The sequence below is a fragment of the Centropristis striata genome, chromosome 7 (genome assembly GCF_030273125.1).
Source record: "Centropristis striata isolate RG_2023a ecotype Rhode Island chromosome 7, C.striata_1.0, whole genome shotgun sequence".
Taxonomy (NCBI): domain Eukaryota; kingdom Metazoa; phylum Chordata; class Actinopteri; order Perciformes; family Serranidae; genus Centropristis; species Centropristis striata.
In genome coordinates, this window is record NC_081523.1 from 30,335,194 (window position 1) to 30,895,300 (window position 560,107).

The window sequence follows — 560,107 nt, forward strand, 5'->3', positions numbered from 1 at the left end:
TGCTTTTAATGAGTTGAAATCACAAGAAAAGAGTGAAAATTATATTTGGGTCTTACAGTGTTAAAACATGACTGCTTCTGGCAAAAACAGCCTGATTTCGGCGAGAGAAGAACAATTCAAGTCAATCATTCAAACTAATGATGATGAATCAATAAATCACTACAGGGATTGAATATAGGTCAAAATGCATGTTTCCTGCTTTTAATGAGTTGAAATCACAAGAAAAGAGTCAAAATGATATTTGGGTCTTACAGTGTTAAAACATGACTGCTTCTGGCAAAAACAGCCTCATTTCGGCGAGAGAAGAACAATTCAAGCCAATCATTCAAACTAATGATGATGAATCAATAAATCACTACAGGGATTGAATATCGGTCAAAATGCATGTTTCCTGCTTTTAATGAGTTGAAATCAAAAGAAAAGAGTGAAAATTATATTTGGGTCTTACAGTGTTAAAACATGACTGCTTCTGGCAAAAACAGCCTGATTTCGGCGAGAGAAGAACAATTCAAGTCAATCATTCAAACTAATGATGATGAATCAATAAATCACTACAGGGATTGAATATCAGTCAAAATGCATGTTTCCTGCTTTTAATGAGTTGAAATCACAAGAAAAGAGTGAAAATGATATTTGGGTCTTACAGTGTTAAAACATGACTGCTTCTGGCAAAAACAGCCTTATTTCGGCGAGAGAAGAGAAATTCAAGTCAATCATTCAAACTAATGATGATGAATCAATAAATCACTACAGGGATTGAATATCAGTCAAAATGCATGTTTCCTGCTTTTAATGAGTTGAAATCACAAGAAAAGAGTGAAAATGATATTTGGGTCTTACAGTGTTAAAACATGACTGCTTCTGGCAAAAACAGCCTGATTTCGGCGAGAGAAGAACAATTCAAGTCAATCATTCAAACTAATGATGATGAATCAATAAATCACTACAGGGATTGAATATCAGTCAAAATGCATGTTTCCTGCTTTTAATGAGTTGAAATCACAAGAAAAGAGTCAAAATGATATTTGGGTCTTACAGTGTTAAAACATGACTGCTTCTGGCAAAAACAGCCTTATTTCGGCGAGAGAAGAACAATTCAAGTCAATCATTCAAACTAATGATGATGATTCAATAAATCACTAGAAGGATTGAATATCAGTCAAAATGCATGTTTCCTGCTTTTAATGAGTTGAAATCACAAGAAAAGAGTCAAAATGATATTTGGGTCTTACAGTGTTAAAACATGACTGCTTCTGGCAAAAACAGCCTGATTTCGGCGAGAGAAGAACAATTCAAGTCAATCATACAAACTAATGATGATGAATCAATAAATCACTACAGGGATTGAATATCAGTCAAAATGCATGTTTCCTGCTTTTAATGAGTTGAAATCACAAGAAAAGAGTCAAAATGATATTTGGGTCTTACAGTGTTAAAACATGACTGCTTCTGGCAAAAACAGCCTTATTTCGGCGAGAGAAGAACAATTCAAGCCAATCATTCAAACTAATGATGATGAATCAATAAATCACTACAGGGATTGAATATCGGTCAAAATGCATGTTTCCTGCTTTTAATGAGTTGAAATCACAAGAAAAGAGTGAAAATTATATTTGGGTCTTACAGTGTTAAAACATGACTGCTTCTGGCAAAAACAGCCTGATTTCGGCGAGAGAAGAACAATTCAAGTCAATCATTCAAACTAATGATGATGAATCAATAAATCACTACAGGGATTGAATATAGGTCAAAATGCATGTTTCCTGCTTTTAATGAGTTGAAATCACAAGAAAAGAGTCAAAATGATATTTGGGTCTTACAGTGTTAAAACATGACTGCTTCTGGCAAAAACAGCCTCATTTCGGCGAGAGAAGAACAATTCAAGCCAATCATTCACACTAATGATGATGAATCAATAAATCACTACAGGGATTGAATATCGGTCAAAATGCATGTTTCCTGCTTTTAATGAGTTGAAATCAAAAGAAAAGAGTGAAAATTATATTTGGGTCTTACAGTGTTAAAACATGACTGCTTCTGGCAAAAACAGCCTGATTTCGGCGAGAGAAGAACAATTCAAGTCAATCATTCAAACTAATGATGATGAATCAATAAATCACTACAGGGATTGAATATAGGTCAAAATGCATGTTTCCTGCTTTTAATGAGTTGAAATCACAAGAAAAGAGTCAAAATGATATTTGGGTCTTACAGTGTTAAAACATGACTGCTTCTGGCAAAAACAGCCTCATTTCGGCGAGAGAAGAACAACTCAAGCCAATCATTCAAACTAATGATGATGAATCAATAAATCACTACAGGGATTGAATATCGGTCAAAATGCATGTTTCCTGCTTTTAATGAGTTGAAATCAAAAGAAAAGAGTGAAAATTATATTTGGGTCTTACAGTGTTAAAACATGACTGCTTCTGGCAAAAACAGCCTGATTTCGGCGAGAGAAGAACAATTCAAGTCAATCATTCAAACTAATGATGATGAATCAATAAATCACTACAGGGATTGAATATCAGTCAAAATGCATGTTTCCTGCTTTTAATGAGTTGAAATCACAAGAAAAGAGTGAAAATGATATTTGGGTCTTACAGTGTTAAAACATGACTGCTTCTGGCAAAAACAGCCTTATTTCGGCGAGAGAAGAGAAATTCAAGTCAATCATTCAAACTAATGATGATGAATCAATAAATCACTACAGGGATTGAATATCAGTCAAAATGCATGTTTCCTGCTTTTAATGAGTTGAACTCACAAGAAAAGAGTGAAAATGATATTTGGGTCTTACAGTGTTAAAACATGACTGCTTCTGGCAAAAACAGCCTGATTTCGGCGAGAGAAGAACAATTCAAGCCAATCATTCATACTAATGATGATGAATCAATAAATCAATACAGGGATTGAATATCAGTCAAAATGCATGTTTCCTGCTTTTAATGAGTTGAAATCACAAGAAAAGAGTCAAAATGATATTTGGGTCTTACAGTGTTAAAACATGACTGCTTCTGGCAAAAACAGCCTTATTTCGGCGAGAGAAGAACAATTCAAGTCAATCATTCAAACTAATGATGATGAATCAATAAATCACTAGAGGGATTGAATATCAGTCAAAATGCATGTTTCCTGCTTGAAATTAGATGAAATCACAAGAAAAGAGTCAAAATGATATTTGGGTCTTACAGTGTTAAAACATGACTGCTTCTGGCAAAAACAGCCTCATTTCGGCGAGAGAAGAACAATTCAAGTCAATCATTCAAACTAATGATGATGAATCAATAAATCACTACAGGGATTGAATATCAGTCAAAATGCATGTTTCCTGCTTTTAATGAGTTGAAATCACAAGAAAAGAGTCAAAATGATATTTGGGTCTTACAGTGTTAAAACATGACTGCTTCTGGCAAAAACAGCCTTATTTCGGCGAGAGAAGAACAATTCAAGTCAATCATTCAAACTAATGATGATGAATCAATAAATCACTACAGGAATTGAATATCAGTCAAAATGCATGTTTCCTGCTTGAAATTAGATGAAATCACAAGAAAAGAGTCAAAATGATATTTGGGTCTTACAGTGTTAAAACATGACTGCTTCTGGCAAAAACAGCCTTATTTCGGCGAGAGAAGAGCAATTCAAGCCAATCATTCATACTAATGATGATGAATCAATAAATCACTACAGGGATTGAATATAGGTCAAAATGCATGTTTCCTGCTTTTAATGAGTTGAAATCACAAGAAAAGAGTCAAAATGATATTTGGGTCTTACAGTGTTAAAACATGACTGCTTCTGGCAAAAACAGCCTTATTTCGGCGAGAGAAGAACAATTCAAGTCAATCATTCAAACTAATGATGATGAATCAATAAATCACTACAGGGATTGAATATCAGTCAAAATGCATGTTTCCTGCTTTTAATGAGTTGAAATCACAAGAAAAGAGTGAAAATTATATTTGGGTCTTACAGTGTTAAAACATGACTGCTTCTGGCAAAAACAGCCTGGTTTCGGCGAGAGAAGAACAATTCAAGTCAATCATTCAAACTAATGATGATGAATCAATAAATCACTACAGGGATTGAATATCAGTCAAAATGCATGTTTCCTGCTTTTAATGAGTTGAAATCACAAGAAAAGAGTGAAAATGTTATTTGGGTCTTACAGTGTTAAAACATGACTGCTTCTGGCAAAAACAGCCTTATTTCGGCGAGAGAAGAACAATTCAAGCCAATCATTCATACTAATGATGATGAATCAATAAATCACTACAGGGATTGAATATCGGTCAAAATGCATGTTTCCTGCTTTTAATGAGTTGAAATCACAAGAAAAGAGTGAAAATGATATTTGGGTCTTACAGTGTTAAAACATGACTGCTTCTGGCAAAAACAGCCTTATTTCGGCGAGAGAAGAACAATTCAAGCCAATCATTCATACTAATGATGATGAATCAATAAATCACTACAGGGATTGAATATCAGTCAAAATGCATGTTTCCTGCTTTTAATGAGTTGAAATCACAAGAAAAGAGTCAAAATGATATTTGGGTCTTACAGTGTTAAAACATGACTGCTTCTGGCAAAAACAGCCTTATTTCGGCGAGAGAACAACAATTCAAGTCAATCATTCAAACTAATGATGATGAATCAATAAATCACTACAGGGATTGAATATCAGTCAAAATGCATGTTTCCTGCTTGAAATTAGATGAAATCACAAGAAAAGAGTCAAAATGATATTTGGGTCTTACAGTGTTAAAACATGACTGCTTCTGGCAAAAACAGCCTTATTTCGGCGAGAGAAGAACAATTCAAGCCAATCATTCATACTAATGATGATGAATCAATAAATCACTACAGGGATTGAATATCGGTCAAAATGCATGTTTCCTGCTTTTAATGAGTTGAAATCACAAGAAAAGAGTGAAAATGATATTTGGGTCTTACAGTGTTAAAACATGACTGCTTCTGGCAAAAACAGCCTTATTTCGGCGAGAGAAGAACAATTCAAGTCAATCATTCAAACTAATGATGATGAATCAATAAATCACTACAGGGATTGAATATCAGTCAAAATGCACGTTTCCTGCTTTTAATGAGTTGAAATCACAAGAAAAGTGTGACAATGATATTTGGGTCTTACAGTGTTAAAACATGACTGCTTCTGGCAGAAACAGCCTTATTTCGGCGAGAGAAGAACAATTCAAGTCAATCATTCAAACTAATGATGATGAATCAATAAATCACTACAGGGATTGAATATCAGTCAAAATGCATGTTTCCTGCTTGAAATGAGATGAAATCACAAGAAAAGAGTCAAAATGATATTTGGGTCTTACAGTGTTAAAACATGACTGCTTCTGGCAAAAACAGCCATATTTCGGCGAGAGAAGAGCGATTCAAGCCAATCATTCATACTAATGATGATGAATCAATAAATCACTACAGGGATTGAATATCAGTCAAAATGCATGTTTCCTGCTTTTAATGAGTTGAAATCACAAGAAAAGAGTCAAAATGATATTTGGGTCTTACAGTGTTAAAACATGACTGCTTGTGGCAAAAACAGCCTTATTTCGGCGAGAGAAGAACAATTCAAGCCAATCATTCATACTAATGATGATGAATCAATAAATCACTACAGGGATTGAATATCAGTCAAAATGCATGTTTCCTGCTTTTAATGAGTTGAAATCACAAGAAAAGAGTCAAAATGATATTTGGGTCTTACAGTGTTAAAACATGACTGCTTTTGGCCAAAACAACCTTATTTCGGCGAGATCAAATCAAATCAAATCAAATCAAATCTTCATCTAAACCCTCAACCTGTCTCCTAGACCCCATACCAACAAGGCTGCTTAAAGAGGTTCTACCTTTAACGGGCACTTCTTTCTTAGATGCAATCAATTTGTCATTATTAACAGGCTATGTGCCACAATCATTTAAAGTAGCTGTAATTAAACCTCTTCTCAAAAAGGTTAATTTAGATCCTGGCGTTTTAGCAAACTATAGACCAATATCTACCCTCCCCTTCCTCTCTAAGATCCTGGAGAAAGCAGTCGCAAATCAGCTTTGTGATTTTCTTCAACACAATAGTCTATATGAGGACTTCCAGTCAGGATTTCGAACTCATCATAGCACAGAAACAGCATTGGTAAAAATTACAAATGACCTTTTAATTTCTTCTGATAATGGACTTGTCTCAGTCCTTGTCTTACTAGATCTGAGTGCTGCATTTGATACAATTGACCATCGTATCCTATTACAGAGACTGGAACATGTAATTGGCATTAGAGGAACGGCACTGGGCTGGTTTAAATCGTACTTATTAGACCGTTTCCAGTTTGTTCATGTGAACAATGAATCCTCCGTGCGCACTGATGTTAACCACGGTGTTCCACAGGGTTCTGTGCTTGGACCAATTTTATTCACCCTTTATATGCTCCCTCTAGGTAATATAATTAGAAAACATTCAATTACCTTTAATTGTTATGCTAATGACACTCAGTTATATATATCAATCAAGCCAGGTGAAACTGATCAGCTAGCAAAACTTAATGCATGCCTTAAAGACATAAAAACCTGGATGGTCCACAACTTCCTCATGTTAAACTTGGAAAAAACAGAAGTGATTGTGCTGGGACCCGAACACCTCCGAAACTCATTATCTAAAGACTTAATTAGCATCGATGGCATTACCCTGGCCTCCAATACCACCATAAGGAATCTCGGAGTTATCTTTGATCAGGATCTGTCATTTAACTCCCATATAAAACAAACTTCAAGGACTGCATTTTTTCACCTACGAAATATTACAAAAATTAGACATGTCCTGTCTCAAAAGGATGCAGAAAAATTAGTTCATGCTTTTGTTACTTCAAGGTTAGATTACTGTAATTCCTTACTGTCAGGCTGCTCCAATAAATCCCTTAAAACTCTTCAGTTAGTCCAAAATGCTGCGGCTCGTGTACTAACAAGAACCAAGAAAAGAGATCATATTTCTCCTGTTCTAGCTTCGCTGCACTGGCTCCCTGTAAAATCCAGAATTGAGTTTAAAATCCTTCTTCTCACTTACAAAGCTCTAAATGGTCAGACACCATCATATCTTAAAGACCTCATAATGCCATATTACAGGCAGACACTCTCTTTATTCAAGAGTAAACTTAAAACTTTCCTCTTTGACAAAGCCTATAGTTAGGGCTGGCCGAGGCCTGCCTTGGACCAGCCCCTAGTTATGCCGATATAGGCCCAATGTGTCGAGGGACACGATACACCGGGGCCCTCTTTCTCTCTCTCTGATGTCCCAATAATACATGACACAAGCTTTTATTTTCCCAGAGTACTCGCACTTTTCTCTGCTCTCTCTTCACAGGGTGTGGAGCTGTGGTCCTGCTCCGTCACTCCTGCTGGTCTCACTGCCGTGGATCTGGTTCGGCCCCAGATGGGAATGCTCCTCTCCTGGTCCACTCACCATCACTACTGGCCAATGGTGGCGCATCATCACCTGCTGCTGTACAACGACATCTATTGCACGTCTGTCCGTCCTGGGAGATGGATCCCTCCTCTGTCGCTCTCCCTGAGGTTTCTTCTTCTTTTTTTCCCCTGCTAAAAGGGTTTTTTAAAGGAGTTTTTCCCTGGCCGGTGTGAGGGTCTAAGGACAGAGGATGTCGTACCATGTACAGTCTGTGAAGCCCTTTGAGGCAAATCTGTGATTTGTGATTTTGGGCTATATAAATAAAATTGATTTGATTTGATTTGACTAGTTTAGTTTTAATGTTATTTAATGTGTTAAAGTTCTTATTCATTTTTGTTTTATTTATTTACTTATTCAGGTTGGTTTCGTGATTTTATTGTTCTTTTTCTTTTCTTTTTTTACTGTGTTTGTCAATTGGTGATTTATGTTGTGTTTTGTTTAAATTAATTTAAAAAAAAATATTTGTAATTTGCTTAAAATAGCAAAATTATCTGCCAATGGAACAAGAAAATTTGGCTTGTCAAAACTTTCCAAACCAAGTAAAAAATATCTAATATCCTTTTCATTTTCATTTTTCTGAAGCTTTTCTAGATATTTCTAGATCTTTTCCTGGATTTTCTAGAATTTTTCTAGGTCATCTTCCAGATCTTGCTAGATCCTTTTAAATTTTCTAAAAAAAATTTTGATATTTCTAGACTTTTTTCCCTAGTTCTTCTGAGAGCTATTCTAGATTGATTATTTTTTATTTTTCTTGATCCTTCTCTAGATTTTTTCTCAAGTATTTCTAGATATTTCTAGATCTTTTTCTAGATTATTTTTCTAGAATCTAGAAATGCTTTAGAAAAATCTAGAGAAAGATCAAGAAAAATCTAGAAAAGATTTCGAAAAATTATAAGGATCTAGAAAAATGATCTAGAAATGCTCTTGTAAAAATTAGAAAAAAATTGAGAAAAAGATTTTTAAAAATCTAGAATATGATCTAGAAAACCCAGAAAAAGATCTAGAAATATCTAGAAATGCTTTCGAAAAATCTAGTGAAGGATTAATAAAAATCTAGAAAATAATCAAGAAAAATCTAGAAAAGCTCTAGATCTCTAGGTTTTTTCCAATATCACTTTCTAGAGTTTTCTAGATCCTTCTCTTAATTTTTCTAAAGCTTTTCTAGATATTTCTAGACTTTTTTCAATTTGTTTCCTAGTTTTTCCTAGAGCTTTTCTAGATTTTTCTTGATTATTTTCTAGATTTTTCTTGATCCTTCTCTAGATTTTTCTCAAGTATTTCTAGATCTTTTTCTAGATTTTTTTTCTAGAATCTAGAAATGCTTTAGAAAAATCTAGAGAAGGATCAAGAAAAATCTAGAAACATCTAGAAAATATTTCAAAAAATTGAGGATCTAGAAAAATGATCTAGAAATGCTCTTGTAAAAACTAGAAAAAAATCGAGAAAAAGATTTTTAAAAATCTACAATATGATCTAGAAAACCCAGAAAAAGATCAAGAAATATCTAGAAATGCTTTCGAAAAATCTAGTGAAGGATTAATAAAAATCTAGAAAATAATCAAGAAAAATCTAGAAAAGCTCTAGATCTCTAGGTTTTTTTCCAACATCACTTTCTACAGTTTTCTAGATCCTTCTCTTAATTTTTCTAAAGCTTTTCTAGATATTTCTAGACTTTTTTTCAATTTTTTCCTAGTTTTTCCTTGAGCTTTTCTAGAGTTTTCTTGATTATTTTCTAGATTTTTCTTGATCCTTCTCTAGATTTTTCTCAAGTATTTCTAGATATTTCTAGATTTTTTTCTAGAATCTAGAAATGCTTTCGAAAACTATAGAGAAGGATTAAGAAGAATCTAGAAAAGATTTCGAAAAATTAAAAGGATCTAGAAAAATCTAGAAATGCTCTTGTAAAAACTAGGGAAAAAATCGAGAAAAAGATTTTTAAAAATCTAGAATATGATCTAGAAAACCCAGAAAAAGATCTAGAAATATCTAGAAATGCTTTCGAAAAATCTAGTGAAGGATTAATAAAAATCTAGAAAATAATCAAGAAAAATCTAGAAAAGCTCTAGATCTCTAGGTTTTTTTTCCAATATCACTTTCTAGAGTATTCTAGATCCTTCTCTTAATTTTTGTAAAGCTTTTCTAGATATTGCTAGACTTTTTTCAATTTGTTTCCTAGTTTTTCCTAGAGCTTTTCTAGATTTTTCTTGATTATTTTCTAGATTTTTCTTGATCCTTCTCTAGATTTTTCTCAAGTATTTCTAGATCTTTTTCTAGATTTTCTTTCTAGAATCTAGAAATGCTTTAGAAAAATATAGAGAAGGATCAAGAAACATCTAGAAACATCTAGAAAAGATTTTGAAAAATTGAGGATCTAGAAAAATGATCTAGAAATGCTCTTGTAAAAACTAGGGAAAAAATCGAGAAAAAGATTTTTAAAAATCTAGAATATGATCTAGAAAACCCAGAAAAAGATCTAGAAATATCTAGAAATGCTTTCGAAAAATCTAGTGAAGGATTAATAAAAATCTAGAAAATAATCAACAAAAATCTAGAAAAGCTCTAGATCTCTAGGTTTTTTTTCCAATATCACTTTCTAGAGTATTCTAGATCCTTCTCTTAATTTTTGTAAAGCTTTTCTAGATATTGCTAGACTTTTTTCAATTTGTTTCCTAGTTTTTCCTAGAGCTTTTCTAGATTTTTCTTGATTATTTTCTAGATTTTTCTTGATCCTTCTCTAGATTTTTCTCAAGTATTTCTAGATCTTTTTCTAGATTTTCTTTCTAGAATCTAGAAATGCTTTAGAAAAATATAGAGAAGGATCAAGAAACATCTAGAAACATCTAGAAAAGATTTTGAAAAATTGAGGATCTAGAAAAATGATCTAGAAATGCTCTTGTAAAAACTAGAAAAAAATTGAGAAAAAGGTTTTTAAAAATCTAGAATATGATCTAGAAAACCCAGAAAAAGATCAAGAAATATCTAGAAATGCTTTCGAAAAATCTAGTGAAGGATTAATAAAAATCTAGAAAATAATCAAGAAAAATCTAGAAAAGCTCTAGATCTCTAGGTTTTTTTCCAATATCACTTTCTACAGTTTTCTAGATCCTTCTCTTAATTTTTCTAAAGCTTTTCTAGATATTTCTAGACTTTTTTTCAATTTTTTCCTAGTTTTTCCTTGAGCTTTTCTAGAGTTTTCTTGATTATTTTCTAGATTTTTCTTGATCCTTCTCTAGATTTTTCTCAAGTATTTCTAGATATTTCTAGATTTTTTTTCTAGAATCTAGAAATGCTTTCGAAAACTATAGAGAAGGATTAAGAAAAATCTAGAAAAGATTTCGAAAAATTAAAAGGATCTAGAAAAATCTAGAAATGCTCTTGTAAAAACTAGGGAAAAAATCGAGAAAAAGATTTTTAAAAATCTAGAATATGATCTAGAAAACCCAGAAAAAGATCTAGAAATATCTAGAAATGCTTTCGAAAAATCTAGTGAAGGATTAATAAAAATCTAGAAAATAATCAACAAAAATCTAGAAAAGCTCTAGATCTCTAGGTTTTTTTTCCAATATCACTTTCTAGAGTATTCTAGATCCTTCTCTTAATTTTTGTAAAGCTTTTCTAGATATTGCTAGACTTTTTTCAATTTGTTTCCTAGTTTTTCCTAGAGCTTTTCTAGATTTTTCTTGATTATTTTCTAGATTTTTCTTGATCCTTCTCTAGATTTTTCTCAAGTATTTCTAGATCTTTTTCTAGATTTTCTTTCTAGAATCTAGAAATGCTTTAGAAAAATATAGAGAAGGATCAAGAAACATCTAGAAACATCTAGAAAAGATTTTGAAAAATTGAGGATCTAGAAAAATGATCTAGAAATGCTCTTGTAAAAACTAGAAAAAAATCGAGAAAAAGGTTTTTAAAAATCTAGAATATGATCTAGAAAACCCAGAAAAAGATCAAGAAATATCTAGAAATGTTTTCGAAAAATCTAGTGAAGGATTGATAAAAATCTAGAAAATAATCAAGAAAAATCTAGAAAAGCTCTAGATCTCTAGGTTTTTTTCCAATATCACTTTCTACAGTTTTCTAGATCCTTCTCTTAATTTTTCTAAAGCTTTTCTAGATATTTCTAGACTTTTTTTCAATTTTTTCCTAGTTTTTCCTTGAGCTTTTCTAGAGTTTTCTTGATTATTTTCTAGATTTTTCCTGATCCTTCTCTAGATTTTTCTCAAGTATTTCTAGATATTTCTCGATCTTTTTCTAGATTTTTTTTCTAGAATCTAGAAATGCTTTCGAAAACTCTAGAGAAGGATTAAGAAAAATCTACAAAAGATTTCAAAAAATTAAAAAGATCTAGAAAAATCTAGAAAATGATCTAGAAATGCTCTTGTAAAAACTAGGGAAAAAATCTAGAAAAAAATCTAGAAATATCTAGAAATGCTTTCGAAAAATCTAGAGAATAATCAAGAAAAATCTAGAAAACCTCTTGATCTCTAGATTTTTTTTTCAATGTTACCTTCTTAGGTTGTTCTAGATCCCTCTCTAGATTTTTCTTTATCTTTTTTAGATATTTCTAGACTTTTTTCTCAATTTGTTTCCTAGTTTTTCCTATTATGTTCGTGTCACAGTGTGACATCATCGCAAGAGTGTAGAGGGAGAGAAAAAATTGTCAAAAAAAGAATTTGAAAACTGCCCTCAAGGGTGCAAATTCCACTCTACAGAAATAATTTATACATAGAAACGTAGGAAAATTTGTCTTCTCACTTACAATCCTCTTGTAAAACTGTCAGAGTTATAGTTTGGGCGTACGACGCACAGACGCGCCACCAACACACACCACCAGCCTCATTTGCTCCCATATTAAAAACACAGGAAGATTTCTGAAAAAGGGAGATGTAACAGGTTTTTTTAGATCGCTCTAACAAAGCTATTTTTTCATTTTTCTTAAAAAAAACATATGTAGACGATCAGGAAGAACTCAGGACACTGAAAGTGAAGTCGGATCAATGATAGGTATTATGGTTTTGACAAAAATGCTTTCTGTTACCAAAGCCCCCCCCCCCCAACACAGACATTTTAACTGAAAACAGTTAACTCTAACTGTCACAGACATGGCATTTTTTCATAAATCATGAGACCTTATAACTTGACCAATCTGCCTCAAACTTGTCATGCATGATGATGGTTCATCACCGACCAGTTCTACATAGAACTATAGTTTTAGAGTTATAGTTTGGGCGTAGGCAGCATAGATGTGCCACCAACACGCACCAACTGCCTCATTGGCTCCCATATTAAAAACGCATGATGATCCTTGAAAAAAGTAGATGTAACTGTTTTTTTAGATTGCTCTAACAAAGCTATTTTTTCTTTTTTTTTTTTAAAAAACATATGTAGACGTTCAGGAAGAACTCAGGACGCTCAAAGTGAAGTCGGATCAATGGTAGGTATTATGGTTTTGCCAAAAATGCTTTCTGTTCAAGGACAGAAATTCCACTCTGTCCACCTCTGTCTGAGGAACTGTCTCCAACAGCAGTTAATTTCAGTTGATTGCTCTGCTCTTATTGGTCGACTCCACCTGGCCACCTGGTTGCTTAGCATCTAAAGCCTCCCCCCTCCCTCCTCCAACACAGACATTCTTACTGATTACTGTCAGTTTACTCTAAGTGAACAGACATGGCATTTCTTCATAAAACATGAGACCTTATAACTCGACCATACATTGTCCAATCTGCCTCAAACTTGTCATGCATGATGATGGTTCATCACTGACCAGTTCTACATAACAATATTTCATAAATTCCCGCACCTTTTTGATTAGCCACGCCCCCTTTAATAACCAATGAACTATTTGTCCTAGAAACTTGTATAAGGTGTCAGATTACTTGGCATAGAGTCCCTGTTAAACTGGTGATTGATAACCCCGCCCCTTTTGATTAGCCACGCCCCTTATACTTACTAGTGAACCGGTTGTCCTAGAGACTTTTATGAGGTGTCTGTGAACTCAGGACAGAGTCCCTGTTTAATCCCCGCCCCTTTTGAAAAGCCACGAGAAAGACGGTCCAGAGGCAAGCACACAATCTAAATTTTGTCATTTTGACTTTTTTCATGTGAGTTCAACTTTTTTCTTTTCATTTTGACAGTTTATTGTGACTTCAACTATTTTGTCATTATTCTGACGATTTTCTCGTTACTTTGACTTTTTTTCTCATGATTTTTTTTTTCATTTGACTTTTTTCATGTGACTTCAACTTTTTTCTTTTCATTTTGACAATTTCCTGTCACTTTAATTTTTTTCTCATTAAAATGACAATTTTCTCGTCATTTTGACTTTTTTCGTGATTTCGAGTTTTTTTCTCTCATTTTTAATAATTTCTCGTGACTTTGACCTATTTCTTAATTTTTACCCTTTTTCTATGATTTTTACTTTTTTTCTCTCATATCAAAACAATGAGAAAATAGTCAAAGTAATGAGAACAAATTGAAGTCACAAGAAATTGCCAAAATGAAGCGAAAAAAGTTGAAGTCACATGAAAAAAGTCAAAATGACAAAAGAAATCTAAATCATGAAAAAAAGGCCAAAATGAGAAAAAAGTTAGTCACAAGAAACAATTCAAAATGTGAAAAAAAGTCGAAATCATGAAAAAAAGTCAAAATAACGAGAAAATCATTTAAATGAGAAAAATTTCAGTCACAAGAAATTGTGAATGAAAAGAAAAAGTTAAAGTCACTTAAACAGTCAAAATTGCGTAAAAAGGTTGAAATCATAAAAAAAGGTCAAAATGACAAAAGTTGAAATCATGAAAAAAGTTAAAACAACGAGAAAATAGTCACAATGATGAGGAAAAAATTGAAGTCACATGAAAACAAACATAAATATGATTCATCATCTTAGTATCAATGATTGGGTTCAATTGTTCTTCTCTCGCCGAGTTATCACATTTTTTGACATAAGCAGTTATGTTTTAAATGGATACAGTTGGAAACTAATTTCTATTCAGGAAACATAAAATATTAAATATTCAATCCCTGGAGTGATTTTTGATTTATCATTTTAGGAATAGGAATAGGTCTTTATTTGTCATTGTCACATGTAAAACGAAATTCAAAGTGCTCTCCAGTAAGTGCAACATTTAAGAGTCTATAAAAATATAAATATAAAAAGAAAAATATGTACAATTCAAAATACCTAGTTTAGACAAACACATAAACAAACCCAGACATGCATGCATAGTCGCACAGGAAAAAAAAACCCAGCATGAACACACAGCCAAGACAAACAACAGTACAGAACATATCTCAAGTGTGTTTTTAGTTATTGTTGTTTAGATACATCAATATATCTTTGCACTTTAGTTTCCAATACAATAAAAATATGTATTCCTATCGGAGGCTAAGGCTAGAATGTGTAAATCATGTGTAATTTAAAGTTATATTGTGAACATTTTCATTGAAGTTCCTCTTCCATGATTAGTTTCTATGATTAGGTCAAATTGTTTTCGTGACGAGAGAAGCATGTTTGGGACATAACCAATTATAACTTTTGTGGAGATATAGAGAGAAAATTATTTTTAAGCAGTAAACATGCAATTGCACTCCTATGCAATCCCTTGTATGATGTATTGATTTATCATCAGTGATTTATTGATCTATTATTTTAGTATCAATGATTGGGTTAAATTGTGCACAAGCGGTCATGTTTTAACCCTGTAAAACCCAAATATATTTATCACGTTTTTTTTATAACTATTTTCTCGTCATTTTGACTTATTCTCGTGACTTCAAATTTTTTCTTTTCATTTTAAATACTTTCTCATGACTTCAACTTCTTTTTTCATATTGGCCGTTTTTGCGTGATTTCAACTTTTTTTGTCATGTTGACTTTTTTCATGTGCTTTCAACTATTTTCTCATTATTTTGACGATTTTCTCGTCCTTTTAACCTTTTTTTCCATGATTTAAACTTTTTTTTCATTTGACTGTTTTAATGTGACGTCAGCTTTTTATTTTCATTTTGACAATTTCCTGTCACTTTAATCTTTTTCTCATTAAAATGATGAGTTTCTCGTCATTTTGAACATGACCATGTTTTAACCCTGTAAAACCCAAATATAGTTAAACGCAAGAAAAAAAAATCAACCATTCAGATGTTGTTGTAGGAGGCCTTTGGGGGTGAAAATGGAGTGTTTTCAACAATGTTATGTTTTAGTAAGTTTTTACGGAAATAAATAGTAATATTGCAACATTGGGCTTAATGGGGAGCAGATCTCCCTCCTGTATTTCCACTTAGTTCTGTATTGTTGTTCAGACAATAAGGATTCATTTGCAGGGTTTTGCTTTTGCCAAACCAGTATATAACATAATTAATAATCTCAGTCATGTTGTTATGAAGAGTTATGAATTTTGACATTTGTTTACATTATTTACATGAAGTCTGTGTGCACATCCACATTTATTTGCAGTTATACTCCCAGAAGCAGTTCTTGTCCTCTGAAAAACAGAGCGGACATCACACTTGCTGCATTGGTTATTAGTATACCCTTTACAAACTTTTTTGTCATGAACTTTTTTTCCTTTTGTCATTATTCTGATTATTCTGTCAACTTAATTTTAATGTTTTTTCGTGATTTCGACTTTTTTTCAGTTTGACTTTTACCCGTGACTTCAACTTATTTTCATTATTTAACTATTTTCTCATTATTTTGACTTCTTCTCGTGACTTCAACTTTTTCCTTTTCATTTTGAATACACGGGGCGGCTGAGGCTCAGTTGGTAGAGTTGGTTGGCCCCCAACTGAAGGGTTAGTGGTTCGATCCCTGACCGGCCTTCATGTCGAAGTATCCTTGAGCAAGATACTGAACCCCAAATTGCTCCCGATGCTGTGTTCATCGTGTGTGAATGAATTCCCAATGGTGGCAGGTCGGACCGTTTAGGGTAGCCTCTGCCACCAGTATGAATGTGTGTGTGAAAGGGTGAATGAGCGCAGTCTGTAGTGTAAAGCGCTTTGAGTGGTCGCAAAGCAACTAGAAAAGCGCTATATAAGTGGAGGTCCATTTACCATTTACCAATACTTTCTCATGACTTCAACTTCTTTTCTCATATTGGCCTTTTTTGCGTGATTTCAACTTTTTTTTTTTTGTCATTTTGACTTTTTTCATGTGACTTCAACTTTTTTCTTTTCATTTTGACAGTTTACCGTGACGGTAACACTTTATAATGAGTACACACTATTAAGCATTAGTTAAGCATGAATAAATACTCAATTCATCATTTATAAGGCATTTTTCTGACATTACCACACATTAGTATGCAGTTTATAAACACAGTTAAAATGTTTTATTCATCATTGATAAGCACATTAGTTATGGATTAGTAAATACTGATTTCATCATTTATAAAGCATGTTTCTGCTCTAAATACTCATTACTATGTGGTTTATAATCACAATTATCAATGTTTTACTCTTCATTAATAAGCTCATCTATAATGTCCTAATGATTGCATTTTCATATTTCATATATGATGGATTCAGCATTTCTAAATCAAGTATTACATCACTTACTAACCAGTTATTTAGGATTTGTCAGTGGTTTGTAATATAATTTAGAAAGTGTATGTAAATGATGAACAAAGTATTTAGATGTACATTTCTGCATGCACTTGCACATCCACTATTCAGACATGTATTAATGATTAGTGACTGTGTTAGCAGATGTTCCATAAAAAACTCACAAATTCATTTTCAATGGATGTCCTATAAACAGTTATTAATGCAGGAATTCATGAATTGAGGCTGTTATGAAGCACTTACTACTCGTTAATTAAGTATTTTGTGTGAGCTCATCTAAAGTGATTTTATCTATCTATGGCTTATAAAGCATTTACAAATGAGATTTAAAGGCTGGCAATGCCTCAAGACTCACAAAATGTTCAGTTATCTTAACAGATGAAGAAGAGACACAACACAAAGGGATATAGAACATATTGTATTGATATTTATTGCAACTTCCCAACATATTGTATAAAAAAGGGTAAACATGGCTGAATAAATACTTGCCAACATCAACAGTGGATCACAGACGTTTCAAATATGACAAAATCTTTTTTTGAAAAAATTAAAAACTTTCTGTATCAAAAATAAAGTCAGAAAATATTTCAGTGACACAATTTAACATCTCCAACTCCTGTGATTTCCTTTTGTCTATCAGCTGTGCAGTAGGGGCCATGGACACACCTAAAAGAAAGTGTTCATTATAAAATGCATGTAGTAATATACCAACTGAGTATATTTTCAGACACTTGTGATTTTGGCATGCTTTGACATTTAAGCAACTTTAATCAGTGGATCTCATGTGAAATAATTTATATTCAGTTTATGTTCTATGTCAGTATATGCATGTCATAACTTTATATTTTTGTCTAACATACATGCATATACTTTTATTTCCATTTTGTGTGACGCACACCAATGCCTGTAATTTATTTTATATAAACTTTGGGGTGCATTTATCATTATCACTTTGAATATAGTTTCTTTTAAATTGTAATGTTGTCGCCGCGGTTAAGTCAGTCTAGTCTTGTCTAGCCGGGCGAGGTGAGTGCCTAGGTCGGCTTTGCCACCGCGGGCGGGTCGGTAGTAATGCTAGTCGGGGAGGGAGAGCAAACGTGTTCAGCTGCTGACAAGCTAATGTTAGCTTTCATCCATAATGTGTGCTAGAAAACAAAGACACTCACCACTAGTGCTACTGCCGGCCGCCGACTCCAATGTATCCATCACCACACCGCCATATGTATTGGCCCGCGTCCGCCTGACTCGTTGATTCAGGCCAGGCTTCTCCATGCTTCTGGTTAGTAAGTGATGTAATACTTGATTTACAAATGCTGAATCCATCATATATAAAATATGAAAATGCAATCATTAGGACATTATAGATGAGCTTATTAATGAAGAGTAAAACATTTATAATTGTGATTATAAACCACATAGTAATGAGTATTTACGGCAGAAACATGCTTTATAAATGATGAATTCAGTATTTACTAATCCATAACTAATGTGCTTATCAATGATGAATAAAACATTTTAACTGTGTTTATAAACTGCATACTAATGTGTGGTAATGTCAGAAAAATGCCTTATAAATGATGAATTGTTAGTTAATGCCTAACTAATGCTTAATAGTGTGTACTCATTATAAAGTGTTACCCTTGTGACTTCAACTATTTTCTCATTATGTCACTGTGGAGACTAAGTGCGGCTGCATTCACGTTCCCTGGTAATTTAAAAAAAAACCTCAAGTCTAGAAATATTATCAGCACAAGATACTAATATACTACATAAACATGCATCGATATCACATCGTATTAATTTCCTCAATCCTTTACAACATTAGTTAGTTACTTTGCATGTTGAGATTATCAATACAGAGAATTAATCAATTATTATTTCTTATATATGGCTACCTGGCGGTATATAAAATAGTTGAAAGGAATCTTACCTTTACCAGTTTAAACGTGAGTGATCTTAAACATTGATATATCACTAGGCCTAATTATAACCGAGTAGTATGATATATGATTTGTATTCTTCTTATTACTTTCACTTGCATGTGAATGTGTAATTTTACATTGAAATATTGCTAATCTCACTTAGGCCTACCCTACATAAAGAAGTTTAATCTATGATAAAAGGTCAGATTTTTCAAATTAAATCTTAATCTGAAAATAACTATAGCTTTTAAATAAATGGTATGGGATTTTGACCGGCTGGACGGTCAAGCTCCGCCCCCCAAGTAGTCCACCCCTTTCCGCTCCTTCCCAATGGGCGAATCTGGAGAAAGGAGAAATAACTGCGGTCAAGTGAGCCGTCATTCGCTTCTCCGTAGTCAAGCCAGCCGTCTCTATATAATGTAGTGCTCCCGTATTGTGATATTTACGGTAAATTCACTGAAACCGCTCCAAGCGAGCTGACAAGAAGTATAAACACTTTATTGTCATTCTTTATCACCTTTTTTTCCAGTATAAAACTGTTACCAGCAGAGAGGAGATAAAGTATTAACGTTACATCAACAGTTACATATACAGTAAAATATTACATTATATTTTTAAAAAATCATAAAAATTAAACTGTCTGTTTCCAGTCACTGATTTAACTGCAGGTTCATTCTATGGCACCTAAGGTATATTATCACAAAATTACAGGACTTTTCACTGTGAAAATTCATAATAAAATGCATTTGAATATTTACTGTACATTAAAAACTTTACGTTAAAAAATTAATTAAAATTAAACTGTCTGTTTCCAGTCACTAATTTCACTGCACGTTCATTCTACAGGACTGCAGGTATATCCTCACACATTTACAGGAATTTTCACTGTAGAAATTCATAATAAAATGCACTTCAATATTTACTGTACAGTAAATATTCAAATGCATTTCATTATGAATTTCCACAGTGAAAAGTGCTGTAATTTTGTGATAATATACCTTAGGTGCCATAGAATGAACCTGCAGTGAAATTAGTGACTGGAAACAGATAGTTAAATTTTTATGATTTTTAAAAAATACAATGTAATATTTTAATGTACAGTAAATATTAAAGTGCATTTTATGATGAATTTCCTCAGTGAAAAGTCCTGTAAATTTGTTAGAATATACCTGAAGTCCTTTAGAATGAACCTGCAGTGAAATTAGTGACTGGAAACAGACAGTTTAATTTTAATGATTTTTTAAGTAATATTTTTAATGTACAGTAAATATTGAAGTGCATTTTATTATGAATTTCCACAGTGAAAAGTGCTGTAATTTTGTGATAATATACCTTAGGTGCCATAGAATGAACCTGCAGTGAAATCGGTGACTGGAAACAGACAGTTTAATTTTTATGATTTAAAAAAATATATAATGTAATATTTTACTGTACAGTTAATATTCAAATGCATTTTATTATGAATTTCCACAGCGAAAAGTCCTGTAATTTTGTGATAATATACCTTAGGTGCCATAGAATGAACCTGCAGTGAAATTAGTGACTGGAAACAGACAGTTTCATTTTTATGAATTTTTAAAAATACAATGTAATATTTTACTGTACAGTAAGTTGAAGTGCATTTTATTATGAATTTCCACAGTGAAAAGTCCTGTAAATGTGTGAGGATATAGCTGAGGTCCTGTAGAATGAGTCTGCAGTGAAATTAGTGACTGGAAACAGACAGTTTAATTTTGATTATTTTTTTAATGTAATTTTTTTAATGCACAGTAAATATTGAAGTTCATTTTATTATGAATTTCTACAGTGGAAATTCCTGTAAATGTGTGAGGATATACCTGCAGTCCTGTAGAATGGACCTGCAGTTAAATTAGTGACTGGAAACAGACAGTTTAATTTTAATACATTTTTAATGTAATATTTTTAATATACACTAAATATTGAAGTGCATTTTATTATGAATTTCTACAGTGAAAATTCCTGTAAATGTGTGAGGATATACCTGCAGTCCTGTAGAATGAACCTGCAGTTAAATTAGTGACTGGAAACAGACAGTTTAATTTTTATGAATTTTAAAAAATACAATGTAATATTTTACTGTACAGTAAATATTGAAGTGCATTTTATTATGAATTTCCCCAGTGAAAAGTCCTGTAATTTTGTGATAATGTACCTTAGGTGCCATAGAATGAACCTGCATTTAAATTAGTGACTGGAAACAGACAGTTTAATTTTTATGATTTTTAAAAAATATAATGTAATATTTTACTGTATATGTATCTGTTGATGTAACGTTAATACTTCATCTCCTCTCTGCTGGTAACAGTTTTATACTGGAAAAAAAGGTGATAAAGAATGACAATAAAGTGTTTATACTTCATGTCAGCTCGCTTGGAGCGGTTTCAGTGAATTTACCGTAAATATCACAATACGGGAGCACTACATTATATAGAGACGGCTGGCTTGACTACGGAGAAGCGAATGACGGCTCACTTGACCGCAGTGAGAAATCCTGTTGCAAAGTGATGTCGGTGAGTGAAAGTACGTTGCTACAACAAATGCAATAAATTAAAAACTTTATTCACATCTCACGTCACTTTGGTTGGTGTATATTGTTGTTTAACGTTTGGGTATCTTGGCATTTAATGGTCATTCATTCATTGTGATATCCTACGCGACGGTAGCATTAGCATTAGCGTTGTTGTAGTTTATATAGCTGTGTGTGTGCGCGCGCGCGTGCATGTGCGTGTGTGTGCTGTGCTTCTGCTTGCAATGCTCACACCCAATCCTGCAGCAACCATGCTCAAGAATATGCTATGGCAAATTAAGTAACATGTTATGCTTTCCTTTCAAGAGTGACAGAGATGGCATTCACTTCACTGATTGAAGTCATCATTGTTCCTGTTGAATTCTTCATCTTGTGTTGGCTTTCTACTGCTTCTACTGGTCAGTTTTGACCCGAGTCAGGTTAATAAATGAAAAAAATGTTCTTGAGTCCTTGAGTCATTTTATCTGTAGTAAGATGCTGCAGATGATTTATCAGTCTGTGGTGGCAAGATTGTAGTTTTTTTCCGTTCTGCTGGCGAGGTGGCATCAGACACAAGGATGCAAGGCATCTGGGTAAACTACTTGGTGGTAGAGAGATGTACACTGAAGATGTGAGAGGCCATTCAGAACAACCACCAGGATCATCCACTTCATAACATCTTTATGGATCAAGTACAAACGGCAGTGGTGGACATCTCCCCTTTCTTCACTGCACGATAGATAATAATTGTACTTTTTTTTTTTTTTTTTTTTTTTTTTTTTTTACAGGGAAATAGCTTGGTCTGCATGAATGCTGCACCCATATTAAATATCTGTGTTGGGTTTTTTTGCCTGACCTACTGCTAACAGATTTCATAGTTTGATCTGTGTGTTCATTGTTGCAAAATAACAGAAACATTTCTTTTGGTAATTATTTGCATTATTTGCTATCACTGGCTTTCTTCAATCATCTATCATTATGATATTCCATGAAAAGGGTTGCACTTTTTTACTTACTTAACCAGTCAACTGAGAACCACTGCCCTTGATTACCTGGACAAGTCCCAAAATACACTCCACACACGGGCACATACAGTAACAAAGGCTATGACATCAATACAGAACATGACGCTGTAAAGGTGAGAAGTGGTTAAAAAAAGTTTCCAAGGTATGTTTTTTAGACTGATGCAGACCTACATCATTGGAAGATAGGAATATTATATAATGCTTTCTTTGATTGTTGTACAGTCTGCTGATTGATGAATCCTACATGATAATTTATGTAGCCTATAAAATAATCACTCACTTCTCTGCATTTTGCTGTTCTCGGGTTTCCGTTAATGACATAAACAATGACAATATGTCGCTGCAAAAGACATTGCAAAAACAGTTTTTATGTTCACTAAAGTTTTATTAAAATTGTAGATCAATCTTCAGTCAAATAGTCGTTTAGTAAATGTACAGCAGTAGGGAAAAATCCTCCATCCGGGCACTGTTTCTTCCGAGTTTCCGAAATCCCGACTGTCCCTGAACTAACCACGATGACATAGTGTACTCTAGGCAGAACTTGGCGTGTGACGTGCGTGTCATGGGCCTCCCGCTGCACGCGTTAGTATTGCTGCAGGCCGCAGCCGTTAGTACTTGTGGGAAGTCCGGACTTTACCGAGTCAGCATCGTGGTCACGTCACTACCTTTTGTAATTGTACACTTTCCGGGAATACCCTGAACGCATCACAATCAGACAGCACAAAGTCCAACAGGCAGAGGAGAGAAGAGCGACCGCAGTGTAACAGAAGTGAAAGTGACACAGGCGAGCTAACGCTGAAAAAAAAAAAAACCCAAGACGTTGAACCACTTTGTTTTAGGTGGAACATTCAGCAAAGGTTTGAAACTAGAGAGCTGGTATGCTGTATTTCCTGTTTTTAAAGTTGACTCGAGTCGCACTATAAATGTACTGGATCCGGTGACAGCTTCGACACAAATACAGCAAGAGACGCAACAGACATGGTAAGTCTTTAAAAATACCCTATGGACTAAATAGCTTTGTTGTAAGAGCTAACAACTTCGATAAGGAGAGAGAGAGAGAAGAGACACAACTTTGATTTTGCAGAATGCTTTTCAAAAATAGAGCAACCATTGCCCTACATTATCTGCGGGCAAGGTCCATAGACTGTATAAAAAACAAAGTTTTATGGCAAAGTTCCATAAGGTAATAATAGGTAAACGTGACGCGGTAGCTGCTGTCAAATATATTGTCTTCCATTTTAAATGACCAATATATAAGCAGAAAATTACAAAACTAAGATTCAAAAAGTTTTATCTTTTAGAAAACATATCAGCTAGGTGTCAGGTCGCCAAATATTGACGTGAATGTTAATGAACACATTTGAATAAATATAAAATAAAAGCATAACAAATAGAAGCATTATAAATTACAGTGATGATATGCATTAAATTAAGTGAGTCTACTGGGGTTGAGATTTGGTCCTCTGTTAACTCCCAGGCCAGGGCATTAAGTCATGAATTTAGAATGCATTCTTGCCAGTCAGCATTTTTTACATCCCAGTGACCTTCAATCATGCTGTTTTTGAAATATGAATGAACTTAACACAGGGTTTTTGTTACTAAAAACAAGAAAGCCGTTGTTTCCACTGTAATAGGATGGTGTACCATACTGCACTACAATGAACATGCTATAAGTGATGTGGGTGTGGTTTCCCAGGATAATGCCAGGTTCATTAATGCAGGTAGGAGGGAGGGAAGGAAGGAAGCAAGGAGGGGAACTGGAATGGACAGCAGTTCCTGTGTTAAGACATCACTGGCTGAATTTTAACACAGACTATTGTTCAAATACTATTTGATGGGACACAAATGAGATGAGTGGGCATTGAGGGCATTCATTAATCAGTTTTCATCAGTCACTGTTATGATGTTTACAACTCTTAGCCTACAGAGAACTTATAGTTTGAATAGGAAGTGAACCATATCAAGATGCTGGGAGCACACTTGTTTTGTTCTATCTGTCCGTTTCCTGTTCCTGTCAACTTCTGAGATGGTGGTTTCCTCTCGTGGCTCAGAGGTCAAAGGTGAAGGAGAAACATGTCAGAATTTTAATTGCTTTGAGGTCAAACTACTCTCTAAATATCCTGCTCCAGGGTTTTTATCAATCTGCAGTAGCCCTGTTGTTTTCTCTCTTGGGTGCTGCCCTTTTCCCTTTCAGCAGACATAGAGGATAGTGAGAACAGCTGCTGCGAGAATATATATTTTTCATGTTCTTGGACAACCTGAACTACTTCATTTTTTAAGTTTCATGTCTCATAAATTGTTCCTCTTTGCACCTTAGCTTCAAGTTTCAGTGCTGGGGAAAATTTACAAAGTGAATGTACTCTTGCTGCAATCACATTGAAAAACATGTCACAGCACGATGGCTTGTGTTGCTCAAAATTACTGGAGGACTGTTGCTTTGTTTGTAAAACAGAAGGGCTCTGTCAGGCAGACAACGATTTCACTGGCTGAGTAGGACTCTTAATGACCAGCAGAATGACCTATATGCACAAGATCGGTGGGATTGTACAGAATAACTTTTCTAAAGCTAAAATATTGCAGTTTTGATTTGATTGTGTCCTTTAAAGTCTGTAAGAATGTGATCTAGATAAGAAGGATAGAAAGTTTTCTGCTTTAACTTTAACTCATTATGAAGTAAATGATAATTGTACAATGTAATGGCTAGAATGATGACAGCATATGCTCCCTAAAAGCCTCGCTTTCACTGTGAAATTTTCTTCTTGTTGATTTTCATATGATTAAGTAGATCCAGTCAGCCTGATTAGACACTAGATGGACACAGACACAGCTGTATTTGCTGAGCCTACTGAGGTCGCTTATGGTACCTGTGTTAAGCACGTCCCACAAACTGTTTTTATTCCATTGTTAACATAACTGGTTTAAATACCTGGGAAGGCAAAATGTGGGGGTTTATCACAGATCCTGCTTTTGATTTTAATTATCGCAATCAAAAGCTTTGATTCAGATCAATTTTCAATCTAGAATCAAAATCATAACACCTACTTTTATGTCTCCTTTACAGACTAAATTAATGGATAAACTCACAAGTATTCTTCTTCTCGTCCTCCACCCAGCCTCTGCTGTAGTTGCTTATTTGCACAAAGCAATACTCAAACTGTGATTACTTGAAATAAAATTATGACAATTTGGTAAATGGACTGCACTTACATAGTGCTTTTCTAATCTCTGGGACCACTCAAAGCATTTTACATTACAGATGGCGCTCATTCACACACACATTCATACTGGTGGCAGAGGCTACCCTACATTGTGCCACCTGCCACCATTAGGAATTCATTTATGCACCGATGAACGCAGCATCAGGAGCAATTTGGGGTTCAGTCGAACCATCAACCTTCCGATCATTGGACAACCGATCTAGCAACTGTGCCAGAGTCGCCTTTACATCTTCAATGAACATGACTTCTTTCTACTCTCGTATTTCCAAAGTGGTGTGGATCATTAACCATGCTGTGTGTGTTGATTTGACAGGAGAATGGGAAGACCCGCTTGCAGCAGGCCCAGGAGGAGGTGGAGGAGGTGAGGGTCATCATGTTGGACAACCTGAACAAGGCTGATGAGAGATCTGGAAAACTGGGCGAACTGGAGGATAGGGCTGATGATCTCCATGCAAAGGTAAGCGGAGGGAGATAAGAGAAGCTTAAGTGGGAAACAATCCTTACATAGCCTCACATCATACTATTAGGTATAAGTGTGAACACTACTTAGCGTTCTCTGTGGAAGTCTATGGAAAAGGTGAATGACTGCAGTAAATGGCTTACAGCCTCCTTTTCCACAAACGTCCATGGAATAAAACGAGGAAATGTCATATTCATGTCTATAAATACATCTTAGGTGGAGCTGAAGAGGAAAACAAATGTACAATTTACATCCTGAATGTGTTTAATGGTGCTATTTTTAGAAAGGTATTTCCTATTGTTTACTAAGATGAATGAAGTGAGCTGGTCTCCCTGGGTATGACAAAGTGAGTCCAGGACATGCCACGAGGCGAATGTCCGTCCGGGGGTCGACAAGCAGGTCACACCATTCCCATGTTGCCCTGTTGGCCAGTGTTACATCACACTGTTCAGCAGTTCTCAGAGAACTATAAAAGCAAACAGGCATGCAACTGAAATTTAAGTTCAACAACCACTTGGAAAGTAGCTCTCAAGATGAAGTTCAGTGCTCATAGAAGTTCTAAAGAATAAGACCTTAGTAATTTGGCACTGATAAAAAAAAACAACGTAAAGCTGCACCAGTTTATTATGGTAGTAAGCAAAGGTGGGACCAAGTCTTTGTTTTGAAAGTTTTGTAAGTCTCAAGTCTTTGCCCTCAAGTCCTGAATCAAGTCCCAAGTCAAGACAGGTTACAGTTTGAGGTTCAAGTCCTTTTAACAACGGAGTAATAATATTAACGTAGATCATGTATGCTTTTAAAATCTGTATTTATTAATCAAAACTTTTTTTTTGCAAGAAAATTATTTTGAAGAAAAAAAAAAACAAGTGCATAACAAGAGCATATTGCACTATAACTAGTTCCACAGCAGTTTCTACTCATATTGACAAACCCACAATAACAAGAGAACAAGAGAATTATCAGCTCTGTGGAGCATTTCAGCGTCTTTCAGCTCATTGTTTCGGTACTATGGCCTGCAACTAGTTGTATATATTGTTTACAAATACGTTTATGAAAACAACTTTATAGAGTGATGATATATAACTGGACGATGTTATAGGCTGATATCGGCCTATCACAGACATATTAATATCTATTTGGTATCAGCCTATGTTTTCCGATATGCACTGATTTTACATTTTTTTTTACAGAACATTATAATTCTTTATCATGATCAGCAATTTACTGATACTGAACACAGAGTACTTATAGCTATTTACCCGCCATATGAATAATCATTGAATTTGTCTTAAAAGAAGCAAATGCTTCACCCAGCAGATCCAGAAAAACATACGCCTTATTCTGAGTTTAGCCCTTTTTTGCCTGCCGCAATTCCTGAAGAAAATATCCTGCTTTTTAGCTGCTAAAGACTACAGTAGTTGCTTACTTTGTCTCTTTGTGGTCTTCAGAGAGATTCTTTTCAAAGTGTATCTAAGGCTCGTTGAGGCATAAGTGTTGTCACCTGCCTGTTTGCTTTCAAAGTTCTGTAAGAACTGCTCAACAGTGTGTAACATGGGCCAATGTGGCAATATGGGAGGTAGGTAATAACTCTCTGTGGCCCTCTTATATAGTATTTTGTCTATTGTTGATGCAAAAATATAGCAGATTCAAGTCAACAATAGTGTCAAATATCATAGAATTTCTGAGCGCTGAACTTCAGCTGCAGAGGTGACCTCCCTGTTTGCCTACCCCTAATCCATGTTATCACTAACGTTATACGTGTGTTATTCAACTAAAATCTCAGTTTGCTCTTTTAGTTCTCTGATAAAAGCTCAACAGTGTGATGTAACACTGGCCAACTTGGCAATGAGGCAACGATGTGACCTGCTTGTCTGCTTGAATTTAAATCTATAAGTATTTTCACTTTACACTGAATATTTGTTATCACATAACTTACAAAACTTTTGTTCAAAGTCAAGCAAAAACATATGCATAAACAAATGCCAGAATATATATCTTAAAGATAATTAACATCATCTTGATACATTGCCAGTTAAGTAAATTGATGCCGTCTCAGTCGGCTAGAGTTATTAATTGTTAATTTATATGCGTCTGATGATGTACGATGTGCAAAGTATACGTAGCTATGCCATTCAGAAAGTTATACATTTGTTTATTGTGTTAACAGGGACCGACAGTCCGCTATTGTCCGTTATTGTTATTAATAAATAACTGTTATTGTACTGTACTGGAAAATGAAAGTTTTTAAAAAATCACAAAACACATTTCCATGGTGAGTTATGCGCCACTGCTTTTATGAAACTAAGTAGCGGCCAAGTTCACCCAGGATCAGTTAAATATTCATGCTTAATCCACCCTGTGGCTTTTACTTAAAAATAAAAATGTGGACATTCAACCTTAAAGCTTCTTCCATTTTCACAAATATGTGGCAGAGTGCTGATGCCAAAGCCACATCCATGTTGTGAACTGGTTTTGAAATTCGGGCACTGAATTTAAGCATTACGTCCAATTATGCAAAATCACCTGCACACTCGGAAGGCTGTTCCATTCATGCGTTATACCAGTGATAGGAAGGACTCTGGCCTCGCCTCTGGAGGACCCAACTCTGAAGGAAGGATCCTACCAAGGACGGATCCTTGACTTTGGGATACAGCCACTGACTGTAAACCAGCCAGTGGTGACTTTGTGCATGCGCGATTTGCAGACTGGACGCTAAGGGGTTAATATCCCCTCATAGTGATCAAGATGAGCAGTACAAATGTGCTGTAGAGACATGTAGTCTGCCTGTTGTTATGCTTGCCGAGAGGGCGGAGACATATACAGATGTTAGCAGTGACGCAATGACGTGGCTCTAGAGCCTGTGGAAAAGCAAACAGGTTCAGAGCTGGGGCCGGATTCACAAAGCATTCTTAAGAAAAAAATGCTTCTTAAGTGCCACTTTTTTCTTAACTTTGCTCTTAAGACAAAATTTAAAAAGATTTGGTATTCATGAAGTATTCTTATCTTTTCTTTATTTTTTTTTCTTAACTTTCTTCTTAATTTTTCCTTAGATAGAACTTGAGAACAAATGGGATTCTTGAATGTTGTTAGATTTCTTCTCATATTTCTTCACAACTTTAAGAGAAGCCCTCAGCAGTCTTAAAACAGCTACAGTGAAAAGATTAGTCTTAATATGTATTTAGTTGAACAAATTTGTATGACATTCATTTGATTTCTTAAATATTTCTTTTAGCCCTAGACAATGGGCCTCATTCACCAATATCTTCTTAAGAATCTTCTTAGATTCTTTCTTAAGTCCTTCTTAAGAAGATTTCTAAGAAGACCCTACGTCAGATTCATCAACATGTTCTTAAGCCGCTGAATTGTTTGCAGCCGTGTTTTTAAATTGATTTAAAATTTAAATTGAGTGCCATCTCCTCATAAATTGAGCAGGCGTGACAGGTGAGTCTAATTAACATAGGATTAGCATAGGTAACCGCCCATTAATGCCCATAAAAGGACCCATAAAAAGGACTGCAGGGCCGTGTGTAGACGCCACACAGAGGAAACAGCAACAGAATGCCTAAAGCAAAGCATAAATCCGTCGGAGCACAGGTAAAAAAGAAAAAAAAACTTTTGCATTTCAGAACTAGAAGTTCTGCTGCAGGAGATCACTTAGAGAAATATATATATATATATATATATATATTTAAAATGTGTGCCCTGTAAGGCAGGAGTTTACCATAGTGTGTAAGCTCAAAATATGTCTTGAGTATTGGACTGAGGGGTTGCAACCTCGGCTTGATTTTATTTATTTTTTATCACAGATGAAGTCAACAGAACCAGAACAGACAGAGCCCTCGCACAGCAGCAATATATATGCCATTGTTTTGTAGGTCGTGGAGAAATGCCACCTATAAATAGGGTGGTATCACTAATGGACAGCATGATTTCCAATTTACTTGATTCATGTTAAAGCTTTGACACATTTAATTTAATTAAAATTAAAAATTAAAAAATTAAATGAATATATAAATACATAAATATGACGGAAATTACACTGTAATGTATTTTATTGAATTTAACAAAAGAAGACAACACAACCATGCTAACATGTCAGCACTGAAATGTGCTTAAGAGTACTCCTGAGTGTTCGTAGGATTTGTTCTTACCTAAGAAAAATCCTGGATAAGAAAAAAATTCATGAATGCCACAATCTTCGTAAAATCTTCGTAAGTAGGACTTAAGAATAAATTTGTTCTGAAGAACGGTTCGTGAATGAGGCCCATTCTTAGGAACATCTTATCTTTTTTTCTTAAGAATTCTCTTAAGTTTTATCTTAAGAACACTTTTGTGAATCCGGCCCCTGGTTCTCAAGTTGAACAGTAAACCACACAAGCACTGGCCTGTATCTGGCTCTGAACCGGCCCCTGGTCGGAAACCCCTAATTGTCATTTAGTGAAATAAAAAAGTGTAATGTAACTTGTTCTCTTTTTGTGTGTGTTTCCTTTTGTAGAGTAAACAATTTGAAAAGACTGCCAACCAGGTGAAGCAAAAGAAAATGTGGGAGAACAAGAAGATGAAAGTGATGTTCATTGCCATCGGCGTGGTAGCAGCACTCGTCATTGTTGGACTTATAATCGCAGCTATTGTAGGATGGTAGCTCCTTTGCTTGTGGACTGGACTGTGGGACATGTGGACAAAGATAAAAGGTCCAGGAAAAGAAGAGTGCAAACTGTGGGACTCTAACCTGAACCGCTTAGTCTGTGATTTCTGTGTTTAACAATATTTATGGGAGTATCGGTCCCACCATTCGTTAGTGTAAGTCTTCAGTTAATATGGTACCATTGATTGCTCGGTTGCTTTGCTGCTTTTTTAAATAACTTTTCAAAGGTCATGTCTCTGTCAGGCCCACATTGGAAGGACACACAGATCTTAGATCTTAGAATTAGATCTAAATAAAACGTGCTCTGGCACTACCCCACCCAAACAATGAATAACTAGTATTTTAACCAAACATTATTGGGCTGCTATATTTGTACTATTTGTTTGTACACTGTGGTTTATGTTCAGAGGAACAGATAGCTGCCATCAGTAGATGTTTTACTGAGGAATGAATTTATTTCACCATCTATTCAAGAGATTATTTCAGTCAACTCAGTTAACTGAGTAAGAAGACAGAAGAAACCTGAACAGGTGTCAAAACTGGTTAATATATATAGCTTCAGATAGCTTGAAATTGGAAAAAATTAACTTTTGTATTGTCACATAAAATGTAATCCGTGAAAAGTAAAATGCCTATATCATTAAAATGGGTTTAATGTGCAAAATGACTCGCTTTATTTTGTGGAGCTGTTGTATTTGTTGTGCTGAAATTAAGATCTATTGTAAAGGGTCTCTTGTCTATACTTTAAATACAGTATAAGTCAGTATGACGTGTTTAAGATGGGCATAGAAAACAGTCATGTCTTGAACTTGCATTTTGAGTTATTTTTGTCAAATGACTTTAACAACTTTTTCATTTAACCTATAGCCATAATCCACATGGAACTAATATTTAAAGCCTGAATACTCTAAATTGCCCTTTAAAAACATGATGAGCATTTGAGTGTGTAACTGTCAATGTAAATGATTATATTTCTATTTTATTTCAGTTAATCAGCAGTTTAATAAAGAATAACACAGTGTCCCCTGCTGGCCAATGCTTATACTGCAGATTAGTGCTGATCAGACTTGTTCACTTCTCTGAAACCATTTTACCAGACATTGCAAATATCAGCCATGGATACTTACTGTTTGTTAAAAGACTTGATGACAGTGTGTGAAAGCCTAAAGAAATGAATTTCCACATCTCAAATAACAGCAAAATGAGGTGCAAAACCATATTTTCTCACTTACCTCTGTTGGTGTCTATGCAGATAGTTTCTGCCAGATTTAGAGGAAACACCAATAGAATAGAGGTGAAATGAGGAAGACTGCTATATTATGGCAAAACATTATAATTAATATAGCCCATATTGAGATGATGATTATTTAAAATTATTACTCATCAGATTTGGAAACATCATGCAGTTATTGTACTCTAAAAACATAGCAGTTGATATTCTTGAACTTTAGTAAAACTTAACTGAAAACCAATAAAAAAGTATATGAAAAAAGATCCTTACATAAATAATATATAACACATAAATATATATGTATAGAGATTTCAATAAATATAAAAATGATTAAGTAGATCAAAAATAAAAAAGATCAACAATGTTGTAACATTTGTGCAGTTCAGAACCTACTGAATATTACTTAACATAGGCCTATATTCTCTAGATAAAAATAATAAATACAAATAATTTACACCAAATTAAATAATATCAAAAACTATGTTGTAGTGCACTGCCACAACCTACTGAAAACCTACTGACATGATGATTAGGTTATCACAGCATAAGTCTCTCCCAAGCTCCAAAGGAGAGAAACAAATTTATGTGCAACTTGGTTTGCACCATTTCATTTTCCACTTACAGTCCCATATGTATGCAAAGATGACATTTCCTTCCAACTTCACTCCATGCAGTTCTATCTTGTGGAACAAGAACAACTGCAACTAGAAAATTTCCTCTGGGGAAATTCTGAAAGGGCCACGGGGGCTACTGCCGGTGTGTGTACACTATGATGAGATTCTTCAGAGATTTCAAACTATGCCCTTTAACCTCAAAATGTGTGTGTGTGTGTGTGTGTGTGTGTGTGTGTGTGTGTGTGTGTGTGTTTGTGTGTGTGTGAGTGTGTGTGTGTGTGTGTGAAACGTGTATCTGGAGGAGTGTGCGGGCTTACGCGCGCATTTGTGTGTGTAGCGAGAATCGCATAAAGTTACGTGTGTGTGTGTGTGTGTGTGTAATTAAAATCACATAAAGTTACCTGTGTGTGTGTGTGTGTGTGTGTGTGCGTGTGTGTGTTTGAAGAATGTGTATGCATGTGTGAGGAGTGTGCGCGCTTACTCGCATGTGTGTGTATCTGTAACTGTAATCACATCAAAGATCAAAGGGAATCACATCAAAGCAATCAACAGAATTAACTGACACCTGTTCCGGCACAGTGACAGCAGAGGTGGACAGGCTGGAATTTCTGGCCTCGAACAGAAAGCATTTTTGGCAAAACTATAATACCTATCATTGATCCGACTTCACTTTGAGCGTCCTGAGTTCTTCCTTAATCTACTTTTTTTTTTATCCAGAAAAATAAAAAAATAGCTTTGTTAGAGCGATCTAAAAAAACTGTTCCATCTCTCTTTTTCAGAAATCTTCCTGCGTTTTTAATATGGGAGCCAATGAGGTGTGTTGGTGCGTGCTGGTGGCACATCTTTGCGTCCTATGCCCAAACTATAACTCTGACAGCTTTACCAGAGGATTGTGAGGGATTTTCCTACGTTTCCGTGTATAAATTATTTTTGTAGAGTGGAATTTGCGGCCTGGAGTGCAGTTTTCAAATTAATTTTTTTACGATTTTTTCTCTCCCTCTACACTCTGGCAATGATGTCACACACTGTGACACGAACATTCCGTGCAATACACACCCATTATAATCTCAGAATTTCTCCAAAAATGATCATGGTCATTGAACAGGGATTGATAAAAAACTATTTGACCTATCGAAACGTGGATTAATACACCAATACACAAGACTTGTGTCTACTGTTTAAAGTTTAAATGGAGTCTCTAGGTGAAATTATGCTGGAGAAGTAGACGTTTAAAAATCTCCAATTATTTTTCTTTTTTGCTCATTTTTTTTCGGCCGTCCCATTCATTTCAATGCAAAATTTTGGGCAGTTTTTCGCGACTTACGCCGTGAAAAATTCGTATTCTGTAGAGAAAAGTAATAGCACACCGATCCCGATCAAACCGCATGTTTTGATATATAATTTGTCCTGCAACTCTTCTAGTTGTAGGACTAGTATCGGGACGAAATTGCGTCCAGAAGAGGAAGAAGAAGAAATCCACAGTATAACAATAGTGATGGTCCCTACAGCTATTACTGTATGGGACCAGTGCTCGGTGCGATTGCCCCATGGCCCTAATAATGATGTAATGGCTTGAGAAAGGGATCATATATCTCAGCACTCTCCAGCATTCAGACCCTGAACATAATCCTTAAGAACAAATATGTTTTGAAGCCACCTTTAAGTAGTAGAGATATATCTGGGGGGAAGAAAGCCCAATGCCTTATTAAACCTTTTTTTTTAAACACACATGCAGTTCTCTCCAGCAAATCTGAAACCTCAGAGGCTTAAAAAATACTTTTAGAAGGTCTGCAAAAACAGGGAAAGTAATGTATAACTTATTCATCCACCGATCTAATGGTAACATAAAGAGTACATGCAATACACATTTGTGACAATTATTTATCATATTTTTGCAAAAAAACACAAACACAAACAAAAGAAATCACTAAGTCTTTGTTTCCTTCCTAAATCCTTAAAAGGTTACTTTTGTGTTTATTTAACTGTATTAAGTTTACTTTTGTATTTTGTGTAAAAGTCGTAGAGTATATTAATTATATAAGAACATCAATAAACATGATAAAACCACCACGATAATTAATATAAATATGGTTAAAAGTATGGATTACGTCCAAGAAAAAAAATACTTTTGACCCGGAAGTGACATAAAGAAGTCCTTCCTGCAGCAAGACCGGCAAGATGGCAGCGGACACGCAGGTTTGTGTGGCTGGTTTTAATAGTAAATTATCCGTTTACAGAAATGTATTCAAGTATAGTAGAAGCCAAATTCGTGGGATCTTGAACACCAATGTATGTTGATGTGTTTTGACATTCAACGAGAAACTTGTTCAAACTTGAAACCCAGCTAGCTAGCTGGCTGCTAGCTGAGTGCTACGTAGCCTCAGTGTGCCTCCAGCTAACAGCTAACCATAGATATCTATACAGCTAACGACAACCAGCCCGGACTGACGGAGCGCTACTGGCTACTGGCCACAATGGGAGGCGAGCTTACCTCCCATTTTGGTAGCAGCGTCTTATAATATAATTCGTCTGGGGTTTCAATTTACTGTCATGAACTGCAGTTGGTCTGAACTCCCTAAATGTTCTGATGTGATGAGTTAAGCCACGCCCTCCATAAGTAGTGAATTATGTTGTGATGATTATGTATGTTGTGATTACATTTATTAAATATACAGTGGTCAGCATAATGTCACGATCCTCCAAGTCCACGGTTCGATAAGACTTATAATTTAAAGGTGACTATTGCGATTCAGTTTGCGATTCAGATGTTTTTGTCAGACTATCATCTTTTGATATGTAAAAATCAACAGACTACTGGTTTTATGCTCTGCCAACGGTACATTTCTGAAATGTACCACACTACGGTTATGGTCTCATTTTTCGATTTAATACATTTTGCTCTTGATTACAGTCATTTGAACCGAAAGCCCATTTTTCAGTTTTCATTTAAAATTTAAATTGTGAAACCATAATAATATTACCTGTGCTTAAAACTCCTTTGAAGTGTGCTGCCCATTCGTCCTAAGCATGGTGTGTTCACTGGTGTGTAAAAAAGGATGGGTTAAATGCAGAGGTTGAATTTCCCCCTTGTAGGACTAATAAAGTAACATTTTTCTTAATAACAAGTAACACTTTGCATCTTTCTATCTCATTTCTCAGTAGTCAGCTCTTCTCACTCAGTGCAATTTCAGATAAAAACCCAAAACGTATGTAATCCATCAAATAATTACAGTCCTAATCTTAACATCAAGGTCCCAAATATGAATTGAGAAACATTTAACTAGAGCTGGGACAGTAAGCTGATTTGTCGATCAAAAGAAAGAAATTGGTCTATTTTTCTGCTAGTCATCAAATCATTTAAGCCATTCCTCAATTACGAAAGCCAAGTACTCACGGAAGGATAAACAGCCCTTCTTTGTCCCGTGTGATTATGGGACTGATTTGATCAGGTAGATTGAACTGGTGACGTTACTGTCTCCATTCACTTCAGTGAAGTCATTGGATCAGTCTTTATACTCATTGTGATTGTTTATCTAGGTTTCAGACACACTAAAGAAATTTGCTGTAAAAGTGACCACATCCAGTCTGAAAGAGCGCAAGGAGATATTTGGGGAGCTGAAACGCTGTACAAAGGGCAAAGGTGAGGTATTTTGTGTTATTTCATTTTCTACACTATGTTAAGATAAGTGCCATACTCAACTCAAATGCCTCTTTAAAATATTTCTTTCAGAGTTACCAGAGCCTGCCATCAAAGGATTATGCAAGCTCTTCTGTCTCACGCCACACAGATATCGGTAGGTGTATGTAATGACTATAAGCGGAGAAAAACCACCACAGTTAACACAATGAAATGCTCCTAGAACAGGTATTTGTTTTGGTGTTTGCCAGTTTAAAACAAACCCTTACCAAAAAATAATGTAGATAAGTACAACAGCCTTGCATTAAACTTCACCTTGGAAGTCATAATTTTCAGCTTTTGTTGAAATAATTTTGAGAGATTTTGCCTTTTACAGAAAGGTGTTCCTGTTATTTAACTTACCCTCCTTGATATAAATGGGGTGGCCAAATTAATATAAACACCTGTTGGTATAACCAGAGAATGGTTCACTGGAAACTCTGTTCCTGTTTCGTGTCACATGGGTTTTAGTTACTGCCACGCCCCTTTATGAGACTAGCAGCAGATCAGAGTCCATTGATTCCAATGGGAGAAATGAAACACAACAATTGCATTTTTTGGACACACAAATCAGGAGAAAATTAACTTTGTTCGAGACCCTTTCTCTGTCTCAGCCACTAACTCTTGCAGGATCTGGCAACATAGATATCGTTAACCCTAAATGCTAGTTGTAAACCATCTTTCAACAAAACCTGACCATTAGAACCATTGTGAAGGTAGGGTTCATGCAGGATTGTTTTATTGTCCTGCATTAGTTACAAAACTATTTTGTTGTCATGTTTCTTTCTTGTTTCCTGGCGTGTCGCCCCAAATGTGAAGTTTAGCAAGATTAACGAGGGGGGTTTAATGCTCCACAGTTTAGATACAATTATGAAGGCATTGAGTGGTAATTTAAGGTTAAGGTACCTTGAATGTGCTTTATTTTTACTCTCACAAAGCTCTATGAACTCTGCACATAATAAACTGGCAGCTGAGTGTATATCCTTTGTGTTTACATGGATGTGGGTGCTTTTTCAGGGATGCTGCATCACGCAGAGAGCTCCTCTCTGTTATTGCCCAGCTGGCTGACAGTCAGCCTGACATCCTGGTGACCAGCCTCCTCCACTGCCTGCTGAACAGTGGAGTCATCAGCAAACATGGAGAGCCCAGGTACTGCTCTGACCTTTGCACTGCATTTTTTATCTATAAAATTTGGAGTTGCACCCCTTTACATCTACAGATTTACAGAAGAGAAGAGATGCACCATCATAGCACTGTCACATAGACATTTTTCCCCACTGTGTTTAGGAGGCAGGATAAGAAATAATTATGCAGAGTTGTGCAGTGTGCTTTGTTGGATGAGAAACAGAATGCAAACCATAGAAAAGTAAAAGAGATGAATGTGTCTAGGAATCAATCTGTGGTTGCATATTATGTCCTCTTCCCCCTCTCATTGTCTTGTTATATTTGCAGCAAAAGCACCGGCTCTGCTGCCTTCATCGGCTTGTCTTGGACCTGCCTTTTAGTCCCCAGTATGTTTTCTGCCCCGGAGAAAAAAGGACCTATCTGGAAGAAAATGGTCAGTAAAATTTGTCTTTTCTAAATTAAGATCAAATGAATGATATGAATCTTTTTTGTGACTCTGAAAGGACTATTTCTGACTATTTCTTTACTATCTATTTCTTTCTATATTTTACTGAGGCGTTAAATGTTGCTGTCATAGTTAGTTATCTTTATCAATGCTTTTTGATGCATTTTTGATGTTGGTATGTTGTCTTTTCTTTTAGGTGGAGGTTCAGAGCCTTCTTGTAGCTGAGGTGGTGGGCGGAGCCAAGACCACGGCTCAAAAATCGAGCCTGAAGAACCTCAGTCACCTCTGGAAGGAAGTGAGTATGGAACACAATATAAATAAAAGCACACAAGTTGATCTTGTCAGAGGGGAGGATCTGACCTTCTGATCACACCGAATTGTAATTCGGGCCCGAGCAGGCAACGACCTGCGAGGTCCCTATTGTATTTCGAATGATTATTTTTTTTAATTAGGGCCTGAGCAGGCAACGACCTGCGAGGTCCCTATTGTATTTCGAATGATTATTTATTATTATTTTTAGGGCCCGAGCAGGCAACGACCTGCGAGGTCCCTATTGTATTTCGAATGATTATTAGGGCCCGAGCAGGCAACGACCTGCGAGGTCCCTATTGTATTTCGAATGTTTATTTATTATTAGGGCCCGAGCAGGCAACGACCTGCGAGGTCCCTATTGTATTTCGAATGATTATTCTTTTTTTTTATTATTTTTCTCGTGACGAAATGATCGCATTTTTCACTGCCTGAACATACCCCAAAACTCATCAAACTTTAAATATAAGTCACACCTGGCGAAAAATTTTATAATCTATTGTCATCCTGAATTTTCACCACTAGGTGGCGCTATAATAAAGGAAAGTGCGTTTTGGCTAAAAACTCCCACATACTTTATCACACATTCAAAAAACGTATATCCACTGAGTTGTGCTGAATCTCGTGATATAAGCCAGTCCCATTTTCGCCTAGAGTTTTTTTTTTTCGCAAATTCGCGAAATGTCGCAAACCTACTTTTTCGAACTCCTCCTAGGCAATTTCATCGTTTTGCACCAAACTTTGCACACAGCATCTATGGACCCTCATGACAAAAAGTTATTAAAAGAATTTTGATTACCCAAAGAATACTCAAGTTATTAAATAACAACTTCCTGCAGGTGGCGCTATTATCAACACAAAACACAAAGTGTTGCATATCTCCACATTGGTGTGTGACATGAAACTCAGGTTATTACTTCACCATGAGAACCATGAGGCTCACCGCAAAATTTTGGCCGATGAACACTAGGTGGTGCTCTTTAAATTGAAGTATTTTATATCTCCAAATCGGTTGGTCAGATTAACACCAAACTTGGTATACTTATTGTCAATGCCCTCCTGAGGATAACCCTTGAAGATTTTATTGATCGGCCCCTAGGTGGCGCTCTGGCGGCAGTTTAATTTAATAAGTGCCACTGTGCCCAGACCATAAGACTTAAGGCAATGAAATTCATAGGGGTGGTATAGACTGGCCCCTGTAACGCACAAACCTCGACGGCAGCATGCCCCGACACGCGTGTACTGCGAGGGCCCGTTCATTACTGCGCGCAGTCCTAGTTTTGTTTAATTTCCGTCATTCACTTTATTTAAATCACTGAACAAATCAGAGATGTGGGGGGAAGCAGAATCTGGAACCAGGCTAGGGACGACAAAATTGATAGGGCTGTCAAAATGAATGCATTCGTTTCTGCAAGTAATTTAAAATAGTAAGCTGGATAGATCTGACAGTGTGTTGTCTTTAACAGAATCCTGGACTGGTCGATCAGTACATCAGCACTCTGTTGAGTCTGGACCAGAGCCCCACTACTCTGGTCATGCTGGGGGTGTGTTTAAACTTTTGCACAGCTCAGAAAGACAAAGCTGCGATAGAGAAGCACAAGGTGAGTTTTCTTTCAGCTGTTCTCCAGTTCTCATTTTCAGTACGATGTTGTTGATTACTACAGTTCTAATATCATTAGCCCTCATCTCACACACATGTACATATATCTACAAAAGAACCAGGACTACCAACCGGGGTCCCAGGAACCCAGGAATAACCATTGTAAAATGTTAACTTATTTAATCTAAAAACATTTATACTTATTTAAGTAATGTCATCTGCAGAAAAAATAACATATTATTAACTTTTTAGGAAAGTTACAGCTCTGAATTTGAATATTGCTGCTACATCTGTGTTTGTCTCCTTCAAAATGATTTACAGTGCCCCTACCCCCCTGATAGTGAGTGATCCTTTAAATTAGGACCCATGGCAAACATTCTGTATATTTATTCTAAATGTGTTGTTTGTTTTAAAGAGCTTTAATAAATACAGAAACAGAAAAATAATGACATGAAGTCATTAAGTACAATTTGATTGACAAAGTCCATAATTGGAATGATGAAATAAAGCACCGTACTATACTCGTACCTCTGGGTTCTGTTGGGACCCCTGTGGGTAGGACGGCTCCGATACTCTGAATTTAGATTTCTTCTACGAAAACATGACATCTCAGATAAATATATTTTTGTAACATTGAACCATGAGTCTACTGTTTTCCAGAGTGCCCTGTTAGACCTGTACATGAAATCAGTCCTTATGAGCAAGACAAAACCACAACAGCACATTTTGGACAAAAGCAGCTCCTTTCTGCGTCACGTGTCCCACTCTGAGTTCAAGGAGCAGCTTCTCCCGACACTGCAGAAGACGATGCTCCGCAGTCCAGAGAACGCTATGCAGAGTGAGATGCTTTTAGTTTCTGATGATCGTATTTAATATTTACCTGCTAGGTTCTCCTGCAGCTCTCATACACTGGATTAAAACATTTTTTGGTTTCTTTACAGCCGTTTCGTGCCTGCTGTCGGCCGTAACTCTCGATCTCAGCCAGTATGCCATGGACATTGGAAAGGCCATCGCAAGTAAGTCTGTAATGGATGCTCCATTGAATTTGATTTTATCCGTCTTTTGGAACATATTTTTAAAGCATATGCTCATGAGGGAATGCTTTGTGACAGAAGAAATAATGGTTGAAAGACTGAGAACTTAATAAAGCACAATTACATGCTTTCTAATCACCAGTATGGTCTGTGTTTCAGGCCAGCTGAAGGCTAATAATGCCCAGCTGATGGAGGAGGCAGTACAGGCCATGCAGAACCTGGCCCAGCAGTGCAGCGACCCCTCTGCTGTGCAGGACGTCGTCACTCACCTCTTCAAGATCCTCGGAGGTGAGCTCATTAATAACCTTTTAGATTGAAATATTGTCTTAACGGAGTTTTATTTTGCTCACCTTTTATCATAATTCTTGTGTTTTTGCAGGATCTGAGGGAAAGCTCACAGTTGTTGCCCAAAAGATGAGTGTGTTGTCAGGTAAGTGGCTTGCAAGCACTTTTTATTATCCATGAAAAACAACTGCAAACATTCTACTCACCCTGAAAATTTCCATCTTGTTATAGGGATTGCCAGCTGCAGCCATCATGCAGTGTCAGGAACCTCTAGCCAGACCCTCAGCTCTGCAGTCTCTGTGATGTTCATCCCTTATTTACAACAAGAAGGTAGTATTGTTACTTTGTCTTTCTACTCCCCTTTCCTCCCAGAATGGGAATATAAAATGTTTATATAGATGCACTTTATAAGAACAAGCGCACATAATTCAGGTTTATGCGTTGGGTCTCGAAATTCCACAAGAGGCCATAGTGTCACGTTTCAGTCCAGTCCTAACTTTTCTTTGTTTTATTTAGTTCACGAGGCTACCTTGGTCCATGCAGTGTCTGTGCTTTCCCAGTGGAGCAGTCGTCTCACAGTGGAAGTTCCCACCGCTCTGCTGGATTGGTTGAAGAAAGCTTTTACCCTCAAGACCTCCACATCCCTTGTTCGACATGCCTACCTCCAGGCCATGTTGGGAGCCTTCAGAGGTCAGCAACACAAGGGACATTATTCACTGTGTTTAATATGCAGATCCTTGAGTTGAACTCAATCCTTAATCCTTACCTATATATCTCTTTTCCCCTGATTTTTAGGTGACACTCTCGCCCAAGCCTCAGACCTTGTGCCCTTGCTCCTCCAAACAGTGGAGAAGGCTGCAGCACAAAACTCCCAGCATGCTCTGCTTGCAGAAGGTGTGGCTGCTTCTGTTCTTTTGAGTCGACTGGCACTGCTGGAGACACAGACAGGTGAGGATAAAAAATAACATTTTCTCCCTTACGGAGGCTGTTGGAGCCTACAAGGATGGTGAGTGAAAAAGACTTTTCTCTTTTTCCTCTCTGCAGAGGCCAAACTCTCCAGCTTTTGGAACCTGATCTTAGATGAGAAGAAACCTCTTTTCACCACAGAGAAGTTCCTCTTCCAGGCCAACGAGGAAAGTAAGGCAATGTTCAACATATCTTACTAGCTTAAAAGCTCATGTATGTTTTGAAATATTAAGACATGAAATGATGGATTGTTTCTTTCTTCGTCACTCTGTCCTTAGCTCTCCTCACAGTACTGCTGCTCTGTGAAAGGCTTTTCCTGGACCATGCTCACAGGCTTAACAGCAGCAAATCACAGTGAGTTTGTCCTTCTGTGCTACATGTAGAGAACTTTCTACCTTAGAAGCACTTTTGAAAAAACACATTTTAACCCTCTGAGCCATTGTTTGAAAAATAAATTGTCATAGAAGTTCAACGTACGCTTTTTCTTTCTTTCTTTTTTAATGATTTGTGGCAGGTTAACTGTGTTAAACAACACATACATAGGCAACACATTTCCTCATATTTTTCATGTTTATTATAGATTTGTCTCATTTAGATTAATCTTGTAGCTGTATTATGACCACTTAATTTGTCCTACATGTTACCGTTCTGTAGGATGTATCATCACGCCACAGTTGCAGTTCTGCTGTCTCGGAGTTGGCGTGTGAGGAAGCGGGCTCAACAGACAATCAGGAAGCTGCTCTCCTCTCTGGGTGGCTCCAGTCTTGCCCATGGCCTTCTGGGAGAACTCCGTGTGGTCATCAACAAACACAAAGTACTGTCTGATTGTTCACCATAGACAACACAGAGCTGCGTCTTTGAGCAAAGAGAAAAAATAGGTTTTAGAGAGGTAGGGGTGGGGACAGTGTAATTTTTGGTGGAGATAGCAGGACAGCAGTAGATGCCACATAGAATTGATGTACACCATCTGAAAGCTGGGAGCCTGAAGATTAATTTCAGATCAGCACTGTGTGTTACAGTCATAAATATGGAACTAAAACTATTTAAATAATCACTTAATGTATAAGATAAAAATTTGAAATTGTATAAGGGCTGAGAACATTATGATTGAATTGTGTGTTGTTGCAGCAATTTTTGGTTTCATACCATTTGTTACACAGTTTTGGTGCAAAGTGTGACAATTTTTAACCACTCATATCAATAAAAATGGCAAAGATTCCCCACAAAATATTGCATAAAGACACCGAGACCTTGGGGAACACCATAAAAAAGTCCATGCTGTGCATTTGATTAAAATAACTTTAGACGTGAGAGATTTCTGCAAGAATTAAATTTTTTGCCAATTGGATGGTGAACACTTCTTTTCAGTAAACTGCTGAGAAACCCCCTTATTGTCAGTGTACTTAGGAAAACCATCATCCTCTGAATGCCTTAGATCTCTAGTCTGTGGTTGTAAAGTTTCATGAGGCATCTCAGCCCAATTGTTCTGACGGTGTTATGTACTGTCAGGTTTTGCCCCAGGACGTCCTGGTGTCAGAGTCAGGAGAGCTGACGGAGCTGGGTCGCAACTACATCCCCCCTCGTGCTCTGCTGGATGCGCTGTGTGTCGTTTGCTCCTCTGCCAGCCAATGGGGCGACCCTACAGAAGCAGAGAATTTGGCCATGGAGATCCTTATAGTCACTCATCATCCATCCATAGGTATGAGAATGAGTTTCTCACCAGACTGACTATGCTTGTTAATAACAGTCAGGTTATAAAATGCCAGGTTTCTGTAGCTAACACTAGAATTGTTGGGATGGTTTGTTGATGCTCTGTCCCATATTTTTCTTGTCATCTGCTCTCTTTATGTCTTTCAGTTGGAGCTCGCTGCGGCCTCTGGCCTTTTCTGCTCTCCTCCATGAACTTAAAAGCAGAAGAATTTATAGAAAAGAACCTGGAGTCCATTCTGCCACATTTACTGGAGGTCAACGCTGACAATCAGGTCTGAAAATAACAGTTTCTGATGCTGCATTTACATGAGGCTTATACACACATGAACACTAAAGTACTTAACTGAATCTGTGAAGAAACCAAGGTTTATAGAACGATAGATTAACAGTTTAAACTCTAATTAAACTCTGTGCAGAATATCTTGAAGGTCACTGGTGTTTCACTTTTGCTGATGTTTTTTTCATGATGCCAGGATGTCAAGTGGTCACTTTTTTTCTCCTCAGGCGGTGAGAAATGCAGTCGGTGCCCTCTCTGGGCTCTCTCCCAACAAGCTGTTACCACGGGTAATCAGTCATGTCATAGAGGGGCTTTCCAAACCTGCACTAGTTCAGGTCACCATGGAGGAGTATGCCATCATGCTGACACCTGCGGGAGAATTGTATGACAACAGCATCATCCAGAGGTAACGCACGGCTCCTCCTACCACTGTGATCTTCTGAACTCAACTACAATAACCAGAACCTTCTGTTGTCTACTTACCAATTATTTACTTCTGTCTTCCTCCTCTACACTTACTGCAGTGCCCAGAAGGAAAGCACAAAGAAGGTCAACATGAAGAGAGAGAACAAGGCCTACTCCTACAAGGAGCAGATCATCGAACTGGAGTTACAGGAGGTAAAGTGCACTTCAAGTGGGAGGAAATAATAATAACTTCTTATCAAACATATTTCCAATGCAGCTGTTCACATGAAATTAAGAACATGTGCAAACTCAAAACTAACTATGATCAAAATAAAAAAAGTTATGTGCAATAAAGTTGGCTGACACAGGAGTTCAAAAGTATTGAACACAACGAATGAAAGTTACTTAATTTTTAGTGGAGAAGCTTTTCTTTGCAATTACACCTTCAAGACTTTAGGCCCACAAGTTGAAACGTATTAATATATATGTCTGGTCTAAATCTCATGTGAATAGCTGCATTGGAAATATTTGAATGAAAATTTCCCCCACTGTTTCATCATCTGTGCCTTTTGGGTTTGAGTTCATGTCTGGAGCACAGTTTGATTTGTCTTTGATCATGCAGGAGCTAAAAAAGAAAAAAGGCATCAAAGAGGAATTGCAGCTAACCAGCAAACAGAAAGAAATGATGCAAATGCAGCTGGAGAAGGAGAATGCCATTCGCAAGAGACTACAAGGGGTATGAAAGCAAGTCACCAAAATGATCGCCTGATGCATGACAAGCTTGATATATCATTGTTGACCTGTGGTGTACTTCTCATTGTCACTAGCTGGAAGTGGAGTTACAGAGCCTAGTGGGTCTGCTGGAAGCCACTCTGATAGAGGGACCACCTCAGATGACCAGGGAGCTCCCTGGTGTCCTCCAGGCCCTCATACCCCTGCTACAGTCCCCTCTGGCTGCACCATGCATCCAGCAGGTCTTCCTGGACATCGGAGTGTGCCTCATGCCCAAACACTTTCACTCTCTAGGTACATTGCCTCTTTTAGTGTTGTGTTATAATAGGGGATCCTCTCAGCATCTCGACTAACTCACAGTTTCCTTCCAGCCATGCTTGTGGGACATGTGACTTTACGTTTGCTGAAGCCAGAGTGTGATCTGGATGAGGCCTGGGAACAGGAGGACTTGGACACAGCAGCCAATCGCACCATACTGCTGCTGCACAACTACACTGTCCCACAGAGAGATGCTAAGACTGCTGGTGAGTACAGTCCTCCACAGACATCCAGACGCACTGCACACTGTTGTTCTGAATCATGTGCCAGTTATTAATTTCTGAATGTTTTATGGAGGGCTGCTACTAACGATTTTTTTTTTTTTTTAATGGATTGAGTGATTTATTATTATTATTATTATTAGTGAATAGTGAAATTTCTGGCCTCGAACAGAAAGCATTTTTGGCAGAACCATAATACCTATCTTTGATCCGACTTCACTTTGAGCGTCCTGAGTTCTTCCTGAACATCTACATATGGTTTTTTTTTTTAAAGAAAAATGAAAAAATAGCTTTATTAGAGCGAAAAAACTGTTGCATCTCCCTTTTTCCGAAATCTCCCTGCGTTTTTAATATGGGACCCAATGAGGCTGTTGGTGCGTGTTGGTGGATCATCTGTGCGTCCTACGCCCAAACTATAACTCTGACAGCTTTACCAGAGGATTGTGAGTGAGAAGACAAATTTTCCTACGTTTCTATGTATAAATTATTTCTGTAGAGTGGAATTTGTGGCCTGGAGCGCAGTTTTCAAATTTATTTTTTGACAGTTTTTTCTCTCCCTCTACACTCTGGCGATGCTGTCACACACTGTGACACGAACATTCCGTGCAATACACACCCATTATAATCTCAGAATTTCCCCAAAAATGATCATGGTCATTTAACACGGATTGATAAAAAACTATATGACCTATCGAAACGTGGATTAATACACCGATACACAAGACTTGTGTCTACTGTTTAAAGTTTAAATGGAGTCTCTAGGTGAAATTATGCCAGAGAAGTAGACGTTTGAAAATCTCCAATTATTGTTCTTTTTCGCTCATTTTCTTTCGGCCGTCCCATTAATTTCAATGCAAAATTTTGGGCAGTTTTTTGCGACTTGCGTTGCGAAAAATTCATATTCCTTAGAGAAAAGTAATAGCACACCGATCCCGATCAAACCGCACGTTTTGATATATAATTTGTCCTGCAACTCTTCAAGTTGTAGGACTAGTAGCGGGACGAAATTGCGTCCGGAAGAGGAAGAAGAAGAAATCCACAGTATAATAATATTTCGCCCCGAGCACTGGTTCCTACAGCTATTGCTGTATGGGACCAGTGCTCGGTGCGATTGCCCCGTGGCCCTAATAATAAAATATCCACACTAGAATACTCTTACGGTAATATATGTGTCAGTTTTGATGAAGTTAAATTGAGATTAACAATCTTTGTGACATCGCTTGTGTATTGGCAACAGTTGACCCTGCAGTATATAATTTATCATATGTCCCATGTAGGGGTGTGCCATATCGTATCGTTCACGATAATACCGGTATATTTTTTTTATGGGTAAAAAAATGCATATCACGATATTGGCAACATGCCCTACTTCTTGACAAAGTGGTGTAAGGATTTCCTATTAATTACCTAGACCTTGGCGGCCCGCCAGAGTCTCTTGTGTTGCGCTAACGTCACATTTCAAGCTACTGAAAGTATATCTACACTATTCATAACATAAAGTTATTTCGCGCTGTGTCTCTGCTCAGCAGAGTGTCTGTCACCCGTCAGTCAGTCAAAACCCCGACCCTCCTCTCTGTCCTCCTCCAAGACATGCGCACGCATTCACACACACACACTGAATATACCGAGCTGCCCTCCCACTGCGCTTCAAAACAAGCACCTACCTGTCTGTAATGTATCAGTCCCGTCCCCTCTCTCTCTCTCTGTGTGTGCGTGAGCCGATCTAAATACTATCAACATGTCGTGCGTGAGCCGATCTAAATACTATCAACATGTCTTGTCAGAGGTCCAAACGGTCCAAACACACTGTTGCATTGTGCCGTTCGTTAGCCGCGAGCTAACATTAGCTAACAATTAAAGTTGTTTTAATCACAAAAAGCTACTATTACTTCCTGTCGCTTCACAAATGCAGCTTTCAAAATAAGAGCACAGAATCAACCACAGAAATTACAAGAAGACTGTCAAAATAAGATGCCTTAAATAAAACATAGACGAACCTTTATTCTCCTTTACAATAATTAATTAAAATAGGCAATGATGTGTTTGTGAGGTGTTTGCTCACATTTAGCTCTCAAAGTGGACAAGATTGATCACATTGTACTATAAAATGTACAAAATTTTCTCCCAGGGGGGCCCCCCAGACCCCCTAGAAGGTTATTGTTTATTATTATTTGCTAATACTCAAGTAAGTAATTTTTTTGTATTTGGCAACTGTTGAGATTTGCAATTTACACTACATTTAGATTTATGATTGATTTTTATTTTGTTGTACAATTTTTATTTATTTATACGAACTAAAAAATAATTTTCTATATATTTTTCATTATTTTTGATATCGTCAAGAATATCGTTATCGCGAAAATACTCTGAAATATCGTGATAATCTTTTAGGGCCATATCGCCCACCCCTAGTCCCATGAATGTATGTAATTATTGATATAATAAGGAGCATCAAGGTGGCTTTGTAACAATATCAAAGATAGAAATCTACGATTTACACATTGTGTAGCGAAACCTGCATGTTCCATAAAGCAGATTAGATCTTCCCCCAGTGACTGAATTTAATTCCAATACGTAACCAGTATCCTGTTCAATTTCATGGTTCATAATTAAGTTATAGCCAACAATCCACAATTGAGTAACAGTCAATCTTGTAGATTAGGATCTTGACCGTTCTCGGACACAAATGCAGTGTCTTCTATGGTTGCTTCCTAGGTCTATATATGCATAGGCAAATGGACTAAAACTTTCAGATGTGCTGGAAAAAAGTGCTGATAGACTAATTTTCAGCATGGCCACTAGTGGCTGCCACCATGTTTTAAACAATCGATGTGCATTGAATTCATTGATGTACTGTAGTCCAGTATATGTTCAGACTGTTTTTCTATTTATTTATTTAGTATTACTGTCAAACCACTATTACTATTGTTATTATTTCTATTGATCTAATGTTACATGACATCTAACTGATATTTTAATGGATTTCTATTTAGGTAAAAGGAAAGATGAAGTTGAGAGAACATGCAGAAGAATATATGCAAACAATTTGCCATCAAGATGTTCCATGAGTAGTAAGCAAATAAGATAAGAATTGTGACTGTCCTCTCTTGTGTCTTTGTATTGTTTTTTCCTTAGACGTGGCTCCACTGTCTGCTCCTGCTTTCTCCGTCTGCTTCCCTCTCCTCAACGCCATGCTCAGGGAGTCTTCAGGCAGCACCGAGGAGACGGAGAGCATGATGACCAGAGCCTTGCAAGTCATCCTCGAACACTCCCAGCTCCGGTCCGCCACAGACATGGATGACCTTGCTATAGATGAGGTAGGGACAGACTTCTCCATCGCATTTTCTTTTGTCTGTGGCCTGCAGATGAAGATAGTGGGGAAATTCATTATTTGAGAAGAAATCAAAAGATATTAAGTCAGACATCCAGAAAAGACTGAGTTACAAAAGACAAATTGTTGCAATGCGCCTCATTTATCTCAGAATTTATTCACTCAGATCATCACATAGCTGTCTTTCGGTATGCACACATGCTTCATCCTTAGTAAGCTGAGCCATCGGTCTGTCAAAATAAATGGCATACAAAATACAGAAAGGTTTATGCAACAGTAAAGTAATCTACACAAGAAATGGTAGGACTGACTGTTGTGTTTTCTTGTCTAAGAATGGCCCAGAACTGCTTCCACGTGTCAGCATGCTGCTGCTACTGACAAGAGTCATTTCAACAGCCACCCCAAGACTTCAGGTAAGCAAGGGACTTCACAGAGAGAGTATAAATGCATTTGGAAGTCAAACATCTACTTGTCTTTGTTGTTGGCCTAATTTATAGATGCAGTATAGACACACACTAGGCCTGAACAATTTATTGGAATTTTGCCAAAATTGCAATATGGCCTAGTTCATTATCCGAATGGCAGGAGGTGCAATATAAGTTTTTATAATACAGACAAAATATGTGTTAAATTTCCATTCTTATTTAAGAATTGTGATGCTGCAGAGATGTCTTGGCTGACAGAAAAAATAAATATCTTAGTAAGGTACAGATCCTCACAAAAAAATCATACCATGATCATTTTAACATATTTTAAATGAAAAATAATAATAATGCAAGAATGACCATCCCCTCCAATATTGTGAATCATATTGCAACCATAGTATCAGTTGTTCAGTCCGGGTTGGTTTTTGCAAGCTTTTTTTTTCTATTCCAAGCCACGTGGATGACAGAATTGCTGTTGAGAACTGTGATGTGAGACTTTTCACACTGTGTGTTTCAGGTGTTGGCGTCTCAGTGCCTGACAGCGCTGTGTGCCAGTGCAGGAGGAGGAGCCGGCTGCACTGTGGCAGAGCAGCAAGAGATCGATGTCCTGCTCAATGCCCTTCTTTCTCCCTGCTTCTCTGTCCGAGATGCTGCCCTCAGGGTGAGCTGTGAATCACTTAATTTGATATATCTTAAAGTTGGTGTTAGAGCGTAAAGCTTTTACAGCTTCTACCTCTCACCCGGGTTCTTTCTCCTAAACTTGGTTTACAAAACACTCAGGACAAATGAATAAAGTCAACCATTTATTGAAAGAATCATAGCCAAATGCAATGCTCAGCGCTGGACTCTGCCAAGTGACCCCAATGGCATCACAGGACAAAGTGCTTACAAGCAACTCTGATTTTACACATAGCTTCTTGGATTTTGGCGAAATCCCGTACAATGGGTGGGCTCTTTAACGCAATTGGTCAATTTGGAAATGATATGCACTGGTTACCACCCATTAACCAAGCATCTGGAGATTGAACATCTCACTGATCAAACTTTGTGTGTGTGTTGTTGTCTGCTGAAGCTCCACATCCTATCCTCTGCTCCCCCATGCATACCTTTCCTGAACTCTGACCTCTCCTAACCGTAAATGACCAGTCCTGTCAGTGTATGACCAAGTTCAGGTCAGAATTGTAATCTCAGGCAACCCCCACTCCCACATTGGCATATCCCACATTGTGTCATTCAGTGCTACATCACACTCCCTGATTGGTCCAATTGGTTGGGGGAGGCATTTTGTTGCTCTGACTGGTTGTAGGTCTGTTCAGAGACATTTAGATGAAATCACTGCTATTGGCATATTTGATGTTAACTCTGTTTAAATAACAAAATGTATAGCTCTTATGCATGTGTATTATTACTAGACATGCTATTAACACCCAGTCTCTCTGTGCTCAGGGGTTGTTGGAGATGGAGTTTGCGCTGCCCACAGACAGCACAGAGGCCAGTGGGCTGAGTTTGCTGCGCAGGCTTTGGGTTTCCAGGTTTGATGTAGAGGAGGAGGGCCGAACCTTAGCAGAAAAGTATGTATTTTGGGGGTTCTTGCTCCTTTCTTTTTATTAGTTGAGTGCCCATTCATTTAACCACACTTCTTTTGTGACAGCAATCTGCATATTTCCCATTCATACTCCACCATAAGAAACACTAACTGAACTTTTCTTTAAATGTTATTTCAAAGATTATATTTATCCGGCAAAATAACCGTGAGTGCACAGTGAAGAAGAATTTAGCTAATTTAATGATTGAACTGATATCTTGGCTTATCCTTCCTCCTCAGACTCTGGGAATCTCTGGGTCTGGAGTTGGTCCCTGAGCTTTGCTCCCTGCTGATTGGAGACGTCACCCACCATGAGGAGGCCGTCCGCTCTGCCGCAGCCGAAGCTCTGTCAAGCGCCGTGTCCCAGTACAGAGACCAGTCTGCTACAGTGCTGGGCCAGCTCACTGAGCTCTACCACCAGAAGCTTTATGTGAGACCCTGCCCTGTGGCCAAACAACATAATTACTCCTCTTCTACTAGTGGTTCAGGTTGAGTTTAGAAACTAAAATGTGATATTTTTTATTTTAAAGAGACCACCTCCTGTGTTGGATGCTCTGGGCAGAGTCATCTCTGAAGCTCCACCTGACCAATGGGAGGCCAGGTAAATCCCAGTGTTTGTTTGCAAAGATGAGACACACTCAGGTTTCAACTGTTTTATCTCTAAAATATGTATCCCAGCGACTCATTATGCACAATTAACCCCATTATATCTACCTTAGCTGCAACAGTAGATGTATTAGTTCCAACAGGGGGGTAAGATGACAAAAATAGTATTGACAAAAATGAGTCAGGAAGGTGCAAGAAAAGGCCACCTTTGCCTTATTACTGAGGCAGATTATACCCCAAGTCCCGTTTTCTTATTAATGTCTTAATTTAGTTGTTATATATCAGATATTATGAGAAAAGATAATCCTATTATAAAAAAGTATGTTGACATTTTAAATGTTCCTCCTTGTGCACTGATTGGCATTTTATCACACACTCACTTCTTTGTCAGGGGTGGCATTGCTCTAGCTCTGAACAAGCTGTCTCAGTACCTGGACGAATCTCAGGTCACCCCCCTCTTCCTCTTCTTTGTTCCTGATGCTCTGAACGACCGGCACACTGAGGTACGGCGCTGCATGCTGGACGCTGCCCTCTCTGCGCTCAACACACACGGAAAGGTACTTCTTTCTTCTTTATTTCAGCCAACGACTAGACATTTCACCGTATAAACACACACAAATCAATCAAATATGTATTATTTATTAATGACCATTTGCGTCTTGGCTTTATGGAACAGGACAATGTGAGCTCCCTTCTGCCAGTGTTTGAGGAGTTTCTAAAGAACGCACCTCAGGACGCCAGTTACGACTCTGTCCGTCAGAGTGTGGTTATTCTTATGGGCTCCTTGGCCAAACATCTGGACAAAAATGACCCCAAGGTCAAACCCATCATGGCAAAGCTCATCACTGCACTCTCTACACCCTCACAGCAGGTAAGCAAAAGTTTGAAGTATTATAATAATTTATTATAGCCGTTTTATTTATAGATACTTTTCTGACAGTCCATTACTCTTCATCACATGATCTCATCTGTTTTGTCATCCCTCATCAGGTCCAGGAGTCTGTGGCCAGCTGTTTACCTCCTTTAGTCCCTGCCATCAAGGAGGATGCTGCAGGGATTGTAAGGAACCTGCTGCAGCTGCTGCTGGAGAGCGACAAGTACGCAGAGAGGAAGGGGGCAGCATATGGACTGGCTGGTTTGGTCAAAGGTCTCGGGATCCTAGCACTCAAACAGCAGGACATCATGACGACACTGACGGACGCCATCCAGGACAAGAAAAACTTCAGGCGAAGGGAAGGTCAGTGAAGTTGATCCAACCACTGAACTGTTTGGTTTTGTATTTGTAAGTTGCACACATTGATGCAGACATTATGTATGTCAGACTACATTGTCCTCGTTTTATTTAAGTAGAAGGCACCATCTTCTAGCACTGAAGACTACTATTTCTTTTTTTCTGAATAAGAAACCACTGAGCAGCTGTTTGTCTTTGTTTAGGAGCACTGTTTGCCTTTGAGATGCTGTGTAACATGTTGGGGAAGCTGTTTGAGCCATATGTGGTCCACGTGCTGCCACATCTCCTGCTCTGCTTTGGAGACGGAAACCAGTACGTCAGAGAGGTTAGCAGGCAGTTCATATCCCAGCCTTCTTCTGCATAAATACCTCACTTTCTGCTCAAATATGTCTTTCATTACATAAATGCATCTTCAAAATGTCATGACTTAAATTATAAGAGGTCTTTCTTACTATCCAGTTTTTCTGTATATCCACAATAAAATATAGCATGGTTGGGGTAACGCATGATCCATGAAACAGGCCCTCATTTCAGAAAAATCAATAATTTCTGTCATAAGAATTTGCGTGTAAAAACATACAGGACTCCTGTCTAAAGACTTCACTCCCTTCTCCCAGGCTGCAGATGACTGTGCCAAGGCTGTCATGAGGAACCTGAGCGCCCATGGTGTGAAGCTGGTCCTTCCCTCCCTGCTGGTGGCTCTAGAGGAGGAGTCCTGGAGAACTAAAGCAGGTTAGGCCCTTACTTGCACAGGATTCCTAGGCATTACTGGAATGTGTAAAAGAGAGGATGTAAAAATATCTCCTTTTTTTCGCAAATGGGGAGAATACTACAAAGAATACACACTTCTGCTTACTCCTGTAATATTTACATTTGCATTCTCTTGTCGCACATTGAAATGTTAATGTCATGAAGAATAGTTTTCAGATGCATCACTATTGTCTAGTTGATAACCACTGTGAATACAGTCAGTCAAACTTGTCTTCGTGTGAATCGCCCCTTCTTTCCTCCAGGCTCAGTGGAGTTGCTTGGTGCAATGGCTTTCTGTGCACCCAAGCAGCTGTCCTCCTGCCTGCCCAGCATCGTGCCCAAGCTGACTGAGGTGCTGACTGACTCGCACGTGAAGGTGCAGAAGGCCGGCCAGCAGGCCCTGCGCCAGATCGGATCTGTCATCCGCAATCCGGAAATCCTTGGTAAGTTATCCAGCCTCTTTCACACATTATTTCCTCTAAATGACTGGAATAACCTTTGATGCACTGTGAGCAATTTTCTATATTCACACACACTGACAACTACAAATTTGAAAATTAAAAAAAAATGTGGTTGAGTTGGGAAGAAGTAGGGCTGTACAATTAATCAAAATTGAATTTAAAGTAGTATGTTAACACCAATGTCATTATTCCTCTGCCAGCCATTACCCCCATCCTGCTGGACGCTCTCACCGATCCGTCCAGGAGAACCCAGACATGTCTGCAGACGCTGCTGGACACCAAGTTTGTACACTTTATCGACGCCCCCTCCCTGGCCCTCATCATGCCCATTGTCCAGAGAGCCTTCCAGGATCGCTCTACTGACACTCGCAAGATGGCCGCTCAGATCATTGGCAACATGTACTCCCTCACTGATCAGAAGGTACACAGCATTACCTATATATTACGCTAAACTAAAAACAAAATAATGTATTCTGAAGGTGGTTTATGGTGTAATATGTGTCATTGTTTATAGGATCTGTCACCCTACCTGCCTAGTGTTATTCCTGGACTGAAGGCCTCTCTGTTGGACCCGGTGCCTGAGGTGTGTTTGGTGATGTAAACAGTACTGCATTAATATGTGCTCTATGAGTGTGAAAGTCTAGCTGTAACTGCTCTTTTCTCTTCTCCAGGTTCGTACAGTCTCAGCCAAAGCCCTGGGTGCCATGGTGAAGGGGATGGGTGAATCCTGCTTTGACGACCTGCTGCCATGGCTCATGGAGACACTGGCCTCTGAACAGAGCTCTGTAGATCGCTCTGGAGCTGCACAGGGTTGGTTCTTCTACCCTCTGGCCCCGTGTGGTTTTTGTTTTCTTTTAATGAAATTCGTCACTCACTGAATGATTTGTGTGTGGCTGTCTTTAGGTCTGGCTGAGGTGATGGCTGGACTGGGAGTGGAGAAGCTGGACAAGCTGATGCCAGATGTGGTGCAAACAGCCAGTAAGATCGACATCGCTTCCCACGTCAGAGATGGCTACATCATGATGTTCATCTACCTGCCCCTCACCTTTGGAGACAAGTTTACTCCCTACGTTGGGCCCATCATCCCATGCATTCTCAAGGTATAGCTTTGATCACAATGTTTTTCTTTGTTGTTTTAAAAAGATTTTTAACAATGAATCTCATTTCATTGCACTTTATGGGGTTAAAGATTTTCCTATGATTTTGAAATTTCTTCTTCCTTGGAATATTTCTTTTTTTCCCCCAGATTTCCTTTTTTATGAAATGTAATTTTAATAACATCACTAAAATAAATGAATTACTGTGCTATTCTTTCATATGTTACATTACGTGGTAAAAGTTTTTAGCAGGAAAATAATTCTTCTCATTTACTATAGAAGTCTGCATATCAAACTAACCTGGGGTAAGCAGGTTTTTATGCTGTTATTGGGCAAAAGTCCCTTAAAACCTTTCAGCATGTTTTAATGAAAGTAGTCTAAGAGAAAATTATATTTACAATTATTCTGCACCACCACTTGCCTCTGTTCAGGCTTTAAAAATTGAAAAGAGACTTTGGCCATTCACAGGTCATTTTAGAGGTATTCCTATTAGCTATTTCACAAATATGGGGTTAATGCCCAACAAGGTGTCAATTAACAGGAATTAATGGACGACGGGACCCCAGAATGGTTGCTTCGAAAGGAACCATTAATTCCTGATTATGGACACCTCAAAGGGCATTACCCTGCTTAATCTCATGTCACTTGCCAAAGAAGACTATGACCCAATAAGTTATACTTTTTCAATCACAACTCTGTTTCCCTGGTTACACTTGAGGATTTGCCTGGAACAATCATTACCTTTTGCATAAGGTTCTTCTGCAATAAAAACATTGTTCATAACCACAGTTAATAGAATCAACCTTAGATATGACTTGACAATGGGAAATATTTCTCAGCTCATAGAACCCTTCGGCCGAGCTATGAAACAGGAAGCGTTATGATAGTGAGATTCAAAGGCATTAACAAACAGTAAATATAATTTGACAGTATGTTGAAAATGTGTTGAATAGCAAATGGGTTTACATAAGCAAACTTCTGATATCCCAAGTGTTGAGTGGCCTGCAAAGTTTAAAATGACAGGCTTTGCACTCTAGGTCATTTGTTTGATCTAAAATTATATATATTTTGCCACACATCTGAGCCGAAAACGGCCATTTTGTGAGAATTACCAGAATCTCAATTCAGGGTGCTCAGCCTTTTCTCTCCCCCTATCTGTGCTGTCCACCAGGCTCTGGCTGATGAGAATGAATATGTGAGAGACACGGCACTGCGAGCCGGCCAGCGAATCATCAGCATGTATGCTGAGACAGCCATCGCTCTGCTGCTCCCCGAGCTGGAACAAGGCCTGTTTGATGACCTGTGGAGAATCAGGTCAGACGTGAATACACTGCAACACATCAGCGGTTGAATAAATGTCATTCCTATATTGACTAGTCGTGTGTCCATCTCATTGTTGGTTTACAGGTTCAGCTCTGTGCAGTTGCTTGGAGATCTGTTGTTCCATATCTCTGGAGTGACAGGAAAGATGACTACAGAGACCGCCTGCGAAGATGACAACTTTGGAACAGCTGCATCCAATAAAGTACAAATCACCTTTTATCTACAAAAAAGTTCTATCTCTACTCACAGAAATGTTGTCTGTTTATACATTGATGTGCCTTGAATTGCTGACCATTGACCTCTTCCTCTCCTAGGCTATCATTGGAGCTCTGGGTGCTGAGCGGCGTAATCGTGTCCTCTCTGGCCTCTATATGGGCCGATCAGACACTCAGCTGGTGGTTCGACAGGCTTCCCTTCACGTGTGGAAGATCGTGGTCTCCAACACCCCCAGAACTCTTCGAGAGATCCTCCCAACCCTCTTCACTCTCCTGCTGGGCTTCTTGGCTTCAACCTGCCCTGACAAGAGAACGGTATTACTCCTTTGAACTTTCAACTGTTAGCAGTGTTTGCCTGTTCCTGTCTCTCTTAAAGTATTGACGGTGTGTGGTTATAGATCGCTGCTCGGACGCTTGGTGATCTGGTGAGGAAACTCGGAGAGAAGATCCTCCCTGAGATTATTCCCATCCTCGAGGAGGGACTGCGCTCTGACAAGAGTGACGAGAGGCAGGGAGTCTGCATCGGCCTTAGTGAGATCATGAAGTCCACCAGCAAAGATGCAGTGAGTTACTCAGGCACTGTAAATGTAAAATTCCCAAAAATAGCAAAATAAATAATAAGCCTTTTTCTTTTACCTATTTTCCAACTAATTGCATCTGTATTAAACTGAATTTCAACTAAATTTGAAAAAATTAACAATGAACAGAAAAAAATGTAATGTTAACCTGATGGTATTTGCACTGTAGGTGCTCGTCTTCTCTGAGTCACTGGTCCCAACAGTGAGGAAGGCTCTCTGCGACCCTCTGGAGGAGGTCCGAGAGGCTGCAGCCAAAACCTTTGAGCAGCTTCATGCAACCATTGGTCACCAGGCCCTGGACGACATCCTGCCTACCCTGCTCAAACAGCTGGTGAGGGAGCAAAAACACGAACATAATACAGATAGCATTTTTAAGTTTTCAGTCTCACTTTTAATAAACTAAATGTCTTTTCTCAGGATGACGAGGAGACGGCAGAGTTTGCTTTGGATGGCCTGAAGCAAGTCATGGCGGTGAAGAGTCGCTCTGTGCTGCCTTACTTGGTGCCAAAGGTAGTGTCACATTCAAGGTTTCCTTTTTTCGGTCTTATTATTGTATTTGACTGTATCTGACGAAAGTGTCTCTCCCCTCTGGTCATACCAGCTGACTGCTCCTCCCGTGAACACCCGTGTGCTGGCATTCCTGTCCGCTGTGGCTGGAGACGCTCTCACACGCCACCTAGGAGTCATCCTGCCTGCCCTGCTCACCTCCCTCAAAGGAAAGCTGGGGACAGAAGATGAAGCACAGGTAGCACTGGCATTCACAAGTTATGATATTTTCTGCCACAGTTGTGTTTGAGCCTTTTGTTCTTTCCACATAACCATAACCCTCATGTGTTGTCTTTGCTTCAGGAGTTGTGTAGCTGTCAAACAGTAATCCTCTCAGTGGAGGATGAGGTGGGCCAGCGGATCATCATAGATGACCTGCTGGAGTCCACACGAGGCCCTGACCCTGGACTCAGACAGGCTGCCGTCACCATCCTCAATGCCTACTTTGCCCGTACCCGCCTGGACTACAGTGCCCATACTCGGACCCTGCTCTCAGGCCTCATCCGCCTTCTCAATGACTCCAACCCAGAGGTCCTTGCTCAGAGCTGGGACACCATCAACTCCATTACCAAGGTCTGTTGACGTACAAATAAGAGTGGGCAAGATTTGTACATTGTTTTGATTTTAAGACAATTTGACAGTAGTTCCACAACAGTAAAGATCTGTACTTTGATTATGTCTTAATCATGGGTAAACGTGGCCTGAGTGTTGTTTGTTTTTCTTGTATAGAAACTGGATGCAAGCAGCCAGCTGGCTATGATTGATGACCTTCATAGAGACATTAGATCAGCCGCTGCAGACGTTAAGGGTCAGCACCTGCCTGGTTTCTGTCTGCCCAAGAAGGTAAGAAGGCTTGTCCTCCATGATTTGGTTGTTGTGTCTTTTTTTTTAATTTTCTATTTTTAAATCCAGATCACTTATTGTTTTTCTTTTCATTTTATATCATGGTCCAAACACTTAACCTTTTGTGAGCTTTTATTAACACACAATTTTTTTTAATTGATGGATGATTTAAGATATTTCTTAAGCAGAAATGCCCAAAAATCACTGGTTCCAGCCACATAAATGGGAGGATTTGCTGCTGCTCTCCAATTTATATCACTGTATATTTTACATCTTTGGGTTTTTGACAGTTGATCTGAAAAAATAAGTTATTTGTAAATGTGCCCCGAGAAATCATAATGGGCCTTTTTTCACACTGCAATTAAGCAGTTCATCATAGAACAATTACAACAATAACTATTTGTTGCAGCTCTCTTGATCATCTGCCCATCTTGGTTTCCACAGGGTGTGACCTGCATCCTGCCTGTCCTGAGGGAAGGTGTCCTTACTGGTAGCCCTGAGCAGAAAGAAGAGGCAGCTAAAGCCTTAGGAGGGGTCATCAAACTGACATCCCCTGAGGCTCTGCGGCCCTCTGTCGTCAACATCACCGGACCGCTCATTCGTATCTTGGGAGACCGATTTGCCTGGACAGTGAAGACTGCTCTGTTGGAGACTCTCACCCTGCTGTTGGCAAAGGTCTGTACCCCACCATGGGATGTAAATGGCCAAAAACTGTTCAAAGCCATGTAATTTCTCCCCACAGATGATTAGAAATTTTCAGATCAGATCACCTTGTTCAATCACAAGGCTTAAGTCATAATGTTTGGCTCTAACTTTGGGACTTTATTCATCCTCCAGGTGGGCATTGCCCTGAAGCCCTTCCTTCCACAGCTGCAGACCACCTTCCTGAAGGCCTTGCAGGATTCAAGCCGTGCCGTGAGGCTGAGGGCTGCAGAAGCTCTGGGTCAACTGGTTTCCATCCACACCAAGGTGGACCCACTCTTTACTGAGCAGCTCGCTGCTATCCGCAATGCTGAGGACTCAGGAGTCAGGTGAGCAGCAGACTGCTACTGAAATCTAGTGATGTCCAAATGAACCTTCATGAACCAATAGCTGAATACATGGACCCCACAAGATTGTGCTTCGCGAATGGTAATTCGGTGTGCTTTCAACCCTTTGTTGAACAGTGAGCATCACCTCAGTTTTAAAGCTTGATACTGGTTTCATATGAAAGTAGAAGACCAAAGGAATCCATTGGTACCAACCTTGTTGTTTAATGTTAGACTTTTCTAGGTATATTGACAACAAGGGATGTGTATAAGTTTGCCATCCAATCTCATACTAAAAGTATGGTGTTATGGTGTTCCTCGAGGTCCTTAATTATTGTCTTAATGTGGTATTTTGGAAAGATTATTGACCATTTTTATCAGTTCTTGAGTTAAAAAAAAGGTCAAATTTAGCACCAAATCAGTATAACAAATTAGCCTGGCTAACACCAGACTATTCTCAAATGAGGTCTAGTCTGGCAACGAGCAATGGATTTTTCCGTAGAGGAGGTGTGGTTTACGAGCCGTTTATTGGGCGCTTAGAATGTCTATCAAAAGCGTCTGTAGGTAGCTCTTAGCCAATCAGATCAGTTATACCAGATGACGTAGTAGAGCAACAGAAATGGATGTTTGTTGTGTGTGTGTCTGTGAGAGAGTGTTGCTTGCTGCTTTGCTTCTCCAGTTCTCGCTTTCTGGAAGATTATTTATTTTCACGCTTTATTCCCCCTCATGTCATTCAGCCACACACATCCACTGATTTTATGGGCAATAAACAAGCTGAGCGAGATCACCGGCGGTGACCGGCGGTGACCGGCGGTCTCGCCGGTACGGCGCTAATCACCGGCGCTACCGGTGATCTCGTTCCGAGCCGGGGGACAGCGGTGCCGCCGAGAGACCTTTTGCCTTTCAACTTTCGCTCTAAACTATTTAAAACGCCATCTACAGCTAAAGAGAGTTTCGCGTCTGCAGCAGCCATGTTGGATCCGGAAAACTACAAGCTTCCATCATCTTGCCGTCCCTCCCCGCTCTGTGATTGGATCCCTAAAACAGGGCTAAGAATGCTTCCTGGATTCCAGACCCTTTCGCAGTTCGAAATTAAATTTGAGCGCGCAAGGCAGTCAGTCAGGCTAATAACAAATGGTATGGTCCCAAAAATTGCTGAAAAACGTATTAATGGGAATGATATGTCGTTTTCTGGTCACAAGCCCAAATGTTGTGGAACAGTGCCGCGAATGATGTGTGTATTTGTGTGATTTTACATTTTTCCTAAAATGTTCTGAGAGGCCAATATTATTGGCTAATAGCACACACTTCAGAACCAAAATGGCCAATATACATTTGCTGATATTTAAAAAATAGTATGACATTACGTAGTTTGTCCACTAGAGAGCATTGACAAGTTAAGTTTTCAACTGTGAGCTGTATTCAATGTATATCTTGGTCACAATTCTTTAGTAACCATATTTAAGGGATCAAATATGTTTGTTGTGTTATTTGTTTATTTTTTTTTAAATACAATCCAATTTATACTTACGGTATCAATATATGTGTTTGGCTTAAATGCATACTAATAAATATTACATATTTGAGAGTTTATAACACTCTGTTCTCAACATGGTAAAAGTAGTCATAAGCTTAAAGGAAGTCAATTAAGTTAATTTTACTACTTGGGGTTCAGTGGTGAGGCTTATGCTGTTTTTATGTATTATTTTGTAAAAGCTTGTTCTCTTGCTTGTGTTGTGCTCTTTACCCGCTTCACAGGGAGACTATGCTCCAAGCCTTAAGGTTTGTCATCCAGGGGGCCGGGTCAAAGGTGGACCCAACCATCCGCAAGAACATCACCACCACATTACTAGGCATGCTGGGACATGATGAGGTATGTCGGGAGGAGCAGATGCCTTGCAGCAGCAAATAGATCTGAGAAGATTTTATTTTAAATCTGTGGGAACACGCCCTTTTTCCACCCCAGGGCCTGTAAAAACTACTGAAGACATTAAGTAATTACCAATGCAATGGAGTATAATGCATGAGCACTTAAAGAGAATTTCACAAAGAGTTGTTCTGTGGTGTAGTTTCCTCTGTGATCACTGTATAAAACGGAAGTCAGGCAGAGAGGATGTGGTTTTGAGCCTATGTGTCAGTTTTAGAGTAAATGACACTCAAGCTGTCTGGTTGTCTGTGCATGCACGTAGGATGCAACCCGTATGTCGTCAGCCGGCTGTGTTGGTGAGCTGTGTGCCTTCCTGTCAGAGGAGGAGCTGAAGAGTGTGTTACTTCAGCACGTCTTGGGTTTGTATTTAAATGCAGTTATCATCACACCACATATCACATTATGTGTATAATGTTGGGCTTCCTATTTAAATGTGCCCCTAATTGCTGTTTATTGGAACAATTCACTTTGTGTACTGACTGAAATAATAATAGTGTTTTAGTAAATGTGTGTTTTTGCTTAGTTTTACCACAACTAGTACTTTCCATCCTTTTTATAAATATGTTTATAGTAACACTTCTCATGACGTATTTGTCCAATATAACAGTTTGACTTCCCTGAGTGTTTGTTCTGCTCCTTGTGCATCAGCAGAACAGTGAGAACATGAACTAATAGATGTTTTACCTCCCTTTAGCCGATATGTCCGGTGTTGACTGGATGGTGCGTCATGGCCGTAGCTTGGCCATGTCGATAGCTGTCAAGTCTGCTCCTGAGAGGCTGTGTGCGAAGGAATACTGTGATACTGTGACAGAGACCATTTTGACCAACGCCACTGCTGACAGGGTGAGGAGAACAAGTGAATAACTGATATACATGGCTGCATGTCTACCAGTATATGTCACCTGTAAAGAAGTAGTTTCATATTTTGGGTACAATTCCAACAAGATGTGGTTTTATTTTGAGTTGCATGCTGTAGGGCTCGGTAATATGTCAGTAGTATCTATCCAACAGAATTAATTTTATACCCTCATAACAATATATATATCAGGATATAGCATGTTTTCTGGTATGGTGTTTCCACTGTTTACATTTTTCAGTGGGGACTGAATGAAATGTCAAGAAATCAAAATAACTTGACTCCGCTGTAGACTGTATATAGGACTCTAGCGGGATCTCCACTCCACAGCAGGGACTCTAGAAAGTCGCTGCTTATAGACCAAACTCTATAACTCACTGTAAAACCACCTCTTGTTTTTACATTGAAGAAGATGTTACATGTTTATTAGTGAGCTTTCAATCCTTTTTTTTCTATTTTTGAACAAAGTCAGCTAGCAGTTTCCTGTTCCTCTTTAGTAGCTTCATATATACCATACAGAGTGATGTCACACTGACATTCAGAAAAGGAGTCCTGCAGATTGAAGATGATTACACTATTCAATGTTCAACAGAAATGTCATTAGAGTAATCAATAATAGCTTTTTCTTTTTTTTCTTTACAAAAATCCAACTTCAAATTTAAATAGCACATGGAAGCTATGGTATATAATATGTATGGGTTACAGTCCTGTATCCTCTAGTGTCATCTCATTTTCTACGTACATTCTTGTTGCCCTCATGTGCATCATCTTTTAGATTCCCATTGCCACCAGTGGGATCAGAGGGATGGGATTCCTGATGAGGCATCATCTCAGAACAGAGGGAGGCAGTAGTGTTTCCCAGCGCATCATCACACAGTTTGTCAAGGTAAAACAGGAACCACTTAATATTACTGATGATTACACACTATTTACTTCCCTTTTCTGTTTGAAGTGAGTGCAGATAAGTCACTAAATAATTCTCCACCCTATGAGCTCTGGCTTTGTGCATATTATATGATGTTGCAAAAATATTTTAATTATACTTTCTCGGGGGGATGGGGATCGATAATTTATTTTCTATAAACATGTATTCCTTTTTATGATCACAGGTGAGCTGAAGCCTTGCCTTGAACCTATGCTCCTGGTGTGGCAGATTTATTAAAGCTGTGTTAACAGTTATTTTTTAGATTAACAATGGGTCAAGTGACTGTGTGATGTGAAAGAGATGGCTGGATTTCTTGTTCTTACTTTATTATCAGGGGAATATATTAGAAAGAAGAATTTTCAGACCAGTAGCAGCTTGACGAGTACAGAATGCATTCATTGATCATTTGAGCTGCCAAGGCCATTTCCATTCTAGTCCAACTGAAACCAGTTTTGTTTTGCTTTTGAAATCCCATGAATTGTGAAAAAGAAGTCATACATTATTAAACTTTCAGTTCAGTTATACACTTAAATCTCATAATGAAAGCTGATATCAGGCTGAGAGATATGCGATACCAAGTAGCTGTGAATAAAGACACGTGGCCACAACAGTCATTATAGTATTTATTTTCCTATACACACTATCTGCTTCAACAGTGTGTAGTAGATGGAGGTTTTGTGTTGAGTGGTCTGTTGTCTGTGTGACCACACAGTGTCTTCAGAACCAGTCCAGTGACATCAGGCTGGTGTCGGAGCGGGTTCTGTGGTGGGTGTTCAAAGAACCGGCAACACCCTCAATGGAGCCCAGTCTCATCAAGCCCCTACTGAAGAGTCTGCTGGACAACACCAAGGACAAGAACACCAGCGTGCGGGCTCAGAGCGAACATACCATCGTCAACCTGCTACGTCTCCGACAGGGAGAGGAAACCATGCAGGTCAGACTACAGACTGCAATCATTTTCAGGTGTATATAACATATAGGAAAAAGGCTGTTTTTCCTTATTTTGGTCTTTTGCTTTTTCTACAATTCAGAGTGTTACTGTCATTCTGGACTCTGCAAGTAACGACCTGCTGTCAGAGTGTCACCGCCGGTCTTTGAAGAAAATCGCCAGCCTGCCGGACTCCAATGAAGAGATAGATGACACCATTCTTACGTGATGGAGAAGGACTGAGCTATAAAATGATCTCTGCTCTGCAGATGTCCATTGTTCAACCCCAGACACACTCATCACACAAGCCCATGTTGCCTCATGTGGACCAAGGCTGAGATGGCTAGTGTTTTCCCATGTATTCAACATTTTTTTTTTCTCCTTTTCTCTTGGCATCATTGTTTTAGAGGCCTTTAAGCCCAATTTGTAACTTTTTTTTTTTTTTTTATCTCACAATGTGCAGGTTATTCTCCTGTGCTGAACTACATTAGAAAGACACAATGCCAATAATGTTTTGATGTTTCAATGTTTTGCTACTCATTTTACCAAAATTATTTCAAGCATTTAAGATGCCACTGTAATGAAATGACACCCCTGTCTTTAACTTTTATTTGGACTTTGTGTGTGAGAGTTGTTTGGGGGAGAAAGCAACCTCTTATAAGAATAAAGATCATTCTTATGTCAGTGATACGGTTGTAAAAAGGCAATACAAAATAAAAAGATCTTGATTTCATAATGTGTGTGAAATTTTGGAAAACTTAACACCTTATAGTAACAAACAACACCTTTCTCTGCACTACCTACTGACATCTTAGATTATTTAAATTATAAGGACAGTGAGGATTATAAGGACACAGACTACACATAAGGGATTGTTAGGAATTGCAACCCTCCTGGAGTGTCACCTTGGCTGCCTGAAGCTCCCCATCTTGTTAAGGGCTCTTGAAGTATCATCACTGAATCGTACCCCTAGTGGACATACGGAGCAAACAGCTCATGTTGACTAGATTATTGTTAAATAAATGTTTATGGTGCTGCCATGTATTAGATCCTGCTTGTATTTATGACGGTACGAGTGTATTGCCCTTCCAGCTGCATGGCTAGTGTTCATCAATGGGATTGGGCGGCTGGCTGTGTAGCCGGAGCCTGCGCAGTGAGGCCGGTCAGAGCTGGGTGGTGCAGCTCCACAAGAGGAGGAAGTGGAGTTTCCGGCTGTTTGCAGCGGAGGGAGAGGATTGCTGACGCCGCGAAACCCCGAGAAAAACGCCGCCGGCTCGGGGGGGTTAACAGTTTCTAGTGTCGGTAGTGGTCGTTTTCTTTCATATCGGGGGATCTGGGGGCTGGTTATATTTTTTTACGATCCGAGGGGGGTCGGACAGCAAACCAAGCAAAGAAGAGGCAGAAGGCGGGGGAGAGCCAGCAGCTACCGGCATGGCCAGGGACTACGACTACCTCTTCAAGCTGCTCATCATCGGGGACAGCGGTAAGCGGCGCCGGGGATGCGGCACGGGAAGTGGGCCTTGTCTTGTTTTTTTATCAACGGGAAGAAGAAATGCAGCTATAGACCCGCGCTGTATTTCTGGGATGCGTTTGCAACTTGTTATTTTTTATTTTCTGCATTGAAATGAGTGGTGAATTGTATACATCCGCCATGTTTGTGTGGCGGTGACAGGGCGGAGGTTGTGTGTCCGGGCTGGGTGTCAGGCCATCAGGCCGGATATCACATCAAGATCTTCACGGTTTGTCTGTCGAAGATTTGCTTGTCCTGTTCATTTATCGGCTGGGACATTTATGTTAGCTCTACAGCAAAACACACACTATAGCCAGAATAACTGTACCGAGGTTCCCACGCTCCTCTCATTCGGCCTCTAGCTTGTATTTTAGCCATGTTAGCTAGTTGGAAGTTAAGCTAGCATTACACTCCAAGGGTTGGTTATGTAGCTAACGTTGGCTGTACTGAGAAGATAATATTATATCAAGTTGTAGTCCTTATATATAAACTAAAGATAACCTCACATCTTAGCTGAACGGTGTTCAGTCAACTAAGTGAGGTTGTTATTGCAGAAATGCTGTTGTTATTTAGCTAGCTAGCATGATGGTGCTAGCATGATGCTAACTTAATAGTGGAGGAATGCTGCACTGCAGTCTCTAGTTTGCATCCAGCCAGTCAAAATATAGTATAGTGAGACAGCAAAGTGGTAATTGTCAACTATAGTACAGTCAAGCTTCAAAGACTAGTTACGATGTAGTCACCTTAGCTGTGTTGAGCTTCTGTATTATGTTAAAAGCCGAGTAGATACGTCATGTAAATATATCAGTTAAGGACTGCTCTTTTATCTCCCTGTTAAATGGAAAACTTGTCTTTTTAATGCACCTCCACCCTCAGTAAGATTGTAGCCTCAATCTGCAGGACTTCTTTGTGGGGAATGATCTTTGCATTCATTGACAACTCCGATCCTGGCACTACCCCATCAGCTGGCTGCACACAGTAGAGGGCAAGGCAGCACAGCAATCCCTTCACTGCAACTCACACAGAGACCAGTGTCCCCCCAGCTGCAGCATGGAAGTCCAAGTGTCTGTAGTACTGCACAGAGATTATTTAGGAAAGATGCTCTGACCTTTGCCCCTCCTCGGCTGGATGTAGACAGATCGGCTGGTGAGAATCAGACATTCCACACATTGATCTCCTCTTGTTTAGCCTCTGGCCTGCCTCAGTAGCACATGCAATATATTTCATCAGAGTGAGTGAGTTTGACCCAAGTTCCAGGCTGCAGAAGTTGAAAATGTAAATGTCATGAATGGTTTCATCACTGACACCCTGGTGGAGATGGTGTTTTTCTGGCTGGACAGCAATATTGACTTAAAAGCCTCAAAAAGATGACAATCTCTCTTTTGCTTTGAAGCTTTGGTTATTGTTTGTTTGAACAAAACTCTGTAGCGTGGAGACCACAGGAACCTGAGAGCTTTTATGTTGGGACCGATCAAACATGAGATGACAATAACACAATAGGTAGGCTAAATAACGGGGCTGTAGGTTGAGTCCCACCCCAGGCTGGGCAGGAGAGTCACTTCCTAACATGCAGCTGTAACCTGACAACAGTTGAAGACAGTACTGAGCCCTCTCATTTATCTTCCTTTTTCATCCCAGTCGCCTTCTTTTGCTTTGTCCTCTCCTGTCATCTGTTGTGACGGTTATTTCTCCCTTAAATCTATTTGTAAATGGACTGCACTTTTATAGCATTTTTATCCATTCACCTGTTTACGCACAGATTCATACTGGTGGCCGAGGCTATCGTACAACGGTGCCACCTGAATCAGAATCACTATATTAGTCCCTTGAAGGGAGATTAGTTTTGCAGCAGGACACACAAGACAAGGTACACAATGATAATAGAATAAGACCCAATAAAACTGCCACCATTGGGAATTCATTCATACACCAATGAACGCAGCATCGGTGGGCCATTTAGGGTTCAGTATCTTGCCCGAGGATACTTTGACATGTAGGCTGCCATGGTCAGGGATCAAACCACCATCATTCCGATCAGTTGGCGACCACTCTATCAAATGAACCACTGTCGGTTATTATTCACGGTAATTTTATGAGCCTGGATAGATATGTTTGTTTCATTTGTTGTCATGCATTTGTGGCTTTGGTGCAAGCCTTCTCAGCTGCTGCTGTTTGTTCTGCTGTTGCACCAATTAGGCTTCTGTAGGTATAAAGGTCATCAAAATGATTCACGTGAACATGTTGGGTGCATATTTGCTTACCTTAAATTGTTTCCCTTGTACACTGTACAACTAGTGTATTTATCTGTACTAAATCTTTAGGTAACCAAAGATTCCAGCAACAGTTATTCTCTTAGTTTGCAGTTATCACGTGGTGTTATTCTGTGGTAACTAGAACATGATCTAAAAACGCAAAACTTGACTTAATGTCTTGTGGTGCAAAAATCTCCAAAATACAGGTTTGTGCTCAGAAAACCGTATTGTTGTGTTTTAAAGTTGTAGTCAAATACAAAGAATGCACACATTTTACAAACCTGTTTTACTGTCAACCTCATCCTGTGCTTGTGTTTCTTCCTCAGGAGTGGGGAAGAGCAGTCTCCTCCTGCGATTTGCAGACAACACGTTTTCTGGTGTGTGGTCCTACCTCAGTCACTTAAGCATGATTTCAAGATCTTCTCTATTGATGTTGTAGGCCATTAACTTGCTTTTTTGTTGGCGTGCGTGTTTGCAGGTAGCTATATCACCACGATCGGTGTGGACTTTAAGATCCGGACCGTGGAGATCAACGGGGAGAAGGTGAAGCTACAGATCTGGGATACAGCAGGGCAGGAGCGGTTCCGCACAATCACCTCCACGTAAGTAGAAGCTCACACACAAGAATATTTTGTTGGCTTCTCAGGTGAAGCCTCGATATTTTCATTTCAGTTGAACCTGAAACCAAAAGAAGGCTCTTTACGGTCCTCAGATTAGGCTTTATTTGAGGAAGCAGTTCATAGACGACTAGAATGAGTCGGTGCTGCTCTATGAAACTGGGTGGAATTCCCCACAGATCCTAATTACAGATGTGAGAGGGAGGCTCCTGGTCTCTTACTGTAGTGCTACACGACGACAAGGGCTGGGCGTCGTTACCCTCTTATGCTGTAGTGTGTCACTGCTGTCCAGTGTTATACAGCATCCATGTGCCTCTGGGTTCACAGAGTTCACACTAGTTTTGGTTTGCATAGGGCGAAATTTTAAGCACACATTATTATTGTTATCTTGCAACACAAGAGCAGGAGTTCCCACTCATAGCAACACAAGGCCTGGGATCGAAATCTACACCCAAAGTCATTTCTTTTTACTATCTGTTCAGTTTGACCTCAGCTGATTTGCAACATAAATCGAACACACTCACTCGTCTTGAATTGAAACACTTTCCCTATTAGGCCAGCTTTCAAAACACACTGCATCATTTGCCTTGACTTTTGCAGCTCACAGCACAGTTCTTATGAATAAAACTGGATTACATCACATTCATGTCAGGTTATAATGGGTCATCAGAAGACTCTACAGTAGGTAGCCTCCAGATAGCTGTTTTATCTGTGGCAGATAAAAGGCAGGTCATAGAGAATGATTGCAAACTTCAAGTTTGAGAAAAAAAAAGATGAGAGAGATGACATAAATACTCAAAAACTGGTCGGTTTTGAAAAACATATTTCCTTTTTTTTTTTTTTAAATCACCCAAAATTCAAACTGTAAAAACAGGCATAATCGTCAAAGTTTGAACTTTCAGATTGAGATCATGTGTGACGAACACCAAATAGGAGCCTAAAATTGCGATATTTTATCAGTTTCTTTATTCTATGTCACATTTCAAATTTTGCACGATCCAGACCCTGTACAAAAACATTCAATTCTAAGCCCTCAGCACAACTGGGAAGCGACTCAGCTGAGATCAACAGTCATGAGACAAATATTCACTGAAAATCAGACAGAACTGCAGGCTGTTTCCACAGAGCAGAGAGGAGAAGAGAAGAGGTTCTAAAAATGTAAATATATCAATATGTATAGCATGTGAAGTCCCCTTTTCCATTATTGGTAACCCCTTGTGTTGCATACATAGATCCCTACTTGTAGTCATGATTGGGCAGTCTTCATAGAGATGCAGGAATTATATATTGGAGTGAAAAACAAGGCTACAGTGAGTAAAAAGTGACAGCAGCTTATTTCCTGAGCCCACTAGATGGTGCTCTCTATTTGACAAGGAATGAAAGCTCCCTGAATTTTCATTCCCTGAGCCTTTTTCTTTGGACCAAAAACTCTACCAAGTGGGGTTTATAAATACAAATAATGGTTCATAAAGCTTCATTTGGAACCCACTATCGCTCTGTTACCACCCAAATCACCTAGATCTTAAATCCATGTTAACTAATGTTTTTTTACGACTTGGAGGCAACAGAGTGAAATTACGGGGTATAACTGTTTTATGCTGCCCTAATACCTCATTTCCAGTGCATGGTACTACTCTGCTCAGCTCAACTCACTTTTGGTACCAGATCCTTTTCTGTATTTTGTTTTTCACTGCTGGTAGTAACCCATTAGTGTAGGGGAATGCAACTGAACATAGAAAAATCGCAAGATTCATCACAATACATTATTCGCTAAGGGACGTTAAGTTCAGATTAACCAGCCACAGTGCACTGAGCGCAATCTACCTGGAACGGTCTGTCAGCCAAAGTGTTTTTTCCTAAGGCCAGCTCATGGGCGTAGCATATTTACTCTGCTACAAACACCAGCAGCATAACAAGGTGCTGAACACCTATTTTACAGCGAGCACTGTTTATTTGGTGTTTTTTTTTCTTCTTTTTTTTGGAAACTGTGTTGCTCGTCACTGTCACAGAGCTATTGACGGCTGTGCTGAATGACAACAAAGTAGGAGAAATGAATACTGCTCGCTAGGGCTGCACGATTATGTGATTATAATCATGATTACAATATTGATCAAAATAACACATAAACACTGTACTGCTGCAGAGCTAGCTATTAGCCTATTAGCAATTTGCAGACTGGACAGTAAGGGGTTAACATCCCCTCTGGCTCTGCAGCTGGGAGAGACTGCTACAGGAGGACTGCGCTGCTTCGACTCCTTCTTACTCTTTTTAACGAGAAGAAGAGTAAGAAGTGGTCTCCAATAACACCAGAAAAAGTTGCTGGATTTGTTGCCAGTCGCTTTTTTTGAAAAATTGTCGCTAAGGTCGTTTGAAAAGTCACTAAATATAGCAACAAAGTCTCTAAGATGCCAACACTGCTTCGCCGGCTTTTACAAACCTTAACTATGTGTTCGCCCCCTGGTGGTTGGTGGACTACTGGTGTAGAAAGTGCTTGATTAGATATGCAGGAGAGACACATTTTGAAATGGGAATATCCTAGACGATCAGGTTAATTTAATTGTGGCGGCCAAAATCGTGATCACGATTAAAATTTGATTAATTGTGCAGGCCTACTGCTGGCTAAACTGACTAAACTGCAGTCGGATTGCTCCTGTTGCTGTTGGCTGTCCTCTTTACCTGAGTGTCCCTCACTGCGTCTGACAAACAATTACTCATTAGTGCACTAATGACAGCTCGAATATGATTTCTTTCCCTATGCCTTGGTGAAATACACTTGTCATTCAGTTACTGTGCAATTGACATGGGCTGGCTTGGCATTAGAGTACAGAATGGAACCACATAATGAATAAGAGTTGTGCGGCTGCTCTCGCTGTATGAACAGACAGCATCTGAGCTGCTCTGATAGAAACAGCATTGATGTGACCTTCAGCTCAAGCTGCAGTCATCTTGCCCACTCACCGCTTTGTGACTTTGACTGAAGCAGACAGAGGCTACACTTATTTTAGCTGTCACTGTCCTAACCTTGTATGTTTTGTCCTGAACAAGACCAGGAGGGCATGTAAAATAGTTGATGTAATGTGATGTGCACTGCTGCAGTGACAACAATCAGAACACCGGAATTATCCAGAAAGCTTAAAATCCTCTGCAGTGCTGACGCTTCAGCCCCTGAGGAGTATGACCGTCCTAGTTTGGAAGCACGGCTGCCAGTCATTGTGCAGGAATCCCTCCACTAGCAGGCGGCCTATTTAGGCTGATTGTTGACTGTGCTGAAGTAGAGTGGCATGGTGCCTCATTAGGTCCTAAACAAATTTCACTGTAGAGCTGAATCATGGGCAGAGACCTGCTCTGTCCATTCGGGCAGACTATCCTGGGGTGGTAGCTGTACGTTGGACCCTGTGGTCAGGTACCATGTGGCTGACCCAAAGCTGCCGTCAGCTTCAGGCACAAATCAAGACCTTTGAACGTCCCAGAATATCATAAAATACAACTTTTAAGTTTTACTTCTTTAGTTGAGTTCATGTTTTTATTAAGATAAGACATTATTTAAAATTTTTCATTTGCAATTTTTCATTTAAACTGTATCACATTTTCATCAAGTTTTACATAGTACAAGTTTATTATCTTCCTTAAAGTGTGGCAAAAAAAATGAAGTGAGAGGGATGGACAATGACAATTATCGCCAATCTGACATTAACCAGGGACGTTGTGACTATGTGGTCAGCACCTTTAACCCCTGGGCACAGGGATGCCCCTAGAAGTCCAGTTTATTAACATTTTATTACCCTGTTTGTGCAGTTTTACTACAGAAAAGTTGACTACAGGTTGGGCCTACACCTGCTATGTGTGTTTGTAGTTTATTGTTCTCCATTCATGTCCACTGAACGAGCACACACACACACACACACACACACACACACACACACAAAAATACACATAAGCAAGACAAAAGGGTGTTTGTGTTTGTTTGGCGGGTGCAGCTACACTGGGGGAGCTCCCTTTCTGGTGCCTGGTGCCCTGTTTGCTGCTTGGCTGCAGGTTTAATGTTGAACTGTCCATCACATTGTGGTTTAGTTGTCTGTGAGAGATAGATGCTGTTCTCACTTCTGTTAGTTTTCCTCCCTCAGGGGAGACCAGGGTTGGTTGTTTAGAGGGTTGGCACTGTGTCATTATGTTGATATCAAACATTTGATGTAATGTCTTACTCATTTCTACTCCGCCATTTTGGTGGAGACACAAAAACAGATGAGAGAAATTAAGTAATTTCTATGGGACTTTTCATGTTGTTGTTTTTGTCATAAAGTTTGTAGGTCGTTAGAAATTCATTATCAAACGAGGAATGTAACAGCTTGTGTTTTAGTTTTATTTAATAGCTAAAGACATGTCAGCATTAGACCTCTGTCACAGGGCTGACACCATGTTGGTTGATCAAAGTATTGTTTAGCTTAAAACACCAGGCTTTCTTCTGAAAAATCCCAGCTGGGATTAGAAACAAAGCTCAGTGCCTTGTCACGCTGCTGGCTTTTGTAGTAGAGTGTAAATCCATGGTTTTCCTATTACAAATAATTCAAAAAATGTTGAGGAAAAACACTTTCATGGTCACAAAAGGCTACCAGATAGAGTGCGCTCAGTGCACTGTAGCTGATTAAGTTAATCTAGAGATAGAGATGTGCAGATTTTTTACCTCATCAACCAAGCGATTGATTGAAGAGCTAGTTTAAATTCGGTTGACTGAGAATCTCTTTGGCTAACTGCCGCTCTGTCTTGGGACAGGTTGGGACGGCTGTCTCACTGCATTGGGGGTTGTTTGTCATAGTGTCATGGTATTGTAATGGAGATGCATGTTTTCCAATATCACTGTTTTATTACACTTTATATTCATAATGAATTGTTATGAATCTTTTTTTTTATATAAATGCTAGAATTTCTTTAAAATGGTAAGTTCCTTAATTTTATTCATCCCTTCAGAGGAAAATTCAATTCAAAATCATGAAAGGCCTTGGTGAGTATTATGGAGATTGGGATTCTATAATTTTAAAATTGTATTTTAATATTTTATATGGTGTCTCTGTCTTACAATTTTACATTTTTTTTTTTACAAATGTTTTTTTAAAATGCCATGCTTTGACTGAAACCCTGTTGATGACCAACACAAAGCTGTTGGTTGTCACAATGTGTCAGAGGTTCTTTAATGGTTAATGTTGCTGTTAAATAACACAAGAATAAAGGGGATACCCATTTAAACCCAACAACTTAAGAACGTGATAATGAGGAAATTACAAGGGAGTAAAAAGTGTGACAACCAACCCCGGTCTCCCCTACTCAAGCAGTCACACACTCTGCTCTGATGTATTTCAGTGGTGCAGAACTGTAGCAGTCAATCAAAGTGACTGTGTAAATCATTTAAGATAAACTTCTTTGACTCAGTCTAGACAAGTGGGTGTTTGTGTCACTGGTAGAGGGCCAAATGTTTACTGTTTCTACTATTCCTCCATTTCTGTTAGTTCACTTTGCTGGTTGCTTGCTCACTGGCCTTTATTCATTTTGTTTCATGTTTTGTTTGTTTTATTTAATCAAATTGTCATTTCTGGGACCCACTGAGTTCTGACTGTGCCTCTCTTCCTCTGCATGTTCAGATACTACAGGGGAACGCATGGGGTCATAGTGGTATATGACGTCACGAGTGCCGAGTCCTTCGTCAATGTCAAACGATGGCTACATGAAATCAACCAGAACTGTGATGATGTGTGCCGAATATTAGGTGAGTGTGTTCCTGTCAGTGTTCGGAAAAAAAAGTCTGGGCATTGTTGTCATCTTGGCACCTTTCATCTAAAAATAGACTGAAAACTAGTACACACCTTTATTTATTTGCAGGCATGAAATGCTTTGAGTCAAGACAGTGCTGTTGCATCATGTTGGCAAAATATTCTATTTTCAGTGGGAAACAAAAACGACGACCCCAACTCCAAGGTGGTCGAGACGACTGACGCGCAGAAGTTTGCAGAGCAGATGGGAATCAACCTGTTTGAGACGAGTGCAAAAGAGAACATCAATGTTGAAGAGGTAAGTCATTGTTTCTGCAGACTGTTTGCAGGCTGACGTTTTTGTGTGGAGTCGTTTCTGGGACATGTCTGGTATGCAGAACAGCTCTGTTCTGCATGTCTCTGCTGTCTCTGTGCTCAATGTGCACACACTATTCCTTAAAGCAATAGGTTTTGGGAATCAGCCAACTTCAAACTTTAAAAAATTTGGGATGTTGTGAAAAATGTAATCAATACAGAATGCAAATATTTGCAAATCCTTTGCCACTTGCATTCAATTGAATTCAGTACAAAGTGAATGTTTTTCACAGCGTCCCAACGTTTTTAAAATGATGGTTGTACAGCTCAGGGCTGCAACAAATGTTCAATTACTCCCTTAAATTGTTTCTTGATTATTCAGTTAATTGTTGGGTATAATATGTGACCAAAAACACAATTTCTCCCATTTAAAATCCTAAAGCCCAACTCGATATCTTCATATGGCTAGCTTAGCTAAGCATAAAGACTGGAAGCGGCTTTAAAGTATGCCAACCAGCACCTCTAAAGCTCACTAATTAACACATTATACATACTGACAGGACATCGGCCTTCTCATCAGAGGGTGCTTTATTGGTGTTTATTTATTTTATTGGTTTATTTATTGGTTCAGTTAAAATTAACTGAAGTTGATGTAAAAGCTGTCAATCAAACGCTGGTGCGGACTAAACAAGCAAATAGAGACTGCTTGAGAAGGTGGCTTTTAATCAGACTCTGGTGTGTTTCGTTTGTGAATTTATGCAAATATTTATGGTAACATCTGAGCAGGTCAAAAGCTGTTAAACTGCTGTGCTGGTTTCTAACTCTGTGTACTTTGTCATTTCTTTAAGTCCATAAAAAAGTGTGTGACAGTGATCCCACAGTAATAAGCCCTGAACCATTACTGTACAGAAGCCACCTTTTCATCCGTTCTCTAGCTGCTATTCATCATTTATAACATGCAGTCAAAGAAGTCAGAGCACTGGGGGAAAAAGGCGCTTCTTCTCTTCGAAACACACACCTCTCCTCATTGGGAACAACTGGAAATAAAGGAAAAAACATTGACTCTGAAATCAGTCATTACTTTGTGAGCTTTTTGTGATGCCAAAGAACATAAACATACACATCAGAAGCATTCCAGTCACTGCCATCAGATTTCCACACACGGGTCCTGATGATGCACTTTTGATGCAGGACACATCAGTGTCTTACCTATCGTTTTGTATAACCTCATGTGTTCTCCTCTTGTTTTGTTTTTATGAAGTTAGTGTGAGCAGGAATCGAACCCAAACTAAAATGGAACAATGTATCCCCCTACCCCCCTTAGTCCAGACTATACAAACTGAACTACAGGTGGGAAAGCACTGTAAGACTGCATTTACACCAAATCTGGCAGTGCAGTGAACACGCAAATAATCCTATTCATGTTGAGTGGAGGGAAGTGTATGTTCACTTTTGGAGAGACACAGCCCAATTACGTAACCAACGAGTGGGTGAGGGGGTGCAGTAAACGCACTGCTGCCGTGGAACCAGGGAAAAACAACTTTGGTGCATGAAAAGTTATGCATGAAAAGGGTGTCACAGTTTCAATTCTGAATCAATTATCAATTGAAATGAGCTTTCAATTTCGATTATCAAAATTCAAATAATTCAGTGAAAACGAATGATCCGTTGAACTTTATGAATCAAGACTTGATAGTCTAACAATGAAAATAATAATAATTGAAACATTTTATGGAATTATGACCGTAATAACAAAAGTGTAATCAAATCAGCAAAAAATAACAAATCATAAGCACCTGACTAAAAGCTGAGAATGCTCAGAAGTTGATTGTTTGATTGGACATGTCAAACGGATTTTTTGAGCACTGAAGCAGTCTCTTCCTCCAGTCTATAAAACTGTGTGCATGTGGCCAACCTGGCTGACTGACTGCTGTTCTCACCTCCTGTCATCGGTTTGTTCTTCTCCTGCAGATGTTCAACTGCATCACAGAGCTAGTGCTTAGAGCCAAGAAGGAGGTGCTAGCCAAGCAACAGCAGCAGCAACAGAACGACGTGGTCAAACTCACCCGGAACAGTAAACGAAAGAAAAAGTGCTGCTAGCAAACTCGAAGCCATCCACGAAAGGCCGACAGCGTCTTTTCTTCACACATGCATATACACCAGACGGGACTCCGAGCATCTAAATTAAAGAGCAGATTCAAGATTTAATAAATATACGGTGGAAGATAAAAGTAAATAAATGGGAAAAAAAATGTCCCCTTTGGACAAACAAAATCATCAAGACTTAAAAAAAAGTGTACAGATTTTATTAGATGGCAGATCAAGTTTTATTTGGAATTGAGCAGATGGGCAATATTGACCTGAGGTCCTCCTCAGGATCTGCAAGCTGACAACTGACCGCCACATGCTCCGATTTCTATCCACATAACCCCACACTCAGTATCTCATCTCTCCTTCTCATTCCACTGCACACGGGACATTCAGAGTCAAGTCAGACTCTGCGCCTGAAGAGAAGGAGGGTTCACCTTGTTCTGGATTTATTTGTTTCTTTCTAGTTTTATTTCTTGGGGGGTGGGAGGGGGGGTGTTTGATAGGTGGGGAGGTGTAATTTGGAACAGGCGTCTGAGTAAGAGTGAAGGTCTCACCACCTCTACAGTTTCAACATTTCAGACACCTGTGTTACCACAGCTCACGCCAAGAGATCATGGACTGCTAGATTTTGTTTTATTTGACTTGTTGGGGTTAAAAAAAATCACACAGATGATGATGTTGATGATGATTGGTAGACGACCTTTAGCAACTAATCCAATGGACAGAACTGGTGACTTCTCATGTTTGTATTTTTCTTTGTCTATATTTTGCCAAGCTTCCCACCCTCTCCCCTCTAACCTCCAATACTGCTGAGCCAACACAAATAGATTTTATTTTTTTCGTCTTTTTTTTTTTTTTTTAAGTGCAGCAGAGCAGTTGAATGGTCCTGGAGCTCTGGGACGTCAGGCTCTGAATGCTCCATTCACTGCAGTCTTACTATGCTTTCAGAGTATGCTTTTAAACCCTTTTCTCCATCTTTTTTTAAATAATGAAACTGCCAATATTATAGAAAACAAATATTAGGAGCTCTGGGCAACTCTCATTTGGACTGTTGCCATTGTGGCTCCTGGTTGGCCAGGAGACGGGGTGAACCAGGGTCTGATGGGACCCGGTTGAGTCCTCAGATAGTGCTCAGGGCTGCCCCTGTCCCCCTCCCTCTCCCTGTTTCCTTGCAGCCGCTGGCCTTCTGCCCTTCGACACCCACATATCAGCACCTCTTAACAGCGACGGACTCAACTCCTGTATTTGATCCATCGAGGCTCACGAGGAGGCTCTTACTCGTAATGACCTCCATAGCAGACTGTGGTTTTTGCCCTAGTTTTTCAGCATGTAACACTTTGTTTGAAGGGGTATGTAAAAGCTCATGCCTGACATGCATTCGGACTGCCAAGAATTTCCTGTATTTTCTCAGCTTGCAGAATATTCTTAACAGTTGACTAACGTTAAAGTCTGATGTCATGTTTTTTTCTTTGCTTTTCTGTGTCATAACCCCCCGCTGCCTGTTCAATTGAAGTGTTACCCGACAGTGTTTCTGGCATCCACGATGAGAGTGTGGCAGACAGTGGGACCGTTAATGGGGATGAAGTACAGCACTGGTGCCCAGTGTGTTCAGGCCTGAGCTCCTCTCCCTCTCCATGTGCACAGCCAGGGTTTGTCAGAGGCCGAAGCCATCGTTCAATGTCTATTACTGACATATTTTTTGAATTGGGAGAGTAATAAGCATTTAGTTTTCATCCTCTGGGCAGACTCTGGCAGCCGGTTTGGTGCTGAGAGGTCTCTGACCTCCAGGGCCTCTGAATGGTATCAAATCTCACACTTTATGATTTCTATTCATTACGTGTATGTATATATAAATATATTTGTGTGTTTATATTCAATATAGAACATACACACATAATTAGCACACCAACCTGTGCATGTGTTAAACATGCCCTGTGTGCTGTTGTTTAAACACACTCGTCAGCTGTGGTTTGCTGTACACTGGAGAAAAAGAGATGTACTATTCAGTTTTCCCTACATGAATTTAATCAGTAATAAACGTTTTAAAGGAATAAATATTTGACACATAATGACTGATCTCATGTGTCAGTGATTTGAGGCTTGGTCTTAACTTCATTTTAAACCTGTGGTTTTTTTATGTTTTGCTTTCTGTGAATAAAATTGTATGGGAGGAAGTGTGCACTGGTCTTTGGAAGCCTCTTCTACTGTCTGTCTTTTGTGTCACATGAGTTAATTTTGTTTATCACAGGAAGTGTAGTTTTCAGCCTCAGCAGCATCAACAATCAGTCACTGCCATCCCTAGCTATCATCACTTGTTGCTTTTCTTGATGGAACGGCAGGGCAGTGTCTCATCATGTTTTCTAAACTAATACTAAATATTGTTTTAATGGTAAAACATTACATGATTTTATTTTTAGTTTGGGGAATATAACCATGTTGGGGAGACACATGATGGAGTGGGGCTGAGTACTAAAGTAACAGACCTCTTTCACAGAACATAATTCCTATAATCTAACATTAATTGCTGCATTGCACTGCAGTACTTGCTGGAGCACAGCCATTGCAGGCTTCTCACAGATCCTAAGAAAGTCTTAAAAGGCATTGGATGAATGAATCTAAAAATCAAACCTTAATCGGCATTAAAATGTCTTTTAAATCAAAAGTCTGATTTTGTGAATCTGCATAATAAAAGCTCAAAATAATAGGTGACAGCTACAGCAGCTTTTATATCATTCGATAAAAATGGGCTTTTAAAATTTTTTTTACCAAGTGTTAGGTACAAGGCAATGCACATGTGGCTTTGTGTATTTTCTGCAAAAAGTTTGGGATGATGGGAATCAAGGCAGTCTTCACCACAAGACAAAAACAAAAATACACATTTTGGCAAAATTGTCCTGAACCCAGAATAATTGCCGTCACTTCAAATTTTAATCTAACTTGGCCTGAACAGTAGGACCCTGCACAGATAATATTAGTAGTTTTACCTGTGATTTCCCTTTTCTGACTAAGGATCTGCTGTAAATGATTGATCTGGGAAATAATAAAGAAGCGAGAGTGCCATTCTTAAGGGGAGAAATATATTATTAAAAATTAAGCATTTTGTCCCAGCCTACACACCAGATGTTAAAAAGTGAAAACTTAACACCATGTACCTCCATGCCAATTTATCTGACAGCTGTCGAGTTATTTCTGTCTGGACCAAATAAAACTGGCATTAAAAGAGCCACTTAGAGAAAATTTCTTCAAATTTGGCACAAAGGTCCATTTGGACTCAAGGATAAACTGTTTTGACTTTGGTGTCAAAGGTCAGGGTCACAGTGATCTCACAAACACAAAGAGGGAATTTCTTTAAACTTGGAACGAACATCCACTTGGACTCAAGGATGAACTGGTTATGTTTTGGTAGTCAAAGGTCACTGTGACCTCTCAAATCACAGTTTTGGCAGTAAATCAAGAATTTATACGCTAAAAATTTAACACAAGTGTCTAATAGGATAAAGTGATGAAGTAATGACATTTTATATCCAAAAGGTCAAAGTGACATTAACATTGACATGCTCTGCATTAACTATTATTTTAATGTCAGGAACCAAAAAAGATTATTTCATATTTGATGACTGAAAGGATCTGTGCTGTGGGGTTGAGGATATGTGTGAAGCATCATTCTTAGCATTGTCTACTGTTCATGAGTCTGGACAGACAGGGATGTAAACTATAACTTGGCTGATTGATGGAGGCAGGGAAACCTATTTAACCTTTTTTTTATAAAAACCCTTCTCTGTGTTAATCTAGTTTAACAACCAAAACAAATCATGATAGATTTGCTCATGTTATGATTTCTTACTGCTACTCAATTTCCGTTTGCTTGTTGTTTGCCCTCATCAAATTAATTTCATGTTATAAAACTTTTGTTGCTCCTGTTGAATTCTTAGTAGCTGATGGTTTCAGCAGAAAGTTAAAAGCATTATCAGCTTGTTAACAACATTCCTGACAATGACAACCACAGAAAGAGAGCATCTGTATTTCAAGGCCAAGTCAGAGGAGACAAGCAAATTGTAAAGTATTTATTTGTACAAAAAAATCCCCAAAATGCTAAGAAAATTGCATGATAAATATTTTGAATAGTTTGAAGCATTCTGTAACTGAAACAGTGCTGTTAGTCAGTGGTGAATGGAAGCACTCACACGGAGCACAATGAGCCCACCGAAAGCACTAAATTCCAAAACAACATTCAACCAAGTGGAGACACTCAACAGAAAACACACTCGATGGCATGTCCGTCTGTCACTGCATCACACACAGCATCAGGATGTTTACCACACAAACACGCAGCAGACGCAGTTTGTAATTGAAAAATTAATTAGTACAGTCTACAGTGTCGGAGTGACAGTCTTGAACAATACAAACAGTCAAACAAGAAACAAACAGTAAAAATAATATGTAATTACATAATGTAGACAGAACCAAATATGTTACAATGTCTTGTTTTTCAAACAAAAAATGTGACATGAAGTGAGATAAATGACATGAGTGACTGGTGTTCAATCCTTTCTCGAACCTGTCAATCAGTCAAACACACTTTCCTTCCAGAAAGGAGCAGTGAAAGAACTTTCTAATAAGGCACCCTTTATACAGATTTTTTAAATCATAAACTAATGTCATGTTTTCTGAAATTAAATCTAAAATTGCAAAATGTGCCATTTGCTGCATACACTCTCTTCTGGTTGCTGAAGTTTTGTAGTATTTCCGAAATGACTTAATATCATTATGTTGAATATTGTTTTGCATTGTCTTGGTTGGTTTTAGATAAATTGGCTTTTGAGTTCACATCACATTTCTGTTTGATTCTAATTTTCATTACCTGTCCTATCTAGTTTCTTAGTTCCTCATCGTTAATGCTGCCTTTAAATACATGGTTGCACATAAAGTTTGGAATAATTTTGTTTTCAGACACAATCCTCTGTTAATTGTGGTTTAAGTTTCATATTTTTTGGGATATTTTTGGAAGAGATTGATTTAGAGAAGATTTACACTTTATCTGTCAAGAATAAATCCCATTGTCACAACCATTTCATGGAAAGAGGTAAAAAATATTTTTTCCATTTTTATGGGTGACCGTGTATCATTTAGGTTTTTCTCGTTAAAGCTCTTTGACTGATCAGGAAGACTATGACGGCCTGGATAAAATCTGCAGAGCATTCGGACCAACATTAATTTATGAACTATTTATTTATAAAGGCAGACTTTTGTCTAACCTATTGTTAGAAACCTTAATTAATGACCCCGTTCACCATTTATTAATGACTATTAAATTAATAGTTTGGCATTTTGGGGAACACCTGATGGAGAGTTGAGAAGAGCAACTGGCTCGCTGCTTGCCACTGTTTCATGTCTTGTAAGCTAACTGGTTTGTAGCCTGTGACATGAGAGTGGTACTTTTTTCCTCATCTACAATCCACTAACAATTAAAAAACAAATTATTATAGACTATTTATAAAGGATGACTTATCAGGAAGTGGTCCAGAGAACAGTCCAAACTGAATATGTAATAGGCATTGCAGTCTTGGATAAATAATTGAGATTCATGAGACTTCTCGGGGTCATCATAGTAAGTAACACAAAAAGTTGGTGAATAATTTGGATGAGACGAAGAAGTATTCATGAATCTCTCACCAGCTCTACTACATGACATACCCAAACAGTCAAATAGACAAATGTGATCATGTCCAACTCATCAGTGAAATTACACACATGAAAAACAACAACCTAGAAAAAACAACACACAGGAATATTTCTCTCTAAAAAATGTCATTCAAAAAGGTATGCATTTTTTCTTATAAATATAACAATTTTGTCCAAACCTATTCGACTTTTTATAAAAAAATCATTCTTTGGGTTGATCCTTCCCAACAACCAGCTGAGATGACAACAAGACATCTGCATAGGTTTGCACAGCTGCATTAGACACAGACAGACATGAGACATCACTGTGCCACATTGTAAATCATTCATGCTCGGAGAACACATACTGTATTTCTAATGGAGTCACAGATATGTCACCTAAAACGGAAGCCCGGCAGCTAAGAAATCAAAGTGCCTATGAAGTATTGAAGCAATGCGAATGGAGGTAGACCTTTTCTATTAGTGTTGAACTAAAGCAGCTCAGATGGAGCGCTGCAGAGGACATTTAGTGACGTTTGTGTACATTGACATGCCTTCTAATGATAGGAAATTCAACATTATTGTCGAGCTGGGTTAATGAGCATTCTACATACTTCTTTCTCAAGCTGATGTAAACATTTAGAAAATTTGGTCAACTAGAAAGATGATTGACATCATGAGGACAAAGTCGGAAAGCGCCATTTTCTTTGAAAAATTATAAATATATTGAATGTCAAGTGTAACATGAACTGTGGAAAAATTATACCACCTAGACACACAATGTCACTCACTTTAGTCAGCCAGAGGTTTATTCAGATGTTGGAGATGAGCATGAAGGCCTCAGAGAGTTCACCACTGACCGACAGGCCCTACTAACAAGTGCTGTTTTTTAAACTTTCACTCAATTTAAGGATCCTCTGTCCCTGCTCAAGCTTGATTCTGTTTTACTTCAGCGTAAAACATGAAACTTCACTGAGGCCCACAGGAGCTTTGTTAAGTCTGAGAAAAGTATTCCTGATGAAGTCATCACGGTGATCTCAACTAGGATACTACAGATATATAACAGAAAACCTGTGTTACAAACTGGCCTTTTGAAATATAAAACATGGATAGTTGTTTTGCAAATGTTAGCCAACAGTTTTTCACACATCCATCAGGCACGAACAAGCTTAGCAATAATTTGGAGTTAAGTCCTTGGCCAAGCAAGACATTTTAAGGTCAATATTCACTCTTCTTCTAGCTGTTTGGTCAGAAATATCTGCCTCTTTAGTAGCTTAACGTTCCACTATATTCACCAGCTACATGCTAACTGTGTCTGCTAAGGCAGGTAGAGTACAATCAGCTTAAAACAGCTGCCTGCAGCTAAAAAAAAGGGCTAAATTGACAGAGCAAAGCCAAAACAACAATCTACACTACAAGTGCACTCAGAGAGCGCAGACCTCCGCCAAGGACATGCTGCCTGATGAGGAATTCCACTACTGTTCTAGCTGTGTAGCAACCCGATTGGTAGTTTTTCCATTATCCTACTGACAAACAAACAAACTGAAAACCTCGTTGGCGGTGGTAAAAAAAATAAAAAGAGGCTTAAATGCTCCTTAGTCAGGTGATAATTCTCTGTCGGTTTGACTATGAGTTTGACTTCTATTAGATATGGTTTATATAAAAATATTGACAAGTGCAGCTTTTGTCTATCTTTGTCTATTACAAGTCCCCAGACTTTATGAAAGTGCAATATGAAATCACTAAGTACCCTATAAAGGTACTTTGATTGGAGGTTTGGGCCTGGGGCATTAAACCATTGTAAATCCTCTCCGTAAGATTCACCTGCAATGCTTTCAATAAGAAAATAAGCTTTGTTTTTGTCATTTGGTTTGTCAGATATGCAGCACACTGACACATCAAGCCTCATGTTGTGAACATCCCCTGAACAAATGAATAAACCTGAGAGAGCCCATGTGAGCTGACTGCAGCATCACATTGTGACACACAGCTCTGTCCTGCTACCCTCGTCTCTTACCACAACCGTGCACTACATCCACCTCTTTTTCCCCAGACTCCTTGGCCTGATAACTGGGATGCATACAGTGAGGGTTTGTACATAGTGTTCCCTCTCTACAGAGTTGGCAGTGGGCTAGTAGAGATGGTCGTAGGCACTACAAGGAAACCTTCCTCTTTGGAGGTAAACTTTGTGACCCTGTTCATGTTCTGTAAGACCGAGAGCTTTCTATCAGAGGGGCTGAAGCCAAAGCCAATGGGGAAGTCCTATTCATATATTTCTATCTCTCATTATCAGAAGTCGCCAATTAATCAGCGAAGAGATGAGTAATGGGACAGATAAAGTGCAAAATGACCCCCCCCCCCCCCCCCCAAACCTCAGTGTGTGCCACTGCCCATCTTTGGCTGAGTTGTTACCACTATACTGTGATGTTGCTCCCTCCTTCTCCCTCGCCTTGTCTGTCTGTCTGTGTGTCTGCTGTGCTCAGGACCAGTCCAATCGGGCTCAGTTCTTCTTGAAAAAAGAGAAAAGTCTCTTGTCGCGATCGGAGATGCGGTGAGCCCGTCTGGAGGACTGGCTGCTGTGGGCCCTCGACGACCCTGACAGGGAGGTAGGGGCCGAGCGCCACTCGTCCTGGTACTTGTCCATCAACTGCTGGTCAATCACTCTGTGCATATCATCCTAAAACCATGGACAAAGACGTGAATGAGACAAAGGCAGGAGAGAAATGTCGCACAGAGAGGGAGTATGGTGGGGTGGTACAGGAAGTTTTGGGAAGATCAGACTCATCGATCAAGTTACCTGTTTTTATTATTATTGATTATAGAGACACCACAATCACTTGTGATCCCTGGTAGATCATTTGTTTTATGTAATAGTACCTAGCCTCAGATCTTCAGTGTGACAGGTTAATCATAAACTTAGATTTATGAACACATGCAATTAAATAATAAAACTAAAACAATGAAAATCTCAATCTCATTCACCAAATAAAACACACACTCACAAATGGATGGCAGTGAGCAACCATGCAAGGTGCTAACTTGACCACCAGTGTTCTGTGTCTGCTTGAGGACACTTTGACACATAGAGAGGAGGCGCTAGGGATCAGACCTCCAACCAATTAAATGGCATGAGCCAGTTAATGCAGTCAGCTTAGAGCTTCCAAAGGCCTTGTTGGGTCTGTGCAAGAGGCAACCACAGAGATATCTGCTTGTATATGAAAAGGTTTATGGTCAATCTCCCTCAATCTCTAGTTTCAAGTCTTCCTCAATACAGCATGATGTTCATGCTGTAAATTATGGTCCGATTTACAGTAAAATAGAAGATAAAACAAGGTATGGTTTCGGGCGGGCCACCTGGTGATTGACAAGTCACTACCACAGTGTTGTCCAGTTTGGTGTTGACATTTAGGTCGCTTAACAATGTCTTGTTCAGCGTTGTACTAAAATGCCAAACTTGAGCCTCTAAAAGGCTACACATACCAAAGTGATACTTCAGGGTGGCTGTGGCCACAGTGTATGGGCCTGTGTGATATGATGAGTGATTCTGTACTGTTCTGAATTATCAGGGGCAGCCCCTCCATAAAAAGAGAAACCAGTACCCATGGCTTCTGGCAGCTCATCTGCTGGTAACATCCTATTCTAGAACAGTGATTCCCCAACTCTTCAGCAGCTGTGGAGTATGTCTACCTGTCGTGAAGAGTTAGCTAAAAAAATGAATTTAATAGCTTTCAGAGGCCTAAAAAGTATGGGGTTACATTTGTGTTTTCATTATGCAATCGAACAGAATAGGTCTGACAACAAAACCATTGACACTACAATCAAAAAATATTTTATTGCAACTTCAGATATAAAAAAGAGCAGCAGCAGAAAAGACATAATATCAATTTTGCTTTTGTTTAATGCTCTATGATATTGTACTGGGTTAAAATAAATATATTACTTTGTCTGCCTGTAGCTGCTAGCTTAGCTCCATCAGCAGTGGCTGTTGCTAAGCTGTCACTTCAGGACAGGCCAGTAGACTTGTCTTACATCTTTCAGCGTAGGTCCCGCTCAAGAGATTCAGCTTAAGAGAAAACAAAACTTTTTGACCCAAAATAATTCGTTTTTAATCACAAATTGATTTCACTTTGCAATAAAACCTTTATTGCAGTGTCAATAGTTTTGCCCTCAAATCTATGTTTTGACCGCAGAATGGAAAGATTTGCTCTCAGACCGATCCTATTTGATTGCATAATAAAGACACAGCAGAAACCCCATAAAGAAAGTAAAAAATATACAGTATTTCACACAAAATGCAAATATTGGAGGAAAGTCCACATCATTTGGTGATTCCTATCCTATTGATCATTTTGCGATTTGTGGAGGATAAACCACTGTTCTGTATTGCACAAAATACCAAAGACTTATTCAGAGGATGGAAAAACTTGTCATGTTGCTTGGTAGTAGCTCTTGTAAAGCCACCAGGGGGCTCTGACAAGCTGCTAAGTCACATTGGCAACAGTTGTGATGGGAGACTAAAAACAGACGTTTTATTAGTACAATGTTAGTCTTTTCAATTTGAATGTCACCTAATATCTCTCAACAGTATCGTTAATATAACTCAGCACCACCCATGCTTTATGATCTAACGGGTGTTTCTGATGTCTGTGTCCTCATCTCTCAACAGGTAAGCCGACCAGTAGACCAATCTCCTAAAAACCTTCAGGGGATACAGGTGTATGGAGAGAGGAGACAGAGGCAGGTGGAGAGAGAAGATGGGTGGTGGGTTTGGATGGATCTCTGAGGTGATTAATGGTTTCAGAGAAGCAGGGAGCTGGGATGGGCGTTTCTCCTGACTCAGTTAACTGTGGCATGGAATGGCTCAGCATGATGTAGTCAAGTTAGTGCAGGGTGAAACGGCGAGATGGCGCAGCTTGGGCTCACCTCTAAGGCAGGAGGGGGGGGGGTACCACAGGGGAGAAAGGGTGGTACGGAAGCTGAGAAAGGCCACTAGATCAGAAACCACAAGAGCCAAACAGTAAAGAGCCCTGAGGAGGCAAACTGTGGGCAGGGAGGAGAGAAAGGAAAGAGCTGCTAGTTACAGATGAGGGAGGGGAGGGAGGGAACACTCACTCACTCACTCACTCACACACTCACACACTCACACACACACACACACACACACACACACACACACTCACACTCACACTCAGAAGTTAATTGATTGGTTTTATTGAATGTACACAGATTCTATAAGTGTTAAAACTGTCTGAAAAGTTAAACAGCTTATGGGGAAGGAAAGTGGGCTAACTGTTTTAGCAGTTACCAGAAACCACATTTACAGAACTACCTTATTTACGTAATGACCTTAAGATAATCAAAGTACCAAAGTACAACAATAGTACTATAAGGCTTTTACTAATGTATCGCTTGTGACCTTTGACCCACCTGCCATGCCTCCAGCTGCTGCGACAGATTGAGCTTCTGCTGGATGGCGTCCAGGAGCTGGCTATTCAGAGACATGATGTCTATTTTACACTTGGCCAGTTCCATCTCCACCGCTTTCTTCCTGCAAGACACACAAACAGCAACAACTGACATGGATATTCACAGCTGCACATAGAGTTCACCGTTTTCATTTAGATATCACTCAATCTAACATTACAGACTCAATGGCAACCAGGCATGAGATTATTTTTTGTACAGCGCCAGTGTTTATGCTAAGCTAAAGTAACCAGCTGCAGTTTGTAGCCTTATATTTTTTTATTAAACAAATAAGCATATTTTCCATCTATAATCTGTATCTTATCAGTGTTCCAAAATGATAAAATGGACAAAAAAGGCGAATTCTAAGGAAAATTCATTTTTGTTGTTCATTACAACTTTGTTTTTTTTTCTCATAGTTTTCAATTTCAATAACATAATGCTTAAGAAAGTAATTTCTCGAGCAACATGAAGAAGAAGCCAAAAATCAAGTCAGATTATTTAAACCACTTCATTTGGAGGTTAAAAAGTAAGAGCTGTAATAATCCCTCTTTGCACAGTACAGCAGTACTTTTCACCATATTTTTTTTCCACATCTTGGACAACAGTCGATGTGGAAACTTTTTTTTACAGAACATAATGCAGAAAACATTGCATGCAGGGTGATTTAGAAATGCTGTCATATAGCTATTTTTACTACTATTTCTGCTACTTTTAACTATTTTTTTTATTTAGATAGTCAGCAATTTGCTGATACCGAACATATAGTCATCATGTTAATTAAGCTATTTACTTATTCTTTGTTTTTTCAGTTTTTGTTATTAGAATTGGTTGACATTGAAATACACTGTATGTAAGACAATGTGGGAAGTCAGTATGTTAATTTGATGGAAGCTTACAACAACTTGTACAATTTGGGTAATCATTTTAGCATTTTCCTTTGTTTTCTCTTCCAAATAAGTTTGATGAACAAAAATGTTTGTTCAAATTAAAGTCCTTCTTAAATAATTTAACTATATAACCATACTGGATCTCAGCAATTAACTCCTTGAGTACAATGTTAATGCTAATAGGAACAGTTGTCAATCTCTAAACACAACACCCAAGTTGTTATGAACTAACTAATCATCATATTTGCATGTGATGTGATCCTACTTGGCTATGGCATCATCTCTGTCTCTGATAGCAGTCTGGAGCTGCTCGCTGGGTTCTCGGACTTCAGCCATTGTCCTTATCCGCTCGTTGTCCTCCCTGAGAGAGCACATCTCTACAGAGAGCAGCGCCATCTGCAGGTCACATGGGGGAATGACAGATATTTGTGAGACGCAGGCCTCATAAATTCAAGATTGCATCCAGTCTCTAAAGTCCACCTTACACCGAGGGGCGCTCATGTGTGAAACTGATGTTTAGTTGACCCAGTTCATCACAACTACTGCTCTGTGTGTGTGTGTGTGTGTGTGTGTGTGTGTGTGTGTGTGTGTGTGCGCGCGCGCAGCTGTTTTTGTGTAAATCATGTACAATGGCACATTAAACCCACAGGAGACAGAAAGTTGTCCTGGCAGAAAGAAGACAAGGTTGTGGGACAAGCAATGTCCCACATTACAAACAACATAAATCAAATTCACAGTGGCACACAAACTGGTGAGGACTTACTGCAGCACCATCTTGTCTGAATGTCATTCTTAGACATGAGAGCTCCTTAATGTGATGTTAATAAGCCAAGAAAGACTGGATGAGATCTGAGACCAACTGTGAGGGCATCAGAATGAAGATGTCTGCCTTCTGCTCACACTTGAACCTCTAAATACATCAGATTATGTTTCACTGACATAGAGAATGTGAACATGAGGTGTGAGCACACGTACAGATATGAAGCCAGTACCTGATTGTGCAGCTGTAGCACCTCTTCTTCCTTGCTGCCTGTTTTTTCCTGCTCCGTTTCGTACAGCTCTCTGACTTCCCTCAGCTCCTCTCCCAGCTTCCTCACCTGCTCCTCCAGAGCCTCTTCATCACTGCGCCGCGAGCCCTTTTAACACACGGCACACAGCACTTCACATCACACACTCACTGTATGTATATGTGCTTTAACCACCCACAGGTTATTATTGAAAATAGGCCCACAGAGGCTTGGTCCTGTAGAGGTATTATTAAGTTAGCTGTCTTTAAAGTGCCTTTCCAAAATTAGTTTCATCTTTGCAGCATCACCAACTTTGCAACTGGGATATCTGTTGTGGTAACACTTCATTTTACTGGTCCCAGGGTTCCTAATACTGTGACGTAACCATTAGGCTGGAGGAATCAGATGGGCCGTGATTTACTGCAGGGTTGTGTGTTGGTGTCACTTAAATGGCCCATTTGTGTGACGTCATGTTGATAAAAGTTGTTTCCCCCATGTAATACAAGTAGACTTCATATTTCACAGTTATTGTTTTTTGTCAGAGGGCTTCATATCAACATTTCCAACTGTACTTAAAAGCAGCTTCAATCACTTCACTTGTAAAGACAGGGGCTGTGCCTTGTTCTGAGGCTTGTTGCAGGTAAGTGCTTGTGTTTCCTAGTTTTTTTAGTTCTTTCTTGTACCAAAGTTGTTTCTGGCCCCCTACACATGACAGCGATACAGGTGAGATGATTACTTTACTCTCTCACAGACTTTCTGGTTACGGGATTGGCAACCGTATCGCGATGTTGGGCTGTGTTTCTCCAAAGGTTAAGTTTGATTCAATTATACTACTGCATGCCCATGAGGTTTTGTTTTGGGCATCAGATAAGGTTGCCCACTGATCGTCGGTGGTTCGATCCCTGACCATGGGAACAACATGTCGGAGTATCTTCGGGCAAGATACTGAACCCCAAATCGCTCCTGATGCTGCTTTCATTGGTGTGTGAATGAATTCCTGATGGTGGCAGCTAGAACTGTTTAGTTTAGGGTAGCCACGGCCACCATAATTAATGTGTGCTTAAATGGGTGAATGAGCACTGTCTATAGGGTAAAGTGATTTGAGTGGTTGCAAAGACTAGAAAAGCACTAGTGCGGTTCAATGATAAACAGACATAAACAACATTAACATAATGCAAAGTATCCAGAATAGACTGAATAGCAACAGAAGAGTGTTTGATATAGCAGTAAGGTTTTGAAAGACATTAGTGGTTTTTGTGTGTCTCCATTATATATCAGTTTATTAACTCAGCAGGAAACACTGAAAACAAGCAAAAAGAGACAAGCCCACTGCAAAATGTATTAAATCCGCCACTGTATACATATCCATTTAATTTACAAACATGCTTAATTGAGACGAAATGTCGCCTTTGGTTCTACTATATCATTGCATGGTTCTTACTTAAAAGCTAAAATAAATGAGCTGCTGCTTTCTAAAGTGTCTAGGACCATTGTCTCTATTTTCCTTCATCCATGGATATTCTTGGGAAATTACTAGAGCCTTAAAATGAGGCATTACCTCGCTTTTTAAATAGAGAATCTTTTGACAATGCCTCTATTTGTGTGCTGTTCATTACCGTGGACTCGTTGCCATCCAGCAGATTTTGTGTGAGCCTCCGTAGCTCGAGCAGGCTGGTGTGGAGGCTCCCAGTAGGCAAATCCTTGGCTGACGACGTCTCCGAGGACTCGTCCATGGAAGAGTCGGTGGACAGTGCCGAATCCGTGACGTCATTTCCCCGGAGATGGGAGCAGAGCGAGCGAACTTCACAGTAGGCCTCCCATAGCTGAAGACGCAGCTAAATAGACAAGCAGGGTGAAGGCAGAGTGTCTAGAAAAGCACAGCAAATTATTTGACAGTGATTCAACACAATATTGCTGTAATTACCTGCTCTCTCTCCTGCTCCTGCTCCTCCTGCTCCATGCTCTGTTCTATCTCACACAGCAGGCTGGACGGGTGTGGGGTGAGGCTATGGAGGCTGTGTTCCTCGGTCAACTCCTCCAGCCGAGCAGTCAGCTGCCTGTGTGACACCTGAACCTCCTGAAGCTCAAGCTGGCTTTGCCGTAGCTGGACACATGAGAGGAAGCAAAACTGTGAATTCACAGTGCTGAGTCAGGTGATGATGGGTTGGTTGACAACTTAAAGGAGAAATTGTAATGTCTATACACACACAGCTTTGTAGAAGAAAACTTACTCACAATATCTACAGAGGTAAGATTTTAGGTTCATAATTCATGTGTACCTGTAGATCCTTCTCGTGAGACTGCTTCTCCAACAGCAGCGTCCTCTCTCGGAGGTCGTCAACTGTATTCTGCAGCAGCTCGTTCTCTTCCAGCATGGTGTGCACCCGACACTCCAGCTCCATCTTCCTCTCCGACAGCATCTTAATCTAACATGTCAGACAGCACCAGTTAGTTACTATACCGTGGGAAATAAGCATTAAATGGAGAAACTGAGGAATGTTTCGATTTCCTGTTCGATAGCAGCTATGGACCTGATTAAAGGCTCAATTTGTTGTTTTCCTGACTCTGAAGTAAGCTGGGCTCTTATACAAGATTAAAAAGTACTCCCACTGGCCTAAAGAATGTTTGTTGCCTAGCAAGGGCGTAGGCGTCAGTTGCCACCCTCGTCTTCAGGAATGTCTTGGTGATATGTTAGCGTCTCCACAAAGCTAGATATCAGCTTACTCCTGACCATGGATGTGTTACGTCCATCTACTGAAGGCTAGCATTGCAGCAATACAACATGTCCCTCATCAACTGTTTTCCCTTGAAGCAGCATGAGCAGCTTTCCCCATTAAACAAACATCAGTTCTTGTTCATTTTTATCCCTCCTGCGTTTGACCTACATCTGGTAACCTACTTCACAGTGCAGGGGCTTACATGTGGATCAGTTGTTTTCATTACCATGTGAGCATCCACATTGCCAGGTTCTGGATATTTCTGGGGCTGCTAAAGTATCTGTGTTCACACATAAAGGGCAAAAAGCCATTAGTCATCAGCACATGTCAAATATAGGAAAAGCGTTGGAAAAGTGGGAGCACCCAGACATTGCAGTATCTCAGCTAAATATAGAGCAGTAGTCTTTTCTCCCAATTATAGCGCAGGCTCTGCAGTCTGGGTGTTTTCTGCCTGGCTTTGAAGAAAAGCTATGGGGAAATCTGATTTGTTGTTGTTGTTTTGTGCTCTTACAGTCCCTGTGTTCATGACTTATCTGGCTGATATCACACATGACACTGACATCACAACACATCTCATGCTAAACAAGCAGGTGTTTCATGCTTCATCTTAAGAAACAGGGATTGCAATAAACAAGTGGACATAAGGAATAAGGATTTACTTAAGGTAAAAACACAAGAGCTGGGTTTCTTTAATATTACGTGACATTAAAAATGCTGAGTTATTAAAGTGGGGTGGCTGTGGCTCGGTTGGTAGAGCTGTTGCCCACTGATCAGAATGTTGGTGGTTCGATCCCAGACCATGGCAGCCTACATGTCGAAGTATCCTTGGGCAAGATACTGAACCCCAAATGGCTCACCCATGCTGCGTTCATATGTGTATGAATGAAGGTGGCACCGTGGCAGCCTCGGCACCAGTATGTATGTGTGTGTGAACGCAGTCTGTAGTGTAAACGCTTTGGATAAAAGCACAATATAAGTGCAGTCCATTTACCATTTTTCCATTTAAAGTTATATAGGGTATTCAATCATCATTAACTCATCACATTTAATTGGAGAGATGCGATAGGAAATCAAAAAGAAGATAATGGTGCAATCATTGTTTCTATTATTCTACAAGTATCACATGCAGCATGCAGTCTGGCTGACGGACAGCGTTCGGTAACTACTCACTTCTAGCCCTTGCTGCTCCAACCAAGAAGGAAGGAGGTTAAGGGAAGGAGCAATCGGTGAGGAGAGAGAGAGAGAGAGAGAGAGAGAGAGAGAGAGAGAGAGAGAGAGAGAGAGAGAGATTATAGAAAGAGAGGAAAAGTAGTTTAAGAGTTTTGTCCCAAAACTGCCCAGAATGAATTTATTTAAAGTTATTTTATTCACCAGAAACTCCAATTTTAAAGTGAGACTTGCCCTTGTGACAAGAAGTGGTAATTTCACAATAATGGGACAGTGAATTTTCCTATTCCAATTCCTTTTAGGGAAACATTGACACTGATATTGGATAACCAGCCTATATTCTATTTAATTAAATTCTGTGTTTATGTACTTTATACATTATAAACTTTACATGTTTACATCTTGTTTTTACCATCAAAATGATCATCTGTAACCTGCTAAAGCATTATACAACATAAAAAAAAAACATAATGTGATAATTTGCCAATGTTTGTGACTTATATTTTTTTTTAAAAACATTGTTTTTTTAAAGACTATTTCTGTTGTTTTTTAACTACATTCCAAACAAGCACAACTTTCATATGAAGATCCATACACAGACTGTACCTTGGCTTTACAGTTCTTGTCTTCTGTTATAATCTTTGTCTTAACAATATTTATGTATTACACAGCATGCCAACTTCTTTGGAATCAAGATTGTAAGCCAACTACCTTGATAGAGTCAATAACACAGAAATATCTATCTAAAGTCTGCTAAAGTTAGCTAACATGAGCCATGATTAGCTTCTGGTCATACCAGACCAAGTTAAACTGTAGCAGCAAAACTCCTGAATTGAACAAGACTGCATTTTTGCTAATTAATTAAACTGTTTATCTGCATGAAGGAGAATGTGTTAATAATTCATAGTCAACTCACAGTTACATAGTCTCACTTTAACTTCTCTGTTGTCACCTTAGGCACTCAGGATACTGGCTGAGTACCAACAACATTATTTGTGCAAATCAAAAGTAACTTACAGTACTTCTGTACAGAAAGGTGTTTTGTTCAGTTTTTGTTGGCTGACTGTTAAAGCTGTGTGCACGAACAAAGTGCAGGGGCTATGTAAAGCATAAATAAAAGCAATTACAAAGTAATGTAATGTCAGTAACATTTTGCCAACTTTATGGATTTTCTTAAATTATATGCTATTATAAATTTTATGCCAGCAATACATTTAAAAAAAAGTTGGAACAAGGGCAAACAAAAGAATAGGAATGTTACAGAACACTTAGAAACATGTTTGGAAGATCCTAAATGGATTAATTAGTTTTAACAGGTGATAGTAACATAGCATCATTAAAAGTTTCAGAGAATCTAGAGATATCTTTGCATGCAAGGCTGAAAACCAATATTGCTTTGTGACAGATGATCCCTTAGGCCACAGTACATTAAAAACCGACATGATTATATAGACATTCATCCTACATGGGCTTGTGAACACTTCTTGTATCTACAAATAAGGGTCTCCCATGCAAAGTTTAAGCCATATATCAACAACATCCAGAAACACCACCATCTTCTCTGGGCCTGAGCTCATCTGAAATGGACTGACGCAAAGTGGAAAAGTGTGTTGTCTATCTGCCGCCCAAACCTGTGTCCCATTAAAATGTGTTACACATTATGAAGCAATGCATATTATATGAGCAACTAAAGTCGTATATCAAGCAATAATTTCACTTGCAAAACTTTAACAACTACTGTCCTCAGTTCCTAAACACTTACTGAGTAATGTTAAAAGAAAAGGTGATGTCACACAGTGACAACTTTTTTTAAAAATGTGTTGCAGGCATCAAATTCAGAATGACTGTTTTTGTACAATAAACAATAAAGTTTACCATTTGAACATTACATATACTGTCTTTGTAGACTTTTCAATTGAATATATGTAAAATATTATTTAGCAAATGATCACACTGTTTTATTTACATTTAAGACAGAATCACAACTTTTTTGGAATTGGTCTTGTAGTATAAAGTGATGTACAATGCTCACCTCAGCCTGTAGAGTCTCTAGTCGTGTCATGTGCTGGCTTGTAGACATACTCTTCTCCCTGAAGTCGTCCCGTAATGAATGGACCTGAGTGGACAGCTGCCTCTCCACCTCTGCAGCCTAGATGGAGACAGACAGACAAACAGAAAGACAGGATAGTAAAAAAGTACTCCAACGATGAAGCACTGCACCTGCAGTGGGTTGTCAAAACTGACACAATGCAGCTCAACTATGGAAAGCTCAGTCGACACTTATGGTGCTCTTTTTAACTCGCACCCTGGGTTTTCTTTACTTTCAAACTTGAAGTCCTGTAAAATTGTTTGAGTTCCCCTTTTAATTATTGTTGCTGGTGATGTTGACATAACACGTTGTTTAAGAATTATATTAACTGCCCCATTCAATTAAAAAGATTGCATATGTGTCAGCCTGTGTCACCTTACTAAGACACTGAGGTGAGTCATTGGAGTCTGATAGCAAGTGGAGAAACACACACACACACACACACACACACACACACACACTTAAATCAGCCCTCTCTGGTCTGTCTCTGTTAATGTTGCATTTGAAAGCTGTTCCTCTGAAAGCCCAAATGTCACGGCCCTTTTTAAAAACCTTAAATAGTCCACTGCTCAGTACAGTATTTGTGCAATCCACCCCAGCAGCAGCCTCAGTGCATCAGTTGAGCTTATTGGACAGGTGGGATCGGGTCACACAGAGCCTGGCTGAGCTTCATTAGCATAGAGCTGCACTCAGGAAGCTGCCGCTGATATTATCATCACTACCATGGCAGGAGTACAATCCTTAAAACCATTCACTTTTTACAGCTCACAGAGGAGACTAAATATTAACATGTTAACAACACAAATAAGGGAGCAGCTGATCAGCAACTGAAAACAAATTCCATTTCTATTACTGTGGCAAGAAGTCCCCAACTCTAAGCAAATCACCACACATTTGAGATCAAATAATCAATATTTAAATCTACTTTGCCTTTCAGTCACTGAGTGCTGAGTCAAAACTGAGATGACTAATATTAATCTGAAGTACAGCCTCCAGGTGGCACTACATACTGCTGCCTCTTCCCACAAGCTCACAACGAGATGAAAGGAGGCTCAACAGCTGGTGGTGGTGCTTGTAATCTTTGTGTGTTCTCAGCACCATTCTGAACAGTTACTAATAATCAGTATTCAGATCCCTTACTTAAGTACAAGTACTAATACCACACTGTGAAATTACTCCACTACAAGATAAAGTCCTGAATTCAACACTTACTTAAGACAAAAGTATCAGCATTAAAATGTACTTTAAGTATGAAAAGTATAAGTACTTTGCAGAATGGACCTTCTCAGATTCATTCATTCATTCCCCTTAACTGATTATCTGTACTCAGGTCATGAGGGGCTGGAGCCGATCCCAGCTGACATTGGGAGAGAGGCGGGGTACACCCTGGACAGGTCTCCAGACTATCACAGGGCTGACATATGGAGACAGACAATCATGCTCTCATTTACTCCTACGGGCAATTTATAGTCACCAATTAAAAACCTAAGTGCATGTTTTTGGACTGTGGGAGGAAGCCGGAGGACCTGGAGAGAACCCACGCTGACACGGAGAACATGCAAACTCCACACAGAAGAGCTGCAGGCCGGAGTCTTGTGAGACAAGAGTACCTTCTATGATTGTTATGTATATTCTAAAAAAAATAATATTAGATTATTTGTACTGCTGTATGTACGTAAGCAGTGTTTTACTTTCTCAAGGTAGGGCTCATTTGAACAGATTAATATACTGCTATGAGTTTTAATTTAAAAAAAAAATTAAGTCTAATCACTTTAAATTGATCATGTTTTTCATGTTAAATCTTGACCTGAAAAGTAACTAAAGCTGACAGCTAAATATAGTGGAGTAAAAAGTAAAAGATTTGCCTTGAAATGTAGTGAAGCAGAAGTATAAAGTTACATTAAATGGAAAGTAATAAATTGAAATGAATACTCAAGTAAAGTACAACTACCTTAAAATTGCCACTGATAATGCAGCACACTGGAAGTAAACCTGTGTGATTCTTTGTACAGAATGTGGTAAAACTGGTATTAAGAAATGTTATTAGACTTATGCATGCCAAGCGCACAAAGTGTTCTAACATACAATGTTTAAATGTTTATTAAAATAAATGAATGAGTCATCCACCTTCCAAAGGACTATTACACATTATACATTACAAAGCTACAAAGCACTAAAACTATACCATTTTGCCATACTGTGTTAAAAAAAATAATAATAATAATAATAATAAATATATATATATATATATATTTATACACATATATAAATATATATTGGTATGAAGAACCAACTGCGATAGATTTTGAGACTTCAGTAAAGACAGAGAGAAAATAATTCTCATAAAGGAGTTTTATTCTCTAGTGTCTTATCTCTTATTCTCTAAGCCATATTTGAGTTTAGGCAGATATAGAGGCAGAAGAATTTGACAATAATCTAATGTCTCTTTTATGGTGGCCAGATGTGAGTTTCAGCTGCACAATCCTGTCTCCTCTATGTGGGAAACAGATGTGCAGTCAGTGTAGGCCAGTGCAGCGGCAGGTCATAGTGGTAAAGTGACATCTGACCCACTGACCCAGTATACTGACAGATTGAGATCATGTCGAAAAACCCCAGACTGGACCGCAGACCGCCTGATTTGCAGATACTCTCTTAATCTGCACATAAATTCCTCAGATCCCAGTCCAGGCACTATCAGCGTCACAGGACAAACGGGGGAAAATCAGACTGCAAATCAGAATCCAGGGCAGCAAAGGGGCTCAGCAGAGAGACATGTTTCTTTACCGCCTCTTTACTCTGACATTTATGTGAGTAAATACTACATATTTACATGTATTTTCCAGAGGAGGGCCAAAAACTTGAAAAGTACAAATCACTCCTGTCGATTTAGTTGCAGGTAGTGTATGGCTGTGGAACATGATCTAGCATATGACTACAGATGCATCAGAGGTATTTGGTGGCATGACCTATCATCAAACTATCTGTTTCCTTGTGCCATTCTGTAGAGCACATTCCCATGGTAACAACACATGGAGTTTCAATTTGCATGTCACTCTGGTTGTCATAGCAACCACGGAGAAGTGGGATTGGTGGAGCTGCCACTAGTAGTCTCAATGCTTCTGGTATTTTCCTTAGTCACTTTCACAGAGCGCTGCCTTGTCTAGACTTATGGAGGATGGGCAACCCCACGTTCAAACAGTTGCATAACAAATACTGAGAGTGACAATACGTGACAAACAGAGCTGATCCTGAGAGCAACAGCTACCTTCAGCTGATGGAAGGCAGACGTCATGTGTTCCAGTGACTGGATGTGAAAGGAGCTGATGGCTGGAGAGATGCCCAGGGACTGTGTTCAATGCTGGCTACAAGTTGTAAAAAGAGAAGTGAAGCTGAATCCTGGGCCACTGCCCAGGATTCAGCTTCACTGTGTGGTTATACTGTACTGATGAGGCCAGACACAACATGGGATGCCAAAATCCTGGTTTTGTCATTCAAAAACAGAGCTGGACGATAATTCAATGTAATCATTTGTCATCTTTCAATGGATGGTGATGAAATCCTATATCAATTTTAGTGTTTTCCCATTACACTTTAAATGGTAATTGTCCTGCACTTCTCTAGTCGCTTTTGGACCACTCAAAGCGCTTCACACTACAGACTGCGCTCATTTACCCATTCACACCACATTCATACTGGTGGCAGAGGCTACCCTAAACTGTGCCACCTGCCACCGTTGGGAATTGATGAATGATGAAGGCAGCATCGGGAGCAATTTCGGGTTCAGTATCTTGCGGGCGGCTGTGGCTCAGTTGGTAGAGTTGGTTGGCCCCCAACCGAAGGGTTGGTGGTTCGATCCCTGACTGTCGCAGCCTACATGTTGAAGTATCCTTGAGCAAGATACTGAACCCCAAATTGCTCCGGATGCTGTGTTCATCGGTGTGTGAATGAATTCCCAATGGTGGCAGGTGGGACCGTTTAGGGTAGCCTCTGCCACCAGTATGAATGTGTGTGTGAAAGGGTGAATGAGCGCAGTCTGTAGTGTAAAGCGCTTTGAGTGGTCGCAAAGCGACTAGAAAAGCGCTATATAAGTGCAGGTCCATTTACCATTTACAACTTGTGAGTGAAAAACTGGACTCCAACAGGCAACCTTCCGGTCACAGGCTTCTCCAACCTTTGACCGCCATTACCCAAAATGCATACAACTCAGGACATCTCTATCTCTCTCAATAGTAACGGTGGAGAATAATATATAACGGTACACTTTGGGCCCAAATGTTGGTTAGAATTTTGCTCATCGGAATATGCCATTGTAATTAAATTTAACTGAATTAATCTTATTCTTGTGTGCATGCATGTAAATACTGTCAGTGTAAAGCTGGAAATATTTGTTTTTCTCTGTAATTCCACTTGAAACTGTTGTGTTCATTTTGCATTAAAGTTCAGATTTAAATCAGAAAAATACTCATCACAGTCACAGTCATTGTTAAGTATTTTATTCACATGGAGTATACAAACACAGGCTTTGTCATGTGGTCATTTCATATAGACTATCTATGTATTGGATTATCAGAAAATATGATATAAATATATTTTATGGCAAGCCCTTCAGGAAATTATTATATTATAATTATTATATATATGGATTGAAAACCTGAGAGAATATACATATATATATATATATATATATATATATATATATATATATATATATATATATATATATATATATATATATATATATATATATATATATATATATATATATATATATATATCAAAAGTCTGAGTCACCGAAGACTGCTGTCAACATTTAATTAAGTAAGTAAGGTTGACAGAAGTAAAATTGACCATGGCCATAAAGCATGCAAACACTGATGCTGGAGTCAGTGCATCCTCTGCCTTCTCTGAGCATGTGTGGTAATGTAATTAGAGAAAGGTACTCTTCCTGCTGGTTCACTCTGATCAGATTAGGCCTGAGGAGATTGGCTGTTCTCACACTCAAGGCCCAGCATACACCTCCAAAGCCCTGCTCCTAGATCATTTAACATATTTTCTCTGGGTGTATTGAATACAATTTATAGTTTCTTCATCCAGTATTAGAAAATTCACCCACACATGCACATAGCCACACCCAAATAGGACCACAGGGGGTAATTGTGTCAGCTCAGGATAAACGTGACAAGCCAGATGCTACATTTCTTGATCTTCTTTGTCCAAATATCTAAGTTACCTGCTGTTATTAATTAAGTAGAGTATGGACTGGAGTTGTTTTGGTTCCTGACTGAATGCATATGGCAAGGCTATTAGCACGGATTATAGCCTAATCCCCTCTGTGTTATATCTTACCCTGCCACTGACATCACTTCCTATAGAGTGCCCTGCCTTCTCAAGGTCATCCCACTGCAGCCAATTTAAGGTCCTGTTAACATCTAATTCTTAAGTTGTTAGGAAGGCGATGCACTGTTATTATGAATCAAATTTTGCCTGCAAGGTTTGCTTTAGAAATCACTTGCAGTTATATAGACGGGAGAAACTTCCTAAATAAATAAATATGTCCACACTTTAAAAAAATGTTAGTAATCCAGAAATTAAAAAAAACAAATGTCTGCAATGTATTTCTCTAGTTCTATAAATCTACATTCATGGCATTTCTGAATTTCAAATTTTGTATTAATTTCTGATGATCTATCTATTAAAATTATTATTTGTTTTCTACTTAAAAGCATAATATTTTCTGCCTTAAAATATCTAAAAATAAATTCACCTATGTTTTATATTTTGTTGAGTTGTGAATTGACATTATCCCAAATTTTAATATTTGTCTGCCAGAAGCTGTCATAAATAAAAGTTTTGTTCAGTTTTATACAACATTTTACATGTTTTACATGATACATAATTATAATAAATATTTTAACCGGATGTCTGGATCTAAAGTTATCAGAGAAACAAGCTGAGCAAATGTTAGCGACAGCTCAGGACCATGTCATTTGTCAACCAAACAGTGTTGGAAGAATAGTCATTTTAGGGTGAAACTACTTTATTCTGTCTTTTTAGCAGTTTTCACCTGGCCCATTCAGTTTGGAGGGGAGGAGACCTGTGTGTAATTCAGCTCTTGGTAAAAACCTCCTGACCCCTAGTGGCAGAAATTTACATATTGCATGTTTAAGTTCTCCACAGTCACGATAAACATATGGTTCGCATGGTTATTATTGCGTAGTAATGGCAGCTACAAGCTGGAGTGTTATTGTAAACTCAGAGGCTGTGAATGTTGTTGTTCTGTCATTTAGGAGCCTCATCCTCAATAAGTGTGTGAATTTTCCAGTCACTACTCTTTGAAATGTGATTTTCAGCAGGCATGCCAAAGGACTACAATAGCAAGCTGATAATCGCTTGGGCAGTGCATAGGAACATGTGCTACTCCCGGTGTTGGACAAGACTTACAGGAGGCCTGAACCAGTTTAGATCATAATAAGACTGTTCTGGTTGAAGAGTTAACGATTATGACAAACGGGGGAAGGGCAGATGAAAATAGAAGGCTAGTAAATTTACATTCCCTCTATACACTCAAAGCAGTAAACAATTAACATTACTTAGTCACAGCCAAGTGTGTAACAATGAGCACTGACAGAGAGAGAGAGAGAGAGAGAGAGAGAGAGAGAGAGAGAGAGAGAGAGAGAGAGAGAGAGAGAGAGAGAGACAGAGACAGAGAAAGAAGAATAAAATGAGAGAGAAAGCAAGCACTATGGCTGACCTCATTTATTCTATTACCCAGCAGGTCTCCCTTTGTCTGCCCAATTCACTGAATCATGGAACTGGATCAATGCAGTCAATTAAGTCTCATAAATTTCACTGAGTCGCAAAGACCAAGATATGCTCCCCCCAAAAACACAATATACCACTTTCGGGGAATATCTTTATAGATTCCCACACCAAGGTTTCAATTTAATTAAATGCAGTTTAATTATGCTAAGTGCCCGCTCTTGCTTAGATCCATAGTGACTGACCAGTCCAGAGCAGTCCTTGACTGCAATGTGATGATGGTGTTGGAGCATAATAGGGCAGGATGCTGATTTCATCTGATCAAGATGAAAAGCAGAGCTGCTCTGCACAGCAGCCAGCTAGGGGTTAAAATCAACCACACATAGCCCTCTCCTTCCTGAAAAGCGTGTGCCTGGCAGCAGACCTATCTTCTCCCAGAGAAGGGAACAACACAGTGTGAGCTCACCATAGACACAGCTGCTGACGGAGTTATCAAAGCACCTGCACGGGCTTGTCAACCTTTATGGCTCTGGGGCATCCTGAATTGGAGCCTTGACACCCACTGCCAGCTGACAACCCTTTGATGCTTCAGTTTACAGCACTTAAGTTGTTATAATGGTCTTACAGGTGATAATACCGCATTACTATTATGCGGTATAAACACCTGTAAGCTTGCCCCCCTGACATATCATTTATAAAGTGTGTTGGAGTAATATATATCTTTTCAACCACAAAGTTTGAGAAATGTAACATAATATATAGTATATATATAATATAAATGTTCATTTTCCTATTCTGCACTGACTAACAGTCTCAAAGATTACTGGAGTTAAATCAACACCCTTTCTTACATTGTCTCATTAAATATAAACATTGAAGGCTTCACAAAGATATAGTTTATTGTAGAGCTGTTGTTTTAGTAATAGTAAAGTCCAAATTAAGCTTCATCAACTGTTGCATTTACTGACCCCACTAGGTGGCGCTCTTCTTCCATCACGAACCCTCTGGCAACAATTACTTTATCTCGTTTTTTCTAAAAGGTAGAAACATGAAATCCAAATTTAATTTTTTGGTTGTGAAGGGGGGTCATCTACTTTTATGTGATAAAAATGTCTACCATACATGATCAGGAAGTCCTGTTTGCACTGCCTTGTTCCATGGATATGAGAGAAACCATGGTTTCCAAAATTGACTTCTTTTTCCATATTTAGACAAACTCCATCAAGAAAATGTTTTAATTACTATTGCAATATATCCCACCAGAATTATATGTTGGTCCATTTTTGAGTACATTTATTTATATACATTTTTCATAATTTAAGCCATAAAAAAAGGTAATAAAACACAGTAAAACATTTAATTATGTTTAGGTTATAATTCATGCAATAGAGGAAAATTGTGACCCCTCTGTGGTATGGATAAAGTGTCTTTGATCTGGTGTACATAGAAAAGACTGGAGATGTGCTGAACTACTTCGAAAAGATTAATCAACAGTAGCTACAGACGCTAGCACTCTCAGATTCATCAATCTACATCGACTGCCAATCTCTGTTTCTCCTGACATGTGTAAAATACATCACATCAAAAAAGATATAGCCTTGAGTCCTCATGCCAACCCTGAGGACCGCTAAATGCAAGCATGATTGTATCCATCTATCCATCAATCAATCTGAATATCTCATATAGGGCAGAGGGTCTGTTCAAAATAACTGCACTCAATTTACCTGCCAATATGCAGAGTGGTATTGCATAAGTGTGCAGTCTAATCATTTTAAATTATTCAACATAAGACCCGGAAGCTTCACTTTTATATTGATGAGTTAGCATAATTCAGGTGGAGTTAGAAAAATACAGGCTCAATAGTGGTAGATAACCTGAGGGGCGCTGAAACTGCACTTGGCTGAGCATCTTATGTCATGTCAGCCAGGCAGACTTGAACTGGACTGAGTGGCACACACACACACACACACACACACACACTCACACAAAGTTGTTTAAAGCAGCATTAAGACCATGTGACACAGTGACTCAAAGCCCAGACTAATTAAATCTTCCATGCAGATTGGCCCGGCATGACTGAAGCAGTACATCTGAAGCACACGCACACAAACAAAACACACACACACACACACACTGCTCCTTACCCTACTGAGTTGCTCCAGCAGTCTATGGTTCTGTTCGGAGAGCTCGCTGATGGCCTTGGTCTTATCTCTGTCAGCCTCTCTCAACTGGACTTGATGGCGCTCCAGTTCACCCTGCAGCTGCTGGACATCCGTCTCCAGCTCGGCCACACGGCCCTCCCATTCCCCCTCTCGACTTTCCATACGCCGACGCAACTCATGCTTTTCCTGTTCCAAGTGCTGCATGGGGACAAGGGAAGAGAGGGTCATAGGTAGGCCCTAAATTTACAGAACATAAACACCATGGTGTGATAAAGTTGGATATTTCACATAGTTTTTGGTGCTGCAAAATACAGAGAAAGTTGGAAATATTTCACCAAACTGAAAGCAAAAAGTTCAGGACAGCAACTTCACCCCCACACTAAATGTTTTTGTACAACAACAGGGACAGCCAAGTTGTTTTAAAGCACTTAAGTCTGAGTTATTTACACTATGGTGCTGATGACACCATTGGCCATGACTATACATTGTTAAGAATTAAGGAAGTTTGACCACTGCAACATACACCAGAAGTTTTGTTACAAGACAAAAAAGTGCAAGACAGTCACAATAACTGCACCGAAATAATATAGTGGTTTTGAACTGAAACGGTCTTGTTTACTAGCTCCTGGAGTGATAATTCAGAAAAAAAGATGCTTCTTTCTTTTCTCTAGATGCCAGTGAATAGTGCACAGATGCACTGCACCACCAGTGCCTGCCAGAGTTTGGATGGGGGTTGTTGTTTTGGTTTAGTCAAGACTGAAGCAGCTGGCATCTGTGTGGCCACAATTTTTATGCCTGAGTATATGCCCGAACAAAAGGAGGGATCAAAGAGAATCAAAACAACCTCACAAAATAACATCACTGCTGTAAGAATAGGATTTAAAGAACTGTAACAACATCAATGATAAGAAGAGTTTGATATTAAGAGGCAGCCTATTTCGATGAGCTGCAGTATGAGGATGAATTTGGATCAAAGGGTTGAACAGATGTACACAAGGTACGGTAGGCCCTGGACAACCACAGGATTAGTCTTTGTGTTTTTTCTCAGGCCACGTGTTAGCTTGTGTTAAGGATTTTGAAAACACAAAAACAAAAGCTCAACTGTACAGCATTTGCTGTAAACAAACATATCTCAGGCAGGTAAAGGGTAATGCCAATAAAACACCCCATGGTGTTGAGGTGGGTGATGATGAGGGGTCCAATTTTAAAAATGTTGACCCCCTGACCATAATTTGAAATGGTGTGAAATAACTCACAGACTATGCTTCACCTTTTTGGGCTTGGCTTGACAATTTGGCTTTGTAGCTGACTTTGTGTTCACATCAAATGACCAGCAAGATTCAATTCACGGCACACTATGCAACTAGTTCCCAGCACATTAGATACAAATATGCTGTAACATCAAAAATTGTGTCATGTTAGGTGAACCCCTCTTTCTTTAGCAGCCTGAGCGTGGAGCTCTACAGGCAGCATTTGTTATGAACCTCCGGAGTTTGTTTACATTGTGAAGGCTCGAACTTGACTATAGGATTATGGAATTATGAGAACAAACCAAAAGAGGCTTCAGGCAAAATTAGAACTCAAAATAACTTTCCTTAGTTTACCTCTAATTTCTCGTTGAGATCTTTGTGCATTTTCTCATATTGCTTGGTCAAGTCTTGGTTTCTCTCCAGCAGCGCTTTGCCGAGTTTAGCAGCTAAAACCAAGTCTTTTTCCTTTTGACGGAAGAGCGACAGCAAGTCTGCGTTATGCCCCACCGCAGGCGTCTCTAGGTTCGACAGCTCCTCCTCGTCGTCCCGGTCCCTGGAAAGCATGGCCAGTTCCTCCTCCAAGGCCATGCCGAGGCCTCCGGAGCCGGCGTGCCGCAGCGGGTGACCCTGAAAGCCGCCGGGCTCCTGAGCGGCGGGGCTTGCCCGGGGCTCCATGCAGTCGCTGTCCAGCTCCAGTGTTGCTGAAACCACGGCAGGCGTCTGCAGGTCTAGGCAGAAAGTGGACATCGCCGCCCAGCGGAGGAGAAGCCAACAGATGAGAGCCGAGTGATTTCACTCCGGATGAACCCACCCTGCTCCGACAGGGTTGGGCTGACCGGACCAGCTTGTAATCGACAATTCATCCATCATTCTCTGATTTTCGAGCTGGATCCAGATAGATTGTAAACTGCGGTCTTCCCAGTTTCCTCACGTCCCTCTCTCCTAGTTAAGATACCAGCCGCGACTCTGGCTCTGATTAAATCCCAGCAAACACCGCGTCCTCTGCACCTCACTGACTGGCTGTTTGCTTATGGACACACAAAATGTTTTATCCCGGTATAAACCGCCTCGATGAGCTCTGCGCAGCGGTCGGTGGGTCAGGATCCATCCCGCCTCGGGGTCCTGGGTCTCCCATAATGATCGGCCTGTTACACCAGAGGCATTTGCCAGCCAAACAGATGAGCGCGATCCCGATTCCTTCTCAGCCGCTTTCACGTCTTGAATGCGCGTTCCCGCCACGGTAGTGACGCCAGCTGCAACCTGTTACAAACGGGCAGCTCATTGGCTGAAAATGATAGCGCCATATTTTGGTGCTTCTGGCATACATCTGTGACATCCAGTAAATGAACACGTGAAGAGATAACATTAGGGCAGACTGTTGCCTCTGGTGGTGCACTAGCTATCGTCAGAAATGGTAAAGCAAGAGCAACCTGTGATGTTCATAAAAACCATATGAATTTACATTTTGCATAAAACATCTTGAATACCCTATAAAGCCAAGTATTTGATACACAAGTTTTAAGACCTCTAAATCAGTGTGATGTTGTTATTCCTAAAAAAAACCTGATGCACCTGAAATGTACCAATTCCGATACAGCAAGTATTAACAATGACTTATTTGAAAATTTGTCAATTGTCCTTTTATATGCATTAAATAAAGCGACATACAGTCTTTTTCTCATTTAGGTAGACTAAGTAAAGGTTTAACTGATATAATTAGATATATTTAGTGTAAAATTGAGATATCTCAAACAATTCAAAGAATCTTTTTTTGTGTGTATGTATTTTTAGATGTCAAAAAATTGAGTATTGCAGATTTGTAGAAGATAAACAAACTGAGCAACAAATTGTACAAAAATACCAGATGTAGCAAAAAATATTTGCTGGTTCCACTGGTGGATGTATCATTGGAGAAATAAAAATACTGAAGTGAGATGAATAGACTGAGAATTTTCTCTGACTTGACAAAACAATTCTTGCATTTAATTTCGTAGACACAAAATGCAGTTAAACAATCACAATATATTGGATCACCATATCGCAAAATGCTTAAAATCTCAATAACATTGTGTCGTGACTCAAGTATCGGGATTAAAACATATCGTGGGGCCGCTGCGCTGATTCACACATGATTAGTGTTTAGCTAATTGAAAATGGAGTGTTCCATTCAGCAGCACAGTTAAGAGAGGATTTCTGTGGACACAGGCTAAATAAAACATTAAAACATCCATAAAAGTTTAGTCTTACTGTAGAGTTCTGATTGAGCTCTGGGGGTCTAGTAGCAGATCTCTCAGGAAGATGCAGGACTCAGGACCAAGGCTGTTAAACTGCAGACTGAGGACAACAGAAACAGGCAGACACAACCATCACAACACACACAGCACACGCATGCTAACAAAGGATGCACATTCATTAAAATAAACACCCCACGGCTTATATGACTATATTCAACCCAAAGGACAACACAAACTAAATGTTAGAGTAGACCAAAATATTCTTTCACACAAACAAAAACCCCACAGTCTAAAAGTCTACACATCAAACATAGTCAAACTCAAAATTATTTTCAAATCTTTTCTGGGTCAATGTAGAATGCTTAAGTAAGAAATAAAATGTAATCATATTAAACCTGGTAACTTCTTGGTACTATAATGTGTACATTTTCAGCATCATGCAAAAGAGAGAGCCAGATTTTTACATTCACTGTAATCCAGTTCTGTCTCACTTGAGTATTTGCAATATTAATAATTTATATAATAAAATATCAATACCAGGTACCCATGAATCTTTCCATTATTTATATTGTCATGCAAAATATTGCAATGCTATAAATTGACAATTTGCCATGGTCATTACACATTTCAGAAATGACATTTAGTTGTTGTGATAGGTATATGGTAAAACCTGATTATATTGGATAAGTGAACATTTATTTGTATTATTATTATCAACCAGGGCTCAGTCATGGCTGCTTGAGATTTTCCAGGAGTAAATATGGCCAAGCTTACAATTTCACTTAAAATACATTGACAAGCAAAACAAACCAAGTAAACCTTACAGACTGAAGAGTTAGAGCACAGTCCATACTTTACCTTGCAGTAGTGCATGAGAGCACAGAACTCAGTACGCTCAGTACAAAGCATTTGAGTGGCGTCATACGAATGTCTTTGAGGCGGATGGTTCTGATCGAGGCCAGAACCTCTGCAGTCAGTCTGGGGTTCTGAAACTCATACAGGAGGACCAGTAGATCCATCAGCTCCTCTGGTGGCTGCAGCTTGCTGAGCTCTAGCAATAATTAAGATGAAGATTCTCATTATCCAGGGATAGAAAGAAAAAAAAAGTCTGTGAAGCAGTTTGTTTTCTTGAACTAACAAAAACATTTTAAACCAATTAAAACTTTGACTTTCCTTTTAACATTTTCCTCAAACATACAAAAAATGTTTTTCCATATAACACAACATTCATACATCTTTTGTCTGGTTGTATAACGTTACGTTACTATATCAAATGATTCCTGTGAGAGAAAAACTACTATCCCTTTGGTTATTTTACCCTAATATTACCCATAAGGCCTTTTTGTTTTCACCCCATGTAACTGTCGAAATGATTCCGGCCATTAAGGTAATTAAAACATTTTTTTCAGTATATCATACTTAAAATATAGCAAATGTAACTCTTTAGAAAGAGTTATTAACAAACCTGTTAGCTGTACCTCCTTTAAATGAAAAAAGCAAGAAACACACTAACTAGCTCCTCCGTCAGTTAAACTGTTACCATAGTTACAGGTATGCTAATTAACGAGCATACTATCGCTACCATCAAGAGGTAAGATAGCTAATTGCTACATTCACTGTAATCCAGTTCTGTCTCACTTGAGTTTATGTGTGTTTCTGAAGGCAGGCAACAGTATCTGAAGCATGTTGTGAGTCAGGAGACAGGAGGACAGGTCCAGCTCTTCAAGGTAATGACTACAGGAAGACAACATAACACATTTTTAAATAATCCATTACAAGATTACCTATGCTAATCATTTGAGTTTCATATTGAGATACAATAACTGACTGTAGTCAGACACCTGGTCACATTCTCATTCACACCTCAGCTTAGAGTCACCAATAAACCTGATCTCCTGAAGAGAACCCACACTGGCACAGGGAGGACATGCAAAGTCCACACAGAAGGGCCCCAAGCCAGATTCAAACCCAGGTCCCTCTTACTGTGAGGCCACAGTGCTAACCACATTAGATGGAGTACAACATTTCCAACAGCTAAGACAGTACGAAAGACACTTAAGACATTTTTATGCACTTTCTCTCCTCCTCTCCTTCTTTTCTTCTCCTCTCCTTGTTTCCTCTCCTCTCCTCGTTTCCTTTCCTCGTTTCCTTCCCTTATTTCCTCGTTTCTTTTCCTCGTTTCCTTTCTTACTTCCTCGTTTCCTTTCCTTATTTCCTTTCCTCGTTTCATTTCCTTATTTCCTTTCCTCGTTTCCTTTCCTTATTTCCTCGTTTCCTTTCCTCGTTTCCTTTCCTTATTTCCTCGTTTCCTTTCCTCGTTCCTTCCCTTATTTCCTCGTTTCCTTTCCTCATTTCCTTTCTTATTTCCTCGTTTCCTTTCCTTATTTCCTTTCCTCATTTCCTTTCCTTATTTCCTCGTTTCCTTTCCTCGTTTCCTTTCCTTATTCCCTCGTTTCCTTTCCTCGTTTCCTTTCCTTATTTCCTTTCCTCGTTTCCTTTCCTTATTCCCTCGTTTCCTTTCCTCATTTCCTTTCCTTATTTCCTCGTTTCCTTTCCTCGTTTCCTTTCCTTATATCTTAGTTTCCTTTCCTCGTTTCCTTTCCTTATTTCCTCGTTTCCTTTCCTCATTCCTTCCCTTATTTCCTCGTTTCCTTTCCTCATTTCCTTTCTTATTTCCTCGTTTCCTTTCCTTTTTCCCTCGTTTCCTTTCCTCATTTCCTTTCCTTATTTCCTCGTTTCCTTTCCTCGTTTCCTTTCCTTATTTCCTTTCCTCGTTTCCTTTCCTTATTCCCTCGTTTCCTTTCCTCGTTTCCTTTCCTTATTTCCTCGTTTCCTTTCCTCGTTTCCTTTCCTTATATCTTAGTTTCCTTTCCTCGTTTCCTTTCCTTATTTCCTCATTTCCTTTCCTCGTTTCCTCTACTCTTACTCTACTCTCTCTATAGTTTCAGTTAGGGGACAGGGTATCTTTAGGAGGAGATAGCAGTCAGCAGTAGATGCCATAAAATAGAAGTGTTGTACACCATCTGAAAGCTAAGACTAAAAAAACATTTAATCTATTGTTCTACAGCCTGAAAGCCTCATTTGTATTTGCAATATTAATAATTTATATAATAAAATATCAATACCAGGTACCCATGAATCTTTCCATTATTTATATTGTCATGCAAAATATTGCAATGCTATAAATTGACAATATGCCATGGTCATTACACATTTCAGAAATGACATTTAGTTGTTGTGATAGGTATACGGTAAAACCTGATTATATTGGATAAGTGAACATTTATTTGTATTATTATTATCAACCAGGGCTCAGTCATGGCTGCTTGAGATTTTCCAGGAGTAAATATGGCCAAGCTTACAATTTCACTTAAAATACATTGACAAGCAAAACAAACCAAGTAAACCTTACAGACTGAACAGGTGGCAATTAGAGCACAGTCCATACTTCACCTTGAAGAAGTGCACAAGAGTGGCGTCATACGAATGTCTTTGAGGCGGATGGTTCTGATCGAGGCCAGAACCTCTGCAGTCAGTCTGGGGTTCTGAAACTCATACAGGAGGACCAGTAGATCCATCAGCTCCTCTGGTGGCTGCAGCTTGCTGAGCTCTAGCAATAATTAAGATGAAGATTCTCATTATCCAGGGATAGAAAGAAAAAAAAATAGATTAAACAACCACAAAGCTGTATCTGAATATGTCCAGTATCGGTCCTGTCACTGTCACCTAAAAAAGTTATCAGCACTCCTAAATTCAATTTAACTGTTTAGGACATGCTCTGTCTAAATAGACTGGAAGTCTGTGAAGCAGTTTGTTTTCTTGAACTAACAAAAACATTTTAAACCAATTAAAACTTTGACTTTCCTTTTAACATTTTCCTCAAATATACACTTTTTTTTTTCCATATAACACAACATTCATACATCTTTTGTCTGGTTGTATAACGTTGTGTTACTATATCAAATGATTCCTGTGAGAGTTGGTTTTTTTACCCTAATGTTACCCATGAGGCCTTTTTGTTTTCACTCCATGTAACTGTCGAAATGATTCCGGCCATTAAGGTAATTAAAACATTTTTTTCAGTATATCATACTTAAAATATAGAAATGCAACTCTTTAGAAAGAGTTATTAACAAACCTGTTAGCTGTACCTCCTTTAAATGAAAAAAGCAAGAAACACACTAACTAGCTCCTCCGTCAGTTAAACTGTTACCATAGTTACAGGTATGCTAATTAACGAGCATACTATCGCTACCATCAAGAGGTAAGATAGCTAATTGCTGTTTTGTGTTATATTTATATTGTTATTATTTTTGCGTTAGTTGTCACAAACGAAATCGAATCCAACGTTATGTAACAGTAATAAAGTTTTTTTTGTTAATCTAGTCTGAACAGCTAAGCAGTTTTGTTGTCTTTCCCCCTTATTTTATGTAAGTAGGCTAACTGAAGCAGGATGTGAGGTCCAGCTATATTATAAAATAGATACTGCCTCGGGCATTCATTTAATGCTAGCCATGGGCTCAGCACCCCTAAAACTTGTAGTAAGAAATGTTGTTATTTTAAAAATTTTGTTCGTCTTTGAAAAACTTAAATGATCTCAAAACAAACTCCGTAGTTTGTGGTTTAAATGTATATGTAAAGGATGAAAATGAAAATGAAACGGTCCGTTTATTAAACAAAAGGAGCAGTGCGACAAATTAACTGCGTACCTGTGAAGTGTGTACTTGTGTCTCTGTTGTTAAAGTTTATCGTTACTTTAGAGCAGGGGTCTCAAACTCAAATTACCGGGGCCGCTGGAGGCAGTATCAAAATGACCAAAAAAAGACACAAAATTACAAAAAAAAAAAAAGGCACAAAATGACAGAAAAAAACTAAATTACTTTAAAAAGACACAAAATGACAGAAAAAAGACACAAAATGACCAAAAAAAGACACAAAATAACTAAAAAGGACACAAAATGACCAAAAAAAGACACAAAGCAACTAAAAAAGACACAAAATGACAGAAAAAAACCTAAATTCCTTAAAAAAGACAAAATTACTAAAAAAAAAAGACACAAAATGACCAAAAAAATCTAAATTACTTAAAAAAGACAAAATGACAGAAAAAAGACACAAAATTACTAAAAAAAGACACAAAATAACTAAAAAAGACACAAAATGACAGAAAAAACTAAATTACTTAAAAAAGACACAAAATTGCCAAAAAAAGACACAAAATAACTAAAGAGGACACAAAATGACCAAAAAAGACACAAAATAACTAAAAAGGACACAAAATTACCAAAAAAGACACCAAATTACTTTTTAAAAAAAGACACAAAATGACAGAAAAAAACTAAATTACTTAAAAAAGACACAAAATGACAGAAAAAAGACACATAATTACCAAAAGAAGACACGAAATGACCCAAAAAAAGACACAAAATGACCAAAAAAGACACAAAATGACAGAAAAAAAGACACAAAATTACAAAAAAAGACACAAAATGACCAAAAAAAACTAAATTACTTAAAAAAGACACAAAATGACAGAAAAAGACAAAATGACCAAAAAAACTAAATTACTTAAAAAAGACACAAAATGACAGAAAAAAGACAAAATGACCAAAAAAAACTAAATTACTTAAAAAAGACACAAAATGACCAAAAAAGACACAAAATGACCAAAAAAGACACAAAATAACTAAAGAGGACACAAAATGACCTAAAAAGACACAAAATGACAGAAAAAAACTAAATTACTTTAAAAAAGACACAAAATGACAGAAAAAGGACACACAATTACTAAAAAAGACACAAAATGACAAAAAAAGACACAAAACAACTAAAAAAGACACAAAATGACAGAAAAAAACTAAATTCCTTAAAAAAGACACAAAATGACAGAAAAAAGACACAAAATTACAAAAAAGACACAAAATTACAAAAAAAATCTAAATTACTTAAAAAAGACACAAAATGACAGAAAAAAACACAAAATTACTAAAACAAGACAAAGTGACCAAAAAAAACTAAATTACTTAAAAAAGACACAAAATGACAGAAAAAAAACACAAAATTACTAAAACAAGACAAAATGACCGAAAAAAAACTAAATTACTTAAAAAAGACACAAAACGACACAAAATGGCCAAAAAAAAAGACACAAAATAACTAAAGAGGACACAAAATGACCAAAAAAGACACAAAATAACTAAAAAGGACACAAAATTACCAAAAAAGACACCAAATTACTTTTTTTTTAAAAACACAAAATGACAGAAAAAAAACTAAATTACTTAAAAAAGACACAAAATGACAGAAAAAAGACACATAATTACAAAAAACCACACAATATGACCCAAAAAAAGACACAAAATGACCAAAAAAGACACAAAATGACAGAAAAAAAGACACAAAATTACAAAAAAAGACACAAAATGACCAAAAAAACTAAATTACTTAAAAAAGACACAAAATGACAGAAAAAGACAAAATGACCAAAAAAAATAAATTACTTAAAAAAGACACAAAATGACAGAAAAAAGACAAAATGACCAAAAAAAACTAAATTACTTAAAAAAGACACAAAATGACAGAAAAAAGACACAAAATAACTAAAGAGGACACAAAATGAACAAAAAAGACACAAAATAACTAAAAAGGACACAAAATGACCAAAATAAGACACAAAATGACAGAAAAAAACCTAAATTATTTAAAAAGACACAAAATGACAGAAAAAAGACACAAAATTACTAAAAAAGACAAAATGAACAAAAAAGACACAAAATAACTAAAAAGGACACAAAATGACAAAAAAAAAGACACAAAATAACTAGAAAAGACACAAAATGACCAAAAAAAGACACAAAATAACTTAAAATGTAGGAAATGGTCTGCTACAATATATTTGTGTATGATTGTCAGTGCCAAGGGAAAGAGAGAAAGATGGCCTATATTTTGCATTTTGTTGTCCAAGTAGCTGTTACTTTTTACAGATTAGGATTTTATTTAAAAAATAAAAAAAAAGCAGCATATTGATTAAGGCTTCTCATAGATTCTATTTACCTGATAAAATAATTTTAATTAGTTTGAACATCACCAGCTTCAACATTAAAATTATGTTTAAAGGTTAATGCATCACTGATAATTATACAATAATAACACAGGCTACTATATGTAGACTAAGAATAGCATATACAACTCTGAAAGCGGACATTTTTAATAATGTGTAGACTACATTTACTATGATACAATGGCTGATAAGCAATATGTGCCGTTGCTAAATAATAATGCAGGGTATTTATTTTATTATGTTTTACACTGTGCCATTCTTTTCTCTGTAGTATGTTCAGTAAGCTAATCTATCTATTCTGCATTCTTTGTTTTCCATATTTGTGTTTAGTTTCATTTATTGTGTTTACATTTGCTATTATATTATGTATATATTTTACAACAGAATCAAAATAGATTAATTCAACAAATGTAATGAGAAATTAATTGTAGCTGTTTGCATCCATTTCAGCTGTTCACATGACCAGAGAAATGTTACACTGGTCTCAATACTTAGTTATGCCTCATCTTCACAGACCAAAAACTCCTGTGAATAAGGTATCTGTGTTTTTTTTCCACAGTTTGAGTGTTTCGGTATAAAAAAAATCTAAGACATCAAGACATTAAGAAATTGATCAAAATTGTCCATCAGTAAGCTAGACGTTACTCATGAAATGTTAGGAATTACAGGACCAAGACAATAGAAGTGATTTGAATCAACAGTACTGGGTCTCAAAATTTTGCTAATTACTGTGTTTATGGGTATCATATTTTTTCTCAGGAGAAAACTGAGAACAGCTTGCTTACTGCTTTATGAGGAATATAAGGCTCATTTAGGGATAGGGCATAAATTAAGGGTTACAATTACAGTTAAGATTAGGTTTAGGTTAGAGTTAATTGAGGTTAAAGGTTAAGGAATTAACATTCTGAGTAAAGGTCCTCACCGATACTACAACGTGTGTATCTGTGACTATGATTTCGGGAGAGATGAGGTTAGGATGTGGGGGGCGGGGCATTGGTGATGAATGATTACAAACAAAGCCTCTTGAGCTGATAAAGTGAAGGCACAAAAGAAGTGGGTCACAGCCTGCTGGTCCACTGTTGCCTAGCTTCGGGGGCTGAGGGGACCACACACTGGATAATGGGTGATTCCCTCAGAGCACATCAAAACATCACTGCTTTGATAAACTGCTAAGCTGAATGAATTTAGAAGCCCACATTATCCTTATTAGTGTAATGCTGTTGAGTTGAAATTATACAGGAAAAACGACAACAACCTTTGTGCTATTGAAAGAATTATACATTGTATTATGCATGGTGGCCCTGATGGTCAAAACATTACATTTCAGAAAATTTCACAAATGAGAAAATGCTACATTTTAGAAAACACAACTGCAAATGAGAAAAAACTAGAAAAGACCGCCACACAACCCTTTTTGATAAATATTCAAGTAAACCCACAGTGAATATAAAAGAATAACTCAGTCAAATTCAATGTTTAATACAATGTATGATTATTCATGTTTCATGTCAAAACATTGCAAAATAATGCAGACAGCATCATGTAATGCTTGTTTGTGGATAAAATACATTTTTGTCAATGTAGGAAAAACATTGCATTAAGCTTAATGTCATTAATGTTTATAAATAGACATAAGTCTAGCACACTTTGGATAGAAATAAATATTACAAACTCGGCCTCATTGCTCTTTATTATAGACTATGGCTCCCTCTGTGGAAAAAAAGTAGTATTGCATTCACATTCCTCAAAGCAATTGGTAAACAATCAGCAGCCTACTGCACAGCTTTCAAAAACTGCACAGATGAAGATCTTAAAAGTGTTTTGGAAGAGCTGTTTTTTTAATGGTGAATGTTATGAAATTGCTTCTCAATGATTTAATGAATGACTACCCAATTACTCTGGGTTACCATTTGTTTTGATAAGTGGAGATTATTGATGGTAATGTAGTCTTTTTAAACATCTGCAGTGGTACAGCTGTAACTACATTTACAGCTCTCCAGTATTTAGAACCAATCACAAAGACATTTTACCCTCAGAGAACATAAATAGAATTATGTGTGTTTTGTCAACAACATCAAAGGCTTTGTCTGTAAATTTTGCAAGAGACACCCCATCCCCTTTCCACATTGCCTGTGGTAGTCATGTGATTAACCAAATGGGTAAGAAGCCTTAAATTCCCTCCGTGAATGTAGCTCCTTTAATAGTGGCAGTTTACAGTGAGTATCTAGAGCAACGTCTTCCTAGTACTTAGTGTTCTGTGCTTACGTAACATCAACTCTTAGTCATACTGGCCTGACTCTGCCTTTTTTCAGCTAATACAAGGCTTGGCTTCCGGTTATGTAACAAAATGTGTCTCTTCAAACCTCTAGATTGCAGTATTTCTTTCTGATAGCCCGAACCTCACACCAACATGACTGAACACACAAGATGTATAAAAAAAAATGTAGCTATTTCAATGTTTTGCCAGTGGATGGCAGTGTTTCTACACTGCTACTTCTTCTAAATGACTTGGAAAGATTCTGCTACCTGCTACAGAGGTTCTGCTCAGTCTCATCTTTTAAGTTCCCCCCTGACGATAGTTTCTGCCATTGCTCTACCATGTGGTATGTCCACTTCGTTTATTACCTACCATTATTTTTGCTGGAATACAAAAACATATTCCCTTAAATGAACAATATTATGCTTGCACATTGCAGAAAGATTTGAATTACCAACACAACTTGAAGTGATTGGGAATTACAGTTCATTACATAACCTGATGAAAACATACATTTTTCCATCTTTACTTAAGAATTTAGCTGGGATTGGCCTGAGACACATACAGTACCTTGTTGCTAGGTAACATCACTATGATGCCTCAGCCTCGACCCAATACTCCAAATCACTGTGCAAATGCAACCCTATTTCATACTGATCAGTCAAACCAATCACTAAGATATTACATTCAGTCAAAACTGTAGTTAAAATTGTTTAACTTTATTCCTTCCACTTGTGACTTTTAAGTGTTAAGTAAACTTAATGTAGCAAAGGCAAATACACTTAAAAAAAAAAAAAAAATTTAATCAAAGAAGCAACAACTTTTAGCAGCTAGAATTACCATTGCATGCACTGTAGATGCACAACTTGTTGTATGGTAGCTCTAATGGTTTGAACTGAAAGAAGTCACATACAAGCACCATGCTGCATTATGTAATGGCATAAGCTAAAAACAGGTTCTATTAATAAATCATTACACATTTTTTTTCACAGATATTTTTGGTCTGATAAGAAAACTTTTCGTTGAATACTGTGCTGCATATGTGTCTGTTTCTGTGGCAGGTGATGATCTCATCTTGGGCCTATGTGGGGAAATATTTTAATTTAGGGCCCTTCCTGGTTGTGTGTTTGTCCAGACACAGATTTCTCTTCAGATTACAGCAACAGATCTGCTTGTCTGAATCAAAGACGTCTGAAGCAACTGAGCTAGAAAATGGCATTAATGCACTGGATTCAACGAGCAAAGAGACAGATTTGGGCAAATCCTGACAGTAGCGAGGATGTGTCAGGATTGGGTTGAGATTGTAAAGGTGTGATCTGATTCCAGGCCTGTAAATGGGGGCATGCCCGCCTAACGTGAGGTACAAAATCCCTCTCTGTTGTTATACAACTAAGCCAAGATTTCCATATGCCTGTGGTAGTATTACAGTCATAAAGGTCTAATTAACAACCAGTAAGTGGTGTAAGTGAGTACTGCCCCTGTTGTCCGTCTGTCACTGAGTACTGTAACACTCATTGATTGTACAGTACTGTGCTCTCACCTTCTAAACATTTTGTCCCGTCTGCTGCTGATGTAATACTGCTTGCCAGGTTAGGTTCTGCCATCTGTTACTGTGTGTGTGTGTGTGTGTGTGTGTGTGTGTGTGTGTGTGTGTGTGTGTGTGTGTGTGTGTGTGTGTGTGTGTGTGTGTAACACTGTGACGTGTCCCTTGGCTCACATTAGCATAAAAACAAGAAAATTGAGGTGAGCCAGAACTAATGTGTCAGACACTGGGGACCTTGTTAGGTTGTGACATGACATGTACTGTTTACCCTAGTACAATAATACTTCAATATGCTTTGTTACATTGTAGCTGTGCACATTCTGTTACGGTATGTTCAGTGTATTCTGTCAGAGATGATTCTGATACAAAGCACTATGCGTCTTTAGCAGCAATTCACTGTTTAGTGCTTTTATTGCAAGCAATTACAGAAATGCAGAGTCAAGGATGGATGGCTGTAAGTGACATTTTGGCTGTACAGGATTATGATATATTGTTAGAAAGCTTCTGTTAAGTCTTGCTGAGCTTTCTCTAAAAGCAAAGCAAAGCAATTTCTAACCATACAGTATAAATTAAGTCAGAAAAGAAAAAGAAAAACCATTAACAGAAGACGAAAATGTAGGAAAGCTCAGCAAGGGCAACAGAGGAGGGATCCCCCTGCCAGGATGAACAGACATGCAATAGATGTCCTTTGTACAGAACTGAACAACATAATAAAATTACAATACATAGAATGTGAGGGGAAGAGAGAGAGGGAGTAGAGGGAGAGGGGGAAAGAGAGACACAAAGGGACAGAAATTCCTAGAAACAACAACAATAGCACTCTCTTTGACTAGTAAAAATACTGGCAATGATTATCATAGAATGAAAATAACAACAGTAGTATCAGTATTAATATTGGTAATAACATAAATATGACTAATATTAGTAATAGTAGCAGTAAATATACTAGAATGGAAATAACAGCAGATGTATCAGTAGTAATAGTTATACTAATGATAAAAATATGACTAATAGCAAGATTAGCAGTGAGTATAATGGAATGATAACAGTGGCAGTATTGCTAATAATGGCAGTAAAAATAATATAAATATGACTCATAATGATAATAAAAGTATTGGGCTAGAAATCACAGATTCAGGAAGGAGGAAGTATAGTTAGTAACATGTATTAATGGGACATAAATATCAACAGAGAGGAGGAGAAAGAAGCTTGGTGCATCATGGGAAGTCCTGGCAGTCTTAGCCTACAGCGGCATAACGTGACTGGTGCAGAGCGAGCCTGAGCCAGCCCTAACTATAAACTTCATCAAAAGGAACATTGTAATCCTACTCTGAAATGTAAAGAGGGTGTCTGCTTCCTGGATTGAAATGGGAGATGATGTACAGGAGAGGAGCTTGTTAACTAAAGGCTCTGGCTCCCAATTTACTTTGGAAACTCTTGGAACCAAAAGTAACCCTGCAATTTGACACCATAGTGTTGTAGTTGGGTATTGGGGTACTATGAACTCTTTAAGATATGATGGTGCCTGATCATAAAGGGCTGTGTTGGTAGGGAGAAGGATGGTATACAGTGCTATCAATAAGGAAATCCTACATGTTACATTTATACTGCCTACTTCCTTCAAGCAAGAACCGCATCTATTTTTAAATTGTTTACTTGCAGATCAAAACAGAGTTTTACTGCAATGCATTCTTGTCTTGCCAGTTATTAGATTGCAACACGTCAGCTCATTTAGGGGAGGTTTAGTAGAGGGTGATTGTGTTTAATCACTTATGAGCTGCTCAATTTAGGAAGTCGTTAGTAACTGACATGCACATACAGTAGTTTTCAACTGTTGGTAGCTGTATGTTAACGCATTGTGTCAAGCAGCATACATTAGGATGATTAGTGACGGCTGCTGCAGTACAGGGAGAGAATGAAACAGTTGGGGGTGGTAAGGGTGAGCGGGTGACAGGGAATAGAGAAAAAGAGAGAGAGGGTGGAAGCTTCCTCTCACTCTCTACAGTATGTCATCACCGGTCTGCTGCATTACTCTACAATGCCGTTTCTCTCTAGTCCTCCACTCCCTCCTTCTCTCCTCCGCTCTGTCTCTCTGTAAGCAGTAATCTCCAGTTGCTCTCGCTGCCTCACGGCTTTCTGCCCTGCCACAGCACATCTCTCTCTCCTCTCGGCTCCACTCTCTCCCCAGTGAGGATGACATCCCTGAATTTGATTAACCAGCGAAGCTCTCATTCTGGCTGGTGGCTTCCGAGGGAGACCCCACATGAGCGGGCTAACTGGACGAAGAGGTGCCGCGTCTAAGGAGCTTCGTAGAAAAGCTGTAGCTGTAGCAGTCCCTGAGTAAGTGCTATACTGTTTTACTTACAGTACTGCTCCTATCAACGATAACGTAGGGGGTGAGGGTGATGACTTCGTCAGGGAAGGAATGAAATCACTATCTTTGTTTACAGCTCTAAACTGCTACAGCGCATTGTTATTTTGCATGTCACAATGATGGACCTATTACCTGACTGATTGATTGACTGACACTACAGCTGAGGATTTCTAAGATTAGATAGCACTGCTGGCAGCAAGCTTATGCAGCAGCTATATCTTGTCTATCAGGAATGAGCACTATTCTTGGTCACGACACTGAAATGCTGTGTCTTTGTTTGCCCATCTCTCTTCTTCACTGTGCTTACTGTAGCATACACTCATACAGATGGCTATCACTCCCTGGGGTGGCGTTCAAACTCTGCACTGTTTGTATTTGGTCGTGACACTGTATGCTTTTTAAAAAATTTTAAAATTTGATTAATCTATGCCAAGACTGAGGAAGTTTTGAGACAAAGTTTATCTGAATGTCTATAACGCAGGGATTTTTTCAAATGATCTCAACTCACTTAAAGCCTCCAGTTGGTCAGGTGCTCTAGCAGTTGGGGTTGAGATCCAGAAACAAAACTGAAAATTCCAAAGTCAGTTGGAAAAAGTATGACAAGCTGACTGTGGTTGGAGGAAAGTATCTCTATGGTAACAGCAGCTTTTGCCAAGGGTGGAGAAGAGGTGAAGGATGCTTGCTGCTTCTTTCTGGCGCCTATTCAGCTGGATCGCAAATTACAGCACTGACAGGACTTTTTAGGCAGAACAAAACAGAATATTGATGAAGAGTTTGTTGTAGGGATTGCTAAGTAGATGAAAAGATAGATGATGGTAGTATATAGTATATAGAATAGTATTATCTGCAGGGATGTGTTCCGATGTGTTTGGTTAGGGGACCTATTCAAGGTTAGTATCAGAAAAGCTTTAATTTATTATTTCTGTCTCCACTAATCATATCTATATTGATTACTTTACAATATATTATATCCATCTAAAAGAAACAGATCACAATACAGCATACTGTCACCATCAATAAAAAGCTTCTGACATTTTTTAAATCCCCTTAAAATGTAACTTCAATAAAGTACCAATGAAAAAATAAACAAGCCTAAAATCCAGCTTTCGACTGGGCAGAGAGCCCATCATAGTTTAGAATAATGGCTTGGCACCTGGGGTGGCCAATCAGATTCCAGAGGGGGCCTCTGCCACCCATGGCCACTCCCTGGACAGGCCCCTTATTATGTACACCACCTGGATAATGTGATTCATGCTTCACATGCAGTGTGCTTTATAAGTTGCCTGGAATAATGTAGACTATATTCATTATATAAATGGTTAAAGTTGCCAGGAGGAGTGTGCAGTCACATCTGTGTGGGTGTTTTTTTTAAATCTGTGTTTACCTGTTTGTGGAGACAGAACCAATTGGATGTAGATGGTACAGAGGAAATGAGAGACACCTGTGCGTAGTCAAAAAGAAGGCAACTCTCTGCAGAACAAATCTGTGCTAATGTGATGTGATGCTAATATGAGTTGTGATGAGAGAGAGAGAGCTCTACTGCTCCATATCCTCAAGTGTCATTTTCCCAAAAGCCTCCTTTAGAAGCCCACACTGATCCTCTTTGTCGTTTGGATTTGTGATATAATGACAGACTGGATTTTTGAAGTGCTTTCCTAAGTGCTCAGGATACTTTTATAGATTGTGATATTCTGTCAACTCGACCACAACAAATGCATTGATGTCAGAGCATTCAGGTGCAGGTCTATAGCTTTGGTGGCCCCAATGAACACTGAAAGTTTTTAGTGCCATATTGAACCTTGTTATGTGGAACATTTGCCATGCAACAGCATTGTCTTTGAATAATACCAGCCAATTAGTTATTAAAGGCTAATTGCATCTTTAGTTGACTTGTTTAACACCCCTTGTATTGCAACACATTGCACTGGATACTTGCAATAATTCTAACAACAGTGATGTTTAATTGGTCATGTATTCCTTTGGGTGTGTTGGTGCATCCGCCATCAGGCCTCAAGGATAAGAAACTCCTGTCCTACTTGCAGGACTTCCAAGCCTGTAGCTCTATCTATGTGTACACTGTACACACTTCTAACTACTTTAGAAATAGTTTTAAATTTAAAATTTAAAACCGTAATAAAATGTCACATCATACTCCAAATTTATCAGTATTATCGCTGTATTTTTAAGATATGCTGAAATGTTCAAAAAGTACTGATTGAAACACAGATCTCATTTCTCCAAATGCACTATTGAAAATCACTTATACTATTTGCAGCACTACGTATTTTTTGTTCTAATTTACATTACAATAATAACATAGCCATTGCCTGATCTAAACATATGAGAACCATATCAAATGTGCATTAACATTAACGATAGCACCATGTGACCATGAAAGGTAACTGCACTTTGTGGTCATTGCAGGGAAAACAGCAACCAAAAGATTTCTTAACATTCTATGTTCAAGTAAAGAGGCCATGTCAAATTTTACAACACAGGCAGTGTCGCTGTTTCATGGATCACTGTTTTGTTGAAGTTATTCCAACTTTGGAATTTAGCTTGTTAGAGAAGTGATTTTTTTCTTCCACGAATAGTTTCCCTGGTACATATTTTAAAGCAGGGGTGTCTGAGCCAAAAGTTACCTGATGGATGCCCCCATGATAGATTATAAAGTGCCTTCTGAAATGCCCTTCCAGTGAAGAGCACATGATTAAGTGCCCTTTAAGGTGCTCCGAAATTGAAAAAACATGACAAAATGTCCACTAGGGTGACCTTCCAGTAGAAAAAAATGTGATGAAGTGCCCTCAAGGGTGGTCTTTTAATTCAAGAAAACATGATGCATTGCCATGTATGCTAACCTACATGCTAACATACCGCATGCAGCTGGTGCCCTTTTACATTTTTCCACTTCTTCTCCTCAGCCAGTCCTCCACTACACATGCTTCATGGTGCTAACCATTGCAAATCCACTAGTCCAACTCTCTAAAACTGTAGTGTTGTGATATCAAGCTGGAGCTGGAAAAACAAGTTTGAATCAGAGAACTGCTGCAGAAGCAGAATCCTGAAGTGCTGTATCTTTAGTGCATGACTGATGTATAACTCGTTTATTTTTGTCATGACAATAGGCATATAATGTCTCTTAGTATATTTCGAGAAGACGGCTGAAAGATGAAACTAGAGGGGATGGTGAGCTTGTTTTTAGAGACTAATCTGTGCCACTACAGTGTTGCAACAGGTCTGTGATTCACTGCTGCCTACAGGCCATACAGTAGCACTGGCCCCTTGTCACCTTGCAGACTGAATGTAGAGCAACACCATGACTGGGATGCAACCTCTTTCCACTCTCCTCCTCTTCAACAACGGTGACTCAGAGACCAGCACACATTATCCAACCCACGAAAAAGAGCTCCTCGACTGGGTTGGAAGCCAGTGTTCTGCTGAACATTACTGTTCTGTTGATGATGAGTTGTTATAAACAAACAGTATATGAACATTTAGGATTGCAGATACTGCAATTATAATGCTTGCCTACCAAATGTAGGATAATTTTCTGGACTTGTTTATTTATACATAATGTTTCAATAACTTGAACATGGAAATGTTCAGCAAACAAATGTAGTCCAGCTCAGTGGTCAAACTACCTTTCCTCTGGATGTAACGAGTTTATAAAGGTATAGTTATTAGTAACTGCTTTCAGGGAGATAATTATTGCAGAGGAGGGGCACAGCTGCACAGTCTGTTAGCTGAGCTCATTATGGGCAGTCAGCTATTCAGTCTGGGAGGAAGACAGCCAGATCTGAGTCCCATCTGGTGCCTCATTCTAAGATGGCACCCTGTAACCACCAACTTTACCACTGGCTTGGTGTTGTGGAAGTTCTCCTCATTGTTAAGAAGAATACAACACTAAGCTATGCAGTGTTGTTATTGTCTCAGCACATATAGATGTATGAGATTCATATGTGGGTTTGCAGCTCTGAGAGCCACCAGGAGACATCAACCAGGCTTCTGTGAAAATTAGTTGAGTTGGGTTGATTTTTGGTTTTGCCAGTTCAGGCCAGTGTGTGAGCTAAAACTGGTCAGATTTTACACACATAAGCTGAAGTGGCATTTGTAATAATGGCAAGTTCTCCCAAATAATGCAGCAGCCAACATCAGCAACATAGCGCCATTTTTTTTTTTATCAGTCTGGGAGAACGATGTTACCCGCTATTGATAAACTATCTGCCCATGCTCTATTGCTTGCACTGCAGAGAAATAGAGAGAAAATGAAAGAGATCAGTGGAGGTGGGAATGTGCACAGAACACATTGTTTGTTTACTATAGTAAGTTTACATATTTTTTGGATGACATAATGAGAAATTGCAGAGTTAATCTCAATGAAAATGAAAACTGCACCAATATGGAAAACCTTTTGGGCAAAAGAACTGAGTCTCACCCTCAGCTTAGAGGTGCATTACTGCCCCAAAGTGGACGCTCATTCGTGGCTTCTTTCAGTGTCATTATGTTCTACGTCCGAGCAGCTGCTGAGTCGACACCAAGTGATCAAATTCGGTATACCAGTTCAGTCCGGTGTTGAAAGTATTTTCACTGATTAAAATGGTTTCTTTAAACACTTTGCTCCCTGATTTCACAGAAACAAAATGTTGACGTCTCATTTAAACCAAAGTGTCACTGATGTAATGTGCCTCCAGGCTGAGAATCAGCAGGTTGTTAGAGAAAGCTTACCTCATCTAACACTTTGCTCATGCCATCATAACTCATGACAAGCCACCTGCTCCAGCATCATGTCATACTGGAATACCAGGCAGTATTCTGATGTTGCTTGGGCACATTCTGTGTAGCCTGCTGTGTTACTGAACAACTCACCCCATTATGACCCTTGAAGCATAATGATTACATCAGTGACATTTCTGGGCAAATATTAGCAAGCACCAGAGTAATCTCTAGAGACTCATAATATCCGTTGTTCATCTGTAATTTCTGCTTAGCTTTGTTTTTTTTTTAACACAAATGCTACTGTGTGTGATCCAGGCAGCAACATAATGGTTATATCCTGCTGGTCACAGACGGTATGCACATTAGAGCACAGTCAAATGACAGAAATAGACAATTTAACAACAATGTAAATGGCAGTTCAGAATAATGCAATAGTAAAACCACATAGAAATCCACTAGTCCTCATGATAGTTGAGCTTGCGTGTTACTGTAGGAGTGGGAGGTGAGCCTCTGCTTTTAATAGACATTCTCCCTCTGTCACTCATTCTTCTGCCTGCCTCTTGATCACAAAAGCTGCCAAATATATCCAGCAGTGGTAAAAGAAGCTGTTGTGTGAACACAAGCAGGCTATTTATAGTCTCTGTTAAGCTGGAATATGAGCGTATATTTGGTCGGCACAGTATGTTTTTCCGTGAACAGCATACTGTATCTGCTTGTATCTGTGAGATGTTACTATAAAAATGGAATAAGTGTTATATGTATTCAGTGCTTGATTGTTCATTGCTCTTTTTTTGTATTAGAGTCAATATATGGTTTTGAAATGTATTTAATAAAGGCACATTTGCTTGATTAATAATTAGTAATAAACATGAATATATCTAGTTTTAAATGCAATACTCACAACTGTTTGACACATGAATTCTATAATATGCTGTCACTTATATGGTGGGTGTCAGAACACACATGAAAGGTTATTTTTCCAATTGACGGACTGAAAAAGGTCTAAACTATACAGCATGATTATGAAGTGTTTTATATAAGAGCACTGAGTCAGCCCTTCAGTTTTCAAGAGAGGTTGTGCATAACGACTGCTTGCCGTCATGTTTCTCTCCGTTCACTATCTCCCCCATCCTCTCCTCACGCTCTCCTGTCCTACAGATTAGTGACTCCTTCCATCAAGTCCTTAGACTGTCTCCTTTGGAAAAGCCTCATTAAAAATACAAAAAGCCAGCATTGCCGGACACATGTCACAGGTATTACTCTTCACATGGTAAGAGTTTGTTTCCAGAACGAGCTAAATCAGCCATCTGTTTGTCAGTTTGCCTCTACACTGTAGCTGAGCTGGAGTGTGTGTGTGTCCATGTTTATGTATCCTGGTATTCCACGTCTCTCTTAGTATTCACAAATTGACTTTTAAAAACAGGGCTTTCGATATGGCAAAAATCTGTTACAGTTGTACAGGCAATTGCTTTTTGGTGCATGATTGAACAGTACAAATCCTTCTTTTTAACACATGGTGTAAAATTAAAAGTGAAAGTACAATAAAAGTACAATGATATAAGTATGAGGTACTGAGGTCCTAAACATGATCTTCCATGCAATGGAAAAACTATATAAAACATAATTAGTGATGTATTAGACATGATTTTACACTGTTATGAAGAGCATGCATCTCTCCTCCAACTCTATTATCAGATCTCATTGTTGTACGTTTACCATTTTACAAAAATAGTTTCCTTTCTAACAGTCATAAAAAAGAAAAACTATATATGACTATCCATTTTCTTTAATAATATCAAATTAATGTTCAAGTGAGCTTGCTAAGTGACCTTCATCAACAATTTTTTTTCAATTTTACACTTAATGTGTTAATCCTCATTGGTAAAGATAATATTTTGGTGGATTTGCTACACTGTCTGGTTAGCAGGATTCAAACATTACGTATTGACTATATTATTTGATACATTGACTATATAGTTGATCTTATAATTGTGACAAATTACTGAAAGTAGAATTCAGAATGCCGTTCACTATAGCTTGCAGTGATGTTAAATATAATAATAATAATAATAATAAACATATTTTATAGTACTTTTCTAAACAGTGTTAAAAAGTACTTTAAACATACATTAAAGTAACATACAACAAAAACAATAATACAAAATGAATAGATAAAATAAAAACATGCTTCAACAAACTTTTTTGCAAGGTCATCAACGCAAATGCCAGAATCAAATAAAACACCCACATCTCTTGCAGTTAGCCTAATGTTATGACAGAATTGGGTGTGGGAAGCAAGATAATTTACGTTTCATCATTTCAACGTTTAAGATAATTTTGTGAAGTCCAGATAATATCAGAAAGGCAGGCGTTAAGTTGGGTTATGCTGCTATTATTAGTAGATTATAATGGGAGATATAACTGGTTGTCGTCAGCATAACTGGTACTCGACATTATGTTTGCTAATGGCCTTAACCAAGCGAAGCATATATATATATATATGGAGACTGCAAATTTGTTGTAAGATATCAGGGGAATGAAGTCCATATGATTTAAAACGTAACTTGGTGTGAAGTGAAATGTTCCAATGCCATAACGTCACCTCCATACGGAAGAGGATTGGGGCCAGGTAGGAGAAAAAAAGAGAGAAGAGGATTTTTTTTTCATTATGCAGTTCCAGAAAAAAGTTTTGAGTTCTATAATGTTGGAAAGATAGTCACAGATTGGTTGTTCCTTACACAAGTCATCAGAGGATCATTGTTTTAGAGAAACTGTGTCGATCTCAACAGTTAGGTAGACTGCAAGATTTTCATCATGTCATATAATGAGCAATAACCACAATATTTAAGGGTGTAGTACTAAAATACCATTACACATAAATGAACTGTTCTTGGTAAAATTGGGGAAATCTGTTTTTATGTCATTAATTACATTTTTTAGACATATAGTAGACGTACTGAGGAAAATCAGGTTGTAGCTTGAAATCTACTTTACCAAATTCAAAAAGTTGACTTTGTTATCGTCATTTCAACTTTTTTCTCCAAGTGCAAAATTATTATTTTTTTCTCCTACCTGGCCCCAATCCTCTTCCGTACCTGTAAAAATGATGAATATACTGTAGAATGACTGGCCAGTTGCAGTGCATTGGATCCCACAAAAAATCTATATGCATCTACAACTTCTTACTGTATTCTGTGACTCATCACAGAATACAGTAAGAAGTTGAAATGCAGTTTGTTACTTCCAGCCTATCTTACTATTCATCATGAACATGTGTTATGATCAGATCCCTATACAACATCTGCCTTCTAAATAGTTTGGAAATGGAAAATCTTTCTGAAAGTATTTAGTGATTCTCTGCAGTAAGGTTGGATTCCAGTACAACATTGCTTTGAGTGGCTTCAGCCCAATGCTATGGCGCCGTGTTGTTGTGAGCATGTGTCTGTATACTTACTGGGTGTTTGTGCGACTATACACTTAGACTGTGTATCTGTGGCTGTGCTTCCAGCCCTGCTGTTTTTCTGGTTTCCAATGCTCCCCAGGCCCTGTAATGCTGTAATGGCACATATAATTGTATCATCAATCGCTACCACTGACATGTGCCACCAAACAAGTGCAGTCTCATATGTTTGCACACACACACAAACACAAGTGCATTGTTACTAATATTGATTTTAATATTTTAGACAACAAGAAGCCTCTGTTAACACAGCTTCACTGTCAAGGGACGCTGTGAAAAATTCACAGTATCTTCTCACAGGGATTTATTAAATGGCACTAAACTGTCAGAGGAAAGTGAGGTTCATGCTATGTTCATGTTTTCAGGTGGAGCAGGAGATCTCACTCGTCCAGAGGAAGATGTCTGACCTTGAGTCAGTGCTGCAGCAGAAGGATATAGAGTTGAAGGCCTCAGAGACCCAGAGGACAATCCTGGAACAGGACCTGGCAACCTACATCACAGAATGTAGTGTGAGTAGCTTCTATAGTGGACACACAGACTGTTGTACTTGTTCTAAATATGCATGTGCATGTGTTTGCATGAGCCTTTTAAATGTACATTAACAGGATTTGACTGCTGGGTGCAGCGGGTGTTTTGAATTGCATGATTTATTAACAAAATATGAACCCCTCAGCAGCAATCCAATTCAAGAGCATAGCCTCCGAATGACCATGATGAGGAATCAAAGGCAATTATTACATTATAACCACTGATTGCAAAGCTCTTGTGTTAGATTGCAGTAGTTTTAGCTGGGTAAACACAGCAAACTATTAACTGTCTCAACATGTGCATGTCTTGGTTTCAGAGTCTAAAGCGAAGTTTGGAACAGGCTCGAATGGAAGTGTCACAGGAGGACGATAAAGCTCTGCAGCTCCTCCATGACATCAGGGAGCAGAGCAATAAGCTTCAAGAGATCAAAGAGCAGGTAGGACTATGCCATATTGGGTCATAGACAGACAGTCAGTCCAGACAGTCAGTTAGTTTGAATATATAATATTTACTTCTAATGATGTACACTCAAAACTGAATTAAGGCACTGATAAGCCATCTAACATTACAGCATAACGCTGACTGACTTTATTGTGCATTCAGGTGCATCTTGTAAATAGGTCTACAGGAGAATACATATAAATGCAATACAAATTGCCAGAGAGCCTTTCATTATATTTTTATACACATAATTATCACCTCGTACGAGTTGTTTCGGTTTTCCCTACATAAATAAAGACATTTCCACCATAAATTGATGCATAAATGGGCACAAAGTGTGTGTGTGTGTGTGTGTGTGTGTGTGTGTGTGTGTGTGTGTGTGTGTGTGTATTTGCTTGTGTTGAATGAACTCTCAGAGGAATTTGGACAAATTAAATGATAAATGAACTCTTTAGTAGCAAAGATATTCTTCATTTGACGTTTTACCCATTCTCCCCATTAAACATTATCATTTTTGTAGTGAAGGGTATACTGCAGTGATGGCCAAATTAAGCTTCATGAAGCATTATTTTCTTAATTTTATGATCCCACTAGATTGTGCTCTCTTGATTCAAGAGTGCCAATGAACTATATGTTATGTGTAAAGCAGAAATGAAAGGTCTTATAGAAAATGGATAGTAATAGTAATGGAAGTTGGGTGAAGCAGTTCAAGTCAAGGCTGAGTGTGTGGGGTGTGAGTGTTAATTAGATCGACACATGATGTCAGAATCCCACCACAGGGGTGCAGTCAGTGTAACATTAAACACCTACACTATGTCCAGAAAGGCCAAACATTGCAGAACCCTATTTATTGTTGTATTGCATAATTGTATAATTGTTGTGATTTTTGTCACTCTTCTAAAATCATAGAACCTTTTTACAACAATATAATGATGCAGTTTCTTTATAGTGTCTCATTGAAAAGGGTGTGTAGAGTATACCATATGGCTTTCAATGTTTGAGGAGCTTCATAGGGAGGAGTTCACTTTACTATAAATATATAAATGGTTCAGGTTTATTCATTTATCTGCAAGAAAAATAAATGCACAATAATACATTAATTACACAATCAGTATAAAGGCTGTATCAAGTGTAAGCTGAGTCAACTCAGTGTGAATCCCTCTGCAATCAGGAATACTGTTAATGATGAAAGAGTCATAGCAGCTTTACTGTACATGCAGCCCTTAATTAGTGAAATCAAATGTGATGAATGTGATGCATGTATGAGTGTTTGTGTTCAACATATATTTCTGCATGTGTGGCAGCACCACATGACCGAGTGTTGCCAACTGTGAGAATGTAGCTGTTAAAAAATTGACAGTTTAGGACAGCAGATAGAAAGCATGAAAATCATCTTTCTGGCATTATGCACCATTTTTTTTTAAAAAAGGTAAGAGAAAAGCAACCTGTTTTTCTCAGCCTACACTAGTGCTGGTTACCAAGCACAGAATACACTGTGCAATGGTTGCCATGGTGATGAGAGCCATATACCTACGAGTGAAGAGAGCACTGATGCAGTGGGCAGGCTGTCGTGATGAGGTGCAGGGGCCTTAGCTCATACTAAGAGAAACAGAACATCACTTGGTATACCATCCTAACATTAATGATCTGTGTTAGACGAATGAACCCTGTCCTGAATAGAGCTTTATATTATCTCTTTTCTTGATAAACTCCTTGAAAATCTGCATTTAATATCATATATTGTGCATACACTTTTTCAAGATAGAGCATGCAATTTATCAGCATCATGTAATCTTAACAATATTATAGTCTAGAGAAGCCAGTTGAAGTAGTCCAGGAAGAAACTCCCTTGCTGTCCTCCTTTAGAGCTGTAGTAAAGGTGCTCATATTAACATTGGGACATGTTTGACTTGCTGTAATCATTCCTCCTATTAATTAAGACTGGTGGAGCCTCTTTTTTTACTTCATGTACATTTTGAAAGCCATTTTTTACACATAAGGACTGATATTTCTCGCCCTCACTTACACTGGAATTACATTATTTAGTGTATCGCCGTTGTTTGGTAATTGCTGGTTTTGGCCTGGGAAAATGTATTAAAGTTTGACATATCTAAATCTCTCCAGAAAATTCTTTATATAGCCTGCCTATAAAGTAAACACAGATAATATATGTATCCAGGAAATTTAAATCTGCCAGGACACAGAACCCTGAATATGAGGGAACTTTATAATAGCCACTGAGCAAAAGAGGAATCAATACAGCAAGCAAAAACTGTTTAATTCATATTGTTTTGAAGGGGACATATGATGAAATATTAACTTTTTCACTGTTTGTGCAAGTACATTTGGGTATCTGGCATGCCTACCAACCCACAAACTTGAAATAGGAATTCAACAAGGCATTCAGATTTTGGCTCCCCTTTGTCACATGCAGACTTGTAAGAATAAAGCACCCCACATATGAGTCTCCCTGCAAAGGTGCACATATTTTTTGCAAACAGATCAGAGGTATGGAAGAATTATCCTATCTTTATTCAAGAGCGTAGATTTTCAGTTTGAGAGCATAATTTGTCTTTCTCGTGCTCAGATTTGTTCTCCTCATGCTCACATTTTGCGCTCGCACTCAGATTTCTGCTGCTTTCTTTCAAAATGTGTGCGTGCACTTAAAAATCACATGCTTGTGCTCACATTTCTTCTTCTTGGACACAAACATTTTGCTCGCACTCAAATATGTCCTGTGCGCACTCAAATCTAAAGTCTACGCGCTCAGATCTCAACTCTGCGCTCTCAAAACTTTTGTGCTCGCACCCAGAACACGCACGTCCTCTCAGGTTGAGGTGTCTGCTCAGACTGAACGTGGTCCCGCCCTGCGCTTAAAGTAGTGTGTTTCACCAGCCAATAGGGAGACAGCTAGATTGTGGGCCGGTCTTAGGTGCGTTCCCTCGGCTTTTTGAGCGCTCCGTTTGGGCGGGTATATGGTCTGTTTGTAAAACTGCTTCTCTCTTAAAATACACCAATTTACCATATTAGCCAGCTATTTGAATCGTCACCTATTTAAAACGCAGCATATTTATGTAGAATTAATCTTAAGTAGTCCTAAAAAGAGTTATAATTATATATATATATATATATATATATATATATATATATATATATATATATATATATATATATATATATAACTCTTTTCAGGACTACTTAAGATTAATTCTTATATATATATATATATATATATATCACGATAGTCCAGTGGTGAAGTACGCTACCAACTGTTGCATTTTAAACCATGGGACGCCGGTTCGCATCCCGTCCACCGCACTCTTGCTGCATGTCTTATTATGATTTAAAATTTTTATTGATAAATTAATGTAACAGTAATACAATCCGTGTAACCAGCTGATTCTCTTATTGCAACGTGTATCACCGTCCTATTTACGCGGTCAAAGCCAGGGGGCGCATAATTAGGCTAATGTTGGTAATACTTTCACTTTCACAAGAAGAAGACTTTGAGCAGGATTCGGAGTGCGGCAGCGAATGAATGGGAGACAGATGGATGGCCAAAGACCTCAAGTAAGTTCATTGCTAAATGTTGCTACAACTCAAAACACTTGTACTTATCAACATATATAGCGAGCCTTTGTCGGCACTAGGGACAGAAACTCATTATGAATGAAGTGACGTCAGCGGGGATTCCCTTCAGCTCGCGCATCATTATGTGTGCCGACCTGCCGCTGGTACGATCATACGTTGCCAATTATTGTACTTTCGTTGTACATGTTACAATGAAGGCCCGCTATATATGTTGATAAGTACGAGTGTCAAAATGATTACTGTACAGTTATTGAAACTACTGTATATGATCGATGTGTTTTGAGTTGTAGCAACATTTAGCAATGAACTTACTTGAGGTCTTTGGCCATCCATCTGTCTCCCATTCATTTGCTGCCGCGCTCCGAGTCCGGCTCAAAGTCTTCTTCTTGTGAAAGTGAAAGTATTACCAACATTAGCCTAATTATGCGCCCCCTGGCTTTGACCGCGTAAATAGGACGGTGATACACGTTGCAATAAGAGAATCAGCTGGTTACACGGATTGTATTACTGTTACATTGATTTATCAATTAAAATTTTAAATCATAATAAGACATGCAGCAAGAGTGCGGTGGACGGGATGCGAACCGGCGTCCCATGGTTTAAAATGCAACAGTTGGTAGCGTACTTCACCACTGGACTATCGTGACACCACTGTACAAATGAACAGAAAAAAAAAAAAGAAAAAAAAAAAAAAATATATATATATATATATATATATATATATATAAATAATAATAGAAAAAAAAAATCTAAACTACCATAACTCTTTTTAGGACTACTTAAGATTAATTCTACATAAATATGCTGCGTTTTAAATAGGTGACGATTCAAATAGCTGGCTAATATGGTAAATTGGTGTATTTTAAGAGAGAAGCAGTTTTACAAACAGACCATATACCCGCCCCGACGGAGCGCTCAAAAAGCCGAGGGAACGCACCTAAGACCGGCCCACAATCTAGCTGTCTCCCTATTGGCTGGTGAAACACACTACTTTAAGCGCAGGGCGGGACCACGTTCAGTCTGAGCAGACACCTCAACCTGAGAGGACATGCGTGTTCTGGGTGCGAGCACAAAAGTTTTGAGAGCGCAGAGTTGAGATCTGAGCGCGTAGACTTTAGATTTGAGTGCGCACAGGACATATTTGAGTGCGAGCAAAATGTTTGTGTCCAAGAAGAAGAAATGTGAGCACAAGCATGTGATTTTTAAGTGCACGCACACATTTTGAAAGAAAGCAGCAGAAATCTGAGTGCGAGCGCAAAATGTGAGCATGAGGAGAACAAATCTGAGCACGAGAAAGACAAATTATGCTCTCAAACTGAAAATCTACGCTCTTGAATAAAGATAGGATAATTCTTCCATATCAGAGTAGACTTGGCTTTTTCAGGAGGGGGGACTTAAAGAGACAGATGCTAAAATGGAGCGTTTCAGACAGAGGGTGAATACAAAAAAATAATGTGTTTTTTGAACATTAAAGCATACAAACATGTCCCCTTTAAGATTTGAAAAATGTGAACCTATCCTTTAAGGATTTAGTATACTTGAAACAAACTATGGTTTAAAGACAAATACGTTTATACCTGTTCTGCATGGCCACATTTGGATGTGTAGCATGACCCTGACCTCTCTCCTCTATGGCTGCATGTCTTTGCTGTCTTGATGCAGTGAATCATACATATGGGAACAAAGGGGACCCCTTTTGACAGTCTCTCCTCGAAGGCTTTGATGGTGTTGAACTTGAAAAGTTGTTGTGTGAAAAATGAAGGATGAATGAAATGAAGCCTGACAGATAGGATACCCTGTCCAGTTGCTTGGTAAAGTGGGGATGTCATCAGATTGTCTGTTTTGGAAATTTACAAAAATTGTTGTTGAGCTACCTATACAGCCTCACAGAGCAAGCATGACTATGGACTTAGATTGCTAGTTTGACATTTGTGGTTTTGAATGCTAAGCGGCTGATAGATTTGCAAATAGTTCTATGTCTCATGTCCAAATAAAAATGTGTATGCCAGTAGGCTGCCTTCAGGCACAAGTTGAAGTTTAACACTTTCATAACACAAACCCATCAGGTGTGAGTTATGGTGTGCTAACAGCTGTAAGACTGTTTTTAATCACAGCCCGACACAAGAACTTGGTGTGCATAACTGTGGGGAGTCAAAAATAACAAACCTTCTTATAGCAACCCTTCTATGGCTAAATTATGATTTAGAGTATAGTTTCTGTCTTCAGCTTTATGAGGATAGCTTGCTGCTCATGCATGTTATCTGGCTCGGTGTTCCCATTGGTGCCTCTCAGCAGGGTATTTATACCAGCTAAATCCAGCATTCCATCTTAAAAAGCATCAGTCTCCCACGCTCTGTCATACAACTGCAGTGTTTATCATTTTCATGCAGAAACCTTGCAGTGTTGGATCAACAAACAGTAGAGATTGGGGCTAGATTCATTTTCAAGGAAAAGCAATCTGTGTGAAACCCATGAAAACCTGAAACACCTGAAAACACATTCAAAGTGACAATTTCACCAAATAACTATGAAAAACCACATGGTTTCTGTCTTGGTTGTGTGAAAACAAAAAAGATGAGAAGACATGACATTTCATGGGCACTCAATATGTGTGTGTATTGTGTACATATGCATGAATAATCAAGATTATATAGATAATAGATAAGAATATAGAAAGAGAATAGAAAATAGTTTTGTTGTAAACAACAAAAGTTTAATTTGTTTGTGACCAAAAAAAACAAATGTGTTGACTACTACATTGACAAAAGCAGTGTTTGGTATTTACATTAATGCTTGCTTGCAGTCCTCTTTACCTTTATTATGGCTTTGGTATTAGTCTTGGCGCATTACCAACATCAGCTGTCAACTGACAGTTCACAAATTCTTATTGTTGTCAAGCTTTCCCTGAGCATGTATGAGCACAATGATAACTGTGGCAGATTTGCAACATGAAATGTATAGTAATTCTTGAAACAAATGGATCCTTATTTTCAGCCAGAGGTAGACAAAAGCATGCTTTGCATTTCTAAGCTGCAAACAGTTTTATCTGCTCTAGCTAGCTAGCTAATTAAGATAATGTTAGCTCTAGGAGTTGGTTGAAAATGCTGTCTTGGTTTGACTTTTATTAATGTTTAAACCTAACTCGGTTTAAAATAAGAACATTGTAAAAGCCTCAGAAATACACACTACATCACTACTGTAATGGAATCCAAGTAAGTAGGAGACAGACAAGGGGCAAGCAGGCAGAGGAGTCTGGGACAGTAGGCTGATCTGGTTACCTGGGCAGGGACGACAAGTATGGGTCAGGGACAGGCAGGGTCGAAACTGGGGAAGCAATCGAAAGGTAGATGCGCAAGAGCTTAACATGCTGCTGAAGACAATCTGGCAGAGACTGAGTAGAAAGAGTGGGTTTAAATCAGGTGAGGGAATGCAGGTGAATGTGGTTCCACTGATGAGGTGGGAGTGGCCGGCAGGTGAGTGGAAAAGTACTAGCAGAGCTGGCAGTAGGAAGGAAAGCCAGAAGCGGATTATGACAACTGCATGATATTGTGCTAAAACATAACTGAGTTTAAAGCTAAAATTGATTTTGCAGTTGATGAGTGAGTGGGAGTGGAAGACTTGCAAATAAAGAATAATTCTTGTATTGCCGCATAGAGCTATTAAGCTACAACAATTAAAGTATGATAAATAGTGTAAACATTATATTTTTGGATGAGCCAAAACACAGGGGTATGTATTTGACTGACTGACTGAATGAGTGATCGCACTTTGTTCGGGGAGCGTGGCTGCTTGAGGCTGCTCCCCCGCTGTCCTCTTCTACATTCGCAGCACGCGTCTGTTTTCAAACATGTTGTAACTGGCCTCCTTAGGACAATCCGTTGACCTTACTTCATTTCAAAGGTTATCATTAGGACCCAATCACTGAGTGGTGCAAAAGCGCTATTGTTCCTCTAAGGTTTATTTTATCATTAAGTGTATTTTAACTTATTTTTATAACATTTTTAAAAGCATTCCACTACAGCATTTTACATTCAACTATCAATATCCTAAATATTCACATCATAGACACTTCCATCAACTATTCCTGTAACACATTGCCCACAAAATTGCAAAATTGCATTGACCAAACGTGGTCAGCTATATACTGCTAAATCTGAGAATTGAATTTGAAAAGTAATCAGCAGAAATGTAAAGTATTTAGAACAAGCACGCAATGGGCTTTAAAAATTCTCACTGGTGTGGTTTGTCCACCACTTTAAATTCCATATGCATAAGAATTTCACATAAAATGTGTTATAGATTACTATGTTGCTGTCTTGTGAAGGGAGCATAGTGCATGTTGTGATGTGGATGTAATTTTTTCCACCAAGGACGTCACAAATTTATTTGGTATGTTTGTTTGTCTGTTGTGGGGGTGTAGCCTAGAAGATAACATTTTGGAGCGTATCTGAATCAGGGAAGAGAATACACATTATATTTTCTTTTACTTTTCGTGACATTTTGCCAGGAACCGTTCACTGCAAACAAAGCCTCCTTTTTCTAGAGAAAGATCACTTCTTCAGACCAATCGGATATCAATGGCATGGCACCATTTTGCCTTGGTGGAGGTCTGCACTCTTGAGTGCCCTTCGAGTTGTTCTAACATTTGTTGCTTACTGTTTGTTTCTGTTGCTTCATCCACTCGAACATGATGATGATGTTCATGATGCTGTGAAAGAAAGTAACAGGCAGCATATTTTATAATTAAGGGCAAGTATATTGAGCTGGAGGGAAAGAGTGAAAAAGTTAATATGTTTGAGTGGAACTCATGGGATAACCTTAACAGCAGAGTGTGCCAGTTTACCAGCCGTAAACCTGAGGCTCATCACTCCTGAATTAAAAGATTCTTTGTTGATTCATTGAGATTTCAAGGTTGAGTTGAAAATGTTTATATCAAGCTCCATCTCATCCTGCTTCCAGTCAAACAATAACAACATGAAATTAACAGAAATGCAAATGCTGTATATAATTTCCTGATATACGGTGATATCACTGTACTGTGAGTTAAACAAGATTTGCCGGAATAAACATAATGTGTTTTGAGGTTAATGATACTGTCGATAAAGATCGTAAGTAGATCCCAAGATAAGGAATAGACAGATGACTACTAATTTGAAGTTCTTTTTCAGTCTCTAGGAGGTATTAAATCTGTAAATCGGCAGTATGAAGAGATATTGTTGAGAGTATCTACCCACTTTAGACGCAGAATTTTTAATGTCTTTTCCGGTCTCTTGGAAATGTTTTCAGTAAGAATAAATTATCCACAATGGCTAAATTCCAACACAAGTGAAGCAAGTATGTTTGCAACAGATAACCTGAATGAGCCAAGAGCAGAAGATTTGTTTATAAGCTGTTTTTTATAATAAAAGAATACTGTGATTCAGCGCTCCACAAGCCCTTAGTTACTCATATTGAAAGCTTAATTTCCTTGTTTTTCATTTACTGAGTCATTGTTTTGTAGAAGAATTTGTGAAAATTTGATTAATTTCAAGCTTTTATGTCCTTGGGAAGTCACAACCAGGTGTAAGGTAGTACCCAGTAGATCCAGTCAATTCCCATTGATGGGACTTGTCAACATGCCACTGTGCAGCCAAAATGATTAATGAAGAGCAGACACACAGGTACTATTATACTGTGTGTTTTTCTTAACTGCCTAACAAGTCAGTGCCCATACAAATTAAAGGTCAACATGGGCTAACTGGTTTGGGAGACAGTGTCTTTACTCCGAGATCCATGGTTATATATGTAACCCCCTGTTCCGCTTCAGTTAAACTGATTCAGTACTGCTTTTACCATGTCTGATGTTGTCTACTTCACTTGTCCTAATGTGTGTCCGTTGAGCATCAGTCTCCCTGGATGCAGAAGGATGCTACTTTTTATTAGCCTGACAGACAGGACGATGTGCCCTGTACACTGATGAGGAGGTTGAAATTTGATTTGTTAGGCCGTAACTAATTACTTTTAAACAGATTAAGTGACTAAGGCTGATCAGATTTTTCCCTTTCATTCCTTTCTCTGTCCATTGACTTTTTATAGTGGGTTTAACTATAAAAAAAACACACACCATGCATGTTAAACATTTGTTTTAAAACTTAAAACACATTAAGATGCTGAATGTCACTGTGGACATACCGTTTGACCGATCTCTACACCATTTGAAACATGTGATGATCTAGTATCTGAAGAATGTGTGTGTGTTAACTATGTTTCACATTTAAATAAAGACTTGATAACTGATTTTGCATGTTTTGAAAAATGAAGAGGGATGGACTTCTGAATTTATCATAGGCTTTAGTAAGGCAAACCTTTGTCACAGTTCAGTGGACGTGTTGAACAGATTTCAGCTCTGTAGAATGTACGAGAGATTTTTATTCTTATTATTAAAATTCTAAAGTTTGAAATGTGAAATGTCAATAAATATAGATTTGTTGTAGCAAGCTAGGTCCACTTTAACAAATCATATGTATCAACAAAATCATGATTCTAGATTGTACACAACAAATTTTGGTTAAAGCCATGAAGCCAGTTAGGAGATATAAACTTTGTATTTGTGGAGCCCCTTAGAGGTGGAGAATAATTTCAATTTAATTAATATGCTTAATGACAACTCCTGGACATGTGGCTCAGATTTCAGGTTAATATCTCAACGCAAGTTGCAAATTTTAACATATTGCAAAACGTCAAAGGTCTTTTACAATTTCAGATCAACAAAGTACCGGGCCATTTGGCCCAACAGTGTGATGAGTTATTGAAAATGGGATTTTGAGATTTTTTTTAAAGTTGACATTATTAGACCGTTAGAGCAAAGATGCAAAATAATTGTAAGATTAAAATGTCGAAAGAATTTTGACTCTAAGCCAAGTTGTTTTCAGATAATTGTGAAAACTTAAACTTGTTTGTTGTTATAGTGCCAACCGTTAGTTCAATGAGTGTCATTTTATGTAATTTTTTTTACTTCAGCATGAACACATTTTGCAGGGGAAAATAAAAAGAAAGAAAGAAAGAAAGAAAGGATGAATGAACAATGGACAATGTCAACAAAAACAATAGGGCTCCGGTAGCAAGCTTATCTGCTTGGACCCCTCATAGTGGATTTTAGAAAAGCTTTTTAATTACCTCAGTCAAAGCATTTTTCGTCCTTTTAAGTTTAAATGTGTTTCTGTACAAGCAGCGCATCTAAAATACATCTCTTATTGAGTTTGTTTGTTCTCATAAATGATGCAGTGGCTTCTAACAAGAACATTTTCTTCAAACAGGTTCAGGTCAAACAACATTGGGCTTGATGGAGAGCTCTTTTTTCACTTGAGACATGCAGTAATCAATTTATCTCATTTGTTGCACTGGTAGAACACACTTTAAATGGCGGCTAAACAAATATTTTTTTGTAACTAAATTAAATGCTCACAAGTAGCCAGACTTTGAAAAAGGCTGTGTCCCATTCCAGGTTTTTTTTGGCAGGAGTATATGCTCTATTAAGTCAAATTTACTCTTTTTTGCGATATTGGAATTTTTTTTCCTTTATGTTCATATTCATATTCCTTTTGTGTAGGGCTATTGCTCCTCTCTTATCCTCTCTTAATTTGGGCTTTCTGTGGTTTTATTCAGGAATATCATGCCCAGCTTGAGGAGATGCGAGTTTCCATAAGACAACTGGAGGAGGACCTGTCTGCTGCCCGACGCCGCAGCGACCTGTATGAGTCTGAGCTGAAAGAGTCTCGGCAGACCAATGAGGACCTTAAGAGGAAGGCTGCTGACTACCAGCACAGGATGCAGAAGGTCTACACTTTAACTAAAGCTGTTAATGATCCTGTTACATAGAAAGAGTTATGGTTTATCACAGTGTGAACCTCAATGTAACAATATCATATTTAACTCACTTATGGTTATTATGAGGTTTCTTCCCATGCTCATTGCCAGGAGGGATCTCAGAGTGTGTCATATCTCCACAGGTCAAAGAGCAGGGCAAAGCAGATGCAGAGGAGGTGGTCACCAAGTTGGAGAAGGTACTGTAGAAAATGAAAATCATTAAATTATAATTAGATTATGTAATTAGTGAGGATAGCACAATATGTTTCAATAAGGACACTGATCATTTCAAGTCACTTGAACAAAGGATGATCACTTTAAAAATCCATCTTCACATATCACAATGACTGTATTTTTCTTATTAGGCCAGTACTGAGCAGCAGACCAGAATCCAGGAACTTCAGGAGAAGCTTGCCAAGGTAGAATATTTTTGCTTGGAAAATCGATGAATAATTTATATGAGCTTGTGCTCCCAAATGCAAGCGATGTAACATCATTTTACCCTTTCAGATGAGTGTATAAACTCTTTCTTTACCCTCCCTGACCTCATTCTTTTTCTCTCTGTCTCTCTCTTAAACTGTATTCTACAGTCAGATTTGCTCTATGGCCTGGGAACTATTAAGTTGTCTTTTTAAAACTAGAGTTACTGCTTAATTATGGGCAGTCAAACAGTTTTGCCTCATTCGTAAAGATAATTTTATCCTAATTGTCTTTTCCTAGAAACGAATATTTAAGGTACCATCCTTTCTGCCAGTAGCACATGAGGTTGTGGTGCCGAAGGCTAACTGAAGCCACATCTGGAATTAGTCTACATCTGACTTATAACATGCATCAGTTTATTTACTAGCAGCCACTGAACTTAGAACTGCAGAACTGTATATTCACCAGGGTACAATCCAATGCATTGTAACCTAGTGTCAGTGGTGTTGCTTGGGGTACTAAGCAGGTGATGCAGATGCATATATAACTGATTCATTTTATGTATTTCATACATTTATTACAGGGTACATGTTTGATTTGTATTCTACAATGGCATGTTGCATCAGAGATTGGTAGCGATGTCTAAACTTCATGAACCATTGGTTGTATTTGTTGACTAGTTGGCTGTTGAACAGAGAGCACCATCCAGTGGGTTCAGAAAATAAAGAAAATGGTTCATAAAGCTCATTCAGCCATCAATAGAGATTGAATATGGGATGTTGTAAATTACACAAGGTTTATATTCATTTTCTATCACTTTTAAATTTGTGCAAATAACATACAAGCGCATGCTTTTCAAAGATATTTTCCTCTTAACATTTAGTCATTAAAGGCCAGTGCTGAGGCTACAGACCTCCTTCAAAGTATGAGAGCAGCCAAAGAGCGCATGGAGCGAGATCTGGAGAGGCTACAGAACAAGGAAGACTCCAGTGACAGCCTGCGTAGACGCCTCCGTGAGACTGAGGTACACGCACACTCACACCCACACGCACACACACACACACACACACACACACACCACTGTTATCACGCACACAGTACACCTACACGCAGCCTAGCATATATGTGTTCTGGCCCTCATCCTGTTGATTTTTATTTGTTGTTCTGTGTATCATGTCATTTGTTGCTTTGTTACGTTACAGACCTCTTTGTTTAAAGTGTTGCATAAATAAATCTGGCATTAGTATCTGCTAAGTACAAAGAGCCCATATGTTCTCTTGTAAACATGTTGTTTTTGCACCTTCTGAGGAACACTTGTGCTGTGATGGCATGTCAGACAGCCTGCATTTATGAAACAGTAAATTTCAATTTGAAAAAGAGATCCGCCTGTGTCCATCTCATTTTTTTATTTCCTGTTTTGTGAAGCTAACTTGCTGTCCCATTTCTGTTAGGTAAAACTAAACCAAAGGCTCTTTAAGCTGATTTGAAAAAATGCCATTGATGTGCTCTACAACTCAATCATACTCTGAGTTTCGCCCATTCCATGCCAGACAGACTAAAGACACCCCAAGTCCTATTGTATTCATTTTGTACAATTTTGACAGTCAATGATCTGAAAACACAGAAAGACGAGTGAGACTGATGAGTTGAAGCTAATCACTCCACTATTATTAACTTATACTTTACTAACTTCTGATTCTACAGAGGCTTAGTAATTCCTCTGTTCCTGCTCCTGCTATAATATTTACAAACTGTTTCTGTGCAGTTTTCTTTTAGGCCAAATTCACTGGGTAAATGGTGAACGCCTTAACATATAAATAACAAAAAAGGGAAAAAATCTGTAGCTGTGTAAGGATCTCATTGATATTGGTGCATTTTTCTTAAAATTTTGCTTCACCTTACTAATTTATTGTCTCCAGTATTTAGTTTTGCTTTTATATCTGCCTCTTGCACCAGAAAACAAGACTCGGTGAAAACCTAGTAGCAGGCTGGAGACTGTTAATGAGCTTAACTGTGGCCAAATTGTTACAGGGAAAGCCAGCTGTGGGGTTGACAATTTGAATTTCAGAATATTAAGTGTTTGTTTGTTGTGGTCCCAGTTATCTTTGTTACTGTTGATGAAGTGGATCAGCTGATTGATCACAGAGGCAGAGGCTTTAACAGCGAAATCTAGGTATAGCAGCCTTTTTAATTAGTACCGATGCCATTGAAAAGAACTGTGAACATCTCAGCGTCCAACTGCAGCAATTGGCAAACTCACGCAAAACAAACCTGAGGTGATGTTTGTTTTGCACCAGTGAAGATAAAACAAGCGTAGTAGTTTAGTCGTAGTTGTTTTTGTGTACTAGCTCTGCTGCCTTCCTTCTTAAGAGGAATGGAGGATTGCTGGATTTAATTGTTGAATATTTCTATTTGTCTCCTCCATGAATCGCCACCTTATTGCACAATGTCAAACACACTACCCAGTGGGTGTTGGCCTCCGCCAGGGTTGCCCTTTGTCTCCGATTGTGTTTGTGGACTTCATGGACAGGATCTCAAGGCACATCCAGGGGGAGGAAGGGATCCGGTTTGGTGACCTTAGAACTGCATCTCTGCTTTTTGCAGATGATGTGGTTCTTTTGGCTTCATCAGACCAGCACTGACTGGGGTGGTTTGCAGCCGAGTGCGAAGCAGTACGGATGAGAGTCAGCACCTCCGGCCTCCATAGGGTGGCTGGGCTCAGCCTAAGAGATAGGGTGAGGAGCTCAGACATTCGGAGGGAGCTCGGAGTAAAGCAGCTGCTCCTTCGCGTAGAGAGGAGCTAGCTGAGGTGGTTTGGGAATCTGGTCTGGGTCCTCCCAGGCGCCTTCCATTAGAGGTGTTCTGGGCATGTCCAACTGGTATGAGGCCCCGGGGAAGACCCAGAACACGGTGGAGGGATTATATCTCTCGTCTGGCCTGGGAACGCCTCGGGGACCCCCAGGAGGAGCTGGATGTTGTGGCTGGGGAGAGGGACATCTGGAATGCCTTGCTTATCCTGCTGCCCCCGCGACCCGGCCCTGGATAAGTGGAGGAAAATGGATGGAATTTTCTATTTGTAATTCATATAATTCTATTCATAAAAGCAACATTACGTAGAATTGGTATTTTTTCACCTACAGTTTTAGAATGCAATTCATCTCTACACCTTTGTAAATATGAACACCACTACACGTTCATTTGTTATGATTATATTGAAACAAGACATAGCAAGCCAGCTAATATTACTCACGACTCATAAGTAAGAAGATCAGCTTGGTGTCAGCAGACTTTTATATCGGGAGGATCTCTAAAAACTAGTCCGAGATTTACTATTGTCTGGCAGCCTCTTGCTTAGTCAGTCCCTTCTGTTTCTTTTGTCTCTTTAGGGGGAATATAGCAGGTCCACAGTAGATGCCAAATAGAACCTGAAGATTAATTTGAGATGCAGTTCAGTACTGTGTGTGATGTTGTTCTAGTCATACTTCTGTAATAAAAATAAATTAATTGATTCATCAATGAATTTATGATTAATTAATTTATTTATTTATTGGATTTATCAAATTTGGAGCTAAATTAAATTTGTATGGCCCCTCGAGAATTGATAAAAATTGTCAAAAATACCTCTGGATGAGGGGCACTTCTGTTGTGTAAACTGCTGAGAAAACCCCCACATGGTCACTAAACATAAGAAAACGATACATCCTCTGAATACAACTAGGTCTCTAGTTTGTGGTTTGTTGTGTGAAGTTTCATGAGTCTGTGATTATCCTAGAGTTCACAACAGGTGATTTTTGTACAGTGAGGAGAAGCTTTAAAAAAAATGTACAATGCTAAAATTGGGTCAAACATAAATCACACAAAACATTTATTAAAACTGGCTCATTGAATGCACAAGAGTTTCAGGTTTCAAGCAATATAATTTTTTTTGCAATTCTGAGACTGTATGCAGAAATATTCAAATATATTGTGAAAATTACACATTTATAAAGTATTTGAAAAAACAGCATGGTTTCTGCCCCAAACTGCATGGTATTAGCACATAGTGGGTATGTTTAATGGGGAGACTCGTGTGTTTCCAGAGAACCCATATTCACTTCAATATCTTGAAGTCAACAGACACCTTTAAAAATTGGCATGTCGATTAATCCCTCACTAAACTTTAGCCTAACATTGGAGTGTTATTTCAACAGGATATCACAACCTGGTTGGCACCAGTTGATATTCGGATACCATATGATATAGTCTCTGTAACCTTAAAACTGAGCCCACTAAAGCGCCCACTAGTGCTGAAGGTTCAGCACGCTGTCTTACACTGTAAAAAAAGATACTACTTTTTAGCTACTCAATAAAATTGAGGCAACAGATTGCACGCAATATAACAACTTAACAGGATGTGCCTGTCAATTAAAAATGGACTAAATCTATTGTGTTGGATTCAATCAAAATTCTCTTGATTTAGAGAAGCACTTCCTCACATGAAGATTATATTTAATGCAAGTTACTTAAACAACTGCCTCAAAATCCATCCATCCATCCATTTTCTTCCGCTTATCCGGGGCCGGGTCGCGGGGACAGCAGGCTAAGCAGGGCATTCCAGACGTCCCTCTCCCCAGCCACAACGCCCAGCTCCTCCTGGGGGACCCCGAGGCGTTCCCAGGCCAGGAGAGAGATATAATCCCTCCACCGTGTTCTGGGTCTTCCCCGGGGCCTCCTACCAGTTGGACGTGCCCGGAGCACCTCTAACGGGAGGCGCCGGGAGGCATCCTTACCAGATGCCCAAACCACCTCAGCTGACTCCTTTCGACGCAAAGGAGCAGCGACTCTACTCCGAGCTCCCTCCGGATGTCTGAGCTCCTCACCCTATCTCTAAGGCTGAGCCCAGCCACCCTACGGAGGAAGCTCATTTCAGCCGCTTCTATCCACGATCTTGCTCTTTCGGTCACTACCCAAAGTTCATGACCATAGGTGAGGGTTGGAACGTAGATGGACCGGTAAATCGAGAGCTTTGCCTTCCGGCTCAGCTCTTTCTTCACCACGACGGTCCGGTACAACGCCCGCATCACTGCTGACGCTGCACCAAACCGCCTGTCCATCTCACACTCCGTTCTACCCTCACTCGTGAACAAGACCCCGAGATACTTGAACTCCTTCGCTTGAGGCAGTACCTCTCTCCCCACCCAGAGGGGGCAGTCCACCGTTTTCTGGCAGAGAACCATGGCCTCAGACTTGGAGGTGCTAACTCTCATCCCAACCGCTTCGCACTCGGCTGCAAACCGCCCCAACGAGTGCTGGAGGTCCCGGCTTGATGAAGCCAAAAGAACCACATCATCTGCAAAAAGCAGAGATGCAATTCTTAGGTCACCAAACCGAATCCCTTCCTCCCCCCGGCTGCGCCTTGAGATCCTGTCCATGAAAACCACAAACAGAATCGGAGACAAGGGGCAACCCTGGCGGAGGCCAACACCCACTGGGAACGTGTTTGACGTTGTGCCGAGTATGCGGACACAGCTCTCACTTTGGTTATATAGGGACCGGATAGCTCGTAGCAACGAGCCCGGTGCCCCATATTCCCGCAGTACCCCCCACAAGACTCCCCGAGGGACACGGTCATAGGCCTTCTCCAAGTCCACAAAACACATGTAGACTGGATGGGCAAACTCCCATGACCCCTCCAGAAGTCTCGCAAGGGTAAAGAGCTGGTCCGTTGTTCCACGGCCAGGACGGAAGCCGCATTGTTCCTCCTGAATCCGAGGTTCAACAATCGGCCGGAGCCTCCTTTCCGGCACCCTGGAGTAGACTTTTCCGGGGAGGCTGAGGAGTGTAATTCCACGGTAATTGGAACACACCCTCCTGTCCCCCTTTTTAAAAATGGGAATCACCACCCCGGTCTGCCACTCCACTGGCCAGTGCCAGTGGAGTGGCAGACCGGGGTGGTGACCTCCACGCTCCACGCGACACTGAAGACGCGTGTCAGCCATGACAGCCCAACAGTGTCCAGAGCCTTCAGCATCTCAGGGCGAATCTCATCCAACCCTGGCGCCTTGCCGCCGGGGAGCTTTTTGACTACCTCAGCGACCTCTGCCAGGGATACTGGTGAGTCTTCCCCTGAGTCTTCAGACTCTGCCTCCTCTACAGAGGACGTGTTGGCTGGATTAAGGAGTTCCTCAAAGTGTTCTTTACACCGTCCGACGACATCCACAGGTCGGGTCAGCAGGTCTCCGCCCCCGCTGAGCACAACTTGGGCCAAGCCCTGCTATCCCTTCCTGAGATGCCCGACGGTTTTCCAGAACCTCTTTGAGGCCGACCGAGAGTCCTCCTCCATGGCCTCCCCGAATTCCTCCCATACCCGAGTTTTTGCTTCAGCGACTGTCACAGCTGCAGCCCTTCTGGCCGAACGGTACCTGTCTGCTGATTCCAGAGACCCCTCGGCCAGCCAAGACCGAAAGGCCTCCTTCTTCAGCTTGACGGCCTCCCTCACCGCTGGTGTCCACCAGCGGGTACTTGGGTTGCCGCCACGACAAGCACCAACGGCCTTCAGGCCACAGCTCCTACGAGCCGCATCAACAATTGAGGCTTTGAACATGGCCCATTCGGACTCCATGTCCCCAATCTCACCCGGGATGTTGGAGAAATTCTTCCGGAGGTGTGAGTTGAAGACCCTGCAGACAGGGGCCTCCGCTAGACGTTCCCAGTTCACCCTCACTACACGTTTGGGTTTGCCAGGTCTGTCCAGCATCCTCCCCCGCCACCTGATCCAACTCACCACCAGGTGGTGATCAGTTGACAGCTCTGCTCTTCTCTTCACCCGATTGTCCAGAACATGCGGCCGCAGATCTGACAATACGATAATGAAATCGATCATCGATCTTTGGCCTAGAGTGCTCTGGTACCAGGTACACTTATGAGCAACTCTATGTTCGAACATGGTGTTTGTTATGGACAATCCATGACTAGCACAGAAGTCCAATAACAAAACACCACTCGGGTTGAGATCGGGCAGGCCGTTCCTCCCAATCACCCCCCTCCAGGTACCATCATCGTTGCCCACGTGAGCGTTGAAGTCTCCCAGAAGAACTATAGAGTCTCCAGGCGGTACCCCTTCCAGGACACCACCCAGAGACTCCAAGAAGGCCGGGTACTCTGAACTGCTGTTCGGTGTATAGGCACAAACAACAGTCAGAGACCTTCTCCTCGCGACTTGCAGCCGCAAGGAGGCGACCCTCTCGTTCCTCGGGGAGAACTCCAACACAGCGGCGCTCAGCCGGGGGCTTGTGAGTATCCCCACACCCGCCCGGTGCCTCTCACCCTGGGCAACTCCGGAAAAGGAGAGAGTCCAGCCTCTCTCCAGGAGTTTGGTTCCAGAGCCCACGCTATGTGTGGAGGTGAGCCCAACTATTTCTAGCTGGTAACGATCCACCTCCCGCACAAGCTCGGGCTCCTTCCCCGCCAGCGAGGTGACGTTCCACATCCCCAGAGCTAGCCGCTGGAGCCGGGGGTCAGCACGCCCAGGTACCCGCCTTCGCCTGCTGCCCGACTCCCACTGCACCCGACCCCTATGCCCTACTCTGCGGGGGGTGGGCCCACAGGTCTGCCTCAAAATCAAGGATGCATTTATATTTAATACATTTTATCAAATATATAAAGTAAAATTAAATTACTACAGAATAATTTATTACAGTGTAAGGGGTTAAATGAAGATTCCTCAAAGCAAAATTTTAATATGAAGTTACAAACATCTAAACATTGACTCTAAACAGGACTTTTTTGTTTGTTTGTGCTCAGTCCCAATGTAATATAAACAAGTGAGAAGGTAGGAAATAGTAGGGAATACACAGGAACAGACAAGGACAGTCCAAACTTTAAATCTTTCTCTGCTTACCACAATGTGCAGGAGTGCAGATACCATCAGGCAACTTTTTCATTATTTTCAATATTGTTTCATAAGTATCTGTCTCTGAACCATTTATTTATATAAGAATTGTACGGTGGCCTAGTCACACAAACATCAGCTTTAATAGAACTCTGTACAGTATGAGGTATAAATTCAGTATACTTTATTTATGAGCTGGGTTGTTACAAGTTCTTCTTAAACAGCACTTCATATCAAGAACTAGACATGGAAATGTGGTCATTAGCATAGATTAATTTGGAGTCGGAGGAAAGAAAAACACACATTTGGTCAAAGACCTTTCATGCCATCACACATGAATGCAAATGGGCTCTTTGGAACCATTGTAAGGAACTTGGAATAATGAGATATAAACATTGGAGAGGTGCATCACTAACAAGGCTAATTGATGCAGCTGCTATAATATTTCAGCAATCCTTCCTTGACGGGAAAATATTAAATCTAATTAGCATTTCTACAAAACATGCAGTGATGTCCATATAGCAAAAAACAGAATTTCAGACTGTTGCTCTTTTTAAAACCAAAGAGATATATTCGAGAAGTCAGTTAATGCTTGTGTTTGTGTTAGCATTACTTGTGCCCTTTCTGTGCAGGATGGTAGGAAGACTCTGGAGAACCAGGTGAAAAGGCTGGAGATTGTCGAGCGCCGGGAGACGAAGCTGAAGGAAGAGATTCAGAGCAAGGCCCAGCAGATTCAGCAGATGGCAGATAAGATATTGGTAACCCACCTTTCACCACTTGTGTGGAGCTAAAATAATCAGAGGAGGTGTGAGATAAACATAGCTCATTGTCATCACTGCAGAGGAAGTGCTATTTTACATAATATTTCAGAAAATATCCTTATGTTTATAATTGACTGTCTTTTTAAAAGATGTTGATGTAAACTGTACTTATATATATATGTGTGTGTGTGTGTGTACTTATGTATATATATATATATACATATATATATTTTACCAAATGTTGTCCCCGTCAGCCATGGTACACCCACACAGGTGATTTAGTATGATACTGTATGTGTAGGCATGTAAAGACTGTGATTTATCAACATCTCTCTCACACTATCCTGCTTGTAAAGGTGGGATGAATTAAACGATTCATGTATATAATTATACAAATTATGATTCATTTGACTTTGTAGAGTTTGGTCACAACCGTTATTCCGCTGCATACCGACGCCCAGCTTCAACCTGATCAGAGGTCTAATTAGCCAAGTGAAAAACAACAATGTGGGCGTGCAGGAGAGATGTTAATAGTTTATAGGTAATAGTAATTGCTGTGTTCCATTTAGGTTTTCATTTGATTATTGTGTTTTTGTTCCACCTGTGTTTTTGCTTCTTGGGTTGATCTCATTAATGTGGATGACATGCTGGCTAATGCGTACTTACACCCAATTATTTCACATATCCACAGTAACACAGACAGGGGTCATAGTGCTTGTGTCTCTGGGTTTTATACATTAAAAAAGTAATTCTCTGCCTTGTCAACCATGACTGGTCAAATCATAGACTAGTCTTCATGATGTTAGTTTTTGAAGAGCTGAAATAAAGCTCAAAGTGGCTTCAGCTGTCGCCATCTTGGCAGTGACTTAGGGCGCTTTCACACCTATCTCGTTTGGTCCGGACTTGAGGACTTTTCAGTTTGATCCGAACCTAAATTCTAAATTCCGGCCGGCCTAACAACGCAGCGTAACCAAAACAAAATGAGCCGCGGAAGTACGTGTCCAGTAGAATTGTCTCTTAAAGTCTTATTCCTTTTGCAGTGTGAAACCAAAACCTGGCCTGAATTGCATAACTTTAAACCTTTTAAATAAAGTAATTAAATGGGTAAGTTGTATGAAATTTGTACCCCCTCACAGTTGTCATGAAGAGGGAATTTACCAATAGGCCAAAAACAAATTGTTGCTGTAAAGTTTGACAATTAAGCATGGGTGCTAATGAGGATTGAATCCCTTTTGGAGCCAGCCTCAAAAAGCCAGTCGAGGAAGTGCAGTTATTAGCACTTGGGTCAAACACATTGTAACTTCTTTAAAAAAATGCCTGTGTGTTGGTTAGGTGATCAGATCTCTTACTGGCTTTGACACACTCAAAATCCCCTTTTGAGATTTAAAAAAAAAAAAAAAAAAAGCTCTTTATAACTGCATTTTTCCAAAACACCGTGAGACACATTACCAGCAGGAACCATCACTTATTGTGATTTAGTGTTCATGATTTGGAAGTACTTTTAGTAGTGCACTTATCACAAATGTGAGCTGTTTTTTAGTAGTAAGGAAGTACTTTTGTCTATTTTTAGCCTTTGTGTGCATATAACATTCTAATGTTTGTGTAGGCGCTGGAGGAGAATTTGCGAGAGACCCAAGCCACAGCCCAGCGGTTGGAGACTCATCTGAAACAAAAGGAGAAGCTCTTTGAAGACAAGATAAAGGTAAAATTTTCAGAATACCAACACATATACAGACATAAAACAACAGGCAGGTATATCCTGATGTACTGTACATACAGGAAGTGATCTGTTCTATGTTTGGAGGTCATACTTTAGCTGTTTGAGTTGTGGGTGTACTCTATGCTTGGGAGATCTACAGTATGTCATCTTCACGCCATTCTCTGTCCTGTTAAGTGATATCCTGGTTATGGTTCTGTGGGCTGCCTGGCATTGAGCAGGTGTTGGAGGCCCAGATGAAGGCGGACATGGCTGATAAGGAGATGCTGGAGTCCAGTCAGAGCAAATATGAGGAGGAGGTGCGGGAGAAGTGCAGCATCATCAGTGAACAGAAGGCGGTAAGAACTGACCAGCCTGGCAGCGACACTATCTCAGGCGTATTTTAGCATTTATCACACTGACATAGATTTCTGTTGTTTGGAATCATATTGGGTAGGTTATTTTCGAGCACAAAATAATGAGCCTTAAAGGGACAGTTTAACCCGAAATTAAAACATTCTATTTCTTTCCTCTTATTATTCAAGATAATCTGCAGACCTTTTTATGAGCAGTTTAATGTTGGAACTAAAGTAGGAAAAAGTAGTTCCAACAAAAAACTGCTCACCAAAAGGTCTGCAGATCTTGAGTAACTGGGTCATGATTTCTGGAAAGAGACGTTGGTGCTGAGTTTTTAAAATGTTTTTTTTTAAGGCAAATGGGATCTGGTTCCATTATATTCGAGAGAAGGCAGACATCTCTATGGCAGATATCCCCCACACTGGGCTACTCACATAAAATCCGTCTAGGTTGATAAATATTGTATTTTTGATTTCGGGCGAATGGTCAATCGGATCAAAATTTAAGTTGGTGATGTGAAGATCTGACTGAATGTTTGAATAAAATACAAGCTATATCGTAAATCATAATTTCTGTTCAGACCATAAATGCTATGGACTCTAAGATGAACAGCCTTGAGCAGAGAATTGCTGAGCTGTCTGAGGCCAACAAACTGGCAGCCAACAGCAGTATCTACACCCAGAAAAACATGTAAGTACTGATACCAAATTACTGTAATTTTGTTTGATAGTAAAAATGAAAAACATTTGAAAAATGTTCACATTTCTCTGGATCTCTGTCTGTGAAATACACCAAAGAAATTCAAGTGAAAGCTGATTATCACAAAAAATATTAGCTTCAGTCATAGGAGCATAATAAAAGATGATGGACAAGAGATTAGGTAAAGAGCATGTGGCTGCAAGTTAATGTAAAGTAACTTATTGGATGTGTTTAGAGTGTATGTACACATAATAACACAATATCAGGTTGCATTGCCTCCTATTGAACTTTTTTCCACAAGTATGTGTGGTTTTGACAGGAAAGCCCAGGAGGAGATGATCTCAGAGCTGCGCCAACAGAAGTTCTACTTGGAGTCTCAGGCTGGGAAGTTGGAGGCCCAGAATGCCAAACTGGAGGAGCATCTAGAGAAGATGAGTCAGCAGGAGCAAAGCAATAAGACCCGTGTGATGGAGCAGGAAACTAGGCTCCGCGAGGTGAGGAGGTATTGTAGGGAGATGGAGGAAAAAACTGGGTTGTAAAGTGGGATTCATGTGTGGATAGACACACAGGTTAAACAACTTATTTCTTTCTGATTAACTATCCAAATGTGTCACTTCTATGCCTAGGTCTGTTTCAGTGCCAAATCATAATAATTACTAGACCACTTCTATTTGTACTGATCTAGCTTTGATGTATGTAACACACATTTAATAGCTCTTCTGACTAAATGTTCATGAAATATATAATATTTCATGAACATTATAATGAATGCATCAAGACCCAGCAGCTTATAAATCCATGATTTAATTATTATGTATAGGTTCTAACCACTAGGTTGAATGCTAGAAAAGGTAAACGATGTATTGATGTCACAATACCAGGTATTTAGTAGTAGCTAATGCCAGTGAAATTCTTTAATACTCAATGACATATCTGGATGGCTGAAATTATTGGTGTTTATCCAGAATTCATAGAACCTTAACCTCAATCAACTTTATTAATGAATAATAAAATAATAACACACATAAGATGACCTCTTGTCATAATAAGAATTAGTAACCCTAACCGTAAACAGTTTACATATTGCTGTACAATTACACATCAATTGGTTACATCAAGTTCTGTTTTATTCTTCCTAAACACTAGAGTTCATTGTCATCCAGGTATTTCATACCATCTTTGGCAATCAGGAGGAATTCATAGAACTAAAGTTACATTCGTAGCCTCCTTATTTCTCCCGGGGTGTGGAGCAGAGAGAAAGGTGCACTGCTGACTCGACAGTCTGCTAACTTGTTGAACTCCCTAATTAAAAATAAAAAAATAGCTGCTTTGTTTCAACAGTGTTAGGATACAAAACATGCATGTCGGCTCAACTTCAACAAAAGCATAGAACAAAAAGATTCCTTTTAAGATTCTCTGGGGAAAAAAGATAAGAAAAATTATAATAAAAATAATATTTGAAATAATTAATCATAATTAAAGGGTTATGTTCACACTGTGTGTGATGTGAGATCATATTTTCAGAAACATAATACAAATATGACTTTTTGGATCCTGTTTTGCTGAAAATTAGTTTGACCCAGTGCTCAAATGATGAGGGTGTGACTGTTTTCCGTTGTCACAAAATATTCCTGCATCCTGTTAACATATCCAGTCGGCATGTATCTGAAGTTTTTTAGGGGTAATGTCCAACATACACCAGTTTGAGCTCTTGTTCAGGGAGTTTAAAAGGCAAGAAATCTCAAACTAGATCATTCAGTCATTGACTGGCTGGTATTGATCAACAGCCTCATTGGCGCAATGCAGATGTCTTATGGTAATTTTGTAGTACCTGGCACAAAAATGGTTTTAAAATCGTTACTATTTTTAAGTCAGATTCAATCAAAAACTACAACGAATCGAGGCAGAGTCAAGGTGAATGGTCAGTATCTGAACCTTGGGGTTAATCACTTCTCTCACCCTTGATGGCCCTTTTCTGTCTCCATTTGTAGATTGGGCTGGAGCACGAGGAAGAGAAGCTGGAGATTAAGCGTCAAGTGACAGATCTGACCCTGTCGCTGCAGGAGCGTGAATCCCAGATCAGCAATCTGCAGGCAGCTCGCCACGCTCTGGAGAGCCAACTACAGCAGGCCAAGACTGAGCTGGAGGACACCACTGCAGAGGCTGAAGAGGAGATCACTGTACTCAGAGTGAGAGAGACAGAAAGTAGAAGGATACTGAAGGTGATGTCTCTTTTGATGTTATATAAATCAGACAGTGAAATGTGTCCCTCTGTCTTTCTTGTCATACCTGCTAGGCACACAGAGATGAGATACAACGCAAGTTTGATGTCTTGAGAGACAGCTGTGCAGTAAGCAGATTCCTCCTTTTTTAGCTCTTTCTCTCTTTCCAAGAATAGTCAGCTCCTCTGGCACTGAATACCAGCTGCATCTTCACACATAACTAACAACTTAAAGTAGACATAAATATTCTGTCCATATGTATTTCTGTCATTCTTGGGAGAATCGTTCAATCAACCAAATAATTTCCACAAGGTGAGTCCCTGTGACTTTAAACATATAATGAATTTTTATCACACTCACCTCCCTTTGAGTCCTTTTTGTTGAAATATAGTCCTCACGGCTCTCTTGGTATAATGTATGACCAGAGCTCACACTAATGTTGTCAGAGCTGTCCTAAAGCACTGTGTGGTCACAGTGTGAATTTCTGTTGCAAATAGATGCCAATCTTAACACAAATGGTAGATTAATTCTCAATTGAATTGTTAGTTGTCAATGTGCACAAATGATCATGGAAACAAAGTGAGCTACCATTACCAAAATAAGCCCTGTAGGAACAATTACAGGAAGAGAATAGCTGTTTTTCTGTCATCATGGTGGTTTGGCACATGAACACTCTGGGTACTCAACTTCACTTGGAATCACTGTGGTTTAGTTAAGCATCTCACAGTCCACACACACAGGTTTAATTAATTAGAATTAATTACTGGGTGTCATTTTGTGGTTATTTTCTGAGATATTATTTCCCCTCTTTTACAAAACCATACCATTTTGTCACTTGGCTTCTGATATTGAGGCATCATATGAAACAAACCTACTAATGACGCTTCAAAAAAAATTGTAGCCGCTTTTTGTAATAGTAACATGCATTGTTATTTAAAGGTTTAATATGGAACATTTCAACATTAAAATGTCTATTATCTAAAAACCAGCAGCTGTATGTAGGTTTGATATTTTTTGAGTTGTGTATGTACCCTAACCCTAAATGTTTCCAACAATGTTCAAACCATTGTTTGGAGAACAAACAGGAGAAATCTGTAATTTTATTTAAAGTATCGGTGCATTTCATTTGGTCACCTCTCAGTGGCATCATATCCCCTTTATACCCTGAATTTGAATAACTTCTGGGGAAACACAGGAAACACCAGATGGTACATCAGAGAGTGATTGTAAATAATTCAATGTTGCAGAATTGTACCCTGTGACAGTAAAACAGCATTTTCCTCTGCCAGACAGCATCATTTTGCCATTAGTTGCATGCCATTTTGCAACACAGTAATCCAGTAGAGACCTAATTTATTGATATGAATCCAGCTTACTACAATGTGATACTATAACAGAATGCTCATGCCAGCTACCAAGCTAATAAGTATAAAATACATCAACATAATTTAGTATGGTTGTTTTAACCATGGACAGCAGCGCTGGGCTACCCCATAATTCAATCCACCACATAACATTAGCTACAGTGGCTATATGGGAAGCCCCCTCATCTAATAGTAAGCTAGCAAATAATGCAATGTTAGCTAATGTTACTTGCAACAATTTTATTAAAATGACAAAATGGTAACAAATCAGACAAAATGCAACATAAATAAACACATTACACATTACATTATTTCTGCCTCATCCCATGCTACTTCCCAACATCATCACAGTCTTTTGTTATTGTTTTTGTTTGAGGGACCCTATAGCAACATAACTCCAAGGAACTTTAACTGTACCAGTTGCACGGATATAGTAAAAGCACATTGGAATTCTTTCAGTTTTATTGAAACTTTATTTTTGTGTTATTATTATGTAATGTTATTATTTTTGTCGGTGGTGTGGTGTTACTGTGGAGCCCTGGGGCCTCATGTATCAACGCTGCGTACGCACAAAAACATTGCGTAAGCTGTTTTTCCTGCACACATGTATGAAAAGTGAACTTGCCGTGAGAATGGCCCCCGTTTATCAAACGAGCGTATGTCAGAAAGTGAGCGTAAAGTGGGCGTAAGATGATTTCTACACAAGCCTCGGCATTTATCACGTCTGCTCTCAGCTCGTGTACGCAAATTTGAGTCAGCGTGAAGTCCACACGTCTGAGTCGGAGAATTGATCTTAGACTATTGTATCAATGCCTGGAGCTGATAAAACTCTGTGGTGTTTTGATTTTTAATAGTGACAAAGCAAAACATGTTTAGACTACAAAATTTATCATTAAAACATAATCCAAAAATAAATACACTCTGCAATCGTGAAATTCTTTAAACGGAATACCAGCCGAGGCTATAAAATGTTGTTGTCTTCTGCTGTTTACTGTTATCCAGCTCCGACACCGGAGCGTCAGCGTCTCTTTTACCACCGGTGCTGCCCGAATAGAAACATTTCCAATCAGCGCTGCCACACGCTCCTCTGACTGGGACATCATTATTAGTAAATGTAAAGAGGTGAATAATATATCTCCATCATAATAATAACAATATTCGGATATTACATAGATTATTAGGCTTTATATATCACGATGTATAAATTAATTACTCAAACCTCGCCGGGAGTTTAATGGTCCGCTACTCTGTTGACAGCACCACTGATTTCCTTCTTTTTCACTTTTTAAGCTGCCAAACAAAACCAGTTTGTTGTGTTGCAGCTGTTGGAGGTCAGCGTCACATTTTCTGACTCTGAAATTCCTCTTCTTTTGGAATTAAAACTCACTTTAAAACATTGTTTACCTCCTTCAACCAAAAAGCTGTGAAAACTTTTAAGTCGTGCTCCAAATGTAAAATATTCAATGAACTTGTTTGAGTTTATAACTAGAAGTACTTTTATTTCATAAACCTCCGTCGCTGCGTATTTCTTTAATATGTCTATATTGCCCCTGTTGTCATTTGTAACGGTGCATTTTGCTAATAAAGCTGGCTTTAGGGGGTAAAAAAATCCTCTTTTTGGCCGTATTGCGCCCTTCGGTGTCGTAAACTCTGAAGGCGAGTCATCTGAATCGGGTATATATTAGGGCGTGGTATTTAAATTACGCATGTTTCGAGCCGCCACATTTATGAACAGCCGATCATTTTTACGCTGTGGTTGGCGAGATACGTTCGTTTGATAAATCACACGTGAACCCTGTCATAAGATGAAATATACACTTAGATCTGCGCTCGTTTCTACGCTCGCTTGATAAATGAGGGCCAATGTGCGGTGGCACCGCAAACTTTTGTTTGGCAGAAACTACTGTCTTTTATGCTCTATTTAAAACGTGTTTCATGTCTAAACTCATACTACACACAACTGGCATTATTCTTATAGTTCATAGCTCTCGGAAAATGGAGGAAAATACCGTTTTCCACCATCAATAACCCGTTCTAAATATGGGGGGATAGATGATTTTTTTTTCATCTATTATAATTTTTTTAGACTTCACCTGCGTAGTGCTGCTTACTTGTGCAATGATAGTATGTTGAAGTCTATATGTTTTGATGTTAAGATTGTATATTTTCTTAAGTCTATATATCCTGCTATTTCCACTATTTTATATACAGAATTTCCCTCCGGAGATCAATAAAGCTCTTGTGATTCTGATTATGGAGTGCATACATTTTTCACAGTTAACCTGCCTTAATTACTGTGTCAAAGTGCCGATCGCGGACCGTTTCTCCTTTGGTTTAACATGGAGATGTTAACGCTGCAGGTGCACAGCGATCCATGACGCACAGATCTCTCTCCCCGGAGAAAAAACGTGTGTTGGAAATCCTTTCAGAATAAGTCAGGTGTGGTGCATATTTGATCCTGTATGTGATGTTTAATTGGGACAACAAGCTAAGTGTGGCTTATAGACTGATGCGTAAAAATGATCTTGGCACGCATTATGCACTGGCAGCTCTAGCGGCTCCAACTCAATAACGGTGGAGTTTAGAAGGAGCGTGTGTTGACGGACCCTTCTGCCATGGTGCAGGTCTCTGATCCGGCTGAGTTAACAACCACAGTGACATCTTGTTGCTGATCCCAGAGCTGAGGCACCAAAAAGCTTATTTTCCTGCCTCCACCCCGGAGATCACCACTTCCACCTTGCGCGCAGCGCCAGTAAGTTTATTTGCCATTGTTTTGTCGATAATCAGCGGGCATGCCGGCGATTTATAGTCATTTACATATCATCTGCGTATTCATTTTCGGGAGGAGCCGGGGCGTGGTTGGTGGCTCGTGCATGTGCGCTCAGTTCCACGCTGGTTGGGATGTATCAAGGAAAGGTGCGCTGTGCTTACGCCAGGTGAACCTGGCGTAAGCACAGTTTGATACATGTGGAGGTCAGTTTGCGTACGTACTTTTCTAGTTTTGGGAGTACGCCATCTTTCAGTATGAAAGCTACGCACTCTTTGATACATGAGGCCCCAGGTGTCCCACTAACCTTGAGAAATGATGATGTTATGCTTAAGGGATTTGAGTTCCTTCAAACTCATTTACCTTGAATAAACATCAAGATCGTCATGGTCTTCCTTTATTCCATTGCCCTACTTTTGAGATCCTCCCACTCGCAAACTGTTCACAAAGCACTGTCCATATATTCAGCTGGCCAATGTTCAGGCAAACACAGCCAAATGCTGCAACAAGCAGAGCTTGAAATGCCACTCTATTTTTTCCCTTGCTGAGATTTGTGATGTCTTTCTCTTTGTCTGTCTGTTGAACACTTTGGACCGAAGCAAGATATTTTGACAACTACAGTGTGGGCAAAATTGTCATTAGATTTATATGAATATTTTAATTCTTAATATTTATTACCACCCCTTGACAGTTTTAGTGCACCATCTAACCCAGCACTTACATCAGGTATATCAAACATATCAAAGTGCCAGTTTCTTTGAAATATACTGAACCCCTTTCTGCCCCTCTAAGGATAATTCTTTCCATTGTGGACATACCCCAAATTTTCCACTTTATTTGCCAAAATGTTAACTTCAATTTGCACACAAGACATCCGATAATGCTATGAAAGTGCTATGAAATTTGCTGAGTGTACACATTTTATTTTTAACCACACTACGTTAGACTGTAGAAATCCTTCGTTCGTCCAAGGCAATCAAGACTTTTTGCATTTCTTGTTCCCCGTTGGTGGAACCACTACCAGTTCCTACCAGAGCAGGAACTGGTAGTGGTTCCACCAACGACATCCCTCTCTACCTTTAAACTCCTGAAGAACCAGCTCCTCAGAGTGCATCTCTCCTAGCACCAAATGACAATTCTACTCATTAAAGAATCCTCGCTAGCACTTAAGCTGCATTACTGGCTGTTATTGCATTATAACTTGATTGTTCCCCTATTTTTCTGTAAGTCGCTTTTGATAAAAGTGTCTGCTAAATGACTAAATGTAAATGCAACATTGGTTAGTCATTTTCTCAAACTGACAGTGTAAGAAGTTAACTACAAATTTGTTCCATCCATATCAGTGACTCATATCTCATTAGCAGTCATTTCACTAAATAGGGGTTATTTTTAAAAAATGTGAAGGTATCAACTTCAGGTGGATTCACCCTCCACAGCATCTCTGCTACTCAGTCTGTTTCATAGAGAGAGCAGATGTTCCTCTGTATTTTTACCATCCGTGTACAGTAAATTTTACTCTCATTTCAGTCAAGGAAATAGTGAGACTGATTTAATGCCTCTTTCACAGGGCTTTTTATTTGTCATACACCCACTGGCATCACAAATAGTATTGAGCAATTTGCATTCAGCAGTGTTGAGGATGAAAAGCTCCGGATGTGATTTACTTTAGGTCTGCAAGTTGCTGTATAGATGGGAATGACAGACAAGTCAAGTAAATATAGAGGCTTGCCGGATCACCACTGTATCTATTCCAGCATTGACTTCCTCGCCCCGCCTTAAGTATTTAGTTTCTGCTGTCAGTCCCTGCCTCAGGGGAGCAGAAGCACTGAGTCAGTACAGAACAGACAGCCAATTTATGGACTTAAAAGCTTTGCCTCCTTCCCCTCCACCCGCCACCTGGAAGTTGTGCGTGGTACACATGTTCCCATGAGAGCTGAGAATAAGGAGCTCTTACAGACGGCCACAACAAGCCTGTAACCCTCATTTCCCTACAGCGTGCACAGCAGTGATGGCTGATTAGAAGAACAGACTGATGCTGATGAAATGATTAGCCCGCTCCTTGCTCTGAATGCTGCCTGGTTTAAACAGATATCATGCTTAAATGCATGATATCACAAACCTAGATATCTACATCATGTAACAATGCAGCAGTAGATTTTAGACTGTGTGGGTTGCTTGGTCAAGCTTTTGTGTGGAGCAATAATATGCACAATGCTATGCTTACATGCGGAATGTAAGAAAGAATTTAAATAATTGAAATTAGTGTGCATTTACCGTGTACAATGAGTGTACATCACAACAGTAGGGATGTTTTTTCCAGACCCTTTTATCCAGTCAGTGTGTCAACTTTGAAGCTTAGAAACCTGATGTGGAAGTGGATCAGAGTCATTAATCTGCCTTTCATGCATGTTTTGAAGCTTGAATGAAACATGAATAGTATAAATGATAGCCTTAATACATTTAAGTTTAGGACTCAGTTAAAGGGCAAAAATGCACACTGAAACACCTAATTGTGGTTTATCAAGAAGTCTTTGCTCCCAAAATATATCAACCACATAACAACAGAGTGGACGCTCTGTATATTTTCATCCCTTTAAAATGGTAGTCTGAGTCTCCTTTTGCACTTCCTGCAGGTGATCACAGATCTGGAGGAGCAGCTGACCACACTGACTCAGGAGAACGCTGAGCTGAACCGCCAGAACTTCTACCTGTCCAAGCAGCTGGATGAGGCCTCTGACGAGAGAGAAGACCGGCTGCATCTCAGCCAGGATGTGGACAGGCTGCGCCGGGAGGTGGCCGACCGTGAAATGCACCTGAACAACCAAAAACAGGTCTGGAGACATCTGGAGCACTAGGACTTTTCCCAGTGGGCCCCATCACAATTGGGGCCAATGCAATGCACACCATACATATTTGTAAATAGTAACACTTACTTACTTATGATTACCAAAAAGTAGTTTGTTGAATTTTATTCGTTATACTGATTGGTGTGACTAGTGCTGGGCAATATGACTAAAATCTTCTGTCACTCTTCTATAAGTCACTTCATATCTCAACATCAGTATATATCACAATATAGCATTTTTCTGGTTATTCAGTAAACAAATAGATTGTATATAATAAGCACCTGGTAAAGTCTAATTTTGATGACTACACACCAAATTTTAGCCTCTATAGTTTGCTCAAATTAATTTGTATTGCAATAATGCAGTTCGGCCACTGTTTTTTTTTTTCTTCCACATTACGATAAAAAACATGAAGCAAAATATATATGATAGATATTTTTATATCGTTTTCACAATGTTTTTACATATTGGTCCGTGTTTTGTTAGTTCTCATGCACAAGCCTGTAGGTCACGTGATACACATTCCTGTCAATGACACCAATCTGTTCTACAGGTGGCGAATGCAAGATTTTAAAAAAACAACAAGCTCTCAGAATACATATGTTTCAGTTAGACAGTTAAACAGTTAAGAAATATCCACAGGGCACCTTTAGATTGATTGTAATCAGCCATTTCGTTGATTACACGTGTTGCATCTATGAGTTCTGCTTGTATTTTTTTATTTTTTTATGAGAGCTGTTTCAGGGGAGATTGTACCCTAACATGACTCAAAATGAAACTGCAACACTGCAGTCCTCCAACCATTCATTCTGTGTAACACCTTGGGCAGTCTATCACCAAGTGGTGAGGCAATCAACCAAATAGCAGACTTTTTAACTCAGTTTCTTAGTCACAGTGCTTACCATTGAGCCAACCACTGTGCTCTAGTAGTTTTTACATTTCTGCATGAAATTGCCACAAGATATCAGCTGTCATTGGTTGGATTATTTTGAAGGAACTATCCACGGGTTTCTGATGTCTGAGACAGTTGTATTGCTTCCTCTAGTTCAGGTTCCTTCCCCCTGCCCACTTCCCACTCACAGCCAGGCAGACACCAGGTTTCCACTTACTCACATTATGTGATATCTCCACACTACCTTTGACAGGTGACCTAGACATCTCTCCCAGCTCTGACAGTGTTAAGTGTAAATCAGGCAGCAGAAACCCTGGGAATATTTCAGCATTGTTATATGCTGTATTCTGGATGAAGCATAGAGAGCGTGAGCGAGGAGGCTTTGTGATGTGTGTGCTGCCCCTGTGGGAGGATCTGTGTGTGGGTGTCCAGTAGCGCTCTTGGTCCTGCTGGTTGTGTAACCAGCGATGGAAGTCATAGACGAGGGATGGGGTGGTGTGTGGGAGGGATGTGTCATCCCCATCACTCCCAGGTCGTGTCAGCTGTGGAAGCGTTGGACTTCAGAGGGCCGTGGTGTTGCTGCAGCACCAGCACAGGCTATATTTGTCTCCCAATGCTTTGTCTAAAGCAGTGCGTTGTAAGACATAAAACACAGCACTTTGTGTAGGCCCTGTGAATAACAAAACGTTCTGTGCCCAAACATGTCATGTAAACAGGAGTACCAAAGCTGTTTTTAATTGCAATTGAGGAGTTATTATTTACACTGAAGGTACACATAGTCATTTACATGGTAAGCTAGTTGTTAAACTCCAGGTATATTGGCTTTAAGCTGGCATCAAATACCCCTGTGTCTGGGGTTGTGATTTATTTTTGGCCTGTTATTGTTTTATGGTGCTATGGCTCACAGAGTTCCATACCTGATATATAAATTAAGAAATTGCTGTTAAGATATCTTTCAGCGCCGCTCTCCTTTCTGTGTGATGGTCTGTGACTAACATGTCCTGGCAGGAGAAAGATCAGGGAGTGGACATCTCCTGTTTGTGTAATGTGATTTTGATGCAGATCACTTACGTGCTGCATATACCAGGAAAAATTTTTTTTTCCGAGCCCACTAGAGGGTTCTGTCTTTTCAACAAAAGGTTGAAAGTACACTGAATTTCAATTCCTTCAGCATGTTTCTATCCACAAATACAACTATTTATGAAGCTTAATTTGGACATCACTATTTGCTGTCCACTGGTCTTCCTTGGATTGCTACAGAAGGTGTAAATTCTGGAGAGAAGACTACACACAGCTACTTCTAACCGTAGGCTGCAATACTAAGCTGAGAGTCAGAAGGTGACAGTGGTAGTTGTATTTTTACCCAAGTACTATACATAAGTACAATTTTAAGGTACCTAAGCTTTACATGATTACTTCCTTTAAATGAACAGTATATGCTTTCTTGTAATTGTACTCCACTTAATTTCTAACTGAAATGTTGTACTTTTCATTACACTGCCTTTTATTTTGCAGCTATACTTACTAGTTAATTTGCAAATTTGACCTACAAGTCAATATTATAAAGAAAATACATGGTCGATTTCAAGTCTCACAATTCTCCAAATCCATTAGTTAATTAGACTTACCATTTTTAAGTCAGTTTTTCAAGCTTTTACAGAACTGAAGCTTAACTCATTGTTAGACAAATCAGTAGATCATTGGCTTTATACCCTGCCTACTATTATTTACATTTTTTAAATATTCATTTAAAAAGATAGATTTCATGGTATCATTTTGCAGATTCTACATTTGATAATTGAAATTGAAAGCTAATTTCGAATGATTTTAGATTTAGAATTGAATTCACATCCATATACCCAAAAGAATGTAACATAGTAAAAGTGGTTGTACATGGAAACCTGCATGCAGCTGTCAAAATGGCAAGCAGGTGGCTAGCAGAAAATGGCGCTAACGCCACAGTCCCAAAAAAAACAGTGTAGACACAGTTCACAGTGTAACCTGAGAGTGAAGTGAGAAAAAAAAAACACAATTTCTTAATCAGTCAAAGAGCAGTTGTAGTCTTTGAGGCTACGTGGTAATTGACCTCAATACCTTTGAAGCTGCTGAACAACATTTTTCTCTTTATAAAATGCTGAGAATTAATTCCATGAAAACCTTGAGATGTTGAGTTGTGTCCATGGCACAGTTTGGGTATCAGGTGTATTTCTCATCTAAATCCTGTTATGTACCAGAACCTGGAGACACTGAAGACCACATGCACCATGCTGGAGGAGCAGGTTCTGGAGCTGGAGACTCTAAATGACGAGCTGCTGGAGAAGGAGAGACAGTGGGAGGCCTGGAGGTCAACACTAGAGGACGAGAAGAACCAGGCTGAGAGGAGGACCAGGGACATCCAGAGACTGCTGGACACAGAGAAACAGAACAGGTTATAAACACACACACACACACACACACTGTATAAATATAATGTTATGGACAATTATGGACTAAATTTATGTTTGTGTAATGTTTGAATTGCAATTTGTTGAGTTTCCTCCTTTCTGAAGGTTATGAGACAAACAATACGATATTTTGCAGTGCAGGAACAATTGAGACTTCAGAGGGTTTGAGTTTTTTTGACCCAAAGTGGTTTCAATAGCCAATGATAAAATTTGACCAAAAGATGTGACATTTTAGAAAGGGTTATGAGTTTCTTTTCGTAGACAGGAAAAAGCTCTTTTTTTTGCTCTGAATGTTGCTATCAGTGTTGGCTCAGCTCCCTCCGCCTACACACACAGAAAGCAACAGGTTTGGGCATATTCTCTAGAGTTTGTCAAAAGGTATTCTGGGAAATATATGAAATTATTTTCTGAGTTGGTGTAGGCAGGGCGTGTGATGAGAACTGGGTACACAAAAAGCATATTAAAACAGAATCTATTTTTCTTTTACCCTAAAGTAACCCTTAAAAGAACTGTGCTGTGGTAGTACATGAAACCAAATACATTTTATTTGATTCAAATAAGAATTGTACATCAGTTTTTAAAAAGCCAGTAAAAATATCAAAACTCAAGTGTTCAAGTGTACATAAATACTTAAAATAACTAATGTAAACTTGGTTTGCTGTGTGCTCTAGGCTTCGTTCAGAGCAGCGAAACTCTGAGTCTCGCCAGGCGGTGGAACAGGCAGTTAAGGAGCACAAAGCTGAGATCCTGGCCCTGCAGCAGGCCCTCAAAGACCAGAAACTCAAAGCTGAGAGCCTTGCAGACACTGTAAGCATTTCAACACTGTTGAAATAGTATTTAAATGTAAAGTATATTTCTGGTTAGCAGATGTTGCAGTAAACTTTTCTCACTTTCTGTTGTCAGTTGAATGATCTGGAGAAGAAGCATGCCATGCTGGAGATGAACGCCCACAGTTTGCAGCAAAAGCTTGAGAGTGAGAGGGATCTGAAGCAGAGGCTGCTGGAGGAGGTACTTTCTGTATTTATGCCATCGATCTCTGTTGTTTTCTTTTATGCATTATGTGCAAATTTCAGATGTTTAAATGTATTTGTTTTGCTTATTCCATGCATGTCTTGCATTTATAAATCTGCTGCAAATCAATTGCCAGAATAGAAAAGTCATCGCAAATGTCAAACCATGTTTAGCTGGTGCTATCATTGGTAGCAATCAGTTGTAAGAAGTGCAAGTGGCAAAGTAGCGGCATCCAGATGGTGATGTACCAGCTGTTTTACCTCCACAGCAAGAGAAACTGCAGCAGCAGATGGATGCCCAGAAGACCCACATCTTCCGTCTGACTCAGGGGCTGCAGGATGCTCTGGACCAGACTGACCTGCTCAAGACTGAAAGGACTGACTTGGAATACCAGCTGGAGAACATCCAGGTGCTGCTACACACACATACACATATACCTACTAATGCGTATCCACAGAGAAAACATGTACTCAAGAAGCACGCACATGTAGATCTGCTGGCCTTTGTCATTTGCAGTCTTGTTTCTCCCTCGCTGTTCTGTCACTATGTTTTAACAGTAAGAGACACATCAACACATATGTGCCCCCACACACACTCTGTTGTGCCCTACAGCATACGTCCCCTGTTCTCTCTGTCCCTCTGTCACCCTCTGTGTGAACTGAAGTACTTGAGGAGAAATTCATGGCAGTAGTGATGTTCACTTAGCTCCACCTGCAGGCTGTGTACTCCCATGAGAAGGTGAAAATGGAGGGGACCATCACCCAGCAGACAAAGCTCATAGACTTCCTTCAGGCCCAGGCCCATGGTGGCTCAAAGAAGAAGAAGGTCAGCTGGGATTATGTGTTTAATTGGAGTATCATTTGTCTCTTGCTACGCAGGTCTGAATGATTTTAAAAACCAAGGAAAATGTAATAAACTATTTAGAAGTTTCTTTCTAAAGTTTTAGAAAAAAAGCTTTTGAAGATTTGCATGATGATTTTTAATCCAGTTAAGAAAATTGAGTGTATGTAATATTAATACTTTCTGGATGACAACTAGCTCCACAGAAACAGTTATAGAATGATTGCATGTCTGATATCTGAGATAGCAAAGAGATAAAGTGACAATTAAGTAATTAATTGGATTTTTTTAGAATGTCTTTAAGAAATTTTATCTTGGGAAAGCTTTTGAATGAACAAGTCTGATCATTATTAGATCGTAATGGTTATATTCCGGACATCCTCAAATGAATAGAAACTGAATCAAAGTCAGAAAGTAAGGACCAAAGTAATAGTTTAAAACAGGTGAACAACATTTTGGTTCCTTTGTCTCAGGGCTTGTTTGGGCGTCGTCGAGAAGACCTGTTGGCTGCCATGGCGGCCCAAGCCCAGGCTCAGAGTCAGGGACAAGGACAGGTATCCCCTGTGCCCTCTATCCAGCCAGTCCCCCTGCAGTACAGCGACATGAAGTCAGCTCTGGACAAAGAGCGCACTCGCTGCACTGAGCTGGAGGATGCCCTGCAGAAAATGAGAGCGGAGCTGCGAGCTCTGAGAGAGGAAGGTAAGACTGCTCTTCTGCAGCAGTTTATACACTCTGCTTTAAGGTGCAATGTGTAATACTTGGTCACATGCTCCAAACTAATATTTTTTTAATTCAAATTTAATTCAAAAGACTTTATTGGCGTGAAGGTTTCAAGAACAATGTTGCCAAAGCATCGAAATTAAGTTTATCCAAATATTTTGACAGTGCACAGTAATATGAACAATAACTATTAAGATTGATTTATATTGTATATATATATATATATATATATATATATATATATATATATATATATATATATTCTTTTAACAACAACAAACAGCATACTCAGCATGAAAGTATCATATACGTGATCAAAACATTGATGCAAACTCACTAAATCAACTATTCCAACCCCAGCGCTCCAGTATAAGGATCATGCTAGCTCTGCAAACCCGGCCACAGCGCGGCAGCAGATGATCATGTCTGCCATGGTGAAGTCTCCTGAGCATCAGCAGGGCCCGACCAACCTGGCACCCTCAAACTCAGAACGCAGGAAGGCAACTGCAACACCTGAAGGTGAGTGAAGGGATGATGTTTACTGAAGTGCAGTTCTCTCTGATAGATGAACACTGCAGGTTGATAGATTCAAACTTAACACTGGCCCTTACCTGCACACACATAGAAACACACATGTAAAATCACTCATTTATGAAACGCTTACTATCCTTTTTCTTTCACACACCTTTCAGAGAGAAGGAGGGTCACTTTTGAAAGTAAGTTGTCCAAACTCATGGTTTCTGCAGTTTGGTCTTTATCTCTCTTCTCCTTTTGCCTCATCCACATCCTTGAAAGGCCAGATTTTAAAAGCTCTGCACTTTAAAAAATGTGACATCCCACCAAGCTGGTCAGGTGAAACTGATTTCACGTGAAGCTGAATCTTCATGTACATTTTCACCTTCTCAGTGCACAGCTTTAGAAATCTGAAGCATTTTATCTTGGTTGCTGAAGCTTAGCCAATCTGATTTGCAGAACTCTGCTCTGCTCTTTAACTCACTTAAATCCTACCTGAACTTCATAAACAATCATACACTAATAGAGATGTACCATATGACAAACTCTCCAACGCTGTCTGAACCCACACTGTGAAAACAACTAAAGGTATTATTCAGTCATGTTAATTATTTTTAATTCTGGACGATCCCGATCTTTATCTCATGTCATTATAAACTGATATTAATCAATGTGAGGACATTTGATAATTCTCACATCAACAGAAAGAAGAACTAAAAGTAAAATATAAATAGAACATCAAATATGACATTTTTGAAACTACAGAAAATCCATAAATTATCATTAAAGGTGCTATAGACGGCATTCAGAACATAAATATAGCTGCAAACAACCGTAGCACTGCAAGACACCGCATTTTGGCTCAGGCACCTCCATGTGAGAGGTGAGGTGAGCGTCATGCAGTTGTGGAATGTAAGTAAGTACATTTACTCAAGTACTGTACTTGAGTACAATTTTGAGGTACTTGTACTTTACTTTACTTTACTTTTACATTTCTATGTTATGTAACTTCATACTTCTACTTCACATTTTGAGGCAAATCTTTCTAGGTAAATCTTTTTACTCCACTGCATTTAGCTGCCAGCTTTAGTTACTTTTCAGGTCAAGATTTGAAATAAAAAACATGATCAATTGACAGTGATTAGACTTTCTTTTTTCAAACAGTATATAAAGTAGTTTAAATTAGTCCTATCTCTACAAAATCAAAATTCTGCTTACATAAATGCATCAATAATAATAATCCAGTAATATTGTTAGACTAGAAAATTTCCCCTGGGGAAATTCTGAAAGGGCCACGGGGGCTACTGCCGGTGTGTGTACAGTATGATGATATTCTTCAGAGATTTCAAACTATGCCCTTTAACCTCAAAATGTGTGTGTGTGTGTGTGTGTGTGTGTGTGTGTGTGTGTGTGTGTGTGTGTGTGCACGTGTGTGTTTGAAGCATATGTATGCATGTGTGAGGAGTGTGCGCGCTTACGCGCATGTGTGTGTGTGTGTGTGTGTGTGTATATCTGTAACTGTAATCACATCAAAGATCAAAGGCAATCAGATCAAAGCAATCAACAGAATTAACTGGCACCTGTTCCGGCATAGTGACAGCAGAGGTGGACAGACTGAAATTTCTGGCCTCGAACAAAAAAGCATTTTTGGCAAAACCATAATACCTATTATTGATCCGACTTCACTTTGAGCGTCCTGAGTTCTTCCTGAACGTCTACATATGTTTTTTTTTTAAGAAAAATGAAAAAATAGCTTTGTTAGAGCGATCTACAAAAACTGTTAAATGTCCCTTTTTTCTGAAATCTTCCGGCGTTTTTAATATGGGAGCCAATGAGGCTGTTGGTGCGTGTTGGTGGCGCATCTGTGCGTCCTACGCCCAAACTATAACTCTGACAGCTTTACCAGAGGATTGTGATTGAGAAGACAATTTTCCTACGTTTCTATGTATAAATTATCTCTGTAGAGTGAAATTTGTGGCTTGGAGCGCAGTTTTACATTTTTTTTTTTGGACAATTTCTTCTCTCCCTCTACACTCTGGCGATGATGTCACACACTGTGACACGAACATTCCGTGCAATACACACCCATTATAATCTCAGAATTTCTCCAAAAATGATCATGGTCATTGAACAGGGATTGATAAAAAAATATATGACCTATCGAAACGTGGATTAATACACCGATACACAAGACTTGTGTCTACTGTTTAAAGTTTAAATGGAGTCTCTAGGTGAAATTATGCCGGAGGAGTAGACGTTTAAAAATCTCCAATTATTGTTCTTTTTCGCTAATTTTTTTTCGGCCGTCCCATTCATTTCAATGCAAAATTTTGGGCAGTTTTTCGCGACTCACGTCGTGAAAAATTCGTATTCTGTAGAGAAAAGTAATAGCACACCAATCTCGATCAAACCGCACGTTTTGATATATAATTTGTCCTGCAACTCTTCAAGTTGTAGGACTAGTAGCGGGACGAAATTGCGTCCGGAAGAGGAAGAAGAAAAAATCCACAGCATAACAGTAGTGCTCGGTGCGATTGCCCCGAGGCCCTAAATATATAAAACAATCAGAGTGGGTCCATTCTGCACAATGAGTACTTTTACTTTTGATACTTTAAGTACATTTTGATGCTGGTAATTTTGTAGTTTTACTTAGTCAGTTTTGAATGCAGGACTTTTACTTGTGGTGGAGTAATTCTGCATTGTGGTATTAGTACTTTTACGTAAATAAGGGGTCTGAATATTTCTTCCAGGCTATGAATTTTGTATATAGCACCTTTAACTATATGAGCTGTTTGCTTGAATATGTTATTTCAACTGAAAACATGTTCCAATTACTGTGTCCAAGTTAAAGTTATATATTTGAGACTCATTGTTATAAACAAAATGTTTTATGGAAAATGTTGTGGTATGCAAACAGAACTGGGCACACAGGGCGAAACTTGGTACTGACTGAATAATGCCTTTAAAATGCAACAGTGAGTGGGCACAAGCACAAGGGATTGATCAAATCAATATTCTTTTTCAAGCATCTTTTTCTCCAGAGTTTACTTGCTTATGCATTTTGCTAAACATCTTACCGTTCTTTTGGAAACCTTCTTTTGCTGAACAGAGGTTTTGCAGTGATGAATGTACCTAACACAGTTAAACATACTGGAGCTGCCTGCCCTCACTGTGTTCCCTGACTGTATTCAGAGTTTAGCCGTCGTTTGAAGGACAGTCAGAGAGACAGAGAGAGGGGGAGAGAGAGGGTGGTGCACCACAACACCGCTCACCGCTTCACAGTGGGACTCAACATGAGAGCTGCCAAGTGTACTGTGTGCCTGGATACTGTGCACTTTGGTCGCCAAGCTGCTACCTGTCTCGGTGAGTTACAGATGTGTTCAAAAGGGCAGCCATGAACCAAATGATCAACATTAGTTTTATGTAAACAAAATGAAGATGACATACTAGTTTATATTTTAAATTGTTGCCACAATCTTTAAACATGACATTGAATTTTAGCCTTCCTAATATTTATTTTTTGCTATGTGCTTGTATTCTTTTTTGAATACATTACAACTATAATAAAGATGATACATGGGAGTTTTATTATGACGGGTGAAACCATGGTGATAGCTGATGCTGTTGCCTCTTACTCATTCCCATTGTTCTGACAAACCTTTTTATAACGTTGCATTTTTATGTGTGAGACATTTGAATCTTTTTTATTTTTCCAGATTAAAGAAACCTGGGGAGAAAAAAACTGCTTTATCCATCTAGGAACAGACATACATTGGTTTTGAGATGTTTAAACGACAAGTACTATCCCAGTGGAGGCACAAAACGGGTCTGCTGTGTGTGGCATTGCTCTCAACAACAATGTTATTTTCTCCTCAGAGTGTCACGCTTTGTGCCACCCAAAATGCTCCCCCTGCCTTCCAGCCACATGTGGCATGTCCAGCGACTGCTCCCTACATCTGACTGAGGGTCTGTGTCGGGACAAAGGCACCACTCCAAGCCAACAGCTCAAAGAGGCCAGTGGACACATGCACCTGGAGGGCTGGATGAAACAGCCCAGGTTAGCTATCAACACACTGACACAATAATGTCAATGTATGAGCTTTTCTCTCACTGCTCTGTGCCATTGGATTTTTAAAAAATCTGACTTTTTTGGGCATTTCAGACAACAACAAGTAACATATCAGTCTATAAAATCTCATGGGCCAGAGATGCATCCAGACATTGTGCAGAAGTGCACATGCACATGCATTTTAGCATCATGGTGTGTCTGATTTTAGGGTTTTTAAAAGGTATTTGGAAAATGTTGAATTCAATCATGTCTTTAAGGTTAGGGTTACGTCTGAATTGGAATACACTTCTTAAAAAATGCTTGATTTTCAGTGTAATCATGTAAACCAAAAATCTTTTAATTGTCTCCTGGCATCTCACACTGAGTGAGCTAAGCTGGTTAATAGCTGGATAAGCCCTCTGTTGATCCCTTACTCTGGAAGCATTACATAACCATTGGTTTACATTGATTGCTGCAGGTATATATTCATTCTGTAAAGTTTATCCTTAGCATTTTTATTTATAGTAACATTTTGTGGTGTGTGAATGAATTCCCAGTGGTGGCAGGTGGCACCAGTGTGCCCTGGTAGCCTTGGCCACCAGTATGAATGTGTGTGTGAACGGGTCCATTTACCGTCTTTTTTTTTTTTTTTACCATTTTAGATTTAGTAATGTTAAAGTCTCCGAGAGTCCAGAAATGTTTTGTTTGAGTGCCTTGTAAAGTACTTGAAAAGAGCTTAAATATCACTCACGCCAACACCTTACTAGGACACTTCATGTTGTATATCTGTCATGTCCTTCACACCTATTGTTGAATTTGTCTCGAGCAAAATCCAGTATTTCTTTTTTTTGAGCATGTGTCATCTCCTCCCACTGACCAGGCAGGCTGATGATAATAAACACTCAAGTCCTTGAAGGCACTTTTATTTATGTTCTGTCTGGCAAAGTCCACCCATCTGGTACTTCAACCAGTTTACAAAGGCATTTGTAGAGTTCCCTGCCGTTGGATTCACTTCATCTGTGCTTTCTACTAATGCAGTTGTCTTGTGTGTTTCCAGGAATGGGAAGCGGGGCCAGGGCTGGGAGAGAAAATACATGGTCCTGGATGGGACTAAAGTGTCTATCTACGAGATAGAGCCCAGAGAAGGTTGCTTTCATTTAACTGTGACACAGAACAACATACAGAAACATTTCAGAGCAGATCAGTTTTCACCCAAAAAACAATGCCTCTAGTTACAAGCATGTGTTTTGTTTGTTTTTAGATTCAGTGAAGCCACTGGAAGAGTTTGACCTGTGTCTGTCAGATGGAGAGGTGATTGTTCATGGAGCAGTGGGTGCATCTGAGCTACCCAACACCGCTAAGTCAGGTACAGAATACCAAGTGGGCTGTTCTCTCTGTGTAAGAATAAGTGACGTAGCCTGGTCTTCGCTGATTAGCTGGGACAAAGGCATTTTGGGTGTACGCTGTAGTGACCAAATATGGTTCTTTGCCCAATAAAGGGTTAAGGCCCATAGACTGGAAGAGGCTATAATACATTTTCTTTGGCAACATCTGGCAGTGAGCCATATGTTCCCAATTGTAAAAGGAAGCGAAAAAGGGCTTTTCATTTTCAAAATTGTATGTTGTTGTCATGGCAAGATCATCAAGGACAAAACTGACTGAAGAACAAATAAAAGCTTTAAGGGATTGTGAGCACAGGCGAAAACACGAGTAAACCTTGATCAGTCATTCAACAGATGGAGAGAATTGTGAGACTTGAAAGGATACAAAACAGATTGTGAACTGGCCCTCATCCTTCAAGCCAGGCACGTTGTATGTATTTATTTTTGAAGAAATGTCATGAGGCATGGTACCATTATTATTAGCCAGCTTTTGTCCACAGGGGCCGCAAAAATAGGCACAAAGTAGGAGTTCCTTGTAGTTACTTAAAACTATGAAAATACAATGTAAATACTGAGGGCAAATCTTACTTATGTCTCCTGTGTGTCAGATGTTCCCTACGTCCTGAAGCTGGAGTCCCGTTGTCACGCCCCCTGCTGGCCTGGACAGTCAATTTACTTCATGGCTCCCAGTTTCCCAGACAAACAGCGCTGGGTGGCTGTCATGGAGTCTGTGGTGGCCGGGGGGCGAGCCTCACGGGAGAAGGCCGAGGCCGACGCAGTGAGTATCTCTGGAGCAGGCGAGGGGTGACTGGGGCAATTGGCTCTCTGTGTGCTCCATGTCTGCTGACGTAAATCAAAAAAACGTTACGACCACAGTCACAGATAACTGCCTTGTCTATGATTGTGGTCATAAACTTGCTGTTTTACTGTGTGGGTTATTCTTATGCAGCAGATATTGTATTCTTAAAACATTCATTCTGAGACATAGGTTTTAGGTTTAGAGTTTATTAGATACCCCCAGTTCACTTATATGTGTCGTTAATTGTCCTCTTCTTCTCTCTTCTTCTCTTTCCCTCCTCTCTCACTTTGTCTTTCTCACTGCTGTTTGTTGCTTTTTCATCATGCAACATTGTATGTCCGGTATATGGGCGTGTTTTGTTGATTTGTTCTGTTCTGCCCATTCCATTGGGTTTCATTGCACACATAGGCTGCTGTGTCCAAAAGACAAATGGTTCTGTCTCCTCTGGTCCAGGTAAAAAAAGTTATAGGATGTAGACATAAGACTTACCGACATACACCTGCATATCCTTCACGAGGCACGCAGTAGTGCATGTGTCTGTTATTGTGTCAGTTGGTCATCTCCCCCCTGCTCTCACCTCACCTGCTGTGACCACTCCTCACTCTCACTATCCTTTGCTACACTGTCATGTCCTGTGTCCCACTCTGTGTTCATGTTAAAGTTTTAGTGTTCTGAAAAATATCTTTGATGTCTTGTTTTCTAACCACGGTACACAACTTCTCACCAAGATGTTTGATCATCTTTGGGTTGATCCCGTTCAGCTGTCAGGGATCAGACAGTGGGGTTTTACCTGCTGGTGTACTTGTCTGTGTTTTTACCCTGCTGCCCCTCTGCACACTCTTTAGAGACTGGGACTCAAGTCATGTGACTCTAAGTCATCTGTGAGGAACAAGTCACAAACTGGGCAAAATAAACTTGACTTAAAATGTGTAGTTTGGAGAATCGAAAGTTGGCTTTGGCATGCATCTGAATGAATTTTCTTTTTCATCTTTTTTGACAACTTTTAACATCTGACTGGAATGATTCTAGTGATGTCCAAATGAAGCTTCATGAACCATTAGTTGTATTTGTTGACCCCACTGACGCTCCTGTTTTTTTGTTTTTTTTAAAAGCTCAGGAAAATAAAATCCAATGTGTTTTGCACCATCTAGTCTCATAAAATAAAGAAAAATTGGTTTGTGAAGCTTCATGTGTCCATCACTAATGATTTCCCATGCTGCTAAACTCAGGTTAGTCAAGACTGAAATACTAATGCATTTGAACTATGTATTTTCATGAATTATGTACTTGTAAAGAAATATTTACAAAGGCTATGTCAACTTTTTAGGTTTGCAAGGCAATATGTAGATTTGGATTTCCATCTTAAATGGTTTTCTCATCTATTTGGTAAAGTATGTTTTAAGTTTTAATATCTTGTTAAAAATCATTTTATCTTAAGAATATTTGAAACTTTGTTGATTTTCACCCAACTTTGTGTCATTGCACTGCAGGTAGTATATTATGCAGATAAAAAGTGTTTGGCTTCGTTCCATGTTGCCAGCGCCTGAAGCCTACCACTCATTTGCTGGCAAAAGTCTGCTGCATGATGTGAAACCTTTGCGACAAATGTGCTCCGGGCACAGGCCACATGGAGGGAAGCCAAACACCGTTCATCTGCATAATATACTACCCACACTGCAATGGCACAAAGCTGTTGAAAATCAAAAAAAGAACTTAGTCTGATTAATCATCTCTAGCAGGAGTATGTTGGAACCAAAACAATCCCCTTTCAATGAAAATACCATCAGACACAACTTCAGGGTGATAATGATGATACCAGTGATAATGAGTCAACAAAGTTTCACCAATAGAAACACAATAATGGTTATGACTTTGTACAGTTACAAACTAGTGAACAGAACAAACACTAATAATACTATATATAAGAGGAGGATATATATATATATATATATATATATATATATATATATATATATATATATATATATATATATATCCTCCTCTTTCTAGCTCTTTTATCCCTGCATTTGGCCTGCAGTCCATTGTAATCCGAAACAGAGCAGCAGCTACGTCTTCAGCTATCACTAATTCTAGCTACTGAGCTTGGTTAGCAAGACACAATGTTTCTTCTAAATGAACAGGCGACTCCTTAGAGTATCTTTTTTAAGTGACAAAAAAGTTACAGTTAACTTACAGTTAAACACACCTGTCAATCACAAGGTAGCCCCACCCCATACCCTGCTTTATCATCTATCTTACTGTAAATGGGACCATAGTTAACAAAATGGCCATCATGCTGTATTTTAGAAGACATGAAACTAGTGATTGAGATCATAAACTCATAATGAGAATGTTTACTGAGGTAATAAACTAAGTGAGAAGCAGGTCCATTTTCCCTTTGATTTACATACAAACTGGCTTATTTTTGTACTCGTGGTGGCCGCTGATGGCCTTTAAAAAGAATGCAGGTTAAAGGCACTCTGGCCTTGCCTTCATATTCCAGGCCCAGAGGTAGCTGCTTGGTTAAGGTGAAATTTCAGTCTTGAAGTACTCTGATGGTAAGAGCTGCCCCCCTCCAGCAGCAGCAGCAGTCCGATCCTGGCGGCTCGCCCTCAGCTTCAGCATCGGACACTCTCCAAGAACGGCAAGCCCCCTGATCCAGCCCCGCCCCTCGCCCACCGGACCCCCGCGGCGCCTCGCCACAGGCCCCTCCCCCGCCCCTCCCCCTCCCCCTCCCAGGAGGCCTCACCTGACGGCGGCGGGAAGGTGACCCATGAGCAGTTCAAGGCGGCGCTGCAGATGGTGGTGGACCCCTTCTGCAGAAATTCCGCAGAATGGTGCTCAATCGGTTCAACCTGGGTGTTATTTTGACAGCCCTTGTTTTTATGTGAAAATCAAAAAAAATTGGAAAAATGTATACTGATGAAATGGACATCATAAAATATGTAACAATGCAGTGACTTGACTAACTTTACACTATTGACTGAACATATAATGCTTGAATCTGAAACTACAGACTGACTTGTGACTTGGTCCCAGCTGTTATACTGCACACAGTCCTGTTCCTGTCCAGCCCCCTCTGTTCTGCTCCTCTGCTGTCCCCTCTGAGGTCATGTTGAGGTTGTGACTCTGCTGACCCCTCACCTCTCTCTGCTCTACAGAAGCTGCTAGGAAACTCTCTCCTCAAGCTGGAGGGAGACGATAGGCTGGATATTAACTGCACCCTCCCCCTCACAGATCAGGTACTGACTGGTGAAGATTTTATTGGATCATATTTATACTATGTACTGGCAGTGTGAACATACACCATACGGACAAAAGTATTTGGCCACACCTGTTAATTACTGATTCATGTGTTACCTCTGTAATGAGACGGTTTGGGAAATTCTGTCCCTGCTGGATATTCCATGGTAAACTGTAAGTGATATTATTAGAAAGTGGAAGTGTTATTTGGTTTCATTTTATGTGACCGTTGTTTGTTCTTAAAATTATACAAATTTAAATCTAAGGATGTGTGCAACATGTTTAATGTCGACACTAGGTCGATATACGTAGGTATGTCCCTCTGTTTGTTTTTTTTGTATACACATCAATAAAAATATGAAACACAGAAAGTGGAAGTGTTTAGGAACATAAGCAACTCAGCCATGAAGCGGAAGACCATGTAAAATCACAGAGTGGAGTCAACGGCTGCTAAGGCTCATGGTGCGTAAAAGTCACCAAGAAGCTGATTCCAGCTGAAGAGTTCCAAACTTCCACTGCCATTAATGTGAGCATAAAAACTGTGCGGCGGGAGCTTCATGGAAGAGATTTCTATGGCCGAGCAGCTAAACGCAAGCCTTACATCACCAAGTCCAATGACAAGCACTGGATGGAGTGGTGTAAAGCGCATCATCACTGGACTGGAGCAGTGGAAGCGAGTTCTGTGGAGTGACGAATCACACTTCTCTTTTTGGCAGTCAGATGGTTGAGTCTGGGTTTTGCGGATGACGTTATCTGCCTGACTGCATTGTGCCAACTGTGAGGTTTGTCGTAGGATGGATAATGGTTTGAGGCTTTTTTTCAGGGTGTGGACTATCTCTTATCTCCAATGAAGGGCTGTGTCAATGCTTTGGCATAACAAGACATTTTGGACAATGCTATACTTCCAACTTTGTGGCAACCGTTTGGGGAAGGCCCTTTTCTGTTCCAACATGACTGTGCCCCAATGCACAAAGCAACGTCCATAAAGGCATGGTTTGATGAGTTTGGTGTGGAAGAACTTGAGCCCTGACCTCAACCCCATCAAGCACCTTTGGGATGAACTGGAACGGAGATTGCATGCCAGGCCTTCTCATCTCACATCAGTGTCTGAACTATACATGCTCTACAGAATGAATAGGCACAAATTCACACAGAAACACTCCGAAATCTTATGGAAAGCCTTCCAAGAAGAGTGGAAGCTGTTATTAGCTGCAAAAGAAGGACTAATTCCATATTAAAGTTTATGAATTTGAGTACAAAGTCATTGCAGTCCCTGTTGGTATTATCATTAGGTGTCTGAATACTTCTGTCCATATAGTGTAGAGTGAAAATGTGGGTACTTTTTTCTTAAATAATTAATTTGCTGATTTAATTTCAATCATTTAGAGAACACCTTTATCTACCGTAGCAAATTAAAAATAAAAAAAAATCACAGAACATATGCCCCTTGCTCTCTGCCAAGGTTTGCAGCATGTTGCTCCTGTTTCACCATGTCCAACGATATAATTATAGTTGTGTTTATGATCAAGTTTCTTGCTGTGTTGCAGATAGTTCTGGTGGGCTCTGAAGAGGGTCTGTATGCTCTGAATGTTATCAAGAACTCTCTGACTCACATCCCTGGCCTGGGATCAGTCTTTCAGATCCACATCATCAAAGAGCAGGAGAAACTGCTGATGATTGTTGGTGAGGTGTCTAGTTTTATCATTAACAATAGATTCTAACTGTCTACTGAGCAACAGGATTTGAGTCTAGACTTTTTGTTCATTCAATTCTGTCAGTGAGTGTTGTTCATCAATCAAAAAAACAATATCCCTGCCATAACTTCCTGCCATTAAAAGTAATTGGCATAATTGAGGGTCTAACCATCGTTAAAAACTTTGAAAGGCTGTACTTTGATTCTAATTATCCTGATGAAACCCGTAGATGTGATTCATCTTGTCACACAGGACTGCGTGATGATGAGCGAGTGAATTATTTGCTTTTCGTGGAATGTCAGCAACTGTGTAACATCTGTCTGTGTGCGCTGCAGGGGACGAGAGAGCGTTGTGTCTGGTGGAGATTAAGAGAGTGAAGCAGTCTCTGGCCCAGTCCCACCTGCCCAGCCAGTCTGAACTGGCTCCCTACATCTTCGAGACTGTGAAGGGCTGCCATCTGTTTGCTGCTGGGAGAGTAGGTGGTCTTCTCTGTGAAACTTGAGATAAAGCTTCTTGACTTTAAAGTGCTTTCTTATTTTGTTGGAGTGAAAATGTGATTGTACAAACATTTACACTCTCTCTGCAGATAGATAATGGACCTTGTATATGCGCTGCTATGCCTAACAAGATAACCATTCTGCGCTACAACGACAATCTCAACAAGTACTGCATTCGTAAGGTGAGAATGTTAATTCACAAAACATGTGGTAGAAGAATTTCAAAACAAAACACAGCACATGATGTAAAACAATCCCCTTTTCCTGTAGGTGGTAAGCAATTACATCTTGGAGTCACAGACGGTTGACAGGTGGGGGTTCTTTAGTTGGCAACCCCCTGACTCAATGTTTCATTGATTAGCCCTTTAAGTTTCTGGAGGCTCAGCAGTGGATTCTGGCATCCAAGCAGATATAATGTAGCAAACCATCAAAATCCTTATCTAGGTTTGATTGCTCCCTCCAGATATATACCCAGTAAAGCTGTCCCATTGTTCTGTAACTACACGGTCGCTCATAAAGTTGGAATAAAATATTTTTTTAGTCTTTCCATGAAATGATTGTGTCAATTTGATTTATTCTTGACAGATAAAGTGGATATCTTCTCAAAAGTGTATTAATCAATCACTTCCAAACATATCACAAAGATGATGAAAATGAAAACATAATTGTTAGATGATTGTGTCTGAAAACAAAATTATTCCAACTTTATGGCCGACTGTGTATATAATTTTTACAGTCCTCCCAACATCTATTCAAAAGCCTAATCAGTTCTGCACATCCTCAGTGTAAACATCTTAGGATCAACTGAGCACAAGTCATTAATCCAGTTGTAGGGAGACATTCTCTGTAATGAAGTACAAAGATGCAGACACGGTGCAATATGACGAAGTAATTAGCATAATATTATGTTTGTTTATGAATGACTAACTGAGTGTCTGGTAGACCGTGTGCAATTTTTACTGTCAAGCTGAAGCCGGCACCATGAAGAAGATCAGCATGTACACGGTGCACACCAAGTTTGTTTGTTTTGGTGATGTCAGAGTTTGTCTCAGAAAAACTAAAACTGCACCATCTAGTGGGGTCAATAAATACAATTCATAGTTCATGAAGCATCTTTTGGACAATCATTGCAACATATGACTGTTACTGTGCTTCTTTATCCAGTACAAAAAGTAGAGGCCTTCTGCCATCATAAAGGTTTCCTGTACCCAATGCACTGTGCATATACAGGCCACTCATGTCTCAATTCTCCTTCTCACAGGAGATTGAAACTCTGGAGCCCTGCAGCTGCATTCACCTGACCAGCTACAGCATCATCATCGGCACCAACAAGTTCTACGAGATTGAGATGAAGCAGTATGTGCTTGAAGGTGAGAATATTGGATCTCGATAAACATAACAGCAGTTTTGGTGTTAAAGAAATCAGCTTAAAATCAACTTTAAAAAAACCCAGTAATCCTTTTCTGTTACTTCTAGCAAAAACACAATTTACACACATTATATGTAGTATTATTGTAGTATTATTATCGTAGTAGGTTACTGTATTTTATTATTTACCTGTTCAAAGAAAAAGGTTATTAGGGTTCATACAGTACATCAATCACAGGACAACATTTAGGATTTAGCTGACTGAAAATGTCAACATGTCTCATGGAGTAAGATTATGTTTGCTGGATAACTGTACAGACAGGCCCCTCGGGCTCAGGGGCCTGAGCCCGAGGGGCCTGTCTGTACAGTTATCCAGCATTTAGGGGTAAATAAAGACAACATTTTAAAATAGCATTACGCCAATCTGTCCACTGCAGAGTTCCTGGACAAGAATGACGTGTCACTCGCCTCAGCAGTGTTCGCAGCCTCGTCCCACAGTTTCCCCATTGCCATCATGCAGGTGGCCAGCAGCATGCAGAAGGAGGAGTACCTGCTGTGTTTTCATGGTATGTAACAATGCTCCACACTGTGTATGTGTTTTCTGTTTATAATAGAGACGATAAGGAGCATTAAGGCAGAGGATAAGACATAAGATAACTACAGTGAAGACGTTCACTGTGGGGCAACAACCGCCAGTTTGAATGCAAAAGTGTTAAAAAAGAAAATTTGCCATCTTTTATTTGGATGTGTAATCCACTGAAGAAATGAATTCCTCACTTCATGCTATATTGAAAACACAGTTTTTCTCCATTGTCTCTCTGCCTGCCGGCTCCGCTGAGCAGTGGCTCGTTGGCGTCTCTCACTTCTTCTTCTGAGACAGACCATTTAATTAGCATAATTCTCCAAATTCGCCCTGTGGTCTTGGTTGTCTTTTTCAGTTTATCCACAGGATCCTGATGAAGGGCTTCACCACTGACCGAGTGAGGAGTAAAACTGTCATGCATATTAACTCACACAGGAGTTGTGTTTGTGTTGTTAGTGACAGCATCCAACAAAAACTGCTTACGCTGACCATTGCAGCACAATGATCCTGTTTCTGTTGGCATCAGAGGGCAGTTTGATCAAAAGCACCAGCAGTTGGTGTTTGCTCTCAGCAGCTCAGGTTCTGGATGGTCCTTGCAGCCTCCATCTCTCTCCTGGCTGAATATTATGGAAAATCCTCTCCCATAACATCATCTGTGCTAATTTTCTGATGCTAGTTGTGCTGTTGATAATTTAGCTCGTTTGAAATTCAAGTGAAGAAGCACTGCGCCCCACAGCTAAAATAGCACTGTTTATTTCTAAATCCCAACTGTCATGTCACATTACGTAGTTGGGATTCAGAAAAACAACACATTTTCAGCTGCACAGAGACATCAGCAAAGACAGCAGGCGATAGACCAACTATACACCTACTTCATATAGATGGAAATAACATTGGAAACCAGTTCATTTTACCTTTACTTAGTTTTCTTCCATACTACTACATTATAAAGTTGTAACATTGTACAGGTGGGTGGCCCTTGTGTTTTGACAAACCTTTAACTCGTCATGTCCTGTCTTGAGTTCAGGCACATTAACAGGCACACAGAGGAGTGTAAAATAAGCTTGATTTATGATGCAGAGTTTGGAGTTTTTGTGGACACATACGGACGAAGAAGCCGTACTGACGATGTCAAGTGGAGCCGTCTGCCTCTGTCCTTTGGTAAATACACATTCTCACTCCTACTGTTTCATGATGCATCTATCAGTTGTCAACATTATAGCATCAAATGTCGATATTCTGTCTCTGGCGCAGCCTACAGAGAGCCCTACCTGTTTGTCACCTACTTCAACTCTCTGGATGTCATCGAGGTTCAGGGACATGCATCTCTGGGGTGAGACAGACTGCCTACCTTGCAGAAAATTATAAAAAGTTAAGTTTTTGGTTGTTGGCTTAATATCAACATTACTTTCTCTACTTTCAGTCCTACAGTTCTGGCTCACCTGGACATCCCCAACCCTCGCCACCTGGGCCCGGCCATTTCCTCTGGTGCCATTTACCTGGCATCGTCCTACCAGAACAAGCTGCGGGTCATCTGCTGTAAGGGAAGTCTGATCAGAGAGTCTGGAGAGCTGCAGAGGACCGGCTCCAGCAGAGGGTCAGTTTCCTTCATTAGTTTGAGAAAAATAGCACAGAATCTAAATTATAGTGTGTGGGTGGATTATAAACACTTGAACACCTACAGTCCACTTCATTTATTATAAACTGTCAGTTCAAATTCCTAGGTGGGAACAGCAGTGTTTTTATTGGACAGGCCAACAGCGCCATCTGCTGTAAAAACATGAAATCTTCTTCTTTTCCTCCACGGTTGGTTTCCCCAGCAACTGTCTGCTCTCTGCTATGTTTCCTGCAGTAGTCCCAGTAAGAGAGGCCCCCCCACCTACACAGAGCACATCACCAAGCGTTTGACCTCAGGCCCTGGCAGCCATGACGGTCTGCATCGGGAGCCCAGCACTCCACACCGTTACAGAGAGGGCCGCACAGAGTTCCGACGGGACAAGTCTCCCGCACGACCGCTGGACAGGGAGAAGTCGCCTGGACGGGTGCTAGACAGTCGCAGGGAAAGGTCCCCTGGGAGATTCGGAGACAGCACCCGACTTCATGCTGGGTCTGTACGAACACAGCTCGCCCCTGTTAACAAGGTAACAAGACATATAGCAAATTACTAAATATCCCTGGCTCTATTCTTTCTTCCTGTCTGTCTCAACTAGCAGCTCTTCAGTTAGGTACAAAAAAAAGATAAACAAGTCAGAAAAAAACAAACTCTTGTAACACACAATACTGGAAGGTTCCATTACTAAACTTTTGGTATGCACTGGTTCTCCGTCTTTTTTACCTTTAACAGCCCAGCAATGTCTGTAGAATTTCAAAGTATTTGAGAACTTACAACTTTTGTGCAGCAGTAATATTGTCTCATCCATTTAATCGGCGACCTGTCACATTTGTCTTGTGACTCATGTGAGTGGAAACAACAGCCAAGCAAGAAAACAGGAAATAAAAGACAGAAGGCATGCAAGCAGCACAGCACAGCAATGAAACATCATGGAAAAAAACAATATAAAGAACAAATTGTTGAAATAATACTATACAATAAAAACAATATTCAGTATAATCATAATTCCAACATGAAATATTAAGATATAAGTATAAAACAATGAGAACATATGAGATGCTTTGAAGCAGCCAAACAAACATTACCTCTGGGAGCAAAGGACAGTTTGCATCTTGGATTTGATTATAGTCCATGCTCCTATTATTCATGTTGCATCACCCGTTAATACACAGCAGTCAGACGCAGAGATGATGCATCATCCACACCGCTAATCTTTGAGCTCTCAGATTGTTCTGGCTGATCAATTCATTTAGCTTTGATTTAGCTATTCATTTAGATTATTCATTTAGTTCAGGATCTTTATACATACTTAATCCATATCTCCAGAACCTAGTCTGTGAAAGTCACAAGCAAGTCACAAATATGTATCTTAAAGGATAATGTGGACAAAAATTTTTCTTATTATCAACAAATGACAATGAAAAACCAACATTAAATGTATCTGTTTTGCAGTAGCCTGGTACAGTATATCATACTTTTCTGTGCCATAGACTGTACTATTGTTGTTTACACGGTTTACAAAGCCTTTTAATTGTAAAATACAAGCACTTTCAAGGAACCTTAACCAAAAGACTGCCAGACTTGAAGCGTTTATCATCACTTTAAAAAAACAAAACCAAACTAGGCCTGCAAGCAGGACTGAACGGGACCGAGCAGAGTGGAGCCGTCGGGGGAGGCCACGTCGGGCGCGACGCTGTGTGCTCAGTCCCTATGCGTGCCAAATTGCGTGTCTCCTACTACTCTGCTCGGGGTAGGTGTAAAACATGTTATTTCCTGTTGCCAGCAGGGGGCGCTATGACTGTGTGTCACTATTGACACATGGGTGTGTTCTGGACTGGACCCTAATCACTTGTGTGAAATTTGGGACAGATTGGACAATGTATGGTGAAGTTATCCAGTCTGGTGTTAGATGGCAAACTCCATATTTTGCCGCCATGCCACGCCCACATATTGTGAAGGTCAGTAAAGGTGTTGATAAATTGTGTTCCCCAAGGCCCTTTGATGGTAAGGACCAAGTTTGAAGGCAATGGGATTAAATCTCTTGGAGGAGTTATGTAAAGTATGCAACGTGGTCATTTGATGAAAGGGGGCGTGGATAAAGCATAAGGGGCGGGGCTTTATGAAATATTGTTATTTACAAGTGTTAAGGGCTGGACTCTGATGAAGCATGACAAGTTTGGATCAGATCAGACAAAGAATGGAAAAGTTATAACGATCTCGTGTTTTATGGCGAGACGCCATATTTTGCCGCCATGCCACGCCCAAATAGTGTGACCGCCGGTAAAGCTTTCAATAACTTTTGATCCCAAAGGCCTTGTGATGGTACTGACCAAGTTTGAAGTTGATCGGGTAAAATCTGTTGGAGGAGTTTGTTAAAGTATGCGAGCTAGAAATGGCAGAAAACGCTGAATAGTGCGATATTCAAACCAAGATGGCACACTTCCTGTTGGGTTTGAGGTATGGCTCCAAGAGGCTTTTTGGTGCGTCTCCACATGATTCATATGTGTACCAAATTTTGTGTCTCTACGTGAAACCTACTGCTCGGGCTAGGCATAAAACATGTAACTTCCTGTTGCCAGTGGGGGGCGCTATGACTGTGTGTCAATATTGACACATGGGTGTGTTCAGGGCTGGCCCCTCATCACGTGTGAGAAATTTGGGACAGATTGGACAATGTATGGTGAAGTTATCCAGTCTGGTGTTTTATGGCGAGAAGCCATATTTTGCCGCCATGCCACGCCCACATATTGTGAAGGTCAGTAAAGGTGTTGATAAGTTGTGTTCCCCAAAGCCTTGTGATGGTACTGACCAAATTTGAAGTCAATGGGATTAAATCTGTTGGAGAAGTTATGTATAGTATGCAACGTGGTCATTTTATGAAAGGGGGCGTGGATAAAGCATAAGGGGCGGGGCTTTATGAAAAAAAATGTTATGTAGAAGTGTTAAGGGCTGTACTCTGATGAAGCATGAGAAGTTTGGAGCAGATGGGACAAAGAATGGGAAAGTTATAACGATCTCGTGTTTTATGGCGAGACGCCATATTTTGGCACCATGCCACGCCCACATATTGTGAAGGTCAGTAAACGTGTTGATAAGTTTGTGTTCCCCAAAGCCTTGTGATGGTACTGTCCAAGTTTGAAGTCAATGGGATTAAATCTGTTGGAGAAGTTATGTAAAGTATGCAACGTGGTCATTTTATGAAAGGGGGCGTGGATAAAGCATAAGGGGCGGGGCTTTATGAAAAAATTGTGATGTAGGAGTGTTAAGGGCTGTACTCTGATGAAGCATGAGAAATTTGGAGCAGATGGGACAAAGAATGGAAAAGTTATAACGATCTCATGTTTTATGGCGAGATGCCATATTTTGGCGCCATGCCACGCCCACATAGTGTGACAATCAGTAAAGCTTTTGATAACTTAAGATCCCAAAGGCCTTGTGATGGTACTGTCCAACTTTGAAGTCAATCAAGTTAAATCTGTAGGAGGAGTTCGTTAAAATATGAAATGTGGTCATTTAATGAAAGGGGGCGTAGATATAGCATAAGGGGCGGGGCTTTATGAAATATTATGATTTAGAAGTGTTAAGGGCTGGACTCTGATGAAGCATGAGAATTTTGGAGCAGATGGGACAAAGTATGGAAAAGTTATAACGCGCTCGTGTTTTATGGCGAGACGCCATATTTTGGTGCCATGCCACGCCCACATAGTGTGACCGTCGGTAAATATTTATACAACTTTTGATCCCAAAGGCCTTGTGATGCTACTGACCAAGTTTGAAGGCAATTGGGTGAAATCTGTAGGAGTTTGTTAAAGTATGTGGCGTGGAAATGGCGAAAACTCCATATTCAATCCAAGATGGCCGACTTCCTGTACATTTTTGGGATACGGCTCCTTGAGACTTTTTGGTGCGTCTTCCCATGATACATGTGTGTACCAAATTTCGTGTCACTACGACAAACTTGTGTTAGGGGCTGCATTCTAGGGGTGCTAGTAGGTCATTTTGCCACGCCCATTTCTGAAACCTATAAAATACGTACATTTTCGACACGATTGAATTTTGGTGCGAGTTTGGTGAGTTTTTGAATATGATAAAGGCATAAAAAAGGCGATTCATTTGTCGAAATAATAATAATAGACGGACCAATTACAATAGGGCCCTTTCACCTTCAGTGCTCGGTCTCTAAATATAGAAAATAGTTCATGAGGTAGCATCTGGCCATCACTATTCATTACCATGAACACACACACACACACACACACAATAACAAAACATAAAAAACGCAGGCATTATCTTTTAACCTGTGCTATTTTTTTGAGTGAATCCAAATTGGGGATATTTCTCATTTTCAGATGTGAAAGATACCTGTAGATATAAATGTAATAGGATGTAATATGAATATGCTTATATAAGTTTTGTCTGTCCTCTCGGCCTTTAAGAGACTCACACAGACATTGTCATCATTCGTCAGAAACGGTGTCCAGTGAACGTTACCCTTTGTCCCTGTTGCTGTCTTGCAGGTGTGGGACCAGTCATCAGTGTGAGTCCAGTTCAGTGCCACTCCTGCCTGGAGGTTTAGTAAACTATGGGAGACCCTGGATCCACTCTGAGTGCAAGCACACACACATGCACACAAACACACATCACTCAGGCTGAGCGTCAGCCCCATCGCCTGTACATAGTGCAGCCTCAGTTCCTCGTCCACCAACACATAAACCTGCACTGGGAGACGTCTCCTGCGACAATCCTCTCTTTTCTGACACGTGCTTTCATGGGAGAAATCCCACCGTAGATTTGGCGGCAGAGAACCTGCGCTTATCTACACATCAACAGAATCTACTTTATGATATGTACTCAAAGTTGTAAATATTGCTGTCTGAGTTTTTATAGATAAAGGGAATAGTCGGCTGGTAAAGCCATGTCTATTTTTTTTAAAATGAGTTTCTAAAGATGTTGCAGGGAGATTAATGATGTCGTTGGTTACGAAACATAATATCAACATTTCATTAGAATCTGAAGTATCATGTTGGGTTTTTCTCTGTTCAGAGAATCAAACCAACATATTAGTCACATTAATCATGATGGTCTGAGGAGGAACACTTTGCACACGAGATTGGATTTGAACAGGAGATAAAGCTTGTTCTTGTTACACGACCAGTCTTCTTTCTTTGGATCAAATGTCTGGTCCTCTTAACTCAATAGCCTTTGATATTTGCATATGATTGCTTTATGACAGTCGTCGTCCGGCCATACTTTGTAAAACAATTAAGCAATGTTTTGCTCCAAGTGTTCCTTGTGTTGTTTTTAGCAAACCTAAGATCAAGAATCACGCAGCTCTGCCTCTGATGCCGGACGTCGTGCGGTCAGGCTGGCTGATGCTGCCTCAGCTTGCGCTTAGCCCGCCGCCACTGCCGCCGCCGCTGCTGATTATGGTACAGATGTCCTGTTTCTGTGCAGTGATATAAAGTCTGGTAATCGTCAGGGGTCGTCACTTTCTAGTATCGTTTCTTTAGAGCCAGTGAGACCACCTCCATTTGTCACATCAGTGAGCATGACTAACTTAGAGCAGCATTTGTCGCTTTTCGATCTTGATTCTCTCTCTTGGTTGTTCTTTTCTGTCACTTGAATTTGCATTCTATAAGTAGACGTTGATGTTAGACAGTATCTTAAGATTTTCTTGATTTTTAGAGATGTATATCAGTACATGCATTAAACATGATTGAAGTGTCTGACTGCTTTCTTTTTGTGTGTGTGTGTGTGTGTGTGTGTGGCTGCAGCTATTCCAGCTTAAATCAGTGACAGCAGATATCAGGTGCTGCTAGCAGACAACACAGTAGGTTTATCTAGTTTATTTTCTTTTAATTCTACAACAATGTAATGCTCTTTAAAGTAAATCCGACAAAACAAAATATTCAGACTGAACAAGGAGCACTTGTTGTTACAGGAAATTGCTATGTACAGCTACACACTCCTCTGACAGACATCAGAAGGCTCAAAGTGCTTTTCAAACAGAAGGGAGAAAAGAAAGAGGAAAATCAAACAAAAGCACGAGTGATCCCTTTGTGAGAGACCCGTAATAAAACTACTTGGCACCAGTCTCCACCAAAAGACACACGCAGACACACACACAGACACACGCAGACACACACACACACGCAGACACACAATTACTGGGCCGTTGCAGTGACGCCTCTGATCAAGCACGTCAGTGTGAGTGAAGAAAAATACAACATATGCAGACCAAGAGAACTTCTTGGGAAGGGAAAAAAGCACAGCAAGGGATCATACTGGCAACGTGTGTTAACTGATGACCTGTTAACCACGTTACCAGACACACACATACAACCACCGGCCATAATGCTCGTTACAATACTGAAAAGCACAGCACACTTTCAGTTTCAGCTTTATTTTGATGCACTCTGTGGCAGTGTCTACTTAATGTCATGTGCAAAAAAATAGCCTTTTGTTAAGACAGTTCACATTCATGGATTGTTGAACAAGACATGCTTGGTGCCCCACATGCCTGTGATGGTGGTGAAAATACACAGTAAGGTTTCAAGCCTCAGTCTGGGCTGATAAAGGGACATTATGCATCTTATTTAGCCATCTTTTTCAAATTAAGTCTTTGGCTGGCATTGAAAGTCTGTATTTAAAAGATCATTAATGATGAATATTTAGGACACGAAGTTTGGGAGGAGTGTGAAGCACTGAGCTGGGATTACAGGCCAGCTTCACACCATTACACATTTTAGATGCAGATGTCAATATTCTGATTTCAGATCAGTGTTCCAGTTTATCCAAGCCTCTGTGGATGAAGAGGAAACAGAGCTGGATTAGAGAGACGCTCAAACCAAAGTCTGAATCTGCTGCACATTTACTGCAGTCGTACCATCTCAAATCAATTCATGTTCGATCAATTCATGCCACTCTGGCTGCCGTGGCATCACTTGTCCTAGTGTTTTTGTAAATAGTACATTTACAGAAATGACAGCATCTCATCTATAAAGAGCAAACAGGTTCCTATTTTACTGTTCTATATTTGAAAGACTGAAGGTCGAGCACGTTCACCACTTCCACAGGAGGGCAGTGAGAAAAATAAACACTTCAAGCCTGTTGTTGTTCTGCACACTTCAATCATCTGCTGATTCTACCGCCACATTTAGAGATCAATGATACAGCTCCAGTATGATTAAATGGTATCATGTTGTCCATCACATGGGTATATTTATGCATTTCCTCTGATAGTCAAGCGTTATCATTCCACATGGCGACTATCTGGCCTTCTGCTAAATGAAGCACACTCTGCTGACCTGACAAGCAGCATGATGGAGAAAGATTCAAAGATTGGCAGTCTCAATACAATAAGATCTTCATTAAAATTAAAGTCTGCGATCATGTGCTGTACCTTTAATGCTCCAGCTGACTAAAGGGAAAAACAAAAACAACAGATTTTCAACAACAACAACAAAGGCCATTCTCGATAATGTAAATGTGGAAAGCTATAAGAAGCTCAGTGTGAATCTGTGTGTGTATGAGCAAGTGTGTGTACAAAGTAGAGGTAGTGTTTGTAGATGGGATGAATGGAGTAATGTTTGTGTGTAGTGAGGGGAGCTTTATTTTGGGTTCAGGCTGCTTGTTTTGGACCACTTTTGTGTCAGTGCATAGACGTCTCACTGGCTACAGACACTTGTTTTCTTTTAAACAGGTAATAATCAGAGGTCACATGATGCTAGATGACATCTCTTATTTAAACCCCTTCCTGTCATAATCTGTAAATCATAACATGGACTAATCCCTCTGATTGGCTGATAAAAAAATGAAATGAGTGTCGTCGTAGCCGCAGATCAGAACCATCTTTCATTTCTCATCTCATAAACACTGATTATCCTGTGGCAATTGACTGTCTGGATTTTAAACAGCAATTCAACAACAAAACCTTAATAAATTAAATCAAAGTAATGATCGCATTTAAAAGGGAAAACCACTGCAGCATCAAAACAGGACACCCTGCATCTCTATTTAAAAACAAAACAAAACACCCATTATCTTCAACAGGTTGCAAAATATCGTTTTTTTCTGCAATTAATAACATAAGAAAACAAAGAAATAAAAAAAACAACTTTTGGTGACTAATTAAGTGAGCCACTTTTCAAGGATTCTATACATTTTTCTTAAATGCTATATAGGTATCTGAATATATTATTTATTCATTTATTTTACAAAAAAGTGTGTGTGTGTGTGTGTGTGTGTGTGTGTGTGTGCAGGGAGGTCATTGAATGGGTGTTAGGCAGAGTGGGTGTCTCAGTGAAGCTTCTCAGATATTTCATATGGGATTTACAGACTTTTGAAAACGCCAAGAGCCCTTTCTGCTGCCGCTGCTCTCCTCCGTGTTTCAGCCAATCAGAGTGGAGATCACAAATGAGGTCAAGTCTCCTCAAAACAAATAATACGTTGTCTTTAGAATTTGAACATGGAAGTTTAACTTATCAAATTCACAACTTCACTTGCGATTTCCACTGACAGACTGAAAAGTGAGCGAGACGTCCAGCTCCCAGTGCCTGCTGGGTAAAAATAATACAAAGGGGGTGGCTGTGAGTGAAGGGCATGAAGGTATGGCTAACAGGAGAGATTACACAGTCGGTCAGTACATGTCGGCACAAACAACTTGCAGCTCATCTGCCTTCTGACACAAACTGACAATGCCACATCAGTTTACACTCCCAGCAGACGCTTAATAACAGTCTGTCAGCCTGAAGAGCTGAGGGGCCATTGGCTGTTAAAGGGTCCAATGTTCAAAAGCTTTTTATAACATCAGAATTAGTCCTGTTGTAAGACTCACATGGCTGTTTTGTTTTTAAACAAAAAAAATAATTTACTCTCCTCAAGTATTCAAAACAAATTCAGGATTTTATCATCCTGTCTGCACTCTGGGCTTAATCTCAACACAAACTCAAAACTGACACAGACAGCTGCTTGTCAACATTTTTTTTTTCATTTCTATTTTGTATTTACACGTCAATTAGCTGTATATACACATGCTTTGTGCCATTCTGTGTCAAAAGCTGCAGAAAACAAAAAAAGAAGCAAATATCAGTTGAGATAAAGCCCAGAGAAAGTTAAAGGGACAGTTCACCCAAATGACAACATTGTGGATTATCATCACCACAACTCATCATGAAACTCAGCCTTTGAAAACAATGAATGTCTTCTGTGGTTTTGGAGGACTCTAAGATGTCATAGAGACCACTAACTTATGACAGAAAGCCTACATGGAGTTTGAAAGATGTGGGTTGTTACCAGGCAGGAAAGGTCTTGAGTTGCATTATGGGAAATGTTGGATCCAGCATTTAGGAGTTTGACCCCAATAAGAGACTAAAGGTCAGGACATAGCTGCTAGAGCCGGGCCAATATTGGCCTATCACAGATATATTGGTATTGGTGCAAGTGTTTTTTTGTTTTTTAGGTAATATAAGGCAGGAAAAGAAAGTTGGGTAACTTAGAAAATGTGTGTACACATAGATTGTCCAGCAGAGTGAGCTCCGACTCACATTCCAGTGCCGAGAAGCACAGAATGAGAGACAAAAAGCCGCTGTCAGTGATGTCAACCCTGCAATGTTATCAACCCAGAGGACAAGAGCTTAAAGTCACTGTAGCAAAATGCAGCTGGAGTCAAGAAGAGTGACATCCTTGAGTTACTTAAACTACTAAGCTCATTCTGCCTATGTGTGATAAAATGGATAGGAGTGTAACAGTAATGTTACATGTATATATTTCATATCAGCAGGTATATCCACATTGGAATTTTGACTTCCTCATATCTGTATCAGATCCAAAAATGGTCAGGCTCTAATATGTCCTCTGCTGCATCAATTTAGACAATGTTTGTTTGAATCTGTTCTTTGTAAATCACAACACTGAATGGACGTATGGAGTACCACTTCACGTCATTGTACAACAATTTGTGATTTTATAATGAAATAGCCAAATTGCAAAAAACACTTTTCAACTTCTCAAATGTTCAAAAAATCTTTAAAAAAACAACTTTGGAACTAAACTTCAACTTTTGTTGACTATTTTAAAATAGAAAATTATGAATTGACAAATTGATCAAATGATTTGCTGATTGATTGATAATGAAAATAATAGTATATTCAATTCACCTCCACTGTCGGGTGGCAGCAGAAAAAAAATCTAAAAATAAAATGAGAAATTAGATGCATGTTTGTACACCACTGAGTGGTGAATAATTTGGGTGAACTGACCCTTTACTCTTCCCCTAAACATCTGTGAGCATCAGCTATCCAGACATGTCTAAAATTGATGGAGTGTCTTCTGATTGTTCCACGTCTCCGGATCATACACCCTCCAGAGTAAAGGAGTCCAGGCATGGAGATGATGGGACGTAGAAGTCTGATGAGAAGCATTAATGAGTCGGGAAACGACTGAATGGACCAAAGCCCTCCAAGAGGCTTCAGCAACACAGTGAGACAACCTTCCCTGCCTGCCTGGCCCAAGGCACCAGGAGGTCCATTCTCACTCCTCTGGCCTCGGAGTGCAGTCCCGTCACAAACCCTGTGTGGCGAATGTGTGATTTCCTCTCACACATGGACACACACACACACACACACACACACACACACACACACACAAAAAAAACACCCCTGTGCACAACCATCGTTCAGAGCGCTCGGCATCTCACCAACACGTCATTCAGCTCCTCTGCCACGTCATCCTCTGTATATACACATTAAATTCCATATCTGCGGCGCACACACACACATACACAAAGTACATGGGACATTCTGTGTAGCTCCTGTGCTCTTCCTCAGCAGTGCGCCTGTGTCGGCGGCTGGCGGCTCGTCCCGTCCCGTCCCGGTCCTCTGAAACTCAGTTGGAGCTGGCTGTGATGGGTTTCTCCAGCTCCAGGTCCAGAGGAGCCGGGCTGAGCTTGAGGCTGCCGTAGCAGGTCTTACAGACGCGGCTGGGCTCAAACAGCTGCTGGCTTGGCACTGGGATCTTCTGGTCGCAGCAGCTGGCACAGAACACGTTACCGCAGTTCCTGCAGGGAGACACACAGACAGACGAACAGAAAGGTCACTGCTGGACTCTCACACAGCCTCTTTACACCTACAGTTACCATGCGTCTCCTTTGTATATGATTCAACACCAAGCCCTGTTCTTCTCCTACTGAAGATAAAAATCTTTCAAAATTGGTCCCAGATTATTAATATTATTTTTTTTAAACAAGGGTGAACAATTCTGTAAAAGCTGGGCATTATAGTTTACAACATACCTAGACAGGAATACAAAGTTGAGTTGAGGACTATTTTCAGCTGCATTTATACATATTTGGAGCACTGGGGAGTATTTACAATACATCAGCAGGATAGTGTACTATATGTAAGAACTATAGCATGTCAAAATGTATTTTCAATAGTTTGAAAGAGTTGAGCTCAGGCACAGCATAATAAGACATACTCTGGATGCATGGGAAATACTTGTTAAAATAGAAGGATCAATTCAGTGTTAGTTTTCAGACTCATTATTTCACTACTGAGAGCTATTTTAGCCAATCATGAAAACAATCATATGATCATGTTGTCTTTACTTCAAAGGAAGAAAGCACTATTATTTATAAATCAGGATGCTGATTTTAAGAGTGTGTCTTCTGTGAACAAACACAGAAAGTGATTTTTGTTGTCGATCTGTCTGATTACAATCTCACCATGGACGCATGATAAAACAGGTGGAAAGGACGTTTGAGAGTTATAAACTCTGAGTAAACCCCATTCATCTGTTTTCAGTTCCACTCTGCTGTGATGCTGCACTACATGCCAGGTTAGCAGAGGTGCTCCAACACTAAGTGGTGCCAACTTGATTATTCAGCCCATTAAAAACATGTTAACCATCACTAGACAGGAAGGCAGGTCACACTGGTGCTTTCAGATACCCATGCTCAGATTAAGATGTAAGGCCATGCTCACACACACACAGCGCCCCGTTCTGCCTGCCTGTTACTCACCCTGAGCAGACACTTAAAATCAAACCATCTACTTCACTCTGAGTCTGCAGCCTTTAACACCACCATGTGGACTGTGTGCTCTCAGTACCATGCTGTGCTGCTGGGAGGTGAGATGCGGGCGGCTGGTTTGGGGCAGCATGCTGCCGGGTTGTGTGTCGAGGGTGGGGGGAGGGCAGGGTGCTGGTGTCGTGCTATGGCTGGAAGAATGTTGACGAATTCTGCAGGTTTTTTTAGATTTGAATTTTTCAGGTGAAATAACAATCAGCCTTCGACCAATCACAACCCTTCCAATGACAGCACGGTGCTCACACACAGCCATTTAAAACCGCTGAATGGAAACACATTGGAGCAGCAGGATGCACACTCAAGTCAATACATCTCAGAAATGAAGAGAGATTTCCATTAGAATTTACTCACAACTACAACAAAAATGAGGGAAAACCAGATGCAACAGGTGAGGAGGGAAAGGAGCAGGGAGGGAGGGAGGGGGAGGATTAGGAGGAGGAAGGTGCAGAGATGCCAGGTTAAAGGGTGGAAGTTTGAGGGTGGGGTGGCGGGGGACAGGGGACAGGGGAGCCGGATCTCACCAGACCTCCTGGACAGGCTCCCTGCCACTGTAGAGGAGAGGGGCAGACAATGGATAAGAACTGCCTGAGCAGTGGAGAACACTAAGCACACTAAAACACACTTCCCGCTGAAGATGTGTGTTACAAACTTGTTTTTTTAAAGTAAAAGTAGAAGAAAGTAGTAGAAGTAGAAAATCTAAGATAGCTGAAATTTTAAAATGTCTGCTAGACTTTTGTGTTTTGACTGTGAATCCATCACTGAAACAGATCATTTACAGATGGTTGTATACAGCTTTCTGCAGTCCAGACCCCACCGGATGACAACTACATCACCAAAATGAATCCTACTTAAATTTATTCCACTCAGTGTTCAAATTGATCCAATCCAGCATAAAGAAAATGTAAGGTAAGGGGTAGACAACAGTGATATAAGGAAATGATAACAGCAGAGGAAACAGCACCAGCTGATAGAATGATGCAGAATATTTACACATTAGTGTTGGACAGCAGATCTATACAACAAAATCTATCAATCTATTTCCATTAGATCTAGATCAACACCCACATGATGTTATTTCAGTTATCTTGTCTAGTGATCATTTACAATAGAAAGCTTACATTACAAACTGCCAGTGTAAAGTTTTAAAGCCATGGGTGTTTACCAGGCAGGGAGGTGTCTATCATTTTTCTAACCCACTTCAGACGAACAGAGTCAACGGCTGTGTTCATGTGCTTTCCTTTACTCATTGAGCAGCTGGCTAGCCAGCTTGCTAACTCAACCATGCTTTCTTGCTACACTGGTTAAAGAAAATTAGCTGAACAGCAGGCTGGTGGCCAGCTGCAGAGCTGGGTCAAATGGTCCCTCTAACATCACCCCCCACTGGTAGGAGACCACTTCGGTGGGAGGAGAGCGGATGGAAGCTCCAGAGACAGACCATCTCTTAACGATTAATCAATCAAGTATTAAAGAGGACATTAAGGCCAACGTAGTAATAAAAACAGGGCCTAAAAGTCAGCATATTCGACCTCTGCTGCATTGATTTGGACCACGTTTTGAAATTTGTCTCTCACATGTTCCGCAACTTTGAGGAAATACAATATTAAATCATTAGAGGGCCCCTTTATTGAGAGAACAGAAAGGCCTTGTCAAATGTATCTTCTCTGACCTAAACATGGTGGACATTCAAAACACATTAACAACATGCTGACATTAGAACATCTGAACCACATTTACTGGTGGTCAGAGATGCATCTGTAGTACAGAACAGGCTGTGCTATATACTTGAATCTTTTATGCCAGCATGTATATATTACTAAGAATGAGCAACTCCCTGGTGGAAACCAAGTGTGATTATTGAGTGCGATTACTGAGCTCTGGTCTGCAGAAACACAAGTGAAATGTGAAGAAGAAGTCAAATCCAATCAGAAAAAGTCACTTAAAATGAATTTAAGACTCATTAAGAGTGTGAAGTGACGCTGCCTCAGCCTAATCTAGACAGTCTGAATGTGTCTGGACACAAGAATCTCAGTCTGAACAGAAGAGGAGGAGCGAGCTTAAACAGAGGAAACATCTCTTTAAGCCTCGACAAGACAGACAGGCGTGGTCGATGACAGGGATATTGACTGAAGGTTTGAGATTCGCAGCTTGATAACCCTCAGTACTTACCTGCAGTGATGCTTCCTGGTGGCAAGCCAGAACCTACTCTCACAGCCGTAACACTGGGCTGCCAAATGGTCTGGGTACCAGCGAGTCACCTGTAATGTACAGACTATTCTCAGTTCACAGCTCTCATCCACAGAGCAGCTGAAGAGATATGAAGTCCATACATGCAAGATATAAACAAATACAGCCATTGCTTTGAGAGTCTGGTTCCTTCCCTCCCTAGAAGTATCTGGGCCTGGCTGCTCACCTCAGTGTCCTGCTTGTCCACCTGCTCCCAGCTGGCCTCGGAGAAAAGTTCTGTGCTGCAGCGCGACAAACAGTTGGGGTCCAGGTTAAACTCAGAATCTGTCATTGAGGTCTGCATGGAGGGAGACAATCAGAAGGAGTTTGAAAGTGTTCATCGGGACTGTTAATTAAAAGTAACACCCAGGAGGTAAACAGATTAGCTGGTCGGCCAGTTTCGTGGCCAACCTGTCAGCATCTTACCACTTCGTCTCCAATGTCTCCGTTGATCCTGTGGGAGCCGGCGTGCTGCTGATTCTCCAGACGGCTCCACAGCTCCTGCACCTGCTTCTTCAGAGTCTCCACCTCCATCTGATGCCCCGCCTCGATCTGCCTCAACCTCTGCTGGATGGCGTCTGTGTGCAGCGTCAGCCCGTCGTCATCCAGATGGCTTCGGGAAGGCTGCTCCGGGCTGATGGCGGCCCGACCCAGTAGTGCGTGGCACAAGCGGTGCTGAGAGCAGCTACCTCGTGGGTGGAGGATCAGGGAGTTGCAGCTTGCTAGGGACACCTGTCGACTAAGAGGAACCCTCTCCCCATTCCCTTTGGCCCAGTGATGTCCTCCGCAGGGCTCTCCGTCGGAGCTGTCGCCGTTACAAAGCCCGTCCCTGCTGAGGTCAGCACTCACAGAGTGAAAGGCACTGACAGAGGGTCGCTTGCCGCCCCCATTTAAAGTTCTGATAAAGCCATGCTCGCCTGTCTCCAGTCCCTTCTCCTTCCTGGAGCAGGGCAGTTGGTTCCTGCCATCACTGCAGGGCTGATGACTCGGACAGACAGGCGGCTGTGCTGGTAGCTCCAACCTGCTGCAAGCCTCTTCAGTTAAAGTCTCTGTGGAACTTTCCATCAGAGAGGCCTTCTTATCCACGTGCTCCACTGGCTCTGAGACATCGTGGTCAGATTCAGAGTCAGGGCAGGTCTCCCCATCCACACTTGGCTCTTCAGGTGACCTGTCTACAAAGCCGTTGGTTATAGTTCTAAGGGTTGCAGGCTCCTCTGGCTCACTGGAGCCAGACTCACTGGGTCCATGAGCAAGCTCCTCTTGTACAGAGGAGTTCTCTACAACCTTATTTACCAGATCCTCTAGAGCCTGAGTCGCCTCAGCTGCATGTTGAATCTGTTCCTCTGCCTTTTGAGTTGGCAGAGGAGACTTACCATCCTCCTCAGCCTCCATTACACCATTTTCTGGATGATGACCGTTAGCAAACACTTCTGTCTCCATGTCAGTGTCATTGATCTTAGCACACTCATTCTCTTCAACTTGTGCTTCTTTCTCCACCTCTGTGTCAACAGTGTTAGTGACATATGTGACAGCAGCACTTCCCTCTTTCTGAACCTCTGCTCCTGCCTCCTCTTTAGTGGCTTCCTGTAAGATATTCTCCATCTGGCCCTCGGCTACACCCACCGCCACAGACAGCTCTGCCTCTTCCGCCTCCTCTCCTGATTCTGCCGTGTTCATAGAGGCTACCTGTCCGAGCTCAACATGTGAGCCGCGGGGCTGTGGGCTCTCTTCCAGCTCAGAGTCCACTCCGTCTGGGTAAGGCCCCATTCCATTAGGCCGGGCCTCCTGATCCTGGGTTCCCCCTCCCTCAGGCCCCACTGCCATGTTGAGTTCCAGAGAGCGCCGGTGGTCCTGCCACTTCTCATTGAGGCTCGGGTCACTGGAGCGGCGGTTGGGAGCCAGCGAGCTGCCCAGCTCACATGCACTGGGCAAGTTGTCGAAGGAGCGAGTCTTCGTCCGTCTGAAGAGCAAACAAGAGAAGAATTATTCTCAGGAAGCAGCATTTCATTACATAACAATGGTTCAGTGTGTTTAACACCCTATGATTCAGTCTGCAGTGGCACAAGTAATCATTACAAAATGTTTAGTTAACAAATCAATCACATGTCAGCCTCATAAAAACAAGAGAAATGCAGCACAAACATAATAAAAGAGAAGCATTCAGACTTTGTCTCTTTAACTAACAGCTAGCTGTCAAATTATGTCAACACTGAAATTAAACAACTTCCTGCTGCTCTTCCGTGATGGTCTGACTGTCATGAGACATGATGCAAGCTAAATATAAAACCATATTTGTCACTGTAAAGGCCTGAGCAGAGCAAAGTATCTAAGCAGGAGTTGAAAAGCCAGGCCCGTCTGGCTGTGGAAGTCCTCGACCTGACTTTATCTTACATGAGGGAAGAAGAGGGGGGGGGGTCGGGTGCCAGCACGCCAGGCTCACCTGCCCAGGGGTGCGTCCTCAGGGTTGCCACCTGGAACAGGGTAGGGGGCGCAGGAGTCATCGGAGGGGGTGGTCGGTGAGGAGCTGGGCAAGTAGACTGCCGTCCACAGCATCAGGTTGCGTACGTGACACACTGGGTGGAGAACCTGCAACAATAGCTATGAAGTTAACTTGTTGTAACCAGAAGAAAATAATAGGAGCAGAATAACACTAAAAGAAATCTTTAAAATGGCTGTACATGGTTTTCAGAGCATATCAGTTTCCTGCACACAGCTCTCAACATGTAAGTGGCTGAGCTGGCAGCTAGTAGCTAACGGTGCTAATGCCACAGTGAACAATACTAAAAACGGCAACAGTGGAGACAGACTACCACAACAATGTATTGTTGTTTGTTGTAAATAAGAAACAGAGAAGCTTGAATTAAAACACAAGGAGGGAGCAAGACTTCCTTCTCTTGTCAGGACGCCATTACTCCACTATATCTTTACAGTGAGTTGTTGTTTACTGAGATATAAATGTTCTCAATATTGTGAACAGCCCTTTTTAAGTCAGAAACCTCAAATTAAACAAAACACTTATATGAACATTTGACAACTGAATGCAAATGACTTCTAATAATATGATTTTCCCCTCATAGTTATTGGAAAATATTTATGGTGATGACACCCACAAACCCACAACCACACCCCCACACATTCAGAAATGCAAAAACAACAGTAACCACAAAACTGCAATTCACACAAGTTTCGGAACAAAACAGTTAGACATCAAGACATCTAAAAAGACATTGTGAAATCCATAGCTCTTGGGGTCATCCTTCCCATAATGCATGAGGCCTGTCCGAACCTGGAGGACTTGGAAACCCAGGCTAGACTCATAATTAAGGTAGCAACAGACAACTTTTCAACTTTCTTGTAGCTCCTGGTTTGGTTTAGCAGCCTGGCTAGAAAGCAAGAAACAGTAAGAATCCTAACTTGCACCGTCTCAGTGCTATCATTCCATGGTTTGCTATTCCACTACCTGCAGAGAGCTACTGTAAACTATTTTATTTATTGAGTTGTGAGCCATTTGTTGAATTGCTTCTTAGCTCTTTGGTCAGCTTTTATTGTGAAAGAATGGAAAGGAAGTAGTGAGGCTGTAATGCATTGCTGATGACAATGTGGCATCTTGGGAATACGGAGACTTCTTATAATTTTAATTACCTTTCTAAGTATAGGCACAACTCATAAGCACTTGATTTGTGCTGTAAATCGATCCTACTGAAAGCGAGGCTTACAGGGAACCAATCTAAATGCTGTTCTATAGCTATTACATTGTCTAATCAACATCTCCTTCACACTGATAAGTTAAAGCAATTTAACATTTGACATGTTTTCTTGAACATCTTTAACTTATTTTAGCCTTTGACTTGCTGGGTTCCAGTCAGCTTTAAACAGAATTAGCAGTACTTCTTTCGCTTCCTAAATGACTCAAGACTTAGCACTGGGACAGAGACAGACAGTGGACCTACTGTCTCGGAGTGTGAGGAGTACAGCATGTTCCTTAGCGTGCGGTTGGCTGGTCTCAGCAGTGACCAGACTGAGCAGGTCCTCTCCTGAACATGCCGGTCCTCCCTCTCCTTGCCACTGTTACACAGGAAGGTGCCAAACAGACAGGAGTAGGTGTGCTGCACCAGTTTTACCTGCAAACACACACACACACACACACACATACAAACTGACATGTAGAGGCTTGTGTACACATGCTTCAGGTATGATAATAAGAGTTGACAGGAGTTTCCTCATATGACTTAAACACGCCCAGACTGTAAATACATATCAGTGGCTCACAATCATAAACTGACAAGAATACACTTGAATTAGAACGACATTCTGAAGAGTCTAATCTCAGAAATCTGACTTTGGAATAGTTGTGTTTTAACCACAAAACTTGTACGCACCAGGAATGCCTCATTAAACTCAAAGGAGCACGGGAACTGCCTCTGGAGCTGGTGAACACAGTCTAGCCACTGCAGGAAGACAGGGCATCGCTCGTTCAGGTCCTCAGAGTTTTCTCCATGGCCGCAGCGGTCAGCAAATTTATGGCCGAAGTCAAGCCAATCAGTCTCCACCAAAACCTGGAATCCCTGCAGGAAGACATTACAAGATCTTAGATTGAAGGAAATGTTGCTTCACAATAACATGATACTTTAAGACCAGAGTTTGTTGTACATACAAAAAAACAAATGTTAAACTGAAGTAGGAAAACTGTTTTTCTGCAAATATTTTTTCTCCTATCCGTATTGGGAATACAACCCTGATTGTAAACCTTTGGGACAGTGTAAGTAAATAAAACAGCATATGACAATGTGTTACTAGGTGATAAGGTGGGTTTGAAATGTTGTGGAACATTTGGAGACTCAAAAAACACCTGTTTCACAGGTTATCAGTTTAACTGGTAGCATGTGGCATGAAAGGGGCATCCTCTAAAGGCCCAGTTATTCACAAGCAAAGATTGGGCGAGGTTCACTATTTTGTGAAAAACTGTGTGGGAAATAATGCAAAAAATTAAGAACAATGGGATGGAACTAAATGAAGAGTCTTATTCCATACCTCAATAGTGCGGTAGTAAGGGTCCAGCAGCAGCTTGGACAAAGCAACAATTTGAGGTGTGCGGTCCCAGCCATCAGAGCAGTGCACCAGGACGGGCCTGTGGTCTCTGTCCACAGCGTTGACCACCAGCAGTGCCGCCTTCAGCAGCAGGGACAGGTGTTGCAGCCACTTGGTGCTCTCCAGTGCAGAAAGCCAGCTACAGGCACACAGACAGCAACAGAGCAAAAACATCAGAGGACCTCAGATGCCTCAGACACTAAGTGATTGCACACATGTTTTATAAGGACAAGTACATAGCATGGACCAGTGCCACATACCACAGCATTTATAGCTTCATCTAGTTTGCAACGCCCGTCAGCAACTGCTTTAACACTTTGTATAGCTAAGAGCAAACTTGATGTAAATGTCTTCCTTTCGTGATATTTTTCAGCAACCAACATATGGTCAACAGACAGTGATCAGTAATATTATATTTTTCTCTGGAGTTGAAGATCAAAAAAAGAGCATATAATAGACAAGTAATTGTTTATTGCCCCGAAGCACGACTCCAAATGAATGTCAGTGTATCTCTCTATCTGCTGCATGCAACAGCAGACAATGGTTTTCTAACACATTGATAATAACAACTTTACACATCAGTCTTATTGGCAAATGGATGGTATATCAATGATTCAAGGGAAAATAGACAGTTGGTTTGAGTTGCTTTTAATTAGGTTATCTGAACTAATATGTTATATAAAAAAATAATCTCTAGAATTTATATACTACTAAATACTGTGTATTTAAATAAGTTTTCTAGTGGATCAGCATGTCTGCCCACTGAACCTTGTTAAATCAGAACTTGAAACGTCCATTTTAAAGCCTTTATTGCAAACCTGTTTGTAAACAGTTTGCTGTCTTTTTCCATCCTTCATATATTTGCATAAAACCAATAACATCCCTAAATAGCCCACAACTTGTAAGGTTTTTATTCAGTTCTCAGACTAAGGCCCCATTTACACGAGGACGCTCGTGGGTAAAAACGACAGAATATTTTATCGGAAGTGCCTTTCGTTTAGATGGTGACGGCGTTTTGGGGGCTTAAAGACGCAAAAATCTGAAACCACCTTCCAAAGTGGAAAAGTTAAATACGCTCCGCCGTAGCGTGTCCGTCTACACTGCCAAGACGCAAAACTCTGCTCAGATCTGCTCACGTCACGTATGTGTTTACGTCACATACATGCTCCAGTACAAGAAAATAAACAAACGTGGGATTATTTCCATGCGTCTGACCTTCAAGCTGCTCTGGCAGCTCTAATAAACTTACAGGAGTCTTTCCACCAAATGTACAGGATATGTAGAGATAGTATTACTGAACAGAGAAGGATCTGTAATTACCTCCATCACATTTTGGATGCAGCAATTCGTCGGAGGCGAGCCAGACGGCTGTGAACGAGACCTGGGAGATCTAGTGGATGGTGGATAACTTTGTGGAAGGAGTAGCTAATGAAAATGTGTGGCGTGAAAACTTCTGCATGCCCAAAGATGCTCTTATCGCTTTAAGTGTGGCCGCCTGGCATGCATACAATCGAATTTCACACACTTTTGCGTCACCGTATGCACGCAGATTTCCTCCCGAAAATGCTCGTCTAAACAAGGAATAAAAAGTGAAGACGCGACGCCACTTTTGCGTCTTCTGTTCAGACCGTCCTCGTGTAAACGTAGCCTAAGTTGTCCATTTCTCTGGGGTGAAGGTAACCCCCCCCCCCCCCCCCCCCCCCCCAAGTCTACCCCCGAGTGATCAGAATGTCTATCAGTGATCTTGATGGAAACAATCAGCCAGTCATACTAACATGTGTTGTCTAAATATTTTTCTGTCTCCTATTGGCCACATACCAATTAATGCAGCTATAGTTTCCAAACTACTTTGCCTTTCAGGATGATAATCATGTAATAATTCAAAACATTATGTTTCTGTGTTTTTGTCTTCTTATGTGATCTTTTTACCACTTTCAACAACATTCACTTCAGCAAGACTGATTCAATTATGCATCATTGTAGCTTCGAGATGAAAATAGATCTTCCAGTTGGTGTTGAGCCAGTCCTTCTAAATCAGGCATAGATGTATGGCCAAAGCCAAAACACAGCTGTTATTACTAGTTGCCTACAGTTACAACAAAGCTTGACAGCTTGTCTATTTAATAGTTTTAGGTGCACAGCTTTAAAGGTACAAGAAGGAGAAATCAGAGGCATTGCTGGAGGCATAAAAAAACCTACTTGGCTGGATCAGGCATCTGAGTGCAGAGGAAACGCAGAGACTGGAAACTCTTGCGTATGGAGTGGATGTTGGCCATGCCCATAAACACCACCTCACAGTTGGGATAGTACTCTGGAATAGGAGGAAAGCAAAGGTAAAAAAAAAAGAGAAAACTAAAACTGGTGAAGGTTTTAATTTTAGCACAGCGAACAATCACATTTGCCTTTAACTGAGCTCCTGAATCCACAGCACACATTGACCTAATTCTGCTTGTAACCGGGGACTGAGCTGAGAGGGCCTACCTGGGCATTCACAGCCTCCCCCTTTGGCTCTGTTAGCCACAGCAGCAGCGTAGGACCTGGCGTCCAGGATCAGTAACTTGTGGGGCTGAGTGGCCAACGTCTCCACCTCTGAGCTGTTGGTCATGGAGGATTCTGATATGGGCACAAAACAAAGAAAAATGATCTTTCAGTACACTTTCGGTTGTTGGAAAGTATGGCTGAGGGGCATGGCTGACCTCATCATAGCAAACAAAAATAAATAAACCAATAAGACGCAATCAAGTATCATGCGGGAATATCCATCAGAATCAGTCTGACATATGAAGTTACTGTAATCTGTGTGTTTGTGTAAGCCTGCTCCTTCAGACAAGCCCTAACAGGTCAGATTGCATAACAACGTCTGCTGTTCATGCAGACAGCAAGACCACCACATGGAAATATGTGTCTGTGTCGTAGGTGTGTTGTGTGTTTGTATACAGTATGTGAGTGAGAGAGGCCCTTACCAAAGTCAGTATCAGGCAGGTCAGTGCCGTTGGTGTAGTTGCCGTTGGAAAGATGTTTGCGGGAGCTGCTGTCCACGGCACAGGCCTTTGCGATGGACTGGACCAGGTGTTCATCATCAGCGTTCCTCCAGCCCCACCAGCTGACCTCTGGCTGGCCACAGCGGGCTATCACAGCTCCTGTGGTCTGGTGTCTATGTCAGAGCAGCCAGGGAGACGTTAACGCCAAAAAACAATCAGTCCACTGTGTTAAGACAACACCATATTCAATTAACCTGAATATTTGGGAATAATTGTTGAGCATACCAAATGCCAGAAAACTGTTAAAACAATCAAAGTTTCCTTTAGCCCATGCTGACATATTCTAGATGCATATTTTGTCCAGTCTAAAACACAGAAGTAAACAGTCACATCAAGTAATCTGGGAATAAGTTATGATACTTTTGTTGCTGCTCACATATGATCTATGAAGGGTCAAAACTAGACCTTTCATTTTCATAAGCTAAAAAGGTTGGGAACCACTGGCCAGCCACCAAAGCAAACTTTGTCTCATGTTTATTTCAGGTGCTGTGACGCACAAACAAGCACACAATTTCACTGAACTTGTACCATATATGATTTCATGTGACAAATAAATGGAATGATTGAAGTTGTTATTTTTGGTTGGAGCAGTTTTCCAAAAACAAAGATCAAAGACTTTCAAACACTGACTTGTGGTTGTTGTTATATACAACAACCCCAATTCCCTAAAGCCATGACGCAGTGTTTGTCATTGGTTAAGTTAGTGGTCTTAGCCATGTTGACAAACTCTGAATAGAGCCTAATCAGGAAATGTAGCCTGGAGAAAATGATCCATTAGAAATTAACTGTATGCTGTGGTTTTCCAACCAAAAGTAAACTCTGTGCCGAGTGCCACTGATATAGAGCCATCAAGATATTATCTGAACATGGTTAAATTGCTTTCACAACCCAAATCCAATGAGCACATAAGAAAGCTTTTCATTGTCAAATGGCGGCAAACAAGTTTAACCTTCTACCTTGAAACAAACACACCGACCTATAAACCACAGCAGGAAATCTCTTCCAGGAGCGGAAGGCTGCCACATTTTCCAGTTCCTTGTCAGTGATCCAGGCTGGCACCAGGAGCTGCTGAGGATAGCTGGGGCAAAGCCTGGCAGAGAGAGAGAAAGCAATGATTTAGAAGGTAGAAAAGGGGGGGGGGGGACCAAAGGGCTGTGATGGTTCAACTAAAGTCTCCGTCTACAGACACCTAATCCTGGGCTGGGCTCTTATCAGCCGGGGCGCAGCACCAGTGGAGTAGAATAACACAACCACCCACTGTTTAACACACATACACACACACACACACACACACACACACACACACACACTGACTTGTGCTGTACGCAAATCAAAGCAAAGGACAGATCTATCTTTTAGCTAGGAGTGACGGAAATCAACACAGCAGAACGAATACTGAATGAAAGCTGCTATCACCTGAACTTGCTGTTGATGTCAGATATCCTCCAGGCGTTTTGAGTGTCAAAGCCCATCCTCTCCACCTCGTTCTTAAACCAGGAGGTCACATGTTCGCCTGCAGAAAGAAGAGATGTCCGATAAGACTAGAGGGGAGCAGAGGTTCTGCTGTGGTTATGTGCGGACATGCGAGAGACACTAGAATACCTGGTCTGCATAGCTCGCCGTGCTGCTCCTTCTCACCAGCATATACCTCCATGCACCAGGCGTGGAAGGCGAAGGAGAAGAGGTCCTCCAGGCGAGAGGGAGGGCGCACTACCACATTCAGACGTTTCAACCATTCCTGACACTGCTCAAAGGTAGAGAACTGACACCTGTGGATCACACGCAAAATCCAAGACTGCTAACCAAAACATTGAACACTGATATCTGCCTCAGAATCAAGCACATACTTGCTGAGCTGAACTGTTATCTTTTACTTTCACAGAAAGCAAAAACATTCCTCACCAAAGAGTAAATCACTACCTGTGTAGGGCCCTTTTAAATGGTAGCTGTACAAAGTGTCTGGTATTACAGTCACATAAAGTATGCTCTTCCATTATTCATTAGGGTAACTAAACATTGTGAACTTTACAGCTAAATAGATTAATGTGGTGTTGCAATGAGCTTTTAAAATTTCATTAATTGCCCCTGTGTTTATCTGGGTTCAGACCTTTGAACACATCCACTCCATTGAGATGACTGATTCATGTGGCATCGTGACATAAAACGCTGCTTTCTTGGGTGAAAAAGATATCGATCCAAGGAGCACCACAGGGACTGGGACGGACTTGGCCAATCGTTTTCACATATGGCATTTCTATTTGTAGATTCAGTAGGCTCACCTTTAATCCAAAATCATCACTAGGAGGAATGTAAAAATGCAATGTTTTCTTTTGGTGGTATCAAATCGGGTATCAAAAATCAAGGAATTTAACTGGTATTGTAATGCACTACTACATTTTTTGTATTGTGACATCCCTAGTAACAAGTTGACAATATTGTCTGATATCAGGAACTCCCACATGCTATTTTATTATTCATTTCCTGGTTCCGATGCTGGGCTTTGAAACGGTTTGGCACCGTCTGTCTCTGCTCTCATCTGAGGGGCACCTTCAATGTGCGATTGACAGTAATTTGTTGATTCTAATAAGCCAAAGGAAAGTAATTCCCCAACTTCTCTGACTTATTGAAAAGTGAAGGGCTGCTCTGGTAAACCTACATTTAGCGAATGTTTCATCATGAATCTTGTACACAGATTTTTCCTGGTGACAGAGAAAAGAGATATTTGTGCGTAGTGCAAATTTCACCAGGATACAAAACAACCTGAGCTGGAAACCAGTTTAGTGGCAGTGTAGCAGCTCTGTTGTTTGAGGCTGAGCAACAGGTGTGTTTCAGAATAATTAATTGTAAAATGACAGTGATATTATTGTTTACCTACACAGATTTTGCTGTTACAGTTGTTGCGTGCAAAATGCATTAAGCAGCTTCTACGCATTGTTAACTTGTCTCCATAATGCTCTGCTGCTAGTATGGTAAAAAGCCTGCTTTGTCGTTTTCATGGTTGTTGAATCGATTCGATGTGCTTGAGGAAAAGGTCAGTCTATTCCTCGGGTGTATTGATTCTCAGCATTTAGCACAAATCTTGGTGGGTTGAACTTGGTGAAGCTACTATGTTGGTTTGGATTATTCTGGTTTTATTGCAGTGAACCCACGGTTTATGGCTGTAGGATTCCTCTGTTATCTTTATAGTGTATGATGTGTTTAAGTATTGCCATAGCAACTTAAGCCACATTGCCTATACAATCTGGATTTGGTGAAAAAAAACCCTGGTAATCTTTAGTTATTTGGTGTTTTCTGTACATCAAACTATTATACATATAGATGGAAGAAACATGATTCTAAATCAAGTTTCCTTAAACTCTTTAATAACAAGAGGGTAATGATTGGAGTGATGTTAAATTGCAGGAGTGTCATACCTGACGACTTTACAGTCCTTACAGGTGACATGGAGCTGGAACATGTCCCGACACTCCACATTCTCTATGAGCTGAAGAGGAACCTGTGGAGAGAAAGAGAGGGAATATCAACTTATTAAATAGCAGATTGAGTATATGAAAAATGTACCAATCAAACACATGCAGTCAGTAAAAGTAGTGTGGCTGACTGCAACTGACAATCTAATTAGCAAATTAGTGGTGGCAAGACAGTAAAACGCCTTCATGCCAAGAATCAGCCCCATGCTGCAACATCACGTTTAATTAAAATAATGAATTGTAAAAACCAAACCACCATTCATCCACATAGTGCTAAAAATATACAAGTCACACAGATTACTTGTCCAGGTGCATTTCCATTAATTTTTCACATCACATCACATCTCCCAGAGCTCTGTTAATATACATAATCTTCTTAACTTTGAGTGTGGGAGCACAAAAACACTCAATACTAGATCCAGAAGAGCCTGTATTTGCATTTCCCTTTTGGCTCAGAGCTACAGTCTTATCTTTTATAGGCAAATACCAGCCAAAGTACAGAACTGCCATGTGCTTATGACTTAAGAGCATACTTTGAATACTGCAGGGAAATACCTATGCTGCTTTTGACTAAGCTCTGTTAATTAGCTAAGAACTGTTCAGTAGCGCAGCGGGGCTTTTAGAAAAGGTGTGGCTCAGCTGCTGTTCACACACAGTCCAGAGTCATGCACGACCAGCAGCCAGTCTTCCGCAGGTCAAGCACCTAATGGATGAGTACAATGACAGGGTAATGGCCTGATGGGAGATTTTAGAGGTGCATTAAAAGATAGTCAGCTTGAATGATTTGTGTGGATTTCTCCAACACATATTTTTGCACAACATTTACTTGAATCCAGCACCTGGTGTTAAACAGGCTCAACGAGCAGGGCTCTACTTCTCTAGGCACCAGCCGGTTAACAGACAGGCAAACACAAATTATACACTCAAACACTCCACGCCGTGCAGCTAAGCTGGGTACTTACTGACACCTCACAACAACAACTCTATCCAAAACAAAACAGAAAGAACAATAATGAAAGTGACGCATATCACTTTATAACAATTTTCGGTCACTATAGGGCTGCAATTGCAGCACATTCCGGATGTTCGAGCATCCTGCTGCCACAACTTAATTCCTGCCCTCTAATCTACATCCCTAATCTTTGCCAGCATCAAAATTCCTATGCTGCTTGTTAACAGCCTCTCACTCTCTTGCAGCACCTCCCACCACTGATCTGTGCACTCTGACAACTCTGCCATGTGATGCAGATGTCTCATCAACCCGTCCAAATATGTGTGAAGAGAACATTGGCTGTGTCTGATGTGAGCACAGAGAGGCAGTGTGGGAGCCAAGAACCGGAGGCTCATTAAGGTCCAATGAACCTCAGCAACACGTCACGAGCCGCCAGTAGAAACAGGAAACACACCTTCAGAACCAATGATATGTATATGAAGGTTTGATTAACTATATAATGACGTGATATTATGGACTAGTTTTAAGGCAACATTTGGGATTTGGTACCAGTTAAGGTGTTAAAAATGCACAAAGTAACTGAGACAAAAAAACTTAAAAACTTCAAATGACATGACATACTGCAGCTATCAACAGGCCAAACATCTTTTGGATACCTCACCTTAAGAAATATTATCAAAACAACAGAATGTGTTTCATGTTACACTCAGAAAGCTGGACAAGAACTTTGCTAAAATGAAATACTCTACTACTTAAATTTTTGAAGAGGTATCCGAACAAAGAATAAATAAACACGTTTACAAATCTGTCCAAACTAATTAAATGTCAGATTTGAGACACATTTCTCACGGTACCGGCGATCATAGGGTTCATAATCATCAGCATCATAATATTACCGCGTCTTTTACATTGCTGTAAACATTATTGCAAAGTTTTATTTTTGTCAACAAATCCAATGAAAAGATGAAAAGCACTAACATGTTGGTCCATCTCTTAATACTTTCTAACTCCCCTTTTCTATCTGTGGCTCTAAGCCGCAAGTCTATTGGTAGTTGCTAAAGACTGAAAACTGGAAAAAGGCCACTACTACTACTGCAATTTTTATATCGATTAGAAGTCGGGGCACTGTGTAAAATGCAAATAAAAACAGGATATATCAAACTCAAGATCATAGTCATACTGTATTCAATTGAATTTATAGACTTGGAATTGAGTATGTAAAACAGGAGAAACTTTGAGCCAATTTGTTGACAATAACAAAGATAGAGAAAATTGCCATATTTATCCTTTATGGATGTAAGAAATACATTTCACTGTTTTTTAGTAGATGAAAAGTTTTGAGGGAAGGAAACGAATGAGCACATGATTTGTCATTGCACAACTGTCCTGCTCTCACGTCAGCAGCAGAGCAGCTTGGGGAGCTTGCTAGTATTCCACTTTATATATGCATGTTATTGTGTTTTTATCTGGTATACCACTATGTTGTTGTAAGTTATAGTTCTTCATGGAACTGGTGTGGTTGTAGCAGTATAAAAACTGTTTAAAATGAAAACAAAGTTCAGTAAAAATCCTTGCAGTGGCATTTGGGAAGTTGTTTTAGAAAGTGGCCACACTTGTGCAAAAAAGCCTGTTTCACTTTCTGAACGTAGTGAAAAGAGACAGAGAGAGAGGGCGCGACTGTTATGCATCCCCTGTGGAATCACTGCAACCAAGGCAACAGCAAGTGCAGAGAGAAAGCTGAACGGGCAGGCGAGTGTAGAAACAGAGGTGATGAAGAGTCACGCGGCACTGCTGCCAGTGCGGATCAGCTCTGAAAAGCCTGGTCACAGTGCTGGCACAATGGCCCTGACTCTTTTCCATTCACAAAACATTAATACACACTTTCTCGAGTAGAGATAAAGTACTTCCTTCTTAACTTATTTTGAGCTGTGTTAAAGATATTCTCTCATCGTATCTGAACTTGAAGCTTATTGCTCACTTTTCAAAGATACTTACGTTGACAACAGACTCTTTGAACTTGATGTGTAGGCGGTAGTTGGACATTGCAATGATGGCATCCTCTGCTCTCCCCACATACTCTGTGAACTCCCCGTGCAGCTCAGGAAAGGGCACCTAGCAACAGCAGGAGATAAAAGATTTCAAACAAACTGCAGAGCCACGTAAATCACCAGTGATGACAAATGCACAGAGCTGTGGTACGACTGATGGTTACACCAGATATGGTCATGTCTTTTTTACAACTTGTATCACTGCATTTTAATACAGCAGTCAGGAAAAATTATATGAATCACTCTTGCAGGTAAATCATTAATTTTTAAAGTAGAATCTCTACACCTCTTTCACACCAAAAACTTTTATCTATGACCAACTAGTGAACTGTTTATAGAACACAGCAATTTTACCACTAGTCTATTTTTTTAAAATAGCTGGACCCGCAAAAACATAAAATAACAAATTGTCCATTTTCTGTACTGAACAATACAGACATAAGTTTGTGTTATGTTTATATTATCTGCTTATCTATATTACTGCTTGACTTTTGAGACTTTGCCTCTGAGACTAGTCAAACTGAAAGTGGGCTTAGGTCACATGTGGCACAATGATTATGTAACTGATGACAGAAGAGACTCACCCAAATATTTACACACAGATGTCAGGTTAACTGTTTTTTACAGCAATACATATGTGGTAAGGGCAGCAGCTTCCTCACCTGCATGTTTTCCTCCTCCAGAACGGGAGACTTCTTGGGGAAAATCTGATTGGCCTGGATACACTCCAAGCTCTGCTGCCCCTCCTCCTCCTGCAGAGAAAAGGCCTGTTAACTCTTTACTGAACTTTCCTTTCCTTTATTATCAACTTTAACAACCATCTTTCAGTCATTGGTTTTTGTTTAGTTTTAATATATCTTTTAAACAGCTGTCCAAGGAAGGCTGGATTTGTTTAGGCAGTTGTAGTTCAAGCCAAGAACTAGCAACAACGAAAGGCAAATGTTGTGACGCCTCATATTGCTTGTGATGACAGCCAACTAGCACATACGTCCTGAGGACGTCATGAGGAAATAAATTCTCCATACCAGCAGGTGGCAGGAGTCTTTATTTGTCATTCAAAAAGGGAAACTGGAAAATTTATGACAATAGATATATAAACTGTTGTTATGAAACGTACATGGAACAAAGCAACATTTGTGAACCATTTTTACAATGATCAGTTGGTCTTCAGCTGCTTCATTCCAGACAGCCATGTCATTATAAAAATATTTGTGTATTGGATCGATCAGATTGGAAGAGCCTTCCATGTGTGGCCTCTTGACTTTAGTAATTTTCTTGCTTTTCCTCACTTTCGTTTCTCTTCTCATGCACTTATTTGTTGAGCAGCCAGTCAGAGTGATTTCTATCCCCAACAATGTTTGACTCTGATTTAACATGCTGAATTGACTGAAAAGCCGACAAGGACTGACTAGTGCCAACAGAGCGGGACACAGTGCAAAAAAAAAGTGCCACAGAGGCTCACAAAAGGCCCAAAACTGGCTGACAGCCAACCATTGGCTTGGTGTGTCAGGGTTTTAAAAGTCTGCAGACTATTTTAGTAGTCATTTTGTGGGGTGAGGAGTGTTACTCCTCTACTTGGCTTTCCCCAAGCTTTGATTGATTGGCTTTCACATTAATTTTAAATGGCAGTAGTGTCTCAACCCCTGTTGTGGCAGAGAGTTGATTTAAAACCAACTTGACAGTGCTGCATTTATGCTGTTTTGCGTGGATGTCTTCTCACACTGAAATGTGTAACTTGGGCTAATTTACTATAATCACCCCTTGTACAACAAACCATGGCATAACAGATGCCAGAAATGCTTGTAAACTAGATATACACATGTTCATTAACTTACACAAGACTCAGAAGAAAGAAAGTAGAGTCCTACTTAAATTTTTGGTTGTCAATATCAAATTCTGGACATTTTTAATTTAACAGCAGTTTTCATCAGCAGGCTTTCATGAGGGCCAAATGTTTGAGGTCACTGTAGTCTTATGCAACATATTTCACAGAGGATGCCTATCAATGGGGAATGTGAGGCCTGGATATACAAGCAGAGTCAGGGATTTTTCCTCAAAGGCAAACTGGTGGAAAAAAATGTCTGGCCTTGTGCTGACAGAGATCAACAAGAATCTATGAACTGTGTTTGGTCAGGAGCTGAGTTTAGTCCGAACATTGTGCAAAGAAAGATTAAGGTGGTCGAAAGAGATGACAGATAACAGAGAGCGACGGCACATCCTGCGGGATGCTGGCTCAGCATGAGCCGAGCTCGTACACACAGTCGTCATGGCCGGAGGAGCAGCGTGCTGAGGCCAGTCAGGGGACAGCTGCCACACAGCGGCATGCCAAAAACATTAAGAAAAAAAGAAGATTTACACACATCGTTTAACAGGAAAGATACCAAACAAATTTCTGCAGTGAAAACTTAAAGCTGCCTTGCTTAGACAGCAGCCTTGAAGGACCTTTGACACCGTTGCAGCTGATTTCACTGCCTACTGGTAAACAGAGCTGATTAAAAGTGAAAATCAATGGAGAGTTTCCGATTCTGCAGAATGCACCCAGGCCACAGAACACACAGCAGTTACTGTCCAAAGCATCAATTAACTGGAACTACTTTACCATGGCCCCTTTGAAGGAGTGTGGGTCGCCCAACAAGGAACTCCGGCCTGGACCAGTCTGTACAAGAAGAATACAGGATGTTGAGAAGATGTACTGGCAGAAAACATGTCAAATGTAGCCATCATTCTCATATTTGTGGTCTAATCACAATTTAAACACAGCTTCCCAAACTTTTCAAATTAAGATTTATTAACAAAGCCTATATTTGTTCTCTAGCCTGAGGTCAGCCATTGTGCAGACAATACGACTGGGACCACCATTCTAAAATATAGAGCAATATTTATAGAGGCAAAATTGATGATCAAAATATTATATTGGTTATTCTGTCTCAATATGCACAATATTTTCAGGTTAGCAAAGGGCATTGTGAAACTACCTTTTCTTGAAACACAACTTATTTTGGGAAGGGATCAATATTAACGACTGGTTTTGAAATTCAATTCAATAGGTTTATCTAATAAAACAGTGCTAAACAACATTCCGGTTTGCTGAACATGAATATGTAACTTTACATTAATTACTTTTAATGTTTACATCACCATTCAGCAAGAAGGTTAGGGTGCTACAATGTAAACACATCTTTATTTGGGCTTATTTTGGAGGTCAAAATGACCCCAAGGATAATGTTTGTACATTTGAGGAAAACATGAGGGTTATGGTGCCAACCACAGACTGCAATGTCCCTGATTAGATTCCAGCCGGGGAACTTCATTGCATATCATTCCATGTCCCTCTCCACTCATTTCCTGTCATTTCTCTACTGTACACTCTCAAATAAGGGCATAAATTGTCCCTCCCAATACATGTTTATCATCTAAACAATGCCATTCCAGTGCTGTTTTCCACCAAATGCCTTACCAGTGGCCCAAGGAGCAAATTTTGAGTCTCATAAACTAGATCACTGTTTTTACTCTGGATTAAATAAATACCAGGAAAGACAAACCAAACCATCCTTCACTATCCTTATTTTCAGTGCTTCTATTGGATTTATTTGGACTGCATGTGGACAGACTTTCAAGGAACAAAAACTATACAGGGAGTGGCTGGATTTCAGTGGGTAGTCAAACTTCTGGCCTATTGTATTTGTGATGATTTTCACAGGCATCTGGATGTGTAATTACTTCCACAGGGAATGGGTCTAGGCAATGAACTGATTACAGCCCATGATTGAGCTGGAGATGGAGAGTCCCCAGTTGGGCAGTCATGTTCAAAATGTTCAATTGCAAATCAATTCACATGAAACGACACTACAAAAGGAAAGGCTTGGCCAGTGATGGCAGGTCTTCAGTAAAGCTTATACTCAATTGCATCAAATGTGGTAAAGAGAGATTAAAGTATTGGCAAACACATTAAAAGAAACAGGAGATGGCTTACAACCCCAAATAAAAACAGTAATGGAATATATGATTTAGACTTACCACAGACAATCAGTAAAGGACGATGTGCAGTCCTGATTATCCCGTTTGGTAACTCACAAGTAAGACATGGAAATCTGTGGAAATAAAGGAAAACATGCAACTGAATAGTGAGCAAATCCTTTTCCTTATAAACTTTCAAACAGCAGACTTTTTGAACTGAGATACTCAAGCTACAGAAGATCTTTTGATTCCCTTGCAAATATAGCTGTACTAGTGGTCAGAGTGGCTTGCATGTGAGCTTAGAGATACCACTTAAACTCAGTTGTGGAATGGAAAAAAAGCCAGCTGGATCTTGAAGCACTAAATGTACAATCTAGCTAGCATACAGGCAAGGTTCAGCCACATGAACTGGCCATGTAATGTTCACCTTCAGAAATAAACATAAATAATTTCATAATTTTGAATAAAAAATATTTTAATACCTTGCTGCCATGCTAATAGAAGGCAAAGGAGATGTACGAGTGTAGAAGAAACATTTTTTGTGGTAAAACCATCCAACAATGGTTGGTTACCTGCCCAAATGACTTGTCCAGCACACATACTTGGCATAACCAAACACTTCACAACACTTGGCTCTGGATGGTATTGATTTCCTGTCCAGTGTATAGTCAAAAAAAAGAACAGATACAAATGCTTTTGTGCAGGTAATGTCAAACTATCTTTACAGAGATTGTCCTCAAAATGATACCGCTTAACATCTTTTTTCAAACAGGCAACCTGTTAAGGAATCTCTCAGCAAACGAACCACAAATAGTTGTGAAGGTCAGCTACTCTTGCAGAGAGTGAAATCTGATCTGAGAAGGTCAGTAAATGAGCTGCACAGGACCTCAATACACCTTCTCAGGAACATTTAGGATGCCTAGGGGGAGAAACAAGACAAAAATCCTACTGCACCAATGGCAGGCAAGGACCTCAGTACTGCGTTTAGAGGGGTGTGAAGCAGTCAGGGGAGGTCATTACTTAACTGGCTAAGGAGTCCAGCGTTTACTGCCGGTGCTACCTGATAAAGCATATCTGCCACACACACAGGGCTGTTTACCGCTGCGGGCTCATGACCCGTGGCTACGGCTCAGTCTGGGTCTGAGTCCAGAGTCACTGTGAAGGCTAAGCCCCTTAGAGCCTTAACCTTACTCCTGTCCCGTGACAAGCCACCATGCATCACAGGCTTCAACATTATCAAGCAAAACGCCTTAATCTCCATCCAGTATCAGCAAGTTTCAAAAAAGAAATACTGGCTGAGGCGATATTTGCTTTAACTTTAACTGTTTTGCTTCACTAGATGGACGGTCAGGTAGCAAAATGTACATTAACAACGGCACTAAAAAGGATTAATTCACACAAAAGCATATGTCGACTAACTTTCTGTCTGGAAAAACACAGATTCCGTTGGCTTAATACTATCATGTTCAATTAAAACATTAACTATCGATATCCAAAACATTAACGATATTTCAAGTCAGCTACCGGCAGCGTTTGGTGAGGAAACACCGCAACACTTCTGAATGGTAACGTTAGTTGTGCTAAGCAAACCTGTTTGTAAAAAGACGGTAACAACTATGGAGAAAATATTATTGCCAGACAAAAGTCAGCTGCAAACATCAGTTAAATGTTGCGAACAGGTTCGTTGGATAAGTTAGCTACATAACTAAGTTACCCATGTCAATAAACAACAGTAACTAGCTAACGTTAGCTAGCTAACGGGAATATTACTCTTTCTCTCTGGACACGGTTAGCGTTGAGCTAGACTTTCTGCAGCTAGCTAGATAACGTAAATAGTTAAAGTACTGCTGACAAGTTATCGTTTGGTCCAAAGTGGATATTTAGCATGAAAGCAATACACGTTAATATTCACTGGTTAACAGAGTGCTGTTGTGTTGCAGTATGATAGTGCTCGTTGTTTGTCATTAGTATCTGTGGCACAGAGCAGCCAGTAAGCTGTCCAGCTAGCATTAGCTGGTGAAGCTAGCGCAGCTCTCTGTTGTTGTTGTTATGAGATGGAGGGCGGAACCCAACACGGAGGCCTCTCTCTGTCAAAACACACCGAGGAACCACCGGCGGACTCACCAGTGAAGGGAGTGATGAGAAGTTAGAAGCCAAAGATTCATCCGAAGCCCGTGCAATTACTAAGCAGCAAATAAACCTCGATTAAATAGACATAAGTCATATCCGAGCCGAGGCCAGCTTCACTGCGTCCCTCTCCCGCACCAAGCCGTCGTCGCCATCGCCGCGAAGTCTCCAGCCCAACAACCTACGTGAGTCTGTGACGTCATCGCGTAAGAGCGACGCTCTGGGCGGGGGAGGGGCCCAGGCACACCATGCGGTACGATCATGTAAACACTGGCCCTTACACTCCCCTAATAACTGAGTATAATGGGTATCACATTAATGATACTACATTGACTACTAATGAAGCAAACGATGTGAGAATGACTAACTTCTGCAATGTACAACATGGTATAACATGTTGTTGTTATACTATACACACAACAGTGAAGGTCAGTGAGGTTTTTAGTGTTTTATAGATGTAGGTTGTGGTTGTTTATTTGTTTGTTTGTTTTTTACATTCATTTGTGTGCATTAATCTGTAATGTTGGTGGTCATTCCTCACTGTAAAGAAATAAAAACGCAACAAAGCAGGATCTTAAACAATTATGTATTGAATGATGGCTTACATATGCAAATTCAATTCAAAGAGGCTTGGCATACCTTTGTCCATTCTTTAACATTTAACATCCTGACATGTGAGGCATTAGACCGTTATTTAAGCCTGCAGGACACTTCTCATACTTGGCTCACAGCTGACTTTCAAATGAAAATTTTTCTTTGTGACAAACCCTCAGTTCAGTGTCAGAGTTGTAAATACTGTACTAATTATATATATATATATATATATATATATATATATATATATATATATATTAACTCTGAATACAGTCATTCAAATTTTGCTGACCAATTGCCTCATTCTTTAGTGACTAAAGTCAATTACAAAATAAAACCATCTGATGTGTAGGGCTCTTGTCACAAAGCTTAGCTTTTTTCTGATCTGGGTTACAAAAAGCCCTGCACCCCTCTTAAATCACACTTTACCACAAGGCATTACTCCTGTGAGCACAATGCATGAGGCATATGATATGGCACAAAATAATCTTGATTTAAATATTTGCCTGGAAGTAAGTTATTGGGTTCTGATTTGACTGGATTCATGATGAATTCATGAGATCCAAATTTATCAGCTGCACCATGCATGGACTTCACTTATGTAAAAAGACTTTAAGTGCTGATTTAATGTCCCTGTGCAAGAACAACAACACAAAAACACAGTCCTATCCCTTGTAATGAGAGCAGAATGGATTCGCATGCAAAACAATGAGATGAGCTTTACATGAAGAGATAATGCATGTAAATACATTTCTTTTTCAGTCATATGTCCATGTTACCATGAAAGACGATGAAATTTCCACATTAGAAATGCCACTTCTAATCATACAGTATATTATGCACAAAAAATGGTGGTACGAAAACCAGAGAAAAATCTTCTGTGGCTCCAAGAGAAAACCAAAACAGTATTTTAGAGAGCAAAGTCTACTGATCTTAAAAATGCAACCCATTAGCCTCATCCTGGTAGTTCCAATCTACACTGTACTTTGACACGTCTGTGTAATGAATTACAAAACAGCAACAGCTCTCCAACAAACTCTCTGTGAAAGTTGCATTTCCCATATACACACAACTTCCACAGATCCATTTAATATTTAACGGAGTCATTCTCTACACCACATAATGTTTATCATAGTCACCACCAATGATGAGAGCAACTGTTTCAGTAAAGCTTAAAAAAGCAAGACTACCCTGAGAGAAGGTCTAAAATGTGGGCAAGCTTGCCAGACCAGAACTGGCTTGAATGGGTTTGGTTTATTAAATCTGTACACTCTATTTCAATATAATCAGCACATTTTGTTCCAAGAATGTAAGATATTATTTTTTTAGTAATTGTGTAATATATATCTCTACATAATACAATCCAAGTCCTCTGAACTATGTAGACATGTGCAAGTGTTTACTACCAACTTCAACGATACAGTAAAGGCAAAGACTTGTGGACACTAAGTTAGGATAATGTTGATATTTGAAATTTTCTTGAGTCCTCACAATTATCAAAATCTAAGTGCTGTAAGTAGTTCATACACGAGGTATTGAATATCTAGTTAACTGTTTCTGAGTATAAAATAGAGGCAAAATACATAAAGAACATCTTGCAAGCATGACAAAAAAACTTCTACACACACAATACACAAGTGGTCAAAGATAATATGAGGGGATACCTGTAACCTTTTGTGTCCTTGAATATAGTGTACTTACAGATTGGATGTTTTCATGTTGATGAGAGGTCATACTGTATCATGCCCTCAAATACTCTGAGCTTTAGCTCCAAGGGAGATCAATTCACAGCACTGCAGTGTTGCTCATGGCAACCTTTTTCGTATCAAACTGCTCAACTAAACCACATCTCAGTGCTTAGAGGTTGAGGTGTTTGATCAAGTACGTATATTCTAGCTACAATTAATGACCCTTTTGGAGAAAGTGCACTCAATCAGGTGTAACCTGTGAGGAGGATCATAATACACACATATAACAGAAATATTAGCTCCCTATCTCTTCAAACAGCAGCATATTCTTTGTAAAAGACAGATTTTGCTCATTAAAACTCACCACTTGCTTCATGTTTGATCTCTTCACATCTGAGGCATGATACACAGTATTTTCCCTCCATTGATTCAAATAAGTCATGTGGGTCATGTTTATGCATAAGAATGAAATGCATGGTCATAGCATGATGTGCATCAACATAATCTGAGGTAAACCAGGTGTCCTGTGTCTTGGCCTGTTACAGTCTGAGAACCAGTGCCTTAGAGGGTCAGAGAGGTAAGTCTGAAAGAAATTATGTAAACTGTGCTCGTGTGTAGTGAATGTTTCACTTACTACCAAAAGCACAAGGGCCCTAAACTGTAAACCTCAAGGATTATACAAAGAAAAAAAAAGAAAACAAAACACTAAAAGTACTCTACTCATTAGATTTAACGTTTCCTTTTTTCTTATTTTTTGCAGGGTTTTCAACTTTTTTTTTCTCTTGTTTTCGCTCAAGTATAATCACAGGTGACTAACTACAGAGGATAACAGGGTCAGGTGAGTACCATGCTACATCAGGTTTAGAGAAGGCTATTGCAGACAATTCTACAACATGTACAACCACATTTTATACGTGTGAGTTACAAATATTTCAAAACATATCACCAAGAAACTAAGTACATACAAGATGTTGAATATTTAGAGTCTTAAAGGACTATCCCTCAGTCAGTATAGGATTTCATGTTACTTGACTTAAACTGTCCAGTCTTACAGACAAAATCTGAAAAATTGCTATTCAAAAAGTAGCAAATTTGGTCAATGTCTCTTTTCAAATAGTTATAGTGCTTTTAATGGCTTAAGACAGGGGTCTTTTTTTAATCTCACCCAGTGGCAATCTACAGAACTTCAGTGTACATTTTATGACACCATAGCTGCAAAAGTCTTCATGTCAAGTCCAATAGGTAAAACAACAGCTAGTGCTGTCACATATATTTAAAAGTAGTATGCATTATCAAAAAAACAAAAACAAAAACAAAACAACAAATACACAATTATAAATTTTTTCCAACTCTTTAAGTTCTTGTAGGGAGTTCAGCCATATGCTTCGCTCTGCGTTCCTGTTTCCTACGAGTTATCAGTCTGAGAGGACAGGCCTTCAGGAGCCAGGCTCCGGACCAAGTTTTCAGGAAGCTTCTATTTGAGACTGTGTGTGCCGCAAGGGTCATCAGGACTACATACAAGTAAAAGGGAACTTAAAACTCCCATTCCAGTGTTTCTTCTCGATTGGCTGCTCTCTCTAACCTATGGATGATGTTATTAAGGTTGGCCATTTTCTCATTGCGTCTCTGAGTGCTTCTGTTGAGTTTGGGACTTTGGAAGGAAGGGAGCTGGTTAGGGTCCAGGCTGTGATTGGTGCTCGTTGAGGGCGGATTGGGCAGCGATGGCGATATGGGAGCAGAGGAGGAGGGGACGGGTGAGACTGACATCATGAGGCCGGGTGAGGATGCAGCAGAGGGGGAGTTGAGGGAGACCTCCAGGCTGCTGCGGCAGGGCTCTGATGAAGCCTTGAAACTGACCGGGTCAACAGGTGATTTTCCGGAATCTTCCCCTTCGTGCCTGGACTGGTTGGTTCTCTGGGGACCATCTATGGAGACTGCACCAGGGTAGAGGCCCTGAGCCTGGCTGCTCATCCCCTCTTCCTGCCTCAGGCTCTGGCCAGCCAAGTGGGGCTCGCGGCAGCCAGCGATGGAATCCTCATGCTCGCTTTTCAACTGCGGGACCTGTACTGCGGTGGAGAAACACTGAACTCTCAACTGTTTCATGGAGCCCTCCCTTCCCTCCTCTCCCTCGTCTTCCCTGTCTATCGCCTCCTGTTTGACAGGAGGCATTGCAGTGTTGGCGCTAAGAGGAATGCTGGAGTGGATGTGTCCTGAGGGCTGCTGCAGCCTCCTCTCCTCTCCATCAGAGTGGGGGCTCCGCGTCACTGAGGGGGAATAGGTGTGGTGCTCAGCATCGGTGTCATTGTCTGGCAGACCCTCCATCAGCACCTCCCGTCGCATCCTGGACCTGCAGATAATCACTGCTGTTAGACGGTCAAGCAAACACTCAAGTGTCAGAATATTTAAAGCAACTACAAGGAACTGATGACTATCACTCTCAGTTTAATATCGATATGACCTACATAAGCAAATGAGACTATCAGCAAGAATATGAATTCTATATATTTATTTTTAATGCCTTCCAAAGTCAAAATCATCCCACAAATAATCTTTCTGGGAGCCAACATTGCCTCCATGCTGCTGGAGGCCAATGTTGTTTTGCAGCTGAAAACTAAGGCCAGGACTGAGTGAGGCAGACTGACGCTGCTGCAGTAAAATGAGAGGTTTTCTAACATTAGTTACAATAGCACTAGTATTTATCCACAGGCACCTCCAAACTCAACACAAAATAAAAGTTCCTTATTGCAGCTTTAAGTTTTGGTATTAAGTTGCAGCTAAAAGTAAGTGTTGATAAAAACAACAGAAGCGGCTATTATCAAATATTAAAAGGACAATGTCATTGGACTGGCCTGTAGTTGTGGAACCAGTTGATGACAGTGTTGGTTTTAAGTTTGAGCTGGGAGGCCAGTATCTCGATGGTGTTCTGAGAGGGGTAGGGCTCCAGGAGGTAGGCCTTCCTCAGGGCTTCTTTCTCCTCTGCTCCCAGCACCACCCGAGGCTTCTTCACCTGGCTGTAGGGGCAGAGGTCCAGCGATGCCAAGGCAGGACTCACACACTCAGAACGAGTGCTAGGTGAGTCACTGTCCGAGCCGGTGCTCAGCAGTCCGTACCGCCTTTTTAGATAGGCTGGAGGGAAGACAGCAATATCCAGTGTAAGGAGATTGCATAACACAAACAAAACATCAGACTTCTGCTGAAAGATATTACAGTTTACACTCTTGGTCCTGACCTTTCTTCTCCATCTTCTTCATGGCCCTCAGCTTGTCAACATTGTGAGGATCATTGAGCCACAGCTGCATGCGAACAAACGGCTCCCTGCCTTTTAGGCTGAGTTTGTGCCAAGGTTTGGGCCTGGAGAGCAGGTCAGACACCGAGCCTTGAGTCAGGCCCAGGATGGTCTCCCCAAAAAGACGCTGGCCTGTGAGAAACAAACATACACAATTTATATAGGTCTTGTGTCTGCATTCATGAGGAGTGCCAGCTGAACCTCACATAGTGAACTTTGACCCACCTAGGTTGTTGTCAGTTAGCACCTCCTTGACCTTTTTGGTGATGGCGTAGGTGTCTAGCTCTGAAGACATAGCCACCAGCTCCTGGATACCCAGTGGGTTTGTGGGCTGATGCAGGGCCATGAGGCTGGGAGTAGATTTCCCTCCATCTGGGTGGGGGGGCAACCCCAGGCTCAGGCTCTCAGGCTGCTGGTTCTCCTTGCTGCTCTCCAGGGAGAGGCTGACAGGCTCAACCAGTGGACTCGGGTGGCTCTCTGCTGGGCTGGGAGGTGGGGAGGGCGAGGACTGGGCTGTCACTGGGCTTTTATCTGGAGGTTGGAGAAATTACAAAAATGCAGTTAATATACTAGCTGTAGCCATTAGAAAGTCCTTTGTATGCTGGGTGAAATACTGCAACAGTTTACTTTTTTTGATATTTTGGTTTCATTGATGTGTGTGTGTGTGTGTGTAAACTGCAATCTCACCCAGAGTGTGGCCGTGGTTCAGGGGCTGGCTAAGGCTCTGGCCGAGCTGGTCCAGTAACCACAGCTGCATGCGGATGAAGGGTTCCCTGCCTTTCTGGGTCAGCTTGCTCCACGGTTTGGGGCGAGACAGCATGTCGCTCACGCTGCCCTGAGAAAGCCCCAGCACCTGTTCCATACAAATCAGGTTAATATACTCTACCTGCACCAGCTATCTGTAGAAAAAATAACGACTACACTTGCCACGATAATTACATTATCAACTTATCAAAGTTAGCAAAAATGATCAAGGTTATGTGCATATATAATCCAATATCGCCCCTTGTGTTTACACGCATGTCACCAAAATTTTAGCCAGAAAAACAGCAGTTTTCCCGACTTGAATGCAGCACCTAAGTGCTTTATCACAGCACCTAATTTGCTGTCATTTTGGGTCACTGTGGCAACATAAAACATAAAAATCTAATTTACAGCTAATATGTTGTTAGGCTGCACTTTTTGTAACCAAAGGTCCTAACCACTGAAGAACTGGTTTGGCAGTATATTGCCTGTTAAGAAATGACTCTCTATACCCCTGCACCCAGTGTTAAATATTTAATTTAATTTTTTGCTAACAGAGCCCGGCAATGCATTTTATTGTTTAGGTTGTGTGGTTTTATTTATTTATGATATTTTAATATTTTTTCATTCCAATCCAAATGTCTGAAAAGCCTACAAATCTAAAGTTTGTTCTTCGAAGGGGTTCTTGCAATATTATGGTATTATATTAACAATGCTATAAAATGGTCATATAATTTGAAAATAATATAATTTATCGCAATTTCTTCTGGGAAAATATATTATCCAACAAAAGTTAGTAGTAGTTAGTAGGTAGTTATCATGACAGGCTTACAAACAACTATTGCAGATATTATTGTTGGCTTTCCAAATTATCATTACACAAGAAAGGAATCTGTTTGCGTCTGCCATATTGCTTCAGTGATACACTTTCAGAAAACAACCGCTAGAGGGAAGCAATGCACCATAAATGTTTATGTTGAGTCCATTGAAACAGTCATCTAACTTATAGTTGCAGCACATTTTATGAAGATCCATGTTGGAGCAGAGTGCTAATAGTTTTTAATAGACACATAAGGTGTTTGTATGATAATTTATCATAGTTTAATTCACTATGAGTATATGTGTAGATGTAAACCAACCAATACATTTTGTCTCTTGTAATGTTATAATTTTTTTTGCTTCTCCATATCAAATTACATGTAACTACATTTCGTTGTCCTAGTACTTGTACTCTGTTCAATGACAATAAAGTTGAATCTAATCTAATCTAATCTAATGTATGAATAAAATTTCAACATACAGTTAAATGTGCCAGAAATTTTAGTTTGTTTAAAATCCCCCTTCAAACTAAGTGGAGCTAGGTTCAATATTTTATTACAATAGTTAAATCAACAGTCAAGTATTTACAAATATGAATGCCTCTCTTGAAAAGGACCGAGGTGGAATATCAAGATTTGGACCCCAAATATCATCAAAATATAAAAAAGCCTGCCGTATGAAACCTAAATGTGTTTTCTACTCCACAGAGGATGAAGTGTGATAAATAACACAGGTGCCGAGGAAAACATTTTCAAGAAATAAAGCCATATTTTCTGGGCTGAACTAATCTAACTGATATAAAAACCAGTAGTAGAAGAAGTACTGAGATCTTCTACTTATGTAGAAATCAATATAAAGATACTTCATTACAAGTAAAAGTCCATATTCAAATCTTACTTAAGTTAAAGTGGATAAATATTGGCAATAAAATTTACTTCAGAGTATCAAAGTACGAACTGTCCCCATTTAGAGAAAAAACGTAATAGACATCTATAAGTAAGCAGCATTTTAAAGTTGTTGTTATTATTAAAAATTTAGCTGTACTTGTAGGCGGTCTGATCTATAACAATACTATTTTGTAGTTATTATACAAACATGAAAACATTTTTAAATATAAAATAATGATCCGTAAAGTACCTAGTAACTATAGCTTTGACATAAATGTAGTGCAGTAAAAAGAACAATATTTAGTAGTGTTTAGTAGTTTAGAGTACAAAGTAGCATAAAATGAAAATACTATAAAACAAAATATAAAAAAAATAAAATAAAATAAAATAAGTGCAAGTAGCTCAAAATTGAACTTAAGTACAGCAGTGGAGTAAACCTGACACCAGTGTATACAACATTTAGTAATTCATTTCAGAAAAAGTGTTTCTAAAATTAAGCTCATCAGTTGCTGCATATATATCACAGTGAATGGTTCTAAAAATAAATAAATAAAATGTAACATTTGAAAAGAAAACACATTTTAAAATTAGGATTGAATTAATTAAGGGAACAAATTTATCCAATACTGATATCACCCATTTGAAAAAGCATCTTGCCTTTGTTTCCTGATAAATACATTCTGATGGTTTAACGCAGACACACAGTTGATTACTTATAATGAACCTTACAATCAGAGTCAATTAATCACCATTACATTCCTACAAGCACTCTGTGCCACTAAGGAAATTCTAGATCAGATGAGTTGCTGGAATCATTCAGTCTGGAAAGGCTTACAAAGCCACCAAACCACAGTGGGAGCTGTTTACATGCAGAGTACAGTGTTAGGGTAAAACTTGTGGCCAGCCTCCCAAAGCTTCTACCAGGACGTTGTGACAGTCGTCATCCAGGAAGTCACAGCAGAACATCCACAGAAAAAACAATATTTCAGTTTTGGCGTGTTCTTTCAAACGTCCTGATGTGTACAGTAGCTAGACTGAAGCACCTCAAAAGTGTCTTTCTGCATAAAGACCAGGTTAAATTCTTCCACAGCGTAGTAGTGAAATCCTGAGATCATATTATAGAACGTGTTGGGCTGTGGTTATTGCTGCTAAAGTGGTGCGGCCTATTATTACATTTAAAGGGGGCAATTACTTTTTCACATGGGTGATCTGATTGTTGCATTACGTTGTTCCTTAGAGAAATAATAAAATGTGTTTTGTGTTTAGTCAGGTTAGTCAATATTACATGTAGTCTGAAGATATTCAGAGTGACAAATATGCAATGTACGCCAAGTACTTTTTCACGACTTTGTATCCTTGGCTTCAGAAAACAAATCTTCCATTCCCTGTCTGTGCAGCTGCTCTGCTTTGTGAAACCTTGATCACAGTGCATATTATGACAGACAAGGGGAGTAGCAAGCAAGACAGAGTTTACAATTTGGATTGTGTTCTTCTTTAAACATATTTTTTTAATTTGTAGATATATTGATATAATTTTGTATCTAGAGTTAAAGCAGAGATAATTGTCATTATAACCTATGAATATAAATTAAAAATCCATATCGTATCTTCGTACAGCATAATTATTCTTGAATTATTCTTCTTTGTTGCCATAAGAACAGATTGTACAGAGCATTAGTAGGCTGCTTGTACTGCAGCTTGCATTAGTTTTTTTAATAAGAAAGAGCAACATCTGACCTTTTCACCAAAGATCCTCTGACAGATGCCGTTCTTTGCCAGCTTCTCCTTCACCTGCCGAGTCAGCTCAATGGTGTCCACCTCTCGGTACATGTACATCTCATACTGCTCTGGAGTCAGCGGTGGCACGGTGGGCTTGAGGGCACGGGGGATGTACGCTGGGTAGTAGGAAAGGCGTCCGGGGCCAGGGCCGGGAGATTCTCCACTTACCGATGTGTCTGACTCTACTTTGACCTCCACTGGCCGGCCCAGCCCCAGCTCGTCCTCAGCGGCAGAGGCCTCCTCGCTGTTGGGGAGACACTCGCCGTTTTCCAGACGGGGCCAGGGCCGGGGCAAGGCAGAGGGCCCGGAGGAGGAGGAAGACAAGGAGGGAGAGACTGAATTGAAAGGCAGAGAGCTACCTCCGCCACTGAGCCCCATTGAGCCCCGCTCCTGAGACCAGTGCTGGTCGAAGTAGGTGCCCACTTCACCGATCTCTGATTTGACTTTGCGGATTATGTTCTGGACGAAGGCGGCTGGGGAGAGGACACTGAGGGGTGTCTGGGGGCTGCTGATGGGGTTGGCCATGCAGACGGTAACGCAGCCTCCCTCCTCCTGTTTGATGGAGATGGGTAAAGGATGGCCCCTGGAGCGCTCCGGGGGCCCCAGACGCTCTACCTGAGCTCCTGAGCTGGCAGTCGGGGCCCTCCCGCAGGCCTCCATCTCCATCAGGGCGTGCTGTTGGGCCTCCATCTCCCTCCTGGCCTGATCTAGGATGTTCTTTATGGTTTCGTCGGAGCTGCTGCCTGCCCCGTTACTGCTTCTACCTGATGAGCTGTTCAGAGATGACTTGCCATCGCCTAAACAAAAAAAAAAAAACCCACACTCTGACACTGATGCATCCTCAAATCACCTTTCCAATTACGATGCAATCCAAATTCATAATAAAAACAGTAAACATCATTGTCAATAAAAAAAAATCTATCAATGTGGCTTTCAACTATGACTTATGCCTCGCAGCTCCATCCTCACCTCCCCTCTGGGACTGGATCTCCTTCTTGGCCTGCTCCAGGATATTCCTAATGGCGTCGTCTGACCCAGTTTCAGGAGTTCGGATGCGCGGAGTGATGCTCCCTGCCACAGAGGGTAACAGAAAGAGATAGAGAGAGAGAGGAGAGAGGAGGGGGGTGAGTGGGATGGTTGATCAGAGAGCAGTTCCAAGGCTTTGCTTTTGACTGGTAGATCAATGGCTGCCTTTGAGCGCGTGCTGTCTGAGGTTGCAGTATACGGGAAGCTCAACTTTCAAAAGCTGTGAATCTAGGGAGAAAACAAAGTTTAAAAGTAACACTACAAACATGGCAGAGGAAGCCGCGATGAAGTCAAGGATGAGGTCCAAGTAGATTAGAGGGTTTAAACGTACACCGGTCCAGAAGTTAAGCCACCAAAACAAGATGGCATGATTACATCTGCTCTAAAAACTTTTGGTACATCATAGCTTCATACAAAAATCCCTTTTAAAAACTCAAAACAACTTTTTAAAAAAACTATTTAGTTCTAATTTTGTTAGCTTTGACCATCTATGGGGACACCTGTTTAATCATGTTATTGAAATCCCATATTTTCAAGAAGTGAAGTTAAATGTAACCTAAAAACAAAAACATTAAGTCTTACTGGAGATCTTTTGAGACAGAGCTCACTAATATATACTTTCAGTTGTAGAAAAGGCTAAGTGATTTTCCTACAGCTGGACACTGTTTATAGCAGACGTTGCTCAAACAAGAGTGAAAAGTTTATTTGTTGGAGACTATATTCAGCTGTGGATTAATGCATATTTGTTGTTCTTCGAGTATTTCTAGCAGCAGGACGGTGTATGTGGGAATGACTCAAAATAAACTACAGAGCCCATGTTCATGATAATGAAGGAACAACAGCGTGGCTCAATGATGTGTTTTACAACAATTAAGCACAGAGGAATAAGATATATCAGGCTTTTGCTACACACGCACTTAATGTAGTGATTTCCAAATGACGCTTCATGAAACATTGTACTTGTTGACTCCACTAGATGGTGCTCTTGAGCGTGGCTCAATGGAAATTCAGTGTGTTTTCAGCTTTTTGTTAAACAGCGAGTGCCACCTAGTGGGCACAGAAAAATAATGAAGATGCTTCATGAAGCTTTACTTGGCCATCACTACTTGTTGGGGCACTGTCACACATCTACAAATTTACCATCTGGAATATACTCCCCTCCTGTTCACTTCCATTCTATGCGAGCGAAGGGACGAATAAAACATTTGCTTAGATTTGCTAATGTGTGACCCTGCCCTTAGTCAGGTCAATTCATTGTTGGTTTTGGTCTATTCATGGATGGATTTGTTGACTATAATCAGTGGTGTAAGAAGTATTCAGATCCCTTACTTAAGTAAAAGAAGAAGAAAAAGTAAAAGTACTAATACCACACTGTAAAATTACTCCACTGCAAGTAAAAGTCCTGCATTCAAATTTAGTGAAAGTACCAAAGTATCATCATCATAATGTACTTAAAGAATCAAATGTGAAAGTATTCATTATGTAGAATGGCCCCACTCAGATTGTTGAATATATTCTAAATATATTATTGGATTATTATTATTGATGCATTTATATAAGCAGCATTTTACAGTTGTCAAGGTTGCGTTAATTTTAACTACTTATTATAATGTTACGTGGTTAAATTTATAAAGAAGCGTAATCATTTAAAATTGATCATATCTGTTAAAGTTAAATCTCCACCTGAAAGGAAACTAGTAACTTAAACTAGCAGCAAAATGTAGTGGAGTAGAAGAATGAAGTTACATATGTGGACATACTCAAGTTAAGTACAGTACTGGAGTAAATGTGCCTAGTTACATTCCACCACTGACCACCACATCTTGCTCAGGCTACAAATATAAAAAGAGTGTGTTGTTCATTCTGACCTCGTGGGCGTTTTAAAAAAAAGTTTTTTTAGTTTTATGGCACTGTCTTTTTCACTCACCTCTCTGGCGAACCTGGATGGTCCTAAGTGCAAGGATGTTCTGTTCATCAGAGAGGAACTGCTTCATCTTAATGAAAGGTTCTTTGCCTTTCACAGTCAGCTTCCTCCAGGGTTTGGGTCTTGCCAGGATCTCGCTGACCGAGCCCTGGGAGAGGCCCAACACATAGTGGCCAAACACACGCTGGCCAATGTTATGCTTCAGCAGCTGCTCCTTCACCTGGAAGGCGATCTCCGCCGTGTCCAGTTGGTCCTCGTCTCCTGCAGTTGAGCTGCCGCTTTCTGACTGGTCGCTGGGCAAGCCGGCGTCGACGCTGCCTGCCCCCATAGACCCTTGGGTGCTTGACATGAGGGCGACTTTGGCTGCATAGAGGGCAGTGGGAAAAGCCATGAGGCCCTCCTTTTTAAAGTGTGGGGAGAGGAGCTGCTTGTGAAGGATGTGGTCTCCTGACAGTCTGTCGCCAGAGCACGGTGACACAGAAAATGGACGGGGTAGATCGTGGCTGGAGGAGGAGCTGTCCAGGGTGGGGGGGCCGGGGCTGGGAGAGGCACGGCCCTCGGCATGAGAGGAGGATGAGTGGGAGCCGGGTGGTCTGCCAGTCTCCCTTACTGCGTCCTCAGACTGGTCATCATCTGGTGGCACAATCATACTAGTTTGTACAAATGTAATCAAAACAATTAACTGGCCTTTAAAACCCAGACAATATCTTGTAGGCTCAGTATATGCAGTCAGATTTAAGTCTGTAAAACACTGACTCCAGATCTGACCAACGAGTAATAAGCCATCAGTGAATAATGGGGAGACTTTAAAAGATGACAACACGAACCGATTCACGCCAAGAATCCTCTTGTAATCTATTAAAACTAGGTTTTATAGACATGAAAAACAAACTTGAAAGATATTTATTTTACCCATGCTGTGCAAAATTCGGGCCTTATCCACCAGGTATTTGTGAGAAGGAAGAAAGGCCTCTTTATCCAGCAAAATAGCCTCTGCAGCCTTGGCAGAATCCTACACACACACACACACAGACACACACACACACACACACACACACACACACACGGAAAAGCTGTTAATTTCCAATTAATCAATTGCAGTGGCTGTAGATATCCTTATAATGGATGACAATCAGTGAAGCATTCAATGGCACTCCTGTCGTTTTTCTTCCCTGACACCAAGAGAACATTAAGAGGAAACCAAAGGTCTACTTTTGTGAGAGAAAGACGAACAGGGGCATGATGCAGGAGGGGGCATATATACCTGGGACGAGCTGCCATTTGCTGAAGCCAGCTTCATTACCTTTAGGATACTATGGACAGAAACAAACATACAGAGACAGTCAAGTTTTTGGACTAAAAGTCACATTATTATGAATAATTACACATCAAGTCTAAACTAAAAATGATCACCTGAGTTCAGTTTTAATCTCTTCATAGTCCATCTGGGATTGCAGTTTAGCTTCTAATCTCTGAAATGGAAAAAGAAACAGCATGTTTTACTTCATATTAATAAGAGTCTCAGAGCCGCTGAGGACTGAGGAGGATCTCACCATGTTCTGTCACCACTCATGCATCACAGCGACTCACCTCGATAGCTTCTGTCTTATAGGCCAGTTGGCGTTCCAGCTCCAGGATCTGATTGGCCGAGGTCTCTTGAACTTCCTGTAGCGTGAACTGCAGCCGCTGGATGTTTTCAAGAAGACGGAGGATTTCGCGGTCTTTAGCCAGCAAGGCAGCCTCCAGCTGGGAGGGCAACACCTCGCCCTTTTCGTTCTTCTCCTGACAGGCGAGAAGGAGAGTGAAGGGTGTGAGGAGGAGGAGGAGGAGGAGGAGGGGAAAAAGTGATAAAAGGAGTGAGGAGCAGAGAGAATGTGAGAGGCCAGCCAGTGGATCAGTATTGATATGATTCAGACAGTTGGAAAGGGAGTATTTGACTTCAGGTAACCATTCATTTTGCATTTCAATGTTTCATCGTGATTGTATCTGATTATAGAGTTATCATCACATTTAGATGTGCTATTCGTAATTTGTTAATTTCAAAGAAGACATATTTACATGCTATTTTAAGACCTTGGACTATGTGTGAAAGGTGATCAAGGTGATTGGTATCTTTATATGTTAGTTTGTCCTTGTTTTGATTAATACAGAAACACTGTAGGTACTGTCAAATTTGAAAATATAATATTACTAAGTTAATCTTTCAGTGCTTAAATTAGAATGCCTATGTTCAACACATTTTTCAGAATTTACCAGAGTTTGGTTATTTTTTCTTGTGTTACCAAAGCAACCATGACTTAGTATCGCAAAAATAAAAATTTTAAAAACTGCATCCTAGCACTGATAAAGTACTCACATCCTTAATTGAATAAAATTAGCTTTAGCACAATTTAAAAACACAATAAACAGTAAAACTACAGCATTCAAACTCGTAAGTAAATGTATAAAGCATTATTAGCCAAACTAACTTAAAGTATCAAATCTCTGAAATGAAGTAGAAAATAGCATATCATGGAAGTAATCAGGTAAAGTTCAAGTTTGTCACGATTGTTACTTTTACAAAAATATTTTTTGTCATGTTTGTGTCTGGATATAGTGACAGTTTGAACAAATATGAAAAACAGTTATTTTTACAATTTACTCTCTGATACAACAGTACTTATAACATACTTAATTAAATTCCACCCCTACCTAGATATAGCCCAAAATCAAATAACATGTCCCGGATGAAGTGGCATTATTCTTACCCTGCTGGTGCCCTCTGCTGGATGGCCGTTTGCTGTGGTGGCTCTCTGGCTACTGGCGAACTGCTCCTTTAGCCTCTCCACTTCCCTCTGGGCCTTTTCTGCTCTCTGCACACAGACGTGGTATCACAGCGTTACAGTTTTTGTACACCAGCCGCATCAATTGGCTAATGAGATGATCAAGGTGAGAGCATATACATAAATCAAAGGAGGCGCCCTTGCTCTGAAATTTTAGAGCCGACTGAAAACCTGAGTCTGGGCCCGTGCAGACGAGTGCAGCCACCGGTTTATTCTGCTGAGGGGGCTGTTTAGTCAGCCCACTTTATTCCCCAAACTGTTTACCTGCTCTGTCACACCCGGCCTGCTAATTAATGATTCATTTTGAGAACATTTATCTAGGAGCTGCTGGCAGAGAGCAGCAGAGTGAGAAAAAGAGCATGAGAGAGAAAAGCAGAGGGGAGAAGAAAGGAGTAAAAGAAAAGAGGTATCACCAGGATAGGAAGCAATCAAGGCAGCGAGATAACTAAGAACCCCGGCGTTTGTCGCTCCGGCATCAATCGCGCTCGGCAGTCTGCTGTTCTCTGCTGAGTGGAGCCGTGCTGTCACAGCGCCCACCGACGGGGGCTCAGGTTTACACTTGCTAATCACACACTCAGGGGAGGGGAGGTGGAAGAGGGAGGAGGGGAGGGGGGGGGCACAGGACGGAGGGTGTCTAATTAAAGCCAAGGCTTGATTACAGGAGTGATTACCTTAACGAAGGAGCATCTCAATCAGAGAAGTGCAGAGGAAGACTGTACTCACCTGCTTTGCTTTCTCAAGATTCACCATGATGGCGTTGACCTCCTCTGCCCTGGAACACACACACACCCAGACAGAAACCACACCATTACTGAGGAGATACTCTCACTCACCAAGAAAGAGCAAACATGTGGAAAAAAAAAAAACCTTTTGTTGATCATATAATGCTTCAACAGACCAAGCTAAAGCACGACAGTCACAGGTCACATAGAAGAGGTTCAAATTTGAGAGATCAAAACAATTATTTTCTCCTTATACATTTCAGGAATTAAACACTTGAGCCATGAAGGTGGTGAAAAGAATGCTACAGTGTGAGAATACCCTATTACAAGTAAAAGTCCTGCATTCAAAATCATACTCAAGTACAAAAGTATTAACAAAAAAAAAATACTTAAAGTAGAAGTACTCATTATGTGGAATGGGCTATTTCTGAATATGACATAGGATTTGAATGATGTGTTCTCTTAATGTTCATCACTTTTATGTTGCAGCTGGTAAAGGTGTTTTTTCATTAAATAATCCAATATATATAATAATTTATTCAATGCTTTACATTCGTATTAATAATATAAACCTGCAAAGTAACTACTAACTATAGCTGTTAAACAAATGTCAGAGCAAAAGAAAATGAAAACAGGCACTGTGCTGTGTGGGATGTATGCACATGTTGTATATGTTTGTTTAAGATGGGAGTTGCAGTTGCACATCACAGTACAGGTTTTGCTTCAGTGCCTCTGTCAACAATAACTAACCAAGCTTGGTGACAACAGTGCAACACTGCTCAGCCCTGCAACAACATGTCACGTCTGATGGTGAAACAACAGCAACAAACATGTTTGTCCTGGAACTTCAGAGCGGCTATCATCTCCATAGTAACAGTTGTGTTTTAAATGTGTCTAAACTCAGAAATAAAACACGATTTGAAATTGAAATGAGATTGATTTATGATTCTACGAGACCATAAGTCAACTGGCTCACAGCTCAGGATGAGTCTTTGATGATAAAACAATTCCCTGTGGAGAGCACGATTATGACATTTCAGACATATTCACAGATATTATAAGGGTTGTATGGTAGGAACTGTTGGAACTGCACTGCTTAAAGAAATTAAAACAGAAGGGTTTTCTTTGGAAGGCTGGAAAAACATAAAACATAATCATAATAAATGAAACTGTAAACAATTTTTAAAATCATAAATTTGTATAAAAAGTCTTTCAAAAATAAATACAATTTTCAACAGGTCCTCTTACACTACTTAGACATATACACAAAGGTGTTTCTTATATTTTGTCCACTACATTTATATTAATGAGGGTGGACTAAACATTAGAAAAAGTAAAAAAAAAAATTCATGAGGGTAGGCTTGATTGTAAGACTGCAGGGTTAGACTTCATTTGTTATAGCTGAGTGTATCTAATAAAATGATAACTGAGTGCATTATTGCCCCTCAGCTAACACTGATATTGAGATATAATTACACATTAACACACAAGATATTGAGTATATCAAATATCAAGCCTTTTTTGCATACTCTTATGCAACTTGAATACTTGACAAATGAAAAGTACTGAGTGTTTTCTCATTTCATTAAGAACTTTAGTAAATAAACATAAAAGTTTATCATAACTGGAATTATAGAGAAAGATAAATAAATACACTAGATTACAATACAGAGTAATCAAATTAGGGCAATAGTTTGATTTAACTACACTGGTTTATTCACAGAAGCAGCATTATTGGGTGTAGGCACACAGGAGCTGAACAATAAAGCTGAATGAATGAATGAATGAATTAAATCATGCACACTATATTTGAAATACACCATTTAAAATTAATTTCAACCAAAACTTGGGTTTCAAGTGGGCCAAGAGAACCCGGTCCTGGGCTGTTTGCACTATTGCATTCTGGTTAATAGAGTTCAAAGGTTGGAGAAGCCTGTGACTGGAAGGTTACCAGTAATCACATTGAACTGAGTTTTAATGTAATGTAAAAACAAAACTGCAATCTTTAAATGATTTTCTGAAAAATTTGAGTATGTGCTTATTATTATAAAGTTGCAAGATGTTAAAAAGTATCATATTGTGTTGATTGATGATTCATCACAACACAATATCGTTGAAAAACATTAAATTATCACATTGAGATATATCGCCCAGCTCTACTCTGCACCAAAGCTGTGGCCAGTGGATGTATGTATGATCTGTATCCTCAGAGCTCTTTTGAGATTGAACTCCAACTTGCCTCCATACATCTAACAATCAGGGTAGTCTAATTTAAACAGAAGCTCGGCAGGATTATTCATGAGGTTTGTTTGAAGTTCAACAGTTTCATTTTGCACACGTGGGACCTGATTTTCAAAAGGTAGATAAGGATGAATTAACGAGGAGGCTGTGATTGATTTAAATATGCACATAGGTTTTTCAAGTTTCGGGACACAGTGGTCCTTTTTTACCAAAAGAAAAATTTGTTCAAAGAACATATTAGACTTTTTAAATCCATATTAAAGAAACTACATTCAGCCGAGCCTTCATTCTCTTTCATGTTTGCACTTAACTGCTCCCATTGTCTCAAATCTGGCTGCATCATTACCTAAAATATTAGGGATCCAATGGAATCATTATGAGTAGTTGAAATGGACAGACAATACTATTTAAACAATGAGACGTGGCATCAGTCACATACTGTGAATGTCTCAAACCAAACCTTTTCTTGGCAGTTATGATCATGAGCGCTGTGTGGTGCAGCCCTGGTTTCAGAGGGTCTTGGCCATGCCCCGATACTATCAATAAGGCCGGGATAGATGGCGCCCTGCTGACAGCCAACACTAACAGGTGTCAGCTCCACGTTTAATGAACTTGTGCAGTACGGAAAATGTTTTGTATTGATTACCTGCTCAGCTACTCAAGCCGAAGCAGACAAATAGTCTTTCTTATCAACATTGAGGAAACAGTCAGTGAGAGTAATAGAGGCCGGCCCGGTGTTGAGAAGCTCAGGGTCAGAGAGGGATAACTGCAGCGGGAGAACTGGGGTCAGCCCAGAGGAATGTGACACACAAACACACACACACACCCACACACACACACACACACACAAAAACATACACTATAACCACATAACAGAGATGGTCTTTCAACCTGCAGCTGCACACGAAAGGTAAGCCCAAACTGAAAATGTGTCCAATCCAACAAAATGGATGGCAGTGGGTCTAAAAACATCAGTTCAATTGCGCCATGGATTAAGCCTGGGAGAAAATCCATTAGCAGCGGCTGACTGTGCTCTGGAGCACAACCCAAACAAAGGAGTGTTTACTTTGAATGTCTATCGACATCCTTCATACAAGCTCAGATTCATTTCAGGCGTGCAGTGGATACATTGCGCTCAAAGACCAGGACAAGGTAGAGTGTTTTCTGAAGCAATCTTTAAATGGAGCAATTCTTCTTGAGGGCTGTCATGGCCCAGCTGCCAGTGAAGGCAAACACAGACCTCTCTCATCGACCTGCATTAGTGGCTGAGTCACTCTCTGCCTTTACAATGGCATTCCTCAGCTCTACACTGGACATGAGTTTATGTAGGCAAAATAAAGAAGACTAGCTTCAGCACTTGAAATGCTACAATGAGCGTCAGTGAGGAAGGCCACAGAGATGTCTGTCGCCACTATGACTTGAAGGAGGGGAGGAGATACACAACAGTTGGTCAGAAACATGTGGTAATGTGAACACAAATGTAAAATCTAAGGCAGACTCTCACTTGTTTGTCATCTCCTGGTTGTATTTACACCGCAGGTCCAGCAGCTCTGTCTGTGCAGTGTTCAAAGCTGGTGACAGGCAGACAAGGGAAGTGAGAAATTAAAAAAACAAATGAACTTTGACCTTAAAGCTACAATACTGAACGTATTATCCAAATCAATCAATTTGATTAATATCTATTAAAAATACAGAAAACCAAATTGTATTGAAAAATTGGTAAAGTGATCACACACACCCTGGTTCAGGCTGAAATGAAAAGCAACAGCTCCAGTATGTGTCAGTGTTTAAACTACTTACATGAATGCAGAACCTTGATCTTGTCCTCGGCCTCTGATAGTCTGTTAGCCAAACTAACATTAGTGCTCTCCTCCTCCTCCCTGGGAGAAAAAACTGTAAGTTAGTTCACAAAATCATTGCCACACCTTACATTACACAACTTCATGCCACAAGTGAGATAAAATGTGCTAATCCCACCCTTTAACCTTCTAGAAACAGCACAGGTGATGATTTTTCCAAAGATGAGCTGAATTCAACTTGAACAGATGTCATGGCGGACTCAGGCTGACTGAGGGGCAGGGGGACGAAATAAAAAGGGCACCAGTTGCATGTGGTAGAGCACCAGTACAAAGACGGCCTGTAACAGCCTACATGGCACTACAGCGCATCTTCTTCATTTTAAGGACACCCCAGAAGGCACTTCATCTCGTTTCTCTACTGAAAGGGCACCTAAAAAAGGCACTTTATCAAGTTTTCTGCATTGACAGGAATTCTAGAATGCACGTCATCTTGTTTTTTTCTATTTAACGGCAACCCAGAGGACACTTTAATGTGATTTCATTTAGAGCCTGACAGATATGTTGGTTGACAAAAATTATCGTCCATTATTTGTTGTCTGTGTATATGCTGTCCAATAAGTGCCATTATGAAAACTTATTTTACATAATATAAAACGCAGAAAAAGTTGCTTGGCGTGATTTAGAAACGGTGTTAGTTTTTTAAAATAATATAAATTTTTTTAATAGTCAGCACTGAACAGTAATTATATTATTAGCCTTTTATTTTATTCTTATTTATTCTTTAGTTTCTCAGTAATCACTTATAGAATTGGCTGACAATGTAACTCAGTGTTTATATAATGTATAATAATGTAAAAAAATTGTTAAATATTATTTAATAAAGTTTTATGTCTGACAATGTATCTCTCTGGGTACATTTGCAGAGTTGTGAAAAATGAATGCACAATCCACATAAAAAAAAAAAACTATTTTCATTCCAGCTCAACACATTACTATATCAGCCACCATATCGGTTATTGATTAAATTCCCCCCTCTAAAACAAGTATTGGCATCGACCTCAAAATTCCCAAATTGGTCCGATAGGGTACCGAAAAGGTCACTTCATCTGGTTTTCTACACTGGAAGGCCACCCTCATAGGCACTTTATCATGTTTTCTCCATTAACCAGCATCCTAATGGGCACTACCATTGGGCATTCAAGAGGGCACTTTTGCAGCCTTTGTTTTCTAACATGGGGGCACCAAGTGGGGAAGTTGTTCATTGCTTTGCCAAGCTAAACAGGGACATGTAGGGTGCATTGTACAGGATCACAGACATCTGACCTATTCTTATATCATTAAAATAATATGAATATAGTTGCTTAAACAGCACTAACATCTCTGCATCCTTGACAATCTTTAAGTATATGCCCTCTTTATTATACCATATAATATGAAATAATGACAGCGGTCTGTGCTGTAGGAATTAGGTAGCACAGGCAGTTAAGACAGCACATTTGTATCTTTTAATTTAGGACATACAAACCTAATATAAATCTATAATGATTGCATGTCAGAGGCAGTTCACTAGTTCTCACCCTCGGTCCTCAGCTCGGTCCTCCTGGTGGTTCTGCTGCGGGGAGCCTGGGGCCCCAGGAGCCGGTGTGCTGTTGGGAGTCATCAGGGAGGCTGCAGAGCTGGATTCTGGGGCCTCCTCCGTCACTGCTGCCCCTGAGACTGCTGGACCGTCCTCTGAGGGCTCTGTGTGGAAGAACAAGGCTGGGGTGAGTTCTCCAACATCAGCTGACCTTTTTATATTTCCCAGATATTATGGTAGAATTCACAGCATTTCTAAGATATTCAAATTAACTTCCAAGAACTTTCAGCTCCCTGATGTAGATGATTTTGTCCTGACCTGTCTTTTCAAGGCACTCCAGGTGTTTCTTCCAGTGCCCGCTGATCTCTCGTACCAGGGTCTCGCTGTCTGGGGCCGAACTGTGAAGGTGCTGCAGCCTTTCCTCCAGGGTGTGTGAGGCCTCCAGCACAGGTGCTGGATCTGTAGAACAGACACAAACAAATCTATGTAGAAACGACTCCTAAGATTCACATGATATCCACACTCCTACTTTTCAAAAAAAAGCAAAATAGCTGTTTTAGTGTGTGCGCTGCCTGTAAAGCACTTTACAGAGCTTTCTGCATCGCAGTTTCAACAGAGACACACTATTCCTCTGAGACTTGTTTCCAAAGAGTGACTCTTAGACTTTCCCCACTCAGGCGCCTTTGAAAATTTCACAAGCTGGACCTAATGACACAAGTGCTGTTCCGACCCTTCACATGTACAGAAATCAACTCTAATGAGTCTTCTCATGTGCTGATGAATGGCAAAGAAGACAAAAAGATTGCCATGAATATGTGACAGAGTCTTAAGTCCCAAGTATACACCTAGCCAAAGTGTAGAAAAAGTCTGCTCCTGAAAAGGGGAAAAAAAGCGGGATTCTTTAGCACAACAGAGGAGCTGTTTTGCAATGCATGCGCGGCAGCACCGGGCCCATGGGGCCAACTAGGAGGCTGTTTCTCAGCTAACAAGTCTCCTCTGTATCATTTGATCATTTAAATTATTATGCCAGGAATTCTCAGGAGGCAGCTCGGCACTCCACATCACAGGGCTGTTTTTAATCTTCCCCTTCCCTTTCTTCCCCTCCCGAAAAGTTCAACAGCTCAGAGAGAGAGAGCTGCTCCTGTTGTGTACCTGCCTGCCGAACACCAAAGGAGGTGACTTCTAGTGCCAAAGCACAGAGAGGGAAGCTCAGGGGAGCTCCTTGACAAGGGGGGAGGCAAGATGTAGAGCCACGCGCACACACTTGCACTCACACACACACACACACACATATATGCGCACACACACACACCGCAGCCCTTCAAAACTCTAAAAGAGGAGGAAAATCGCTGCTTTGCTGCACAAACTTTTCTCCCACAGCTTTCATCCACTCATCTTAGACTTCTGTGTGGAACCCAATTGGATCCCTTCTTCAGTATGGGCACTGACTGAAGTGACTTTTCATAAGAAGTTGGAGCCACAGACGTTTAAACTTTGCCAGATGCCACAGAGAGAATGCAAACTCTGAGCCGGCAGGCCACGAAAATAAATGCTCATCAGAGAGCCAAAACTTCTGCGACGTGCAATTTGTTGAAATCCTGGCCTTACATTGCAGCTCGCCATATCTGCATTTTCATCAGACAAACATTTTGGGCCATTTAATTGATCGAGCTATTTTTCCCAGGACCGTTTACAGTCAAACATTGTCTGCATTCATTGTTACACCAGCTGTGGAGATATTGCATCAGTCACAAGGGACATCACTATTAAGAGCAGAGCTCTTCTAAGACAAACAGGATGACTTAAAGCACTGCTATTCCATCGACCCACTGTCACAGAAATCACTTTATCAGCCTCTTTCCCATATATCCTTTCAACTTTTAATGATCAAAGGACAGAGATTATAGTAAGGGATCTCTCACACATGGACAAGCCAGGATTATCAATCAGTGGCAGGGGAGTAAAGTAAAGTCAAATTTAAAGTGAAGGGATATAACTTAAGTCTGTATACAAAATTAACCCCCGTCAAAGTAGAGCAGCAGGGTTACTCTCTAAGGGCCCGGGATCTACAGTTTGTGAAGGAGAGTCCAGAAAGACTGCTGATAACTTTGGAAATAGAGCTAATTGATGTAGCTAATAAGAAGCACCAGGGCTTCTTTTTAGAGCAGCTCTGATGGTAAATCCACCAAATAAACCCTGCAATAGAAGAGGAATTCAACATTAACCCGACCGCTCACATTCCTGTTAATCAAGAAATATACCACAGCTGACGAGGCACTATGTACATCAGGTGAGTCACATCACTCTCACGGCAAAATAAACGGATCAATTTTTAATTCATCCCTTATCTTAATTATAGATGATTGGATGTCTGCTCTGAGGTCATGATAACTGATCGGGCAACAGCAGCTCGTTTAAACTAATAAATCACAGGACATTTAATACATAATTTTCTCTGGTGAACTGAGGACCAGCTCAGGAGGAGAAGAGCTGAATGGCAAAGGGAGGTTCAATAACATCATTGTGAAACATGAATGTATTTGTTCACAATGAATCCGACATTGAAAAGATATTTCTGGTTTGTTACAACTTGAGTCATATTTAAGCCAAAGAGGTTATGTTTTCAGTTCCATTTGTTTGCTTGTCTGTTTGTCAGCAGCATTAAGAAAAACCCAGTATGCTTTTCAAACGGATCCCAATCATGGGGTGGATATGCAAATTATTCTTTACTTTGACGGAGGTAACTCTCCGAGTACTCTTCTAGTTTTGTAGTTTGACCATCATCTGACCGTTTTTCTTTTATAATTACAACCCCAATTCCAAAAAAGTTGGGACTCTGTGTAAAATGTAAATAAAAACAAATGCATCAAATTCAAAGGGGTTTATATATTAAGGGAAACAAAAGTTTCCCAGTTTGACCATTAAATATATTGTCTTTGTGCTGTGTTCAATTAGGTCACCAAAGATTTGCAAATGTACTTGTCAAAGTAGTTGAGATGAGATCTGGGAACATGGTGACAATACTTTAGCAGCCCAATGGGGCAAGAAACAATCAGACAAGTTGTAAACAAGGTAACAGTTTATGCAGATTTACAACAATTTGAATTGGAAGTAAAACTGACCTAAGTACCTATTGCACTGAAAATCTGTGCGTACAGCAGGATAAAATTAAACCAGAAGTCTGAAAACTGTGATGGATGTTTTGGGGATAATTTTACTGTTCACCTTTTCTTTCTCTAGGTTTGGCTTTCTTTTCGTCTGACTTCTTGTTTAAATTGAAAGAGAATTATAAATTACATACAAACGGAAAAATAGGCTGAACGGGTTCAAGTACATCATCAGTTTTTATTGAAATGTTTAACTATTCATTTTTTGCCAACTGATTAAAAGTAAAAGAGTGCATGTGCAAAAAAAACTTTGATTTGAAAAATGCGGTAGTGATATTGAAAATTTTTGTTTTTGTGATTGTTTCTTTTTAATTTTCTGTATGAACTGGGAGTCAACATAGCATGAAGCATGGCTTAAGCACGGTGCACTGGAGGAGGAGTTGCATTGAAGCTCCTATTGGTCTGCAGCTGGCTCTGTGTGCATCCTCAGAGGTAGAAATTACAGCGTTATTAGTACCACGAAACAAAAAAAATAAGACCCAATTTGCGATAAACCCTGACTTTCTTACAGCCAACAAATGTTAGCAAGACTTTTAATTGTTTTTATACATCCTCTGCTGCATTGATATTGAGTTTCATCACTTTGGCTGAGCGATAATGAGGCTGCCACCCTGTAGCTGCTTCCTTGTGGTCACTGCGTTGCTGTGCTATTGCACATCTCAAAGCAGGAGGCAGATACTGTATCTGGCTGAGCCCTCAGTCCAGGGCGAGCCAAAGCCTGTCAGAAGCTGGACGGCTCAGCGGACTGCAGGTGGCACCATGGAGGACGGTGCACAGGTTCAGGATGTGTGTCTAGGTGGGTGGGGGTGGACCAGGGTGGTGTGCGCCAAGACAAGCAGGTGTGTCGGGGCGGTCCGTCTTGGCCCTGTCAGCGATACACCATCATTAGGCGGTGTGGGCGCAGCAGGGTGCACCATTATGTCTCCCTGGGCCCTGTGTAATTACGCTCTGACATAATTAACCCAGCAAGCCCATTAGCCAAGCATTGGCTGGCTGAAGAGAGAAAAAAAACGCTATAATTATTTGTTGTGCGCATGTTAATGAGGCCAGCTGTGTTCCCATCATACAACACGAACAAATTAATTTACAAGGCTGTGCTCCAAGGTTTTTTCTTTTCATTCAAAACAGTCTTGTTTTTTTTCCCTCTGAGTGGACTTCAAGGTCCATAAACACGCTCTGCCGCTGCTGCAACAAACAGTAACACTGCTGTAATATTGTTGTCAAGAACCAAAACTAGGTTGAGAGAACACTAAGTCTTTACTTTCACCTTCACAGGCAATGTAAAGTGATATAAGGTAAGATAAATTGCCATCTCTTTTCCTCGATTAGAAAAAACACAAAACTGCTTGTCACAAAATCATAAACACGACTTTTCTGTATGCAGTGCATTTTAAACCAACGAGCATTTGATATTCAGATAGCAAACCGAAGTGTCGCTTTACCTTGATGTGGCAGAAGGAGTGAGAAATACTAAAATAAAAAGATAGGTGGAATGAAAAAAATGATTGTGGGAAGCGGCGGCTTTTGTGTGTGAACAAAACAAAGCTGAAAGAGAAACTTCTTAACCTGTTCTCTTTCATTGCTGTTCCATGTCTTTGTTTGACAGACTGAAGGACGGAGAAGGAATGACATCAATACCGAGACATTTTAAAGCTCGGAACAAAGAGTGGAGCCAGAGCTAGATAGCATTTAAAATTAACACAAGATGCTGCAGTGAAAAAAGAAGTTCCAATGACATACAAACCAAACTTCACTTGAAATGATCAAAAAACTAAACAACATACCTCACATTCTTATTTATGAGACATGTCAGACAAATCACGATGAATTAGCGTCATCAAATACACCAGTTTATGGTCTCCACATTTTTGAATCCCATGGTAACATCTTATCTGTTCTCAAGCATACACACACACATGCAGACATTTCCCCACACACACAGTTGCTGTCTTTTAAGAGCACACTCTCTCCTGGTCCCTCTGGGGTCTCCTACTCCACAGGGATCAGTTGGAGAGGCCCAGCTCTTTTATGAACATAATGCATTATTAAGCACCTCAAACATCTCCTGGGCCTTTGTTTATTACTGCTCTTATTAATCACTTGTGCATAATCTCGTCCCGCCCAGAGAGCTTTCATTTTCCATCAGCTTTTATACGTCCTTATTTTCTGAGAGACTGCCACAAATGCACGCGGCCCTCCTTCTTCCCTCTCATCCTGACTGTAGGTACTCAGCTGCAAAATTACAATAAAGCCAGCTTGCTGTGCCTCGCAGGCCTCTCTCGCTGGTGCTTGCTTATGTATATGAAAGGTTGAAGAAGGACAACTATTCTTTATGCATTTGAATGTCTCTGAATTACTAAGGTCAGTGCATTCTGTTCTGATAATCTCATAGCCGAGGGAAACATCTGATGTGAATATGTAAGGCACTTATAACCATCTCATTTCACAAGAAGACATGTGACTTAATATGACAAAAAGCTGCTTGTGCCTTTGCTCTGCTCCACAGTACCGCTGGTCACCACTAGCAAGCACTGTTGCCATAACATTCCTACTAACGCACACTCACACACATACATAAAGACTCACACACCTCAGACATGCCGTAGGCCCGGCGCACACACATACTTAGAGGGGTGTATTCAGATCAGAATCTTCACAAACTCTCAGTGAGCTCCCCGCTCAGATAAAAGGAGCTGTGTTCTAAAGGAGAGAGGGAGTGGGGTGGATCCTGAGGGATGAGTGTGTGCACTGAGAGGAGGCGAAGAAGAGCAAACACCTGGAGCGTCAGTCTCAGGGCTACGCCCCTGGCGACAGGGCCTCGCTGCTCTCACAGAGGTGGCAACAAACGCAGACGTTCAAACGCCACTCGAACACACGCACTCACACACTCCAGCAGAGAAGAGGGGAGTGAGACGGCGAGGAGGAGAGGAAGAAAAAGACACAGCAAGTTTGGTGCATCTCTGGGAAACCGATGAATTCGGGCAGAAGCTGCCACTGTTTTTTAGCGTTCAGTGATCAGGACGTGTTTATCTGCACTGATCAAAACCGTGCGGAGGTGATATAAACATTGTTAGGGAAACACTGTTAACAGGCCTCTTTCAAGCCCCAGACTGGGTAGGAGTTACAGTGCACAGCATGGGGAGATGTCACAGGCAAATCAAAATATAGAACGCTAATGAAACACTCCAGTGGATTGACATCTCGGCTTAGGGGCCTCATAAAAGGCAAGAAATCACTTCAATCACTTGCATCAAGAAGTTATTTTTGTTCTGAGTTTACTGTTGCATTCTAGTTGCCATTGAACAGGCGCATTATCTTGCATTAACAAAGTGAAACATTATCATGCTGGAATCTCACAAATGGAACGGATATGTTATTTGTATTCAATAGTCGGCACGGCAAAGTGGATAACTGATATGTGACCAGATGTTAATGATAGCCAGATACAACAGGTCACATATTGAGCTGCTGCTGCGTGTGCCCCTGCCCCCCCTTTCCTTGTTCGCCTCTCGCATTCATTAACTCTGCTGTTGGCCCGTTCTGATTGGACTGGAGGCCTTAGTGTCGGCACACAAATGAGCACGCACACACACACATTGAGAGAGAGGCACTTTCAAATGAAATAATAGGAGGGAAAAACGTCCTGCAATGAATAGTAATAACTGCATTAAGATTAACGAGCACGGCGTGTAAAGAATAATTGCATCTGTCAAAAGATTAAAAATACATGAGCTGTAGCATTTGTTGGGGGAATGGTGGGAACGCTCACTGTTGTGTTTGAGGGGCAGAGAGAAATGAAGTGGGGCCACAGCCAAATGACTGTCCTCCGGTGTACCTGAAGTCATCCATTCTAGCGAGGGGTGGGCTGGAGAGGGGGGGAGTTGTGACCTTGGACACCAGCAGCAAGATGTACAGTGACAAACAGGCACAGGATACTGTAGGCCCTCCTCACAGATGGCAGATACTGCTCAGGCCGGACACAGAAATACTCTCAGTGGTCTGCCCTTTGTTTGGCTGCAGCCGGAGAAGAGGGGGATATCTGGCAACGGAAGCGCCTACAGTAATGTTGGGATCAGTCAACACTAGAGTTTCGCCTATCGAGACGGTCACTGTGTCAGATTAGGCAATCAATGAGTCGTAGATTGTTGCTGTGACTTGGCTGAAAGACATGGCAGACTACAAGTTGGACCCTGACCAATTGTCGCTTGCCATCTTTCACAGCTTCATCTTCATCATCATCTTCTGCCAAAGTTACAGTTATGCAGAGAAAAGTGCTGTGAGCTGCTTTGGGTGTGTCGCAGAAGTGTGAGGACTTGGCGAGAGACACTATGTTTGGACAAAGTGAGGTGTCGTGTCCCATTGGGGGGTGGGTGAGGGGGGCTTACCGTGAGTTGGATGCAGGTTTGATTTTGTTTTTTCTCTGTGTGTTTCATAGAGAGCCTGCATGGCCAGACTGCATCACTGCCCACAGCGTGAATGTACATTGTTGCCTTCATGTTCAGCTTTGGTATTTGCCCTAAACCTAGACACAAACTGAAAACAACCAAAGAATAAAAGAAGTGGACGAAACTACTTTGGCGTCACACATTGGTTTGTGGTGGGTGGAGCTGGGTATGAGGACGCCAAGTTACCAGCTAACTCTAGTACTCACTACCATCCATTTTCATGTTAACTGTGACAACAATTGGGATAGAAGAAAGGGACAGCCAACTGCTGTAAGAACGCTGAACAAACATTATAAGGCACCTAAATGGTAACTTTCACTCTGTGAAAGGTCAAAATTCTAAGATGAAAACACAGAAATGTAGCCTACATAGTATGCCGTAGTAGCGACCTGCCTATCCCAAGGTAGCAACACCCTAAAGAATAACCTGCTTTATCCTCTATTTTGCTGTAAGTAAGACCATAATTTATGGGCTAAAGGTGGAGTAGTAGTTAGCACTTTCGCCTCACAGCAAGGGTTCAAATCTGGTTTGCAGCTTTTCTATGTGGAGTTTGCATTTTCTCTGGGTCCTCCGTTCTTCAAAATTACATCATGGTGTATTAAGATTACTTGAAACTAGCGATTGAGATATAAAATGTTTACTGATACAATAAAAAGTGAAAAGTAGGGTAATTTTCTTACAGACTATCTCTATTGAACAGAGCTACAAGATTAGCTTATCTTATTTGATATCGTACTTCAGCAGTACAAATGTGCAGTTAATCAGATTACCATAATGCAATTTACATGTAGTGAATCTGGGAATTTTATGGTAGGGGATTCTGGGGTAGTAGCCTTGGTGCAGTGGCTGAGTTGTTGGGAAGATAACTGCAGCCAAAAGAATAGAAATACACCTTTCACATGTTGTGTGCTGTCGGTAGGCTGGTTTATGTTATCATATAGTAAACCTATAATCAGGAATGGGCTGGTTTTGTCTGGACTTGGAGAGCTTTACTGTGACATTCTGGACTCACCCATTTAAATTATATAGTCAGAGTGCAACACGTCATACTCTGTTAAACCACACCCACTGGAGGGGAAAATAATCAGCAACACAATATGCAACCAAGGACTAATGCAATGCCCGTGCTTGCTAAAACATCAGATTTAAGCACGTCAAAGGATTATTTTAGCACTCTATGTCTAACCAAGGAGGATAAGTTAGCTGTTAGTAAGCTAATGTTAGCTTTGTGCTAACAAGCTAAGGCACTTGCAAACATTATACTGCATAGTCAGGGGTGCATTACCATCACTGGGGCCCTGGGCTACAGAACTTTATGAGGCCCCCCATTCCTAAGTGGTTGACACACATTTATTTTGTTTGATTCTCTTCCTTTTCTGAGTACCACTTGGGTGTGAACGATTCATTGTCGCAAACTACTAGGCTATATGTTGTTGTCTTGCCTGCCGCTTTGTGTGCCATCTACTAAGCTGCATGTTGGATATACAGGTATATCTCAACGCATTAGAATATGATGGAAAAGTTTATTTCCAGTAGTTCAAGTCAAACAGCCCCAACCCAGTATTGAGAACATATAGATGGACATACTTTTCAGAGGCCAACATTTCCATATTAAACATAGTTTTTAAAACTGGTCTTTTGTATTATTCAATTTTCATTATAATTAAAACAAATTAAACAAATGAAGACATGAAATGTTTCAATCTGTGTGTAATGGATCTATATGATGTGTTATTTCCACTTTGAATTGAATTACTCAAATAAATAAACTTTTCTATGATATTCTAATTTATTGAGTTGCACCTGTATGGTGTGATTTTGTTACCTTGTATCAATTTGAAAGATGTGGGAGGAAGGGAGGGGGCCTCTCAGTGTCGCACCCTCCCCATACCGATTTCACAGTTTTCCTACTCTTCCTACCAGTGCCTCACACCTTATTACCTGTTTTCCCTTTTTGTATTCCTAAAAGCTCAGTTGTTGTTTTTTGCTTTGATTTACAGGTGGGTGCTGTAATAAAAGCCATGGTTCAGCAAGCTAGCTCACGCTCCACCCATGCTCCACCTCTTTGCCCATTTTTGGATTAGCTGGGAAGTAAGGTGGAGTCAGGCACTGCCAAGATGGCGATGGCTGGAGCCACCAAACTGAGCTTCACTAAAGCTCTTCAAAAACCTTTGGTTGGTCATAGAAACTATGTCCATGTTTCATACGGTCTCAAGTTAAACCATAGTGTCTCTTTTTTTCTTTTCCAAATAGTAAATACAAAAGTTAGTGTGGCAATATTTAACATGTCTGAAAGCACCTTTTACGCAGCAAAGCTAGGTAGCAAATAGTCTTTACACCTAATGTAACTACTTCTGCTGTTAAGTCATTAATAACTTTAATTATTAGGTTATCATAATCTCTCTGTTAAGTAATTATTACATCATTAAAATAATGTAATACTGTTCTAAAAGCAATAAATAATGAGTAATTGATTCTGTATTTCAACACTGTTTATCACTCTGACTGAGGAAAAAAAAAGCAACTGGCTTCACTTTTTCCCAGTGAGACAGTGAAACAGACGGTCAACTGGAGGTAGAGAGAGGCTTGCTGTGTTACGTCATCTGATGTAACCTGACACAGGAAGGTCTACTACTCAATATAATGACCACACATTCACTCAGTGAATGAATACACTATATTTAAAAGAGAGGATAAAAATTATTTGAAAGTTTGACAAAAAAAAAAGAGCTGCGATAGTTTTTTTAACTTTAATATAAGAGTTCATGTTGGGTGACTGGCTTTTCTTTCTATTTTAAAGTCTTTGTTCTTGAACATAACAGCTCTTAGTTGACTATTCTCTATTTGAGAGGGGTTAGTGACAAAACAGATCCCACAAGACACTCCTGGGCTTGAATTAAGGCCTCTGTATAAAAGGTATAGGTCAGAAAATCAAACTGAATACATCTTCAAAGAACGGTATTTCTTATCAAGGAAATAACTCCATTCAAAGTGTGTGTGTGTATCTGTGTGTGTATGTGAATGTGTGTGTGGTGGTGCAATATCAAGCAGGGGACTTCAAGGAAAAATGGAGACCTTTAAAAGTCACTTGCTGCCGTCGCTATTTTTCTGACGCAGACTTTTATCTTGTATTCATTGAATCTGTAAACAGCATTCTCTACTCCTGCCACAAGTGTTTCTCTGATCTAGACTGAGATTGGGCTGCGTTTTGCTGCCGTCTCCTGCAACAAAGAGCAATACAGAACACGTGCCCCGGCACTGAAATAACAACTGAATAAACACACAATACGTCTTTCCTCTCTGCTCTAACTTACTGTCTTTGCCCCTCTCTCCCTTTTCCCCCATTGGCCTCATCAGGCCTGCGTTCCACGCGAAGCCAGACTTCAGTTGGGATTTTAATTGGCCCTCCACAATCAACAGCAGAGCTCCTCAAGGATGTGTTCGCTCCTCAGCCAGGCTACACTCAAGGACCAGCGCTGGGTTTTGAAGTGGCCTCACGCAGAGTTTTGGAAACCACTCTGAGAGCACAGACTTTGAAAAATAGATAAGAGCCACAGGGTATGGGGTTTTATGTATCTTATATCCATGTGCGGTTGCACCATATCTATCTATGGCAAGAAAATAGCTTTGGTCGGTGTGTGTTCATATGTACATGATATGTTATAGGGCTGGTCCAGAGATAGTAGAAGAAGTGTGATGGGGAGTTGATCTTCAAAATATGATCTTTGAGGGGGGAACGATAATTCTAGACGTAATATGTGTGAGTGTGGTGTTTATACTGCTGCTGCTGTTGTTGTTGTTGTTGTTTGTGAAGATGCACATCTCTGGTCTTAGTGGGAGACTCACCTGGGGCCTCGATAAGCTGTTTGTAGATTCCCAGGAACGCAGACTCGGCCTCCTTGCTGCGCTTGTTCAGAGCAACCACCTGCAGCGGAGAAGATGCCATTAAGGTAAACATTGACTGATGTAATCCTGGCATATGTCTTATTCACAGTGCACATAATATTTACATTTCAGGCATTACATTGACTTTTACACAGAGCAGAAAACACTTAAAATCTTAAATTGCCAACAATGAATCAATAGCAGCGAGAGCAAAGGTCAGCCTCACAGCATCCTTCTAATAAATGAAACATGTATGCATTCTGTATGTATTGTATCTTCAGCAAGTATAACAGAGAAATACTGGGCTGTTCATTTAGCTTATGCATAAATTAACCAACTCAAATGCTGATTCTACATAATAACCAGAGAAATAAGGCGTAAACTATGACGATATCCTCCCTGTTTAGCTGCCAAGCTGCTGCATGTTGCGAGGTGACATTTGGCCTGTTAAATGTAGGTGTTGGCGTGCACGAGAAGGCTCGCCAACGACCAGCAGCACTCGGCACCTGCTATCCTCTGCTCGGCGGGTGATGCAAACCAATTAACGATTCATTAGGAGGGACAAAGAAAGCGAATTAGCCACCACCTGGCCCCATGGAGAGGGCACCTGCACTAGTGGGTATGTGGGTTACCCTGCTCCCAGCTCCCGCTAAGACCTCGGGCCTGTTTGTAAGTCAGAGGACGCGATGCGGCTGCCTCTCGACATCCTCTGCTCTGCGACAGTAAATCAGATCAGGCTCGTCCAAATGACCCCCCGCTCCATAAGCAGACGTAATTCAAATTGTTGTCATCTATTGTCTATGTCATTTCTGTCACTGTTGATTACAGCCTCTGCCTGATCGGCTCAATGGACTCCACAACAGAGGGTCAAGTGCACTGTATGGCTGAGCCGGCATGCTCATCATCGCCATGGCTACACTTGAAAAACATTCATTTTGCAAAGGCTGGAAACACTTATGAGAATGGTGCTTGGTGGTGGTGGTGTGTTGGGGCTGTTTAGTGGGGTTATAAATAAGGTGTGTAGAAAACAGCGAGGGACGGAGAGCCTTTGATTTACTGGAAATGGCTGGCGTTTTCCCTGGGGAGGCATAACGACAGCATCATGTTTAAAGAAATATCATAAAGATCAAGCAAATCCCCCCCATCACTCCCACTTGGAGCAGCTCAGAGGAGTTCATGGAAAATGGAAAAGGCTGGAGCCCAATCAATACAGATGCAATAGTCTGCAGCTCTCAGCCAGCTCCCTGCTACACTATGCTGTTGTTTCACTCAACTATACCCCAATTTACCCCAACCCCCACACCCACCCACCCAACAAACTCCATCTGCCTCCACCCACCTACCGTCTCCTTATAGGACTTGACGTTAATGTTGGCACATTCGTTCACAAACTGTGAAAATGTGTGAAGCATGCTGGCCCCATAAACACTGCTCCCAGCTTTATATGTGGGTTATGACTACATCAGCAACTAGTGTTGCTACTGCTAAGGTTTGCTGTTCTCCCCACTGATCACAGATTGTTTTTATGTTTGTTTCATTTTCGCTATAAACATTACGTGACTCAATGTCACCACTAGCCAATAAAAAGTCTCCAACAATGACAATGGACAAAAGACTTGTTGTAACACAGAAGTTTTCTCTTGCTACATAAACGCTATCATGACTCCATCATCTTGGCATGTGGTCAGGAAACATCCCTGAGAAATATCAATTGCAAGTCAGTAAAAAATAAAATTATGTTTGTATGTTGCGGAGCATAAAACCTGTCATTATCTGTTCTTAATCAGCTAGCATAGTGTTCACTTGTCATGCACGCTGGTTCTAGTCTGTAAGGAACACCAAAGCATGGGTGCGACCAGTGGCTCACTTGTAAGATTTGCAGCACAGCCTGATTAATTTCCCTCTTTGTTTGCATGAGCTGAGTTGGCCAGTATGCTGTCTTCAGTCATATGCCATTCAATTATGTTCTGAATCATATTAGGGTTGTAAAGTATTTTTACAACTTCCATCAATCAGTGTAATCAATGTATTTGCCAACATGGGGAGTCATAAATGCTCCAACTGGTCCATCCTGGAAGTTTATATTATATCACTATATTTTATACATTTTCTCATCACATCCTTGGACTGAAATTAGTGTAAAACAGTTGCTTGACTGAAATATTGTTGATTTGCAGTTTTTTTTAGCTCAAGCTGTTACAATTGAGACTGAAATCAGGAGGTGTCCAATTTAGCTTTAACTCCTAATTACTTATTTTCTTTTTTTTTTTAAAGTGGTTTATGATAGCAGACACACATGTTTAGGTGAAAAAACTGTGAAGGGTGAAAATGTAAAAATCTCTTTTATATTATCAACCTGAGCTTATAGCTGAACTACACAGCCACTACAGCAGGGTGGATGAACCCACTGCTAGTCATCAACTTTTCACTGACAGTCTGCTGGCTGGCCTGACTTCCTCTGAAGCATATACATCAAATGAGGCTCCCAACTGCATGTGTAAAAAGCCTGAGATCCTGTGAAGGCAACAGCGAGGGCTCCATCTTCCAGAGATACGTGGGGTCTCCTGGCCCTCCATCATCCTTTAACGAGAGAACACGGAGATTACCTCCACAATCACACCATTAACCTGCCTACAGACACTAGCAGAGACATCAATCACACGCCTGCCTGATGCCTTCTCACGTTATCGCCCGGTATGCGTATAGATGCCCCCCCCCCATAACCCACCCTTGCTATCATCAAAGCGCTCTGAGGTGTCGTGCGTAATATGTGCTGATCAGGGAGTCATCTTCATCTCCATGCTAATCCACCTCCAGCCAAGGGAGTTCAGAGGCAAGAGTCTCATACTAACAGATAGGAGCAGATTGGGCGGTTGTACAGAGTAGTACAGCTTGAGGAAGAACTACATCTGGCAGATCTCTTCTCCTCTTTTGGATGCGAGATACGGCTCCGGCCCTGGCTTCGGCTCACAGCGCATTCTTTGTTTTCACCCGTTTTGTGATAAAGGATATGGCTACCGAGGGAATGGGCTTGGCCACAGGTTGATTTTACAAGCAGGAGTAAAGCCTGGGGCAGAGTAGCAAGAGAGAGACAAAGGAAACCTGTTAGCGCTCCTCCATAACTCTTCACGCAGCAACAGAGTGGGCAGAACACAGCCTCTGGGACAAGGCTGCTGGGAAATACTTACTGATAAGCCTTTGAGAATACTTACAGTACCCGCTAGTGAGTCTCTGTGTGTGAATCTGACTGTGTGTGTGTGTGTGTGTGTGTGTGTGTGTGTGTGTGTGTGTGAACAAGCTAGCATGTGTTGAGGAGAGAGAAATAAATGAAGGGTGAGAGAACAGACCTAGAATGAAGTAGAGGAAGCAGAGTGAAGGGCTACTGAGAGATATACAGAGAGAGACAGAGACACAACGGAAAAGAGGGGTTCCCATAAAGAGCGCAATTAGCAATTATGCAGTCATCAATTACAATTATCACAACTGGTGATTATGCAATTATCACTCTAAATCATCATTTTCCCCCTCTGCCTTACCAGTTTGCCACCCCCTGTGATTTGGTTGTTTGAGGATGGGTTGTGATGATGCAGGTGATTAGAGTGTGTGACGATGATGCGGTGTTGGGAGCATGTCAAGGCAGATCTTGCGATGTGTGTGTTTAAATAAGTATGTGAATGTTTGATTCATGTCTGCATCTGTGCCTGGGCATTCTCTGTTTTTTCGCATATGTGTGTGTGTACATGCATTGTTCATGAATACAATGCTCCCATCTCAAGGTGAATATGGTTGGTGCTGTGGGTGGTTTGGGGACAGCAAATGTATGGTTCCACAGTCCCTGAGGCCTCTAAATTACCTGTCATCTTCCCCATGATGCAAAGGTCAGTGCACAATCATAGGGAGTCCATCCTACTGTGCTGCTCACTGAGCGCCAGTCCAGCCCACAGGCTGACAGGATGTCACAACAACCCCGGTCCCGCTCCATGCTTATTAGAACAAAACAGTGGGAAGCCCACCACCACCGCAACACCACTTGTCACAACACCTTCCAAGAGAATCCACTGGATTCCTGACAAACATTCAGTTGTTGGTGTTAATATAAGTGTTGAGAAAATGAGATGAAACACTCTACTATTGTGTTAAATTGAACTAACATCTAAAGCTGGGAGGGTTTTTAAAAAAAAATCTAATCTGTATTGGTAAATCATTGTAACATCTGACTTCAATTTAAATTGTCCTTCCATTTTCAGAGCCACCATTTTGAGCCATGTGTAATGTCCACCTCTGCTTGCTTTTTCTTCCAGGTTATATTCTTGCAGAAATCTTTTACAATTATTGAGATTTCTTTCTTTCTTTTTTTGCAAATATTATTATTGTTACAAATATTTATCCCTGAGTACCATTTCTTAAAATGGTAAAATGGCATGAATAAAGTTCCATAGCACATCAGAAGCAGTGTTGGAAAGTAACTATGTAATGACATTCGTTTATTAAATTACAATAATGATAAATGTCTTGTTTAATTCATTACATTTACTGAGATAAATGGAGGAAAGTGTTTTTTTAGGGATGCCTTATATTTATATCAGTACTGAAATTATAGTCAATAAATTATCTGCTGATATAAAGCCAAATTGCTTCCACTGACTTAACAAGTGCAGCATCTACACACTGGCTGGTCAGCAGTACTGAGTATTTAAATTATCCCAAAGATAATGTCAAAGTATTTGAATTCATGGATAAAATTCTCTATAAAAGCCCAAGTATGTTGATGTATTTTAAGAAAAAAGATTTGGTTCGGTCAGAGCTATGGAATATTAAATTATCCATCTTTGCTCACTACATCTTAGCTTTTCCTACCCTTAACTGTGCATAAACTACAGTTTATGAACTTTTTTTAAAAATAAAAAAAGTGAAATTATTGGTCATTATATCAGTCATGATTTAGTTAAAAAAAAAATCCATATTGTGCACCCCTATTTTTTGGCAAATTTTATATATTACCACAGGTCAGCAAATGGGTAGGATGGCTTACAAGCGCTCAAATTTGAGTAATCTGTTACTATTACATTTGAAAAGTTACCATACCAACACTGCTCATAGGGAGCAGGGCAGTGTTATGTGTCTTCAGGAACAAAGGGTTATAGGATTTGAGCTGCATACAATAATTATTTCATTATAGATTCTTCTATAAAATATTTTTATGATTTATCAATTAAAAATAAATATGTTCATGTTCATATACAATCATATAAATCAACAAACTCAGGGGTCTGAAAAGCTGGGTGCAGGGAATTTTAGTTTGAAACATGACTTCACTTAATTGATAAATGATTAATAAACTAATTGCTACAGCTCTAATTCAAATTCATAAATATATACATTTATAATATTGCCATAAATAACAATTCTGTAATTGTTTTGATAGACTTTTCACTTCCTGTACAAATCAATGATTCAAACAAAAACGTACAGGTTGGTTCTATTCAATTGACAATTACAAAACTTTAAAACACATCTGATTTTGAATGAGATTTTGAAGAAAATAAAAGATGGATCTAAAAGCCTGCTTCACTTATAGAGGACCGGGAGATCTGGTTGTTTCAACACACAAACAATCCAGGGAAGAAATTTGCAATTCTACAGTTATGTGCTTTCAGTCTCCTTTATATGTGATCTGTATGTTAAAAAAAGCAAATGCAAAACCACCATTTTCTCCTCAGAAGTAGGGAAACGATCATATTTTAGCTGTGCCACCCAGCACTTTTGCAGCTGTCACTGCTGGCGTTTGTTTTGCGTTGAGTGTAGGTTCAGAGGAGAGGCGGGAGGAGAGAGATGAGTTGGTGCGGAGTGACTGATGAGTGGGTGGAGGAGAGGGGCAGAGGTAAACACTATTGCAATACAGTCTGGACGGTGAGAGACCCGTGTACACCCACACACACACTCCCACATACACACACGCACTTGAACTTGGAAGCATGCAAACACACACACGTCAAGTCTCACTCACGCAGATGCACACTACACACAGACTGTGTTTGAGGGCAGATTTAATCATGGTGACACCCATCTCGCAGCGGTGGTGCAGCATGGCGGTGGTTGTGGCCGTGTCTGGATGCCCGGTGAGATGAGCAGTCAGAGCACTGACACACATCTCGTCGCCACGTCAATTCCAATCAGCGGTGCCTGTCAGTCAACGTGCTACGCTCACAACGGACCGACGCCACCGCCACTGCAGAGCTGCCGTCTCAGTCAAATAAATGACCAAAGCTGACCAATATTCTTTTGTAGCATTATTCACTCCTGATGGAAATGCATGCTGCAACGTTGCAGTGACAGATACAGAGTGAAAATACAGCTTGATTCATGGAAGCCGGATGGGAGAGGCTCACCTGCATTTGAAAGTAGAGTAGAACATTGTACAGCTTATAAAGCTTGATAAAGCATTGATATATGTTTTAGGGCCATATTAATACAAAAAGCATGTAGGAAGGAATATAATTCTAGGGCCATGCTAGCAGTATTGTGAGGCTGTACTTGGTGGGATGGTTTGAGCTAAATGCTAACGTCAGAATGATAATATAGCCATAGCGAAAATGCTAACACTTGGGTTGACACTAACAACAGTTTTTGTGGTTTAATAATCCATTGACTATTTTGTCCAGTAGTCGTAACCAGTGGAACACATTTTCAGTGGGTTGCAGGTTTTTGCCTGGGCAAAAAAATCCTGTAATTTAATTTGAAGGGGACTTTTTATTCACACTCCTTAACAGCAAGTGGTGATAATGTCCTTTAATGCTAAAAGCTGGCATTCAAGTTCAAACTGCACAATCTTCTCATTAAATACTTTTGAGTTGAAAATTTGGGTTGTCATTACGGGGTGTTGGTGAGCCCTGAAAATAGACCAGTTGACAACCACTGGTCCTAACGATTAATTTTGTTTTGTTTTTTTACATTTTAGTTTGACAAACTGTATGTCATTGTATAATGCAGCACAACAAAAACCCAGAAGAACAGAGAGAAGTGTCAGCAAATTAGAGTGGCCCACCTTAAATTTTGGGCCACCTTAAGTGAGCCTGAGCTGACATATTGCTGAGGCAGGCCTGGCTAACATGCTCATATTTAGCAGGTATAATGCTTACCATGTCCACCATTTTAGTTTAGCGGATGGGACAGTGATTAGATTTGCAGGTAGCTGCAAGTATTGGAAGAATAATGTAATTGTACAGAATGTAATTTTGACCTAATGATGGGGCAAAATGAAAAGTCAGGGAATAATCGAAAATGTAACAATTCATCCTGAGCAGAGTGTAAATGAGTGTCCAAATTTCATAGCAGTCTATCCAACATTTGCCAAGATATATCGCTAAAATCTACAAATGTCAACCTTATAGTGATTCTAGATGAGGGGTCCTCCAAGTTTTGATGAGTCCCAAGCTAGGAAGCCAGCATATGACTTTGTAGTTGACAGTAGCTTTCAAGAATTTGCCATTCCAACCTTGAGAGATGCTTGTTAGGGGGGTGCAGTCTGAGGCAGTAGTTGAGTAGTGTATTAAACGTAAGCTATTTAAAGTAAAAGTGTTGAAATGGACAGATAATGGGCAGAAGATTAAACCATAATGCATGCATTTCATGCAATTCATGACATTTTCCAGGATCGCACAAAATATTTCTGAGGGCCGTCATTGGCCTGCACTTTGAGCAAGATAAAAAGTCTGAGGACACTAAAGTCATTAGAACATGAAAGTCACTACAACATTTCATGGCAATCCATCAAATTGTTGCTTAGGTATTTAAGTCTGGACCAAAATGGTGTCCAGACTGTCCAACAGACCCCAGAGCCATGCCGCTAGCATTAAAAGATACATCAAGATATATGACGTAAAGTGTTTCACTTGAATATGAGACAAGACAAAATGAGCGAGACCTCAGGTCAGCGCCCCAGTAGAGAGTGCCGATAATGACCCAGGCTGAGCGGAGAGCAGATCTCTACAGATCAAGGTGGAGCTGACGTAATCCCGACAGACGTGGCACACAGAGCAGCATGAGAGACAAAACATGGCACGACATTAAACCCAGATCAAAGGGCCTGCTGTCTCCACCACGCAGCAGGTGCCTTCTGGGTCCCCCCTCACCATCAACAGGCGGCAGAAGGACTGTGTTACCCGCCCTCTCGACAAAACTCAAAAGCACCAGCCTCTGCGCTAACACCTCAAAGTCACAGCAAAGTCAAAGTCAAGAGCCGGTGAGAGAAAAACGCAGGGAAGAAAACAAATCTTTTCTGAATGTCTTTGTAGTTCAAAAGACAGGAGTTGTCATTTTCTTTGAGCTCACGCTTTCAAATGTTTGATGCAGTGAGCGAATGACCTAAACCTTGAGGAAAGTGTGTCTGCTGAAAACGTATCCATCATGGCACGATGGGAGGGAGCGGGGGCGTGCTGAGGCTAAGATGAAGGCACCAGTTGATGTGCTGAAAGGGAGGGCTGTGAAAAGTAGCAATGAGTGCACCTGGACTAGATTTCAGAGCTGGGAGAACTGTTAAGAGGAGAGAAGAGAGGAGAAGTGTAGGTAAGGGCTAATTATAAAAATAAAGTGCCCCCATTATCCCGGCGCTGTACTGCCCTAGTGAACAAAGCTACAACAGATGGGGTGTCATGGGTAACTGTGCCAATGTGAGCCAAAGCCCTGGAGTGGATGGACCCTGGCAGGCCGCTGGTGGAGCAGCCCTGGCAAGGGGGAGGCACAGCTGCATATCTCGCCCTCAGACACATGTTGACAGTGTTTCTCTAGCCCTGCCTACACTAGTCAAGGTGAGACAGCATGACACAAGGGGAGAGAGAGGGAGAGAGAGAGAGGAAGAGAGCGCTCCACTATGATGGATAGCGCTCTCCATCCACCTCTCCTCTCTCTCCCTCTTAGAAGGCTGGTGACTTTCCAGTGAGGCAATTATCATTGCGGAATGCATAATAGCCTAATTAATTACAGGTGTCAGCGCTGCCTTTGTTTCAGCATGGAGGAACATCATGCCAAAGCCGCATCCGCTAAAAGGAGCAGCACTGATGAACGAGCCTTGAACCACGGCGAGAAGAGCGCAGCTGATGGAGGAACGGAGCGCTGTGGAGACGACTTGAAGTCTGCCAAACAATCCTGCGTCTGTTGAAGATGGATTGGAAACACATGGTGCAGAAATTAGGTCCATTATTTGCATGATAAATCTGCTGTTGTCAATCGCAGTGCTCGGAGGAAGATCTCAGGTAGGGCCCGGCGCAGCACGGATTTGCGGGTAATTTGGTTCCAAGTAGCGGACCTGGGCGATGTTGGTGGCAGCACTATCAACAATGAAACAGCACCCTTTACCCACCGTTCCTTACAAACATGGCATATCATTTGTCCTGTCAGATTTGCCGATTTCATTCATTGTAGTGAGAGAGCCGGAAAGCAGACAATTGCCGGAGAGAGGGAAAAAAAGAGCTAACAGGACCTGCGAAGGAGAGAAGTGAATGATGGGGTGACTAGGGAGGAGAGACAGCACAGAGATTCCTGTTATTCTCCTCCTCAGCTAAACACAAGCATACATCGGTGCAGAACTTAATAGAACGTCACATTTACCGTGTGTAAATGTGTGTGTACTGTACAGCGCGTGTGTCTTTCTATGGGGGGTCGTGGCGGTAGGCTGATAATCCCTCCACGCCCCCAGGCAGTGGGGGCTCATTGTAGAGTACATTGAGTCTAATAGGAGCGGGCGCTGCAGTTGTATGCAGCTCTCCCTGCTCCCACTGTGAGAAGAGTTTTACATAATTAATGACTGTTGATGTTTCCCAGGTAGTCGCCCGGCAAATTCACTCCAGACTCGGCTGCCACCGTCATCGGTTCCACAGAGAATGAGCGACACCAGAACAGACAGCTTACATTACAGGCATAAATAAGGCAATTTTGTACAGTGTCTTCAGACATTACTGTGAGGGGGGTTCAGGGCCAATGATTCCACTTGCTTCAGAGAAACACTCAGAAAGAGCTTTTCTATGTCTCGGAGTCTACAGAGAATTTGCGCTTGATGCGAGTAAAACTGCTTCCTTTAGTGTTTTTATAATTCGGTATGCTGTTAGAGACGCACAGAGAGAAGCACGGCACTTTTCAAGATAACAGTTGACGGCTCCAGACGGATGATCATTCACGTCTGCATGAATCAGTCTCATCTGGATGTCAATCTTAATACATGTGAGCCCGGTGGTCTGGGTTTGTATGTTCCAGACCCCTAGCAGATTGCTGAGACCTCAGGGCCCTGCACATACTGCTGGGAGGCAGTCCACATCCATACTGGAGAATGTTAAATTAAACATTTAAACACGACACCAAGGGAAGGCTATTTTTTACTGCTCTCGGCCCACTACTCATTATTAATTTGTAATAACCTTTAAGGCTTTTTGATGTCATACATATTTTACAGAGAGATATCACTCCCAGCCAGACTGGAGAGGGCCTGTCGATGACAGATCACCAGACTGCCACTGAAATGTGCCTTCATCTGCTATAATTAGGAACAGGTGAGGGTTAAGAGTGATCTTTTGGACTGTTTGTCTGTACTGGGGGTAGCAGAAATGTGTCCACCAGTAAAGATCTGGCAAAACCGTTTTTACAGCTGTAGCTATTCTCGTGTGTGATCTCATGTGATTTTTGCACGGTTTCATAATGTTGCAAAATTCAGGTGTCTGTGTGTAACTTTATTAGGACAGACCGAATTAAGGTGTAAATACAGAGCTGAAGGAGGCAAACCTGTGACACCTGAGACAGAAAACTACAAGCCTCCATTTTGGAAGAAAATGCTATTTGTTTTTAACTCAAGTGCTGTCTCATGTGAGACAGCCGTTTTTGTTTGCAGCCTATGGAAGATCAACATTACAAAATAATCAATTCTAAAGTACAGTATGGTTATTTTACACAATTTCTTGACAAGCCAACCCAAGAATTTAAAAGTGTCATGGCCAAAAAGAGGGAGGAAAAAGGAGACTTGACAGAAGACCAAGGACTTTCCTAAAATTATATTCAACAAAAAAGAAAGCTTAATGTTTTCTGGCAGTGACCTGACCATCATTTTAAAACCCTTTAGGTATTTATGAATGCCCAGTGTAAAGGAGTTAATTTCAGCTGCATAAATCAGCTGAGTGGTTGAACATTGGGGGAAAGGGGACACATTAACACCCCACTCTCTGTCTTCTTCATATTCGTCAGTTAGAGGTCTGGCCGAGGCCCATCTTGCTCCCGCTCTGCTGGGAGGTCCTCCATGCCCGCTGGATGCCAGCCTAAAGCTCATGTACGCTGGTGCCAACACGCCACTAAAAGCTGTAAAACAAATGAGCTCTGTTTGGTTAATGTACACTGATTGACCTCTGCTGCCAGGCATTTGATGTCATGATTGTAATGACCAGCTTTCCTGCCTGATGACTCATATACAATGTGACAGGCGTGAGGTGGCATTTCAATTTGAGTGAATGAGGGCGAATCAGATCAGATCCCTTTCACACAAAGAGCTGATGTTGTTTCCATATCCAAGCAACTATTGTCAAAATTAAACCATTCAAAGTGCATTTGTTAATATTTCTTAAAGGGGCAGTTCACCACAATTACAAATGTTGATGCCTTCATGGTATTACATTTATTTTTTCATTTTTTTTGTCCAGGTTTTGATGCATATCTACTTAAGACTGTTCACATAATGCATGTCAATTAGCCGTAAGCTGTTGTATTAGTTCAAAGAGTGACTTTCTCTTCTAAGACTGATTCATATAAGTAAACTTAAGAGTCCATAAGAGGTCAAACTATGCAGCAATTCAAAAGAAACAAATAATATAAAAGAAAGGTTTTTTGTTTTTCTCTTAGCTCTCTTGACGCCTGATAATTCATCTTGCACAGGGTTGAATGACGAATTGGCATTTTACGCTGTTCACAGTGAAACATCACAATGGATGATGTTATCATTGTTTTTTGTATACTTTCTTTTATACTTTTTTACATCCATGTATGTTGGATATAACTTGCTATTTTTATATTTTGCACTATTGAGCCCATTCCCAACCCAGTCACACCTACTCACCCGTTCTTTTCTTACTTTTCCTCCCCATGAGTGATGCGCCGTCATGTTTTTTTAATATGCACCCACCTGGCCCTTTATGAGAGCCAGTCTGCAAAAATATGTATTAATCAAGCACTACAACTCAATGACAAATCACCAACGTTATGCATTACAGTAGCACAATGGTCAGGACAGTGGGCTTTTAAATGTTGGGGTCAGTGATCAATGACTGTCAGCCTTCAGCAATAAACAATAATATGGCCCATTGGTCCTAGCCTAGTCTTGGTTGGGAACCACTGATCCACACAACACACAGTGAATTTTGTGGAGTATTGGGGATGTTGCTTCTGGAGACATGCTAAATATTGCTGCTATTGATGCTGAATATTAAAAAAGTATGTTTTTCCACTGCTGTGTTTAAGTGGAGGCAGAAATATCAGAGATATATATTTCAAAACGTGGGAAAAATAAAACCAAAACTACCAGCAGGCTTCTAAAGGTAAGTGAGAAACCTGTTTTTGTCATTGTCATGAAGTGACACTTTAAAGGAATTGCCAGGAATGCTGAAGATTTCTTTTTTTTTTTGCTTCACAATAACCATTCTTCTTGTTACATCATTGTGAAGCTGACACTCAGGAGCGCTAAATCAATCTTAAGAAGCCTCAGAAACAACTCTTCAGCAAGCTTTATATATAGGACCTGACTTTAGTGGTTATCTATTGGATGCTGAGCGTTACATAACCCTCCATATGCTCAGAGTGTAGGACAATTCCGTACGGGTTATAAATAAAGAAACCTGACGCACGGCTGCAGCCACTGTGATTTGGGCAAGTTCTCACATGGGATGTCATAGTTCTGCAGTGCTAGCCCCACTGCTATTTCAGGCTCTGCCTCATTAGAACATCCGCCGTGAGTGAACATAAAAAAAACAGACTGTACAAAAGACATTTCATTAGGGAAGAGAGAGCATGAAAAGAACGTTCACCCTCCCAGCCACAGTGGGCTAAAACTCCATGCATTGCTGCATTAAAGGTAGATAGATTGAGTGGAGTCAGGTATGCTACAGGGCTGAGTCCTGTGTCACATGATCCCACAAGGAGGAGGTCTGCAGGCCTTGTTGACAGGGGCACAAACACGCAACCTGCCACAATGACTGCAATTACCCCACATCCACTGCCTTCAACAGGGGAGTGTGTGTGTAAGAGAGAGAGAGAGAGAGAGAGATAGAGAGAGAGCGAGAGAGAGAGAGAGAGAGATGGAGGAAGTGAGGGACGGGACATGCGATTATGCATGTAAGTGTGACTTCTTGCATGATAGAGGAGGGGGCGAAAAAATACACATTATTGCGTGACTGACTGAACCAGTCTGTGTGATTGTGTGATTGTGTGTGTGTGTGTGTGTGTGTGTGTGTGTGTGTGTGTGTGTGTGTCAGAGCATGCCTGTGGAGGCCCTCTCACACCACAGCGGCTGGCTAATTTAGTTAGGGAATAGCTGGCTGTCCTTCAGGTGAATGGACAGAGATTGGTCTCAATATGAGATGTAATAAAACAAGCCCATCACTGGATCGCACCGCACCTTCGGCTGTCCTTCACATGTCTCTCCAGAAGAAGACACGCACGCACACGCGCGCGCACACACACACACACACACACACACACACACACGACCCAGGGAAGCATCCAAGGTTTGCTATTTCGAAGAAGACCATTAAACAGATATTGCCTTTTTTTCAGTTATTTTAGCCTACATTATATTTATTTTTATCACCAATATGTGAATGTAACATCAATATTCGATTCCTGAATTAATCACAGTTTCACCATTTAAAGCACCTGACATTACTTTGAAAGGTGCAGTATAAATAAAGTTTATTATTATGACACACTGATAACATATAAAAATTGATGTGCATTTATGCACAATTTACATCTTAGTTGTCCCAAGATCACATATCATTTCTGTAATTTCTCTGCTGCTTAAATGGATAATATAATCAATGTATTTAATAATATGAAGGGAATCCAAAAACCTACTGAATACATTTTGATTCATGTTTCCCACAGACATGAAAATAAATATTTCTGTTAGAGTAACCAACAGCAATGGATGAATGACTTAGCTCTTTCATTTAAAGTATCATTACAACAGTTTCAAAATACTTCATTAAAAGTAAAGGAAGTATTAGTAGCAAATGTACTTTAAGTATCACAGTAAAATACTGTGGGTGATATATTATTATTTAATACATTATTAAATTGGTATGCACGAATGTTTCAGCAGGAATTTATCTGGTGGAGGTGGAGCTAGTTTTCACTCCTTTATATACAGTTCAGTAGTCTACTGTTCCCTATAGGGGTCAAGAGGCAGAATGTGGCAGAAATAAGTAAAAAGTTCAATATACATTTTTGGGACTTTCAATAGGCTTTGCTTATATTCTGAAATATTGGATAATTCGCCCTCAGAACAGTTATTTACATGAAACCACCTAGGAAATAAACAGGGGATCACTCTTTAGTAGAAATGCTAACTGCAGCCTGACTAATATATCAGTCAGATGATATTATTGGCAGATATTGGCCAATCACAGACATATCATTATCAGTATTCATGTAAATGTTTTCTGATATACCAATGTAATAACCTTTTTTACGGGTTATGTATGCAGAGAATGTTAGAAATGTTTCATATAGCTATTTTATTATTTATTTATTTATTCTTTATTTAGATAGTCAGCAATTGGCTGATATTATTAATTGACTATTTTATTATTTTCATGTATTCTTAATAGAGTGTTCACTTCTAGAACATGTTGATAAAATGTATTATTTGTTTAAGAAAGCAGTCTGAGTGCCTTTGTGTAGTCAAATTGCTGCACAACCCCCAAAGAAAAGGTAAGATTCATTTTAGCTCAGAAATATATCTGGGATTTTTTCCCCTCTGAAATGGATATTGGTCCCAGCGAAACTCTGCCTTTTCTCTGGTTTGTCACAAGCCAAAGAGATTAGAAAACACGGATTCATTCTTTACCAATCTGTTGTGTTTTATAAGTTTATTGTCATTTTTTAATTGAAAATTGTAATATGAAATATAACTAGAAACTATTGCTGTTAAATAAATGTTGTGGAGTACAATAATTCTCTCTGAGATGTAGTGGAGTAGAACCATAAAGTGGCATAAAATAAAGTCCTCAAGTCAAGTACAGGTACCTCAACATTGTACAACACCTGAGTAAATTGGTTCCAATGCATGTGTGTTTCACTCAGAGTTCTCCTGTATACTGGCTGGTTAACAGTGGCTCTCTGTATGGACTCAATGGTGGAGCTCCCTGAGTCCACATGTCCTCCCATATGGCTGCAGCTGACTCTTGCTCCTTCCTGCCAGCTGCTAGCATCCAGCGCCTGTGACCAGCAGCTTTTCTCCCTTTGGCTGTCCCCCCAGCCCCACTCCAGGCTGAGCCCTTCACTCCAGTGGAAGAGCCCGAACTCTCCCCACTAAATCCACTGAGACCCAATTACAGGGACTGCAGGAGAAATCACGAGGAGATGCAAAGTTACTTTGCTTTAATTGAGGATGTGTTTAACACTCTCCTCAGGCCACCGTGGCCACTTTATGTCTCAGATGAAACAGAGAGCCCTGCAGTGGGACTTTAAAACATATATCTGTTTGTGACAAAGGCAAAGAACACTCTGATGTGTGGGCTTAGATATTTAAGGGCAGCGGGTGTGATTTAGGACGTCGTACTTCCAGTGTAAAATAAGAATAAAACAAGCAGATCTCTTAAAAGTGTAAAAACACATTTGATTTGTGGGGAAGAAGCAACGCTTTAATGTGCGGTGTACATCAGAAGAGATGTGCCCCTCCCTGGAAGAGAGTTATTTCACTTGCAGCTGCTTGTTTTAATAGAGCCACATGTTAATTAGTATTGTAGTTAATCCCATATTACAGAGACCCAAACTGTCAGGTCATATTATAAACAATCGGTCCTAATGTTCGTGCATGTGACATTTGGAGCTGCTATCTCTTCTAGCAAAATGTTCTCTAGGTACTAATTGGCCTACTTTACGCTGTCTTTCTTTGAATTGCCAGTTTCTTTATCATTTAGGATATTAGCCTTGACAAGCATCATCCCATATACCATAGGACCGCTAAAAGTGGAGACGAGCTGCATCTTTTTCTGCAGAGGGACAGCAAAATTGAGAATAAATGATTTACACTAACATGTAATACTGCACGATCTACCTTCATGGGATATTAAATACAATTTGAAAGAAGAATAAAAGTTCAAACACTTAGCCAGCAGCAAAGTAAGTGTAACTTTTCTCCGCTTGCATTATTTAAGATAGGCTCCATCATTTTATCAATCTATCGATCTCTCACCAGAAAGATGAAAATGGAAAAATAATGAGGCCGATGAATGCTGTGTAAAGAACATCAATGTGCAAAATTTAATTATCTTCGCTGGAAAGAGAAGGAAAATGTGTCGGCTGTTTTCTAAAACAAAAAAAAGTGAAAAAAGGAGCAGTTAATATTTTTCCCTCTCTGCATATTTTAATTACCAGATCAATCATAACTACGTACTGCAGTACTGCAGAGAAAAGAAAATTGCAAGTCTAAATGAAAAACAATAGATTTGCTTTAAAGTCTTCGCTCTTTTGAAGTCTAAATTAAAATTTCAGGTGCCTTAACAAGAGCCTTCTTCAGAAAGTTATGATATTTAATTAGCGTGTTTAGATTTTGCTGAAATTAAACTTCACAGCCGAGCATCATGTGAAATGAAGACTGGTATTCCCGGGCTTCAGCAGGGGGGAACACCACAGATGAACAGAGGGAATTAAATCACTTGAGCACATGAGGGCTGTGTATCCTCTGACAGAAGCTCATGTTCTTTTGACTTGTGCTGCCACAGGCTTGATCTGAAGCTGGGTCTCGGTGCTCAATGGAGCGGAGAAACAACTTTGCTCTCTGACTGTGTCTGTGCGGCTCTGATTCTGTGCCTGAAATCAGAGAATCGCGCCGTAGAATTGGCGGAGCAGCTCTCCCCGTTCCGCTTTTTCCTCCTCGCATGAGCTTTTCCTGGTTGTACGAGCGCTGATGTTTATTTCTCCTGGCATGTCCTCGCCGGCGCTGAGCCACCGATTTCACACATTTTTATTGGCTAATTTGACTGTGCTCTTGCCAGCAGCTGAGAGTGAGCCAGGAGTCGGAGCATCTCAGAGACAGTGCTACTGCTAGTGTTGCTGCTCTCTGACTTAGGATGCCTGGAGGGAGCAGAGGAGGGAGGCGCTCACCTGTCTCATAACAAGTAGTTGACCATGTTAGACTGAGGCGAGCTGGGTCTCAGAAACTGCCTCTTAGATTAGTTACTGTCTGCTGCTGGTGAGTGTCTGTTTGGTGAGGGGTCAGGAGGGGAATGTGATTGCCTGTCTCTTAAGGTGACAGGGGTTTAGAGGAGCGGATGTACACCCAGGCAGACGCCCAATAGGATCGGTGCAGTCGGCACTGTGCGTGCGTCCATCCTCAAACATGGCTAACATTTGCACAGCAGCGGCAGTCAGGCGTGACGTCTCCGGGCTCTGAGGTTTGTGCTGTCAGGACGGTAGAAATTAAACCTGGCACTGCAGAGCAGAATGTGCTGAAACTCATCAATTCCACATGGCTAGAGAGCCAAGTGCCTATTTATAACATCCCCCCCCCTCTCTTCTTTACCTGGTGTGCATCCCTGGCTCTAAACACGCATCCATAATGATGAATACACCCAACTGGGATGCTCCGACAGGGCATCAGTCAGGACAGGAAAACAAACACGCCAACACACACACACCATCAGATCACAGCACAGCAGAGGAGGGATAAGACTGACACTGGGAAGGCTGATGGAAAGGTTGAGGCGTCTCAGCATAAAAACACCCAGCAGAATCACAACAATCAGTCACCACGCAGGAAACAAACAAGGGCAGTCAGATATATTAAACTTCTTCAAAAGGCCCAATCTGGAGTTGAAATATGGCGCAGCACTGGTGAAACACTGCCACCCAAACACTGTTTTGTTTTTTTCATGTAGTCATTTACTGAATTGATGACATTTCATTTTAGAAGTTACTGTCTGAGCTTCTGAGAAACAGACTGATGGCATTTCACAGAAACTCCTGAAAAAAAAAAGTTGTGTTCAAAAACACTGTAGACCAACATGTATTTTAATATTAAATATGAGAGTTTTTAGCTTTTCATTCATAGATATCTTCTACATTTCCATTTACAGCTTTAAAGCAAGATTATTGCGACACATTATTCCTCTTACATATAAAAACATTAACGCGTTTTATATGGGATTAGAACACTGACATGAATCGCGCACTCGTAATGAGACCCACGCGATCGCAAATCAAACATCCGCGGGCGCATATTGTTTTTTCGAGCGCTTTCAAATCACTCACGAGCTATGCAGATTTGTTTATTAGATCTAAACCAGTTGATGGAAACGTCCCTAATTCACATTTTCTTTAAAGCGACATTTAAAAATTTCACTTTAAAATTAAATTTGACTTTAATAGAAACACGGCTACTGTTATAGTATATAGTACATAGTTGAACTTTTCGCCCAGTCAAACAACTTCTTTTGATCACCAGTGTCTATAAAACAGATGTCTGTTTTATATCACCAATATAATACAGGCATATTACTATCTCTATTGAAACATTTCTGCAAGTTTTGCTGTTGACTGTGTCCAAATTCTTAGAGTGGTTGTCAATGGCAACCTGGCATGTGTTTCTGTTGAGCCCTTGCTAGCTAGCAACATACTGCTGCACATTCAGTGGAGTCATACAGCTGCGAGATAAGTGAAAATTATTTTCTCAGCCAAACTGACATGTCGGTTGACCAATATTATATCTCAACATATCGGTCAGGCTCTAGTTCAGTCTTCAAAACATTTCAGTATTTATTCCTTTAACTGTAATGTTATTGTAGTTGTCCCTAGTGACCACAGTGGCCACTGTTCCTCTATGTGTCAGTTGCTCACTTTAAAAGTGTTGACATCAAACTAGGTCAATAAACAGTTATTACAAGAAATGGTCATGTAAATGGTCAGCTGAATGGCTTTCTGATGTAAAATTGAGCCTGCCTCTCAAAAAGCTGTACTGATTTCAAAATAAGTAAAAAAAAATTTAAAAAAAAGCCTTGGACTGGGCTATTTGTTCATTTGTCAATGTATGGACTTCCGCATTAGATGAAAAGAAGTATCAGAGATAAGATGGACACTCACTATTTGATCCAATATCTTTATAGAAGCTTGCTCGTCTTAGACTAATCATAATCAATAAAAGTCAACTTTAAAGTAATAAAGACTGAAACAGTAAGTGAACAGTGGTGCACTGAGTTTGGGTCAAAGCAGCTTTTCTGTACTGATGTGGAGAACAGGCGAGGACATTCACCCTCTGGAGATGCAGAGGACGTAAAAGACTCAAGGAAGGTATTATCTAATGTCCAATTACACTCCCACGCCCCCCCCTCCCCACACCCCTTCCCCTGTGCTCTGTCTCTCTCTCCTCTCCCTACCTTCCTGCCTCCCACCTTCCTTCCCTCTCCTTAGTATGAAGAGGACACAAGTGATAAACCAGGAGCAGAGAGCCGGTGGTTTACATGGCCCTGGAGCCCATTATGTTCCCCACAATAGGCTAGAGGCCTGGACGTGCTGTGAATAGGTAATGGCCTGGAGATCCTGGGCCTGGCCTGCTGCTCAATGAGCCTGAGACAGCCGAGCAGGAGACAGGCATTAGAGATACCTCGTCAGCCCAGTATGGAGCAGTCTGGTCATAGCCAGGGGGAGGCAGGGGAGGATGGGAGAGTGGGAGTGAGTGAGAGGAGTAGGAGGTGTCGTAAATGCCCCTTACATAAGGTAGGGCATGAATAATACACAAAGGGAATATTCAGAACAAACTGTAAGGCAGGGATCTGCTTTATTGGAACAGAAATATGAGCCTATAATGTACAATATATACAGCAATCAACACTAGCTCCTTTTTAAAATGTATGTAGTCTAAAAGCAGCTTTTGTATCACACTGTATGACTCTGCTGCTCACTTGTTCCGACCCCATCTTCCCAAGTTAGCCATCCACTCAAGCAATCTGTACCTAATAACCGCAAGGTTTAGCCCATGATGAAGATCTGTCTTCATTGAGCTGGAAAAGCTGTAGCGTCGCAGAGCATTTTTCCTAACGGCGCAGTCCCTCATCTATGAAAGTGCCATAGAGCCCCTCAGACAATTAGGCAGGGAAAAGCTTTATGACCGTTAGACTCACTCAGTGAGCGGCACTCTCACCGCCAGCACCGCCAGGAGCGCTGGCTCGTGCAGAAAGGTAATTACGGAGCCTCTCATAATGACACGGAGGAAGCTTGCGTCATAACACCCACAGCCTTTTATCATAGCGCTGTAATTAATTATCATCCTTTACTCTTTGATTCATTCCACTATTCATAACATATTCATACATTCAAGAGAAATTATCATTTCCTTCAGGAATTAATCAAAAGGAGGAAGAACTGGTCGTCTCTCGATGGATGATCAAAGACGGTGTTTGCCTACCTCGCTGCATGGCGGGCGAGCTCAGAGCAAGGCACCGTGGGCACTTCAACTCTATGGCTCTGGTCGAATCATGAGCTGTACATGACTGGATTTAGGTTACAGACGTTTCTGATAAATGAGAGGGAAAAGGTCACGGCAATCCAACTGCTATGACTTTTGTTGTACATTCTTCCTGTCATTCTCCAATGTGCTGTCTGACAAGGGCAAACAAACATAACGGAACAGAGAGCTCACAAAATGTGCCTCTGAATTGCCTTCTTTCTCCCTAAACATGAGAAGTGAGAGGTATAGGTGAGAAGCAGCAGCCATTTTGAGATCTATTTACTCGGTCTCACAGAGAGAAAAAGCTGCTGTATAGTCGAAATACCTCCCGTGCCCTCATAGAAAACAAGCAACAACATCAACATACATAAAAACATTGTCTTCCCCCACATCATCACTTCCCAACCTCAGGGGAAGAAATGGCACAGTTAGACTCATAAACAGGTGTCCACCGGCCCCCAGTTCGCAGCACTTTAATAGCTGTTTGATGTTTTTGATGTCTAGTCAGCTCGATCGTACCTTGCTGCTTGATAATGAGGGCCAATAATGATTCCTGAGCTTGAGGGGTTAATGGTATGTAACCGGCAGAGCTGCTAATTACACGTTACAAACTATTTATCAGAATCTCCATCTGCGCAAGCACCACAACTCTCATTGTGCACGCTAAATTACTCCACGGATTATCATTGTAAAGCAAGTTTCAGTAATTAGGGACCCATACTGCTGTTTTCTTTTTCTGAGAGCACCAAACGACATCAAGAGGAGAGGAGAAAAATAGAATGACTGGTTAATTTGGGTCTGATATTCAGATTGGTACAGGCCGAATGCGAAGAGGAATCTGCCTCTCCCGAAGAGAAAAAGGGCTACAAACATTCAAGAAATCAGTCACTGTTGTTTTTTTTTCTTTCCGCCTCACAAAGGTTTATCCTGAGGGGAGTTTACCCTCTAAAGTGAGAGGGAGGTGTAAATTGCATTGAGAAAGCTCACATAGTCTCAGTGAAAGCTGCTTTCTGTGCGTTCAGATGGCGGCGAGCGCTTGTGTGAAAGTTGCGTGAACGGTGTGGTCCAACGGGCCCGTCTCTCCAGCGATCAGTTATTTGAGAAATAACTGTCATATCCCACAGCCCCTAAGGTGTGCCTGAGACCATGGAGACATGTACCATCTCCTCTTCTTCTCCGTAAATTTTTATTAAAATTACCTTCATTATAAGACAGTGTTCATTATAAAACCAAAAACGCCGGTCTCCCAGGGCCCTGTGGATTAATAAGGACAGCGGTGTATTTTAAGCCGTAAACTCAGCTCCTCACTGTCCTTAATCTCCTTCCTACTTCACAAGGCCAAATTAACACCTCTCCTCAGCTCTGACGGGACCTCATTAGCAAACTTCCAGGGAAAGAAAGAGGAGAGCAGAACGAAAAAGAGGAGAAGAAGGAGGGAAGCGACCAATGACAGCCACCAGCTCTGGGATTAACCCTTTCTCCTCCTCCAGCTCCTCGGAAAAACTAGGTCGGCAACGTGTTTCTAATCAGTCGCCTGGTTAGCGATAATTAGAAGGCGAGATTGGACGGGAGAAGAGAGAGAAAGTGGGTGGGGAACATTGAAATGAAAAAGAAAAGAAAGAGAACCTGTCATGTCGCAAACACTTCAAAGGAGCCGACTTCTCCTTTAGAAGTGGCATGATGAGGGTCCAAATACCATGAGGCACTCCTCTGGGCCTCCGAAATGGGAGGAGGGGGGGGGGTTGGAAGCAAGGACCCAGTTCTTTCTCACATGTATGCATCCTCTCTCACAAACACACACACACACACACACACACACACGCCAGGACTATCGTTCACCACCTGTACAGTGCAGCTGCAGGGGAGCTTTAGTCTATCCCAAACCACACAGCCAAACAAGCACATCCAACTCCACCTTCTCCTCACATTCTCCCCCTGCAGCAGCAGGTCGAGGTCCCACAGCTTACACTGAGGTCGTGCAGACTACTGCTGGGTAAAGTTCACAAGCCTCCGCAAGCTGTTTGACATTACCAATAAGGTCAAAGTGTATCAGAAAACACCAGAGGATTATATTATTATGGCGTGCCGAGTTGCTCGCTGCACCTCGAGATGAAAAAATAGCCGAGGCTTTCTCCACCACAAGCTGGCTTACTTATCAATGTGCAGAACATAAGCTTGTGGAAGTTACACAAGAGAGACCAAGAGGTACCCAGAGAGGCCTGCAGCTAACAAGGAAAAAAAATCATCGCTCATTATCAGCCATCTATTTTATCTACTATGAAACATCTCTAGACTCCCAGTTGTCAGACATCAATGGTGCTTAAATTAATCCTGTGGGTTCCTGTTTGCACAATAAAGATATGGAAGGGTGCTTCTGATATTTGTGCGACTTTACAGTGAGAGTAATTGAATTAGCACACAAATCAAGCACAGAGTATTGCGCGAGTGTAGTATTGAAGAATGTGATAGCTCCTGCCAGGGAGCACGGTTGCTTGGGCATAGTCAATTATAAAGCATTAAAAAGAATCTGCCAATAATCACTTCCAAGAGAACTGAACAATCCATGCTGAGTGTTCTCATGTTTACCGATGATAGGGCTTTCAGGTTAGCGCTGAGCGGGAGTTTAGAGGGGAGAGCGAGACTGAAAACATATTTGTGGTATCATTTCCATAAGCCTTTGCTTTGCGGACCATAACGCAGCTCACAAATGTGATTTATGACCTTGGTTTAATGGCTGGAGCAGAGTCTTGGTAGGTATCAGATGACTTTTTCAATATGGCGACGTCAGAGGGGGCATGGTGAATGCACCATCACAACAGGAAATGAGGGCTTGTCTCAGCCAAGAAAATATGAGAAGCCAGATATCTGATCATCTAATGGCAGATAGATGCTACTTCACTTTGACAGAAAAGGCATCAGTCAATAAGCACCAGATGAGCAGTAACATGAAAAGTATGCCATGGATTCCTCACCCTATCTATCAAATCGTTCATTCCAGAGGCACACTGATCTGCACTGGTCAATGTACATATAATATCCAGCATGAGTGTCTCTTGTGTCAGTAAATTAGAACGTGGAGCAGAAAAAGCTTCTGCAATGATCAATAAAAATGCTACTTAGCCGTTTCCAGACTGTCTATGTTTTATTCTGCAGAATCTGTAAATGTTTCATACAACCTCCAAAAACGTTTGGACACTGTGGAAAATGTAAATAAAACAGAATGCAATACTTTGCTTATCCCTTTTGACATGTATTTAATGTATAATAAAAATGTACGAAGACAATATATTTAATGTTTTACCCTATCGACTTCATGGATCTTTGTAAATATATGCCTATTGATGTCAGCAATGCACTTAAAAAAAGTTCAGATAGGGCCAACACGACTGGGACCTGTTTGGAACATTCCACAAGTTAACAGGTTAATTGGTGACAGGTGATGGTATCATGATGTGGTATGAGAGGGGTATCTTCCAAAACCTCTGTTGTTTATAAGCAAGGATGAGAAGAGGTTCAACACTTTGTGAAAAACTGCCAGGGCAAATAATCCAACAGTTTAAAAACGCAAGTTATACCAACAACATCCAGAAACGCCGTCAACTTCTCTGGGCCCTGAGCTTGTCTGAGCTGGACTGACGCAAAGTGGAAAAGTGTGTTGTTGTCTGACGAGTCCACATTTCAAATTGTTTTTGGAAATCATGGATGTTGTGGCTGCTGAGCGACATCGATATCAATGTTACACAGTGGTAAACATGTCCCTGTCCCAACTTTTTGGAGCACATTGAAGACATCAAATTGAAAATGAGTGTATATGTACAATAAACAATAAAGTTGATCAGTTTGCACATTAATTATATTGTGTTTGTGTAGTTTTTATTTGAGTATACATTACTGTGCAAAAGTCTTAGACAGGTCTTCAGTTCACTCACTTTGCATTTTGTTAGTTGATTTAAAAAAAAAACTATTAACATTTCTGTATGTACTGTAGTTCTGCATGTGAAAAGTGAATAGCTGAATATGATTGCACTTATTTATGTTTTAGGCAGCGTCACAGCTTTCAGAATCAGGGTTGTATATCTATATCTTTAATTGCAAAGACATGTGACTCACCTGGGCCTGGAAACTCTTGAGAACAGGTGCCACCATCTCCCGGACTTCCTATGCACAGACCAAAAAAGTAAACTCAGTATCAGCATTTTCTATTTTGCAGATGCTCCACCTGTTTAAGACTCAGATTGGCCCCAGTGAGGCACAAACAGCTCCATAAGAAGGACTGAAAAGCTTTAATGTTAATGGATTCTCTCCATAGCTCCTTTTACACAGCATGTGTGTGTAAGTGAGGTATGTTGCTATGGGGTGTGGGTATTAGTGGTTAAACCTAAAGGGTTTGAGTGGGCATGTTTGAAAAGTGGGGCTTTCCAGTAGCTTGCGTTAGAGCTCAGAGATCCAGACTTGTGCGAGCTCCCACAGCCTCAGGTAAGGGGATTGTGCTGCCAGTGGTGACAGCCTGATCCTGTCTTAAACGCCTGTATTATACTGACAAGATTACAGCACCACACTACATACTCAGGCTGAGATAGACAGGCAGCATAGCCACAGCAAATAGCCTGAGGGCTCATTTATAAAATATAAAAATATTCTCTTTGACTTCAGCTTAGATGTCAATGGATGATCATTTCAAAGAAGATGATAAAAAAGGACAAAATCATATCTGTATCATTCATAGATTAAGCTTTTCATGTATTCACTCCAATCCACCTTAATTGCCATTTTGCCTTACAAAAGTAAGGTGGAATGAGGTCTTGGCACATTCTAATATAAAGCACAGAAAATAAAATACAGTTCCTAATGTGGTTTTAAAATGGTAGAGTACATCAAGACATAAATAATGACACATAATGTTTTTCAAATTGTAGTTAAGTAGTATATTATCACAGCTACAGTATTAAGCAGGAGAACGCTCACATATCATCAGCTGCAGTTATCAGAGACATAAATGTGTAAAAGACGCCATGATGTTGCACATAAAATAACTTCTCAGTTAAGTTCAATATAAACTTTGCTGATGAGTCCTGCTCAGGGAGGTGGAGTACAGGAGGATAAGGCTCTGAGAAGCACCACTTGCACGTCTACTTAGTTGTTCTTGTATTAGTTCAATCTGCCATTTATGTGGGATAAGACTATGTTTTTTAGAATGTTTGAGCATTGCTGATCAGGTGAACATGTGTGTAAAGGAGTAGTGCAGAACATTCAAGAATAGTTTCACATTTTCTCGAGTCTGTCTAAAAAGACTTCCCATGCACACACGTGCACGTACATAGTTACAGGTTGCTGTAATTGTCCCTCCTGTTAATACTGGCCACAAAGAGGTCCCCTTCTAAAGTGGATGGCAACAAAATCCACAGACCTCCTTCTGTGTTAATATGCATTCTAAAGTTCAGCTGCAGATAATATTCAGCGTTAGAAAAGAATTCCTTTCTAAGCTGCAGCAGTGGGAAAGTAACACATTTTGTACCAAAAAAACTGTATGTTTGGAAGACAGCCACTTAATTTGGCCAACTAAGACAGCTGAAGACTCATATTAGCTTGGGCTGAACTTTAGACTGCATGTTTGCAAAGAACGAGGACTGTGGATTTTGTATCTCTTTCATTGGAATAAGAAAGCGACCTCTTCGCAGCAACTAGAGCAACCAAGAACTCTTGGACATGCACTTACATGTATGGGCCTGTGGGCCTGTTTAACAGGGTTCCTTCCGCTAAAGCCAAGTTAGATTTGAGACTTTTTAAAGACTTTTAATGCCACTTGGAATGGAATTAAAGACCACTTTTACAATAACCACAATTGAAGAAACAAAAGACACATGAAGTGACATAAATTACTTACGGTTGGGGATAATTTTGCCAAAATGTTTATTAAAACATAACTTTTTGAGTTTCTCCCTCTGCCTTTATTCCTATCATGGTGAGTGTGACTGTATAAACTGTGTGCAGGAAAACACACTACGGCTCATATGCACTGCCTTGTACCAGTTTCTCAACAATGCTGCAAAATCTTGGTTAAATAGCCAATTTTTAAAATTAATTTTCACATCCCCCTGTCGTCCAGGGTACAGGGAATATTTACAAACTAAATATGAATGTTGTTGGTTAAGTTACCCTGATCTGCATGACGTTAACGTGAAGGGTTACTGCTGTCAAAATGAACAAGTTCATTTCTTGCGATTAACTATTATTATTATAATTATTAATTTTGAACAAAAAATAAATGTTGATAGTGAAGATATTGGTTTTATATGAAACTACAGGATTTAAGGAATCCACTGGTACCAACCATGTCATCTTATCATGATAAATAATGCTTCAATGTTTTTAAATGGGTCATCCTCACCTCAAGATATCTGAATAGAAATAGCCCCTATGGTTCTATGGTTACCAGTCTTCTCTCTACAGACAAATATCCATTATTATAAGTTACAGACAAAAAAGCAATTCATTGGAATTAATTACAGCAAATTGTGCAATGAATTAGTTCATTTTTTTTCCTATTTCCTAAAAAATCCTACTTTCCATATCTTAGCGTTGATTCATGTAAGACATTTTAACACCAATTAAGGTTTTATTTAAGATGAATGAATTCAATGCTTTTAAAGACTTTAAGGAGCTGTGAGAAACCTGTTTTTAGACAGACTTGAAAAATGCCGACATATCCTTTAAAATGTAAAAATGTTCACTTTTGTTCTCTTTGTACGCATTTTCTACTATACATTTAAATAAAAATATTTGCTAAAAAGCAGTATGAACAGTGTGTTCTTAATAGTCACGTTGGAGGGCTGATGCACCCTCCTCATCTTCGTTAACATTCATCAGATTGTGTTTAGTCAGAGTCCTGTTCCTTAAGGGTTTTCCAGAGACACCTGTTCATGTTACACCACAGATATTTGGAGGAAGTCAATATCAGCTGCCAACTCAGATGCCAAGATAACTTTTTTCATAAACTGACACTTTAGCTTTGGAGTTGAAAGAAAGCAGCAAAGTTGTGCCTGCCTTTTTGTAAATGAGGCCCCTGGCCTCACATCACACCCAGCCAGAGGCTAACGCAAGGCCACAGCATTCAAATATTAACTGGGCTGCTGGAGGGGGGGTTGGGGGTGCATCTTTAATACATACTAATGCAGATTATACAAATTAAATAAATAATTCCCTGCACAAAGGTGTATGCGGGGGCTCGAGCAGAGGCATTGACACAGACAGTGAGTACCTGCTGATGTGAAGATGAGGAAAACGGCACATAGACTATAGAGTTGACAGAATGGAGGGGGGGATGGGGGGGGGGGGGGTGCTAGACTCACCTCAGGGACATTTCTCTTGAACTCCCTACTCAGCTCTACCAGGTGCTTGTGGGAATGTTCGCTCTCCTCTTGTCGACCAGCCAGCTCAGACGCTACAGAGTTTAGCTCCCTCTACAAACACACAAAAGAGAGAGAAACGGTGAGAGGAGGAGAGTGGAGAGAGACGGCACTTTAGGGAGCCTGCCAACGCTCATCCAGTAAAGCTTAGAGTGTACATAAATAAAAATACACTGCTGAATATTAACAATGTAATCCTTCATGATCTCACAGCAGTAATACTTACAGCTAGCCCTGGCCCATAAATAATTAAGCCAAAATAAATCCAATGCCTACAGTAGCAGAAGGCCTTTTAGATAATCAGTATTTGAAATAATCAATACGCTTGCAACGGCTATAGAGCGCCAGTGAGGGAGTGGGGCGAGAGGGAGGGGATAGAGAGAGAGAGAGAGAGGGGAGGGAAGGGGGGTGAGTCACGTGTAGAGACCCAATAACCTGACATACACCCTTGCAAACAAATAGAGCTTCCTCCTGAAATGAAGGGCTGTTTTTTAAGCCCGGCCAAGACCTGATTCAAACATACAAACGCCTCGCTTGCTGTCGTAATTACCACAGGTCAGATCTATTTTCAGCCTCTTTTCAATCTCTCTCACATCGCCTGCACCAATCTTTATATTGATCCCACACAGATTTTCAATACATGACAGCAGCCTGCACAGCTTTAACCAAATTACCCTTTTGCTACAACAACAGCCCTAATCGCTATTCCATTAATGTCTCTGCACATTGGTTCTTTACATGTCTGTGTTATACAAAATGAGAGCTCCACCCAAGCAGCATGTCTGATCCACTATTCAAAGCTGTCTGTGTTGCAAGCCCTTCATCAGAACCTTGCATTCATGCTGGACTCAGCTGCACCACATGCCATCCACAAATCCGATATTATTGATCAGTCATCCAATTCCCGGCTCTTTCAGCAAACAGGAAAAAAAAAAAAGGAAAACAGATTCAAACTCGACTCTCCAGTACTGAGCAGCGCTGGAACGGACAACTGTGCATTCACCTCCTCTTCATTTTGACTGTGATTCTCAGTAATTGATGAGGATCTTCCCTTGTAACTGCTGGGTTACAATATAAAAGCGGAGTAGGGGATTCAATTACCACTGCAAATTTATATATGACGCCGGGAAATTAAATTGACTGTGTTTTAATTAATCTGCAGTCTTACTTAAAGGCAATTTAATAAATCATCACACAAGGACAAAAAAGGAGAGAAAATGGAAGGGTGAAACTTCAACAGCGGCGGCCTCGTGGGATGGTGGCAGCCTGTCGGTCAGAGAAATAGGCCTCTAATTGAAGGGCTGCTGGTTCAAGTCCCTGGATTGATGAGTGGTTAAAGTAGGACCTGCACCTGACTTATGATACCTTGGCAGGAAAAGTTTGTTGTGACACTGTGGCTATTTAATTGCTGCTGTATTGGCCAAGTAGTACATTTCAACTGACAACAATGGATTGACACTGTAGGTTTTAGAAAACATTACTTAACAGAATTAAATAGTCCATTTGAAGGGGACTATTTTAAACCATGGATGAATACACATTTGGTGCAATACTAAGTATTGACAGGACAGTATATGGGGAATTGATTGATGATAAACCGCACTGTCTGTTCAGCATAATGAAGGATACTGATCTCATTTTGGATGCAAAATATGAAACTACAGCCAGCAGAAAAATAAGCTTAGCTTAGCTTAGCATGAGGGAACCTTTAAGGCTGGTTCTCTCCAAAGTAAATCAAAAGAAACTTGACTACCAAACACCTTACAGTTCAGTCATTAACACATTACATCTTGTTTTTTAACATAACTGAAGGGTAAAAACAACAAGTTGTGTTTTTTAACAGAGGCAATAAGAAGTGAGATATAAGAGAAATAAGCTAGATGGCTACTGGGATCAATGCAATGTTTTGGTCTTTTAATGGGATTTGTCCACTAATCACAGGATCGGTAGTTGGATCCCCAGTTCCTCCTGTCCACATATCAAAGTGAGCTTGGTACAGTATAGTGGGGGTGCCATGCAATTCATCGAAGGTCCAATGGTCTCAAGAAGAGTTCTTTCTCTAACCCTAACCAAGTGGTTTGATGAAACTAACCATTCCTAAATTACAGCATTGTCACAGGGTGAAACCTAAATGTTTTTACAAGAAGCATATCTTAAGTCACTCGACTCCAGTGTTTATTTGTGAACTGTTGGAATGTTGGACCAATGTGTCGCCCCCACAGTGAGAAGCCTAAATCTCTCGGTTTATGTGTATCTGAAAGGGGCAATGAGAAGTAGATTACAAAGCAGCATTCACAACCCTGATAACACAAAAGTTGGGACGTTGTCTAAAATTTTAAAATAAACAGATTGTGAACATTTGCTAACCCTTTGTGACAAATAATCAAAAACTATACAAAGACAGTATATGGTATGGGAGTCAGGGGTTGTAATAATGTTAGTGGGAGTTTTTGGTGTGGGTAGTCCCACCAAGCCTGAGAGGCAGCATGTCTCTTGTCATAATTCCTATTTGCAATCAAGTCAGACGATACAGTTTTAAACATCTCGTTACCACAACTGCTCATATAAAAATTACCAATTCTACACTCTACAAAGAATCCAAAATTTTTCAGTTACATTTGGTTTGTTGGAAATGTATCATTCCTGGAAATCATGCTGTCACTGGAAAGGCCATGGCTGCACAGCATAAGGCGACAGGACTTTATAAATTCCTGTTAGTCCTCACAGTCCATCTGGGATGAGCCTTCCTGGAGATTAGAGAGTGGGCTTTCAGAAGCCGGCCAACCTCCACTAGATTCAAATGGCCCCAGACCGGCTAATCTTGCCAAGAGAAAATTCCTCTAGAAGTGACTTTGAGTGGATTTTATAAGTACTTAAGATATAACAGTACGGTGATTCTAAGTCCGCCAGTGCTTCAGTGGCCTCGGCATAGAGCTGGGTTCACTTTTTATTGCAGCTCAGCTGATGAAAATGGTGAATACTCATGCTGTATGCAAGCCAAACAGTGCTACAATAATGGCATGGTTATTTTGAAAGCACCCCCACAGTTTCTAGACCATTACGAGGGCGGGGAGCCTGGGCAACAGCCCATCAAATGAAACCTACTGTCTGTCTTTCTAGAAAGAAGTGAAGCAGAACAGACTGTTTGCTACTTTGGTTGTCTTGCTCTGATTGATGATGGGAGGAACTCCACAATGTGGTGTTTCGCAATGCTATCTCAGGAGACAAAAGATACTAAAGAAGATTTTTCCTCTGCCTTCTAATCAGATGTGATCCATTTCAACCTACAACCAGGGCACCTTTGAGATCCCTGATAAAATTCACTTATCTCGCTCCATTATGTTGAGCTTCATCCTTCATGGAATCATTTGCATGAACATGTAGATGTTTCTGATGTCTTGAACACTTAAAAAGAGAAAAAGGCAAGTATGACTCCGTGCAAAGACAAGTTTCTATGTAATCATTTGACAGGTTTTAAAAAGGACGATTGGGACCAAATTTTCAGCGTATGGCAGTCGGGTCAATACAAAGCTCCTGTCATTAAGCCTCTGCCAGTCAAACATCCAGCCATAATTGATGAGTTTCCCCTGAGGAGGGCGGAGCTGTCATTGGGACTGAGGGGACAGGAAAGAGGGATTTTGAGCATGGAACCAGTCCTGGCGTGTTCAAGTCAATCTGTGAGGGGAAAGCAATTGGTGACTTCTGACTCAAAACCAAAGACCAAGAAACAAGAAGCTTATTGGCTTTAACAGAATAGACCTGCAGCCTATTGGCAGTCAGTAAGTGGACTTGAAGCTCAATAAACTGCTGAACACCAGGAAACTGTGAAACCATGACTCATATGTCCTTTTGCTTACAAGTGTAAGCTCTGACCAAAGATGGACCCTATCAGCATCTGTAGTGGAGCTGATCTGACAGGCAACCATTTATACTGCATTAAGAGGTCTCAGGTTTATGCAAGTGTGTTGCAGCAAAGACTGCAGGGAGTGGTCCCTCCAGACTCTATTGGGTGAGGGATAAACTGGGCAAGAAAAATGGAGGCCAGCGGTGGCAACAAATCTGTAATAAGATAAAGCACTGAGGATCATGACATAAGCTGGTTGTCAAGTATGCATGTTATCTTGTGCAATTTATGTCTACTGTAGGCGACAGCAGCAAACAGAGGGTAAAAAGTCTTATAACCAAATCCAGCAAAGACAATTGCTCTTGACAAAATGGGATCAGAGAGATGTACAATTAAAATCTGTCCAAGTATGAATGTTTTTCTGTAAAATGCGCAGCTCACTAATGTATTGTGTTGGAGTAGATTTAACATTGACTCATTAAACCTAGCTCGTCTTGATTACATCTGTAGTGGTAAGCTATTTTCTGGCCTTTCACAAAGACAAGCCATGGTGGAAAATGTTGACAACTGGGAAAAAAAACTACCAAGGTACTGCAATGAGGTAGACTGAGTCAAAATCACTATTGTGTGCACTGGGCTTGGGCAGCACAAATTAAAGAGGAAAAAATAGGGAGGAGGAGGAGAGAGGGGAAAATGCAGATGGGGTATTATTTTTCTTTTTGTATCCCATCTAATTGCAATCATAGGCAGATGTCTGAAAGTGTGACAGCATCAGCAGAATTGCTGCTGAGAGCACAGAATCTTTGTCTAAAAATAATCAGACATTCTGTGTGCTGCTGTTTGTTATAATGGTAATCGATGCTGGAGGCTTTGAATTCCATCAATTTATAGATCCACTCTGTTCTGCCTGGTGACTGTACTGCCTCACAACCCCCACTGCATACGCACACCGACGCAAAAACACACACACTTGCACGCAAGGTCTCGCACAAAAGAGCGGGTGGGCACACATGCGTTCACAGAGACACATGTGCGTTGACATCCGCACACAGAGGCTGCAGTAAGGTAGAGCAGGGACCAGTGTGTGATTAAGATAAGTGTAGTTTCCTTTCATACATTCCTTGTCGCCTTCTATTCTCTGTGAGGCCCAAGATTGTCCATAGCTGCCTCAGATTAGCCTCGCATCTCAGACGCCACATTTGAGAAGGGGGACTGATCAATAAATCAAATCACCACAATCAATGGCCCCAATCACTGCAGTCTAGTCTGGCCTCAACATTATTACTGGCAACCCCCCCAGCCACTGAGGGAGGAGAAATCGGTTTGGTGGGGGGATGGACCAGTGCACGGAAGAGCGCACACTGGCACCCGTCCATGTGAAAGATCCAAAATGAACTCTTATCTGGCCTCCTTGGGCTGAATATCAGTTAAGGGCAGAGCAGGCAGACAGCAGTGTGTGCATGTGCTGTGTGCGTGTGTTGGACTGTCCAGACAGAGGGAGCTGAGCGGGAGGAGCCTCTAACCTCTGTGACCCGGCGCTAGGACTTGAGCTGAGACTGCGGCCTCTGACAGGGAAGCACTGGGGGGTTGCTATCACCTGGCATCTCCCTCCATCTGTTTACCACCGACTGCTGCTCCTTCACTTTTACTCTCCATCAGCTTGGCTAGAACTCCAATCCAAGCCACTGTCACACTGTTGTCAAACCACAACACACCTGGGTCAAATACTGTTTGCATTTAATAAAGTTTGTTTTAACCTGCTGTGGATGCCAGATAGGTGCAGCTGAACTTCAAATGGGTGGTTGACGTGACACTCAATTTTTGTGTTCCCAGTGACAAATATTACTAAAATTTGATAATATTTCATTAAAATTAATGTTTTAATATGCAGTTCATTCTTCTACATCTAATCCATCTGCAAACAATGAGTATCGTTCTTCAACTATGCAAATATTCTGTTTTGAACATGACATTTGTCCACCGGTGCAACTGTCATAGGTAGCATTACTTATCTTAAAACAACTGTAATTTAATGAAAAATTAATCTAAATACATTAAAATACTTGAATGCATGTCATACGAGTGTTTACTTAATGAATCTAGAGGATATAAGTGTTAAGGTCCCTATGTAGAGTTATTATGACACATTACATTTTGTCTGCAAAACTGGTGTCCTCCTGGAGCAACGCCATTATGTAGATATAAAACAGGCATTAATGTGACCACCCCATTACTGAGAGGGGTCCTTCCAGAATCAGGAAGGACAGAAGACATCTCTGGAGCAGGTGGACTGCACACAAGATCAGTTCTGTCTCAAATATTTTCATAATATTACTATTTCCGTGCAGTGTTGGAACTGGTCGTCCTAACGTAGTCCTTTGGTACAACGCAGTTTAAGTATTGATCTGAATATTTTTTATCAATTTACATTGATTGATCATTGAAAATAATGTAAATTGATAAAAAATATTCATAACTAATATGCCTTGGGCTTATCTATCTTATCTGTCCAACATTCTCTGAATTAAATAATGACATTCTTTATTTTGTTGCACCGGTGGACACATTTTAGGACTACCACACCAAAAAGTTAATAATATGCTAAATATATGAAGAATTAGAAATGGACACATTCAGTTTTGAATTATTCACATATAAGGGAATATAATTGTATGTCATTTGACATATATTTTTGAATTATTATTTTTTTCACTTTGAGTTTGAGTTCACGTCAACCACCCAAATATAAAACAAGAAAAGTGAACCCCAGAAATGCTAATGAAGGTTTAAAGCACAGTACGTAGAACTGATATTTATTGTGAGTTGGCATCTCTACAGAGTGCAATTCACATCGCTAGTCAACAATTTTGGGAACACAACCAAACATCAAAGGAGTGCAGCAACACAAGACACAGCAAGCCAGCTAATATTGCTTACTAATTGAAGTCCAAAAGCAAGAAGACTTTTCTCTTCTTAGCTTCTCTTTGTCTCTACCATGAGGTCAGTAGAGGCTGCTGAACCGGGTTCCTTTGTCCACTTGTTTGGCTCAGGCATGACACCGCCACTGCTCGCCCAGGCATTCCCTCTGGCCCTGGGCCTCCTCCTTCCAGCGGTCCAAAGGTCATGTGGTTGTGATGTAAACACCAACACTCCTCCGGTGCTCCCAGCTCCCAGCTTTTGCAACATGGATAACTGAGCTAACTAGCTGAGAGCCACTACTGTTAGCAACAGTTAGCAGTTATTATTTTAGCGACAAATAAAGCTTCTGTCTATCAGAGTCAAGGCAGAGCAGCCGGCTCTTTGCTGAACAAATGCTTTATTTTAAAACTAAAACTTTAACCCATTTTAAAGTAAGTATCTGTAACAATCTCAATTTTTGAAAATGAGACATTAAGCAATGTCTACTTGTGAATCATTGTCAGTGATATATACATAGTATTCATTTATTTATTCTATTTATTTATTTATATAATATTGAAAAGTACTTTTTCTTCTTCCCTATCCTGATAATTGTCTAATAGCCCCTCAAAAGTATCCCTTGTGGGGTCTCATACCCACGGTTGCGAATCCCTGCCCTAAAGATTACGTGTATGTTCTGCAACTGTCCACTGCAGCATTACTGACTGCACAGTGTAGAAAAATGTAGGTAGTGTATAGATTGTGAGGACTTACCAACGAGGAAAATCACATTTAATTTTGACACCTCTCTAAACTCTGGACTGGTAAGTCTGATAAATCATCCAAAATAATTAATCCCCAGTCAGTCAGGCTGTCTTCAAACAGCATGCTAAATCTTACAAAAGGAAGGAGAAGCGTGTGAGCGTTACAACCATCAGCAAAAGGTGTGACTGGTGTTGTCAGCCATTATTCGTCATACCCTGCTTCATTTAGAGAGTTTTTGGCGCCTGATGCACCAGAGCACAGCCTACTTGTCAACACTTCTCTCTCTTTAATTCCAACATGCACACTTGGACACACATGCACACACACGTTTCTTATTCCTCACTCATATACTGGTAACACATCTAAGTATGATCATGGAGGCTCTAATTCCATTTATTGTCAAGTCTTATTCAAAATAGTATCAAGAGGTATCACCAAAACATCTTATTACAGCCCTTTCAAACGACCCCGTATTCACTCTCAATCCAATGAATAACTTTAAATGTCCTCCAATTAGAAACTTCAAATTACAATCTATGACTGAATGATCCAAACCAAGGCCAATTACAACACCTTATTTATCATCATTAAGACCGACCATTGTTCTGCTCCTTTCAAACTCTGTGGTTACAATCAGGGTGTCTATTGTCATTGTGTGGTACATGCAGGGTGACTAATTACACAGTCCTATGATTCATTAGCAGACTAGTGGGTTGAAACCTGAGAGAAGACATGATAACCTGCGTCGGCCAAGTGATCAGCTCAAATGGAGATGTGAATATGGAAGAGTGACAGGGAGGTTTCACGAGAGCAGGTGCACTCGAAAAGCTTCTAAACTTAAGTTTTTTGAATGTTATGAAAAATTAGGAGAGCAGAGATGGTACGTACTTGAACAATAAAATTGGGGATGAGGTTTGTTTTCTTTCAAAGTGAGAGGAGCAGTGCACTGCAGGGGACTTGTTTCTGTGAAGCTTCACCATTGAGGTCAGTTAGTGGGAGAGGAGGAAGGCTCCAAAGATGCAGCCATCACCACAATGGCCCACTTTCACCTGAAACGACGAGCTGGAGAGATGCAACACAGCTAACCTGCGATTGTTTATTCTCTCTTAAGAAATGTCAATCTGTTCGCTCTCAGGTGTGCTGCTCTTCCTCTTGTTTTTGTTGTTTTCTCCCCCCTACTCTCTCCGTTTTCCCTTGTCGATTGCAGCAAGATCAAAGCGACGCCGCTGGAAGAATCTGAATATTTCAGGTGTGGAGAGAGGGCTGCGTTTCACACCACCTGTGTAGAGCTGAGAGACGGGTCCCTCCTCTCGCTCAGACTCAGTTAGCAGGGCCCCTGGGGCCTGGCGACATAAACCGGGGCCACCTGTCTGAGAGAGAGGGAACACTCCTTTACCCTCCTTCTCTCCATCGCACTTTCATTTTACAGCATTTGAACCAAAAATAAATGAATCTAAATAGAGCGGTGAGAGTGGGAATAAAACCAGAGCTGACAACAAGCAGCTGAGAGCTTTGAGCGCCGTCACAAAGGCTCGAAGATCTGGCAGACGAGTTCCGTTGCCGCAGAATGGGAGCAGCCACTTGAAAGGGCAGTTTATACATGAATCATTTTATAATTTGCCCTGTTCTGCAGCAGAAGGTAGCTCTCATATATTAAATGACGAGCCTGGTCAAGAGAAGTACTAGGATTATTTTCTGCCATAACATAGCACACAGTGTGGAGCAGGTCTGCGAGATGATTCGCATCACATCATCAGGGCCGCCATTTCTGACCCAAAGCAAATAAAAAGTATCCCTGATGTCCGCACCAGCCTTAACAGTTTGATGTAGCTGCTCTCCTTGGAGGGCTGTGTGCCTTGACATGTGTGCATGTGTAAGCACTTGTGCAAGCGTGTGTGTACGTGCATGTGTGTGGACGTGTGTTCAGGGGGGCGTGGAGCAGGTTCCACACTACCAGTTCCCAGCCATGTCTCTCAAAAGGGCCGTAAAGTCTTTACAGCAAATTCCTTACATTCATCTGTGTCAGAGCACTCGGCACACATTAGGCGTTTACACGGGAGGAAACACAATCTATTTGATGCTACACTGCCCACACGTCCAGAGCCCTCCTCCCCACACTGGAGATTCACAGTGTTTAACTTCCATTTCATATTCTGAACAGGCAGGCAGACAGGCAGGCGAGTGCAGGGAATGGACTCCATCTTGCTGTAAATCAGCGTTTAAACACCCAGCTAAATGTAATCTGGAAAGAGTCAACAAGAGGCCCTCGCATTACGCTGCTCAAGATATTTGTTTTTATTTATTCTGGAATGTGCAATTGATTTTTGTTGTTCCCCCTAATGATGTATGCAAACGGTGAACCGAAAAAAGTCACACTTCATTTTTTTCACCGGCTGCTGCTGCTCCCCATCTTTTAATATCAGTGGTGCTTATGAGAACAAGTGGAGGTTAATCTAGGGAGCGGGTCATAGCCAGCCAGCTCTTTGTAAATGTCAGCTGGGAGATCCAGGCCTTTCTTATTACCACACTAAACCAACAAGGCTGACGGCTCCAAGACGGATGTGTGACTTGGAGGTGTCTTCCCCCCACTTCTTACCACCATCACGGACCAACCCCTGCACAGAAAACCTTATTAATCAATCGATTTATCGCCATAAATCAGGCCAGGCTTTGATTGTATCACCAAGTCATGCAATCAATCAATTAGTCAGGACCTAGCGGCCCAATTTGCCTAAAGAAAGATGAATGCTCCCCCACATCATCCATTTGGTTGTCCGTTTACCCATCAAACACGGCTGCTGTTGACTCCCAAGCCCAACATGCATCCTTTTATCGATTTCTGCAGATTAAACTTGCAAAGGAATCAAAGGACACTTAACTGACTGAGAATAATTCTGCCTTTTTCATTTGTAGTGAAGTATGTTCTTTGCTCTCCTTTGATAGTGTTGCCTCATATCATCAAAACAACAAAGTGTAAACATTAAAATACAGAGTACAAAGCTCTTGTGAGCAATCCGTCAGAGTGAAGTAGCAGCTACAGAGGAAGATGCTTAAAGGTAAGTGGAGACACACTGGTGTTTCCCTTGCCATTGACTTGGGGCCCCTGCAAAGCAAATATTTCCTACTGAGCCGCTTCACATTAAAAGCATATAACTGGCTAAACACATGTTCACTTTTATTGTGAAGCAGTCGCAGGAAATGCAATGCAATGACACTGACCATGGTCATTCATCAAAAATATGTCCATAAAACAAGACAACTGTAATTTTCAGCATTTTTTTTCACAGTGGATCAGTTTAAAATATTGCAGCAGTAATGAGTCAGGAGCAGCCACAGTGTGCTGTTGGAAGACAAGCTGCAGGCGGCCAGCTGCACACCTCCAACTTTTCAGCCAGGAAACCAACTTTCACCTTGCTGTTTGCAGACTTATACCAGGTGCAGTATAAGTCAGATCATGGCTGGTCACAGAATGATGGGAAAATGCCAATCATTATCTGACTTATTTATCTAAAAGGCCAATAGTTTGTTTTTCAGAAATGTAAAAGCACTAATTCACTTATTTTAGGGTGATGATGTCATCAAACATGACACACCCAAGCAGTCAAAAGAGGGGGAACAGTGCGCTCTGAGAAAATGGGCCACAATGGGACAAATCATGGATCACTACCAGCCAGCACTACACAGGTTTATATGGCAAGGCAAAGGGGAGCGAGGGGGACCGAGCAAGGAAACAGCTGGATGAACAAACTGTGGAAAACATATGTATAATGACATATTTGTTTCATATTTTATCCCAACTGTGAATTCCAATCCACATTGTGACACCAGCTGCCTCGGTCCAATGCTTCCCATCTGCAACTTGGTGTCAGGATGTCTCCCAGGACGGGCTTGGAAACTTTGGGGACGACAAAAAACGACAGGAGCAAGTAGAGCACGACAGAGTGGGCTGCTGGAGCCCGGCGTGCTTCTCCCCCAGCGGCGGGTTGCAATGTGCCAGACTGCAGAGCTGTCGTGGAGAGGAAAGAACACCGGGGACTCCCCGGAGAGAACGTCTGCGGTGGGATTAGAGCCCCACCAGACCTGGTTCTGCTTCACATCCTCAGACCCTGCTGTGTTACAGCTAAGGGGGGGGGGGGGGGGGGGGGGATCAAGCTATCTGTGGGGGCTTTACAGTTCTGCCCAATCTCCCCAAGCTTCACCATGTAATTAGAGATAAAGACAGAGGGCTCAGCTACTCAACCTCAATTCTCCCGGCTTCACACAAGGCTGCCCACCCATAGCCCCCAGAGGACCCCCTCAACACTGCCACAACACCAGCACCTGTGTATGCCAGCTAGCTACACACCCTATCATCTACCAAACAACTGTTCCACAGACTAAACATGTAAGATACTACAAGGTACGGCACATGATCATGATTGATTGGCGTTGGAAAGTGGAGTGTCCTGAAGTCACTACACCATGATTCGCAACAGAAGTATCCTTCTCTGAAAGCATATTCCATATATTATGTGAGCTGAGGAAGCTTCATATTGTAAAACTTCTCAGGTAAACAATAACAGCGGTAAATAAGTAATTTTTCTTCATATCTCCCTCCTCTAAAACTTCATCCAGGCAAGGTGGAAGAATTTAGAGGATAACGCAGAGGAGGAACTCTCGACTATATTCAAGAAACACAAAATTATACTATGGAGGGATCCATTATTCATCTCAGATACATTTTTCATTTAGGAGTGGGCTGGATATGAGCAATGATGAATGCATCGCCCAGGATGCAATTTGTATGTAAAATAACACAAGATTACAGAATATGTTTTAAGTGCAAATGCAGTTTGTTGCCATCTAAGTAGAAAATGCATTCCTACAAAAAGGAATAAGACCTGAGCCCCATGATGTCGCCTCATAAAATCACTTAGCCCATAGCTAGGCCCCTCGCCAGTCGTTATGAAGGGTCACAATGAGAGGCTCAAGTGATGAATGAGGCGACTGGAGTAGATTTTCATTCATACAATGTACTATCTCTTGGCAGGCCATTCGAAAATGTGGGATAAGTAAACCGAATAACTAAGGCTAATTCAACTTAGCTCCAGCTCAGTGGCACATTTCCTTGAAATCCACAGAATTCTGCATTGAACAAACAGAGAGCACTTGCAGACACACAGTTAGATACATGTCTACGCACAAGTGCACACAAACATACTACAGTGTTTCGCTGCCTGCCAGGCATCCACATGTTCCTCTCAGGACTCGCTCTCTCCTCATCAGCTTCACTCGGTGCACACCGTTTCAATTCAGTGCCTCTCAAAGACATACAAAGAGCCTTCCCCTCCATTCACAATACAAAGATTGAATACAGCCTCCTAACACAAGACATGCCCACCACAGAGCATGTAATACAACTCATTACTGGGCACGCAGGGTGCAGAGGGGCTGTGATGGGAGAGACAAGCACAACAGGGAGAGAACAGGGGGGCCTTACACCAACATCTCCATCTTTCCCCACACATAACAGAGCTCTAAAACCAGCCTTAATAACTAAAGCAATCCAATTGATTTTTGGAGATTCTCTGAAATAAGTCTTATAACAGTGGTGGAATTGAGGGGAAAACCAGAAATACTGTTAACACTTTAAGTGGAAGTGTCACAGAGCCTGCCGGCCCATGCACATCACTAGGTACATGACTACCTTCATGCAGTATTGCATACAAAGGTTAATCCAGGTCTCCAAAACTGGGGTTGACCCACAAGCAAACTGTGTCCAATCACAACAGGCAGGGGACAGTTTATCTGGGTCAGCCACATTGATCTCAGGCCTTCACTGCATGGCTCTGGGGTCAGGTTTTTGTGTTCTGACAAGAGGGCACGAGGTCTGATTTGGTGCATGTGAAGGCAGAAGCCGTTTCTGTAAAAGTAGGCAGAAGAAGGACGGCGAATCGGCTTCTCCACTACTGCACACAGCCTTGTGAACCTTCCTTAACCTCAGGGCAATCGCATGACCTGAGGCAAAGCATTACACACATTACACACATTAAAAAGACATGAACTTCAGAGCATTGGAGCTTCAAGCACGGAATCAATGGGGCCACATTTTCTGCACTACCAGTGGAATGCCCTTTTATTTATTTTTTTACCCCTCCTAGGATTACAGTGGAACCTGTTTTTGCACTGCGTTCATGTTAATGTCAGCAATAATAAAGACCTGCAGCACAAGAAACAATAAAAAAGGAGCGCAAGCTGGAGACAGCTTTTGGAGGTGGGCTGGAAAACAACGCGGGGAGTCGGGAGAGAGGGCAGGATGTGAGGAGTCTGTCAACTTCTCCCTGTCTGCTCCTGTGTTCGCTCGCTTCAGACTGAGGGGAGCAAATGGGCCTAATTCACACTGGCTGTGTGTGAGTGTCTCTGCTGTCTAGCAGCGTGAGCGGGAATTAGATCTATGGTTTGTAGCCTTCATCCCTTCCCAGACAGACTTGTTCCGGCTCAGAGGCGCTGCCTAATCCGCACCTCTCTCCCGCTTGCACTCCCGGAAAATGACTTCACACAGCTGCCGCAAACGCCCAGCACAGCAATTCTCGTCTGAGTGAACTCCCCCCTACTCAAAAAAAAAATGCCTCAGCAGACCTCCCATAGCTCATTTAACATACCAATTCCTCCCCAAAGCCCACCCTGCCCCCCTCCTAAGACATGAAAACAACAAGGAAAACAACTACAGCCCCACTTGATAATTTAAGGGCCCTTTTCTCCAGAGAGCTGTCAAAATCAGCAGTACAGTGGGAGGAATTCAAAGACAGAGGAGCTATCCTGGTTGTGCTGGTTTCAGATATCCATGTGTTCAACTGTTACTAACCAGTTCTGACACTCTGCTACCCTCAGTGTCACTTATTTAGCCCATTTTAGTGATTTTTTTTGTTAACTTTAATCCCCTAATGTTGCACATTTAAACTTTAGAATTGCAGATGCTGCCACCTGGAATTTCCCCTTATTTCTTTAAGTCATTTGGCTACATTTATCAATACAAACATCAAAATATATCAGTGTGTTTCCTGAAAGATGACCATATCATATGATTACAATCAGTAAGAAAGTATGATCTGTGTGGGAAGCACACTCACTAATGCATACACATCAAATACGATAAATAAACCATTCCAACTAATTTCCACTCATGGCGTTAGGGGCGTCACAAGTCGGGCCTTCGTTCACTATGTCCTCACTACAATCTCAGGGATCGGTATAGGTTCGACCACATAGCAACGGGAAATTCAGGGTGGCTGCGCCTGTATTGTTTACTTATTGAAAATAGATCATTCATGTCACAAAATGTAGACATAAAAGAAAAGGACTATGTGCCACAGGTTGTTGCAGGAAACATGCTAAGTGGAGGAAACCCACTTCTTTTCTTATCCTCGTAGTTTTTCAAATTGTTTTGCACCAAAGGATACTGAAGTTGTTTTTGGTAATGGTCCCATGGCAGCAAGAGGCAGGGATGTTTCCCCTGCACTCAAACGAAACTTGCGTTTTTGCAGCAGCACCCAAATCTGGTCTGAGCCGGCCTGAGGGTGTCATCTTGCCCTTCCAGCTCTTCCATGATCCTCTCTCCCTGCCTGAGAATTGAATTAAAGTGACTCTGAACTCACAGTGGGAACACAAAGCCAAGTGAGTTCTCACATTAAAACGCTGATCTTGGCCAGGTGGTTTCTTCTAATTGTTGTCAATCAAACTAGATGGACCAGGCTGCATGAAGGCTGTTCCCAGGCACAGCGGTCTGTTCGGGTCATGGAGGGTAACTGCAGATAATAGCAGGCCCACTCAGACAAACACTCCAGCCTTGAGGACAGGAAACCAGAAGAGCTCCTTCTTATAAACCAAAGCCTACCTAATGGATTTCATCTGTTTCATGAATACCCACCTACCTAACTGTGCCATGAAGCCGAGAACTTCTTTGCTGCTTTTGTACTTTCTCAGAGCTACTGTGAAAAAAGCTGCTGCTGCTGCTGCTGCTGAAAAAGTGAATCCCAGATCTTCAGGTGCCATTTTGGATCTCCAGGGAAAGCTGTAAAGTGTACAGTGTTTCAAGAAGGAAACCTGTAAAAGTAAAAAGGGGCAAACATTGTCTTCCATGTGCTCAAGTTGACGCATTTATAAGCAGTCAACTGCTGCTGCGAGAAATGCAGTGTGGTTCTCAAGAACTCCTTAGGCAGCAGGGAGAAACAAGTGATATTACAAGAAAAGGAGAATGATTAAAGCCTAATATGGCATAGTAGAGAGGGGAGAGGGAGGTGATTTATCCCTTCACGGCCTTTTGACACTAAATTAAACTGTTGAGTCCATTCCCCCGTGCCAGCTAGTTATCTTTCCAGGCTAATTTAACACTATAATTTACATTCCATATAAAATACATCCTGATGTGGTGCTGTCAAGGCCGTACATCATTTGCAGAGAGTGCTCCAGTTTCAGTGAAAAGGACAGAATTAGATCATATTCATGATGCAATTAAACACTTCAGTGGGAATCGATGTAAAACCGATGAGCCCTGAAAACAATGCATATGGCTGAGAACATTAGAACACATTACCTACCCTTGGATCCCTCGCTCCACAGACGCAATTTAAAATCCTCCACCACTCCACTCTCCGTCTCTCCAGATTCATAACGCACAGCGATAATAAATGAATTTTTCACAAAATTATTCAACTACTAAATTGCCCATGGTAACTGAGTATCAGATGAAAGTGATGTGAATTATTAAGTAGGGAAACTGTTTGTTCTCACCATGGGTGTAATAATCGGCCAAATGAGGAAGAGAAGGGGCGCAAAAGGGGCAGGTTACAGTAAAGGGAGATCTCATAATAAACATCAGTGTTGATGTAAAAATGGGAAAACTCTGTCTGCCGCCTGGGCCTCCAGCTGGGTTGATGGTATCGACCAATTTCCCTTGGGCGGCAGTGTGGTTTTTCTTATGGATACAGTGAGGAGAACATTACGAGGCACTGCTGCATATTCTCATGTAAAACTGGCAACAGGCCCTTTGGAGCTGGCAAACCACTGCAACAGCCAGCCAATGTTACACCATCTCACCACATTTTACATAATCAGACAGACAGCGCAGCAGACCACACACTCACACCGCTCCACTTCAGATCACATCAACTACCTGTCACACTCCTCTCCACAGACATCAGACTCACTTTGATTGGCTTAGAGCCACATATTCACAAAAAACTAAAGACCTATTGCACAGCAAACTACAAAAATACACTTTTGAGCCTAATTTGAAGTCCTATTTCTATCAGTCGTCATTTGCTACTCCATTTTTTTTCCTTTTTTCTCAAAGCCCAAACTTGTTGATAGTAAGAAAGTAGACAAATGTAATGAAATTCAGAATTTAAGAGCCATACAGGGGGCAGAGGTGCAGCAATTTGTAACCATTTCTGACAGGATGAGTTGGCCTCTCCAACTGAAACAGTAATTATGCTTAATGGTCCTTTAATCTGTCCATCAGGCAGGAGGTGAGGAGCCGGGTCAGCCTAAAGTGCTCCCAGCGTCACAGTGTGTCAGGGTACAGTCAGAGGGGTGAAGTGCTCCACGAGGAGTGCCAGGACGGCTTGCTTCAGCACACAACATCAGCAGGCTGCAGGACACAGGCCTCCCTCTCACACACATTAGTCAACACACCTACCAGGCGCCTCCTGCATAAAAATGCTTACAACTGCACTACAGAGCTGTAAACATGCTCTCTGGGTAAGTGTGACGTGAGCAAATGAGCAGAGAAGAATGTGGGCAAGTTTGATCTAATCTGACAAAATCCTGATCATCCTCGATTGGATGACTGATGTTGAACTTGTGAACTTGTGTTGAGAATTTTGAACTACGTGTTCAGCTGGTGCCCTGGCACTTTGCCATCACCATTGATTTGTAACTCTTAAAGGATTTTCTTTAAACTCAGAAATGTGTTTTTGTCCTCAAAATGTCTGACCTTGACGATATTGACTTGCTTATGTGTCACTAGAGAGGTTTTTCTCATGCCTTTACTGAAGGGGGAGATGTCTGTCGGGCAAGCCAGATTATGTACGTCACTACTTCCAAAAGCCGCCAGTGCAGGGCAGACTTTTCAGCACAGGAGTGAAAATGCGATCGGACATCGTAGCAGATATTACTGTATGTTCACAACCACTAATGCTCACTATTAAAAGTTAACAAGCTAACAAACAGCATAAACAATGCTAACTACACTTACCATTCTGATAAGTCTGCTAGTTGCTGATTTCAGTGCACAACAAACTCCTTATCTGAGTCTGGAGGCTGGATGTTTCCTCTAACGGAGAAAATATATCAGATGCCAAAACTACCGCTGCTGACTGCAGATAGCAAGCCGCAGAGCTCTGCTGCTGGTCCGCACTGCTCCTTCACTGGTCAACCTAGCCTGCAAGCAGCAATGGTGGGCATCCAGAATGTCTCATACAGGGAGGCTTCCATCCTTTTCTCAAAGTTGTTTCTTAACTTTTTATGCCAGAAAAACATGTTTAAAAAATCTAAATCATTGCGTAGTAATTCAAAAAGTGCCAGAAGGGAGACTTTAAGTTTTCCCAGAACCGCAGCTGATGAAAGTCGGTGTGGAGCTCAGCTAATTCCAGTTCACATTAGAAATCCCAGGTCATGTCCTGTACATACCTCGACAGTCACGCATGTCTGAGCGCTCCTATACACAGACAAAGCCGGGGCGGAGAGAGCATTCCAAGCAGAGAGATGGCACTAGGTCAATCCCAACAGTAATAGCAAAGACACAGAGCCCATACCAAAACAAGGGTGAACAAATAGTACCTTTGTACCCAGAGTCATTTGTACCCAACTCAGGCGCCTGGCTATCTCAGAGCCCATGGCAGATAGAGCTCCTAGTCCCAGCTATGCATCTGCACTTGTGCTGTATTTGTTATCTTGGACAAGCATTCTCCTTCACCGTTTCACTGGCCAAATAGAGAAGGGGGAGAAAACGAATCACTCCTAGACCTACTCCTGTTGTTCCCCCAGCTGTCAACACTTCTCACAGACTTCACCCCCGCCTAGCCACATCGATACAGAGAAGTGACTGCCGTTTGCTTTATGATTGCCTTGTTTTATTCTCTCGGCCGAGCTTTTTCTCAGCCCTCACAGCTCTAATCAGACCGCCTTGCCTGGACAACAGAGCCATTGTCTCTTTAAGTGAAAGAGGCAGTGGATCAGTGAATCCCTTTCCATTTTCCCGCTTTATTAGCCCGGCGGCACACTACTGTTTATACTAGTGGGTATTCTGTGTTTGCTGAGAACAATTACAGTATGACAAATGATCCGTCAATGCCATCTATCAGGCCAGAGCTGACAGGAATCCTATAGATGGGGCAGCCATTCGTCCCCCGCTCCCCATCTCTGGGGTCCCATGCTTTAGTATCCATGACAACGTGCAAGCCACTTGCCACGCTTGCCACTTCACAGTGAGAGATGAGCGCCCGTGAGTGGCTTTGAAAATTAGCCTTTGACACCCCATGTTCCACTGCGCTCCCACCCTCCTAGCCTACAGTCCAGTCCCTTTGGGGGGCCTTCGAACAGTCACAGCCCTTTTTCACATTCAGGCTCACACAAACACAAAGGCACACACATAGCTAGGCTCTACCATAAACATACCTCTCTAGGTCTCATGGTGTCAATTTTATTGTGCCTGAGCTATACGATTCTCAACATTAACCTCACAGCTACATTACCTATCCAGCAATGGAAACGAAAGAGAAGCACCAACACGGCCAACATCCATAAAAGAGGGTGCAAAATAAAATGTGAATGTGAATGTGAAATAGAAAGAGAAAGGCTGAGAAGTGCCTGAATGCACATGAGCTGCCAGCACATTATCAGACAGAGCCAACTGTCTGTCTGACCCCTCCTTCTCACGTTTCATCAATGACATTCTTGAAAAATGATTTCTCATCGAAAAGCAAAACAAAAGAAAGCACATTAACATATATAGCAATATATTATTAATTTATTGCTGGGATGAATTTGTTTTCAGTCAAGTAGCAGTTCACTCTGCCTCACCTTTTGGGTTAACAATACAGGAAAGTTAGGAAGGGATTTTGCAATACTAGAGATTGACTGATTTATCAGTTATTTTCGGCCGATATTGGCCTGTCAAAGGCATATTATCTATCAATATCAGTATCAGTGTAAATATACATTTCAGATTTTTTTCATTGTATAAATTTGTATTCAATCAATCAATTGAATGATACTGAACATACACTACTTGTGGTCATTTTGTGAATTATTTTATTTTTCTTGTTTATTTTTCTCAGTTATCATTTCTAGAATTAGTTGACAATGTAATACATAGGTCGGCCATGAAGTTGGAATAATTTTGTTTTCAGACACAATCTTCTGTTAATTGTGTTTTCATTTTCCTTGTGATATGTTTTGAAAAACACATTTTTATTCCAATGTTACGACTGACCATGTACCATTACATTGCACATATTATGTATAATAATGCTAAATATTCTTTAATAAATCTGCATAACAAAGCAGCCTCTAGCAGTCAGCAGCATCCACAGAGAAAAGCTCTATTATCATTCCAGCTCAAAAATTCACTTTTTTAGTCGATAAATCCCATATCTGTCACGCTCTATGCATTACAGATAATATTGTAATTTTAAAAAAACATTGTGACGTTAAAATGTTTAATTACTGCAGTATATTCAAGAATATCAGTGGGACAACATTGGTGACATTTAAAAAACTTAAATATAGCTGCAAAAACATTTACAGACCTACTTAATCACAAGTAAAGTATCAGAGATGTTGTGGGCAAAGCTACACTTCCCATTTGACTCCCAGACACACCTCTTTGGGGTTATGTTTATGCCATAAACTAGACTTGGCAGCTGAGGATCATATTACTACCGTGAAAGAAACAAACAAAGCTGTGCAAACGTGGTGCACTGTCAGAAGCAACGGTTTTACGGCTTGTGATTTATCATATTTGGAGAAACATTAAAGGGAAAGGAGGAAACCGGCTCCAGCACTAGGAGGTAAGGGTGTCAACTGATATAACCCACCACTGACATCAAGCAGAGCCAGCTAGCTCATTGATGTGGCAGCGTCTCATTTTCACCAGTTTGGAAGCAGACAGTTTTGCAGCGCCTTGCGGTTCTTAATTATCTTCCGACTTTGTCTAATTCAATCAACACAACTCAGATCTGGCTGCGAAATGGCACTCACATCCCCTCAAGCTCAGCAAGTCAAAAAACACTGAATAAGTGGAACAGTCAAACTGACAAAATGGCATAGCACATGAGAAATAACTACTATTTTATCTCCCGGGCTGAGACCTCATCCACAGAGGGGAGGATGAGGGGAGGCTGAGAGAGCAGCCAATCAGCTTTTTGTTTTAAGTTACAAGGCTGCGTTCAGGGGGGACACAGGAGTCAAGTGCTTTGATGACGCTGCAGATGCTGCCTTGCTGAGCAGTGTGAGGTCACTCTGTTAGCCGAGACTCTTTAGGTCCCTTGCTCAGATGCTTCCTGGCGAACCTAATATCCTGTTAACACAATGGCATCTAACTACCATGTCAGGATGCTGCACTATTTCACACAACTTCCTCACCACTATACATTTTTAATAGAATACAAGACAATTGTGCCACTGACTGTGTGGGCACATACACACAGAGAATTTAAAGGTCATTAGGGATTAAATTGTTTGCCAATTTGCAGCCTAAAAAGTGAGTGACATAATGAGAGGAGGTGGGATGGCTGAGCCCATCCCCCCTAAAATCCTTTCCACACCACCACTATTCCCACCCATTCACCTCCCATCTAATTCCGAAGGCCACAGCATTATTAGATTTTGACATTATTAGCTGAAATAGCAGAGAGGCCCTGCTGTCATTATAAAGCCTTTACTTTCGCGCTGACTGCCAAATCTGTTTTGCACTAGCTACAGACTGCCAAACCCAACAATGGCAGATTAGTGAAGCCCTTCTCCTGTTGCAGCAGAGGTTAATATAAAGTGACAGGGCTAAGTCCGCTCCGATTAAGTATGCTGAGAGATATTACGGCAGTTTGTTACATCAGATCGTTATTGGATTAAACAGCATGCACAACAATGAAAGTTTAATTTTAATTTTCGGCAGGAATATAAAACAGGCCCTGAGAGCGCTCCTGTCAGAACAAAGGCAGTATTACAATAACTTCTTGTTTTTGCTCCCCCCTTTGCCATCACTGGAGTGGCAGACATGCGAAAAAATGATGGTAAGTGAGGATGTCAACCTTCAGATTTTTTTTCCTCTATGAAGTTAATACATTATTTATAAACCAACAAAAATCATCTGCACTTAACACACCAGGGTTTGGTTAACTACAGCATGAGGGTATTAGAGCCCAACCAATATGGGATTTCTGAAACCATTAACAGTTTTAGAGGGGAAAAGAGACAAAGTTTTGAACTGGAGTAAATGTAGACCTTTTCTGTGTGGATGGTGCACCAATATGGCTTTGCAAAGGAATGCAAAATAGTAATAGTAATTTATGTTCAGTATCAGTCAATTTCTGGCAATTTAAATAAAGATGAATAATTAATAAAAATAAATAGCTATATCAAAAAACATAAGCTGATACCGACAGATACTGTAGCAGGTATCATAAATAAGAAAAGGATTTAATTTCCCTGCCCCCCCCCCCCCACCCACCCACTGTTTATAGGTTTGGTCATCTACTGCTGTGCATGCAGCGAGAGCCCAGTTGGCCGCTGCATTGTTAGCTCTGCAAGAGGTCACTGCACCTGACCAATAAGCTGTTATTAATCCTTACAGAGTCATCCATTAGCCCATCCAATTTTTATGACCCTCTTCTTTATTAGATGAGCTATCAGCTGTCCATATCTGGCAGAAATATGGACTTCCTCATCTGGGCTCCAACACTCCTATCTTCCCAGAAGGTGTTGGCGTGCTGGGCCAGGTAGAGTGAACCTGAAGCCCAGCCAGGGGAGTGGGGAGGGGGGGCAGTTGAATCTGCCAGTCTCCTGGGGTATTCCCTACTGTCCCGTTACCTCCGATAAATCTCAGTGCTTTACGATTAGGTACATAAAATGAGTCATAGATCTGGACGGTAAATAAGAGCTTGTCAGTGGGGCTGACGCCAAGCCCAGCTCCTCCTCCACCTCCTCCTCTGCCAGATAGTCCCTCTGTACCCCGGCCATCAGACTGCTGCTATTGAGCTGGGGCTAAAAAGGCTCCAATAAATAAGCCTGATATTTCCCCCAGGATGTCTACGGTGCCACCCTGAAGCATGCTTGCATACACTGAACAAACAAATACGTCCAGCATCGGAAACAGAAACTGTCTGGATGCTAACCATTTTGTATTTCTCGTTTCTTTCCAAATCATCTTCAAAAGTGTTTTGTGCTTTTTGTCTCTAATTACTTCTCTCAAATAGAAAAGCCAGGAAGTCAATGGATCAATCAATTTCAAGTATATTCAAACTGTATGCTGGACTCCAAGACACTGATGTCTTTTAATGGACCTTCAATCCATACTTGCAATTAAGCATGCAAAATCTCCCATTAAGTAACTTCACTTACAGTGTATTTACTCTGGTGCTGTTTGGGTGTTTTTCAGAGTGCGTCTTCCGTGAGGCTGAGAGAGCAGCGGCGAGATGACCTGAGGGAGGAGTGATGGTCTCCAAATGCACTAACACAATGATGGACACTTCCTCTGCAGCGCCAGCTAATCATTGTTGCCGATTCGTTTACACTGGTCCAAAATGACTCCCTGAATGACCGCCTTTGCATATTAAACAGACAAACAGACAATAGGGACATACTGTTGGAGGACATGAGAGCAGCTAAACACCAGCAGTGTCATGATAGTCTGGGGAACAGTAGGCTCATAATACTGTATGTACAAATGGGAATCCACCGGCTGATTGATAGCATATTAAACAGAATTGTGTTACTGCCTATCCACTGCACATTTTGACAAGGCACCTGCAAAACTGTTTTCAACATACATCAGCACCTATTCAGCATAACTGCATATAAAGTGCTCTGCAACTCTCTGTACCAGAAAAAGGAGGCTATCAGGAGAAAGAGGTCTGGAGAGGAAAGCAGGGGGAGTGCATGGCTACAGGCATGCAATCAGCTAAGAATTCAAAATCTCGCCCAGTTTATACAGTTCTATAATCAGAGAGCAAAGAAGGAAACAACGCCATTGGCACAGCAGCAAAGAGATTCAAAACATTTTCATTAGTGAGCGAAAAATAAGTACTCCTTAGTGAAAGCATTGCTTCTTTTTGCATAAGTTTGATGTTTAAGAGGAAAGATTAGATGGAGGACAGGGGTTTTTATGTCAAGTCTGAACTTTGTAAAAGCCTTTCTCATTCGTTACACCATCTGATTTATATTGTTGCTTTTCAAAGTGTTTCATCCATTGTCAGTCAGAAAAGTGGAGCACCAAAAATATGAAGCAAAAGTAAAGCTACAATAAGCAATTATGATTTAATGCAGTTTTACATTTGTGAATGTGTAATGCAACATACACACATTATATATATATATATATATATATATATATATATATATATATATATACAAAAATGTATATTTTACAATGTTTGTAAAACACTGGGCCTCATGCAGGAAGAACTAATGTCCACACTACACAAATTGCTTTTGCATTTTAAAGCCACATTAATATATGTGTATACATATAATCTCATTGAGATAAACTCTTTATGTATTAGATTATTATGTTCTATGTATAGGCTATTTCATTGGGTTTTCGATTTTGCCTGTAATACTTGTGTTACAGGCAAAAGGATGTGAGGGAAAATCTAGTTTACATTGGCTACGTTTATTTAACAGTACATCTGTCACTACTGATGGAGTTATTCTTCTTTTCTTACAGCATTTTTTCTGTAATGTCTCCCAGTCTCTGGCATGTACCAGAGTATTTTGCACATGGAACCACACCTGCCCTTATGTAGTGTTTAGCGAGCATTACCTATGCTAATTAACTTTTATGTTCAAGTGGGATTAATCATTCTGCACACCTGAATTCTTTACTGCAAATATGTTCATATGGTCAAATTTTGAGACTATTTTTTAGAATGTTGTACTCTCAATAAAATATACAACACCATCTTTCCATTGAGGTTAAAGTTTATATCCATCAGTCTACCTAATACTGCATATGGGTGTGCTTAGACAGAGGGAACAAGCTAAAGTAATTATACTGGTATTAGCAAACATATAATTATGTTTGTATGTCACTATGCATGTATGCCGAGATGCCAACATGCCATTATGTCACACTAATGTCATCTTGATGCAAACATTTCATTATATCTCAGGGGCAAAATGTCATTTATTCATGCCAGTGTCATATGACGTTAATTTTATGGCAATATGCCAATGTGTCATTCGTTTTGTCATGTCATATACTACAGTCAATACGAAAAAGGATATTTCCCCTTTTTTTAATGTTGCATGAATTTTACAGTATAGTGTTCTGTGTTGGTTGATACTGTGACAATGGCATGAGTTTCTCTACATCTATCTGTCAGTTCTGTCAAAATGAACGCCTTATTTTTTGCAATACATTTTAAATAGCTAAAAAAAAAATTAAGTCAAAATAAAAGGATACAGTGAAGATTTGTTCTGGTATCTACTACATACAACAACTTATTTAACATGCTTTTTTAAATGTGCAATATCTGTGAAATACAAATTACTCTCAGAAAAAACCAACACAACGAAAATCCCTACGTGCAATAACTTTCAAATAGCAGCCATGTAAGTATTTTATGTATATAAGGTGTATAAAATGTATGTATATGTCTTATTTTTATTCTTAATTGTGTTTTTATACTTTTGTGAACTCCCCTGTCTGTCTCTCTCTCTTGAGCTGACGATTAAATTTTCCCACTGAATAAAGTCTAAAGTGAATAAAGTCTTATCTTATCTTCATGACATATTCTCATGAAGGGGTCTAAATAATGCTCCAAAGTAAGGCTAAATTTTGGTGAAGAAAAACTGGTATGGCCATTTTCAAAGTGAATGGAGATGGGTTCTGTGGTTCTATGGATACCCACGGGTCTCTTCTTTACAGACAAATATCCATGATTACAAGCTACAACCATTTAATCGCCATTATTCACAGCAAAATAATTACTTTGTTTTAATCAGTTGGTTGCCCTATTATCAGTATAAACAGCCTGTGTTCTGAATCTACACACAAACACTCACAAACCTTGACATCACTGCTCAGATGTACATTTACGTATTGTAAATATGAGATATGCTCTTCCTGACTACAGTCTATCATCTTAATATCCTTGGAGCTGGAACCTTCTGTTTATCTTGTTTCATTTTTTCCATCACTGCCTCAGTGTCCTTCTGTTGTATTGATCTATGTCATCTGCTCAGTCTTTTATCTTTCATGACTATAAAGTGCTCTGGAACTTGTTTTGAAAAAGAAAAAAAGCTACATACATACAGTGTTATACTATCATTATAGGTATTATGAGGGATCCACACACTGCTGTTTTGTTTCGCTTCATCGTCGTTCTGCTCGTTCGTCTTCCTTCTCAGAGTGTGTGGATCTTGTACACGACAGCATCCAATCTTTCCAAATGGGTTTCAAATTTTACCAACACTCTGTCCGTAAAAATGGTATGAAATGACCCGATTAGGCACAGAAGAACAAATGCTTCTACATTTTAGCCAATAACTTCTAAACCGCACATCGTACAAATATTTTACCTAGATTCTCAGTCGCTGAAATCATTCTGCAGGGTGATAATAATTTTAGCAATTTCTTTATACTGAAAAACTATTTTTACAATTGTCCTCCTAAACCATTGATGCACGTTTCTTCGTTATGCTCCATTGACTCAGTGTTATTGAAAGCATTTTAGGACTTGCTACCATTTGCTTGTATGCAGTTTAAATTGTTGCTTTTTTTTTTATGTGAACTGCTTTTTATTATCTATTGCAGTTAATATGATTAGTTAGAATAGGGGAAGAAAACACCATTGTCTCAGCTTAGTTTTCTGTTTGGGTCATTAAAGCTTCAGTTGGAGGTGTGACTGTTGTCAGAGACACAGCGGGGTTACCAGTGTAAAGCTTCTTATTGTTATTTTTAGTGCTCTTATTCACAGTGATGTTTACTCAATTGTTTCAGGGTTGTGGGTTACATGATAACAGTTTCTAGCAATAACATGGAGTAAGTGATATTTTAAATTTGCACTTTTAACTACATTCATGCTCGCCATATTATCGATCAATCTTTTTGACTTGGATATATTGATTTAACCCCATCAGCACAGAACATTATTGATTTTACACCATATCGCACGATTTGACCTTGTTTACTGAAACATTTCACTGTTTAAAAGGGGGGCACTGTAAAGGCGTCTATTTTTATACATTATATATACTATTTTTGGCCTCTACATGTCATTTTAGCAAAAATATACTTCATCAAGGCTTTCAAACTACCCATTAAAACCATGTGACATGTTAGAGTGGTCATCTACAGTTGAAACCAGAAGTTTACATACACTATATAAAAAGACACATATGCTTTTTTTCTCACTGTCTGACATGAAATCAGACAATCACTTTTCCTGTTTTAGGTCCGTTAGGATTACCAAAATTATTTCTATGTGCTTAATGCCAGAATAATGACAGAAGGATTTTTTTAGACATTTTTTTATTACTTTCTTCAAAGTCAGAAGTTTACATACACTAACATTATTATGCCTTGAAACAGTTTGGGAAAGCCCAGATGATTCTGTCATGTCTTTGGAAGCTTCTGATCTGGTTTATTGACAACATTTGAGTTAATTGGAGACACACCTGTGGATGTATTTTAAGGTTTTTAAGGTTAGTGTATGTAAACTTCTGACTTTGAAGAAAGTAATAAAAAACTGTCTAAAAAAATCCTTCTCTCATTATTCTGGCATTTAGCAAATAGAAATAATTTTGGTAATCCTAACGGACCTAAAACAGGAAAAGTGATTGTCTGATTTCATGTCAGACAGTGAGAAAAAAAGCATATGTGTCTTTTATATAGTGTATGTAAACTTCTGGTTTCAACTGTATATTGCAACCATACTCACGGGACAGTGTTTATATTTCATGTTCAGTTCTTATATCTATCTTTGCATACTGAGCAATCACGCAAATATTATTTAGAGTTTGGGTGTTTAAGAACCAGATGTGCAAAAATGAGAAGCACTCTGAAGAAGGATTATCTCCTCATAATTCTGCCTACGTATCGAGTCATAACTAGACGTCGTCAGCAGTTGCGGAGAGGTTCTGAACATTAAGTTTATGGCCTCCTCATTATTTAACATGTTAGGGTCTCCCCACAGCCCAATGAAATTTTGATGGCAGTATTACAGCTAGTTTGTTGGCTCTTCACTCCTACTCACTACTTATGCAGATGCAAATGGTAAGAGATGTCTCTTTGGGCAGACCCACATTCATTTGCGCAGAAAAAGACATTAGACAAATCCACCTTTCTGCTCCGATGTGAATAAATATTCACGACTGAGCTTCCAAAGGCCATGATCAGAGAGTGTTGGATTTGCTGCAGCCTTGGTGGCGGTGTTGTTGTTGCAGACATGCATGATGAGGCCAGACCCCTGCCTGTACAGGCCAGGGACTGCAGTGGTGCAGTGATCTGAGCGAGCCATTTCCTGCCTCTCCATCTGCATACAGTAAAAAACAAACATTCCTGTAAATAAAGACGGCTGTCCAGCAACTGTCTTCCCAGCGACAATGGTATTGACCGTAGTCAGATGCTCCGCTGATTAAAAATTGATCCATTTTGAAAAATCTAATCAACTGAATAGGATTCTTTCATACGTGGGGTGGGGTTGGTGTGCATTTGTTGGGGGTGGAGGGGGTTGAGCAGCTGCTGACACAGAGAGGCAGACCTGTTATTAACCCCTGCACCTCCATGCAGCCCCCTGCACCCTGCTCCCCAGTTCACATCCCCCTGCGCCCCGGGACTAGACAAGGCCCAGACGGTCTGAATTATTCAGCAGTCTGAAAGAGGCTCCGGCCACTTGGCCTATTAATGCCTGCCAGTAGAGGCTAGTGGCTCTAATGGCCAGTCCAGAGGAGCCCCAGTTCCCAGTGGACGGGAGGAGGGCTGCTAACGCTAGGCTGCAGGGGATGTGAGAGTGAATTCATCAGGGGCTGAGGTCGCGGCAGGTTAATGATGCCGCACGTCTAGACGAACGCTGGACTCACACCCTGCCCAAAAGGCAGTGGGGGATGGCGATGGGATGCAATAATATTTTTATCTGTGAAGGAGCACAAGCCCTGCAATATTAAATCTTGGGGCTTATTTATGAAAGAACAGCATTGTTGACTTTATCCATGATCCACAATTGACCTGAGATTCCCTCCTTAAAAATAACAGTGATACCTCCAGACCCATCAATCTGACTCGACTTCATGTTATATTCTGCTAGTCCACCTATTATTTAAGGCTAAATGAAAAGGAAGTGCAGTAAGTAACATTTATCAAAAAGGGATCAAATGTTCAGACGTAGCTGAACAACATTCATGATAGAGAGATTAAAAGATTGTCTACACAACCCAACTCTGATTACTCACAACCCCTTATCATCATTGCACAAACAATCCCAACAGCTGGAGAGGGCCCTCAACTCCAGCACAAAGTCACTCAGTAATCAGGGCATCTCCCCCAGAGAGAACGGGGATGAAGCTGAGGGTGCGACTCTCATTTGGGAGCAGCTCTGGTTGCCATGTGGCCTATCGCCTTGGTGATCATCCACTCGGTGTCTCTGAGGGTGTAAACACAATAGTAGATACAGGCATGAGGAAAAAAATGACCCCCTATGTGCAGCACAGATGATCCAGTCAACAAAAGCAGAATGCATGATCTGCGTGGCATCCACCTGGAGGATTCCTAATAGAGAAAGCTCTCAGACAAAAAGTAATCATTGTAGCACCAGAACACTCAGTCATCATTCACTGTGAGGACAAACGCATTATAAAGTCCAGGCAGAGAGGCAGAGGAAGGTATTCTTATTATCATCCACTGGAGATTTATGCACTTGAAGGTTGAGTTCTTTGAGTGAGTGGGCTCGATAAGTCTGATGAAGCAGAATGAGTTTAGCCTTCAATAGGTACTATCTGTGCTGGACTGCACCGCCACAACGCACGCTCTTCCCTTATCCACGATCTGATGCCAAGCACATTTACTGTTGAGGTCAACGCCACTGCCATGATTGAACCAAACCAAGGGCATCCCATGGAAGGCTACAGAAGGGACACAGACACACCCCGCACCCATTTACACAAAAGTAATTTCCCCAGCTCCTCTCACTCAAGGTGACCAAGCACATCATTCAGAGATCCACGCGAAATGATCCTGATGGCCTCATCGCAGCAGAGATTCTCCTACAGTCTAAACAAGTCAGCGAAAGCACGCATCGGGAGAAGCTCCTTCAAAAATACAAGACATCAATTCAGACATCCAAGCAGAAATGCATGGACCAAGCAGAAAACCACATGCATAACAAATTATTTTTCTTGGCTGAAGCTAAAAAATCAAATGCTTACTTATCATAAAGACACACTGTATCGCAGTCTAAATATTGGTACTGCATTAATAGTCAATTGGATCATTTCCATACAGCATCAAGCTGAGAGGAGATATTGTAAGGACAAACATTCCTTTGAGGTCTCCTGTACTGAGGGGAACCCAGAGGACTGTCCACTTCACAGGCATGTCCCCTGCTTTGTCATATAAGTTGACCCCCCCCACACACCTCAACAGAATTTCTGTTCCTTAGGCATACTCTTCCTGCTCTCGCATACAGCAGAAGCCTGGAGCAATGTTTAGCTAAACCTGCTGGCCTACGTAGGCAGAGAGAGTCCCCAGAGGGCTGAACAATCAGACAATTTCAAGATCATGAAGCATTAAACCAATCCCGGCAGGGTACACTAATTAAACAGCCGAGCCCGGCACAGCCAACCAATCCCCACAGAGCAATTAAATCCATCCCCTCTAAAACACTGTGGAACCTGTCTGGGGAAAACTGCCGAGGAGTGAGAGAGAGGAGAGAAAGAGGGAGAGATGGAGAGGGGAGGGGAGGAAAATATAAAATTCTTCTGGAAAAAAAAAATGGAAAAAAAAAACTATAGGCGGAATGCAGCAGGAGGCTAACAAGGGAAATTGAAAAAGGAGCGACTCAATTCAGTTCTTTGTTCTTTTCTCCCTTTTTTGCATTAGGTTTCAAAATGTCTGCCTTTTCTCTCAGCTGGGGGTGGGTCTGTGACCACATTTAAATGCAAAAACAGTGACCCTGTTGCGATCAAAAGTTGCATATTTAATTAAGATTACAAGGTCTGGAAAGCACTCGTGAGACTGAACGGAAAGACAGAATAGCCTCAAGGCCTATATTACACACCGGCAGAGCTGCTAACACAGTTGCAAACCCTAATCAATACCCCGATGCCCTCCACTACGAAAGTAAATGAACAGGTGACAATAGAGGCATGACATCACTGAGCTTTTCAGGGAACAACAAAACCAAATAAACTGAGAGGCAGGAGACACAGAGAGATGCAGAGAGATTTTAGGATGATACTGTACCTCCTACACACCAGCTAATTACACTGCATGTGTTAACATATATAATTGCTGACATTAATAATTGATACTAAGTGAATGGGGCGATACTTTTCCAAAATCTTATGGTTACGTAGGCAAATTCTCCTGTTGTGTTATTTCCCTGGAGAGGCCCCGACAGAGTGCGAGTGTATTTTGGTGGTGTTGAAGAGGAGCCGAGAACGCCAAAGGGGTATGATTCGAGCGGGAGCGACTGTAAACCAGAGGTGTGGACAGGGAGATAGACTTGCTCTTTTCTCCACCGACTGAGGCGGTGTATAAATCACAGAGCCCAGCTTCATGTCTCCACTTCCTGTTCCTCTCCATTAAAAATGATAAACTGTACCTCTTGAAGCCACTCGCTCGCTTTAGGGTCCCAGTCTGCACCTTCCTGGTGAAGAAGCGAGAGTGCGCCGCTCAGATTTATTCTATCCCCTCCCATTGTTGGGGATGAATAAGAGAGTAATTAACTGTGTGGGGGTAGCAGCTGCACAAAGACAAGACCGGCTAACACAACAAGCCTGATCCATCTGCTTTTGCTATAACACACCTTTTGTATTATTTTGATAAATAAGAGCACATCTGCTTAGTAATAACAAATGCTGGTTTAATACTCAAAAGACCACCAAGAGGCCGTCTTTCCCGGGTCTTCTCTCTTCCCACTTAAATGAGGACAAATGGGCCTTGCAAATGGGTGGCATGCACAAGACTACTATTCCTCCAGTCTGGTAAACACACTCTGAGCAGTGGCACATAATGAGAGCGGCTGAGATCCCCAAAGACAACCTGGAGAAGGTAAGTGAAGCATTGATCTCATGAGCATGCTGGGCCCAGGAGCACCCTTCACACCGTACTAAGCCACACTACATGACAACTAACGTCAGAACACACGCCGTACAGAAGCCTGGCACTAGCACATTTGCAGGGGAAAAAAGGCATGCTTTTACTTTTGGTCATGAAGGACGGAAATGGACAGTAGAGGAATGAAATACAGCAAGTGAAACTCTGCCAAATACAGCTGAGGCATGCTAGGTAGAGAGATGGAGAGACAGAGAGAGGACAGTGGGATTCATCATAAGCCCAGTAAAATGAACAAGAAAGGACTGGTGCTCAATACGTCTGCAGTGGCGTCAGACAGTCAAAACAAATAAAGCCAAGGCCGCGGTGGAGAAGCGCAGCTCAATATGAACTTGCTGCGCATGGGACTGGCTGTCAGCAGGGAGAGAGGACACAGCTTTATACCCATGCCGATGAGCCATTACCTCTCCCCTCCTGATGCTTCCGCCTGGCTCACTGTGAGGGAAGAAGAGGCTGCCCTACCGCCATGGAGCCGTCCTCCAGCAGACTAATGTGTCCCTGAAGTTTTGTTAAAGCTGGTTATTTACTCCTGCAAAGCAATTGCTCCAGCCTAGGGGCAGCAGAATGGAGAACGTGCTGCTATGAAAAATCTGGCGTCTCTCGCTATGGAAGCACTGTCAACTACCAAGGGGGCGTTTCTGCTGAAACATTGGGGGTACTGCTTTTTGGCACGACGCTTCATACGAGAAGACATTAAAACAGCAACAGCAAGCCTCCAAATACAGCAATGTTCAACATGCAACATCAATTCTTAGCACTCATTACAAAGACTGATTATTTCTATGAAATCCTATGTCACATGTTGTCAATACCTTCAGCAGCTCTGGTTTAGAAGGAAGTTTAAAGACTCACTTCACCCAAATTACAAAATAAATTTTTCCTCACGTACCACTAGTCATGGAGGTGTGTTTTTTTTATTCAGGTTCAGGTCGAGATTTCAGTGCAAAATTTGAGTAACATCTCTTTGCTGAAAATCCATGTCCTTGTTTTTCTGTAAAATCCACAGGACAAACTGTCAACAGTTTATGTCCAGATTATTTCTTGGGCAGAAACTAGCTCCAATAAAAACTGTTCACACAGAGGTCTGTGGATTCCAACTCTGATCCATCACCATCATGTGCATCACCATCAAGGGATGGGGGACGGTATCTGATTTTATGGCAGATTATGCTAAAAAAAAATAAGTTGAGTGAGGTAAATTTCCATTATTGAAATAATCGTGAATATCACCATGTGTGCCTTGAAAAAGCAGTCTAGCTTGCTAAGGGAGAGTACTGTGTAGAGTTCCTGATTTATTTTGAAAGCCACAAACATTATAACTGTGCGGTGCGGTCCCTCTCTTCCTGTTGTAGATCTTGCTGTTCTCACCAGAGATGATTTTGTGGAGTGGAGCTGCAGTTTACTTCAGTATTTTTTCTAACCTTAACATTACTATGGCCAAAGCCTGTAAGTTAATGTTCAAATAAAACAGAATAAATCTAATTTTATACAAAATACATATTCTCCTTTAAAGTGTGTTTTAATTCCATTTTAGGAGTTTTATGCATATTTTGATAAATATCAGGATATTAGTGTGGATTGCAATTATTGTGACCAGGATAATTGTGACATGAAATATTCATACTGTCCCATGCCAATCGCCATCAAGAAGTCAGGCATTTCAGTCACTAAACAGCTGATAAAATTTGTCTCAGGAAGGAAAACATCAGCTATCTGTGAGGTAACAAAATAAAAAACACAATTTAGTCCATTTAACAAAGGTCGCTTCCATTACCGTCAGTATAAATCATGTTAAATCAAAGATGGTTGAGAATGTCTTGCTAGCAGCAGTGTGCTCAGTGCTGCCACTGGTGGTCAGAAACTATATTACCACATCAATACGAAATAAGATGCTATTCCATTTGACATAGCTTCCATCTTTGATCGTATACCGTTTGTATCGACCGTAATGGAAGAGACCTTTCTTTTTTTTTGTTGCTTTTGGCCCACCGAATCATTTTCCCCATGTTATAGTTAATTAAAGGAGATGAACTGTTTTTAACATTCTTCCTGTAACAAATCTTATGAGCATGGACTGAAAAGTTAACAAGATAGTGATGCAGAGCAGTGATACATAGCATGATATTGAAAGACACTTGCTGCAGCTGTTATTTCGAAACTTGCATTAACCACTATTGCATTAGGGTGGAGGCAAACCTCAGACATATATGTCAAAACCTGGCAAAATAAAGAAAAAGCTAAATGCATGGCTAAAATTATTAAGATTAAAATTAAGTATTTTTGTAGTTTGCATGAAGTAATCCTTTAATATTAAAGCGTTCAGGACATTTCAAGTATACAATTGCTGATATAGACAGTAACAGCATCACAGCCAGGCTTATCAAAGAGCAGCACATACAGCAGTCTGCAAACAGGAGCACAAGCAAAGCAAAATGATTGGATAGGTATGGAAATCTACTTGAAGGAAGGTCAAAGTGATTAAGCTGACATTAATGACAGGCCTAGTCTTCCTGTGAGAATGCTCACCGTAGCTGTCTCTAAACCCATTTGTCATTCTGCTTCCAACGCTGAAGCATCTGCTTTGAAGTCTCTACCACTAATGCTACACAGAGAGGTTAAACAGCTTAATGCTGAAGTCTGTTTCACTCCTCTCGCTCTCTAATGTTCCCTGCGTTTTATGTACCAGGGTTATGGCTCCTGGATTTCACATCTCAATTTGCCCCAGATAGTCCTGTAAAAGCTCCTCTCTTTCTTATTTGCTTTGTTGTCACTGTCAAAGGAAGAGAGGGGCAATCCGAAGGAAACGGGACCGTGACAGACATGCCCCACCCATCGATTCACAGAAGTGGTAATAATGAAAGCATGTTAAGAAATGTTTATATGGGAGGCATGCACGACTCAAACCGCTGCTGATTATGATGATGGGGCAGCTTTTACATTCAAACACAGCACTTAATCTGCTGAGGATTTGAAAGACCTGACAACAAAAGACAAGTCTTGAAAAATGAGATAATGAGCACATATAGTGCCAACTGTGGAGGTCAACTTTAAAGCCTTTTATATCTATCACAGCATATGAATGGAACGATACAGGCATTATGATAAATAATACAAGATGTGAGGCGCTCTGGACTCACTTATTCTCCACTACAATGAGATTATACTGATGCATGTGACATTAACAATATGAGCAAACAAATATATGAAAGCATGAATGAAATAGAGACAGAGACCGATTTTCACAGCCAATTTGAGATTGCAGGGTTGGTGTGTGTGTGTGTGTGTGTGGGAGCTACTGGCAAACAGCACACAGAGCAGGCTGGCAGCGGAGGCAGCCAGGCTCACAGGCTGCAAAGCAATTTCACTGTTTGGCAATACTGTTGTCTCTGTGTGCGGATTAGAGCTGACACCAGAGCAACTGAGTCATGCTAAATGTAGTACAATCACAAGCTTTTGTTCCTGATCTAAAACCCCACTGCCTCTTAGATTCATGGAAGAGAGAATGGAAACAAGGCGAAGAAATGGTAACAAATAAGCGGAGCATTATTTCGCTGTATGAGCGCAGCATTGCGACATCGCTTAAAACAACAGAGGGATAAAAGTAACTTGTAGTAAAGGCATGGAGCCAAAGTTTTCTAAAGTAAAAGCAAATACAAGTCTTTTTTTCTCTGCTTTGATGATACCCTTGCATTTTTTACAGAGAGCTTAAAGGGCAATTAAAAGGTAATAATATATGTGATAAATTCATTAAAAATACAACATTTCGGCTGATAGGAAAAGATACTGCATTTCTGCCACGTTTGACCACACATTCTCATCATCTGGCTCTGCAAAGTCTTTCTACAGGCCCAATGCTCTCTCTCCAGGTACTGTATTGGCCCAGAGTTGTTTTTGGGCCTGGCAGGACCTGGCAGGACAGACCCTGACCCGTCCTTTTCATGCTCGCCCACGGAAATGCCATCTGGCTGGTGTGAATGATTACCACAGCAACGGCCGGGTGACCTGCAGCCAGCAGGAACCAAGGTCACTCCACCTCAGCGCTTCGCACTTTCCCTGCCCTCTTTTCATCAGCCTGCAGGTGAATTATTCATCCTGTACAACTCGGAGGCACAAATCTACTGCACAAACACTAAAAAACTGCATACTCAGTTTACTGATATAATAACGTGTAATGAGAAAATAAATGTTCCAGCGTGAACTGCTAAAATAAATAGCTCGTAGATGTCCTCAGATATAACAGGAATGCTGCTCTGTATGGGTTTAGATGAGGAAACAGCTGTAATGATTTTAAACTGCCAGAACTGGCTCCAGCCATGACTGAATGAGAAATAAGTGAATTAATTGATTTCTGACATATGTAGCAGATGATGTCACATTTAAGCTACAGGCATGTTTGCAACAAGAGGCGTGTAAGAATATTTAGCAGAGACTCTGACAATAAGATAGTGTGATCAAATATACACTCCCCTGCAAAACAATAAATGTTTAAGCACTAAATTATCAGAATCTTAGGAGAAAAGATAACCACCACTTTCAACACATGCATGCGTTTTGTGTGCTATTTAACTGTCACACCATCATAACCCAAACTTTAAACGATTAACAAATCCGATGCATCTAAAGCACACTTTTCGAGACCAGACACTGAAATCAGTGCATGCTATTCGCTATAATTCAATTTATATCTTCTGCATATGTGCATTTTATCTTATTTAATATTATTTTATTAAGACTGAAATGTATCTTTCTGCAAGTATCTATTTTTACAAACTAACCTGTTTGCAAAAGTATCCATGTAATTGACTGTGTTTTACTCATGGTTCATAATCACCTGGAACACATGGAAATAGAATCCAAAAGCCTTAAACCTGCAGAGGTGAGCACCTAAATTAAATGCTTCCACCTTCCACCTATTCCTCATTGGTGGAATTATATACAAATGTAGGTACTACTAGGTATGAATGTTAATCTATATGAACAAAAAAGGTCATTCAAGGGAACACAAGCATGAACCATTTTTCTGCAGGTATCAATATATATATATATATATATATATATATATATATATATAAATGGCTGTATGGCTTATGGTGGTCACAGACTGGAGGCTACCCTTTTTATTATATACCACTACATCACAGCTCATGACACTAGGTAATGGCTTGGGCATCCTTAAGGGGCAGTTCAGATTTAGCTCCTAGGCTACTCAGTCACATTTAATGAAAAACCTTGAATGTATACATCTATCACAAATGTTCCACGGTCCTCTGGAGCCGGGGTGAGTCAGGATGAGAAGCCTGCAGAGAGGACGCTACATGAAGCCGCAACAACAATAGCTCCCTCGCCCCTGTGGATCCCAGCCTGGATGAGAGAGAGGTCCAGCGGCTGGGAGCTGGAATAACACTCGACCAACACAAGACAACCGAGAGCCACCAGATCTGATTTCTCCTCCTCGGTAGGCTTTTCCGAGGGACACGGACTGCCATGCTCCTGTCATTTCTCATGTTACAGAACATCAGTCAAACGGCAGAGACGTTGCCCTTGCGCCGGCCGAGGCTGATTTACAAACATTAGCGGGGAATACAATTACACAGCCCCCCCCGGCCGAGCAGCCCTATGCGGCTCCAGGAGAGAGGAGGAGGAGGGGGGGAGTGGACACTGAAAACACCGTTTAGCTTTCCCAACCTTATTTTAACGTTTGCTTTCAGAAATACTACCGTATAGCATGTCAGCATTGTGGTTTATAAATTCAACTTTCAGCTCAGCGGGTTAACCTATCCAGGCTAGGTGCTGACATGCTATTTAATAGGAATATATAGGTACACGTTATGGCTGTGATACAAACAAACTGCTCACCTGCCACATTCTCCACGCTATTAATTAGAAACATTTTTGTGCCAGCGACAAAACAGTGCAGCGCTTCAACACTTAACAGCTCGTCTTTTTGAACAAGTAACTGGTTGTATGTTGCTCTGTCAGCGGCGACTAACCTCTCTAAATGTACAGTCTGCACAAATGAAAAATATTATTTTTCATTAAATGTCCGAACAGAATGCCTAATGTCCACAAAATAAACTTTCCCAAACACAAATAAAACTTCCCAACATGCAAATTGTCAAGATACAAAAATGTAAAATGACAAGAATTGTACTATAGCCTACTGAAAGATGCAGCAGCAACGCAACGGCCGTCGACACGAACCGCATAAAACATTAAGCTGGTGGAAAAAGTTACAGCCTATGTCCAAGAACAGAGATTCGGGGCGCATTAAAAGTTTCCGTACATGTAAGTACGCCGGTGCTGGTCGCGGACAATAAAGAGTAAAAAAGGCAGAAAAGCTAATGCATGTAAACATCAGTGCTGTCCGCGGTGCTGATCCCAGATCGGTGTGGCTAACACAGAGGCTGTGCTGCTCCACGGTCGCTCCACCGCGGATCAATGATTGAACTGAACAAAGGCAGAAGAGAGATCAATTTCTAATAACTATCAATGCAAACACCGCTAGCTTTCGCCTTACATTCACCCAAAACGAGATAACACACACCAGAGTACAGTAACAAGACATACCGCTGGAAAAATAAACCGAGAAAGGTGAGAATAGCACTAACCTGAAGCCGCCGTAGATCAAATTTCTTCCAATATTGAAACATCGATCCTACATCGGCGGCCATCTTGGGGGATATTGAGGAGATTTTTTTCAGCGGCTGCAATAAATATGTGGGCTGGATTCCCCCTCGTTAAACAACGTTTACGATCACCGGTCCCACTTTAGAAAAAAAATAACGAACTGACTTTACACGAGACTCCGCCGATATGTTTGACAAGTGTGCCAACATGTTTTTGTGGAAGTAAGAAGAAAAAAAGTAGACGATATTTTTGGTGAACTGCTCGGGTCTTTGAAAAGTAAAGAGCAAGTGTGTCCGTGCCTCCGTCCCCAACATTAACTGGACAATTGCACTTGATTTTGCTTTGGCAAAGTTATCAATACTGACGTAAAGCCCGGGGTTGATCAATACCGTCTGGAAAAGGGAAGGAGATGATGTGTAGATTAGTGGAGTTCAGGGAATTTAGCCAAGCCTACTTTTTTTTTTTTTTTTTTTTAACACTGTTTATTACAGGAGCATACGGGACACCTACATTTAGAGGCAGTGCTGGAAATTAAGATACAATATCGACATATGGAGTCTACTATTATTAGACTGTCGTTTAACGTTAGTCCACATGTCGTTTTCTCATTATGCAAATTAGACTAAATATATTAATTTAACTTACATTATATGTTGCTATTATGTTTTTTTACTAATTTGATTACTTTTGCATATCAATACAGTCTCTGTGACTGTATTGATTATTTCTGTTTAAATGTGCATCATATTAATAGAAAATAATAACATAAAAGCATGCTCGCATGAAGTATAAGACCATAAACATGTGCTTTTAGATTGGAATGAAAAATATTTTTTTGAAATTGCAAATGTGTTAATATGTTAAGCAGTATTCCAGGCCAATATTAACGGTCTCATGTTTTACTTTGTCTAACTTAATAAAGCATGAGGGTGCTCTCTTTGTCTATTTAGAATAACTCATTCCTCTGGTCAGGGAGCACAGAGGCTGCTGTAGTGCTACAATACTGGTGCCAGGTGCTCCCCCTGCTGACACCACTGCAAGGTTGTGTGCAGATGAGCATTGTATGATTTCCTCCATTAATTATAGTATTATAACTGAGTGAAAGTATCCATCAAAACCAAAGCTTTAGTCCACATTATTCATTCTGGTCAACATACAGCAGCCTCACAGTGGCTTCTAGCCAATATGAAAATCAGTTTCAGGTAGAAAATAATATCCTCATGGGTTATATTTATAGCACTGCGGGGGACAATGACATATTCCTCTGCCATAGACAAACACCTGAGGGGGAAGATTATTAAAAGTTTTGCTTATTGCATTTTATTTGTGGCTCTAGGGTAAGGCTAAAATGCAAGATTCAAATATAGAAAGGAAGATAAGAATACCAGGATTCACAGCTGAGCTTAAGCAGATGGCTTCTAATTTTTACAAGTCATGAAATATGGACAACAATATTAGAACATTGAAGTAATAATTAATATGTCCTCAGTTTGGTGATATTTTATGATTTCCTGACTTAGGATCTGATCAGTATTCAACCTATTTTGTAATTAACTAATTGTCTCCTTGCGTAGAATAATTCTTTAAGACACACTTTAACAGAGGGGTGAAAGGGCATAGTCAGCTGGGAGTGACACCAGAACAGGCTGTGAGTAAGGACCTACAGTACATACTGTTTTCTCAGTTGAATCTTTCACCTTGTCTCTGTGCCAAGAGCATACACCGCTCGGGCCAAAGAAATTATCTTTTGCAAGCAAAGTGTTTGTAATCACAGACATTCTCAGATAGTGGATAGAAACACTGGAATGGAAAACAACAGGAATGTAGAGCACCCAGGTGAGGGTCAGTCTGTTGGGCCCCTGAATCCACATCAGCCAGGTAAAAAATAGCTAAATCTAGTGGCCTCTATCAGTTCTGTACTTCTGAATATAATCTTGATCTCACAGTCACCACTGTCATCAACAAAGCACTACGGGCCTCTTCCAGGAACCTTTCAACCCTTTCAAATTAAAACATAATTCTGAAAAAGCTTAATCTAAAAAGTAATGTGTGGTTACTTAAAATTAGGAGTGTGCGCACAGAAGGGAAATTATCCAAGAGCAAGAAAATCATTGTTTTGATGAGGTCAGTGGATGAGGGATTTCAAAGAACTGTGATTCTTGGGAACAATGGCAGGGCATCTGTATGAAAATGCTGACAGTGTATTTAATAAAACGGCATATTGTTTGAGTGATAGAGCTTCTTTGATCTTGTTTGATGAATTTATGGCGGTAAAAAGCTCCATCTGAACCACCATTCAACAAACGTAGTCACACACCCTGCTCATTCTAGTATCTACAACAAGTTTCTACAGCTGCTTTTAGAGCCCTTTGACTCTTGTTGTCCAGGAGGATGTACAGTATAGACTGTAGTGCTAGACACACGACAATAGTCATCAGTAAGGAATTCATTTCTGAAGAATCTGACAGTTGTCCACTATAACCAGACCTAGAGTAAGCATCTAATAGCATCTTGAGTCTGGCAGACTTGATTATAATTAGAGCAAGACCAATATTTTAATCAGCCGATATCGGCCTATCATAGATATCCTGTTATATATTAGCATTGGTGTAAATAGGCGTTTTTGGAGCGGAGGAACTTTTTAATAGATAGTAAGAACTTAGCTCTAAGGACCCCCCTTTGTTATCGTGTCCGCCCCACAAGAACTAGGAACAACTGTAGTTCTCAGAGTCCCGTTTTGAGGAGCTTTTCAGAGTAGGCACTCTTCCAACAGAAGATGAATCATGTAAGTGTTCTTTGGTCGAACAGCCAATGCAGCACTGGCGACCAGCATTCTTAAAAAACTGTTCGCCATGTAAACAATAGACTACACAAAACAAAAACTACAGCTTGTATTTTTTTTTTTTAAATGGAACAAAACACCGTCAAGTGGACCAACAGTGAAGTCCAGGCTTTAACTGAGCATATATGTGATTTGGGGGAAATACAAACGCGGTTGGCTAACGCCACTTCATCGTTCCTGTTGGCTGTGCGAATGGAAACAGAAAAAGCCTCTTGAAAGTTTGTAGTTCTGAGAGGAACTCCCAGTGGTAATTCTTTATGACAGTTAATTCTTAAAGAAAGCAGCCTCCTGAGTACCTTGGCATTGGCAGTGCAATATCAGTGCACAAGCCACAAACGGTCTATTTTCATTCCAGCTTTAAAATCCACCATATCGGCTGCCATATCAGTAATCAGTGAATTTTTTCCCTCTGAAATTGGCTTCGGTCTCGATCTTTAAAGTCACATTTTGGCCTGGCCCCTCTCTTTGACAGAATGTCAGTGTTTTACCATTTGGGGTTACTTTTTAACAATTATTACCTTGGTTGCCATAGCAACATTTATTTAACCAAACAAGTGGGTTAAAATAAAATAGAATGATGGACTGCCAGAATGTGAAAGGTTGGTGCTTTGACTGAGCAGGTTCACATTTGTAACAGCATGCCATTACAGTTGTTAGCAGGAGCAAGGTTAAGTCTTGAAACTGTAATCATATGCATTCCAGTTGTCTTCTATTGAACCTTTCCTTAAGCTGCTAAAAGTATTATTTACAATGAGAGTATGGAGCGTGTACCGCTCCAGAAAGGCCCACCCATTTGTTTGCCTTCTCATGAAAAGCAGTACTATTCTCTACCTTCCTGAACCGATCAATACAAGGACCTGCCTGTATTGATGAAGGTTACTATGCTTCTGCATTATGACTGTTTTAAAATGAATATTTGGGTGTAGGTGGGTGATTAGTGGACCAGATGAAGGTTTATTAAAATATTATATATATTCATTGTAAAAATGTGACAATGTCTTGCAATTTTGTGCATAGAAATCAACATAATGAAATACCTCATTCGGTGCACAATGCAGTTTATTAAAGGTGTTTTTTATGGGAACTAAAATTACAATACGCACACACAAGTATTTGTTTCAAATAAGACGGAACAACAGAAACCACAGTGAGTTGATTCAGTGTTGCTGAGAATGAGTCAAAATTAGATTCCTGTGGTGGTTTAGGTGCTGGATGCTGTGGGTTGATAGCACTACCCAATGGACAAGATAGGTAAGTGAATGGTCAAAGAAATAAAGTCTGGAGTGTGCAAACATGAAATCCACTCCACATTTACTAAACATGCAAATTTTAAACATATGGTTATACCTTATCCACTGTTTGCCTGAAAATGTGAGCTTTATAAGCTGGTCCACCTGTAGACCTTGTCACAGCAAACATTCTGACTTGTCAAAGCAGGGAAAGCATAGGTGCAACTAATAGCATTAATGATGTTCCAGTAAGCCATATCTGTGAAGCATTATGCATAATACCAGGACCCTGGAACTGGAACATCCTTAATCAAGGTTATTGATTACACCTGTGCTTTCCCAGCTATGGCATGTCAAAATATCTGCTGAGAAAAAGATGGATTTCAGCCACAAAACTTAAATGAACTAACTAGTAATATTCAGAAAAGTTTTTAGCTGTTTACAAACTTGAATTAACAAAATTCAGATGATCACCATAAAAACTATACTTAACCAACCATCCAAAAGGCTGTGTGTAATTTCTGTCTCCAGTTGTGTAAATGTTTAAAGGGTCATACCCAGTGTGACTGAGGTGAACCAACCAATTCAAACCTACTGCTACACTCATTTCATAAAAGTGTCTACAAAGTAGTCAAAATGTAGGTTTGCAGTTCTCAAACAGCTATCATATTTATACAACCTTGATTTAAAAAAAAAAAGGATGTTATGTTAAATGTAAATAAACAGAACTAGTGCAGTGCCCGTAGGAAATATGTATTCGTATAGTGGGAGATTAAGTAGATTTTTCAATTATGACCAAATGAGGTTGTGTGTGAAAGTGGGATGTACAATGAGGTGTAACACTCTTGCGTAGTGTAATGCAACATAAGAAGTGAATAAAGCTAAATCTCAGCATGCTAATTGCGAATCACAGAATTTGCACATTACATGCAGATAAAACACTTACTTTACATAAGATACACACACCATCGAGCACATATACATTGAACATTGATATTTACTGGAAACTATTAAATTATTATTGGAAAATCAACCCTTGTAGCGCACTTTAAAACTCTGAAAGACAGGTAGGCTAAATAGACTTACAGATGAGATGAGTCAGGCAAGGAAATCCAGAGCGAATTGTGTTACTGACCAAGTGTAGGCCTATCACACAATGACGTAAAAATAAAAATAAAAGGCGTCCGATCGGAAAGTGCAATGCTGCAACACGTCCTACGTAAATAATGATATTTTGAAAAATGAATAAAAAAATCGAGGATGCACACTTTTGTGCCATGCGCAAGCCACATACGAAATCTGAGGTCAGTCTGACTAACGGTCAGTGAGATATGCCCTAGACACACACACACACACACACACACACACACACACACACAGACGCTTCTTGCTTTTTTAGATGGATGCAATAATTTTGTTAATCCTTTTTGACATATATTCCATTGAAAACTATATAAAAACAATAAATCAGTATATTTAAGGTTTGTTTTGACTTATCAACTTATCAACGACAGGGTACACCATGGACAGATCCCCAGACTTCCACAAGCAGACATAAAGAGACAGACAACCATTCACACTCAAATCTGTTTGAAACAATCCAACAGCTTAATTGACAGGTAGGGTGCTTCCTTGAAAGGCTCAGTTGTTCACAAGCAAGGATGGGGTGAGGTTAACGCTTGTAAAACAATTTTTATAGTAAATATACACTCCTTCTCAAATAGAATCATTGTATACCTACAATAAACAATAAAGTTGATAATTGTCTTTGTACAGTTTTCAATTGAAGATATATCAAAAAAGAATTAGCAAATTCTACGTTTTAGACAGCATACCAACTTTTTTGGAATCAGGGCTGTGGTTCAAACACTAAAAATTGTCGTTTTATATTCAGAGAAGTCATAAAAGTACCTTTGTGACTGCGAGATCTCCTTCAAACATGTTTTAAGACATAAAATACTCATAATTATTACTTCAATGTTATGTGGCTATCAAAAAAAATGCTTGTTAAATATTCTTAAAAACTCCTTTATTCCTTTTATGTCATTGAAAAATCTAAATATTCATTCAGTTTAACTGCAGTTTAACGGACACAGGAGATCTGTTACTTCACTGCAGTCCATTCTCAGTGATGGTATACTGGAGGTTTCATGTTACCACATCACACTTGTGCAAATAGCATACAAGGACATGATTGAGCAGAAGAATGTTAAAATAGTCTTCTAGTGTCAAACTTTGCACATATTCTGCACAGTGAAGCTCAAACATCAAACATGTAAAGTCACTATAAGCAGAACCAGAGTGAATAAAGTGTTTACTGTGAGTGTGTAATGTTCATTGGTTGGATTGGATTAAAGCTGGAGTGCTGGCCTTTAGCAGAAAACATGAATGTCCATTACATTTGAGTTCACACTGCTGATTAATCCTGTCACCAAGAATTTCGTGCCTAATGTCTATGCAAGTAAACAACAAATAAATTACATCTATTCAAAGAGTAATAGGTTAATATTTGGGACTGACCTTCCTCTTAAAATCCACTTCTATTATCACAAAAAATGACCTCATACAGTGATGTATTATGTATCAAATTGAGTACTAACCGGTCTGTGGCTGAATGTGACTGTATGGATAACAACAGCAACACTACCTAGTGTATGAACAATGTTTCCTGCTAATGTTTTCCACAGTAGGGCATGCTGTTTATAATCAGGTCTTATTGGAGCTCAGACCACTTCAACTAACAGTTCTGTTTATTGTGCTACCGAGAAACTGCTGCCACCATAGCATGGTTTTGGTCCCTGTGGCGAACTAACAGGACAGCTGGGAGATAGATCCCATCAAGTGCAACTGTCAGTCACAAACAATTGTCCTTCATGAGCCAAAGGTATGTCCTGTTGTTATTCCTGGGTCTCAGTAATGGGGTATGTGTGTTTGGCTATTATCCCTAAATCTCATGAACTCTGACAATGGGGGGCGGAGTTGGTGGAGAGGGAATTGTCTTCTTTACCTGGCCCTCTGACTAAAGAAGGCATTGAGTATTAATAGCCCATAAGCATACCCTATTATTTAGGGGAGAGGAGTTGGTATATCTACCCCTTGTTTTGTGCGCCGGCCATCATAAAGCAGCAGGGACAGTGCTTGGTCCTCATCAGCTACCACTGAAATATGGTGAGTGGACACACATTTATTGTCATTTATTCTTGTTTCAAGTCACACTAGGCTGCTGCATGTGTTCATTTAGAATATTGTATTCTATCTACTGTCATGGCATGTTTTGATGAATTATACATCTTGCTCTTCTCACACCAATGATGATGAATCAATATACCCCATGTCAATATTCGTTTGGGTGCTGAATACAGATCAACAAAAAGATCATCAATAGGACAGCACTCCAACTGTCCTATTGATGATCTTATTTATTGACCCCATGATTTATTGATTATTTCGTCTTCTCACAATGTTGAAAAAAGAAATAAAAAATATGATATGTACTGGTAATTGTAGCATGGAGAGGAGAACAGGAGAAACAAAGGAGAGGAGAGGAAAAGAAGGAGGACAAGAAAAAAAGAGGAGCGGAAATAAGGAGAGGAAAGAGGAGGGACAAAGGAAAGGAAAGGAAGGAAAGGAAAGGAGAGGAAGGAAAGGAAAGGAAAGGAAAGGAAAGGAAAGGAAAGGAAAGGAAAGGAAAGGAAAGGAAAGGAAAGGAAAAGAAAGGAAAGGAAAGGAAAGGAAAGGAAAGGAAAGGAAAGGAAAGGAAAGGAAAAGAAAGGAAAGGAAAGGAAAGGAGGATAGAGGAGCAACAGGTACAGGCTATTAAATGTATTATTGATCCAAGAAGTTTCTGTCGGTCCTCTCAGAATGATCTGCAGTGGGCAGCATCATGAAAGAGCAAAGTCTGCCTCACATCCCTCATCATCGCATGAATCCTCTTAAAACAAAATAAAGAAATAAATGGAACTGAGCGCCAGAGGTCCCGTCCATGAGATATACAAGTGCTCGAAAGCTAATCCACAACAAGGGTTAGACAGCAGCTGTCGGGAGGCCCGTGAATCCAAGCACTATGATGTCATCGCGCTGCACCCCCTTACACTGTTTTTCATAGTTCCTTGGCAGTCATGTAAATAGCTCGACATAATCCTTGCCTCCCAGGGATTTCTGATCAAACAGGGCTCAGTGTACCATCCTGTCATCACCCAGGCCCTATAGAATAATCCCCCGTGTGATCCTGGGACTGTGGGAGTGCGGGCAGCGGACCACACCCTCCCCAGGCTTAGTCTGCATTCTCACAAAATTGGAGGCTTGAGTAAATATTTCCATAACAAACTGACAGTGTTTGTAATCCCTTCTAATGAAATGCGTGCCCTGGTATAAACCTTGCCTGTTGTGCAATTAATGCCCCCACACTCGCTAAGTTTGCTGATCATTGGCTCATTATCATAAGCGCATGTGTCACAGTAAAACCGATAATGAGTGAAGCTGAAGCAGAGAGCCAGGTGATGATCGTGCCATTAGTATTGGATCTAATTAGAGTGTCATTGTCAAACCCTGCAGTCACCCAAGAAAGCAAAGAAGAGAGCAGAGGGAGCCGGCTCCAATGTGTTCTCCATGTTTGAACAGGCCCAGATCCAGGAGTTCAAAGAAGTCAGTGCTCTGCCAAATGTTTTCTATTACTTTGAAATTGAGCAGTTTGCTCTGCCTGAATGCTTACTGTGCAGCGTGTAACAATACAACTTCTGCAGGCTTTCACGATCATGGATCAAAACAGAGACGGTTTCATTGACAAGAATGACCTGAGAGACACTTTTGCAGCTTTAGGTAGGGACACCTGTGTGTCTGTTTATGTGTATATGTCACTTTCCTGTTATGAGAGTTCCACATGGTTACATTTCATAGAAGTGTTGTAAACTGAACTTTCAAGAGAGAAAAACTGGCATGGCCATTTTCAAAGGGATCCCTTGACCCCTGACCTCAAGATATCTGAGAATGGGTTTGATGGGTAGCCTACCCACAAGTCTCCTCCTTACAGATGTGCTCACTTATGCAAATCCCATACACCATCTATCATCCATAATGTCATTAAAAGATTCATAGAACCCAGAGAAATATCTTTACTTCAGAAGCAAGACCAAAAACAAACATAAGATGCCTGTGACCTTTGACCTCTCAGGCATCAGTGCATTAAAACCAACCATGAGTGTATAAAGCACATTGCTACATGGGCCCGGTAACACAAACATGCCTATAGCCAGAGGTCATCAAAGATGAATTGATACAAAGTGGAAAAGGGAGCTGAGGTCTGGCAAGTCCATCATGGACCAGCCATGTCATGATATCTTGTCAGCAAGGGGGCCACTGACCTCAAGATATCGGCATGAAATGGGTTATTGGAGTACTCATGAGCCTCCCCTTTAGAGACATGCCCACTTTATGCTAATCCTATGCAGTTTTGGATAAATTGTAAAAAAACGTGCCGTTTTTCTCATGTAGTACAAATATATGTAGTGTATTTAGCATATGTATGATCGTCCCCATAGTAGCCCCTTAATTTTAGTGAGACCATTTTTTTAACTTGACCTCAATGTATAAAATGACATATTGTGACCAAAGCGGAAACTCATGAAACTTTACAACCGCCATCTAGAGACCTAAAGCATTCAGAGGATGTATAGCAGTCCTAGTTATTTTGACAATAAGATGGCTTCTCAGCAGTTTGCAGAACAGAAATGCTCACCGTGAAATCAGTGAAAAAATGCAATTCTTGAAGAGATTTCCAAGATGTCAAGGTTTTTGAAGCCAAATCACAGCATGGCTTTTTCAATAGTGTCCCTCAAGTTGTAGACTTTAACACAAAGTAATAAATGGCAACAACCCAAAAGTTGCTAAAATGGATCTTTGGTAGGAAGGGGTGGAGTGTGAGCAGTTCCTGCTTTTCTTTGTCTTATACAATGTAAACTGAATATCTTCAAGCACTATGGGGAGCTGCAATATTATGAGGCATCTTTCACTTTTTCTAATACTGTAAACAAAAATAACTGTAAATAACAGTAAGACTGATCAATAATGAAAATAAGTTTTAGTTGCAGCTCTTGTGTCTGTCATCCTTCTCCAGGCCGTTTAAATGTCAAGCAGGAAGAGATTGATGAGATGCTGAAGGAGGCACCAGGACCGATTAATTTCACAGTCTTTCTCACCATGTTTGGAGAGAAACTTAAAGGTGAGCTATAAAAATAAGTTATAAAATATCCCAGCATTCCATGGCAATTCTGGGAAAAAGGGGTGACCTTTGTTTTCATTTTCATCAACTGCCACCGTTCAGGTGCTGACCCGGAGGAGACCATCCTCAATGCTTTCAAAGTCTTTGATCCTGAGGGAAAGGGGTCGTTAAAGAAAGACTTGTGAGTTACAGTCACTGCTCTGTTTTTGGATGAGTTGAACGTTCAGTCTGCTCATCATCACTGCTTGTGTTCACTACAGTGTGACAGAGATGTTGACAACGCAGGCAGACAGGTTCTCTCCTGAAGAGGTTAGAGCTCCTTTTTTGAGTTTTGATAAAAGATATTATTTACACCAAATATTAATCAATTTTTTTCTTACGTCATGCCCGCAGATGGAACAGATGTTTGCAGCATTCCCACCAGATGTAGCAGGAAACCTAGACTACAAGAACCTGGTCCATATCATCACACACGGTGAAGAGAAAGACCAAGAATAGATTATTCCTGAAATTGGCCTCTGGACTTTTAAACCAATGGGTTTAAACCAATCATGTTTGTGCTGAAATATCATGCAGACTACAGCATACACAAAAAAAGGTTAAAATGGACTATTTAGCATGAACCACATGACTTTGCATCAATTAAAGCGCCCATGTCATAAAAAGCAAGATTTCCATGTCTTTTATTTGATATCTATAAAGAAAGTCTTGGTGCTATATAAATAAGTATCAAAATGCTTGGAGAAATGCACACAGCCAGTATTCACAAGCTGTGTCTCGAAAACAGCCATCAGGACTTCTATAAAGTTTTCATGTCATAACTATATTATATATAGGTAGAAAGTGCTGTTACAGTGCCATTATGGGAAAAACACATCAAACATGTAGTGCAGTTTGCTGCAATAATTAGACCTGTCTGCAGCCAGAATGCGTATTCCTGTGTTTCAGGGAAAGATCCTGTTTACTGATTGCCTGCAGCCTGCAATTCACACCTCTAGTTAAATTTATCCCAACTTTTAGTTTGCCCTCACTACGCCTCTAAATCAAACAGCTGAGCTCGGAGTAACTACCACAGCTTTGCATAGACATTGCAAACCTTATACATAAATATCTTTTCCTAAACTTTCCTACATTATTTATCTGTTTTATACCACTTGCACTATACTGCATATATCCTCTGCGTATATGTATATAAATGTATATGTATATTAATATATTAGTTTAGTGTATATATTATTTTATTTATTGTTCATATTTGTTGTTCATATTACTACAAACAACAACCTATTTCACATGCTACAATCTACTTTTTGCTAATGTGCATTGTCTATGAAATACAAAATACTCTAAACAAAAAACATTAAAACAAAAAACCCCATGTGCAATATTAATAATAAAGTATTTGATGTATATAAGGTGTATATAATGTATGTATATCATGTATGTATATGTCTTTTTTATTCTTTATTCAGTTTTTATATGTCTATATGTCTGTATCTTAAGCTGCTGTGATGACTAAATATCCCACTGTGGGATAAAGAAAGTCCAATCTTGTCGCATGCCAGCTCGCTGCAGGCTGCTGCTTGGTGTGTTTTCGGTGTAACAGTCATTCCCCGGCTGCAGTGATGCAACAGAGGACATGCAGAAGACCCTGAAAAACTGACCAATCAGAGCAGAGTGTTTCAGGCAGAGAGTGAATGCAGGTATAGACAGCATGAAGGTAATGTGTTCTGTGAAAATTGAAGCATGTAAACATATTCTTGTACAAACCTAAAAAAGTAAGAACCTTAAAATAAGCATAATGCATCCCCTTATGTGATCTCTATTGAAATGTAAGCTTTGAAATTCAACTTTAAAGAGATCACAGGAAGTACAATATGTTTTGACATGAGGTTTTGGCTGAATAAAAAAAGGGAAGTGACAGTGGGTATCACTGGGAGTAGCACTGAAGAAGGTATTTGCAAAGATCCACTCACATTTATATTTGCACATCCACAAAGTTTTGTTGATGTGTGAGATTCCCAGTGGTCAGGAGGTTAAACATGCAGGCATATAGATCTGTGTATGGCTTTACTTCCTAAAAGCTTTTTCAGTAGTGATGTTTATATTAGTGAGATAATCACTTTATTTTAAGTTCAGTGCGAACTGTGCAGTAGGAGGATGTGTAAAGGTAGAAAAAAGCAAATATGAAAGATATCTGACTGTCTCTCTCTGCAATTTCTCTCATGAACCAGCAACTGGTTGCTCTGGATGCACTAAGCTGTGAGGTGATTTGAAACATAGTACAATGTCTGTTTAGGGACGAATCTTTTCATTCTCAATGTGTTACAGTTTTTCCTTTAATGTTAACCTCGAAAGAATAAATTACATATGCATTACATTCATTTTTTCAAGCATTTACATCTATAATTAAAGTGAACACTACAACTTCATTCGATATTTTAGAAAAATGTAAATATGTTACACTTGTTAAAGGGAAACTTATTTTTGTTTGCAAGATCTGCCAGATGATCATTACCTATGTGATGGAGTTGTATAGCAGTTTTCATGTTTTATCTATTTACAAAATTGGCATATACATGCTGCTGAAGTAAATATACCGATAATTACAGTCATCAACGTAATTGTCTGTTTGTACCCATAATTGCTGTACATTTACCTGGTACATATTTGCAGTATTAGATTTTTACCAATACAAATATAATATTTGTTTGAGTCTTAACAATACTTGAGTTACTGTCTACCCTGTTACAAGCTGCTGTCTCTCTTCTTATGGCACAACTCTATAACATGTTAAACTATTCATTTGCTCTTTTCAGGTGACATGCTTTTGTATTTTGTATTTCATAGGATTTGCACTATACTGTGTGTGTAATTGTAAAATACTGCTCAACTGTATATACATGTTTTGTTGCTAATACCTGAAGTAAACATTCTTTTTTCAAATGTTTTACCAATAGGTACATTTGAGAATTTGTTCTGACATAAATGAATGGCTGTTTTGTCTAAATAATAATACTAATGCAGTTATGGTGCTTTAAAAATGCTGTTGAAGTATAATTCTGACCAGTATTAATCAGGACCATAAATTAACTACTGTAAAAAAAAATCCATACCTAACTTTTGCCTTTCAAATCTTGGATTTATGATGTACAAAAGGAAATGTCTTCAAAGTAATTCCTGTAGACTGATGTTCATAACAAAATCTCACTTAGTGGGTGTGCTGCTATTTTTCTTGTATTTTAATACAAACTCCACTATCCAAATATTCCTGAAGACTGATGTTCATAGCAAAAGCTCAATAATAAGTGGACATGTTCCTTTTTTTCTTGTATTTTAACACAAACTCCACTCACCCAAACAGGCAGAGGAGTGTTTCTCCACCGGTGCAGCAGGGGGCAGCAGCAGCGCGGCTAACAGCAGCCTCCTTGAAGCAGCTGGCTAGCTGTACAAGGTGCGGCAGAGGAAAAACACAGACGGGATACCATCGCTAGCTAACAGCTAGTGCGGTTGACGTTTATTTTTTTAGTCCCTCTTTCTTTTCTAAAAGCCAACATTGGATGTAGATTTTTTTTTAAATTGCGATGTTTAAGTAGCTTATTAGTTTGTCCAAAGTGCCAGGGCGCAGCTAAACAGAAGCAGGGTCACACAAACATCTTTACCCTCAGCTAGCGTTAGGTAGCTAATGCCAGATAGCTAGCGGGCTAGCTTTCACTAGTGTGTTAACGCCAAGACCTACATTTGACTGACTCGATTCTATTAACGACAACGCTGCAATGGCTGATGTTGACAAACTCAACATAGACAGTATCATCCAACGTCTTTTAGAAGGTAAGGAAATGGTGAAATACTACCTAGAAATCATTACTTGGGTTATCTGCATGCTGTTAGGACAAACGCTAAGAGTAGATAGGCGTCTAGCTTTAGCGTTTTTCAACATATAAAATGACTAACCATATCAGCTAACGTTAATTAGTGATTATTTAGGGGTAGACGTCAGTTTTCACCTAACTTGTGTCTGTGTTTAGCATGTTACTGTATCTGAAGGACACCAAACGTCATGTACACATTGTATTTCTCACACACAAACACGAACAGTGCGCATTCCGGCGCGGCAAATACTGTATTCACCTTTGAGATGCCGAGCCCGGCAATGTAGCTGGAACCGTATTCAACTATTGTTTTTGCTGACCTTTTGTTTGTGTTTTCTTGTCGCAGTCAGAGGGGCAAAGCCTGGCAAGAATGTGCAGCTGCAGGAGAATGAAATTCGTGGATTATGTCTGAAGTCCAGGGAGATCTTTCTCAGTCAGCCTATTCTTCTGGAGCTGGAGGCCCCTCTTAAGATTTGTGGTAAGTACGTTTTGTATGTGTATCCATCAGAAGACATCTATGGTGATTTCTGATTGCACCAAGGGAACAGTGAAAAATCGCAACTCAAAACAAAGTTACTTGCGGTTAACTTTGGTGCAGTAGGTGCATTGATTTGCCTTTTGTCCTGCAGGTGATATCCATGGGCAATACTATGACCTGCTGAGGCTCTTTGAATATGGTGGCTTCCCTCCAGAAAGCAACTATCTGTTTCTGGGTGACTATGTGGACAGGGGGAAACAGTCTCTGGAAACCATCTGCCTTCTGCTGGCCTACAAAATAAAATACCCAGAGAACTTCTTCCTGCTGAGGGGAAACCATGAGTGTGCTTCTATAAACAGAATATATGGTTTCTATGATGAGTGTAAGTATTATCATCTGTGGCCAGTAAACTTCCAAAATGTATTAAGAGTATTTATAAACATTTTATATCAATAACATTAGTTGTGTTTTTTTAGTTAATTTCTGTTTGTAGTGTGTGTGTGTGTGTGTGTGTGTATATATATATATATATATATATATATATATATACACACACATTATTTATTATTGTCTGTATAGCAGCAGAAGTGTTCTTATTTCTATGATATGCTGAATTGAAACCTTTTGACTCTTTAGGTAAAAGAAGGTACAACATCAAACTCTGGAAGACCTTCACTGACTGTTTTAACTGCCTACCAATTGCCGCCATTGTTGATGAGAAGATCTTTTGCTGCCACGGAGGTACGTTTTGTTTTTGAATCAGAAGTAAAAACCAATATTTTAAGTCTATAAATGTATTCGTTGTTTTATTATTGTTATTAATATTATTTTATTTTACACATTTTCCTTAATTTCATGAGTCAGTTTGGCTGTTTAGTTATATGCAACATGTACAAAAGAGTGTATTCTTTATGTAAGCCACTCTTATTTGTCCTTAAAGACAAGGGACAGTTGACCTTAGAATCAAATTTCAATATTTCTCCTCTTAACTGTAGTGCTGTTTTTTAATCTAGATTGTTTTGGTGTGAGTTACAGGGTGTTGGAGATATCAGCCGTAGAGATGTCTGCCTTCTCTCGCATATAAAGGAACTATTAATGCAGGTTTTCCTTTGAGCAAGCAGTGTGCCATCTAGTTGTATTCTATTCAAGAGAAGACAGATATCTCTATGGCCAATATCTCCAACACTCTGCACACCAAAACAATCTAGATTGATAAGCAGCACTACAGGTTAGAGGAAAAACATTTTTTTGTTCAGTTGTTCTTTTAAGTAAGCTGACTTTGCAGTATGTCAGCACACATTGGCCGTGTAATACGTGCAGTAGGTGTTTACGTCAGTACCAGTGTTTATTTGTACTTTTACTGCTGTTCTGTTTAGGACTGTCACCTGACCTTCAGTCCATGGAGCAGATCAGACGCATCATGCGTCCCACTGATGTGCCCGACCAGGGTCTACTCTGCGATTTGCTCTGGTCTGATCCAGATAAGGATGTTTTGGGCTGGGGGGAGAACGACAGGGGTGTATCATTTACCTTTGGCTCTGAGGTGGTGGCCAAGTTCCTGCACAAGCATGACCTGGATCTGATCTGTCGTGCCCATCAGGTAATCACAACGACCTTTGTCATAACAAACAGAAATTTTATGTGACACTCGCTGCCTTTACATGCACAGTTTAATCGAGCTATGCTTAAAAATCGATATTGGTGTGTAATAGGACTTCTGTCTGACTTCTGACTATCTGAGATTGCTGAATACACTGATACAAGGGCTGCAGTACATTGCGTACTGTGCAGAGAACTGACACAATACTGTCTGCACTGGACATTGGTTCCCAACCTCTTTGGCTTGTGACCCCCTCAAAGATAAAGCAATGTTTTCTTGTGACCCCGATCACTGGTTGTATATGTAGTTGCCACCAGTTAGATGGAAGATTTTATTTCCTTTTATTTAAAAACATTTTAGAGACCTGAGGGCCAGAGGAAAATCTGAAATATGCACTATTTTGTGTGTTCTGCTTTTCAATTTTGTTAATCATCTTGTGACTGGACCCATCAGGAACCACTGAACCAAGACTATGTCTAACACTCTTCATGAGAACACATCCATTCAGGGTGTTAACTGTAAGTCTGTATTTTCTGCTATTATTATCTCACTTGCAGGTTGTTGAGGACGGCTATGAATTCTTTGCAAAGAGGCAGCTTGTCACTCTGTTCTCAGCACCTAACTATTGTGGAGAGTTCGACAATGCTGGTGCCATGATGAGTGTGGATGAGACCCTCATGTGCTCTTTTCAGGTAAGGTGCAAAGGCAAATGTCCCTCTGTGACCAGAAAATTAAGTCTTGCACTATACTTTTATGCTTTATTCTGAGCTTCTTTGCTGACAACAAACAAGTTTTTGTGGTAGCTGTTCTGTACGCGAGTCTCTGTATGTCCCACTCACTACCACTCTGTGCTGCTCTCATACTATGGTAATGATTGATAACACCTATCCGTGCCATGACATTGTCGCCGAAGCATAATGACCACCAGCCAGTCCCCATAGTGCTACACTTTTAGCTCTGTCCACACTGCTGCCATTTTTAGGACTGTTGGCGTTGGCATAGCCTAGCACATTGGCATCCTACACTGAGTGTAGGACAGGGATGTACCGATCTGACTTTCTCAGCCCTGATATCAATAGTGATACCAATGCAGTACCAGTGTTTAATTAATGTATACTGGCGGACACAAAGTGATGATATAAATATTGCCCTATTAATATTGTTCGACTGCTGGTGTTTCGAAGCCAAGACAAAAATATACACAAAATCTTTTTCTTCTTGTTTTCACAATATACCTGTCGTATCCATGTCCTATATGGTGCCCATTACAGATGGAGGATTAAAAAAATACAATGACAGTATTTCTTCCTACTGAATCTATTATTTATTGATTTCAATGAAATGAAATTATAATAAATATAATAATAATAATAAAAACATCGATTACCAACGTCCCAAATGTTTTCTTAGAATCTGAAAGTTAAGGCGTCTTTGAGTATGTGTGTGACAGCAATGTTTATTCCTTTTTGTAGATTTTGAAACCAGCTGAGAAGAAGAAGCCCAACGGCAGCCGTCCCGTGACTCCCCCTCGCAACATGGTCACCAAGCAAGCCAAGAAATGAGTTGGGGGGGAGTCTCACTCCTCTGTTCTGCTTTCGTCTTCTGCATTTGAAGGATTTGTTATCCTTCATGCTGCCAATACTGAAAAGATATTCACTCCTACCCGATGAAAGCAAAATATTTTGTTGTTTTGTCCACAGGGGTAAATTGATATGTCACCATGAAAACCTCAGGTGTTTTGCACTCCATTTTGCAGCTAGTCTTTGCCACATAATGACTGTTCAATCAGGAAAAATGTAACAATACGGCTATTTATGCACAGGAATGCCTTGTTTAAAGCTGTGCACAATTTTTCCAGTTTATTTCTTGTTTTATTATTTGTCATCTTTTCCTCACTGTCAGTAATGGGTATTAATGGCTATAAAACCAATGAGGAAAAGTCACAAACACCTGTTTACTTATGTAAAACTTTATTTACAGTCGGTGTCATAGGATATTGACTTTACACTGCATCATCACATTTTTAAACAAGTCTTGTGCTAAATTAAAGGAATATAGAAGCACTCTTGTAATGTCTAAATCTTTCTAATAAACTTTGAGTGTATTTTAGGGGGAAACTGGTGTGTAAATGTCATTTGTTCCTTAAACGTTTCTGCTTGGAAAAAATTCAAAATTACAAAATGAAGTTCAATTGTAAATGGCAATGAATGTTGTTACCTAAAAACCCCTCATGAACAACAGGGCTCCGATCAGGAAACACCCCACAAGGGGGAGACAGAATATTGTACAAAATCCAATTTGGGCTGGGAAATGGGCACGTTTTCTGAGAAGTGTAAAATACTGCCCTATATAAGTCCCTATATAAAAACGTAATTTTAACTGTTTTATTAAGGAATTGGCTTTTTACAGTTTTCTCCACAACTGTATTTCTCTGTTTATTTTTATCGGCCATGTTTATTCTTATAGCCATTTTAAGTGAATTTGTCCATAATTACATTTATCTACCTCTAAAACATGTATACGCAGGGTTGTACTACTTAAAACTAAGATAAAAGCTGACTGAAAGTGATATTTCCTTATTTGGAAAATGTAGATTGCGTAACGATGTGTGACGTCAGAGCAGTCACAAGACCTTGCTCGCAGTGTGTGAGTGTGTGAGGCCACAGTGCAGCTGGTCCACACTTTGTTATGTAGTGTCTCACAGAGCTGACACTATGGCCGCGGAGAACCAGCACTTACGCGTCTTTTGGAGCAGAAGAGGGGACTGTCTTCTGTGATCCTTCTCAGATACCACAAAGCTACCAGGGTCTGTGCTAACACCAGCGGAAGGCATTGTGTATGCGTGCTGTTGTTGTCGGCTTCAGTGTCTGGCTAGCTCAGCCGCACACCTCCAGTCTCGTTAGCAACTTAGCAAGGCAACATTGTGTGCTTCCATCGCCGCTAAGCTAGCAGGACTGCTAGCTTGGCCGGTGTGTTTGGTGGGAGCTGGTGTGTAGGTGATGTTGTCCGTGCTGTCCTACGGTAGACTGGTTGCCAGAGCTGTCATCGGCGGACTTTCTCAGACAGACGGCCGCGACTACAGCCTGGTGACAGCGAGCTGTGGCTTCGGCAAGGATTTCCGTAAAGGCATCCTGAAGAAAGGGATGTGTTATGGAGACGACGCGTGCTTCATCGCCCGACACAGATCCGCTGATGTTTTGGGTGAGTGTCTGCTTTGTTTCCTATAGAAACGTTAACCAAGCAATGCGACATCACTTGGCTGTGACGTGAGTGGAAGGTCAAAGGTCATCACCTCTCAGAGGTCAGAAATATTTTATACGAAATATGGATTGCACGTGCAACCAAACGCATTATTATACAGCTCAGAAAACTCATGGAAGTGATAAGATAAGGTGCTTTCACCACCATCACTACAGAAGGCCTTTTTGTTTTTGTTCTTACCCTTCTTCTTTATACTAGGTAGGCTTGAGCCAGAACCTCCCCTGAGTTCAAATTGTGTCAAGAATTAATTCCTAACACCTTCAGTGTCTCAAGTTCACAAATAGGACTTTAAATTTTGCTCAATGATGAGTGTTGATTAAAGTGACTCCAGCACAGATACCTTGAACCATATTCAACAACCTGTTATCTAATGCCTCTGCAGGACTGTGCAGCTCTGCTGTGTGCTGATGAACACTGTGTCGATCAAGACATCCAAGTAAACAGAAATCAGGACATACTTTCACAGTGCCAGGTTATTTATGGAGGGTTTGATTAGTTGCAAAGTTGTGTGTCAGCTTTGAGCAGGCCTGTTTCTTTGCTCCTGCACAGGCTGAGGAGACGCAGAGGGCCATCCTTGTATGGTCAGCCCCGGGAGTAACAAGACTAAAGTTTCCTTTCTAGGAAAATCTTTGACCTGCTCCTATGGGAACAAGTTCTCTTATGAACCTACAAAGCATGTGTTTCTATATAAAAGATGTATAAGGGCTTAGAATGGTGAGATTTTTAAGTAAGTCACAGATTTTATGTTTTGAAGTCATTAATATAAAATATAATATAAGTGCACTGATCTACAGTGAATATAGAGTAATATCTAGCTTTGTTTAATTTGGTGATATAACTCTTAACTTGTTAATTTCTGTAGATGATCAGATGGACTCACAGCATAATCTGGAATAACTGAAACAGGGAGAGATCTTACTGACAGAGGCTGTTTATGCATTCTGTGATATTTCCTTGACTTCTTAATGAGTGTTTTTTTTTCTGAACTGGATGTCCTTTTTGCATCTTGTTGAAAATGGCCATTGTTTTTCTCTATTCTGCAGCTGCATGGCGTTGTTCTTGTGCAGTCTTGAGCAAGTTGGAATTATATCATAAATCATTTTTAGTTTGTGTGTTTCCACTTGACCTGTTGAAAAAAAGTCCCCATATTATATACAATACACATATGTATAAATATTAGTGGAGGAAGAGGCAGTTATTGAACTTTTAAGAGAAGAGAAAGTTATTTATTTTAATTATTAAAAATGTGTTTTTAGGTGTTGCAGATGGAGTAGGTGGCTGGCGGGACTATGGAGTAGATCCATCGCAGTTTTCAGGTACACTGATGAAGACATGTGAGAGGCTGGTAAAAGAAGGACGCTTTGTCCCCAGCAACCCAGTGGGTGTCCTCACCACCAGCTACTACGAGCTGCTGCAGAACAAAGTGCCACTGCTGGGTGAGTAAACCACTAGAATCACAGGATCTGTGTTTTCAGGGAGAGAGTCATGCCCACCAACACTTGTTCTAAATACACATTAAAGTAGACAGGACTATAAATACCCGGTACTATAGAACACTTTTATGTTTATGTGAATAAATACCTCAGTTCATAACCAGTGCCTGGGGAAAAACAACATCATGCACCAGGAATATATCTGTTGTACCAGGATGTTGGGATATATTTGGTGCTGCTCTGTATTCATCATTACCTTATTAATTCCTGTAGAATTGATTATCCTATCTAGTTAGATGAGTACACGAAGACGGCCAAGATCTCCTTCTCTTCCAAACCATTTGTATTAAACACATGTATGACAGCAGACTCTGGTACTTCAAAATCTCCTACTCAGTGTCTCTCTGAAAAGCTCACTAAACTAATTAAGATCCATGCCATCTCCTCTGCTGGGCAGCACAGTTCAACCTATGCTGTGTAAAGGAATACTGTGCATGTAAGGCTGATTTCAAGGACTGTCAGAAAGTGGAAGATCCAACAATAATGCCTGTTTTTACAGATTCTTTCTATAATTAATGATGTATTAAAAAAGAAAAAAGCACTCGAATGTTTGGAAATGTTGAATGTCAACGTTGTGAATTAAGCTTTGAACTATTTGGTACAGCCCCATGTGCATGCCAATTTAACAGTGCATTTCCCATGTGGTTCAGATCTGAGTACACTGTTTAGGGTTAGGTTGTTTGCTCCGCCTGTTCAGTTTAGTGGTGGCTGGATGGAGATTTTTTCATCATGAGTCAGAACAGCCAGTTCCCATTAAGAAGTCCCGGGAATGTCCCGAGTTCTGACCTGCCCGTGCGGTTTGCTTCCAGAATCCCTTTCCTCCTTCGCGCCGCTTCCCGATAACAAAGCATGCACAAACGTGTCACATCGGGGAATAAATGTTTCAGGACAAGATCTCTGTCTCTGCGAGTGTCAGTACTTTTCCACCCCATTATCACATGTGCAGCAGGGGAAACAACACTGTATTGTGCTGTTCCATCACGGCAGTGGGAATGTTCTTGAGTCCGGCAGTGTGTGTAATTGTGCTGCTGGAGAGAAAACAGAGAAGAAAAGGAGTGAGTCACAGTGCGTGAGGGGTTTTGAAGGTTGATCCCAGAGAGCATATTTTGGTGTGCCGAATGAATCACCAGCAGGGTGTGGCTGCACGCTGTCCGCCTGCTCCACCAGCTCGTGTTTCCTATTCACCATCTCCCAGATGGTTAAACTCCAAAAATTCTTACAACCACTACGCTGATTGTGGTACGTCAAGTTTGTGTATTCAGGTTAACCTCATTAATCAGTCTACCAAACACTCTAGATGGATATCTTTCCATAAATGGAGAGGAATCTACTCGGCTGCGTAGCTGTAGGAAGTCAGAAGCAAAGGCTTTTTATTATGGTGCAGTTTTGTTTTCATCCAGGCATTGTTAACAAACTCTATACTAAAATAGAAAAACTAAATTTCTGATTTAATTTAAAACAATGCAAACTGTGCCCAAATGAATATTCATAATTTGAATGGCAATTTCATGCATTCATTTTTAGTTTTGTCATGAGTGTTGCTACTTTCACTTATACATTTGCATGCTATTTTTAGGATATTTCATTTGCATCAAATATAAAAGAACTGTATATTTGTGTCTGCAGGCAGCAGCACGGCTTGTATTGTGGTTTTGGATCGGCAAAGTCACCGGCTGCACACAGCTAACCTGGGAGACTCAGGGTTCTTGGTCGTCCGGGGAGGTGAGGTGGTCCACCGCTCAGACGAACAGCAGCACTACTTCAACACACCCTTCCAGCTGTCCATCGCTCCCCCGGGGGCCGAAGGAGCCGTCCTCAGTGACAGGTGAGACATCCAACAGGCAGTACATCTGCTGCCCCACAAACAGCTGAATTGGTGTGTTAGGGACAGCACACACAGGCTTTTTTTACCCATTAGTTCACAGTTAATAGAGAGGAGACGATGCATGATGCCACAGAAGCGATAATCATCCTGATACCAATACAGACCACATGCAGAAACTGCACAGTGGAACATTTTGGCGTGCTTGAATCCCTCACATGCAGCAGCGTTCTGTGAATGCAGCTGTGTTGAGCTGTAGTGCAACAGTGTGTCAGAGGGCCACGTGCTGCCGTGTCTCGTTGCTGCAGCGTGCCAAGCAGCAGCACAGCAGACTTCAGCAGAGTGCAGGGCAAGCGCTGGATGTTTGCCAAGCTTTCCCTCTTTCCCGGGTCAAAGTCTGTGTGGGCTGGTGAACAAACCTAAGAGTCCGCAGCCAATCCTGCACCAGCAGGCTCAGCCACCTTTTCACTCACTCGGTCTTGAACCAGGCAGATTATTGTGAGCCTCTTAAAAGCATTTCTGAGAAAACTGAGAGAAGATGAACCATGGATGAACCTGAACTGCATGTCAGCAGTGGTACAGAATGAGAGTGCTTTTATTTTTATTTCTTATTAACAAGCTCAATTCATCCAACCCATCATCACTGTGAGTTGTTTTTGGGTTTAATGTGGTTCTTGAAATGAAACTTTCTTTTCAAATTGTGCATTTGAGTCATTTAGTTGGAGGATTTACTCCAAGAGAATTACAGTGAGTGCAACAGCAGATTAAGCTTCCAATCCTAGATCACTAACATAGCTACCGATTGAAAAGAGTGCAAGGGTCAACACTGAAGTGCACTAACAATTTTCCTTTGACTGCGGAATACAAGAAAAAAGTTACTTGATAGATAAAAGTTTTAAAGCATGCTGATGTTATAAGGGAGACGGTGACAACAGGTACCTCTGGAAGAGGAGTGTTCTTGACATGAAAAGTACTTTGAGGGCTACTTAAGTTGAAAAACTGTTACTTTTCAAACTGGACCATGTTTTGCGTCTAATGGGGACAACAATTTTTGAAATTGGACGAGTATTGAGTGAGAGCACTGCATTGAGTGGTAAAATAAATATTAACCTATTGATCCTCTTTTGTTGTTTGCTGCAATGATTTTCATATTCTTCATAAAGGTGGGCGTTCGGTTTTGTCTCATGGGAGAGTCAAATGATGCTTCCCTCTTAATGGAAACGCGCACAGAGCCTGAAGAAGAAAACCGGAGTTAACGGAGGAAGTTGATAAGCAGCGTCATGGTACCCGTTATCTCTGATTGGGGCTTGAGGCTTTGTCTAGCCAGTAAACACAAAGAAACCTGTTGAACTTGCTTCATGGTACACCCCTCTGGTCTGTTTTATATTGTGTGTACAACCAAGCCTCGCTCAAGGAAAAGTCACCCTCTAAATATTGGACGATATTTGTTATTCCCATTTCCAGTCATTTACACACATAATGTGGGAAAATAGGTTAAAAAGTACAGAAGTTTCCCTTTGTCGTCTTAGTGTGTTGAGATTTGTTTTCATATCTGGGTTATGCATTAGTTGTCCTTTAGCATGGTGATAAGACATGAGGGAACATCACCTTCTCATAACATGGCTTCATAGCTGTAAGCCCACACATTTTGCCTGAACATTGTTTTCATAGCTACAACTGAAGATAAGACATTTCAGAGCTGTCACTGTATAATTATCCAGTGTGTTTGTCCTTAGTGGCATTTGAGAAATGGCTCTGGCTCATGGATGTGTTAAAACAATGTATGATGAATTCATGGCAGCCAGTTCATTTCAGTGACAGCTTCCCAATGCATACATGAGAGAAGTTTCTCATACTTGTCCATAATGCATATGCAGTAGTATCCCTCTATGGCTCTACCTAAGTGGGGGGGGGTTCATGTGAACTGAAATTTCAGTGACATCGAAGTCACAGGACAGAACAGGCTGTCCCTGAGAGCTTTGGCTCAGTGTGTCATGACGCAGCCCAGACGGTTTGTAATGAATAACATTCATGGCTGGCCATTGGGTGTGCAGCAGGGTAAGGGCATCTTCTGGGAAGAGAACTCGACACTGGCAGTTTAAGCAGCCTGGGAACCTGCCTATATGTATTTGTAGCACCCATCATCATAATTGAAGCACGTTTTATTGGCTCCGAGTGTCCTTCCAAAACCACATGAAGATTCCTCTAATTTATCCTCATCCTGCACATGTAATTGAGTTTCTGTAACCAAGGTGAAATATCAGTAGCTACTGGGGGTCTATGTGTCGTAGCTTTGTCAGTAGATTTTCCTGGGGTAGAGTAATATGCTGTCATCAGTTAGTATTCCTCGAGCAGAAGAGAAGCTGGGTTAGAGGCCCAGATTATCAGGTCAGACGGGACAGATTTCCTGCAAGCGAGAGAAGCTTAAACAGGATGAAATAATGCAGTCACAACCTCAATGGTGCTGGTGTTAGTTTATATTTTAAGTTTTCACTGAGACAAAACACATTTTAATCCTAAATACATAGGATAGGCATGTGGTTTTTAGGCTCATACTTATATTATGTGTTTCTACTAGAATATGTTTATATGTATTCACCCCTCTATCTGAAACATATAAGCATCTGGTTCTTTTAGTCCTCCTCCCCAAAAAGCCTAGTATGCTTTGATTAGTCAGCGTTCCCAGGTCTTCCCCATCATTGCAGTCCGTGAATGACAAACATTGTCATTCAATCTAGAAATGAGAAAAAAATTGTATTTCTAAATCACGCCAAGTAACATCTTTTGCATTATATACTGTGTTTAAAAAGTTTGCATAATGGCACATATCAGACGGCATATATACACCGTTACAGATAGGCCAATATCAGCCGATAATATCTGTCAAGTGACGCATGTTTTCAGGCTCTATTTCATATAATATAGTTGTGACAACACAACCTTACAGATGTTCTAGCGGCTTGTTAAAAGACCCAGTTTCTCAATACAGGCTTTTTCTCTGCAGATTTAGCATTTTAATACTTTCACTGTATTTATATATCACATAAACCTGCTTTATAATCAACCTGGACGTTTAAATCTCTTTCCTTTGCCTGTGACTGCAGCCCTGACGCAGCAGACAGCTCTTCCTTCGACGTCCAGCTGGGTGACATCATCCTCACCGCCACCGATGGGCTCTTCGACAACATGCCTGACTACATGATCCTGCAAGAGCTGAAGAAACTCAAGGTGAGGCGCCATAACCGGTTTGATGGTGGAAGTGGGATCAGATGTATGTCCAGACTACTAACTTCATGTCTGCTTTGTTTCTTGCTCCAAAGAACACAAACTATGAGAGCATCCAGCAGACTGCCCGGAGCATCGCAGAGCAGGCCCACGTACTGGCATATGACCCAAACTACATGTCGCCTTTTGCACAGTTTGCCTGTGACAACGGACTGAATGTAAGAGGTAAATGTCTCAGTTCAGCTCGAACCAGAAGGAATCTAGAGCGTATGTCCTGTTGCTCTTCACAGCTTTATCAAATAGGTGCACAGTGGCACATGAACAATGTTAAAATAACACTGTTGTTTTCTATGCAGGAGGAAAGCCAGATGACATCACAGTGCTGCTGTCTATAGTGGCTGAATACACAGACTAGTCTGTGTGGAGCTGTGATTGGGGGACATCTGTCTCTGCAGGTGATGGACTGCTTTGATTCCTGCTGGCCAGGATGAAGGACTGATGTCAGATGCTTCCCCCGAATGCACTGGCTCTACTCTGCCTCATCCCCCAGCTGACATCACCCCTTTCTCCCCCCCCAATAAACCCCTACATGCCCACTTCTCTGTGATTGTGTACATCAGAGAGTGGCTGAATAAAGGGGACTAGAGGCCTGACACGTCCTCTTGGCCAGGCTGCAGTTTTGGCATCACTGCAGTGTCCCAGTGCTCACTGGATAATCCCATTGCCAGGGATAAGCCGTCATTGGGCCCGTTGGAGATGAGGATCCTGTCTGACTAGGATAAGTCGTCTTTCTCTGATGGGTGGCCCGGGCAGGGAGGAAGTTGAGATTCAGAGGCAGATGTAGCCAGACGGTAGGTGTTAGACTGTAAAAGCCACCCCATGCTGGGCAGCTGGAAGGGAGAGATTTAGTCCATCAGTGGTGTCAAGAGGGGAACTGCGCACGAGATGGCAGCATTAAGACTCAATAAATGAGCTGCCTTGTGTAAGCAAATGTTCCGTCAAAGGGCCTGGAACCTTGTGTGTGGGTGCAGGGTGCATACATATGATAGTAGGATATGACCGGTGTGCTGTTCTGGGATGTTTTGTTAATATTTGCAAAAAATTTGTATGTGACATTTATACATCTGTGGCTAGTTTCTTGGCAAGGTGATCCAATAAGATTTCATGAAGAAGAGCAGCAGCTGCCTTTTCCATGCCAGTGCAGTCCACATTTTGTTACTTCATGGCTGTTCAGAGAATTTCTGTTCAAAAGCCTTGCCAGATAAATAATGTGTCAAACTGATGTCCCCCTTTAATCTCACAGCTGCTGCTGAAGTCTTGATTGTGATTACATGTGATGCGTCTATGAATATGTGTATGTGGGATGAATGCACACACGTGCTTGTCAGTGTGTCTACTGGTATGTGTTATTTGTGTCTATGAAATGGATGTGAAGGCTACGGACTTCTTTATTTCCACTGGGCTGAATTGATGTCGCAGCCTTAAACGCACAAAGCTTAAGAAACATATCTGAAAAAGCTCAACACAGTGGAAACTGGTCAGGTGACCAAATGTATTTTTGTAACGTCTTCGTTCAGCAGGATTGTCATTCTTTGGACTGATCACCACATCAGAGTAGCTTTAGAAACAGTTGTTCACAATCAGCGTTTCCTTTTCCTCTCTCTCCCTCTCTCCTGCTGTAGAGCTCCAATGGCACATTCATAAGTCAGGTTACTGGAGGTTACACGTGAAAATGGTCATTATGTTTCCATGACATCACAACAGATTTGCACTCTGCATTTACCACAACTCATACCCTCAGTTTAAAATATTTCTTAGAAAAAATCCATATTTTGTGTAATGTTCTAATGATGTGCCTTGTATCAGGTGTCGTTGATACTGGCAGACATCCATAATTCCTTAAACCCCAGGTGCTGAGCACAGAGCCTGAAACTGTTTAGTAGCCATAAGAGTCGAAACAGCTTTCCCATCATGCCCTGCTGTCTTAACATTAGATATTTTCACCCCCAGTATGTGTCCAACCTATTTTTTTTCTCCTGAAATCTGCTTCTCTACACTCAGTCAGGAGCGTAGGAATAGTAATAAAGCCATCACATGCGTACAAAATCCTCCCTGTGGATCTACAGATCACTGTTTACAATCTGCACTATCTAATAGACTGTTTCCCTGCTTAATCTGACAAGTTCCCACTGGGCAACTGCAGCGTCAAGTGTCATTTTGAAATGGGGCTGATGGGCATGGAAGACCAGTAAATGGTCAAAAGCACTGAGGACAATCTAAGCAGCCTTAACAAGATTACAAAGCAATTCTCCCTGTCAGATGCTACAGCCACTGTTAGCTCTGTGGCTCCTGCTGCCTGACTCGTACCTGCCCTGACACTCTTCCCTGTCATCTTTCATCTTCCAAACCCTTTGTTACAACCAGAGCATGTGTCTGTATATATTTTGGGTGTACAGTTCAATGAAGATTGAAGCTCTGTAAAAACATTTTCAAATCTGTACAATATTTAAATAAAGAATATAGTATTTATTATCCTGTTGTATTTGATGGCTGATATAAGCATTAACTTGCAGTTGCACGCTTGGAGTATTGAGCAATACATTGCAGAGGCGTATTCTTCTGAGCTGAATGCCTCCAGGGTTGTATTTTCCCATCAAGACATTATCACACAGCTCTGCATCCAGTGTGCTTACCTCGCTGAACTCAGGCTGTCATGCAGGACAGAAACAAGTAATGTTCAAGAAAACCTTGTGCGATATGTGTGTGAGTGTGTACTCCCACATTCCTCAGACATCAGGCATACTACCAGTTACCATCAACAAACAGGTGTGGTATCTTCAAGCTGAAGTAATGCTTTCACAGACAAGACCAAGTAGTCTTTTTCCCTCACATGTTATAAGTTTATAGGCACACTGATATTGCCTAAACAAATGTGTATTTTTCAATTTAATTTTCAGTTGAACATTGTGAGGAACATAACACTTTGACAACAGTTTAAACAAACAAAGCACTAAAAACATGCTTGAGAAAATCTTTAAAATACAAAGTATATTAAATACAATACATTAAATACAAATTAAATTAGATCCTATCACTATGACTCCAGTTCAGTGTTGTGGCAGTATCATAAAAAGTCAAGGTGAGAAATGAGTAGTGTGTCGCAGCTCTGTTCTCAGAGGGTCGGGCTTCTTGTATAGTCTTCCTCCACAGTCTCCTCTCCGTCACTGCAACATGCCAGAACAGGCAGTCCGGCAGCACAACCATCACTGTCCTGCTCAGGGGACAAGGCCCTGAACAGGAGTGAGCAGATCTACGGGGATATAGAGACAGCACTATGTTAGTGCAAAGAGCTATTAAAACATATCATTGCTTCAGAAATAAGTTGCCTTTTTATTCTAAAGGTGGTCATTTTCAGGTTCATTCTTCTTTTTTTTACAAGACCATGTTCACATGCTTTCATGTTCAAAAAACATTATTTTTCTCATACTGTCCCTCTGAATATACCTGTATTCACCCTCTGTATGAAACACTCCTGTCGGTGGAGGGTGACTAGGGAAGAGGAGCCAAATCTCATTGGCTTTTTGAATTTCAATGCTGTTTTTTTAATTTTGGCAGCCCACAAAAAAACGTACACATACACACCTTCTTATTCAATGTTTTTTTTATTTTTATTATTATTGTTTTCAATATTTTAGATTAATACTGAAGACATCAAAACTATGAAATAACACATATGCAATTATGTTGTAAAAAATAAGTGTGAAACAAACCAGAATATGTTTTATAATTAGATTCTTGGAGGTAACCGCCTTTTGCTTTGATGACAGATTTGCACACTTCTATTATTCTCTCAGTCAGCTCCATGAGTTGATCAGTTAACAGGTGTGCCTACTTTGTGGACTTTCTTGCCTTTTAACTGTTTGAGACGATCAAGGCCAAAGGTGGCTACTTTGGAGAATCTAAAATATAAAACATATTCTTTGTTTAACACCTTTTTGACTACATAATTCCAAATGTGTTCCTTCATAGTTCTGTTTTTTTTCTTCATATTAATATACAATGTAGTAGATTTAACAAAAATAAAGAAAAAACATTGCATGAAAATAACGTTTGACTGGTAGTGTATGTGCACAAGCACTAAATAAACATTTTTGATAATATGTCCACTTCTCGATTTTTTTGGTAAATTTTTTGCTCAATGCAGTAAAGGAAAATATGAGTGCTGCATCGAGTATTTAGAAAGTGCTCTGACAAGATGATGGTCACTTCTTCAAGGGTTAAAAAATATAGACCAAAACATTCAACACCAAAGAGTGATAAAAACTTTGGGTCTTACTGTGATTCCAACACATACATATGTTTGATTCATCTTGGTCACATAGAACACAGACTGCCCATCTCTCACATCCAGTGTCACCTTGCTTGTCTTCTTTAGTCACACCTCATGGTGAGGCAATATGGCACGCTGGGCCTACTTCCAGTAAAGGTCAAAATAAAACACTTGAAGCACTCTGGTACTTCACAGTGTCACCCATCCTGTCATGGCTGTCTGCACGGCTCAGGGAAGCAGCATAGGGAGCCATATGGAGCTCCCAGTAAAAAATTAAAAGCCAACAGGAAGCTCTTGTTACCGTGGAGGAAGAAGGAGACGTTGTGTCGCTGGCACAGGCCTCATCAGCTACAGCGAGCCCATCAAGGTGATCAATGTGAGGCAGCATCAGAGCAGGTGGGTAGATTATAGGGCTGCCCTGGCTAGATACTATCATCTCCATATCATCAGGGATATCCTCAGCCTTGCTGATGTCTGCATCACATGGACCCTCAGGTAGAACAGCAGGCACTGCACAGCTGGGAACACGAACAACACAGTTATCTCTGTAGCAAGTTTCTTTTTTTTTTTTAATGCGGACCTAATTATCAGTTACTTGACTAGCAAAAATAGTGGTGGCTCTATGTAGTGTAATTGTGGTGTACAGTGCCATGTTCTATAGCAGCAAGCTAACAATTCTGTCTCTGTGCAGACAACACAGTGAATGTCTCAGTGAAATCTGACTCTGAGAATGTGGATTATCACTGAGGCCAGTGAGGATAGCTGTTTGTTATACTGGCATGTGTAATGGAGGGAGTGAAGATGTGTCAATGCAATGATATGGCCAAGTAAGATGCAGAGAAAAGAGAAGTCATTTCACACAAACAGGGCAACTGTTTGGACAATTCTAATAAACACATTTCTGCGGATTATTACATTATTATTTACATATACTGACTAAACTATAGGTTCTGACCGTGTGTACTGTGTTGTCTTCAAATTGAAAAGACTTTACTTTAACAGAATTCAATTGGTGGTTTCTAAGCAACATATTTTATAACCAAGATATTAAAGGGAAAGTCAACCGAAAATCAAAAATACATATTTTTCTTCTTATCTGTAGGAGTGCTGGGCAACAATTCAATATGATAATTTATCATCTTTCAATGGAATCTTATGATGAAATCATATATTGAGATATAATGATGATATTTTGTAAATTGCTAATAACAAACACTAGGGCATGGCGATAACAATATATAGCATTAAAACTATATAAAAGTGTGTATCGAATATATATATATTTTTTTCCTATTGCAATCTTTAAAAACCAGTGACCAAATTGCATTATGATAACTGTTACACTTTACATACTTATCCTTGCACATCGGAGTGAAGCAGGAGCGAACCATAGAGGCACTGTTTTGCTAAAATTAAGTATGGAATATACAGCAGTAGGCTTCACCATGTTCGTATTTCATATAGAAATTATATACTATTATCAAGATATGCAATTTTGTATATCGTGATACATGGCCAGATTGTCAGCCCTTATCTGTAGTGCTGTTTATCTGACTTTATATATCTGCCTTCTTTCTAATATAATGGAGCTAGATGGCACCTTAGCTAGCTAACGTTACAGCTCAGTCGAGGAGGACACCATCAATGTTTAAATCTTGCGCTGTCAAGTGTAGTTCGGAAAAAAGACAATAGTTCCTCCATAAAACTGCTCACAACAAGGTCTGTGGATTAGCTTGAGCAACCAGGTCGTGATTTCTGGAAAGCCATATTGCTGTTGTCAAATTAGTTTTTTGCCGCTTTAAGCACCACAAGCCAATTGCCATCTAGTTCCATTATATTCAAGACAAGGCATACATGAGATCACTGATACTCTACAGGTAACAGGAAAAAAACATATTTGGGGTTTTCGGGGTGAAGTTATATTTCGTCCATGATTCAGACTCTAAAACAGTCAAATAGAATAACAAGGATAATATACCTGACTTTATGGACTTAGAATATATTTATCCATCTTTCCAAAGATACTTATGAACAGGTTGTGCAGCTCAGTATCAGCTGACTGAAAGTGGCCTTCAGCAGAGTAGCAAAACAACTCTGTGCTTGTAGCCACAATGATTGTCATCAACCACAGAGACGCCAACAGACCAGAAGTACAAAGAGGAGCACTGCAGAAAGAAGGAAGCCAGTTGCTTTTTAAAAAGTCTCCAGAAAACCTCTCTCTTCAGTTGTACTTAAAGGACCCCTGAGGCAGCAGGCAATCAAGTTTTGTTACGGGAATGCTATGAATATGATTAATAATTTCTCTCTGCTTACATTCAGAAACAGACTGAATGATTCATGGCAAAAGAGAAAATAAAAGTGAAGGGTGCAGGTTGTAGTTGAACTCCTGAGCAGTGGGGACAGGAGTGCTGAAGAACTGCCTGCTCAGCAGGTCGGGTCAGTGATGTCTCTGCAGACTTCCAGCAGTGCTCACAAGCAAACCAAGCTACAAATGACCCAGATGTTCAACAGAAAGATAGGATCCACTGAGAGCCCAAAGCACAGTACACCAGAGAGAGAGAGTTAGCAGAGCAGGACAGTGACACAGGTAGAACAGCCAAGCAGGCTAGCATAGCGCAGATGAGGATTACAGACTGTCACACTGACAGGCTTCTAACCTAACCCCACACGTCCTGGACTTGACCTATTTATCTCCGTCACAGACACAAGGCTGTCTGCTGTAACACTATGCCCTTTTAGGAAGCTAAAAACAGCCAATGAGGGCAAACTGCCTTGACTGAGTGCCAGGAGAGAGGCTCAGGTAGAGCCCTGTGGGAAGATTCAATTATACTCTCCAATACACCGTCACAGCACATTTGAGAAACTGGGCCTACAAAGACTTCAGTTGTGACAAGGACGCTGCCAGGTCAAAATAACAAGGAAATAAATCTCAATCGTATCATGTGTAGCTGTGCTTATGAGGGCCTAATTACTGCAGACGGGCTTAAAAGTGACAGCAGTGTTTGTTACCTGGGGGAAGCAGCGGCCTCTGTAGGCTGAGAGGGGCCCCTGCTCTCAGAGTCAGCCAGAGTAGCCAGCACCACAGTAGCCTCCAAGACCATGTCCTCCACAGAGAAGCACACAGGCCTGCACACAACATCCATGACTCACTAAATGATATCTAACAGAATTACCTCTTCTTTTTTATCTTTCACTGATCCATCCATTAAAAAAACTCACCATAATTAATCACTTCAAAGGTAAAATTGCATGTTATTAAATCAGTCAGCAGCCAAAGACAAAATAGTTAACTGCATTTTGCAGTCACATGGTGACTACATTATAATTACATACTCATTTTGAAGTGCCTGTGGTACAGCACCCCACAGACTGACGTTGGGCCTGCAACATGAGATACAAACACCACTCAAGGTAATCACTATGGCAAACAGACTTACTTTCCTGCAGCACCAAAGTGGACAGACACAGGAAGGCTATGTGACTCTGCAAAGGACAGTAAACCCTGTAATAAAAACAGAATAACAGAAATTCATTGTCAAAACTGAGATATACTTGTGTGCATCAATGCCATGACTGTGACATTTTATTAGCTGATAATGTTGAGAGTAGTGTCAGGGCAAAATATCAATGCTTGAGTAAATTAAGGCTGACTAAAACTTCTAATCCATCTAAACCCGATTTTCCAAAACCAACAGGAACAAGAAGACTTGGCTGGCTAATGAGGAGCCTCACAGCAGGCGTCCAAGAAACATTCCAAGACATTAAGGACAAGAGTTATGGGTGTTAATGCTGGTCAAGTCCAATTAACCAAACTAACACAAGGACCGTTCATCCAAATTTCCAAATGGCCAACCAAGTCTTTCTGCTTTGTTTTTTTAAGTCAATAAAGTAGAAAGTTATTTACATTGGGGTGTGTTTTAGAGCCTGTAATAAAATAACTTTGGATTACTAAGAACGCTATTCTGAATTGACATTATAGTTCCCTAAGAGCCCATATTGTGCTGTTAATCAAAAAATAAAATGTTTAGAACTGACTTCAGTTGAGCGACCCTGTTTTTTTCATAGCAAACCACTCATGTGGAGCCTTTAATAAACTCACAACTTAAATTACTCTTTCTATGTAGTGGTATATGTGTCACTTGGGTCACACTATTTTTGTTACAAAGATGAGATGGAGCTCCGAGGGGAAAGTTCACATGGAAACGATACAGAGAGCCATGTCACTTGAGTATCCAGATTACAGGACCGGAATATGACCTCTGAGACATGAAATACTTCTGGTGAGCCAGTCACACACACAGACTGCATACATGCACAAAGATACACATAATATTCTCATGTGACAGGATAAAACGACCGAAATAACCCTGTTACCCTGAACTCTTTCAGACAGAAGGTTATGTCCGACTCCACTCCGATCTGAAAGTAGTCAAACTCGTCTGGGTGTAAGGACATCTCAGTGTACATAATCTTCATGTGATCTGTGACAGATGTTCATCCAAGTCAAATAGTATCTGCACAACAGTTTTAATGTTTGTAGAAGAATTACATATGCAACAATTTAATTATCATGTGAGGTTGTCAAACATCAATCTCAAAGCTGGAGAAACAGCGACATAAAACACATATCTGTGACTCATGGTATTGTCACGGGTCTGGGCCAGATCACATTGTAATGTTAGCTCACCATTTCCCCCCTCATAGTAATTACTCAGACTGACTCTCAGAGAAGTCGTGGACAGAGTGATTTCTTCCTGGGACACTGGGAAATGCATCACCATATCACTGAGAAGCCTGCAGAGGAAAGGCAAAACACATGCAAACCCACACAGAATCAAATCCAAGGATCAAGTTCTATTTGTTGTATGTAAAAGAAAGTTGAGGTTCTAACATGATGATAGAATACTGAGATGCTAACCTGGCAGGAGCTTTCACCACATTGGGACAGAGGTGTGAGGCAAACACTGCCTGCAGAGCCTCACTTTCCTGGAAATGTAGGTTGTGGGTCTTTGTGATGCCTATCACAAAAGCAGAGACAAGATATTTGGAGCCAACTGCCACCAAGTGGCGATAATGTGCAATGCAGTGTACATACTGCTGCATACTGCTGATATGAGTCATTTTGAAAATGGTAAAAGAAAACTTGCCAAGTAATGAAACAAAGTCCATTTAAAAAATGAACAGTCTTTTAATGTCAAATAGGATAGGTCTCTATCAATGTTGAATCTTTCCCTTACCTTTAGTTATCTCATGATACAAAATGCAACGTTTCCTACCATGTCTGCAGAAAAACTGGATCATCACTCGGTCATTGGGAGCGCCGATTGATATCTGGCATCGTTCCACATTACGCTCAATTGAAGTTAAACACCGGAAAAGAGGTAGAATAGACTTAAAAACAAAAAGACATGTTTCAGACAAGACTGTCACCATCGTTTTAACAGTTTAATCATTGAGTCTAAAAGGCAGGATTTCCACTACTCTCTCTACTACATCCTGAAAAATTGGGTCCTGTGTCCTGTGCAAAGGGCTGCGATGTCACTTTGAGCTCTCTACAGATGAATAAACATGACTCATGTACCTTCATGACCAGTTTGCATTTGATTGTTGCACTGTCCTGCTCTGATACTAATCCCAGGCTGTAGCGCTGGAAGAACAGCGGCGAGAAGAGGAAGCAGGCGTACGCAGAATGAGTAGAATTCACTGATCTCAGTGCCAGCTTTAAGACAAAGAGAGAGATACAGTGAATATACAGCTCCTTAGTGCCATTTCCTTTAGGGACAAAGGAGGCTCAACACTTGGAGACCAACACAGAGGCCTTGTGTAACATAACAATAAAAAAATTAAACAGAGGAGATGGTGAGCAATAACACTCGAGTCATAATCCCTGGCTCAGGTCAAGAACATATAATAATTCAACTTGACCAATTTTTCAGCTTTGCTGTGAAAGAACTGCAATGGGAGTACAGCTGCCGTCCCCTGTGTGTCAGGACCAATGACTGTATATAAAGGACAGGGGGTCAGACTAAAGACTAACACAAACACCCTCACCCTGGACTCATAAATCTCCTTTTCACTTTTAAACTATCTGATCAATAGCTGCACTATGATTTCACAGTATATTGAATTACTTGCATTATCTCTACCGCATGTATAAACAGTATATCCTGTCAATATTTTGCTATTCTATATTGGTTTTGTATTTTGCTAAATACTGTATTGTTTTAGGCACACTAACTGTGCTTTGCTAAGCTGCTGCAATGGTTTAATCCTCACAAGTATTCTTTCTCTCCATTTCGATACCGTTTCCTTTCCAGTTGTAGTGTTGCTGCTCACCCCTCTAACCATGGGATCCAACCACAGCTCATCTCCAATCCGTGCCAGTGCATGAAGAGCCTTTCCAAATGCTGCAACAAAAACAAAGCACCACCACAGTTCAAACTTACTCAAACTAACAAACATACTATTGTTCACAAGTACCATCACCAAACTAGCCTTTTCTTCCAATATAAAGTAGGTCAACTTTGTCACTAAAATAGTGGCTAAGATAGAAGGAGAAGCTAAATTAAGCTACATTAGCCAATCTAGCAATGCCTTTCATCATATTTTGAAAGCCTCACTAGAGGCTCATTTATAGGCAGGTTGCAGTTTTAAATACTTTTATTTTTAAAATACTTTTTCTTTCCAGCAAATTTTAAATATCACTTGAATTGTACTACCTTTTACGCTATTTCCTTCAAGAATACAGTTCATATTTGCTGGTGAGATGTAGTTCAACAAGTCCCGAGCCAGTTTATACAGTCTATGGTTTATATACAGTGTTGTTGTCGTCAGGAGGCGGAGCTCGTCAACACACGGATAACTAGCGCGCCAAGCCGAGGATAATGCTAATTAATTAGCTAAAATAATAATGAGGACCAATCTTCTTCCTGGAGTAAAATTTGGATGCCATTGGTGTGCACATTGTTAGCCTACATTCAATGTACACATATTCATTAGTTTATTTTCCAGATAAATTATCAGTTCTGATAAAATTATTCATAGTTGGGAGAACTATAGTAGAGCTAGTATTACTACTAGCATCAGATTTTTATTCAAGGTCAGAGGTTCAGAACCATTGCCGATAAGGAAAATTCAATTTAAAACCCTTATTCACTTTAAAAGACTAGATGTTCTTTGTGATGGGTGGATTATAGACCTCAATCCGGACCTTGAGATGTCTTGATAAAGGCTATAAAATTCTGACATAGGCCAATCTGCATTATGATCACTTTATTAACAGTTTGCCAAAACAGACAGTTTCATAGTCACAATAAAAACAATATGATGAACATTAAAACAAATCATAATAATAATAAAGTCATAATAATAATAATTGTTGTTTATATTGTTGCATATATTTAAACTTTCAACCATCCCCACTAAATCATTGAAAAATACTTTCTCAAATGAAAAAAAAGGCTGACTGCTAGAACTCAGGAACAACTGGATATCCAATACAATATTTATCATTGTGTTTTGGGTGATAAATAGAAATACAGGTATACTATGAGAAGTACGATAACTCATCTAACAGAACATGTTAATATAATGTGCACTGTAGCTCTAAAAGCAGTGGTGCTTGTAATATGTCTAGATCTGCATAACACTGACTGCACACAGCTATTGGTTTAAAGACATTCAAAGTCATATTTGAAAATGTGCAGTAACACAACAGCTGGTGTTGATGCACGGATTAACAAAAGGACTCACTCTAAGGTAATTAATGTCTTTAAAATAGTAATACCACTTGCCATCAAATCTGTCATCTATTGACTATTTTTGGAAGTATGACATCAGAATTAGCTGTGCTGCTTTTCCTCTGCCCTTGAGGCTTTGCCCTTGTCACATCCTTCTCTGCATCCTTTGTGAACGTCCTATTTTCTTTGTGCTGATGAATCCCATACCTCCTTCTGCAGGTGGGATTCTGACCTAGGAAATATAAAAGATGGCATGAGATGGATGATAGTGGGCTAAGGTTATATTTGACAGTCATTTAGATACACACCTGATTGAACACATGTGTGCAGCACATTGAGATAGTGCTGCTTCATCTGCTGCCTCATGTGCTCTGTACTGTAAACGTTCGCTATACTGCAAAGGTAGCGTCTCTGTCCAGCTGTCAGGGCTGGATGCTGAAACAGAAACAACACCTGATGTGATTATATATGGCAGAATGACAGTAACCTTGTTACATATTATGTAGCAATAATATTACAGTTATCTCATTACCATCGTAAAGCCCATGACAGGAAAAATACCATAAGGAAACTACAATGCATGGCTACCTGTAAGAAGGATGCAGACATCATATATTTGGGAATATGTATTGTCTTCATGTGCTGGTTGCCGGCAGAAGCATTTACGCGTGGTCCTCTGTACATCTCCCTCACGTGCTGACTAGGTAGACATTCAAAGTCTACCAAAGGCAACATGCAGATGAACAACACCCTGTTACACATCTGTGGTGTAATTTAAGCAGCACATTATAAGCACAACACTCTATTATTCATGCGTTTAATGTATACGTAAAAATTCATTTTTTTAAAATACATTTCTCCCTCGTGCACGAGAGCTATATTTTTCTGTGATGTGATTTACAACATAAACATGACTGTTGAGCAGATGTGTGTAGTGAACTTGAGTCACTTGAATCAGACTCGACAAATGTGATGGCTTTAGACTCAACTTGACATAATAAAAATAAAAAAAATATTTAAAAAAAAGAGTGAACGGGCTAGTGGCCAGATTTAATACTTAGGATTTAAAATCAGCTGCTGATTGTGTATATACATATATATTTTGTTTTTACATTACTGATCTTTTTTTTTTTATCTATGGTGTACAAATTTTGTATTGTATTCTTTTGAATACCTTGGGTGTATTATTTGCATTTTTTTTATATGAATTGTTTTTTTTGCTTATTTGCTATTTAATCATTTCTTGATGCTTATATTTAATGCTTTTAGAGGGGTTTTTTAATTTATTTTTGTAATTATTTATTTTTTCTTCATTTGTCAAGGAAGTTGCTTTATTGGGAGATAGTGTTTTTTTTAACGTTTCTAAATGGGTTTTATTGTCTTGAAAATGAGCAAAATGAGCAAAATGTCCATAAATATACTTAAAATAAATACGTACACAAACAAAAAAACAAAAAACTTGCAACCCAACTTGGACTTTAATACAAATGACTTGTGACCTGAACTGGAATGAGTATTTTGACTTATAATTAACACCTTCCCCAAAGACTAAGATGAAAAATTATTATTGTATATATGTTATTTAAAAGTGTGCCACAAATACATTGATTTTCCTTTATTTTCCTGAATCAACTAACATTAACGTATTAATTTCAACACTTTATTTCCAAGATCCACTTTGTTTAAACCAATAGGGCAACATCCAATCAAGTTGGAGGAGGGAACCATGAAGAACAAAGATATTTACATTTTAAAAAGCATTTGTGATTTTTGTAAATTTAACAACTATGACCCTGCTGTTAAAAGGGCAATTTATTTGGTGAAGAGAACATGTATGACATGCAAAACAATGACTTGGCCCTCTCTGCTATTAAGCAACATAGTACATGTACTTGAATACTTTAAAATTTGGGGGTAACTTACTTAAATTGTGCTTTTGGAGTTTACACTATATATTTAAACTCCACTCGATTTTAGAGGCATATACTTGAGTTGTTACTAGTAACTTTTCAGAATATTTCACATCCATAACTACAAGGCTTCTAAAAACAGAATTTTCCTACAATACTTTTGCACTATTATTAAAGAATACAGAACTCTTACTTGTACTGTCGTCTTTTACACAAGCAAAAGATCTGCATGTTTCTCAACACTTTCACCAGTTGAAATGACAAAAGCAGGTCTTCACTCTGAAACTAAGTGGTTGAGTTTAATTATATTTAAGATATAACTTGCATTCATGATCCTTTCGCAAGCTTTTTAGCATTTAAATAATTATTTAACTCACCACCTGTGCATCTCTGGTTAGATTCCGCAGTTCTAGAAGAGAAAAAAAAATCAAGAATCTTACAATTTGAGAAAAATAAGCAGGAAATGAATGCATAACCTCCATTCATTTATTACAAATATAAAGTCACATTGTGATCTTACCCAATTAAGATGTGACCACTGCCATTTTCTTTTTTCAGCTGCTCAACAAATGTAACCCGCTTTCTCATCATTATTTACAATCCCAGTATTTCCTGTCGATGTGTCAGAGAGGTTGCTGGCGCTTTTATCGGCTCTGTATGTGTTGCAGCCAGCAGAGTCCCAGTGTGAAATGAAGCCAGCCCTGAAATCTGACACTATTTCCAGGGTTCCAATTACAGAGCAGAGGTCTAATCTACTTGAACCCAGAGCGTGTTCTCATCTAAAATGTAAAGTGCAAACAAAATTACAGCCACTCTGTTTACACACTTTATTGAGCATCATGTCCAATATACATTGCATTGACACAAAATGAAAAAACAAAACAAAAATCAAATAATGGTGTTAGGGTGGATTACCTGGACACACCATTTTCAGAGCGTATTGCTTAATGACATTTCAAACGCACCGAATCTGTGCAAATACAGTGAACACCGGTCAGAGGAGGTCATGGTAGGTTAGAAAATTCTGACTTAAAAAGGTAATGTCAACAGCAGTTATGTGATCATAAAGTCTACAGAAATCTACTAACTGTACACATCACATTCACCCAGAACGTACTAACAATGGTATCATAGTTTAACATACCCAACTCCTTCAAACCTGATTGCATGCGCCAAAAGATGGTTAGCTTTTTTTCAATGTCACTTACAGATCATTGATGTATAACATAACTCAGAATATATGTCATCATGGCTTAATGGTCAGCAACACCATCAATGAAAATGAACAAAAAGCGAATGGTTTCCAGACTCCACCCAAACACGGCTGTGTATCCTTTCAAAATAAAACCTAGATACAGGATTGTGTTCATTTCCCATCAGAACACGTATTTATACTTTACTAAGCGGTGAGTCAACTCTCTATCAAGAATTACAACCCAAATTCAGTGATTAAGTAAAGGTGATTTGCACCAATCAGAACTCATGATTTTGACAGAATTAAAGAGCATGACTCAATCTACCCTCAGAGTTAAACCCTCGAGTGAATGTGACTTATACATCCTTTACCCATACACTGATTGAAGCCAAATGTGCCAGAAGTAAAACTAGCCTAACTCTACTATGGAGCCCCTAAAACCCCCCCATGTTAATAGATTAAGAACTAAAAAAAACAATTCTTGTCAAATTTATTAATCTTTTACATTGAGGTAAGCTCAGATGCCAGTTAACCTGTGGACTAATCACGGTTTAGGCTATTTCACCAACTGTATTTGGTTGTCCATGATTTACAATAATGTTGTGAAAAGACATTAGACGAAGTGATCATTAATAGACATCTTCATTGACCATGAGTGCTGCATGTTAAAGGACAGCCCAGGAATATTAGAGGTTTACGGTACTGATTGCTGATAGAGATGCTAATAAATTTGATCCTGAGAAGTTGACACAAACCTTCCGTTACCATTAGCTATGCTTGTGCGAGTCAATATATTATAAAACAATAACTCTCAAATCACTGAGTAAGCCATTCCATTTACATCTACAGCTAGCAACAATACATAACAGAGCTGTTTGAGGGGATCATGCAGGTTTGAGAGTCATGGTTTTTATGTCTTGGACATATACTCGCAGAAGAAGAAAATGCTAACAGGAGGCCGTTTCTCAGAAAAGAAAGACTGTAAGAAGAAACCCTCTAAAAGTTCTCAACCTGTCCTTCTGAACAACAAGCAGACTGTGAGGGAGTGAAGCCAACAAAAGGCAACAGTGATTCAATGACAGTGTTGAAAATAATCACATCTATTGACAAAGATATGTTGGGCCGACATTAATCTGGTGGTATGTATTCAGTAGGGAGGACAGAGTGATGACCTAATGGTAACGGGTTTTTTGTTTTGTTTTACACAATCTTGACCACTAAATTGCATAAGAAACCTGGTATAAAGTAGAAACTGTTCAGCAGCAGATAAAAAAGCAAGTTAATTTACAGTAGTGACATATCTTACATCATTAATTTTTCAAAATAAATAAAATTAAATATACAATTCCAGGTAGGAAACAGGTTAATTTCGCTGGTAGGGTTCTCAAATTGGCTCATCTTGCGGAAAATAACAACCGTTCACAGAAACGTGGTTGAAGCCAACCAATTCCTTTGACTGGCAAAACAAGGGGTGCAAAAGCCTTTTGCTGAAATTTTCCCTCTGAAGGCATTTCCTTTAACTGAAAAAACAAACAAACATTGTAATTACTACCACTTCCAGAACAAGGTTTGTCATATGATTTTTACGTAGATGGGACAATTTAATTCATTTACCCTGGAATTTACAAGTGATTCCTAATCAAAAGCCATCTCTTGACTTTTTCTTACACAGCGAGCCACCTTCCTCTTGAATTCACCATTAGGGTCCTCCCTCCACTCTTTCTGCGGGAGCAACAATATTTTTTTTTAAATGACACATCCTCAGTTTACTTGAAATACCAGGATAACAATCAAAAAAGATTTTCTAGTGTCAGGGGACGGGATAGTAGTGAAACTCACCGCTGCATCCACATTAGCTGGTGAGTCGCTGTTGGGGTCTGCCAGCATGGAGATAACACTAATCATGATTGTCTCTACTGTGTGGATGGGAAGCCAGCGCTCCTCAGGCTTTTCATAACCAAACTTATCTTCTCCTGGTTCATGCAGAATTGAGATGCAAACATCCCCGTTTTTTGCAACTGTGGAAAATTGGAACAAGAATTTCATAGCAGTCAATACAATGTGATGACAGCATTTATAATAATAAACTCAAAACCTGGATTACTTTTCAGCTTAATTACCAAAATCTTTAAAATCATCCAATAAAGCAGCAAAAATCAATTTTAAAGGCAAACCCGAGTGATGGAAATGAAGATGTGAAGTGTCTGCTGTATGCCTTTACCATTTGGGTGCCAGATTTCAGTGATGAACTTCATCTTTGGAGGCCGTAGTGGATAATCATAGGGAAAGGTTAGGTATGCTTTGAAAAACCCTCCTTCACTGTAATACAAAGAAAACAGCCAGGACACATTTGTGAGACATTATGAATTTGAAAAGTAATCTATATAAACTCAACCAAAGACATGATTGTCCAAATATTTTCTCACTTACAAAAGGGTATCTTGTGGACCAATGATCACAACTTCCCATTTATAAATGTCATCATCATCTATCAGACCAGCTGAAAAGCCCTCCACTGGGTTCTTGTTGAGCTCTGAAAAAAGAGGCATACAGTATTTTATTTAATACAATAAAGTGGAAATAAATCACAACATCAATTTCACAACATTGGCAGGGCAATAACCAGGTATGGATTACTGGGTACATTTTGGAGAACTTAACATTTTAAGTTGCTTGTTGTTATGATGAGTATGTTTACATGCACACCAATATTCACTATTGTTACGAATATATAAATATCTTAAATTTGATACTGTAAAGACCATTTTGCATTTGGATATTCCAAATTAGGCTTTATTTTCAATCGAACATTTTTTCAATTTAGACATGTGGAATATGCTGGTATTCTTTGGACATATATATACATTTTACAATTTGGAATACTTAATTTTTAATTTGTAGTTTGCCTGTTTACTGTCAGCTCTGTGCATTGCACACAAACCAACTAGCCAACAATTTCCAAAAGGCTGGGGTAGAGATGCATGCCCCAAAAGAAAAGCACACATTTATGGTCAAAAGAAGAAGGATATCTACCTAGAACATTATGAAAGACATGGATATCAACAGTTTATTTTTGGATATGTGCAAATATCACAACACAGACCTTTTCACAAAGGTGGTTGAAGGACAATATAAAAGGCAAAAAACATAGTACAAACAATATTTCATTGCAGCCTGTTTATAGAGAGTGTTAAAACTATTCACCAGTAATTGACGACTTGTAATTTAAGAACAATGCTTTGGAACCAAACCTTAATGTAGCAATTACCTGTGATTTCACTCATATGTCAATAAAAACAACCACGGTAAGGTTACCTTTTTAACCACAGAACTGGGATTTGAATTGATTTTAAAATAGACCTTAACAATAATAACACCAAGGGGGGAACAACTAGCTGCTGCAAGAAATGGTGCACAGTAAACACTTTTAGGAGATAACGACAGTGCGGCACAGCCATAATGAATCTGCATTGAAAACCAGTGCCACTGATGAACCAGGTATGATGAAGGTACACATACAGCTAAGGTGAGGTAAGGCATGTTTTTTTCTGTTTGTGTACTGCGGTTGATACATATTCAACTGCGTAATAACTGAATGAAAAGTAGGTTAACAGCTTCTGATCAAAATTAAAAAGTAGCAAGTGCTCTATAGGCCCCTTTATTTACCACAGTTGCTTTCAAAAAGTGAAGCATGCATTTTGCCTTCCACCAGGCAAGCTTTAAATGCTCTTTCATGTCAGCTATTATTGGCCATGTTTCAAGCTATCCAGAGTTAAAATAATATATTATGGAGTCAACAGCAGAAACTGCTGATCAGTCATGTGGGTTAAATTTTCTTCACAGAAGATGCGCTACTTGGAATGTAAATACGGCTATTTACTAATTCGCTTAAAGCAAAGCTCTAATATAACTTTTGTTTAATCCGTAGAGGAGATATTGCATTCTTGGTGTTTCGCATCATATCAATATATGTATTAAGTAATAGAAACATTACAGTTTGGCTAATGTTCCCTGAGTCAAATCGTGGTTTCCAAAAATAATTATCACTGTTGAAGTGAAACATCAACTTGAAGAACTGAACTGAGTCAACTACTCTAAAGCCAGTGATTCACAACCCCACACATGGAGAAAACAAAATAAATCAGTCATAGATAGAGTTTGCCTGTCTCTGTTGTTTTTTTTAAATCAGTGGATGCAGTGGTGGATGCTATTATTTAGATCCAGGGGGAAAACAGAATCCCTTCAACAATCAGTACATCCTGACTGTACACTACATTATCTCTGTAGGTCTAACTTCAACAAAGTAGGTCACTTTGGCATCAGTGAAATTATATCAATTTCGTGATGAGGAGTATAATACCGTGATGTAAGTCAGATATCTTTTAATAATCTTGAACGCTGCACTACATTTTTTATTGGAATTTTACACTTGAGTAAACTTGATATCGACTTCCTCTTCCTAATGATGTTATACTAAAATTACAAATAATATGTATTATTTTGATCAGTTCAGTAGAGTAGAAATTGTATTTTTGTTTATAAATATAGCGATAAAAAGAGTTTATCTAGCGGGGATTGGTTGGACCCTGACGCTGAACTGGACTGACTGTACATCAGGACTATTGGTGTCTGCTCAAGTCCATGTGTGTGGCATTAAGAAGAAAAAACACACCACTGCCACTAACATCAATAATATCTATGGCGATTCTCGAAATGGACCAACAGTAGAAGTCCTCATTGAGGGCTTGAACACTGAGATGCGTCTCCTCACTGAAAGCCGCTCAGTAACCAGCGGCAGTCTGAGCCACATTTCACATCAGAAACCTTACATATTATTTGATAGAGCTACGTAGCCAGCTTGTAATTTTTATCAAGTTGCTACTGCTATATTAGCACATTTGTCTATAAAAGGTCTACAAAATATACAGCTATCATTAGCAAAGCTAAAGTCATGAGAGCAGATGAGTCCCTGGGTTGATTATTCCTTTGTTCCGTCAGCTAACTAATGTCGAACCTGCTAGCCCGCTAGCAAGGCTGGCGGAGCGATTAAGTATTGGTTCAGATGTGTTATTTGAAACACGTATACTTATAAATGTATATCTTTATTCCCATCAGATATCGGCTAATGAAGGCAGCTCTAGCTACACACTGAACTGCAGTGATAGAGGAGCCCATTATGTTGCTTGGTTAGCTTTCTGAGCGTACTCCTATGGCGTAAACATAGCTTTGCGTAGCTAAAAAAAAGCTAACGTTAGCGGCTAGATAGGTAGCCTTTATATCGACTAGATTCGCTTAAAGTATTTTATTCACATTACCTGCCAGTTGTTTTCGAAGAAGTAATGCTGATTGTTCGGTCATGGTACGCGGACGTAAATGAAAATGACTTTGTGTCGACAAATATTTTCCAAAAAATAGAGCTAAAGCTGAAGTCGAGGTGAGATGTTGCGCTGCCTGCTGCTGGTTTCCCTCTGTGTTTTGACACAAGGTTCAGCTGCTGGCGTTAGGTGTGCGCATGCGCGTCTGCAGTTGACAAACGTGTGTGTGTGTGTGTGTGTGTGTGTGGTGGGGGTTCAAAACAACGTTTGTCGACAAATCAACAGGCACAAACTTGAAAACAGTCTTTACAACCTTACTCACCAGGCAATCCTGACTAAAATGTGAAAGGCTACATTTCAGCACTGTTAGAGGTCAGAGGTCAGTTCCCAGAGACTGTTGTGAACAAAATATTGTTAAGTCTCAGCAAAAGGATCATCTGACATTTATTCTGTGTTGTCTTGTGAGAGTCCCAGGCCATATGATGACACTGAGTGGCCCATGTTTATGTCATGGTCTTCTATAAAGGTTATTGTGATTTGGTTTGTAAATAAAAATCTGGCCTTATTGAATTTTTTAATTTTGGGTTGAAGTAAGAAGAACAAAACTTTCAAAATTTTCTTGTTTGAGTTTGTAAAAAAAATATACTATTTCATTGATATTATCTCTCTAATTGGTGTTTTGACAGAATTACTGATGCTATTAATAGACAAAGTTTTGTATTATATGAAACGACTGTTGTTTATTAAGGGTTTAGATCAACAGTTATTCCCCAAAATCAAAGTGAAATTAAGTAGCTTCGCATTAAATTGCTAAAAAAAACAATATTGCTGCAGCAAATACCAACGATGCGTTGAAAGCTATCAGATATATGGAGACTTAATCTCTTGAAGAGGCAAGGAAAAGGTTTCCTTATCTGAAAAACGTTCATTTTCACGAAATAAATTTTCGACTATTGTTTCTAAAAAATATAATAAAATAAACAAAAACTGGAATTGTTCGCCAAATACATGGATTTTATGAAGATAAACATATTTACTAAAATAGTTGTTGAAAAAAACAGCTTGTGAAGAGCACCTAAACGCAGCATTATGCGGAAGGAAGGTTGTGCGGCGCCATATTTAATACATCAGAAGCTAGCTAGCATTAGCTGTTTACAAGACCAAACTTTTAACATAAGACAGAAATCTAAAGCAAGCCTTCAACTCAATCGAAAATGAATGTGATCGATCATGTACGGGACATGGCTGCCGCTGGCCTTCACTCTAATGTCCGCATATTGAGCAGTTTGTTGCTGACGATGAGTAATAACAACCCGTAAGTAATGTCAGAGCTGGATCCGTCTATTTCCTGAAGAGTGCCTACATGTTGTCAGCCCGAGACAGTGATGGCCAAAAGCTAACTTAACTGGTCAACAATATTTAACATTAATGATTGAAACCGTAAAGCAGCTGGTGCTTCTATATCACCGTAAACAGACGCCCGAAAAAAAAAATGCATGAGTTTTATTTACAATATTGGGCGGACATTGTGAACGTTGTTTTCCAAGAAATAGTCGTATATAGATCTCCTAGCTACCATTATTTAAAGTATGGTGGATTCAGCCGATCGCTTGGTATTGTGCATAGGAGGAATTGTCACATATATTACCGATAACTTTTCCCCCCTTTACTATATTGACAATACATGGAATAGATTTATAAACGGTGGTCATGTGCTGAATATAGCACAGTGTTTTTGTTCTGTTGTAGCCCAGCATTAATTCGTAGGACACTCCTGAAGCAGGATGCTGCTACTCTTTAATTTCTGTGGTTACTTCTTACACTCCTGAGTCCAATACACTAATTAACTGCCTTTATTTGTTATTGTTCTTATGGTTTTCATTTTTTCTTAACACTAACTTGATTTTCTCTCCTGTATTCTCTGTCACTCATTGAGGTCATTTAAGTCTTTGTGTTGTTGATTTTTGTTGTATTTCAACTAACACATGCATGTGTGTTATTACTTGTATCTTTTTGGTTCAAGTGAGCTGTTCTCCCCGGCCCAGAAGTATCAGTTGTTGGTTTACCATGCAGATGCCATCTTCCATGATAAGGAATATCGGAATGCTGCCTGCAAGTACAGCATGGCATTGCAACAGAAGAAGGTGCTCAGCAAAACATCTAAAGTTCGTACTTCTACTGGTGGAGCTGCATCTAACATACAGGCACAGGTATGTTGAGTAAGACTGGTCATTATATCATACAATATTGTGTACGAATACCTATACAACAGAATAAGTTAGTTGGCATGAATGGTAACAGAAACATTTGTGTGAAATGTCTTTCAGAGTTTGCCCTCAGAAATAGAGGTAAAGTACAAGATCGCTGAATGCTACACCATTTTGAAACTGGATAAAGATGCCATTGCAGTGCTCGATGGGATCCCATCCAGACAGAGGACTCCAAAGGTAGGCTGCTACTCATAGTTATTTTATATGTGCTTTTTTATTTTTAAAAACAGGCCTTATATCTGTTTGTTTGCCCACAAATAACAAAGACTTTCCACTGTGTCTGATTGGGTTATGTGAATATGCAGCGTGTACCCATGGGATCTAAATGAAAGTTTGGGTGGAAAGGGTAGGCAGAGTAATCATGTGTAGCCTTGTCTTTATCTCAAGTTAGGTCTTTGGCTACATTAGACTATCATTATAACAAAAAGGCAAACCAAAAACTAATGAAGGGTTAAACCTACAGATCATAGTCATAAAGTACTAATCATTATACCCGTGTTTCAACCAAAGCATTTTTTCAAAGTTAAAAAAAGCCCTGGTACTCTCATGGATTGGATGCAGTGATTTTTCAGCTGAGATGCTTTGATTGCATCTAGTCCTGTCACAATAACTATTTTTGTAAGACTATATATTGTCCCATAAATTATTGTGATAAATGATGTTATTGCAATTTTAAGACAATTTATGCCAGTGATATAATGGTGATTATTATGGGATTATAATGCAAGTACACCCATTCAAAGAGCAATTCACTTTTATTCTTAGGAATATCACTTGTGAATGAAATTGTGAAAAAAATATTTAAATATCCTTGGCAAATAAAAGTCGTTTTTTATTTCTGTTCATTGGGCTAAGGTGCTGTGAGAATGTGGTTCGATGCTGCTTTCAGGTCTTCAAATAGTGGGTGAAACCGGCTGTTTGTCAAACATCATGTTGGCTAAAGTGTTGGTAACATTATAAAGTAAAACTTGCTTGTAAACACAACAGTAGATATCAAGGTCAGCTGAAATTACCATGCTCATGTCCATATATCATAAGATAAGTCAATGTTGTAATTATCATTGCAGGCCTAGTTGAATCTGGGTGCTATGATAGGAATATCCATTGAAGTAAAATGTTGGAACAAGGAAGAGTCCATTACTTGCTCTGCTCCTTGCTCTGGAGGAAGGGGAAGCTGAAGCACGTAGGGAGAGAGGACGGACCCAGCCGTCTACCTGGTAAACACATGGATACTTAAAGATCAGCAGTATTGATTATGCTCCGCTCTTGTCATTCAGGATTTGTAACCTATGTTACATGTAGTATATGACAGCTGGTCTTTGTGGTATTTGTCCCGCCACTCCTCCATTATAATCGGACAGCTGGCTAAAAATTGCCATTTCTTTTACCCAAGGTTGAACATTTTTCAGCTCTTGCCCACCGGAAAAAAACGGCAAATTGCAGAATAGAACAGAATAAAGCTGCCGGTGTTTTTAAGATGCAGTGCTCCCATAGCAAAGAATAAAAAAAATAAAAAAATGCCGACCAGTGGTGGACACACAACCCATCTCAGCTAGGCCTAAGCCTGAAGGGGATCATGCATTTGGTCCTGTGTGTGCGTACGTGTGTGTATCTGTATTTACCTGTCTCTCTGTCTGCAGCTAACCTCTCTTATTACTGGTTCCATCTGCCTAATTTTTTGTGCAAATTTATGACTGTATGCTCAAGCACCTCTCGTGTTGCACATTTTACATTTTGTCATGGCTCAAAAACTGATATCCATGAAATAGTTTGGCCTAATTGTGAACCTAAGCATCTGCACATTAATTCCATACGAAACATGTTATGATCCACTCATAATAATAGGTATGATACAAGATGAATAAACCCCTGTTTTTGTTATCTCCGCTGCCATCTTGTAACGTACTTGGTAGAAGGTGGAACTACTTTGAGAAATTCTACTAATGTTGTTGTGTCTTCCCTCAGATCAACATGATGCTGGCTAACCTGTACAGGAAAGCTGGACAGGAGCGCTCTGCAGTGACGAGCTACAAAGAGGTCCTCAGACAGTGTCCCCTCGCTCTGGATGCAATCATTGGTATGCATGGTCACAGAGACACCTTCAACCAACATCAAACCTGCTGAGACACTTCCTTCCACTTATGCGTGAACACACGCTCACATTATCTCTTCTTTGACTTCTATCTCTACTTTTTTTCCCCTCCAGGTCTTCTCTCTTTATCAGTCAAAGGAGCTGAAGTGGCGTCCATGACTATGGATGTGATCCAGAGTATGCCCAACCTGGACTGGCTCTCTGTTTGGATCAAAGCTTATGCCTTCATACACGCAGGGGATAATCAAAGAGCCATTAACACTATTTGGTGAGCAGAGCAGACATTTTTATATAAGTTTTATACAAACTGACTGAATATTACTTTTCCTTTTAATGTGACACTCCTGTTGTTGACATGTCTCCCTCATCTTGTCTCAGCTCTCTTGAGAAGAAGTCTCTGTTGCGGGACAACGTGGACCTCCTGGTGAGCCTGGCAGATGTCTACTTCAGGGCAGGTGACACCAAGAACGCCATCCTCAAATTTGAACAAGCTCAGATGCTGGACCCATACCTCATCAAAGGTTTGCTGCAGATTTTATTGATTGATTTGTCTAGCATCTGTTCCAAACTGTGCAAATATATTTTTCTGAGTTAAGCCTGTTTTATCTTCAAGATCATTATCACGGGGTGTTCCACACTAAGACATGGACACACTGTGGGCTAGGAAAATTTCAGTTGTGTGGTTTGCACTTGTAGGAATGGATGTTTATGGCTACCTGATGGCTCGTGAAGGACACTTGGAGGATGTCGAAGTCCTGGGAGGAAGATTATTTAATATCTCAGACCAGCATGCAGAACCCTGGGTGATCTCTGGGTGAGTCTGAGTTCTAACGCTTACGTAATTCTGCTACATTGAATGTATAGTTTTTAAAAATAATTTTGATTTTGTTTCTGTTGTTCAGTTGTCACAGCTTTTATAGCAAGCGTTATTCCAGAGCCCTCTACCTGGGAGCAAAGGCCATCCAGCTGAACAGTAACAGTGTGCAGGCTCTCCTCCTGAAGGGGGCAGCCCTGAGGAACATGGGTCGTGTTCAAGAAGCCATCATCCATTTCAGGGAGGCCATGCGCTTGGCTCCCTGCAGACTGGACTGCTATGAAGGCATGTTTGTATAGTCTCTATCACTACATTTCTATTCTGCCTTCACTGACCTTTAAGGATTAATAACTGTCCTTTCACAGGTCTGATTGACTGCTACCTGGCATCCAATGGGATTCGAGAGGCTATGGGGATGGCCAATAACATTTATAAGACTCTGGGGGCCAATGCACAAACTCTCACCATCCTTGCCACAGTGTGCCTGGAAGACCCGGTGACTCAGGAGAAAGCCAAAACCCTGCTGGACAAAGCTCTGGCCCAGAGACCCGACTACACCAAGGCTGTGGTCAAGAAGGCTGAGTTGCTCAGTACGTACAACAGTACTTTTTTTTTCTTTTCACAAATGAACTTGGCAGCTAAAGTAGTGACAGTCCCAAAAATATATTAAATTACGTAAAGACTGTTAACCACTGTGCCCCACCAGGGACATTTTTGTCTTTTCATTTTTAATCATTTTGAGGTTATTGCATATAGCAGAAATTTTGGTTAAAGTTTAACCAGGTTTTTTGTTTTTTGTTGGGTTTTTTTCAAATCTGACATGAGCTGTAAGAAAAATGCATTAAAGTCAATGTTGGTTGTTATCGACATGTCCTAGACTCTGGGGGAGAAATCCCCCTAGCGTTTAGTCTAAAAATTATTGGTTTGTTTTTTATAATGGTGGCATTATAAAAACAAAAACAGCATTTAAAGGATTACAATTCTCAAAATGTACAGTGAGTGAAATAATTATATGATCCCCTGCCGATTTTGTGATTTTTGCTAAATTTTCCCACTGACAAAAAAATGGCCAGTCTATCATTTTAATGGTAGGCTTATTTTAACAGTGAGAGACAGAATATTAAAAAAATATCCAGAAAATCACATGATATAAAAGTTATACATTTATTTGAATTTCAGTGGGTGAAATAAGTATTTGATCATCCAATTCTGATCAACTCTTGTTGGCAGCACAGAGGTCAGACGTTTCTTGTAGTTGGTCACCAGGTTAGTGCACATCTCAGGAGGGATTCTTTGACTCTTCGCCTCAAAATGGATATGTAGAGGACCTGTAGTAGTAGTAGTAGTAGTAGTAGTAGTAGTAGTAGAAGAAGCTTCAGCTCCCTCAACAGATTTTCTATGTGATTAAGTTCCGGACATTGGCAAGACTGCTGGTTATTTTGTGTTTCTTCTAATTTGAATAATCACACCAGCAGTTTTCTCCTTCTCACCAAGCTGCTTGCTGATGGTCTTGTTGCCCATTCCAGCCTTGTGCAGGTTCACAATCATGTCCCCGATGTCCTTAGACAGCTCTTTGGTCTGGCCCATGGTGGAGAGGTTGGAATCTGATTGAATTATTCTGTCGACAAGTGTCTTTTATACAGTTAACAAATTGAGATTAGGAGTACTTTATTAATGTGAGAGGATTAATTTGTGTGCCTCATGGGCACATAACCAGTCTGTGGGAGCCACAATTCTTGCTGGTTGGTAGGGGATCGAATACTTATTTCACTCAATCAAATGCAAATCAATGTATAACTTTTGTATAATGTGATTTTCTGGATATATATTTTTTAAATGTTCTTCCCTCACTGTAGATATATTTGGTAGCAATGAGGACTGAAATTGGAGATTTAACTTCGTGAAAGTGGAATGTAATTTTTTGTAAAACATTATATGGCACAGACACTTTTGTCCTGTCAGGACATGAGGCACAAGGGTTAATAATGATATTCAGGTGGAAATGACAGTGTCCCTTTTCCTCATGAAGGTCGGGAACAGAAATACGAAGAAGGGATCGCTCTCCTCCGCAACGCCCTGGCAAATCAGAGTGATTGTGTCCTGCACAGAATGCTGGGAGATTTTCTGGTGGCTGTCAATGATTACCAAGAAGCCATGGATCAGTACAGCATAGCGCTAAGGTACCCAGAGATTTCTTCTGCTTCTAATCCTGGCGAATAAGTATATTTTAGCCACTTTACGATGCAGTACCAATCATAGGCATTCAGTCATTTTGTGCATTATTTTTTTTTCCTAAGCCTGGATCCCAATGACCAGAAGTCTTTAGAAGGCATGCAGAAGATGGAGAAGGAGGAGAGTCCCACAGATGCCACGGTGGAGCTGGACGGTGACGACATGGAGGGCAGTGGTGAGGATGGAGATCTGGAGGGCAGCGACAGTGAAGCAGCACAGTGGGCTGATCAGGAACAATGGTTTGGTATGCAGTGACCCCGGCCACTGAAGGATACTCCGTCACCTGCACCTCCTAACACACTGCAGTCTGTGGGAAGCTTTCGGCCATCAGTGTCATCAAATAAGTGGCCTCTGTTGCGGTCTTCCCAACATTTTGTTGAGTTCTTCACTGAGCTAATCGAGCCTTGATCGCTCTTCTCGACAAATGTCTAATACAGTGTGACAGGACCAGTAGACACTCAACCCCAGACAAAATCAACATGTTATTCAACACCTGGATTGCTAACATTTGACTCTACTCTGGCTGTTTCTTCAGCTGTTTCTTTGTTTCTTCTTTGCTGGCAGTCTGTGGCTACCTGAATGAATTCATCACTGTCCCAGGTAGTGCAAAGTACCACTTAAAGTTAAATATAATCATTACAAAGTGAGTGTCAGTGCTTTTTAATTAAATAAAAAAACCCTTTTTGAATCCTTTTTGGGGTTGAGCTGTTCAGTATACTGGAGAGCTGTTCCCAGGTAAGAGAAAATATAAACCGAAGCAGTTGTCGGAGAAATGGTGTAATGGGATATGAGGTCTTCAGGCCAAATGTGTCTGGAGTTATCCTCCACATGTTACAGGAGGCGCTGGCCAATGTTTTAAGTGAGTGTTTTGTGTGAGCCCGACTGACACTTGTTTTCTGCAGAGAGAGCAACATGTAGATCACATGACGGCTGTGAATTTGCCATAACTTTGTGTCTCTGACGAGGTCTGTGACAAACTGACAATATACCATATATGTGCTGCTCTTTAAAATATATCATCTTAATTTGAATTTTGTAACATGGGAATGTGTCCTGTAATGTACATGCTTCTTATTTTGGTGTGTGTTGTCTGTTGAGTCTGCCTTTGTCAAAAATAACCCCATGATTGACAAGTGTCACTTAACCATTTCAAGATAAATGTTTATAGTATTTTGTACATATTTTTAAAGTGTATAATAAAATAATTAAGCACTCACTTCACAGTAAAGTACTGTTTTTTCTTAAAGGTGCAATATTGTGAAAAGTATTTTTCCATTATAAAGCAGGTCTAGTATCAAAGCACTCAATCCACTGAAATGTGCCCAACCGTTGAGCCTTTGAACAAGCCGTCAAGACTTCTGTAAGGTTGTGATGTCACATCTATACTATAAACAAGGAGGTGGTAATAGAAATTAGGGCACAATGTGTCATATCACTGGTCTACAACACGTGCACAGTAAAACGTGGTCTGCACCTGCCAAAAGACTCATTGGCCTGTTCTCAACCTAATGCCTTGAACCCCGATCCCTGGTGGACTTAATGGAGTATGAGAGGCTGTAAGGGCTGAAAATGGTACAAATAGGAATGTGACAGCACTTGAGGCTGTAAAAATCGTGTTAACCTTGACAACACCAAAACATGTTCCAAATTGCTGTATTTGTACACATAAATTTGACTTTCACAGTCAAAGTAAATTCTTAAAGTTCTTAAATATAAAAATTAAAGCTTTCACTCTTCAGTTAAGAATGATACAATCACTATGCTACATACAGCTTGGCACAGTGTCCTCACCTCTATTCTAACCTCCTTGGTGAAGATACAGAAGACCTGGAAACACTGACCACTGCAGTGCAGACTGGGCTTTTTCAGGTGTTAACAGTGTTTCAGTGAATACAGGTATATTCAGAGAGACGTGTTTTAACGTGTTTTTTTAAACGGAGCATGTTCTAGAAGAAACCAAAAGTAAAAGTATCAACCTGAAAACAAGCATGTATCCTTTAAAAAGTGTTAGACTGCACATTATGCTAAATATTGCTGAAATTAATCTTAATGACACCAGGACAAACAGTGGGTAAACTCTTCATGTATGACAGTTTTATTTACCTGAAACCAAAGTTCATGTGATACATTGTACAATCATCTCTGAAAATACAGTACAGCAGTTTGGCAAAAAATGCCAGTGGAGGGACTGCCTGCCGTTCTCATGGTAAACAGATGCATCGCTGCACCGCTGCACGTCCGCCTTCCTAGATATGGCAAAATCTGCTCCAAACATGTTGCACATCTCAGTGCAAAGCAAAAAAGGCGGTTTAGTTTTTAAATATTCCATAAAAGTATTTCCTTAGGAAAGATGAACTGTTTTTTGAGCTTATTTAACATTTGTACTATCTGACGAATGTCTATTCTATGTACCAATACTATACATTGTCTATTACACAAGTCTGGTAAAACAGATGGCTGATTCAGCGGACATGCACCATGGAATATTGTACAATTTACTGTACACGGTACTAAGAGCTTTGTCTAAAAACATGGCATGAGGATTGAATCGTACTCTAAGGCTCTTCATGCAGGAGAATGGAAGGACTGATGAGGTGGGATTGGCTAGTTTTCATCAGACATTTATTTATGGCCATTCTATAAAAATGATGTATGAACTCTATGAGACTCTGTCTTCAGATTATTTAACTGACGTGCAGCTCTTGTAAGATGTGCTGCCCAAAACACACATGCACAACACAAAACAAAACCAAAGTTTCTGCAAGGAATTTAGAGTAGAGGTGGGCTTACTTGGCCTTTGCTGCAAAGAAAAAGGAGAGAGAGGAAGAATCAAATCAGTGGACACAAGAATCACAGGCCAAAGGAGAAGCATCTGAGCAGCCAATCATTCAAAATGATCAGTAATTATTTTAATAAAAAGAGCGAATATTAAGGCCATGCTACGGACAAGCAGAAGATTAGGTCAAAAGACAAACACATAAAAAAAAAGGCAAGTATAAATAAAAATAACACCACCATGTCCTGTAATGGTGTGGGGCACTTAAATGTCAGTGTCTCTGCAAGTTGCCAAAACATGCTGCCAGTCTACAGTCAAAAATAACTGGCACCAGTGACACCGTGCCAGTTTAAAATGCAAAAGGATCCTATTTCTACTCAGTGTGTACCTGGCACTTGGTGACATTGAAGGCATTTTCAAATAAACTCTCCGACACCTACATTTTTCTCTTCTTGTACCATTAGAAGTATATAAAAAACTGCTAGTCCTATCAAATATGAGGAGCCGTCATTGCTGTCAGGTTCACATGAGCATTGACAGACAGCAAAGCTGCGTGTGCAACCACATAAAGATGAGCTAGTTGGCATGCAGGTCAAGGTGTACTCACTCTGCAGGTAAACAGGTGGAAGGCATTGGAAGAAACGACAATTAGCTTTAAAACTAAAACTCAAAGCACTCACTGGCCTGGTATTATTGGAGCAGGCATGCAGAAAGGCTAAGACCACACACACTAGTGTCAATGTATGGACAACAAACCAAATCTATACAGAGATTCTACTTAGTGTGCTATGTACAGATATACAGACTCTTCCAATGACCAGTGGTCCACGTTGTGCTCAGTTGATAAGACTAACAGCTTCTTGGTGCCTTTTTACATATTCAAGTACAGTATGTGCACATTATACATAATATAAAGATTACTGTTATTAAGATGCAAAATTAAGTTTGAAAGTTGAGAGTGAATCTCAAAACAACAAAAAAAAAAGACAGATGTGTTCTTCAAGTAAACAAATTTGACAGGCGTTTATCAAAAATTGCTCTGAATCAAACTGGTAACATATCTTTGTCCTTACTTCCCTACAATAACAGAGAAAATATAATTTATATATATATATATATATATATATATATATATATATATATATATATATATATATTTAAATGTGTGTGTGAGGGCTTTGTCTCTACTGCAAAACAAATTGGTGCTTACCTCAACACTTCAAATGATTATCTATGAAATGATTGTTAAGACAAATGGGAAGTAATGATCATATTAACAGCATTGAGGTAGCTGTGCTCTGCCTAATGCAGAAAATAATGAATGATGATGCATGGAGCTCAAAAATGACTATAGAGATTCATGCCAGGGCAAATCTATTCAAGGTTTTTGCCTCCAAACTAGTATTAATTATATGATCCTTAGAATTACATTCTCTTCACACCCAGCATTCTTGTCCCCACAGCCCCTCCAAAAAATTACAAAATATTAATTATCATAAAATAGTGTAAATTCTCTGTACAGCTCAACACACAGCTCCGACACGGTGGGCATCTCTAACTGTTCAAAACAGGGGGTCTAAAGAGACAAAAGCATGATGGTAAAATAAAACACATGGACATGATGTTGGTCAAAGTCATTAAAATATGACTAAACCCCAGCCCCCCCCCCCGCCCAAAAATATGTATCAGTGAGAATGTCCTAAATACAAAAGATCTGACAGCCGACAGACTGTCAGAGCAGGTGCAAGTGTTGACTGAAGGTTGTTCTGAGTTAATGTAACTGTGTTAGATGTGTGCGTTAATGTCCACTTCACACTGGTGCACGGGGAGGGGAGTGTACTGGAGTCAGTCAGGGCCACAGCATGGCGGACACGTTAGTGTCGGTGCTATAGATCCACAGCACCAGGGGCAGAGAGATGGCCACGAAGGGCCAGGAGATGCCCTCGGCACATGCAGACAGAGAGCAGCCTTTGCTGGCTGGCTTCTCCAGCTGTTTACCAAAGTCCAAGTAGTTCCTGGCTAGAAACTTTAGCAGCTCGTCCAGCAGGATGACTGGCAGGGAGATCTTCAGCACCATCATCCACTGGGTCGTATCCAGAGGGGTGATCTGGAAGATGACCTGGGAGGCAACAGGACAACAGCCATCCTGTTACATTACTGCAACTTGTTCCAAGGTTATCAGTGCACACGTGTCAGCACAGAGAGATAAACCCCTCCAGATCTCACCATCACATTCCGCTATACAGTAGTGATGTCCAAATGAAGCTTCATGAACCATTACTTTGCATCTGTTGAAGACCACTAGATGGCACTCTTGGTTCAAAGAAAAAAGCTAAACAAATGGAAATTCAGTGTGCTTTCAACCCTTTGTTGAAAGAGAGCGCCATCTAGTGGGCTCAGACAATAAAAAAAGGTTCATAAAGCTTTAATTGGCCATCACTACCTTACATCACATAAGGAATCAACCAATCAATCAATCAATCAATGTGTGTGGCATCTGGTGGCCTAGTGCTTAAGGGAATAGTTCAACATTTTGGGAAATGCTTTCTTGCAAAGAGTTAGATGAGACTATTCCACTGTCCTGTCTGTCTGTTAAATATGAAGCTACAGCCAGCAGACTGTTAGCTTAGCTTAGCCTAGAGACTGGGAAAGAAAACAGCTAGCCTGACTCAGCACTAGCACTATAACACAGTCCACCTACCAGAATCTCTAAAGTTCACTAATTGACAAGTTATATGTCATTCATTTAATCTAAACAAAAACCAAAGCATAAAAATTACCATTTGTGGTTTACAGGGAGTTATTGCTGGGGACTTTTTCTTGGCTGGACTAGTGACTTCCTGGAGTTTTTGCTGACTGCTTGGCAATCTCAGTGATGACAAGACTCCAGGAAGCCACAGCTTTAGTCAAGAAACTGTCCACTATATAATTAATGATTTTTATATTCAGTGGAAGGTGGATTTAATTTACCTTTGGACAATGCCAAGATGGGTGGATTCCCACAGCTTCAAACATAACAGACAGACAGGACTGTGAAAAAGTTGAATTTCCTGAAAAAGTCCTGAATTTCTTTAAACTCACAGCGATCAATGTATATTGTCACTTTGCAACAGTGCAAATCAACTCTTTATGTTTTGTCTAGTGTGAGACACCAAAAGAACAAATATGACAATGGGATAGTTTCATTTTGAATAATAAAATATTTCTGTTTTACATGAGTGATTGTGTATATGAAACACCAGATCATGTTGGAAATCGAGCATTTTACAAGTATAGTTACGAGTATATTTGACTTTACCATAATGTTTTAAATGTTTTTAAAATGTTTTGTACAAACCATAGCATGTCTGTAATGAAGCTATTCAAATACTATTGGCAAACTCACAGGCAGAGGTTCCACATAGAGGATGAGGAAGTGGAGGGACATGGAGAGGCAGATGGCCCCCAAGAGCCAAATGTTCTCCCAGGGAGGCATCCGCAGGAGGGACTGGTTCTCCGACAGACTGGACAGAAGAGAGAACACAGATGGTGAATCATTTATACAGTCTGCCCCTCCTTCTCGGAGTGCCAATGATCTTTAAATGAGCTTTGATCTTTCTGAGAGCCACTCATTTACCTGTTGAGAGCGTTGCACATCTCTATGGTGACGAGCACAGACAGGGCCATGGTCATTGGGTAGGGCGACTCAAACACGTGGCAGTCCAGGCCGTCAAACTCCGGGTTGTCTGGGGCACACTGGAGGAAGTGGCTCTTTGGGAGGAAGGCAGAGGAGTGAGGGGGAGGAAAGGAGCCAATGGGAGCTAAAGGACGAGTACTCAGACAGGGAGACTTACCAGCTGGTACAGAGTGATCTGAGGTCCATCTTCAGAAATAGTAAACCACCAGGCTGCAGCTCCCACTGTGGCTGCACCCACATAGCCTAAGAGCAAAGACACCAAACCACATCATGCACAAATTACATATTTTTCAAATTATATGAAGAAACTAAATATTCTTGTGATACTATGACACTATTCTGCCATTTGTATACATTATTAACTCACATCCAATGGCCAGGTATCTGAAGAAGAGCCAGCCAGAGATGAGGGGCTCCTTAGCATTACGAGGAGGCTTCTCCATGATGTCCAAGTCTGGGGGGTTGAAGCCCAGGGCGGTGGCAGGCAGGCCATCAGTCACCAGGTTGACCCACAGCAGCTGGACTGGGATCAGAGCTTCAGGGAAGCCCAGCGCCGCAGTAAGGAAGATGCTGTCAGCACAAGTAACTCCAGTTAGCAACTGTACTGACACGCTGGGGTTAGTCTGCACATCAGCACTGCATACTAATTATTTGTTCAATCTGTTATGATTCAACATCCTAAAATAAATCCAATTCCTCTGCTCCTGAGGAGACTCACCAGACAACCTCCCCCACGTTGGAGGAGATAAGGTATCTGATGAACTGCTTCATGTTATTGTAAATAGCTCTGCCTTCTTCAACGGCGGCCACGATTGAAGAAAAGTTGTCATCGGCGAGGACCATCTCAGAGGCTGACTTGGCCACGGCAGTGCCAGAGCCCATGGCGATGCCAATCTCTGCCTTCTTCAAGGCAGGGGCATCATTTACTCCGTCACCTGTCTGCGGACAAATCATTTGTTACTTGTTGTGTAAGAGTGTTTACACAAGCAAATAAACACAATTTACAGACTCTAAGATCAACTTCACAGCCAGAATAAAGAAACAAAATACTACATCAAATAAAATGTGAAACACTATTTATAGTCAGTAATCAGAAATACACCCTGCAGAATCAGATTTCAGACTTCATACCATAGCAGTGATCTCGTCAAACCCTTGCAGGAACTCAACGATCTTGGACTTGTGGGAAGGCTCGACACGGGCGAAACAGCGGGCGTGAGTCACAGCCTCACGCTGGTCGTAGGGCGACAGTTCGTCAAACTCTCTTCCTGTGAAGGCCATTCGCTCGACATCATCCTCCTCGGTCAGGATGCCGATGCGGCGGCAGATAGCCACAGCTGTGCCCTTGTTGTCTCCTGTGATCATGATGACGCGGATGCCGGCTTGTCGGCACAGCATGATGGAGGCAGCCACCTCCTGTCTAGGAGGGTCCAGCATGCCGACACAGCCGACGAAGGTCAGGTCGGACTGGACACAGAGACAAATACGTGACTAAATGTTTGACACTCTTCACTCAGAGACCAAATACAGCTACGTTTATTACAACATCCAATCAGTTGCACCAGAAATTAGATGAGAATACTCACCTCGTACTCCGCAAATTTGGCAGTGTCGGAAAGTATCATGTCCTCCATTTTTGGTGGGCTGTCTCGTGTGGCCAGAGCCAGGCACCTAAGGGTGTCACGACCTGTCCCGTACTCACGGATCACAGACATGATTTTTTCCTTGATACTTTTGCTTAAGGGAACTTTGCTGTTGCCAACTCTAACATGAGTGCACCTCTCGATAACTCCCTCCGGGGCTCCCTGTGGGGGAGAGCAGAGGAAGAAAATGGTAGATGACTGTCAAAAGTAAAGCCTTCCACAAGTACTCCGTACAGCTTTTTCCTTCACTGTACCTTGACAAACATCTTGCCAATAGAAGAACGAGACTTGTTGGGGGTGCAGTAGACAGACATGGACTTCCTGTCTCTGGAGAACTCCAGGGTGAACTCCTTCTTCATCAGCTGCTTGATCACCTGCTCAGATAGAAGGACAGACAGAGTGAGGAAAAACCTGCTGAGTGGGAGCAGCGGATATCTGCAGCGTGTGCATGTGAGGGAGTCAGTGTCACTCACTGAGTTGCAGGCGTTAGCTCTGTCAATCTTAGACAGGCTGTGGACTTCAGTGTCAAAAACATTCATCTTCTCCACCAAACAGGTTAGTGCGGTCTCTGTAGCCTCACCGACCTTCTCATACACACCCTTCACCTGAAGCATCAAAAACATCCATGGTAATATCCACAAACCTTGCACACTGGTGGATACATTTCACCTTTGGCCATTGAGATTAGTTACAACTGAAACTGAATTAGTACAACTGAAACAAATGAAACACAGCTACGTCCTACCAAGTGTGTCATTATTTCTGTCCCCTTCTTGTTAAAATTTTTCTATTTTCTTTCCAACAAGTTTTCCTCATTGTGTTCACATTCTATCACATTTACACTTTGTTCTGCTGTGATTTTGTCATTGTCTATAGGTTGTTACGAAATATACAAAAATAATCATATTAGCCTTTATTACACTCTGCACATGTGGTATGTAAAGTAGAGATGGTTCAGACCTCGTTGAAGTCCAGAGAGGAGTCATTACACAGGGCACAGATGGTTGCCAGTTCAACAAGGGCATCATACTGGGAGGTTTTCACTAGTTTACCATCCTGGGACCTGAGGGCAATTATAAAGTATTAACCTGTGTTTGTGTGTAAAGTTCATAAACAAGAAGAGCTTTATATATTCCCATAAACCTACAATTCTCCTACAATTAAAGTCAATCAATGAGATATTTAGCTTTCACCCTCAGCTGTCAAGTACTCACACTTCTCCTTCAGGTGCGTAGGTAGAACCTGTGATGGTGAACTCTGAAAGAGCACAGCTGTCACCGTCAGCTTTGTTGACAACAAACATCTGGAGAACAAGAGAACAAGTTGGACAAAAACAAATACGAGTTTATGAAAGCAGACACCATTTGATTATGTCAGCGTTTGAGTCAACTGCAAGTTTCTTCACGGACACAGCAGGTGGCAGCAGAAACCACAGAGATCCCTGAAGAGTGAGAGCTGATTTTGGACAGTAGATTAGCCTGCAGTGTTACAGTGTGTCTCTGTGAGAGCCAGGCTGGGTGGCCTGCTGCCTAATGTGAGAGAAGGGTGTTTAGTTTCTCTCCATAAGTAAACAGAGGAGACTGCCAGGGAGCGAGTAAAGAGAGACGCTGTGCCCAAAAGGAAGAGGCCGCAGTGCCAGGCCTGCTCCGGCAGGATGCACACACACACACACACACACACACACACACACACACTGAGGATGACAATTAGTCAAGCCCTCCTCAAACCAGCACCCAAACATCAAATCCTGCCATTGTTTTTCTGTGATGATGAATCATTAATTAACATTAAATGTTTAAGGTGCAAGATTGATTGTGTACTGTACAAAACATTACATACTACTTACTTTGTATGTCTTCCATAACTGACCAGGAAACAAAACACTAAGACAAGCTCTTTTTGAAAATCACATACTAACACACCTCTCAAACCAAGCATGACGTAAAAGCGAGCATGCAGTGCGTTCCAACTACAGAGCGCAGGTATTTTGTGTACAAGGACAATGCCTGGATGTTGGATACTAGATTAGGAAGAAGTTCTGAGTACGATCATGAGCTTTCTGGACATATTTAAGTGCCCCAAACACTCAAATATATAATGCTTGTAATTTCCCTTCAAAATAATAGTGCCTTGATTAAAAACTTTTATACGCAATTCATAATGCAGAAAATGTCTCTTGCCGTGATTTAGGATTAGTGTTATCTATATTTAATAAATCTAATCTTTCACTTAATTGACTGTACTAAAAGGATGATTAAAAAATGCTGCAATTTGATTGCAAATTGTAATTTACTTTTCAAATAAAAAATCTTTTGCAGTATGCATGAGAAAATAGTTAATGGGTGTTTTAAATGTGGTCATTGAATATTTTTTGTATTTTTTTTTTTTTTTTTTACAGTTCCAGGTTGACTTCTGTTTCAATGACTTTGTGAAGAGTTTTGACAATGTGTCTTCAATTTTGATCAATGACTGTTGGTAATCAAGAAAATCTGCAATCAGACACACACCAGTACAGCATGTGGCTCAAACAATACAGAAGACAAAACAACTGCTTGTAAAAATGTTTTTTTTAAAACTTATTCTCACAGACACACACAGAGAGAGAGAGAGAAGAGAAGAGAGAGAAGAGAGAGAAGAGAGAGAAGAGAGAGAAGAGAGAGAGAGAGAGAGAGAGAGCAACTACAGGCTGGCTCAGCTTGGTGACGCAAGGTCAGTTATGCAACAGCAGCACTGCAAGTCATCTAACAGCTCAATGTAGATTAGAGCAGCGGCAGTATGTTGCCTTCTTGTTCAATTACTTGAATACCTGATCATAAGGAACGCTCCACTCTCTCTGTTTGCACAGACAGCATTTTAGCTGACAAATGTATTAAAAGTGACTCATGCAGTCACAGTTTCTCTAACTGCTGTCACCTTATTCAAACATGAAGCAGGGACAACAAAGATGACAAAGCACTGACGAGCAAACTGCTCAGCAATGGACCAACAGAGAGTGTATGTAGTGTGTGTGTGACTCACTCTGCAGACAGACATCTGGTTGGTGGTCAGCGTTCCCGTCTTGTCAGAGCAGATGACAGAGGTACAGCCCAGGGTCTCCACGGATGGCAGGCTGCGGACGATGGCGTTCTTCTTGGCCATGCGGCGAGTGCCCAGGGCCAGGCAGGTGGTGATGACAGCAGGAAGACCCTCAGGGATGGCGGCCACAGCCAACGCCACGGCGATCTTGAAGTAGTAGACGGCCCCACGGATCCAGGAGCCTCCGTGGACGGGGTCGTTAAAGTGGCCAATGTTGATGATCCACACGGCGATGCAGATGAGGGAGATGACCTTGGACAGCTGCTCACCAAACTCATCCAGCTTTTGCTGCAGGGGCGTCTTCTCCTGCTCGGTGGCTGCCATTTCGTCACGGATTTTACCGATCTCCGTGTTAACACCAGAGGCCACAACCACGCCCACGGCCTTCCCAGCTGCAATGTTAGTGCCCTGAAATACCAAGTAATATACATGTTGACTGAAGTACTGATAAAATCTCACACATTTAAGAAAACAGAAGCAAGTTATTCCAGGAAGTTAACAGAAACTAAACAAGCAAGAAGTCGAGAGACATCAACAGGATGTGTGATAACTTGTGCAGAATTGAGCTTACAGAGAAGAGCATGTTCTTCTTGTCCTGATTGACAGCACGGGGGTCTGGCACGGGGTCGGTGTGTTTGATGACAGAGACAGATTCACCTACAAAGACAACAGAAAGCAGCGGGTTAAATCAGCTTGCATTTAATTCTGCAGATGATCTTAGGAACAAAGCACAGCCAATTATCCCCGCAGAGAGAGATCTATAGTGCTGATTATTCATACCGCCTCACTGATCTTTCACATGCTCATTAATGTTTCAATTCAGAAGCAAACATGCTGATTGGAAACTGTGTCATGATACACCAATGGGCTCATTCTGCAGTCAGCTCAAATGATCTTGTTCACTGTCATCTAGCTATTCATGTTCTTCAAAAGCAGGCGGAGGATTGATCCATTTATCTCGGATGAGATTATCTTGGATACTTTGTGCCTTTATTTTGAAATGGAGGGAGCATCAGTGTGGAGTCTGAAGTTAAAGCTGGGTGATGCATTTTATTGAAAACAAAACTGTAAAAATAAAACCTTACTCTAGCCTTGGATAAAACAACTGAATAAACTCTTTGTGTGCTGCTCCCTATTGCATTTATGGAACTACTTTGCTTATAGCTCCCAAAGCTAGAGTTTCTCTTTAGGAAAGGATAGTCAATCTGTGCAAACATATGGAATGAATATCCATCTTAAATCTAAGGACTTAAATGCAGTGAAATGCAGGATGGCATAGTCTTGATGCTTTGCAAAGAGGTTAATGTGAAATTAGAATAATTAGAAGAGGAAGAATTACAAACTGTACAGTACAAAAATTCAAAGATAACAAAGTGATGTACAGTATGAAGTTTTTCAGCTTTCCAGTGTGTAAAAATGTAAAATAAACATATTGTATGCCACAGTTATAAGTCAAACACATCAGTAACACTTTGTAGATAAATTGTTTTAATAGTACTGATATTCTCAGGAGAAACTGAGGATCTCAATTATAAAAATGGCACAGGAAAACAATTTAATGGCTATGACATCATGAGCAGACATTTCTTACCGGTCAGAATGGACTGGTCTACCCTCAGAGTTGTTGATTTGATTGAACAGATACGGATGTCAGCAGGCACCTTGTCGCCAACTGTAATCAAACAGATCCGCAGTTAGAGAAAATACACAAACAGAATAATAAAGGCATGAGGAGCATGAACACACAGAAACATCCATTTAAAATGCAAAAGGATTTTAAATTAAGTCTCCAACTGAAGACTTGTGTTGACAGTTAAGTTGCCATGACATCATAAATGATGGCCCAATGGTCTTTATTACCATATGAATAGCACTCCACTAACACCAAGTTCACCCATATACTCCTGGTACTACACAATGCTGTATGCTTGTGCACAGGCTAAATGAAGGTTTAACAGATGAGATGTTGTCTATTTTCAACAGGCAGTAACTCAGCATTAGTGTAAACTAAACTGATGAAGCACAGCTCATTACATGGAGGTTGCTGTGCACCACAGCAGCAGAGCAGTGTTGCCATCGCTGCAGGGAAAGAGAAGGAGAGCCAAAGAAAGAGGAGGAAATGAAGGACCTGTGAGCCATAAAAGGCCCGTCTCAAAGGAAAAGGCCAATTTGGGTACATCGGAATTGCAGTGACCCAGTTCAGCTTCCTAATGGTACATAAAGGCTATGGAAACTGGGGAAATGGTTCAGGCTATGGCACAGTTCTGTGGGCGTAGTCTACATATAGGCCAATTTAGTTAAAAACGCACATTGTGTCAGATTGTTACAAAAGACTCCAACCAAGAACATAGTATCCTTAGAAATCAAGAACCCCCACAAGTCTGGCAAATCGGGTTGGGCTGGTGTAAAAAGTTTTTGGAACTGGTTTGATATTAAGCTAAACACCAGATTGGACCAGCATACCAAATTTTACCACAAGGTGTCAAACTTCACTCAGCAGCTGCTTCTGAGTAAAAATAAGACTTGGAGAGCCCATGAATGAGGCTCCACGCCTGGTGGCTGTAATGTTCCTCTCAGCTTGTTTGCCTACCACCAATAAACCCTAAAAATAAAATAAAAAAATCTGTTTTTTGGCTCACCTCTATTGTTTGCTTCAAATCAAAAATGTGCCATATAGGCACAGCTTCAGTTCTTTTAGACTAACCATGCCTTTCTCTTCACCACAAAAATCACCTAAATGTTCTGGTTGACAAATACAACTTCCAATCTTTCCCCACTCTTCCCTCTACTGAAATTTGATCTTCTTCCAGTTGCCATATTATTTTAATCAAGTTGTCATATTGCTTATTACTAATCCAATAATTAGATTTACTGCTGTGATGCCATGGGCACAGGTTACTAATGTAGGTTACTTTTTTATTCGCCAGAAGTGGTCATAATGACAAATAAAACCAGTAGGAACATGAATGCTGAACTGAACAAGTGAAACCAGAATTCAACTCAACTCTACTGCCAAATATCCAAGAATCTATCAAAACATTAAGTTAAAGTAAAGACCCCAACTCTTGCACAGGAAAGAAATGAAAAAGGATTTATTAAAATGTTCTGGTTCAAGCGTACCATTGTCTAGGTTCCCACTTGAGGGTGACACCTACCATAATCCATAATCCCCCATGCCCTTGAGGAAAGAGGGGAAAATAAAAATAGGACCAACAATGCATGTGGCCAAAAATGGGAAAAGCATTTCAATATGTTCCCCAAAGCTGCCCCAAAGCACTAATCAGGTTTAAATGTGGCTAAACAATGGCAGCGGTTTTCTCATAATTGCAAGAGCACAGGAAGAGACACAAGGAGACAAAGACTGGGGCCCAGCCTCTCTACATCACCTTGGAGAGACACTTGTTATATGTGATCATCATGCCCTCTCATCTTACTATTCCGTTAACAAGTGAATGTGAATACATTGACACATTTCCAGTTAAATGTACAGCCTTGTTCTGCATTTCAATACTTCTGCTTCATGATTGTTGACTTGAAGCTGGATGATCATCAACTCATTAAATGTCCTGACAGCAGTGCCAGAACTCTGATCTGTCAGCAGGCAGCCATTCAAGAAAGACACTGACAGCTTTTCTGAGAAGGACTACGTTGCCTCTTGGAACAATGGGTGCAATGGAAGCTTCACTTCAGAGAAGGTCACGCAACCTGGCTTACAGATGGAGCTATGCAGGCTTGGGTGCGAGATACAAACACTGTGTCCAACATCACATTACTATGCACTACACCATCAATATGTGTACTTTCCTAGTCATAGAGGCCACTCAAAGCACTACTACCGGAGTCTCAGCCTCCATTTCAAACTGTCGACGTGCCGTAGTTCAGAATCAACATCAGGAAAAACATTTGAATCATGCACATACAGATAAAAGCATTAAAAAAATCAAACGGAAAGCAGATAAAAGAAATTAAATAAATCCAGTGTGAAATAAAAACATTATGCTCTGGTCACTGTCACCCACGTTGCATTGTGGGATATTCATGCAGGTGTGGTGTCTAGTGTTGACATTCTGTAATATTTCACTGGAAATAAAATAAATCCACATACAATTGATTTGATACAAAATTAAAAGATCTCACATACCAAGTACACTTCCTGATGTATGGATCAATAATGTAGGTGCACTGAATAGAGGAACATAGCTCATAGCTACATTTTTGTTTTTAAAACATGTGCCTTACTGGGTTGGTAATACACAACAAAATGCACATTTAAAAGCATGACACCCAGTTTTAAATGCTCCACTTTAACTTTCTGAAGAGAAATGATCCCATCCTTGGAAGAGATTCATAGGATTACCCTTCACTGCTTCACAGGAACAAAACATGAAATGTTTTTGTTAGAAGCCAGAAAGCTTAACAATTCCATCCTTGATGGTTGTGTAACACTTCCTGTGCGAAGTCATTGCTTTTGAAGAAATACTGACAACTTCTAAGAGAGTGCTGAGCCAAGAACCATGGCTAAGGGGATAGGCTCTTAACAACGGTGCTTGGTGATGTTATACATCATACAAAGAAGCCAGAGACTGTGACACTGTGAAACAGTGGAATTGTCCCGAGGCTGTGTTACACTGCAGACTGGCTCTGATGAAGTGTGTGTATATCATCTGTCCCTTTGTGTCAACATCCTACTTGGTAACAGTCCAAGCATCTCCTCAGGCATGACCACATTTTCACCTCTGTGCCTGCCAACAGGTCATCACAAATTTCAGTGTGACAAAAGCTCAGAGTAGGTGATACATTGCGTTGAGGCAGTAACTGAAGCTTTGACTGGCACCTGCCTCTGCCGTGTGTTCGGGGACAGCGTGTTGTTGGGAAGGCCAACCTTCCTCAGGGCCAGCCAGGAGGCCACATGTGCCAATGGCAGCTGAACAAAAGGCTGACCTCTTCTCATGTTGAGTGGGCGATTTCAGAACGGTCAACAGGTGAAGCACCCTGCAGTTTTCCAACACAGCTCTTACGGAGTGACTCACAAGCCACATTTACATGTGTACAAATAATGCAAATGTTTTATCCAAATGGATGTGTTCTCAAAAACACAACAGGTAGAATACAAGTATTTCACTCCTCTGTTCAATGAAGCTTGTTCTTTATAACCTTTGGCAGTCAGATGTACTACCATGACTCAGCACAATCAATGGAAGGAAATGCAGTGCAAAGAAACAAAACTGATAAGCACATGGCAAACATCACAAGGGAGTTTCACTATTTTATCAGCAAACAAGAGAAGAGTATATAATGTTTAGTTAGCAGTAGCCTGGTGGGAGAGACAAACCAATATTTACCAACAGCTGACTAGTTCCTGCTTTTACATCATAACAGATTCAGACACGTGTCAGCCGACTTTGGAGCTGATCGTCACCTACGACCTCAGTTACATAAGCACTGTCTCTACGCTGTATCCCCGAGATCTTTGCTTTGCCTTTCTAGTTTCTTATGAATCTTAAGCAGCAGCAGGCTGAGCCTCCACAAAGCATGCAACTATTTCTGTTGCCATAGTAACTAAACTTGTCCCAGGACTGGGAGAATTTTACTGTTCCCTTCCTGTCAGAAATAATTATGGTTTTAGGAGAGCCTTGCAGAAATTATACATTAACCATGACACATTTAATTCTGAATTTTATTGAAGATATATTAGATCAAATACTGCACTATAAGGTATTTACCACTGCCCACACATGTATGCTGCAAACACATGAAGGACACAAAGATCAGCATTGAACTTTTGACTTTCTGATGTTGTAGTTACAGAGAAAAACATTATGAAAGAATGGAGGCACATTAGAAGAAAAAAATAGACTGAATGTAATGTAATTTGCCCTTGCATTAATGTAAGATACTGAAATTCAAAGTTAAATTATTTTTTCTTATGCATTTGTCCCTAAAATATCTGACCTTGACTATACTGACTTGTATCTGTGTTTTCACATTCCTCCACCGAAGAGGAAGATGTCTGAACACTTGCCTTCTAACTATTGTTAGCTAGATTGTGTACATCACAACTTCGAAAGCTAATCAAAAGCTGTAAAAGAAATCTGAAACTCTGTTATTGTCAGCACAGAGAGTGAAAACACACCGTTACAGTAATATCTGCCACCAAAGTGTGTTTCAACCACTGACAGTTACAAGCTAACAAACAACATAAAAATGCTAAATACACTTACCATTCGGATATGTCTGCTAATTGACAATTTTGGTGGCTCCTCATCGGAGTCTTGCCACTCAAATATGCATGGCTGAATCTCTCCAAGGTTCCTTCTAATGGACCAAATAGACCAGACATCGACTCTACTGCTCTTATATTGGTCAACCTAACACAAGCAGTGGTACAGATCTAGAATTTCTTAATTAGAGCGAAAGAGTAAATATACTTCCAGCCCCTTCTCAAAGGATCTGTTTTTGTGGGACAGCCATGAAAAAATAAAATATCATTGCAAAGTACTTCTACATATTACATTACATGTCTGGACAGGGACTTTAATGTGAAAGCAGTAATCTGTTTAAGAATACATTTTATATGTTAACAACAGGTCAGAAGTGTACATTCTCTTCATGTCTTAAGGTCAACACTTTTAGTCGTGGCCCCTCATTATAAAGCCTTACTGGAGTCAGTCTGACCTTTCACTATCCCATCTATAACCAGCCAGCATAGCAAGGATTCCCAGCAGTCAGTGCAGTATAACTTAGGGTTAACAAGGCTAGTGCAGAGGGCTGAAAGGTTGACAATCTTTAAAATACTCAAAGCCAGCCTCGATAATAGAGAATTAGTGGTGCAATAGGTGATACTTAAGATTCCTAAAGCGTAACTAGGGTTGCAAAGGGTCAGAAAATGTCCGCAAAAGTAGTTAAGCTTGGAAATTTGGGATGTTTTTAACACAATTTGATTATTAAAATTGTAGCTTTTTTTTAAATGGTGAAAATATTTCATAAAACAAACAAAAAAAGCAGTACTTGGTCTTGGCATGTTTTAACCATACTGTATTCATCAGCAGACAGATCATTGGCCAGCATTCCATTAAATAGAAATTCAGTAAATTTCAAACCCTCTGCATGCAGTCCTTTCTCCATCACACGTGCAACCAAAGTGCTGCAGTGTCTTCATCAAAGGACTACATGTTTTCATGCAAGTTTTGATTAAATAACTGGTGTCAATATATAAGTGGATTCATGTCTTTTTTTTTTAACCCTTTTTAATTAACCTGGTGATATCAGCCTATAGAAAAGTAGTTTTAAACTTGTTGACACCCTTCGCTACCTGTTACCATGTGGGATGTAGCTGGATTGAGCATCACTGTTAGGATGATACAAGGTAACCAATGGGGATGGTGGTGTGAAAATTAGAGCTAACTCACCACACAGCACATTACACTGCATTTGAAACGTTTGGATTTATTTGCCATGGTAATGTATTATGTTTGCTTATGATATGGTTAAAAGGTTTGTTTCGATCTGTGTGACATGAAAAATTAGAAACAAATTATTCCAGTCATTTGTCAATTTTCTCAGAATTTCACCGTTATCACCAAACATTTATTCAGTGAGTGCAGAACATTACATGCATAGTCCTCTACAACCAAGCTCTGTTCCTGTTGATTTCACTGGTTAGTGCCTTCAACCTGCAGTTTGGCTTCGAAGAAAACCTTTGTGCCCTTCTGCAAGACTTCACTACAAAATAGGTTGTTGCGTTTCTAAAGCCTGCTTTCCTGGTCGGCAAGATGAGACCATATTTCTCAGTCTTGCTGACAAGTCAGGAACCTTTGCCAAAAAGCAAGCCCTCTGTGACAATGGATGCTTGCCAGACCACATTAAATGTCACATACTATCCTTGGTGTCTGGAATCTTAGTGGAGGGTGCGGGTGCTGATGGGCAGGGTCACTGTGCGTTGAGCATGGTGGGGTGGGATGATTATCCACAAAGCGCTTCCCTATAAGGTCATCTCTCTCAAGCACAATAGGAGCAGATGAGAGATCCTCCCCCCTATACTGCCCCCCACATGAGCCCCCGTCACAACCAGACTCCACAACTTCACAGGGAGCAGAGAACAAACCCACTGAGTTCTGCTGCTCTGAAAAAGGCCAACATCCAAATCTGCAAGGCAGCTCTCAACACCAAACTGTAAACTGCCAGCATACAGTGTGTGCTGTGTTATAACAAGGACTTAAATCCACTGGAAGGACCTAGTGAACGCCACATGCTATCAGCCAATGATATTTTTTAGCCGTGAGGCAAGTAGGGTATGGTAATCCTTTATCAAATTTTGGCTGTTGGCACTCCCCCAGGCTGAAATTTGTGCATATTTAGTAAAAACCTGGATAATCATTATTGATCATTGGATGATTTTAGCAACTAAGCTATTCAGGCAACATTATGATTTGCATGAGATCATTTCTCGTCCAAGTCATCAATTAGTTTTGACATACCACTGCATTATTTGGCTGAGCCACACTGATTTGAACAAGCCTTTCATCAACCCAACAAGTGCAGTCAGAGAACTACACAGGACAGCAGAGTGGACAGGGAAGAGCGGCAGAGACAGCCAACAGAGCTTCAATTGCTACAAGATAAGATTGGAACACCACAAATATGAATCTAATCTTACTATAATTCAGTTTAGGTAAACATCTAAAGAAATGCATTAAACAGAATGTTATTTCTATGACATTAAACTCATTTCAGTGAGCATGAGATTGATGAGGGATGAGATGAGAGTAGGAGGCAGTGCTCAAACCCACAGGAGCACCCTGAAAGAGAGCAGCACAGATTGGCTGCGGGCTATTCTTCTCACGGCAGAGGCAGCCACAGAGGGCTCGTCTCAGTGTCCTCTACCTCGGTTCAGCAGCCAGCCGGCCAGCATCTGCGTCATCACACTCCTCCTCTGCATGGCAGGGGTCACTTTGGAGCTTCAGCAAAATATTATTTACAAGAAAAGGGAGCCTGACAGGAAATATTGTAAAAGACATTTGAGGGTTTTAGGAATCCAGTGAACTGATGAGCTTCTTCTGACTGCAGAATAACACATCTGGATAAGCTGCCTGCTGGGCTGCATTTTTAAGTAAGCCTCAAGCTGCTGACAACAAAGCTCCCAGCTACCTTCATCGAGAGTGTTTAAATAAGTAGGTCTCTAATATGCAAGAGGAGAGTGCCTCTGACGCACTCATTTCTCTTTAAACCTGAGCCAAATAACGAAGCTTTTTACACTCTGCTTCATTCGTGACACTTAATCAAAATGGCATATTAGCACTGTCAACCTAAAACAAATTATAAAGAGTATGATGGATAACACTATAACAATCATGAATTTTAATTCCCAGTACACTCCCTCTCCATTTGCCCTTGACAAGGTTACTCAGGAGTCCTCCTGAACACTGTCCCACGTCACCCACTGTAGCAGTGCTCCCAGAGCAGGATGGGAGGGGCGTGCACGGGGTGGGACCAGACACCTGTCATCTTCACGACTGTCACTGCCTCTAAAAATACAGCATTCCATAATCTAAACTGCCTATGACGGATAAAAATAAAACCTACCACTATGCACAGAAAAAACATGCATCACTCTAGTGGCTAAGGGTTAACCAGAATATCAAGATAACACTATCATTTTAAGGACTTCAGCATTCCCAACACATCTCTCTGTTCATCCCTCTGCAAAACTGTATATACAGTGTGTGTGTGTGTGTGTGTGTGTGTGTGTGTGTGTGTGCTCTGGCAGGGGGGGCAGCCCACTTAAAAATCACAGCTTAACATCCTGAGGATTACATCTGCTGAGATACGCTGACTGGACCTCAGCAGCATGAATCACTCAGTTCAAAATACTGCAAGGGGGGAAAAGAGTTGCGATGGGATGAGCTGTGAGATGTGATGCATAGGACCGCGTTGAGCTGCTTTAACAGAGGAATTTACTCTTCGCTCACTGTGAGGCAGGCCGAAGAGCATAGTGCAGACACTAGGGATGAAAGCTAGCCCCCTGGCTAATTCTGTCATATTTACAGTAATGCCTATTAATATGGACTGTCCCTGTGAAAAATAAACTGAATGAATACAACTTTCAGAGGCAAAGCCCAGCGCAGGTTTATATAATCAAAGTGCTCCGTTTTTATTTATTCTTCATTCTTTGTTTAAATGTCAGCAATCTACTAATACTGACAATATAGTACTATTTAACTGTTTAATCTGTTTATTTTCATTTAAATGGTCAAAAAATTGACTGGCACTTCTTTATTTTTCTAAGTGTTTATTTGTAGTATTGGTTGACATTGTATGTATAATGTACAATAATGTACAATAATGTTAAATATTGTTCAATAAGTTATTTGTTTGAGAAAGCAGCCTTCTGAATATCTTTGCATAGTCATATTGTACAGAAATCTTTACTTAAAGAAAAGGTAAATTTTCATTTCAGGCTCTAGTTGAAATAATTTGGACTTTGAGCACAGTACTGTGTTACAATTTCGAGCCACACACACACACACACACACACAGACACAGACTAAAGTGGGCCTTGATAGCATATGTGCCCAGCCCTTTGAGACAATGGGTTAATAAGAGCATCTCAAAATACATCACTCTTGCAGGGTGAGTCACCTCTGCAGGGGCACATGGGGATGGGGGAGGTTTCAACTCAAGCTTGTGCTAAATGTGATCCATGACCATACGTGGACTCATCTGATCTGTCCACAGTAGGCCTTACCCGAGGCAGAGCCAAACGAACAGACAGCGAAGAACCATCATATTAATCTTTATGCTAATCTAAAGACACATGCACGAGGAAACCAAAAAATCTTGATAGAGTTTACAGTGGCATTAAATTGCCAATTTTCTTTCATATTATTCATTTGCTATGCAGATGTTTCCTTTGCTTGAGAAAAGTCTACAAATCAAACCACCATTTAAACTATTCACTGAGCTAATGCTGTAGTCTAAGCAACACACACTGCTGTTAAACTGTCATATAAGTATAAACCAATAATAAGTGACAACAACAAAAACAATGTCCATTTAAATATGCACAAAGTCTCTTACCAGCAACCTCCACGATGTCACCAGGCACAATGTCTCTGGCCTTGATCCTTTGCACAGTTTTCCTGTCCTGCCGGTACACTTTCCCCATCTCAGGCTCATATTCCTTCAGGGCCTCTATGGCATCCTCAGCATTGCGTTCCTGGTGAGGAGACAAGAGATTTGGTGCCAAAGACTTTGGTTTCTCTGACATGAAGTGATAATATCACATTAACAAAGACATGCAGGCTCTGCTTGGCCAAACTTTATGAGAGCTTTTCCCTTTGAAGAGCCACTGACTGTTCTACGCTGGTTGTTTACTCCATCAGGTTTTAGTTGGGGACATTTAGGTGTTAAGTGTATGAAAATGGGAAAACAAATCACATAATTTTCTGCCTCCGTTTTCCAATTTTATCCTTCAACCGCATCTTCATCCTTCATCAGCAACAAGAACACATCACTCAGGATGGACTGCCCACACATTATTTAAATAAATAAATAAGCCAGCCTCATATGTGGGTGACATATAGGAAGACTGGTGATTTCAACTGACAGATCATTTTCAAAAGGAAGCCTTCATGAGACAAAAATGACTTTTCGTGCACAGTGTTGACTTGCAGTTTAAGTGCCAAGTGTATGAGTTCAACCTGTTAAATCTTATGCAGTTCAAATACAAACGTCTTTTTGTTTCGAAACAACATCAGAGAGGTGATTCTACGGTTTGGGCAGTGCACTCTCAATAATGTTGGATTCACGGACTAAGTTTCTGAAAATGCATGATAAGTGTGATGAAGGTAGACCATTCATTAGAAGGCCATGATACTGGGTTGCACTGGATTTAGCTTAGTGTGCCTAATTTCTCTTTTTCCATGATGAAACAGCTTCAAATATGCTTTCCTTTCAAGGGAATACTGTGAGGTTCACGCCGTCAAGCAATACAGCACTAACCTTACGTAATGCCTTATTTTTAAAGGCTTTTACATGTGTAATTGGCTCATATATATATATATATATCTCAATATGGTATCCATGTGTTAATTTGTATTGGTGAAAATCCATCTTACTGCTGCATGACGACATGTGGTTTACTTCAACAAAATGCATTAAAGCTAGAAAAACAACAATAATAGAAAAATGTTTCTCGACCAATTTCACAGATACAAATGAGATATCGAGGGACTTGTGACTTCCCAGGGTCTGAAAGTGTCTCACCTGCCACACTCCGACGATGGCATTGGCTATAAGAATGAGTAAAATTACAAAAGGTTCCACAAAGGCTGTAATAGTTTCCTCTCCCTCCTCAAACCAGGCCAGGACCTGAAAACAGTAAGAGAGTTGTTATTAAAGACATTTCACAGAACAAGTAGGTATTAGCGTTTAACAATGAAAGTAAAGGGGGGTGGGGGTGGGGTTACACATTGAAATTAACTGGACAGGTTTCTATCTCTTAAATAGAGTTTGTGACAGCAGTGTTTCATTCCAACAATGAAAGGGTTTAGCTATTTGTCAATAGCCAGAAGCTTGACATCAAAGCTAGAGGTTGTTAATATCAGAGGATCATCCCACTCATTCCATATATAAAACTTCATGTTCTACAGAGATCTCATATCATAGAACTGCACCTACACATATCATAATTTCCTGTTCTCAAGTTAAAATATGGAAATACAAGAACTTAGGCTACTACAAGCAGTGATTCTATATAATGTGCAGAACTTTTTAGTTATTAACTGCAGACACCGCTTAGGCCAAACATTTGATTCAACAATGCAAACAAGTCAGCCATCAAGAAGACTGTAGCAACTCAGATTAACACAGCTGGACATACATCGTATCAGAAGAGCATGGAAGCCTCTGCCACTAGTGTAGGAATGCGATGTCTGAATGTTGGCTTGTGTTGTAAAGCGTCTTGATTGGTCGCCAAGATAAAAAAAAAACACTATATAAATGTAGTCCATTTACCATTGAACCTCGGTCTACCAAAAAAATAAAAAATTGTACTGTTCCGACCTGGAGTCTCATTTAGCTTGTTGTTCTTGAGAGAATGGCCCTAAAATTGCCCTGTGTGTCATAGGAAGTAGTTAAAGTCCCATAATGTAATAAAGCAATCAACCCCGGTAAGGCCTAAGTATCTGGCTCTGGCAGATGCCAAAGACATTTAAACCGCATAACTCAAATGGCAAGCATAACTCTAAATAGTAGTTAAATACAGAAGCACAGATACAAATAGTGCTTTACTGTATATCATGACACGGCCAAAAGATTTACATCACTCAGTCATGCCTCATGCAAAACATGTATTATAAATAGATAATTATACTGATATAGAATTTTTAAATATAATCAATAATTGATTTATACATGTCATAGAATGATATAATAATATGGTTAGTCTTGTTTTTGACATGTGACTGACTTACTAACTCCAAAACCCATAGATATTCAGTTTACAATAGCACAAAACAGATAAATGCAGCACGTCACATTGGACAAGATGGAAGGAGAGTGACGCGGCGTCCTTACTTTATTGGAATCAGAGTTGTGAATTGATATTTTGTCAATCAACAACTCTTAACCATTTGATTCAACCCTAATATATATGCTAACATGCAATGAATAAAAATAATTCATAACACCTCCTAAAATAATGGATTTTCTAAAAATAAATAAAATAAAAAAGTCATATTTGTCACCTGAAGTGTACTGAAGTTACAGATCATGTGACATGGTTCAGCTAGGTTTCAGACAAATATTTGAGACAGGACGTTACCGCCTGGTGCATTAAAACGGCTGAGGATGCAACAACAACTGCGGATAGATGAAGTGGATCAGCCGACTGATCAGCAATCACAAAGGCAAACATGTCACCAGCTGGAACAGTACACTAAGTTATGTTTGACAAAAAAATATTTGAGGAGAGAAATATGCAGTGCAGTCTTAATTTGTATTTGTTCAGCACTGCAGAGTTTGTCAGTTTGATTGGAGTTTCACAAGCCTGGTGCGTTGCTGGACAGACCTCATTTACATGAAGTTGAAGCGGAGTTGTGTTTACGCAAATTCATGTTTGGCGAGTGGTCAGTCAATTTGCTGTGTCACATCCATCATGCATCTCCTGCTCTACATAAAATGAATGGGTTCTGATGACTTCACATTAGTCAACGGACTTGGTGGATCAGTACTATGAGGTCAGGGTTTTCCCTACCATTATAAGCCTTAGGTTGGCTGCCTGAGTGCTGGTGTCTGGGATACTGTGAAGACTGGCTTGCTGGATTTATCATGTGTTCAACTGTACTAGTAATGCCTCCACACATTGTTACAGTCCTGTTGTTACTCTGAAACAAGCGCATTCATTTTGAACCGAGTGTGATGAGGCTCTAGCTCCCCCTTCTTCTCATTTAGGGTCTATTTTGCATCTCATGTGAGACGGTAGGAGACAACATACAAATATGACAATGCGTTTGTTTCTTATTAAATATTTATGGTTTACATCAGTGATTGTGTAGATGAATCACCAGACTAAGTTGAAAATTAAACATTTTTCAAGGTGTATGTTCAAATACAAACATATCCCTAATAGTTAAATTATTCAGACTGGATACATATCAAAGAATGGGAGTGATTCCTTTTATGTTGAGGTGGGTGTGTGTGTTCGCCTGATAAGGGCCTTCCCACTGAGGGGTAAGGGCCCAAATTTGGACTTGAGTGGTGCTCTGTTCCCCTGTCAGACAGCAGCCACTGACACCTCAGTATCACCTGACTGGACAGTGCACACTACATACCAGCTCACACACAGACACACAAACAGGGGGCCTTACTTATTAGAATGTTCTTCAGCAGTCTGGTAATCTACTGAGCTGTCAAGAATGTAAAAATGTAAAATGTAAAAAACAAGCCTATTTGATAGTTCCTTTTTCCTTGTGCTTTTCGCTTAAATTTGGTGAAACAAATATTGCAGAAATGAAAAAGCAGTTGTAAATGAAACCCTGTCCTTCCAAGTGACAACACAACAACAAAAATTGCTACCACAATGTGGAGATGTTCACTTGATTTAGATTTGAAAAGGGCATGGACACATGCTGACCATGCTATTACATAACTGCCACTATTAAACATTTATCTGTCTAGCGCTCAAGTCAGAGGCCAGGGGGAGACCAGGGTAAGTCATTACACAGCAGTCATGCTTGACGACTCAAATGTCTTACTTGGCACGCGGTGATAGCAACTCAATGCTGCTACTGCTGTTGTCACCATTCCTCAGATGCGTCGCAAGCCTTCTCAGCTGTTTAGCTCTCTAATATGTGAGAGTAACCCCAGCCGGGTTAGACAAACTGAAGACGTTCACACTTCAGCACTATGCACTGCATAAATTACCCCTTGCTGTCCAACACACAAGGCTTAATAATAATCCCATCTGCAATTTTGACTTCACATAAACACTCTTTTGGCTCGAGGTGAAAAGGGAAAGCTATTTGTAGGATCCAGTGACTTAGGTTAACTCTCATTTGCTATACAGCTTTATACAGTAAGAGACAGGAGAGATAGTGGGAATAAAAAAAATAGCTCATCATTGCAGCAACCTACAAAAAGACAGCATTTTATGAAACAGTGCAAGTAAATGTAGTGAAATACTTACAAAGGATATACATGCGGCAAGCAGAAGAATTCGAACAAGTAAATCTTCAAATTGTTCAAGGACAAGCTCCCACAAAGATTTCCCTGCAGAAAAGAGAGTTGGTTAAACTCCATCACAGAAACTTAACTAAATGGATGGTCACAATATTGATGAGAGTAGTTCTTACCTTCCTCCGCTGGTAACTCTGTGTGTGTAGAGATGTGGGAGTCCATCCAGCGACGGCACAGGAATCGGACAGATAAGAAAAAGTAAAACAAGATGAGTTGTGTATAAATACTTTTTCATAAACAATTGCCAGATGGATACATGCAGTTACTGTTTCATGTTGGGGAACTGACTCCTCCAACAGAACTCCTCCTGTCAGTGTGTCCTGTGAAAGCGAGAAATGCTACACTGAAAGAGCCAAATCTTAAACACAAGTTGCTGTCAAAGCCACCTGCATGATTCCAGTTTCACTTCACATTCTGATGATTTTTACATACATGTGTAGGGAGTATTTTGTATGGAATATTTATATTGACACAGCGACAGTAAGGTATGGATCTGTTTGACTATTAAACAAGAACCAATCATAGGGCAATATTTAGTGTTTTCTATAGATTCATATATTCACATATCACGTTTAAACTTATAACAGTGACATATAAGTCCTTAATATTTAACACACAATAGGAAAAGTTGGAAAACTCTAATCAATGTGAAGGTCAAAGTAATTTAAGGAGAGAGTAGTAAACCCTCCATGACCTTGCAGGTGATATTAATATAAAACAGCTGTTTAAGCCTAGAACAAGAGAGATTAACTTGACAGATAATGTTACTACAGTGATCCTGTGGACAGTGTTCACATGCCTGCCTGTGCACCAGATCTCCAGCCACATGGGCTGATGTGTTTCACTTCTGCTTTGAAGAACGTCCAATAACGGTGTTAAACAATGTCACCATATTTTACAACTACTGTCAACAATGCCACAGTGAGGTTATGTTCAACAATGTAATCACAGTACAACAGTGTTGCTGTGATAAAATGTTGCCATACCTGACAATGTCCCAATGTTCAACAATGTTACAATGTCTAAGTAATGATTAATTTTTCTACTTCGTAAGATGGGAAACCCTCGAGGTCACCAGTGATGACGTCAGCCAAACCACTTTGTGCAGCAGGGTAACACCGGCCGGCCAGTGCTGCTGGTGACTTTTAGCCCATATCCTCAGTACTGTGCTCACACACTGGCCATGTTACAATGACAAGACATTTTTGAGCCGTGTCTCATTCACAGCAGCAGCATTTGTGGTGGTCTACAGTGTAAATTGTCGTACCGTTTAGGCCCCATTTCTCCTTCTGTCGCTTCACCTCGTCCAGGGAAAGTCCTGTGCTTTCATTGACGCAGAAATAACTGTAAACTTCTTCCACACTCTTCGTGTGAGCGTTCTCCATGGCGGACAGACGGATACTTCCCACACAGCTTTACAAAAATACTGCCGTATGGTACCCTTTGGCTCTTTAAAACTGTCAATACTTTGAAATGAATAAGGAGTTTACCAACTGAGCGCTGCATTCACACTCGGGTGGCTATCGTTAGCTATTGACGCGGTCTAACGTGTCCCCTGCCCCGTTAAGATTTTCTTCACGCGAATTACGGGAAAAAATGTTGTGCTGAGCCAAATTCCTCTTCCCTTCCTGTGGGTGAAGATTACTCGGAGCCTCCTCTTATCTCCGAAAATGGTGGAGAAGTGTCTGCGGCAGTGTCCTGTGTTAAGGACTGCATTCACCCGGTCCCGTCCTCTGAGCTACCTTGCCGTGCCGTGCCGTGTCTCACCGTGGCGCAGCTCTCTGTGGCTCCACACGGCGCTGACAGTCCGCTTTTATCAAAGTGCCTCACTGCTGCCCCTCTTCCTGCGCTGCATGTGGACTAATATCATTGGACGAAGGGTGTCAGCAACGTTCAAATGAGGGAGACATGAAAAAACACAGGAAGGAAGACGAACAGTAAATAGCAGGCTGGAATAGTTTTTCCTAAATCCCATTCAAACCCTGTGGTTTCCACTGGATGCAAACCAGGAAGCGAGGCTCAATTTGCATTTAAGTGTTTTCAGAGTTGGCCGCCATTGGCGTCATCGGAGATGCGATACTGGCGTTATTATGTGACAAAGCAGCGTAATACTAGTGATGGAAAATATCAAGTGGTATTTCACTGTGCAGCTATCACATTATATATGTATGTATGTATGTATGTATGTGTATATATATATATATATATATATATATATATGTATATATATATGTATATATGTATGTATATATGTATATATATATATATATATGTATGTATATATGTATATATATGTATGTATGTATATATATATATATATATATGTATATATGTGTATATATATATATATATACGGTGTGTGTGTGTGTGTGTATACTGTATATATATATATATATACGTAGTTTGGTCACAGATTTCTGTCAGTGTCTTTCTTTCTCTTTTATAGTCTATACCAGGGATGGGCAACTTAAATGCTGGAGGGGGCCACAATTTTTCATGGACACTAACACAGGGCCACATATAGGACCATGCACTTAACCAGATATGATGAAACTGCAATGTTAAATATGTTTACAGTGCGGTAACTTAACATATTTCATGCTCAAATGCATGTGTAACAGTATAAATAGGAATACAAAAGGTTTGAAGCAAATAAAAAAAATAACCACTTACTGTGATTTCTTCTTTATCAGTGCAAGAACAGCAGACCAATATCAATTGCAAGAAGTAATTTTGTGCATTTTTACACTGCACTTTTAAGATTTCATGCTCAAATGCATGTAGTTGTACTGAGGGCCACTTCAAGTGAGGGTGCGGGCCGTATGTGGCCCCCGGGCCTCCAGTTGCCCATCCCTTGTCTATGTTACTAAGACCTACTTTTAAAAAAAATAATGTTATTGTCCCATGTAGGGCAGCATTCAAGTTGCACCAGAAGCAGCCAATGTTAGTTTCCCCACATAGTTCACTTTGCCATGTTGGTGTTGCTTTTTTTTGTTAAAATGCACATTGCACTGCACACACACAGTTATATTTAACCTGTCTGTACAGACTGCTTTACAAATCGCCTCAGACTACAGAAGGGATGCACAATATCCTTTTTTTCAGCTGATATTGATAACCACCAATTAACTGCATCCCACGGGCGGTACCAGTAAGCAGTGTCGGAGAGTAGTGAACTAAATGTAATTGAACTAGAAGTTGAACTACATTTTGCAATGGCTTGCTTGTAGTTCAACTGTATTTTTATACCTGTAGTGATTCAAGTAGTTAAATTACTTTTTTGCATCTTTGTAGTTAAACTACTGAAACTACAAACTACAGATAACAGCATTACTTAGGGTAATGAAATGCATTACTTTTTCTGCTGTTCTACTGATAATAAGCTCCAAGACATTTTGAACTTGTATACTGACAAATATAAAGCAGTATGAGCTTTGAGGTATATGTACATTGTCAGTTTGAGAAAAGTAGTTTGAACTACTTTTTCCAAGTTTCTTAAGTTGACCAAATTCATTTCTCCCTAGGGTAGCTTTACTGTAGTTTAACTTCTTCTAATGTGAAGTCATTGTTAGTTTACAAAGCGATGCTTCGTAGCTTCCCCAACACTGCCAATAAGATAACTGATAATTTCCTAGGTTGAATTTTAAAAATAAGTTCATAACCTGCAATATGTAAAGCACAGATGGATGATTTAATATTACTATAGCTCTATGTCAAAGAATTAATTTGAATTCTTAATTTAACAATAATCTGTCAAGTCAGACATGTCAGTGTTTACCAAGCAGCAGAATCCAGGTCTAATAAAGTGGGTGGGGTGACAAAAAGAAGTCAGATTGTAATATGTTGGTCACTTAAAAAACATCTTGTTCAGCATTTGGTTGTAACAGATGACACTCTAAGGAGTTGGCTGTCTATTTTGAATAGATGCACTTTCCTAACCAAGCTAGCTAGCTAACACTAGTGTCCGTTGATAACATAGTGTCCTTCTGGCTCCCAATCTGTTCTGCACATGCAATGGTTCCAAGTACCCAAGACTGGAGGGCCGAAAAGCCAAACTCAAGGTTTCAAAACTGTAGTCCACAAACCAATGGGTGTTACACCTATTACATCCATTATTTTTTTATCCAGTTTATGTTGTATACTCTACAGTGGTGTAATGTAACTAAGTACATTTACTAAAGTACTGTAGCATACTTAAATACTGTACTGAGGTACTTGTACTTGAGTATTTCCTTTTTTAACTTTATGCTTTTACTCCATAACATTTTAGAAGAAGAAGATTACTTTATTAATCCCACAATGGGGAAATTCAACCTCTGCATTTAACCCATCCTTTTTTTTTTTACACACAAGTGAACACACCATGCAAGGAGCAGTGGGCAGCACATTACTGCGCCCGGGGAGCTATGCAGGGGGGGTAGGTGCCTTGCTCAAGGGCACTTCAGTCCTAGACCTGGGGAGATGGGGAATCGAACCAGCAACTCTCCAGTTACAAGCCCAATTCCTAACCTCTAGGCCACGGACTGCCCAAATCTTTTTTGAGGCAAATCTTGTACTTTTTACTCCACTACATTTAGCTGACAGCTTTAGTTATTTTTCAAGTGGAGATTTAACATGAAAAACATGATGAATTTAAACTGATTCATTTTACATTAAACCTTCGAACAGTATATTTAGTAGTTTAAATGAGCCCTACCTTGGCAAAATAAAATAAAAATAAAAAACATGTCTGAGTGGGTTCATCCTGCATAACAAGTACTATTACTTTGATACTTTAAGTACATTTTGATGCTGGTACTTTTACTTCAGTAACTTTTGAATGCAGGACTTTTACTTGTAGGGGAGTCATTTTACAATGTGGTATTAGAACTTTTACTTAAGTAAGGGATCTAAATTTTTCTTTTTCCACCACTGATACTCAATACATGTTTATTGGCAGATTGCAACTAACTTGGAGGTGCGTACCTTTACCAACTGTATCGGAGTGAGTAGATGCTGCACATATTAAGTCAGTGAAAGCAATTAGTCTTTGTATTATTGGCAGATTATTTATCGGCCTGATGTATACTGTCCATGCCTAGACTACAGGCATCCCATTACAGAGGCCCCATGTTTTTGTAATTCTAGCTCATTTACACATGACTAGAGGCTTGTGTTTTCCTTCACCAGGAATGACTTCATGCTCAGAATATAGAACGAAAATCCCACAAATCAATGTCTCAGCCACGTTACCGACAGCTTCACACAGGTTTTACGGTGACTAAGGACAGAAACTGAGAAACATTTTGAAACAAACCAATCTTCTTTTCCAGACAAATACAATAAAGTGAGATTATACCTAATTCACTAACTAGATCTGCATAACAACTGTAAAGGCAGCCAATTTGCTACAAAGGTGTAAGGTCACTAGGTCAACCCCAGCACCCCATTGTGTCCTTTAGGGAGTATCACTGTCAGATGTTTTACAGGACTGGCGTACATCATCTGTTAACACGTCTTAATAGGCCCCCAAGAAGCACAAGGTGCTGTAACAATAACAACATGGCATTGTCCAGTTGGACATCAAGCTGCTTTTTTACAATGCACACTTGATCCGTTTGGCACAGGAGGCACTAAGGCTGGCTGTCAACAGCAGATTAAGTTTCTGTGGGAGGGCGGGTGGGATCCTGAAGCATCCATGAAGACATTTGTTGGGAACAACATGAGGCACTCAAACCATTGTCAAAGTGAACACAGGTTTGTGCCGCGTTACTTGCTAAAAAAGGAATCAAACTTCAGTACTCTGACTAAAATTTGTTCTGAAACATGTAGGTTAAAATTGATTTACGATTAAATAATTAACTATCTACTGTCTATTACTTGGACAATTAAATGGCTTCCATCTTGTAATCTGTCTTGTTAAATGGCACAATATAAAGGCAACATAAAGAAAGCAAACAACTGTTGATCATCAAAGCTGTCCCTTGAGTTCTATTACAATTGTACTTTAATTATTAGCCTCTTATGTTTAAGGTCTAACTGTAGTATCATTATATGTCTCATTCTGTTTACACTGAAATATCTAGGCATTAATGGATTTAGACCTGTCTGTTATTATTTAACAGATGGTTGGATTTTAGATTACTATTATAATGAAACGTGAGTCAAAATGAATATAAAATACATTTAATAGAAATACACAGACAACAAAAACATCTAACTATGTTTGTCTTAAATATCAAAGGTTATTTTGAATAAGGATCTATTATAGAAAAATAGTAATGGTTTGAAAATAAAAACAAACGGAGTAATATGATTACTTTATCTACAGCGAAGTGTCGAAAGCAATGGAGGTCCCAGTGAATTCCAAAATTGGCAAGACACCCAGTCCAAGGTCATGGTTGTCAATGCCAAAAATAGTTGACCGCGGCCACATCCCAAGTGCACCACTTTGTACACTGTTATCTTTGGACACTTTGATTGAGAGTGTATTATTTAAGATGTGGCAAAATGGAGTCTCAAGGGCCCAGAGAAGGTAAAACACTGAGTCCTGCAACACCTCCTGATACATGTTTTCTTTAAATTGTGGATTCTTAAAGGATCTCAAACCATGTTGACAAAATGATGTGAGTGGTGGGGTGCTTACACAGGACAAAGTACAAAGTGAAACTCTACGGGCAGTTTGTAACGGGCAATATGGAGGGAAAGATGAACCCCATGAACAAGCCTTGTGCTATTGTGTCCACTAACGTATAACAGTTATATTGTTAAAAGATTTTGAAATGTTACAGGTAGATATAGAATTGTAAGTTGAAGTGATCTGCAGTTGACTATGCGTAGATATGTCTTCACAGCACCAGCCTGTCCTCTCCCCCCTCCTGTATGACCTGACCAATAGATGCCTGGCTCTGAGCTCTTATGAAGCACTGCCTCTTGCACTCCATCAGCTGCTCCAGGTCACGCCACATCTTCATCTGCTCCATGTTAGCGGCGTGGCTCTCCCTCACCATCTTCTGCTTTTCACGTAATTTCTGGAATCCACAAAGGAAAGGAGTGAATATTAAAAGAAAACAAAAACAACATTAAAATGGAACTTTTCTGTACAATATCAGTCTGATCACAATGTACATACATAATTCCATCTACATAACTGCAGTTCTGCAAGCTTCCATTAAGTTTCCTTGTCTGTCCTCAGATCATATTCTTATGGAAGCCCATTTAAGCCAGTAAAAGAAAATAATAAAAGATGAAAACCAGAAAGTTTACCAGAAAATCATTTACACTATTATAATGAGATACTTTCTCAAAATAATGTGAAACTTTCTCATTAAGTCATTAAGATACTAAGTCGTTATTCTGTCAAAATCAGTGTATTTGGAGATACTGCGGTATTTAAAGAAAGTTTATCATTATTTTCAGATCATTTTGGAGATAAGTATAGTAAGCCATTTTATGATATTAAGCCATTATTTGCAATGCTGTCATTATTTTTAAGATACTAAGACATTTTGAAATACTAAGGCATTATTTTGAGATACTAAGGCATTATTACTAAGGCATTATTTTGAGATATTAAGGCATTATTTTGTAATACTAAGGCATTATTTTGAAATACTATGGTATTCTTTTGAAATACTATGGTATTATTTGAGAACATTTTTAATTATAATAACTTGAAGGATCTTTTTTTTCTTTTTAGATAGATAAATAGATTACTTTATTCATCCCCGAAGGGAAATTCAGTGTTATTTTTAAATAACATTGGCAGAAATGGGCTTCCATATGTTCTTGCCAGAATTATGGCACCTGTTAAGTCAGTTCTTGGATACAGTTTCTCACCTTGCCAAGTAACTCCTGTTCTGAAATGTTCTTCATGTACACTTCCCTACAAAAGAAGAACAAGCAAATCATTGAAAAGTGTGGGCCATTGCAATTTCACATGTTGATCTCACCCACTGTTTTTTATATAAAGGTGTGGTGTTGCGGCAGATCTTGATATCACGAGGTGTGGTAATGACTTTTCTAAAAGTCTTTGTGCTGAATGAGAGACTACATGACTGTGTTGTAATAAGAGCTTCCTGAAGTAAATGGAGTATTCATCTTGCGAGCAGCTGGCTGGCCTGGCTCAGCATGCTCACCTGATGGCCTTCTTCCTCTCCTGTGGGTCAGAGGACACATAGGCCTTCATCTCATCAGCAGCCCGCTGTAGTTGCATTTCAATGATCTGTGGAGGACAAAGATGCAGAGGTAGTGTTTATTGCCACAGTGGGTGTTTGGAGGCAGGTCACTTGTAAAATGCTGAGACATTTTGTCCACAAATGCAGCACCCCTGTGTGAACCAAGTCACTGTTCAGAGTTAAGAGTAGAGACGTTAGGCTTGTAAAACAGTGCTAATGATGGGTGAAACACTCACTGTGGCTGATGGCCAAAATGTTTCATTTCCTGCTTTAAGCAACTATCTTCAGATTTTAATATACTTGCCTCTGACATGGAGTTGATGTAATGATATCGGTTTTCATCCTGTGCTGTCTCCTCTCTCAATGCTCTCACCTCCTGCGGATGAAAACCATGAACAAAGACTCCATGTTGCACTTGTTTTATGTTGAATATTCATAACATAACATAGTTTGATATAAACTTTTTCTCTCATGTGTTTTCTCTCAGTTTTTTATGAGAAAAAGGTGTTGCCAGGATAATCTTTTTCATCAGTGAAAAAGTTTTATTTTCTTTTGGCAGGACTGCTTCCCCAAGTTCTTAATAGGATCAAATACATTCATGTTTTCTTCTAGGTGAGTTTAAATTTCTCCATGCAAGCTAAACACGAGGTACATATATATTGCATGTTAGCACATTAATATGTAACATTACGGCCATGTCTTTTTAGCCAAAAGAAAGACATGATAGTAATGTTGCATAACTTGCTAACAAAAAACATTTTCTTTCACCTGTTCAAGTCATAAACACAGGTGAGAAAACAATTTGGAGTCACTAAAAAATGGATCACCAGATTTTTTTTCTCTTGCTTCTCAGAACTTTTTTTAATATTCTATCATGTAGTATAATAACCATACCTGCTCCAGTTTAGATCTGTTGCTCTCCAAACCAGCAGTGCAACTTTCATATTGCGACTTCTTTTCCTCATATTCATGACTCAGTTCCTGTTAAGATACATAGCACACAGTCACACACAGGAACTACGAGACAAATGATTTTACATACTGTATGCTGTATGACAACTGAGACAGATGTATAGAATACACAATTTTCAACCCTCTTTTCACACTCAGCACTGTTTTACATCAATAAAACATCACAGCTGGCATTCAAGCAGTTTAACTTACAACAGGCCCTAACAAAGTCTATTTATGTCTTCCTGTTGCAGCTCTCTATGTGCAGACATTAACCAGTAAGATGGAAGAGCGATTCTGGGAACACGTGTAGGAAAATTTAATCCTCCGCTTTAGCTCAGCAATGTGGGGGGCTTTCCCATTGTGCATTTTATTTATGGGCTATGTAAATTATTCTTAATGGACCCTGTCCATGATCTCACACACACACACACACACACACACACACACACACACACGCACACGCACAGCATTAGTTAACTCTTATTGGCCTGTAAGCAAGGCAAGGCACAGTGAAGATCCCAATTTGTTTTCACATTTAGGAAAGATTAATAGTTCATGTTTTTCTCACAGAAAATGTACTTCTTTTGGCTTTGGAGATAGAATTTGTGATTTGTTTTGGGAGACATGAGAGCTGTATTTTTTACAGGCATACAATCCTTCATCATCCTATGTTGTATGTATTGTTTCATTTTGTAGAGATTACAGACTCAGAGACTCTGTTAACCCCTATAAGACTGATTAAAAAATCAGTATCAGCTTTTATTCCTGACTTGTTTGTGAAAGAGGACAATAATGTTTTTGTCATGACTGGTGAGGGTCCATATTTAAACTTGTACACCGCTTTTTGTCTCCCCCCGAGACACTGAGAATTATGACACAAACACTGTCGACGTGCCTTTGATGCATGCCTTCAGGTGAGCGTGCTGCATCTCCCCCTGCACTTAGGAGCACTCTCTTCAAGTCTCCTTGTACAAATAATTTTAAAGTATTTGCCAAAAAGCAACCCGTCCATGAGCAGGAAGTTAAGTTGTGGTGTGACAGTGCGGGTAATGTTGCCACAGGCACTAGCACTTCGCTATACTGCAAAATACAAAGCTTTCCCTGGCAGTGATATGCTTAATCAGAACTGTGGGAATTAATTTGGCAAGGGCTTGAATGTAACGAAGATTCATATATATGTAAAAGTCCCTCACTCCAGCTTTAAGGTAAATGTGTTCAGTAGGGGTGTTTCATGACAATATTATATTGATATTTGGACTATGATGCAACATTTGCTGATAGCACAATGTCTGCCACAATACAATTTGAAATTGATTTAATTAAGGAGCTTTAACACAAGCAGTTTCATTTATACCAACTCACTGAAAGCAACTAAAATATGGTTTGACAAATTAATTATTGATCTCTTCCAGACATTTTACTTAGGAACTTTCTATCTGTATTCATTCTTTTAAAAACACTTTTTGTCTTTTCTCCAAAATCCAAGATTTCACACTGCTGATTTATTCTAAACTAATGCTGCCAGATGATTTGTTACACAGAAATATCTAAGAAGCCGTCTTTTAGAACTATTTGGAAAAGGGCAGACAAATAGAAAAAATACTTGGCAGGTGATTGGATTAATCATCTGTCAATCACTGTCTAAATCGGGGGTGTAGGTTTGATGTGGAAAAGAGACGGACACACACGCGCACACACACACATACACACAAAATAACAAAAGGATTGTGTCTGAAAACAAAATGATTCCAACTTTATGGGCAACCTTGTATATGAAATAGTCAGAGAAAAAAGTTGCAATTTCATGAGATTAATGTAAATGGACCTGCACTTATATATCGCTTTTCTAGTCGCTTTGCGACCACTCAAAGCGCTTTACACTACAGACTGCGCTCATTCACCCTTTCACACACACATTCATACTGGTGGCAGAGGCTACCCTAAACGGTGCCACCTGCCACCATTGGGAATTCATTCACACACCGATGAACACAGCACATCGGGAGCAATTTGGGGTTCAGTACCTTGCTCAAGGATACTTCGACATGTAGGCTGCGATGGTCGGGGATCGAACCACCAACCCTTCGGTTGGGGGCCAACCAACTCTCCCAACTGAGCCACAGCAGCCATGTAACAAAAAAAATCTAACTGCCCTAAAGTCTGTTGTGTTTTATGTTAATCAGGTCATCTGACAGACACAGTTGGCTGTCACTGGATGAGACAAAGAGAAGTGGCTGTGTATTGTGGTAATGGAGGCAGAAAACAGAAAAGAACTGAAAACACTTTGGATCAGCCACTGAGTGACTAAATGTCCACACAAAATTTCACAGAAGGCAAAACACCTGCAACACGGCAGACTGGGTTGTGTTGTGGTTTACCCTGGAGCTCTCTCCTCTGACGAAGCACACTGCACTGATTCTGATTCATCCAGAATGCACTCCAGCAGTCATATAACTGCATTTAAAGGAGGCAGAAACAGAGCGAACAAACACCAGTAGAAACTATTTATCATCAGTGGGAACATGAGGGATTTAACCCTTTGTAGAAATGTAAATATACATATATAAATACATGTATGTATATGTGTATATATATATATATATATATATATATATATATATATATACATATATAAATACATGTATGTATATGTGTGTATATATATATATATATATATATATATACATATATAAATACATGTATGTATATGTGTATATATATATATATATATATATATATATATATATATATATATATATATATATATATATACATACAAGTAAGTAAATAGCCTCATTGTGTTTTTCATGGCTGCTAGCACTGATGATCATATATATCAGTGTTTTCACTTTGCATTGGTGACTTTATATCACTGATCATTGAATTGATACATGATCCAGATTGATGGATCATTATGCCCCTGGTATTTACGTGGCAAATGTTCTTTACAATCCCTAATTGATAAACTGAGAGGATTCTTTGAAGTAGTAGTTATAATGCGGACAATGCTCACCTGACACCGCTGTCTCAGTGACCTCAGATCTTTTATAATGGGTGCTAGAGCAGACTTCTTCTCCACTATCATGGAGTTTAATTTTTTCACCTGTAAAAACAAGTAAATAACACACTTTATTAAAGCTGAACAAAACAACTTTAATATTACAATAATCAGAAAGTAAATTGAGAGGAAATATAATGTATTTATTGCTAAAACTTACATTTCCACCACATTTCATTTCCTTTTAAAGTGTGCAGCAGAAAACAGCAGGTAATGCGACTGTGACTAATGATTTACTGAGATGATGCCGCATTATCAACCAGACAGGTGCAACCTGACAAATCTGATCCACGGTGGCAGTGTAAAGATCTACTTTTAGGTTGGAGCCAGAGATGTTTGACTCCATCATTAGGAGTGGTCTGCAGTTTGCCAAATGAACAAGCTGCCCAACTAAACAACAAACTCACTACAGCTTGGAGCATGGCCTAATCAGTTGCAACTGCTTCCCTCTGGGCCTTCACACAAAAGGATGAAGGGCGATGAATAAGGTTGAAGCTATGAGCTATGCTGGGATCATTTTAATAATTTACCTTGTAGTTGTCTGTTAGTAATAGCTCAAAATCAATGTGAATGTCTGATTAGTTGTTGGTAAATGTAGCTGATTAAAAAAATCAAAGTTTTTGCTATAATGACCAAGAAAACTGAGTTTGCAGCTGCAAAATGTGTTTTTGTTTTTTTTTTCTTTTTAGTTTTTGTTGGATGCTGTCTCCGACACACCAAGAGGAACCTGTGTGTGTGTGTGTTAATATGCATGAAATATGTATATACATTTACTCCTTACTTGGAGTGAGTGCACATGAGTGCTGGAGACTTTCTTCACACCCTGAAGATAAACTGGAAAGACAACTAAGACCAGCAGGGCGATTTTATTTAGTTAATTTTATGGGACATTAGACAGAAGCTCGAGCACAATGCATCCTGGTATGATATAATAGAACTATTTGGTTTATTTTTAGATGTACAGTAGGTGTGGTGGGCAGGCAGTAGGAGGCAGGGTCAGACTGATGTCACACTTGGGGGGGCGCTTTGAAGCGTTAGCCGCTATGAGTGACACCTGTGAGGAGGTGTATTTTGGTTTTCAGCTGAATCAAACACAGCACAAGGAAGACAAAAGCAAGACTGTTTGGTGACAAAAGACTGAACACAGTTGTCTCGCAAACCACCATGAATTGTAGATTATTCATTTAAAAATGAACAGAACTGCACCAGAGAGGAGTTCAGTGGAGCCACTTGAGCAGAGAGAGAGCTAGTCATGGGGACCCAGAATAGTAGCTGTGGCTGTGAACCACACCTCCCTCAAGATAAGAAAAGTTTTACTCATCCAGGGAAGTTTAGGTTCCATCTTAAGTTTTAATTCAACATAGAGGTAGAGGCCACAAGGCTACAGGCTTCACCACGAGCTAGGCTTAGCATAGCAGTGTTGATTGGAACATGCCGACATGGCTGGCACAGCTCTGAGGAATAGCACATACTGAAGAGGTTGATTCTTCCATTACATTTACCATAAATCACTGATTGATTTGACATCCACACATTCAGTGGCAAATTTTTTATATAAGTTTAAATAGATGCCCCGCACAGCCACACAGGCCTTTCACATTTGCTAATAGACTTCGGCTAAAATTGAAGTTGGGTGTTTGAGGTCGCCAAACCCCATGCGCTAATATGCCAGCAGACATTTTGACTTGTCACAGCAGGAAAAGCTCCTCAAAAGGTTTCCTCAAAAACACAAGATCTGTAATGTCATCAAAATAAATTCATGGTGTCGTTAGTATTATAAATAATTTGTCGCCTTTATGAATGAGGTTGCACAATATTTTTGCTTTTACACCTAATTTACATAAATGTTATGACTACATAGACCACTACGTCTCTTTATTGTGTCAGTAGGTCCCATATTATGTGATTTACATGTCTTTTTTTTAAATTATAAAGCACACCTGCACAAGTACATCAGCAATCACTGGTTGTTGGGCTGATGATGGCTGGCTGGAAAATGTTAACATATTGCCCAACCCTTGTCACCACTATACTATATAGAGGTAGAAAAACCTGCCATTGTGCCATTACAGTCATTCCCAGGCTGCAATAATGGTGCAGAGACGCCGAGAGCACATGGAGGTCGGCTTTAAAATGAAAGGTTTAGATTTAGGAAAAAAATATTTTCTCATACACCTGTTTCATAAAATACAAAGATATCATCAAGAATGTTTATGGTGGATTTCCCCCCTGGTTTAGTTACCATTTCAGACATGTCATCCAGTGTGCGGCCCTTTTTCTCGTCCAGCTCGCTCTTGATGGCCGACACCCTCTCCAGTTCCTCCTGAGTGTCACTGTAGCCAGAGATGCCCTTCTCAGCTTCCATAGTTTGCTTGGAAAACACAACAGAGACCAACATGTAAGTGTATGAACAAATTCAGCAGTGAAATTAAAAGTTTACCTGCACTCAAAAAAATCTATTGGCCTTAGGGAGTCATCCTAAATGTCTACATCAATAAGAACAGTAAGTGTGCTATCAACCACAATTTGAGTGCATTCTTTTTTTGTCATATTGCCAGCTAGACACGTGATCAGAAGGAAAACTTTCATTGCTTAAACAAATCCTGTGTGGGATGCAGACAGAGGAGAAGCAGCAGATGCAACCATCAGAAATAGCAGCTCTGCCTGCGTCAGACAGCCTGTCAACAAGTCAGGTGCTGGGACCGCACAGAGGCGTGAAGCCATTTCCAGGAAGCTTCTACCTCTTCGCTGTTAACACAAACTGTGTGAATGAGGAGATCAAGTGAAAACAGCACATTTGGAATAGCAGCATGAGTGCAGGGAGAGGGGTGGGTGGGATACAGTGTGAATGCTATGGGGCACAGAGGGCACTGAGAGCAGTTAGGAGGATTTCTGTGGTCCACGTAGAATATGGAACATTTAAAGTGATGATTGCTCATGCTGCCGTTATGCAAATGGTGTTGTGCAACTTATTGAAGTCAAATGGAGCTGCTCAACAGATTATAAATGGGTGTAGATCAATATGGCACTCAAATGTCAATCACCCATGATTAATAATAAGAAAAATGAAAGAGGAAAATGTGTCGTTCGCAGCCTGTAATTTTTTGCAGCTTGTCTTGCATGAAAATGTAAAACAGTAGTTAGTTTACATAAGATTTACCAGTCTGTGTTGGATATCCTCATGCCTCTGCCTGAGAATCTCCTCTGTTCGTTGCAGGACTCCATATTCTGCCGCCAGCTCAGCAATTTCCTGCCGTTTCTTCTTGTGTACTGATGACTTGTTGCGCAATTTCACCACCAAACGTTTCAGCTTTGAAGAAGAACAAAACAGAATTTAGCATTACCTTAAAAAAAAAAGAATAATTACTATTAAAAAAGAATAATAATATAAGTAATTTCCATACAGTACAGAGCAAATTAAATGGTGTGGTTTATTTGCTATTCTGACATATAAAGTTATAAGTTAATATTTTCTGGGGGTGCCTAGAGAAGAAAATGACAATCGGAGGTGTGATTCGCACTCTTATTATTTAAATGAAAATCTTCAAGATTATTACTTTAAAAGGTCTCTAAACCTACATTAACCGATTTAAGGGCAGCAAGGAGACAAGCTATAAACACTCATATATTAACACCTTCTGTTCAATATTCACTCCCCTTGAGGCTCAGATTTGGTTTCCACCAACTCCTGAGGAAAGATCTGTCTCTTATGCTGCTAAATGCACCACTAGTTTCACAAGCTTGTCACTAATATTGTCTGCCTGATATTTGGTCCTGGGCATGTATAGGTTCAATGTACAAACAGTAGAAACCAGTATGAAAGTGCCTTAAACTTTTTTTTTAAATGTTTAATGGCCAGCAGGGAGTGACTCCACTGGTTGCAAAAAGAAGGCAGTTTGTATGGAAGTCAACAGGAAAATGTCCCTACTTCTCACTTGGTGCATTACCTCATTAACATTCTCATTATGAGTTTATGGTCTCAATCACTAGTTTCATGTCTTCTTCAATACAGCACGATGTTCATTTTGTTAATAATGGTCCCATTTAGAGTAAAAAAGACTATAAAGCAGGGTATGCATGTGTGGCTACCCTGTTATTGACAGGTCACTACCACAATGCACTGTGTTTTCGTCTTTGACCCTTTCAAAGTGTGTTTTCACTTCAAAGTTCATTTTAACATTTTGGTTGCTTAAAATGTCTTGTCAGTGTTCAGTTGAACCAAAAGATACTCTGTGTCAGCTGTTCATTTAGAAGAACAATTGTCCCTTGCTAGCTTTAGCTGGTGATGTAGCATCAGCTCCTGATCCGTTGTGTGCATGTATGAGCTGCAAAAAACAAACAACCAATATGGCGATGGCCAAAATGCTGAACTTCAAGGCTTCAAAAGTCCACAAACCAATGGGTTATATGTGGAAACTACTAAAGAGAGCAAACCACAACAGTACATTTGCAGGCTGTAGGCCCTGACACATACATGTTTCAATTTGATTCTTTGTTAAAAGTATAGTATGCAGGATTTTCATAAAAAAACAAAAACAATGTTTTGACTCATTTTCTGTTTGTAAAGATTATGATATTTTCTTGTAGGCAGCTCTTCGATGGAGACAGAATAATTTAAAATTTAAAATGGCTGTGGAAGATATAATTTTGTCTGAATCCAAGGTAAATCACCAGTGTTATTTGAAAAAGTACATAAAGGACTAGAGTGGCCGCCCCCTTCATGCTCTCACTCAAAGGACCGACAATCCGACATGAACAATGTTACCTATGGTGAAACAGCCAGAGATGTACTCTTACCTGATAGAGAAACCAAGTGTAAAGAGAAACTCCTGAATGGTCATGTACAAGACCTAAAATATTAAGATTTGCCAAAGGCATATTTTGTTTCTGGCCATAGCCCATAACTAAGTGAGTTATAAGACAAATCACTTATCAGTAGTAATAATAATAATAATAATAATAATAATAATAATAATAATAATAATACATTTAATTGAGAGGCGCCTTCCATGTCACCCAAGGTCACCTTACAAAGTATAAAATCTTAATCATCTTTAAAAACAAGACAACATTGTAAAAACAAGACAATGTGATGAAGTATTCCTTCTATTACATAATTTCTGATTAAAGTTTGGCATTAGAAAGTCTTATATAATATATCCATACCTTCAACAGACAATACTTCATTTAACCCCTTATTTAACTCAATAACGCAAGCCTTTTTCGTGATCAAAATGATCCTTGGTCAAATCCTTGCCTTGGATCAATCCAAACAGCATGCAATAAATTTTAAGTCAGAGCCATTACTCCTTCCAACAACACAGCCAGGCGAAACACCAAAACACAAAACTTGTTCCAAAACAAAGAGTAAATCTGGAAGGAGGGGCAGAAGTTTGTTTGTTTACAAATAGTATGCAGCAATTCCAGCATATTATGTCTTTAAATTAAAATATACATTATAACACATTTAAAGCAAACTGGGCATATATTTCAATGTTTAATGTTCAGTGAAATCAATGTCCATGTGCCTGTTACCAGCACAACATTGTACATGCTCTCTTTGAAAATGTAAAGGAAGAGGCATAAATGCAGTTTATATTTGACAACGTGGTGTCCAGCACAGCTGAGATACTATGAATGGCCACAGGAGAAGACAATGGGTTGAGCCAGGGGAGGGAAGGGATTAGAGAACAGCAATGACTGGGGGCCATGCCGTGACCTGAAACAGCCACTAGATCCTTTCAGATACACAGCCAGATATGAACAGCAAACAGCTTCATCTGGCAGAAAAACTGCTTTTAGTGGATGTTCAGTCACTACCCACTCTGACCGTCTGTCGGGACACAATGAAACTCCTCCACAATGAAGAGCAGCTATAAATGAACATGGACACGGGAGAACAGCCCCAGAAATTACAGAATGTGCTTCATGTCCTTTGGGGATCGGTGAAGCTTGGTGTGTGCGTGTTAGTGAGTGTGTATGTACATTTATTCTTTGTGTATTTTGGGACATCAAGGGCAGACATGGCTGAGAGAGGAATTAGCACAGCAGAATTATACTGCATAGTGTTCCCGACAGTGTGTCCTCAAAACAACTGCTGTTAAACTGGCCGACAGCGCAGTCATAACACCACCACTTGTCTCAGACTTACAGTACAGTCGCACCAACACATACAGACAAGTCAACAGAAACATGAATGGTGCAGCAGATACCCCAAATAACTATGTGTAGAACATCCTGTACAGTAGCAGAGGATCCCTTTAAAAATAAAATGGAGCCACATCACCACAATGTTTCCAGAAACAGCATGCATGCAACACAGATCAGTGGTGGTGTCTTCACTGCAGTAAGACTAAATTTAACCAGTGCGATGAAGCTGGTTGATAAAGTGGTTTCATGTTACTGGCCAACCAATGACGAGCAGATGTAGTCATCCCTCTCAGAGAGACCCTGCAGTTGGTGGGTGGCATGTGATGACACATAACCAGCAGAATGGAAAATACTTCTGATAAAGTGATCCTCTCCACCGTGGCCGATGGCCCAAAACTACGGAGGAGTCTGATAAGCTGTGTTTGAAAAAACATTTTCCATTAACTTCATTCATGTATAGTCTCAAGGGCCCTCTTTGTCTCTACAAACAGCTTCCTCTCATCCTACCAGTCAGACTAAAAGGTATGTTAGTCTTCAATTAATTATAATATTTTATTATAAGTGATTCAGTACATCAACTGTGCCTGAAATACACATACACACACTCTGTCTTTTACAAGTGGTGTTGCCAATACTTAAAGAAATGAGGACCACACTCCAACATCTCAGAATATTTCTCCCTGTCACAAAGAGGATTGTGCTACTTCTTCTCCACTGTATTGCTCAGATGATTGTGATCTCTTTCCTTCCTGAAAAGAATAAACAAGTTGGAAGTAGTTTTTCCACAGATTTTTCTCTTCCTGTATTTTCCAGAGTTAGTGAAAACATTAGTTTTGTTTCTATTGCAAAAACATTCCCCTCCTTTAGTTCTATGGATTATAATAACCCAGAACAGCTGGCCAATTTGTAGAAACCATAAAATGCATTATAGAGGCCAGAAAAGATGGTCCATATTCTGTGTGCTTGCTTAAAGGGCTGTGGCGACTGTCATGTTTTTAAGATCTTTTTTGGCCTTTATTGATAAGACAGAGTGAAGGGGGAGACAGAGGGGAAGACATGCGGGAAAGGGCTCCTAGTTGGATTCGAACCCGGGCCGCCCGCTTACGAGGACAATGCCTCTATGGTACGCGCTCCACCAGGTGTGCCACCGGGAACGCCCGTGACTGTCATGTTTTGAGCCTGACTGATATGGAGTTTCTAAGACTGATACTAATTTTGGGGAGGGGGATTTTACAGATTACAGATAAAGCAGCCAATATTGTGCATTTTTTACCTTTTTGAGGATTTTGCACCAATATGACTGTACAAAGGTACTAGGTTGCTTTCTTAACTTAATTAAATATTTGAAATGATTATACATACATTGTACATACAATGTCTTACATTGTCAACCAGTTCTAGGAATGATAATTTAAAGAATAACTAGAAATAAAATCACTAGCTACATTTCTTAATCACTTCAAGCATTGTTGGTCTAGTGGTTAACACTTTCTCCTCACAGCAAGAGGGTTCAACTCCGGCCTGTGGCTCTTCTGTGTGGAGTTTGCATGTTCTCCTTGTGTCAGCGTGGGTTCTCACCGGGTCCTCCGGCTTTTTCCAACAGTCCATAAACATGCACTTAGCTCTAACTGGTGACTCTAAATTGCCCGTAGGTGTGAATGAGCATGTGAATGGTTGTCTGTCTCTGTGTGGTGACCTGTCCAGGGACTCCGCCTCTCGCCCAATGTCAGCTGGGATAGGGTCCACCCCCTTGCGACCCGAGTGCAGATAAGCGGAGAGAGATAATAAATGAATGAATATTTGCGCATATCGAACAGCATATATGCCAATACCAATAGATACCGATATGTCTGTGAAAGGCCAATATTAGACGATAATATCGGTCAACAGATATATCAGTCAGGCTCCAGTCATTCACATTCAAAGTTTCTATTGGAGGTTTTCAAATGAAGCATCAAATGTCCGTTATCAAAATAGTCAATTTGAATAAAGTGATTTACTGGTTTAAGTGTTTTTCTTTAATAAAGCAACTGTCTTCAACTAAAATAACCAGTTTTATCAACATAAATACGTGCAGGCAGCAGCCTAATTCAGTAAGGGAATAAAGCAATGATGTCTTGTTGAAGTGCCAATACTAAGCAAATGATCTTGTTTTGTAATTGCTTATTAAATTAAATTACTATTTTAAAGTGTTGAAAAAGAGTTTTGTTATTATGGTTCTAAAAAATGGAAATTATGTTGTTGTTAGATTGCTACTAGACCACGATTGCTCAAAGGTTTGATGATACAGTGCCAATTTAGGGAGCCAGCAAATATGATTGAACGCTGCACAGAAAAATGCCATTGTTTTTTTTTGTTTTAAGATATTTTTTGGGCATTTTGTAGCTTTATTGAGAGAGAGAGATATTGAGATTGAAAAGGGAGACAGAGGGGAAGACATGCCGGAAAGGGCTCCGAGCCGAATTCGAACCCGGGCCGCCCGCTTACGAGGACTGGGCCTCTGTGGTACGCGCTCTACCAGGTGTGCCACCGGGAACGCCCGAAAAATGCCATTGTGATGTGATGTCTACCAAAATCATTATTCTTACCCCACAGCATTGATGACAAAGCTAAAAAATGAAATTATTAAAAAAAAGGTCCGCACTCTGAAGCTCTCTCGTCAATTCAACATGACGTCTCGATCAACATGCTCTTCTTCAGAAAGGGGGCTAAAGAGTGTAGATCTGTTTTTATTTTATAAGGCAGGTCCAGCACCTGCCTTATATGCATTTTGGTTGTGCGTGACTACTATGCACTGTCAGAGCTGCCATGCAAGCAGCAGCTTTCTACAAGTAGTGATTCCTAACCTGGGGATGCAGTCTGATGCAGTAACTGTTTCATGTATTAAATGTGAGCTATTGAAAATGAAAGTACTGAAATGGGCTGCAAATTATAACAAAATAATTCATGCATTTCATGTCGCGTTCGTGGCTGCATAAAATGTTTCCGTTGGCCTACGGGCCACACTTTGTAAAGTTTGGAAATGATAACATCTATCTTTGTTCAACATATTATGACTTTTGGACTTTACAAGGCTTGGAGCTGGAATCAATCCTACATAGCCACCACTGGAATCTGATTCTATAAATAGTATAAAACTAAAGATAAAGAATGAACATAGACATGCAAAAAAAGTGCAGCATTCAAATGTTGATTTAGAAGTCATGAGTGGAGGTTCAAGGCTTGGAACCATTCGTTTCAGCCCGACTTGCTTGTTTGAAGTGATTATGCTAGTGCATCAAAGTATTGTAGTAGTAATGTATTGATGCTAAAATGCTACATTTAGCACTGTAAATGTTAGTGATCAAGATTTCCTGGAGAGAAATGTACTTTACTTTACGCACAGGAAGGTCAGAGGTCAGGGTCAGCATCAGGACAACACCCCTGGAACAAAACGTACCATCCACTGGGATTGGCAGCAGCCACACAGGACGCGGGGGAGAGCAGAGAGAAAGCTGTTGCAATTTCAGACATGCTGTAACTCTTTTTTTCAGCAGACAGCAAACCTCATGGATATCAATGTGCGTCAAACACCGGGCTATAAAAATTCTCATCCACACAGTGCATCCCCCCCCCCCCCCCCCCCCCCCCAATCTATCAGTGTCCCTCTGCTTATACAGAACTGTTTGTAGTCGGCTCTTTAACTCTAAGCTTAATGTATGCAGGGGCGAAAAAAAAAAGGGGGTCATTGGATTTCTCACTTAAGTGCAACAATTTTAACCTTTAGCAATAGTTCAAATCCATTCGCCAACGTGACCGGGGGGAGAGGACATCTTCATTATGGGATATAAATAAAGACAAAAGGTTTTATGCCTCAAGTCTGTTTAATGTGTCCAGCTGACTTAAATTAGGAGATTGATGACACTTGACATTAGGGAGAAGGCCATTTTTCATGCAGTTTGTACAGTACAGTTCCTTGTTCTGGATATTCTCTGTTGTGTCTATTCATAGCTCTGCATGAGAATGTGGGGGAGAGTAAGGAAAAGGGATAAGTAACATTAGACAGTGAGCCTGTCTGTGTTTGGATAAGAACAGAAATAACCTCTTGTGTTTTCTGCAGTTTGCAAATCTACTGGTGCTCTCTTACATAAAGCTGGAGTTTCTGTATGTAATGTGTGGAGTTACTTCATTATTACTTCCGAACAGAAGGAACATACAGAAAGTGTTTTTTTTCTTTGCTACTGTCTGTTTAGCTTATTGTGAGATGGCCGATATTTAGTAAATTCCCGACCTGATCTCCCAAGATTTGGTATGAGTGTCGATCAAGGCACTGTAAAGCTGTATTATCTAAGAAAATAGAAGTATCGGATCAAGACTTAAGTGACTCAGACTGGGATCAGAAAAAAACTTGATTGGGAAATCCCTGCTGATGTGTAGTGATTGCATTAATTTGTGAGTGTAAGGATTTCCAATAGCTTACCTCATCACCCCGGATCACTTCTCCCCCATCTGAAGCTTGTGCCTGGCTTCTCCTCTGCCTCAGTTCCCTCTCTGCAGTGGCAAGCTCCTCTCTCGCTTCCTGAAGCTCCTCTGCCTTGGACTCCTTCCTTCGAATGATGATGGACGCCTGCAAGAGTGTTTGTAGATAGACAAACATGACTTTCTGACTGTTAACTGCTAAATGTCTACTCAAAAGTGTGTTTTGCTAATTGTTACATCACTTGCATGAGTGATCTTCACTATGCAGCGTTTGATACAAGAAGGCTGTTTTGACAATCATTTGTTGGAGGAGGATAGTTTTTCTTGATCACCTCAAACCGCACTTCAACATGTGTACATATGAGCAGGATTTGTTACAACACAATACATTTAAAGCCAATCATGGTCCACTATGCTGTTTACACAAGAGTGACATGGAAACTGGAAGCCTCCAGGATACATGCTGAGAATATTCAGTGATGTAGAAAACATCATGTGTATAATGCATAATGTAATACTGACATACTTGCACTACAATGCACTCTGTTATAGCAGGCCTTTAATCTACAGCCCTGGTGTCAAAATTGTAGAATTTGATCATGTGGGTCTCTGTAGGGCAAATACATGCTATTTTCATCAAAATTAATGTTGTTGCTAATCATATCCCAGACTGAAGAAAGAAAAATCCCTCAAGCATTTAGTGTACTGAAAATAATTTGACTTCTTAAAAAGGCATTAAAAAGGCTACAAAATAATAAAATTAATTAACACTGGGATTGAAGTGAGTTAAAACGTTTTTACTCAGTTAAAGTGGAAAATAGTATGAATGTATAGTATATTTATAGCAGTTTAGGAAGGGAACATTCTGTCCTTTAAGTTAACAATTATCTGAATCTGCCACTGCACAAAAAGTAAAAATGCATAAAAAGCTGTGTTGTTACCATTGACATATCCCAGACTGAAAAAAAACAACCTAGCATTTAGTAAACTGAAAATAATCCAGTTTTTGTGCGGTCAACAGAGGCATTATGTAAACAAACTGCCATTTTATATTTGATGATGAAGACTGACGTTGGATTGAACTTAATGAAATTGTTAAATAATATTAATAAATCATTTTATTGAATATTTTTGACACCAACATTTTTTGTCTACTAAGGACATCAGAGCAACTTTTTTGTAATGAGGCGCAAGGGTTATGGACTTTTTGACCTGTAGGAACACTATGGAGCTGTTTCTGTACGAGTGGCTCCCTGTCTTGGTTATCAGCAGAGATAAACATCATACAGCATCACAGTCAGCCCCCATAGGGCTCAGCTTCAGTTCACTTAAGAGACAATAGACAAAAGATGAAAGACAAACGAAATTGAACACCTGTTGTCTGTAGAGGGTCAGTTTGTCATCCATGGGATCATTTCTCATCATCCTCTTCTCAATCAGCTGGTTTATCTGAGAGTCCACTTCTTTAATCTGTAAAAGAGACCATAGCAGAACCCTCAGAGAGTAACACATGAGAATTTTATGGAGTTATACAGACTTAACAGCACATCCTGGTGCTAACCTTGTCCTCCAGCTCCTGGAGATCGGCCTGACCCATGGCAGGCTCTGCTGCTATTTTCTGCAGGTTCTGCACTGTACGCCTCATACCGTCCAGCTCTTTGGGGAGTTTCTCAGAGACCATGTAGGAGTTGATCTTGATCTCCTCTTCGAGCCTCTTCATTAAGCCTGAAAGAGATGGAGCTTTTAATTAAGCGCTTTGAGCTCAGTGTGTTTGAAACCCTATCAGGCTTTCCACAGCTCTGATTACTTAAAAAAAGCTGAGTATCTTTTCTACACACAAACCAGCTAAGCATAAGATGAAACACATTAATAATAACAGCAACCGGATTAGCATTCACAGTACTTTTTTGCACATGCACAAACTGTACAGTAATTGTGATAAGTGACTTTACTTGTGCAGCTCCACCCTAGTCTGCATTGCATAGGTCATTTTAGAAACTGTAAATGTGTAAATCTCTCCTCTGGCTGAAGAGCCCAATACCAGATGAGAACAAAAGGAGACAATTTCAACATTAGATAAGCTCTATTATAGCACTTCAAAGATCACAATAATTAGAGGGTCTCAACAGATGAAAGCATATTAGCTGAGAGACCTCCTAATGCTCTGCTGTGTCCTTGAGCTTCCCATCCAGCTGTGTCCTGCAGAGACAACAGCAGGACGCGGGTACTCACTCTCTGGATTGGCATCTGCTGCTGCCTGTCGCAAATCCTTCAACTGCTGCTGCGATCTCTGCAGTCTCTGCTCTGCCTGGAACAGCTGAACACACAAAATGATTACTAATACAGGTGATGTGGGAGCATTAACATTCAGTACCCACTGATAATTAGTTTGACCAACAACAGGGATGCAACTAATGACTATTTTCGTGATTAGTGATGAATCTCCTGATTATTATCTTGGATACATTAATTGTTTGGTATATAAGAGGTCAGAGAATAGTGAGGAATGCAAATCCCACAGTTATGGATAACATTTTCAAATTGCTTGCTTTGCCAAAATGGTATTCAATTTATGATCATAGAAGCCTAAGAAAACAAGCACATTTGAGAAGCAGGAAGCAGTGAATTTTGGCAGTTTGGCCTAAAAAAGACGTTTAAAGTATAACAAATACTCTGCTATGATTCCTATTTTGTTTAACATAGTTTTCACACATTCAAAGTTAAGAAAATATTTTGAGAACGAGCTAGAACCCCATTTTTCCTCTCTCATTGAGAAATTCTGGATCCGGCCTCCATCCTGCCAACCACTGCTGCTGGTGTACTAGGTTGACCTGTGAAAGAGCAGTGTGAGCCAGCCCAGAGCTCCACAGCCCGCGTTATATCGCGAATATGACAGTAGTGTTAGCGCCTGGTCTATTTTCACTGTTGGGGGCTTTCAGTGATTATCAAAATAGTTGCTAATTAATCTGACAACTGATTAAATGAGTAATCAACTGATTAGCTCCATTCACATCTTAATAAAGAATTTGAAAGCTCTGTTCAGAGGCCAGTTCGTTTAAAGCAACCTAACAATCTTTTGAAAATTTGTGGAAAATGTTTACATTTATTAACAACAAAAGCTATTTATTTTGCAAGAGGTTGCAAATTAATTCTGCAATTATTTAAAACATTTCTGTGAACATCTCTGTTCTCTGATAACTACATGGTCGCCCATAAAGTCCCCCATACATTTTTTTTTTCAGACACAATTGTCTGTTAATTGTGGCTTAATTTTCATTGTGATATGTTTGGAAGAGATTGCTTAATAAAGTTTTGAGAAGATATATACTGTATCTGCCAAGAATAAATCACATTGTCACAAGCATTTCATGGAATGAGGTAAAAATATTATATATTTTATTCCAACTTTATGGATGACTGTGTATATCAAACAGCCCTGCACCTCTGCAACAGGTAACTTTCATTATTGGTAAATCTGTCAATTATTTTTTTCAAGTAATTAATTAATCTTTAGTCTATTAAATGTTGAATGAAAAAAAAATGCTCATAGCAACTTCTCAGAGACCAAGGCTACAGCCTCAGATGTCTTGTTTTATCTGACCAAAAGTCCAAAACCCAAAGATATGACATTTACAATTATATAAAAAAGAGAAAAGCAACAAATCCTCTCATTTGAGACATTGTAACTAGATAATTTAAAAAAAAATCAAAATGTGTGCTTGAAAAATCACTTAAATTAATGATCAACTATTGAAAAAATGGACCATTATTTTCCTGTTGATCAGCCAGTCGATTAATCAACCGTAATATCTTATAGTGTAGGGTGTTGAAAATTCTTTTGGCATAATGGTACTGCAACGAATTAAGTAGCAGTCTTCCAAATCACAACAGACATATTGAGTGGCATATAATGTCTTGGTAAATTATACCAAGTTGAGAAAATGTAATGGCAAACCGCAATTAATCACAAGCATTTACTTGGTTCTTCTGTTCTTGCTTCTGGTGAGTCAGTGACTCCTCTCTCTCCTTCTCCACTCGCAGCTGTCTCGCCTGTTCCAGCATCCGCTGATGGTTGGACACCGACTCCACCTAGTGGATCCACAAGTTAATATGACGCCGTCTGAACGCAGGCTATCACATTGTCATCAGAAATAACCAAGCACCTCTAGCAGTCAAGTAAGACCCACTAAATCAACACCTAATTACTTCACAGACTTGCTAAGACAGCCTTTCAGCTTGTCAGATCCCTGTCAGGTTTACTAGAGAGCTGATAATATATGTCTGAGGTCATGTTTTCATTCCTCAGCAAATCCTAAAGCCTTCCAAGCATTAGAAGAGCGAGGGGCCTCTCAGAACAGTTGGCCTTACCCTCTTCTTCAGCCTTTCCACACGTTTGATTAGTTGGTCTTTCTCTTCCTCCATTGAACTAATGTCCTGTTATTGGAGAAAAAAAGGGAATAATTCAATTGCATTATTAACTAAGCTTCAGCAGGTGAATTACTATATCATTCACATAGTTAAGCTTTAGCTTCAACAAACAGTGATTGCAAAGAGCCATTGACTGTTTTCACCCTTCTGATTTCTGCTGTAGAGAAGCCTGAAGTCCTCAGCATCTCACACTCCTTGTGATACGTCTTAAAACTTTCCACCAGCTCCTCATACTGTAAAATGAACCCCACAACATTAATGCATGGCCTCTTTTATCTTTTAAATTGTTAGTGATTTCAGATATTAGGAGACAAATTATGAGTGTTGGCAACCTGGTGAAAGGTGTCAGTGATGACATCATCCTGCAGAAACTCTGCAGGCACCTCCAGTTTGACTAGAAAGCGAGCCAAATAAGCCCTTTTCTTCAGTTCAGGGACCCTCTGTAGCAGCCATTGGAGGATGGGGTGGACCACGGGCTTGCTGCCAACTACCAAGCCTTGTCTAAAGCTGCTCCTGCATGACAGAAGGAGAGCATATGACACAAATATCTAGGACTAGACATTAAAAAGTACTTCCCTAAATGAGGTATGGTTAAGTAAATGATCACTTAATGTTATTACTTACACATCAGAGAGGTTGGCAGGAGGTTTGTATTTCAACATTCCCAGTAGAACACACATTCTCTTTATGGTTTGTTCAGGCATTTCTTCACGGATATCTATGGCTTGCTAAAAACAAGAGTAGCAGCAGATAGCATTACAGTAATATTATCTAGCTTGGATTAATTCAACAATACCAATCAATTTATCAATCAGACCATTTTATCAACTGATATTGACCGATCACAGATATATCAGTATCTATCGGTGTTGGCGAATATATTGTCAAAATGACAACTTTTTTCAGAACATATAATACAGAAAACAATGATGTAGTGACTTAGAAATGGTGTTAGCAACATATTTTCATTTTTTCCCTATTCAGAATGTATGTACTATGCATAATGTCTAATTATTAACACAGTCATATCAGAGCAAATCTGTGCTTAATTTACATAGAAAGGGTCTATTTTCACTCTGGCTTAAAAATACCTATATCAGCAGCCATATCGCGAATGGGTTGATTTAACTCTAGGTCTTGGGCTATTTTGTCCATTTTTGAATCCTTTTCATCCTGCCTGTATACACCACTTAAAAAATGTTTAAATGCCATGTTGGTATATTTTTTTCAGCACAACCTCACCTATATGACCTAATAATAATTTATTTTTTATTCTGACTTACTGGATCAACATTTTGAACCAAAAAGAAACAAAGAAGACCAACATAAATGTGATCTTGTGATTGTGTGTGATCCTGTCATCCAACTCTGGTTTTTATTCTCGCGTGACTCTATTTTATTTGTGTCTTGTGTGTTTAGCTTAACAATTTTGGTCATTTTGTGTATTTTTTTTAGTTATTTTGTGTCTTTTTTATTTATTTTTTTAGTAATTTTGGATCTTATTGGTCATTTTGTGTTCTTTTTAGGTCATTTTGTGTCTTTTTCGGTCATTTTGTGTCTTTTTCTAGTCCTTTAGTGTCTTTTTTGGTCATTTTGTCTTTTTTTTGTCCATTGGTTTCTTATTCTGGTCATTTTGTGTCTTATTTTGGTAATTTTTTGGTCATTTTGTGTATTTTTTTAGTCATTTTGTGTCTTTTTTTAGTTATTTTGTGTCTTTTTTTATTTATTTTTTAGTAATTTTGGATCTTATTGGTCATTTTGTGTCCTTTTTAGGTCATTTTGTGTCTTTTTTTAGTCATTTAGTGTCTTTTTTGGTCATTTTGTCTTTTTTTAGTCCTTTGGTGTCTTATTTTGGTAATTTTGTGTCTTATTTTGGTAATTTTTTGTCTTTTTTTGGTAATTTTGTGTATTTTCTAGTCCTTTAGTCCAACATAAAATGTGATTTGAATCTTTTTTTTTACTTTCAAAACACTATCATGCTCAATAAAGAATTTTAAATGTTGCAAATGTGAAAAAAAGGTTGCAAATATAACATATAAGAGGGTTACATCCAGTTCTATAATTTTATACAAAATATATTTGACCTTGTCTCCAGTTTTACTTGGTATATCAACATGAAACTGAAACTGGCCTCATGGAGTTTACAGCCTTAGGAGGTAAATTTACAGTAGGGCTCCACGCTGCTTTGTTTTTACGTCTGGATGTCATGAAGAAGTCATGCTTTGGCGCTTTTGAAGACTCCACAGAGTTAAAAAAACAAACTCATATCGGTCGGGCTCTATGCCTTAAGCAGGATGATATCATGTACATTTTCCACGGTTTGCACAAACACGGCTGTAGTGACTCAAGCCTGGCAATGGTTGAAGCTTTACCTTTGGGTCTATTTCAGCCAGAACATCATTTAAAATCTGCAGCAGCTGCATCGGCTCCAGGGAGTCAAACGTGATGAGGTTGAAGTTTTTCTTGAATGGGTCCTTGTTAAGCTGTTCAACGATGAATTTCAACTGTTCACTCATCTTGAGCGACACGATGCTAAATTTGCTAGCAGCAGATTATTGAGTCCTTTTTTCTGGATTAGCCGCCGAGCTAACGTTTAGCTAACTAGTTCTCTGACGTCGACTGTCAACCTCAAAAGAAACCTTTAAAATCAAGTCGCTAGACTTGCTGGTGACGGTGTAAAACAATAATTTAGTAATAGCGAGGACTAGTTTGCAATAGAGTTGTTAGTTCGCCTTGTTAATTCTTGTTTGCGGACAGAAAGGTAGGTAGCTGGCTGGTTGTTGTCACCATGGAAACCACACAGGCGTCGCGGATTGGTTGCCAACAGGAAGTCGTTTTTCTAGTGTGTTTGAGATAGTTATGCTGCGCTACATATGCGCGAAATGCTTGCTTTTCGCTTTGTGCAACAGAAGAGTATAAAAGTCGGGGCAAATTCTGACACACGTGCTTTGTAGTTGAAAATGTTTACTAAAATACCGCAAACCTGCAGTTGCATGTAGTTAGATATTTAGAAATGAAGCCTTATGTTATTTTTCGGCATGGAAAATGATTTGCCATTAATTTGAACATCTTCAGAATGAAGTCAGACTCAATATCTACCAGCTAAAATCAAATGAGGTGACTTTCTGCTTCGTTTGATATTCGCTATTCGCCTACCGTTTATCTGCGAACTGCGCATCTTAAATTTGAAGTGACATTTATGGATTTTTATCATTTTCTTTACTGCTAAACAGAAAGGGAATACATTTACAAACAGCAACATTAACACGTCTATAGTCGCCTAACGTTATATCTTGAAGGGTTTTCATTTAACGGCGCAGAAATCCGTGTACCATGGACCACTTCAGATTTCTTGAGTTGCATAAATTGTATTTGAACGCATCTCTCTGTCAGTGTGAACTTTTGAACCGTCAGATGGCGATATTTTCACAAGGCACGACTTCAGCTCGCACCACAATGAACCTTGGTAGGATTAACCATAGTTTGCAGAGCATAACTGAACGGACAAGTGCGTTGTGTCAGAAAGAGACGTATCTAGACCTAAGGTCGGACAGGGGGGGGCATATTAAGTTAGCTGTTTTCTTTATTGGGGGGTAAAATCCAAGGCTAAATTTGAGATAGAGTTGTTTACAAAGTCGGGACCTCGTTTTTCTTCATCCACCTCAAGTGAACACCCTGAAGACAACACCCTCCTGCAGAAAACCCTCATGTTCACACACCGTGGGTCGTTTTCTGCCCCTAAAGTGTCAGTTTATCTCCCTCATGAGTCCATATGTCTCATCGCTGTTTCAGCCTTTTGCAACATTTCCTCGGGAACAGATGCCTCAGTGATTTTGCTCTTGTCGTAATCAGTTTTATCTGAAAACTCCACTTTCGACTGGAAACAGCATTTTGACAAATCATTGTTGTTTTTTCATGTTTCTGGAGTGTAAGCCTAAATCACATCCATGTAGCCCCTCCTCTTTCCGCTGCAACTGTACCGCTGACGAAGAGCCACAACACCAGAGAGCTGCGAGTCAGTCTGACACCAAACACAGAGGAAGACAGGATCTCCAGAGAATAAACGAACACAACAAGGACTCAAGTGCGAGAATAAGGATAAACTGACATTTCTTGGAATGTGCCAAAGGGAGTAAGGAGACTGGATCTCGCCTCTGTAGGATTTGTGTTTGTGAGTAAAGACTGTAAACTAAACAGCTTTTCTTCCATGTAAAGTGGATCCTTCCTGACTCTGGAGAACACTTTTCCTTTCTGTACTGTAGCATGGAAGCTTTAGGTTGTAAGCAGGCAAGTCCAGTTCATGATGTATATGTGCGTGTTGTTAGTTGATTGAACAGTTTATTAATAACAATGGTTGAACCGGTGGGGTTTGTGGCAGCTTGGAGAGCCCAGTTCCCTGAGTCTGATCCCCCTTGCATGGAGCTGAACTCACTGGGGAACATTGAACAAGAGCTGGACAAATGCAAGGCATCTATCCGGCACTTGGAGAAGGAAGTAAACAAGGAGCGCTTTCGGATGATCTACCTGCAGACTCTGCTAGCAAAAGAGAGGAAGTCTTATGATGGACAGCGGTGGGGGTTTAAAAGCACACCTCTAATGAATGATGGAGACATGCCCAGTGGTGCAGACAGGTCCCACACAGATGAGGTAACAGTGGAGGAGCAGCAGCAGAGAGGGCCTGGCAAGACAGCCAGGTGTAAACCACATCCAGAAGGAGAGGTGGATGGTGCATCCCCGGCCAAACAGAAGGGTGGGGTATCACCTGTTCGCCAGGAGTCAGAGATTCCTGATTTCCCAGTGGGCACAGGCTCAGTAGCAGCTCTGAGGTCCAACTTTGAGCGCATCAGGAGGGCCAACTCTCACACAGCCGGAGATGGCAGAGGGTTGTCAGTGATGGCCAGTCAGGATAAACCTTTCTATGTAAACATGGAGTACCATCATGATCGAGGGCTGGTCAAAGTCAACGACAGGGACGTCTCAGACAAGATCAGCACCCTGGGCAGTCAGGCCATGCAGATGGAGCGCAAGAGGTCCCTGCACTCGCTCCCAGGGAACCTTTCGGCTGCCTCAGGTGACATCAGCAAAGCTGTTCAGAGAGGCAGATCAACTGAGGGGAACTGCAGCTACAACGGGTCGTATGATGACGCCGAGGTCAGCCCACACTTCCTGAAAGACAGTGTGATCCGTTCCACTGGGGGGAAGTCTGAGCGGCAGCCAGCAGAGTGCCAGCCTTACACCAGTGTGTATGTTGGGGGAATGATGGCTGACGGGGACACCCGAGTCATCCACATTAGGGACCACAGCATAGACGAAGAGGCACACCTCACTTGGCCGAGGCGCTCCTACTCTCCCGGCAGCTTTGATGATGTGGGAGGAGGCTACACACCAGACTGCAGCTCCAACGAGAACTTAACATCCAGCGAGGAGGACTTCTCCTCAGGCCAGTCCAGCCACGTGTCTCCCAGCCCCACAACCTATCAGATGTACAGGGACAAAAGCCGCTCACCGTCCCAGCACTCCCAGCAGTCTTTTGAAAGCAGCAGCCCGCCCACACCTCTGTCTCAGAAGTGTCTGAAGCAGCAGGTGATGGTGTCCGAGGCCTCCATCATTGGGGTGCGTAAAACGGGCCAGATCTGGCCCAGTGATGGGAACTCCACCACGTCCAGCAGGACATCTCATGACAACAGTGTTCAAGGAGATCTGGGTAGGTCTACAAGACACACTTCACACAACCTTTCATTTTCAGGATTAAAAACATGAAAGTATCCTAATGTGCAGAGATGATAAAGTACTAAAAAGCACATTAAAGGCCCTCTAATCACTGTCTGAAAGATGTCTGTGCTTGCCTTATCTGGCCTTGATCCAGAGTAAGTCACTGATGTGTAAATTGCACCTAATACTTTGACCTCATACACTCAATCATCCCTAAAATGTTTTCTTGAGCCAGGATTATGATGCACTTATTTTTTAGAAACACATTTTTTGTAGCGTTTTTACTATTTTCCTTGGTTTCAGCAGGTTTACTTGAGTGGAACTGAGCCATTATGATTGATGTGGCCTACAAAAAAAGAGGCCAGGTTTGATAAAATTCACCTTCTTGTTCTGTTAATGAGAATAGTATTTCATCTCCTCACAGCTGTTATCCTTTCTGAGTGTGTCAGGAAAATTAACCCATTCCATTTAAGCATGATTAGCCTTTAAACAAAAGACACTAAACAAATTGGAGCCTGTAAAAAATCAGCCTGCCACGATAGGATGTTATTGATATGGTAGACTTTGCATTCACACATTCTTAATAGTAACCCAGTGGTTTTTCAGTTCTTTGTGTTTTCTTTACCCTTTGTAAGCAGGCCTGCCCTCTCTTTTTTGCCCCCTTCTGCTCTTTACTCGATGAGTGCTACAGCACTCTCGCAGATATGCTCTGACTGAGACATCGACTGCCCCCAGGCTTCCCAGTCGCTCTGCCCTGTCCACACTGAGTGTTTTCGTGTCAGCACACATCAGTGTTGTTGTCCTTGGTGCCGAGTAATTAACTTAAAGGGGTTTGTCTAGCGTGATAAATTTAGGGAGTCTCTTTGTTACAGGAGGCGGGTAGGAAAAAGCCCTGACAACTCACTCAAAAAAGAGGATCGAGGGGCTTAAAGTGTGTCACGCGGTTTCCAATCAAAACGCCTACCATCAGTGTTTCCTGTTGTTATGCGTGAACACAATAGGAGAATCACTCATTGAGCAAGAGTATTGACATGTTAACAATATAACAATGTTAAGTGGGATAAGGAGGGTGGTCGAGGCAACTTGGTAATGCCAAGGACAGAAGGAGAAGCAGGAGTGAGTGTTCCCCTGTGCAAACGTTTGTCAAAGCGAACGACACACGAGGACACGAGGATATTGTTGCTGGTTGAGGCCAAAGAGGGATTGGGACACAGCGAGTATTAAGGATTGAAGCTGGAAAATTGTCTGCCTCTACCCCTCAAAAAAAGTGCTATCTAGTGTGGGTCAGATTAAACAGATGAGCAGAATAGTGTGTTGTTATATAAGGTGATCCAGTCCAAAGCTCTTTGACACAAAGCATGTGACGAACAAGTAGATAGTCTGTGATATAATCAGCATGAAGTGTAAGCTAGCATGCTGCCCAGATGACTGAAATGTCCAAATCCATTGGACCTGTGTCTGCCTCATTCCAGTGTGCCATTTGTCGCCCAGCACTGCTGACATACTGTTATCACACTCATAGCTCCTTCTTCTATTCATTTGGCAGAAAAATAACCAAGAACAGATGCACTGAAAATGAATGCATTTATCAAAAAAAAGAGTAATCTGCTTGAAATACACTTTAAGGAAAACCTGGTCCCAATTGATTGTAAAGTGATTTGGTACAGCACTTCTATAAAGTTGTAGGACTTGTTCAATCTTGACGCAGCAGTCACTGAGACTTTCAGAATTTTCAGAAACCCCAGCCCCTACATTTATCTATAAAATTATTTTTATAGATTAATTTTTCAAAATATCATTATTTACGTAGGACGTGTTGCGGCATTGCACTGTTTCCGATCGGACGCCTTTTAGGGGAGCTCCGCCCCATTGTGTGATAGGCATACACCTGGTCAGTGACCTAATTCACTCTGGATTTCCACGCCTGGCTCATCTCATCTGTAATTCTATTTAGCCTACCTATCTTTAGGAGTTTTAAAGTGCGCTACATGGTTCGATTTTCCAATAATATTCGAGTAGTTTCTAGCGAATATCAATGTTCAATGTGTATGTGCTCGATTGTGTACGTACCTTATGAAAAGTAAGTGTTATGGAGTTACAGATGTTGTAGTGTGGCATGTAATGTACAAATCCATACTTCCTACAGGCACTGCACTAGTTAACCATAATGTATCATTCTTATATTTTTGTCTTATCTTTCTTTGGTGAATTCCATGTCGTTCAAGCTCCATGCCTCCAGTTTGCAGTGCATGCTTTCTGATAAATTTGTAGTCATCAATCCCAGGCTGATTATCCTGTTGACATCACGATGGTATCATGATTTTCTCAAGAGTTGACTGAGCTCCTTCTAAGTGAGCCACTAACACATTTGCTGTCTGAAGTTGCACGCTACGCAGTATACCCAACAACGACGCTCTCATTGTAACCTGCGCCAACCTCCGCTCCAACACTGTTATACCTGACAGCAAGCATGTTAACATTGTGAAATGTAGGCAACTAAACTACTTCCTTAAGGTTAGGACAAATAATACATGATTAGGCATTATAAAAGATTAAAATGTATGCATTTATTAAAATAAATAAATACATGCATTTAAAAGCCAGAAGTGATGTATTTACATAGCTGACTTAACTACCTGGAGTTAAGTAATTATGTTGGTGACGTAGAAATGTCATGCACAGAAGTTAAGTTACGTTATTTCAAATGACATAATTTATTTTTGTTTTCACATTAGTCACAAATGCCAGTCTCCTGGGTGAAAGTCCTGTGTTTGTTTGACCCAACCACTCCTTTTCTGCTTTACACTCTGTTTCTTCACTTTCCCCTCCATAACGTCACTCTGTGATAACATAACAACGTAAAGTCTACGAGCCAAGCAGGAATTTGCGAGTGGGGGCAGCAGGAGAAACACTTGCATATTCAACGGGCTGCATAACGTGGAAGTAAATGCAGAAGCTTGAAAACTTTTGTGGCCTATGTGTCAGGTGTGCAGTTTTTTTTCGACTGAATAGGCGCCATCTTTTGGTCCAGTATCCATTTCTTGTATATAGTATTCCAGTTCTTATAATATATCCATGTGCTGTCACAGTCCGTCATAATTGGTTACGTATGGTGTCGTCATTCCTGCATTGCATTGTGGGATATTTATGCTGGCATATTGTATGCATTCTGTGATATTTCTCTGGAAATATTATGCAGTTAATGTACTGTATGTTTTCATATTCAGGTTTTAGACTACTATACTATAAAATCTCATACTGTTGTAGCGTACTAAATAGCATGTTAATATACATTTTTTACGCAGCCATTATACTGCTTACACTACGCATACTGCTCTCAGCTGTCATACAGATAGTAGACTGTGAGATGTGGTACCATCCCACCAGCGGGTTTGAAACCTGTGTTTTCTTGAAAAGATCGCCAAAAATCAGGCATTTTCGTCGGTAGTCATTGAACGATCATAGGTTATGAAAGATTTTTTCAGAAAAAGTAACCAAAATAAAGCTTAAAATGTTGCTATTTCTGTCAAAATCACTTTATTCTACATGTCTTATTTAAAACATAGCCAAAAATAAACAGTTTGTAATAATTCAATCCTGTTAATAACATTAAATTCTGCGCTCCTCAGTGATACTGTGACACAGTCATGTGTTATTGAGCACTCACAAGCTGAGTTGTACGTCCCATGAGCAGTAAACTGGCTTTTTCAGAGTAAAATCTGTTGGAATCCCCTTCTAATGTACCCTGTCCTGTTGACACCCTCTGTTTCAAAGCACCATGCTGCGGAGCCTGAGGTGCAGCCTTTGTCCAGAGAAGACTTGTTGCTGACATAATGGCACAGCTGCATCATGTGGACCTTGCTTTGTGGATTACCAGAAGTCTGGATTTATTTTCTGATGTTGTAATAATATTACTGTGCACGTTGCTGGATTAGGCCTCGGGCAGGGAGCTGCTTTGAGACAAGTTTTTGCAATAAACTGCTCTTTGTTGTGGTTAGTGACTTTAAGGGAGCAGTTGGAAAGTTTTTTTCCTTTTTTTTCCTGTTCTATTTATTATAAAGCATTGTAACATTATGAAATGAGCCTGGTAAAGCTGAGTTAATCTCAGTGTTGTAAAGATGCGTTTTGCTTTAGTTAGCTGAGCATTGTGACATGGACTGTTAGACAAAGCTTCATAAACTGTTCGATAAAGTCAGTGGTTATATGAGGCTTCCTGAACAGTGAGATTTGGTGTGTATGTTTATGTTCTGCACCCTGTCATGGAACATGTGAACGCTGCAGCAGACGGAGAGTTGACGTGGTCCCTGCTGCTGTTATGTGACTGTTTTAGTGTCTGGCATGGTGGCGGTCTATGTCTGCCTGGCAAAGATGACTTACCATTAGAAAACACCTCCTAACTGACACAAACAAACTCCCATTTGTCCCGCTACTACTTAGCTGCATCACTGTGTGAAATCTTGGTGAAATAGCCAGTCTAAAATTGACACATCTCAGGGGACCTTTTCTATGAATAGAAGAATAAGTGTTGTCTCCTGGTTTCTGGTTATCTAGGCCAATTGTCAAGCCTAGCTGTGAATAGAGCTGCTGATTAGCTGTGGGCCTTTAAGGAGGCCAACTCTCTTATGGGTCTATTTTGCCATAATTAATTATCATCATGACTCTGACATGTCTGTGGCCACAGCTTTCTGGAAGGGTCTGAGTGTGTGGTAATGTATTACAGTGAGAGGGCATAGAGGAAGAGGTCAGCCAAAAGGGAAATAATAAATCTCTCTAGTTTAATCATAATCTCTCTGCAAAAACCAGCAGATTGTCTTTTAGGATGCATTTAGCCGAACCTGCCCCAGTCAGGATACAGCACTGCTCCTGTAGGTAGACAGGTCTGTCTGCGATGGCTGTCACATTAATAGAAATGGTCTGTCTGAAAAGGTGATGAAGGCTGTCTGAATGTCTTGGCCTCAGTCCAGAGATTGGCACTACTTGCAGCCTCAGCAGGAGTCACACCAGTGCTGGTCTACACCCCCCGTTTAATTGCAGACTCATGAATATTTGAGGTTCCACAAGGAAGCCCAGACAGGCCTATCATTGTACCTGGATATCAACATCTGAGGTTTAGTGGTCAAGGAAACTAAAGAATCCCGCCTCACCCTTTCCTAGAGAAAATGTAGGCCTACGAGAGGAAGTGCTGGCAGCTCTCGAGGGCAGCCAACGTCGGGCAGCCCTCTGTGTGTGTGTGTGTGTGTGTGTGTGTGTGTGTGTGTGTAAGTAAGACACCTGTTCTTCTGTGCAGTGTACTGGGTAAAGTGGTCAAAAGCTGGCAGGCCATCAGTACACCAGGCCAGGCATCGCCAGCTGCTCTCACAGTAAAAGCCATGAATAGTCTTTTTGTTCCTTCCCATCAGAAAACAGAACAAAAACACTTGTTTTAAAACTATACAAGACTGTTCACACTATATTGTCCAATTAGCTCCTCTATTCACATACTAACATGCACGTTTCTATAGATAAACCTTCATAGAAAAAACAGTCTTTGGCATGTTTATGAGCCTGCGGGCCTCCCTCGGCTCAGTGATCCTCCCTCGTGCTCGGCCTCAGCCCTCTGGTCCTGCAGTCTCAGCTCCCCTCCCTGGTCCCACTCAAAGGACCCTCTGTGCTGCTGGCTGGCAGGCCAAGTGTTTATGGAATGTCTCAGCTGCTTGTGGGGTGTGGGGGGAAACGGCTAATGAAATGTTAAGTGTTGTATGAGTTCACCTCTCTCACCACAGGCTGACCCGTGAAGCTTGTAGTGCTGCTCAGAGTTTGTTTTAGACTAAATTTTGATGCAGCCTGACAAAAAAAACTTTACCTCAAACTCCATGTCCCTAATTTGTCAGTCAGTTTCTGTTCTAAATTTATAGTGTCCAAGCCATAAACTGTCATCAAATAATGGACGTGACATGACCCATTGGTTGTGGATGGATTTAAAGCCTTTAGTTTGGTATTTTCTGCGTTGCTATGTTGGGGTTTTTTTGCCACCAGCGCATGCACTGAACGGATCAATAGCTGGAATGACACTGCCATCAGCTAACACTCAGGATAGTTAGCTAGCTTGGTTAGCAAGGGACATCCATCAATCAAAATGAACAAATGACTCCTTTGAGTGTCTTTTAGTCCAACTGAACACTGGACAAGACATTTTAACCAAAATTTTACATTTTACTTTGATGAAGTGAAAACGCACTGTGATAGGGTCAAAGCTCAAAGACAAAAACACACAGTACACTGTGGTAATGACCTGTCAGTCATAAGGCTCCTTCCTAAACCATACCCTGCTTCATTGTCTATTTTACTCTAAATGGGACGATCATTTACAAAATGAACATCATGCTGTATTGAAGAAGACTTAAAGTAAAGACTTGAGACCATGAACTTGTTATGAGTCAAGTCCGAAACAGACTGGCTATTAGAAAGAATGCAGGTTTAAGGCACTTCTCCATTGGCTTCACTTTTCAGACTTAAAGTTAACAAAACACAGCAAATGATTTCTTAATATTTGATGATTTCATCCATTCCATACTGAACCCGCACACCATTAGCTTTAAACACAACATGAACTGTTCTGGCTCAAAGGGTCTCTTAATCAAAATAATACCAAAGGACAAGGGATCATGGGAGATGTTGTTTTCACTACCATAGCTGTCAGCTTCCCCCAGATTCAATGTTCTTCATTCAGGAGGTTTTTACTGGGAGCTGAATGCAAAGGACTCCTTTCTTTCAAAACAAACAGACTCACTGATTAAAAATGGTAAAAACAACTTAATTAAGCAGTTTCAGGTTAAAATTCAGCATTTCTCTGATGCTGTTTGGCGGACGCAGGGCAGAGATCAGGTTTAGGTTCTATTATATTATATTCTAGTCGTTTTTTATAGACATTTTAATGTGGAAAAGTTTCATAAAAGCAATCATGCTGTAAAACCTGTGTTGCCAGGCAGATTATGACTGAGCCAATCACATGAAAGCACATCAGGTGAGGTAGGTTCACTAATATTTAATTCTATTCAGACATGCAAATTAATATTTGATCATACCTGGAGGTCACTGTCATTTTCCATGTGGCTGATTAAATGGAAGTTTGTTCATCATCTGCCAATAATATGCAATGTCAGCAGTTGTGTTCTCTATAAAAATTAAACTTATGAGCCTAAAGACTTTGAATACTTTAAAGACAAGGCTCCAGTATGAATTATGGTCTTTTTAAAAATGAGTAAGATCAAAATAATTCCCCCATAGAATGAAATAGCTACTGTACCATATTCCTAATCTGCATATAGCCAGTTCTTACATGTTTTGGCATGTATGTTTATTTTCACAGACTGGAACAATTATTGGGCTTTGATTCTCTCCGTTATGCAGCACATTAAAAGCAGTTGTCTGACCACTCTGAGCTATTTCAACACACACTGATTAGTAGGTGTGCTGGGCCGGGCGGCCCAGTTCTGACCTACACTGCTCAATGACTGGCACTAATTTTAGACAGATCAGAGACGAGTGCTGGTGGGCCTTACTGCCTCCACCAGCCCTGTGGTTTAAAGGGCCTCCCAAAGCAGCAGACACTTCAGATGGCCCAGGATGTGATGATGATGTGTCTGCTAACATTTTTATAGTTTGCCAAAACACACAGCAATGGTCTGCATTTTCCATAGATGCCCCAGTTCCAGTAAGAGGTTAAAGGGACTCTGCCACATTGATTGTGATGGGTTTTTTTTGTCTTTTTTTAATCTCTCCCTTGTCCCTGTTTTTAATTGAAGTTTGACACTTTCTGAAGGCTCATTAACATAGCGGTTTGGTGTGATGACATGTTTTGAGTGCCACTGTGCAAATCAGTGATGGACACAATGCTCCTCCTCAGAAGTGGTGGGATTCAAGTAGACTCTTTGTATTCTGGAGACCAAACCAGAGAGTCACCAGAGATTCACTGTTGAGTGCATTAAAGATAAATCTATTAAGATTTTTCCCCTTGTCATGAAGTGAGGAAAACTACAAGGGCCTCAGGCTGGGGTCAGTCCGTCCAGTGTCTGAAGAGCCATCACCCTTTAACCAGTTCCCCTCTGCTTGCTCGGCCTGCTCTGCTGTTTCCCCAGTGACCGCACATTCTGCAGGAGAATCCATTTGCTGGAGCCATAAAGCGGTGCTAAGCTTTTAACAACATCTCACATTGGCATCTTCTGCTTCTTTTTTCCAAAGGTGCAACCTTTTCTCTCCAGATCCATACAACCATTAGAGAAGCGACAGAAAGGCTGGCCTTCATTGTACCTTTTTTTGGCTCTGCAGTGAATTATAGATGTTTAAACTCCAATTCCAGCCGTTTCTGAGCTGGATCGATCAACACATTTGCTATGAGGTGTTTATTTCTGTGAGCTTGTGATCTAAATTCTGTCCATCAGCTGACTGATCTTTGTGTGGATGGTCAATATGTTCACAGTGGGGAGCAATAAGTGGGCTCTGATGATTCTCTCTCTCTTTGTCAGAGCTTTACAAGCAGGACTCCGTCCCCCTTGAGCTATTTAAACTCACTGATCAGTGATCAGTCAATGTGCCAGGCTGGGCAGCACTGTGCCTTTTCACACTGGTAAAATGGGGAATTATGGATGCTACTATTCTAGTTCCAGCTCTTCTGGGACAAATCAATATACCTCTTTGATTTTTTCTTTTTGGGAATTGTTTCCAGAGTTATTCCCATCAGTTGAACAGAATTGATATTTTATATGTGATACTTTTAACAGATAAGTTAATTGAGGTCCAGATAGGCCATATTGGATCAAAAGCCTGCTTCTCTGATTGCAACTTCCCATCTTTGTTTCTAAAACCAGCAACAAGCTCATTCTTCCCCATATTCAAATACCATGCTGTGAAGTGAAAAGGCAGCACTATGTGACCAAACCACAAAGCTTTCAGTCCAACATGAAAACAGAAATAATTTGTTTAAGCGTCCCAAGAGAAAGTTCCCTCTTCTTTTAATACTCTGGTGAAGTCAAATAAAACCACATGATTGTTCCTGTGATGGTGACTGTCTGATGCTGTCACACTGTCTGAACTGCACATCTGTCCCTCCCACTCTGCCTGTTTATCGTACTTCATCTCTATGGATTAGGATTAGGGCTTTGAATGTGTCTTTGCTTTGTCATCATAGGACATCCAACATGTCTCCAGTATCACACTACAGTGTTTGTCTTGTGAACAGGGCTCTTGTTTGTATGCTGGAGGAAGGAAAAGTGTTTCATGATGATTGATGATTCTCCAGTAGGAGACTGGAAAGTTAGGAGCCGCTTGTTTGGCCGAGTCCTTATATATCCTTGAGTTCTATTTTTAGTCAGTGTGGTAATGGGAAAGCGAAGGCACTGTGTATTAAAAGGTGATTCCAACCATAATCTTGCTTTTTTATGATTTGCACTAATCTGACATGTATAAGACCATGACTTGTGGGAATACAGTCAAATTAAATTCTTGAAAAACACAGAATTACAGAGTTCGGAGACAGTGCAAAAAAAAATCAGCTTCTCTCTGATCCATGGCTCCACACAGCTCACGACGACAGCTGTTGGGCTCAGCAATCTTATGTAATGTCATTAGAATGTATTTATTACAGCTCTATTGCACAGATGAAACCATTTTAAGCTGCAGCTTGTTGGGTATGAGACACAGAGGACTGTAGAACTGACAGGATTGCTCCTGTGTGATACTTTGTAAATGATCACTTATCAGTCACAGGAAAACAACTTTGTCTCTTCACTCGTACTTCTGATGTGTAGCCTCTAGGATCAAAACTATTGTGTGGCATTATTCTCCCTCGTAGACTGACAGTATAAGTGTACGGTAGAGGATTAGGGTCAGGGAGGAGAAAAAAATAATGAGAGGAGGGGGAAAAAAATCATGCACTTTGAGAAGAAAGTCGAAGTGTCGAGAATAAAGTCGACTTTTTGAGTTGGGTAAAGCAGACAGCAAACTGCGAACTGATTGTCCTCAACACATCTAATATATGTTTTTAAAGAAAATCATATTTATTACATAAAAGACGATTTTCCCAAAACAATCCAAGAACAGCTCATTAATTTGTCCGGGGATTTAAGTACTACACCCTTAAATATTGTGTTAATGCTTATTTTATGAAATGATGAAAGTCTACCTAACTGTTCAGATCGACACTGTTTCTTTAAAACAGTGTTCCTCTGATGACTTATTGAGGCGGGAACAACCAATCTGTGAAAATCTTTCCAACTTTACCAAACAAAAAAAGTGTACTTTATTACTTTTTTTTAAAGACTTTATTCTCTTCACTTTGACTATTTTCTCAAACTTTCAACTTTTTCCCATCATTTTGACTTTTTTCTTGAACTGCATAATAAAATGTTCTCCTACCTGGCCTCAGTCCTCTTCGGTATAAATGAGCTAATCCCAGAGCCTGTAATCTTAGTGGAATCCAATTTATGACATATCTGTATCAACGTACATGTTTGTCGATAAGTAAACAGACAAAAAGACAAGACATTTTTGATTGAAGTTTAATCTGTTTACTAAGTTGTGGCTACCATCGAGAACACTGAGATCATGTCCCTGTAATATTTCTTTGAATATGGGGGATTTAAAGGGGACATATTATATTATTTCTAGAACATGTTTACATGCTTTACTGTTCAGTCACACATTATTTTTCTCAAACTGTGTGTGAATATACTGTACCTGAATCTTTAATTATAATACTACAAATAATCATAATAATCTTTAATTTATGATCTTTATTAATAGTTAATATTCTACAATTACAAGCATATTACACATGTTGGTTTTTTGTAAGGCTGATTCTTATGTATTTTTGACAAAATCTTCAAATGCAACTGATTTTAAGGAGAAAGATTTTTTGGTAATAGCAACTGGAAAGGCATTGTATTGTATTGTACACTACATTTTAAGTAACACTTAATATAACCATAATGTTGAGAGAACTTTTAATATTTAAAAGCAATTCAACAAGGTCTACATGTCAGACATCAACTTGAATATATGTTTTTTAGTATTTAGGTTTTTGTGTATAGCTGACGACACAATTGGACATTGGACATTGGTTTTACAGGTTGTAAAGTAGAGCAGTCTCTACTTTGGGTTATTTGTTCAGCTCCTGTTAAAAAGATTACAAACTGTTTGACAATCAGGACAAACAAAGGGCATGAGAACAGGTTACACAGAACATAGCATGGTGAAACAAAAATAGGCAAGAGTGTCCTCAGTATAGCCTTGCATTATGAGTTCCCATGGTTTATTGGAAATAGTAAAAGAGTTTTATTTATGTTTGAAAGTGTGGAGTGTTTAATCACAAAAGGCATCAAAGTGGGCTGGAATGTAAATATGATAGCTGAACGTGTGTGTTAGGAGTGGGAGAGCTGTTTGTTAAAAGATGACCTTGTGCAGAAAGCCTGTTTCCGCTCTGGAGCAGATGAATTGCTGAACTTTCCGGACAGACCTGCCTGGACACTTCCTCAGTAGCGGTCCTTGTATTCGCTAGAACATCGGTGCTCACTAAGGATCTATTGTGATGTCCACTTTCTCACACCCTGTGTATTTACAAACTCTCCAATAAATGACTCAGCTGACTTAAGAATACATTTGTAAACCCTCTTCTTAACTCATTCTTGTTTTGTAGTGTTTTTCCAAGCTCTGACTGTTTCTTTTTCCTGGAGGGAGATAGTTTGTGAGTCCGAGGCTGCTGCCTGAGAGAGGATGTGTTATTCATCCAGAGCCGGGGTTGATGTATAATCTCCCTGGAACACAGAGTGGCCTTTCACATGGACTTCCCCTGTGCTCTGAAGCTGTTTGGCCTGCAGTCCTCTCTTCCTCAAGCAGTCAATGCAGCTCTCTGCCTCTCTGCTGGGCCCAGTGTGTTTGTTTGAGTCCTTTGTCACGGCCTCTGTGGATGTCATCCTGTCAGTCCGCCTGTCTTTCCAGGCCTCTCTAGGGTGACTCGGCTTTATCCTCCCCCGGTTTCCGGAATCCTCTCTTTCCTGTTTTCAAGCCGAGGTGAACCAGTTTCATAGCCCCTTCTTAACATACCTTACTTCACATTGCAAGACGTCTGCTTTATTTTTATTACAGCTGTTGGAGATGGCTATTCTGCATCTGCCACATCCTTGCCTTGATAATGATGATAAGTGCTGGTGAGTCAGGGGTGGCTGACAGTAATTACAGAGTACAGAGCCTGTTGATCCTCATCTTCAGGGTGTCCTAAAAAGTCTGAAATCACAGGGATGATGAGCACAACACATATTTGTGAATTGTTACACTTGTTTCTGGCACATCCTCTGTCGTGTCAGCATGGTGTAACATATGGGTTTCCAGTCTCACACTGAACATCTTTTCTGCCTATTTTTCATATTTTTCCAGAAGAACTGTGCTACTTCCTGAGCCTTGAGACCTCTTTGATTAGTCGACTCACAAAGTGAATATTATACCAGGATGCAGCAGCGTCTTTCAGATTCTCTCTTATCCTGAAGGAAGCACACACTGTACAGCCAGGCTGGCATGGGCAGAGCACGTGTGTTGCCCCTGCAGTTTCCCAGGCTTATCCACTCGCCTGGCACGGGCCCTTGATGGCTGGCACAGGCTGTGTGGTAGATTTGAGCAGGTCACAGGTTTATGAAGGTTAAAAGAGGATTTGATATAAAGACAAATGGCAGAAAAAAAACACCAAGCTGCTAAGTGCTTATTGTCAACTGACCATACTGATGTGTTTTGGCTTTTGTTTGACATGTATGTCCTTATTTTATTTTTAAGCTTAATATACGGGGGACGGACAAAATAACGAAACCCCCAACCCTTTAACGCACAACATTAACAAGCTAAAAGATGTTAACTACACTAAACATTCTGATATGTCAGCAAGTCACCGATTCACAACAGATTTCTCATCTGAGTCTGGGGGCTCACTACTGTTTCCCCTAATGGAGAAAATAGATGAGACGCCAACACTACTGCCGCACTACTCTTTCACCATTCAACCTAAAGGCGGAAGGAAATGAGGGAGGAAGAGATGTGCTTCAGGCCCTTCTTAAAGTTTTCTTTCTTTTCTTTATGTGGGGACACCATGTTAAATAAAATATAAATCATAGCCAACATTACATTACATTCTTTAAAATTTGTCTGGTGGGAGACTTTTACATAATTTCACATTATTATACATTATACATACAATTTATCACATTCAGTGTCAGTCAATTGCTGACTATTAAAATAAAGAATACATAAAAATAAAATTCTGTAAAAATAAAAAAAATAAAAATCATGCAGTTTTCAGACAACACTTACGGCAGTACCAATAGATACAGATATGTTCGTGACAGTCCAATATCAACGGAAAATACAGGCCGACTTATTAATCTTGCAGGCTGTAGTTCCTAGCTGGTGAAAATCATGACAGTGTCTAATATTCTGCAGCCTCAAAGGAGAGGATGGAGCCTAACATGAAATTATCATCATTATTCATTAATAGTGCATGTTTTTTGATTCAAAAACAAACAAATCTTTTACAACAAATCGGTCTGCCTTCTTGCTACTACTATTTACTTCCATCATCATCTGTTGTGGAATGCCCTCCATTGATGAAACATCCTACCACTGCTTCAGTGTGATAACACTATGTGTCACATTAGTTTAAGACAATTTGATAAAACACATTTATTCAAGAATATATAGCATATAAACATGATACCAACTGCATTGATAAAAACGATTAACAATGATTTCACTATATTTCAGTCAGTTCCTAAATAGCTTTGTTAGCACCATCTCCTTGGTGTTTGAATACCAACAAAAAAAATAATGTTTCAGTTTGCAGCTTTCCCCATGATGTCTGTCTGTGTTTACTGCACGGCCTAACAGTTTAATGACACCCCATGTGATGTGACTATTGTCCTTTGTTTCTCACAGAGGCTCCCTACAATGAGACCCCTCCATCATATGGCTACGACTTGGAGCACTCAGAGGAGCACCAGCCTCGACACGACCCTCTATCCTTCAGCAGATCCCCGTCCTCCTCGCCACGACTCTGCTCCAAGAGCCGGAGCAGCCGAGACACCCAGTCCTCTGGCTCTCTGGAGTCCACCCTATCGGTAAAGTTACTGGGTCAACTCCCACCAACATCTCTGACACATTAGATGTGTCTCTCAGCTCACAGTGCTGCTGCTGCTTCTCTCTCATCTTTCTCTGGCTGCTCTGCTGGCTGCTGCATTGTCCTTCACTGTCCTCTCTCCATCCAACACTTTTAGCAGATGTGACTTCTCATCTTGTGATCAAAAGTTACTATTACAGTAATGTAATATATAGCATTTTAGTTACAGTCATTGGAATAGTACGTTACAATATTATTGTAATGTGTTAAATGGATTTATTTTGTGGTGTAAAAAAATCAATCCCAACATTGTTCCTCAGAACAAAAGCAGATCATTTGTTAAAGCCTTTGTTAAATTCAGGTCATGTTATTTTTATTGCTTAATCTGCTTATTGTAAATCAATGGCACCGATTTGTCACCTCTGTGGCATGCACACCAACATTTTCAATAAACCTTGTTCTTCCGTTTAAAGAGGGATATTCCTTCTAGCTATCACAATCCCGTGTTGTGTTTTAACATGCTGGAGACTTAAATAATCTCAATTCTGTATTTGTTGGTTTGCACTGGAACAACATCTTCCCCTTTATGTTTTTATGCTTTGTGTTTTGGCATTTTCTGGGTTAAATCCTCGTACTGACAAAGTATTTAAAATGTAGTGTGAACGGTCACTTCAGTATTATGCTTCCGCTAATGACAACATGATTGGTGTTATTTTCTCAGACTTTGGAGGCTCCTCCAGAGCCATTATACAACTTTTGTCACAGGCTGAGTAGTGCTCTGTAGGAGAAGTAAACTGAACTTGAGGTGTAGGAAAGAAAAAAGTGAAGCACCCATAAGAAAACTACAGAAGAAGTCTCCTTCAGCTGAGGCTACAATGAAATCCACACTTGACAATACAGCTCCCAGATGGGAGTGTTTTACAGTATTTTAGGCGAGGCATTGCTGACAAACACTATACAAGCTCAGCAAACATACTGTAGGCGAACAGATGTTTAAAAGAGACGCAGCTCCCCTCCCCCTCTGTTCCTATCTGCGGTATTCTTTTCCTCAGATGTGTACACTTGGTGATCTACAAAGCCTAAATTGTGATGGTGGGTGGGTGGCGGGGGGTGGTGGGGTTAGCCAGCATGCATTAAAAAAATCTAGCGAATATAATGTCAGAGCTTATACAACCGTCTCAATGGTCCAGTGAGCTTCATACTGACATGATAGCACCAGGATGACTGATGGCTTTGACCTGTTTGGAATAACAACTCCTGGGCTAGAAACACATTAGTCTTCCTTAAGATGCTAGGAGTCTCTGGTGCAGGCCTCTTGGAATGTAAAACTCCTACAGAGTTTAATCAAATCTGGTCTGTCCCAAAGCCCACAACAACAATATCTGCAGCCAGGGGTTTGTAGAGGTGTGTGGGTGGTTTATTCACAATCAAACCTATCTTATTTTCATCATGAGCCTTTTGTGTTGGAGAATGCCTTCCCTTCATGTTTGACAGTTGTTTTCTGTCTCCACCATGTTTGGATCAGGTGGAGTTGGACCAGGAGAAGGGGCTGGAGATGAGAAAGTGGGTTCTGTCAGGAATCCTGGCCAGTGAGGAGACCTATCTCAGCCACCTGGAGGCCCTACTGATAGTATGTGAAACCTATAGCACACACACACACACACACACACACACACACACACACACACACACACACAGACACACAGTTAGTTATGTAGTTGCTACATTGATTTCCTCAGTTAGTTATGATAGGAAAGCGTTTCCAACATTTAAAAAAACTCCTCATATGTTGTATGTATTTCTTTCATAGCTTTTATAGCTTCTCAAAGAATAGATAACACATTCTTCCTCTTACAAATTTATTCAATTGATGGTGGCTAACTTTTGCTAATGTAGTTAGCAATGTTCACCGATATTGCTGTGTAACTGACATAACTAGGTTAGATTATAAAATATCTGACATTTGAAAGAAAAAATAATGCATTCTTACTTTTGCAAGTAAAAAGCTGAAATCATTTAATTTATGGTTGCTAACATTATGTAATGTAGTTAGCACTATAAGGTAGGTAGTGTCATGTAAAAGGAACCTATAAAAGATATATTTATAGGTCTCTTGCCCCTGTAACTGTGTTTATGTGCTAATGTGGTAATGCCGTCTGTATACTTTTACCTTGTTATGGAAAACTATATAGACAATATCATCAACATAAATAATACTAACTCTGCTTTTATTTCATGTCACTGGCACACTTCTGTTAAAGATAAGCCTGAAAGACATATTGGTTATTATTTCATACCGTACATTCAGTGACTGTTTCCTACATATGGACTGTGACTATGTTTCCAGCCCATGAAGCCTCTGAGAGCTGCAGCCACAACTTCCCAACCAATGCTGACCATCCAGCAGATAGAGACAATTTTCTTCAAAGTACCAGAGCTTCATGAGATCCACAAGGACTTCTATGATGCTCTGCTGCCCCGAATCCAGGACTGGGGCCACCAGCAGTGTGTGGGCGACCTCTTCCAGAAACTGGTACGCTAATGATATTTGTATTTGTCAATTAAATTATTTGCAATTCCTTTCACCTACCTTCAGTTGAATACAGCACAAAGACCAGATATCTAATATCTGGGAAACTATTGTTTTTTGTAAATATAAACAATCATTCTGAATTTAAGGGATTCTGTGTTTATTTAGGTTTTACAAAGTGTCCAACTTTTTTGGAATCAGGGGTGTAGCTTTAATTGAACAAACAAAGAAACAAAAAAGTTCATATTTTATGTGGAGTGCGTGAAGAATTGTGCCAACAATAATTCAGTGATGTTGGAAATCCATTTATTTGTGTAAAATATTTTAAAACTATCATCTGACATGTTTTATGGTTGAATTATTTCATGGCGTCACTTGAGAGGAAAACATGTCATGACAATGTTTTACAACCAATGCAACAGAAACCTGTTTTTCCATCCCTCTAACCGAACTTGGATGCAGCTGAAAATTGTCAGCCTGTAGAGTAAACAATGAAACTGAGAGCAGTGGAGTACAAAGTATGTGTTGGGCTGATTGGAAGTGAAAAGCTGCAATACTTATTTAAGCACTCTGAAGAATTGTTTAGCTGTAGTAAGCTAAGTACAACTGATTTAAACCCTCCCTTGGATAAGAAGACCAAGCATCAAATAACATGAAACCTCACAGCAACATTGGCTTTTCATCACACAGACCACCATAATTATAGCACTTCTTAAATGTCATGCCTTGATCATTAATGATCGCTAAAAAGAGGGGGACTTTCAGGGGGAAAAGGTTGGAGTCTTTGGCTGTTAGCAATGCTCAGTGGCTCTTGCAGTGCACATGTGAGTAGACTGCCTGGAGTCATCCCCCGGCCAGATAAAAGCCTCACTTCACCACATTACAGGCAGTAAAGGAGAACAAAACGCTTTATAGGAGGTCGCTGAATAAGAGCTACCTCAGTGTTTGCTGTTGAATTAAAAAAAAAGATGAAAAACACACATACATGCATGGATTTATAGACACATGAGCAAACAATTCCTCCTGTTATGCCAACTCATGCTAGGGCACAGCATACAGTGACACTGCAAATGATCCAACTGCAATCAAAGTCTAGTAAAATCCACCTTCACTGTTAAGGATTGAATCCACTCTGTGCTCTTCTTATGCCCTGTAGGCGAGCCAGCTTGGAGTGTATCGGGCCTTTGTGGATAACTATAAGGTTGCTGTGGAGACGGCGGACAAGTGCTGCCAGGCAAATGCTCAGTTTGCAGAGATATCTGAGGTATGTAATCACGCTACACACAGCAGGACTGCGGCAGGCGGTTTGATGTTGCACAGCTGCCCGAGACAAGTGATGACAGGGCAGTTTTCAGCAGTCCTCACTGTGTAAAAGCCACGCAGCTCTTTATAGCTGTGCTGAATGTTTTAATTGCGCTGTGGGGCAGTGATTTAATGAGGGTATTTTTTCTCACCATTCCCTTTGGTGTTATCTTCCTGCCAGAATCTCAAGGTCAAAAGCACAAAGGACTGCAAAGACCAGTCAGCTAAAAATTCACTGGAAAGTGAGTATTGAGTGAAAAGAATGGCAAGCCTCCACATTAATCAATATTGCTAAAAGTAGTTGAGCTATGACTGGGCCTGTTGAGCTGACTCTTCCTCCTCCACAGCTCTTCTCTACAAACCCGTGGACAGAGTGACGCGCAGCACACTCGTTCTGCATGTAAGTCAATCTGCAAACACAAATCGGAAGCAACATCTTCATGAAGAGAGTTTTGGGGATTTAATTTGTCACCCTTTTTGTTCTATTCTAGGACCTCCTGAAGCACACACCCTCCAACCACCCAGACTACCCGCTGCTACAAGACGCCCTGCGCATCTCACAGAACTTTCTGTCCAGTATAAATGAAGAGATCACCCCGCGCAGACAGTCCATGACAGTTAAGAAGGGAGAGGTCAGTGTGGAAAGCTGAGTCATTTCATCATCTCAGGGTTATACTAATGACTGTGACTCCACAGGGAGAAATAAATGTGCTCCGGCGCACTGAACACACAACCAAACGCAAATAAAATATGTGTTTGTTAGATAAATAAAACAGCTTCTTCTAGAACACAGAAACTTAATAGACACTGGGTTTGCTGGTTTGTCACCAACGTAAAGTCCAGCAATTTTGATTGCATGTAGTCCAGGTTGTTGTATTTAATAATCACTAAGGACTTGAGTAGAGGAGAAGAAAAAACAAGAGTAGGTACAGCTTGTTCCCTTTGCAAAGGACAAATTTAGTGGTTTGAATGGTACGATAGAAGGCAACACAATACTGACTCCTGCTTTAGCTGTATATGGTTTAATATTTGTCCAGTATAGTGAACTTACACGCAATAGGCGACTTGTTACATTTTAACAGAGGGGAAGAACCTTTCCAGTGTGTGTTAAGCAGATTCAGAAAAAAAATGGTGAATCTAATTTTATCAGTACATTTGGTCAGTAAATACAGCTACGTTGTTTTTCCACCCTCGTTTTTAAAAAGAGGTTTTACTGATACAGATATCTGCTCAGAGCGGGACTGTGCAGCCAGCTAGCATCATCTGCCTTAATCGTCTTTTCAAATTCATTTGTTGCCTTCATCCTTCTGGATAGTGTTTGCAAAATCCCTGGACCTGCAGTTTGCTTTTGATCACCCGCAGCAAAGTTAAGCCCGCTTGCTCCCAATCATTTTTCAGAGTCATGGTCAGGGCCATAGATTCTCACTTGCACGGACCTGATAACGGATCAATGATTCAGGCAGACTACTCTGACAACTAAACAACCCCTCTGCCCTGCAGTTTCTCTGCTAAGGGGTGGAGAGGGGGTGGTGACAGGTTAACAAGGGGCATGTGTTTTGGTCATTTTGCTAACAAGGGGATTATTTTGCAAGTCACAAATAAGTCTGAAGTCTTTGCAGTCAAGTCCCAAGTCCTAAACTTTGAATCCTAAACAAGTCATAATGCACTATTCACAAAATGTTATTCCATTTAACAGCAGAGTAATTATATATTCCAAATCATAAATGCTTTTTTAAAATATATTTATTGCATTTCATGGTTCTCTCCTGCAACTTGATGAGATACCATTGGATTGGTCCAAACAATTTAGGGAATTAAGTGTGAATTTGCAGGGAATTAATACTAGATTCAGAAAATGAAGGGAATTGAATTGATTTATGGCACACTAAAAAAAACGTTTAAACCCAGCTCATTTAATCCAACTCTCAAACAAGTCCAAAGCCATTTTTTCTTGGGCAAGTTAAGTCAAGTCCTTAGGTGAGGTAAGGCGAGTCACGTCCCAACCTCCACAAAGGAACTGCAGTTTCACCTTCCACATCTAGTATGACAGTATGACAATACATTGAATTTGTATTGTTTATTTTCATTCAGTGTAATAGTGTAAGTGTAATAAATGTAATCACACAAAAAACTAATAACTTTATAAGTTATTCTGTCTCAGGTCAAGCCACAGGTTTTTAACTCCAAGTCAAGTCTCAAGCATTTGTTTTCTGTCAAGCTGCAAGTCATCAAAACAGTGACTCAAGTCAAATCCATATCTCTGGGAGAAGGTATCAAGTATACCAAAAGGGTCAAGTCCTAGTGGAGTCACAAGTCTTTGCAGTTAAAGTCCAAGTCAAATTGGAAGTCTTCATTTGTCAAGTTGAGTCACAAGTCATCAATTTTTTGTCTCAAGTCTAAGTTAAGTCTACAACTCTTGAACATTAGAACTAAATACAAAGTACGGCTGAGACTGACAAAAGTGTAATGGCACTCTATCCAATAGTTGGTCAAGGAAAAGTCATAAAATCAACCAAAGTCCTTACAAATGATCCCGGTGGTGAGAGTAATGTCTGTCCCAAAATGAATCTCAATCCATCCAGCGGTTGTTGAGATATTTCAGTCTTGATGGGCTGACCAGCAGCCTGACATTGACATCTTTATGTTGCTAAACGTATATGTGGCTAAATCATTACAGGTACTTGGGCTACAGGTTATGAAATAAAATGTAACTAAAGTTCTTGGTTGGCAGACTTGATATGGACTTGAGGTTTATTTTTGTCCTAAAAATAAATACTGTACAGTACTTTAGAACACTTTCACTTATTTGATTTCCTTACTAGAACAGCAGCACTGTGGAATTCAGGATCATATCTGCCCCCGTAATTTCTGTCATATATTGTCTGTTGACGGTAAAAAGCCCTGAGCACAAGGTGTCTGGAAGCTGCAATAAAACCGAAGTGTGAGTCAGGTTGTTGCTGACTCATCCCAGCCTGTCTGCTTTAGTTGTGGAGGAAGTGGAGTGTAGCAGAAGCTTGTGACAAAGCAGCGCAAACACTGGAGGCGAGGGGTCTCTGTGTTGCAAACCAGGAAAACCTGTCCATTACCTCGGCGCTCACTCCCATCCTTCCCTGCCACAGTGTCAACTCTGCTTCCCAGAAATGAGCTGCAGGACACATTATCAACCAAACTGTCTGAGCAGCCTTCTGCACTGGGTGTGTACCACCTTCCCCGTGCTTCCTGACCCCTCGGTCCCCCCACACCAAGCATCTGACTCAGATGACCTGACTGAGAACTTCCTCTGTTTTTTCTGGGAACTGGCCCTGCCCACTAGGGTGGGATATTAAATCAAAGAAAGTTCTTGGGAACATTCTTTTGTATAAAGTTGAGGAAGTCTGAATTTCCACAAAGAGATTGACAGATAACAAGCCAGAACATGACAATCAGTTTGAAATATGAGTTATTGTTGTTGTTGTTTTATGTGATCATCTCTCGACTAAATTTGCACCCATTGTTGATGTTTTGCACCGTGGCTGCCTGTAATTACCATGGCCATTCAAACCCGTGAGTTTGTTTAGCTTCACCTCTTGTACATGCCTCGCTGCTCAGCGTCTCATTATAGTGCATAATAAAAACAGAAGCAGATTCCAGTGCCAGGAGGGTGTGAGCACAGCGCCGGTACAGCTCTTGTTTTTCCATTGGATTATTGACTATTTGTGGTCATGCTTGTGTCACAACAATAAGCGGATGTCACCCTGCTGCTTTTTTTTAAAACCAGGACAGTGCTGAACATGTATGAGGTCTTTACCAGCAGGCCTGTAACCAGCCAGCACTGAACTGGAGTAGAAATAGGAAAACCATGCTGCAGTGATTTCCTTGTTTTTGTCGAACTGTGGTTAGTATGGGATGGCAAAGTCTCACATGGGCAGTGTCTCTATAAACAGCCTCAGCCCAGAGGTCAAAAGGCAGAGAGGGAATTTGGATGCACGCCGCTGCAGGAAGAGCTCATGTCATCACATCCACCCTGAGGCTGGATGGATCAACAAGGATTAGAGGACAACATTATTTGAGCGAAGCGGCACAAAAGTATGATCGATAACACAAAATGAACAAGACTTAGAGGCATACCAGCAGCTCTGTGAAGTTGTACTTAGTTACAGTGGTTATTTGAGCTATGTGAGAATACAAACATGCATCATTACACCAGTTGGTGCTCTTCTGGTAGTTAAAGAAGGTCAGGACTTATACAGACGATGATGTGACACCACATGCAACCTCTAGAATTGTTTTGGCCATATCACAATTGATTTATTGTGAAGCTTTTTTTGTTTATTTTCGCTGAGGTTTGGTAGCATTCTGACACCGCAGGCTGAACAATAATTCTAAGCATGTACACAAAATCATTGCTTGTGAACCTCAAATTAAAGCAGTTTAAACTGAGAATCATTATAAAATTAGATAATGTAAAATTGTGATTGAAAGCACCTTCATTCTCACTCAGTTTCATGGGTTACTGAAAAAAATAAATGATTGGGGATGTATTTGGGATAAACAAGTCATACTATGAGTATAATGACGTGATTTGTGATTTCCTGTTGGCAGAACCGTCAGCTGCTGAGGGATCGCTTCATGGTGGAGCTGGTCGAAGGTTCCAGGAAACTCCGCCACGTCTTCCTCTTCACCGACCTGCTGCTCTGCACCAAGCTGAAGAAACAGGCTGCGGGGTGAGTCTAGGTCGGCATCCAGCCCCGGGTTAGAGATGCAGGCTTGTGACCTGGAAGATCCAAATCCCTGTTGTGGAATGAGAGTCACTCCACCCAGACAGGCATTACACTTGTTAACATAAATTTTGCTTTGCTGAAAATAGAACAGCTTTATTTCGACCAACAAAGAGTCGCAGTGGGAGATAAACCGTATAATTTTTCCATCAGTTTCTTAAATGTGTTTGCAAGCTTGTGGCTGGTCGTACTGTTGGTTTCACTCTGTGGTTGTGAAGAAAGAGCAGGGCAACATGGCAATTACTGGTTGAAGCAAAAATGGTGTCATTGTACACACATCTTGTCCTCCAACAGAAAAGGGCAGCAATATGACTGTAAGTGGTACATCCCACTGGCTGACCTGACCTTCCAGACCCTGGAGGACTGCGAGTCCACTCCCATCCCTCTGGTCCAGGATGAGGAGATCGATGCCATGAAGATCAAAATCTCCCAAATCAAGAACGAGATCCAAAGAGAGAAGGTGAGGATGGAGAGATGGGGAACACACTGACACTAAAACTAAAACCTCAAACATTTAACACAAGGAAAACATGTGGTTTATGATTTATTTGTTTACTCAGAGGAACTGCCCCGTAGAAACACCAGGACAATGACAGCTTTGTACCAAAGTCTAAAGACAAAACTAAAATAAAATGAGGAACATAAATATCAGCACGTGAATAGAACAGATGTCTAGACATGTCTTGCATCACATTAACTCTGCTGCTGCTAATCTGTAGAGAACCACCAAAGGACCAAAGGTGATTGAACGACTGAGGAAGAAGTTATCAGAGCAAGAGTCTCTGCTGCTCCTCATGTCACCCAACATGGCGTTCAGAGTGGCCAACAGAAACGGCAAGGTGAGTCCTTCGGAAGGTCCAAATTGAGGGACATATATCACATTCATGCAAAACATCATTGGAAATATCTTGTGCAGTCAATAAACACCTTTTTAATGTGGTTTCTGCTGCCCTCTGCTGTTAACAAGCACAACATTACACCATGAGAGTGCAATAAAATCCAGTACATCATGCCTTAATTGCTTTCAGGGTTTCACGTTTCTCATCTCCTCTGACTATGAACGTGCCGAGTGGAGGGAAATCATTCGCGAGCAGCAGAAGAAGTGTGAGTTCACCCAGAACTTTCTATATGTGATGCAGTATAATCATAACAGTTGTAATGTTCTATTAATGGGACTTGCATTTAACTTGATTGTGTCCTTTAGGCTTTAAAAGCTTCTCCCTGACCTCTCTGGAGCTGCAGATGCTCACCAACTCATGTGTGAAACTCCAAACTGTTCACACTATTCCAATGACAATGAATAAGGAAGGTAAGGTTCTCAATGTGTGTGTACTTTTTAGGGTTTAATGCATATTTGAATGCAGCCCCAATTAAAAAAAAAACGGTTGTGATGCTGTGTAAAACGGAAATTAAAACAGAGTGCATTCAATTCAGAATTCAGTGTATATTTACAAAAAAAAGTTAATTAGTTTGAGCATACAATATATTGCAGTTTTCTTCTCACCTGTTACCAATTATCCTGTTTAGCTGTAGATGTATGAGTGCATATTTACAAAAATCTTTGAAGTTGATAAGGTAAAACGTTAAATATTGTCTTTGTACAGTTTTCAATTGAACATACAGTCATGGAAAAAATTATTAGACAACCCTTTTTATTCAATTTGTTGTTCACTTTAATGCCTGGTACAACTAAAGGTACATTTGTTTGGACAAATATAATGATGACAACAAAAATAGCGAATAAGAGTTTAATTTAAGAGCTGATATCTAGACATGTTCTACGGTTGTATTAATGATAACCAAAATCATTATCAAGATATCAGCTCTTAAATTAAATTCTTATAAGCTATTTTTGTTGTTCTCATTATATTTGTCCAAACAAATGTACCTTTAATTGTACCAGGCATTAAAATGAACAAGAAATTGAAGAAAACAAAGGTGGTCTAATCATTTTTTTCCATGACTATGTTAAAAGATGAGCAAATTATTGCATTCTTTTTAAGGTTTCGCACAGCATCCCAACTTTTTTGTAAAAGGGGGTTATATGCCCACATTAGTATTGTATTTATCTTAATCTGCATAATCTGAACTCCACAGATGATGAGTCTCCTGGTTTGTACGGCTTCCTAAATGTCATCGTCCACTCTGCATCAGGGCTGAAACAGAGCTTAAGTAAGTGGCTTATTCTCCTGTTTTTGACTACGAATCCTCTCACTGATAATTCTAGAGGTTGCATGTGGTGTCACATCATCCTCTGTATCAGTCCTGACTCATCTGCTGTACCCCCACCCCCCCCTCGCTCTCTGCGGCTGTCAGCTGGGTGGGCAGCTGCAGTGGAACAAGTGGGATTAGCCAGGAACACTGTGTACAAGCTGCCTCAAATATGTCTTTGGACTCTCAAATCACTGCCTGTTAAAACTCTGCTTCGTGCTCTCTGTCACAAAAGGTAGTCAGGCAGTAGTCAGTGGCATGTTTGTTCATGTACTGAGACAGTAACAGTGGAACTATAATGACACCACAGAGAGATAGTTGCGGCTGGGCCAGCATGTGACAGATGTCTCATAGAATACATCATGCAGACATGTCTCAACCAGTAGATCCATGTAAATCTTTAGTTTCATTTTGATTCAACTACCTCTTCTTGTGCCCACTAGACCTTTACTGCTCTCTGGAGGTGGATTCTTTCGGCTACTTTGTCAACAAAGCCAAAACACGTGTGTACAGAGACTCCACAGAGCCCAACTGGAACGAGGTGAGAGTGCAAATCAGAGCAAAGTAAATGAGGATGATGATATCCACCTTCAGTATCCATCGTTGTGTGTCTTTAAGACAGGCAATGAAGGACTGTGTCTCCCCAAGAAATAACTGTATGAAATTAATAAATACATTTTGAAAAGGACCATTGGGTGCTCAGAACTGTTCAAATGATACGTTAAAAGTTCATTGTTGTGCACTGGGCTGAAACCCACAGTAACATGCCTGTGATTTGTTTCCATGCAAGGAGTTTGAGATTGAACTGGAGGGCTCTCAAACTGTGAGGCTGCTCTGCTATGAGAAGTGCTGCAGTAAAACCAAGCAGAGCAAAGAGGACGGAGAGATCACAGACAAGATCATGGCCAAAGGACAACTAAAGGTACAGACATATTAGAGCAGACCTGGGTCAAATGCTTTGGCAAATAATTTAATGTGTATAAGGCAAATACCACATGGGTATGGGTTACTACACTTTGTTGGTTTTGATTATGATGGTTGAGGCTGACCAGTAGTAGATTTTTGAGGTCCAAACAAATATCAACTAGAAAAGTAGAGTGCAGATCTCGGCCAAGTGTTGAGCATCTCCTGCATAGTGTAGCTCTGATAGTCTGAACTCAGAAAACTCTGAAAACAAGCATTTTAAATGTTGTTTGCTTGTCACCTTGTAGACAGACTTGCAGCAGCAAACATGAATTCAGACTTTTTACACATCTGTATCATGTTGTAGTTGCTTCAGCATTGTTTTTGATCCTTATATAGCATTTGAATCACAATTGAATATGTTAATTTTAGCTTAATACATACACATCATTCATTCCTTTCCTGTCATTCAGCAAACATGAGAACAGTAGTAAGTTCTAAGTACATAGAGTTTCAAACACTTTCTGGGAGCTTTCTAAACAGGCTGCTGGGATAATATACAAACATTTTAAACAGTTTCCTCTTATATAACTGTGATATGTATCCTATAAGGTATCAACAGAAAAAGGAACTAAAAACTCACGTGACCCCACTGACATTTATAGGAAAACAGTTGTTGCCTATGTTCCGTATACATGCTCGCTCTATTGATCCACTACCTCCACGGTGGTCACTTATTAGGACTGTGACCACAGGAGCTTTTTTGGCTGATCCTGCCCTCTGAGGCCCTAAGCTGTTGAAAAAGAAGAGAGCCATTAGGTTGCCAGTGGGTCACTTCAGCTTGACCCCTGTTAGGGTGTTGTGACAGAGGGGGGATTAGTCTTTGGGTTGACCAAATGTAGCCGTTGGCCCAGCTCCAGAGAATGACAGAGGGAGGGAGACAGAGTGCTCTTTGATCAACCAGTGAAGGGATTTCCCTGTTGGACAGGTGAGTCAAAACACTGTCCAGAATCACTCAGATACTTGCCATGGTTAAAGATAGGACGCTTGTCTCACTTTCATGACCTGTGGAGTCATATTGGCCTTTCTTATAGCTTTGTTGTAGTCTACATTGAATTTTGAGGGTGTATAACCTAGGGTTGTCAGGATACTAAAATTTTCAACTCAATAGCGATACTCAGGAAAATATTCGATACTCGATACCATTTCTGATACCACAAGGATAAAAACAAAGACCCCAAAATTGAACAGAAATATTTTTATTAACAAGAAAAATGCAACGTGTAAAAATGAACAGAACCACAGGTTAAATATTTATAATAAAAAACAGTTGTGCAAAAAGAAACTGCAACTATGATAACAAGCTTCAGATACTCGATACTTTTGAAAATGAGTATTGTATCCGGATACAACGTTTTAGTATCGATACTTTTTTGAGTATCGATACTTTTGACAACCCTAGTATAACCTTTTACACAAGGAGAAATGGAGGACAAGATGAATAAAAAGGCTGAATAAAAGATTGATGAAACATTTCCAATGCAGATGTTCTGTGCACCAGGACTCACTGGATGGTTTGGTGAAGATAATGTTCTCCACCACCATCTCCATAAAACCAGCTTTCATCTTCAAATCTATTTAGTGATGTTAGTGATTGTCGCTGATGCTTATGTCCTTTGGTTACGTCTGGCTACGTTTTATTTTTTTCCTGCTAAACTCAAGAAAATCTTGATCTCAATGGGATTGCCTGATTAATACATAAAGGCTGTTTATACATGTATAAAAAAAATCAGAATATCTTGTCATCCTTTCAGTAGAGTTCAACAGACTTAAATAAATTGTAAAATGGATGAAAATAAATAAATCAGAATTGTAAAGAATAAAACATGAATTACAAAATGTGAATTCATTTTAAATATATATATTTTTAAATTTAAGGTTATTTTTGGAAAAATATTTATTTTCCTTTCTTTTAAAAAATGTTTTTGATACAAAGCAACATATTTTAGTTTCAATGAAATGCGAAAGCTAGAAAATCCAAGATTTTTATTCTCAAGAAAATTTGACCCTTTAACAAATAATATTGAATAAGCTAAATAACCATTTCATATAAATGACAGTTAGATTATATTAGCTGAAGCAGGACTTCTCTGTAGAGAGGATCCTGTTTAGGCTACCTGGGATGACAGATTAGCAGCCAGCGCTCCTCACAGCGGCAGGCGTGAGCATGTTGGTAATGAGGGTAGGAGGGGATTCTCAGGAGTTAATCCCCCAAATCCATTTGGAAGTAGAACAACACACAGGCAAGCGTGCTCGGCAGGCTGCGTGGCTTTGTTCCTTTTGTGACTCCCAACTGGATTGAAAGGATTTGGAGTAAAACAATGCTGAAACATGAAGATGACAGAAAGTTTTGTATCAAAGGAGATGATCAAGATTCTTCAAGGCGGTGTGACCAGTGGCTGGTTGTTCGGGGAAGAAGGACCTGCTGATCTTGTTAGTGCTTTGGTTTAGAAAATAGTCTGTGGAACAGCACTGGTTTCTTGGTTTGTTTGCCATTAGTCAGAAAAAGTAACATTTTAGTTGAGATTTGAGAAATGCTCATGCCAGAAATGATGAGTGAGAGTAATCCTAATGAGGAGGAGAGTGTGGATCAGGCCATCATTAGTGTAGAGGAAGAGGAAGACACTGCATCAAGGAAATCTCCAAGCACAGGAGCCCGTTTGTGGGACCGAGTCCGCAGCAGTCTGATCAGACCAAAGGTAAAGAAATGGAGCTGTGGCAAACCTCCAGGGATGTTTCAAAGGATGCCTAGATTTACAGACTTACTTTTGCTTTCTCTAATTTTCTTGCGATATCTAAACCCTAGTCAGTCATAAACTGTTTGTATTAATGTTGGGATTTATGCATTTTAGTTTTAGAAGCATCATTGTATTGCGTGCGAGTCTGACTTATCTTTTTGATTAAAAGTATTACATAGGACAATTGATTTTCACTGAACAAAGGATTATCTGAATGAGATTTGGTGGTTTCTTTGGTGAAAGAACATCTGCCATCTTGGACAAGCACGGTGCTTATCAGCCAGCATGATGTTGTCACATCACTCATGCCTGATCACCGTAAATACAGGCTGACATGTTGGTATTAGTCAGCCGACTAAAATAGATCACTGGCACTACCTGGCCATATGGAGTTTATGTTTATGTGCACTGCAAAAAAGGGGTGTCTAAAAACAAGATAAAAACACTAAATCTGAGGGAAATTATCTTGCTGCATGGACAGATAATTTCACTTGACAAGGTTTCTTAAATTAAGATTATTAAATCTAAAATAAGCATGTTGTATGCTTAAAATAAGAAATTAACTCTTAAAACAAGATAAATTAAAGCTGAAAGCAGCGATGAACTGGCCCGAGCAGAGTGCACTGCTAATTATTTGTTTCTTACCAAGATAAAAAAAAACCTTTAGATTTAGAAGTGTTGGATAATTTAACTTGTTTTAAGAGTTAATTTCTTATTTTAAGCGTTCAACGTGCTTATTTCTAGATTTAATAATCTTAATTTAAAAAATCTTGTCAAGTAAAATTATCTGTCCATGCAGCAAGATAATTTAAAAGTGTTTTTATCTTGTTTTTTAGACACCCTTTTTTGCAATGTGAGGCTGAGTGAAGTCATTGAGCAGGTGATACTCATATTACCAGGCACACTATTTCCTGGTGTTTCATTCTGAAGAGAATCTGAATTTATTAAAAACGTAGTGAAACTTGAAAATGTGTCTTTTTTTCCAGCTGGATCCTCAGACACTACAAAATAAAGACTGGCAGAGGACCGTCATCACCATGAATGGGGTAAGTGTTTTCACAACTCAGTAAAAAGTAAGCTTTGTAAGTAGCTGTAATAATGAAAAGAAAATGTACAATAGCAATTTAGAAAACAAAACAGTACACAAATAAAAACAGACTCTGAACTACCACTATAACGCTGATATTTAGAGGCTGATATTTTTTGCAACACTGAGTATTGCAACACAACTTCTGTGCACTTTGTCAACAAGGCTAAACTTGACTTGGTTCTCTGCTCCAATTCTGAAGTTAAAGATAAAATGAAAGAGCCTCCATTTTTGTACCACTTGCAGTTGTTAGAACAGTTTTTGATCAATAACCACTATACCTAGACTTGTCAGACATGGACTGGATTACAGAAAAAGGGTGATTCCACTGTTTTCTTAATCTAAATCGTATTAGACCAGGGGCCAGATGCAAAAACAATGTGTATGCACAAAAACCATGTGTCTGTCTTTTGCCACGCATTAACTGGTATTTATAAAGGATGTGCACAGCTCACATTCTTCAGACCCGGTGTACACATGGTTTTCACTGAGACAGCTGCTGAGGCTGCACCTTTTATATCCAATCATGATATGTGATATCACCTTTAACCACAGAACCTGTTTACCTGTGGAATGATCCAAACAGGTGTTTTTTGAGGCTTCCAGAACTTTCACAGTCTTTTGTTTCCCCTTTAATTCAAATATATCAGCCAAAATCCTTACAGTTAATTAGGTAAAACATGAAATATATTGTCTCTGTACAAAATAAAAGGATTAGAAAATGATCACGTTCTGTTTCATTTACATTTTACACAACACAGCACCCTGAATGTCTTTTATTGTTATATATTTGTGCCACCATCTCTCTGGTAATGATTGTTTGATGTGATCCTGAATTGTAAAGCACTTTGCAAAGTCAGTTTCATTATGAGCACTATGAATGAGTCATTGATCATCCTTCTGACCTTTAATGATTAAAACTGATGGTTGAGAGGAAAGTTTGCAGATTAATTCATGATAAATATGTTTCATGGATGCTACAAATACCCACAATATCGGGGCAACAAGATTAACATGGAGACTGTGAAACTATTTAAAAAACACACATTCTATTTTTAACATGGTAATATCACTGCTTTATTTGCATCTGGAGAACATTATGTATCTATCCATATCTAACTGCAAGTGGTGCAAAAGTGGAGACTAGGCTGCTAAATATTATCATAAATATTGTCCAATTTAAAGTTCAAAATATGTAACTTTTGAAGTTCAAACTCCTTTTTCATTCTACAAATGATACCTTTCAGTCATAACGTATGCAACACACCCTTTTAACTTCATGGAATACACTCAAGATTTTACAAGTAAAGTTTTAATTTGTCTGGTATTACCAGTAGCTTATGTTACAAAACTTTGGAAACCTATTGCTGTGAAACTGACCTCACCCAGTCAGTTGGCAGACCCTTCTGTACTTGTGTTATTGTTACATTATGCTTTAGCACTTTCCATCATCCTGCTAATGTCACTTGAAGCAACAATGTCTGCTGCTCAGCAGAACTTACATATGCTAGCATCGATGACAAAGCTGTCCAAAATAACTGGTTTCCTTACTTGTTTCAGATTGAGGTGAAGCTTTCAATGAAGTTCACCAGCAGAGAGTTCAGTCTGAAGCGAATGCCTTCCAGGAAACAGTCTGGTGTCTTTGGAGTAAAGATCAACGTAGTAACTAAGTGAGTGGATGATATGTGTTTTGTGAATGTGTTATTCCCATTTTTAACATTTCATGCAACTCAATGAGCTAGCATATGTTCAATTACTCCTTCTTACACTATTATATATTTTGTTCTTTTAGGTTTAGTGTCAGAATTTGATTTGTGAATGATTGAAAATGAAAACCTTTTCTCTGAGGGCAAACAATGGGGTGTTTGAGAAGTACAAAAGAAGTGAACATTGGTTTGTGGATTACTGTTTTGAATCCTGGAATTTGCATTATGGCCAGTGCATTTTGAACAAGGGTTTGGTTACCAGCCCAATGGGTTAGGGTTAGGTTACCGCACAACAAATATTAAGTCATACAGCTAACATTAGCATTAGCTAGGAAGCTTGGTTAGTAAGGTGCAACCGTAATTCACTTTAACTGTGAAATTAACTGGGATGCTAATTTAGGTAAGTAAAAGATGGGTTAAACAAAATGTAACTTCTGGGAAAAATACTATTACAGTGTCTTTGAGGTTCAACCGAACACGGAACAAGACATTTTAGGCAATTGTGTTACTATTGACTTTAACAAACAAAACTAACTATGGAAACGTCGAAGTTCTAAGATGAAAACATAAAGTCAACTCATTAGGAAACTTAAAAATTTACTGAGGTAATGAATCAAGTAGGGTCTGTTATGGCAATTTTCCATGTGTTCCATTCATTGACTGTATAAAGACTATCGTTTCCAATGAAATGCAGTGGAAAAATAGCCGGTAGCTGTTGCTGGTCTGAGTGCTGGTCTGAACAGTAAATGCTGGTCTGGTGAGAACTGTGCTCCTCCTACCTGTGCCTACCACTTCCTGTAAGCCATGCCCTTATTTATACCACAACCCTTTGCAAATACTGTCAAAGTGTTCAAAATCATTTAGAAAGAAATCTATTTCTAAATTATGTGACATGCCAACAATAAACATAAAATGGCTCTTACAGGGTAATTCTCTCATAGACTTCTATACAGTCTGACTTATTTTTACATCCAGTGGAGTCGCCCTCTGCTGGCCATTAGAAAGAATGCAGGTTTAACACACTTCTGCATCTCTTTTCTGACCTAAAATCTTTCTTGTATACAATCTGGTGCTGACAAAATCCCTGTGGTGACATTGTACAGGTTGCACATGTTTCAAACATGGTCTCATGTGTTAAAACCATTAATGTGTATTGATCCCCTTTAAAACTGGTTTCTGTGTGACTATGTTCTCACTAGGCGAGAGCGCTCCAAGGTTCCCCTCATCGTGAGACAGTGTGTAGAGGAGATTGAGCGACGAGGGATGGACGAGGTGGGAATCTACAGAGTGTCTGGCGTTGCAACGGACATCCAGGCACTGAAGGCTGCCTTCGATTCAAGTGAGTTCACTCTTGGTTTCATTTCATATGAAAATTGGAGAAAAATGAAAACAGAAAGAGTTCTGCAGGACTAAGTGTTTTTTCAAAGCTTCCTGTGCAGCTTGTATTCTTTGGTGTTTAGTGACTGTTTTCTGATCTGCCTCGCAGACAACAGAGATGTTTCTGTCATGATGAGGGAGATGGATGTAAATGCCATTGCTGGAACACTGAAGCTGTATTTCCGTGAGCTGCCAGAGCCTCTTTTCACTGATGAGTTGTACCCCAACTTTTCTGGAGGCATCGGTCAGTCACCACTTCTTTATTTCTGCATCATTTTTGGTGGTCAGGAGGTCACAAATGTAGCTACGAGGTGTGAAAATGGCTCATTGATGTGTGCTTTTTGCCTTGCAGCTCTCTCTGACTGTGTGGCCAAGGAGAGCTGCATGCTCAACCTGTTGCTGTCTCTACCAGAGCCCAATCTGGTGACCTTCCTCTTCCTACTCGACCACCTCAAAAGGTAAAAGACCTCACAATTAATACATTATTTGGCATTGTGTATAAGTTGTTTGTCAGTCTATAGGTCTTTTACCCACCATAGAAAACGTTTCTTATTTTTGTTTCTTATTTTAGCTTAGTGTTCACAAACGATGTCATAAATATGCACTGGCTGGGTTGGGTCTTTTAAGTATCTATATGTCCATTGGTTGCAACACTATTTGTAAAGGGTAACTGCTAACCAATAGTAATGGAGGCTTGTAATAGTACTAAAATCTTACAAAACACAGATACATGAACTAAAGGTCCCATGTTGTTACAAAGGGATTTCCATGTCTTTTTTGATAAAACACAAATCTCTGTGCTATATAAATAAAACATTGTTCCTGTTACACAACACTAAAAAACGTTTTTAAATTTTTTTTTTGCAAATCCTTTGTGACCTACATTCAATTGAATATAGTAAAAAGACAAGATATCTGATATGTTTGTTTTTGTAAACAAACACACTTGTTCTGAATTTGTCACATTCAGATTTTATTATGTTTTACATATGCAGTTGTAGATGAAAAGTATGATTCCGAGCTATTTCACACTTAAACTGCTAAAGCCTGACTGATATGACAAGAAGATTATGGTGGTTAATGTTAGCTAAGCTTTAGATACATTACTGAGTCAGTTTACTACCTCTTTTTGTTTTTTACAGGGTGGCTGATAATGAGAGCATCAACAAGATGTCTTTGCACAATCTGGCCACAGTTTTTGGCCCCACTTTGCTGCGGCCCTCTGAAAAAGACAGCAAAATCTCAAACAGCTCCCAGCCTATCTCCATGAATGACAGCTGGTCTTTAGAGGTCATGGCTCAGGTAAACTTGTGTCAAGATACTGATAATTGACACAGTGATATTTGCACTGTGGGTCTGATCACCTTTTCTGCTTCCATAGGTGCAAGTCCTCCTTTACTTCCTTCAGCTGGAGAGCATCCCAACACCTGACAGCAAACGTCAAAGCCTTCTCTTCTCTACTGAAGTATGACAGGAACATCATGCTGTGCTCATCTGTAAATGTACTGTTCAGAGGCAGAATATCTGCTGCTTAATGAGGTGGATGCTGCTGAGCAGCCAGGGCTGGCTGCTTTACTCCAAGGATGCTTAATTTTGCCACTAGGTGGAGCTGTCATCTTAATGTAAACTGGAAACAGCCACCATGACCAAAGCCATTTCTTTAGGAGATGTGATGAGCATGTGTGTTCTGTTTATTTCCAAGCTTGCCTGCTGTGTCAGTATAAGACAACCCTATATGATGTATGGAAAAAATATATAATTCTTTTTATTAAAATTTAATTTAAATTTCAAGAAGCATTATTTACTATAGGTAATCATTTCTGCCCTGCCACTGTGCACATTTGCTTCACTGAGGGGGATTTTTGCTGTAGTTTTTGTAAGATGTATTACTTTTGAATGAGTGGTTGGATGAATGGGCATATTTGTCATGTCTATACATGTTTTCCCCAGAAGTGTTTGACTTGGTTGAAAGCTCACCTGTGCCAATGTTCCCCTGCTGATGACCAATAGAACATTTCCATTACCCTAATGTTTACACACACTGTTAATTTTGTAAAAGTATGAGACTGAAAACTGTAGTTAAAACACAGCAACATGCAGGCATGTTGACCGAACCATTTAAAGTAGTATCTGTGCTATACAATTTGTATAGCGACTTTATTCAGTTCACATGTTCTTCGGGTGGTTTCCGAGCCAGCTTATGTAGATATGAGTGCTTTTTTGGAAGTGGTACAGAGAAATCATTCCAGGAAAAGGAGAGGCCTGATCCTTCCACCCATGGAATGTATACTGTGCTGTGTATAATTTTAATTTCACAGTTAACTTTTGTTCGCATTTCATATGTTTTGTGTCAAAGTTGTTTTTTTCCTGATTTGATTTATTCTGTTGATCTTCAATGTTTATGTTTTGCTTCATGCATTCCTTCTCTGTAGTCTACCTATATAGGACAAAACCACACTGCTGTAGAGATGAGAGCACCTGGAGATTATCTCAAATACCAAATGTTCCCTAGTAGGACTCGTACAGCTCAGTGATTCACTCATATCTAAGTCTCCTGGCTTATGAATAGGTTTATCATCCACATGCCTAGTGAAACTTACTGAAAATGCACTGTGTTCTCGCATTAATATTTTTTTTCCAAATCACTACAGGTATTCAAACACTTGTTAGCACAAATTGTAACCCTTAAGGCTTGTGATTTATGTAAAGTAAGCAATAACTCTAGTGATTCTTAGGAGGAGACTAGTGGGTCTTGTATGTATGATTTATGTAAATAAAAACTTGGTAACATTACTCTTCCAATTTGTCATTTCTTAGTAGTAGCTGGGATAAAACACACACTGGCTTAAAGCCGAATTTCTGATGCAACTCTGTTGACTTATCCGTATGTCCTTTGTCTGATTTTATTGACTGATATTGGCCTATTGCAAACATTTCCGTGTATATTGTCCGATATGTGTCTCTTTTTTTCAAAGTATAATACAGAAAAAGATGCGATGGTAATGGAAATGGGGTCATCACATAGTTTTTCCAGCAGAGCATGTGCCCTCTGATATCCATAGAGGATTCAACACAGGGGACAAGAGCTTAAAAGCACTGGTAACATAGTTGGTATTAAGAAATGTAACAGCCACCCTACTTAATCTATAAAGCGACACAAAAAAATGTATTTAACCAACATAACTTACCCCATTGTAAACTGACACATTACAAATACCAACAAAAAGTAACATTGAAATTTTGGAACATAAAACGGCGAACTCAACAACCTACTTAGCCCGATATGTTATTGCATATACAGAAGTGTGAAGGTCACATTAACTGTCTAGCGTTTGTGATGGTTGAAGAGCAAAAGGTTTCTGTGGGTGGAGGGAGGTGGGAGGGGTGGAGATGAACAGAGTAGTGAATTGGGTGTTTTATACACACACACACACACACACACACACACATATATATATATATATATATATATATATATATACTATACACACACACACACACATATATATATATATATACATACAAATATATATATATATATATATAAATATTATCTTTGTGCCCATTGCTAAAGTTGAGCTTTTAATGACTCCAGGGTTACATACATGCACAGCTGTAATGGTCGTGAAAATGAGTCTTGAATGTAATTGTGAAATGTATGTTGAATTGAATTGCTCAATATATATTGATATTATATATCAATATATACACACACACACACACAGACACACACACACACAAGTGTCAGTAGAGCTTTTGTTCACATCATTTCAATCGTTTTATTAATGAAGGTGGTAATTAATCCAATGGTTATTAATTAACTTGGACAATAAGTGTCCATTTCCTTCACTCTAACTGGAGGTGTGTGAAGGTGTTGCAGACTTGGTTGAGGAGATGCGCTGCAGACAGTTGGCCCAGTGCCAAAAGTCATTTAAAAAGTGAAAGAACCAACCAGTGGATGTGTGGACATCCTGGAGGATTAAAGAGACCCCTGTCCACAGGGTGATGCTGAGATGATGCAACCAGAGGAGGGGGCAGCACAGGATCATCCGGCTGCTGCCAACAGAGAGAAGCTGACATCTGAAACCGATGCTGCCTGCAGTCTGAAGAACTGTTAGCGACCACAAATGAACACCCATCGGACATTCATCAACGTACCAAACAGACAAATGAGGAGAACCTCAGGTATGAACATTTCATCTGCTTACTGACAGAGATCTGTCTTTTTGCCGGCTATGCTAACATTGTTAGCCTAACGATAGCATTAGCAACCTTAGCTTTGTCATGGCTTACTGACAGCTGAGGTAAATTAACCGACTGAAAAGAAACACACAGCCTTACTCTAAAGTTACTTTAACAACGCACACTTGCTTTGTTCCTTTGTTTGTTTTAATCAGAAGGATAATAGTTTTGACCACCAAATCAGATTTTTGTCCAGTGTCAAGGTAGAAAAAATCACTTCGACCTAACATTACACTATGAACTATTTCAAAATAAGTGGATTTGTGTTGACTTTTAGCCCCAGTGTAATTCACATTAATCAGTCAGCATGCTTACCAGAACTTTTCCCGATTTATTTTTTTCCCCGATTAATTGGTAATTTACGTTTAACTATAACTGTGTATATTGGCTGCAAAATTGTCACAAATGTTTTGATTTTCTCGGCAACGAGCTTACATCAATTCTTTGACAATTTTCTAGTTCGACTACCTCTGCACGGCATGGAAAAATTAGCTAAAGCTAAATATTGGCAAGTAGTTTTGATAGCGAAATATAGTAGAGCTTTTGATTTGGTGTAGATAAACATGAAGTATCTTCATCTACCTGGCTATAAATATATGCAGTATTTATTATGTCTTACGTTACTTTATGTCTAGTTTACTATATCTTTATAGTATACCACAGTTTTCATTCTTGTTTCAGATGATGTTGCTCTGTTCCATTTTTTAAATATAATTATCACAGTTTCAGTGTAAGTTATAGATGGGTTGTGCTTACGTGTCTAGCTCGGTGCTTTTGTTTTGAAAACGCAGGTCCAAACAGGAAGTCAAATTACTGAAATTCTCTGCATGCCTGACCTTTTAGCTAACTAGCTAGCTGGGTTATCTCCTTGTCTTTACGTTGCAATTTGGTCTCTAACATGATAGAGCTGGTGTGTGCTTAGTTCATAAAGCGGGGTAGCTGTCTTTACCGAAACGGTTTGGTTGGTAAGGTGCGGGCTTATGTTGTTGAATGACAGCCTGCTGGGACAAACGTTAGCCGTGCTTATGCTAATGTAGGTGTAGCCAAGAACAATGTAAATCTGCCATCCCCCTGAGAAGAGTCAATAGTGAACTGATGTTGCAGTTTGTCAGTACTCTGGCTGGCCCTAACAGCATACTATTGCAGAGCTGTAGCTTCTGTGTGTATGCTCTATCCTCCCCCTCTCAATTCATTAAAGTCTCTTTTTTTAACCAGAGGTGACCACAGATGTTTCCCAACTTTCCTGGAATTGATGGGAAAGAGCAGTATTTCACAACCCACTCCTTAAATCAATGTCTAGGAGATATGACTTGTGAGATATTCCTTCTTGGCTCTGTCTGATCATTGCTTTAGGTCTAGAAAAACATTTTGGTTGAAAAAACTCTTGGAAAATCTCTAAAATGTTGCCCCCATGTGAACAAAGAGGAAAATAAATTAATATATTGCCAACACTACCTCATAGGTCAGCATTGAATCCATTCTCAGTGTGATTAAATGTAATTGAGATTATCAATAAATGCCTGTGGTAGGCATGATAACTCTTCTACAGAGAGTGTTAATGACATAGAAGTTAAATGGTAACTCATAAGCAAGCCAAAGCTTATTAAAGTATTTGATGTATTAAATGTTAATGCTGTGAATGGTTATGCTTCAACAATGCCAGGTTGGTGCTGATTATATCAAAGGTACCAAAAGGTTAACATGTTAGGACATTTTAGTTATTGATCCTTTATTTTAATCAGCATATTGCTGCAACATTGAAAGATGTCAAATGTGATTTCCATTTGATTGAAGGCTACATTATAGAAAATGGTCTTGTTTAATTGCATTCCAGACCTGTGTGTTAATTGTGCAGTATTTTACTATATAATGTAATTCAAGGTTTGACAGTGGCTGCTCTGTCTTAGGCAGACTGGTGCCTACTTGTCCTTGTACACACAGTCACCCTTTTAGGGTTTACTTTCTTTTTCCTTTTTTTTTTTTTTTAACTGGAGACGCCACCATAGGGAGGTGATGTTATGGCAAGGAAGTGCCTCCCTGCAGTTAAAGCATGAATGAGGAAAGAGAGCGGGGAAGGGGTATTAATGAGTTACTAGGCCACTGCTACCCCCACCTCCTTCTCTTCCCAGACTTAACTCAGATGTCTCTTCTGTCTCACTCTCATGCTTTGTTGAGCTGTCTGCAAAGGACTCTTGTTCTTTGATCAGCTTTGAATCAGATCCGTTGCTTTCATTAACACTTAAATACTGTAGCTCTATTTCATTTGAATCAGGATAAGTGTTGTTGGCTTCTTTCTTATTAAGAAGCAGTTTACATTCTGCAGCAGAGCGCTTCATTGCTTAAATGAGTTGAGGTGTTCTGCTTGTGTAAACCATTCTGCTGATCACCTCTAGCATATATAGTGATGTAAAGTGACTTTTTATATTAAATAGGCAAAATGACTATATTTTAAATAATCATACCCCTTGTGGCTACTTATACAACTCAATTCCAAAAAGGCTGTGTTGCTGTCTAAAACGTAAATGAAACAATGTGATCATTTGCTAATCCTTTTTGACATGTATTGAATTAAAAACTGTGTAATTACAGTATTTGATATGGTCAAACTGATAACCTTTGTTTATTATAAATATGCAGTCATTTTGAATTTGATGGCTGCAAAATTTCGCCGAAAAAAGCTTGGACAGGTTAATATTTACCACTGTGTTACATCACTTTTTTGTCTGGACAGGTCTGGTCTGCAGGCAGACCACTCAGCCATGCTGTTGTAGCACGTGCAGAATGTGGCTTGGCATTGTCTTTCTAAAATAATCAGGGACATGCCTGGGAAAGACGTGTGTTAGTGCCGACGATGCCATGGGCACTAACACAGTCCCATACCATCACAGATGCTAGCTTTTGATCTTTGTGCTGGTAACAATCTGGATGGGCCTTTTCCTCTTTAACCTGGAGGATACAACGTCCATGATTTCCAAAAAAACAATGTTTTTATGGCTTTCACTTTGCATGGCAAAGTCTTAACTGTGTTTACTGACAGCGGTTTTCTGGAGTGTTCCTGAGCCCACGTAGTAATGTCCTTCATACAGTCCTCTCGGTTCTTCGTGCAGTGCCCATACTTGCAGTTATTCCTCCTGATTCTCTGAATCATGTTATGGATTGGAGATGATGCAATCCCTAAATTCCTTGGAATCATGTGCTGAGAAACTTTTTAACTGTTGGATCTATTTTGATGAGCCTCACGCCATTACCCCCCAACTCCCCATCCTTGTGAGCAGCTGAGTCCCTTCCATACCCAATCATCATACTATCAGCTGTTACCAATTAACCTTTTTACCCATGGGATGATCCAAACAGGTGGTTATTCAGCAGTCTTTTGTTGGCCCAACATAAGCATATGTTCACAATAATCCATAAAGTGGTTAAGGCAGAACATTAAGTATATTGTCTTTGTGCAGTTTTCAATTGAATATAGTTTAAAAAAGAAGCAGCAAACTATGACATTTAGTTTTATTAATATTTTACACAGTGCCCCAACTTTTTGTAATCAGTGTTGTATGTTGTAGATTCTGAATATCAGCCATGCAATTATTTTTTCTCCTCTAAGTACTGCACTTAGCTAATATTTAAGCAATAGTGGCAGAGAAACCTGATGGACTCTGACCTTTTCACGTCTGTAATGCTAATAGTTTTAAGCCATATTCAAATAGAAATGCATCATGAGTAACAGTCAGCCCAGTAATACTTTTCAGCATCACAGAAATGGCATTGTTTTAAATTTTCAGTGTGATTCGTCGCAGATGTTGGTGTTGACTGCAGTAGCGTGAGAAGAACAATTCTTTCAGACTAAATTTTCCAAAGTGAGTCTCACAGACCAGTGTATATTTGTATTATTATTTCTAAAATGGTACACACAGAAACCTTTTTGCAATAGTTTTGCAGAATGAGAGATTGAAAGAAAAGGCAGCTGCCTCTGCCCCATTTAACAGCACTTTTGGTCCCTAGCCTGTGCTCCCATGTCTATTCAGATCTAATGAAAAGAGTGGTGCTTTAGCTAGCAGCTCTCTGTTTCAGACATCTGCTTTGACACACATTCAGCTATTCAGAAAACTGGCTAGTTGTTGAGTGCACATGTCAGTACTCTGGGAAAACGCCCTGCCAAACGTATGTGTTAGGGATAATCTCATGCATACACAGGCAGTCCAGAGTTCGGGGTGCAAAGACAAATAAGGCCGGGAAGTGATATACAGAAGGGTCATGATATACTTGATCGTCCTGAATCTTCTTCTGGTGGCATACAGTAAAAGTTTAGCAGCTGCAGTGGGACTGATACACATTTTTCTTGGTTCTTTGTTGGTTTGTTTTTAAAAAAAAAAGAAAAAGAAGAAACAAGGCATCAGAGCAGGACTGAAGAAGTGCTGCCAGTGGCAGAGAGAAAGACAACAAATGCTTCCCAGGCCAATATTTATAGCTTCATTATAGCATGTAGTGAGAACAGCACAGACATGAGAAAGGCATGTTCTCAAAGTATGGCCATGATGTAAAGCTTCCAAATAAGGTGAGGCCTGTGGGGGTGTGGATGTGGAAAAAAAGAGCCAAGCAAAAGTTACTGACTGGGAAAAATGCATGATGTATAGTTAACATTAATATTCTAATCATGGACTAGAAAAAAAAAAAGCTTAAATTAAAAAAAAAGCCTATGAAATTAAATAGGCCAATCTTTTTCTGAAATAAATATATTGATATGAGAAAAGAATAATGAACATTACAAAATAACTAAATATGACAAACCCTAGTAAGGGCAGTATTTATATATAAAGAAAGAACATTTTTTTGAACTATATCTATATGTGATACGGTCTAATTCCATATCACATTTAAAAATATATTGATATATTTTTTATATCTATATATGGCCCAGCCCTAATCTGAGTCAACCGTTACATCTGTAAGGCTCTAATATTTAATGTTCTTTTTTGTTAACATACACTTTGAAGTCTGAATTTAATGCAGTCTGATTTTATTTACATTTTACACAGCGTCCTGACTTTTTTGGAATCAGGGCTGTATGAAAATTGAGTTTGTATCGTAACCATAAACATGCAGTACATGCCTGCTTCAATGATAAAATCTACCTCTGCACTACAGAAGCCACAAAGCTGCAGAATATCTCGCCAGCTGAGACGCATTATTTGCCATTTTTCTCGACATGAGGTGAAGAAGATAGTTTTTGTTTGTTTGCAGCACTTCCTAAACATACACATAACTGTCGGTGGTCTGATGACATGTGACATGGAGTTTGTGCCTGTAAGAACAGTAAGCATGTTATTCTGAGTACAGATTTCAAGTGCTGCAGTGTGAAAAAATACACATTATTCTCCTTAGGTCCAAACATGCTCCTCATAACTCTTTCTACAGGCTAGGACTGGTTGTTTTTGCAGTTTGGCCATAGGAATTAGCTGTAGCTTTACAATTCTCAACATCTACGTCACTGGAGGCCAAGGTTAACTCGACAGAAATAATAAGCCAAATAAATATTGTCTCGCCAGAAAAAAATTAATCACTTTGAGAACTCGAAGTGCAGCTCAGAGTGGAAGATTTGGTGCAGGATGACAGTTTTAAAGCAGCATCAACACAGCTGAAATCTATTAGAAAAATATTTGTTTTTGAATAAAGTGCAGTTGTGATTTTGTAGCAGGTTATTTTGGATTCTCTGAAAGGATCAGGGGTTGGTTGAGAATATGTGGCTCAGACGTGAGCCATTGTGTGCAGATCTCCTCTATCAGATCACAAATATTGGTTTATTTTTGTAGTTTGTATTTATTTTGTTAAGACTCATGGAAGGCTTTCACTCCATGAATTATCTAAATATTAGTGCTCTAGCAACAATACATCGCTCAGCTTCTCACGGTGTTCTATTTAAAGCCTGATTTACTGCTGATATTTGATTGTGTATTTCCATATCCAAACAACAAATTTCTGCTCAGGAGTACAAAAGAGCACAGTCTCTGAGTGAGATTGTAGCTGGGATTCTTTTCACAATAAATAACTTCAACTCACTTTTTCCTCTCAAGAGTCTTAGTGCAAACGAGCTCCAAGAAATCCAAATCTGTGCTAAAGTACTTACTCTTTGTCTCAAGCTGTGTCCCAAATAACTTTTCTTGCTATCATGGCATCAAGTCAGGTTCTCCCAGACCTGGGCGCAACATGTGAACAATACTGAATAAAGCCTCCTGTGTTTAACAAGCTTTTGTTATTTAGTTAGAGCCAGTTTTAGCACCTTGGTTTCTGCCAAATGAACACTGTTTAATGGCAAAATTACAACAGATGACTCTAACAGTTATAGGTACTTAATTTTTTTCTATCACTTGTTACCAAGTCAAGACACATTGTGCAACAATGCAAACTGCGGCTCACAAAATAACACTGAAGAATGTGCCCCTATTAAATTGTTATTAGGAGTCTTTTCTGGGTTGTCGACTAATTGTGATCTGGTATGAGTACATCTTGCACGAACGTGGCACTAAATGATTTCTTGGCAGTGCAAAGTGATATTCAGTGCATCGGAGTGGTTGCCCAGTAACAGACTAACGGCCTCACATTTTTGCCTCACAAGATATGAATGCAGTTGTGTTGGTTTCACTTTGATGTGTGAAGGAATCTACTTTTCCTTTTTTGGCTCTGCTGATTATTCCACTCAATGCGATAAAAATGCGTTACCCATCTTTGCCTGTGCTGAAGAGTACCACCCACACAGATTAAACCATTTATCAGTATGATCGTTGTTGCAGCTGACAGGCAAGTGAAACTCTGAGCCTCTAACTATACTAAGCACACGAGAGCCATCTAGTGGATAAGTTGGTTGGTCTTTGAAAGCCTCTATTTCAGCAGATTCCTGTTTCTGGGGTGGTCTCCCACAGCTGTCTTAACAAAATGATTTAAATAGTAAATACCACACCAGTTGTCCATGTAATGATGTAAATATAAATCAACAACATTTTTAACCCTCTCAACCCCAAGCATTTTGGGTTTGTCATTTTTTGCTTTTTGCCCAATTGTTTTACTTCAATTTACACGGTTGCCCATGAAGTTGGAATATAATTATTTTTAGTCCTTCCATGAAATTATGTGAAAATAACAATGTCATTTATTCTTGACATATTAAGTTATTCCAACTTTATGGCCGACCATGTATAACTCCTGCAATCATGGCTTACAAAAGTAAGAAGAACTCAAAGACTTATTTTGTGCAGTATAACACAGTTGTAGTGACATAATTAGTAATAAAAAAATGTAAAAGTGGAATTTCTTTGATTATTTATTTTTCAAATGAAATAAATGTATGGATACAGGTTTTTTTTAAGTGTCACAAATACAGGAAACAAAGATGTAGCTCCACATGCTATACACATATATTGAACTATCTACATTTACAGCCTGCAGTTCAGTCAGAGTTTCGTTTCACTGAATTTTGTCACACAACTGTTGGTCTTAATGAGTCATTCATGTCTTCCACGTTGTGCTGAGGGGTGCTGAATTTTTTTAATTTTTTTTTACAGGATCTGGTTAGTGTAAAGAGATTATTTTTGGTGAAATTTTAAATGAGGCATGTAGAATTAAGGTTGTGTAGTTACTTTTCCTGACACAAGCACCTGATCCTTTTGAGGACTTTTGTATAGTTAAAAAAAGCCCCAATAATTTCTGTTTTTACAGTTTATTTCCATGATAAATGGTGTATTATTTTAAAAAAATAAAAAAGGAAAAACTAGCTTTTCGTTTTGGGTCAAGAGAGTTAAACTTACACTGCAAGATGTACATTAACTCATTATTGCAGGGAACGGGAGATGAAACAAAATGATTCTCTACCTTTCACAGAGAGAAACACATTTTCTACAACTGCTCAGCTATTCAGTGGTGTCTCTGTGTGTCTAGTGTTAAGGGAATAGCTTCTGTGGAAAGAATTCCTCTTCCATGGAAAACTGGAGCTATCACTCTGAGCACTCACATACATTACCTTTCTCCTCCCTCCATTTTGCACAGATTGAGCTGTAAATGTATCGACATCAGAGAGCTCAGTATGAAGAAGTCGGTCCGGCCAGCCGTGGGTAAGGTGAGCGGAGACCGAGGGAAGGCAGAGACTGCGGCTAACACTGGGACCGGAAAGCCTACAGCCAAGACCAGCACCACTGCACCTCTGTCTAAGGTGAGACTCATCACATGATGGACTCAATCCTGCTTTGAATTTGATCAGATTTTTTAAGTTTAGAGGTGACTTTGTTGTTGTTGTTGTTTTTTTGTGCTCTCAGGTGAAAAGCAACGATGATCTTTTAGCAGCTATGGCTGGAGGGAATCCTGCATCAAGTAATGCTGTCAGCAAGACCAAGAGGACTGCCTCTGTTGGTACAAATGCTAGCAACATCGACAGCAAGCCAAAGTCAACATCAGGTAATTTTTCATGACTTAATATTATTTTTGTCTTGAGTACGTTGTTTCACTGAAACTGTAAGGATTAATTTTTTCTCGATTACCAGGTACTTCATCCAAGCGTACAACATCTTCGATTTCCAAGGAGACAAATTCATCACGAGAACGTCTCCGGACATCCAGGACCTCAGCCAACAAGAAGCAGGCGGTATCAGGGACTGTAGCGGGGGACGGAGCCTCATGGAAGCGATCCCGCAGCCAGATCCTGTCGGAGTCTGATGGCCGTATGAGCAAGTCTAAGTCAGACGGCCAGATCAGTGATAAGGTGGCTCTGGAGACCAAAGTGAAAGACCTGTTGGGACTGGCTAAAAGCAAAGACGTGGAGATCCTTCACCTTCGCAGTGAGCTGAGGGACATGAGGGCCCAGCTTGGTTTGGGAGGGAAGGAAGCACCACAGCAGGAAGAAGCTGAGGAGGTGGAGAAGCCCCAGGTTTCAGCCATCACAGCAGCCGATGTGGAGTCCACTCTCATTCTCTTACAAGAGCAGAACCAGGCCATCAGAGAGGAGCTCAACATGCTAAAGAGTGAGAACCGAATGCTAAAAGACCGGCTCAATGCGCTGGGCTTCTCTCTGGAGCAGAGGCTGGATGCTTCTGACAGGCTGTTTAACTACGCCTCCCTGAGCCCGGACCTGGCAGTGAGCAGTTGTCAGAGCGATGGCGGGGGAACAGGCACGCTTACCTCCTCAGTAGAAGGCTCGGCCCCCGGCTCCTTGGAGGATCTGCTCACAGGTCAGCAGCATGGAGGCTCGGCAGACAACCTGGACAGTGAGTCTAGCGAGGTCTACCAGGCCGTCACCTCCAGTGACGATGCTCTGGACGCTCCTTCTGGAGCTTCCTCATCTTCTGAATCGGAGTGCGCACCCAGCAGGGAGCACTCACGGAGGGGCAGCAGTGGCAATGCTAGCGAGGTGTCCGTGGCCTGTCTGACGGAGCGCATCCACCAGATGGAAGAGAACCAGCACAGCACTGCTGAGGAGCTCCAGGCCACATTACAGGAGCTGGCTGACCTGCAGCAAATCACCCAGGAGCTGAATGGAGAGAACGAGCGGCTAGGTGAAGAGAAGGTGATCCTCATGGACTCCCTGTGCCAGCAGAGCGACAAGCTGGAGCTTTACGGCCGACAGATCGAGTACCTGCGCTCACTGCTGGAAGAGCATCATATATCGTACGGACTGGAGGAGGACATCAAGAGTGGCCGCTACATGGAGCTGGAGCAGCGATATGGAGACCTGGCAGATAATGCCCGCTTTGAGAGAGAGCAGCTGCTAGGGGTTCAACAACACCTGTCCAACACACTGAAGATGGCCGAGCAGGACAACGCTGAGGCCCAGGAGATGATCGGAGCGCTGAAAGAGAGAAACCATCAGATGGAGCGCATCATGGAGTCAGAGAGACAGGGGCGAGCTGCCATGGGGGCCGCACTTGAAGAGTACAAGGCAGCAGTGAGCAGTGACCAGGCGGAGCTGAGCCACTGCAGAGCACAGCTGGACCAGGAGAGGCAGAGGGTGGCCGAGCTGTACTCTCTTCACACCGCGGGGGACAAAAATGACATCTGCCAGCTGCTGGAAGGAGTACGTCTGGGGAAAGAGGAGGCAGAGGCTAAGGCAGCGAAGTTGCAGAAGGAGCTGGAACAAGCCCACAGTGAACTCACAAGGCTGCAGGAGACTTTTAGTAAGGTGGGTTAAAACTTGAGAGACATTTAAAGATGTAAAATCAGAGTCTGGGTCACACAGACATCAGTTTCCTGAAGCCACGAGAGGCTAAATTAATGTGTTTGACCTAGATGAAACTTTTAACTAGGGAACTCTAATAAGAGATTTTGTGTCACTGAAATGAGTGTTTGTCTTTGAATGTCTCTCTATTAGAGCTAGATATGACCTTGTCAAAAATTCCGCAGTTGGGTTTCTAAAGTCACTAACATAACACCAGGGCCCTGTATTATGAAGCAAGTTTAACATACCAAGGCATCTTTTCGCTACTGCCTCACTAAACCTAACAACTGCAATCAGGCTAAGCAGTCCTATGACACTGGTTATCAACTTCAGGGTTTCCCAAATAACTTATGAGCATGTTGCAACATAAAAGGGTTGGGGTTTTCAAGTGCAAACACATAAATATACACTCAATTATACAAATGTAGGCATTGAAATAGCTTTGACATACACACAGTCTGCAGGACATAAGCACACAACTCCAATGTGTTACACTGGAAACATAAGGTTTAGGAAGCTGACACAAGAATTATATAGAATCTATATTATTATTCACTATCCTAGAGACATAATTGGTCAGTAGGTGGTCCCTTTGTATGCACTGATCTCTTATCTTGAACATAATCTGCTCCATGTTCAGCTTAACTTACTATGGTGATGCACCTTGTTAAGAAGTGAACTGAAAATCCAGGGTTAACCATTAAGTAACCCCACGTTGTAAACCCACCTTCATAGTACAGGCCTCAGGCAGAGGATAACTGTGTAGATGTGCACTTAACACACACACGCTACGGAATACATCTCTATAAATGAATGTACGACAATGCTGGAGCTAATTATTTAATTGCTTGTTAGTGAAATAAAGGATACCCCTCTTCCTGTGTGTGCAGCTGGACAGGGAGTACAGAGACTTCCAGGAGCAGGTGCAGCAGCAGATGGCCGAGCAGGAGCGCGTACTGGAGAAGCAGCGCATGGAACTGCAGGAGAAAGAGACTGAGATCGCAGACATGAAGGAAACCATCTTTGAGCTGGAGGATGAGGTGGAGCAGCACCGCGCTCTGAAACTACACGACAACCTCATCATCACGGACCTCGAGAGTAAGTTGGATGGACCCGCACGCAGAACTGTGTAAACTCATTGTAATGATCAAACTTTGACTGCCAAGTCACTTTATAAAACCTCATGGTATGAGCAGGCAGCCGGAGATAATGTTATGTGAAACCAAAACCAACATCTTCTAAGATAGCTGGTTAGATGCGTTTATCATGTTTCATATCGTATCATATAGGAGAATAGTTTTCAAGTTTGACAACAATGATCTGATTGGCTGAGGGAGATTAAGGTCAAATCTGGTTGGTTTAACTTTGAGTGAACGCTCACAGTCAGCGGATAAAGAAGAAGCTGGAGCGAAACAGAGATACATTTGTAAATGAATGAGAGTGTAAAGAGGCCTGCCACTAAGCTCTGTTAAGAGTTAGACCAACATGTATTTATTTCCTATTACAGACTCTGTGAAGAAGCTGCAGGACCAGAAGCACGACATGGAGAGAGAGATTAAGATTCTTCACCGCAGACTGAGGGTAAGAGTGCTGCAGGGGGGCAGTAAGTCACAGGAGGGCCAGAAAAAACTGGGATCAAATATAAAATCTGGTCTTTAATAATTTAGCCCTAAAGCCTGTTTTATACCCGCTTTCAGAACTCATTCCTGCTTTCCGTACACTAGGAGAAGTGTGTGACAGTACTGTGTCAAACTGGGGCAATTGTAGACAGATATTTAGCAAATAGTACATTTATGTGGACACCTACCACTTATTACACCTACCAATTATTCAGATTTAGGTGACCTTATTGTCCATAAGATTTGCATAAAATGAAAATTTGTCCTCAACTGGCATATAAAACAATGCACCCCACAGGTAACAAAACACAACAGATATGAAACTCATCCTATGCAGCAACAGCTGTATTCTAAAATCTCAACCAAATAGCAGTAATTAATGTGATGAGTGAATTGTTTTTCCACAAACCATCACACAGTGCATGAAACTAGGTAGTATTTAACAAAATAAATAGATAAGAGAAGAAGAAGTATTTGCATTGGATTCCCGGAAGACTTTATACTTTATATCTTGATGATCTTAAATATCATATAAAACGTGTAAATAATTAAATTTTAAAGCTGCACTAACTGAAATATTGTGTGATGTGAAAAATGTTGCATGTAAAACCACATAGAATTATCACCTGACTTTGTAGTTACCTCTGCTCCACAGAGCGATTTGGCAGGTAAATAGATTTCATTTCTATAGTACCTTTCTAGTCTTGCAACCCCTCAATGCACTTTTACAATACAAGCCAGTATTCACCCATCCACACACGGGAGGCTGAGGGCACCGTAATAGGTGCCAGCTGCTCAACAGTAAGCTAAACACACACACACACACATACACACACACACACACACACACACACTGTCCAGCGATTAAACCACCAGCCTTGGTGCAGGCAGTAGTTTTTCACTGAAAAAGCAGGCGGATACAGTTTGCAACTAGCTGGTGAACATAGTGGAGAATTTAGCATCTAAATGTTCAAATCTCTCTCTCAGGAGTTGGTGGAGACCAAAGCAAAGGGAAAGGAAATGTTGAACTTGAATTAATGTTTCTCTGTTGCTGCTTTTTGAAGTTTGCCAACACGTTCATCACATCAACTTATTAGATAATATGCCAGATGTTGAAGCTTGTTGCCCAAGAGTAGTAAAAAGAAACCCTAATTATACTGCTTTAATGATCTGAATCTGTGTGTGTGTCTGTGTGTGTGTGTCTGTGTCTGTGTCTGTGCAGGAGGAGTCGATGGAGTGGCGTCAGTTCCAGGCTGATCTGCAGACAGCTGTTGTCATTGCTAATGACATCAAGTCGGAAGCCCAGGAGGAGATCGGAGACCTGCGGCGCCGGCTGCAGGAAACCCAGGAGAAAAACGAGAAGCTGTGCAAAGAACTGGATGAGGTCAAGAGCCGCAAGTAAGAGCCATGCAGAGACATTTGGACGAGCTCCAGTGGTCACGCTGACATTGTCTGACTTATCTTTGTAAACAAAATGAGGGAAGATTTAACTTTGCTTATTTGATTATGCTTCTGGGCGCTCAGTAGCAGGGCTTACACTCACTTATCTTTTGCTGTATCCCACAGTTGATAAATTGCCTTTACAAAATTAATTATTTTTAGATGCAGTGTCACCATGAATGTCCCTACAACATGAAACTCTATTTTCAAACCATAATGTATAGAAAGTATACCGAGTAAATGACTGTATATTTCCCAGGCAGGACGAGGAGAGAGGCAGAGTGTATAACTACATGAATGCAGTGGAGCGGGACCTGGCTGCTCTCAGACAGGGAATGGGTCTCAGCAGGCGATCCTCCACCTCCTCAGAGCCCTCGCCCACCGTCAAAACACTCATCAAGAGCTTCGACAGCGCCTCACAAGGTACCACACAATCCTGCTTGATTTAATAGTAGCTATACATCAGGATTTGTATATAGAGAAGGAACCTTTTTAATGCTCCTGGTTCATTTTTTACATTTAAAGCCTAGCTGGAAGTGTTAATTCCTTGTCACTGTTAACTTCTAGGTCCACCTTCCAATGGCACTGCCACTGTGACTCCAACAGCCTCGGCTGCTCCGATACCACGCACACCCCTCAGCCCCAGCCCCATGAAGACACCACCAGCAGCTGCTGTTTCACCCATACAGGTACATGAGGAAAGGCTTTGTATGAATATGTTGCCATGGTGTTACCTCTCCATTTCACACTTTTTACTGCTTAGTTGGGCACTTTAGTGACCAGCCATGGGGTAAGAAATGCTCCAAGTTTGGCTAAATTCTAGAGAGAGACATGGCAACTTTATGCACTTTTTTTTTTATCACGCGTTATCTTTGCCTGTTGTATTTGGATATTTCTGCATACTAGGGGCCCTAAACAGTCTTGGAATTGCATAAATTGGGAATACATGGAACGCAGAGACTCTTATTGATATCATGGTGGAGTCAGTTAAATGCTTAAACTGTAAATATGAGACACACCCTCTTCTTAAATGATTAGCCTAATCGTTTTTTTTATTTTTTTTTTATTGACCCAGTGCTTCAGCAGTACTTGTTTGCCACAGGTGACTATTATGTAACTGTTGGGAAATGCCCTTATTTAGCCTTTGGGTTTACCAGGTAAATTAGAATTGACAATGTGACTATTTGGTTGAACAAATCTCACGTAAATGAGTGTTGAGTAAGATGGCACAATGAACACAGTGAACAGAATTGTTATTATAAATTGCTTCAAATACCTATCTGTTAACACTGATCATAAATTATATGTAATTCTAATTTGTTGATGAACTAACTATGTTACTGGAAATCAAAACACATCACACTTGATTTTTCAGTGTGTTACTGTCCTGTGAAAACCATGCGTCTGGCTGTTCTTAAATGCTCAAGAAAAAAGATGGTTTCTTAATCTTTAAAATAAATCTATTCTTCTTTTTAACTTCTCTTAGTTTGGCAACTTTTCTCAACCAATAAAGGAACACTTAATCATTGTTTCTTTTAATTTTGGATATACTTAGTTTTATTTTGACAGGGACAACTTAATTTGATATTTCGAAATGTTGTGTTTATATGTTTTAGACTATATTCTTCTCAACCAAGACCGCTCACAGGATTTTTATTTTTTTTGCAGAGACACTCCATAAGTGGCTCCATGTCGGCAGCCAAGCCGCTCTCCTCTCTGAGTGATAAGAGGCCCAGCTACACAGACATCACCATGCCAGGTGAGGCACAGTGATCATTTAATTAGGGTTCGTACGGGTGCTTGAAATCCTTAAAAATGCTTGAATTTAAATGTTGTATTTTCAAGGTTTAAAAAGTGCTTGGATTTTGGATAAAGTGCTTGTAAATGCTTGAAATTCTAACTGTATTTCTCTTGCAATCTGACTATATCGCTCTGTAGACTATAGATAATCACATGTTCAATGTCAAAAATAATGAGTAGCCTATCTGAAATGAAGACCGTTCCTCCTAAAAGTGTAATACCATCGCTGTTGGTATGGTTAAGTGAAAACTCCCCCTTTTAGTATGTAAGTACTCATCTAAAACATGGAATTTACAACAGGTGTAAGATACTGGAAAAGCTTGAAAATTTAGCTTGAAAGTCCTTGAAAAATGCTTGAATTTGACCACTGCTAAAGTGTATGAACCCTGTTTAATACACTGCACTTGCTGTAGAAATTATGATAAGGCGTGTCAGAACAATTTGAAAAAGGGCTGAAATATGTACATAGCCACACACATGGGCCACACACAGGAAAAGAGTCCTTTGTCCTCTCCTTTACCTCTGTCACAGTAAACTAATGGTTAACAGGAATGGACCCCCCCTCATGAGAAATAACATGGCAGTGTTTCCCCAGAGGCCTGGAGTTGGGAGTAAGCAGGTTTACTGTATATTGACGTCACGTTTTAGTTCATCAAAACACTAAAGTGGAAGATAAGAGGGAAATGGAGAACCACCACGCAGTGTAGAATTTCCCACAGTTCGTTTTCACCAGTAATGAGTTCAAGTGCTTTATGTGAACGTGCAGACTTGGCCATAGCCTCCAATGCTCCATTTATTTTTCTCTGATTTATTGGTTTCTTGCTGAGCGAGGCGGCCTCGTTCGTCGGTATCCGCTGAGCTCAGAGGGGCTGGAATGTGGCTCTTTACTGACCCTGTTATCTAATTTGAGAGGAAGTCTCTTATAGAAACACTTGCACTATATGTGATGTATGTACTGTTATGTATCCACAGCTGAGCACCTTCTCAGGGGAACCACGGCCAGCCGACCTCCGTCTGTCCTCCAGAGGGTCTCCAACATGGACTCCACCAAGGCAATCTCAGGTTAGAGATGCCAGCTAAATTATAAAAACGTATTTTATAAACTTGTTTTAAACTAATTTAGTCACTAGAGTAGTTAAAAAAAATCTGTAATTGTGCCCCCTCCCCCCGTCTGCCCCCCTCCTGTGCAGTGTCCCGCCGGAGCAGTGAGGAGATAAAGAGGGACATGTCTGCTCCAGACGCCTCCTCAAACTCCCTGATGACGATGAGTGCCGCCTCCTCCCCTCTTTCCCTGTCCTCCTCCTCCCCCACAGCCTCCATCACCCCCACAGCACGCAGCCGTCTAAGGTACCACCCTCTGGGGCGTTGACTCACCTATATATCACACTGATATGGTATAACTGGGCTGTCTTATTTACCCTTTAATCCAGCAAATGAGCTCACACTGCCTGTTTAGTGTTTTTCATTCTTCTCAGTGACTTTAATCTGTCAGCTGCCTGTGTGACATCACCTCGTCATACTGTAGCTGTGATTGGTTTCCAGACAAAACACACAGCTCATGACCGCTCTCCTAGCTCACAAAGCAAAAATGTTTTCCATGCAGTGAGTTTACATTACTGTAAATCTTTTCAAACTTTGGCGCAGTGTTTGCTTACTTGAATGTGTGTGTGTATGTGTTCACAGAGAAGAGAGGAAAGACCCGCTGTCAGCCCTGGCCAGAGAGTATGGAGGCTCCAAGAGGAATGCTCTGCTGAAGTGGTGCCAGAAGAAGACTGAGGGTTATCAGGTAGGTCACTGGAAGGTATCAACTCATCTGTACCACATGATGAAGCGTCCAAAGCTATTCTCCAAAGGCTTGGAAAAAAGCTGGCACGACATAACAAACAGTTAAAGTTTACAGGTGTAAAGCCTTCTGTGGCTCCAGAGAGAGCTGTGTGAAATCTGATTATTTGCCTCAAGTGATGTTTGTTAGCTCTGAAGACTTCTTAAGACTACTCAAGTACAGAAGAAGGCTATGACAAATAAGGAAAAGCTCCTTCATTCCACAATGGCGGGATGGACTCCTCTGAGTTCAAATGTGGTGACACTAATATGTATTTTGTGGCGTGTAGCCAGTTCTTGTCAAAAGCGACAAGATGAGCTGATGTTTTATAAAGATAACTAAAGAAAACACTCATTTGAGAGCTAAAAAAAATACTAGCAGCACAGTACAGTTTGTCCTCCAAATGGTTTATGAGTTTCATGAGAAAATTCTATTCTGTATTACAAATTAATGTTTACGTCTATTTAGATTCTTAGTTGAAATTAATGAATTATCCAAAATATAAGGAGGTAGACTTTTTTTTTTTAATAGTAATGAGAGATGATTGGTAGTATTTTTGGTATTCGACCAGTATATATTATAAGGAGGCTAACTATTTTATGAGTGTCCCTAACGAAGCTCTGAATCTGTAGCAGCTCCCTGACCTACTGTTGGTAATAGCAAGTACAGTTTAAAAGAATACTTCACCCCCAAACAATCATTTGTATCAACTTCACGATATGTTGAATTGCTGAAGAAAACAGTCTTTCTCGCATGGACCCACGGTGAATAAAGAATCTAAGGAAAACGGGTTCCACAACCACAAAACTAAGCTCACCAGTCTCTTTATTAGGTACACCTGTTCAACTGTTCCTCAATGCAAATATTTAATCAACCAATCACGTGACAGCAACTCAGTGCATTTAGACATGTAGACCTGGTGAAGACGAGCTGCTGAAGGTCAAACTGAGCATCAAAATGAGGAAGAAAGGTGATTTAAAGTGACTTTGAACCTTTGGGTTTTTTGGTTTTAAGCAAAGGTTTTTCAGAAAGGTTACCACAGTGATCGCCAGCATGTGGTGCCAAGCGATGACGCTTGTGGTCCTTCGATGTATACAAGACAAACTTTTCTCCATTAATACAAGCTAACACTGGGTGAGTAATTGATATTGAAATGATTAGAGCCTGACCGATAAGGGATTTTTGACACCGATGCTGATCCTGATTTCAGAGGGCAAAATTTATCAATAACTGTTATGGTGACCGATGAAGTAATTTTTTGAGCTTCAATGAAAATAGACCTTTTTTATGTGGATTTTGCACCAATTTTTCACCTCTGAGAAATGACCTCTGTATAATGTATAACAAATTTATGATTGCAAATTTACCCAAACGACAGATAATATTGATAACCAGTTCTATAAATGATAATTGAGAAAATAAAAAAGAAATAGGAAGAAAATAAATGGCTAAATAAATATAATTACTGTTCAGTTTCAGTCAATTGCTGACTTTTAAAAACAATAAAAAAGGCAAAGGCGAACCCACGACCCTCTTGCTGTGAGGCAAGAGTGCTAACCACTACACCACCGTGTAGCCCTGTTTTCTGCATTATATATTGTGTAAATAAAAAAGTTCTCGTAAGGACACATATAGCATATACACGATACCGTGTTATACCATAATATCAGTCAACCGATATATGTTTCTCTAGAAATGATCATTTTGGAGGTGACATATCCCTTTTATTATTACAGCCCCCAGAATTCTAACTGCAGCAAACGCTCATCGAGCAGCTCTTTTTTCAGGAAAACAGAAGAGAAACTGCTGTATGTGTTTATAGTGCAACCAAACAAACTTGTTTGTTTTTTAATAAACAAGTCAGTCGATAATCTGCCCTTTTCCATTATGTCATGAGCAACCTATGTCTGATTTCATAAAACACACAACAACACATTGTTTTCTCCACCGTTAGATGAAGAGTAACAGGCTCCTAAAACTCCTCTAACTGCTGACACCAGCTGAGTGCTTTTTAATTTGAAGTAGCCGCAGTAGGAAATGTGAGCAACTAAATACAGCTCTGACATGGTGTTAGGAAAGTGAAGAGTAAACAAGAGATAAAAATGATTGGATTACGTGCTGCATAATTTCCTGTGAATCCCTCGTACATGCATATAGTCCCTTAGAATCCAGCGTGAGAATAGCATGCTTCACTTCTAAAAATAGTCCAAAATAGATAGATAGATGGATTACTTTATTCATCCCCGAAGGGAAATTCGGTTGTCACAGCAGTCCGGTATTCAAGTATACGGAAGCCCTGAACCGCAAGTGAAGAAAATTTTTTTTGAGATGTTATCTCGTTATTTCGAGATAGTATCTCGTAATTACGAGATAAAATCTCGTTATTTCGAGATAACACACCTATGTAAAAAAAAAATAATTTTTTTTTTATTTTTTTTTATTTTTTACTGTCAGATATTATCTCGTTATTTCGAGATACTATCTCGTTATTTCGAGATACTATCTCGTTATTTCGAGATACTAAGTCGTTATTTCGAGATAACACTTAGGCCTATGCTGTCTCAGTGAACGGAGCGGGCTGTCCAGTCCAAGTACCGGCTTCCTCGTGAGGAGATCCACCGCCTCGTCACGCTCGTGTCACCACACATCCAGAGGGCAACCCGCTGCAATTTTGCCCTCAGCCCGGAGGTGCAGCTCCTGGCCGCGCTGCGTTTTTACGCAGTGGGGAGCTTCCTGGAGGTGGTGGGGGACGGCACCGGCCTCAGCAAGGCACCGGTTTCACGGAGTGTGGCAGCCGTGACACCGATCCTCCTGCGCCATGCCCGGAGACACATCAGGATGCCCACCACGCGGGACGAGGTCCGCCAGTGGGGTATATATGCGTTAATGGCTTGATTACTACTCGGATACACCTGTTAGCTGTGATCACACACACACACACACACACACACACACACACACACACACACACACACACACACACACACACACCTATGAGGGGTATTTTATGCCAGCACACTATACTTAAACGCCTAGAATGCGTCGCCTGTGCCAGCATAAAGTCTGATTAATAGGCGTGCTTACAGACACGCGTATTGCGAGTATACCAGATGACATGGGTGACGGGTGAAAAGTGCCACGAGTGAACGTAGTGGACGCCTGTGTGTGTGTGTGTAACGCGTGTACGTTAACAGTGTGTTACAGTGTGTAACAGTGTGAGTCTCAGCTTCATATGGTATTGTTTATAAGAAAGCACAACTTACAGATGAACTCCAAGCCCCCACAGAGCTGTCAGGATATTTCTATTATTTTCAGGCCAGTTTTTATTTTCTTGTTAACGAAATCTCTCTCTCTCTCTCTCTCTCTCTCTCTCTCTCTCTCTCTCTCTCTAGGTTTGAATGATATCGAATTGATATTTAATGATAGCAAGGGTGAAAGGGATAATTAAAATAATTTCAGCTACTTAAAAATAGTAGGCTAATAGTAAAGTACAACGCTCACAGCCAGTTCCCAGCTTCGCGCGCGGACACACAGTTCATTACGCACCAGCTGTAATTAGGTAGGTTTACCTGCCTGCAGAAGCCGTAATCGCTGTCACCCCTGAATATTAAGTAGCCATGCGGACCTATCTAATGAATATTCAGTAGCCATGTGGACAGCAGTCCGTTCACAATATGATTCCATCGGACCTTATATCTACACTGTTTAACCCAATTCGGCACTTATGCACAGTCCCATTATGTTTTACAGACATTCGTAGTTAACTAATGAGGTAAAACATTTTGTTTAAGCTGCATTTTGCTGACTTTCACTCCTAAAACAGGCTAATTAAGCCTCCGGTTTTGGCCGGAAAAACGTTAAGTTTATCTGGTAAGTAGGAGATAGTCTTTCTCTTCATCTATAAGTTGTGCTTTCTTATAAACAATACCATATGAAGCTGAGACTCTGTGTAACAGCTGAACTGTTATAGGCTTACACGCGTTACACACACACACACAGGCGTCCACTACGTTCGCTAGTGGCACTTTTCACCCGTCACCCATGTTATCTGGTGTACTCGCAATACGCGTGTCTGTACGCCTATGTAGAATTGTACTTAACAGTCACGCGGGTCTTCATGTCACGTATTTGAGGCGTAGTTCACCCGTCACGCAGCCGTCACGTAGGCGTATGTGCAACAACGCGTGTACAGCGTCTGCGTGACGCCTACGTGACGCCTGTCTGTCCATTGAAAGTGAATGGAATTTACACGCGCACGTTAGACGTTTGATGTCATCGCATAGGCGCTGTACACGCGTTTTAGTATAGTGTGCTGGCATAAAATGCCCCTCATACACACACACACACACACACACGCGTAGCCTTATTGCACAGGTGTGTGGGGTGACTTAAGCGCTGATAAAGTGGTGGGTGATCGATTTGCCTGGCATCGATTGATTTATATTTCAGCACCACGGCGGTGGACAGCTCCCACTAAGAGCTTCTTAAGAAGCTTCTTTGGCGGGATCTTAAGAAGGCAGTTAAGAACGCATCTGGGAAACACCCCTATCTTAGCGCTCCTTCTAAGCCGAACCCTTCTTAAGAGCCTTCTTAAGTCCTTAAGAACGAGCGAATCTGGGAAACGCGGCCATAATTAATTCAAGATCTTGAGAAAACAAAACAATAGTGTAGTCCAGACGCATAGCCAGTAATGTAATGTATTTGTAACCCGGCCCGTGTCTACACTATTGTTTTGTTTTCTCAAGATCTTGAATTAATTATGGCCGCGTTTCCCAGATTCGCTCGTTCTTAAGGACTTAAGAAGGCTCTTAAGAAGGGTTCGGCTTAGAAGGAGCGCTAAGATAGGGGTGTTTCCCAGATGCGTTCTTAACTGCCTTCTTAAGATCCCGCCAAAGAAGCTTCTTAAGAAGCTCTTAGTGGGAGCTGTCCACCGCCGTGGTGCTGAAATATAAATCAATCGATGCCAGGCAAATCGATCACCCACCACTTTATCAGCGCTTAAGTCACCCCACACACCTGTGCAATAAGGCTACGCGCGTGTGTGTGTGTGTGTGTGTGTGTGTGTGTGTGTGTGTGTGTGTGTGTGTGTGATCACAGCTAACAGGTGTATCCGAGTAGTAATCAAGCCATTAACGCATATATACCCCACTGGCGGACCTCGTCCCGCGTGGTGGGCATCCTGATGTGTCTCCGGGCATGGCGCAGGAGGATCGGTGTCACGGCTGCCACACTCCGTGAAACCGGTGCCTTGCTGAGGCCGGTGCCGTCCCCCACCACCTCCAGGAAGCTCCCCACTGCGTAAAAACGCAGCGCGGCCAGGAGCTGCACCTCCGGGCTGAGGGCAAAATTGCAGCGGGTTGCCCTCTGGATGTGTGGTGACACGAGCGTGACGATGCGGTGGATCTCCTCACGAGGAAGCCGGTACTTGGACTGGACAGCCCGCTCCGTTCACTGAGACAGCATAGGCCTAAGTGTTATCTCGAAATAACGACTTAGTATCTCGAAATAACGAGATAGTATCTCGAAATAACGACTTAGTATCTCGAAATAACGAGATAATATCTGACAGTAAAAAAAAAAAAATATATATATATATATATATATATATATATATATATATATATATATATATATATATATATATATATATATATATATATATATATATATATATATAAATTAAAAAAAAAAAAAAAAAAAAAAAAAAATATATATATTTTTTTTTTTTTACATAGGTGTGTTATCTCGAAATAACGACTTAGTATCTCGAAATAACGAGATAGTATCTCGAAATAACGACTTAGTATCTTGAAATAACGAGATAATATCTGACAGTAAAAAAAAAATATATATATATATATATATATATATTTTACATAGGTGTGTTATCTCGAAATAACGACTTAGTATCTCGAAATAACGAGATAGTATCTCGAAATAACGACTTAGTATCTCGAAATAACGAGATAATATCTGACAGTAAAAAATTTAAAAATTTTTTTTTTTTTTACATAGGTGTGTTATCTCGAAATAACGAGATTTTATCTCGAAATAACGAGATTTTATCTCGTAATTACGAGATACTATCTCGAAATAACGAGATAACATCTCAAAAAAAAATTTCTTCACTTGCGGTTCAGGGCTTCCGTACAAGTACAATAAAATACAATAGAATAAATTACTGAGGTAGCATAAATAAAAACAACAATAGAAAAAAATATAATATGTAATTATAAATAGTAACAATATAAAATAAAAATGAATAAAAGAATCATAAATAAAATAATATGATATAAATAATATATAAATGTATAATAATAGTAATAGTTATAATAATAATAAATAAGGCCGGTATAATAATAATAATAGTATATTACAGTATATAGTAATAATAATAATAGTAATGTCAGCAACAGTATATATAATGTTAGAAAAATATCTTGAGGAAACCTTGAAAATTGAATAATCTGACACCAACTGAAAATCCTCACCATTTTTCTGCGCAGATCGTTGATGGGGAAATGATGAGCAGGAGGACGTCCAAGTTCTCAGTTTAACATAATTTTATTACAATACGTCAAAAAAATGTGCAATACAGAGATCTCCGGGTCCAAAACTCCATGTCCCTGATACACACAGACGGGTTTCAGTTCGTGAAGTCTGAACCCCGTCCTTTCCCTCGAACCCATTATTTATCCTAACAATTGTTTACGAAACATGAAAGTAGATTTCTTCCAGGAAGTTCCGCCTTCTTCATCCGCTGATTCGCCAGTCTTAATCAATACAGGGACACGTCATGCCACCTGGGCAACAATCTTGCTGCCCGGAACAAGGCCGTGCCCTGACCTGCTAACAAACTTGTTATGACGAACATTCTGCCTTGTTATGTTCTACAGAGATATAACGGGAGCCAAAAGATTTTTCAATGTCTACTTGTTATTTTAAAGTCTAAAACATATAAAACACAATATATTCTTTGTGATTATAGAATCTTAATCAGTTTAAGCAAATGGAATATATGTAGTCAAAGTAATCACAGTTTCTAAATCAACATTAACACACAAACATAATCATTGTATCAAAATCATATTGCCTGATTAATAGTACCAAGGTTGACCTTTGATAGTGACCTGTGTCACGCACAGAGACAGAGAACAGAGACAGACAAAATAGAAGCAGAATAATCAAATTATTTTAACAATAATAATAATAATAATAATAATGGTAGTAATTATATTAATAACATAGCAGAGTGTCATGCATAGATTTAGTGCATTTCAGTAATGTTGGTTCTGACAGAAGTAGATGAATTATAGAGTCTTATTGCAGAAGGAAGGAAGGACTTTCTGTATCGTTCCTTGGAGCAGCGGGGTTGAATGAGTCTGTTGCTGAAGCTGCTCTTTAGCTTGTTCAGTGTTTTGTGGAGGGGGTGAGAGGGATTGTCCATGACAGCCAGCAGTTTTGCCAGCATCCTGTCCTCCACCACCTCCTCCAGGGTGACAAGCTTGGAGCCAACAACAGACTCTGCCTTCCTGATCAGTTTGTTCAATCTGTTGGCGTCCTTTGCTTTGATGCCCACCCCCCAGGACACCACAGCAAAGAAGATGGTGCTTGCCACAACAGACTGGTAGAACATCTGCAGCATTTTGTTGCAGACATTAAAGGACCTGAGCCTCCTCAGGAAGTAAAGCCGGCTCAGGCCCTTCTTGTATACGGCCTCTGTGTTGGTGGACCAGTCCAGTTTATTGTCCAGAGTGACACCCAGGTACTTGTATGCAGGTACCATCTCCACATCCGTCCCACCAATGCTGACAGGAGAGGGCAGGGGCTTATTCCTCCTGAAGTCCAACACCATCTCCTTCGTCTTCCTCACATTCAGCTGCAGGTGGTTCTCCCCACACCACTTCACAAAGCGGTCCACCAGGTCCCTGGACTCAGCCTCCCCTCCGCCCTCAACACACCCCACAATGGCCGTGTCATCAGAGAACTTCTGCAGATGGCCCGACTCAGTGCAGTACTGAAAGTCAGCAGTGTATGTGGTGAAGAGGAAGGGGGACAGTACAGTCCCCGGGGGGGCGCTGATGTTACTGATCAGACGATCAGACACACAGTTCTGTAATCTCACAAACTGCGGTCTGCTCGTCAGATAGTCATCGACCCAAGTGATGAGCAGAGCACCCACCCGCGTGTTCTCCAGTTTGGCCTTCAGCAGTCTGAGCTGGGTGGTGTTGAAGGGGGTGATGTGAAAATGTGAATACTTTAAAGGGTTAATGCAGGGAAAATGCAGCCTGTTAGTGTTAAGGTCATGGAAATCTTCAGGATTCTACAGTTATTTTGAGTCTTTTTTTGGTGTGTCTCTTTGTGTGTCTCATGTGATGGTGTTGTTGTGGATGCAAAGTGACTGCTCTTTACTTTTTGATTGTATCAAGAGTTACTTGCCATATTGAAGTGATGTTTACCCCTCTACTTTATTTTACTTTATAAATCTTTATTGTCCCCGAGGGGCAATTTGTTCTGCATTCAGTAGTTAAAAATGTCACACAACAAACAAATGATCATAATAAATACGAAGCTACTACCCTAGTTTGTTTAGGAAGCCAACAGCTGAGGGAACAAATTATTTTAACTGATGTGGGCTGTGGTAACCATGACACCTTCGGTCTTCCCCAGGAAGTGGGCAACATTTAACACATTCTACGTGTTACCACCCTGACAAAAACACGAGGCCTTCTCTGAATCATTGCGTACTATCCAGTTGTGACACTGAGGGGACTTGAGTTAGATACATTTTGCCTCAGCTGCTGTTTGAAATCAGGTTTACAGCCCTGCAAAGGTCAGATGAGGGTTGATGGCGGAAAAGGTGATAAATGCAATATGGATGAGTAATGTTGACACCTCCATATAAAATTCAGCTTTTCTCTCTGGTTTAATCATCTTAAATACTTCCATGACAACTGAATTTATTGTGATCATATTATTGTTGAAAGCTGTAATGTGCCGAGGCTGGCAGTGACATTCACGACCTGAGATAAAATATTGTACCCTCAGCTCTGATGAGGCCCAGAAACATTGAATTCTGTCGCGGACTGTAAATATCCTGTCGAATTAAATCAAAGCTGAAGTGGATCGTCACTTTGTTTTTCAGAACATTGATATCACAAACTTCAGCAGCAGCTGGAACGATGGCCTGGCCTTCTGCGCTGTGCTCCACACCTACCTGCCTGCACACATCCCCTACCAGGAGCTCACCAGCCAGGAGAAGGCAAGTAGAGCTCCCAGGAAATCCCCGACATTTAAGCCATTATGACATCATTACCGATAGACAAAGTATTCCACTGACTCTTAATCTCTCTTCTTTCCTCAGAGGAGAAACTTCACCTTAGCTTTCCAGGCTGCAGAGAGTGTGGGCATCAAATGCTCTTTGGTAAGCTTTACTCCACCATGAAATTACTTTATTAACTGACTTTGGTTCAGATTTGAAATCTTTTAATATAGACATGATAGAAATGTGTGCAGAAAAATATACACAGGTGTTGGGTTTATTTATTAATTTTCCCTTTTTGGAAGCGGTTATGTTTGACTCACTGATTGGTCCTATATTTTATCATATTCATTCATTCATTCATTAACCTTATCCGCAATCGGGTCGAAACTAAGAGTTAAGGAAAACCATTGGAACCAACCATGTTGTGACATCTTGTGGCGAGGGATTCAAAGGGGTCCCTCTCCTCTCTAGGGTTCTATACCCTCGAGTCTCTGCTTTACATACAATATTCATATCTAATATACAAGCCATGGTCTTGAAATGAAAAAAGAAGCAATAAGCAAAACCTGCATTCTTTCTAATGACCAGAGGGGTGACACCACTGGTTGCAAATAGAAAGCAGTTTCTATGTAAGTCAATAGGAAGATGTCCTTACTTCTCACTTGATTTAATACCTCAGTAAATATTCTTATAATGAGTTTTTGGTCTCAATCATTAGTTAAAAGTTTTTTCCAATACAACATGATGTTCATTTTGTAAATGAGGGTCCCATTTACAGTAAAATAGAAGTTAAAGTAGGGTATGCCTTATGGCAAGGCTACCCTAAGATTGACAGGTCGCTACCACAATGCACTGTCCATCACAGAACTGTTTCCCTTTTTAAAGTCATTGTTAAATTTTGGTCGCTTAAAAAATATCTTGTTCAGTTGGATTTAGAAGCACTCACATTGGCTGAGGATGTAGTGTCATTCGTGCTCCTGATCTGTTCTGTGCATGGACTAGTTGCAAAAAAACATTATGGGGACAGCCATAAACCAAGATGGCAACCGGCAAAATGCCAAACTTGAGACTTTAAAAACTGCAGTCCACAAATCAATGGGTGACATCAGTGAGACTACTTCTAGTATTTTTATACATTCTATGAGTGCGGCACATAACTCAAGTTGTCACTTTTACTCTAGGTTTTTGCACAGATTGATTAAATGAGATACAACATATTAGTGAGCTTTAGAGATGAAGGTGGGCGTATTTTGTCTGGACAGAATAATTCCTGTTTGCCCCATTCCCCCGTCTTTATTAAGTTAACCAGGGTAGTAGTTTCATATTTGATGTACAGAATGCAAGAAATAATTTTTTCTCAAATGTAAAACCAAGGAATACTTTACTGTTAAAATTACTTGCGGACTTAAGGATTTACTCTTTTTTTTTTCGGGGTCATGTGAGAAAAACATGGTTCCCTTCAAGACTTCGAGGTAATGCAGGCTGAGTAACCGATGTACAAATGATCATTTTAATGGTGTGAAATACATAAAAAAATGATAGGGAATAGCCTTCATTGCTGCCCCTTTCGGTTCATAAGTATGTGAATATTTTTAAATAGCTTATGGTGAAATTATATTGATTTGTTTTCATTATCCAGAATATGTAGCATGTTTTAGTGGGACAGAAGTCTTCAGTTTAACTCTCTTTCTCCCCCTTCCAGGATATAAATGAGATGGTGCACACAGAGAGGCCAGACTGGCAGAGTGTCATGACTTATGTCACAGCCATATACAAGTACTTTGAGACCTGACTCCACCATGTCACCCACCCTTCTCCTGCAGCACAATCAGAACTACGCCAGCCCTCCTGAGCTCTCAGCAACCTCTCAACACCACGGGCAACTGTTATACCTCACTGAGCCCCTCCCCCTCACCACAGCAACACCCAATCACGCTGCATGTCGGTCCTCAGTATTTAGCAACACTAAAGGCAGACCAGAACCTCACTGGACTCGCACATAGCTGCTCCATTTTTCCAGTGCAGTGTAAAAGGCGATTTGTGTACTGTTGTAGTCCAAGGGCTTTCCTGTATATCTACTGTTACACTATACACTAGTAAGCCATGAGAAGGAACTCTTGTGAGAGCCTGGTGAACCAAGTATGAACTGACCAGCAATGAAATCCCATAAATCATCTTTGCCTTCAGTTCATGTCTGAAGGAGCAGCATGAAAAAGAACCAAGTCTCAGTGCCTTCTACCTGGCTTTTCTTGGCAAATAAATCTTTCACCGTTAACTCAGTTTCAGCGTGTTTAAGGGGAATTACTGCAAATCTGACTTTCATCACGCTACTTTACAAAAGTAGTGTTTTTTTGTTTTGTTGGTTCTGAATCTTTGGACACTACTACAGAATAATGAACCAAATGTCAGTGATGTTGGAATTCCCCCGCAGCCCTGAATTTCCCTTTTGAAAGGAAGTCAGACAGACGCAGCCTTTTTGCACCAAGTCTTCCAGATGTTACAGTTCGATTCAGATGCCTGTCTTTCAATGGAAAAAGTGCCTGTGTGAGTTTTGATGCAGGAGACCAGGATATGAGCTCTATTCATGGGCGTATTTCACTCCAATTTGTAAAGCTGAAGATTTGAGGAGTCGTTGCCAAATATGTTCCAGAGCCTTTCGATTGTTGATTTGTGATTGGTCATCAGGACAGAGTGATGCTGTAGATAGCTTCTACATCAGCACCAGCTCATGACTGACTGCTTGCTTTCCAAGCACAGAAATATGCTACGTTCTACGACACTACTACACACTTGTTCAGCAGTGCTAACACTTGATGGTTTTTCACTAAAAGATTCATGAAAGTGGACTAACGTTCAGTTGATGTGTATGTAGTTGCTAATGTGAGTGTCTACCGTTTGTAGGCCTGCATATGTCATCTTACACTTAGACTTCTTTCATTAAGCACATACAGCATCATTTCATCATAACCAAAATATGAATGAGTAGAGAGACACACTTTGCAGGTCAATGCAGCGTCTCAATAAAGGAATAGTTCAACTTCTTGGGAAATACACTAAGGCTTGTTCAGATCTGTTTGTGGCTATATCCAGAGATCTGGATTTCTAACATCTGTCTCAGTCTGGACGCTCCCAGTGTGGACCTCTTTGACACCAGTGTAGCCACAAAGTTCTTGACGCCTACGTCATTACTACAGCAACCAAAGACACTCTATAACAACAAGACGACCCTTTCAACCTGTGCCAATAGTATGAAATGGTATACACTTCCTGTCTGAGATGTGAAACGTATTTGCCTGCAGTCTGAACGTAGCCATATTCACTTACTTGCAGTTAGATGAGAAGACTGATATTACTTTCATGTTCCTGTACAGTAAATATGAAGCTAGAACCAGGAGCTATTAAGTTTAACTTGGCAAAAAGGTTGGAAAAAGATAGCTTGGCTCAATCAATTAATCTTCTTATCTTACCCTTTCCCTGAATGACAAACTATTCCTTTAACTTAACCATTATTTTTAGGACAAAATATGCACAAGTGATCGGACAATTCATTGTGCCATTGACTTATTGTTTGTGTTAATGCTATGTTAAACTGGTCGGTTTCTAGTATGACTAACCATTATCATAGGCATACTTTGTAGCACACAGTGGCATTTAATTTGTGTGATTTCAGTCAGCAACATTAATGTTGTGCTTAACCCTTCAAGTCCCCCATTTAGTGTTGAAAGCTCTATGCAAACCTTTAATCAGTGGTTTGTAACACATTATAATGCAGTTGTAAGCAGTTTTAAGAACATATTTAAATATTTATTAATGTATAGCGTTTGTTAGAAATTTCAGACTTATTTTAAATTATTACGACTTTGTTTCACTATATTGTCATTCATTTTTTAATGCAGCACCTCCACTTATGGGTTATAGTTGTGGACAACTACATTAATAAGCACTTAAATCTGCTTACAATTACATAATAATGAATTATAAAGCATTTTTGAAATGTTTATTTACTGCTTAGACATGCTAAATAGGGGGCTTTAAAGTAAAGTGTTAGCATGTTAAGCTGTCTGACTGCTGTGTGTTTATCGTGCCTCAACATACCAAGTTCACTGTATTTATTTGCATGGTTTCCAATCGCAGTGAGGTCATTGCTTTATTTGTGTGTTTGAAGTGTACATGAATTTATTACACATACAGTAAGTAGCTGCACTGAGATAAGCTTTTTGTATTGCGCACTAATTTCCTGCCTTAACAGTTCAGCCGAGGCTTCTGCAAGTGAAACTGTGACATTTCAAATGGCGGTTGTCTTTGCCCACCGGGGACGGGTGGCAGTGTGGAAATGGTAACTAAAACAAGGTGTTTCTTGTTTGTGCCTCTTGAGGAACACTTATAGATTCTGGTAAAGGTGACTACACACTGTTTTGATTTGGATCAGACGAAGCTGCCAGCTGGAATCAATAGCAACACCAGAAACAACATTTTGTCTCGATCTAGAAGCACATCCTGCCGTACCGTTTGCCAAGCCACATAACCACAATGTGTACAGCTGCATTAGACATTCAGCGATTTAAAGTTAGCACAACTGCCTGCAACAATGACAGTTTCATTTTTGTGTTCAAGAGAGAGTGCAAGTGAGTTATTTAATGACATTTGAAAGCATTGGCTCTCTGATGATAGGCGTTTGTGATGCCATGTAGCTGCGGATTATCAGCCAACAGTCTCATTGTGTTCTGCTTGGTTCCACTGCTGGCCCACATGTTTTATTGCTCCTGACAGGAACGTTTGAGAGCTACAGAAAGATTTGAAGTCTCTCCATCCTGGAAGTAGAATGTGTTTTTGATCACGCTTTTGTGATCCAGGGACTTTACGAGGGCCAGCGTGTGCTGATATGTGGAGTGATTGATGAACATGAGGAGAGACCAGACGGCTGGCAAAAGCCAGAAAGCACATTCCACCTACACATGATGCAGCCGCGAGAGACATGTTACACTGTTTGGGACCTGAGCCCATTAAGAGTGTAGCTTTACCACAGTGAGCAAAGCAAATGTGAACAGTGCATTATGTCTTTATTGGGTCCAATTTATCACATTTTTCTTTTTGTTTACTTGAAAATGCTCTGAGAATTCCACTGAACCTGCTTAAGTTTGTCTTTTTGTTTCCATGTTGCCTTTTATTTTGACAGTCCATGCTACATTTTTTTTGGTGTGACCTTTTTTTTTTTTCCTTATCACACTACATGCAGTGCTGAAATGTTCCCTTGGCTGTTAAAGCTGAATGAATAAATGTGTGTGTATGTGTGTGTGTGCGTATGTGTGTAAAGGGACTAAGCTACAGTATTAAGTGCACACTACGATAATCAGTTGTAAAGCAAAATGCTGTCTGGTTTTATGTTGCTTTATTTTTTCTGACAATAGTAATAAAAAGACCATTGAAACAGCCTTGTTTGTCGTCTCTGAACATGTGGTTTTGAAGGTGCAGTATAGTATTTTTTATTTAAAACACTGTTTAAAGTCAAAGACGTCTTTGTTTTTTGTTCCAGAGATATATATTGAATCAACATGCTTACCAGCTAGCCCCGGCCCGTCCTATCTTACAATACCACTTGGGCCTTGAGAGGCGATAGTGAGTCACGGTAGCATCCAGTCTGCCGTCAGTCTGCATACCTAGCATTACATGCAGCAGGCTCAGTGTTAAGCTCCATCTCTGCAGAGACTACTTGCTCAGTGAAGGCAAAACGAGAGGAAGTGGAAGCAGGGAATGCAAGACGATATCCCCACTAGGCTGGTTTGAGTGGTTTGCATAAACCTGCTAGAGAGCGTCTTTCTCTTCAACAAGCTGGACAACATGAGACTGCAGATTACTAACCACTGCACAGATAACTGTGACAGTAATATGGGAGAACTGACGGCATCAATTTAACATTCCCGGCTAAGCTTAGTCCTGGGGTTAACAGGCCCCTCTCCTGACTCTGCATCACATCTACCTGTGTCTCCTCTCAGTGCCTCCACTGAGCAAGGAGTTACAAACTGCACCTCTAACTCCACCTGTAGGACATGTAATAATAAACCTTTGAGTTACATGACAGATCTTTTAAATCTAGTTGGTAAATATCACATTTATAAAGCAAGTCCTTCCCTAAACCTCAATATATTTCTGGTTGACTTCATTTTATACATAGATACATTAACCCTTCTGACATTTTTTTTTAAATGGAGAGGACATTGGTATATTTAAAAAATATATTTTCTGTAAGCCCGCATTCAGGTATACTGACTTTATGTATTGTTTATTTCTGTCATTATTTTATTCATTTATTATTATAAAGTTTGTTTACAAATTCAATAGAGAGATTTTTTATGATAAAAAATCTATATTTAAAAACTTCTCCAGCAGGTCAGAAATAGCCAGCACCTTACACCTCCAGTTCACTGAGAAATGATTAAAAGGTGCATTTCATTTAAACGGTAATCAGACGGTGATCTCTGGCGCTGAGTAATAACTGCATATTACCAGGGAGTTGTATCATGTACAGTTTGTAAAATCCTTTGTGGCAAACCTGTGATTTGTGAGTCTGGGCTATATAAATACAATTGAATTGACTTATTAGTCTTCCAGTGTAACAAAAGACAGAAACTAGATTAGTTGATAGCTCGTGTCTCCGGTTTCCTCACATCAACAGATCAACAGACTCATCTGTATACTAACATGCTTTTAACTGATCCGCCCCCGGAATCAGGCTCAATATAGTTTTATGAGGGAGGAGTGTGTGTGTGTGTGTGTGTGTGTGTGTGTGTGTGTGTGAGAGAGAGAGAGAGAGAGAGAGAGAGAGAGAGAGGAAAGTAGCAGCTCTCATGTGTCTGAGTGATAGACTAAGCAGCGGGTTATTTCTCCTGATGTGAGCGGATGCATTGATTAGCGTGATGTTATTTCCCGGACCTCAGCAGTATGGTGAAGTTTCACACCTGTCGCTCAGTGGGAAGTAAAAAACTATAATTCGCGCGGTATCTTTTTTAAAGTCGAGCCTTTTATTCTCACAAAGTGGTCTCATTGTCGGAAATCAAGAAAATAAGGTAAGTCATTTTAATGGGTAAGAAGTTTAAATCGGAATGAAATCATTATTACCTGATTTAAAAAAATGTTTAAATGTATATTGCCATTCAACATGTTCAGGTCGCATTCAGTCTGAGTAAACCTTAGGCCTATATAATGCATGACAGAGCGTGTGAAGCATCAGGAAGTGTGATGTGGTAAAAGTGTCAGGAACAAAGTAAAGTAATGTTTGGTACAATGGTAGGCCTACAATGTCCTGCACTGGGTGTTGTGTTTCCTCACATTTGAGAACAAAAGTAACCTGAAGACAAATCACTACAGTGAAAGCCCCTGAGCATTCCTGCAGGCCCAGTGCTGATTATCCTACACATGGCAGAATCAAGCTATTCAGGGGCCACGGGCCAAAATTTTGCCATTGGGGCCCACTGAACATTCCTTTTAACACAACATAGCGCCTGAAGAAACTCACAATTAAAGTAACTACATTTAACTTTCATTTTGTGTTGTTTTGGCGTCCCCCGTGGACAAAAGTGGTAGTGTTTCAATTAGCACCACCACATCATCTCATATCGTCACACTGTTAAAATAATCACCTATGCCATTTTTTTTTTTTTTTTGCCTAAATCATCTCCTCATGACGCCGGCCACCTTTGGTAAAATCACCTCATCCTCAGTTGATCAGATCATGTGATTTTACCCCTTTAAGATAATGGCCTATGTCAAGTGTGTGACTTAAGCAGATTTATTATGCCTAAGTCAAAATAAAATGTGACTCAGGCAATTTTTTGAACATGTCTTTGTGACTTAAGCAAGATATGGTAACTATTTATTTTAAAGGTGTCTACATAAGAGTGACATGAGTGTGTCATAAACATGATATGGGATGTGTCATGAACATTAATGACACTTTGAAGTAACATTAATGCTCATGATACTTGTCATGTCATGTTTCTGACAGGCTTGTGTGACTCTTATGTAGACACCTTCAAAATAAAGTGTTCGCTCTGTAATTTATTTGTTAAATCATATTTTATTTGTAATATCAGCAAATATTGTATCGTTGCCCAATGAATCGATATAATATTGTATAATGATGAAACGTGATTTACACCCCTAATTAATACTCTTTTTCTCTTTTAAATATAGGATGCAAAGCATTAATGTAATATATCTATTTGTGGCTATGTAAGATTAATAACTGTAGTACGACGACGGTGAAACAGGAAACTTTTTTTAGCGACCAATCTGAATTCATATATTGATGTAAAGCTATGTGTCACACTGTATTTCGTACAATAGAAAATAACACTACATTGTGTCTACAGGAACAGACCCGATTCAACTTTGGCTTTAATCCTTTAAATCCCACAATTGTCTTCATCTGTTGAATGATCCATCCAGGTTGTGCTCTATCAGTGTCCCTTCAGACGATTCTTTTATTCTTCTTTTTTTGTTGGTCATGCCCCAGTATAAGCCATAAACACAAAATATGTTGAAAATAAAACTCTCTAAATAAAATTATAATTTTATATATTTTTAATATAATAATTATAATAAAATATAAACAAAGGCTCTTCTGGTCTGTGCGCTGTAGATCGTTTCATCAGAGCCGAGGTCAGGTGCTGAGAATAATTAGATAGAAATAACCAATCCTTCAGGTCTTGTTTGCTTATGAAGGTCATTCAGAGGCATCAGTATTAAATTATTATTTTTATTTTTTATTAAATCAGTAATAATGGAATAATAATGCAACTAAAATGCATTTATATTGTACTAATGAATACATATATTAAAAATCAATTGACACATAATAAATCTAGGGCTTTTCAGGCCATCATTCAAATAAGACTAGGGCAATATAGACTAGGGCAATATTTAAATCACAGTATTTATTAATGACCAAATACCATTCTGCTTTAAGTATTGTTGTGCTGCAGGCTGGTAAACCCTCTTATGAACATAAGAAAGAAATCTATGTTTCTTATAGATCCTTGCAATTGCAATATCAATCAAAATAATAGCTATTCGTTTTCTTTTCAGATATATGACCTGTACTGCACACATTAGATGCAAAAAAGAAAATAATTATAAATTTAGAGGTGACAAAAGTCAGCTTTTAAGTCAGGACTATTTTCATCTTTTATAATCACCAATGCTTATATTTAGGAAAAAGTTTGGTCTACATGTATTTGTGGCCCACAAATGTGTCAGATGGTTGTGGTGATCTGAGAATTGCAGATTGTCTTTTGGATACAGACGTCTGACGCACAATATCAAATCAAATGAGGAGGGCTTCAAGACAGTTCCTGCCTGATTTGCATTGGCCTTTCCAAACTTTTTTGACCTGGGTTGCCCAAGTGGAGCACTGACCCATGTAGGGATGGCATTATGTATGAGCAGGTGCATGTACAGTACACGTCAGAGAAGCTTATTATTTCTGTCTTGACGACCCATATCTAAATACTAACATTGCAGTATGCTACAGTTTCTGTGTTTATAATTCGAACCTTACTAAAACAGTTGGTTTAACCGAAGGTCCCGCCTCTGACCAGGCAGACAGCCAATCATAGATAAGACGAGAGTATTACCCGGGCTGGCCAATCAGATTTCAAGGATAGCCAGTGCCATCCTAGGCTGGACACGGCCCTACTGACAAGTCATGTCAACATATAAATGGTGCAGATGAAACATGAAATGTGTGTTGAACTAAATAAATACCGCAAGCAGCTTTGCCCTCATCTGACCATGGTCCAAACAGAGCTATAAAAGCACTGAGGTATATGATGTGATAAACAGATGATAGCTCTGTCTTCATGATTATATGTAATGTTATACTTTATAACTCTCTCTGGTGCTGCAGTCAGTGTTTAGACACACACGCACACTTCAGTAAGGCACACTTTTGTCAACAGGACTGTCAGCCTATTTACTCTGCCTGCAGCCATGTTGTCACTTAGATCGTCCATCTGCACTATACAGTGACAGCGTCAGTTAGCAGGAAGCTGTGACGTTTGCTGTTTGTTCCCCCTGTGCTTCCTCTGCACAGTACAAGGTGCTTGATGAGGTGATTTGTTGATTTCTGGGTCACACTTTAGCAGGGTTTTGTGCAAATTAAGTTAATGGTATTATAATCCTAATTTCACTTACAAATTTGACAAAACATTTCAATTATGCATCTGAATACAGATATACTTTAAAATTAACATTTCATGTCCTAATATGATCCAAAGCCTGTCCTTAAGAAGAACCTCACTGTCTTTGTTTTCACTGTAAGTCCCTGGAGTTTCTCTGAAGAGTTTCATAATTCTATCTCAGGACAGTGTGTTATTATAAGAAGAGACAGTCACTGTCTTAGTTTTCAGAAATTCATTATTTCCTTCACTGTCCTCTGGGATTTTTGACACTATAAAAAATTGCAATATAACACCACAGGTTTCTGACATCAAGACACATGAATAAGCAGGGCTCAGTGGAAAGAGACCAACAAAAAGTTTATTTGTAAATCTCGTAAATGAACAAAAAAGCTCCTGATAACTATCGACCGTGAAATAACAAGTATTCTGCATTAATAAAAAGGTCTCATCCAGCCCAAAGGGAAAACCCTGTCACAGAGAGCAAAGACCTCTGTGTTCCAGCACAGCTGTTAACTCGACGTAACGTCCAGAAACATTCCCTCAGAGGGAATTCAGCAGCACAAAAACAGCACATTTCTGTTTGTGAAGCCTTTTATGGCCAATACCTCACAGATTTTAGACAATCTAGTGTTTTATTTATATAGTCGGATTATATACATATACTGTACATACAATAGATTTGTCTGATTACTAAGATTTAAATTATTAATGTCCAACAGTAGCATAGGACTAAAAAGTGCTTCACTAAGACAAAGCTGCGAGAGTGAACCAGAACAGTAAAGTTAAAGTAGTAAACTCATTATTGTTACGGTAGTGGTTAGCACTTTTGCTTCACAGCAAGTGGGTCGTGGGTTTGAATCCGGTTCGCGGCTCATCTGTGTGGTTTGCCGTCCAGCTCCCTCCAAAAGTCCAAAAACATGTAGCTTAGGTTTAATTGGTAACTCTAAATTGCCCTTAGGAATCAATGAGAGCGTGAATGATTGTCTGTCTCTATGTGTCAGTCCTGCGATAGTCTGGAGACATGACCAGGGTGTACCCGCCTCTCGCCCAATGTCAGCTCCAGCCCTTGCGACCCGAATTCGGATATGCGGTTAAGGTTAATGGATGGATGGATAAGTCACTTTCTAACAACCACAACAGACCTTTATCACAGCAGACATTTTGACTTTTCAGAGTAGGAAAATCACGAGTATATTTCATAACATTATCAATAGAAGGCTGCCTTTTACTAAGGGGAGTTCCTGTACTGTACTGTCGTTAATGTTATCAATTGCATCTGTGCTTTCACTATTCATAAGTTCCATTGGTATTGAGCCTTTGGCCCACTGATGACCGCTCTTGCGTCTGCAGCATGTGACCGTGGCTTTGTTCCATCCCTCCGACGGTTTCAGACCACGCAAGGCTCTGCTTCTGTTTCAGAAGCAGAGCCTTTGCCTGCCTCATTTTGTTATCTTGCAGATTTTCATATTGGTGCTTCTCCTTAAGTAGGCTGCGTAGTTAAAAGGTTTAATTTTTGTCTGTTATATTTCAGTTAAATTCAATACAGCCCAAAATTAGAGCGCTTTACAGTCTGTACGGTGTACAACACCCTTTGACTTTTGACCCTCACCTTAATGAATAATTGTGAATAATTGTTTTTTATTGTTGTTATTTCCTGCTTTGTTGTGCTGTGTCCTACCAGACAAAGTGAATACAGAATACAGCATGGATCAAAGATTTGTGGCTGTTTTATGCTTTAAAAACATTCATCCTCAAAATTATTTTGTATCTGTATTTCACATACAGTGCCTGTGAGTTAAATTGCCCAGCTCAGTTGGCTCTTCAGCTCACCTGTGTGTGTAGTAGACTGAAGTGCCCCCGAGCAAGGCACCTAGGAGTAGTAATTCTTAGTGCGTATGTCAATACCATAGACTGTATATAAATAATGGACATAGTGACCTGTCAATCAAAGGTAGCCATGCCCCAAATCATATGATTCTTTATCTTCTATTTTCTTCTAAATGAGGCCATTATTTGAACTATTAACATCAAATTGTCTTGAAGAAGATTTTTTTCTAGGGATTATTGCAGTCAAACTTAGCCCCCCGTGCTATAATTTTTGGTAGAATGCAGCTTAAGGCACTTCCTGGTTTGCCTCCTTGCTCAGACCCAGAGGTTGCCTCTTGGGAGTGACAGAAGTACAGAAAACTACAGAACACCTCAGTCTGACTGAGCGAAGCCACTGCTAAGTCATGTCAGCAATAACTGGAGCATTCACTGGGATGTTCATTTTGGCTAGCAAAAAAACAAATGTACGTTACTTACCTCAGAAAAATGAACAGCGACTCATTGGAGTGTCTGTTAGTCCACTGAACGCTGAACGAAACCTTCAATTAAACTGTCTTTAAGTGAAAATACAGTGAAAGGGTCAAATTTATGAGATCAAACCGGTAAACGTCCTTTTTTTATATCTATATAACATTATATATAACTTTATTGACACGTTGCTGTGGATACGCATTGCTCTGCTTCTCTCCTGATGACAGCTCGCCTTGTTAGTGACCTGTCAATCAAAGGTAGCCACGCCCCAACTATATTATATGATTTATATTATAATATTTCAGAACAAGATGTCTCCATTCTCCATCCATGTTGTCAGACCATTCTGAGCATGTCAGTGACAAAATCAAGCACTTTTAGTGGACATTTATTGGTGCGCATTTTCTCTGTGCGATTTTATTGCAGCCCATTTTGTGTCAGTAGTTTGCGACGTTCTCGCTCAATACTGAACCTATTTCATAACATATTGTACCCATAAGACACTTGAGAAAATAGGGTCCAAAACATCCTCAGTAATTTTTTGTTATTAATACTTTAAAATTCAGATAATCTACTTCATCAGGATTGTGTGAGTGTCTATCTGATTTGATTGACAGTGTTGGCGGCATAAACAAGCATCCATCACAGCCAGCTCATTATGATACAAGTGTTGCTCAATCCTGATTGGTGACCACATATGTGGAACCAAAAGTGTTTTTACACTGATAGAAACTGCTCATGTAGGACACCACTGCTCACAGGAAGAGACTGTCTGAAAAACGAAGTATAAATAAAGCATTTTTAGTTTAATTTTCCCACATAAATCCAAAATTAAACTTTTAGCCTTCACTCCTGATGCTCCAAGAAGCATCCTCAGTGCTTTCTGCATATGATTTTTTGCTATCTGGGAGCTCTGCTACGTGTATGTTTGACCATGACGTAGTCTACACAACTCCTCTCCCACTGCTCCTCTGCAGGGTCAGTCGGGGCTGTTTATAGAAGCAGCCCAAAGTCCCACAAAACACTGACATGACCACTTCTACAGATTCATGTGGGTTTATGAACTATTTCATCTTCATTTTGTATAAGCTGATGCTTTTGGTGAATGCTCAGAAGCTGACCCTCATCAGAGCCTCTTTAAAGCAGCTTGACCCACCTACTCATTCATTGTAATGGGAACATTTACACCTGAAAAGGCAGAAATGGATTAATAAAGTATTGAGTTTCACTCTGATATTCTGCTAAACAAACACATTAGTCTCTTCAGAGTATTAGCAACCACATATGTGGAATATTGTCTGCATTTCGACATTATAGTCATGCAACACGTCTGCACTAAAATATATCTGATGCATGTGGTGTCTGCTGAAATCCACTTCCTCTATTGTAATATTTCCTCTTTTTTACTTTTGCACATCTTTAGCGACAAAAAGTTTCAGTGATGTGCGTCGTTGGCATCATCTCAGCCCCTGGAGACGTTCATGGGAAAAAAGTGCTGAGGGGACGGACCTGAGGGAAGAGGACACCAGAGAAGCGTTTTACCAGGAGAGGATGGAGTTAGGAGACATGACAGCTCCATCTGAAGCTGATTAAACATTTTTATTTCAGCTGTTTGAGCTGAGCAGGGGCTAAGGAGGTGCCGCAGCAGCTTGGGGAGTCTGGTGGATGTTTGTTAAAGTGGCCGAGGTGAGGAGGCTGAGCTCAGCGGCTGCCAGGCTGCAGCTATGGTCGTTGAGGAGAGGTTTCCTCCCTCCTCATCAGTGACCTCGCCGTTTGTCTCATCATGCCGGACGATCCCATCGCCACCTCCCTCTATATCGTCCTGGAGCTGCTGATCGCTGTGTTCTCCGTACTGGGCAATGTGCTGGTCTGCTGGGCCGTGTGCCTCAACAGCAACCTGCAGAGCATCACTAACTTCTTTGTGGTGTCGCTGGCGGTGGCTGACATCGCCGTGGGAGTTCTGGCCATTCCCTTCGCCATCGCCATCAGCACAGGCTTCTGCTCAAACTTTTATGGCTGCCTGTTCATCGCCTGCTTTGTGCTGGTTCTCACACAGAGCTCCATCTTCAGCCTGCTGGCCATCGCTATAGATCGATACATCGCCATCAAGATACCGCTCAGGTCAGTGACCTATAGTCTCTGTGAGTACTTCTTATGCAGTTAGGTGAGACCAAGGGAAACTAACAATTCTTACAGACTGCTTGAAAGACACTTGTCATCTTTTTTTTTTAAACATGTGTTTTTCACATAAAGTAAACAAACATTCATACATTCACAGCAGGGTAAACATTCATACCATCAGCCCTGTAATTTGTAGTTCAAATAAAGTTATTTAACCAACCATATTCATACTAAACTGACAAGAATACACAGATAATAAACAGAATACCCCCCACCCATCCTAATATAATCACTGTCTTACCAAAAATCTCAGTCTGTCAACTGAGTACAAGTGGGTTATCAAGGAAAAAGGGTAGCTACAGGCAAAAAGAGGACTTCTTGTAACCTTCTGCAATACGATACAATTGCTTTTAACTTGTTGTAAGTTAAACAAAAAAGACAAAAAGAACAGAATAAAATAAACCAAAAACAAACTTAAAAAAAGAGAGCGTTTTGGTCTCTGGATGTCAGACATATCATATTGGTGATGCTTACGAAGCAAAGGCACTTAGGCACATGGGACACAGGCAAGAATAGAAGGATGTTAACATTAGCAAGGCAAATTTACATTAGGAAAACAGAAAACAGAAATACCTGAAGTGGACGCAAACTCCTCTTTCCACATCCTAAGAATTGCCTTTTTTGCCAATACTATAATAAATAAAAACTACTTGTGATTGAAATATATCAACCTTTTTAAGTGTGGCCCCCAAAACACTTATTATTGGTTCTGGCTTTAGAGAAATGCTGTACGCTCCGGGCAGAAAGTCATATATTTTCTCCCAAAATGGCTGAATTTTTGGACATGACCACAAAGAGTGGAGGAGTGTACCTTCATATTTCTTACATTTACCACATATAGGAGATTAGGTTAGTAAGTTGTAAGTTTGTAAATTAGGGAGATGTCTCCCAGCAACATCTCTGACCTGTAAATATCTAAAGAAGTTGCTGGGTGGAAAGTCACTTGTCATCTTTTGCTACAATAAACACACACATATGTGCATTAATTAATGATAAATGTTATTTGTAAACCAATTGATAAATAACCGAGAGATTGAAGTACAAATTCAGTCATCAACACTTTTTGTTGAAAACTTCTTTCGAGGTGAAAAACACAGGCAGAGAGAGAATCCAGAGTAAGTGTGAAACTTTAGCTTGTTTCTGATTGGAGGAATTGTTTATGTTACAATTGCCCTGGTCGCCCCAACATGAGAAACAGATAAAAGTTTGGCTCCACTTTATAATAAGACAACATTAATAAAAGGGTCGCGTAGCTTTGTTAATGATTAATAAATTATTTGGTAATTATTTATAGATCACTTGTAAGCTGGGTAAGCAGCTTACTTGGATCCTCATTCTCCATTTGTTAAAATTGAATTATAATTCTGCAGTAATTAGTTGTATTCTAGTAACTGCTGCAGACTGGAGGGCATTTTAGAAAGGGAGAGTATTTAATGATGGTTTATAATAACTGCATAAAAAGTAGAGCCCACCAATATGGGATTTGAGACCAGTACCGATTTTTGAATAGGAAAATACTGATATGGTGGCTGATTTAGTGAATTTTTGAGCTGTATTGAAAATAAATATTTTCTGGGTGCTTTGCACTGATACAACTATGCAAAGGTAGTCAGAAGGCTGCTTTCTTAAACAAATACCTTTATTTAAGAATATTTTGAATACTTCTATAAATTATTATACATTATACATACAATGTAATACAGTGTCACCAATTCTAGAAAAAAAAGCTAAATAAAAATCAGTACTGTGTGTTCAGTGTCAGTCAACTGCTGACCATTTAAATTAAGAATAACTCAAATAAAATAAATAGCTATACAACACCATTTCTAAATCACCCCAAGCACGTAATTTTCAGTATTATATGTTCTGTTTCATATCAATGCAACATATACACTTGTACTGATAGATACTGATATGTCTGTGATTGGCCAATATCAGCTAGCGGGAAGTTTCATGGTGGTATGTATTATTGACATTGTTTTACCCTCTTCACCTGTAGTGTGTTTCCTTACATTAGATGTTTAGTTACAACTTATGAAACTATATAAAAGATGCCTTGGATGGTAAATGAGTAAGAAAAAGAAGAAACAACCTTAAGTGCATTATTTAATATTCCAAAACAGAGAAAAAGTATTTTAAATGAGTCATAACTTGTTGACTTTTCTTTATTTTTCTCAGCTCAGTTTAATCTGTCTCACAGTCCCATTTTACCAGACTGTGGGGGTCTCACAATAAAAGTCCATATTTAATTTCTATCTATCAGTAAAGACGTGACATTTGAACCAGAAAGTCTTGGCTGGAAAAGTGTGTCCAGAAATGGCGTCTCCCTTAAGGCCGCGTCCTCCCGGAGCAATCACATGAATTGTGCTTTAATTGCTTATACAGACTGTGTGACCCCCTTGTAACCCCCCCCCTTTATTATTTCACTGTATAAACACAGACTGTTTATGTTGAATGTCAACTTAGATTTACCATTCAAATGAGCTGGAGGTATGTCTCCACACATTACCCTGTCACCTAATGACATGCTGACCGACAGTGATGCTGGAGCTCAAGCTGTGACCTCATCATTCTGAAACTGTGAACCTAAAAGCCACATGGAGCTCAGTCTTCCTGTTTTCAGGACTCAAAGAGTTTTCACACAGCCTTCTCCTTCTGCTGATGATATGTGAGGGGTTCTCTACGTTGTTTTTTTGCATCTCTTATGGGGAGGGGGGGCTTGTTTTTGCAGCATTAACCTCTGCACTTTAACATCTCAAGAATGTGATAGAAACAAGCCAAATATCTCAGCTGCTCTCCCACACAGGCAGACTCAAAATAGACTCTTCCTTTGAGGACTCCTGAAGGACATGTTGTTTGTTTATCTTTTCTCTTTTACTTCCGGAAGAGAAGTGCTTCCACAGAGCAATCAGGTGATCAAATTATAAGTGGAGGGGAACTTCATATACTGTAAAGATTAGATGAGATCACCACAAGCCACTAAGCCTCTGATCGAGTCATACTCTGCTCAGAAAACAAGCATTTAAAAAGTTGTTTGCTTGTCATGTTGCAGATGGACCTGCAAAGCGTGAATTAAGACTTTTTACACATCTACATCATGATGTACTTATTTTGGCATACTTCTAGTTTGCAAGTAAATCACAGCAGAATCACTTTATGATGGGGTCATACCAATGCAGTAGCAACATGGCTGACTGCCAGACGCAATTCCTGAAGAAGGCAGTGAAATTCACAGAGCTGTGTGCACCTCCATATATTGATCCAGATATGACAGCATTTGGTTCTTGGACGTATCTGGGACCTCCACAACAAATACAATCAGAAATAGGGGTTGTTTCGGCCATGCTTAATGAGGGAAAGTAACGTTAATGGTTGCATTTTTTAAACTAGTGCTGGGTCTCGCATGAGTAACAAAACGTAATATAAGAAATGTGATCCTTCGGCCAGACTCCAATAATGTCTGTCGAACTTGCGAGGTGCCAAAATGAAAAGAGACCTTCCACGTTGTACACATGCTGCATGCAAAATGCAGTCTGCAACAAACGTAAGGCTTGCTGGAAATACCTTAGCTATGTAACTGAAGCAGATGTTGATCACTTGTGACCTCTACTAAAACAATGAACAAAAAATAGGTTTATAAAGAATTGTAATTACTGCCACTGTGAGAGGTCCTTGAGCATAAATGTGCAAAAGGAAATATGTTAGTTAGGCTGTTCTTTGGGAAACAAACCTTTCACAGAGCTCTGAGCTTGATGTTTGTATCGTCTCTTTCTCCAGGTACAACAGCTTGGTGACAGGTCAGCGGGCTCAGGGCATCATCGCCATCTGCTGGGTTTTATCCATCATCATCGGTCTGACCCCGATGATGGGCTGGCACAAACTGCCCGACATCACCAAAAGCGACAACACTACCTGCCCACCCGGCCTGATGAAGTGCCTGTTTGAGGCGGTGGTGTCCATGGAGTATATGGTCTACTTCAACTTCTTTGCCTGCGTCCTGATTCCCCTGCTGCTGATGCTAGCCATCTACCTGTGTATCTTCATGGCCGCTCGCCACCAGCTCAAGCTGATGGAGGTGAAAGTGGTTCATGGAGAGAAGTCGCGCTCCACGCTGCAGAAGGAGGTCCAGGCTGCCAAGTCTCTGGCCATCATTGTCGGACTGTTTGTAGTCTGCTGGCTGCCATTACACATCATCAACTGCTTCACCCTCTTCTGTCCTCAGTGTGAGCGTCCTCCAGCCTGGATTATGTATGTGGCAATAATTCTTTCCCACGGCAACTCTGTGGTCAACCCCTTCATCTACGCTTACCGCATCCGGGAGTTCCGACAAACCTTCCGTAGGATTATCCGGCGCCACATCCTGGGCCAGCAGGACCTGCTTCAGGACGGCAGCAGGATGCGGGACTCCACTCACAACAGCATCAGTGACTCCATCAGACTCAAGGCGAGCAGCCTCAGCTTTGACCTTTTTACTGAACACAGCAGCAGCAGCAGTAGCTGTGAAAGCTCCTACCGCTGCCCTACTCATATCTCTCCTATAGGGAGCGGCCTGGTTGCAGTAGCCCACCTGCCTCTGTCAGTCATAACCTCCCACTGTCCAAAGAAAGGCTCTTGTCCATTGCAAGCCCTCAGACAGACTCAAATAGCCATAGACCATCATCTCCAGTATGTGGAGCAGCAGGATGACTGTGCTGGACCAGACATCGTGGAGGATAAGGACAAAGAGGACCTTGGCTCCGCCCAGGTCACATCACTGTTCAACAAGCAGAACAGAGAGAGTTGCTGTAGAGAGCTGGCAAAGGTGTCCTGACACAGGCATGTTCACTAACTATCAGGAGTTTTGCAGGAACATGTCAGCTCAGCAGCAGCTCACACAGGAGCAGGAGCAGTCCTAGTCCACGATGGACATGGGAGCACCATGAACAGATCATGGACAGTGGATGTCACTGAGATAACTTAAATGTCCTTGCCATGGGAAACTGTCCCTATTTAAACACAGTGACTTTTTAATTTAAACAAAACTAAAAGCACTGCTAGTGGCCCAAAGAGGGTTTGCTGCTTCAGCTGAGTGACCTACTGCATCACAAATGGCTCTGCAGTCTATAAAAAAACAGGATGACTAAATGCTTTTGCTTCCTCTTTGAAAAATAGCCAGAGCTCAATTCAAATGCACTTTGACTAGTGAAACTGGGTGAAACTGGGTGACCCACCAGAGCTTAGCCAACATGGAGAGAAGGGACAGTGTGGACCCCTCACTCTTAGAAAACAAAAAACACATTATTTCTTCCTTCTTTCAGGATGCCCATGAAACACTGTTCACATCACTGCAGGTTTATAGTAATATATCATATAATACACTGTAATGTGTGAGTAAATTTCATCCTGCCATTTCTGGGTTGAATGGGTGCTTGTTGCAGGTTTCCTTCTTTTGAATATGTAATGATGTAAAAGAATGGACAGCCTTTAAAAATAATGTAATAAACTGTCTACATATGTTTGTCTGTTCAAACAACAAAAGGATGGAATGAACAAAATGATCACACAAGAAAAGTTTAGTGCAATTTGTTCGTTTTTTTTACTTTCTTATTTCGGTTAGGGTTTGCTCTGCCTTTGGTGTGAAACACCAGCAGACAAACAGATATGATGAATTTCAAATATTAAAATATTTTTGGTTTACATGAGTAAAAATCAAACATTTTAAATTTGAGGTTATATTCACATTCAGACATATTCCTAACCTTGAAAACCTTCGCTTCAAATTAAGAATGTTTTTACCTTTAACGATTCATATGAAACCTGTTATCAACTTATTGGTACAACTTTACATTTTTCAAGGGCTATAAATACACTTTCTACCATATACCAATATCATGGAATGTGGTCCATTATTTCTAATGCAGTATTACACGATCTTTTGCCTCATTTTTAGATTCTGTCCATCCTGAGGACCTGCATGGTGCACAGGCAACGTCACCAAGCAGCTTAGCAAAGTTCACGCTCATTTGCAGGAGGTTGAGATTCCATTTCTTTCTCTCACATTGTAATTCAGCTTCAGAAATCATATATTTATGTGTTTTCCGACATAAAATGAACGGGTTATAATTGCACTAAAAAATAAAAGCAGTGCTTTACCGATGGTGGATTGGTTAGCAATTAGCAATGTAATGTTGTTAAAAGCCCCAGAGTTGGCCATGAAATGCTAAAATGTAACCTTGAATTTTTTTTTGCTCAGTGTGACAATGTGACTTGACTTATTTAAGTTTTATTCATGTAAGTGATGTATGGGATGAAGAGGATTGTGAATGATAATGTTTTAAATCCAAATCAAATCTTGTGGAAGTTGTTTATTTTTCTTGATAAATGTGTCCAGTGCAGCTGTCCTGTCTTTAAATAAATCCCTTTACATGTTAAGTGTTCTTACTGTGTTTGCATTCATGAATGGCCACAATGCTCCAGTCATTCGTAGGAGCAGCTCCAGGCTTCCCATTGCCTGTTCACCAGACAGGGTCATGTTTCATATCAGATCTGGAGCTCTGTAGAACGGAGCCGGAGCTCATTCTGGGAAATCGCTAGTTATGCAGTCAAACTATCTTTGGAGTTCTTTATTTTCCCAGCTTTTATCGCAATTCCCCTGTGAGTTCAGGTTACAGGGTGCAGGGCCCACTTCTTTTTCAAAGCTTCCCCAGAGATCTCCAGTGCTTTTTTAAAGATTCACCACAGAGATCCTCCGAGTCCTCGTGCTCTACTGCTGTCCTGTATGGCAACAGTTTGTCTCCTCAGCTGGGTCATATCGATTATCTACTGGAGAAATCAATCTATCTGTTTGAAAGCATTTTCTAAAGTTGGTCTAATAAATATTTCATATTAAAACATTAGTTTGACCACTTTGGAAATAGGCTTAATAGCTTTGTTGTGGAGTATTAGATGAGAGGATCAATGCTACTCATGTGTCAGTACAGTATATTTGAAGCTGCAGCCGGCAGCTGCTTAGCTTAGCTACACACTGGAAATAGCAAGCCCGGTGTAACGACTTCAGACACAAAACTGGTGGACTCAAATGCACGACTCTCAGGCAGTAGTAGGTATAACAAAAGTCTTTACCTGGCAAAAAATTCAGTCAAAACACTCAGTTTAAGTTCAAACAAAGAAAAGTGCTCACTTGGAGGATCAATAATCTTAAATCAAAACACGATAACATGAAAAAACCTGGATGGGGCGTTGACGTCACAAAACATTCTGAACAAGACGAACTGGCAACAGGACAAAGGGAGACAAGGAATATTTATACATGAGGTAGGGGAAGACAGGTGAAACCAATCAGGGCGGGGTAGACAATCATAGTGGCGGGAAATCACACAAAGAGAGGAAGTCAGGGGCTGTATCCTAAAGTCAAGGAAGGCTCCTCAAACGGCTGAATTTAAAAGATACTACGTCATCAACAGCTGAAGGACTGTCACAATGTCCACGATCCTCCGGAGGACAGAGTCCTTCTTTTGCCCAAATTCCAATGATGAATGTGTGTATCATCTGTTTGCCCCGTGTACCCATAAAACCTGGTGCACACCGGTCTACAGGGAGTTTTAAAAGCGGCGAGTGAAGAAACAGCGACGCCGACGGTGCGATATGAATTTAAATATATAAGTATTTTCAGTTTACACTGAATATTTGTTATCACATAACTTACAAAACTTGTGTTCAAAGTCAAGCAAAACATATGCATAAACAAATGCCAGAATTTATAGCTTAAAGATAATTAACATCTTCTTGATACGTTGTCAGTTAAGTAAATTGATGCCGTCTCAGTCGGCTAAAGTTATTGTTAATTTATATGCGTCAGATGAAGTTATACATGTGTTTATTGTGCTAACAGGGACCGACAGTCAGCTATGATCCGTTATTATTATTTATAAATAACTGTTATTGTGCTGTACTGTAAAATAAATTTAATCCCAGAACACATCTCCATGGTGAGTTATGCGCCACTGCTTTTATGAAACTAAGTAGCGGCCAAATTCAGCCAGGATCAGTGAAATATTCAGGCTTAATCCACTTTGTGGCTTTTTTTTTTTTGCTAAATCGTGGAGATTCAACCTTAAAGCATCTTATTCCATTTCCACAATATGTGTCAGAGTGCTGATGCCAAAGCCAGATCCATGTCATGAAGAGGTTTTGAAATTGCGGCACTAAATTTAAGCAGGACGTCCAATTATGCAAAAACACCTGCACACTCGGAAGGCTGTCCCATTTGTGCGTTATACCAGTGATAGGAAGGACTCTGGCCTCACCTCTGGAGGACCCAACTCTGAAGGAAGGATCCTACCAAGGAAGGATCCTTGACTTTGGGATACAGCCAATCACAGTGGCAGGAAATCACACAAAGGGAGGAAGTCAGGCAGAAGGTAAGTACAAAATAAAACAGGAGGTGCACGACGAGACTAGACATGAGTGACTTTAACTTAACATAAAGTGCTCATGACAACAAAAGACTAAACATGAAACTAAACTAAGGCATGACATAAAACATGAAACACTACACATGAACATGAATAAAATGAACATACTTGATGAGACACAACACCTGGCCCTGTCCAAACCAAGGGCAAACATCTACAAAAACCTCTGAAGCTCACGTCTTAACAAGTTATTTCACATTAGTTTAATCCCAAACAAAGACTGCACATTCATGCCTATTCACTTTTAAAGAGCAACCTCCAAGAAGGAAACCCAGACACTCTACCAGATAATAACGCTGCTTCATCATACCTTCAGTAACTCAATAAATCTCTCAGTCTTTCAGAAGCTAATTAATGAACACCTTTACTGATGATAGACATGGATGATAGGAAATGAAAATAAAATGTAAAATATTTCTTCTCTGACAATTTGCTCTGTTTTTGTACACTGCCTGTTAGCACCTGTCTTATTGGACTCAGTCTTAACCCATGTTAGTTACTCACGTGTTCTCTCCTGACTTGATCTTTGCTTGTGTTGTATTAATTCTCAGATGTACGTTGCTTTGGATAAAAGTGTCTGCTAAATGAAATTGTAACATTCTAACATTGTTTTGTGAACTTTTAAGGCAGAAAAACACAATGATAATCTACCACAAACAAAATGGAGGAAGCATTATATATAATATAAGTGTTCTGATTCAGATCAGATATGCAATCTTATATGTGCATCTTTATACAGTCAAAACAAGAAAAAAAATGGGTAACGCTTTATAATAAGGTCCTTAATAACCATTAATTAACAAGTAATAAGGCATTGTTCTCGCTTTAGATCCGGTAGTTGCAAAAAGCATAGTTAACTTATAGTTAACTTATAATAGATGAGCAATAAACTATATTTTAATATCAATAAGCAAACAAAATAAGATTAATAAAGGCATGGCTGTTTGTAATGCCATTATTAACACTTATATAAGCTTATAAACACACAATAATGTCAATAAGCATCTTGTAAGGACTTACAAGGGCCTTATTACTTGTTAATTATAATTGTTAAGTGTGTGTGTGTGTGTGTGTGTGTGTGTGTCCGCCATGAGCACACACTCTTGCAGACAGACAGACAGACAGACAGAGATGAGCTCTGTATGATTAGAAAAGAGTATGAAGAGCAGAACTGCTTGCTGAGTGGAGATATGCGTGTCTGATGTGAACAGCTATTGACATTACTGTTCATTACTGTTGAGCTTACTGACATATCTTGGCACTTAAGCAAGCAGTGTACACCCAGTGCTCTTTTTCTTTTTCTTTTAAAGGCTACATTTTAGAGAGGTAAAAACTGTAATGGGCATTTGAAGGGCTCCCCTGACCGTTGACCTCAAGATATATGAATGAAAATGGTTTATGAATGAAAATGGGTTCTCCTTGATAGATATGCACACATTGCTATAGAGAACCCAAATTGCTGTTGATTTAGTGCTGAAATGTATAACTAGTCTGTGCATAAATTATAAGGATCACAATCATCCCTCATGAGTCAATTCTGAACTAAAACTGGAAAAAAAAAACTTGCCTTCACAGATATTACACCTACGGGAGAAACTGATAGACTTAACAAGTATGCAAGAAGACAGGTCTTAACATAAATACAAAGACACAAGTCATGTGCATAATCTCCACCAACTCTGCACCTATCACTGTCAACGGTGAGCCACTTGACCATGTGGAGGACTTCACATACCTGGCTGGGAAGCCTTATCAGCAAAGGAAACAGGGCAATTAAGGACATCTAAGTAAGAGTCAATGAAGCTCATGGGACATTTGCAAGACTTCAGATGATCTGGAAGTCTAGGCAATGCACTGATAGGCCAAAGATTAGACTTTATAATAGCATGGCTCAGAATGCAGGCCAGTGGTAAAGGGAGACATGGACATGATCAATGCCTCTCGCAATGGGTGCCAGAGGAAAATCTGCTGCATCTTCTGGTACAACAAAGTGTCAAATGAGAAGCTGTACAGCTGGCTGCAACAGTGTGATCTATGTAATAAAACCTGGACCAGGACAGGTCACCAAAGGTAGCAATAAGATGTTGCTTTTACTCTTCCTGTAAGTCGCTTTGGATAAAAGCATCTGCTAAATGACTAAATGTAAATGTAATGCTGGCCTACAAAGTTGTCTCCGGTACTGCTCCTATCTACCTGAACGCCCTGATTCAGACATATGCTACCTCACGACCGTTGCGCTCTTCCAATGAATGGCGCCTGGCTCTAGCCCCCGTTGGTCCAAGGCAATCCAGACTCTTTGCACTTCTTGTTCCCCGCTGGTGGAACACACTACCAGTTCCAACCAGAGCAGGGGCGTCCCTCTCTACCTTTAAAAAACTCCTGAAGACCCATCTCCTCAGAGAGCATCTTCTATCCTAGACCACACGATAATTCTACTCCTCAAAAAATTGTCACCAGCACTTATTGATGCAAAAATAGCTCTTATTGCAGTATACCTTGATAGTTTGCTTTTACTCTTCCTGTAAGTCGCTTTGGATAAGAGCATCTGCTAAATGACTTAATTTAAATGTAAATGACAACACCTGGAAAATGAAAGTCATTACGGTAAATAGAAACAGTGTTGGTCCAGGCTATTTCTTTTCTTAGTTCCAGGAAACAATAAAGCTTCTTTTCAGTCACTCTTGACATCACTGTCCAACAAGTTGCTATAAAGTCCAGAGTGCCAGTCTGTCTCTGTGTAGAGACTCCATGGATACAAGCAACAGCAGTCCCTTGTCCCTCATTTAAAAGGCTTCAGCTTTGAAAGGAAAAGAAGAGAAGGATGCAAAAGAGATGTATGTGTGTGTGTGTGTGTGTGTGTGTGTGTGTGTGTGTGTGTGTGTGTGTGTGTGTGTGCGTGCATGCATGGGGTTCACCATCTCTACATTATGCATGCAAGTGTAAACCACAACACTGATTTAACAGCCTCTATTGTTGCACTTTGTGCCCAGTCCAAACGTGTTCCTCCCTGGGCTCTTTGGAATAATCAGATGCTTTAAACTGCTGGTAGTGTCAGTACTACTGGAGCCTAACTGCAGTCAGGACCACAACATGTTTGTCACTATCCTGCTTGGAGGTCAGTAAAGTTCCTGGATATATTACATTCTCATTCCTTTTCAAGTAGAAGCATTTCAACCAATAACACTGCTGATGTAAAGTAAGAACTTTGCAACATACAATCATTATGGTGGTAAAGGGTTGCTTTGTTTTACAATTTAACATTTGGTAAAATAGCAGTTATTTGCAGCAAAGTGCAAAGTTTAATGTACAATGTTTATATTTTTAATAGATAGTTTCTCTTGACAGACAACAGGATGGAAATGTTGAATCTCAACTGCAAACTGATAAACTTCATCCATCATTTAAAGCAGCAGTGCAGTCTGGACTTGAAAGGTACTCAGCAGTTTTTGGAAACATTATTAGTGGTTTGGACATGGAGTAGCAGTAAAGGCTGCCATCCATTACTGAAACTCAATTGTCCATTTAAATTCCTTTAGCTCCCTTTTGGGATCAATAGAGCATAATTGCAGCATAATGCAGCAACTCTCCCACTGTAGTCTGTTTTTTATGGACATGTCAGAAACTCAGCGACATTTACTTCTTTAACACTCTGTATCACTCGACCAGTGAGTCTAACAATGTCTTTATCTACTGAATTACACAAAAACAACTTTTTACATTCACCACTTTAAGTGCTTTAAAAATGAAATTGTCAATAGATCCTGCAGAGTGTGTGGAGCTGATGGACAGCAGTGGTAGACTGATGAACCTGGAGGGGAAGCAGCACAGTGTGGCACTGGCCAGCAGCGTGCTGGTAGAGAGGCAATGCTACGTCCTCCTCCGAGTATGCCGTAAGTCCATCTAGGCTGATACCAAGTTTATATATTGAATAAAAAAAATAGAAAAAAGTTCAATAACAAGCCACAGGACAAAAAATAATGGTGCTGACTTTTGTCTTTTAGAGAGGTAAAAACTAACATGGACATTTTCAAGGGGTCCCTTGACCTCTAACCTCAAGATATATGAATGGAAATTGGTTCTTTGGGTAGCCAAGAGTCTCCCTTTTATATGCATGCCCACTTTATACCAATCCTGTGCATTTTGTGGCTGACACTGTAGAGTTTTTGTCATGCAGTACAAAGGTGTTGTTTTAATCTATTGTATTTGAATATTTCTGCACACTGGGGTCCTGAAGCAGTGTTGAAATGATATTAATTAGATATGACTGGGAATCTGAGAGTCTTGTGGATTCAATAAACCTACTTTTATTCATGTGTGATGATGTTTGTCCCCATAGTAGCCATTTTATTGCAGTAAGAGCATTTTTTAAACTTGACCTCACTGTATAAAATGAGCTGTTGTGACCTCTAGGATAATCACAGCCTCATAAAAGACAAGTATTTTGACAATTTGGGGATTTCTTCATAGTTTCACCAAAAACAGAATTCTCCCAGAAACCAGAATGTTTTTGAGATCATGTTCCCCGGGGTCTCTGTGTCTTAATGTGATATTCTAGAGGGATATCTTATCATTTAATTTTAAAGACATTTGAACAGTTCTCAAGTGGTAGAAAATGGTAAAATTTTGCACCAAATCTCTGTAAAAAAATGGTATCAACCTAAAAATGTCAGACAAACTGTAAACCTGCAGCACTTTTTATAACACATTAAAGTTCATAACTTTACTTCCCTTCAGGAAATAAGGATAATGGAGGTCTGAAATATGAGTCTCTTCTAAACAACATCAGCCAGAGTCATCCAGAGTTAACAGGTAACAGAAACCATCAGCAGCAACTTTATGACTGAAACTGACCAACCAGCAGACTTGAAGCGGCTCTCTCAGGCCCTCTGTTGGCCATACGCATGTCTACAAATTAAATTGAACTCTTACATTTCAGAGCTGCTGGAAAACCTGTCGAACCCTGAGAAGGAGAGAGACAGAAAGATCAGAGGACGGACAAAGAGGAGCAGTCCTGCTGAACAAACTAAGAGCAAAAACTTTTCTGCTAATAAGAAACTTTTTTAAAGTTATTTTGTGTCTTTTTTGGTCATTTTGTGTCTTTTAGTCATTTTGTGTCTTTTTTAAGTAATTTAGTTTTTTTCAGTCATTTTGTTTCTTTTTTTTTCTTAAGTAATTTTGTGTCTTTTCTGGTCATTTTGATACTGCCTCCAGCGGCACCCAGGTAATTTGAGTTTGAGACCCCTGCTCTAAAGTAACGATAAACTTTAACAACAGAGACACAAGTACGCACTTCACAGGTACGCAGTTAATTTGTCGCACTGCTCCTTTTGTTTAATAAACGGACCGCTCCAGTTTGACTGTAGCTGCGCTAATGGCGCTAACGAAGCTAACCGGGCTAACCGAACTTACTGGAAAACGGTGCCTGGACTCCAGTACTCGCCGATATTATTGCGGCTTTCCTGTTCCTTAAAGTCGCTTGTGAGGCAGAGAATAGGTCCTGTATATTTATTTGATGCGCTGCTGCTGCTCCAAGGAAGCACACCGAGTCCAGAGAAGTTTAAGTGTTTTAATGATTCTCAGCGGCTTTACACGCACGTAAGATGTTAATTGTGTACACTTTATGGCGAACGTGTATCGAAGCAGATTACAAAACGATAACAAAGGCGGTCAACAAAAATTACGGCTACCTAAACTTGCCGCTCCCTTCACCCGTGCAGGTGAAGCACACTCTGATTTAACCTACCTGTGAGCTGTCAACTACGGTGCTCATGTGACCCGAAACCGTGGCAACAAGACAAACAAATTAAACACAATATAATCAATCAATAAAGCAATATATGGCTCCTACACACCAGCCCCTAATTATTGAATTAATGTAAATAATTACATCACATAGGAGACATAAACATAAGGAAAAGATTCAACAATAAAGTTTAAAAAATGAATGTCCATTAATTAATCCACACATGAATCTTCTTTCTTCTTGAATCATATGTCCATAGTCCATAGTCTCACTGGTCAAAGTCAAACAGTCAAAATCCAGTGAAGGGTATAGTAACAGTCCAAAACCCACAAAAAAACCCCACAACTGAAGCCAGAGTGACCTCAAATGGCTTCAGCTTCCTGCAACAGGCAAAGCTTTGTGATGGGCCGGTCCAAGCAGCTGCTCCGGGTTTTAATCCGCACCTGACGAACTAATCCTCTTCGGTCCGGGAAGGTCTGTATCACTCGTCCCACAGGCCAAGAATTTCGAGTTGCTGTGCTGTCCATTATGATGACCAGGTCTCCCACGACAAGATTCCTCTTCACTCCTGTTCATCTCTGACGCTCCTGCAGTTGAGGGAGATACTCTTTTATCCGTCTCCTCCAAAACAGATCAGACATGTATTGGACCTGTTTCCACATCCTATGTGCATAAACATCTGTGGGTTGGAACACTCCTGGTGGCAATGTTGGTGAGGTCTTCAACAGTAGCAGGTGGTTGGGCGTTAATGCTTCCAGATCATTCGGATCTGAGGAGGCTTTGGTGATTGGTCTGCTGTTTATTATGGCTTCGATCTCACAAAACACTGTGTAAAGGCTTTCTTCATCCAAGCTTTGAACCCTCAAAGTTGAATTGAGAACCTTTCGCACAGACCGGATCAGCCGTTCCCAAGCTCCCCCATGATGCGAGCCAGCAGGTGGGTTAAAGCTCCATTGTATTCCTTTTTGCAGCATGACATCATGGATCTGCACCTGATTTCACTGTTCCATAGCCTTCTTCAGCTCCCGCTCCGCACCTACAAAGTTCGTTCCATTGTCAGAGTGTAGGTTCCGAACTTGTCCTCTCCTGGCGATGAAACGCCTGAGTGCATTAATAAAGGAGTCGGTGTCCAATGATGATGCAACCTCGATATGTACTGCTCTGATAGCAAGGCAAGTAAATAGAACACCGTACCTCTTTACCATGCTCCTTCTACTCTTAACCTCAAATGGGCCAAAGCAGTCAACTCCCACTCAGATGAATGGTGGTTCATCTGGGATGATTCTTTCAGGAGGCAAATCTGCCATCTGCTGGTGAACTGGTAGAGCATTCAGGCGGCGACAGGTGATGCACTTGGATAACACTCTCCTAATGGCTGAGCTCACACCAGCTATCCAGTATCTCTATTTTAGCTTAGACAGCATATGGTTACGGCCACCATGTCCCACTTCCTGATGTACATGTCCAAGTAAGAGCTCTGAGATGTGAAGATCCTTTGCCAGGATTATCGGATGTTTCTCTTCCACAGGCATAGACAATCTACTGAGCCTTCCTCCAACTCTCAGGACTCCATCTTGCAACTTTGGGCAGAGATTATGAAGGTGACTGGACCTTTTAACCGGCTGCCCTTTTGCCAGACGAGCTAGTTCTTCAGGAATTCTCTTTCCCTGACAGAACTTGATGATGGCTAGCTCAGCTTGTTCCAGATCTTTCACAGTGAGACTACAGTGCACCGCTGTCCTCTTAAAATCTTTAATTTCCTGTTCCACAGATGATGCCTGTTGTTCCTTGTTGATGGCAGACTAGGGTTGCCAACCGTCCCTTGAAAAACGGAATCGTCCCGTATTTAGAAACAAAAGCACCCGTCCCGTATTGAGGTGAAAAGGGACGCACTTTGTCCCGTATTATTGTGACAGTCAAAAAATAGTCAGTAAATGCCAATGAAACTTTAATAACAGGGCGCTTTATATGTAAACTTACCCAGTCCCCTGGGGGTGCGCGAGCTGCTGCTAGGGGGTGTGCGAGATGAAAAATGTAATGGCGGTCTGATAATAACACAATTAAATTTTTTCCCCACACACAATAAAGAAGTGTAAATGAACATTTCCTTTTTAAAATGTAAAATCCAAAACTGTAATATTAATTAATAAATAAATGCAGGCTATTCAAAATGCACTTCATCTTCAAATGAAGCGTAGAAGAAGTTATCTTCTTCCATTTTTCCAACCTGTGTTATGATTGATGATTATGATGATGATACGATTATGACTGGTTGTTTAGCTCCACGCTCATTTAAACTTGCTGCAATTTTTGTTTAACGCGGCTCAAAATATTACAACATTTTCCCCAACCTATGTGCTTTCTGCCTCTGATCCTGAGCCTGTCATCATCCTCTTTGCTCTTAAAAGTGTTAGCTTGCGCATAACTTTGTTGCATTATATTGAAACTGTGTTCAGGTTAATTCAAATGCGAGACCGCATTGTTGTGATGGTGATTAGTGTAAACTGTTTTCAGTTAAGATGTCTGTGTTGGAGGAGGGGGGGGGGGGGGGGGGGGGGGGGGGGGGCTTTGGTAGTTAAGCAACCAGGTGGCCAGGTGGAGTTGACCAATCAGAGCAGAGCAATCAACTGAAATTAACTGACGGTGGAGACAGCTCCGCCACACTGAGCAGCCAGAGGTCGACAAACTGGAAATTCTGGCCTTGAACAGAAAGCATTTTTGGCAAAACCATCATACCTATCATTGATTCGACTTCACTTTGAGCGTCCTGAGTTCTTCCTCAACGTCTACATTTGTTTTGTTTTTTTAAGAAAAATAAAAAAATGGCTTTGTCAGAGCGATCTAAAAAAAACTGTTAGATATCCCTTTTTCAGAAATCTTCCTGCGTTTTTAATATGGGAGCGAATGAGGCAGTTTGTGCGTGTTGTTGGTGCATCTGTGCGTCCTACGCCCAGACTATAACTCTGACAGCTTTACCAGAGGATTGTGAGTGAAAGGACAAATTTTCCTACGTTTCTATGTATAAATTATTTCTGTAGAGTGAAATTTGCAGCCTGGAGCGCAGTTTTCAAATGTATTTTTTGACAATTCTTTCTCTCCCTATACACTCTCGCTTGATGACATCACCACTCTAGACTCTCCATAGGGTTACATTGGGGGGATTTTTTGACGTGTTTTTGCACAATAATTTGAAAACCGTTTGTCGAAACCCTTAGAAAAGTCATAGCACACTTGTCATGGGTGAGCCGGTCGGTTTGATACCTTTTTTGTGTATGTGTGACCAAAACTCTGGGAGGAGTAGTCGATCGAAAAAACACCACGGAAGATTAAAAATAAGAATAGGCCCACAGAATAACAATTAGTGTGCTTTTGCAAGCAAGCACACAAAATAAACATGAGCAATAATAAGAGATGCCTCGCTGCTAAGCTGTGGCACTAATAATAATAATAAAAAACATGAGCAATAATAAGAGATGCCTCGTGCCTCACTGCTAAGCCGTGGCACAAAATAGTCCCGATGAATAGTAGTTAGTGTGCTTTTGCAAGCAAGCACACAAAATAAGCCCACGGAATAACAATTAGTGTGCTTTTGCAAGCGCACAAAATAAGAATAGTCCCGGTGAATAAAAGTTAGTGTGCTTTTGCAAGCACACAAAAAAATAAGCCCACGAAATAACAATTAGTGTGCTTTTGCAAGCAAGCACACAAAATTAAATAGTTTCTGCATGAGTCAAGGCTTTAGGTCTAACTAGAAAATGTCTAAAGAAATTTTGATTGTGTGCTTGCCTCTGGCCCTTGACTCTCATTGATTAAATCAGCAGTTAAACAGGGACTCTGGCCTGAGTTCACAGACACCTCATACAAGTTTCTAGGACAAATGGTTCATTAGTTAGTAAAAGGGGGCGTGGCTAATCAAAAGGGCGGGAATTTATTAAATATTGTTATGTAGAACTGGTCAGTGATGAACCATCATCATGCATGACAAGTTTGAGGCAGATTGGACAATGTATGGTCAAGTTATAAGGTATCATGCTTTATGAAAAAACGCCATGTCCTTTAAATTAGAATGTCTGTCTTGGAGAAGGGAGGGGGGGTCGGGGGGAGGCTTTGGTAGCTAAGCAACCAGGTGGCCAGGTGGAGTTGACCAATCACAGCAGTCAACTGCAATCAACTGAAATGAACTGCTGGTGGAGACAGTTCCGCCACAGTGAGCAGGCAGAGGTGGACTATAGCGTCATATTTGAGTCATTGTTTGATCTTCGCGCACATATTCAGCAACTGAGTGAAGCAGACTCTCCCCCGTGCTCGCTCTCGGTGGAGCTCTGCACCCGCGGAGCGAGGACTCTTTACACATTGGGGGCGGGGCCAAGGCTGACCCCAGGCCTCTTATGATTGGTCATTTTCCAGCCCTCCACGTGGGTGCCTTTTCAGTTTACTGCTGACAGCTGGTAGCGGCGGCATCAATTAAACAACAACAACGGTTGTTTCATGACGTTCACGACCACAACTCTACGCTTCATCACTGACAATGAAAAGGTTAAAAAAATGCTGTTTCTTGTTTCTAAATGATCAAACAGTAGTTAAAGTGTTAGATCCGTGGGTTTGCCGTGACACCGAGCAGAGACCTGCAGTCCAGCGGTGCAGGCTGTCTCTCTGAAGCAGAGGATGGCGGTCGTCTTAATTTATGTCAGTCTTCTCAGACAGCCCACAAACATTGGAAGACTTTCTGATCAGAGACTGGAGCGGTGGTCCGGAGAGAGGAGGATGTGGAGCCGGAGCTCGTCTGGGGGGCGGAGCTCGGCAGCACCTGGTGTCGTTGTGTCCTGAGTCTGAATCTGCTGTCAGGAGGCTGACCTGGACCATACCATGCTTGGTGAAGCATGTGTTACAAATGTTCGCACATTTGGAGTACTGTGCCGGGAAGAGGACGTGCTGTCCCTGAAGGATGTCCGAGCTGAAGGATGTCCGAGCTGAAGGATGTCCGAGCGGAGACACCGGAGCGTCCTGTCAACAGCAGGTAACTAGGTCAAGCTAACTAACGTCAGTAATCGCCGGTGGTTTAACGTAAAATATAATAAATAAACGCTAAACGTGAGACAGGAATATTATGGAGAAGATGCGAACAATGTTTCCATTTTCAATAGTTATCAGACGAAAACGTTTTAGTTTATGTCGCTCCATGCTAACGGTAATAGCTAATTACTAGCTAACATTAGCGTTAGCTAACAATGACATCAGATGGCCGGCTAGGTTGAAAGAACACGTTTTCTTGTGGACGAAAGAGTGTGATGCAAAACATGTCTGAGAAGTCTGGGTGACAACATGATTTTTTTTTTAGCTAGCTACTGTCAATACTTCTGTTGAGCAGAAGCTGCTTTTTTTATTTTAAAAATCTGCCACTACACATGGAGACGCATTTGAAGCAGTTAGGCCAAGTAAAGGAATAGCGCATGCTAAACTGCACACATCACAAGAATATAGCCTGCAAGATGTGGTGAGGGAGGTCGCGGAATTTAGGATAACCCGACTGACTGACGTGGAGAACGTGGAGTCACGGTAAGAAATAATAAGTAAAAATAATCATTTCTTTAGAGGTTTGCATCAGCTGTGATGAGCTCCTCTGGCCAAGAATTAAATGATGTTGATGTGGAATTATTTGGGTTTTAAGACAGGTGTTTTTTTTATATTATTGTGGTTACTTTTTCATTTTTGACAGTCATTTCAGACCAATCCTGAGCTGCAGATATGTTCATGTTTAGGCTCAGAGTGGTGAGGGTATTTATGAGGGCTGCTGTTTGAGGTGAAAGGTGTGTTAAGAGGCTTAATAAGAGGCTCACAGAGGGACAGAGTCGTACAGCTGCGTTTCAATTATTGTGTTTGTGTATACGGTTTGTTTTGGAGTATGGACATAGTTGATGACTTAATACCTGCTGACTTCACTTGACCTGTCTCACTGCCTGTCTGTCACTGCGGTGGATTGATGCCGCTGTACTGTACTGAGTGTTGTGCTCTCAGTAGAGCTCCGGTTTTAACGGCGGTGAAATTAAAAACACTCCAGCGTCTGTAGTTAGTATTTTCTGGAGGAAGTCCAGAGTCATTAATGAGATGTTGATTCTCTTCCGGTTATATCACTTGATTACGCGTGAATTCGCGAGATTCACTGATACACTGCACTCTGTTGGAAGAGCATTTAATTGTTCTGCCTCTCACTTCACGCCGCTCACTTAGAGATTGGATAATCTTCCACGGCACACTTGATGCTTTCTTACGGCACAGTTGTGTGCCGCGGAACAGCTGTTGGGAATCACAGGATTGGAGCACAGTTATGGGGCGAATCTGATTGGCTGCTTGTGTTTTGGCTTTGATGTAAATCCGACAGGATTTACATCAAAGCTGGCGGGACTCGGCGAGGTAAGAAGACATACTACTAGCATACTACCGTTACAATTGTGCCTTATAATGTTAGCATTTTCATATTTGAACTTTTAAACTACTGTCGAAAATTTTGTGAAATGTAATTGCAAGTTATTTGAGTTTCATTTGGACGATGTTTGTCATTTTATTTTGCTAATTTATTCGCGGCTACTGGTCTTAGGTCTGAGCTAGCGCTCTCTAGCGAGCTAGCTTTAGCATCATGTCGAAGCAATTTATAAATGGTCCGTCGAGGCAGAATATCTTTACAGTTACTCCATGTTACAGTTACCATGATGCTAACAGTAGATGTGTCTGGTGTTAGCAAACACTATTGATTCTAAGAGTGCATTGCATGGTTTGACTGATTTGATGCTAATGACAGACAGCCGATAATGCATTGTGAGTTGATAATCTAGGCCACAACAGTTTATGATTGCTGTGTTTTGTCTTGTGTCTATCTGGGAAGGTGTCATTATGCTAATAATAATATAATAATGCTAAAAAAATGCCAGCTCATGCTATTTTCCTTGATTAATGTTGTCTAAATGCCATTTTTAATGTAGGGTTTGTGTACAATGTTGGCCTGACAAATTTTTTTTAAACTGTGATATGTAGCTAATTGTATGTGGATTTTGATGGTAGCTTCTTGATAATAGTCCTGTTTTTTGTGAGGATGTTTTGGTATTCTTATGTAATAAGGTGTAATAGTAATACCAATGTCATACTCATCAATGGCTAAATTTGAACATTCGGTGTATTTGGATAATAATAAACTGAAACTCATGTCACTTGGTAATGAGAGGTTAAAAAGAAAAGATAATCATGGGGATATACATTTAACCATGGAGTCAGGGCTGTAGAAATTTACTGTAATGATGAACTGGTAGTTTACTTCACCATTTAAGATTTACATTGTGTCAATGTCAATGTTACTCACTACTGTTAGCAGACTATTACCCAAACTATAACCATTTCTTTTTTTCCAATTTGTCATGTCAACTGGTACCTGAAGTATGTGCTCCTGTGACTAATATTAATGTACTCTCTCTGTGTGTGTGTGTGTGTGTGTGTGTGTGTGTGTGAGTGAGTGAGTGAGTGAGAGATTGGAAGTTGAAAATGTAGGTTTAAACAGCTTTGGATTAATTTGTTTGTGTGTGTGTGTCCTCAAGTGGTGCTGTGAAGCATTTTCATTGTAGGCTTTAATCCTGTTTTCTTCTGATATTAATACTGCAGTACTATTTTGATAATAGAGGTTATTATGTAATAAAGTGTATTTGTAATACCAGAGTCATAGCCATTAATGTCTTAAATTAGGCCTCATTTCAAGAGAGAAAAAAGTAAAAAAAAAACCCTGTATACTTTTTTCAATAGTAATGGAAAAAAATAATTCTTGATGGGAATGCACAGAGTAGGTCATGTCAACTTTTAGTGAAGCTTGTGTTTTGATATTTGTATATTTGAATAAAATTGACCAATATTAATGAAAAAAATATGAAAATGAAATATAAATTTTTTTGGTCATGAGTTACCTTAAAAGGTGAGAAAAAAGTTGGTAAATTTTTTTTCTACATTTCCTAAAACCAGTCTTATGTCATGAGGTCCTTTTTGACCCCTGAGGACCATGGGTGCTATAAAAATGTATAAAACACGTAAAAATGTATGAAGAAAGTTAAAATTTATATTATCTATAAAGGATGCAGAGGGGCACATATGCTGAAAATTTTGCTGTGTTTCTAGAGGTGCTATGTGTGTATTTAATTCTAATGATTATATTCAGCTTTATACTGATTTTTATGAATAAGTGATGCATTAATTCAGTTATTTAAAGCATTAATTACACATTATTATTACATTGCTGCAATGCTCACGGTTGTCATCCTGTTCTAGATAAACACTACTTCACCTAAGAGACTTGAGTATCCAGTTCTTCATTGACCTTCAGCATTCAGTTGTTTGTCTTCACCTTTTCAGGTAAGCAATTAAAAAAAAATGCTTTTGTAATGTTGAGAAACACTGAAATTATTATTCAAAAAAAACTTTCAACCACTGTTCTGTGATGTCACGTATAGTGATATACAAATATATCTGAAGGAAAGGTGTATTTGGGATAATCAATATTATTAGTATTATTCATGTATTTATTCATTTTTAAATCAGAGAATGGGGGAAAATAGATTATTAGTACAAAAACTAGTAACTAGTAAAAAAAAAAATTGGTAACAATAATGTTCATTCATTAATTGACGCTTGGTCAAACTCTCATCTAATTAAGTATTGCTGTCTCATTAATGTATTTATTTATTTTGTCGGCTAAAACCTGAGGAGAAGAAGAAGATGACTTTATTAATCCCACAATGGGGAAATTCAACCTCTGCATTTAACCCATCCTTTTTTACACACAAGTGAACACACCATGCAAGGAGCAGTGGGCAGCACATTACTGCGCCCGAAGCCATCACCATGTTGTTTTTTCACATCAGAATAAGTATTTCACATGATGCAGATCTTTCAGCATGTGGTCCTCAATATATAGTATAGAAGTCACTGTATTTTCTGACTTTTCCAGGTTTCCTGTGTCCAGCATCTTCAAGACAGACTAAGCTAACTTTTCATATTTTTTGCACATTTATATTTAGGTTAGGTTTATAGTAGAGTTTTTAGTTTGTATAGTTTAGCTTTTTATGCTGGTCTAGGGACAGTTAAGTTAGCAAATTAAATTAGTTCAGATCACTTACAGTTGCATATTATTGTTACAATTGTGTTATTTTGTGAGTTATTGTTGTACAGGCTATTGTATATTGCAGGACCAAGTGAGACGAGGAAGACCACTGCTTCCAAGATGCCGCGCTCAGAAAGTGCGTTGGACAAGTCTCGACCTTGCAGATCCTGCCCCACTGAGCCCAACCACTTCCGACCATGGGGTACCTCAAAGACCTCCGTCAACCAGCCGGCTGTGGATGATGGATAACGCACCCACAACTCCCTCTCCAGTCTACAAGGTATGGGTTTGTTTTTTTCCCCATCACAGTGGACACAGACGTGGCCTGATAATACAATCTGCTGTCTTAACTACTTCCTTTGAATAATAAAATATTAATTCACAATTGAGTATTTATAATGTATGAATAAATTTGGTATTGTGTGTCATCTGGTTCTGAAAATACAGACACCCCCACAGTCCAAGAACAGCTGGATGACCTCTGGACCCACTTGCCCCCGTTCACCAGTTGAAAAGATAGGCTTTTTAAAAAATTCTTCAATTGTTAATTCTGCACAAAGTGATACACAAAACATTGTATGTCTTCCATTTCAACAAACCCAAACATGAAATGTATATTTCAATACATAACTTAATGCAAATCAATCATACTAAATATCATCTTTTTTTTTTAAACCAACCATTGCACGCACTTCCATCCAAGGAGAGGTTGCATCTTGATGGTAACTTTTTAGATTAACAAAACTTTTGTGAGATTTGTAATTGTTGTTTCTGGGGAGGGGGCGGAGAGGGTAAGTCTAAACATTGCATGCAAGAGACCAACACCGGTGTCTCAGGGGAAAGCTATCTGTATACACAAGTATCAATCTACTTGGTTGCTTCAAAATTTTACGATAGTTTTGCAATTCCTGACCCAGAGAGAAGCACATCAAACAAACAAAAAAAGCAATGGTAGATTTTCAAGGCCTTTCAATGACATTAACATTATTTTCAATGACATTCATTTTGCAATTAACATTAGTTTTATCTTCTAAAACATAACTATAATGACATTCAAATGTACCGGCAGTCGCCGGTTCGCATGGTCTTAGCGGGAGAATTACTGGTTTGCATGGTCTTAGAGGCAGAGTTACTGGTTCACATGGTCTCAGCGACAAAGTTACTGCTTCACATGGTCTCAGCGGCAGAGTTACTGGTTCACATGGTCTCAGCGACAGAGTCACCGGTTCACATGGTCTCTCAGCGACACAGTCTCCGGTTCGCATGGTCTCGGTGGCAGTCACCGGTTCGCATGGTCTCAGTAGCAGTCGCCGGTTCGCATGGTCTCAGTGGCAGTCGCCGGTTCGCATGGTCTTAGCGGGAGAGTTACTGGTTTGCATGGTCTCGGAGGCAGAGTTACTGGTTCACATGGTCTCAGCGACAAAGTTACTGGTTCACATGGTCTCAGCGACAGAGTTACTGGTTCACATGGTCTCAGCGACAGAGTCACCGGTTCACATGGTCTCTCAGCGACACAGTCGCCGGTTCGCATGGTCTCGGTGGCAGTCGCCGGTTCACATGGTCTCAGTAGCAGTCCCCGGTTCGCATGGTCTCAGTGGCAGTCGCCGGTTCGCATGGTCTTGGCGGGAGAGTTACTGGTTTGCATGTTTTCAGAGGCAGAGTTACTGGTTCACATGGTCTTAGCAGGAGAGTTACTGGTTTGCATGTTTTCAGAGGCAGAGTTACTGGTTCACATGGTCTCAGCGACAAAGTTACTGGTTCACATGGTCTCAGCGACAGAGTTACTGGTTCACATGGTCTCAGAGACAGAGTCACCGGTTCACATGGTCTCTCAGCGACACAGTCGCCGGTTCGCATGGTCTCGGTGGCAGTCGCCGGTTCACATGGTCTCAGTAGCAGTCGGCGGTTCGCATGGTCTTAGCGGGAGAGTTACTGGTTTGCATGGTCTGAGGCAGAGTTACTGGTTCACATGGTCTCAGCGACAAAGTTACTGCTTCACATGGTCTCAGCGGCAGAGTTACTGGTTCATATGGTCTCAGCGACAGAGTCACCGGTTCACATGGTCTCTCAGCGACACAGTCGCCGGTTCGCATGGTCTCGGTGGCAGTCGCCGGTTCACATGGTCTCAGTAGCAGTCGCTGGTTCGAATGGTCTCAGTGGCAGTCGCCGGTTCGCATGGTCTTAGCGGGAGAGTTACTGGTTTGCATGGTCTCGGAGGCAGAGTTACTGGTTCACATGGTTTCAGCGACAAAGTTACTGGTTCACATGGTCTCAGCGACAGAGTCACCGGTTCACATGGTCTCTCAGCGACACAGTCGCCGGTTCGCATGGTCTCGGAGGCAGTCGCCGGTTCACATGGTCTCAGTAGCAGTCGCCGGTTCGCATGGTCTTAGCGGGAGAGTTACTGGTTTGCATGGTCTGAGGCAGAGTTACTGGTTCACATGGTCTCAGCGACAAAGTTACTGCTTCACATGGTCTCAGCGGCAGAGTTACTGGTTCATATGGTCTCAGCGACAGAGTCACCGGTTCACATGGTCTCTCAGCGACACAGTCGCCGGTTCGCATGGTCTCGGTGGGAGTCGCCGGTTCACATGGTCTCAGTAGCAGTCGCTGGTTCGAATGGTCTCAGTGGCAGTCGCCGGTTCGCATGGTCTTAGCGGGAGAGTTACTGGTTTGCATGGTCTCGGAGGCAGAGTTACTGGTTCACATGGTCTCAGCGACAAAGTTACTGGTTCACATGGTCTCAGCGACAGAGTCACCGGTTCACATGGTCTCTCAGCGACACAGTCGCCGGTTCGCATGGTCTCGGTGGCAGTCGCCGGTTCACATGGTCTCAGTAGCAGTCGCCGGTTCGCATGGTCTCAGTGGCAGTCGCCGGTTCGCATGGTCTTAGCGGGAGAGTTACTGGTTTTCATGGTCTGAGGCAGAGTTATTGGTTCACATGGTCTCAGCGACAAAGTTACTGCTTCACATGGTCTCAGCGGCAGAGTTACTGGTTCATATGGTCTCAGCGACAGAGTCACTGGTTCACATGGTCTCTCAGCGACACAGTCGCCGGTTCGCATGGTCTCGGTGGCAGTCGCCGGTTCACATGGTCTCAGTAGCAGTCGCCGGTTCGCATGGTCTCAGTGGCAGTCGCCGGTTCGCATGGTCTTAGCGGGAGAGTTACTGGTTTGCATGTTTTCAGCGACAAAGTTACTGGTTCACATGGTCTCAGCGACAGAGTCACCGGTTCACATGGTCTCTCAGCGACACAGTCGCCGGTTCGCATGGTCTCGGTGGCAGTCGCCGGTTCACATGGTGTCAGTAGCAGTCGCCGGTTCGCATGGTCTTAGCGGGAGAGTTACTGGTTTGCATGGTCTGAGGCAGAGTTACTGGTTCACATGGTCTCAGCGACAAAGTTACTGCTTCACATGGTCTCAGCGGCAGAGTTACTGGTTCATATGGTCTCAGCGACAGAGTCACCGGTTCACATGGTCTCTCAGCGACACAGTCGCCGGTTCGCATGGTCTCGGTGGCAGTCGCCGGTTCACATGGTCTCAGTAGCAGTCGCTGGTTCGAATGGTCTCAGTGGCAGTCGCCGGTTCGCATGGTCTTAGCGGGAGAGTTACTGGTTTGCATGGTCTCGGAGGCAGAGTTACTGGTTCACATGGTCTCAGCGACAAAGTTACTGGTTCACATGGTCTCAGCGACAGAGTCACCGGTTCACATGGTCTCTCAGCGACACAGTCGCCGGTTCGCATGGTCTCGGTGGCAGTCGCCGGTTCACATGGTCTCAGTAGCAGTCGCCGGTTCGCATGGTCTTAGCGGGAGAGTTACTGGTTTGCATGGTCTGAGGCAGAGTTACTGGTTCACATGGTCTCAGCGACAAAGTTACTGCTTCACATGGTCTCAGCGGCAGAGTTACTGGTTCATATGGTCTCAGCGACAGAGTCACCGGTTCACATGGTCTCTCAGCGACACAGTCGCCGGTTCGCATGGTCTCGGTGGCAGTCGCCGGTTCACATGGTCTCAGTAGCAGTCGCTGGTTCGAATGGTCTCAGTGGCAGTCGCCGGTTCGCATGGTCTTAGCGGGAGAGTTACTGGTTTGCGTGGTCTCGGAGGCAGAGTTACTGGTTCACATGGTCTCAGCGACAAAGTTACTGGTTCACATGGTCTCAGCGACAGAGTCACCGGTTCACATGGTCTCTCAGCGACACAGTCGCCGGTTCGCATGGTCTCGGTGGCAGTCGCCGGTTCACATGGTCTCAGTAGCAGTCGCCGGTTCGCATGGTCTCAGTGGCAGTCGCCGGTTCGCATGGTCTTAGCGGGAGAGTTACTGGTTTGCATGGTCTGAGGCAGAGTTACTGGTTCACATGGTCTCAGCGACAAAGTTACTGCTTCACATGGTCTCAGCGGCAGAGTTACTGGTTCATATGGTCTCAGCGACAGAGTCACCGGTTCACATGGTCTCTCAGCGACACAGTCGCCGGTTCGCATGGTCTCGGTGGCAGTCGCCGGTTCACATGGTCTCAGTAGCAGTCGCTGGTTCGAATGGTCTCAGTGGCAGTCGCCGGTTCGCATGGTCTTAGCGGGAGAGTTACTGGTTTGCATGGTCTCGGAGGCAGAGTTACTGGTTCACATGGTCTCAGCGACAGAGTCACCGGTTCACATGGTCTCTCAGCGACACAGTCGCCGGTTCGCATGGTCTCGGTGGCAGTCGCCGGTTCACATGGTCTCAGTAGCAGTCGCCGGTTCGCATGGTCTTAGCGGGAGAGTTACTGGTTTGCATGGTCTCGGAGGCAGAGTTACTGGTTCACATTGTCTCAGCGACAAAGTTACTGGTTCACATGGTCTCAGCGGCAGAGTTACTGGTTCATATGGTCTCAGCGACAGAGTCACCGGTTCACATGGTCTCTCAGCGACACAGTCGCCGGTTCGCATGGTCTCGGTGGCAGTCGCCGGTTCACATGGTCTCAGTAGCAGTCGCTGGTTCGAATGGTCTCAGTGGCAGTCGCCGGTTCGCATGGTCTTAGCGGGAGAGTTACTGGTTTGCATGGTCTCGGAGGCAGAGTTACTGGTTCACATGGTCTCAGCGACAAAGTTACTGGTTCACATGGTCTCAGCGACAGAGTCACCGGTTCACATGGTCTCTCAGCGACACAGTCGCCGGTTCGCATGGTCTCGGTGGCAGTCGCCGGTTCACATGGTCTCAGTAGCAGTCGCCGGTTCGCATGGTCTCAGTGGCAGTCGCCGGTTCGCATGGTCTTAGCGGGAGAGTTACTGGTTTGCATGGTCTGAGGCAGAGTTACTGGTTCACATGGTCTCAGCGACAAAGTTACTGCTTCACATGGTCTCAGCGGCAGAGTTACTGGTTCATATGGTCTCAGCGACAGAGTCACCGGTTCACATGGTCTCTCAGCGACACAGTCGCCGGTTCGCATGGTCTCGGTGGCAGTCGCCGGTTCACATGGTCTCAGTAGCAGTCGCTGGTTCGAATGGTCTCAGTGGCAGTCGCCGGTTCGCATGGTCTTAGCGGGAGAGTTACTGGTTTGCATGGTCTCGGAGGCAGAGTTACTGGTTCACATGGTCTCAGCGACAAAGTTACTGGTTCACATGGTCTCAGCGGCAGAGTTACTGGTTCATATGGTCTCAGCGACAGAGTCACCGGTTCACATGGTCTCTCAGCGACACAGTCGCCGGTTCGCATGGTCTCGGTGGCAGTCGCCGGTTCACATGGTCTCAGTAGCAGTCGCTGGTTCGAATGGTCTCAGTGGCAGTCGCCGGTTCGCATGGTCTTAGCGGGAGAGTTACTGGTTTGCATGGTCTCGGAGGCAGAGTTACTGGTTCACATGGTCTCAGCGACAAAGTTACTGGTTCACATGGTCTCAGCGACAGAGTCACCGGTTCACATGGTCTCTCAGCGACACAGTCGCCGGTTCGCATGGTCTCGGTGGCAGTCGCCGGTTCACATGGTCTCAGTAGCAGTCGCCGGTTCGCATGGTCTCAGTGGCAGTCGCCGGTTCGCATGGTCTTAGCGGGAGAGTTACTGGTTTGCATGGTCTGAGGCAGAGTTACTGGTTCACATGGTCTCAGCGACAAAGTTACTGCTTCACATGGTCTCAGCGGCAGAGTTACTGGTTCATATGGTCTCAGCGACAGAGTCACCGGTTCACATGGTCTCTCAGCGACACAGTCGCCGGTTCGCATGGTCTCGGTGGCAGTCGCCGGTTCACATGGTCTAAGTAGCAGTCGCTGGTTCGAATGGTCTCAGTGGCAGTCGCCGCTTCGCATGGTCTTAGCGGGAGAGTTACTGGTTTGCATGGTCTCGGAGGCAGAGTTACTGGTTCACATGGTCTCAGCGACAAAGTTACTGGTTCACATGGTCTCAGCGGCAGAGTTACTGGTTCATATGGTCTCAGCGACAGAGTCACCGGTTCACATGGTCTCTCAGCGACACAGTCGCCGGTTCGCATGGTCTCGGTGGCAGTCGCCGGTTCACATGGTCTCAGTAGCAGTCGCTGGTTCGAATGGTCTCAGTGGCAGTCGCCGGTTCGCATGGTCTTAGCGGGAGAGTTACTGGTTTGCATGGTCTCGGAGGCAGAGTTACTGGTTCACATGGTCTCAGCGACAAAGTTACTGGTTCACATGGTCTCAGCGACAGAGTCACCGGTTCACATGGTCTCTCAGCGACACAGTCGCCGGTTCGCATGGTCTCGGTGGCAGTCGCCGGTTCACATGGTCTCAGTAGCAGTCGCCGGTTCGCATGGTCTCAGTGGCAGTCGCCGGTTCGCATGGTCTTAGCGGGAGAGTTACTGGTTTGCATGGTCTGAGGCAGAGTTACTGGTTCACATGGTCTCAGCGACAAAGTTACTGCTTCACATGGTCTCAGCGGCAGAATTACTGGTTCATATGGTCTCAGCGACAGAGTCACCGGTTCACATGGTCTCTCAGCGACACAGTCGCCGGTTCGCATGGTCTCGGTGGCAGTCGCCGGTTCACATGGTCTCAGTAGCAGTCGCTGGTTCGAATGGTCTCAGTGGCAGTCGCCGGTTCGCATGGTCTTAGCGGGAGAGTTACTGGTTTGCATGGTCTCGGAGGCAGAGTTACTGGTTCACATGGTCTCAGCGACAAAGTTACTGGTTCACATGGTCTCAGCGACAGAGTCACCGGTTCACATGGTCTCTCAGCGACACAGTCGCCGGTTCGCATGGTCTCGGTGGCAGTCGCCGGTTCACATGGTCTCAGTAGCAGTCGCCGGTTCGCATGGTCTCAGTGGCAGTCGCCGGTTCGCATGGTCATAGCGGGAGAGTTACTGGTTTGCATGGTCTGAGGCAGAGTTACTGGTTCACATGGTCTCAGCGACAAAGTTACTGGTTCACATGGTCTCAGCGACAGAGTCACCGGTTCACATGGTCTCTCAGCGACACAGTCGCCGGTTCGCATGGTCTCGGTGGCAGTCGCCGGTTCACATGGGCTCAGTAGCAGTCGCCGGTTCGCATGGTGTCAGTGGCAGTCGCCGGTTCGCATGGTCTTAGCGGGAGAGTTACTGGTTTGCATGGTCTGAGGCAGAGTTACTGGTTCACATGGTCTCAGCGACAGAGTTACTGGTTCACATGGTCTCAGCGACAGAGTCACCGGTTCACATGGTCTCTCAGCGACACAGTCGCCGGTTCGCATGGTCTCGGTGGCAGTCGCCGGTTCACATGGTCTCAGTAGCAGTCGCCGGTTCGCATGGTCTTTGCGGGAGAGTTACTGGTTTGCATGGTCTGAGGCAGAGTTACTGGTTCACATGGTCTCAGCGACAAAGTTACTGCTTCACATGGTCTCAGCGGCAGAGTTACTGGTTCATATGGTCTCAGCGACAGAGTCACCGGTTCACATGGTCTCTCAGCGACACAGTCGCCGGTTCGCATGGTCTCGGTGGCAGTCGCCAGTTCACATGGTCTCAGTAGCAGTCGCTGGTTCGAATGGTCTCAGTGGCAGTCGCCGGTTCGCATGGTCTTAGCGGGAGAGTTACTGGTTTGCATGGTCTCGGAGGCAGAGTTACTGGTTCACATGGTCTCAGCGACAAAGTTACTGGTTCACATGGTCTCAGCGGCAGAGTTACTGGTTCATATGGTCTCAGCGACAGAGTCACCGGTTCACATGGTCTCTCAGCGACACAGTCGCCGGTTCGCATGGTCTCGGTGGCAGTCGCCGGTTCACATGGTCTCAGTAGCAGTCGCTGGTTCGAATGGTCTCAGTGGCAGTCGCCGGTTCGCATGGTCTTAGCGGGAGAGTTACTGGTTTGCATGGTCTCGGAGGCAGAGTTACTGGTTCACATGGTCTCAGCGACAAAGTTACTGGTTCACATGGTCTCAGCGACAGAGTCACCGGTTCACATGGTCTCTCAGCGACACAGTCGCCGGTTCGCATGGTCTCGGTGGCAGTCGCCGGTTCACATGGTCTCAGTAGCAGTCGCCGGTTCGCATGGTCTCAGTGGCAGTCGCCGGTTCGCATGGTCTTAGCGGGAGAGTTACTGGTTTGCATGGTCTGAGGCAGAGTTACTGGTTCACATGGTCTCAGCGACAAAGTTACTGGTTCACATGGTCTCAGCGACAGAGTCACCGGTTCACATGGTCTCTCAGCGACACAGTCGCCGGTTCGCATGGTCTCGGTGGCAGTCGCCGGTTCACATGGGCTCAGTAGCAGTCGCCGGTTCGCATGGTGTCAGTGGCAGTCGCCGGTTCGCATGGTCTTAGCGGGAGAGTTACTGGTTTGCATGGTCTGAGGCAGAGTTACTGGTTCACATGGTCTCAGCGACAGAGTTACTGGTTCACATGGTCTCAGCGACAGAGTCACCGGTTCACATGGTCTCTCAGCGACACAGTCGCCGGTTCGCATGGTCTCGGTGGCAGTCGCCGGTTCACATGGTCTCAGTAGCAGTCGCCGGTTCGCATGGTCTTTGCGGGAGAGTTACTGGTTTGCATGGTCTGAGGCAGAGTTACTGGTTCACATGGTCTCAGCGACAAAGTTACTGCTTCACATGGTCTCAGCGGCAGAGTTACTGGTTCATATGGTCTCAGCGACAGAGTCACCGGTTCACATGGTCTCTCAGCGACACAGTCGCCGGTTCGCATGGTCTCGGTGGCAGTCGCCAGTTCACATGGTCTCAGTAGCAGTCGCTGGTTCGAATGGTCTCAGTGACAGTCGCCGGTTCGCATGGTCTTAGCGGGAGAGTTACTGGTTTGCATGGTCTCGGAGGCAGAGTTACTGGTTCACATGGTCTCAGCGACAAAGTTACTGGTTCACATGGTCTCAGCGACAGAGTCACCGGTTCACATGGTCTATCAGCGACACAGTCGCCGGTTCGCATGGTCTCGGTGGCAGTCGCCGGTTCGCATGGTCTCGGTGGCAGTCGCCGGTTCACATGGTCTCAGTGGCAGTCGCCGGTTCGCATGGTCTTAGCGGGAGAGTTACTGGTTTGCATGGTCTGAGGCAGAGTTACTGGTTCACATGGTCTCAGCGACAAAGTTACTGCTTCACATGGTCTCAGCGGCAGAGTTACTGGTTCATATGGTCTCAGCGACAGAGTCACCGGTTCACATGGTCTCTCAGCGACACAGTCGCCGGTTCGCATGGTCTCGGTGGCAGTCGCCGGTTCGCATGGTCTCGGTGGCAGTCGCCGGTTCACATGGTCTCAGTAGCAGTCGCCGGTTCGCGTGGTGTCAGTGGCAGTCGCCGGTTCGCATGGTCTTAGCGGGAGAGTTACTGGTTTGCATGGTCTCGGAGGCAGAGTTACTGGTTCACATGGTCTCAGCGACAAAGTTACTGGTTCACATGGTCTCAGCGACAGAGTCACCGGGTCACATGGTCTCTCAGCGACACAGTCGCCGGTTCGCATGGTCTCGGTGGCAGTCACCGGTTCACATGGTCTCAGTAGCAGTCGCCGGTTCGCATGGTCTCAGTGGCAGTCGCCGGTTCGCATGGTCTTAGCGGGAGAGTTACTGGTTTGCATGTTTTCAGAGGCAGAGTTACTGGTTCACATGGTCTTAGCGGGAGAGTTACTGGTTTGCATGGTTTCAGAGGCAGAGTTACTGGTTCACATGGTCTCAGCGACAAAGTTACTGCTTCACATGGTCTCAGCGACAGAGTCACCGGTTCACATGGTCTCTCAGCGACACAGTCGCCGGTTCGCATGGTCTCGGTGGCAGTCGCCGGTTCACATGGTCTCAGTAGCAGTCGCTGGTTCGAATGGTCTCAGTGGCAGTCGCCGGTTCGCATGGTCTTAGCGGGAGAGTTACTGGTTTGCATGGTCTCGGAGGCAGAGTTACTGGTTCACATGGTCTCAGCGACAAAGTTACTGGTTCACATGGTCTCAGCGACAGAGTCACCGGTTCACATGGTCTATCAGCGACACAGTCGCCGGTTCGCATGGTCTCGGTGGCAGTCGCCGGTTCGCATGGTCTCGGTGGCAGTCGCCGGTTCACATGGTCTCAGTGGCAGTCGCCGGTTCGCATGGTCTTAGCGGGAGAGTTACTGGTTTGCATGGTCTGAGGCAGAGTTACTGGTTCACATGGTCTCAGCGACAAAGTTACTGCTTCACATGGTCTCAGCGGCAGAGTTACTGGTTCATATGGTCTCAGCGACAGAGTCACCGGTTCACATGGTCTCTCAGCGACACAGTCGCCGGTTCGCATGGTCTCGGTGGCAGTCGCCGGTTCGCATGGTCTCGGTGGCAGTCACCGGTTCACATGGTCTCAGTAGCAGTCGCCGGTTCGCGTGGTGTCAGTGGCAGTCGCCGGTTCGCATGGTCTTAGCGGGAGAGTTACTGGTTTGCATGGTCTCGGAGGCAGAGTTACTGGTTCACATGGTCTCAGCGACAAAGTTACTGGTTCACATGGTCTCAGCGACAGAGTCACCGGTTCACATGGTCTCTCAGCGACACAGTCGCCGGTTCGCATGGTCTCGGTGGCAGTCACCGGTTCACATGGTCTCAGTAGCAGTCGCCGGTTCGCATGGTCTCAGTGGCAGTCGCCGGTTCGCATGGTCTTAGCGGGAGAGTTACTGGTTTGCATGTTTTCAGAGGCAGAGTTACTGGTTCACATGGTCTTAGCGGGAGAGTTACTGGTTTGCATGGTTTCAGAGGCAGAGTTACTGGTTCACATGGTCTCAGCGACAAAGTTACTGCTTCACATGGTCTCAGCGACAGAGTCACCGGTTCACATGGTCTCTCAGCGACACAGTCGCCGGTTCGCATGGTCTCGGTGGCAGTCGCCGGTTCACATGGTCTCAGTAGCAGTCGCCGGTTCGCGTGGTGTCAGTTGCAGTCGCCGGTTCGCATGGTCTTAGCGGGAGAGTTACTGGTTTGCATGGTCTCGGAGGCAGAGTTACTGGTTCACATGGTCTCAGCGACAAAGTTACTGGTTCACATGGTCTCAGCGACAGAGTCACCGGTTCACATGGTCTCTCAGCGACACAGTCGCCGGTTCGCATGGTCTCGGTGGCAGTCGCCGGTTCACATGGTCTCAGTAGCAGTCGCCGGTTCGCGTGGTGTCAGTGGCAGTCGCCGGTTCGCATGGTCTTAGCGGGAGAGTTACTGGTTTGCATGGTCTCGGAGGCAGAGTTACTGGTTCACATGGTCTCAGCGACAAAGTTACTGGTTCACATGGTCTCAGCGACAGAGTCACCGGTTCACATGGTCTCTCAGCGACACAGTCGCCGGTTCGCATGGTCTCGGTGGCAGTCGCCGGTTCACATGGTCTCAGTAGCAGTCACCGGTTCGCATGGTCTCAGTGGCAGTCGCCGGTTCGCATGGTCTTAGCGGGAGAGTTACTGGTTTGCATGTTTTCAGAGGCAGAGTTACTGGTTCACATGGTCTTAGCGGGAGAGTTACTGGTTTGCATGGTTTCAGAGGCAGAGTTACTGGTTCACATGGTCTCAGCGACAAAGTTACTGCTTCACATGGTCTCAGCGACAGAGTCACCGGTTCACATGGTCTCTCAGCGACACAGTCGCCGGGTCGCATGGTCTCGGTGGCAGTCGCCGGTTCGCATGGTCTTAGCGGGAGAGTTACTGGTTTGCATGGTCTCGGAGGCAGAGTTACTGGTTCAGATGGTCTCAGCGACAAAGTTACTGGTTCACATGGTCTCAGCGACAGAGTCACCGGTTCATATGGTCTCTCAGCGACACAGTCGCCGGTTCGCATGGTCTCGGTGGCAGTCACCGGTTCACATGGTCTCAGTAGCAGTCGCCGGTTCGCATGGTCTCAGTGGCAGTCGCCGGTTCGCATGGTCTTAGCGGGAGAGTTACTGGTTTGCATGGTCTGAGGCAGAGTTACTGGTTCACATGGTCTCAGCGACAAAGTTACTGCTTCACATGGTCTCAGCGGCAGAGTTACTGGTTCATATGGTCTCAGCGACAGAGTCACCGGTTCACATGGTCTCTCAGCGACACAGTCGCCGGTTCGCATGGTCTCGGTGGCAGTCGCCGGTTCACATGGTCTCAGTAGCAGTCGCTGGTTCGAATGGTCTCAGTGGCAGTCGCCGGTTCGCATGGTCTTAGCGGGAGAGTTACTGGTTTGCATGGTCTCGGAGGCAGAGTTACTGGTTCACATGGTCTCAGCGACAAAGTTACTGGTTCACATGGTCTCAGCGACAGAGTCACCGGTTCACATGGTCTCTCAGCGACACAGTCGCCGGTTCGCATGGTCTCGGTGGCAGTCACCGGTTCACATGGTCTCAGTAGCAGTCACCGGTTCGCATGGTCTCAGTGGCAGTCGCCGGTTCGCATGGTCTTAGCGGGAGAGTTACTGGTTTGCATGGTCTGAGGCAGAGTTACTGGTTCACATGGTCTCAGCGACAAAGTTACTGCTTCACATGGTCTCAGCGGCAGAGTTACTGGTTCATATGGTCTCAGCGACAGAGTCACCGGTTCACATGGTCTCTCAGCGACACAGTCGCCGGTTCGCATGGTCTCGGTGGCAGTCGCCGGTTCACATGGTCTCAGTAGCAGTCGCTGGTTCGCATGGTCTCAGTGGCAGTCACCGGTTCGCATGGTCTTAGCGGGAGAGTTACTGGTTTGCATGGTCTCAGAGGCAGAGTTACTGGTTCACATGGTCTCAGCGACAAAGTTACTGGTTCACATGGTCTCAGCGACAGAGTTACTGGTTCACATGGTCTCAGCGACAGAGTCACCGGTTCACATGGTCTCTCAGCGACACAGTCGCCGGTTCACATGGTCTCAGTAGCAGTCACCGGTTCGCATGGTCTCAGTGACAGTCGCCGGTTCGCATGGTCTTAGCGGGAGAGTTACTGGTTTGCATGTTTTCAGAGGCAGAGTTACTGGTTCACATGGTCTTAGCGGGAGAGTTACTGGTTTGCATGGTTTCAGAGGCAGAGTTACTGGTTCACATGGTCTCAGCGACAAAGTTACTGCTTCACATGGTCTCAGCCACAGAGTCACCGGTTCACATGGTCTCTCAGCGACACAGTCGCCGGTTCGCATGGTCTCGGTGGCAGTCACCGGTTCACATGGTCTCAGTAGCAGTCGCCGGTTCGCGTGGTGTCAGTGGCAGTCACCGGTTCGCATGGTCTTAGCGGGAGAGTTACTGGTTTGCATGGTCTCGGAGGCAGAGTTACTGGTTCACATGGTCTCAGCGACAAAGTTACTGGTTCACATGGTCTCAGCGACAGAGTCACCGGTTCACATGGTCTCTCAGGGACACAGTCACCGGTTCGCATGGTCTCGGTGGCAGTCACCGGTTCACATGGTCTCAGTAGCAGTCACCGGTTCGCGTGGTGTCAGTGGCAGTCGCCGGTTCGCATGGTCTTAGCGGGAGAGTTACTGGTTTGCATGGTCTCGGAGGCAGAGTTACTGGTTCACATGGTCTCAGCGACAAAGTTACTGGTTCACATGGTCTCAGCGACAGAGTCACCGGTTCACATGGTCTCTCAGCGACACAGTCGCCGGTTCGCATGGTCTCGGTTGCAGTCGCCGGTTCACATGGTCTCAGTAGCAGTCGCCGGTTCGCATGGTCTCAGTGGCAGTCGCCGGTTCGCATGGTCTTAGCGGGAGAGTTACTGGTTTGCATGTTTTCAGAGGCAGAGTTACTGGTTCACATGGTCTTAGCGGGAGAGTTACTGGTTTGCATGGTTTCAGAGGCAGAGTTACTGCTTCACATGGTCTCAGCGACAGAGTCACCGGTTCACATGGTCTCTCAGCGACACAGTCGCCGGTTCGCATGGTCTCGGTGGCAGTCGCCGGTTCACATGGTCTCAGTAGCAGTCGCCGGTTCGCGTGGTGTCAGTGGCAGTCACCGGTTCGTATGGTCTTAGCGGGAGAGTTACTGGTTTGCATGGTCTCGGAGGCAGAGTTACTGGTTCACATGGTCTCAGCGACAAAGTTACTGGTTCACATGGTCTCAGCGGGAGAGTTACTGGTTTGCATGGTTTCAGAGGCAGAGTTACTGGTTCACATGGTCTCAGCGACAAAGTTACTGCTTCACATGGTCTCAGCGACAGAGTCACCGGTTCACATGGTCTCTCAGCGACACAGTCGCCGGTTCGCATGGTCTCGGTGGCAGTCGCCGGTTCACATGGTCTCAGTAGCAGTCGCCGGTTCGCGTGGTGTCAGTGGCAGTCACCGGTTCGCATGGTCTTAGCGGGAGAATTACTGGTTTGCATGGTCTTAGAGGCAGAGTTACTGGTTCACATGGTCTCAGCGACAAAGTTACTGCTTCACATGGTCTCAGCGGCAGAGTTACTGGTTCACATGGTCTCAGCGACAGAGTCACCGGTTCACATGGTCTCTCAGCGACACAGTCGCCGGTTCGCATGGTCTCGGTGGCAGTCGCCGGTTCACATGGTCTCAGTAGCAGTCGCCGGTTCGCGTGGTGTCAGTGGCAGTCACCGGTTCGCATGGTCTTAGCGGGAGAATTACTGGTTTGCATGGTCTTAGAGGCAGAGTTACTGGTTCACATGGTCTCAGCGACAAAGTTACTGCTTCACATGGTCTCAGCGGCAGAGTTACTGGTTCACATGGTCTCAGCGACAGAGTCACCGGTTCACATGGTGTCTCAGCGACAGTCGCCGGTTCGCATGGTCTCGGTGGCAGTCACCGGTTCACATGGTCTCAGTAGCAGTCACCGGTTCGCGTGGTGTCAGTGGCAGTCGCCGGTTCGCATGGTCTTAGCGGGAGAGTTACTGGTTTGCATGGTCTCGGAGGCAGAGTTACTGGTTCACATGGTCTCAGCGACAAAGTTACTGGTTCACATGGTCTCAGCGACAGAGTCACCGGTTCACATGGTCTCTCAGCGACACAGTCGCCGGTTCGCATGGTCTCGGTTGCAGTCGCCGGTTCACATGGTCTCAGTAGCAGTCGCCGGTTCGCATGGTCTCAGTGGCAGTCGCCGGTTCGCATGGTCTTAGCGGGAGAGTTACTGGTTTGCATGTTTTCAGAGGCAGAGTTACTGGTTCACATGGTCTTAGCGGGAGAGTTACTGGTTTGCATGGTTTCAGAGGCAGAGTTACTGCTTCACATGGTCTCAGCGACAGAGTCACCGGTTCACATGGTCTCTCAGCGACACAGTCGCCGGTTCGCATGGTCTCGGTGGCAGTCGCCGGTTCACATGGTCTCAGTAGCAGTCGCCGGTTCGCGTGGTGTCAGTGGCAGTCACCGGTTCGTATGGTCTTAGCGGGAGAGTTACTGGTTTGCATGGTCTCGGAGGCAGAGTTACTGGTTCACATGGTCTCAGCGACAAAGTTACTGGTTCACATGGTCTCAGCGGGAGAGTTACTGGTTTGCATGGTTTCAGAGGCAGAGTTACTGGTTCACATGGTCTCAGCGACAAAGTTACTGCTTCACATGGTCTCAGCGACAGAGTCACCGGTTCACATGGTCTCTCAGCGACACAGTCGCCGGTTCGCATGGTCTCGGTGGCAGTCGCCGGTTCACATGGTCTCAGTAGCAGTCGCCGGTTCGCGTGGTGTCAGTGGCAGTCACCGGTTCGCATGGTCTTAGCGGGAGAATTACTGGTTTGCATGGTCTTAGAGGCAGAGTTACTGGTTCACATGGTCTCAGCGACAAAGTTACTGCTTCACATGGTCTCAGCGGCAGAGTTACTGGTTCACATGGTCTCAGCGACAGAGTCACCGGTTCACATGGTCTCTCAGCGACACAGTCGCCGGTTCGCATGGTCTCGGTGGCAGTCGCCGGTTCACATGGTCTCAGTAGCAGTCGCCGGTTCGCGTGGTGTCAGTGGCAGTCACCGGTTCGCATGGTCTTAGCGGGAGAATTACTGGTTTGCATGGTCTTAGAGGCAGAGTTACTGGTTCACATGGTCTCAGCGACAAAGTTACTGCTTCACATGGTCTCAGCGGCAGAGTTACTGGTTCACATGGTCTCAGCGACAGAGTCACCGGTTCACATGGTGTCTCAGCGACAGTCACCGGTTCGCATGGTCTTAGCGGGAGAATTACTGGTTTGCATGGTCTTAGAGGCAGAGTTACTGGTTCACATGGTCTCAGCGACAAAGTTACTGCTTCACATGGTCTCAGAGGCAGAGTTACTGTGGAGTACTGTTAGTGTGGAGAGGCTCATCCCACATGGGCTGGGTTACAAATACAGTTATACATTTATTTCCTTTGTTACATACATGTTTATATTTTTTTGTAACAAAATATGTTTTTATCATACTTGGCTGGGTGGGCCAGTGAGTAAAATGGGCGGGCCCTTTGCTGGCTACGTGTCTGGACTACAGATCTCCAGAAAATTATCTCATTATCTCAAGAAAACAAATGAAATTAACTCGTTATCATGAGAAAAAAATATATGAATGCATGGCCGTTCACCTAATAAGATAAGATATCTATCTACCCACCCTAGAAGAAGCAGCAAAAACTATGTAAGACAACCTGTTATTGTCTAGGGCAGGGATTCTGAAAGTGTGGTGCATGCACCCCTGGGGGTGCGCTAGCTGCCGCTAGGGGGTGCGCGAGATGAAAAATGTAATGGCGGTCTGATAATAACACAATTAGATTTTTTCCCCCCACACAATAACGAAGTGAAAATTAACATGTCCTTTGTAAAATGTAAAATCAAAAACTAATATTAATTAATAAATAAATGCAGGCTATTCTAAATGCACTTCATCTTCAAATGAAGTGTAGAAGAAGTTATCTTCTTCCATTTTTCCAACCTGTTTTATGATTGATGATTATGATGATGATACGATTATGACGGGTTGTTCAGCTCCACGCTCATTTAAACTTGCTGCAATTTTTGTTCAACGCGGCTCAAAATATTATAACATTTTCCCCAACTTATGTGCTTTCTGCCTCTGATCCTGAGCCTGTCATCATCCTCTTTGCTCTTAAAAGTGTAAGCTTGCGCATAACTTTGTTGCATTATATTGAAACTGTGTTCAGTTTAATTCAAATGCGAGACCGCATTGTTGTGATAGTGATTATTTTATTATGTGTTCTCATTTAACCCATTGACGCCTGGAAAGCGGATACGTCGTTTTGTAGTATTTGTATAAGCTCTCAAATACCTTTTTGAATTTCATTTCTATCTGCTACAGAGGCTGAAAAATCTATTATTTAGTAGAAGAGTTGACACTTTTTTTTCCAGAATTTTCCAGAATTTCCAGAAAATTAGAGGCTTATTTTAAAATCGCCCAGCGATTTTTCAGGCTTCAATGGGTTAAGCATGATTAAACATGCCGCCTTTAATATGGCTAGGAAAAGCTTATTGCATTTTTTTTTTTTTTTTTGAAGGTGTGGGGGATAGGGGGTGCGTCAACACGGTTGGGACATAGAAGGGGGTGCGCAGCTAAAAACGTTTGGGAACTGCTGAGTTAGAGTAAAGATGTCTGTGTTGGAGGGGGGGGGGGGGTTTTGGTAGTTAAGCAACCAGGTGGCCAGGTGGAGTCGACCAATCAGAGCAGAGCAATCAACTGAAATTAACTGACGGTGGAGACAGTTCCGCCACACTGAGCAGCCAGAGGTCGACAAACTGGAAATTCTGGCCTCGAACAGAAAGCATTTTTGGCAAATCATAATACCTATCATTGATCCGACTTCACTTTGAGCGTCCTGAGTTCTTCCTGAACATCTACATATGTTTTTTTTTTATGAAAGATGAAAAAATAGCTTTGTTAGAGCGATCTAAAAAAAACTGTTAGATCTCCTTTTTCAGAAATGCGTTTTTAATATGGAAGCCAATGAGGCAGTTGGTGCGTGTTGGTGGCGCTTTTGTGTGTCCTACGCCCAAACTATAACTCTGACAGCTTTACCAGGTATAAATTATTTCTGTAGAGTGAAATTTGCGGCCTGGAGCGCAGTTTTAAAATTTATTTTTTGACAAATCTTCCTCTCCCTCTACACTCTGCTTGATGACATCACCACTCTTGACTCTCCATAGGGCAGCTGTTCTCAACCTTGGGGTCCCGACCCAAATTGGGGTCGCGAGATGGTTTCTGGGGGTTGCCAAATCATTTTGGAAGTCAGCTGTCTCCACTGTGTTAAAGTGTTCATGTGTTAATGTGTTTTAGTCTTTTTGGTCAATTTGTGTCTTTTTTGGCAATTGTGTGTCTTTCTTTGGTGATTTTGTGTCTTTTTTGGTGATTTTGTGTCTTTTTTGATCATTTGGTGGTCAATTTGTGTCTTTTTTTGGTCATTTTGTTCCTTTTTTTTGTCATTTTGTGTCTTTTTGGTCAATATGTGTCTTTTTTGGTCATTTTGTGTCTTGTTTAGTCATTTTGTGTCTTTTTTTGGTCATTTTGTTTTCTTTTTTTGGTCATTTTGTGTCTTTTTGGTCATTTTGTTTATTTTTTTGATCATTTTGTGTCTTTTTTTTGGTAATTGTGTGTCTTTTTGGTCATTTTGTTTCTTTTTTTGGTCATTTTGTGTCTTTTTTTGGTAATTGTGTGTCTTTTTTGGTGATTTTGTTTCCTTTTTTGGTGATTTTGTCTTTTTTGGTCATTTTGTGTCTTTTTTGGTCATTTTGTGTCTTTTTGGTCAATATGTGTCTTTTTTGGTCATTTTGTGTCTTGTTTAGTCATTTTGTGTCTTTTTTTGGTCATTTTGTTTTTTCTTTTTTTGGTCATTTTGTGTCTTTTTTTTGGTAATTTTGTGTCTTTTTTGGTCATTTTGTTTCCTTTTTTGGTCATTTTGTCTTTTTTGGTCATTTTGTGTCTTTTTTGGTCAATATGTGTCTTTTTTGGTCATTTTGTGTCTTGTTTAGTCATTTTGTGTCTTTTTTTGGTCGTTGTTTTCTTTTTTTGGTCATTTTGTGTCTTTTGGTCATTTTGTTTCTTTTTTTGGTCATTTTGGGTCTTTTTTTGTCATTTTGTGTCTTTTTGGTCATTTTGTGTCTTTTTGGTCAATATGTGTCTTTTTTTGGTCATTTTGTGTCTTGTTTAGTCATTTTGTGTCTTTTTGGTCATTTTGTGTCTTGGTCATTTTGTTTCTTTTTTTGGTCATTTTGTTTCCTTTTTTGGTGATTTTGTGTCTTTTTTGGTCATTTTTGTTTCTTTTTTTGGTCATTTTGTGTCTTTTTTGGTCATTTTGTTTATCTTTTTGGTCATTTTGAGTCTTTTTTGTCTTTTTGGTCATTTTGTTTCCTTTTTTAGTCATTTTGTTTCTTTTTTTGGTCATTTGGTGTCTTTTTTTGGTCATTTTGTGTCTTTTTGGTCAATATGCGTCTTTTTTAGTCATTTTGTGTCTTTTTTTTGTCATTTTGTGTCTTTTTGGTCAATATGCGTCTTTTTTAGTCATTTTGTGTCTTTTTTTTGTCATTTTGTGTCTTTTTTGGTCATTTTGTTTCTCTTTTTGGCCATTTTGTGTCTTTTTGGTCATTTTGTGTCTTTTTTTGTCATTTTGTTTTCTTTTTTTTGTCATTTTGTGTCTTTTTGGTCAATATGTGTCTTTTTTGGTCATTTTGTGTCTTGTTTAGTCATTTTGTGTCTTTTTTTGGTCAATTTGTGTCTTTGTTGGTCATTTTGTTTTCTTTTTTTGGTCATTTTGTGTATTTTTTGGTCATTTTGTTTTCTTTTTTTTGTCATTTTGTGTCTTTTTGGTCAATATGTCTTTTTTGGTCATTTTGTGTCTTGTTTAGTCATTTTGTGTCTTTTTTTGGTCATTTTGTGTCTTTTTTGGTCATTTTGTGTCTTTTTTTGGTCATTTTGTGTCTTTTTTGGTCATTTTGTTTTCTTTTTTTGGTCATTTTGTGTCTTTTTTGGTCATTTTGTGTCTTTTTTGGGTGATCTGAACTGTGCGTGTGAGATTGTGTTCAGTGAGCGGGGTTCGCTGACAACATGCATGTTAAATTGGGGGTCGCGACTCAAAAAGGCTGAGAATAGCTGCCATAGAGTTACATTGGGGGAATTTTTTGATGTGTTTTTGCCCAATAATTTGCAAACCGTTTGTCAAAACCCTTAGAAAAGCCATAGCACACTTGTCATGGGTGAGCCGGTCGATTTGATACCTTTTTTGTGTATGTGCGGCCAAAACTCTGGGAGGAGTAGTCGACCGACAAATGACACGGAAGAAACGGAAGAATAACTAGAAAATTTCTGAAGAAATTTTGATTGTGTGCTTGCCTCTGGATCGTGACTCTCATGGCTTATCAAAAGGGGCAGGGATTAAACAGGGACTTTCTGCTGAGTACACTGACACCTCATACAAGTCTCTAGGACAAACGGTTCACTAGTTATTAAAAGGGGGCGTGGCTAATAAAAAGGGGCGGGGTTATCAATCACCAGTTAAACAAGGACTCTATGCCGAGTAATCAGACACTTTATACTAGGACTGTCCTATACTAGGACAAACGGTTCATTAGTTATGAAAGGGGGCATGGCTAATCAAAAAGGGCGGGAATTTATGAAACATTGTTATGTAGAACTGGTAAATGATGAACCATCATCATGCATGACAAGCTTGAGGCAGATTGGACAATGTATGGTCAAGTTATAAGGTAATAACGCCATGTCTGTGACAGTTAGAGTTAACTGACAGTTATCAGTTAGAATGTCTGTGTTGGAGGAGGAAGGGGGGAGGCTTTGGTAGCTAAGCAACCAGGTGGCCAGGTGGATTCGACCAATCAGAGCAGAGCAATCAACTGAAATTAACTGAAGGTGGAGACAGTTCTGCCACACTGAGCAGCCAGAGTTCGACAAACTGAAAATTCTGGCCTCGAACAGAAAGCGTTTTTGGCAAAACCATCATACCTATCATTGATCCGACTTCACTTTGAGCGTCCTGAGTTCTTCCTCAACGTCTGCATTTTTTTTTTTTTTAAAGAACAGTGAAAAAATAGCTTTGTTAGAGCGATTTAAAAAAAACTCTTACATCTCATTTTTTCCGAAATCTTCATGCGTTTTTAATATGGGAGCCAATGAGGCTGTTGTTGGGTTTTGGTGCCGCATCTCTGCGTCTTACGCCCAAACTATAACTCTGACAGCTTTACCAGAGGATTGTGAGTGAGAGGACAAATTTTCCTATGTTTCTATGTAAAAATTATTTCTGTAGAGGGAAATTTGCGGCCTGGAGCACAGTTTTCAAATTTATTTTTTGACAAATCTTTCTCTCCCTCTACACTCTACGTGATGACATCACCACTCTAGACTCTCCATAGGGTTACATTGAGGGAATTTTTTGACGTGTTTTTACCCAATAATTTGAAAACCGTTTGTCGAAACCCTTAGAAAAGTCATAGCACACTTGTCATGGCCGAGCCGGTCGATTTGATACCTTTTTTTTGTATGTGTGGCCAAAACTCTGGGAGGAGTAGTCAACCGAAAAATTACACGGAAGAAACGGAAGAATAAAAAAAAGAATAGTCCCGGTGAATAGTAGTTAGTGTGCTTTTGCAAGCAAGCACACAAAATTAAAGATAACTAAAACCAATCCTGATGTATTTACACATTAACAGACTACCTATTTTTCTGTATCCATGCAAACAATCTGTTATGCATCAAATATAGTCATTTTAAAAATGTGCATTTCATATTTTAGTAATCTGAACTACGAACTGAGATGTGTATTAGAAGAAGGTTGACATCATCTTCAATAAAATTAATGAGTGAATTCCCTGAACAAAAGACATGTCATTTTTAATTTTGTTTATTGTAGTCATAGTTTCAATATCACAGATACACAGATGACTGAACTCAAACTGTTTCAGCCACAAACAGGTTTGAAAGAGCCAAATTCAGACATCTGGGAAGTCCCAGATTGTTCTTTGAAGACTAATAAATCGTCGTAAATAACAGTTTTGAGTGTTTCTGCAGACATCAAGCTCAATATCTCAGGATTTATTGTTGGAGTCAGATAATTTATTTTTAAAGGTTTCCTCAATGCATTTCTCAACAAGAGGTACTTTAATAATGAAGCCAGGAGCCTGTGATTAACTATAATTGTAATGACTGATGTATCAGGAAAGTGCCAACAGTGCAGTGCATGCAGTGTTATCAACTCAGACTTCAATTATGCAGTTCACCTTTGTGACACCAGAGGGCACTTAATACTTTTCTATATGAGAAGTAGGTTCATTTTCTCACTTCTAATGATACCCTAGCCATGCAGATATTTTACTTTGAATTATTCCAGGTTTTTAGACCTGTCTTTTTTTAAATAAAGGTAATGAAGGTGCCAGCAACAGCTTTCATATAAGACAGTTAACAATGACAATAAAAATGCACTCTCTTGAGAAAGCTCCCTGGCAGCTAGCATTAGCCAAGGTAACTCAGTGAGACTTTAGGGTTTGATGGAACCTTTCTAAAACTCCTTAGCTCCTTGGAGGATGGTAGGTGCTGGACTGGAAGGCTTTGATATTTAACAGCCTTAGCATTTCTGAAAACAGTTTGGAACAGATCAGATAGATGAGATTGGATTACCTTTGGGACACCAAGAATGGACATGAACTGTGTCAAGGCTTTTACAACTGATTTGGTGGTAATATTTCTGAGGGGTGTAGGAAAAAAAGTTTGAGGAAACCTTTAAAATGAATTTATCTGACTCCACCACAAAAACCTCTCACCTATTTCTTCGCGTTGATCATTTGATGGGGAAGGATGAGCAGGAGACGTCCGAGTTCTCAGTTTAACTTCACTTTATTACAATACGTCAAGAAATATGCAGTTACAGAGTCTCTGGGTTTAATCTATATTTCCCTGATAACACATAGGCTGGTCAGTTTGTGAAGTCTGAACCCATCTATTTTCCCTAAACCCAGTTTTATAGCCTAACAAAAGACGTCGCCTCCTTTAGATCCGCTGATTTGTCAGTTTATTCAATACGTGTACACACGTCATATCACTGGGCAGAGCTGTCTTGTATCTCTCTGCTCAGCACATCTTGTCCCGTGACCTTGGCCTGCAACAAACTGCCAAATCACCAACTCCTGCCTTGAGATAAACCACCTGCAGAGAAGAACACACAGACAGAGACACTCAAAGGCACACACACACACACACACAGTCACACACAGAGACAGAGACGTAGACAGAGACAGACACACATGATTATTCTAACGGGGTAGGCAGCTGGTGAAGGATTGAGATATTTAGTATAGCTTAGCTTAGCTGAAACGGAGGTATTAAAACTATTATTTGTTAGAAAACTTCAGTGTCTTTGCAGAAGAGTGCTCAATGAACATTTAAAGTTAAGTTCCCTTATTTGGCTATGGCTTAAGATAAATCCTGCCCTCTTACTGAACCTTTCCTGAAAATCAGTTCAAGGGGCTGCTATCCCAGTTGAAACATACACACAGGCCTTACAAGGAAGTAGGAAGCATACACACATACATGACACTATTGTTTTGAAAAGACATAAACCACAAGGTGCCAGTATGGGTTGGCTACTCTGACACCATTCTAAATTGACCAATTGTGAAAAAGTCCAACCTATTGTCGGGGTGGGGCCCACACCCAGAAGAGAAACTTTGAGGCACTCTGACTGATGCTCCCGGCGTGGACACAGCAGAGTCCAGCGCTGCTCATTGCATTTGGCTATTATTCTTTTAATAAAAGGCAAAGTGTTTTCAGGTGTTTTGAGTCTAAAAGCCAAGTCTAGAACCAGGGCAGAGTGCGGGAGGCTTTAAGGGCCCTGGCTCTAACACTGGGTAGCCTGACACATCACTGTTCACTGGATCATCGGTACAATAAGTTCAGTTAAAGGGGAGCAGATTTGTGTGTATCTTTGAATGTTTGCATCAGACTGTGTGACTTTGCAACAACTGCTACTTCTGCTACTAACAGAGTTGACAGACTGGCAACTTTCAGCTGCCCTGGTGCTCTTAAACGGGCCTACCAGGCACAGGCCCAGGGGTGTCAGGGGCCTGGACCAGAAGAGACATGCAGTGCTTGTGCTGTCTGTGTCATTTTTGGAAAGGTTATTGTAAGTCCAAAGTCGAACATAATTGGTAGTATGTTAGTAGGTCAGGGTTGCTCTGTTGCTGTTTATGATTGCTACTCTGGGAAGAAAACAAATGCATTTTTTGCAATTTGGAACAAGAAACCTTAACTCATTTATTCTACCACTGTACCCAATCTATCAATTTCTGGACTCAACTTGAACAATATATAGTGTGTGAAATCAAGATAATCATCTTAATTGACTGTCATTTTATTTATTCATTTATCTATGATCCTCCCTACTTTAAGTTCACTGGCATCACTAATAATAACCTTAATTTACTGTGATTTATTTCTGAAGATTGTTTGAATATACAATCTTCTTTAATAAAATTAATTTAAAAGAAAAAGATTGCTACTCTGGAAAAATCGCCCGTAAATCCAAATAAATAATGCACAGATGACCATTTACGCATTTTACGTAAGTTGAGACCAGTAAATGGACCTGTGTTGAAAAAGAACCTGTTTACTGTAGGAAACGTGAAATAAATGTCTGTGAAGCTCATGTAAATGTCAGGGCTGCACACACTGTTTTCATGCCACACATACCAGGCGAGTGGGTCATTTTTGCAATTAATTCTCAATTCATACTGTTATACTGCAGTCGACCACTTCCAGCCATTTCCCCTTCCACAAAAGTAGCGATATCCTCCAAGTCTGTCTGGTTCCTGCTGCGGAAAAGATGCAGTTTGTTGCATATTATTTTAAAAGTCCTTATACTTATGATAATGTGATGCTGGTGTGCCAAAAGATTTAGTATCTCGTCGTTTGTCAAATCTTGTTGTGAATCTTAAAGTACATTTGTACAAAAGGCCCTCATT

The 560,107-nt window shown here is 40.5% G+C and overlaps 19 protein-coding genes and 2 long non-coding RNA genes across 32 annotated transcripts; 14 read left to right on the forward strand and 7 right to left on the reverse strand.

Moving 5' to 3' along the window:
- The first annotated feature begins 23,104 nt into the window (after window positions 1-23,104).
- On the forward strand, window positions 23,105-31,499 carry vamp5 (vesicle-associated membrane protein 5). Its single transcript, XM_059338232.1, has 3 exons — window positions 23,105-23,496; window positions 26,047-26,190; window positions 30,686-31,499. The coding sequence occupies exons 1-3, from the start codon at window positions 23,494-23,496 to the stop codon at window positions 30,830-30,832; spliced, it is 294 nt and encodes a 97-aa protein (XP_059194215.1). The 5' UTR covers window positions 23,105-23,493; the 3' UTR covers window positions 30,833-31,499.
- Window positions 31,500-34,818: 3,319 nt separating this feature from the next.
- Window positions 34,819-65,174, forward strand: gcn1 (GCN1 activator of EIF2AK4). Its single transcript, XM_059336926.1, has 57 exons — window positions 34,819-34,876; window positions 36,218-36,320; window positions 36,411-36,474; window positions 37,374-37,505; window positions 37,809-37,914; window positions 38,123-38,221; window positions 39,702-39,836; window positions 40,496-40,673; window positions 40,777-40,851; window positions 41,029-41,157; window positions 41,249-41,299; window positions 41,386-41,484; window positions 41,671-41,844; window positions 41,950-42,102; window positions 42,199-42,291; window positions 42,399-42,474; window positions 42,775-42,934; window positions 43,630-43,819; window positions 43,978-44,102; window positions 44,335-44,513; window positions 44,632-44,725; window positions 45,135-45,248; window positions 45,340-45,538; window positions 45,616-45,768; window positions 48,919-49,100; window positions 49,447-49,527; window positions 50,057-50,200; window positions 50,986-51,110; window positions 51,365-51,554; window positions 51,655-51,725; window positions 52,122-52,287; window positions 52,407-52,601; window positions 52,721-52,967; window positions 53,165-53,286; window positions 53,579-53,693; window positions 53,975-54,154; window positions 54,373-54,593; window positions 54,687-54,755; window positions 54,844-54,982; window positions 55,076-55,272; window positions 56,441-56,583; window positions 56,677-56,794; window positions 56,907-57,122; window positions 57,206-57,370; window positions 57,555-57,716; window positions 57,803-57,895; window positions 57,987-58,130; window positions 58,235-58,504; window positions 58,661-58,774; window positions 59,219-59,449; window positions 59,612-59,805; window positions 61,561-61,675; window positions 61,992-62,088; window positions 62,424-62,572; window positions 63,361-63,471; window positions 64,223-64,444; window positions 64,542-65,174. Exons 1-57 carry the CDS (start codon window positions 34,859-34,861, stop codon window positions 64,665-64,667), a joined length of 8,013 nt encoding a protein of 2,670 aa, XP_059192909.1. The 5' UTR covers window positions 34,819-34,858; the 3' UTR covers window positions 64,668-65,174.
- Window positions 65,175-65,644: 470 nt separating this feature from the next.
- Window positions 65,645-79,143, forward strand: rab35b (RAB35, member RAS oncogene family b). The gene is made up of 6 exons (XM_059336527.1): window positions 65,645-65,921; window positions 68,527-68,577; window positions 68,679-68,802; window positions 74,451-74,575; window positions 74,753-74,877; window positions 76,845-79,143. Exons 1-6 carry the CDS (start codon window positions 65,870-65,872, stop codon window positions 76,971-76,973), a joined length of 606 nt encoding a protein of 201 aa, XP_059192510.1. The 5' UTR covers window positions 65,645-65,869; the 3' UTR covers window positions 76,974-79,143.
- Window positions 79,144-85,025: 5,882 nt separating this feature from the next.
- Window positions 85,026-107,209, reverse strand: bicdl1 (BICD family like cargo adaptor 1). Its single transcript, XM_059336264.1, has 11 exons — window positions 106,484-107,209; window positions 104,862-105,077; window positions 95,902-96,018; window positions 93,873-93,884; window positions 92,265-92,411; window positions 91,910-92,089; window positions 91,602-91,820; window positions 89,971-90,114; window positions 89,244-89,374; window positions 88,053-88,173; window positions 85,026-85,302 (listed from the first exon to the last, which is right to left on the reverse strand). The coding sequence occupies exons 1-11, from the start codon at window positions 106,874-106,876 to the stop codon at window positions 85,126-85,128; spliced, it is 1,857 nt and encodes a 618-aa protein (XP_059192247.1). The 5' UTR covers window positions 106,877-107,209; the 3' UTR covers window positions 85,026-85,125.
- Window positions 107,210-121,190: 13,981 nt separating this feature from the next.
- Window positions 121,191-190,552, forward strand: LOC131975170 (citron Rho-interacting kinase). Of its 7 annotated transcripts, none has more exons than XM_059337743.1 (40): window positions 121,191-121,563; window positions 127,472-127,583; window positions 130,139-130,282; window positions 130,618-130,737; window positions 141,978-142,148; window positions 142,322-142,375; window positions 142,544-142,597; window positions 143,482-143,622; window positions 151,101-151,226; window positions 152,836-152,931; window positions 153,168-153,284; window positions 153,863-153,972; window positions 154,283-154,475; window positions 155,973-156,170; window positions 156,278-156,331; window positions 162,968-163,165; window positions 166,307-166,500; window positions 167,188-167,323; window positions 167,420-167,524; window positions 167,796-167,936; window positions 168,233-168,352; window positions 168,841-169,066; window positions 169,448-169,606; window positions 169,780-169,803; window positions 172,793-172,963; window positions 173,477-173,657; window positions 174,706-174,794; window positions 174,910-175,014; window positions 175,639-175,808; window positions 178,991-179,071; window positions 180,620-180,755; window positions 181,102-181,241; window positions 181,353-181,445; window positions 182,525-182,633; window positions 183,069-183,197; window positions 184,295-184,375; window positions 184,469-184,547; window positions 184,638-184,811; window positions 185,067-185,355; window positions 189,344-190,552. In XM_059337743.1, the coding sequence occupies exons 1-40, from the start codon at window positions 121,487-121,489 to the stop codon at window positions 189,365-189,367; spliced, it is 5,121 nt and encodes a 1,706-aa protein (XP_059193726.1). In that variant the 5' UTR covers window positions 121,191-121,486; the 3' UTR covers window positions 189,368-190,552. The 7 variants fall into 7 exon arrangements, with proteins under 7 accessions (XP_059193726.1, XP_059193727.1, XP_059193728.1 ...); XM_059337744.1 differs by having other exon boundaries at window positions 168,245-168,352; XM_059337745.1 differs by having other exon boundaries at window positions 154,301-154,475.
- An 86-nt stretch (window positions 190,553-190,638) lies between these two features.
- mtmr3 (myotubularin related protein 3) lies at window positions 190,639-219,956 on the reverse strand. 2 transcript variants are annotated; one of them, XM_059337751.1, is made up of 21 exons: window positions 219,815-219,956; window positions 217,751-217,824; window positions 216,333-216,389; window positions 214,396-214,485; window positions 213,681-213,797; window positions 210,677-210,759; window positions 208,866-209,032; window positions 208,680-208,776; window positions 208,240-208,353; window positions 207,186-207,376; window positions 206,704-206,835; window positions 206,422-206,533; window positions 204,166-204,361; window positions 203,514-203,699; window positions 203,085-203,255; window positions 201,575-201,720; window positions 199,561-201,094; window positions 199,322-199,432; window positions 199,078-199,166; window positions 197,433-197,459; window positions 190,639-195,882 (listed from the first exon to the last, which is right to left on the reverse strand). In XM_059337751.1, exons 3-21 carry the CDS (start codon window positions 216,333-216,335, stop codon window positions 195,711-195,713), a joined length of 3,738 nt encoding a protein of 1,245 aa, XP_059193734.1. In that variant the 5' UTR covers window positions 216,336-216,389; window positions 217,751-217,824; window positions 219,815-219,956; the 3' UTR covers window positions 190,639-195,710. The 2 variants fall into 2 exon arrangements, with proteins under 2 accessions (XP_059193734.1, XP_059193735.1); XM_059337752.1 differs by lacking the exon at window positions 197,433-197,459.
- Window positions 219,957-220,389: 433 nt separating this feature from the next.
- Window positions 220,390-320,502, reverse strand: cux2b (cut-like homeobox 2b). Its single transcript, XM_059336928.1, has 22 exons — window positions 319,964-320,502; window positions 281,263-281,373; window positions 278,024-278,071; window positions 253,183-253,261; window positions 242,043-242,183; window positions 241,726-241,888; window positions 240,150-240,229; window positions 239,854-239,920; window positions 236,110-236,158; window positions 235,312-235,416; window positions 234,155-234,346; window positions 233,978-234,036; window positions 233,829-233,877; window positions 233,477-233,576; window positions 232,568-233,197; window positions 230,584-230,685; window positions 229,573-230,411; window positions 226,073-226,238; window positions 225,611-225,916; window positions 225,329-225,517; window positions 224,949-225,225; window positions 220,390-224,446 (listed from the first exon to the last, which is right to left on the reverse strand). Exons 1-22 carry the CDS (start codon window positions 320,024-320,026, stop codon window positions 223,633-223,635), a joined length of 4,629 nt encoding a protein of 1,542 aa, XP_059192911.1. The 5' UTR covers window positions 320,027-320,502; the 3' UTR covers window positions 220,390-223,632.
- An 8,262-nt stretch (window positions 320,503-328,764) lies between these two features.
- On the forward strand, window positions 328,765-330,889 carry myl2b (myosin, light chain 2b, regulatory, cardiac, slow). The gene is made up of 5 exons (XM_059337197.1): window positions 328,765-328,871; window positions 330,166-330,270; window positions 330,373-330,451; window positions 330,531-330,579; window positions 330,664-330,889. The coding sequence occupies exons 1-5, from the start codon at window positions 328,808-328,810 to the stop codon at window positions 330,766-330,768; spliced, it is 402 nt and encodes a 133-aa protein (XP_059193180.1). The 5' UTR covers window positions 328,765-328,807; the 3' UTR covers window positions 330,769-330,889.
- Window positions 330,890-333,724: 2,835 nt separating this feature from the next.
- Window positions 333,725-338,337, forward strand: ppp1cc (protein phosphatase 1, catalytic subunit, gamma isozyme). The gene is made up of 7 exons (XM_059336269.1): window positions 333,725-334,101; window positions 334,489-334,620; window positions 334,772-335,002; window positions 335,257-335,361; window positions 335,997-336,220; window positions 336,778-336,912; window positions 337,693-338,337. The coding sequence occupies exons 1-7, from the start codon at window positions 334,047-334,049 to the stop codon at window positions 337,780-337,782; spliced, it is 972 nt and encodes a 323-aa protein (XP_059192252.1). The 5' UTR covers window positions 333,725-334,046; the 3' UTR covers window positions 337,783-338,337.
- Window positions 338,338-338,432: 95 nt separating this feature from the next.
- pptc7a (protein phosphatase targeting COQ7 a) lies at window positions 338,433-348,553 on the forward strand. The gene is made up of 6 exons (XM_059336270.1): window positions 338,433-339,421; window positions 340,738-340,917; window positions 342,601-342,799; window positions 345,901-346,024; window positions 346,117-346,246; window positions 346,378-348,553. The coding sequence occupies exons 1-6, from the start codon at window positions 339,220-339,222 to the stop codon at window positions 346,434-346,436; spliced, it is 894 nt and encodes a 297-aa protein (XP_059192253.1). The 5' UTR covers window positions 338,433-339,219; the 3' UTR covers window positions 346,437-348,553.
- A 344-nt stretch (window positions 348,554-348,897) lies between these two features.
- On the reverse strand, window positions 348,898-357,590 carry rad9b (RAD9 checkpoint clamp component B). 2 transcript variants are annotated; one of them, XM_059336268.1, is made up of 11 exons: window positions 357,071-357,590; window positions 356,688-356,758; window positions 355,933-356,070; window positions 355,628-355,703; window positions 355,270-355,369; window positions 355,039-355,145; window positions 354,726-354,832; window positions 353,789-353,853; window positions 353,361-353,477; window positions 350,653-350,869; window positions 348,898-349,331 (listed from the first exon to the last, which is right to left on the reverse strand). In XM_059336268.1, exons 1-11 carry the CDS (start codon window positions 357,102-357,104, stop codon window positions 349,194-349,196), a joined length of 1,170 nt encoding a protein of 389 aa, XP_059192251.1. In that variant the 5' UTR covers window positions 357,105-357,590; the 3' UTR covers window positions 348,898-349,193. The 2 variants fall into 2 exon arrangements, with proteins under 2 accessions (XP_059192251.1, XP_059192250.1); XM_059336267.1 differs by having other exon boundaries at window positions 355,628-355,742; window positions 357,071-357,307.
- A 4,950-nt stretch (window positions 357,591-362,540) lies between these two features.
- LOC131974120 (ubiquitin-conjugating enzyme E2 G1-like) lies at window positions 362,541-366,669 on the reverse strand. Its single transcript, XM_059336271.1, has 6 exons — window positions 366,511-366,669; window positions 363,626-363,728; window positions 363,417-363,514; window positions 363,035-363,213; window positions 362,810-362,917; window positions 362,541-362,715 (listed from the first exon to the last, which is right to left on the reverse strand). The coding sequence occupies exons 1-5, from the start codon at window positions 366,551-366,553 to the stop codon at window positions 362,831-362,833; spliced, it is 510 nt and encodes a 169-aa protein (XP_059192254.1). The 5' UTR covers window positions 366,554-366,669; the 3' UTR covers window positions 362,541-362,715; window positions 362,810-362,830.
- Window positions 366,670-367,637: 968 nt separating this feature from the next.
- On the forward strand, window positions 367,638-375,134 carry anapc7 (anaphase promoting complex subunit 7). The gene is made up of 11 exons (XM_059337878.1): window positions 367,638-367,825; window positions 368,534-368,720; window positions 368,838-368,957; window positions 370,746-370,857; window positions 370,987-371,140; window positions 371,251-371,393; window positions 371,569-371,686; window positions 371,775-371,971; window positions 372,052-372,276; window positions 373,716-373,866; window positions 373,984-375,134. Exons 1-11 carry the CDS (start codon window positions 367,725-367,727, stop codon window positions 374,171-374,173), a joined length of 1,698 nt encoding a protein of 565 aa, XP_059193861.1. The 5' UTR covers window positions 367,638-367,724; the 3' UTR covers window positions 374,174-375,134.
- An 856-nt stretch (window positions 375,135-375,990) lies between these two features.
- Window positions 375,991-402,608, reverse strand: LOC131974276 (sarcoplasmic/endoplasmic reticulum calcium ATPase 2). 2 transcript variants are annotated; one of them, XR_009394653.1, is made up of 21 exons: window positions 402,091-402,608; window positions 400,940-400,957; window positions 400,774-400,856; window positions 397,353-397,457; window positions 396,165-396,303; window positions 386,680-386,760; window positions 385,660-385,745; window positions 385,032-385,496; window positions 383,228-383,316; window positions 382,974-383,076; window positions 382,487-382,618; window positions 382,268-382,387; window positions 381,957-382,175; window positions 381,502-381,837; window positions 381,089-381,309; window positions 380,738-380,940; window positions 380,528-380,613; window positions 380,311-380,444; window positions 380,080-380,197; window positions 377,302-378,813; window positions 375,991-376,718 (listed from the first exon to the last, which is right to left on the reverse strand). XR_009394653.1 is itself a non-coding variant. In XM_059336514.1 (20 exons), the coding sequence occupies exons 1-20, from the start codon at window positions 402,206-402,208 to the stop codon at window positions 378,544-378,546; spliced, it is 3,126 nt and encodes a 1,041-aa protein (XP_059192497.1). In that variant the 5' UTR covers window positions 402,209-402,608; the 3' UTR covers window positions 375,991-378,543. The 2 variants fall into 2 exon arrangements, 1 of the variants encoding a protein (XP_059192497.1); XM_059336514.1 differs by having other exon boundaries at window positions 375,991-378,813.
- Window positions 402,609-406,952: 4,344 nt separating this feature from the next.
- ift81 (intraflagellar transport 81 homolog) lies at window positions 406,953-430,822 on the reverse strand. The gene is made up of 18 exons (XM_059336585.1): window positions 430,400-430,822; window positions 428,652-428,755; window positions 428,360-428,540; window positions 428,171-428,260; window positions 427,968-428,033; window positions 427,578-427,688; window positions 425,832-425,916; window positions 425,161-425,324; window positions 424,974-425,069; window positions 423,601-423,747; window positions 416,152-416,301; window positions 415,234-415,362; window positions 412,947-413,036; window positions 409,874-409,960; window positions 409,284-409,355; window positions 408,941-409,026; window positions 408,642-408,687; window positions 406,953-407,833 (listed from the first exon to the last, which is right to left on the reverse strand). The coding sequence occupies exons 1-18, from the start codon at window positions 430,541-430,543 to the stop codon at window positions 407,651-407,653; spliced, it is 2,031 nt and encodes a 676-aa protein (XP_059192568.1). The 5' UTR covers window positions 430,544-430,822; the 3' UTR covers window positions 406,953-407,650.
- A 714-nt stretch (window positions 430,823-431,536) lies between these two features.
- si:dkey-91m11.5 (PH_BCR_vertebrate and RhoGAP_Bcr domain-containing protein) lies at window positions 431,537-469,173 on the forward strand. The gene is made up of 23 exons (XM_059336584.1): window positions 431,537-433,731; window positions 447,690-447,871; window positions 449,396-449,500; window positions 450,218-450,403; window positions 451,557-451,664; window positions 451,884-451,944; window positions 452,050-452,102; window positions 452,194-452,334; window positions 456,284-456,405; window positions 456,754-456,919; window positions 457,179-457,298; window positions 457,488-457,563; window positions 457,664-457,768; window positions 458,557-458,631; window positions 459,114-459,211; window positions 459,461-459,592; window positions 463,358-463,417; window positions 465,019-465,128; window positions 466,364-466,503; window positions 466,651-466,785; window positions 466,894-466,999; window positions 467,684-467,843; window positions 467,923-469,173. The coding sequence occupies exons 1-23, from the start codon at window positions 432,378-432,380 to the stop codon at window positions 468,010-468,012; spliced, it is 3,885 nt and encodes a 1,294-aa protein (XP_059192567.1). The 5' UTR covers window positions 431,537-432,377; the 3' UTR covers window positions 468,013-469,173.
- Window positions 469,174-470,576: 1,403 nt separating this feature from the next.
- On the forward strand, window positions 470,577-502,356 carry specc1la (sperm antigen with calponin homology and coiled-coil domains 1-like a). Its single transcript, XM_059337018.1, has 16 exons — window positions 470,577-470,726; window positions 478,821-478,983; window positions 479,087-479,225; window positions 479,312-480,942; window positions 481,869-482,076; window positions 482,486-482,559; window positions 483,820-483,995; window positions 484,297-484,460; window positions 484,605-484,726; window positions 485,706-485,796; window positions 486,810-486,899; window positions 487,028-487,184; window positions 487,521-487,623; window positions 496,805-496,921; window positions 497,024-497,083; window positions 498,627-502,356. The coding sequence occupies exons 2-16, from the start codon at window positions 478,858-478,860 to the stop codon at window positions 498,714-498,716; spliced, it is 3,348 nt and encodes a 1,115-aa protein (XP_059193001.1). The 5' UTR covers window positions 470,577-470,726; window positions 478,821-478,857; the 3' UTR covers window positions 498,717-502,356.
- An 8,752-nt stretch (window positions 502,357-511,108) lies between these two features.
- LOC131975047 (adenosine receptor A2a-like) lies at window positions 511,109-516,435 on the forward strand. Its single transcript, XM_059337576.1, has 2 exons — window positions 511,109-511,521; window positions 515,359-516,435. The coding sequence occupies exons 1-2, from the start codon at window positions 511,184-511,186 to the stop codon at window positions 516,389-516,391; spliced, it is 1,371 nt and encodes a 456-aa protein (XP_059193559.1). The 5' UTR covers window positions 511,109-511,183; the 3' UTR covers window positions 516,392-516,435.
- A 6,893-nt stretch (window positions 516,436-523,328) lies between these two features.
- On the forward strand, window positions 523,329-525,098 carry LOC131974920 (uncharacterized protein C22orf15). The gene is made up of 4 exons (XM_059337426.1): window positions 523,329-523,466; window positions 523,793-523,924; window positions 524,769-524,843; window positions 524,971-525,098. Exons 1-4 carry the CDS (start codon window positions 523,388-523,390, stop codon window positions 525,096-525,098), a joined length of 414 nt encoding a protein of 137 aa, XP_059193409.1. The 5' UTR covers window positions 523,329-523,387.
- Window positions 525,099-530,213: 5,115 nt separating this feature from the next.
- LOC131975052 (uncharacterized) lies at window positions 530,214-534,841 on the forward strand. Of its 3 annotated transcripts, none has more exons than XR_009394691.1 (3): window positions 530,214-530,794; window positions 534,079-534,162; window positions 534,758-534,841. It is a non-coding gene; the product is annotated as an uncharacterized LOC131975052 (long non-coding RNA). The 3 variants fall into 3 exon arrangements; XR_009394693.1 differs by lacking the exon at window positions 530,214-530,794 and adding an exon at window positions 531,160-531,333; XR_009394692.1 differs by lacking the exon at window positions 530,214-530,794 and adding an exon at window positions 532,165-532,188.
- Window positions 534,842-534,937: 96 nt separating this feature from the next.
- Window positions 534,938-535,585, forward strand: LOC131975051 (uncharacterized). Its single transcript, XR_009394690.1, has 2 exons — window positions 534,938-535,190; window positions 535,358-535,585. It is a non-coding gene; the product is annotated as an uncharacterized LOC131975051 (long non-coding RNA).
- The last annotated feature ends 24,522 nt before the right edge of the window (window positions 535,586-560,107 follow it).

Coding starts and splice junctions, on each gene's coding strand:
- anapc7 (XM_059337878.1), top strand. CDS start 367,725: ATGAATGTGATCGATCATGTACGGGACATGGCTGCCGCTGGCCTTCAC. Junction 368,958..370,745: donor CCAGACAGAGGACTCCAAAG/GTAGGCTGCTAC, acceptor GTCTTCCCTCAG/ATCAACATGATGCTGGCTAA. Junction 371,141..371,250: donor AGAGCCATTAACACTATTTG/GTGAGCAGAGCA, acceptor ATCTTGTCTCAG/CTCTCTTGAGAAGAAGTCTC.
- cux2b (XM_059336928.1), bottom strand. CDS start 320,026: ATGGCCGCCGATGTAGGATCGATGTTTCAATATTGGAAGAAATTTGAT. Junction 234,347..235,311: donor CAGCAGAGGGCACCAGCAGG/GTAAGAATAATG, acceptor CTCGCCTGTCAG/GAGAAGAACGAAAAGGGCGA. Junction 233,198..233,476: donor CCGAATTTTGCACAGCATGG/GTAAAATAAATA, acceptor TTGTGCCACCAG/ATGATGACCAGTCTGAGGAC.
- vamp5 (XM_059338232.1), top strand. Junction 26,191..30,685: donor CTGATGATCTCCATGCAAAG/GTAAGCGGAGGG, acceptor TTCCTTTTGTAG/AGTAAACAATTTGAAAAGAC.
- gcn1 (XM_059336926.1), top strand. Junction 36,321..36,410: donor ACGCTGTACAAAGGGCAAAG/GTGAGGTATTTT, acceptor TATTTCTTTCAG/AGTTACCAGAGCCTGCCATC. Junction 52,968..53,164: donor AAACTTCAGGCGAAGGGAAG/GTCAGTGAAGTT, acceptor GTCTTTGTTTAG/GAGCACTGTTTGCCTTTGAG.
- LOC131974120 (XM_059336271.1), bottom strand. CDS start 366,553: ATGACCGAACAATCAGCATTACTTCTTCGAAAACAACTGGCAG. Junction 363,729..366,510: donor TCTTCGAAAACAACTGGCAG/GTAATGTGAATA, acceptor CTCTTTTTTCAG/AGCTCAACAAGAACCCAGTG. Junction 362,918..363,034: donor CAGCTAATGTGGATGCAGCG/GTGAGTTTCACT, acceptor TTGCTCCCGCAG/AAAGAGTGGAGGGAGGACCC.
- ppp1cc (XM_059336269.1), top strand. CDS start 334,047: ATGGCTGATGTTGACAAACTCAACATAGACAGTATCATCCAACGTCTT. Junction 334,621..334,771: donor GGCCCCTCTTAAGATTTGTG/GTAAGTACGTTT, acceptor TTTGTCCTGCAG/GTGATATCCATGGGCAATAC. Junction 336,221..336,777: donor TGATCTGTCGTGCCCATCAG/GTAATCACAACG, acceptor TCTCACTTGCAG/GTTGTTGAGGACGGCTATGA.
- ift81 (XM_059336585.1), bottom strand. CDS start 430,543: ATGAGTGAACAGTTGAAATTCATCGTTGAACAGCTTAACAAGGACCCA. Junction 409,961..412,946: donor CACTGAGACAGCGGTGTCAG/GTGAGCATTGTC, acceptor GTATCTTAACAG/GAACTGAGTCATGAATATGA. Junction 409,027..409,283: donor ACATCAACTCCATGTCAGAG/GCAAGTATATTA, acceptor TGTCCTCCACAG/ATCATTGAAATGCAACTACA.
- si:dkey-91m11.5 (XM_059336584.1), top strand. CDS start 432,378: ATGGTTGAACCGGTGGGGTTTGTGGCAGCTTGGAGAGCCCAGTTCCCT. Junction 451,945..452,049: donor AGCTAAAAATTCACTGGAAA/GTGAGTATTGAG, acceptor CCTCCTCCACAG/CTCTTCTCTACAAACCCGTG. Junction 466,786..466,893: donor CAACTTTTCTGGAGGCATCG/GTCAGTCACCAC, acceptor TTTGCCTTGCAG/CTCTCTCTGACTGTGTGGCC.
- bicdl1 (XM_059336264.1), bottom strand. CDS start 106,876: ATGTCCACTTTCTGCCTAGACCTGCAGACGCCTGCCGTGGTTTCAGCA. Junction 89,375..89,970: donor TGCTACAGCTGCACAATCAG/GTACTGGCTTCA, acceptor TGTGACCTGCAG/ATGGCGCTGCTCTCTGTAGA. Junction 88,174..89,243: donor AGAGATGATGCCATAGCCAA/GTAGGATCACAT, acceptor TGTGTCTTGCAG/GAAGAAAGCGGTGGAGATGG.
- mtmr3 (XM_059337751.1), bottom strand. Junction 213,798..214,395: donor TGGAGGAGGAAAACATGCAG/GTGAGGAAGCTG, acceptor TGCTGTTGCTAG/GTGCCCTTTCCTGAGCTGCA. Junction 195,883..197,432: donor GAGCCTGTCCAGGAGGTCTG/GTGAGATCCGGC, acceptor GTCTCCCTGCAG/GAACTGCGGTAACGTGTTCT.
- specc1la (XM_059337018.1), top strand. CDS start 478,858: ATGAAGAAGTCGGTCCGGCCAGCCGTGGGTAAGGTGAGCGGAGACCGA. Junction 484,461..484,604: donor CTTCGACAGCGCCTCACAAG/GTACCACACAAT, acceptor GTTAACTTCTAG/GTCCACCTTCCAATGGCACT. Junction 497,084..498,626: donor TGGGCATCAAATGCTCTTTG/GTAAGCTTTACT, acceptor TCCCCCTTCCAG/GATATAAATGAGATGGTGCA.
- LOC131975170 (XM_059337743.1), top strand. CDS start 121,487: ATGAGCGGGCTAACTGGACGAAGAGGTGCCGCGTCTAAGGAGCTTCGT. Junction 169,804..172,792: donor AAGGAGGGTCACTTTTGAAA/GTAAGTTGTCCA, acceptor GACTGTATTCAG/AGTTTAGCCGTCGTTTGAAG. Junction 181,242..181,352: donor ATCTGTTTGCTGCTGGGAGA/GTAGGTGGTCTT, acceptor CTCTCTCTGCAG/ATAGATAATGGACCTTGTAT.
- myl2b (XM_059337197.1), top strand. CDS start 328,808: ATGGATCAAAACAGAGACGGTTTCATTGACAAGAATGACCTGAGAGAC. Junction 330,452..330,530: donor GGGTCGTTAAAGAAAGACTT/GTGAGTTACAGT, acceptor TGTTCACTACAG/TGTGACAGAGATGTTGACAA. Junction 330,580..330,663: donor ACAGGTTCTCTCCTGAAGAG/GTTAGAGCTCCT, acceptor TCATGCCCGCAG/ATGGAACAGATGTTTGCAGC.
- LOC131975047 (XM_059337576.1), top strand. CDS start 511,184: ATGCCGGACGATCCCATCGCCACCTCCCTCTATATCGTCCTGGAGCTG. Junction 511,522..515,358: donor GCCATCAAGATACCGCTCAG/GTCAGTGACCTA, acceptor CTCTTTCTCCAG/GTACAACAGCTTGGTGACAG.
- rad9b (XM_059336267.1), bottom strand. CDS start 357,104: ATGAACTGTATTCTTGAAGGAAATAGCGTAAAAG. Junction 356,759..357,070: donor TGAAGGAAATAGCGTAAAAG/GTAGTACAATTC, acceptor TTTTTGTTGCAG/CATTTGGAAAGGCTCTTCAT. Junction 353,478..353,788: donor CACTTTGGTGCTGCAGGAAA/GTAAGTCTGTTT, acceptor TGTTGTGTGCAG/GCCTGTGTGCTTCTCTGTGG.
- LOC131974276 (XM_059336514.1), bottom strand. CDS start 402,208: ATGGAGAACGCTCACACGAAGAGTGTGGAAGAAGTTTACAGTTATTTC. Junction 383,317..385,031: donor ACCAGATGTCTGTCTGCAGA/GTGAGTCACACA, acceptor CTTGTTCTCCAG/ATGTTTGTTGTCAACAAAGC. Junction 378,814..380,079: donor TCTATGTGGAACCTCTGCCT/GTGAGTTTGCCA, acceptor GTTGCCTCCCAG/GTCATCTTCCAGATCACCCC.
- pptc7a (XM_059336270.1), top strand. CDS start 339,220: ATGTTGTCCGTGCTGTCCTACGGTAGACTGGTTGCCAGAGCTGTCATC. Junction 339,422..340,737: donor CAGATCCGCTGATGTTTTGG/GTGAGTGTCTGC, acceptor ATGTGTTTTTAG/GTGTTGCAGATGGAGTAGGT. Junction 342,800..345,900: donor GGAGCCGTCCTCAGTGACAG/GTGAGACATCCA, acceptor CTGTGACTGCAG/CCCTGACGCAGCAGACAGCT.
- rab35b (XM_059336527.1), top strand. CDS start 65,870: ATGGCCAGGGACTACGACTACCTCTTCAAGCTGCTCATCATCGGGGAC. Junction 74,576..74,752: donor TGATGTGTGCCGAATATTAG/GTGAGTGTGTTC, acceptor TTCTATTTTCAG/TGGGAAACAAAAACGACGAC. Junction 74,878..76,844: donor AGAACATCAATGTTGAAGAG/GTAAGTCATTGT, acceptor CTTCTCCTGCAG/ATGTTCAACTGCATCACAGA.
- LOC131974920 (XM_059337426.1), top strand. CDS start 523,388: ATGGAAATGTTGAATCTCAACTGCAAACTGATAAACTTCATCCATCAT. Junction 523,467..523,792: donor GTGCAGTCTGGACTTGAAAG/GTACTCAGCAGT, acceptor AATTGTCAATAG/ATCCTGCAGAGTGTGTGGAG. Junction 523,925..524,768: donor CGTCCTCCTCCGAGTATGCC/GTAAGTCCATCT, acceptor ACTTCCCTTCAG/GAAATAAGGATAATGGAGGT.